General features: G+C 40.3%; 1 protein-coding gene across 2 annotated transcripts; it reads left to right on the top strand.

Annotated features, from left to right (window-relative positions):
* Nucleotides 1–147710: 147710 nt before the first annotated feature.
* Nucleotides 147711–522591, top strand: LOC126413333 (transmembrane protein 131). Of its 2 annotated transcripts, none has more exons than XM_050083243.1 (25): nucleotides 147711–147855; nucleotides 148015–148079; nucleotides 209906–209931; nucleotides 224076–224159; nucleotides 225485–225608; nucleotides 245571–245684; nucleotides 245768–245890; nucleotides 278699–278862; nucleotides 279125–279305; nucleotides 279456–279564; nucleotides 300107–300363; nucleotides 301912–302088; nucleotides 333431–333655; nucleotides 345744–345935; nucleotides 371529–371766; nucleotides 387020–387398; nucleotides 407986–408201; nucleotides 439426–439565; nucleotides 439716–440896; nucleotides 455878–456229; nucleotides 476665–477183; nucleotides 479322–479449; nucleotides 479819–479942; nucleotides 497881–498206; nucleotides 521716–522591. In XM_050083243.1, exons 1-25 carry the CDS (start codon nucleotides 147750–147752, stop codon nucleotides 521803–521805), a joined length of 5640 nt encoding a protein of 1879 aa, XP_049939200.1. In that variant the 5' UTR covers nucleotides 147711–147749; the 3' UTR covers nucleotides 521806–522591. The 2 variants fall into 2 exon arrangements, with proteins under 2 accessions (XP_049939200.1, XP_049939201.1); XM_050083244.1 differs by having other exon boundaries at nucleotides 147739–147855; nucleotides 497884–498206.
* Nucleotides 522592–537480: the final 14889 nt, after the last annotated feature.

Genomic DNA, 537480 nt, shown 5'->3' with positions numbered 1-537480 from the left:
CTATTTTGAAGGAGAAGGTGCTTCAAATATCACTGCAGTTAGGAATGGAAAATTTTAAGGTGTCCAATGGATGGATTGATAAATTTCGACAGTCATGGTGTTGTATACAAAGCGGAATGTGGAGAAAGTGTTTTAATTATAAAAAACTAATCATTTGATACAGTGATCATTTGCAATGAATATCATATTACAGTGTTGTGAGAATTTAAAATGTCATCTATGGTACCATTTGTCAAAGCTGATTAGTGGTATCCCAATCTTCAGTAATGCCCTATAATTATTATTTGGAAGCCTTCCTCTTTATAGTGTTTTTCTCTATACAGTGTTTAGAATTTGTGGTTCCTTGGAAAACGTTATAGAGAGGTTTCACTGTATTTGTATTAGCATTTATTTGTGGAAGTTGTGGTTTTACGTAAGTTAGAGGTTTTGAAACGTGGTAGTTTCTGCTTTTCTAGGAAAAAGAATTATAGTTAGTTCAGTCGTCTGTTGGATTTTTATCATTTATTTGAAAGTTTTAATGTCAGAATCTCCAGCAGAAATACATTTTGTCGCATTTGATAAAACTTCTGTAGTGCAGACATGAAACAGAAAAGGCCGTATCTACACTGTAGACAAAATATATCTGTATTGCTTCAAATCATGAAATTGGCGTTATCATACACCAAAAATCACTTTTCAGAGAAATGCAAACTATATGATAATTAGCAACTGCTGTTGGCTGACAACACAAGGTGTTCGAACCAAACAGAGAATTGCTGTCAATAGATGCAGATACATGTATGAAGATATGTATTGGCATTAAGAGATGTAATATTGTAGGATGTGATGTACAGTTAAATTTTAGTGGCACACTCCAAATTGAGAAAAACCAAAATTGAGTGACAGTCATGATTGTAAATATTGTTGTTGCACTAGAAATTTAAGGGGTGCTGTTAGTTCTCAAATGAACAGCCAAGTTTGTAATTTCTACCTATTGAAACAAATTTTGAATACTTCACATCTCCCTGAAATCAATTATTGCATTTTTACAATTTCCCAGCAAATCCCATGCAGTTCATACATTTTACACAAAAGGTGGCCTAATTAGTGACTGTTCGCAGTTTGTTGCCCAGAAGATGCAGTACAATAGTTCTTGCCTATTGTTGCAGTTTTTGTTCATTGTTTCTAAAGCTTAGCTCAAGTCTTCATTTGCTAATGTATAGGAATGCAACTTAATTGGAATGAAAAATACTAAATACAATATTGTTCGGTTGCAGTGTTGAAGACAGCACTAGGGGCATGGAGCAGCCCAGGACTCAAAAGTTGACTGCATAATTTTGTAAATGCTACTTTAAGGCAAACTTCATTTTTGCCACTTGCAACACGTCTTTCCTTGTCCTCCCCATCCCAGCCACATTTTCATTAAATGTAAATAATGGGAAATTTATAATTACATTAATGCGAAAGTGGTAGTGGATTAAGCACAGAGATTTAAAGAGCACTAAAAAAAACTGAAAAGTTGTAAAATGTTATTTCCTGCTATGTGAAAGCAGGATTGTATTATAAGACCTGTAGTGAAATTTGGGCCCTGAAACACTTGGTTGTTAACTGGAGAGACAGATCCACCACAGTTGTACCTAGCTTTGAGTGTCACCTTGACATAACAGGAGAAATTGAAAATATTGGGTACATGTGGATTGCTGTAAATTTCCTGTATAAGCTTCACATAAAATATGTAAATGTTGCATGTACCAGGTGTTTGTGTGACGGAAAATTCCTGGGATGATGGTAGAGGAGAATGTAGCAGTTTAAAAGGTAAGAAACCTTTATCAAGGATTGAGTCAAGAGCTATGAATCCAAATATGCAGTGGGGTAAGTCTGTCAGTGGACCACAAGGACATATGAATTGTATGTAAATGTAATCAATTGGTTTATTTATCTAGGAGTTCATCAAGAGGGGTTTTCGTCACAATTTCATTTGCTTACCCTTTCTTTGCATGCAGAGACAGAAGAATTTTCTTAAGTGGTAAAATCAATGTTGACAGTATATTGGATGTAGAGTATCGATATTTCAGATACAGCTGGGTTTCAAAAATCAGATTCTTATTTTAAAAAATTGGTTTGATTTTAATTGAACATATTTGTTTGATTAGTGTAATGCCATTAACACAAGTTGTCAAGACTTTTTTAATGTTTAAGAATACTTAAAAGATTTTCATTGCTTGTAAACATTTTGTAGAACTTGACTGCAACACTACACATATCGACTGATATTATTTTTCTCTTCCAAATAAAAACCTTGACATATCACCTATGCAATCATTCAGTGAAACTGCAATGGGTATCACTGTCACCTGCTGGATCTACAACTCTTATTCCCTCCTCTTTGGCAACTTGTGTTGCTCTTCTAGAAATCCGCTTTGCTGATGACAATTCCCAACACTCGATGGTTATGGTACATCATGCTAGCCCTGAGAGGGTATCTGGCGCGGTCTGTACATTGGTTTGCACTGATAGGGTCAGTGAATAGATTCCCATGTGTGCCACATTGAAACCAATAGTGGTGTTACTGCAAATGATATTAGCTATCACCATTTGTAATGTTTTCACACTTCCAGGCAGGCCATGTACTTACCTTAGGTTTTTACGCAAACTGAGGTGTCAATTAAAATGGCCACTGGTTTACTAAGATGAAACGTGGATTCACAAACATTACATTGTGAATAAATGTTGGCAAGATGACAGTGTGTAAATGTGCATGCAGGCAGTGATACGGATTCAATTCTGGGTGCACTTTTAATACATGTCTCAAAAACCAGAACATCAGGCTATCACTCAAAAATGGACAGTACAAATTTTCAAAAGTATGAGGGATGTTCCAAAAGCAATTTTTGTCATTGTTTTGGAGGGAGATGATGGTAAACCAGGTGAAACAAACACATGCTGTGTGGATCCAGACCCATCACTGGAGGTGGAATGATGCATGCACACAGTCGAAGAAGGGAGAGTAGCAGCAGCAGACCGGCATGCCCAAGGTTCTTTGAGTACCTGTTGTGATCGCAAACAAGTATGTACTAACAATGTGGTTATCAGTGGAAGTGGTTGCTGTTATCCAGTATGAATGGGCAAGTGGGACTAGTGTGTCTGTCATCCGCAAATGCCCACAGACCGTATATGGTGAAGAGGTCATGTCTAATTGAACAGTTGGTCACTGGTGTTGCATTTTCAGAGAACGAAGGGATTGGAGAATGAAGGTCTAAGTTGGCATCTCTCCACATGCTTGAATGAAAACAACATTGCTAGAGTGTGTGCGATAATTCCTTGTGTTGCAGGGCACCGAGTTTTACTAGAGCGGTTTCTTTGAACTGATTGCACACTACATCAAATGTCAGTGGTGACTATGTTGAAAAATTTTGTAAACAAGAAAAAATGGCAGCCCCAGTTGTAAGAGGCTTGAAATCATTTATTACAGCAAATTGATTTCCATCTGTGTGTGACCGTCTTCAGTGCTAAGAAAGAAGACTCAAATCAGATGTAAAGACCATATCACATAACAAAGACAAGCCTCATGGAGTACATCACAATTATGATACATAGCACATACCAGATATTTAAGTCTTGAACACTTTGTCATAAAAGAACATATTACAACTTCAACATGGCACCAATATAGAAAAACATAGCTGAAAAAATTTTGAACTGAGCTTCCAGCTTACAATCGCATGCAGCAAAGCTCGGTACACAGTATAAGCATCACAGTGCCTTCTTTATTCAAATAACCCATTATACAGGACATATTGTAGGAAAAAGGGGAGAAGCTTTTACATAGATTTTAATTTGTGCTTATTGTGAGTAATCGTGTCACTTTATGAGAGCACACTTCCAGATGTTTTTCATCCTATGATGGCCTGGTGGATGCCTGTCTCTATGTGATTATTCATCCCACTGGTGGGTTTGGTATGCATAATTATGGAAGTTGTGGTATTTGTCTGTGAAGTCTACCACAGTCTCCGACTCCACTCATTTGGTTTGGTTTAGAATTTGTCATTTGCAGGGGAAGCAGAAATGAATATTAAGTGGTGTACAAACTGACATTATTTGTTGGATTTCTTCAATTATTAACTGAACTAAGGTCATGTACACTTTGTTAATGCCTGTTGATGGTTTTTAGAATGGTACGTCAAAGGACATAATTTATCTTACTGTTGTATGTTTGTATAAATTATATTCTTGATTTCTTTGGTTACGGATATTGTGTTTTTAATTGGTTTTTGCTGTTCATTTGTGTAAAATCTTGGTCCCCTTTTTTTAAAATAAAATATATCCTGTGTAATGGGTTATTTGAATAAGAAGGGCTCTCTGATGCCTATGTCCTGTATCGAGCTTTGCTGCATGTGACTGTAAGCTGCAAGCTCAGTTCAAAATTTTTTTGTTAGCTGCTATGTTGTTCTGCGTTGACGCTATGTTGAAGTGGTAGTATGTGCTTTTATTATGCTTCTTCAAGACTTTGATATTTAGTATGTACTATACGTCATTGTTACGTAATCAGTGTGACTTCCGCTTGCCTATGTTATGTAATATGGTCTTCACCGCTGATTTTATGTATTATACTTTTTTAGCTCTGAAGTTGGTCATACAATGGCTGAAATTGATTTGCTGTAATAAATGATTTCAAACCTCATATGACCAAGGCTGTCATTTTTCTTATTAATAATACTAATATTGCAGTTGTTGAGCACATGGTTCCAAATGGAAGCCAAATTGATGTCGAAAAATAGCACAAGATGTATAAATTGTGATGCTGTGGTGTAATTGTTTTTGACAATAAAGTTTCCATGTGAAAAACAATGATGAAACTTACTTTGGGAATGTCCCTTGTACATACAATTCCATCTTATACCAGGCTTACCTCCAAGAAGTATCACAATAAACAGGTGAAATAAACCATCATCTGCTAGTTCTTTAAAAAGGTAAATTCAATCCTGGCTGGCCAGTAACAACATATGTTATGTGCCAGGTCTCTGGAAAACCAACTCATACAAATACCTGTGTGTGACACCAATGGAATGACCACATAGGTTCAGTCATGGGTAAAGAAGGTGGTAGATTTATTGATCTATTGTTAGAATATTGGGCAAGTGCAGTAAGTCTACAAAAGAAATTGCTCATTCAACCCATCCTAGAATACTGCCAAAGTGTTTGGGACCTGTACCAGATGACTAATAGCAGATATTGAACCGGTACAGAGAAGGGCAGCACAAACAGTCACAGGTTTTTTGATCCGTGGGAGAGGGTCACAGAGATGCTGAAGGAACTGAACTGGCAGACTCTTGAAGACAGACGTAAACTATGGTGAAAAAGTCTTTTAACAAAGTTTCAGGAACCGGCTTTAAATGACTACTCTGGGAGCATACTACAACCCCCTACCTATTGCTCACATAGGGATTGTGAGGATAAGGTAAAGAATAATTACTGCACACACAGAGGCATTAAAACTATCTTCCTTCCCACACTCCATACATGAGTTAAACAGGAAGAAACCCTAATAACTGGTGTAATGGGATGTACTCTCTGCCATGGACCTCACAGCGGTTTGCAGAGTATAGATGCAGATATAGAAAGCCGAACTTTGGGCATTAGTTAAGGAGTGCCAGCTTTCACCACTTTACTGTATAGACAACATATTTTCAAGAAAATGGATTTGTTCAAATCTGACTCCTATCACACCATCCAGACTTAATCCCATAGAACATGAATACTGAAAAAAATCAAATCTGTAGTCGGAATATGCCACGCATCTCACTCTGAGAACTGAAAAAAATAATGGCAAGACAAGCATCTGTCATCTCCTGATGATGGAGCACCTGGGAGCAACGCCTGCCGAATGTTCGCAAATGTGTAGGAGACAGTTATGAGACATCTACTAGGGTGTTATGTGAAGTGAAGGATGACTATGAAGTCTCTTCTTTCTCTGAGGAAGCAGTATACATAAATGCTGATATATTTTCTAAATTAACAAAGCAAAACAAATTAAGACACTCCTATTAGCCTTCATTGCAGACTAATTTGCAAATTACACCCAGTTTGTCTTACTGGTGAATGCTCGTCGATAATCATTTGCTGGTGACAAAATATTTGGTAACTCACATGGATTTCAGGTGAGGGAGGCTGGGATCGACTCTTTGTAACCGTCTATAAGGTGGTGGACAAATAGTAAAGTAAATGGACAAAGTCAGTCTGATAAAGATTTGGAATAAAAATTTCAAAGCCTCTGAAGGGGTTTGATTTTACAACCTGGTTCTTACACATACATTCGTACCCCTATACCATTCTTCTGCTGTGGATATTTATACAAAATTAAATGTTCTAGACACTGGAGCATCACCCGAGATACTATTTTTGATTACTCGCAATGTTTTAATGTTCTGAAATATTTCTAGCCGTTGCAAGCGTCCAAAATGTTTGATTACAATACTGTTCACCAAATGATCACTTTGCCTTTAATTCCCCTGATGCACATGATCTGGCAGACTAATTAAGATGTTTAAACATTGATTCTCAAACAGCCCTCCACGCCCCCTCCCTCCCCCCTTTCCTCCTCCTCTCTCTCTCTCTACAAAAAATCAATCTATGAATGCACTGATAATCTCACTTCACAGAGGTGAATAAATTGGAATGGCAGATTCACATAACCCATTTGTGTCAGTTGTGCAATGTGGTGATGGATAGGCAGCATTACACCACTCCACTTGCAAGAATACTGGAGTGTACACCAGCACTGCTCTACTTTCCCCTCCCTCTTTCTCAGATGTAAACACAATGGTGCTGCCACCATGGTGAGATTACCACTTTGCTTTACTTAATGTGACATTGAGTTGATGACCTTAATCAAACAACTCCCCCCCCCTCCTCCGTTTTCTCCTACTTGGGGATTTCAGTGTTCACCACCCTTTTGTGAGAGTACCACTTCATATGATCATATGATAAGGGCTTTCAGACTGACTGTCTTCTTATTGTTGGTGATCTGTGCCACCTCAATGATGAGTCCTGCAACATTTCAAGCGACAATCTTCGCAGACCAACCTTATCACTTTTAAGTGACTTCATGCTAAAATTCTCTATCTAATTTAACACAGTGAGAAGGAATGCTGCATTTCCTCCCTGGGAATGTATACCTCCCTATCCCAGGTGTGGGCTGAGTTCCGTAGTCTTCTGGGCTGCTAAAGATGACCAATTGTTCCAGGTTTTGTATTTCAGGGCGGTCTTTACACTGATGCATCAGTTCTTAGTGAACATTTTACGACCCATTTTTCAACTGCATTGGTGTCCTCTTCTTATCTTGTTACCTTTCTACTGCTGAAATAAGAAGTTGAAGATGTTCTCTATGTTTCACTCTCATGTCCAGCTGAATCATATAATGGACCTTTCACTGACTGGGGACTGCTTCAGGCACTTGCCCCATCCCACGATGTAGCCCCAGGCACTGATGCAATTCATAATTAGTTGCTGCAACACCAGAACATTAATCAAAGGTTACATTTGCTCATGCTTTTCAGTTGTATTTGGCTTAAAGGTGTCTCCCCTTCACTAAGGCAAAATAGTATCATTGTACTATCCTTAAGCCAGACACAGTGTCTTTCCGAAAACCACCAATCAAATAGCCCCACCAGTCTGCTATGCAAACTGCCTGAAAGGATAGTTGCCAGGTTCTCGAGTTCCAGGGCCTTGTGTCCTGCTATCAAGTGTGGTTTCCAGGAGGGACGATTTACAACCAACCATCTGTTCTGGTTGAAAACAGCAATCTGAAATGCTTTTTCTGAAGGCCAACCTCTCATTGCAATCTTTCTTGGCCTCATATGGCATATGACACCACTAGGTGCAATCACGTTTTAATTACCTTCCATGGCTGGGACTTTTGAGGCTTCTGCCAACTTTTTTTTTTTGTCAGTTTTTATCCCACCATTTGTTCTGGGTTCCAGTTGGTACTTCACTGAGCTCTCCACAGGCCCAAAGAATGGTGTCCCACAGAGCTCTGTCCTGAGTGTCACACACTGCCTCATCGCTATCAGCTCCCTTGTCACCACTGTGCTGTATGTCGACGACTTTCACATTTGGTACAGCTTCCACTCAGTAGCCTCTGAATGCCAGCTCCAAGGTGCCATCCAATGGGCTTCTGCATGCGCCCTTGTCCCCCAAGCACATTATTTCATTAAATGTTTAAGTGGTGGGAATTTTATAAATATGTTAATGCAAAAGTGGCTGTGAATTAGGATTAAACACATAGATTTGAAGAGAACTCTAAAAAACATAAAAAGTAGTGGTATGTAAAAGTAGGGTCGTACTATATTATAAGCTCTGTAGTGAAATGTGGGCCCCAAACTACTGTATCGTAAACTGAAGAGAGATCCACCACGCAGTTGTATTTATCATGAGGGTCACCTCGACATAACAGGAGAAACTGAAAAAGGTGGGGGCACATAGATTGCTGTAAAATATTTCCCGTATAGGCTTCACATAAAATATTATGTAAATGTTGTGTGTACCAGGTGTTTCTATGATAGAAAATGCCTGGAATGGTGGAAGAAAATACTGTAGTAGTTTAAAAGGTAAGAAACCTTTATCAAGGAATGAGTCAATTGTGTAGTGGGATAAGGGATGCCCACCTACTGCCTTACCTATTTCTCTGCTCTTGCTTTTATTATGTATGATCAACTAATGTCCATTACATTTTTAGCGTTTCACTTTTACTGTTCTGAATCTGTCAACTTGCAGGCTTTACTTCGTTCTGTAGCTGTCTTTGCCCTTCATCAGGCTGGCAGGAATTGAATGCAGGGCAGTTCTTTTCTCACCATTAGATGAGCCCTGGGAGACCCTTCATCTGTCGTACCTACATTCCAGCATAATCCATACATTTATCTGTAAATTCTTTCTCAGCACCCCAGTCTTACATTCATCATAAGAACACATACTTCACAGGTATCACTAATTCCGGATGACTACCCCTGACTCAAGGGGCTGATGACCTTGCTGTCCTGACTCAAGGGGCTGATGACCTTGCTGTTTAGTCCCTTAGCCTCCAATCAACCAACCAATCATTTTCTAAATAAATGCTGCAGCTTGATATTTGCTCATATTAGATGAGCACAGTAGAGCAGCCACTAATAGTTTTGCCCCATAGAGAGTGGATATACAGCAGCTTGAGACATTCACATGGTGCAAGGTATGATAACAAGGTGAAGAACTGTAATTCAGGTGTGAACCGAAGTGGTCTGCAGAAAAAAGTGCTAACTGCCAATGTAGTGAAAATTAGCCAGATCATGCTATTTGTTTTGGTTTCGACTGCACTACATCCTGGCATCTACATGACAATGTAGATAAAATCAGTCAATGTCTCCAAACTGTTCCTCTACTGTACACAATAAAAAAATGTGTTCATATCCTGCATTTAATATTTTCTTAAGTGCCATGTAGGGATCACCTAACCACGATAAGCACCACTATACTACCACCTCCTCCACATTTCACATATGGCATGTAATATTCTCCAAGTATTCACAAAACCTAAGCCCTTCCATCAGACTGCCTCAGGGTATAATGGATTCATCACTTGTTTCCAGTCATCCACTGTCCAGTAGTGTTGCTCTTTACAGCATTTCAAGCATTGTTTATCATTGACTACAAAAACGTGTGGCTTGTGAGTAGCTGATCAACCATTTCTTTTTACTCTGTGCACAGTCATTGTGCTAGCTGGACCACATTTTGCACTTTGCAACTGGTGAATGATGTCTTTTGCTGTTTTCATGTGCTTTTTTAAAATTACAGTCATGCTCCATAGTGATTAACAATCCCTGTCCATCAGTATGTGAAGTCTGCCCGGTCTTGATTAGTTTGGTTGTTTCTTTGTGTTTTCACTTCAAAATCATATCACCAAGTTGACTCGGGCATGCTTAGAAGGTTTGAAAATCCCAGATTTGTTACTCAGGTGACATCCAATGACTATCCCACGTTCAAAGTCTGTGAGCTCTTCTGACCAACCCATTCTGCTGTTACTGCTTCTCTGCTGCCGACACAATACTTCCCATCTCTCTTTACATTTAGTGGTTCAATTCTGCATTACATAGGAGTGTCTGAACAATTTTGAACAGATACAGTATATTAATAAATGCCAGTAAGGCTAAATAGTCATGGTTTTCTTTTACTATGCACAACAGAAAATGGAGCTAAACGCAACATTATGACGGCCATAATATCAACTTCAAACATGATGTTTACTTAAATGGGAACACAGAAGCCTCATCTCAAGTGACCATTAAGTGAATGCATATTTTTTTAATGTTTCATTACAAAAAGAGGTAGAGAGTCAATCCCTACTACCTTCTAGCTAGCAAGGAAATATATAGGACTACATCCTCCCAGGAAAACGTGTGATGTAAAACAGTTGATCACTTATACGTCATTATTGTTTTGAAAAATTTGAAGTGAATAATTAAGATCCAAAATTGCTTTGTTAGTATTGTAACTACACCTAACCAAAAACTTGCATAGTTTCTTCCTTGAGTGTTTTAGAATATTGAATTATAATTTATTTGTGGGGAAAGATTTTGATTCTCTGGTATTTGTTTTCTAATGCAAAAGAAAACATACATGAAAGTTCAAAAACACTGTGCCTTAAATAGCTGACTGAAGAAAAACTGGCATTATTATATTGAGATTGTTCTTAAGGCTATTACAGTAAGAGTTTTTTTGGAGAAAAAAAACTCTTACTGTAATGCCTTAAAAGAAGAATTTCATGTTTAGTGACTTTGGTGTACTGTTCTTTTATGCAATACAATAAGTGTCACATATTTCTTCCCAGGACTTTTCTATATACTTTTTGGTGAAGACAAAGCAGGAACAATACTGTATGTACACATTTTTTCTAGAAGTTACCAACAGTTTTTTTACTTGCTTAATACATTGACTGTGAGAGCCTTACACCATATGGCTCCTGGTGGCCACAGCAGAGTCTCACAGCTGGCACTGTGACCCGACTTGGCTGTGAGACAACCATATCATGCATGTGACAGTGTGTTAACAGATAACATAGCTAAACAAATAGTGTAATAATTCATAAAAAGTTACAACCAAGTCTTTTGTCATGCATCTTTTGCAGATGATGTGTGTACTCAGAACTCTAGTAAACAGAGCACACGTCATTGCTGACAAGAGCAGTCTGAAGGACGAGCTTCTACTCCTGAGAAGAGTTTTTGAAGCACTGGTACTTTCCACCTTCAAGATGGCGGCTAGGGACAAGACTAAATCGTGTCTTAAGTGCAATAAATTAATAAAAACCACGGAAATATTCGTGATCTGTGGATTATGGTGTAGAAAACAGTTTCACAGTGATTGTGTTGGTCTAAGCAACAGTGAAATACGTCTCTTGAGAAATTCGAAAGAGCGAATTAAGTTTTGTTGTGAAGCATGCGAGTCTGCCTTACATGTTCAGCTGACGAAAGAGGTAGGAACTACAACGGATTGGGAAGCTGTACCATATTTAAGGGAAAGCGCGTCAAGTGCAGAAGTGAGTAATATTAACGAGACAAAAAGCTACAGCCACGTTGTAAAAAATAGTGTTTGTAATAACGGTAAAGGAGAAATCGAAAATTTAAATGAACGATTAAAAAGTCTACAGCTAGTTGCTGATATACTGAGACGAGATATCACTAAACTTGTGAACGAAACCAGTGAGTTAAGAACATTGGTTGCGAGCAGTAAACGCCAAAAGAGCATAAACAACTTAAACACGCATTCCAGTGAAAGTAATGGTCAAAATTGCGTAAATAGGCCGAACTCAAATGCCAGTGAAAGTAACGGTCAAAACTGCGTAAATAGGCCTAACTCAAATGCCCTTCAAAGTGAAAACAGTGGCCTAAAGTGTGTAAACAATTCAAAAACTATTTCTCGTGTAATGCCAAACAAAGTGACTAAAAAAGTGCCTTGCTCACAACGAAATACATGGAATAAACCTAATCTCGTGTGCACAAACAAGTTCAGTGTGTTATCAGAAAGCAGCAGCAACCCCATAAACATTGAAAGTGAACAAGCCACCCAACGTGAAGATAAAAACATTGTAAGGAGCTGCAAAAACATCGCCAACAGCCAGAAACAGCGAACAAAGAAACACAATGTGCTTTTTCTAGCTGACAACCACGGAAGAAAGCTAGCAAATATTCTACAGGATGTGAATACGGATCTTCGTGCAACTGGCATCGTAAAACCTGGTGCGAGGACAAAAAATATTGTTGAAGGCATCTCAGAACACAAGAATACAACAAGGGACAGTGACTTTGTTGTTTGTGTGACTGGTGCAAATGATGTAGCACATAATGAAGCCAAAAAGTGTATAACAGGTTTGAAAATTTTTTTAGATGTAAGTAAGGTGGAAAACACTATTGTTGTGACGATACCTCATAGACATGACTTGATCTATAATTCGTGTGTTAACAAAGAGATTCGTAAAACAAATATTAAAATCAAACAGCTATGTTCCATTTATGCTAAATGTAATGTAGTGGATAGTAGCAGACTTGAAAGAAATTTGCACACTGAACATGATGAGCATCTAAATTACCGTGGGAAAATATTTTTGTGTCAGGAGATAAAGTTGTAAATGAAATACGATTACGCAGCAGCAGCAGCAGCAGCCTTGTCTAAAAGACAGTCCCATAGAGCGTGACTGTACACCTCCTTCTTTTTTTTTTTTTTTTTTTTTTTTTTTTTTTTTTTTTTTTTTTTTTTTTAGAGAAAACGACATTACAGACGAAGGAAAGTTAGAAACCACATTAAGTGGAAACTGCAGCAGTCTAATTCATTCAGATAATTGTGAAACCCTAGATCATGTAGCGAAAATAAATGAATACAGAAGGTTCTGTGAAAGTAGAATACCATTATGTAGCAGTGACAGTTTCCTCCTTCATATAAATGTACAATCTCTTAGGTGTAAAATCAATGAATTACAATACTGGCTCGATAAAATCAACTGCAGTGTTCTATGCATCAATGAACACTGGATGAAACACACTGAAATAGACTTGTGTGTTCCTCTTGGATATTAGTTAGTTACAAGCTATGGCGGAAAAAGTATTACACATGGTGGGGTCTCAATATATGTCAAAAGTGACCTTGAATTGCATTACTCAGTTATAGATCTTAGTAGAATATGCCATGAAGCTACAATAGAAGTAGCTGGTGTGGTAATGCACTTTTGAATTGCATTACTCAGTTATAGATCTTAGTAGAATATGCCATGAAGCTACAATAGAAGTATCCGGTGTGGTAATGCACGAACAAAAAACTGTAATTGTCTCAATCTATCGAATCCCAGGCTCTGATGAAATAGTATTTATAGAAAAAATTAATACTTTAATATTGTTGTTGTCAAAATATAAACAGCATAGAATTGTAATTGTAGGTGATATTAACATAGATATAAGGGCAAAGAGAAAAAATGTAATTCATATGATTAACACTCTGAAGTCATTAAACTATTACTGTCTCAACGAAAAACCCACTAGACTGAACGCATGCCTTGATAACATAATTAGCAATGTACAAAGAGACTCCATACAATGTGATGTAATAGAATTAGGAATATCAGATCATGCAGCGCTATGGCTTCAGATAGAAAAGTTGGCCTTCAGTTCTACGGAGAGAGAAATGACATATAGAATTCTAGGTGAATCCAATGTAAACAAAATGATAAACCAGTTAAAAGAAATGGATTGGACTCATGTAATGGATAACAAGAAAATGATTAATAAATGTTTTTCCATTTTCCTGACAGAGATCAAGCATATAGTAGAAATGACATGCCCCTTGGTAGCCAAAAGGTACCAGAGTAATATTACTCATAAGCAACAAAATACTAACAAGTGGTACACCCCACAACTTAACAAACTCAGAATACTACTGATGACTATGAAAGACAAATCTCATAACAGTGATAAGGACAAGGAAAATTACACTAAAATGAGAAACCTTTACAGATTAGAAATAAAAAATGCTAAGTGCTGTGCAAATAATGACTATATTTTAAATTCTAAAAATAAATGTAAAGCTGCCTGGACTGTCATTAAAAGGGAAATAAATAATACCAATAAAGAAAGGAGTATTCCTATCGACTGCAATATTCTCAATGAATATTTTGTGGATAGTGTGACCACCCCACCCATCAATTCTGCCTCTGATGCAGAAGCATTGCTCACTTGTGCAAAACAGACAACAAGTGAGAAGTTCACTTGGACCCGAATCACATTAAATGATATTCATAAGTCAATAAACAAATTAAGTAATTCCAAAACAGAAGATTATTATGGACTCAGTAACCTCATCATTAAATGTATAGCAAAAGAAATTGAAATGCCACTTCTCTCACTATCAAACAGAGTACTTGATGAAAGAATATTCCCCGACTGTCTTAAGCTCACAGTTACATTGCCTGTGTATAAAAAAGGTGAAAGAAACCTCCAAAATAACTACAGACACATTTCAATAGTACCAATCATATCCAAGTTAGTAGAAAATTGTGTGCATAAGCAGATATACAGGTATTTTGAAACCAACAAAATTTTAAATGAACAACAGTTTGGCTTCAGGTCACACCTATCAACTGTAAAAGCAGTAGAAGCTTTGGTAAGCAATGTTTATGAAGGGTATGAAAAAAGGGTATCAATGACTGGAACACTTATTGACCTAAGTAAAGCTTTTGACTCTGTGTCACATGACATACTCATCAAAAAGTTAAAATACTATGGCATTGAAGATGAGACACTCTGACTATTCAGATCTTGTCTAAGCAACAGGTTACAACTTGTATATGCAAATAGGCAGAGGTCAGAAATACTCCCTATAGAAAGAGGAATACCCCAAGGCTCTGTTCTTGGACCTTTTCTGTTCATTGTCTATGTTAATGACTTCTCGAATTACATACCGTGTAAGAGCATACTATATGCTGACGATATGGCATTAATAAGTACAGGAGAGAACTTACAGAGTGTACTGGACAAAAATAGAGAAATGATGCAAATGGCTAATTACTGGTGTCAGGCTAACCAGCTGTGCATAAATCAAACAAAAACAGAAGAAATAATATTTAATCTCAAAGTAACTAAAAATGAAAACATAACAGTGAAATTACTTGGGCTAATCATAGACCAAAAGCTCTCATGGGAAGGACACACTAGTTATCTATGTAGTTAACTAGCACGAGTACTTTTCTTATTGTATAAATTAAGAAACAGTGTGAGCAAGCAATCGCTACTCCACTCATACTATGCTTTTTTTCATTCCCAACTGCAATATAGAATATTGCTTTGGGGTAACTCCCCAGGGGCTGAATGTATTTTCAGATGGCAGAAGAAAGCAATCAGGTGCATGGAGGGGTTAGCACCCAGAGAGTCCTGCAGAAATTATTTTAAATCTCTTGGCGTGATGACAGTGCCAAGAATGTACATATATAACTGTTTAATATATGCCAGAGAAAATCTGAAAAAATTGAACATGAGATGTGATGTGCATGCACACAGTACAAGAAACAGTCACTTGCTGGACTTGCCTTCCACAAGTCTTGCTGTAGTCCATAATAACTAAAAGTATTTAAGCATAAAATTTTTCAAGAAGTTACCATGCTCACCTCGTACAGTACCACTAAATAAATATAAGAATACATTGCAAACCTGGCTAAAAAACAATGAATTCTATACAACTGAAGAATTCTTAGAAACTAATCATCAAAATATATGTTTTACCTAAGTTATGGAGAAAATGTTTTGATATTATATAAGCTATTTATTTACTGTGATTCTTTTCTTATGTGTGTATTTAATTACTGTATAAAACATTGTTTTACATAATGCTGAAGAAAAGGTCTTTAGTTCCTTTTCTCCCCTTTCTGTAATTATTTGAATGTCGTACTGAAGCTAAAACCCTCTGTAAACTTTGACGAAGCCAATTGTATGAAACATACTGAAAGTCTGATAAAAATATTGTATTCTATTCTATTCTACTACAAATGAAACCAACTTTGGGCCCAAGGAAACTGGAAGAAAGCACAGAAAGTTTTAAATCCGTGGCTTTCCTGCCATACGTGAGAAGCCTTTAATCAAAAATAATATGGATTCTCAGTAAATACAAAGTGAAAGTGATTTTTCGCCCTCCGCCAAAGACTGCGGCACTTCTGGGTTCCGTTAAAGATGATTTGGTGCTTTGGGAGCCTGGGGTTTATTAGATCTGCTGTGGGTGCGGCAGTTCATACATTGGACAGACGATACATACGGTCCAGGAGAGATGCACAGAACACAGGGGGTACATGCATCTCTTACAACATAATAAATCTGCAGTGGCGGAACACTGTATTGACACTGGGCACTCTATGGTGTATGATAATGTCGAAATTTTAGCCTCAAGTTCATCTTTCTGGGACTCAGTAATGAAAGAAGCAATTGAAATTCAGTTGGCGGCGAATTTCATTAATAGAGATAGCGGCTTCAGCTTGGACAAATCATGGAATCCGGCAATTTCTGTAATTAAATCACAAAGATATCGTGACGGTGCAGCTGTCTGTGACACATTGATATCACTATGTGGAATGACTGCGCAGCCATAGATTTAATTTCCATTCATATGTTACACCTCTTTGCCACCTATCAACATCTCTGGCGCATTGTGTATCTTTGGCCACCTATGCAGTGATTTGATCCTCGGGTGTGAAAGGATGGAGCAAGTGCTGGAGCATTAGACACCTCAGCTCACTCTGAAGATGGATGGACGGTATTCAACCAAAATATTAGAAGAAGAAGAAGCTGAATTTATTTGGCTGCATGCCCAAAATTTTATGGAAAAATCTATTGTCATTTATTGATTTGACCAAATATATAATACACAATATCTCAAAGCAACTGTCAGTGCTATGGACGAAAAGAAATTTTTTTATTTAAGCAACAGTTATTCTGGTACTTTAAAAGTGCAGTAAACTCACTATCGGACGAAGCGGGACCCCTTTCTTATGAATCTTGGGTAGACCGTATTGTGAGTAATTTGGGTGCTCCTACCTACAATCTAACCAAGTATTTAGCATCTGTTCTTGGCCCTCACGTCGGTAAATGCGAACATCACATTTCCAATTCTATGGTGTTTATTCAGAGATTGAAGTCCTTGTCTCTTAGTCCCTCGGATTTACTTGTGAGCTTTGATGTCGTGTCGCTTTTTACCCGGGTTCCTTTGGAAGAATCCTTGCAATTAATTGGTGAGAAACTGGATGAGGAAACAACCAGGCTTTGTCGCCACGTGCTGACGTCGACATACGTTTTATTTAATGACAAATATTGTGAACAGACTGACGGAGTGGCTATGGGGAGCCCATTGTCCCCAATAGTCGCCAATCATTTTATGGAAGATTTTGAGGACATGACGCTGAAGACGGCGTCCTTAAAACCAACTTGTTTCTGGAGGTACGTTGACGATACGTTTATGGTGTGGCCTCATGGGAGAGAAGCTCTTGACCACCTCCTAGATCATTTTAATTCCCTGCATCCTAGCATCAAGTTTACCATGGAGGTGGAAAGTGATGGGAAGCTTCCGTTTCTGGATGTTCTGGTGTACAGAAAGGATGATGGGACACTGGGACACAGTGTTTATCGAAAGCCTACGCACACGGATCGTTACCTGCATGCTTCTAGCTGTCATCCATCGTTCCAGCGTACGGGGGTCCTGCGGACGTTGGCGAGAAGAGCTTATGTCATTTCAGATGGAGAAAGCTTGACACAAGAATTGGACCATCTTAAGGTTGTGTTCAAGCAGAATGGCTATACAGATAAACAGATCCGTCGTGCTTTCCCGTATGGACCGTCGCCTGAACCACCAGAAGATATCTGCAAATCGGTGGCTTTTCTGCCTTTTGCTGGGAGCATTTCCTCGAAGATAGGAAGAATTCTGAAAAGATACCATATCAAAAGTATTTTTCGTCCACCAGCCAAGATTAGAGCGCTCCTTGGCTCTGTAAAGGATGACTTGGGTTTGAGGAAGCCCGGTGTGTACGAGATCCCTTGCCACTGTGGGAAGGCTTATATTGGGCAGACAATCCGGACCATTCAGGACCGATGTGTTGAGCATCAGCGGCACACACGGCTGCTTCAACCTGAGAAATCTGCAGTGGCGGAGCACTGTCTCACCGAGGGACACAGAATGCTCTATGACAAGACACAGATGGTTGCCCCTGCATCTCGCTATTGGGACTATGTTTTAAAAGAATCCATAGAGATTCGTTTATCTGACAATCTTATTAATAGAGACAAGGGCTATCTTTTAAGTAAGACTTGGGACCCGGTGTTATCTGACATCAAAAAACAACGGTCTGTGTTTTGATCATCGGAATAAAATTTTTTTTAATTTTTGACAGCTATATCTCGATTTCGCCTATTTCCACCACTGGCAGTGCGGTATGTTTACTGCGCTAGAGGGCAGTTCCGGCACCTTCTCGCGCACGCGTTGTGGGTCTTCTGCGGCCTATATAGGGGCCGCAGCTTGCACTAGGAAGTCAGTTCCGGCGAGTTCGTGCACCAGCACTCTCACCTGAAGATGGCGGCCTGATGGACCGCGGAAATATTGTGTCATGAAGACGTTATGATCCGGCTGCATACCCGAGAAGAATATTATCAATTATTACGCCGGGAAAGCCTTCGTAGCCAAATCATGACTCATTAATGATGAACAACACTTGCTCCCATTGTTGTACTCGCCAGCTGTGGTATTCCCTTGCAAAATATAGCTGAGCTGTGTGATGATCTCTGGTGAGTTGTGGGCCTCTAGCAGGTCTTCTGGATTGAATATTGGCTTCTTCCAGTCTTCTTCAAACTGTTCTCTCCATAACATTAACCCCTCAAACTTGACGGAGCAAATTCCATGCTTCAATGGTGGTGGTATGATGATTGTGAAGAACTTGGAGTTGTAAATAGTGGTCATCTCTTGCCAACGATGCTCTTCAGGGGTCTGATACTGATGCTTAGCCTCCAGTTGCCCTGTATGTTGTTATGGTTGTGGAAATTGTGGAAGATATAGTGGTCAACATTTCTGCAATATAATGCTGGCTGCAACAATCTTCCACCAAAGAAACAGCTTTTGCAGCATCTTAAGGGCTTAATGGTATGTTAACTACAGGAAGCTGTCTACCATAACTACAGAAAGCTCCTATGTTCACATTTGATTAAAAGTGGAACAATACAAAATTCTACAATAAATGCTACAAGAGTGGAAAAACATTATTACCTCACATCCAGTGATGTGTTTTTCAGGTTGCAGGGGAAAAAACAATCGAGGTTAGTGCAATAAACAATCGACCCTGGAGAGTTTGCTTGCAAAGCAACGCTTATTGTGTACCAATAACATAACCCATCCAAAAATATGGTGTACAGTGCTACATTTGGTTGAATAGATAATGACATTTCATTTATTACGTGTTGCATTTTTCATGCCGCTCAGTGTAGGCCTAATGGATGATACTGTACATATACAATGAAAGGCAGAACGATTGATCTCAGTCTCGTTTGACTCACAGAAATGTTGAAAACCTGAACTGGCAGACGGAGAAAGGTAGAGTTCGTTCCACATAAATGTACTTAGCAGTTTCAAAATCCATTATTAAATAAAAATACAGTATTGCCCACTATATATTGCTCCCCTACCAACCAAAAAGGCAAGACTAGTCTAATTTGAGCCTGCAAAGAGGTGTTTAAAGTGTCACTCTTCTTGCACTCCATATGTGAATTGTATAGGAAGAAACCCAAATATGTTGTACAGTGGTAAGAAGCCTTTGTCGTACACTTCACAGTAATATGTCAATGTAGAAGGGCTTTTTTAGCATTCAGCTTCAAGAGCTAAGTGACAAAGGCAGTAAATATTCAGAGCAGTTAAAATTTATTCAGCACTACATCAGTATATAGTCTGAAATGAAGCAAGGTTTTCAAACTGGGGCTGCACGGGAATTAGGTTATGTGTTAAAGTTGAGAAAGAATGTGCCAAGTATGGCGGCTGAGGAGTATACGAAATAAAGTAAAATAATTGTGATGAATTTTATTTAGGGCAAACTAGAAGCAAATATAGAGACTATTCCTGTGATGGGAATAGTAGCACACTCACATACCACTTAAAATGGATAAACACAGTTTGAGCCAGGAAAGTGAAAACCTGAAAGTGTTGCACAGAATATCAAAATTGGCTACACAGGAAAATGAAGCATTACATAGAACGCTCTAATTTTTACACACAAAGACAGTACTTAAGCAGTCTTAAATATCTTACTATTATTATCATTATTATTATTATTATTATTATTGTTGTTGTTGTTACTATTATTATTTTAACCTGCCAAGGTATGTGCTGCCTGTTGGGTGTAGCATGCCCTAGTGTTTGTTGGGCCACCAACTGCATTGCTGTTGAGAACTCCTTTGGTGGACAGCACACAAGTTACAGGCCTCATTGCATGATTAATCTGCCTCTCCAAAATATACTGATTTGTCATTCAAATTGTTTTATCACCCCACATTAAACACATTGCTGATCAAATTTCATTTATGAAGGCACATAAAGTAAGTATGATGAATACTTGTTGGTATACTTAGGTAGACTCTCAATGTAAATATCTTGCTGTCTTCTGAAATTTTAGCTTCACTATTATGGTAATATATGTGTTAAACTAATATTTGTAATTTGACTTATAGTATTTGCAGTTTGAACTCTGTTATTTTGTACCCGCATAACCAAAAAACTGAAACCGACACTTCCCCACTATTGCCACCTTTTGATGAGCACTTGTGTTTTGTGTCAGTTTCTGAGTGCACTCAGCATTTGTTGCTTGGCCACAGCATAGGTTTTATGGCACATTGACAATGAAGTTCCAAGTTTGAGGGATGAGACTTAACAGTTCTTGACTGGTAGTGCATCAACACTGCTACATAGAACACAGTATAGGTTTTACGGCACATTTACAATGAAGTTCAGAAGTTCCAAGTTTGACAGATGAGATTTTACAGTTCTTTACTGGTAATATAGAAATACTGCTCCTCACCTTGTATACTACTTTTGTCCTTAATTACAGGTCCTGATTATGACAGTTGATAGAACATGTTGTGAAATAACATAATAAATAAATCATTTAGGGATTTAGGCAGTTTAATTTACAAAAATTAAATTAAAATTAGCATTACCTGTTAACTCATATTCAGTGGTAGATGGTACACTACATAAGGTAGCACTTTGTTTGAACAATTACACCTTGGTAATTCTGATGTGCCAGACATTATGACCAAGGCCTGTCATGAGATTAAATGCTGCCTGTTGCCATGTGACATGATAAGAGAAGTATATAAGTGGTGCAGAGACAAATGGGGGATCATCATAGAGACAATAAGGGCTGCAAATGGGGATATCCATTGACATAAATGACTTGGACAAAGATCAGATTGTTATGGCCTGGCACCTGTGAACGAGCATCCTAGAAATGGCAAAGCTAGTCAGCTGTCTGCCTGCTACTGTCATGGCTATCTATGGAAAGAGGTTGAACGACTGTGAAACTGTAAGTATTCAACAAGATGTTGGATGTCCACATTTCGTTATATAATGTGTAAGAGGCTTGTGTACTCTGTAAAACAATATAGGTGGTGATCAGTGGCAGATCTGGTAACAGAGCACTGTGCCTGGCGAATTCCCAGACTGAGCAGGAAAGTTTGTTATTTTAATCAGAATTTGTTATTTTTAAAAAAATTTTCATTCTGATGCAACAGAACTGTGTCTCACTGTAAGGCTGTGGTGGGGCTTGGGCTGCTGTGACACTGGGTGTCACTGGATATTGCTGCCTACCAGTGCTCAGTACACATGAATAGCTCTCTCATAGTGAGTATTGCTGATGAGGTAATGCATCACTGAAGCATCGCTGACTAGATCACGTTTGAAAAGTGCCCTCCAGCAGCCAGTCAGAGGGCTGTGAATGATCATGTGAAGGATGCAAGGTGGACTAGTGAGAATGCAGCAGCACCTATGAGATGCTCTCTTGCTAGCGAATTGTCAGCCCGACCACACATACTTTCTTGCTCCTCCTTATGCCCCCTCAGTCTGGCTATCCGTGACCTCCCACTAACCACAGTTTTACACCTATACCCGTTAGGCTAGATTTACTGGAATAAACCTTCAGTCTTTTTTTTTTTTTTTTTTTTTTTTACATTTTTGTTCTTATTTAACCAAGATTCCTCTGCTCACATGGATGTCCACTTCCTGCATTCCTCATCTCTTCAGCAAACACTGTAGACAGGTTTCATATGTATGGCATCAAACATACCTTTTGGTCCAGCATATGGAAGCCGTTTGCAGTTAGTTACAGCATAAAAATTTTAAAGGGAGAGAACTGGCTATTTAACTTACTCCATAATGAGTTGCATGTATCCTTAACTTTCTTGGCACATCAATTTGCCCACATATACAAAGCTGTGTGGAAGCGTATGGGTGACAATACTGCAATTCTCTGACTTGAGGTGCCCCCTTTGTCATGCTGACACATTGTCTAGGCTCAAGCAGTCACTACCTTGCCGTGGGTGTGGGTGGGCCTAAGTGTTCACTCCCCGATGCTGGTACTGTGTTCTAGCCTCTATTCAAGGGTTCAGGCCAACACCTTTGCTGTCAACATGCCTTCATCGACATTAAAACTTTGTGCTGTGCTTCTGACCTCACCAGTGCCCACATCTCCATCTCATCAGTAAAGTTTAAAGTACCGGGTGATCAAAAACACACATACTTGGAATGACATGGGGATTTATTAGAACCAAATAATACAAAAGTTGAAAAAATGTCCGACAGATGGCGTTTCATCTGATCAGAATAGCAATAGTTAGCATAACAACGTAAGACAAAGCAAAGATGATGTTCTTTACAGGAAATGCTCAATATGTCCATCATCATTCCTCAACAATTGCTGCAGTCAAGGAATAATGATGTAAACAGCACTGTAAAGCATGTTTGGAGTTATGGTGAGGCATTGATGTCAGATGTTGTCTTTCAGCATCCCTAGAGATGTCGGTCGATCATGATACACTTGTGACTACAGGTAACCCTGAAGCCAATAATCGCACGGACTGAGGTCTGGGGACCTGGGAGGCCAAGCTTGATGTAAGTGGCGGCTGAGCACATGATCATCACCAAACAACAAGCGCAAGTGATCTTCCATGCGTCTAGCAACATGGGATGGAGCTCCATCCTGCATAAACATCGTACGTTCCAGCAAGTGTTTATCAGCCAGGCTGGGGATGACGCGAATCTGTAACATATCGGCGTACCTCTCACCCGTCACAGTAGCAGTTACAAAACCAGAATCACGCATTTCCTCAAAGAAAAAATGACCGATAACGGTAGATGTGGTAAATCCAGCCCATACCGTGACTTTCTCGTCATGCAGTGGAGTTTCCACAACAATTATAGGATTTTCGGTAGCCCAAATTCTGCAGTTGTGGGTGTTGACAGACCCTCGGAATGTGAAATGAGCTTCATCGGTCCACAACACGTTACTCAACCAATCGTCGTCTTCCACCATCTTTTGAAACACCTGCACCACAAATGCCCTGTGCTTCACTAAATCGTCAGGTAACAGTTCATGATGCCGATGGATTTTGTACAGATAGCATCGGAGGGTACGCTTAAGTAGTGTATGGAATGCTGGTGCGACATGCGACTGCATGAGCGCTGACTTCCCCATGCATAGACGAACCCGCTACAGTCTCCATTTCTTCCTGAACTGTCTCAGCAGCATTATGCCTTGTGCTCGGTGAGCCACTACGGGGTCTATCGTCTAAACAACCTGTGGCTTCGAACTTCGGAATCATTTTCACCACAGCTGCATTTGTCAACGGACCTTTACCCACTTGAATCCCCTTCCTATGGCGATAGGATCGTAACGCTGAACTAGCACATTCCCCATTCTGATAATACAGATTCACTAAAAGCACCTTTTCAGGTAACATCAACATGCTGCGACTGCTGATGCATCTGATTCTCTCTCTCATTACAGCTCCTTTTATACATGATTGTCATGCGCAGTCACTGACATTTTGCTGTCCAGCTTTTTTTTTATTTTTTATTTTTATTAATTTTTTTTGTTATTATTATTTTTTTTGGTTCTAATAAAACCCCATGTAATTACAAGCATGTGTATCAATTTTTACCTCTCTATCTACATTATTCCGTGGTTTATTAAGTTTTCAAATTTATACTGACTTTTTGGTCACCTGGTAAGTCGTGGTGGGCCTGCATACTTACTCTCTTCTGTCCCCACTTTTCTTTGAGCTGCCGTCATTGGATTTCATTTTGAACAGGTTTTTAGTTTTCATTTTACTGTGATCCCTTCTTTCTTTTGTAACAGTTTTGGTATTGTTTAAGAAATCACTTGTCCCATATTCTATAACCAAGCCTAGTGCTAATTAGCCACTGCTGTACACGTTAATGTGGACCCTGTCACTGCTCTACATGCACAGATCAGTGCCTTAACTTCACAAGACATAGTGGTACAGGAACAGGTTGCTGAGTTATCACTCATATTTAAAACTAAGCAAGCCACAAGTCAAACTACTGCAAGCACCTCAAGAATCTCTACAGTCAGTAATGTGACTTGTGTGCCATATCTTGCAAATAGTTTCTTTGCAGTGGCTTTCATACCTACTTTTTTGAATAAGCTGAGTGGAAATGTTACCACCTTTATAAAAAAGGTGTGAGATGTAGGATGCACTTGCTCCTGGCCAGATAGCTTCCTATTGAATATAGCAAAATGCACACACATATGTAGAATCTGCAACAATCTTTGAAGCCCTGAATGGCCAGATAGTAGGCTCTGTCACCCACCCTCTGCCCCCAACACAAGTAATGAATTCTGTCCAATACAGAAATGTAAATGAGGTTGCTAATATTATTTTAGAAGGCAGGATCAGGGAAAGACTGTCAAAATGTTAGTAGGTTGTTGTTGTTGTTGTTGTTGTTGTTGTTGTTGTCTTCAGTCCTGAGACTGGTTTGTTGCAGCTCTCCATGCAACTCTATCCTGTGCAAGCTTCTTCATCTCCCAGTACTTACCGCAACCTACATCCTTCTGAATCTGCTTAGTGTATTCATCTCTTGGTCTCCCTCTATGATTTTTACCCTCCACGCTGCCCTCCAATGCTAAATTAGTGATCCCTTGATGCCTCAGAACATGTCCTACCAACTGGTCCCTTCTTCTTGTCAAGTTGTGCCACAAACTCCTCTTCTTCCCAATTCTATTCAATACCTCCTCATTAGTTATGTGATCTACCCATCTAATCTTCAGCATTCTTCTGTAGCACCATATTTCGAAAGCTTCTATTCTCTTCTTGTCCAAACTATTTATCGTCCATGTTTCACTTCCATACATGGCTACACTCCATACAAATACTTTCAGAAACGACTTCCTGACACTTAAATCTATACTCGCTGTTAACAAATTTACAAGGTACAGGGGTTCAAATTAGTGCAATACTTGTTACTCATAGTGACAAGTGCATATGTCAGCTGTCATGCTATAATATTAGTGGATTAAGAAAAGAAATAATACTACCAGCAGGGACCTGTTTCATAACTCTGAAGATGGACAGTAAAAAATATGATTTTGACATGGAAATTGTGAGAAAACATGGAAGGGATTGATGTTATTCTAGGGAATGATTTCCTCTGTTGATACCAGGCTGTGGCAAATCACAAGATGTGAACCATCCTATTCAGTGAAGCAACACCTAGTTTTGATGGTGCATGTGCCCCTGAGATGAGAGTAACTTGTGGAGTGAGGCCTTTTCCTTAAGCTCCAACAGAACCATGTATTTGGGTACTGCAAATTAACACTCCTGCTTCAGTCAGCAGTGGTAGAGGAAGGGTTCTCTGAATCAAGTCAAGACCCAAACACCCCAAAGCTCAGATTTTCTGGTTGATCTGCTCAATCAGAATGACATTCTTGACAGGTTTCAGATTCATGTAAATTGAAGCGTGAGTAAATCAGAGGTAGTGGGAAAGAAGTTTTGTATTCCAGTGTCTATTGATAATTTTGGTCAAGGAGATATTGAAATTCCACAGGGAACAATTCTTGCTAGTGGGCAGGAGGTTGAAGAGGAAGGTTTTGCTTGTGAATGCAAATTAAAGAATAAGAGAAAGAAGCAGCTGTCAGGAAGGAAAGTTTTCACAATTGCAGACTTACTGAGAAATCAATTGTACAAGAAGTTAGCACATTTGCCTAAGTCAGAGCGAAAAATTTTGTACCTAGTATTAGAGGAATATGCTTGGTTTTTTTGATGATTTGCCAGCAAGTGAAATTCCATCTGGGGACATTAGGCCAGTTGCTCAGAAACCATACAGAGGACACTGTTCAACAATAGTCAGCTGCAGGGATAATTCAACTTTCTGCAAGCCCATAGTCATCACCAGTCATCATGGTACATAAGAAGTTGATCAATGGGGAAACAAACCTGTCATCTGTGCATTGATATGTCAGAATAAATAAGGTGTCAACACCTGATACTTATCCTTTAAGTGTATCAACAAAACATTCAACTGGGTAGGGAGTTTTAGGTATTCTATCACCCTTGACATATGTTCTGGTTTTCACCAAACTATGATTGCATCACAAGTCCAACCAAGAACTGCATTTATGGTTTCCTTGGATTTTATGAACTTCCATGCATTCTTTTTGGTCTAAGGAGTGTGCCTGCCACTTTCTAAAGATTCACTGACTTGTTGCTGAGAGGTTTGAAACCCACTTTATATCTTGTGTATTTAGATTGAGGAGGAAGTTTGGGTCGGTTTCACCAAACAACACTCCCATTTGACAGTAGTTCATTTATTCACCTCTTTACACAAGCAAGGCTTACACAGAACTAACATGGTGGCACTGCACATAGATAATGTTTAGCTTAGTTCAAAGACGATACTCAGATTGATTCTGGTGTCGACCTCATCGGCGCCACAAAGCCCCCCCCCCCCCCCCCCCCCCGCAGTATGGAGTACTCTTGAGAGGGGTAGAGGGGGTGGGGGAGTGACTGGCATTGGCAGGGGTGGTCCACGGGAGCCGGACCACGGTCAGCTCGACAGTGTTGTCGGGGAGCTGTGTCGGTAGATGTCGTGAAGGAAGGTTCGACCACCGAACCTGGAAGTCATTGAAGCGCGCCGGGCGTCATACTGGGTGTGCTGGTCATGCAGCGACAGGTGGGCTGGCAGTTTGCGGGGGGAACGGAGTGACGACGATGATGTTTCCGGAGGGCGTGGCGAACACACGAAGCCTGTCCAGGTCGACGTTGGGCAAGAGGGGAACACATTTCACCAGGTGGCAGGGAACAGCAGAGGTTGTGTCATGAGCACCGGGTAATATTATAGAGATGTCATGGATTATGTCCAGGGGAACTGGCACAAACACCTTGAGCGAGGGCACATTCAAGATAGGGGGCGTGAGAAACCTCAACAGGGCGAGGCAGGCGACGGGGGAGAGGTGGAAGGGCCCGGCGGCAAGGGTGTGATTGTAGGTAAGCTCAACATGGGGAGCATGTGGTCACTCGATGGTATCAAGCTGTGATGGTAGACAAAACATACCTAAATTAAGAGACGTAAGCAATAACAACAAAAATCTTCAGTTTGCAGTATCATTACACAAATCAGTAAAAAACTGCTGATGGCGATGTGGTAAAAGGGTACCATAGCAAGCAAATCTTTCTTTTTTTCAGCAGACAATCATGGAATGTGTAGCAATGCTGAAAATTATGTATGAATGAAATAATCAACAGTTTTGCCTTTCTTTAGGATGTTTACACTTTCCCACTGTTCAATGGCACTGGCTGTCCTTTTGATGTATGTTGTTCTACTCATTGTGCTTTCTGCCTTCATATGGTGCAGTTCTAGTGCTTCCTGAGTTTTTCTGTTTTTGGTGCATGTCCTTTCCCCTCAAGGTGCAACAAGTCACATGTTTTACAAGTATCTGACTTAGTTCTTCCAAATGATAGACTTGGAAATAATTTAAGAAATATCCTTCTGTACTGCAGTTCATTAACTTTGGTCTCTGGATATCTGACTTTAAATGCTTTGTATAAGTGACTAATATTAAGATCACAGCTTAGGTATTGTTTAGAAGACTTCGTTCTACTATAATGAGCCACCTCTCTTGGAACTGACAGTATACTTTGCTCTGTCAGTAGAATATTGTCCTCAGTATATCTGCGGTTGTATGCACCACCTCTTTATCTTGGTATGCCACTTGATCCATCTTCAGTTTATTGGTTAATGTCACAATCCTCCTTTTCAAAACACATAATATACCGATGAATGTTTTATGGCAGACTCTGGAATGACCACCTTTACCATCAGGAACCATATACACTACACTTGACTGAGGACGGCTGCTCTCAGGTTTGAATTATTTATCACTGTGCTGCCTAGAGACTGGTAGTATTTTCATTAAACACATTAGAAATGTGCCTTTGCTTACAAAACTCCTGAACTAAATTTGTTCTTAATTCATTTGACAAGGACTTACATGATAGGTTACGTTTGGAGTTCAACTGAACTGGGAAAGGTTGCTTACTTTAGGTTCAATACATTGAAAAACAGTTTCTTATTGGATTAGGTACATTTTCATTCCACATGTTTCACTAAAATAAATACTTAAGTGCATATGTTGTACATTGTTTCCCTGTTGTGTTAGAGTCAAACCTAGTACCAACAAGAATGGATCCATACAGTGTATAAATCAAATATATACCCATTTTTCTACATATTTTGCTGGAATTGTTTTCCTGGCACTTGTAGTATATTCTGCCCCTTTAACTTGTGCTTTATGCTGTCGAACTTTCACAGATAAGCAATGCTTTGAGACATTACTAACATCTTTTTGTTTTTCCGTAGCAGAAACATGCCCACAACACAACACAAGAACAATATCACAGCTGTTAAGTGCGCTTGTAAAGCTGGTGTAGTATAATTCAGTGCTGATTGTTGAGCATGTTTGGACTGAAGAAGGCCTTGGAGCTAACACCAACACCATCTGTTGGTCACTGTTACAACTTCTTACCTTTGTCATAAGATGAAGCATTTCTAGTCATGGATGTAACTCCTTTATAGAGTGAACAAAATTAATTTTGAAAAAAAAAATAAAAGCACTAAGCACTTTTAGAGTTTTAGGTCTTTAATTTTGCTCCATAGCCCCATGGTTAAGAAAGGGAAGACTAAGAAATTCATGCCTCAGTGTGAAGGCCTTTACCTCATCATCTGAGTGACTTCTTCTGTTAATGCACTGTGGTAGTACACTTTGACCAGTTAAAGCCATATCACACTCAAGCTCTGCAACCTCCAGTGGTACCATCTAGCCCATTTCAGAATAGCTGACCACAGACTAGAGATGCTATCACTAAGAAAGTTAGGAAAAAAAGTATAAGTTGCTCCCAGTACATCCTCATTATGCTTTGAGAAACATGCACCCTTATTTCCAGAGATCAAGGGAATGAGATATTGTTCAGTAAATGAATTTTGTGTAATTTTTGTTCTGTATAGAAGTGATTTCATCTTGAGATGTAATGTGTTTATTTGATGATGTATAAACTATAATTTTAGACTTCAGCAAGTTATATTGTGTTTTGCATTTTACTATAAAGGAAGTGTGCTAAGTCATTAGAATCAGTTTGCTGCTGAAGTTAGCTTGTTGCTCTCTTTTGTGATTTTGCCATGTAGGAAGCTGCATGTACTGCTTTCTAAACTATAAAGATGCAATGCTTTATTATAAGTTAACAGTATTCAGAGCAGAGTAGTATGAGCAGTGGAAAGTGAAGATGTAAATGTTTGAAGTATTTATCAGAAGTAATTATCTATACAATGGACAAAGGTTCTAATGAGGAACCATTTCCATTGCCTTATTCTAGTACTGTACTAGTGAGGAGAGTGTGAAAGTGTTGCCACTCAACATCAACATGAGTTTAATATGTTAATCAGTAAAGATCTCTGACACATTGACACTGTGCAAACAAGGTTTAATATTTATCTCATAATATCCAGATAATGGTTAAGGATCACAGCTTTGAGGTAGCTGTTTTATCATGGCAGTTCATGGACAATGTTAAAATTATGTATATAGTTAGAGATGTTAAAGTAAGAGAGTGTCTCCCAAGTGCCTATTAAGAATGAAACAGTTTCATCAACACACATTTTCTTAGCTGAGACTCTTTTGAACATTGATTTATTTTATTATTTTATTTTATTTATTTCATGTGCAGTAGATCCTGGAAGTGAGTGAATCGCAGGGATATGGAACGTGTCAAATTGTTCATAGTTCAAGCATAACTTGTATAAATACATACAATAAAGATACAATGTAAATAAAATCAATAGACAACAGCACAATCAATAAACAGAAAATTGTTTTTCACATATTAAGGATAAGTAATATATATATGATATGGAATGTGTCTGATTGTACACACCTGAAATATATCTTACATAAATGTGACAAAAAGATACAATGTAAATAAGATACCAACTAAACAACAGCACATTCAATTAACAGAAAGTTTTTGTTTCACCTGTAAAGGATGAGTAATATATACAGGAATCAAGATAAGTTCACTATTCCAAGGGAAATACAGAAATACCAATAAACAATTTCCATATGCCTATTCAAAACAAAATTAATTACACTATTTATACAACACTTGCAAGTTTAGTGATTATATAAATTTTCTTTCACATATTCATCAATTGTATAAAAAGATTTCTCTATGAGGTACTCCATGAGAGTTTGTTTGAATGCTGGCAATCTATTGTTAAGGCATTTGATGTGTGGTGGGAGAGCATTGAACAGCTTAACACTAGAGTAGTAAGCTCCTTTTTGAACCATAGTGAGACTTTTCAATTCAATGTGCAGACTGTTTTTGGTCCTTGTGTTATAGTCATGAAATTGGCTGTTATCTTTGTAGATAGAAGGGTTGTTACAGACAAAGGTCAACAAAGAAAAGATATACTGTGAGGCAGTGGTAAGGATCCCCATCTTTCGAAACAAGCATCTACAAGAGTGTCTGTGATGGACACCACTCATTATTCTGTTGACTTTTTTTTGTGCAGTGAAAATTTTCTTTACGAGAGGTTGGTTCCCCCAGAATATAACAGTATATGACATTAATGAATGAAAATAGCTGAAGTAAGAAGCCTTAATGGTATCTACATCAGCCACTGAAGCAATAACCCATAGTGCAAATATTGCTGAGCTAAATGTTTTGTATAGATGAAGAATGTGTGTCGACCAATTACATTTGCTGTCTATATAAGCACCCAGGAATTTTGTAACATAACTTTTTGTATTGCTTGATCTCTACACTTAATGTTAATTTCTTCCAGATTTCTTTGTGGAGTATGGAATCTCATATAAAGGTTTTATCAGTATTGAGTGAGAGACCATTTGAAGCAAACCAATTCACTATATCATTGAAAACTTCATTTGTAGTTTGTTCAAGACCGTTGTCTGTAAAATCATCAATTAGAATTGTAGTGTCATCTGCAAAAAGAGTAAATTTACTTTTTTTATCAGAACAAAGTGGGAGATCATTAATGAAGATGAGAGACAGCAGTGGACCCAAAACAGAGCCTTGTGGCACACCACAACTTACTGTGCCCCACTCAGATGAGGCAGGTTCTCTGGATGTGCCGTTCAGCACTACAGTCTGCGTTCAGTCCTTTAGGTATGACTGGAGCCACGAACCAACGGTACCACCCAACCCATAATATTCTGCTTTTTTTTTTTTTTTTTTTCAAAAGAATTATATGGTTTACACAATTAAAGGCTTTAGAGAGGTCACAAAAAATACCTACTGGAGACATCTTTTTGTTCATGGCTTCCAGAACTTGATTGGCGAAAGAGAATATTGCTTGTTCTGTACAAAGACCTGCACGAAAACCAAACTGACTTTTCTTTAGGATATTGTGGGAGCTGAGATGATTGACAATCAATCTGTGCATCAGTTTTTCAAGAATTTTTGAAAAGACAGTTAAGAGGGAGATTGGGTGATATTTTGTAACATTGTCTTTCTCACCTTTTTTAAAGAAAAGTATCACTACAGCTTGACACATACAAGAGAGATGTCTGTTAACTGATTATCAGAAGCTTTCTCACTGAAGCTTTACTGACAAGGTTGCTATCAAAAGCTACACTACTGGCCATTAAAATTACTACACCATGAAGAACATGCTACAGACACGAAATTTAACCGACAGGAAGAAGATGCTGTTATATGCAAATGATTAGCTTTTCAGAGCATTCACACAAGGTTGGCGCTGGTGGCGACACCTACAACGTGCTGACATGAGGAAAGTTTCCAACCGATTTCTCATACACAAACAGCAGTTGCCTGGTGAAATGTTGTTGTGATGCCTCGTGTAAGGAGGAGAAATGCGTACCATCACGTTTACGACTTTGATAAAGGTCGGATTGTAGCCTATTGCGATTGCGGTTTATCGTATCGCAACATTGCTGCTCATGTTGGTTGAGATCCAATGACTGTTAGCAGAATATGGAATCGATGGATTCAGGAGGGTAATAGGGAACACCGTGCTGGATCCCAACGGCCTCATATCACTAGCAGTCGAGATGACAGGCATCTTATCCACATGGCTGTAACGGATCGTGCAGCCATGTCTTGATACCTGAGTCAACAGATGGGGACGTTTGCAAGACAACAACCATCTGCACGAGCAGTTCGATGACATTTGCAGCAGGGTGGACTATCAGCTCGGAGACCATGGCTGCGGTTACCATTGATGCTGCATCACAGACAGGAGCGCCTGCGATGGTGTACTCAATGACGAACCTGGGTGCACGAATGGCAAAACGTCATTTTCTCAGATGAATCCAGGTTCTGTTTACAGCATCATGATGGTCGCATCCATGTTTGGCGACATCGCGGTGACCGCACATTGGAAGCGTGTATTCATCATCACCACACTGGCGTATCACCAGGCATGATGGTATGGGGTGCCATTGGTTACACATCTCGGTCACCTCTTGTTCGCATTGATGGCACTTTGAACAGTGGATGTTACATTTCAGATGTGTTACAACCTGTGGCTCTACCCTTCATTCAATCCCTGCGAAACCCTACATTTCAGCAGGATAATGCACAAGTGCATGTTGCAGGTCATGTACGGGCCTTTCTGGATACAGAAAATGTTCGACTGCTGCCCTGGCCAGTACATTCTCCAGATCTCTCACCAATTGAAAATGTCTGGTCAATGGTGGCCGAGCAACTGGCTCGTCACAATACGCCAGTTACTACTCTTGATGAAATGTGGTATCGTGTTGAAGCAGCATGGGCAGCTGTACCTGTACACGCCATCCAAGCTGTGTTTGACTCAATGCCCAGGCGTATCAAGGCCATTATTGCGGCCAGAGGTGGTTGTTCTGGGTACTGATTTCTCAGGATCTATGCACCCAAATTGTGTGAAAATTTAATCACATGTCAGTTCTAGTATAATATATTTGTCCAATGAATACCCGTTTATCATGTGCATTTCTTCTTGGTGTAGCAATTTTAATGGCCAGTAGTGTATTATTTTCTCACCTGCAATGGGCAAGTGAAGTGCTTACTTAGATATGTCACTGTTTTGAAGAAAGAGACTTAAGATTCCATGCCTGTCACTCACAATACAGCGCAATTGCAAATGTTATTTAACACACTTTTAGTGTTGCTTAAGGAAGTTAACTGGGTAAGACATCTGCATTTAATAATATAGCATTGCTTAAGGAAGTTTTGCTGGTAGGACCTACCCAAGTCACTCTTCCTCTTGACCATTAAGCAAATTTATTCATGTACTAGTCAAGAACTAAACTTACTACCACCAGTAAATCGTTGTTGTATTTAACGCAGAAATACATACAGTAACACAGAGAAACTGCCTATTGTCACACATCAACAACATATAAAAGGTAATTGTTTGAAGTGGTTTAAGAGTTTTACAATAAACCCTAAGTGGAAAATAACAACTAGTAAAACAACAGTATCGGGAAATTGTGTTAATGTTTTGCAAACAAGGAAAGACTTGTACTACAATATTTTACTTGTAAATCAGCCCTAAGTACTCTGGAAAAGCAGCAGTTGCTACTGTTTGATAACAATTTTGTCTGTAGATGATATCTGTTTTGTATGCAAAGGAGCAAAGTGCACAACGAAAAGTAATTTCTTTTCTTCATAAATTGAGTAGTGTTTTACAGAACCAATCTGGTGGAACAAACTACACAATTTGGGACACATTTCATGTAACACAAAGACAAACCTGATGTTACTGTTCTGTACAATGGCAGCATAAACAATAAATCACACATTTTGAGAGAATGATGCAAGTTGTGAGTAAAGCAGCATGATTATGTTAAATAGGCATCTGTCAGGTGTGTTTTGACACTTCCCCATGCTCCACATGACTCATCCAGGCAGCCATTCTGTCAAGGCATGACCATCGACAGTCTAGCCAATCACAGTACCCTATCTGGAGATAGCGAGGTAAAGCTTACTCAAACCACTGCCAAACAAGTATGTCCTGCACCGCAAAGAAACTTTTGTGCATATTGTTTACACAGTTATTGTTTGTTTCCATCAATATTTACTCAATGTTGAGGTGACACAAGGTGAGATTAGCTAAAATTGTGGATTGTACTTAAAAATAATTCCTCCAGGAGGAAACCATGAATCTATTATAGATTTTTGTCATCACACATTTGGCACTAACAACTTGCCATTGTTTAAATCACTCTGTTTGTTTCTTCATCAGATCAGTATCTTAATGACATTTTCAAATATTTATGTTTTGTATTCAGTATGTAAAAGTTTTGACTATTCGAAACTTCGATGTGCAATTTGAGTTCAACCAAACAATGAATATGGGCAGACCACTTAGTCTTGCAGTGAGAATGATAGTTAACTTCTGTTAGGTCCCTAAGTGGTCTACAGTTTCGTGTTTTCAGTGTGTTTCCTGCAATTTGTTGCAGGAATTCAGCAGAGGTCCATATATTAGCAAAACCAACTGCTATGATATACATTTTTGTGCTTTTTCCGATGCACATGAAGAGAGGCCAACACTTGACAAATGCTCTGAAGTGTCAGTGCGACTTGAAATTATTCTGATTAAAATTCTTTTGCATATCTGCATTTTGTTCAGAATTGCAATCCATTATGAACTCACTACACTACTTGCAACTGAATATATTCATCTGCTGTACTGACTTGAAAACCAAAGATTTTCCACACTGAAATGAAATATTGTTTTTTTCTTATTTGCCATTTCCAAATCAAGCACTCGGGACTGTGACTGAAATACCTCTAAAAAATAAATGATCAATGTGAATTTGACTAACCCACTATGGACACTAATACATCGGATATGAGACATCCAAGTAGGCAATATTGTCATGACACTTTCAGTTACCATTAACAGCAGACATTTACTAACGATCAATTTTGTTATCTTTTTTGCACAATTGGGTGTGAGGGTTTGATGGATGATTCCTGACAACTTTAACCTGGCTGCAAATGATAGAAGCCAGTTTGGCCAGGAGGAGACACATTCAGTTTATTTATTTATTTATTATAGTGCATGTTTTGCAAAAGAGGTGCACGTTCTCTGGCAAAATTTTAGAAAAAGGGAGGATGAAATTGATCAAAGTAAAACTATTGTTCATGTACAAAGGTAGCCTTTTGCTTGATGGTGATGGCCCCTGGTTTACTTTGTTGTTCAAGCATGGGATCTACAGTTCTATCCAGCAACAAACTAAACAGGTTGCTGTCACTATTAGGTTTCCTTCTGGCCTGTGCTTCCAAACACTAACATGCCATCAATAATCTACAAACCCCATTTCTGTATGTTAATATGACTGCATGTGGTTCCCAGTAAACATATTTTAATTTGCATCATTTTACATTTGTGTAGCTACAGCTATCCTACCACTTTAACGAATTGTTAGCATCCATAGGATGTAATCAACAGGCTGCGAGGTGCAGGCACACTGCTGGTGAGCACTCACTGTGCATTCCAGCACTGTGATAAAGTGAGCACTGTGCAATGACTGTGTACTGTGTGCCGCTCTGAAGACACTGTTTGTTCAGTTCAAGCACTTACATTTTTATATAACTCGCGCACAAAGCACACTAGTTGATTGCCACCATATTGCTTATTGATACACCCATTCACAGATGTCGATTACTATTCTTCTCTTAATTTGCCAGAAGAAGTTCGTAATTTTGAGAGGTCAGATGGCCAGGCTCCAGCTGCCATGGTCCTGCTCCAACCACAGCCCCCCCCCCTAGCACAAACCCTCCTTCCCCTCCCCCTCCTTACCCCCCCCCCCCCCTCCCCCCCACCCACCCACCCACTCACCCAGGAAGGGTAACATGCTGTTATGCTCTTTGTTTAGGAGTGGACAGGAAGCAGTGCAGTTGCACAGGTTGCTAGTGAGAATAGCACATGTCTCTCCCTGTGAAAGGTACCCTACTAAAACTCTTCATCAACACTCATTTTATTCTGACATTGCCAGAGCAAGAGTGAATTGTTCAGCTCAAACTATAAATCTGGACATTTGATAAACAAGATATGTCATTGCTTTGTGCCTTTTCTGTAGTGCTCAGTGCAGGATGATGTCGTAAGTATTCATAGGAATCAAACAAGGCTTGAAGTCCCTGCACGAGCATACACATTACAGCCACATAGGCAAACGCTTGGCGTCACTGGATCACATGCATGCTATTCCCAACTGCATCAGTGTGAGGCTATGATGCCTCTCCACTGTGAACCACTCACAGACCCTGTTTCTTCAAATATGAGTACATATGACCCCAAAAGGGAATTTCCAACTCAGCTATTTAGTGACTAAAACAACTATGATTACCAAAATGTATTATGATTATGAGTCTTGATATATGGCACTCTTGCCACACTTTTCTTGAGTCTCCACTTAATTGACAATATATGTACACAAAGTCCTGAGCAACACATGTAAGTTCACCATCAGTAGATGCTGCTGCATATCGAGATCAGTGATCCAACACGATGAGAATACAGCACCTTACAGGTAGGTCAAAATGCAATGAGTATGAAAACAGTTATTTAAGGACTGGAATTCTACATAAGAGAGCACTTACCAAAGGTTATATTATACACCTAGTATTGCAGATAACTTCACCTGATCACAAAACACAGGAGATATGGAAGATGTTGAATTTAGTTCTTTAGTAATGAGTTTGTGAGAAGCAACACTGAATTATGCACAGTCTTATGAATTGTTAGGAAGTGAGCATTTCTTCAAAATACCATCAAATGACAGCAGAACTTTCATTGTCATAGGAGTGGGTGAGGATTAATGAAAATTAGTTATGTTTTAGTAAAGAAGGACAATGTTGTTAAATATTATATTTGTGTATTAGTGAGCTAACTGCTCATTGTGCTGCACTTGTTACTCTGCCTGCAGGATCTGGCAGTAGTTACCTGTAGTACAAATGGTTCATATTAAAGTGATATAATTTTAACACTGACCCACAACTGTAGGTAGAGATATGAAGAAGCACTTGGCATACTGTTCACTGTTAGATCATCTATGCACCGCCAATGCTAAACAATGGAAATTACTTCAGTCTTATCTAACATAGTTACCTGCTAACTACTTTATGTAATGACACTTATTATTACCCATGGTAAACAAGGACTAATAGGGACAACCTTTTAATGACATGGTTTCTTACACAGCTGTGAAGGCACAATGTACAGTCAAACCATACTGCTGGTGAGCGTGAGATTCTGGTGGGCATCTGTAGTAGCACGTCATTACACTTAAAACTTCTGGGCTGATAGGCCATGATCAATGTATAAAACTATCCCATGACATTTTGTCTCTGACTGTGGGAGACATCCTCTGAGGTAAAGTGGTGCTTTACTTCAGAGGATGTCTCCCGCAGTCAGAGATGAAATGTCAGGGGAGAGTTTTATACATCGACCATGGCCTATCAGCCCAGAAGTTTTAAGTGAGGACAATATTGGCTGTGAAAGGCTACATTGTGTGATCATGTTATTACAGTTACTTTTTTTTAAACAAGCCCCTTTTATTCCTTACTCTATTGCCATGCCATTAAATCTATTCTACACACGCCAAAAAAAGTTTTGCATCACCTCGGTTCCGAGAGTTCTGGACCCCGCACAGAAAACTGGAATAGAGATCAACATAAACATCATTTCAGCCCTTTTTATTGCTCATATAAACCACACATTACATATAAACCACACATTACAATGAGACCTTCAGAGGTGGTGGTCCAGACTGCTGTATCTGTAATACCTGGTATCTCTAATACCCAGAAGCACATCCTCTTGCATTGATACATGCCTGTATTAGTTGTGGCATAATATCCACAAGTTCATCAAGGCACTGTTGGTCCAGATTGTTTCACTCCTCAGTGGTGATTCATCATAGATCCCTCAGAGTGGTTGGTGGGTCAAGTCGTCCATAAATTGCCTTTTTCAATCTATGCCAGGCATGTTCGATAGGGTTCACGTCCGGAGAACATGCTGACTACTCTAGTTGAGCGATGTCATTATCCTGAAGGAAGTCATTCACAAGATGTGCACAATGGGGGCATGAATTGTCATCCATGAAGACAAATGCCTCACCAATATGCTGTCGATATCGTTGCATTATCGGTCAGAGGATGGCATTCATGTATCGTATAGCCATTATGGCATCTTCCATGACCACTAGTGGCGTACATCAGCCTCACATAATGCCACCCCAAAACAGCAGGGAAACTCCACCTTGCTGCACTTGCTGGACAGTGTGTCTAAAGCATTCAGCCTGACCGAGTTGCTTCCAAACATGTCTACGACAATTGTCTGGTTGAAGGCACACGCAACACTTATCGGTGAAGAGAACGTGATGCCGATCCTGAGCGGTCCATTCAGCAGGTTGTTGAGTCCATCTGTATCTTGCTGCATTGTGTCATGGTTGCAAAGATGGACATCAGGAGTGAAGTTGCGCATCATGCAGCCTACTGCACACAGTTTGAGTCGTAACACGACATCCTTTGGCTGTTTGAGAAGCATTATTCAACATGGTGGCATTGCTGTCAGGGTTCCCCCGAGCCATAATCCATAGGTAGTGGTCATCCACTGCAGTAGTAGCCCTTGGGTGGCCTGAGCAAGGCATGTCATTGACAGTTCCTGTCTCTCTGTATCTCCTCCATGTCTGAACAACATCGCTTTGGTTCACTCCGAGACATAGGACACTTCCCTTGTTGACAGCTCTTCCTGGCTCAAAGTAACTATGTGGACATGATCAAACCATGGTATTGAGAATCTAGGCAGGGCTGAACTACAGACAAGACGAGCTGTGTACCTCCTTCCTGGTGGAATGACTGGGACTGATTGGCTGTCGGACCCACTCCATCTAATAGGTGCTGCTCATGCATGGTTGTCTTCATCTTTGGGTGGGTTTAGTGACATCTCTGAACAGTCAAAGGGACTGTGTCTTTGATGCAATATCCACAGTCAATGTCTATCTTCAGGAGTTCTGGGAACTGTGGTGATGCAAAACTTTTTTTGATGTGTGTATTTTTCTCCTTCTGTCAATGAGCAGACTTGTTACATCACTCCAACAGCACCCACTCTATTGCTCTTTTACAGTCATTAATACTGAGGTATTGTTCCCTCCTTGCAACAGAGTTCATTTTATTTATTCTACAGAGATTTGCTGTGGAGTGTGAACCTTTTTCTAAGTGATTAGTCAAGCAAGGAGCCAGTATTATTTTCTTGGGGTGCAAATCAGTATGCCAGTAATCAATTGTTCAGTGTGCAAGCAACAACAGGAATACCATTACCCCAGTTACCACAGCCATTATGATGTTGTTGACTGATTTCCTGTGTCCTCCAGGGTCATACACCAAGTGCAGTGTGATTAGCAATGACAAAGACTCCATGCTACTCATAGTACTTACTTCCTATTTATTTTTGTGCTATGATTCATTCTGTCGCCTTTCATCTTGCTGTCATACAAAAACACACATCTCATGTGTGCTTTGAGCACTGCAATACCTCAAATAGATTGTAGTGGCCCCAATCACATACAGTGAAAACACAAAGTTCACTTCTGAACACACTGCAGATGTTTCCCTGTATGGGTAATTCTATCTACTCCTTGTCCCCCTTTCCTTGTTGCCTCATCTGCATACATTCAAATATGTGTAAAATATATATCATATGTGTATCAAGGCATAATGAAGCCTACAAGTGATAGAAATGGTGGTATTTATCTACTTGACACTAATCTAATTTTGTTGTCATCAGTAAAGGCTCATTGCTCTGTTGCTTTATTTTAATAAAATTCACAGAATATCAGACATTCTCTGAATCCAGCACAGTATTGGTGATACGGAATCCTATTATGAAAACAGTTTCCAACTGATGTGTCACATGTAAATAGTAGAAGCTCTTTTGCTGTTACTGTCACCAGTTTTATTGAACATAATTGTCCTCTACTCAACAACACTTTGACCTGCAATTTTGTGCACCCATCCTGTCACCAGCATGTCCTTAGGACAGTGCCAGATCTAATTTACAATTTATTTGTAGTGTTATCCTTTTTCCCCCAGAAGCTGATGCAAAATGGGAAGCTAAAATACCATTTCAGTTTGCTTTCACCAAGGACTTAATGTTGTTAACAATACTATCAGGAAGTGTTTGGCAATCAGTTCTTGTGCCTAACCTCATAGAAACACCCTCAATCTTCTTTCTCACTGATGTAGCTCTCTTTCAACATATGATGGGTATTGTTCAACCTGTAAACATACAGTCACTTACTTGAGTGCAAAATCTTATCAGTACCTTGTCACACATCATTATTCCACTATTTTGTCATAACATGTCCAAGATAACTAATGGTATCTTATTTGCAGCCGGATATCTTGTGTGGGCATACCATTTTACCAGTTGCAAAACAAGCCCAAGTGAAATATTTGTCTCCAAGAATAAATAAGAAATCTTCAGGAAATCTCACTGATTTAAATATCTACTCAGATAGCCACAGATGCAGACTGGCGGAAGTACTACGAAACCATTACGATCTGAAAGTATGCAGTCATGTGAAACCAGGAGCACCAATGCGGGAAATTATTAGGGACGTTTTACTGGACAAACAAGACAACAAAAATCATCATGTTGTATTAATTGGAGGAGCAAATGATGTGTATTGTAACGAGTTAGCTAACACTATTATTAGTCTCAAAAGTGCCCTCAGTTCGATAGAAAACCAAAAAGTAACTGTTATTGGTATACCACATAGGCATGACCTCATATCTGCTTCATGTGTGGACGCCGAAATTAAGGAAGCAAATAAACAGATACAAACAGTGTGAAAAGTGTACCCAAACACAAGATTTCTATCAGTCGATTTCCTGGATAGATGCAGCTTTACAAAACATGGCATGCACCTGAATAGAAGAGGCAAGTCCTCTCGGTGCAAAGCAATTTACAAAATGTTAGAAACACATGAAAAACAGAGTATCTATGAGTCAGTACCAGCCATTATAATGAACTACCAATACATTACTGAAAGCAACCATGAAGGAAGTGAATCTGTCTTGGAGACAACAACTAAAGCAGCTGCGGAACCACAAATTGCTACAGCATCACGATGAAATTCAGTAACAACTGCAGCACCAGCAAAACGAGCAACATCTGAACCAGCTCAAGCAACAAGACCAATAACAGCAGCAGCAGCACAAGAAACAGAAGCAGAAATGGTGTTAACAACAACTGTAGCAGTTCCACTGCAGTCAGTGGTAGAAAAGAGGAAGGAAACCACAGTGAGTATTGTATCACCACCTCCATCCTACACCAAAGTGTTATCAAGTGCCTCCCCTCAGCCTGCCCACATAAACTATGTAACATGTGAGACAAACAAGAACCTTGAGAAACAGACAACAAAAATGTCATCTCTATTAGCAGATAAGAAGACAGAAACCTCAGTAAGTATTGTATCATCTCCATCCCATAGTGAAGTGTTATCTAGTGCATCAATTCAGCCATCCCACACTAATGTGTTATCAAGTAGGCCTATATCATATCTCCCATGCCAGATAAATTATGCAGGAAGTGGAATAAAAAAGTCTGTCACCCGAGCCTCAAACAGAACCAAAAAAATAGCAGAGAGAAGTAATGATTTTTTATGGCCTGCCACAAGGAAGTCCAGCCGTTACCGAAACATAACACCATCACCACACCAAACATGAGGACCAGTGAAAGGCAAACCACCATGTGTGCATCCAGTTGGGCCCAAGACACCACGCATCTTCCCTCTTGCTGTGAAAAATCAATATTATTCATGCACATAAATATTAGATCTCTGAAATATAAAGCTGATGAAATTGGAGTTGTATTGAATGGAAACAACAGGATAGTATTATGTATTAATGAACACTGGTTAAGAGAATAAGAGATAAAACTGTATGTACCACCATGTTTTAATTTAATTACAAGTTACTGCAGACCCAATGAAGGTTATGGGGGTTCCTCAATATATATAAGTGGCAACCTAGGGTTAAGATATACTGTGCTTGATGTTAAGGACATATGTGTTAAAGGCATTCTTGAAGCGGCTGTCATGCTACTACCAACATTAAAACTCAGTTATTTCAATATACCATTCTCCTGATAGTGATGCCGATCAATTTGTAGAGTGTTTAGATAAACTTATTCACGGTACAGAAAAATATACCAAACACAAGACAGTAATTTTAGGAGATTTAAATTTTGATGTAAGGAAAAAACACACATAAATACTAATTTGCTTAACATGCTAAGATCCCATAACCTCTCCTGTGCAAATTATAGTCCCACAAGACAACTTTCTTGTCTCGACAATTTTATCACAAATATACATAAAGATGATTTTGAATTGGGACTCCTTAATGTCAACCATCTGACAGATCACAAAGGTCTATGGGTAAAACTAACAATTAATGAAACAGTGGGGGATTGTGAACCAACCCGGTATGTCAGGTTATTAAATGATAAAAGCACAAATAGCTTCAGGGATAAGCTGAAGGTACTAAACCGGAATAATATAATGTATGCTTCCAACAATGTTGAGGAGGTTTGTAGCAGGTTTGTTAGTACTCTATCTGACATTTTCAATACCTCCTGTCCAATGGTTACCAAACGAAACAAAACTATGGCAAGAAAGCATGGTAGAACTACTCCACATAGATGGTTCACACCATATTTACAGAAGCTAAGATTAATGGTTTTGATATGCTATGATAAGGTAAAAAATGGTAGTGTTGGCAATGCAACGTATGTTAGCCTCAAGAGACACTATAGATCACAAATCAGATTAGCAAAATGTAGAGCAAATGATATCTTCATTAAAAACTCCAATAGTAAGTGTAATGCTGCATGGAGGGTCATTAAATCAGAATTAGGTACAGGTAGTCATAGTGTAAAAGTTACAACTGATGTTAATGTCACTCCAGATGAATTTAACTTCTTTTTTTATCAATGCAGCAAACCCTAATCCCTCATCTCCTCATAAGAAGAGTTCAAAATCAAATTCACAATCTACTTATATAAACCAGTTTTTACAAAACTTTGCTGATACTGTGCCAACCTGTAATTGGAGACATGTGGAAATAAGTGATGTAATTAAATCAGTGGCAAAGTTAAGTGACTCCAGATCAGAAGATATTTATGGCCTCTCAAATTTTGTGATTAAAAAAATAATCGACTTGATATCATTCCCTCTCTGCACACTCATAAACTGGATATTTGACAGTGGTATTTTTCCAGAATGTCTAAAGAAGACAGTAGTAATTCCATTACACAAAAAGGGTGATAAAAGCTGCACTAATAGTTATCGTCCAATTTCTCTGATACCTATTTTTTCAAAAATAATCGAATATTGTATACGAAAGCAAATTAACATGCATTTGTCAAAAAACAATGTACTGACTAAGTCTCAATATGGTTTTAGGGCCCAGTTATCAACAATTAATGTTGTTGAAAATGTTGTTTCTATTGTGCAATCTTCTTTTGAATCCAAATTATCTGCTGAAGCCACACTAGTGGACTTAAGCAAAGCATTTGATTCTGTAAACCACACAATACTGCTGGAAAACTATGGTGTTATGGGTGTTATGGCATTAAGGATCTGGAACTCTCCCTCATTAAATCATATCTCACTAACAGAAAGCAAACTGTAAGCTACAACGGTCAAAAGTCACAGTTACTGAATGTCACTAGAGGTGTACCCCAAGGATCAGTGCTTGGGCCATTGCTGTTTATAATATTTATAAATGACCTGCCCAGCAATATACCATGCAAATCTGTGCTTTATGCAGATGTTACAACTCTCATCAATTCAGGAAAGGACATAAATAAACTGAAGGAGCAAAGTAAAGATTTTCTCAGATTATGCAATACGTGGTTTGAAGCCAATGAGTTAGCTATTAACTATGAAAAAACTGTAAATATATCCTTCAGCTTATCCAATGCTCATATTGAGTACACTTCTGCCAAACTTCTTGGCATGTACTTAGATATGAAATTAACCGGGCAGAGTCACATAGACAACATATCTCGAAAGTTTTAGCAAGTTATCTATCTACTGAAAAAATTACGCACCTGTGTTTCTGAAAGCCTGCTGATTAATTCCTATTATGCATTCTTTCATTGCCATATTAGCTATGGTATTCTTCTATGGGGTAATTCCACATGGTCCAGGAAAATTTTTATTTGGCAGAAGAAAGCCATCAGGAGCATCTCTGGGATTACCAAAAATAACATATTATGTAGGTCATACTTCAAAGAATTACAGATAATGACAGTCCCTTCTCTTTTTATATACAGCTGCCTCTTGTACATAAAAGAAAACTTTAACCATTACAACCTCAGGTAGTCCGTTCATAATCATAACACTCATCAAACATTTAAGATAGACATACCAATAACTCGACTCAAGAAAACACAAGACAGTTATGAATACATGGGAATATGGCTTTTCAACACATTACCTGTGCAGGCAAATTGTATCTCTCTTAATATATTTAAAAGTAAGACTAAAAAATGGCTGAAAGGCAAAGCTTTTTACAGTGTTAAAGAATTTGAAGACTCTTCAAAAATAGACCTGACTTACGAAACAACTTGCAACTCTGTTTGTACCTCTTCCTAAGCTTTTCTCGTCTCTGTAGTTCCACATTTAACTGTTAAACATGTGGAGAAATCCTTATGTATGAAATGTATTCTTTTATTGTGTACATTCTTTAAGATGCACACTTTAGTTATGTGGGATATCTTTATGTATCAAATGTATTCCTTTATTATGTAATGTTCTTTTAAAATGTAGACTTTAGCTTTTTGTGATACCTCACAATAGTTATATTTCTTAATATGTAAATTGTACATTACTCATGATGACATCGATTGCATGTAAATGCTTGAAGATGGATAAATAAATAAATAAATAAAAAGCCAGCTATAGGATTTCATTGCCCCATACACCAACATGCCCTGACCTAGTGACAGCTCCATTCATAGAGTCAACTCAGGTTGCTGTGTCTTTATCCATCAACTCTCACTAACTAAGATGACGTGCTGTATATTGTTTGCCTTATTTGTCAGTGTTGTGGGTAGTCTGTCATTTTCAAAGCAACCCATCACCTTCTGGCATAATGTTTGAAAGATTGGACAACCTGTTGTACACTCCACATCAGATTGTAATAGTGACTGAAATGAATTTAACTGTATTGCTGATACCATACCCTCCCATTGCACTAAACAAGCTTGGTTTAACATTGGTGGTAGAGCCTGCACAGTATACAGTGGTCAATGCACAGTGACCAGTTTCATCCAAAAGGTGAATTCATTTGTTTCTTCTGAAGAGGAGACCAATATTTTTTGCCCACTTTCAGCCAGTAGATGATGTACTGTGAGGACAGAATTGAGGTGAATGCCCTGTAATCTTTCTCAAATGATTTTACAGAAACTAGTTGGTAAAAAAAAAATCTTTTTGCATTACTTATACTTTTATAAGTCAACTTAATGATGTTGTGCCCATCATTTCACTGATAGTCATAGTTATTGTGATACTTGCATTTAAGTAAGACACTGTGCAAAATTTGAAAAAGTTTGTAACAGGAAGTAGGGGTTTCTGTGATTTTATGTTTGGTGCATATGACATAATAGGTTGCTGCATACAAAATATAGTTAACATATTGAATTTATTTTTAGACTTGGACTAGACTATCACAGATCTCAAGAAAATTGATATATGTAGCACACTCATTCGTGATAATGTGCACTAACAATAACATTCCTCATATTTCATAAATGGATTGAGACATCAAAACAAGATTTTGGTAAATGATAGCATGCAAAGAGGAGAGTATTTTGTCATGTGGTTCTCAATGTGAAACTTCATTATCTACCATGTTGTTCAACTAACTATAGACTTTTTTGATAAAAGAATGTAATTGTTAAGGACCATTCACAGCTGGTGAAATGAGAAGTGCTGTGGGTTTTGGAACAACAGAAGTGAAGAATATTACATATTTATTTTTGTACCAAGGATGTGCTTTTTCATAAGCTACTGGCCTGAATTGTTCTCAGTTACTCATTTAAAAAACTAATAAGCCACTGTTTCAGAATTCTCTCACAATTGCATCTGCATGACATGTTAGTGAGGTGACACTGTGTAAACTCTGCTGTCTTTTGGGAAAGAAAGCAAATTTTAACATGGCAACAAGAGAAATATGGGTTCTACACAAAATTTGGCAATCATGATGCTACTATGAAAGTTAACAAGTCAGATGAAAATGAACAGCTGCTTTTGCTGCATTTTTTTAGATACTAATCATAGGAGAGGTGACAATAGGTACTTCTGGATTGTCACCATGCAAGTGTGGGCATAGAGTGGCTCCATTTAATATTTACAAAAAAATGTGAGCATAGGCTTCAGTGTAGAGCGACACTTCACCTCCAGTGCTCAGCCTTTCCCCTGTAGCATGCTGCCCACCTCTCCTCAACCCCCACCCCTACAACTCTCCCCGTGCTTGCTCTGCTGACTGCACACCTACAGCCATGTTATTTTGCATGCATTCTACTTCACTGAAGACAATGTTTGGTACTCCTCATCGGTCTGATACCAATTGCTGGGTTACAACCTCCCACGAAGCTACCTTTTCAGCATGTACGGCTCACTCATACTGAAAACAACTTGCTAGCCACTATCACACAGAACATCACGTGGCCTCTGAATTAGTGCAGGAAGAAGGAGGACTTAACAACTCAATCCAGTATGGCTTAGTAACCATCCACAGGAATTGTCAGACTTAATTATCATCCTACAAATAACTAAGGCAGTACAGATTTTCTTGTACAACACTCCCAGAATGCAACTGCATGTCTACATCTACAACTACATCTACAGCTTAACTCTGCAAACTACCAAAATGGGACCCACACACTTGATCAATATTCTAGAACCGGTCGCACAAGTGATTGTTTATAAAGTGATTGCACTTACCAAGGATTCTACCAATAAACCATAGTCTACCATCTACTTTATCCATGACTGAGCCTTTGTGATCATTCTATTTCATTCTATTCTATTCTATTCTATTCTATTCTAGAAAGTCTTACACCCAGGTATTTAAATGAGCTGGCAATTTCCAACAGTGACTTATTGATATTATAATCATGGGATACTATATTTACTTCATTTTGTGAAGTGGACAAGTTAACATTTTAGAACATTTAAGGTATGTTGCTTGTCTTTGCATCACTTTGAAACCTTATCAAGGTCTGACTGAATATTTATGCAGCTTCTTTCACACAGTACTTTGTTATAGATAACTGCATCATCTGCAAAAAGTCTGAGGTTACTGTTAATATTACCTGCAAGTTCACTAATATGCAACATGAACAGCAAGGGTCCCAACACACTTCCCTGGAGCAAACCCATAGCTATTTATATATCTGAAGATGGTTCTTGATCTAAGATAATATGCTGCATCCTCCATACCAAAAATTCCTCAGTCCAGTCACAAATTTCACTTGATAAAGCATATGATCACACTTTTGACAATAAGCATAGCCATGGTATGGAGTCAAATGCTTTTCAGAAATCAAGAGATACGGCATCTACCTGACTGCTTGAGCCAAAGCTTTCAGTATGTTGTGAGAAACTTGTGGGTCGATTATCAGATGATTGATGTTTTCTGAATCTATGCTGGTTGGCATAGAGTTGATCATTCTGTTCAAGATACCTCATTATGTTTGAGTTCAGAATATGTTCTAAGAGTCTACAACAAATCGAAGTCAGGGATATTGGATGGTAGTTTTGTGGATCATTTATAATACCCTTGTAGTAGAAAGATGTGACCTGTGCTTTTTTCCAAGGACTGAATTTTTGTTCGAGGGACTATGATAGCTTATAGATAGAAGAAGGGCTAACTCAACCACAAATTCAGTATAGAACCTGATAGAGATATCATTGGGTCCTGGAACTTTCCTCAATTTTAATGATTTCAGCTGTTTATCAACACCACTGACGCTAATAATTAATTCACTCATCTTTTCAGTGGTACAAGGATTTAAGGGGGGCAATTCTCCTGGGTTTTCCTTTGTAAAGGAACATTTGAAAACAGAGATTTTGCTTTGCTACCCTCAGTTTCATTTCCTTTCTCATTTGATAGGGATTGTGCACTTAACTTTGATGTCACTAACAGCCCTTACACATGACCAGCATTTCTTTGGATTATATGAAATATCATTTGACAATATTCTCCTACAGTACTCATTGAAGGCACCACACATTGCTCCCTTGACAGCCAGTTGCATTTTATTCAGCATCTCTCGGTCTGTAGTCCTACATCCTGTTTTACACCTATTATGTAGTAACCTCTGTTTCTTTAGAAGTTTCTTTACAGTGACTGTATACTGTGGATGGTCCCTTTCATTATGAACTGTACACATCCATCCAGTGCTTGGTAAATTATTTTTTTAAATTTGAGTCATAGTTCCTCTACACACCCCTGCCCTGTGCTGAAAGTTTCAAATTTCTCATTGAGATAGATACTACTGGTTCTTTGTCTAGTTTACTGAATATAAACATCTTTCTGTTTGTTTTAGTTGCCATTTTGTTGTTTGGTAATCATTATTGCCACAACCATGTCATGGCCAATGATACCAGTTCTGATGTGAACATCCTCAAAGAGAATGAGATTTTCACTCTGCAGTGGGGTATGTGCTGATATGAGATTGGGTCTATTTGTTACCATTAGATCCAGTACATTCCCATCGTGATTGGGGCTCCAAACTATCTGTTCTAGGTAGTTTTCAGTAATGGCATTTAGTACTGTTTCACAGGATGTCTTGTCACACCTACCCTAGTAAAACTATTCTGTGGTGAATGAATGGTATTCTGATTGTCAATAAAGAATGTCAAAACATTCCATTATGTGGTTTACTGAATTTCAACTTTGCATTCATACCAATTATTACATGTGTCCCACATTACCACTCCACGCCAGTGTTATGGATTGTGTTATTACATTGGTTTTTGAAGAAACTAAGATACCCCTCTTGCTCTCGCACTGTTGTTGTGATAGACAAACCCTTGTTCATACCTGCTGGAAACAGCTTACTCTGCTCAGTATGTGATGTTCATCTGCTTTATTTCTTCGTTGATGGTCCTTGGTGTCAACGTACTGCATTGTCATACTGGCTGGAAAATGGGGGTTGGAAGTTCAACACTGACTAATGTAAATGATGTAGCTGATAGTTGCAGAATTGCATTTCATAGTTCTGTACGTTCACTGTTCACAACCCCCCAGTATTACAAAATTATATGGCCAGTTCACTATTGGTAAATGTTGATAAGCCTCATTAAAAGGTTGCAGGCAACATCAGCATACTGCTGCAATAGTTTGCTGTTGAACATCTATGAGCAGTAAAAACCTAACGACACAGTTCACAGTTCTTGCAGAATAATATGGTATGTGTGACACTATTTTTCAAATACATTAAACAGACATTATCATTAATTGTTCTAACACATGGCCTATTTGTGTTACACTTATTCTACTGTTAAGTTGATGCATTGTTGTTAATCTAACCAATACATGTTTCACATCTGAAAATCAGCCATGGAATGACAGTCTTGGGACCAAAAATTGGTCCTTTATATATCCTCACAATAATAGTCACTGAAACTATACATTGTTTGATGTTTAAGGTACATAAATTACAATTAAAACATAACCCATTCAATTAACTGAATACATCAAAAAATTCCTTCTTTTTAACAGTTCTTTCTACCACAAAGGTTAGACCAAATTACTTGTTTAAATAAAGAAACCAAAATATATAGTTATAGAAACAATAGTTTTGACAAACGTGGTAATTATTTTGGAATTAATTAAGGACTGGCTTTGCTAATATGTTTTTGAATAGAGCCAAATAAATACTTTAAGATTCCTACTAGTTCTTCTTCGAAATGTTTATAATTAGTACAGAATTTATATTTGTTTATAAGTCAACAATAGAATCTAAGTGTCAAAACAATTACTGATTTCACCCTATAATGATCTGTAGCAAAAGATATTAACTAGGAATGGTCAAAATAAATTAGGAAATTAATTACATACACATAACATTCCATTAGACCTGGTGCTCTATCGCTTAAGACTGAGGGCCAACCTTTCTCTTTTATGGAAATGCAAGATTATACTCATGCATGTTAATGGTAATTAGGCAAAAATGAAAATAAAATGAATTTAAGGAGGCAGATGACAAAACAAGAGAGGATGTAAAGAGATCCTAGCTCACTTCAGCACAAGTACCATGGCAGTTCTCTGCTGTAGTCGTGCATTTATGTGTCAGACTTACTGGGTTACTGTATCTGACAATGTGCTTTTATTTAACATTTCTAGAACACACTGCTAGAATATCTGCTTGCCTAACTTGTATGTATAATACTCGTATCAACCCCTTCCTGTTCTACTTGCCTGCAACACCGTTTGTGTTGTCACCATCTGACAGCTTACCCATGCTGCTGAATAACTCAAAGACCCACCTTCTGTAGTCCATTGATGAATTAACAGCCTGGGAACCAGGTCAAATTACCCTACACTGTGCCACTGAGCATACTGCCAAATTGAATACTTGAGAGTATCTACACAAAGTGGTTGTTCCATCTGTCACATCTGTTCCACTAACGCTAGTAGTCTTTGGACATATTATATGGATTATGTGTACCCAAGAATACTGTAAGTGATTTAAATTGCCAAAGCCAACTCTATCTGAGTAGCAGCCATAGGAGATTATCGAGGTTAAAACTCTGTCAGCATGAGGCACTAATATGGCCCTTACTTATGATTAAGCATTAGGGATTAAATGTTTATGTATTTTATTGTCTTTTTATTTATGTAATTGTCCTTTTTCACTCTGTAATGGGGAAATGTATTAATTTCAGTTTCAAAGGTGTTGGAACTACCATGTAGATATTTATATCCAATTGGTCAGGGAGCAAGCAAATTACTTGGGATATACCAATAATGTATTCACAGGGATAAAGTAAACAATGTGTTATGGATTATCTTAGTGTTCTTTGCTCATTATGGATGACTGCACAGTTTATAATGTATTGTTCAATAATTTTGACAACATAGTCCTGTATGGAAAACTGTAGAGTCTACAGGAAATTTGATGAATTATATCATTTGTACTGAGCTAAACTCCCCCTCTTGATAATGAAATACCCCCTTGAGTCTCCACTGATGCACCCCTTTGATAGAGAGTTAACATCTCCTTTAACCTGCAAGACCAATCCCTTACACCTGCCAAACAGCCTTGTCAGTACTAATACTGTCGGTCACAACTGTGTTACTCCATCACCGTGCTCAGGTGTCACCAACATGCTAGCCCAGCCACTGCCCAGCTGATGCATCTCAGCAGCTCTCACACTCTCCCTGCCAGCTTAGTACACTGTCACAGCACTGGGTGTTGCCTCCATGACACTATGCTGCTGCATCAGGGCACCACCTTTGTTGGTCACATTCCCCTGTTTTGTTTTTAATTAAAGGTGTCCATCTGAATTACAGCTCATTTTAATCATTTTTATAATGTTAAAGAAAATCATGATCAAACTGTGTCCCTTGCCCCTTTCCAGTAACTTCAAAGATTTTTCTATTTGAAATCAACCCTCATTAAATTACAGTTCCTTTAAATGTCACCACAACCTATCTAAGGGATCATTTGTTTGAGTCAATATTACACTCCTGGAAATTGAAATAAGAACACCGTGAATTCATTGTCCCAGGAAGGGGAAACTTCATTGACACATTCCTGGGGTCAGATACATCACATGATCACACTGACAGCACCACAGGCACATAGACACAGGCAACAGAGCATGCACAATGTCGGCACTAGTACAGTGTATATCCAGCTTTCACAGCAATGCAGGCTGCTATTCTCCCATGGAGACGATCGTAGAGATGCTGGATGTAGTCCTGTGGAACGGCTTGCCATGCCATTTCCACCTGGCGCCTCAGTTGGACCAGCGTTCGTGCTGGACGTGCAGATCGCGTGAGACGACGCTTCATCCAGTCCCAAACATGCTCAATGGGGGACAGATCCGGAGATCTTGCTGGCCAGGGTAGTTGACTTACACCTTCTAGAGCACGTTGGGTGGCACGGGATACATGCGGACGTGCATTGTCCTGTTGGAACAGCAAGTTCCCTTGCCAGTCTAGGAATGGTAGAACGATGGTTTCGATGACGGTTTGGATGTACCGTGCACTATTCAGTGTCCCCTCGACGATCACCAGTGGTGTACGGCCAGTGTAGGAGATCGCTCCCCACACCATGATGCCGGGTGTTGGCCCTGTGTGCCTCGGTCGTATGCAGTCTTGATTGTGGCGCTCACCTGCATGGCGCCAAACACGCACACGACCATCATTGGCACCAAGGCAGAAGCGACTCTCATCGCTGAAGACGACACGTCTCCATTCGTCCCTCCATTCACGCCTGTCGCGACACCACTGGAGGCGGGCTGCATGATGTTGGGGCGTGAGCGGAAGACGGCCTAACGGTGTGCGGGACCGTAGCCCAGCTTCATGGAGACGGTTGCGAATGGTCCTCGCCCATACCCCAGGAGCAACAGTGTCCCTAATTTGCTGGGAAGTGGCGGTGCGGTCCCCTACGGCACTCCGTAGGATCCTACGGTCTTGGCGTGCATCCGTGTGTCGCTGCGGTCCGGTCCCAGGTCGACAGGCACGTGCACCTTCCGCCGACCACTGGCGACAACATCGATGTACTGTGGAGACCTCACGCCCCACGTGTTGAGCAATTCGGCGGTACGTCCACCCGGCCTCCCGCATGCCCACTATACGCCCTCGCTCAAAGTCCATCAACTGCACATACGGTTCACGTCCACGCTGTCGCGGCATGCTACCAGTGTTAAAGACTGAGATGGAGCTCCGTATGCCACGGCAAACTGGCTGACACTGACGGCGGCGGTGCACAAATGCTGCGCAGCTAGCGCCATTCGACGGCCAACACCGCGGTTCCTGGTGTGTCCGCTGTGCCGTGCGTGTGATCATTGCTTGTACAGCCGTCTCGCAGTGTCCGGAGCAAGTATGGTGGGTCTGACACACCGGTGTCAATGTGTTCTTTTTTCCATTTCCAGGAGTGTATTTATCATTTTTCACAATTTCAAGTTATTTAAAATTAGTAACCTCCTACTACAGAAGATGGAGGGAATATGCATTGGAGGACTGCCAGTCTGAGTGAGAAAACTTTTTGGTAGTTAAAATTTATTATTTTATTAAATTTTTTGTTTTGATGCAATGGAATGGACCTGTGTTTCACTGTAAGCCAGTGGTCGGGCATGGGCCGGTGCAACACCAGACACCACTGGGTATCTCTTCCCACCTACACTCAGTCCACATGAATAACTCTCTCATAGCAAGTACTGCTGATGAGGTAATACTTTAATATAGTGTTGCTGACTAGGCCATGCTTGCAAAGTGCCCTCCAGCAGTGAATAAGAGGTCTGTGAATGGTACATTTTGTCCTTTGGTAGTCATGGTTGCCGTAAACACATCATGGCCACTGATACCAGTTTCAATATAGACATCCCCAAAGAGGTCAGGTCTATTTGTTTCCATTAGATCCAGTATATTCCCACTATGTGTGGGGCTCCAAAGTACCTGGTCTAGGTAGTTTTCAGATAAGGCATTTAGTAACATTTCACATGCCCACAACTAACAAAACTGTAATTTTCCCAATTGGTTCTTAGGTGACTCAAGTCTCCACTGATGATTATAGTATGTTTGGGGAACTTCTGTCAACACCTTGCATGTTGTTATTCCGCTACGATTACAACAGATGCTTAATCCTAATTTGCTACCAGCCAAAGTTTTATTGCAAACATTAACCAACATTTTCATTGCATTTATCAGCACCTATACAAATGGTCTATCCCATATGAGAATCAACTTTGTTGCACTACTATGCTGCTACCACAATACAGTTGCCACACTCTACAGATGTGCTAAGTGCACAGATATCCCTACCTGTCTCTTGTGCAAAATGTGAAATTGAGTGTTAGCATCTTCACACTTTCCCGGTCACCTTGTTGGCTGCACAGAGACATATTCTGTGACAAATGAATGGCATTCTGATTGTCAGTAAAGATTGTGAAACATGTTCTGGTTTACTGAATTTCAACTTTTCATTCACACCAATTATTACATGTGTTCCACTTTATCACTATCAGGGACAGACTAGTGAGAATGTACTGGCACTACCAAGACGCTCTCTTCCTAACCAGTTCTCAACCCAATCACACTTACCTTCCGGCTCCTTCTTATTTGGGTGCCACGCCATTTCAGCCTGGTTGTTGGTAGCCTCCTACTTTCCACATTGTAAAGGGTGAGCCAGTCAGTAGGAAAATTTTAATTTATTTTATTAGCTCCTAGAGGTAACTGCATTTTTCCATTACGGCCAAGCCACGGCCGGCAGTGTTGGCTGCCTGTAAATTCTTTCATCCCACGTTCTAGTAACAGTAAGTCAGCACAGAGGAAGGGCACCTTGATCATGTGCCTCCCTCATGAGCTGATGAAGTAATGCCGTCCCAGGTGTCGCTGACCAGGCCACGCTCTGGAAAGTTCCATTGCTGCCCCCACGGGTTTCTCGGTCCTGACCAATCAGGGCAGAGGAAGATGCGTGGTGCATTGAATATATCAGGCCACCCGTCGCCAGGCCCACTCTCTTGTTTTATTGCTCTCCTGCAAGTCGGACGCGCCCCCTGTAGCAGTGAACATCTTCTGCTTCTTCCAGTGCTGCAGCACTGTGGACTTAATTTTTGCAGACACCAACCCTCGCCATACTTTACCTTCTGGCTCATGCTCACCTCCCTTGGCCCAACAGTGTATTCCCTTTAGCGTAGCTTTTTCCAATAAATGGCCTTACAAAAGAAACTTTGTCCTGCTCTTTCCAAAATGCCCACCGCCGTCTCGTCCGCCCATCCCATACAACAGGTTTATGCCTGTGTCCGTTTAGGCTGGATTTACTGAAATTAACCTCCAGTCTGTTTTTTACATTTTTGTCCTTATTTAACTGAGCTGACTCCACACACCTTAATGAACACAACCCGCACTTCCTACATCATCAGCCAATCCTGTAGAGTACAATCCTGGTGCTCATGCAAGTCTTATGGAGCACACCATTCAGTGCATGCTGTTGAATGTGAAGCTCTGCAGCAGATATGCCCGTGTGCTCCCATGTTGATCCAACATCAACAATGACAATCATCAAGATTGTATTTTGTATCAAAGAAAACATGTCACTTAGTCAGATGAATACAGGTTTTTTATTACACTGAGTCCACGGGTGATTCCTGATATGCTAGCATTCAGGTGAACAGCTGCTCAAAACATGTACCAAAGTTGGATTCAAACCATATAAAGAAATGACATTGTACATCAAGCTATAAGAGGTTAGTATAAAACGTTTTTTATTCTGTTACTATGCAGTCCATCTTTTAATAATAACAATATTATGAAAAGGAAAGTTGCTACTCACCATATAGCGGAGATGCCGAGTTGCAGATAGGCACAACATAAAGACAATAAAAGACTATAACAATTAAAGCTTTCAGCCATTGGCCTCCATCAACAATTGTGTGTGTGTGTGTGTGTGTGTGTGTGTGTGTGTGTGTGTGTGTTCAAAATGGCTCTGAGCACTATGGGACTTAACTCCTGAGGTCATCAGTCCCCAAGAACTTAGAACTACTTAAACCTAACTAACCTAAGGACATCACATACATCCATGCCCGAGGCAGGATTCGAACCTGCGACCGTAAAGGTCGCGCGGCTCCAGACTGTAGCGCCTAGAACCGCTCGGCCACACCGGCCGGCTGTGGGTGTGTGTGTGTGTGGGTGTGTGTGTGTGTGTGTGTGTGTGTGTGTGTGTGCGTCCAATGCCTATTGTTACATTCTATCCCGGATTTTCCATTGTTTGATTTTAATAATAACAGTGCTATGTCCATTACACCAGAGATAACTAACATGGAAAGTCAGGTAGCACTTATCACACTGATTCGTAGTCTGACAGCTGACACAGTCTTGAGAACTTAAAGTAACATTATAACAACAGAAACACAGCCAAAGTTCAATGGACAGTTGCAGAATTGAATTACACAATATAAGGTTTACTGTTCTGAAAAGTAAACTGTAAATTTCATTTGACAACTGGTGAGGCTATTACCAGTGCCACAGAGTCCCAAGTGATGTTAGCAGTGATACTTGGTCTTAGGCTGTGATGATTCTGCATTTGAGGACATCTCTGCTGAACTAAATAGGCTCCAATGTAGAGCTACAAGTTTTTGACTGGCTCCCCTTGCAGCTTTGGTGGAAGAACATAGTTTCACATGCACATGTCTTCTAGCATGCACACACTGATGAATGTTGGGTTGACCTTGCTCCAAGGCTGATCCTCTGAGCTGTCCCAGTGTGGCTGCGGCCATGCAGAGTGCATGGTTCAGAAGGTACCATTGGTGCTGCCTAGCTGTTGTGTCACAACAAACAGTGTATTGTATTTGCAAGAAAGTGTTTGTATCTGATTGATATATATCTAGTATACTGGCAGAACCATGGATTTCCAATATTTAAAGTAATATTTTATCTTCAGGCCATCCGAAACATAGTCAGGAAAACTGGCATGGTACATTTAATTCATGTCAGAGCTGTAAAGGATTTTAATTTTGTCACAACATTATAAGATAGGTCAGAGGGGGGAGGATGGGAGGAGGATATTGCAGTCCACTACCTAGGGGTTATTTTGGCTAAGAGCTATATTGGCTATGTGTAAGTGTAATGGATGATTCTTATTAATGTTCAGAACCTTGGGAATGTTGAAACATTTATTGTGGGGGAATACTGAAACATTTACAGTGGGGTATGTGGTCTATTATTAATTTATTTTGGATTATTGTTTGGCTGAGAGGTGTTTTTCATAGGCTATGAATCATGGAATCATGCAGGCTGCTTTTGTGAGTCATTTATCCTCAAGAACATTCTGAGTGGTTCAAGCATTCTCAGAAAGTTACACAAATATGATAGCATTGCTGCACTATTTAAAAATGGCAGTGGACATATATCTTAAAACAAGCCACACTGGAGCAGTCATGGTGACCTGTGGAAGTTTTCTTGCATACAGCAGAATCTGTGTCAGCTCACATAATACAATTTTTAGCATTGCTTCTCTGATGTGAGAAAGTGAACTTCTCCTAAACATAATGAATAAATCAGTGGCAAGAGTAAGAGTTTTTGAGTTCAAAAAGGAACAAAATCAAAAGCAAAGTAACAAAAATTCTGTTATGATTTCGGCAACTTCCAATTTCTCTGAAACACCCCTTTAGGCAGCAAATGGTTGCAAATGATGGTACATTAACTGAGGGATGAACAAATACTATCACATTGCAGGTACCTGTACACTTGGTGCTTTTTCACCACTGTTGCATGCTGTACAGTAGGCCTGTTGACCGATCTGCTCATGTGAGCTGGCTTGCACTGTGCATTGACAGTGAGCAACTTGGCCGGCTCATGCCTAGTAATGGTGGAGGAAGGGGGGGGGGCATAGGAGGAGAGGTGAAGAAGAAACACAACAAGGGAGTTTGACAGGATAAATTACTGCAAACAAGTCTATTCTATGACTGCTGGTGTTAGATCTATGGAGATGTATTACTTTTCTGTGGCTAATTAACACCTTTAGTGGCAAACTGACTTCCTAAGATTGACGCATTGAAGTGAAATCAATTTAGATGAAGTTTAAATTGACATCAACTTGTATTTTGCGACTACTTTATTCACTTGTCAAACATAGAAACACTAGATGTCAACAAATTCTGTTTTTCTGCTTTTCACTACAGCATTAATGTATGGTACCACTTCTAGTAAGAAGATAAGCTTTTAAGTTTCAGTCTGTGAGTGAGCTTCTGTGTGTGGATCTCATTTTCTTCAATATAGAAAAAAGTTGTAGGGCCAACTTCGACATAATTGTAGTTGCAAACTTGTGAAGTCATGTAAATTTTTGATGAAGAAAATATTTATATGAATGTTCAAGATATTTTATTACAAAATTTATCATGCAACTGTCTGTCACACTGTAGGTCTATACATAACTGTAGCTGTCATCCTGCACTGATATCTGGTAAACTGATGTTGGTATGTCTGATCTTCACTTTGAAGTTCCTAATTTGGCCATAATACCCTCCACCTTCAACACTGCACCATTAAGACCATGGTGAATGTAACTCACGGTCATTCCTCTGAAGACAGTGCACAGTTTGCACTTCCCCTACACAACACAATGATGTCTGGCTGGTGCATTTTAGTGTGAGTGCTCACTACCCAGTGACGAGCAAGTGTGAGTGCTCGTGTTGTAATCTTAGCCTCCCACATATCACTATTAAAATTCTCTCTCTCTGCACGAGATTTGAAAACTTCATGAGGCATAAGATATACAAAAGAAAAACTTTTTACTTATCTTCATTTTCTCTTGTTGCTGGCTCCAGTTCTTGCATTTAGGGATACATTCTTGTGGATGAAATTTTGATGTAATGTTGTGGCTTCCGGATAACTAAATAACTGATGAAGATTTGCCTTTATTGTTCTTGAATTTTATTCTCTGACACATCTTTCAATATTGCACCGTATTTACATTTGCCGCATTCAAAAAAACAATAATTACGTTGTTGTTGACAAACTTAGAAAAACATCTACTTCCATCAGAGGCATGCCCACTACTACTTACATTCTGTGGTACTCACAATATTCCAAAGAGTTTGCAAAGCAAAGGAGTTTACATACTTCCTTGACAAAAGAAGAATCAGTTATAACATTATTTCATGAATGAATCCAGAAATAAATTTAATAATTAGTGTTAGATTGTGCAATTAATAATATGAATTTTAAGTATGCCAGATATTTCATAATTTCAAATATTCCTAAAAGAAGAGTTATTGTAACCATACATACAGAGTGTAACAAATTAATTTCTTTTTATACATTTTAGTCTGAAGTATAATACATTGTACACATAATCATATGAAATTCTTTTAGTTAAACAACTGAGATAATGTTCACCTATACAAGAATAGATAGTGTAAATGATATCGGTTATTTATATAAAAAAAGGTAATGTTAGAGGAGGGTGTCCAATTACAGTGTTCACCTAGTTGCCTCCTGAACAAGCCTGCTATAAAGTATAAAAATGATAATATGGTAATATACGAATAACTTTTACCACAGTTAAGCAGAATGCTGACAGTTATTAAAAGCTGGTATTCCACTCAGAATATAGGGTTTTACTCAGGCCTGATGCATCATAATTGAAGGAGAAGAAGGACAATGACTTGAACATATTGGTTTTCCAGCAGGATTTGAACTATTACAGCAGCCGTCACACCAGGAAGCAAATACTGTACCAAATGGCTCTTAAGATTGTGCTGCTGTGCAGACTCTATCATCATTTCGACATCTTCCCAGTTGTCTGTAACATCCTGTTAGACAACAAATGTTTGCAAATGGTAGCACATTAAGTGAATGGTAATGTACACTATCACATTGATGATAGCTGCATGACATGGTGTTTTTCATGGTTTTTGTGTGCTGTACAATCACCACATAATTTGTAATAGATCCACCTTTAATTGGTAATCTGGGTCCACGAAAACAAACTACAGAACCCAATCAAAAGCAAATGTGCAGATCAAACTTTCCACTGTCCAATTTTCTGGTGGGGAATCTGGGCACTTGTGAACCTGTTGATTACTGTCAGGGGGTAATGCTAGTTTGGCAAGACAGATAGTTGGTCACTGAAATTCTTATTATGATACATGAACTGTGCATCTGACACAAAAAGAAATTATAAGTTGTGCCTGTGTATTTCAAACTATGTTGAACTTCTGCCAGAGGATACATTTCTGCACCTATTTTTGTCAGTCTCTCTGCTGGGTTAGTCATAGAAAGCATTGTGTCATCAATACTCTGATACCACAGATGCAGTAAGTCAAATACACAGTTGTGCCATATAATGGGTATGTGTAACTGCAGTCAAGCTGTAGCCTCATCACAATAAGATTGTTGAATTAACACCAGGCATGAATCCACCTATATATGCTAACAATTCTTGCACCACACCATCTAATTTGGCGCCACTGGCTGTGTTATTGCAAGCTTGTTCAAATAAAGCAGCAGGGTCATAGTTTCAACTCTTAAAAAAGCATCAGCTACACTATTTCTGGTTACACTTACCTACCAGATATCAATTGTAAAGTGCGAATGATTCATACTTGATTCAGCTAACTGATGGACAGTTGTTCTTTGGCTTTGAAAATGAAAATATCAGAGGGGTGGAAATAGGTCACCTTCAACAATGAATCTGAAATATTTTACAATGTAATAGACAGTTAAGAGGTAGGTAGAAGAAACCTAGCCAAAAGCTGTGTTTGTCACCTTTTTTTTATTTTATAAAGAAACATATGGGCTGATAAGCTCCATTTACGTGTTGTCATAGAGTTATGCCTGTGATGTGATAACTAGAGATATCTCTGCAGAAGGGTGTGGAACCAATGTGACTTAAGCTTTTTTGAAATGTATAAAATGCTTCCCATAGATCTCTGTCCAAAGTGAAAGATTTGGAGTCATACAGTTTGAAACCAAGGAGGACAGTGTGAAGTGCTGTCTGGACTACTATAGCATAAGTGGACAAATTGTGAACCCACCGTATTCAGATGGCAATGCAGTCACACTGATTATGACTTGCTTTCAAATTTCTCAACAACATAAATCACAAATGAAATAAACTTTCAGTATTATTTACTTATTTTTGATGCACAAAAGACACAATATAATTTTTATCTGGTACAAATTGTCAGCATATGGACAGACACAGACAACGGCACAGATTTTCAGTTTCAGATTGCCATGTAATCATGACTTTTTTAGTTTCATTATCAATCAAATTATCATGTGGTGAGTGAAATATTATAACACTTATGCAACCTCATTATGGAGACATGGAAACTCTACCCAAGGAAAACAATGTAGCTGTCCTGGACAGTTTTAACACAAAATGTGTTGCCTTTAAAATGGAAAGTACATTGTAGGTTGTAAACTTCTGTCCCTCATTTCATTTTTTGATTGTCACTCATTTCATAGAAAATTCATTTAATAAGTTTCAAGAGGAATAAGATTTACAATAAACTTTTCACTTATCATCTTTTCTCGTTGGGTCCAGCTCTTCACGTCTAGGGGTTGAGTCTCGAGGCTGAAATTTTTGACATTGTAGGTTCCAAATGACATGATAATGTGAAGTAAGCCTGCTCCATAATTCCTGTTTCTGTAAATTTTATCATACCACATTTTTTTATGTCACACTGTCTTTACAGTCTCCACTTAAATTGAAAATTACATTTTACTTGCCTTCCAATCACATTAGAGGCATGCCACTACTGCTTGACTCCCTGGCACCAACAATATTTCAAAGAGTTTACAAATTTTGTTGACAAATGACTTTCTATTGATTTCTATCATTATTTTATAAATGAATCTAGAAATTTAATAATTAATGTCAGATTGTGCAATTAATAATAGGAATTTTATGTGTGCCCAATATTTCATAATTTCAAATGTTTCTAAGGGAAGAGCAATTTTAACTACACAGATAAGAGCTAGTACACATCAACTGTGACAAAGAAAATAAAATAATTTCCTTTTATACATTTTAGCCTGTGATATAATACAACATATACGAAATCATATGAAATTCTTTCGGTTAAACAGCTGAGATAATATTAACCTGTTTAAAAGGCAGAAAGTATTTTTGGTATCGTTAAATTCTGTTGAAGAAAGGTAATGTTAGAGGAGGGTGCCTCTTTACAAGTCCCCCTCACAAAATTTGGAAACAATGTGTTTACAATATTTTGTGACAGACTATAAGGTTTATCAAATGGTGTACAAAATAAAGTTAAAAAATAGAATACAGATGTACAGAAGAATAAAAATATCTACTATACAAGTGGTAATCTTTACTTATATCAGGAAATGGCATTCAGATTTTCGGATCTGTGGAACATACTGTCACAAGACAAATAATACAGAGTCAAAAAATAATACAGAGTCAAAACTACAATATTACAACATTAAACTATAGAAATAAATACAGAGAAAATGTAAGTTACTGGAATTACAAATTGCAAATTTTCAACCATAAAATTACACCTTCAAAATCTTCAAAACAGAAGAGAAAAATTCAAAGCCTATGTGTATAATGAGTGAGCTAATTTGAAAAACTCACAATGGTACAACCAGAAGAATATACTCAATCAGGAGTAGGAATATAGCACAAATTCAATCATTCACACAAACCAGAGTATTCAGGGATATGTTGACTCATGAAAGGACAAAATAATGAAAAAATGCTGGGCCTAAGCTTACGATGAGGGGACTGACCCATGAATCAAAACCACACCAGGTACAAACCAGCAAAAAATGTTTCGACACAACAAAATGAATAAAGCTCATAATCATATCAATAAGTTCAATCATATGTAAAGAGTAATTATAAGAAGGAGCTAGCCTTAATCAATAGTTGTACGCTCTCCTCGAGTGCACACTGACAGCCACATTCACCAGGGGTACCCAAAATAGAGTTAAGCATGAATCTACCCACAACTCAAGTTCCAGTCAGATACAATATTGCAGTACTCAGGATAAATACAGGTAAACAGAGTCATAGTTAGCTTTGAATAATGGCATAATCCAGTAGCTTGAGAACTAAAATTAGTGTATGAAAGCAGTCATGTATACATCTTGTTATATTGTCTATAGTAGTAAATGTCTTGTCAACTATTTTCTAATTGTCCATACAAACTAGCCTATGTACATAGAGACCTAGAAGATTTATTTAAAACTGCTAAAAAAAAAAAAAACCTACCGATTTGAAGTTACATAATGTATTGGGAACTTAATCCCCCTACTTGAAAAAACATGCATTTATGTGAAATAACACTGTCTTTGGCAGTCTTCACTATCAATTTATAAATCTCAGTCACAAGAGTGATGTAGCTGACAAATGCTTGAGTACATTACCCGGCACCTATGATGTCTTGTAAGTTGATTGATCTAGCAGGGTATAGCCATACAGCAGTGTGGGGAGTGGATCTGCCCACATCTTTCAGTTTCTTCCCTAGAGTTCTCATCACACACTTCAACAGATAGGTAACATACTGTATAGCATTCACATCAAATCCTGAAACATGGTTTTGTGTACTAAATATGCTATTTAATACCTTCTTCACATCACACTGCATATTCTCTGCCTATTTATGTTCCAAAAGCAGTTATATAGGATTTATGTCAGATAAGATTAAAAAGTGTTCACTTATGAAACTTTAATAAACTGAGTTACATGCAATGAAATAAATGACCTAATAAGATGATACATACACATATGCTTAGATACTATTCCTGCTTCTTACAATACAAATTATGAACATTGTCCTAATTCAAAATTGCAAAAGGATCTACTCATTCAGTCTTACGGCATATATGTTTCAAATTCTAAAGCTCAAATCCATTACAGAACACAACTATATAGTATATCATAGATTTTAACTCAGTCAATAGATATGACAAAACTTTAGAAATCACATCTTACATACTAAATTCATGACAAACAAAACACAATTTTATAGTCTTATGAATCTGCAAATAGATTTAAACTCAGTAAATTGATAAGACAGAACTTTAGAAATATTACATTCATGACAAACAAAACATGATTATATAGTCATATAAATCTACAAATGTAGTGTATATTTTCTACCAGACTAGGGGTGATTAAGCAGCCATGTTGAAAGGTTTTGTCCTCTATACTAAACATTAACAGTGCTTGACATTTTACCAATTTGCTTTGCTTACCAGTAGCTCTTCTTATCTTTACACATACATTAGGCATTTTCACAAAATTCTTACTATGCTTAATCTTGTCTCTAAATTGTTCAGATATACCACAAATTGGGCTACCTGTATTGATCAAACAGTTCCCAACCCACTGAACAATCTTAATCTTAATGTAAGGACATCCAAAATCTGAATCATCATCTCTGTTATTAGACATGTCATGTAAAAGGTCACTTTCAGTGTCATAAAATGCTACATCTACACTATTTTTGCAGGATTTTATCAGCTTTACTGGTATTATAGTGTTACTTTGGTTACTCATGTCATCAGGCAAAGACTGAAGACACTGGAATGGTTCCATAGCACAACTAACATCACTTATTACAGAAGGAACACAAAATACATTACTGTCAAATTTACACTTCCTACTTAGATCTTCTTTCACTTCATTCCACAATTTGGATACAGATTTTGGCTAATCACAGATAACTTATTCCAGAATGCACATTTGTCTACTTTATCATCAATTTGGTCACAAACAAATTTCAAAAAAATTCACCTTTATTCTCTAGGCTCACAAATAACTCAGCTTTACTGTTTGGATCATTACTCTGCATGACATTAATGAAAAACTGCTGTGACTGGACTGGTTTACCATGACTTTCATGTATAATATCACATACATCACATACCTTACCTGTATTGTCAACATTATTCACATTTAACTTGGAAACTTCATTATTCTTAAACTCTACAAATACCTGATACTCATCATCATCATTATTATTATGATCATTATAAAATTCTTCCAAAATTACTTAATCAACAACATCATTAACAACACAAGTCTCACCTCTGTCAAAGTCACTTACCTTATCTACATTCATTTGCAAAAAACTACCAGTCTCAGACTTACCATCCTCACTTATTTCACAGCTCTCATTTACATCTACATCAAAAATACCACATAATTCAGATCCAATACAGTCATCACCTATTGTCCATACATCAGTAACACTGTTTTCTGGCCAAGAGAAGAAGTCATCAGTACATACTACATCAAAATTCTCGCTACTCTCACATTCTGGTTTGTGATTAGCACCTGGATCACCATAATCAAACATAGTATCCCAAAACTTTTGATCAAAAAATAAATGAGAAATCTGTTATTAATTCTGTTCAACTTCAGATACTTGTGCCATGTTTTAAACACTGTTGTTATTGTCTAATTGCAATTGTAAATTAGGGCTCCTGTGCTTGTTGTCTTTCCTTGCCCCAAGACAATGGACCTTCATTGAGACGGACTGCCATGTCCCAAGTAATTACCTCAATGATAGTTTCTCCTATTAAATTGCCCATCTTTATCCCCATTATTCCTATTCCATTGATGTTCAAAATTTCTGTCTCTCTTAACATTTTGATTGTGATAGTAGTTACCATTATCTCTGTTTCCATAGTTATTCCCATTGTGAGTTCTATCATTTTGATTATTATGGTACATACTTCTTTCTACTGCCCTATTCAGCCTGTCAACATATCATAAAAATTGTTCAAGGCAATCATCAAGTCTGTATACTAAACCCCACTGCAGCCTTTCTGGTAATCTCTTTTTAAGTACATCAATCAATGTCTTCCTGTCAAATGGTTTATCAAGGTGTATTAATTTCTTGAGTTGATTCTTACAAAACTCTTTCAGAGTACCATCCCTATTTCTTTAATAATGACCATTCAAAAATTCACTTTTAATTGTCCCCTGTTCACCTTCAGACCAAAATTTATTTTAAAAATAAATTTTTTTGAATCTTTGATATGTTCCTCACTGACTTAAAAAGCCTTACCTTCAAGACATCTTTTAACAAATTTAATTTTCTGACTGTCACTCATGCCTGACACAAAATTGTCTCTACAGTGATGTAGAAAATCCACTGGATGTAAATTGTGTGATGGAAAACTATTGACTGGAGTGTTGTACCACGCAATACCATTGTTTGAATACAGATTTTTGTGAATGCAATTTTCCTGAACTGCTGAAATTTTTTGATCTAAACCATTTACATTAGTTTGAATATTGTTTTCAACATTTAAAATTTTTTGATCTAAATGACTAAAGTTTTGTTCCATTTTTTCTGCTATGGCCTTCTGTTCAACTCTGACATCATTAACTTTCTTTGTCTGTCTTGCAGATTCAGAAATAAACTCATTTTCCAAAACACTAAATTTATTTTTTACTACATCAGCTTATTTGTTTACATTTTTAACCCCTCTGAAAACCCATTTTTTTAGCTCTGAAACCTGATTACTAAGTTGGTCAATTTGGTATTGTACCCTATCCATTTTACTATTCTTTTCAGTTTTCTGGCCATTTGATTGTCCTTGTAGTGAAGTAAATTCTTTGGTTAACTGTCCATTAACTGCACTAAGTTTTGTATTGTTATCTGTCTTAATTTCCTCTAGTTTTGCCAAAATTAACTGCAAAATATCAATTTTTATTGTTTCTTTGCTGACAATGCTTTCACTCAGTTCAAAGGAGTTCTGATTGGGTCCCCCAGCTTTCACTTCTGCATCACTGCTAGCCTCATCTCTATTCATTTTGTTAACGAGTGCATGAGTCCACAAACAAATTAATTTCGGAAATAGTTTATACTTGTTTTTTTCTTTTTGTTGTCCCTCACCGTAGTTGGAAAGTCCTCATTCATTTGATCTGGTCTGTCATTGTTGGTAGTGCCTCATCACTGTTGATAAAACTTTGTTGGGGAGTCCTTTGTCTTCTTTCTTTGTGTGATCAGAAATTCACTTATATATATAAACTGCAAATGATACAAATCACTATCCCTTCTTCTGCAACAGACAAAAATTCATTATCAGTAAATTGATTCTGGACGACATCCACACTTATAATCTTACCTTCTCCCATTTCATTTGTTGACTGTCACTCATTCCAGAACAGATTCATTTGATAAGCTTTGAGAGGAGTAAGATTTACAATAAACTTTTTACTTATCTTCTTTCCTCATAGTTGGCTTCAGCTCTTCACATCTAGGGGGTGATTCTCTAATCTGGAATTTTTGACATTGTAGGTTCCAAATGACATGATAATGCTGAAGTAACCCTGTTCCATAATTTCTATTTCTGTAATTTCTATTATATCAGATTTTTCTATATCACACTGTCCTTACAAACTACACTTTTAAATTGAACATTACATTGTTGTTTGCCAAAATTAAAAACATATCTAATCACATCAGAGGCATGCCCACTACTACTTCACTCCACAGCAACAACAATATTCCTAAGAGTTTACAAATTTTGTTAACAAATGACTTTCTATTAATTTCTATTATTATTAGATTAGATTAGATTAGGTTAATACTTGTTCCATAGATCATGAATACGACACTTCGTAATGATGTGGAACGTGTCAGGTTAATAAAATATGTCTGTACAAGATATTACATTACACAAAATATTGCATGACACTAATGTTTGAGTTTTTTTTCCCCTTAATTTATATCTAAAAATTCAGCCAATGAGTAGAAGGAGTTGTCATCTAGAAATTCTTTTATTTTATTTTTAAATTTTAGTTGGCTATCTGTCAGGCTTTTGATGCTGTTTGGTAGGTGACCGAAGACTTTTGTGGCAGTATAATTTACCCCTTTCTGTGCCAAAGTCAGATTTAACCCTGCATAATGAAGATCATCCTTTCTCCTGGTGTTATAGCTATGCACACTGCTATTACTTTTGAACTGGGTTGGATTATTACCAACAAATTTCATAAGTGAATATTTATTGTTCCACGGATGAATAAATAAATAAATAAAAAATAAATAAATATCCTGTGATGTTACTGTGAGGATCCCAAGATCCTTAAGTAGATGTCTGCAGGATGACTGTGGGTGGGCTCCATCAATTATTCTGATTACACGTTTTTGAGCAATGAATACTTTTCTACTCAACGATGAATTACCCCAGAATATAATGTCATACAAAAGCAGTGAATGAAAGTAGGCATAGTAAGCTAATTTACTGAGATTCTTGTCACCAAAATTTGCAATAACCCTAATAGCATACGTAGCTGAACTCAGACGCTTCAGCAGACCATCAATGTGTTGCTTCCAGTTTAACCTCTCATCAATGGACACACCTAAAAATTTTGAAAATTCTACCTTACCTACAGACTTCTGTTCAAAGTCTATATCTATTACTGGAGTTGTGCCATTTACTGTATGGAACTGAATATACTGTGTTTTATCAAAATTTAAAGAGAGATTTGCTGAGAACCACTTAATAATTTTGTGAAAAACATCATTTACAATTACATCACTTAGTTCTTGGTTTTTGGATGTTATTACTATACTTGTATCATCAGCAAAAAGAACTAACTTTGCATCTTCATCAATGTGGAATGGTAAGTTATTAATGTATATCAAGAAGAGTAAAGGACCTAAGACCGAACCCTGTGGGAGCCCATACTTGATAGCCCCCCAGTTTGAGGAATCAGCTATTGTTTTAATACTAAATGAACCATTTATTTCAACTTTCTGCATTAAGTATGAATTAAACCATTTGTGCACTGCCCCACTCAAACCATAATGATTTAGCTTATCTAAAAGAATTCCATGATTTACACAATCAAAGGCCTTTTAGAGATCACAAAAAATACCAATGGGTGATGTCCAGTTATATTTTATAAATGAATCCAGAAATAAATTTAATAATTAGGGTCAGATTGTGCAATTAATAATTGGGATTCTAAGTGTGTCAAATATTTCATAATTTCAAATGTTTCTAAAGGAAGAGTAATTTTAACTGTACATATTGATTGTGACAAAAAAAAAAAAGTAATTTCTTTTTATACATTTTAGCCTGAGATATAATACATCGTATAAAAAGTTGTATGAAGTTCTTTTAATCAAACGTCTGAGATAATATTAACCTGTTTAAAAGGCAGAAAGTATTTTTGGTATCAATAGCTTCTGTTGAAGAAAGCTAATGTTAGAGGAGGGTATCCCTATACAATGTCAATCCATTAGATCTGCACATACATAGGGGTGCTTTTGACCGAAATGGCAAAAGGTCTTGGAAAGAGATGTAAGACTGGCAAAATGTTTAGAAAACTCTTCTAGGAATTCTTCTGAGGCCACAATGAATTCTTGAAACTGTGTGTTTTCTTTAACAGTAGTGAGTTTAGGGAACTGAACTGTTTTCATCAGAATTTGTCCTTTTTACAATGCAGTATTATTTTTAAATGGATCTCCATCAAGTCAGAAATTAGTTGTTTCTCACTTTGCAGTGTCTTACTGTAGGCGCTGTGCAGTCGAGTACATTTAAAATATGAGATCTGCAATCCATTCCTGATGTTCTAATTTTCATTCCTGCAATCCTTTCCCTTCATAAATTCAACAATAGCAGATTTTAAATTGAAAAATCATTCCAGGCATGTCCACTGACTTACTCAAGGTACTTTTCAACAATATGGAAAGTCTCCATACTTTTTGCTCAGTTGCATTGAAAACTGACGCTGGAACAATATGTGTGACTTAAAAAAACTTTACTATTTGTACCACCAACTTCTTCACATGCTCCAAGCCTTCAAATTTAGCACAAAGTGCTTCTTGATGTACATATCAATGAATCCTGCCTGTTAAGTGTTGTAATTTTTTGTTCTTCCATTGTCAAATTCTTTCTGCATAGTATTGTAATGCTGCTTCATAGAAAATTTGTAGTAGGCCCTACCTGTTGATTATGTGAATGCATGATAGATATTGAGAATTATCATCCCTCCCTTCTGTCATTCCCATACATTTTTAAATCCTCATGATGATAGATTGCTTGAGTGCCTCTTTTTGTGCAAACAGCCAATGGACCTGTGAACATCCTTCATACCACAATCAAATAGTGAAGGGTAAACCACAATTCTGCCAAAATGAAGAGAGTTGTGCCAACTGAAAAATGCTACAGTGCATTACTAAATGAAATATTGCACTGTATTGGATACTTCCAAGAAGGACCAAGCAAAGCTGAGACAGGCCAAACCTCATCTCACACATTCGGCTCACATGTGATTTGGCATGCTGTGGCCAGCCCTAATGTGAATAGAACCTGCAAGTGCTTAGGTTTCATTGTTAAATAACAAACTGGCAAACAGTCACACTCAACTAGTTTTTCATACCTAACTCATAACTATCTAAAATAATTTGCCAGCCGAAAACCAGTAGTTGTCTGGTAAATTCTTGAACAGTAATAACAGTGACAGTTGTCTACTTCCTGACAGTGCAAGAACAGAAAACATTTTACATTAACTGGTCACATGAAGGTTAAAGCAAAAAAATTTTTTCAAAATAAGCAACTAAATAACTCTGTCAATCAAAAATTATCTACAATGAGAAATGCATTATGTAGAAATACAAAACTGAAACACTGTATCACATTGGCAAGACCAGATTGTTTATATGCATGTGAATGCTTAATGATGGACTGTAAGGATGACAGAACAGAGATACTTGAGATGTGGTTTATTGCAAAAATAATGCTTGCAATAAAATTTGTTAATTATCATGAGGAATGACTCACGTACTACACTCTATACTACCATGCAAAATGTTTGTTAATTATCATGAGGAATGACTCACATACTCTGTACTATCATACATAATGTTTGTTAACTATCATGAGGAATGGCTCAATTATTATACTCTGTACTACCATGCATAATGTTTTTTAATTATCATGAGGAATAGCTCACTTACACTTCTCTCCATCACATAAATATATTTCATGACTGTTGTGGGGTAATATACCACTGTATGTTAACACTTACTGTGAAGGAAGAGGCAATGATTGTAATTGCATAAATATTCATAAAAATAATCATTTTATGTTTTGTAAAGACAGAAATGAAGCATCAGAAGTGTCTTGACAAATGAAAAATGGAAAATTGGACATTGGTCAGACATTTCATGCTAACTGTTCAACTATACTCCAAGAATTAAATTCTACTATATGATAATAATGTATTTTGTTATTCTATGCTTCATGTAAATTTCAATATAAATTGCAGAGAACAGAGCCATAGCACTTGAAAATTTTGTTCTAGTACGATTTTAGTGATATGTTATCAAAGAACAAGTTAAAATTGCAATATGAGATTTAAGACAGGAAATGCTTAAGTATGAACAGTTGAAATTTTGCTGAATTGAACTATTCTATTCAAAACAATCAATTACACAATATATGATGGTCGTAAGGAGTAGAGTATGAGCCACATTTCAGGTTTTTGCAACAAAGAACTTCTGACGAGCAGAGATCTACAGTGTAGTTCAGTTCAGTACTCTTCATTGCACATTGAGGAGACTGAACACTTTGTTATATGATAGTCTAATACTAGGTGTACTTGCCAATGATAGGAGGTAGCTAAATCCAAACTAATATGGATTTTGAGTATTGTAGCATCTGATATTAACACTTGTTCCACAATGCATCGCCAATATTGAGAAAAAGTTATACACACCATTGTCTCCATTGCACTCAGGAGAACTTGGAGGCTCTAATGACAGACATAAATGTACAGACACAAGGCCAATTCAGCTAACTTCCAATAGATAATTTTCTGACTGAAATAGAGTTACCTCACATTCATGTTGTAATACAAGCTGCAGACAAATTCTGCGAATTAACTTGTTCTTTCATTGTGCTATTAATTAATATTTTGTGTAAACTAATTGAATCTGATACAAAATAATTTATGATAATGTTACATATTTGGTTGCTCATATCTTTCGCAAATTGTTTATTCATCCAACTGATTGTAAATGGGTACTGTTACATAGATCTGTCAGAAATGATTTTGTTCAACTTTCAGTTGCACAAATCCTTTTGGGGGTTGTTGAAATGTAACAATCTAATTGAAACCAATTTAAACACATAATTTTTAACCATAAACAGTAATTTCTGACATAGGGGTGTATGCAAGTATGTACTTGTGGAAAAGTTACGAAGAAAATAATTATGGAATCTTAATTACACTAATGTGTAGAAGCTCTGTAAATGAATGGAAAATTTTCCATGATGAGAACCTCTAGTAATTAATGAAATATGAAAATGCATTATTGTAATCTCGTATTCGAGAAGTTATACTTGAATAAAATAATGGACACAAACTAATATAGAATTGTACTTGCTGTTCTGGAGAAAACATAAGTTTATACATGTATTTTCAGTTTTTATATGTTAATTTTAGTTGTTACTTAATTAAAAAAATCATTTTAAACAATGCCGAGGACTGTTCGGGATTGTTAAGAAAGTATAAATAGTTACAGCCATATTGGCATAGAAGGTCCTTTTGTATTGTAAGTATTGTTTGCCTTTGTAAGAATACTTCAATTTTGTTTTGAAAGTATAATAAATATACTGAAACATAATACAAAATTGATTTTTAATTTTAACTTTTCCGAAGTTTAAATTTTTACAGTTACTGAGAACTTAGGACTTCAGCTGCGACAGATCTTCAGAAAGGATGAGTACACAAAAACCTCAACATAAATGTTTAACCCAAGAACAGTTATGTTTTATAGTTATGTTTTAAGTACAACCAAGCAAGATCTGAACAGACTGATGATATTTGAAAGGAAAGTCCTTCGGAAGATTTTCGGACCAGTTTACGATAATGAGAGTGAAAAATGGAGGATTCATCACGATACAGAGTTGTATGATATTTACAAAGAGTCAAACATTGTGGCTATAATGAAGACATGATGACTCCAGTGGGCAGGGCATGTAGCTCAAATGCAGGACAACCGATGGCCGAAAACTGTACTCAACACCAAGCCAACCAGCAGAAGGCCCGTAGTAAGGTCTAGAACTCGATGGAGTGACTGCATATCCAAAGACATTCAGAGAGTGGAACTGCTGGAAGGATGGCAGAAAGGAGCCGAAGACAGGCTGAAGTGGAGGCAATCTCTCAAAGCAGTGCGCGGTCCATTGGGCCTGATCACATAAAGAGAAAAAGATAAGAGAGAGAGAGAGAGAGAGAGAGATAGTGTGTGTGTGTGTGTGTGTGTGTGTGTGTGTGTGTGTGTGTGTGTGTGTGTGGGTAATGTGTTCGTTGTAAATAAGTATTGTAGCAGTTCTGTTATATGTTTATTACCTTATAAATAAATAATTTTTTTTTTAAATTTTTAATTCAGTGCATTGATGTGACATTAGTAAATGAGTGTTGTAAAATGATCTTTTCATATAGTGTTAATTAAAAAAAGAAAAATAAGCCTATTTGTTTTAGTTGTAAATATTTGTCTTGTATTTTTTTTTTTTCTGACATGTTCTACATACTGGAGGACCTCCTCACCACAGATCAATTGGAATGAAAGTAAATATAATCTAATCTAAAAGAACTGCATAATGAAATAAATATTCCTGTATTTCTGAAAAAATAAGTCAACAGTAAGGTGGACCATGGAAATAAGAAAGAAACTGGATATAACAGAAAGAAACTATTTAAGCATAAAATACCAGTACTAAATTTAGAAGGCTTTCAAGACTGAATAACTAAGAAATCAGAAACAATGTACACAGAAAAACTGAAAAGGCAACATGGAGAGAAGCTGAAGAGATACTGGAAAAAATAGGAAACAACAAAAAAGAGGAACTGTAGTAGTTATATGATCCTAGGTGGACAATAAAAAATGTAAATATGACATTTTCTCAGACAGACAGTACAACCAAGATGAGGATTTCATTGCGTGCAATCATAACAATAACAGTAAAGAAGTTATTCATGTTTCTCTTACAGTGTATGCCAAGTACTAAACACATTTTGAAACAGGTTACTGATATCATGTTAAAGGATTCTTCTCAGTAAAACAGTTTCATATTTAATGTTAAAAATCATTTTGTTTTACCAACATTTTTTGGGGGGCCACGGTCGTCTTGTGAGTAAAGCACTAGCTCTGGCCCTGGAGGTCCTGGGTTCAGTTCCAGATAGGGGTGCAGACTGTTCCTTATTCCAGTCCCTTCAGCGCAGCCCCAGGCTCATTCAGTCTACCATGAAATGAGTACCATGTACCTTTTCCAGGGGTAAAAGGTGGTCGGGACAATGGGCCCGCCATCCTCCTCGTCCTCCTCCTCCTCCTCCTCCTCCTCCTTGTGCTATGGTGAAGAAAGGTTACACTCCACCTGGAGTCAGGTCAGTAACCCATCATGGGCTTGCATGACAGACTTTCCTTTAATATTTTTTATTACAAATGGGTTTTTGGCTTCTTAGGGTTTCATCAAGTAACAATCTTTGTACATGCTAACCCATAGCACTAGAAGACATACTGATCGCATGCCAACTGAAGAAAAAGATGGAGGAATAATCTTCGTGAGGACTATTGCATATCATCTTACTGGCCACAGGCAGCAAGAAATGGAGTAGTCGAGGGATTGCTCAGATGCAAATGGCCATGGGTTCTGATCAAGATATGAAATCAATGTTCATTAACCTTTCATTACTCATGTGATAATTCTTGACATAGTCACTCATGTAGATGGACATGTATCATCCACAACATAAATGTTGTATTTGGACACTTAGAATGGTGTATGTTAATTATTTTAGGAGTGTTTTGTTTAAGTCTTCATATAATGCTCTTAGTACACAAATAAGTAAGATATTCAGTTGGTGAAAAATGTTTTTGGCAATTGTTTGTAAATAGTTGAAATATCTCTCTGACAGCAGCCAATTTGTCATTTTCTCTATCAAGGATATTGTCAAACTGCAGACATTTCAAGTGCATAAGTAGTGTGATTCAAGTCTGTTACCCTTTGCATTATCCCACAACTTTGATAAACTCTCTCTAGAATGTCTCAGTGATTCACACAGATATTCAAAACCAATGCAAGCTCTAATCTCTATAACATCTGTATCTTTAGCAATCCTTTCCCTAGAAAAGTTACCACAAACTTCATTGGTGTAAATACTGTGCACATTACAATAATGGGTATTATATTTTCATCTAAAAATGACTTCATAATCTCTATTTCTGTCTTTGGTATATGAGTTTCATTTTTTGGTTCACCTAAATGTGCAATAACATTACAAGATCTTGTTCTAACATTGATAGGATATTTAATTTTCCTTCATTTAGTTATTACATCTTTTCCTAAAAGAAATATGACCTCTTCAATTACTTCTTCCTGTGATTCATATTCATCATTTTCTGACATTTGTTGTTCTGTTCCTTTGTACACTTTTGTGTACACAATTATCTTTCTCTGAGTCAGTAACATCACTGTCAGGATCTTCATCACTCAATTCATCGAACCATTCCAGCCAAACATTAGGATCGCTCCTCAAACCTATCCTAGGTTTTTTACCTTTAACATTTTTTCCGAGAACTAAAGGTATAGAGAATATTTACTTTTTGATGGGAAGTATTCTAGGTAAAGAGCAATTAATTGTAATTAGGCAGCCAGCAGTATGATGGCAGTCCCAACAAATGAAAAGGAAGTTTTGAAAGGGATTAAAAATCTGAAGTCCAAGATGTCAGCTGGAGTAGATGAGGTGCCAATAATACTAGTAAAGAAAACAGCTAATCAAATAGCGAACCCATTGGCACACATATTAAACTTGTCAGTGGCTGAAGGTGTGTTTCCACAGAAACTGAAAATTTCTAAAGTCATTCCCCTGTTGAAAAAGGGCGAGAAGCTTAAAATAGAAAACTACAGACCTGTCTCACTTCTCCCAACTTTCTATAAGGTTTTAGAGATACTAATGAAATATAGAGCCACACATTATCTTAATATCCACAATCTGATAAACAGTAATCAGCATGGATTTCAAGCTGGGAGAAGTACCAAAACAGCTGTGCTGGAATACACAAAAGAAATAATCAGTAAACTGGAAGAGGGAAAAAGTGTAGTTGGGATAAATCTAAATTTGTCAAAAGCCTTTGACACTGTTGACCACAGTGTACTTTTGGAAAAGCTTGAAGCTATAGGTATCAGAGGACCGGTAAAAAAGTGGTTTGAGTCGTATCTGGAAAAGAGGATGCAGGTGGTTGAAATTACAGCACCAAATATTAACCAAAAAATTAAACTAAGATCAGATCCAAGGGAGGTCACAGTAGGAGTACCCCAAGGAAGTGTATTAGACCCTTGCTGTTCCTCATTTACATTAATGATATTCAGGTGTCAGAGAGGAAAGCTAGAATCATGCTATTTGCTGATGATACTAGTTTAATAGTAGTTTAATAGTTAGTGATATGAAGCAGTCATTGCACAGTACTGTGGACCATGTCCTACAATATATACAAAAATGGTTTAGTGCAAACAAGCTAACACTGAATGAATGGGAAAAAAAAAAAAAAAAAAATGATGTGCAATATGGAAAGGCAAGTGAACATGACGACCTAAATCCCACCATGGAGGGCAAACAACTTGAAAGAGTACAGTGTGCAAAATTCATGGGTATGCACGATGGTGAGAAGATAAACTGGAAGGAACATGTGGTGAGCTTAGCACTGAAACTAAATTCAGCGTGTTTTGTACTTAGAATAATTTCAAGAGTTTGTAGTAATGACTGTACCAGATTAATATATTTTGGCTATTTTCCGTCAATTGCATCCTATGGGATAGTATTCTAGGGAAAATCAAATTGTTGTCTAAATGAGATTTTCAAATTACAGAAACGAGCTATTCGGATAATGACCCAGAGCCCACCTCAAACTAAAGCATTGAAAATTTTAACAACTCCATCATTATACATTCTGAAATGTCTGTTAGTGATCAAAAGAAATCAGGACAAAATGAAAACCGATACAGACTACCATAATTACGATACACGGCAATGTAAAGATCTCCACTTACAAGCTGTAACAAGGACCCAAGGTCAGAAACATGTATGTAATCAAGGTATCAAACTTTTTAATGCACTACCAAAACATATCAAAGAGCTGGAAATTGAGGATAAATTTAAAACTGTTATAAAGAATCACGTGCTTGACAAATGTTATTACAGTGTAAGTGAATTTATATGCTCAACTGTATTAGAGTATATATAACCACATGCTTGACGAATGTTATTACAGCATAAGTGAATATCTCTGTGCAACTTTATAAGAATATATATTTAAATTAATGTGACAAATGCAATCCCATCAAGGAACAGGTCTGTCAAGCACATAAGAAATTATGTTATAAAACACTTATTAGTTGTATATTGTACTAAACATAAGATAGATTCATATGTATTCACCATAGAAAAAAATTTTGTAAACATATTATATAGTTGTTAAAATGTATCCTGACAAATCCTATATCATAAATGTGATCATTGGGATGATAATAAATAAATAAATAAATAAGTAAATTGGTACACCTAGAATTAAGCACATGAAAGTTGGACTTAATCTAGGATAGCAGTAAAATGATATACACTTACTTTCTTTCAGATTGTAGCAGTGGTGTTCATGTGGATGACCTGTGTCCTCCAAGCTATGATAAAGTTTCTTAAATGATGTAACCCTGCATAACTGAAAGCCGATGATGGATGAAGCTTGTAGATGGAGAGTTCATGGAAAGCTACTGAAAATGGTGTGAACTCAGTCCAGCCTAGTCAGACAAAGTAGGACAGGAAAACAATATGGATGACGATTTTCATTTGCATGAGCAATGGAGGGTTAATATACTCGTTGTCTCTGACACTTTGTCCTGAATGCTAATTTTCGATAAACCACACAGACTTGTGGTTTCATAACCAAATTAGAAAGGCTTTCTAGTAAATGATGGTGATTCAGATTCCCCGCCCAGTCTTAGCACTGACCTTGACATGCAGTCAGAGATATTTGAAGCCTCTAACAAGTAAGCTGTCCCACAACAGGAAAGAAAGCATGGCCCTGATGCAGTGCCATGGCAGGAATAACAGAGGCACTACTGTTCATTCAGTTAAGCCTCTGTTATTGCACCCTACAGATAGTTGGTTTTCGACCTTGTATGCTTATATTTCTGAATTTGGATTACTCTCGTCACATTTATCATGGTGTATGCCAGCCTTTGCTGTTCTTTAGACTTCATTTCTGGTCTTGCATTGGTAAAATTTGTCATCACAGATTAGCTTGTGTAGCTTTTGTACTCATCTGCTTACTGATCTATGATGTATATATACAGGATTGGCAATGCATTTGAACGTGCCTCATCCTTGTATTAGTATTCATGACTGCATGTACAATCAGCCATAAGTGTGTAAATGATACTTAATAATAGCCATACAGCTAATTTTGGCCACCAGCTACGTATTATGGATTCATATACACTGACAGAAAAAAATCACAGCACCAAAAAATAATTAATGTAGAGTAATGAGATTTCAGGAATACATTTTTCTAGGTAATTTGCAAACAAGCACAATTAAAAGACACTCACATATAGCTTATGGCCACAGCCTTCACCAGTAAGAGAGGGAATCCGGCTCGCGATGCTGTCGGGTGCAAGCACACGTAACTCTGTGTGTGTGTGTGTGTGTGTGTGTGTGTGTGTGTGTGTGTGTATATGTGTATGTGTGTGTGTGTGTGTGTGTGTGTGCGTATGTGTGTGTGTGTGTGTGTGTGTGTGTGTGTGTGTGTGTGTGTGTGTTAATTCTGCCTGTCTGCAACTTTGTGCGTCTTCTTTACGGTAATTAGTAAGCTGTCTTTTCCTACATTGTTGGTATTCCTACCTGCAGTTTCCATTGTTTGATTTTTGTCCACTTAATATATTTAAGAGATTGTAAGAGCAAGATAAACCATTCCTAATGTGAAATTCTGGTAGATTAATAACCAGTGTAACCCCCAGAATATCGAATGCAAGCCTTCATTGCGTCACACAGGTGACAGATGTCAGGCCTTTAGAATGGAGTACCATTCCTGTTGCAACAACTCATTTCTTTCTAGTGAAGTACCAATAAATTATGGTGTACCACAGGGCTCAATCTTAGGTCCACTACTCTTCTTGATAAATGTGGATGACTTAGTTGAATATATGAATCCCACAAAAAGTATCCTGTTTGCCAATGACACCAGCATATTGCTCACTGGATCCGGTCCAGAAACTTTGCAGTCCACAGCAGAAACTTCTATGAAAAGACTTTCTGAGTAGTTGAAAAAAAAAAACTCATTATAAATACTGAAAAACCGTGTGTGTCAGTTTTCATTTAATTCCTCCAACTAATCAAATGTCTATTCAGCACAATTAAAAAATGATCCCCTAGAAAATGTAAGGTTCACAAAATTTTTGGGTCTATGGATTCAGCAAGACTTAAAGTGTGACACACATATAAACAACTTGTCTAGAAAACTATCATCTGTGTGCTATGGCCTAAGAATTTTAAAGGCTACAACAAGCAAAACAACAGTACTGCAGGCATACTATGCACAGCTCCACACACTAGTCCGATGTGGGATCGTTTTCTGGAGATACACAAATCACAGTGTAAAGGTTTTTAGAATGCAAAAAAGAGCTCTAAGAATAATTTGTGGCCTTAAAAAGATGAAGTCCTGTAAACCCCATTTTACTGAACTTGCTGTTCTAAATGTTCCAAGTTCATTCATTTATTAAACTATCTTGTTCACTAGGGACTACCTCCTGAAACCAGGCAAACTGCTACACAACAAAAATGTACACAACTATAGTACAGAGGGAAATCAAATATTCATAAAAATATCACAGAATAACCACCTATCAGAGGAGCATAATTAACATTGTTGTAATACTACACAATAAGATACCAGAGGAAATAAAAAATGCTACTCATCCAACATTTGAAGCTAAACTAAAGTTATTTCTAATAAAGCACTGTTTCTATTCTGTCAGAGAATTTCTGAATACATAACAAAATTAATTTTCCCACTATTTTGCTAATATCATGCATTATTGTAACTTATCTTTGGCCTGTCCAATATCAATTGTACAATTTGTGCTGTATGATAAAACTGGATCAAATAAAATCAAATCAAATTGATACTGGGACTGTAAACACTGGTTGTGGATGACACTGCCAATTTCGTCTGATGATGTCCCAAATGTGGTTGATTGAACACAGATCTGGTGATATAGCAGGCCAAGGCAACATCTCCACACTTAGTAGACCATGTTGAGTTGCAACAGCAGTATTTGGGTGAGCATTATCCTGTTGGAAAACACCTGTTCACGAATGACAGCACAACAGGCCAAATCACCAGACTGACATACAAATGTGGAGTTAGGTTTCATATGAAATTACACCATGAACCGTAACTACAGGTTGGTTGCCGGCCTTCAGCTCGCCTCCTTCTAATCAATGCACAGACCTCGCTGGCACCAAGGCAGAAGCAGCTTTCGTCAGAAAACACAACAGACCTCTACTCTGCCTTCTAATAAACTCTTGCTTGGCACCACAGAAGTTGCAAGTGGCAGCCCAGTCTTGTTGTGACCTTACATTCTCTTTAGCACTGCTGCTAGCAATCATATTCAGTGGTCACATTCCTGCCAAGGAGGAGCATCCAGCTTCTCATAACCCTACTACATTTCCTCACTCAAACTCAGTAATGGGTTGATAATGGTGTCTTTGTCACCTTAAAGGTATTCTATACTATTATCAATTCACCACGTACAATCTCAAAGGAGACTAATGCTCATGACTGTTAGGGTGTGTATTTAAAGCAAACGTGATTTGCATCCTCATAGTAGTGCTACTAACACCACCCTCATGTGATTGGTACAAAATGTGAATACACATCATCTTTCAGATGTAGAAAATTGCCTACCAACTTTGTTTATGTTGCACATCTTCTTCCTAGTATTGCGATTTTTTTCCATCAGTGTATAGGAAAACAACTTTGCTTTCAGCTTGACCAACATTTATGGCTGAATGATTTTCCTTTCGCATCCTCAAAAGTAATAACCACCACTATCATGGACCCAATGCTGTGACAGTCCCACTCCTACATCCAGCAGGGGTGCCTAGAGCATCTCTCCAAAAAAAGCCATCTTCTCTCTTGAACTTACTCTTGGTGTGTTATTACTTCAACACACTTTTTGGCATTCTCATGCTGGCTACTGAATTGGAAAAGTGGTATCCAGTCATTCCAGCTGCTTCATTGGTTGTACTGTGGCACTGCACACATGAAGAACTTAGCCCAGTGATGTAAATATTGGCTGGGTATTATCACTGAAACTGAGAAGATAATCAATGCCTGTACAGCAGAACCAATTGGTGACACTGTGGAATTGCTCACTGCGGCTGACCTCTCAGCAAGGGAATGTCTACACTGTTTTACAATCCCTTCTTAAGCTCCCATGTAGCTCCTGGTGGTGAATACATTTGCTTAATTTCTCCATATGTGGCCAGCATGACAGCTGTAACAATTGAAATGACCATCAAAGCTGTGAAAATCCTTTTTATCAGTGAAGGCACCTCTAATACCTTCACATAACAGTCCAAAATTTACATCACCCCAGTTTGCCACAGGAATAGAATTCAACACCTAGCAATCACATTTCACCAAGTCTAACTTGGAGCAGTTCGTTTAGATGTTAGTCACAGATGATAAGGTTCTACAGAAGACAATAAAGTTCTAACAAGATTGTTGGTCACCTACAGGCCTACCCCTACCAATGGACACTGCCCAGCAGAGATTCTATATTTTCACTGTTGCACCTCCTGCACTCTTGCCTACAATGACAACCAAGAATAAGTTGTCTTTCCATGCAGAAAAACCAGTCCATTTGCACATATTTTGGCTGATGGAGACAGTATTGTTGCCCCATCCGTACTCATCAGCATCCCTAGTAGTCTCAATTGCTTCACGTAACTTGCTCAGATTCCATCTGGGCAATTTATATCCCTCTGAGCCAATGAAAGGGAAGACAGATTTTGTATCTCCTCCTGGCAATGATATGGAACTTGCAACTATTTGCACACCACTGGTAATGCAGACAGCATGATACTCCAGGAGCTACCTTAACCAACACTCTCATCACGTTGTATGGGCAACATCTCTGGCAGTGATCTGAACATAAAGGGGCTGGCTCTACAGCTCACAGAAACTGCTATGTTTATTGTTAATGCTGTCTACACTTCCTAAATATGCCAGTTATCAGGTCATGTCTATAGACTTGTTTTCATGGAGTACTCTTTGGTTGTTTGCTGCTAACTCTCACATCAGAACTTGTGTTATAGACTGGGCTTATTGGCAATTTATACCATATTTCTATTCCCATATGATAACTGTGCTTCCCAGAGCTTTTCATTGTTTGTGCCTGTAGATATTTCCTCAGAGTTTATACAGTGGCTGGTAAACTCCCATGTATAAAAGAGTAGTAAATATATCTTAAAAACACAGATGATGTGACTTACCGAACGAAAGTGCTGGCAGGTCGATAGATACACAAAAAAAAACACAAACATACACACAAAATTCAAGCTTTCGCAACAAACTGTTGCCTCATCAGGAAAGAAGAGGGAAGGAGAGGGAAAGACGAAAGGATGTGGGTTTTAAGGGAGAGGGTAAGGAGTCATTCCAATCCCGGGAGCGGAAAGACTTACCTTAGGGGGAAAAAAGGGACAGGTATACACTCGCACACACACACACACACACACACACACACACACACACACACACACACACACACACACACACACATATCCATCCGCACATACACAGACACAAGCAGACAGAGTAGTTAATATGTTGAATATTTCATGTTAAATATGTTAGTGAGAGAAAGGTTAGAAAATCTTTGAAATTATGTTTAAAATTTGTTGGACATTACTAAGTGCTCTCATTATCAAACACTGGATGAGTATAGTCTAGATTATTTGCAGTGTACTTTAAGCAAAAGCTAGTTTTTCAAGCATCTCAATGTTTATGACATTGTAGGCAACAAATTAAACCCACATACAGCTTTGCACAAAATACTTTATTTCTCCAACCTGGAAAAGAGAACTAACTCAACTGACAGTCAAAGAGTAAAAAGTAAACTTATACCTAATGTCCACTGCACTTGCACGAAGTAAATGAATCACAGTCCCCCCCCCCCCCCCCCCCCTTAAAGTGCAGAGCATCCGGGATAAATGGACACTTAAATTTGACTTGTCTCCCTGCTCTCGTACAGATGACTTGTTGCTGCAAGGAAGAGGGAGACGGTATGGGCTGTTGTGTTGTGATCCCATGTCCTCTTGCCATGGGTTCTTCTGCCATACCATGCATAGTCATTTCCAAACTTTGGTCCTTCTCATCCTGTTGAGTGTCATCATACTCCAGTTCTGGTAAGACCCATTCTGGTTTTACCCTCTCTATGGACGCTCTAATAGTTTTGTCATTCTGTGAGATGTCTATAGTATGGGTGTTGCATCATACTATTTGTTAAGGTCATGGAGGTTGTAGTGGCACTCTGACTGAATCTGTGCCACAGTTGATAATGGCTTGTTTTTTCGTGAAAAATCTTTGGCATGTGAGTATGCTCATAGTGTGTCTGCTACTACCAGAGTTTGCAAATTCATGGATTCCATTTTGCTATCCTTCCTCGGCACTGTAAGCTCCAAATGTTCAATCTCTTGCTTTAGCCATCATATCTCATCTTTCATTGCTTGCAGAATTTTGTTAGCTTTTTCCATCTTTGGTCAAACTGCCACAAAATATTAAGTTCCGAGAGCTTTCCTTGTTTTTTTTCGGGGTTACCAATTATGTAGGCAACAAATTAAACCTACATACAGCTTTGCCCAAAATACTTTATTTTTCCCACTCAGAAAAGAAAACTAACTGAACTGACAGTCAAAGAGTAAAAACTTACATCTAACATCTGCTGAACTTGCATGGAGTAAATGAAGCACACATCACTAGCTTCTCCCACATTCCCACACCATCATATCTCCTGAATTATTTTTTGTGTAATAATATAATTTTGCAGGTACATTCATTGGTGTATGTGGCTACCATCTGCAGTGTGCTGCAGATAGATTTGGTGATAAAGAAGTAATAAATTAAAATGTCAAGCCTGATACTGAGGTTTTAGTGCAAGAACAGTGAAAAATGTAGTAAGCAATGAACTTTTTTCATTTCATCATTTTGTGAGGGGGTAAACTGAGAAAAAGTTTTGTAAAGGATTGAAGTTATGTGTAAAATTTGTTGGAAATCACTACATGCTCTCATTCTAAAATACTGGGAGAATGCAGTTTGGGTAGTATGTATGTCGTAAGTTATGCTGCTTCAAGACATATACATCATTTTTAACTGTAATATTGTCTTCCTGAATGAAATCTGTAACATAAGACTGTTCTTCTTAATGATTAGATGTATGATCCCCAGAATGCATCAATGTCAGCTGAGGTCATGATTCATATGCTTTTGAGAGATTTTTCTACTGAGGGGTTGACTTGCACCTTAATTTCCAATAATGGGCCCCATTTTGTTTCTCATACCTTTTGTTCTGTCACGGCATCCATCATGTTACAATTCCACCATTCTACAATCAATCAAATGGTGAGGCAGACTGACTTTTGCATATGTTCAAGTCCCAGATGAAAAAGTTCCTTGTGGATTCCTTGCTGTACAATGCCCTTCTTCATTTTCTAAGCACCTATCGCTTCACGCCCATGGTGGAATGGAGTCCAGCTGAGTTGCTTCATGGATGGTAACCATGCATGCTCTTCCACCTTCTGCAACCTGTATCACACCTGCTGCAGCCAGGTTTGTCCAGCCAATTTGCACTGGGATTGCCAGTGTGGGCACGAGGGTCTGGTCGCTGGCACAAGTGGATACCATCCTCTGTTGTCTGTCATTGGGGATCCCATCTTTGTGACATCCATATGACCAACAGGCTGGTGATGCACCACTTTGATCAGTTGTGCCCTCTTCGCCACCAGAAGCTATCAGTTTGCGGGTGAGGCCCCAGCCACTGCAGCTGGCCATGCCGTCCACCACCTTGAGCCCATCATTGCCTGCTGCAGAGGCACCCTTATCCTGTTGGCTGCCTTTTCCATATGTCATGTCCTGGGTTTACAGCTTCCCAGTGCTGGGCACTGGTCCATCTCCAGCCTCAGGTCCACTACCGAAGCCTGCTGTTCCAGTCAGGCCACCACAACCGGGCCCCTCGCCATTATCGCGTCAGCCATTGTCGCCAGTGGGGTCCGACCCCATCTCCTCCGCAGTGGGACGTGCCTGCTGATGACAATACAGAGACGGCAATGGCACCTTCCTCTCTGGTGTTTTTGATGCATGCTGTGTGGGGCCTCACCATCGGGCATGCCCACATCTCCACATGTTCTGACTCTATGCTCTGTTGTCTGCCCAGCACATCGTCCTGCCCCCACTGTCAGCAACGGCTTCTGCCACTCCAGATGTGATGGATATGTGTCTTGTCAGTCCACCAGCATCTCCATTGCCTGGGTGCCCTCTTCTCATGAGGGAGAGGTGTGTTGTATCCTGCTGCTAGTGCATGTGAGTGTGAATGTGCCAAGTATAGTGCTGGCACACGTGTGTACTTAAATTATCTGCCAACAATATCAGTGCAGGCTGGCCACTAGAGGCCACCTGTAAGATGCATGAAGCATGAACACAGAATGGTCTCTGCTGTTCCATCTACCAATGACCTGCATCTACATATGCAGGGAACAGCAATGACTTGCTCTCACTATTTTCTTTTAGTTTGTGTCACTCACACCAATTGTTCTGTGTATTGCTTAAGTTGTATCTTCTGTGTTATGTGTGGAGTCATGAGAGGCTTATTTCCATTATTGTTTGGTGGTTTATGGATAAAGCCATTTCTGTGTCACTTGGGTAAGGTCCATGTATTGTTTGGTTACTACAGTTTTAATTTCAGGATATTTTATGCTACAAAGATTGCAATTTTCCTACAAGATCTGAAACTACAATGCTCAAGAAAGTTGTTATGTAAAAGTACAAGAAAGACCTTGGATAACACTTACAGATTCCATGAATATAACTTCGTGTCTCAAACTTTTATCAAGGTTATGCTCACTAACAGACTCGGATAACTGTATCAAAAATAGTACTAACAATTAAAGATATGAAAGGAGGAAAATAAATAGTATACAATGTGATAGTTTCAATATGCACAAAAATCAATATTGTCAATGCAAATAGGTAAGAAAACCTGATATAAGTAACATATTGATAAAATATCAGAACATACTTGTGCAAGTGGAAATGAAAAGTAAACAAATTATTTAAAATGAGACATTGTCAGTTATATGAAGATAGTAACTTTTCCAAAAGAACAGATACCAATGATGACCATGCACCTTCTCTAGAAAGAAATGTTAATTAATCAAATCCCTCAGGTGCCAACAGGTGTTGTTGATATACCTCAATAGGGACAGCTGAAAATGTGTGTCCCGACCGGGACTCGAACCTGGGATCTCCTGCTTACATGGCAGACGCTCTATCCATCTGAACCAATGACGGCACAGAGGATAGCGTGACTACAGGGACATATCCCTTGCACACTTCCCATGAGACCCACATCCTCAACTGTTCACAACCTACATTTCTAATGTTCCTAAGGGATATTTACCCATTCACTCATTACTCATGCCAACTATAAGAGTTTGGGCGAAGTGTGCACATTTGCACAGAAGAAGATAAATGGCCGGGTAGCCTTTAACTATATGAAGATAGTAACTGTTCTGAAGGAACAGGTACCAATGATGACCATGCAGCTTCTCCAGAAAGAAATGATAATTGATCAAAACCCTCAGCTGCCAACAGGTGTGGTTGATATACTTGTATGGTCATCATTGGTATCTGTTCTTTCAGAAGTTACTATCTTCATATAGTTAAAGGCTACCTGGCCATTGACCTTCTTCTGTGCGAATGCGCATGCTTTGTAACGCCGGAAATGCATATCCTCCTATTTCCATCTATTGTACTACGAATTTTTTTCCTTATTTTGTTACCTGAAAATATGACATTTCTGTGTCTTTATATATTGTAATTGTTTTACTATTTGTATATATATATGTATTTATGCATTTATTTCGATGTATAATTGATTTGTTTTGTAAATATTATTTGTATTTTTACGCTGGGTCTTGCCTAGGGAAAACTATGCTATCGAACGATTACATCGATAGGTCGTGTGGAGAACAAAAGTGTTTAGGATCTTTGGTAGTGTTAACTCTGCCGGATGGAATGCGGGCAGAGGGAGTCTGGCTGGAGTAGGGCGGTGGAGCAGGTGTGTTGTGTGACGCTCCCGTGAGTTGCCGCGCTATCGGGGTTTGGCAGCATGTAATTGCGCTTGACTTGCTATGATAGTTTCTGACACGGTGTCACAGATGGGAAGCATTAGCTGGCGCACATCAATAGCCCGTTTCGCCTGGTGACCATGTTGAGAAGAAGGCGCGCCAACATCCAGCTTCAGCAACAGCGATGGCCGACAATGAGTGACTGTCGCCACCTCCTCGATCGACGACTTCAAACCTTCAATCAACCAACAAGGAAGACTGGACGCATGTAAAGTTTTAGAACTGTATGGCAGACCTCAGCTTTTCAAACTGTTTCAAAATTACAGCAACCTAGCATGAACCTTTGTTGCTCATTGTCCCAATTTCATTACCAAGCAGGGTCCCTTCCTTTTCCAGAATGAACCGAGTGTCGTTGAAATTCAAACGCCAGCATTAAAGTAATATCATTCCATTTCACTGCTTTAATTTCAAAGTTCAGTTAAAGTATTCATAGCTGGCTACAATATTTAGATTACACAAGCACAAATTAAGAGTGCGAGTTTTGTTACCATATTTTAGCTTACCTGTGACTGCAGCTCAGCTTGGTACGTACTAAATTTTACTATTGTTAATTGTTCACAATCATTTAATTCAAGTTCAAAGTTTAATTTCTTATTTCTAAATTGCGTAGATTCAAGTAGCTTTTGAAATGATTGTTGAGGTAGCCCAAGACTAACCTTATTTTCTTGAATTTCGTAGTGCTTCAGAAACAAAGTTCACTATTAATTTCAGTCACTAAATTAACTTTCAATTTTCTGGTTTTATTAATTCTTTTGCTAAATTAAGTCAGAATGTAGCGAAATTTATTACTTCTGACAAACATTCAGTTTTCACACAACACGTGTCAACCTTCAGTTGCCACGCTTTTAGTGCATTAATCTATCATTTTCAGGTATTATAGTAGTTGTCCATGGGACTGGCGACCGTAATTTTCCCCAAATCTCAAATATCTAATTAACCCCAATTAATTGTTAATGTAATGACTGCACATTTACTTTCTTTATTAACTTTACCCCTTTTCAAAATTAATTTCCACCAATTTCATTTGTATTTTTCCTTTCATTTAGATATAACCCTTTCCTCCCTCTTTACCGACAAATTAACTTCGGTGACGATTGCTTTTCCCAAGGCTGCAGATTTCTAGGTATTCACCTAGATGAAAATCTAAGATGGGTAAACCATATCAAATTTTTATGCAATAAAATCAGCAGTTCATTACATCTAATCAGCCAGTTATCAATAGTAGTTCCACATCAAACATTAAAAACAATTTATTATGGAATCATTTTTGCACAGATTAATTATGGGATAGAGATATGGGGTTGTGCTGCCGACATACATCTGAACAGAATATTAACCCTACAGAAAAGAGCAATCAGAATTATCCTTGGATTAGGGTATAGACATTCATGCAGGGAAATCTTTGTTCATCATAAATACCTCACAGTCTACTCACTGTATCTTTACAAATTAAAGTGAAACTGAAATATTTCTTGATTGACAAGTGTTTATACTCTTTAAGTGAACATTAATATTAAACTAAAATAAATTATATAGTTGTGTAAAATCTGAATATTTGTAATAGGTACGATGTAATACCCAATATTGTACCTTATTAGGTACAATGGTACATTTGTATCATGTATATGTAATCACATATGTATATATGACTGCACTAAACTTCTTCTGTGCGAATGCACACACTTTGCCTGAACTCTTACGGGAATCGTCACCTTATTTGGCACGAGTAATGAGTGAATGGACAAATATCCTTTAGGACATTACGAATGTAGGTTGTGGACAGTTGAGAATGTGGGTCTCATGGGAAGTGTGCAAGGGATAAGTCCCTGCAGTTGCGCTATCCTCTGTGCCATCGGTGGATAAATTATCTGCCATGTAAGCAGGAGATCCCGGGTTCGAGACCCGGTCGGAACACACATTTCAGCTGTCGCCATTGAGGTATATAAACAACACCTGTTGGCAGCTGAGGGTTTTGATTAATTATCCTTTCTTACATTGTCAATTGTTAAACACAGGAACCTGAAAAAGTTGCATTTTGTACAATTGTATTAAAGTACCAGTATAGTGTGAGTTTCATGATGCATTCTAGATTCACTCCTATTGTTAATCTCATCTACCATTAGGAGTAAATGTATTGCTACATGAGAGTAAGAATTCTAAGATCCCAAAAGAGGCTCCTGCAAGATGTTCAGTTATCAACTTTGCACAACAGTCTGGTACCACACCCCTTAATATAAATATTTTTCCTTTAAACGCTGTGCCTCAATATTTTGTCACCGGACAGAAATGAGTGACAGTATGCATAACACACTAGTGACTTCATCTGCATGTCAACAGTGATGGAATAAGTGCAAAGCAGGCAAAAATGAGGTTCTTGGCCAACCTATCCACATGAAGAAGCTTTCATATTTGAACTAAAACAATTTTATTACAGTAACTGTGTTATTAAATGGCTAACCTGGTTCATGGATCATGGTGCACAATCCCAGTTGCCACTTACCAAAGTAAAAGATTCCAGGGGCAACAAAAATGGGATTTTCAGTGTTTCATATAATTACTAACCAAATTAAAAAGCTGGCAAAATGCATCCACAGCCAAGAGTCAACATGAATTCCAGAAGGGACCCACAAAGTCTACATGAATGTGATGCTATGGCTAGTGTGGAGCAGAGCAGGGGGACCGAGATGCCCTGGGAGCTACATGTTGTTGTGCTCACTGCTCACAAGCCATGACAAAACCGGCAATTTTACCATTAGTCCCTGGACAAAAAACATTTCTCCTAGCTAACAGTTTAGTGCATGAAATTCTCCAATGGCTGTGGTGGAGAAGACATAGAACCTTGCACTCTATTATAGTGGGAATGACTACTCCAGAAGAGAGGTCTTCCATGGACAAAAAAATACCATCAAAAACAGGGAGGTGATACCCCTGAGGAAAAGTAGTTGCACAGGGTACTCCAAACCTGACCTGCTGAACAAACCAAACCACCTGATGGAGAACTTGGCAATGGCATCTGCTATGTGTGAGCTCATAATTGGGAAACCCTTGACTGTGGCCTGCTTATCATTATCAAGATGATAGCAAAGGAATCCTTCATGTTGGGACCAGGACCCACAGGAAAGCAGGACCAGGCATTCACAATGGCACATTTGGATGTAAGTAAAAAATGGATTTCGTAATTGCAGTGAGACAAGAACAGTGCCCAGCATTGTAGGCAGTGTGCTGCCTTGTCAGGAAAGGAAGTGTGAGAGTCAAACAAGGAAATGAAGGGTTTATTCTCAGTAACAAAGTGAAACTTGGAGCCATGCAAGAAAACTTGAAATTTCTGGAGAGTGTAAACTATGGCAAGAGCCTCTTTTTCCACCCGCTTGGCTGGAGTGAGTGATTTAGAGGCAAAAGTACCAGTTTGTTCAGAGCTGTTGGCATACTAGTGCAGTAGGACCATGCTGAGGCCACACTGTGAGGCATCAGTTGCCAAAACTATGTGCTGGTCTGGAGAGAACTTAGCTAAACAAGGGGCTGAGAATGGTTTGGATTTCACATCTGAAAAGAACATTTGAAACCCAGGTTCCATCAAAAAGGTACATTCTTGGATAACAAGGCACACAATGCATGGGCCACTGTGACTGCCCCAGCAGAAATTTATGGTAGCAGGCTATCTTCCCTAGGAAGGCTTAAAGCTCTGTTGTGGATGAGGGGTGAGACATAGATGTAACAGCAGAGATGTGGTTTGGCAGAGGGTGAGCCCCATCCAGCAAGTCCACGAACCCCAAGTAAACAATAGAAGGTTAAAGAAACCTGCACCATAGGCCTGCAGATGGTAAGACAGAAAACAAATTGCGGAAATTTTTCAAGTGATTGGCTATAGGTGACCCCTTAACAACAATATTATCCAGATAAGTAATGCAACCCAGGAAAGGTACAACCAATTGCTCTAAAAGTTGTTGGAAAATGACGCTAGCCACACCAAAAGGAAGGCACAAATATTGATAGACACCAAAAGGAATATTCAAAACCAGAACTCACTGAGACTTTAATTCCACAGAAACCTGCAGATATGTTTCAGACAAATCAATTTTAGAAAAGTACTGTCCACCTGGTATTTTTGCCAACAGTTCCCCCTGGCACGGGAGACAATATGTATCCACAATCAACTGGACATTGATATTAGTAATGAAGTCACCACTGAGGTGAAGTTTCCTCTACAGCTTTCAAACTACAAGCAGCAGAGATGACCATTTACTAGCCTTAGAAGATTGCACTACCCATAGAGATGACAAAAATGAGGCTAATCCATGGATTTCAAAGAAGTTTGAGCAGAAAAATTCATAGTGCACCCTATACCTTCTGAAAACTCTTCATATAGTGTTTCCAATTGAGAATACGGTACCTGATTGGAGACAAGGTGAACTATGTCAGTGATAGAAAATCCAAATACCTGAAATGCATCCATCATGAACAAGTTCTCAACAACAGCATCAGCAACCACCAAAAATGTAATGGAATGAACCATTGACTTGTAAGAGGGAGGTGCCATAAATAGTCCGACAGCACAATGTTATGTTTCTACTCTCCATATAGCAGAGATGCTGAGTCGTGATAGGCACAACAAAAAGATTCACACAATTAGTTTCTGATCATACATTTTCTTCCTATATTCAGCCCTGTTTTCCAGTGTGATTGCTGCTTGTTTAATTTTCTCCTCTAATGTCATTTCCACCACTGGTATTTTTAGTAGGGGTGACTCTCATTTGTCCTTTTGTCTGGTGTAAAACATTAACTCATTTGATGTGAAACCATTGGAAGAATTTAAGATTGTTAATGACCTGCTTGAGAGGTCTGACATATTCTACCCATTTTGTGTGTGTGTGTGTTCTTATGGACTGATTAAATTCCTTGAATACCCCTTCTACAGGCGATGCATCAGGACGTAATCTGGTACCACGATGTGTTTTATACCCTGTGATATCATAACTTGATTCTATTTCTGTCCCATAAAATATAAGGCATTATCAGTAATTATCACTCATGGCTTCCCTATTCTCCTCAAGTAATCTTCTTTGATCTTTTTCCTGATGGATGTCACTATTGCACTATGTACAATGTACATCTTAATAAGCTTTTTAAAAACATCATATAGTGCTACTATGTATCTTACTCCATCCTTGCTTCTTGGATAGGGGCCATCCACAGCCAGGGACACTAAATCTGGAGGTTTATTTGTTAAAACTGGGCAAACCTCAATATGTTTAGAAGAGTAACAATGTTTTGCCTTCTGACACTCTATACATTATTGTAGTATTTGAAGCATTCATCATCTCAAATTTGAAAAGTAGCAATGTATACCTATCTTCTCAGTACATTTATTAACCCAAAGTGTCCACACACTTCACGGGTGTACACTATGAATTCCTTAGTGTAATTCTAAGGAAGATAAATGCACCATTGTTCTGAGTCAGGATGTTTGTAATGCAATAAAACAACTTTATATTCCCTGTACCACATTTTTACCTGTTTGTTGCCTTCCTGTGTTAGTTTTGCTTGACCTTGCTCCATCTTAGGTCCTATTGTTGCATGATTTTCATTTGTTTACAAAACTTACTGTTGTCAGATTGTGGTATTTTACTTTGCATAAGAAAAGTTCTGCTCCAAAAATTCACTAAATTCACTAGACCTGATTGATAGAGTATTGGCAATGATGTTCTGACTGCCCTTGATAGAAATAAATTCGAAATTACATTCTTGCAGATATAGACACCACCTTGCCAATCTCCCTTGCAGTAATCTTCATGTCAACAAAAATGAAAGGAATTGGTGATCACAATATACTTTTGTACACTTACCCCATAAAAAGTACTCAAATTCTTTGACTGCCCAGACTACTGGCAAACTTTATAATTCTGATACAGAGTATGATCTTTCTGCCTCAGTTAATGCACAGCTAGCAATACTAACTACTTTTGGCAATATCTTACCACCTACCTCTCTCATCTGGAACGGACATGCCCCCAGACCCCGTGAGGAGGCGTCTGTGCACAGACAGAAGTCCTTCTCGATATTGGGGGTGACTAAGTATATTTGCATTCACTAATGCATCTTTAATATTATTGAAGTCCTCTTGGCACTTGTAATTCCACAGCCATGATTTGCTTTTCATAATAAATTAAGCAGGGCATCACTGTTCATCAGTTATATGGGCATGAACTTACAGAAGAATGATGCTAATCCTAAATAAGCTTTAAGTTGTTCCTTATTCCTAGGTGCAGGACAATTGCATATGGCATTGAGTTCCTTAGGATCAGGGAGGATACCTTGTTTGAAGATAATGTAATCATGAAATTTTACGTTCTTTCTGCCAAAGTCAGACTTTTTTTAAATTGGTTGTCACCCTGTATTCTGAAAAAAAGGTGTAAAACTTTCTCAATCAGATGAATGTGTTCTGACCAAGTGGATGCAGTGATTAATGAGTTGTCAATATATACCATAACCTTGCTAAGTAGCTCTGGTCCTAATACTTCATCTAATGCTCTGATGAATACACTTGCACTTATATTCAGGCCAAATGGCAGGACGCAGAATTCAAAGCATCTACCAGCACATACAAAAGCTGTGTACTTTCTACTTTCTGGGAGGAGTTTGGTTTGCCAGTAGGAGAACTAAGGTCCAATAAGGTAAAATATCAGATATAATAGAACTTCAACAGTTGTTCATCCAGGTTGTTGGCCTGATTTGAACTGGTACTAGGACCTTATTAATATCTTGAGCATCCAGAACCAATCTTACCGATCCATCTGGTTTACTTACAGGCACAAAGGTGAAAACAAAGGTTGAATGATCCCCCATTTAATCATTTGATTGATTTCTTCTTGTACTGCCTCTCTTTTCGTTCAAGGAATGGTATATGATGATACACAAAAAGTTTCATGTGGGTAAACATCCATCTTGTACTGATAATCCTTGATAACTCTGGGTTGTTTTCCAAATACATGTGCATACTTATATAACCGATCTCTTCAAGGAAAAGCGAACAAAGCAATTGACTGATTGAAGAACCATAAAGCACCATGGACTGACAATATAACATCTGAACTATTGAAAGCTGGAGGAGTTGAGCTAAATCATAGGACCTACATAACTGTGTGCCTCATCTGGGAAAAGGAAGAGTTACCACAAGTATGGAATGTAGGGATAGTGTGTCTGGTGCATAAGGAAGGAGATCTACTTGGATGCAGCAACTACAGAGGCATAACGCTTTTAAATATTATGTATAAAGTACTATCAAATATCCTGTTTAGTAGACTTTCACCTATAGCAGAAGATATCATTGGAAGCTATCAATGCACGTTCAGACCAGGAAAGTCAACTGTAAACCAGGTATTTACTCTCCAACAAATAGTAGAAAAGACCAATGAATTCTATGTCGGTGTGCACCATCTTTTCATTGACTTTAAATCTGCATGTGACACAATAAACCGGGCCAAACTTTATGAGGCAATGTGGGAATTTCAAGTGCCTAGAAAATTGGTGCATTTAATAGAGGTCACCCTAAAGTATCCCCAGTGTACTGTGCAGGTTTAGACAAGGCTGTCAATTCAGTTTCCCACTCAAACTGGGCTAACACAAGGAGATTGGCTTTCCTGCCTACTTTTCAACTTAGCACTTGAAAAAGTAGTATGCGAATTGAGTATTCAGACAAGAGGAACTATCTACTATAAGTCTGTACAATTGATGGGATATGCAAATGACTTGGTTTTAATGAGCAGAACACTTAGAGATCTACAAAGTGCATTTTCAGCTCTAAAATTGAGTGCAGAGAAGATGGGCCTGAGAATTAATGAAGGAAAGACGAAGTATATGAATAATGCACTAACCAACACTTACAGCCCACAATAACCCTTGATGGAATGATATCTGAGCGAGTGGAATGTTTCACCTATCTGGGCTCAAAGATAGAAGTAAATAGCACCACCTTTACTGAAATTATGGCTCGCATAAGTGCTTCTAACTGATGTTACTTTGGAATATTGTGACATTTGAAATCCAAGCTTATATCATGAGGGACAAAGTGCTGACTTTACAAAACACTGATACACCCAGTACTTACTTACATGGACAATTATGAAGGAGGGTGAAGACAAACTGAGATCACATGAAAGAAGTATATTGAGGGGGATTTTTGGACCTGTAAATGAAAATGGGACCTGGAGAAGCCAAAGAAATGGCAAACTTTATGACTGCCATAAGGAGGATGATGTGGTAAAGTTCATAAAGCTGTGTTGATTGAGATGGGCTGGATATGTTATGCGACTCGATGAGACAGATCCCGCAAGGAAAGCCTGCTGCAGTGAACCTGGAGGAAGAAGAGCAAGAGGACGACCTCGGTTGAGATGGAGCGATGAGGTTGGAGAGGCCACTGCTAGAGTCAGTTGCCATAGCTGGAGGTCCACGGTGAAGTCCAGAGAGGAATGGCAGAAAATTATTGAGGAGGCCAAGCCCCATTCCGAGATGTAGTGTCAATAGAAGAAGAAGAAGTAAGTTCCTATTACTCCTGTTCATTTAAGGTGCTGGACTCACTTACCTTTTGCTCTATCATTTCATAGTTTACATCTGATTCTGACACTTGTTCATTATAGTGAGTGTTTCCAATAATACAGCAGGAAATACAAACTAAACTATCACATCAGACACCTTCTTCTGATCGGCTTTCTTGTCTGAGATTTCCAGTGGCCGTCTGTATTTTACAATTGTGCACTGGGAACGTGGGAGTTTTACCTCCTTTCTTTAACTCTTGGAAAAATTCACTTGACAGTAAGTTAGTCATTGCACCTGAACTAGAACTAAGTGTACTTCCATGTCAAATATCATTGTCTTTATAACTGCCTGTACCTGCTCTTCATACAAGTTTTCCTGAACTTCCTCCACATGTCGGTATTAATAATCTTTCATGTCACCTTGTTCGTCGTATCTCACAAAATGTGCATATAAGTGTATTTCCCCCACTCCCTACCTGATCAGCAGTGTGGGGCCTCACTGTGACTGGTTGGAGTTTTCTGCTGATGCAAGAGCATTGATCTCGGTGACTGAAGTAATTTCAGTGAGCTGTACAATATGTGATGTGTTATGCCAATTCATGTCGTTGCTTGCACGTGACCCATCTTCACATCAATTCGTGTTGGTAGTTGTGAAATTATAATTCACGCTATAATGTTGTCCAAAGGTTAGCTGCAGCACAGCATATGGAATTTGATTGTTGCTGACTACTTTCCACTGCATCAGCTGGCTGTTACCACTTACTGGTGGCAGATAGCCTCATACTGGAGGACTGTAGTTCGCTCGTCCATTGTAATTGTTCCTGTCGTTCTAATAACCTCCCTTAAATCCTTTGTTTTTCCCATTTCCATTACCATATCCATTCCCTATTTGTATGTATTGTGTTGGATATGGTTGCCATGCTTGTTGTGTAGTAACATCATAATCTACAGGTTGGTTTCAAAAGATGGGTTAAAGTGTTTCGTTATCTGCTGCTTTATGTTGCCATGGTGGTTCTTCATAAATCAGGTCAATGGAATCCAAAACTGACAAAAGTACTTAGTGTTGTGTTCTGGTGTGGTTACAAATTTTTCCCTTACGTGTGGCAGAAGTCAGCTCTTTAATATCTTCAATACATCCACCTGTGATATGGATTGGTCCAATATTTGGTCTTCTTTAAATACCTTTTGAAATAAATCTGCAATCTTCCATGCTTGCTATTAAATGGAGCCAGATTAAAGACTTCACGTTTTAATCTCTCTTATTTATTTTATTTATTTTTTTATTTATTTAGCATCCGTGTCATCGTACAAATGATATTGGACTTATCATACATAGAAATTAACAATATAGAATATACAAAATGAAATTGTCTACAATTGGATTTCTCATACACAGAAATTAAAATATAGAACTTACGAAATGAATTTGTCTATAATAAATGACAGCGAACTTACAATTTCTTTCCACATAAATGATTTATAGTAATTTGTTTCTCAGTAACAATATATAACTAGTACTATAGATGGTAAAATATAATAAAAACTGAAACAAACGAAGATAGAAAATTTTGGAGGTTAGTTTGTTAAGTCATTTTCTTGGTCTTCAAGATATTCATTTATTGAGTAGCAACATTTATCAATTAAAAATTTTCTTAGTTCCAATTTAAAATTTGTATTGTCCTTTAAATCTTTAATGTACTGAGGCAGTGCATTATAGAGCTTAATGCCCGTGTGGCTTACATGCTTCTGAGTTCGTGTTCTTCTTAATTGTTCTATGTGGAGATCATTCTTGTTCCTTGTGTTGTAGTTGTGACAGTCTGCATTTGTGTGGAGATTGCTTAGATTAGCTTTGGTTAAGAGCACACATTTAAGTATATAGACTGATGGCAGAGTAAGTATTCCTAACTTTTTGAAAATAGGTCTGCAGTGAGCTTGTGTCAGACTGTGGGTAATTATTCGAACAGCTTGTTTTTGTAAAATAAAAATGTCTTTCAGATTAGATTTTGAGGTGGCCCAGAACACTATTCCAAATGAGGCAACAGAATGAAAGTATCCAAAGTATGCCATTCTGATGCCTTCTAGAGTGCAAACATTTGCAATAACTCTCAGTGCAAAGCAATTTTACATGGTGTTTCCAATTCATAGCTTCATCTATATACATTCCTAACACTTTTGCAAAATGCACTCTCTCTATTAGTCTGTCATCCAGTTCTAGATTAATGTTTTCATCCTGAATCATTTTACCAAACTGTATGTAATTTGTTTTCTTTGCATTGAGTGTAAGTTTATTTGCACCGAACCAAGTCTCAATACGTTTTAGGATTTTGTCAGTAGTTGACTGTAATGAGTTTTTAAAGTTGCTCAGTATCAGACTTATGTCATCTGCATGTAGTACAATTTTGGGTGTTTCATATTGTAACTGTAAATCATTGACATATGTGAGAAAGAGTAGTGGCCCTAAGATGCTGCCCTGGGGTACTCCTAAACGAACTTCTTTTGCTTCTGAAACTAACCTTATATTTTATTTGAATTTACAGTGGTGATCTCTACAATCTGAGATCCGTTTTTGAGATATGTCTCAAACCACATTTTAACTCTTCCTCTAATACCTATTACTTCCAGCTTATCAAGGAGGATTTCATGGCAGACCGTATTGAAAACTTTAGATAGATCTAAATTTATTCCTACTACACTTCTGTTTTTCTCCAAATTTTTAATTATTTCTGGGGTGTAGAGTATTACTGCAGTTTCTAGGCGTCATTTTGCATGAAAACCATGTTGATTACTATTCCAAAGTTCATTATTGTCTAGGTAACTTGTGACTCTCAATTTCATCAGTTTCTCTAATATTTTGCAGGAAGCAGGAAGAAGTGATATGGGGTGGTAGTTTTCTATTTTATGTCTGTCTCAATTTTTAAATAGTGGCCTCAGTTTAGAGATCTTCAGTTGCTGAGGAAACACACCTTCACTAAAGGATAAATTTGCAATATGTGTTAAAGGTTTTGCAGTCTGCACTGCAGTCCTTATTACGATTGAAACTGGTACTTCATCAACACCTGCTGCCATTTTGGTTTTAAGCTTCTAATCACTCTAATTACTTCCAGTTCATTTGTTGAAGGAATATTCATGCTGCAGGCAACCCTTGGAGCATGTATTATTTTTTGTTTTGTGAAGTTTAAGTTTAGTGAATGTGGTACATTTAAAAAATAGTTATTAATATAGTTTGCCATTTCCTTCTTTTCTATATTGCAATTTTCACTGCTTTTGAGTATTGTTTCTTCCTCTTCTCCCAAGGTAGTAGTTTCATTCCTCACAATGTCCCACAATGTTTGTGGTTTGTTGTCTGAGCTACTGATTAAATTGTCATTATATAGCAACTTTGCCTTTGCTATTGCCTTTCGGTATATTTTTCTGTATGTTTTTACATATCCTACAGCCTGTGGATCTGAGCAAGTTTTAATTTCTTGGTTCAGTCTTTTCATGGTTACTCTGGTAATCCTAATGCCTGTAGTTATCAAAGGTTTGAGTGCTTTTTGTTCTGAAGACTTGGACCTCACTAACTTCTTAGGGAAACACATTTCAAATTGTGACATGAATATAGAAGAATAGGTATTATATGCATTATTTGCACTTGATTCTGATCTCACATCTGTGCAGCTTTCATTGGTTAGACAGTTAACAAAATGTGTGCAGTTTTCTTTAGAAAACATTCTTCTATAAGTGTGGCAAGATGATTTTTTCACATGCATTGGGAGGACAGTAAGCACAAGAGCATTGTGATCAGATAAACCAATGTCAGTGTTATTTACCTCCACTTCATTGGAATCTATGTTTGAGAATATATTATCTTTGAGGGTCTGTGATGTGTGTGTTATTCAGGTAGGACCTATTACATGGGGTAACATGTTAAAACTCTGTAAAATATTCAGAAATTTATCTTTAACCATATTATTGCACATAAGATTTATGTTAAAATCCCCACAAAGAAGCACAGTAGCTTTCTCATTGTACCCAAAAACTCAACAACGCCCAATGCAAATATTCCGCATTCGATCGCGAACTGCTGGCTGTGTAAGAGGCAATCAAACATTTTCAAACGGATGTCGAGGGGCGCTCATTCTATGTTCTCACTGACCACAGACCCTTGGCAGCTGCTATAATGAACCCCCCGGCCGACCCTCCTCCACGTCGCTTCCATTATTTCGAATTCATTTCACAATTCACCACCAGTGTCAGGCACATAAAGGGTGCCAACAATATTGTTGCTGATTTTCTTTCCCCAGTCGATGCTGTATCTTCCCTTTTGGATCTTCCTGCTCTCCCTGAACTCCAATCCTCTGATGAAGATACACAGAAATTAATCTCCAACCCAGCTTCTTCTCTACACCCTGTCCTTACCACCTTTCCCGGTATTTCCAGCGAAGTCTGGTGCGATGACAGCACGGGCACACTCCGCCCCATTATCCGCACCACGCTCCGTCGAGCTGTTTCCAATGCTCTTCACCACTTGGCTCACCCTGGCATTCCAGCTTCAGCCCACCTAGTCACGGAGTGCTTTGTTTGGTGAAACGTCAATAAAGACTCGCAACAGTGAGCACGCAAATGCCTTGCATGTCAACGCAACAAGGTATACGAACTCACCCCTCCCCATCTCCGCACCTTTCCTGTTCTGCCTGGGCGATTGCAGAACGTGCACATTGACATTGTGGGCCCTCTTCCCACCTCCAAAGGTTTCCACTACATACTTTCCACCATTGATCGTACTACTCATTGGGTCGAAGCCGCCCCTCTTCCCAACATTACTGCAGAAACTGTCACTCATTCTTTCATTGAGTCATGGGTATCGCATTTCAGTTGTTCCGTGGTCATTACCACCGACCAGGGCCGTCAGTTCGAGTTGGCCCTGTTCAATGGCATTTGCCATATCTGAAGAATCCGACGCATACACACAACTGCTTACCATCTGCAAAGCAATGGCCTCGTCAAGTGCTGGCACCACACCCTCAAGGCGGCCCTCTGCTGCCACGACTCCTTATGGAGGGAGGCCCTGCTGCTTGTACTGCTCGGTGTTTGTGCATCCTACAAGGAAGACATAAAAGGGACAGTTACAGAGTACATATATGGACAAACCCTAGTCCTCCCAGGAGAACTCGTGTGTCCTCCTGCCTGTCACTCACTTTCACCCCTACCCTCATTCATTGAATGTGTGAAATCCCACTTCTCCAACCTGCTGATTCCCCCCCAACCCCCCCTCCCCCCCCACCCACCCACTCACACACCTCCAACGGTCTATGTACCCACTTCCCTTTCAGACTGTAATTTTGTCATGCTCCGGGATGACTCCATATGAGCACCTCTCCAGCCAACCCCCATACTCTGGCTCTTATCGTGTGCTTCAATGATCCACAAACACATTTGACATCCTGATAAAAAATTCCCCCGTCACTCTGTTGCTGAACAGACTCAAACTACCTCATGTCGAGCTCGAATCTACGCCATCACCTGACATGAGCGCTCCACTCCGCCTACTCCCACATGATGCTCCACCTTTGCTCCCTCCCTCGAGCGATCACTTACTGTCATGTGCATCTCAGAACTCTTCATCAAGCTCATTGCCGAGCTCCCCACCAACCACACTCTCTCGATCAAGCTGACAACCCACGACCACGAACTGCTCACCACTCCTGTGTCGATCACGTCCCCGCTCTCACTTGCCTCACTGTGTTGAGGTTTTTCTCCTCCCCCCCCCCCCCTCCCCTGGTGAACACCCCCTCACTCGAGTCGACAGTCCCTGTGCCCTCTGACATCATCTACGAAATTTCTATAGTACTCAGGGACGATTTGCTGTTTATCGTGTGTTTCTCATCTCCCAGTGCTCCCAGTGATAATTCTGTGATACCATGCTACTTAATTAAGTGTTTCCCTTTGCCACCTGACATCGATCTCAAAATGCTCCGAGCATTCACAACACCTTCGGTCGACATCGTAGTGATTGCTCTGTACAGGCCCGCCTCCTCCTGACACACACGGCCTGTATGACGACCGGCTTGCTTCCACGATTTCCACGTCAACTGGCCAACCCTCGCAGCTTGACAACTTCCAACACCACTACCGGAGGACTCCGCTGAGCTTACTATCATTCATCTACCTTACACAACTCCACCCGATGCCATAGTTACCCCTCCTCTGGTCTCTCAACAGTACTCCATACTTGTATTTCATCTCTGGCTTCTTTGCTTCCTTCCATGTTAAAGTTTAGATCCGCATGTATTGTTCTGCCATGATGTGCAATAAAATATAGTTCTCAACATGTTGGTGTATTCTCTGGAGAAAACCACCCTGAATCCACCACATAACTATATATAGATCCCCTCATGCTGACGTAGAAGAATTCCTGTGTAAATATGGAATGATGTTAAATATTGTAGAACCGAAGGAAAAGAAAAATATTAACTTAAAGCTGGAAAACAAACAAGTATCTGATGCTACCTCTGTAGCTAATATCCTCAATTAGTACTTTGGCAAAGCTGCAAATGATCTTATCCAAAGCAACTTTCAGAATACTAACATGCACTACATTGAGAACTATAAACTTCCCATGGGGTATATGTTTCTCAAGCAGGTCACACAGAGAGAACTCATACTGGCAATGAGCTCATTAAAGAAACTTTCATGTGGTTTTGATGAGATTCCAGATTGTATTATAAACCAAACAAGATATCTTATTGTAGAACCTCTGAAGCATATTGTTAATCACTCCTTTTCCACATGTGCCTTTCCAAATCTTCTAAAGATTGCAAAAGTAGCCCCCTTGCACAAAAAGGGAGCCACAGACAATGTTAACAATTACAGACCTGCCACACAGCTTAGTGGCAAGAGTTTGTTAAAAAAAACTCATTGCTATCAAATCATCAGCATGGCTTCAGACAATCTAGATCCACAATCACAGCAGTCTATGAATATTTGCACTCCATTCTAAAAGCTGTAGATGAAAAGTGAATGGCTACTGGAATATTCTTCAACCTATCCAAAGCATTTGACATTTTAGATCGTGGTATCCTACTACATAAGTTGGAAAGAAAGGGAATTAGAGGTATTCCAAATGAATGGATTAGATCATATCTTACTAGCCAGCAGCAAAAAGTTGTTCTCAAATGAGACACAATAAATGAAAACATTTTAAGAAGAACAACATACACATCAGAAAGAACTACCATCAAATATGGTGTGCTGCAAGGATCAACATTAGGTACTATCCTCTTTCTTTTGTATATTGATGACCTGAATGACACTGTCCATGCCAAACAGAAAACTTTATTTGCAGATGATACCAGTATTTTATTACAGGGTCAGACGAAAAAGAGCTTCAATTAACTACAGATGCATCATTGCTGGAGCTAACACATTGGTTTGAAAAAAGTAAACTTATAATTAACACTGGGAAAACGGTGGCCATGAACTTTTATATATCCCACTATAAACAACAAAATGAACACACATTGAAAATAAACACCAAAATTGTAAAATTAGTTGATGATGTTAAGTTCCTAGGAATATATCTGCAGAGAGATCTCAAGTGGCACACACACATTAAAGCTCTTACAACCAAGCTGTCATCAATCAGTTACGTGCTGTAATAGAGAAATAGTAATACAGGCTCTAATAGAGAAACAGTAATACAGGCATATCATGCACATTTCCAGTCAGCAGTCCGATATGGAATAATATTTTGGGGAAATGCACCCTGTAGTCAATCTCTTTTCAAAACCCAGAAACGAGCTATCAGAATCATCTGCAACATAAAGAGGCAAGGTTCATGTTGTTCTCTTCTTCCTACTCTAAAGATACTGAACCTTCCATGCCTATATATATTTGAAACAATAGTCTTTGTAAGAGACTATTTAAGAACCTCTAACGCTTATCAGCTGAACAGCTCTGTGCACAATAACACAACAAGAAAAGGCAATAACATTCATGTCTCATATGCCAGAACATCAGCCTACTAGAAGAGTGTCATTCATAGAGGCACACAATTGTAGCCTCTCAGAATGAAACAGAACTTTATAATGTTAAATTAATAAACAAACAATTTATGGCAATTATTTGTTTAGTAAAGTGTACTAGTTGTACATTTAATGTAGTATTAATGAAGATATTTGTAATCCAGAGCATTGTATTGATCTTGTGTGTGTGTGTGTGTGTGTGTGTGTGTGTGTGTGTGTAATTTTTACTTTCTGTATCACTTATTGACCTGTCCTATACCTGTACAAGATGTCACAGGACCAAAACTAAATAAATAAATATACAGACTGTGATAAATTGCTCCATACATTTTGAGTTGTTATCATCAGTAAAGTGTTGTTCATGTGATATTATAGTGCTCACTAACACATAAATGGTACCACACAAGTTGTTTTATGAAATTAAACACTGTAGAATCTCATGCAATTGTGGTCAACTGTAAATGTGTTGCATGAGCTTTATTGTGATATAAATGCAGCTAGAAAATACGTAGAATTTCTGGAGAATTTAAGGCAAGTATAGAGGAGTTCCATTGAAAACAAAAACTGTGAATCAGAAAGTGTTTACAGCAGGCCTAGGCCTAAAAAACTGCAGAACAATTTCGCTATTCTAGACAGTGGAAAAGCAACAAGGAAGACTTTAATAATACTGATTGCCATCTAACAGACACTGCTGATATACGAAAATATAGCAATAGCATTGGTCTAAGAGGCAGTAATGGCAGAAATATGTATCTTAGGAAATCCAAGTTAGTTGTTTATTCATACAGTCATGGTCGCAATCACGCAAAAATCTTGCAAAACAAACACAATCTTAGAGCCACCAGCTATGTAAAATCTGGGGGCCCTAGGCACAAAGATATAAGGAACATACAGTGTGATAACACTACACAAGAAACTCAGGTTTTGGTTACAATTGGTGGTACAAATGATGTCTATTGCAATGAGTTAAAAAGTGCCACCCATGACTTATGGAAATCCCTAGATACAGTGAAAAATGAAAGTGTAATTGTGACTGGAATATCACACAGATATGACCTAATAGAAACGTCATGTGTCAGCCAGGAAATTATCAAGGCCAACAGGCAATTTCGCAAAATATGCAAAGCATACAGAAACACAAATTCCTAGATGTGAAATTCTTGGAAAGGAAACACTTCACCAGGCATGGTATGCATTTAAATATCCATGGGAAAAAGATCATAGGTTCTAGAATGAATGAGATGGCTGAGATGATGTACACAAATAACAACATCATGCATATTATTGTATCAGCTCAAAACGAAGAAGCCATCTCATCACAAATGATACCAGCAACAAAAAAAAGCAGCAGAACTAACACAACCAACAGCAGTTACACAAAATGCAGCAGTACAAACAATAATCAGAGCAGAAATGCCAACAACAACATGACCATCAACAGCAGAAATCCCAGCAATAGCAGTAGCAGCAGACATGGAAACAACCATCCACGGGACAGCAAGTAGATGGAAAAGGATACCTCTTTGCCATCTGAAGGAGTTTTATTTGCAGATATGATGAAAAAGAAGCCACCAAGATAAGTAACATTAAATGTCTAACAGTACTCCACCAAAATATTCAGTGTGTAAAAAACAAAGTGCAACAGCTGGAAGTCGAGTTACAAATCTTAGACAGCACTGTTATATGTATTATGGAGCCTTGGTGTAAAGAAAGTGAAATCTTATACATTAATTTACCCTCATATGTCCAAGAATGTTCTTATTGCTGAAACACAATGAAAGGTGGAGGATCATATACTTATGTTATGAACGGTATTGAATTTAAAGTCAGAAATGATATTATCATGCTAAGTGTAGACAAAGTCTTTGAAGTGTCAGCTATAGCTGCTATAAATATATAAATATGCCCATGAAACTAACTATTATGTGTATAACATTCTCCCAATGGCAAATTAGAGATATTCTTTCCAAAACTTATACAAAGCCTAGAACCAGCGTTGACTCTGACTTTAACATAAATACAGTTAAAACAGATGACACCAGTAACACATTTATAAATATGCTATGTAGTTTTGGCATGTCATCACTAGTCAACTGTGCAACAAGAATAACCACACATTCATCATCTATCACTGACCATGTAGCTACAGATGTAGGCAGAGAAAACTGTGATGTCCTTGCTAAAAATCGGGAACTGTTGGACCATCTATATCAGATTATAAAAGTAAAAACTTGTGTAAAAAAACAATCAAAACTGCATGTATATAAAAGAGTATACTCTCCATCAGCTTTTCAAGAGTTTTCCTTAAAGTTAACACATGAAAGTTGGGAAGGAGTATATATAGAAACTAAAGTGAATAACAAATTTCCAATTTTACATCTGACTTTAAATTAAAATTTGAAGAAACATACCCCAAAGCATTAATTCCTATTGGAACACCCACCAACAATAAATGGATTACTAAAGGAATTAAAAAATGTGCTCAAACTTGTAAATACCTAAACTCCATTAGAAAGGACAATAGTGATCCAGATTTTTTGCACTACTACAAAACTACAAAAGGATCTACAGGAAGGTACTCAACACTGCGAAAAAACCAGCCAATGATAAGTTCATAAATTTAGCCAATAATAAAAGTAGTATCAAAGCTCCACTAAAAGGATAAATGAATCCTTCAAAACTGGTTGCTTCCCTGGCTATCTGAAGCATGCCAAAATTTTTCCAGTTCACAAGAATGGTGATGTAGAAAATGTTGAGAACTACAGACCAATAGCCCTATTGTCATGCTTTTCCAAAGTGATAGTAACGATAATGAAAACAAGCTTTTGAGCTATCTAAGTAAATTCAACCTCCTCTTCAATGACCAGAATGGTTTCAGGCCTGGTAGATGTACAGAATGTGTAATAGCACAATTTACAAAAACCATGAGAACAGCTATCTATGTAACTGGCCTTTTCCTAGACCTGGCTAAGACATTTGATACAGTTGACCACCAGAAGCTGTCACATAAGTTAAAGGCCCTAGGTGTAAGGGGAGTGGTTCTCAAATGGTTTTGTTCATATCTAGAAAACAGAGTACAGTCAGTAGAGATCACACATGTCTCCAGTGGATCAAAGTACACTGAGAAACAAATTTCTGATCCACAGTATATTAATATTGGGTCCCTCAAGGAAGTCTACTGGGCCCAGTATTGTGTATATAAATGATTTCCCACAACATATCAACCATGGAGAGAAGATATTGTTTGCTGATGATAGCAACATAGTAATCACCAGTAAGACATGAGCACAAATGCTGGAAAATTCTACTGAATTGCTGAGGGATGTTCACAAATGGTCTCAGAAAACAAAGTAAGTCTCAACATAAAGAAAACAAATACAATATGCTTTAGAATGAACAGAAAACAGAGTCCCTTAAATTTAAAACTAGGTAATATCTCCATACATGATGTACCTACAACAAAATTATTAGGGTTGCACATTGACAGTCAAATGAAGTGGAATGAACATGCTATGAAACTCTCGAAAAAGATATCCACAACATGTTATGCACTTAGAGCCCTTGTATCTGCATGCAGTAATGAATGTTTGAGAACTGTGTTCTTTAGTTATGTTCATTCAATAATCAGGTATGGTAATATTTTCTGCGGAAACAGTGCTCAGAATTTACAAACAGTATTTAAAATGCAAAAGAGAGCAGTAAGAATTACAACAAAAAGTTGTAAGTGGGCCCACTGCAGAGAACTTTTCAAAATATTAGAAATCCTAACTGTTCCTTGTGAATTTATATTCCAAACCACAGCATACATCAAGAAAAATATAGAAAATCATAGCACAAATAGCAGTTTCCATAACTATAGTACAAGAACAAGTCACTGTCTGCACCTAGACAGAAAGAATAAACATAAGACTCAAAATAGTTTCTTGTATGAGGTGTAAAACTGTATAATAAACTGCCACAGAAAATAAAAGAAACAGATAACGTGTACCACTTTAGGAAAAGTCTTAAATTGTTTTTTCAGGAACACTGCTTTTACACTTTAAGTGAATTCCTTAGTACAAAATTATTTTAAATAACTTTTGTTTCACAATATGTAACTATTTGTAATGTTTTGATTAGGAGCAAAAATGATTGTAAATAACTTATATATCACAATGTTTAACTACATGTAACAACAAACTGTATAAATATATGAATGTACACAAACTGACAACATCTATACATTTTAAAATGTCCACAGATGGCTAAATAAATAAATAAATAAAAAGGAAATTGGCTCAATAACTTGCATGATTAAGCTTAGTAGATCCTCTCTTGTCATAGTTAGCTTTCTTTCCTTTTCCCTCACTGTTTCCCTAGTAGAAAATTTATTAACTGAAAGGATTCAAGATCATACCAAATTTTGACTCATTAGTATAGTGTTAATTATTACAAAAATTTCAATCATTTGTGTCATAATACTTTTCAAGAGATTGACAGGAATTTATCGAATCACGATTTTATAAGAAAGTACAGGTTTCATGTGCAAGATTTATTTACATAAAAAATTTTCTACTGATTTTTATTCATTTTTTGGTAATTGCTAGCAAGATCAAAATGGCTGACCAAAAGTTACCCATTGTTGATCATAGTACAGAAGATGTAATCGGCCAAGATGGCGGTGATTTGCACAAACAGATAAATGAAAACATAGTGCCAACCACACAGCTAGCAGAAAGCTCGCATAAATCAAAGATAGGTATCACAGATGTAACAAATGACAGCTGGAGAGCACAGATACACAGACAAACTATGATGATACCACGATGACTATCGATGAGACTGTTTCAAGCATCTCCCGAAGTGATATATCGCTGCTGAACAAAACAGAGGAATGTGAAACAGCAATGTATTTTAACAGTATAGGACACTGATTATCGGTAATCCAAAAACGAACATGGAAAGTGCAGCAATGATAATAGTACCACCAATGCACTGTTACAGCAATTACTACAACTGTGAACCTAAATTCCACGAAATGAACATGAAATTCAATACGTTTGCACAACAGATTAGTAACTTGAACACAAAATGTAACAATTTGTCAGAAGATTTTTCAGATTTTGAAACAAAACAAAAACAGATGTTAAAAGGTTTCCAAAACAATCTCACACAAATATTCAATGATCTGGCAGGAAATCTACACACAGAGATATCTGAAAATTTAAAAGAAATGAAAAAACAGTTAAAACGGGTGGTTATTTCTGGTGTTAAAGAAAGTATTGTTGTTTTGAACAAAAAGGTAGGTTCAGTTAGTGACAATCAAGAACACATAGAAAGTGAATCAAGGAAAATCATGGACATGAATAATAGTATAAGAGCAAATCAAAACCAAATGTTTAATACTATAAGGTAAGAGTAACAGCTTGGAATTAGAGTCTGAAAGTGGCAAAGGAGAAAGAGCTCAGATAGGGAAAATTTAGATCATATAAGCAAACAAACAGAAGCAGAAAATTTAGATCAAAGTAGTACATTAGTACACAAGGTGGTATCTGAATGCAAAGTATATGTAGATGTGGTAGAAGAGGCCATTAAGAAAAGGGTAACCGAATCATAAAATGGGGCAGGTCAGGTTGCTAATATTCAACTATATGCACCCAAGATGAATGCGTGAAATAGTTATCCACATCTTGCGACAAGCCCAATAGCGAGCGCAAGTGGAGATAGTGAAATTTGTAATTTACCTACACCAGTAAATACAACACATGCTCAATTGCCACACAGTGCTCCAACACTTGTAATAACACACCGATGTCAGGTAATGTTGCATGTTTAACATCCACCTTCGCTGATGAAGGAATGCGTAGACATAGGCAGTTTCCCATGTATTCGAGAGATGGAAAGTGGATGAACCTGGTAGTTTTTATCAGTGTGGTTCGCAACATACTTCCACATAACTGGACAGAGGCTCAAAAAATAAGATTTTTTGTTGGTTACATTCAAGGTAATGTTCTTTTGTGGACCACTGAAGTGGCAGAACATTGTCACAGTTATGAATATTTGAACGTGCTTTCTTAAACAATTACTGGCCAGAAGATGTTCAAATGCAGTACAGCTCACTCCTGCTGGAACAAGCACATAGAAGTCTGAAAGCAAGATCAATAATTTGGGGAAATACTCCACTATTCCAAGTAGTTGCAAGAATAACGGAATAACAAGATCAGTGCAGCCTATAGTAACAACCGATACACCGAAGAATGGAAAAATGATCTTAAGACCAAAACGACTTTCAAGAATGAACCAGGATTTTTTCTATCCCAGAACAGGAAAAGTTGCAGTATAGAACTTTCAACAAATGTGCAGACACCCAACTTCTCTACAACCAGTTTGATAAAACAAACTGTAAGTGTAACTAAATCTAGGCTCTCATCAAATTCTTCTCCAAGTTATGAATCTAAATATTCAGTCTCTAAGAAATAAATACCTTGAACTAGTAGTTGCTTTAGATGAGTTTAACATTGAGTGCTTATGTCTTTCAGAGCATTGCTGTAGCAAATATGAATTAAACAACATCATTATACACCCTTTTAGACTAGCTAGCTCTTACTGTAGGGAAAATGCCAGAAGTGGTGGTGTCTCTATTTATACAAAAACAGGGATAAAATTCAAAAGGAGATGTGATATTGAAAAGTTAAGTGTATAAAAGCATTTGGAAGCAGCTGCTATTGAGTTGTATGGTAAGCAAAGGAAAATGATAGTAATGATTGTGTACAGGTCACCATGTGGAGATGTAGATAAATTTTTTTCAAAACTGTATTGAGTCTGAACTAGGTGGTATTTTTGATGTAGCTGTGAATGAGAGCTGGGAAGTAACTGAGGTTGGTGAGTCTGAGACTGGTGGCTTATTGCAAGCGGATGTAGGTGAGGTAAGCAACTTTGATGGAGATGACACTTGTACTGTCAGTGATGTTGTTGTTGTAGTTGTTGTTGTTGAAGTAATATTGGAGGAATATGATGGTGATGATTTCAGGTATTTGTGGAGGTAAAGAATAATGAAGTATCAGAGTTTGTTTGGGACCAGTTTGACGATAACTTAGATACAGGTCCATTCTGGTATAAGTTAGTTGTAGTTAGTCAGAATTTATATACCAGTTTGTGGAATGAAGTGTAATTTTGACAGTAATTTGTTTTGTGTTTCTTCTGTAACAAGTGATGTTAGTTGTGTCATGGAATCTGTTAATTGTGTTCAATTTTTACATGACAACATGAGTAATCAAAGTAACGTTATGATGCCTGTAAAGTTGATAAAACCTTGCGAAAACAGTGTGAATGGAGTATTTGATGAGATTGAAAGTGATGTTTTGAGTGAATTGTCTGACAATAGATAGGATAATTCAGATTCTGAGTGTCCTTACATTAGTATTAAGATTGATCAGTGGGAAGGCAACTGTTTAATTGATACAGTTAGCCCAGTTTGTGGGATGTCTGAAAAATTTAGAGACAAGATCAAGTAGAGTAAGAATTTAGTGGAAACACCCATTGTAGGTGTAAAGATTAGAGGAGCTACAGGCAAGCAAAGCAAATTGCTAAAATCTCAGATACTTTTAATTTTTGATACAGAAGACAAGACCTTTGTATATGGGTGCTCAGCCATCCCTAGTCTAGAAGAAAATATAATTATCGGTATGGATTGGACAGTGAAAGTTGAGGGTTGTTTTGGATGGAATGCTAAAGAATGGTTTATTTTGGAACCTAAAAGTAATACTTATGTGAAAACTAATTTCTGTACTTTAAACTGAGGGGAAAGTTGTAAATATTTGTAAAATATTGTGAACCAGGTGAGTACCAGGTGTTTTATGATGATATAAATTTTGATGAGATTGATGATTAGGATTTTGAAAGTGTAGTAGATTCTAAAGTGAGGGAAGCTAAAATTCTTAATTGCCAACAAAAGTAACAACTTAGGAATTTGTTATTGGAGTTTAGAAATGTGTTCACTGGAAGACTAGGGAAAGTGAAAGGCTATCTGTGAATGCTTTACCTCAGAGATCATCAACCTTTCTTTCTCAAGCCAAATGTATACCATTTTCAAACAGGAAAGATGTGGAGAAAGAAATCAGAAAATTTAAATGTGGGGAGTAACTAAGAGAAGTAGTAGTTCTTACAATCTGTCACTGCAAGAGAGAGATGAGTGTGTCAGGGAGACAATGAAAAAGCAGGGGATATGAGAAATCAGAAACATGATGATAAAGGTAGAAGTTTGAGGTAGGAAATCTTGTGTTGGTGTAAGCCAAAGAGAAATCTAAAGTGTTGACATCTGAGATAAAGAAATTCTTTGGTATCTATAACCGCATCCTAATGCACACAGACTTGTGTATCCTAAATCTAAGAAGTTGTTTGGATTACAAAATATCACTGAACTGAAAGCTTATAGTCATGATTTATAAGTATCTATTTTTTTTCTTCCCCCTTTTTCAGGAATGTAGAATGTAAGGCAATGTGATTTCTAAAATTCTCTCTTGTCTGCTGACTGAGTTTAAGTCTATGCTACTCTGTATTTGCAGGTTCATACAAACTATATAATTCTGTTATATAATAGATTTGTGCTTTAGATTTTGATACATATAAGCCATGTAACTAAATGGGTAGATCCTTCTACAAATTTGAAATGTGACAATGCCATAAATATCTAGTGATAGATTTCTGATTTTAGAATGCTATTAGTGTTAAATATTATTATTATTCTTGTATGCTCTGTAGAAAAAGTGATTTAATGTAATTGTCAGGAACTTTTTTGTATGAAGTCATGGGTGTTGTGGTAAACTGAGTGAAGACTCATTTTATTAATGTGTACTGTAAACATTAGGAATAGTATCTCGAAATTTCATAAGTGCAAACCAAACACATGTGTATGTTAAACACAGAACTCTCATGTCAGTACATCATTTTGTAGGCATTTGTTGGATGCTGTGTCACTGCAGTCCAATTTGTTTTGCTTGTGTACATAATTTCTTTTAACCTGCTAATTGCCAAGTGAACGTTACTTTGAGCTATCTTTAGTATATATGTGTATATTACATTGCAAGTTCATATTTTTCATTGCATATAGCTCTGTTTATTAATGTACCACATGTATGATCACTTTTTAATCGGTTCTGACATAAACCCTGAATACTTATTTTTTCAACATAGATAGGCAAAACATATGCCATTAGCATACTTAGTGCATAAAACAATGTTTCAGGATTCAATGTGAAAGCAAGACAGGAAGTTACCTATCCATTAGAGCGTGTGATGAGAAATCAAGGGAGGAAACTGAAAGATATATGTGGATCCACTTCCACACTCCTGTATGGCTGCATGCTTGTTGCTCCAGTCGACTTCCAAGAGATCATAGGTGCTGGGTAATGTACTCAAGCATCTGTCAACTACAGCACTCTTGTGACTGAAATTTGTAAATTGTTAGCCAAGAAATTATCCTATATGCAAAATTTATTTAAATTTCAAGGAACTATTTGTTTAGAAAAGAAGTCACTGCTATGCACAGTATTATTCCTCATAAATGTAGGTTTTTTCAAGTAGAGGGATTAACTTCCCAATACATTACGTAACTTTAAATCTTGTTTGACTGGGGTATAAAGCTGTGGAAGGGTGATGTTCTATGACTGACAATTTGTTATGTTCAACATAGAAATGTGAAAACCTAAAAAGTTGAGGAATATGTTCTATGAATGATGTTTTAAATAATTATCAGAATCTGATAAAATTAGGCACTGTTAAGATAGTAGTCATACATTTCAATGAATGTTCTTATCTCAACACTCAGTATGTATTTTTTTATCAATTGTAAATGAATCTCCTAGGTTTCTGTGAATATAGCTTAGTTTGTATGAACGATTAGCAAATAGTTTGGAAGATATTTACATTTGTGATCATAAATTGTGTATAGACTGTATAACAAGATGTACACATCTGTGATTTCACACACTGATTTTGCTCCTCGTGCTACTCCATTACGTCACCATTCCAAACTATTAGTGACTCTGATTACCCGTATTTATCCTGAATACTGCATTTTGTATCTCATTGAAACTTGAGTTGTGTGCAAACTCATGCTTAACTCTGTTTTATGTACCCCTAGTTATCGCAATTGTGTATGTGTACTCAAAGAGGGTGTGCAACTATTGATTGAGGCTAGATGCTTCTCTAATTATTATTTATGTATGATTGAACTTATTGATGTATAATTATGAGCTTTATTCATTTCGTTGCATCGAAATATTTATGCTGGTGTGTACCTGGTGTGGTTTAGATTCATCGGTTGGTCCCCACATCGTAAGCATAGGCCCTAATATTTTTTTGTTATTTTCTCTTTTCATGAGTCAACATATCCTTACATACTCTGGTTTATGTGGCTGATTGATTTTGTGCTGTACTCCTACTTGTGGTTGAGTATATTCTTCTGGTCAATACCCATCATTGTGAGTTTTTTGAGTCGGCTCACTCGTCATACACTTAGGCTCTGAATTTTTTCTTCTCTATTGATGATTTTGAAGCTGTCACTTTATAGATATAAACTCACAATTTGTAATTCTAGTACTTTACATTGCCCCTGCACTTATTTCTACAGTTTATTGTTGTAGTTTTGACTTTGTACCATTTGTCTTTGGACAGTATGTTCCACATATCTGAAAATTTGTATACCATGTCCTCACATATGTATAGATTATGACTTGTATAGTAGATATTTTTCTTACATCTTCTGTAATATGTTAAGATTTTGGTTTTGGGATCATTGTAGTTATGTTATGTAACACAATAATCTAAACCTATGTTGGAGTAAAATTTTACTTGCCTCTTAAGTTGCCGATTTGAAGCAGTGTTTCTGGCATAACTTCATTCTTAATTAACAGCCTGTTACTCACACTCATAGAGATCATTCAGTCTTAATTATATTGGTTAATAAGACCAATACACTGGTGTCACCAATATTCTTGTAGTTAATATGTTATGTATCAGATACTTCTATACATCTGAATTCTACTTTATGATAGTTAATAAACTTACACTTGTTGTATTTACTATGTTTGTAGGAAAAAAGTTTCAATTTTGTATTATGTTCATTTATATTAGGTTATTATGGTAACATTTTTCTGTAATATTTTATTATTCTTTTTTAAGCAACACTAACAGACACTTAAAACCCATTCACTGCAATACTGAAAGAGACTTAAAAATTACACTAGATTAGACCATTCCGTATGAGGAACTTGACACAACAATAATGATGTCTGGCACCATGTTGGGCGCCAGACTGACATTTCCTAGCCTTAAAGGGGAATCAAAAATGTAAATTAGCATTCCAAATTAATATAGAAGGAGGAAAGTGCCATTAGATGGTTGTTGCATGCATATTGTCACCCGCAATACGGGCGGTGCAGCTCGATGAAACTGCAACGCTCCGTGCCGAGTTCAGCATGAAACTCATCACCATCATATTCCTCCAATATTACTTCATCAGCAACAACATCACTGACAATATAAGTGTCATCTCCATCAAAGTTGCTTACCTCACCTACATCCAATTGCAATAAGCCACCAGTCTCAGACTCACCAAGCTCAGTTACTTCCCAGCTCTCATTCACAGCTACATCAAACATACCACCTAGTTCAGACCCAATACAGTCATCACCTGCCTTACATCCATCAACAACACTGTTTTACACCCAAGAGAAGAAATCATTAGTACATACTACACCAAACTTCTCACTGCTCTCACATTCTGGTTTGTGATTAACACTTGCATCACTATAATTATACATAGTATTCCAAAACTTATGGACAAAACATACATGAGAAATCTGATATTCCATGTACAAAATCCCACTGCAATCTTTCCCACTGCAATCTTTCTGGTAATGTGCTTTTAAGTGCATCAATCAAAGTCATTTTGTCAAATGGTTTGTCAAGATCTGCTAATTTTTTAAGCTGATTCTTAGAAAACTCTTTCAAAGTGCTGTCCCTATTCCTATGATTAGCACCATTCAAAAATTCACTTTTGATTCACTCCTGTTCTGTCGCAGACCAAAATTAAAAAAAAAAACTTTTCTCAAAAATCTGATATGTTCCCCACTGATTAAAATTTAAATTTATCCATGGCAGAGCTTCACCTTCAAGAAATCTTTTAACACATTTAATCTTTTGATTGTCATTCATGCCTGTCACAATGCTATCTCTGCAGTGGTGTAGAAAATCCAGTGGATGTAAATTATCTGATGGAAAACTTCTGGTGGGAGTATTCGAAGGCACAATATCATTTTTTGCACACAGATTTTTGTTAATACAACTTCCCTAAACCACTGAAATGTTTTGATCTAAAACAGCTACATTAGTTTGCATATTGTTTTTTAGATTTAAATATTTTTGGTTTAAATTAGGGACATTTTGTTGGGTGGTAGCTCCCAATTCACACAGTTTTTCCGCTATGGCCTTCTGTTCAACTCCGACGTCATCAATGTTCTTTAATTGTTTTGCTGACTCAGGTACAAACACATTTTATAAAACAATAAATTTATTTTCTAAAACATCAACTTTTTCATTCAAACTTTTTAATCCCTTTGACAACCCATTTTTTAACTCTAAAACTTGATTACTAAGTTGAGCTATCTGATCTTGTACCCTGTCCTTTTTACTATTGTTTTCAGTTTTCAAGTTATTTAATTGTCCTCGTAGTGAAGTCTGCAAATCATTATTCACACTAAATTTGCTATCATTATCTGTTCTTACTTCAGTTAACTGATCCTTAACTGCACTAGCTTTGCTATTGTTATCTGTCTTCATTTCCTCTAGTTTTGCCGAAATTAACTGCAAAATATCTGTCCTTACTGTTTCTTTATGTCTATGATTTCACTAAGCTCAAACATGTCCTGCCTGGATCCTGCAGCTTCCATTTCTATCACATTTCTGGTTTTGTCCCTATTCATTTTGTTAACAAGCACACAAGTCCATAAACTAACTAGCTTTGCAAATAGTTCATATGTATCTTTTCTTTTTGATGTCCCTGGTTGTTGTTGTAAAGTCCTCCTCACTTTTGTTAGATACAGTCCATCATTATTGGTAGCGCATCATCACTGTTGGTATAAAGATCCTTTGTTGAGCTCCATGTGATCGAAAATTTATTTGTACATAAATTTCAAAAATCAATGAAATAAACAATTTCAGCACAGACAAAACTTCATTATAAGTCAATTAACCACAGATGACACCCACACTTGTAATATCTTCCCTCCTTCCTTCTTCCATCTATTATCCACATTAAACAATGCAGAGTCCAAGTAATTAATAAGCAAAGCTGCCGCCGTTGGATAAGCAGCTGCCAGCAGAAAGTCGTATACTCCTAGCTCACTTATTTGTTACATAGTTTAATTCTTAATTTCTTTGCATGTTTTTGGTACTTGCATTGTTTAATTCATAAATTTTGGGCATATTATAGTATTTGAGAGTTGTAGCATCGCGTCTTAGTACCTGAATAGTATAAATTCGCGTAGTCGTCTGTCTTCTGTTTTTGTTTTGAACAGCCAGTGTCAGTTGGTCACAGCCAGTGTGCTCCCTGCCGCCGTTGGATAAGCAGCTGCCAGCAGAAAGTCGAATACTCCTAGCTCACTCATTTGTTACATAGTTTAATTCTTAATTTCTTTGCGTGTTTTTGGTACTTGCATTGTTTAATTCACAAAATTTCAGGCGTATTATAGTATTTGAGAGTTGTAGCATCGCGTTTTAGTACCTGAATAGTGTAAAATCATGTAGTCTCCTTCCACCACTGAGCAGTGTGTCAGCAGTGTGCAAATAGCAGCATTACTGCATTTACTAGGCAATCTTGTATTTTAATAACCGTTTAAATTCTATGTCGATTTGTTTGTGCTCTCTGTAGATTAGTTCAGACGTTCTTTGCACAACAGTTTTTAGCATAGATAGGGACTGCAACTGCTGTGTTCAGATGCAGGCTGAGTTGGCATCCCTTCGCTCCCAGCTTCAGGCAGTGTTGGCTTCGCTCACACAGCTTGAGGCTGTTGCCAATGGGCATCACTGTGGGGGTCCGGATGGGGGTTTGTTGGGGACAGCCAGCTCGTCCCACGCATCCCCCGATCGGACTACGACTGTGGCTGTACGGGATACTGCCCACATTGAGGCTGACCCCTCACCTGTGGTAGAGTGGGAGATCATCTCGAGGTATGGCAGGGGGCAAAAGACATTCCGGATGGCTGAACGGAAGGCCTTTCCAGTTTGTCTGACAAACCGGTTTCAGGTTCTGTCTCAGGCTGATACTGATCTTCAGCCGGACATGGCTGCTTGTCCTGTTCCAGAGGTTGCCCCTCAGTTTGCAAGATCCGGGCGGTCGCAGAGGGTGGGCTTACTGGTAGCTGGGAGCTCCAACGTCAGGCACGTAATGGGGCCCCTTAGGGAAATGGCAGCAAGAGAGGGGAAGAAAACCAATGTGCACTCCGTGTGCATACCGGGGGGAGTTATTACAGATGTGGAAAGGGTCCTTCCGGATCCCATGAAGGGTACAGGGTGCACCCATCTGCAGGTGGTCGCTCATGTCGGCACCAATGATGTGTGTCGCTATGGATCGGAGAAACTCCTCTCTGGCTTCCGGCGGCTATCTGATTTGGTGAAGACTGCCAGTCTCGCTAGCGGGATGAAAGCAGAGCTCACCATCTGCAGCATTGTCGATAGGACTTACTGCAGACCTTCGGTACAGAGCTGAGTGGAGGGTCTGAATCAGAGGCTGAGACGGTTCTGCAACCGTGTGGGCTGCATATTCCTCGACTTGCACCATAGGGTGGTGAGGTTTCGGGTTCCACTGGATAGGTCAGGAGTCCACTACACGCAGCAATTGGCTACATGGGTAGCAGGGGTTGTGTGGCGTGGACTGGGTGGTTTTTTAGGTTAGATGGCCTCGGGCAAGTACAGAAAGGGCAACAGCCTCAAAGGCTGCAGGGCAAAGTCTGGACATGGCGGGGACCAAGCAGCAATCGGTATTATAATTGTAAACTGTCGAAGCTGCATTGGCAAAGTACCGGAACTTCAAGCGCTGATAGAAAGCACCGAAGCTGAAATCGTTATAGGTACAGAAAGCTGGCTGAAGCCAGAGATAAATTCTGCCGAAATTTTTACAAAGGCAAAGACGGTGTTTGGTAAGGATAGATTGCATGCAACTGGTGGTGGCGTGTTTGTCGCTGTTAGTAGTTGTTTACCCTGTAGTGAGGTAGAAGTGGATAGTTCCTGTGAATTATTATGGGTGGAGGTTACACTCAACAACTGAGCTAGGTTAATAGTTGTCTCCTTTTACCGACCTCCCGACTCCGCAGCATTAGTGGCAGAACAACTGAGAGAAAATTTAGAATATATTTCACATAAATTTTCTCAGCATGTTATAGTCTTAGGTGGAGATTTCAATTTACCAGATATAGACTGGGACACTCACATATTTAGGATGGGTGGTAGGGACAGAGCATCGAGTGGCATTATACCGAGTGCACTATCCGAAAATTACCTCGAGCAATTAAACAGAGAACCGACTCGTGGAGATAACATCTTGGACCTACTGATAACAAACAGACCCGAACTTTTCGACTCTGTAAGTGCAGAACAGGGAATCAGTGATCGTAAGGCCGTTGCAGCATCCCTGAATATGGAAGTTAATAGGAATATAAAAAAAGGGAGGAAGGTTTATCTGTTTAGCAAGAATAATAGAAGGCAGATTTCAGACTACCTAACAGATCAAAACGAAAATTTCTGTTCCGACACTGACAATGTTGAGTGTTTATGGAAAAAGTTCAAGGCAATCGTAAAATGCTTTTTAGACAGGTACATGCCGAGTAAAACTGTGAGGGAGGGGAAAAACCCACCGTGGTTCAACAACAAAGTTAGGAAACTACTGCGAAAGCAAAGAGAGCTTCACTCCAAGTGTAAATGCAGCCAAAACCTCTCAGACAAACAGAAGCTAAACAATGTCAAAGTTAGCGTAAGGAGGGCTACGCGTGAAGCGTTCAGTGAATTCGAAAGTAAAATTCTATGTACCGACTTGACAGAAAATCCTAGGAAGTTCTGGTCTTACGTTAAATCAGTAAGTGGCTCGAAACAGCATATCCAGACACTCCGGGATAATGATGGCATTGAAACAGAGGATGACACACGTAAAGCTGAAATACTAAACACCTTTTTCCAAAGCTGTTTCACAGAGGAAGACCGCACTGCAGTTCCTTCTCTAAATCCTCGCACAAACGAAAAAATGGCTGACATCAAAAATAAGGGTCCAAGGAATAGAAAAGCAACTGGAATCACTCAACAGTGGAAAGTCCACTGGACCTGACAGGATACCAATTGGATTCCACACAGAGTACGCGAAAGAACTTGCCCCCCTTCTAACAGCTGTGTACTGCAAGTCTCTAGAGGAATGGAGGGTTCCAAATGATTGGAAAAGAGCACAGGTAGTCCCAGTCTTCAAGAAGGGTCGTCGAGCAGATGCGCAAAACTATAGACCCATATCTCTGACGTCGATCTGTTGTAGAATTTTAGAACATGTTTTTTGCTTGAGTATCATGTTGTTTTCGGAAACCCAGAATCTACTCTGTAGGAATCAACATGGATTCCAGAAACAGCGATCGTGTGAGACCCAACCCGCTTTACTTGTTCATGAGACCCAGAAAATATTAGATACAGGCTCCCAGGTAGATGCTATTTTCCTTGACTTCTGGAAGGCGTTCGATACAGTTCCGCACCGTCACCTGATAAACAAAGTAAGAGCCTACGGAATGTCAGACCAGCTGTGTGGCTGGATTGAAGAGTTTTTAGCAAACAGAACACAGCATGTTGTTATCAATGGAGAGACATCTACAGACGTTAAAGTAACCTCTGGCGTGCCACAGGGAAGTGTTATGGGACCATTGCTTTTCACAATATATATAAATGACTTAGTAGATAGTGTCGGAAGTTCCATGCGGCTTTTTGCGGATGATGCTGTAGTATACAGAGAAGGTGCAGCATTAGAAAATTGTAGCGAAATGCAGGAAGATCTGCAGCGGATAGGCACTTGGTGCAGCGAGTGGCAACTGACCCTTAACATAGACAAATGTAATGTATTGCGAATACATAGAAAGAAGGATCCTTTATTGTATGATTATATGATAGCGGAACAAAGGCTGGTAGTAGTTACTTCTGTAAAATATCTGGGAGTATGTGTGTGGAACGATTTGAAGTGGAACGACCATATAAAATTAATTGTTGGTAAGGCGGGTACCAGGTTGAGATTCATTGGGAGAGTCCTTAGAAAATGTATTCCATCAACAAAGGAGGTGGCTTACAAAACACACGTTCGACCTATACTTGAGTATTGCTCATCAGTGTGGGATCCATACCAGATCAGGTTGACGGAGGAGATAGAGAAGATCCAAAGAAGAGGGGCGTGTTTCGTCACAGGGTTATTTGGTAACTGTGATAGCATTACGGAGATGTTTAGCAAACTCAAGTGCCAGTCTCTGCAAGAGAGGTGCTCTGCATCGCAGTGTAGCTTGTTCACCAGGTTTTGAGAGGGTGCGTTTCTGGATGAGGTATTGAATATATTGCTTCCCCCTACTTATACCTCTCGAGGAGATCACGGATGTAAAATTAGAGAGATTCGAGCGCACACGGAGGCTTTCAGACAGTCGTTCTTCCCGCGAACCATACGCGACTGGAACAGAAAAGGGAGGTAATGACAGTGACAAGTAAAGTGCCCACCGCCATGCACCGTTGGGTGGCTTGCGGAGTATAAATGTAGATGTAGATGTAGAAGATTACAATAAACTTCCCAGTTTACTTAGCGTCTCATGCTGAGATGGCTCCAGTTCTTCTTGTCTAGGGGTCTGATTCTTGAAGCTAAAAATCTAACATAAGGTCCTCATGGTTGGTTTGAACTAAATAAATTGGAAGATGTTGTTGCAGAATTTTTTATGTAAATATATTTTCCATTGATTTTCTCACATTTTAGTATATTATACAATGTTTTGATTTTTCACATTAACAAAGCCAAAATTACATTGTTTGCACCTATTATATGAAAATGCATCTGATCACATCAGAGGCAAGCTTATGACTTACACTCTGTGGAAATGACAATTTCCCAAAGGGTTTACAATTTTTCTTAACAAATGAATATCTACTAGTTTTCATAACATTATTAATTTCAATTATTATTTCATAAATGAATCCATAAATAAACATAGTAAACAGTACAGGATTGCATAATTAATAATAGAAATTTTAAGTATCCAAATAATTCAGAATTTCAAATGTTTCTAAAAAAATAATTTTAACTGTTCATCCAGAACTAACTCTTATTGATTATAACATTGAAACTAAAATATTTTATAAAGTAATTCCTTTTCATAAATTTTAGCTTGGGATATAAAATTATATATAAAAAAACTGGTATTGACAACTACTGTTGAGGGAAAGTAATGCTACAGGAGGATGTCTCATTAGTTACAAGCTACAAGTCCACAGCCATTTGGATATGGATGGGACTGCAACTCTGCAAGCTGCATTACTGCTGGTCACACCTATAACAACCTGAAGATGAAGACCAGGCCAATCTTCCATGGGTGAAGTACCAATCTGCCCATCTGCAAGATGTTCAACTTGGGAGCAGGTTGCCTGTACCACCACTCTCGGGTACTACAAGTACTGAGGTTGAGCCTGAGTGCAGTTTAACTCAATGAGAGCGCTGAGGCTCTGACAGACAGCCACAGCCACACTGGGCTGCTTCAATGGGTCAGCTGCTCTACTCTCCTACAACGGGGCAGCTGCACTGATCTCAGAAATTGCCAGGGACCTGCACTCGCAACTTCCTCACCAGGCACTGACGCATTACCCTCTGCCTCCGTACAATGTGGACTGAGCATGGCAGCCACCAGGCTGCACTGTGTAGAAGACAGAGTGAGTGTAAAACTCTCAGAATTAAATGATTGTTAATTGAATGATGTCTCATTAGCATCCCAGTGTTCCACATGACTCCACCACCACACTGCCACTCGACTATCTACATTCACATAGGAAGCTGCATCTGATGGACTCCTACACTAGATTCACACAAAAATTATCCTCCAATAACCACCTGATAGTGTTTTGTTGGGTATGGGTGAAATGTGATCTGATGTTTTCGCAGTGTATTTCTAACATGTAGAATTGCTGGGTGTCTTTTCAGATAATGTCATAAGTTCTCCATGACATTTTTGCAAACAGACTTGTTACCATCTTCAGGTGGTCCCCAATGACTGCTGCTCCACTCTTGTCAGCATCCTGTATATGTCAACCATTACCACAGCAGTGGAACAGAATGGTACCCTCCCATTTTTTGCTGTCCTAGTGAAACATAAACCAGATGGCAAACTGGGACACAGTGTTTACAGAAAACCTACATGCAATGGCTTATAGCTACATGTGTCCCACAATCACCACAAGTCTTAGAGTGAAGGCATTTTATGCATACTTGTTCACAGTAAATGTTTCATCTTTGACCAAGACCACCTTCCAACTGAGCTAAAGCACCTGGAGATGAAATTCTGAACAAATGAGTAAAGAAGCAAACAAATAAGGCATACTTTTAAATAGATTGCACTAGGTAAGAGCAGGAACAATCAGGAGAATAAATCACTAGGATGCATCCCATTTTTTGGCAATATTTCCAGAAAAGTCAGTAGTATCTTCAAGCGAAATAACACTAATGAATATTTTGCCCACCTTCTAAAACCTTGACACTCCTAGGTTCAGTAAAGGATATCTACACTTTCATAAACCAGGGGTCTACCTAATCCCCTGTCAGTGTGGTAAAGCATATACGAAGAAAATATACACATGGCAGAAGAACAATGCTGTGTTCATAAACACCACACTGAATTACACCGGGCCACCAAATCAACCATGCCGACTGTGGTATAAAAACAGGCCATAATATATATTACAGCAAAAACAAGATACTCAGACAGTTCTCCTTCTTTGGGATTGCGTGATTAAAGAAGCAGTTGAGATCAGGGTCCAATATGGTCTAATTAACAAAGATATATGGGCCTGCTGTCAAGTGAAGTGTGGAGTACTGCAGTAGGCTAGAAAAGGAAAGACATCCCTGTATGGTGAGTTCTGCACTTGACAGTGAAAGTGTAAATACCAGAGATACATTATTTGAATGCATGGTGTCTGTTCCTTTGAAAGAACAGATACCATGCAGATCCCACAGTTGTGAAGCACAATGTGTAAATTGAAGGGGGATGACTGCTATGAGCTGCAGCGGAACATTAAGTGAAATCAGCTGTGACAAGCCTGGCTGGGCAACTGATCCACTTTATTCAGTGCAAATGCACCAATACACTTGACCTCCTGTGGGAATCTCTAAGTAGTGAACAGGAATATAATGGACAGGGACTGCAGATAGGTGGTGCTCGGTGGGATAGTGGATCAGCCATGAGGCGTACCGAGATAGTCCATGCAGTTGTGATAATGTTGTGTCCCAGTTGGCTCAGTAGTTACTGCACATGCTTAGTAAGCAGGAGCTCCTGGGTTTGATTCCCAGTCTGGTGAAAATTTTCTCTCTTTGCTGCTGATTCCACTTAATGTCCCATGCCCCACTACAGCTGATAGCAGTCATCCCACTTCAGTTTATGCTACATCTACATCTACATCCATACTCCGTAAGCCACCTGACGGTGTGTGGCGGAGGGTACCCTGAGTACCTCTATCGGTTCTGCCTTCTATTCCAGTCTTGTATTGTTTGTGGAAAGAAGGATTGTCAGTATGCTTCTGTGTGGGCTCTAATCTCTCTGATTTTATCCTCATGGTCTCTTCGCGAGATATACGTAGGAGGGAGCAATATACTGCTTGACTCTTCAGTGAAGGTATGTTCTCGAAACTTTAACAAAATCCCGTACCGAGCTACTGAGCGTCTCTCCTGCAGAGTCTTCCACTGGAGTTTATCTATCATCTCCGTAATGCTTTCGTGATTACTAAATGATCCTGTAACGAAGTGCGCTGCTCTCCATTGGATCTTCTCTATCTCTTCTATCAACCCTATCTGGTACGGATCCCACACTGCTGAGCAGTATTCAAGCAGTGGGCGAACAAGCGTACTGTAACCTACTTTCTTTGTTTTCAGTTTGCATTTCCTTAGGATTCTTCCAATGAATCTCAGTCTGCCATCTGCTTTACCGATGATCAACTTTATATGATCATTCCATTTTAAATCACTCCTAATGCGTACTCCCAGATAATTTATGGAATTAGCTGCTTCCAGTTGCTGACCTGCTATTTTGTAGCTAAATGATAAAGGATCAATCTTTCTATGTATTCGCAGCACATTACACTTGTCTACATTGAGATTCAATTGCCATTCCTTGCACCATGCGTCAAGTCGCTGCAGATCCTCCTGCATTTCAGTACAATTTTCCATTGTTACAACCTCTCGATACACCACAGCATCATCTGCAAAAAGCCTCAGTGAACTTCCGATGTCATCCACAAGGTCATTTTCGTATATTGTGAATAGCAATGGTCCTATGACACTCCCCTGCAGCACACCTGAAATCACTCTTACTTTGGAAGTCTCTCCATTGAGAATGACATGCTGCGTTCTGTTATCTAGGAACTCTTCAATCCAATCACACAATTGGTCAGATAGTCCATATGCTCTTACTTTGTTCATTAAACGACTGTGGGGAACTGTATCGAATGCCTTGCGGAAGTCAAGAAACACGGCATCTAGCTGGGAAGCCGTGTCTATGACCCTGTGAGTCTCGTGGACGAGTAGCGCGAGCTGGGTTTCACACGATCGTCTTTTTCGAAACCCATGCTGATTCCTACAGAGTAGATTTCTACTTTCCAGAAAAGTCATTATACTTGAACATAATACATGTTCCAAAATTCTACAACAGATTGACTTTAGAGATATAGGTCTATAGTTCTGCACATCTGTTTGACGTCCCTTCTTGAAAACGGGGATGACCTGTGCCCTTTTCCAATCCTTTTGAATGCTTTGCTCTTCTAGAGACCTACGGTACACCGCTGCAAGAAGGGGGGCAAGTTCCATTGCGTACTCTGTGTAAAATCGAACTGGTATCCCATCAGGTCCAGAGGCCTTTCCTCTTTTGAGCAATTTTAATTGTTTCTCTATCCCTCTGTCATCTATTTCAATATCTACCATTTTGTCATCTGTGCGACAATCTAGAGAAGGAACTACAGTGCAGTCTTCCTCTGTGAAACAACTTTGGAAAAAGACATTTAGTATTTCGGCCTTTAATCTGTCATCCTCTGCTTCAGTACCATTTTGGTCACAGAGTGTCTGGACATTATGTTTTGATCCACCTACCGCTTTGACATAAGACCAAAATTTCTTAGGATTTTCTGCCAAGTCAGTACATAGAACTTTACTTTCGAAATCATTGAACGCCTCTCACTTAGCCCTCCTCACACTACATTTGGCTTCGCGTAATTTTTGTTTGTCTGCAAGGTTTTGGCTATGTTTATGTTTGCTGTGAAGTTCCCTTTGCTTCTGCAGCAGTTTTCTAACTCGGTTGTTGTACCACGGTGGCTCTTTTTCATCTCTTATGATCTTGCTTGGCACATACTCATCCAACACATATTGTATGATGATTTTGAACTTTGTCCACTGATCCATTATGAAATTTTGAGTCTCCCAGTCTATATCCGGCAAATTAAAATCTCCACCCAGAATTATAGCATGGTGGGGAAATCTACTCGAAATATTTTCCAAATTATCCTTCAGGTGCTCAGCCATGACAGCTGCTGAGCCAGGGGGCCTACAGAGACATACAATTACCATGTCTGAGCCTGCTTTAACCGTGACCTTCACCCAAATTATTTCACATTTCGGATCTCCGTCAATTTCCTTCGATACTATTGCACTTCTTATCGCTATAAACACGCCTCCCCCTTCACTGTCTAGCCTGTCCCTGTGGTATACATTCCAATCTGAGTTTAAGATTTAATTACTGTTTATGTCTGGTTTCAGCCAACTTTCTGTCTGGGACATTTCTATAGACGCTCCTGCAGTTTACTATTAGCTCATTAATATTGTTATTCCCTGTTGCATTTTGCTTACTCCTACCTTGCCACATCTCAGGAGGCGTCTTGTCGAGCCGAGGGAGGGAATTCTCTAACCTAAAAAATCCACATGTGCACTCCACACGTACTCCGCTACCCTTGTAGCCGCTTCTGGCATGTAGTGCACGCCTGACCTATTCAGGGGGACCCTACATTTCTCCACCCGATAGCGGAGGTCGAGAAATTTGCACCCCAGATCTCCGCAGAATCGTCTGAGCCTCTGGTTTAAGCCTTCCACTCGGCTCCAAACCAGAGGACCGCGATCGGTTCTGGGAACGATACTACAAATAGTTAGCTCTGATTCCACCCCGCGAGCGAGGCTTTCCGCCTTCACCAATTCCGCCAACCGCCTGTACGAACTGAGGATGACCTCTGAACCCAGACGGCAGGAGTCATTGGTGCCGACATGAGCAACAATTTGCAGTCGGGTCACCGCCGGCAGGGCCTCCTCCACATCTCGAATGAGACCCCCTGGCAAGCAGACAGAGTGAACACTGGCCTTCTTCCCCAACCTTTCCGCTATTTCCCTAAGGGGCTCCATCACCCGCCTAACGTTGGAGCTCCCAATAACTAATAAACCCCTCCCCCCATGTGCCTGCTCGGACCTTGCTGAAGGAGCGGCCACATGTCCACTCACAGGCAGAGCGGGCGGTGCCACACAGCCAGCCTGCACATTGACCCTCCGCCTCATGTGCCACGAACACCGCTGAACCCGCAACTCCCCTTGGGGAGAGGGTCGCTCAACCGCGCCCGGTTCCCGCGAAGATGTCTCGACAGCAGGGACAGTGGGTGAAGCATGTAACACCTGGGGTGTACCATGCGACGCACCAGACTCCCCACTGCCGCTACACTCTGAGGCAGCAGCCTGAAGACGGCTGATCGTGGCCATCAACACGTTCAGCTGCTCGCGAACAGTGGCCAGCTCCTCCTGCGTCCGTACACAGCAGTCACACATCCTATCCATCCTAAGAAATCAATTTACTGTAGAGAGTTAATCAACTTTTAACTAGACTGCTAATTCACTAAATGTGGCTGATTGTTGACTAAACTGTGGTTGCTACACACTTATTGTAGAAAACAATGAAAATAGCACTACCTGTCTCTGGACTGTATTCAAAACAAACATTAGCACTACTGGCACTATGGCTGACTAAAGGGACTCTCTCTGACTGTATTCAAAACAAAAACGAAATCTATGGAACACTATTACTAACACTCGACAATTAAAGCTTCCTAAAAGCAAAAACACACGGAAGAAGAAGTGACAAGTAAGAAAAATACAGTTAATATTTTAATTAAGGTAGCTCGCTGCACAGCAGACGTGAAGCAGACTGCCGTTACAATGACACAGATACAGTTCTCAGTGGAGGGGGGGGGGGGGGGGGGGGGGGCATAAGATACATCAATCTGTAAAGAAACTTAATAATTTTTTCTTATTGATGAATGTATAGATAATTATTTGACTGTCATACCAAAGATTCATTTGAAATGTATTTAACACTGACAGACAAAATAATATTTACTTCTTTGTTTGTTACTTTTAGTAATTGTTACCTTTCATTGTTCTCATGTCCTAGTGGTTAGATGTATAAACAAAGTGCTGTGTAATGTCAAGTGAAATTGTGCTAAATAATAAAAGCAACTACTGAAACAATACGATTTTCTCATTTATGATACCATGAATCCCAGGTCCTGTAACCCTGGTAGATTATTGGTATTTTAATTTTGTATGGAGAATTTAAATGGAGGCTATGATCTTCATGATGGCACAGCTCAACAATAATGTGTTCATCTCTTTCCCTTCATGGCCGCCAATGTCAATTTCAATATTTAGGTCATATTTGCCACGACATTCAGAACCTGCAATCTTTCTTTTCATTTAATTACAAAGTCTGATAATTTTCTTTCTCAGATGAATAAATGCATTTTAACCACAGTTCTTTTTACCCAGGCCACAGGGAATGACAATAATTAGACCGTACATGCCTCTATTCTGATTGTACATTCACATACATCTGAGTGCGTACTGACGTAACTATACTTATGACCCATTTCCCTTCCAGTGTTAATTCTTATATTGAACCACTCGCTCATGAATGTATGTGCCCTCTTGTTTTGTGTAGTCAGTTGAGTGTATTTCTTAATAATGTTACTTTAACTATTCTGCGGCTTAGTTTCGACAATTAACATTTGCCTCTGTCACAACGATGCTTCCCGCAAAATATGTATTACATGACATTCACTCTCTCATTTCAAAATTACAACACCAGCCCACAAAGTTTTTAACAATTTAACAGGGCAGTTACAGCTGCCACCACCCACTGTAGCGGCTGCACAGATAAAGGGAGGAGCAGAGAGACAGAGGGGGTAATGGCCAACACACCAACAAGAGCAAAGATGCAGTTGTCTGGAACCACCTGAAGATGGCAATGAGTCTGTCTGATGAAATATCATGGAGAACTTACTACATCACCCTAGCGGACACCAAGAGTTCTACAAGATGTGGGTGAAAGATATCCTGGCAAGGATACTGTATCTGCAGTTCACAATTGCTGCAAAGTATCTATCTCAGTTTGCTATATCTATCTATAAATGTACTCAAAATCAAAGATGAGGTGACTTACCGAACGAAAGCGCTGGCAGGTCGATAGACACACAAACATACACACAAAATTCAAGCTTTCGCAACAAACTGTTGCCTCATCAGGAAAGAGGGAAGGAGAGGGGAAGACGAAAGGAAGTGGGTTTTAAGGGAGAGGGTAAGGAGTCATTCCAATCCCGGGAGCGGAAAGACTTACCTTAGGGGGAAAAAAGGACAGGTATACACTCGCACACACGCACATATCCATCCACACATACAGACACAAGCAGACATATATGTGAAAATATGTCTGCTTGTGTCTGTATGTGTGGATGGATATGTGCGTGTGTGCGAGTGTATACCTGTCCTTTTTTCCCCCTAAGGTAAGTCTTTCCGCTCCCGGAATTGGAATGACTCCTTACCCTCTCCCTTAAAACCCACTTCCTTTTGTCTTCCCCTCTCCTTCCCTCTTTCCTGATGAGGCAACAGTTTGTTGCGAAAGCTTGAATTTTGTGTGTATGTTTGTGTTTGTTTGTGTGTCTATCGACCTGCCAGCGCTTTCATTCGGTAAGTCACCTCATCTTTGATTTTATATATAATTTTTCCCACGTGGAATGTTTCCTTCTATTATATTGATATTATAAATGTACTCACATGCACATATGGATTATATGCAAGTGACGTTTTGATGTAATTATAATCATCTCTGAAGCTAAATTTAAGAAATCACGTTATGTTTTGTTTCCAAAAACTTGTGTGCTGACCACAATAAAATGTTTATGTTCTAAAAGCTAGTGTATGTTGTTTGTTGAAAGACTGCATCCCAACGTATATCCTTGTTTCCATCAGTACAGTACCAGAAAAAAAGAAAAATTACACATCAACGACTACAGAAAAGTACCCTATGAAAAGGATCTGCAATACTCTAGTTTAAAATTAGTCAATGAGCTGCTCAGTATAGTTATGACTCTTCCCACAGTGAAGCTTAGGTTTCCATTTAAGAAAATCTTTTCGCAAACCCCATTTATATGTAATATTATCATATGTTAATCAACGACATATTCAGAATAATGTATTATTGTGTTGAGTATAAAGAACTGCTACAATTATAATAGTGGTGCTCCAAGGAATGAGAAACACGATAGAGGACCTGTTCAAATCACAAGGATATAGAATTTATAATGGAAAACCAGAACAGGAAGTTATGAAGCAATGTCCCCAGTTTGGAACGGATTTATTGTGAATATAAAAATAATAGATTCAATAACTGATTTCCAAGAAACATCATCAAGAACTGAATTCTTACTTTTAAAAAAAATTAATAAAACCTACACAATTATAAATGCTCATGCTCCTACAAATGAAAAAAATCTAACAAAAACAAAAGATGAGGTAGATAAATTTGGGGGCCCTTGCAGATAAAGGGTGAACAGAATAAATAAATGGAATGTAAAAATCTTATTGGGAGACTTCAACACACATCTGGGAAAAGAAAGGAAATATAAAGATATAATTGGAAGATGGGGTCCACATAACTTTATAAACATGAAAGGTCAAAGACTTGCAGAGCTCTTCAGAAAACACAACTTTATATGTAAGTCAATATTCTTCAAGCAAAGCCAAATAAACATGGAAACACACTCTCTGGTGGAGGCGGAGTGGCAGCAAACTACATCAGTATAGACAAAATTTTTCACAAGGAAATCTACAGCATTAAAGTATTGAGAGGAGAACACACAGGCTCAGACCACTACTTAGTAACATTTAAAATCAAATTCACTCAATTAAAGAAAAATAATGAAAAAACTAATAAAACAAGAAGGAGGTATGACCTGCATCAGCTGATTGTAATATGTTCAGTAAACTAGATAAAAAGTCAGCAGTGTCATATCTCAGTGAGGAACTTGAAATCTTCAGCACAGGAGCATGTAGAGGAACTCTGGCTCAAGTTTAAAAGAATAGTAGACCATGCACTGGATAGATGTGTACCCAGTAGAAGAGTTCATAAGGGGAGGGAACCTCCATGGTATATAGTCACTGTAAAGAAACTTCTAAAGAAACAGAGAGTACTGCATAATAAGTGTAAAAAAATGCATAGGGATATAGATAGAGAGATGCTGAATGAAACACGTTTGGCTGTCAAGAGAGCAACGCATGGTGCCTTAATGACTATGGTAGTAGAATATTGTCAAGTGATCTTTCACAGAATCAAAAGAACTTCTGGTCGTTTGTAAATGCTGTTAGCAGCGCCAGAGTTAGTGTTTAGCCCCTAGCGGATGAGACAGGAACTGAAATTGAGGATAGCAAAGCAAAATCTGAAATGCAGAACTACGTTTTCAAATTTTCCTTTGCAAAAGGAAACCTAGGAGAATTGCCTCAACTTAATCCTCATACCACTGAAAAGATGAATGAAATAAAATCAGTGTCAGTGGTGTTGAGAAACAGCTGAATTTGTGAAAACCGAACAAAGACCCAGGGATCAATGGAAACCCTTTCAGATTCTATCCTGGATTTGTGGCTGAGTTAGCCTGGCTTCTAACTATAATCTAGTGTTGATCCCATGAATGAAAAACTGTACTCAGCCCTTGAAAAAAAGCACAGGTCACACCCATCTACAAAAGAGGTAATAGAAGCGACATATTTCTTGATTTCCAAAAAGCATTAGACTCAGTGCCACACCTATACTTACTGTCAAAATTACGATCATATAGGGTATCAAGTGAAATTAGTGACTGGATTGAGGACCTTTTAGTAGAGAGGACACAATGTGCTATCTCAGATGGAGAGTCTTCATCAGATGTATAACTACTATAATATCATGTAGCATTCTCTGTACACTAAATGAGTCAGTGGATCAATATAGAATGAATGAATGAATGAAAGTAACTTTGGGTGTGCCCCAGGGAAATGTGTTGGGACCCTTGCTGTTCATTCTGTGTATTAATGACCTAGAAGGCAATATTAATAGTAAAATCAGGCTTTTTGCAGATGATACAGTTATTTGTAATGAAATATTATCTGAGAGAAGCTGCATGAATATTCAGTCAGATCTTGATAAAATTTCAACGTGGTGCAGAGATTGGCAACTTGCTCTAAATGTTCAGAAATGTAAAAGTTTGCACTTCACAAAATGAAAAAAGCATAGTATCCTATAATATCAATGAGTCACTGTTGGAATTGGCCAACTCACATACCAGGGTGTAACTCTTTGTATGGATATGAAACAGAATGATCACATAGGAACTGTCATGGGTAAAACAAATGGTAGACTTCAGTTGAGTGGTAGAATACTGGGGAAGTGAGATCAGTGTACAAAGGAGATTGCTTACAAATCACTAGTGCAACTGGTTCTTGAATTTTGCTCAAGGGACCTGTACCAAATAAGACTAACAGGGGATACTGAACATATACAGTGAAGAGCAACATGAGCAGTCACAGGTCTGTTTAACGAATGGGAGTGTGGCACAGACATACTGAAGAAACTGAACTGGAAGACTCTTGAAGATAGACATAAACTATCCTGAGAAAGTCTATTAACAAAGTTTCAAGAACAGGCTTTAAATGACTGCTCTAGTAGTATACTATAACCCTCTACATGTTGGGATCATAGGGATCTATGCACCTCATGGTGGTTTGCAGAGTATAGATGAATATGTAAATGCAAATTAAAAATGACAAATACCAACAAATAACACAATCCACTAAAATAACAGATGATTTTGAAGAACTGGTACCAAGTCTCAAGAAACAAGTCAAGATTTAGCTCACTTGGACCCATGAATAAAACATACTTGATGGACTCCAGCACGTGACAAATTCTGTGAAGAAAGATACCAAGCTTGGTTAAAGTTTAGAACAAACAAAACGGAAGAAAATGCCATCAACCCCTAAAATTAAAGGAAAAAAAAAAAAAAAGAAACTTCACACACAAAACGTTACGAGAATTAAGAGATGATCCATAAAGACATAATAAACTCTATAGAAGATATTTATTGCAAAACATATTCCAGGAACTACTAAAAAATCTTTAGGAAACAACTACAACAACATGAGCCCCTGAGGCTAAAACTGAAAGATGAAGATGGAAGAATGATACACAGAAATAAAGAAAATGTTGAAATCATTGCAAAAGCATTTAATAAACTTTTGAACTGAAAATAACTCTTACAAAATGATCTAAATCCACCAATTAAAACCAAACCTAACAAATTAGCCCCCCCCCCCCCACTTCCCAAGTAGTAGAAAGAGTTCTCAAAGTAAAAAAAATTTTATAAGGCATGTGGAGGAGATCAGGGTTTTGTAGAAATTTGAAAATATTCAAGTGACACATTCAAGACCTCCTTACACAAGGCACTAACAAAAAACTGTACAACACAACAAGGGTCATTGGAAGCATCCATTTCCACCTGTCTGGTTTTAACAAACAATTGTAGGTTTTAGGGTTTCGGTGGTGTTTTGCGAGTTATGTAGGAGTGTGCAGTTTGTGTGTGAGTGTGTGCGTGTGGGGAGGGGAGGGGAGGGGGGGGGGAGGAGGGGGGGAGGGGGAGGCTTTTTGGGTAGTAATTTTTGTTTTGGTTTTACTCTATAGAAATTGTGATGTTTTGTCTTTTTTATAGATATGGTATTTTAGTTGGCTACATCAGTACCTCTGTCCGTATCAAAGCTACCAACCACTGGCAATACCACCACTTTGACAAATACCACCCATTCTATACCAAGAAATCCCTTCCAAACTGCTTAGCCACCGATGGTCATTGCATCTGCAGTGACGAGCGGTCCCTCTTGAAGTATGCCGAGGGCCTCACTGAAGCCTTCACAAACCGTTATTATCCTCCCAACCTAGTACAAAAACAAATCTCCTGTGCCTTATCTTACCAATCTTCTACCACCTCACAAAGTCCCACTGTCTGGCCACAGAAGAGCATTCGCATTGTAACTCAGTACCACCCAGGACTGGAGCAATTGAACTGCATTCTCTGCCAGGGTTTTCACCACCTCTTGTCATGCCCAGAAATGAGAAATGTCCTACCTACTATCCTTCTCACCTCTCTCACAGTGGTATTCCGCCGTCCCCCAAACCTACACAATATACTCATCCATCTCTACACAACTCCTGGTCCCAACCTCTTACCTCATGGCTCATATTCCTGTAATAGGCCTAGATGCAAGACGTGTCCTATACATCCTCCCACCACCACCTATTCCAGTCCGGTCACAAACATCACCTATCCCATCAAAGGCAGGGCTACCTGCAAAACCAGTCATGTGATATACAAGCTAAGCTGTAACAACTGTGCTGCTTTCTATGAGGGCATGACAACCAACAAGCAGTCTGTCCACATTAATGGTCACCGATAAACTGTGGCCAAGAAACAAGTGGATCACCCCACTGCTGAACACGCTGCCAAACATGACAACCTTCATTTCAATGAAGCCTGTGCCATATGTATGCTTCTCACCAACACCAGCTTTTCTGAATTGAGCAGTTGGGAACTTTTCCTGCATATAACCTACATTCCTGTAACCCTCCTGGCCTCAACCTTCCTTAATCATTGTCCTCTCCCATCAAGCCCCTTTTCTGTTCCCATTCCAGTGCTACACAGCCCTCATTCCTCCATCGCACCCAGTCTTTTTACTTCTCTCCTTTTCCGCTATCCCTCTCCCCGCCTCTCCGCTGCCCACCGTCTAACCTCCTGACTGCACATAGCTACCCTATTCTCTTTCCACCTTGCCACTGTGCAATCTGCAACAGCATGTCACTGTCCACCACCACTACCCTACTATCCGTCCCCCTCCCAGCCACAGCCTTCTCCTTACCCCACCCAGTTGCCACTCCCATCATGCGCTAGTGCTGCTGCTCGCACTGTGGCCTCCGTTGCCTGAGACTGCAGTCATGTGAGTGTGAGTTGCATTTGTGTGAGTGTGTATGTGTGTGTTTGTCACCTAATTTTGATGAAGGCCTTACTGGCCATAAGCATATTTGTGACAGTCTTTTTGTGGTGCCTATCTGCGACTCATCATCTCAGCTATATGGTGACTGGCAACTTTCCTTTTCACAATGATGCATTTCAGTTGTGTTTTAAATGATCTAGTGAATATGTGGGTTTTTGAGTTGTTTTGGTTTTGGTGGTGTTTTGTGAGTTATGTATGAGCATGCAGCTTGTGGTTGAGGTTTTTTTATTTGTGGTTTGCCGGTAGGCATCAAGAACTATATAGGTTAGGGGAAATGTTCGATTATACTTTTTGGAGTTGTAAGTGTTGTTTTTTTTGGTACTGAAGGCTTTGTTTCAGTTATATAGGCCAAGGGAAATGTCCAATTTAGTTTTTTGTAGTTGAGGGTGTTGGTTTTTTGGTGTCAAGGGCTATGTTCGAGCTATATTGGTCACAGGAAATACCCAGATTCACTTTTCAGAATTCCAGATGATTTTTTTTATTTTTATTTTTTTTAGTGTACAATTCCTGTTGGTTTTGTGGCTGTAGCATTACGTTGTAAGATGAGATTTTCTTGTGGATAATATCTGTTTTGGGATGGTGTAATGTTTTGTATTGTTATGTATTTATAGTTGGAGTGAGAAGTTCAAGTGTTGTTTTTACTTTTGTTCACATTTGTTGGCATGTGTACATAGTGATGTCATCATCACCATTTTGTGTATGATGGAAGCAAGCATTTCTGCTACATTGATGACGTCATGGGTCAAAGCAAATGGGTGGAATCAGACACTTTCCTAATGGCAAGAACAGTTCTCCAAACATTGGACCACGGCCATCACCCAACCACAACTACAGAGGAAACTCTCTCCTAGACTGCACATACAAGATTTTATCCAGGATCCTATATGGAAGAGTCAATGAACAGCTATAACAGGAGTTTGGGGAATACCAGAGAGGTTTCGCACCATGGAGCCGTGCAGAGCAGATCATTAGTTTAAAATTGATTAGGACATACTACATGAAATGAAACAAACCTCTTGCAATAACATTTGTAGATTTTAAGAAGGCATATGACTGTCTCCATAGACTTTTCAGTACTAAAAATGTTAAGGAATCTGGGACTACATCCAAATCTAATTACATTAGCAGGACTCACTCTAACCAATATCAAATCAAAAGCAAAGTTTAGAGGTGAAATTTCTGAACAGGCGTAAGACGAGGTGACTATCTATCACCATTGCTGTTCAACTGTGGCCTGGAGTATATAATGAGAGAATTGTAGAAGGATAATCCAAAGAACGTAAGAACGGGAAGTGCTAAAAATGATATAAGTTTGAACAGCTTGGGATTTGCCGGTGATTTTGCTCTCCTAGCCAACAACATTAAAGAAACCAGGCAACAAGTTAAATCACTACAAGAAATAGCACAGAAAATTGGCCTCAGAATATCATTTGAAAAAACAGAGATAATGCTAACTGACCCATCACTTGCAAAGAAAATTACAATAGGTAAACAAGAAAACAAAACTGTTGATTAATGTAAATATTTAGACAAAATGGTAAGTTACAATCTAAATGAGAAACCATCACAGCAAAACAGAATAAAAAACTGAATAAAGCAAATTAAATTACCAAAAACACATACAACAAAAGCAGCATGTCCACAAATTCAAAATTAGAACATTATGGAACAGTTGCATAAGCAGGAATAACTTATGCAGTTGAAACCATCTTCAAAACAACTTGTGGTGTCAATAGGTCATATCGACCATGTTGTTGTGGTCTTCAGCCCTGAGACTGGTTTGATGCAGCTCTCCATGCTACTCTATCCTGTGCAAGCTTCTTCATCTCCCAGTACCTACTGCAGCCTACACCCTTCTGAATCTGCTTAGTGTATTCATCTCTTGGTCTCCCTCTACGATTTTTACCCTCCATGGTGCCCTCCAATGCTAAATTTGTGATCCCTTGATGCCTCAAAACATGTCCTACCAACCGATCCCTTCTTCTAGTCAAGTTGTGCCACAAACTTCTCTTCTCCCCAATCCTATTCAATACCTCCTCATTAGTTACGTGATCTACCCACCTTATCTTCAGCATTCTTCTGTAGCACCACATTTCGAAAGCTTCTATTCTCTTCTTGTCCAAACTAGTTATCGTCCATGTTTCACTTGCATACATGGCTACACTCCATACAAATACTTGCAGAAACGACTTCCTGACACTTAAATCTATACTCGATGTTAACAAATTTCTCTTCTTGAGAAACACTTTCCTTGCCATTGCCAGTCTACATTTTATATCCTCTCTACTTCGACCATCATCGGTTATTTTACTCCCTAAATAGCAAAACTCCTTTACTACTTTAAGTGTCTCATTTCCTAATCTAATTCCCTCAGCATCACCCGACTTAATTTGACTACATTCCATTATCCTCGTTTTGCTTTTGTTGATGTTCATCTTATATCCTCCTTTCAAGACACTGTCCATTCCGTTCAATTGCTCTTCCAAGTCCTTTGCTGTCTCTGACAGAATTACAATGTCATCGGCGAACCTCAAAGTATCTACTTCTTCTCCATGAATTTTAATACCTACTCCGAATTTTTCTTTTGTTTCCTTTACTGCTTGCTCAATATACCGATTGAATAACATCGGGGAGAGGCTACAACCCTGCCCTGTCTCACTCCTTTCCCAACCACTGCTTCCTTTTCATGCCCCCCCCCGACTCTTATAACTGCCATCTGGTTTCTGTACAAATTGTAAATAGCCTTTCGCTCCCTGTATTTTACCCCTGCCACATTCAGAATTTGAAAGAGAGTATTCCAGTTAACATTGTCAAAAGCTTTCTCTAAGTCTACAAATGCTAGAAACGTAGGTTTGCCTTTTCTTAATCTTTCTTCTAAGATAAGTCGTAAGGTCAGTATTGCCTCATGTGTTCCAACATTTCTACGGAATCCAAACTGATATTCCCCGAGGTCTGCTTCTACTAGTTTTTCCATTCGTCTGTAAAGAATTCGCGTTAGTATTTTGCAGCTGTGACTTATTAAACTGATAGTTCGGTAATTTTCACATCTGTCAACACCTGCTTTCTTTGGGATTGGAATTATTATATTCTTCTTGAAGTCTGAGGGTATTTCGCCTGTCTCATACATCGTGCTCACCAGATGGTAGAGTTTTGTCATGACTGGCTCTCCCGAGGCGATCAGTAGTTCTAATGGAATGTTGTCTACTCCCGGGGCCTTGTTTCGACTCAGGTCTTTCAGTGCTCTGTCAAACTCTTCACGCAGTATCTTATCTCCCATTTCGTCTTCATCTACATCCTCTTCCATTTCCATAATATTGTCCTCAAGTACATCGCCCTTGTATAAACCCTCTATATACTCCCTCCACCTTACTGCCTTCCCTTCTTTGCTTAGAACTGGGTTGCCATCTGAGCTCTTGATATTCATACAAGTGGTTCTCTTCTCTCCAAAGGTCTCTTTAATTTTCCTGTAGGCAGTATCTATCTTATCCCTAGTGAGACAAGCCTCTACATCCTTACATTTGTCCTCTAGCCATCCCTGCTTAGCCATTTTGCACTTCCTGCTTCATTTACTGCATTTTTATATTTTTTCCTTTCATCAGTTAAATTCAATATTTCTTCTGTTACCCAAGGATTTCTATTAGCCCTCGTCTTTTTACCTACTTGATCGTCTGCTGCCTTCACTACTTCATCCCTCAGAGCTACCCATTCTTCTTCTACTGTATGTCTTTCCCCCATTCCTGTCAATTGTTCCCTTATGCTCTCCCTGAAACTCTGTACAACCTCTGGTTCTTTCAGTTTATCCAGATCCCAGATCCCATCTCCTTAAATTCCCACCTTTTTGCAGTTTCTTCAGTTTCAATCTGCAGTTCATAACCAATAGATTGTGGTCAGAATCCACATCTGCCCCAGGAAATGTCTTACAATTTAAAACCTGGTTCCTAATTCTCTGTCTTACCATTATATAATCTATCTGATACCTTTTAGTATCTCCAGGATTCTTCCAGGTATACAACCTTCTTTTATGATTCTTGAACCAAGTGTTAGCTATGATTAAGTTATGCTCTGTGCAAAATTCTACAAGGCAGCTTCCTCTTTCATTCCTTCCCCCCAATCCATATTCACCTACTATGTTTCCTTCTCTCCCTTTTCCTACTGATGAATTCCAGTCACCCATGACTATTAAATTTTCGTCTCCCTTCACTACCTGAATAATTTCTTTTATCTCGTCATACATTTCATCTATTTCTTCATCATCTGCAGAGCTAGTTGGCATATAAACTTGTACTACTGTAGTAGGCATGGGCTTTGTGTCTATCTTGGCCACAATAATGCGTTCACTACGCTGTTTGTAGTAGCTTACTCGCACTCCTATTTTTTTATTCATTATTAAACCTACTCCTGCATTACCCCTATTTGATTTTGTATTTATAACCCTGTAATCACCTGACCAAAAGTCTTGTTCCTCCTGCCACCGAACTTCACTAATTCCCACTATATCTAACTTTAACCTATCCATAGACAACTTTAATCTTTGGGACTCAGGTCACTCATCCGAGCCGCCATGTTAATTCAGTCTGTTCTTATACCTTGGACTGTGTGCATGTGTATGATAATTGTCGAAATATGTGTGTGTGTGCAGATATTAGGGGGACAGTTTATTCCATATACTGCTACTTGTATCCTGTTCCCATACTGGTGACCCCGAAGTTTCTAAGTCTTCCATGACTTCTGCGCCGGATGTTGTAAATCAACAGCTTATGCGCATGCTGCCATGGCCACCTCACTCAATGATTTGTTCGAAGATTTGGAAGCCCAGCTAAGACCGCCGGGCCCCTTCAATCCTTCGCCAATGGCTGGCTCTCCATTACTCCATAGTGATTCACGATCTCCAACCATGTTAACCTCAAATTTTGTTGTTCTACAACAGTCGAGTGCTACACCATTAACTCAAACAATAGACTCGGGTTTCATCTCGCTGGCCTGTGCTCGCCAACATGTGAAGTGTGAAGTGGATAATTTTCAGAACTGTGTACCTACCGATCGATCATATAATGTTCAAAGCAATCTATATTCACACATGTACTTTGACTCTAAACGGGCTGCAACAACAGTTACTGTCGTGCCATGTGCAATGCCGCCATTTGTGCAAAACACACCCGGCCACTATCAATTGCGACCTGTTCCGATTTTGCCTCATTAGCAGACTAATGATGGACATGTTCATGTACGAAATTCTCCTTGCACACCCCCCAGACCTGTTGCTCAACTTTTTGACCACGTGGGTTCGAGTACATCTTTTGGTGTTTCGCCTATCAGGGGTGTCTTACCACACCACTTTGATCTTCCACAAGTTGCATTGGTAATTTATAGTCTGACCCCATGGGGCGTGTTTTCAACGTGTGCGCACAACTCACACTTTTGTCACACAAGTTACCGACCCACCCACTCCTACCCCCCTCCCCCACTCGCACGGGGCCCCGGCCCGGTTCTGACCGCTTAGCTGCTTGCCTCTGCCACAGCTCCGCCTGTGTCTGCCACGCCAGGCTTCCACATTATTTCTGAGATGGGCAAATTCAAATCAGTACCTGTAACCCACAGTCCAGTTTATCGGACCCTTATAGATATCGCCCAACTGCTCGTTCCCACAGAACCGACCATGCCAGCCGTGTCGTGTTTTCGCGACATGTCAAGGACAATGCAACCCACCATTGCTACAGATGTTCTTGCCGGTAACACATCCATGCCTACTGTGCCATCCTGCAGTAGGGCCTTCCCTGACACGGACCAGCCGGTTTTCCAAGGGACACGGAAGCTGCCTTCATCCTCTCCCCCAGGTCGTCTGTTGAAGCTGCTACCTTTATACGAAGATAACCCTGTATCACGGTTTGTGCTGGTCGAAGATCTGCGCAAACGTGGCAGTGTTTCATTGAATCCATCTTATGACAGTCTGAGTTTTGCTTCGCACATCTGGATCACATACTCATTTTCAGCAAGTCAGCTGAGGAACATGAAAATCATTTATCCATGGTCCTTCAGGCCTCGAACTCCAATGGCGTCGAGGTCAACAAAGAAAAATTCCAGTTACGTCAGTCTTCTGTCACTTTCTTGGGTTACATCATCTCCACCGACGGAATACAGCCTCCCAAATCTCGCGTGCACACCATCACTTGGCTGCTGCCCCTGGCTACTTACAAAGAACTCTGACATTCCCTGGGCACAATAAAGTACTACCGTCATAAACTGTTTCCTGTCACCGTTGTGCAGGCCCCACTGACAGACTCACTGTCAGGTAAACAGACTTCAGGACTAAAACCCATTTGCTGTCTGCACCTATGCTGGAGGCTTTCAATGCATTAAAGACTTCTTTAGCTCATGCCGTGACACTTGCCCACCCAAACCCCTCAGCCAAGCTGTTTATCACTACGGATGCTAGTGACATTGCAATGGGAGCAGTACTACAGCAACATAAGGCAGACATGGTTTCACCTCTTCATTTCTTCTCTAAAAGACTATTAGCAATTCAGAAGAAATACTCTGCTTTCAATAACTCCTTGTGGTCTACGAGGCTGTCAAACACTTCCGCCCTGAAATGGAGGGTCGCTCGTTCATCCTCACGGATCACAAACCACTCTCAGACGCTTAGTGCAACCACCCCGAGGACCCACCCCCTCAGCATTTCCATCACTTTGATCTAGTCTCCCAATTCACAACTGACGTTTGCTACGTCATTGCCGCAGATTTTTTTTCGTGGATCAGTACTATTTCACGCATCATTGACTTATCAACCTGGCCACCCTACGAGCCTCTGATGAGGAATCTCAGACCCTCAAACATCCCTTGTGTTTACTAAAGCTAAATTCTCCAGCGTTGTGGATGAGGTATGGTGCGACTCTTCTACCGGTACCTTACGCCCGTTACTTCCATCCTCCCTGCGCCGGCAGGCCTTCAATGCTCTGCATAACTTCATGCACCCTGGTGCCTGTGCCACTACATGGCTCGTCTTCAAGTATTTTGTTTGGAAAAATATAAAATGGGACTGTCAGACCTGAGCACGCAGCTGCGTCCCCTGCCAATGCAACAAAATCAACTGCCACACCACCTCACCATTGGGCAAGTTCGACATCCCTCCAGCACGATTTCATCAAGTACATATTGATCTTATTGATCCTCTTCCACCGTTGGAGTGCCACAGATACATTCTATCCACAATTGACCACACGTCCCGCTGGGTAGAGGCAGTCCCCTTACCTGACATCACTGCCGAGACCATGGCCAAAGGTTTTATCTCCTCATGGATTGCTAGGTTCGGTTGTCCAACCACCATCACCACCGACCAGGGTCGGCAGTTTCAGTCTTACCTGTTCACCATTTTATGTAATATCTGTGGCATAAAGAAAATTCACACCACAGCATACCACCCACAAAGCAACAGGTTAGTGGAACTGTGGCATTGTACTCTAAAAATGCCCTTTGTCCACGGGTACTGCTCGGCCTCCATTCAACTTTCAAGCCCGACTTATAGGGAACTATCTCAGAAGTCGTTTTTGCGGAGAACCCCGTCCTACCAGGGGAACTCATTCAGCCTCAAGTAACTGAAGACTTCCCCCCCTCCCCGGATTTAATAAGCTGCATGGGCACCCACTTCAAACATGCACGCCTGCACCCACCTATCAGCCACTCCCCGCTGGACACTTACGTGCCAACCGCTCTCAACACTTGCTCCCATGTGATTCTGAGAGACAATTTGGTCCAACAGCCTCTGCAACCTACTTACCTCAGTCCCTTTAAATTCCTGGGGTGGGGTGATACAACTTTCGACATCATCATCAAAGACAGTCCGCAAACTGTATCATTACACCAACTCAAACCAGCATTCGTGGATCTCGACGTCCCTCTGCTGGCTCAGTCTGATTCTCCTAACGACTCTCCCACCAGTCTACCTCCAGTCGTAGAGTCCGAGAATATTTCTCCTCGGGCCACCACGCCATTTTGGTTTTGTTCACCCGAAGCCTCCCCGTCACCTTTCGCGGGTTTCTCAGACATGTCACCCTCCACCCTGTGTGCGGGTTTTGCTGCTACCTCATCGACTACGGAGACACCCTGTCCCATAGTCACCCTGCTCTGCAATGCATCCCCATACCGCATGGACGACATTTCAATCATCACTCTTGACGACCGAGTTCTCATTCTACTCACAGACACCGCGGCCCTGCCACCCAACGACCAGTTAAACGTCAGTGTTGTGTATAGACTCACCGTCCTTGTGAGTGTAACCCGATGACAATTCGTGCCTTCATGTTGCCGGATGGCTCGATTAGCATCTGGGCTTGCCACACCTACACCCCGCCATCCACCGTTCAACCCACCTGCTTTCGGGCTGGTCGCCTTATCGTCCATCCTCGCTGGCTCAACGACTTCCAGTTGGACCTGCCTCCCATCAATCCACCTCCGCACCCCGCCCTAGTCAGGGTGGAGGTCCCGGTCATGTGTCTACCAGCTTGTACGACCACCAACAGCGTCAATGCCCACATGGTCTTCCCTCAAGACTCACATGCGGTACTCCATACTGCGGGGCGGGGAGGGGTGGGGGTGGGGTGGGAGGGGCTGTATGGCTTTGATAGGTCATATTGACCACAGAAAACTTTAATGTTTGGGACTCAGGTCGCTCATCCGAGCCACCATGTTAACCTTGTACTGTGTGCATGCGTATGATAATTGTCGAAATATATGTATGTGCAGATATTAGTGGGGACAGTTTATTCCATATACCACTGTTCGTATCCTGTTCCCATAGACTAAAATAACAGAAATTGACAAAACACCAAAGATAAAAAGAATAATAACTAGGGCATGCATAAATAAACAATAGCAAGTAAATGGCCATTGGAGACCGACTTTCAATGAAACAATATACAAGAAAATAGAACCAGTAGTCAGCATGATCAAGAAGAAACATATCTCATTATTTGGACATTTGATGACAACACCAGAAAAGAGAATTAGTAAGGGAACAATAGAAAATTGTGGAGTAGTAATAGAAACATTAAATGGATCACATAAATTCAGTAAGATTTTTATTTACACTTCAAGTTCCTTAGGACGAAATTGAGGAGCAAATCTCCAGGGTCATGAAATGTGTCAGTACATGAAATTACAATGTAATAACAGATGAAATGTGTATGAACCCAGAAAAAGTCAAACCATAAGTTTAAGTAAAAGCAATCAACAACACAACATAAGAATCAGCTTAATTTTTCAAGGAACTCCTCAACAGAATAGAACAAGTGACCCATGAGGAAACTCTTCAGCTTTGCTTTGGAAGTACGTGGATTGCTGCTAAGATTTTTGAATTCTTGTGGTAGCTTATTGAAAATGGATGTAGCAGTATACTGCACAGCTTTCTGCACAAAAGTTAAGGAAGTCCAACCCAAATGCAGGTTTCATTTCTGCTGAGTATTAACTGAGTGAAAGCAGCTTATGCTTGGGAATAAGCTGATATTGTTAACAAGAAATGACAGTAAAGAATATATGTATTGAGGGGCCAATGTCAAAATACCCAGACTAGTGAACAGGGTCAACAAGAGGTTCGTGAACTTAAGACACTTATTGTCTGAACTGCCCATTTCTGAGCCAAAAATATCGTATTAGGATGGGAAGAGTTACCCCAAAATATAATACCATTTGATATAAGTGAATGAAAATAAGCAGAGTAGAATAATTTTCGTGTTGAATGATCACTTATGGCAGATACCATTCAAATAGTAAAAATGGCAGCATTAAGTCTTTGAACAAGATCCTGAACATGGGCTTTCACAATTGTTTAATGTCTATCTGAACACCTAGCAATTAGAACTGTTCAGTTTCACTAATCATACGTCCATTCTGTGAAATTAAAACCTCAGGTTTTGTTGAATTATGTGTTAGAAACTGTAAAAACTGAGTCTTACTGTGATTTAGCATTAGTTTATTTTCTACAAGCTGTGAACTTATGTAACAAACTGCACTAGGCCTATCTGAAATCGAGCCAATTTACAATTACAGAACATGAGTTAAAAAACAAATCAGAGAAAACCAGAAAACTGCAAGAGATTCAAACTAGGCTACAAACAAAGATCAATAAAAGTGCTACAGGAAGAGTGATCTCAGATGAAGAAAGAAAATATCTAAACGAATGAATGCTTATTGGACACAAAAAAGCAAAACATCCTTCATATAAGAAATTATAAGAATCCCTGTATAACCACTACACTACTGAATTGTCTTATTAAATTACTGTTGAACTGTGTTGTGTAACTGAATAAATATAAAACACACAACTAGCTTGCATTCTAGCTACATACATCATAAGCTGTTCATACACCAAATAAGATGTTTTCCTTAAAGATCACGATCTGCAAATGTATACATAATCAAATCTGGTAGTACATCACATTAATCGCAGTTCCAAGACACTCAGAGAGAGGAGACTTTGGGATGTGGAAAGCAGCTTGGAAAGTGTATTTTATTTAAGTGTACCACCATATAATATAATGAGATTAGACTAATTACAACATGGACAGAGGCATTTGTGCAGTCATTCTTTCCACACTCAATGTGTGACAGGAGCAGGAAGATACCCCAACATGTAGTACCATGCTAAGTAGGCTACGATTTACTATTCACTTCACAGTGGTTTGTGGACTATATACGTAATGCCAAACTATATAAAAGAACAAAGCACTAATATTAATTATTTTTAATATGGTAAAGAAAGCTCTGCCAGTTGCAGTTGCCAAGAACAACATTCGCTTTACTCTTTGCCCACAAGCTTCCATACAGTATTGCTCACTTCTGTTTCAGGTATATTTTTCTGGCAGTTCCATTTGTATGTTAAAATATGGGTTGGTTCACTGACGAAGAGTTGCTGAAGTTGCAGATGCAAAGTACAATGGCGTGGTTCGCATCAGTATGTAACAGGTCAGCATAACGCTATTCTGCCACTCTTCCATGGCGTTCAGTGACCCTCCCATGAAATGTATACTCCAAGTCTGCCTATACTGCTGCAAGAGTCTAGCAGGCACAAAAAAATACAGTGATGTATGATATCGAATTGATATTCTGCTGATTGCTCAAAAATTCTTGTTTTGCTCAAGATTCACTAATTTCATCATGACACTGAGTGCTTGTATAATGCTCATATGAATTTTTTCTCTTTTAAAAATCAAGAAAAGAGAGGAAGTCTAGGGTATAAAGATATAGTTTGCTTTGGTTATTGCTGATAGCTTTATTAATTTGATCATCAGTTAAATAATCGTGAGAGGCAGTTACTAAACTCGTCCCACGATATAAACGTAAATCTGTCACTGCACCGGCAGCCTGGGGAACGAAAACATATGTTTTTTGGAATGCCAGAGCACTTCGCTCAAAGCGCTAAACTGTCAAATTGATCTTCAGTTAATTTCACGCCGAATAACAGGGTATATGTACTTTAAAACGATAAAGATAGCACTCTCGTTGATAAAAAAATCAGAATTTAACGAATATAGCTTCATGTGCTCCAATTTAAAACGATAAAACACGATGCTTAAATGTTCTGTTGCAGTAAAGGCAATCCTCGCCTATCTTGTGTTTACACTTTGCAGACGTCTCACATCGCTACTATCGACAATCGAGTTGCACACTTGTAAAATATATCGACATATGAAGGATCGAATGTTATGGCTGCTGTGTGAGATACTGGTAATGGTATAGTAGCAAAATATGGAAGTGAAGATGGGTGATAAGGTAGTTTGTTGTTTCTTATTTTTTGTGACTTTATTTGAAATGACTCCAAATTACAAAACGTCAGCCCAAGGGAGCAGCCATGGTGAGAAATTATGTATACTGACACATCCATTTATTTATATTTATATGTTGTCATGTTGAATAAGTGTTTAGTCAAAAAACATGTTAGACCAGAATTTAGTTATGATACATTAAAAGTTAAAATTTGTTCAGTCTGTAATACAGGTGCATCCATTTTCAGCATTCGTCCAAGGAAATAACGACATGCGCTATCTGACAGATGGGATACCCGTAACAATGCACAAGGTATGAAACTACGTCTTGGTGTTAGATTTGTGTTCATTTTCGTACACCGACGAAAGTGTATGTGAAACAGTGTGTTTTGCTTCTTCTTGTAGTAACGGTTGATTGCTATAAGTGATAGACCTACCGTGTAACTCGTATGCGCGAACAGGTTGTCATGTATGCATATGAAGTTTGGTGAAGTGGTTTGCGGTACCAGATTGTCGCACTTCGCAGGAGGAAGCCCAGAAACGCCGTCGGGCAATTCAGCAGTACGGACACTTTACCATACAAGTTGCTTTAAGTAAGAATGTCGTGTGTATAGGCCTACTTGAATACAAAACAATATAAAACCATGTTGTGTGTTCCACTACTTCCAAAATGTCTGTCTCAGTGAATGGAACGTCACTTTTTGTGTTGAATCAGTACGAAATATGATGAACACAATAACAAAGATTATTTTTATGTGGCATTGTTTCTCTATATGTTGATGCTAGTTTCTAAAACATAGAATCAGCAGTATAAATGCAAATTATAGGTATGTCCTTTTATTAGGAATTACATTAATTGCATTTGGAATGTAAGGCCGCGAGTTTTAAATCTTGGATATTATTGTTGTGAACACTGAGGAATGTTTGAGCCCTCTGCATGCTGAGATTCACAGCCGAAGGAAGATGACACTGTAATTTATTTCAATCATCTCACATTCACACTTGTTACAGTATGTAGGTTATGTGGGCAGTTTATTCGTGTACTGAGGCTTTGTGAATAGTTTTCTCACTGTTCAATAGGGGCATCTGTCACTTACAGTTGATTAGAATGGATATCCCCATATATGAGAAGTGGTAAAAAAAGTCCAAGTGTTGCCAATCTATGAGCAGTAACTAAGCACCATCGTGACTGCGGCTGACCTTTATCTAGACTTTGGCCCAGAGAAGGTGCATATCTAAATATTGCACATCTTGGAGAAAGCTGATTTTTGGTAATTTTTCATACATCTTTTGCATTAGTTCTTGGACTGTTCTGTCTGTATTTATGTGGCTGAGTCATTTCTGGCCTCCAACCTTTAGTATAGTGTGTTGCCTAGATAAAGATATAAAAGCATGTATGACTAAAGATATATCGTTGCTTGTTGTGGAGTCTATTTCTCTCTCCACCCCCACCCCATTGAAAGGATGAAAAAGTACAATGGCATGTCTTTCTTAATAATTTATCATGGACTGTTTGCCTCTATAGCTTTAGTCTATTCACCATTTCTGTAGGGCTCTACTGTGGCTAAGTGTGCATGTAATGCACCTTTCCTAAAGCTGTGTGGGGCTTTATTGCAGCTAGGTTTATAACTATATACAAGTTAGTGCTTTATATTTTGAGTGTTATAAGGGAAGTGAATTCCAGAACTTTAAACAATTTAGATAAAAGAATCTGTGACTAATTTTTATGCTCTTTTGTCTTAACTACAAATTCTTGTGAATTGTGAAATCCTTATCTCATAACAACTTTGTACTAATCATTTGATTAAGGTGCAAAAATGTTGTAATGTAATTCATTTATACAAAATTATAGATATTGTTGGTAGACGCAGGTGACTCCTGGTATTTTGCAGTTTGATCCACAGCTATTAGGATGGGGTGTGTATCCTTGGTGGTGACACAAAGCTCCCTAGAGGCCTTTTTGAACTCTTAGCATAGTGTTCATGGAAGGTTCTCACTTGTAGAGTTGAATAGCACATGTTCTTTGACTGTTGCATGAACCAACAAGTTATGAGTTGTGATTGGTCAATCTGAGAAAAGGTGGACTGTTTCTTCTTTGCTTCATGAACTATGTTTTTAGTGATGTCTCTTGAGCTGTCATGATTCCAGTTTCATGATTGGTCAAAATCCTTATTTTCAAGCAGAATGTTGGCCAGTTCACGATCTTCTGAATAACTAGCATGGTAAATTCTCCATTAGTTGGAAATTTGAAGGAGAAGGCAATTACAGCGTGGTTATTTTCTGGAAATTCTCAGTGAATTATATTTTCACTGGAAAATCGGGGAATTTTAGGAATTTTGTAAAATCTCATTGAATTCTGTGTTTTTAATCTAATATTGGCGTTTAATTTTATTGAGCTTTATAAATCACAAATTTTAAACTACTTACTATTTCAAGGTGTGTTAATTATTTGAATATTAGCCTACATAAATTGTTGATATTTAAAAACTGTGGTTAAACTGCAGTCAAAAGGAAAGAAAAGTTGTTATTGTGAGATGCTCTAGCCACACCCCCCTACTTACCATTAATTTCTCAGGAGCTTCTCGTGACATCATCATCTTCTCCGCACCTGGAGTTCTCAGGTTTTTTTAGTAACCACCCTACAATTGGAAAGTGATTAAGTCACATACATGCTTTGTGCATGTTTCATTGACATAAAGAGATGAAGGCTTGGCTACACACTGCGAAATGTATGTGGAGTACTTTCATTTCATAAGCAATACTTTAATGTGTTTTCAGTGTTGGTGAATAAGTTTAAACTTGCATCCCAAATATTGTGGAGATGGAAAGAGCTATTGATATGCAGTTTTCACAGCATGAATTGCTAGTCAAGGACTCATATTGTTAGCCAATACAGAGACTGTAATAACACTTAGAAAGTGTATTTTTTGTGCAAGCATACACTTTTTTAAATGAACAATGCCTGTTGACATTAACAAACTAAAGGGAGGATAAATTACAGTGTAAGTGGTGTTTGTTGCAGGATTCTAGTGCAAGTTGTTTACGAGATATTGTATTTTGAAAAGTTTTCACACTGACACTTGTAAAACACCTGTGGTGACACACACTAAAGGACAACCCAACTGCATGAACTAGTTCGTGGATTCTGACCAGTAATGAAACAACTGATCATCACAGGTTGTATTCAGGATGAGCACTGGCAGTTGGATTACACACTTCCAATTAGTTGGTATGTCCTTAGAGACGTCGACTCTCAGCTTTCCCCACAGAAAAACTCTACAGATGTCAAATATGGGGAACAGGATCACCAAGGCACAGGATTGTCAGCAGACCAATAGAGTATTATTCGGTGGTTTTACCTGGCCTTACAGGTAAATGTGGCTCCATCAATAAACAAGATACATGATACATCTGGAATATTCTGTCTTAATGTTCATGTATAGAAGGTAACATGATTCTCATAATTGTTTCCGTGTAGCTCTTGATGAAGAGATGCAATTGAGATGGAATCTACATTGATGGCAAATGCGTAGGACACTTACCTGTCTCATGCCACTTCCTCATGGGATTGCATGAGAGCTAATGTGCAGATCAATTATAGCAGCAACAAGAACATTAATTTCCCTTTCTTTTGCCATCACTTGTTTTCTTCTGTTACATTGGCTAGGTGTTACACTACCACTTTCACGTAACTGGTTGAATAGGTTGATAAATAATTGCTGAGGTGGTTGATATCTGTTGGGATATCTTGTTGCATACACCGTACAAGAATGAATTGAAGTGTTCCTACTGTCTCCATGCACCATGAGCATCTCGGCTTTTTCTACATTGGCAAATCCCATTGTCCACTTATGACCTGATAGTTGGACTGTCACACAGTAACTGATGAGGAAGTCACAGTACACTCAAGGAACACACAAGCACACTGTAAGCAAATATAACAACCTCACACCTAGCCACTATGCAGGTTGCATGCCATAAACAAGTTTCAGCGTGAAAATTTTTCAAAATATTATATCTTGTAAATGACTCGCACTAGATTCTAGCAACAAACACCACAGACATTCTAATTTACCTACTTTTAGTTTGTTGATGTTAACAGGCATTGTTCCATTATTTCCACAAGAAATATGCTTTCTAAGTATTATTGCTATCTGTTTATTGGATAACAATATGAGCCCCTGACTACCAATCCATTCTATGAAAACCACATATGACTAGCACTTTCCATTTCTGCAGTGTTTGCTGTGCAAGTTTTAAGTGGTTCTCCCCATATAGAAATGTCACTGATCAGTAACTTAATTTGTTGTCCTCTGTAAGACTGGACTGCATATAGGTTGTAAGGAAGATGGGGCTGAAGTCTAGATTGTGGCCAGCACCAGTCACAGCAGTATTTCTCTACTGCTCGTAGATTGTTGGTGCATCTGTTTTGCCTAGCTATTGTGATAGTGGTTTTGTGTAACCAGTGAAAGGTGAGAAAATTGGCAATGTATTTCTGCCACCAAAATTGAAACTGTTCTCTTCATTGTTTTAATATTTACACTCAAAACTTGAGATTGTTTGAATGAAGGTTGTGTTGACAGACTGATCTGCAGCATAGCCTGAGGTCATTTGGAAGATAATGACTTAGTTGAGAGTTAGTGAAGGAAAGAAGTATGACAATACTCCTTCATATCTTTCTATATAACAAATTATCTTCTCGCTGCTTCCTCTGGCTGTGTAGAACTAGGAGCTGACAAACCTTTCATTTTCATAATATCTCACTGTGAGCACTGATTATTGCTGCACGAAACACGTTACATATGGCACTGGCCCTATTGTGGACTTCTATTGGAAGACATGGTTAATTGCTCACTAAATTGGTCATATCATGGGAGGTGATGTCAGTATTTGGTGGAAGATATATTTTTAGAGAATTAATTTGAATGAAATTGACACATGGATGTTCAACAGCTTTCAGGGTAGTGTTGGACTGAACTTTTTCACTGAAAATTTCTTTATGTATTAGTACGTTGGCACCTTTTCTCTGAAAACATCTTTATGTATGATCATGCTGGCTCCTTTTAATTCTCTGTTGGCATTACATAGTTTTTACAATGTGGAAGATATATTCATATTCTGAAAATTGTCTCTCATGTACTGCAATGAGAATCACAGGATAATTTGTAAGCAGTTGTTAGATCTTGCCTGAGAGACCATTACATCCTTCAGAGTTTCAGTGCGGCAGGCATTTTCTGAGATCAGGTTGATCCATCTCACAAGGGGAAGGCCTCAGACATGGCCAACCGATTCGGCTCAAATTTGGCAGGTTGCTTGTGTACAACCTAAAACAAAGGAATCTTAAGATATTTTGGGTCAACACACCCGCGTTTTTGAGAAAATCACCCTTAAAGGTTATGACAAGCAATCGACACAAAATTGGCAAGATCGATAGATAATTGCAAATAGAGCATTTTTCATCATCAGGTATGGGGTCCGAAAAAGCATACTTTTCCAGAAATCGAGGTAAGAAATTTTTGCAACTGCCGCTTCTGTACCCACATGGTACACGCTGTTCACCGACAGCACTGATAGCGAAACGGCCAAGGTAACTGGCTGGGAATTGAAGAACTCGGGTTAGAATCTCAAAGAAACCTAGTGGATGTTCTTCTTTCCGTTTGTATTTTTCCATATCTCAATTGGTAGGGATAGGAGGGTTAATAAGGTAAGTATCAATAAGGAATGATAATAATAAGGTAGGCAAATAAATTTCTCCAACCTCTTGGGATAGTAAACAACTAAAATGTTACTCCAGGTCACTTTACAATGGCTCTTCCAATCACTGTTACGTGTCCTCACTTTTCTTCAAACAACTAGATGGATGGTACTTGTCATATAAACATTAGATACAAATATACTCGTGGCACCAAGAACACGTAATGAATGCAATCTTTCAACAGCTACACTGTTCCTTCCAAAGAGTCGGTGGAAAACAAACTTGGTTTACATTTAAAAATATGTCTTTTTTCAGGAATTAATTTTGATGCACCCCACGCATGCGATATCATTGCCTGAAAAATCGGTGCTGAAAGTTGGTTATGAATTATGCTGTGAATAGTTATTGCATCCGTGTGATAGTGCCATCCCCGCTGGGTTTCCAGAAGCACACTGCAACTCTGAAGCCTGGAAATAAAGTTTTTAACCTGGGGATAGAAATAAACATCACAGAGCTGGCACACAGGTGTGCAGTTTGGCAGTATTACTTTTACTGTGCATGTCGGCTGACCCTCGTCGTATGTTATTTACGGAAGAACATTGTATTCATTCAAAAACATTTTTCAGTCGGCTCATTAGCGAGGAAAAATCACTACATCTATCCGAGAGGTTCACGGCAGCCTAATGACGGAAAACAACTCTTTCACATTGGCTTCTATAAGGCTCGTGTTGGACACCTTCACTCTTGCAGGTTCACAACTATGATATGACGAAGAGGCAACAGGGACAACATAACTCTCCCACGTGTATTCTGTCCCGTGCCTCGCTGTAAACAAGGATCACACGGTTGGGTATCTGTAATCCCTCGTGAGGAATTCGTAGCACTCTTACTCGGAGTTGTTTTCATATGACACGGCTTAAAAGTTTAATACTTTACTAACTCACGACATTTGGGAAATTAGTTTGCTTACCTTATTATTATCATTCCTTATTGATTTACTTACCTTATTAACCCCCCTATCCCTATCAACTGAGATATGGAAAAATACAAACGAAAAGAATAACATCCGCTAGGTTACTACGAGATTCCAATCCGTGTTTTCTGATTCCCAGCCAGTTACCTTGGCCGTCGTGCTACGGGCGCTGTCGGCGAAAAGCCTGTACCATGTGGGTACAGAAAAGGCAGTTGTAAAAGTTTCTTACCTCGGTTTCTGGAAAAGTTTGCGTTTGCGGACCCCATACCTGATGATGAAAAATGGTCTATTTACAATTATCTATCGATCCCTCCAATTTTGAGTCGTTGCTCGTCATAACCTTTAGGGGTGATTTTTTCAAAATTGTGGGGGTGTTGACCCAAAATGTTTTAGATTCCTTCGTTTTAGGTTGTACTCAAGCGACCTGCCAAATTTGAGCCGAATCGGTTGGCCATGTCTGAGGCCTTCCCCTTGTCAGTGCTGGGGTTAATTTATATATCCATCTTTCTTTTTCTGCTTAAGTGGAGAGCCTGCAGTGGTTAACTGAGGGTCTGTAAGATTTTCCAGTGGTGTTTGACAGTCTTACTATGGAGATATTATGGTTTTTATTTTGTTTGGAGGCTTAGTGGATTTTTTAATAATTGCTGTCATAGCTTTTTTGTTGTTTTTCATTGAGGGAGGCTACAGCCTTTTGCATGGATGGAAATTTGCATGTACACTTGCAGAGTGGGTTGCTGGTGCTGGATTTGGTGTAATAAGTCTTTGTAGAAGAATTGGTACAAGATACAGTTTTGTTAATGATCGAATGAAACAATTTTGGGAATATAGGTGGCTTTACGGCTTTATACGCCATTTAGACCTCTGCTTGGGGGATTCATGTTATTTTCAGTTCTTGTATATTTTGCCCTTCCACATAGGTCAGACAGTCTGTATTCCACACAAGAGGGTGTGATGCTTTTCAACAGTTTGTACAGGCAGCTAACATTGTACATTTTACATTTTATACCAGTTTCATGGGTGGCCTGACCCCATCTGTCACAGGTTACTTGGCGATAAGCTAGTTAGTGTTGTATGGCTGCAGTGCTGTGAAAGAGGGGGGTTTAATAGAACAGCTGCTGCAGAAATTGCTTGGCAGCCAGAAGACCACCACACACATTTTGATAGGACTTGAGTACTGGCAGCCACAAGCAGGTACCATGAAAGGCTACACAGGGAGCCCATAGAGATTGTTAAATACCCCAGCAATTTCGATAGGAAGGAGGAGGGTGTGAAATTTAATCACATATGGATTGCGGTGCTGAAGATGAATATCAGTTCTCCACCATGGGGTGGTAGCAACAGCAGACTATGGCAACTGACAACGCCCAGCTGCACTCAGATATTCAAAGCATATGACATCATGCCACTGTACGGGAACACACGTAAATGGATTTTTGCTGCAGTCACTAGCGAGCCAGGGTGTGAATCTACATTGAAAGAAGTTAGACCACCTTTGAAAATGTCCTCAGCGGATGAGGATGAAATGTTGATATTTTGTTAATGCTTAATTTTAAAATTTACAGAAGTGTTAGGTTCACACTCTGAGGAGAAGAAGCCCTTTAATGTATTCGAGGTGCACTTGTGAATTTAATGATCACATAATAATGGCATTGTTGTACATTACCATTTACTCAGTATGCCATTCCTTCCTCTGCAATGTTGTTAGCTTCTTCATATCAGCAGTCATTAAATCTTAGTATCCACTAAGTAGCATTTTTCCCTCTTCTACTCTGATTTGTTTTAGAGTTCCTGTTTTCTCCCTGAGAGCTTTCTGATTATAGAAAGATGATACCTTTTCAAAAGTTTCTTCTTTTCTCATAATAATTAGAAGTACATTCCCACTACAGAGCACCTCATGTTACTTCTGTAGGTCAACTGAAGTTTGTGATACCACTCTTTGGCTTTCACGTGTGACGTAACTGTATTGTGTTGCGTGACATTATTGTGGTGCATTGTTTTTGAGATGGATTGTGTTTACAGAGGGCTTGTTAGAGTAAGCGGTGGTTCACTCTACTATGGGATGTTAATGTTTCTAAATTCTTTGTGAGTGATGTTCGTTGTTTTTGTTGGCTTGTCAGTGAGATATTTTAATGTTGTTAGTTATTGGCTTTTTTTTTTGTGAATTGTTAGTTCATCGTGTTGTCTATGGTTTGAAGTTTAATTTTTTTGTTTGAAACTGGGAATGGATCTTATGACAAAATTTATTAGTTGTTTGTTACTGGCTGCTATGGACGAAAATGTTTCGCAGCTACAATGAAATTTTCCCAGTTATGTGGCCTTGTGGCTGAATGTGTGAGGTGCCAGCAGTGTGGGCAATCTATGAAATTGGCCTAGATTATTGCTTCTAGGGACAAGTATGTGTGGTGGTGGTGTTGGCGTGAGTGTTTGGAGGTCAATTAGGAGCGATTCCCAGTTTGAGGATTGTAGGCTGCCCATGCAGGATATTGTTTTGCTAATATATCATTGGTGCAGCTGCCCGTTTTTATTTTTTTCCTTTTGATGTGGGTGTTATGGTAGGTCTGTCTATTTTAGATTAGTTCTATTTTTGTTGTGATTTTCATTCGGGGTCTATAAAGTATAGGATGTCTTCAGGAAGGATGGGGATAGTTGTGGAAATGGACTAGTCTGCATTTGGGAAGGCTAAATATGGGAGGGGCAGTAGTGATTTGGATGTGGGAGTGGGAGGGGGGGGGGGGGGGTGTAGTTTCAGGGGCTGGGCATTCTGATGTGGTTTTTAGGATGGTGGGTAGGCATATAAAATGGGTTTTGGTTGGGTTAATTGTAGAGTACGTTGCTCAGTGTTCCAGTACTGTTTCGAATTCAGGGATTTAGCTACTAGGGGCTATCAACATTTTACAGTGAACCATAGTGTAGAGATTAAAGGATATGCAAAAAGGGCTTGTGCTGTTACTACAGAAGGGAATAGGAGGGGGAAGGGGGGGGGGGGGGGGGGAAGAGGAGGCTGTGTAATCCCTTAGAGGTAGAGGAAAGAGGTGTTCTTCTACCCTACAGTTTGAATCTTGTTGGGAAAGTGTACAGACCAAAAGTTGTTTGTTAAATTTATGGGGGCAGTGTTTACTATGGTCTGGGGTATTTGTTTGGGAGAATGTCTTTCTTGTGGGGGTGAGGGTGGGGGGGGGGGGGAGGAGAGATAATTAGGTTTGTGATGTGGGTTTTGTTGAAACTGGGTTTTATTTCTTTTTTTTTTCGAAAGTTATGAAAGAAGTTAATTGTTATTATTTACATTTTATATGGATATTGTTGAGAGATGAGTATTGTGTGGTGTGTAGGGGGGTAAGGTTAGGGAGGAATAGGTCTCAGTAATGTTTATTTTATTATTTTTTTTAAATGTGTGTGTGTGTGTGTGTGTGTGTGTGTGTGTGTGTGTGTGTGTGTGTGTGTGTGTGTGTGTGTGATATGTGCCAGACCTGATATATTTGTCAGCTGACTTTGCATTTTTTGTCTTTATTGTAAGAAGTTGAGTGTGTTAGTTAACGTACATAAATTTCTTTGCGATGTGGGTATCGAAATTTTTGTCAGAGTAGTTTTTTTGTGGTTTGGGTTGGCAGTTGAAGTTCATATTTAGTAGTTTATCGTGGTGGATGTCGTGGAATGTGTTTTAATTATTTTTGTCTGGTTAGATTTTGATAATTGTTAGTTCTGCTAGTTGCGATTTGTTGGTATTGTGAGCTTTGTTTGAGATGTATAGATCAATTGAAATTTCTGGAACTGGATTTTGGAATTATTTATGGGTTTGTGTCATTGTGGAACTTCATTTGAGCCATAGAAGTCAAAGTGAAATTTCCTATACCCAATTTGTTCCAGCCTTTCTTCATTATTATTGTTATTATTATTATGATTTTATTGATTGCTGAGGTTTTCATTTTGTTGATTTTTGCATTAGTGTTTGAGTTGGTATCATATATGTAATTTGTCCCCACCCAAAACTCCCAGATTCCTACATTTGTCCCATTAGTTTCATGTGTGTTCATGGGAGTAATGTGTGATATCATGTCACCATATTGTATAAGCTTTAAGTAGAGTCATCCAACATCTTCATGATCTCATAAGTCAAAGCTGACATCTTGATATCGTGAGTCAAAGGTGACATGTAGGACCGCAGTCTTCAGTATTCCCATTCTTCCCTGTGTAATGTGTCATTATTAAAGTTGTATATGGAGAACTGGAATTCCTATCTCACTTACTTTTATGTGTTTGTGTTGCTCTCCAGTGGTACACCCAAACATTTGAACATTTGGGAATGTTTTTATTGGAATTTGAGGACGCCATTTTCGTCCTATGAGAAGTTAGGGATCTAGATGTCAAGTCACCCAGGGATGCGGTAAGAGTCTAGAATAGGGCCACATGTTTTATGTAGGAGTATTGTCAGCACTTGCCGTGAGGTATGAAGGGAATGAAAGAAGGTGTGCCAGCTTTTTGTGTTAACGCACCCAATGAGAGAGCAACAGGCAGATGACTTCTTCTGAAGTAATACACTCAGAAGAAAGGGTGCAAATTTGCTGTGAATGAGGATTGTAAATTTAATTGTTCTGTGTTTGAGACACAGCTGTCGAAACTGCACTAGTATCTGTAAACAGAGCACAGTGTTGCACCCCATGATATAGTAGAAAAGGTAGTGAAATATTTCTCTGCTCTGTTTTGCTACACGATCATGCTGCACAAACACACTGTGTAAGTGGATCAGTGTTGTAATTAAATCATGGGAGGAGGCACATGGATCAATGTTTTTAGATAAATCGTGAGTGAAGATATGTGGGTCAATTTTTTTAAATTAAATCATTGGAGGAGGTTGGTGGATCAGTGTTTTTTAATTAAGTCATGGGAGGAGGTGGATCAATGTCTATTAATACACTAAAGTGTCAAAGGAACTTGTGTAGGTTGCATATTCAAATACAGAGGTGTGTCAACAGGCAGAATATGGTGCTGCAGCCGGTGATCCCTATAGAAGACAAGTATCTGGTGCAATTGTTACATCAGTTACCAAGGCAAGTTATCAAGAGTTAAGTGAGTTTGAATGTGCTGTTATAGTCGGCAGACAAGCGATAGTACACAGCATATCCAAGGTAGCAATGAAGTGGAGGTTTTCCAGTACGACCATTTCATGTGTGTGCTGTGAATATCAGTAATCTGGTAAAACATCAAACCTCTGACATTGCTGCAGCCGGAAAAAAGATCCTGCGAGAACAGGACCAGCGACGACTGAAGAGAACTGTTCAATGTGACAGAAGTGCAACCCCTCTGCAAATTGCTGCAGATTTCAATGCTGGGGCATCAACAAGTCTCAGCCTGCAAACCATTCAATGAAACATAATTGATATGGGCTTTAGGGGCCAGTCAGAGGCCCACTCGTGTACCCTTGATGACTGCACGACACAAGGCTTTACATCTCGCCTAGGCTGATCAACCCGACATTGGCCTGTTGGTGGCTGGAAACATGTTGCTTGGTCGGACGAGTCTCGTTTCAGCTTGTATCAAATGGTTGGACATGTACGGGTATGGAGACACCCTCATAAATCCATTTACGCTGCATGTCAGCAGGGGACTTTTCAACCTGGTGGAGGCTCTGTAATGGTGTGGGGCGTCAGTAGGTGGAGTGATATGGGACCCTGATATATCTAGAAATGACTCTGACATGTGACATGTACATAAGTATCCTGTCTGATGACCTGCATCCATTCATGTCCATTGTGCATTCCTACGGCATTGGCCACTTCCAGCAGAACAGTGCGATACCCCACACGTCCAGAATTGCTGCAGGGTGGCTCCAGGAATGCTCTTCTGAGTTTAAATACTTCTGCTGGCCACCAAACTCCCCAGACATGACCATTATTGTGCATATCTGGGAAACCCTGCAACATGCTGTTCAGAAGAGATCTCCACTCCATTGTACTCTTACAGATTTATGGACAGTCCTTCAGGATTCATGGTGTCATTTCCCTCCAGCACTACTTCAGACATTAGTCGAGTCTGTGCCACGTTGTGTTGTGGAACTTCTGCTTGCTTGCGGGGGCCCTACACGGTATTAGGCAAGTGTACTGGTTTCTTTGGCTCCTCAGTGTATATCGAATGTGTGACTCTCATTATGAAGAAACGTTCATCCACCTGCCTTCTCCCGTGATTTAATCAAGAAACATTGATCCACTTATTCAGAGTGCTCGTGCAGATCAATTGCGTACTCATTTCACCACCACATTTGAAACATTTTTGAGCCTTGGTAATGAATCCGTGAGACATGCTCCAATATCACACCAATTCATAGCACACGCTACCATAATCAACAAATATTTCTCATGAAACTCATTAATACATGAAAAAACAGCAAACAAGACAGTGGTTTCAATTTCTACACTAGAAATACATTGCCTCTCTTCTCTCTTCATTGGTTATGTCAATGAATCATCTCACTAGCTATGTGAAACCGATGCTTTGCCAACTTATGAGCAATAGCCGTGGCTGCTGCTGGCCCTGATATAGACTTTAGTCCGGAGACTTTGTGCTGTTCCATTTTGATGGTAGATAAATGATTGATACCACAAAGCTGTAGTATATATCAGTACAAATTGTATATTGATTATTGTTTGGAAGGGACAAACAAATCCGTGGGCAAATTGCTATCATACAATTATTATTTAATATTAGAAGGCTTAAATTTTCAGAAATGTATTTGTATAGATAAATATATCTGGTACTCAGTTTGTTTCTAACAGTGACTATTGTGTTTCTGTTAATAATTAAGAGTAAAGGTAACAATTCACTGAATAGTGGAGGTGTCGAGTCATCCAGCGACACACAGGCAAGGTCGAGATGCTTCTCCCTCCTATATGTCTATTCTGTGCACCTGTTGCCTCCCTCACAGCTACCATTCACCCTTCTGTAATCCTACCTACCACTGCCTGCCTTCCCGTGCCCACACTACCAAACACAATCCCTCCTGTAGTCGAGGTACAGAATTACAGTTTTGGATCAGTACAACTAACCAGCAGTGTAGCAAGAAAGTCTCTCTCTCTCTCTCTCTCTCTCTCTCTCTCTCTTTCCTCCTGCGGGTTCGGGGGTTAGAACAGTGGGCCATAGGGCTCCCACAGCTTCTAAATTGGGATGCCCCCCACCCCAAATGCCAAGGACATTGGTCCCCTCCCACCAGCTGGAGAAGCAACAGCCTGTTCTGACTCCTCTCGCATGGAAGGGGTTCTGTTGGACTCTGCTTTCCACAATCGCCCCCTTTGTTCAAATGGACACCAGCCACTGGATGAAGGTCCCACTAGCTGCTGATTGAAGATTTCATGGTCTTCCTCTGTCCCTGAAACTACTTCAAAGAAGCCCTACCAGCAAGGCCCTAAAGAATGGCGAGATGGCAAACAGACAAAGAAGAGGTCTGTTAGGAAATGGGGGACTCCAGTGGTTACCACCCACCTCTCCCAACAGTTCCATGTCCAAGGACGAGGTGGAGATTCTGGCATCCCCTGAGGACCTAGATCTCACCGATGCCTTAGACATAACGGTATTGGATGCGAGCACTCAGCTGGTGGCGGCAGGTGACCCGGAGGCATAATCTGCATCCTTGGTCACTTCATGCCTTCCTAGATGAGATAGCATCATCCTCCAGTGGAATTGTGGCGATTTTTTCACCCACCTGGCTGAGTTACGTTAACTCTTTAAGTGTCACACCTACTTCTTGCATTGCCCGTTAGGAAACCCACAATGGGGACCTCTGCCCTTCATGGCCATCGAGTGTACTACAAAAACCATACTGACTGTGACAGAATGTCAAGTGGAGCCTGTGTATATGTCCTTACTCTGTCTGTAGTAAACGTGTGCTCCTTCAAACACCTTTAGAAGTGGTGGCAGTCAAGGTGGGGAAAGCACAGGAAATTACTGTCTGTAACATCTACCTTCCTCCAGATGGTGAAGTGCTGTGCCATGTATTGGCTGCACCAATTTCCCAACTCCCCCCACCTTTTCTAGTTCTAGGTGATTTTAACATGCATAACTCTTTGTAGGATGGAACCAAGATTACTGGCCATGGTAAAGATGTCGAGGATCTCCTAACTCACTATGACCTTTGCCTCTTCAATACAGGTGCCCCCACTCATTTCATTGTGGCACATGGCACATACTTGGCCATTGATCTCTCGGTTTGCAGTCCTGGCCTTCTTTCATCTATCCACTGAAGAGCTCACGATGACTTTCCACTCTTCCTGTCCCTCCCCCGTGTCACTCACATGGATGCTTACCCAGATTGGCTCTTACCAAGGCTGACTGGGATGCCTTCACCTCTGCTACCATTGTTGACTCTCCATTACGTGGCTACATTGATGAGGTGATCACACCATCACTACTGCCAGTGCTGCTGCATATAATTCGGCAATCCCTTGTTCCTTAGGTCACCGGAAATCGCTGCAGCCATTAGAGACCGTGGATGGGCCCTCCGGTGTCATAAGTGCTACCTGTCCTGGGGCACCTCATTGCCTTTAAACATCTCTGTGCCCGGGGCCATCAGCTCATAAAATGATGGAAGCAGGAGTGTTGGGTATAACACCTCTGTATCACTGGAACACAAACCTCTTATTCCCAAGTTTGGACCAAGCTCAGGCATACTGAAGTCAAAACTCTGCAGGTGCATCTGGATTTTCTACTCATGGAGCTGTATCCAGATGTAATCGCAGAGCATCTTGCTGAGCATTATGCTTGCACCTCTGCATCTGAAAATTATTGCCTAGCCTTTTATCTGTTAAAAAAGTGGGTGGAATGATAACACCTATCTTTGGTTCCATGCCACCTTGCTCACCTGTTCAGTGAGTGGGAATTTCTCAGTGCCCTTGCCAGTTGTCCTGACACGTCCCCTGTACCAGACCGCATCCGCTCCCAAATGGTTAAACATCTGTCGTAGGATTACCAGCGCCACCTCCTTGCCATCTTCAACTGCATTTGGAGTGATGGCAATTTTCTGTCGCAATGGCAAGAAAGTATCATCGTTCCAGTGCTAAAGCATGGTAAGAACCCATTAGGTGTGGGTAGCTACTGTCCTATCAGCTGCACCAACATTCTGTGCAGTCTGCTCCAACATATGGTGAGCCGGTGGTTGTGTTGGCTCCTTGAGTTTCGGAGCCTTCTGGCTTCATCCTGGGGCAGTTTTCGCCAAAGTTGCTCCACCACTGACAACTTGGTCTACCTGCAGTCTGTCATCCAAAAGGCCTTTTCCCGTCATCAACACCTTATTGCAATCTTTTTTTATCTGACGAAAGCCTACAATACCACTTGGTGACCACAACCTCGCCAGTCTGCACAAGTTGGGTCTCCGGGGCCTGCTCCCGAGTTTTATATGGAACTTTTTGTCACTCCACACTTTCAGAGTTCGACTCAGCGCTTCCCACAGTTTGACAACCATCCAAGAGAATGGGGTCCCACAGTCCTCTGTACTAAATGTCCTACTCTTTTTAATTGCCATAAATGGTCTCACAGCAGCAGTGGGGTCCTGAGTGTCCCCCTTCTTATATGCTGACGATTTTTGTATTTCCTTCTGCTCCTCTTCATTGCCTGCAGGGAGCTATACGAATGGGACAGTCATGGGCCCTCACTCACAGCTTTTAGTTTTCTGGCGCCAAGAGTTGTGTCCTGCACTTCTGTCATCATCGTATTGTCCACCCACATCCAGAACTTTACTTGATGAGCAACTACTTAATTTTATGGAGACTTACTGCTTTGTGGGACTGGTCATCAACGTCTGCTGAACTTGGCGTCCCCATTTTTGTCAGCTTAAGGAAAAGTTTTGGCGGCATCTTAATATTATTCTGTGCTGACTGGGGTGCTGATTGTCCTACCCCGCTTCAGCTGTACAGGTCCCTTGTGCAGTCCTGTCGACTATGGGAGCCTTGTGTATGGTTCAGCATCATGCTCAGCATTGCAGCTGCTGGACTCTATCCAGCACTGTGGCGTTCGACTTGTGACAGGAACTTTCCGAATGAGTCCAGTGAACAGCATCCTGTTGGAAGCTGGCAGTCGTCCATTGCAGATCAGGTGACAACTGCTTGTGAATTATACTGCCCACATTCACAGTTTGCCTCACCACCTAATTACCGTTCCCTTTTTCCCAACAAGGCAATCCATCTCCCACAACAGCGGCCCAGATTGGCGATTCCAATTCGTGTCCAATCACTTCTTACTGAACTCGACACTTTCTCTCTGCCATCTTTCCTGTGGGTCCACTCATGTGCACTCCGTGGTCCATGCCTCGGCCACAGCTCCATCTGGGCATATTGCAAGGCCCAAAAGGCTCAGTTCCACCTGAGGCCCTCCACCGGCACTTTTTCTCTATTCTAGGTGAATTCCAGGTCTCAGAAATAGTGTACACCTCTGGGTCGATGGTCACATGGGCTTCGCTTAAGCTTATGCAGGACATACTGAACAGCGCTCCTTGCCAGATGGCTGCAGAGCTGGTAACCATCTCTTGTGCTCTTGAGCATATCCGCTCTGTCCTTCATCATCTGTAATGACTCCTGCATACAAGCACTCAACCAGTGCTTCGTTTGCCATCCTGTGGTAATGACTATCCAGGAGTCTCTTTAAGCCCTCGAAAACAGTGGACATTTAGTGCCCTTCATTTGGACCTCAGAACATGTCAGGATCCCGGGCAATGAACTTGCTAACATGCTGGCCAAACAGGCTCCCGGTAAACCAGCGCTGGAAATTGTCCCACTGGAGACTGATCTCCGATCGGTCTTATGCTGTAAAGTTTTCGGGATCTGGGATACCGAATGGAGCACCCTCGGCACATCAAATAAACTGTGTGTTATACATCAAATAAACTGTGTGTTATCAAGGAGACAACGAATGTATGGTGGTTATCCATGTGAGTCACTTGCAGGGATTCCGTTGTCGTTTGCTGGCCACACTTGGCTAACTAATGGACAACTCCTCTGTCCCAAGGACCCACCTCAGTGTCGCTGTGTTCCCACTTGACTGTCGTCCACGTCTTATTGGACTGCTCAATTTTATTATTATTGGCTACAAAGTCCTATTTTTCAACATAATCTCTGCCCAATTTGACAGCTTTACGCCACCTTCCTGAGAAAGCCTGTATGCCTGCATGGTACCACTCTACTGGTCAATGTCAGAGCCAATGGCAATTAACTGTTGCCATCATACACAAGTACATGTTGTGTAGCAATGCATTCTTAATGATGGCATATTCTAAAGTGGAAAATATTGGCCTTAGAGCATACACAGTGTTCATATAATGTAGTGTATTGGAACTTGCAAAAAAATCAACATGCTTTCAGAAAAAAAGTGTTGCATTACTTATTGAATGCCCCTCGTATATCTGTCATTGTTTTGCATTTTACATTCTCCTGCACGAATTCGGAGTAAATCGTTATTGTGTAACTTTCACCACACCATGTCCCATTTCTCTCTACACGCAGTTCGTTGACACACAACATGGAGTCTCTAGGTCCTTATCTTGCACTATTTTGCTTCAAGTCTCATGTTTCAGTTCAGTTAGCAGCTGTGTTGTTGTATGTCATGGGAAGGCATGCTATTAGTGTAAGCTCACTACTCTTCCCACTTAATACTTGCATGCTTCCAACCTTCATTCTTGACTTCATTGGGATAATGATGTGAAGCCGTTCGTTAAATACATCATATACTAGCCCTTAAAATTCACATGTTCACTTAGTGTGTACAGACTCACCTTTAATAACTAGTAAAAAATTCTGCTATATGTTGTGAAGTCAGTTCCTGTGTTAACATTCACAAACAATGCTACACACTCACCAGCACCCAAAATTAGAAACCACGTACTTCTTGGCCTGTATGAATTCATTTATGTTAATCTACACTGTCACCTTATTGCTATGACATAACATGTCAGGGAAACTTTCTTGGATGTGTTTACTGGGAAGAACACCGTTGTTCTGTAACTCAGTGATTCCATTTCATCTTCGTTACGAGGAGGTCGCCCCGGGGCGAAATAGGCGGCAAAAGACTTCCCAGGCAGCCGCACATAAGGCCTCCCCGGTTTGTCTGACAAACAGGTTCCAGGTGCTGTCTGTGGCTGACGCTGTCGCTGAGGCAGATGCTGTCACCTGTCCTGTTTCAGAGGAAACCACTCAGCCTGCAAGATCTGGGCAATCACAGAGGGTGGGACTATTGGTAGTTGGGAGTTCCAACGTTAGGCGCGTTATGGGACCCCTTAGGGACTTGGCTGACGTGGAGGGTAAGAAAACCAATGTGCACTCCGTGTGCATACTGTGGGGAGTCATTCCAGAAGTGGAAAGGGTCCTCCGGATGCCATGAAGAGCACAGGGTGCAGCCAACTGCAGGTGGTTGCTCACGTCGGTACCAATGATGTGTGTCGCTTTGGATCAGAAGAAATTACCTCTGGTTTTGAGCGGCTAACAGAAGTGGTAAAGGCTGCCAGTCTTGTTTGCAAGATGAAAGCAGAGCTGACCATATGCAGCATAGTCGACAGGACCAATTGTGGACCTCTGGTACAGAGCCGAGTGGAGGGTCTGAATCAGAGGTTCAGATGGTTCTGCGAATGTGTAGGCAGCAGATTCCTCGACTTGCGCCAAAGGGTGGTTGCGTTTCGAGTTCCACTGAATAGGTCAGGTGTCCACTATACACAGGAGGCGGCTACATGTGTATCAGGGGCTGTGTGGGTTGGACTGGGCGGTTTGTTAGGTTAGAGGGTCTCAGGAAAACACAAGATGGGCTTCAGTCACAAAGGGTGCATGCTGAACACAGGAAGAACGTAGATACAGGAACCATTGGTATAACAGTTGTAAATTGTCATAGCTGTGTTGGGAAAGTACCAGAGCTCCAAGCGCTAATGGAAAGCACTGATGCTCAAATCGTTGTAGGCACAGTTGGCGGTGCCATGTTGTTTGCTGTTAGAAGTAGTTTAACTTGTCACGAAATTGAAGTAGATACTTTCTGAGAGTTAATATGGGCAGAGGTCATTGTTGGCAACCATAATAAAATAATAATTGGATCCTTTTACCGACCTCCCAGTTCAGATGATACAGTTGCTGACAGGTTCAAAGAAAACTTGAGTCCGTTTTCAAACACGTACCTGACTCATATGATAATAGTTGGTGGTGACTTTAATTTACCCTCGACATTTTGGCGAAAATACGTATTTAATTCCGGAGGTACGCATGAAATATCATCCGAAATTGTGCTAAATGCATTCTCTGAAAATTATTTCGAGCAGTTAGTTCATGAGCCCATGCAAATAGTAAACGGTTGTGAAAACACACTTGACCTCTTAGCAACAAATTATCATGAGTTAATAACCAGCATCAAAACCGATATAGGGATTAGTGACACAGGGTTGTCGTAGCGAGATTGAATATTGTAATCCCCAAAGCCTCGAAAAATAAGCGAAAAATATACCTATTCAAAAAAGCAGATAAAAATTAACTTGAAACCTTCCTGAGAGACAATCTCCACTCATTCCAAATTAATAATATAAGTGTAGACCAGGGCTTAAATTCAAAGAAATGGTATCGGAAGTAATTGAGAGGTTTATACCAAATAAACTAACAAACGACGGAGCTGATCCTCCTTGGTACACAAAACGGGATAGAACACTGTTGCAGAAACAACGAAACAATCATGTGAAATTTAAACACGCAAAATCCCCAGGATTGGTGTTCCTTTACAGAAGCTCGAAGCTTAGCGCGGAGTTCAATGCGAGATGCTTATAACAGTTTCCACAACGAAACTTTGTCTCGAAACCTGGCAGAAAACCCAAAGAGATTCTGGTCATATGTGAAGTATGTTAGCGGCAAGGAACAATCAATGCCTTCTCTGTGTGATAACAATGGAGATACTATCGAAGACAGTGCTGCCAAAGCAGATTTACTAAACACAGCCTTCCGAAATGACTTCACAAAAGAAGACGAAGTAAATATTCCAGAATTCGAATCGAGGACATCTGCCAACAAGAGTAACATACAAGTAAATATTCTCGGAGTAGTGAAGCAACTCAAATCACTTAATAAAAGCAAATCTTCTGGTCCAGACTGTATAGCAATTAGGTTCCTTTCGGAGTATGCTGATGCATTAGCTCCATACTTAACAATCATATACAACCGTTCGCTCGACGAAAGATCTGTGCCCAAAGACTGGAAAGTCGCACAGGTCACACCAATATTCAAGAAAGGTAGAAGGAGTAATCCACTAAGTTACAGGCCCATATTGTTAACGTCGATATGCAGCGGGATTTTAGAACATATGTTGTTTTCAAACATTATGAATTACCTCGAAGGAAACAGTCTATTGACACACATCAACATGCGTTTAGAAAACATCGTTCCTGTAGAACACAACTAGCTCTTTATTCACATGAAGTGCTGAGTGCTATTGACAAGGGATTTCAGATAGACTCGATATTCCTGGATTTCCAGAAGGCTTTTGACAATCTGCCACACAAGCAGCTCGTAGTAAAATAATGTGCTTGTGGAATATCGTCTCAGTTATGTGACTGGATTTGCGATTTCCTGTCAGAGAGGTCACAGTTCGTAGTAATTGATGGAAAGTCATCGAGTAAAACAGAAGTGATTTCAGGCGTTCCCCAAGGTAGTATTGTAGGCCCTTTGCTGTTCCTTATTTATATAAACGATTTGGGAGACACTCTGAGCAGCTGTCTTCGGTTTTTTGCAGATGACGCTGTCGATTATCTACTAATAAAGCCATCAGAAGATCAAAACAAACTGCAAAATGATTTAGAAAAAATATCCGAATGGTGCGAAAAGTGGCAGTTGACCCTAAATAACGAAAAGTGAGATCGTCCACATGAGTACTAAAAGGAACTCGTCAAACTTCGGTTACATGATAAAGCAGTCTAATCTAAAAGCTGTAAATTCAACTAAATACCTAGGTATTACAATTACGAACAACTTAAATTGGAAAGAACCCACAGAAAATGTAGTGGGGAAGGCTAACCAAAAGCTGCGTTTTATTGGCAGGACACTTAGAAAATGTAACAGACCTACTAAGGAGACAGCCTACACTATGCTTGTCCGTCCTCTTTTAGAATACTGCTGCACAGTGTGAGATCCTTACCAGGTAGGACTGACGGAGTACATTGAAAAAGTTCAAAGAAAGGCAGCACGTTTTGTGTTATCACGAAATATGGGAGAGAGTGCCACAGAAATGATACAGAATTTGGGCTGGAAATCATTAAAAGAAAGATTTTTTTTGTTGCGACGGAATCTTCTCACGAAATTCCAATCACCAACTTTCTCCTCCGAATGCGAAAATATTTTGTTGACACTGACCTACATAGGGTGGAATGATCACCACAATAAAATAAGGGAAATCAGAGCTCTTATGGAAAGATATAGGTGTTCATTCTTTCCACCCACTATGTGAGATTGGAATAATAGAGAATTGAGGAGATGGTTTGATGAACCCTCTGCCAGGCACTTAAATATGATTTGCAGAGTATCCATGTAGATGTAGATGTAGATCTTCATCCTCATCATTTTTCAGTAAATCCCTGATACTTCTTAAGAAACCTTAATACCTCAATCACAATTGCCTCTCACTCTGAACGAATATTCTAGTGGTCCCGTTACATAGAGCTCTTTGATACCATGAACTTAATTCCTGGCACACAGTCACTTTTGCAGCTACCTGCCTGTGCCCTCAGTACACCTCTGATACTTAATAATATTTCCTGATACCAGACTCATTCTCCTGTAATGTCAAATTTCAAACCTGCAAAGATATCTTAGGCAGATTTACTGCTCCTGTAATCACTGTATCGTGGTAGACCTAGAACGGTTTAATGATTACATTACAAATGTTTAGAACATTAAATTTTCTGTTATCATTCGCATGAACAAAACTGCAAGAGAGATTTTAAAGTTCACAGCTTATGTGGAGTAAGGAATTTTTCTGGTTATATAGGCACATTCCAATGAAGTAGTGCAATAGTATAATGATCTGATTGTTTCCAATGGAGACACAATTCCTGTAAAGGACATGAGGTTCATAACCAGAAATAAGTAAATAATCTGTGATTGCTTACTGATGGATGGAGATTTTATTCCATAGCTACATTATCGCAGATGCTGCAGAGGACAGAAATCAGTAGGTTCACTGAAGTTCTGTGTTCCCCGACCAGAGTTCTACAGCCAGATAGTAAAAGGCCAATATATATTTCTGTTCTTCTGCTGTAAATAATACGATGAGACTAAAAGAAGAAAAAGGTCTTTAATGTTACTATATACAATGCTGTTTAATCCTGATTCGCTGATGTTACTTAGCACTTACTTTCTGAAAAATTTAATTCTATGGGTAGGAGAATAGTTCACACTAATAAAATCAGCAAACTTTTTGCATCATTAAATTTCAATTTCCAGTCAAAAGAGGCTAGTGAGAATAAAAATAAGCTTTATTTGCAGGGCAAGAAGACAAATTTCTTAACTCAGGTAATGGATGAAGAAGAAAAAAAAAAAAAAAAAAATCCTAGAGAAGGCAGTTTCTCCAGTAAATTGGTATGAGTGAGATAGTAAGCTAAGATGGTTGATGTAGCATAAAACTTCTCAAATCCCAGTAATGAATTTGCCTGGAAGTTAAAAAACAAAGATTCCCCTGAATGATTCGACCAGTTTTACTGTAACACACACACACACACACACACACACACACACACACACACACACATCTACATCTACATCTACATCTACATTGATACTCCGCAAGCCACCCAACGGTGTGTGGCGGAGGGCACTTTACGTGCCACTGTCATTACCTCCCTTTCCTGTTCCAGTCGCGTATGGTTCGCGGGAAGAACGACTGTCTGAAAGCCTCCGTGCGCGCTCTAATCTCTCTAATTTTACATTCGTGATCTCCTCGGGAAGTATAAGTAGGGGGAAGCAATATATTCGATACCTCATCCAGAAACGCACCCTCTCGAAACCTGGCGAGCAAGCTACACCGCGATGCAGAGCGCCTCTCTTGCAGAGTCTGCCACTTGAGTTTATTAAACATCTCCGTAACGCTATCACGGTTACCAAATAACCCAGTGACGAAACGCGCCGCTCTTCTTTGGATCTTCTCTATCTCCTCCGTCAACCCGACCTGGTACGGATCCCACACTGATGAGCAATACTCAAGTATAGGTCGAACGAGTGTTTTGTAAGCCACCTCCTTTGTTGATGGACTACATTTTCTAAGCACTCTCCCAATGAATCTCAACCTGGTACCCGCCTTACCAACAATTAGTTTTATATGATCATTCCACTTCAAATCGTTCCGTACGCATACTCCCAGATATTTTACAGAAGTAACTGCTACCAGTGTTTGTTCCGCTATCATATAATCATACAATAAAGGATCCTTCTTTCTATGTATTCGCAATACATTACATTTGTCTATGTTAAGGGTCAGTTGCCACTCCCTGCACCAAGTGCCTATCCGCTGCAGATCTTCCTGCATTTCGCTACAATTTTCTAATGCTGCTACTTCTCTGTATACTACAGCATCATCCGCAAAAAGCCGCATGGAACTTCCGACACTATCTACTAAGTCATTTATATATATTGTGAAAAGCAATGGTCCCATAACACTCCCCTGTGGCACGCCAGAGGTTACTTTAACGTCTGTAGACGTCTCTCCATTGATAACAACATGCTGTGTTCTGTTTGGTAAAAACTCTTCAATCCAGCCACACAGCTGGTCTGATATTCCGTAGGCTCTTACTTTGTGTATCAGGCGACAGTGCGGAACTGTATCGAACGCCTTCCGGAAGTCAAGAAAAATAGCATCTACCTGGGAGCCTGTATCTAATATTTTCTGGGTCTCATGAACAAATAAGGCGAGTTGGGTCTCACACGATCGCTGTTTCCGGAATCCATGTTGATTCCTACATAGTAGATTCTGGGTTTCCAGAAATGACATGATACGCGAGCAAAAAACATGTTCTAATATTCTACAAGAGATCGACGTAAGAGATATTGGTCTATAGTTTTGCGCATCTGCTCGACGACCCTTCTTGAAGACTGGGACTATCTGTGCTCTTTTCCAATCATTTGGAACCCTCCGTTCCTCTAGAGACTTGCGGTACACGGCTGTTAGAAGGGGGGCAAGTTCTTTCGCGTACTCTGTGTAGAATCGAATTGGTATCCCGTCAGGTCCAGTGGACTTTCCTCTATTGAGTGATTCCAGTTGCTTTTCTATTCCTTGGACACTTATTTCGATGTCAGCCATTTTTTCGTTTGTGCGAGGATTTAGAGAAGGAACTGCAGTGCGGTCTTCCTCTGTGAAACAGCTTTGGAAAAAGGTGTTTAGTAATTCAGCTTTACGCGCGTCATCCTCTGTTTCAATGCCATCATCATCCCGTAGTGTCTGGATATGCTGTTTCGAGCCGCTTACTGATTTAACGTAAGACCAGAACTTCCTAGGATTTTCTGTCAAGTCGGTACATAGAATTTTACTTTCGAATTCAATGAACGCTTCACGCATAGCCCTCCTTACGCTAACTTTGACATCGTTTAGCTTCTGTTTGTCTGAGAGGTTTTGGCTGCGTTTAAACTTGGAGTGGAGCTCTCTTTGCTTTCGCAGTAGTTTCCTAACTTTGTTGTTGTACCACGGTGGGTTTTTCCCGTCCCTCACAGTTTTACTCGGCACGTACCTGTCTAAAACGCATTTTACGATTGCCTTGAACTTTTTCCATAAACACTCAACATTGTCAGTGTCGGAACAGAAATTTTCGTTTTGATCTGTTAGGTAGTCTGTAATCTGCCTTCTATTACTCTTGCTAAACAGATAAACCTTCCTCCCTTTTTTTATATTCCTATTAACTTCCATATTCAGGGATGCTGCAACGGCCTTATTATCACTGATTCCCTGTTCTGTACATACAGATTCGAAAAGTTCGGGTCTGTTTGTTATCAGTAGGTCCAATATGTTATCTCCACGAGTCGGTTCTCTGTTTAATTGCTCGAGGTAATTTTCGGATAGTGCACTCAGTATAATGTCACTCGATGCTCTGTCCCTACCACCCGTCCTAAACATCTGAGTGTCCCAGTCTATATCTGGTAAATTGAAATCTCCACCTAAGACTATAACATGCTGAGAAAATTTATGTGAAATGTATTCCAAATTTTCTCTCAGTTGTTCTGCCACTAATGCTGCTGAGTCGGGAGGTCGGTAAAAGGAGCCAATTATTAACCTAGTTCGGTTGTTTAGTGTAACCTCCACCCATACTAATTCACAGGAACTATCCACTTCTACTTCACTACAGGATAAACTACTACTAACAGCGATGAACACTCCACCACCGGTTGCATGCAATCTATCCTTTCTAAACACCGTCTGTACCTTCGTAAAAATTTCGGCAGAATTTATCTCTGGCTTAAGCCAGCTTTCTGTACCTATAACGATTTCAGCTTCGGTGCTTTCTATCAGCGCTTGAAGTTCCGGTACTTTACCAACGCAGCTTCGACAGTTGACAATTACAATACCGATTGCTGCTTGGTCCCCGCATGTCCTGACTTTGCCCCGCACCCGTTGAGGCTGTTGCCCTTTCTGTACTTGCCCAAGGCCATCTAACCTAAAAAACCGCCCAGCCCACGCCACACAACCCCTGCTACCCGTGTAGCCGCTTGTTGCATGTAGTGGACTCCTGACCTATCCAGCGGAACCCGAAACCCCACCACCCTATGGCGCAAGTCGAGGAATCTGCAGCCCACACGGTCGCAGAACCGTCTCAGCCTCTTGATTCAGACCCTCCACTCGGCTCTGTACCAAAGGTCCGCAATCAGTCCTGTCGATGATGCTGCAGATGGTGAGCTCTGCTTTCATCCCGCTAGCGAGACTGGCAGTCTTCACCAAATCAGATAGCCGCCGGAAGCCAGAGAGGATTTCCTCCGATCCATAGCGACACACATCATTGGCGCCGACATGAGCGACCACCTGCAGATGGGTGCACCCTGTACCCTTCATGGCATCCGGAAGGACCCTTTCCACATCTGGAATGACTCCCCCCGGTATGCACACGGAGTGCACATTGGTTTTCTTCCCCTCTCTTGCTGCCATTTCCCTAAGGGGCCCCATTACGCGCCTGACGTTGGAGCTCCCAACTACCAGTAAGCCCACCCTCTGCGACTGCCCGGATCTTGCAGACTGAGGGGCAACCTCTGGAACAGGACAAGCAGCCATGTCAGGCCGAAGATCAGTATCAGCCTGAGACAGAGCCTGAAACCGGTTCGTCAGACAAACTGGAGAGGCTTTCCGTTCAGCCCTCCGGAATGTCTTTCACCCCCTGCCACACCTTGAAACGACCTCCCACTCTACCACAGGTGAGGGATCAGCCTCAATGCGGGCAGTATCCCGGGCAACCACAGTCGCAGTCCGATCAGGGGATGCGTGGGACGAGCTGGCCGTCCCCGACAAACCCCCATCCCGACCCCCACAGTGATGCCCATTGGCAACAGCCTCAAGCTGTGTGACCGAAGCCAACACTGCCTGAAGCTGGGAGCGAAGGGATGCCAACTCAGCCTGCATCCGAACACAGCAGTTGCAGTCCCTATCCATGCTAAAAACTGTTTTGCTAAGAACGTCTGAACTAATCTACAGAGAGCGCAAACAAATCGACAAAATTTAAACGGTTATTAAAATATAAGATTGCCTAGTAAATGCAGTAATGCTGCTACTTGCGCACTGCTGACACTGCTCGGCGGCGGAAGGAGACTAAGCGAAATTACACTATTCAGGTACTAAAACACGATGCTACACTCTCAAATACTATAATACGCCCGAAATTTATGAATTAAACAATGCAAGAACCAAAAACACGCAAAGAAATTAAGAATTAAACTATGTAACAAATGAGTGAGCTAGGAGTATACGACTTGCTGCTCAGCTGCTTATCCAACGGCGGCAGGGAGCACACTGACTGCGACCAACCGACACTGGCCGTTCAAAACAAAACAGTAGACAAACGACTACGCGAATTTACACTATTCAGGTACTAAAACGCGATGCTACAACTCTCAAATACTATAATACGCCCGAAATTTATGAATTACACAATGCAAGTACCAAAAACACGCAAAGAAATTAAGAATTAAACTATGTAATAAATGAGTGAGCTAGGAGTATACGACTTGCTGCTCAGCTGCTTATCCAACGGCGGCAGGGAGCACACACACGCACGCACGTTTAAGGCATCTGTGTCATAATGTTTCACATGAAACAGTTGTTACCTAAGCATTGCATTATGGCATTGATCACCTATAAATTACTCCTTTGGTGATGACTGACGATAATGACAGGATTGACCTAACCTACTAATCTTTTTAATTCAGGGCTTTATGGTGATTAACCAAGCTACAGATTTAGTATCAGTTGTCATTCTCCTTTTCAGTATGTAACACTCATCAAAGTTTAGAATTCTTTCTAAACATTTATACTATCCATGCACTTTTTTGTGATATCAAACTGAATCACATCACGTAGGTAGTCTTCTATATGGTTTTAGCTCACTTGATGACAAGAATTTTTCAGAAGGTATGGTCTAATGGGAGCTGAAAGCAGCATTAGACAACATTTCTTGGAAAATTATTGCCTTCCAGAAAGCTGTGAGGACAATTTGTCACCTGTAGGCAATGGTTATTACTCTACTTCAGCTTGAGCATTCATAGTTGCTTCAAATTGTCACACAGAAGTAACTTGATCCTGGTTTGTGGATGATTATTAGTGGCATTGCTCACTGGCTGTGGGCTATAGTTTTCAAAACATTTTGATGTGTAGGTGATCTAGTCCTCCTATGAGATCAGCATGTGGAATGGGAGGAAGAGACACCACGAAAGCATTAAGCTTAATGTGAGCCTCAAAGGTTCTTGCATTTCCTGGGCATGATTTATGTAAAGCAGTCTGTTTCAGCTCAGAAAATAATTTCTGGAGGGTATGAACAGATTCTTGAACAGAAAATATGAACACTGTGTATGCTCCAAGTCCAATAATATTTTCCACTTTCGAATAGGCCATCATTAAGAATGTGTTGCTACGCAACATGTACTTGTGTATAATGGCAACAGTTAATTGCCCAAGAATTGAAATTTCATGGTGGGCATACATCTAAATTTGTACTTTGGGTGGTTTTAACTGTGGTACACTAGTGTCCGAATATGTAGACTGATTTATACGGGATATTAATATGTCAATATGTAAAGGAAAAGTAACTAGCACTATTTGATTAGCAACTGTGGGGAGAGAGCTTTACCATGGCTGAGGGGCTGAATATTGGTTAATTTTTGCGTCATTGCACTGCAGGTCTGAGCAGTGTGCTCACTAGACTGCATGTGAGTACAGCAGAATTGTAATGCATATTGTTGTGCTTGAAGCAAATTTAACTGGTAATTTCACAGTAGGGTGTTCTGCATTTAGAGTTTTTGCAAAACACTCTTGGGAGAACATAGTTCTATGAATGCTCAGTGTCTGTCTGAAAGGACAGACGCCATGCAGAATCTGCAGCTGTGAAGCATTATATGTAAATTAAAGGGGTTCATTGCTGTCAGCTGCAACGGGACATGAAGCAGAATCAGCAGTGGCAAGCAAAAATCCCAGTCTGGTACAGATTTTCGCTCATTGCCACTGATTCCGCTTAATGTCCTGTTGCAGCTGACAGAGATGATCTCCCTTTAATTTACATTAAACACAGTTCTTTCATGCTGTTGTGATAACTGGTCCAGTGAATAGGAGGCATGTCCAGTGAATGGGAGATAGATGAGGAAGTTTGGAAACCCCCCAGTCTGTTGGAAGCTTATTGTCACATCTGTGGAATTCGTAAGGTTTGACAGTTTGGAGCATTTCTACTAATACTAATTGTGTAATATCTGTAAACGTACATATTGGTTTGATGCTAAATGAGTCACAATTAAGGCATCATTGTGGGATTTGACACATGTGCACTTGATATTACTTCCATGTCTGAGTCCTCATTGTTTGCATCCCAGGCTGCATTTCTGTTTTCTGATACTGGGTGAAGTCCCACCTCTCTGATGAGAGGATGAGTGATTCTGCTCTTGGCTCTAGTTTCTGCTGTAAATTGTATAAATTATTGATTTGTTGACAACAAAAATAAATGCAGTCACTGTGGGTCAGTGATTTGATTTGCCTGGAAATGAAGTGTCAGTTGCTGTGGCACTCATCTCATTCCTTTTTAGCTTCGTCAAATAGCAGAAATACTGGGATGGTTGGATTTGCAACTGTCAAAATTTCTACATTGGATTTTAGGAAGTGCAGTACTGAAAGCCATCTGGTGCTGCTGCTGTTCCAGTGACTGTCGTATGACTTACATGTTTTGTAACGAAAGGTTTCCTTGATGTGGTTTGAGTGATACATCGCAGTCTGTCCTAGCGTGGTGTGTGGTGCAAAATACTGATGTGGATGTTTGGTTTTGCAAGGTTCTCGACACCATTTTTAAACTCAGCACACAACATTGATTTTCACATAAAACTTTGTGCATCTACATGAAAGAAATGTGGTTTCATAACCTGGAAAGACTAAGGAAGGTATCACATAAGGAGGAAACCTGTTTCAGTACAAGTTCAAGCAAGAGTCCAGGAGCAACAAGTACAGGCAAAGTCCGTATAGTAAACCTGACACAATCCAATCAGTAAAAAGTTTTAGTGGTGTTGAGTCACAGTCATGCAATATTCCTTACAAAAAGTAAACTGCCATTTGTCTGTCTGTTACTATATTTATCTTCTGAAGTATCTAGATTTCAGCTTTTATCCCATTATCAAGTACAATGCTGAAAACTGTTTGACCATTATGATGTCATATCTGTTAAGCCAGTCCAAAACAGGTAAACAAGACTAGCACATGTCTTTAAGATGCAACTGACAAAGACATATGGTAGTCTTGTTTACCTGCTTTGGGCTGCATTAATAGATATGACATAATAATGGTTCAACAACTTATAGTACTGTGCTTGATAATGGGATGAAAGCTGAAATCTAGACATCATAGAAGATAAATATGGTAGTACAGAATCTTACTCTTAAAAAATAAACAATAAATAAAAATCAGTCTGGTCAGTTGCACGGTGATTACATGAGACACATGGAGATTACTGGCAGAGGCAAACACTAAAGTAACGTATGCCATGCTGTGGCATGCCTTTGATCATGTCAAGCTGGTTGCCTGTTTCCGTATATCACCTTAGACGATGACTAGGGTGGTATCTGTGATAAGACGTGATGACATGTGTGCTTCCTTCTACTGCCCCCCCCCCCCCCCCCCCCCCCTCCCACTCCGTCCATCCTTACCTCCACTAAAAATATCTTTGCAATATGGCTTGTAGTGGAATACCTCAAAAGCGATAGTGACACCTCCTTCACTATGTGAGTGATCTTGATCCTGTCCTTGCCTATCAGCATTTTACAAGACTTTTATGCACATTTATGATGTAAGCTTGTACTACTAACTTGCGTAATTGCTTCTTTATCAATTATTCTTCCGCTCTTTCTCTATTTTCTTCTTTTTTACCACTTCCACTTTGCCTTTTAATCATTATTATTTTCTCAATTTTCTTTGATTGCTCTCTCTGTCTTTTTTCCTGAAATCAGTAAATGGTTGCTGAACAGTCTGTAATTTGGTATTTTAAAGTTCTGTTGCTCTCATATGGTTTCATATTCTCATCAAGCATTTTCTTCAGCTATCGCATCAATGCTTGTATCTCAGAGCATGTTAGTCGCTTTAATTTCTCCTTTCATTTTCTCTGACTTGTTGACCACCCACTCTGACACAGTACAGTATAGCTTCCTTGCATTTTAGTGTCACTTATTATGTTTTATAGAAACCTTAATCCTGTTTCATCTTGTCCTGTTGTTTTGCTTTTGTCATAATTATTAGTTTAGTCATCAACAATGCTTACACACTTATCACTCTCTTACTGTTATTCCTATTTCCAGATGAAGAAACCCATAATTCCATAAGACTAATATATATTTTATTTTTGTGTGACTGGAACTTCAGCTATCTTTATTATTAATAACTGTTTTTTCTATTGAATTTTTTGCACTCCTTTCTGCAGCAGTCAAAAGAAAATATTTTATTGAGATTTGCACAGGGTGAACACTAAGTAAGGGAAAATGTCAGGACGCGATTCCTTACAGGAGAAGGAACAAACAAGTACATGTCAACATATGTCTGAAAATAGGAGCGAGTCTACTATAAAGCAGTTACTGCTGCTACATTTCCCCCTGCAGTGTCGGGGACTGGAATAGACCTGCAGCCATTCCTTGCCTGCCATAAGAGGAGACTAATAAGGATCTTTTTATGTGCTCACAGTTTTACTCTTTGGACTTCTGAAGGTTTTCGCTCCTTTTTTTTCACCTTTCTTTGGCTTTTTAAAATTTTGGTCCCCATTTTGGGTTTGACTTCTACATTCCAAATTTTACAGAATTGCAGGCCATTTGAGGAAGGATACCTTACTGTGGTGCATTAACTCTCCACTGTGCACTGTTACCTTTTGCGCTTACCAATCACCAAAATATTCTATGATTGAAGAATAAAGTAGATGAGCTCCTGGTTTGTTTAGATGACATTGAATCTGATAATGTAATAGATACACTATGCCTGTCTGAGCATCACATTGTGTCTGATATGGAAAAGGTGAATATCATTGGTTATAGACTAGCTGCACATATGAGTAGAGAGAATAAGGTGAGAGGAGGAGATGCCATATATGTCAAAAAGTTATCACTGTGTAAAAAGCTTGGATACAGAAAAGTTTTGTGTAGAGCAACATACAAAAACATGTGCCTCTCAACTTAAACTGAAGGAGGGCTCTTTTATAATTGTAACAGTATATAGGTCCCCTTCAGGAAACTTTCATTTATTCATGGAAAACTTGGATGCCATGTTGTGCTATCTGTCAGATAGGGGAAAGCAAATTATTATTTGTGGGGACTTCAATGTTGATTCACTGAAAGAGGGTAATAGGAAGAATGACCTGGACATTGATAGATAACACTTTTGTAGACCAAGATAGTTCAAAAACATAAATTCTTGTCTTGTTGAGAATGGCCTTTCTGATCATGGTGCTCAGCTAGTTACAGTATATGACATAGCTCCATTCAGTAATTCAAAACTACCCTCCCAAGTTGTGTGTTCAATTACCAACATACCAATACCTAACTGGAAGAGTGCAGAAAGTTGAAATAAGCAGTTCACATAATATGCAAAAAACTGGTGATTTCTCAAACTGGGGAACAATCAAGAATGGGGTGCCGCAAGGTTCGGTATTGGGTCCTCTGCTGTTCTTAATATATATTAATGACTTGCCAGTCTACATTCACGAAGATGCAAAGCTGGTACTTTTTCCCGGTGATACAAGTATAGCTACGACACCCAACAGACAAGAATTAACTGGTGAAATTGTACGATGTTTTCAGAAAATCATTAAATCGTTCTCTGCAAATGGGCTCTCATTAAACTTTGACAAAACACAGTATATACAGTTCAACACAGTAAATGGAATGACACCATTAATAAATATAGACTTCGATCAGAAATTGGTAGCTAAGGTAGAATATTCAAAATTTCTAGGTGTATGCATTGATGAAAAGTTGAATTGGAAAAAACACACTGAAGATCTGCTGAAACGTTTGAGTTCAGCTACTTATGCTATTAGGGTCATTGCAAATTTTGGTGATACATCTCAGTAAATTAGCTTACCACGCCTATTTTCATTCTCTGCTTTCATATGGCATCATATTCTGGGGTAACTCATCATTGAGTAAAAGAGTATTCATTGCACAAAAGCGTGTAATCAGATTAATTGCTGGATCTCATCCAAGATCATCCTGCAGACACTTATTTAAAGAGCTAGAGATCTTCACTGTAGCCTCGCTTTATATATATTCACTTATGAAATTAATAAATTGAACGAATTCAAAAGTAATAGCAGTGTACGTGGGTACAACACTAGTAGAAAGGATGATCTTCACTAATCAAGATCAAATCTAACTTTGGCTCAGAAGGGGGTAAATTATGCTTCCACAAAAGTCTTTGGTCACTTACCTAGTAGCATCAAAAGTCTGAGAGATAGCCATATAGCATTTAAAAGGAAATTAAAAGAGTTTCTTAATGGCAACTCCTTCTACTCATTAGATGAATTTTTGGTTATAGTAAGTGGGTAATTCCCCCCCCCCCCCTCCCCCCCCCCAAAAAAAAAAAAAAAAAAAGGTGTCGTATTCATGATCTATGGAACAAGTACTAATCTAATCTAATCAAGTGATCTATCTTTGCACCCAAAATCCAGGACAGTAGTCAGTCCGTGGTGGTGGGATTGTCATGTTCTCTCTCAGTGGTAGCCCTTAGATAATGCAGGGATTGCACTGCTGATAGTTGTAAGTTCCCCGTCTCAACCAAGGAGTTACATACCTATCTGCTTTGGGGTACCAAGACTCTGGGCAATGGCTAATGTGCCAGGTGGCGTTTGGCTTGGCGGGGTGGCACCCATGGAGAGAGAGCATCCAGTCAAGTGAGTGGCATTGGTGTGGATGATCCCCAATGAAATGGATCAAACTTATGGTGGCCGACAGTCAGGAACAGTGATTTTAATGCAGACATTTACAATCCTAAGGCATTTCCGTCTTTGACCATGCCTGAAAATGAGAGCCAGATAAGAAGAAATGGAAGTGAACAGTTTGCCGAGTTCTTGGATCATTCCCAAACTGGCGGCGGATCTGTTGCTACAACAAAGCCACTGTTTTTCATTAAAATGTTGAAGATTGGTTTGGGGAGGTTACTGCGATAGAGGTGGTGAGAAATTGACCTTTGCTGATCAAAACATTGCATGCCAATAGATCATAAGCACTTCAGGCCCTCGTCAAGATGGGAGATTTATCAGTCATCATTTCTCCTCATAACAAGTGCAGTAGAATTTGATGTGTTATCTTCCATCAGGACCTACAAACTGCTGCATACGAATCTGGTGCACCGTGGAGTCCATTTTGTTTGCTGCATCCAGAGGTGGCCCAAGGATAATAGAGTGGACATTGGAGCTTATATCCTAGCCTTTGAAGGCAATGTTTTGCCTGAGAAGATTAGGGTCATGGTTTAGAAGTGTGATGTCAGGTCTTATTTTCCTCCTCTGATTAGATGTTTTAGGTGCCAAATGTTTGGACACATGCCCTCCCACTGTTCTAATGAGGCTGTGTGTAGGCCATGTGAATGGGCATCCCATGAGGGCAGCTCTTGTGACCAATCTCCTCAATGTGTCAACTGTCCAGAAACACACCACTGTCACTCACCGCAATGCTCATTGCTCAAGAGGGAGATGAAGATTCAAGAGTGTAAAATGCTTGATCACTTGTCTCGTTGAGAAACAAAGAAAAAGTTTGAAAGACTTCATCCTACTGATATGGTCTCAAATTATGTGTGTTACAGTCCATACCTTACTCGTTGGCAATGTCTTGCACGACACCTCCTGGCTCTGATCGCATTCCGTACCTGCCCCCAGTTGGGGGAGGGAATTTCAGCTCCCTCGCTCTCTACACCTATAGCAGTGGTTCCCACACCATTAGTGCGGCCTAGTCATCCTGTGGTGTTGTCAAAGATGAGGACACTTGTCATGGTGGCCCCCTATCAAGACAAAGACCAGAAGCCACCGGCTGCAGGCCGAAGGAAAGCACCTCTTCTTCACTCCTGGAAGATAAAATGGGAAATCTTCACAGAAATCAAAGCCTCATGAGGATAAGAAGGATAAGCAGAAAGATAAACTACTGTCTGAGGCTTCAGATTTTCCACTCCCCATCCCTGCAGAGGCTGAGCCTATGCACACTGACAACAGATCGCACAATCAGGTGGACTTTAACCTGGTAGCAAAGTAATCACATCCATATTTTCTATTTGCCCCTTTCTTAGACCTGACTCCAATGCTCCTTCAACGGAACCGTAATGGCTATCACCATCTGACCAAACTCTAATCATTTAATGGCATAATTGGCATCTCACTTAGGAAACACAGTTTATGGCACATACCTCCCTCCTCTGGGAGTCTGTACCATGATACACTCTGATACTTCCAGGAGAAGGTGCCCTTTACCACGGCACTTGAGGCCGTTCAACTAGGTTAAACAAAATATTAATTAATAGCACAAAGAAAGAACAAGTTAATTCGCAGAATTTGTCTGCAGCTTGTATTACAACATGAATATGAGGATCTATTTCAATCAGAAAATTATCTATTGGAAGTTAGCTCAGTTGGTCTTGTTTCTGTATATTTATGCCTGTCATTGGATCCTCCAGATTCTCCTGAGTGCAGTGGAGACACTGGTGTGTATAACCCTTTCTCAATATTGGCGATGCATTGTGGAACGAATGTTAATATTGGATACTACAATACTCAAAATCCATATTAGTTTGTACTTAGCCACCTCCTATCTTTGGCAAGTACACCAAGTATTAGATAAAAGTGTTCAGTCTCCTCTATGTGCAATGAAGAGCACTGAACTGAAGTACACTGCAGATCTCTGCTCATTTGAAGTTTTTTGTTGCAAAACCTGAAATGTGGCTCATACTCCACTCCTTATGACCATCATATATATTGTGTAATTGATTGTTTTGAATAGAATAGTTCAATTCAGCAAAATTCTAACTGTTCATATTTATGCATTTCTTGTCTTAAATCTCATATTGTATTTTTAACTTGTTCTTTGATAACATGTCACTAAAATCATACTAGGACAAACATTTTTTAAAGGGCTGCAACACTATTCTCTGCAATTTATATTGACATTTACATATAATATTGAATGACAAATATATTATTATAATATAGTACAAGTAAGTTCTTGGAGTATAGTTTCTCAGCAGTTAACATAATTCACCCTACATGTATAGAATGAAATGTCTGACGAATGTCCAATCTTTCCATTTTTTGTTTGTCAAGACACTTCTGATGCTGCACTCCTGTCCTTTACAATCATCCAAACATTAGTTAATGTATTTTTCAGGAATATTTGCGCAACACAGTTGTTGCTTTTCCTTTTACAGTAAGTGCTGACAATAACGGAATGAGGCATGAGAGTGCGGTTACGTATTACTTTGAGTGACAATATCTAATAACTTGAATAAGTGACTAATACATCATATTAGTTATGTTTTTGAAGTAAGTGAAACAGCATCAACAACTATGTGGCTGGGTCTTATATATATATACATAAAATTCAACCAACGGTTGCTTCATCAGGAAAGAGGGAAGGAGAGGGAAAGACGAAAGGCTGTGGGTTTTAAGGGAGCGGAAAGACTTACCTTAGGGGGGAAAAAGGACAGGTATACACTTGCGCACACACACACATATCCATCCGCACATACACAAACACAAGCAGACATTTGTAAAGGCAAAGAGTTTGGGTAGAGATGTCAGTCGAGGTGGAAGTACAGAGGCAAAGATGTTGTTGAAAGACAGGTGAGGTATGAGTGGCGGCAACTTGAAATTAGCGGAGGTTGAGGCCTGGTGCATAACGAGAAGAGAGGATATACTGAAGGGCAAGTTCCCATCTCCGGAGTTCTGACAGGTTGGTGTTAGTGGGAAGTATCCAGATAACCCGGACGGTGTAACAATGTGCCCAGATGTGCTGGTCGTGCACCAAGGCATGTTTAGCCACAGGGTGATCCTCATTACCAACAAACACTGTCTGCCTGTGTCCATTCATGTGAATGGACAGTTTGTTGCTGGTCATTCCCACATAGAAAGCTTCACAGTGTAGGAGGTCAGTTGGTAAATCACGTGGGTGCTTTCACATGTGGCTCTGCCTTTGATCATGTACACCTTCCGGGTTACAGGACTGGAGTAGGTGGTGGTGGGAGGGTGCATGGGACAGGTTTTACACCGGGGGCGGTTACAAGGGTAGGAGCCAGAGGGTAGGGAAGGTGGTTTGGGGATTTCATAGGTTAGGCGGACGGCGGAAAGACACTCTTGGTGGAGTGGGGCAGAAAGACACTCTTGGTCGAGTGGGGAGGATTTCATGAAGGATTGATCTCATTTCAGGGCAGGATTTGAGGAAGTCGTATCCCTGCTGGAGAGCCACATTCAGAGTCTGTGTGTATGTTTGTGTTTGTTTGTGTGTCTATCGACCTGCCAGCGCTTTCATTTGGTAAGTCACATCAAGTCACATCATCTTTGTATATAGTTATAGTAGAGGGAAACATTCCACATAGGAAAAATATATCTAAAAACAATGATGATGTGACTTACCAAATGAAAGTGCTGGCAGGTCGACAGACACACAAACATACACACAAAATTCAAGTTTTCGCAACAAACTGTTGCCTCATCAGGAAAGAAGGAAGGAGAGGGAAAGACGAAGGGATGTGGGTTTTAAGGGAGAGGGTAAGGAGTCATTCCAATCCCGGGAGCGGAAAGACTTACCTTAGGGGGAAAAAAGGACGGGTATACACTCGCGCACACACACACATATCCATCCACACATATACAGACACAAGCAGACATATTTAAATACGGTAGCTCAGATGGTTTTGTATACCCATCCTTTTTTCCCCCTAAGGTAAGTCTTTCCGCTCCCGGGATTGGAATGACTCCTTACCCTCTCCCTTAAAACCCATTTCCTTTCGTCTTTCCCTCTCCTTCCCTCTTTCCTGACGAAGCAACCATTTGTTGCGAAAGCTAGAATTTTGTGTGTACGTTTGTGTGTCTATCGACCTGCCAGCGCTTTCGTTCGGTAAGTCACATCATCTTTGTTTTTAGAAATATTTTTCCCACGTGGAATGTTTCCCTCTATTATATATATATCGACTGACATCTCTGCCCAAACTCTTTGCCTTTACATATGTCTGCTTGTGTCTGTTATGTGCAGATGAATATGTGTGTGTGTGTGTGTGTGTGTGTGTGTGTGTGTGTGTGTGTGTGTGTGTGTGTGTGTGCGCGCGCGCGAGTGTATACCTGTCCTTTTCCCCCCAGGGTAAGTCTTTCCGCTCCCGGGATTGGAATGACTCCTTACCCTCTCCCTTAAAACCCACATCCTTTTGTCTTTCCCTCTCCTTCCCTCTTTCCTGATGAAGCAACCGTCGGTTGCGAAAGCTTGAATTTTGTGTGTATGTTTGTGTTTGTTTGTGTGTCTATTGACCTGCCAGCGTTTTTGTTTGGTAAGTCACATCATCTTTGTTTTTAGATATATTTTTCCCACGTGGAATGTTTCCCTAAGTCACAGCACCTTAGTTGCTTAAAAAAGCTGACACACTAAATTAGAAGGGTCTCAGAAATAGAGACATATGCATGCGGTGAGAGGGAAGGATAGCTTGGTACTCTAATGAGAAGTAAGAAATGAAATAGAAGGTTCGGAGTGTTGGAGTCGAAGAAGAAAAGACGACAGACCCCAAAGACAGGAAACCCTCCTACCCAGGACCCCCACTGTTCCAGTACTTCACTGTGGCACCGGAGGGCGAAGAGTGTTCGGCATTCCCTGCAGAACGGACTTGCCGCAGCTTCACCTTCCCAGTCCCTGAAAATTAACGCCAAAACTCCGTATTGATTGATCAATGAAGGGTGAACAAATAGCATTCTGCAGGACAGAGTAAATGACAAATATAATGCTGTATTGGTTAACCAAGTAACAAATGCTAGATCTTACCAGCTGACTCACAAGCAGTCCCTCTAGTATCTGGGTTTGATCAAACATAATCAATTACATAAACATAAGATATTGAAACCTGTGACACATCTGAGACATATACATGAAAATTACTAAAGCGAGGTACAGAATCACTGTGTTCCTCCGATACCTGTTGCTGCTCAAATATAAATTATTATATAAATATGAAAAAATAGAAATAAGGTAGCCAAACGCATGGAACTACAGCATATCTCATGTCAAAAAAATAAAAAAAAGTCAACTGCCTCATTGGGCAGATCATCCAAGTGTTACAATGTTTGTCAAGCAATTTACAAGAAACAGTAATTGTTAGTCTTTCAGACATCTATTTTCATGGAAAAATTATGTGAGTTTTCAACTGTTGAAATGCACATAGACATAACAACTGTACCATTTGTAGGACCAAACATCCTCATGTCTTTACAAGTCAAACTCAGACTTTAGAACAACTGAACCGACATGAACATTTCAGGTCAGGAAACCACGAGGACGGATAAAGGGATTTGCCCACAGCAACTGTCAAAAGCACCTTATTCTCGTAACTTGAAAGTCGTCATCCCAAATTTTTCAGCATCTTCTTGTAGAGACTGAGAGCCACCGTGGCCACATGCCACTGTGGTATCAGATTTACATTCGCAAATTAAGTACCAGCAGGTTACTTCCAGAATACATACTGGTCAACAACTAGTTGACAGATTTCTCGTTGGTCATCAGCACATTTGATATGATTTAGCAACATCAGATCAGACAGTAATTAAAACTGGGCTCAGGTAAGGTAAATTCCAACATAGGTTATGGCAAAGGGTGAAGTACTAGTGGTTAAATATGAATGGGTTAATATTAGGAGTAAAATGGTTAGTTCAGGCACTCTAAAGGTATGTAAATAATATGTTCCCTCATCAGTTACATATTAATGAATCAGCTAGTCTTCAATTGGAAGTAGATATCTGCAAGAACTATATCATGAATTCGAATCCTCAATCTTTTGTTTTTCCTTTGCTACTCATTACATGTGAATCGTTAGTGCTCATCAGTGCATTTTCAATAGGAGATTTGAGAAATTTAAACAGTTTTCATTAAGAATCAGATTGTAAGCTAACATTTGTATATATTGAAAAGCATTGACTTGCTGTAACATACAGCAGTATTGAACAGTTCAGATTTATGTAGACTTTGTGACAAAGAACACCACATATCTATACTAAGGAGATAGCACGACATATACAGATACCCGACATAATTAAATAAGACTTCCAATGGGTTGGTCATTGAAGCGGTAGAAAATTACGTGAAAATAAAACTGTGTGACTCTTAAATCCTGGGAATCAAAACGCTTCTGTCCCAATAACTATCCACAGACTGATTACAGAAGTAATACAAACATAATAAATTTCTTTCTGATAAATGTTCCTTTGCCAATTACACATTAGACCTAATACATATTAAGGACAAGATCAGACATAGAGTATTTTCATATTTGATAGTGAATCAATGTCTATCCAGTGACTTTCACATAATAGGTATAGTAACAGGTCAGTCCAAATGAGAACACATATATAAGGCTACAAACAGTCTAACCTAATTGTAATCATATCTCAGTTGTAAAGTAATAAATTGTCTCTATAACAGCACAGATATCTTAAGTAAACTTCACACCAACTCTAAACATTTTCTCAACTTTTCACAAAATCATCAGCACAATGAGATTAAAACTTTATCAGCATAGTGAGAATAACTGTACAGACATGATAAGTAAATATTACACCAACTCTCCTCGAAATTCATACATATGTTGCATTATTAAACCACACGTTAGTAAATCTGCCCAAAGTTTGTACTGGCATCCAGATAACCAGAAAAAAATGGGAGCTTGCTTAGTGTAAAATACGTGCCCCAGATCCTTTTGGCATCCAGTCTCTAACTATTTGTCTGAATCAGAAAGTGGAAGAGGGTGAGTTTGTACAGAAAAGTAAGGGAGGATGTGACTTGAAAAGGAAAGAGTCACACCAGCTCGGAGCCTAGGGTTCGTCACCCCCAAATTGCAAAAAGAGCTTGCAACCTCCTAAGGAATTTTTTGTTAGAATGATTTGAGGTTGTCATAATTTGAAATAGCATCTGTTCTTACTGTTCTCACACAATTGTTATGCTTCACTACATGTTTCATCAGAATTCATTGCTTTGATGGAATCACACAATATTTTTGAACATCTTCTGTCAGATATTTAATATCCATACCATACAGTCAGTCACATCACCGGCTTTTACATTGAAAGTTTCATGTAATAAATCCTGTTCCTTCACATTCAAGAACCATATACTAAATTATTACAGGTTGCTAAAAAAATTGAAATTTGTGTTGATTTGTTCTTCCTCACTCTAAGTTAAGTGCCTGATCAAGATATAGTCTTGTCTCTTACAAATTGCACACTGTATACTCTAGAATAGTAGAAGGATTCTAACTGCTCTTACTAACTAGATAGGATAGTAAAAGGGGAGTGATTCCAGAAAATAAATATGGGGTCACTGGCTGGGGCAAGGCACAATATGCCACATGGTGTATCTATGAAAGTACCACAGATACCCTACCTGTAAAATTTCACCACAAACTACTGAAAAATGTTTCTGAGACGATGTTCACCCCCAGATTTTGCCTTGACTTTACAGTGCACAGAATGTATTCTCAATTATTTCAACTCCTCAAATCACTATTTAATTCGTAATTTATAATGGATATAAGAATTTTAAAAAAAGTTCAGGAATTCAGTGATAACAAAAATGAAAATAAATTTCCTCTTATTGGTTATTTCACTTTCACTGGGTTAAAGTACTCACTGTAGAATTTGCTGAAGTATACAGTATGATCATGACTGTGTAAAATAAGATGCATAACAAATAAATTTTCAATGATGTGTCAAATATCAAAGAACAAATATCATGATGCTAGAAATCATCTGGAATTCCTCTGTTGTTCCCACTTCCATTTGCCAAGCACACGAACATCAGCTTCCACACATACAGCAACAGTATCAGCATTTTCACTCATTTCACAATCACTCAACATTCTCACTAAACCATACTCATCAGATCTGTTCTCATCACTATCAACAGCTACTACTGCATTACTACTGTTAAAGAAATTTGTCAAAGTGTTTTCTTCTAATTCAAATTCAGATTTTTTACTTTTTTGTTCATCTTTGTTTCCAAAAAAAATTTCCCAAAATTCCTTCTACTCACTTCAGGTTGCATTCTGGGTACAAAATTTTGGTATGTTCCATTTGTTCTACCCCTTCCCCATCTGAAATTACTACAATGTGCCTGATTGTAATTCCCATGTCTATTTGCCCCATTTCGCCAGGCTCCGAAAGAGGCAGGTCTTAGTTTACTGGACCATTTCTTCTGTTTTCAAAATTGTTACTATTGTTTCCCTGATTTTGCCCCCCCCTGCCTATTTCTTGGTTCGAAATTCCTGTTCTCCAGTCTCTGCCTATCATTCCTCTCCCCATTTCTTCTGTCATCATTTCTGAATCTGCTATTAAAATGATCATTGAAAGCTCTGTTATTGTTATTCCTGCTATCTTCAGGTCTGTCATTACATCTGTTGTTTCTCTCCCATGCTAAATCAAATTTATCTATTATGTCTCAGAAATTGTTCAATTGTATCATCAGGTCCGTAGACAAGACTCCACTGTACCCTGTTCAGCAAGCTACATTTTATAGCGTCTATTTGGATCATTTCATCGAGTGCATCTATTTGGATCATTTCATCGAGTGGTTTATCAAGATGTACTAAAGTTCTTAACTGTTGTTCACAAAAGGTTTTCATGCATCCACTACCTGGTTTGAAGTTTGGTCCATTCAAAAATTCTAACTTAATTCTAGTTTGTTTAGTTTCTGACCAGAATTTGTTCATGAAAGCTCGTTCTACCTCATTAAACGACATTTTGGGTTTGATTGCTTGGTTCGCCCATGACAAAGCCTCCCCATCTAAAAACTTTTAAAAAAATTTAATTTTCAAATTATCGCTCATTTTATTTTTGAAATTGTCAACTGGATGTATATTGCCCTCCTCTGAAAATGTTTTTATGTTAACATTATTCCACAATGGGCTGTAACTACAGAAAGATTTCACAGCAACGGAGTCTTTGATTTTTTGAAATTTAGATTTGAAGTTTGAAATTTCACCTAACATGTGCCTACTACTACTTTTAACTCTGCGAAATTCTCATTTGCCATTTTAGTGAAATTTTGTATATTTTGGTCTGTTTCTGTGAATTTCTTTACGAAATCTTTGTTGAGCTTTTTTACTACTTCTACAGTAGCAACTTTTTGGAAATTTTCCACGGAATCTAACCTCTCTTCAAAGTTTTGGTATTCATGTTTTAAGGTAACAGTTTCCCCTTCTATAGTCGACACATTTTTGGCATTCTAATCTACTTTTTCCCAGCATCTATCTAAACTCTCCTTTCTCTCGCGAATTTAGGTTCCATGGTTGTCTAATTTTTTTATTGTTTGAATCAAGAAAAATTTTCTGTTCATCAATTGATCTTTTTTGTTCATCCATTGATCTTTTTTGCTCTTCCATCAATCTTTTTTGTTCATCCATTGATCTTTTTTGCTCTTCCATCAATCTTTTTTGTTCTTCCTTGTTGAACTAACCTATCCAAGGCTGATACATTAGGTTCAAATCCACGAAAGGGTGAACATACACTACTGTGATCACCATCCTCTCCAATTTCATTGTCTCGGTTAATTACACTATTATCAGTATTATCTACACCGTTTTGCAGGCTTCCATTAACTTCCCAATTATCGTCAACTTCCCTATTGTTGTTAACCTCCCTATTATCCTCCATAATGACAATGTAGATGAAAAACAATTTCCAAAAGTGAAAATTCAAATAAATTTTGTACTTACAATTGGATCTCCAAGAAGCGTTTTCACTGAAGTATCATTACGTCCTTTGTAGTGTTACTCACTGTCTTTGTTGTTCTGTTCTCGAAAAAATGGAATATTATTTCAACAAGTGGATTAACTCTGAAACAAAATACAAGATTAGTTTACAGAATTACACTGTATCCCAGCTCCTCCACCAATTATAACTTGTCTTAATTACTCGTAATAATGGGGTTGTTCATAGTTACTCATGATCTGCTGCAGTCGTCGGCCTGAGTGCATTAACAGTCACTGTAACACAACTACTGGAGAGCTGATTTATTTAATCTTGTATTAAGTTTATTCATTTTTATTATACTTTCAAAACAAAATAAAAGTATTATTACAAAGGCAAACAATACTTACAATACAAAAGGAGCAGCTACATGCTCACTGCTCAAAAACCAAAACCAGACGGACCCCCTTTGCCAACATGGCTGTAACTATTTATACTTTCTTGACAATCCTGAACAATCCTTGGCATTGTTTAAAATTATTATTTCATTAATTAACAATTAAAACTCTCATCGTAAAATAAATTACACATTTGAGTGATTACCTAGATTCTTATATATTAAACACAAGAGTGAATTCTAGTCTGTATACTAACTGTATAGTGTATAAATGCTTAGGTGTTAAACGTTAATAATACACTTAATATAATAAAATTATATGTTTATAATTTTATTACGTGAAACCGTTGCTGTTGTGCAGCTATGTTTAAAATATTACACTTGTTATATTTACTAATTGCAGAAGATTCATATCATATAAAATGTTCCTACCAATTAATGGACTTATACACATTAGTGTAATTAAGATTCTGTAATTATTTTCTTCATAACTTTTTCGCAAGTAAATATTTTCATACACCTCTATGTCAGAAATTGCTGTTCATGGCTAAAATTTGTGTGTTTAAATTAATTTTAATTACACTATTACATTTCAGGTTTTTAATCAAGAAAAGGAAGCAAAAGTGTTGAGAGCAATTTGTATCATCTTTGCGATCCCACACCCCATTGTCCCAAGTGTGGACTAAACTCCACTGCATTTGCGGCCATCCACCATTGACGGCAGTTGTTGGCATCCTTGTCAATGGTAACATCTGCACTGATCCCATGGTACTTGCCAAAAGTTTTGCAACATATTTCGCTGAAGTGTGCACTTGCAGCAACTACCATCCTCATTTCCTGACCTGGGTACTCCTTATTTAGCACTACCTGCCATCCTTCCATGGCTGTCTTATCATACAATGTCCAATTTAGAGAATGCGAGCTTCACAGCGCTGTGGCAGCGTGTCGAGATATGGTCCCTGGATCTGACAAAATCCACAACCAAATGCTCAAACATCTTCATGCCGACAGCATGAAACATATCCTCGGCTTTTTACTTGTATTTTGTGGGAAGGAGAATCTCCCTCTCAGTCGCAGGAAGGTATTATTCCTGTCCTGAAATTGGGGAAGGACCCACATATTTTAATTAAATACTGGCCAATCCCTCTGACAAATGGGCTCTGTAAGCTGTTCAAATGAATAGTCAACTGCCATCTTTGTTGGTGGCTTGAAGCTAGAGGGCTTACATCACAATTCCAAAGTGGCTTTTGGGCTTTCCAGTCCACCACAGATCATCTGATTCATCTGGAATCTGCAGTGTGCAATGCTTTCGTGAATCGTCAACATCCGATTGCTGTGTTGTTTTAACCTACAGAAGGCATACTATACCACCTGGTGGCATCACATCCTATGTACATTGCACAAGTGGGGTTTCCGGGGCAGTTTAGCCATTTTTATCCAGAATTTCATTTCTCTCCAACGTTTTTTGGGTCTGGATCGGTTCGTCTCTCAGCAGCCAGTATGTGCAGGAAACTGGGGTCCCTCAGGGATCGATTCTGAGTGTAACACTCTGTGCTATCGCCATCAATGATTATGTAAACACGATGGGGCCCATAGCCTCTCCGTCACTGTATGTGGGTGATCTCTGCTTGTACTCTGCCTCTGCATCAGTGTGCACTGCTGTTCACTCACTTCAGGGGGTTCTCTGGAGAGTACATGAATAGGCCCTTGAATCATCGCTCTCAATCATCTCCTGCAAAATCACGAGTTATGCACTTTTGCTGACTCTGGACCCTGCACCCGCACCCAGAAATTTATTGTGAGACCAGTTACCGGAAGTTGTTGAAACTTTTCAATTCTTAGGTATTTTATTTGACAACAAGCTAACTGGGCTGCCACACGTCCACCGGCTCAAGGCAGCTGGCATGAAGAAGCTGAATGCTCTCCGTTTTCGTAGTAACTCCTCATGGAGCGTGAACTGCACGGTTTTTCTGAGTTTTTACAAAGCGCTGCTTTTACACTGCTTCGACCATGGATGTGTTGGCTATGCGTCAGCAGTACCATCTGTACTGAGCTTGCTGGACCCTGTTCACCATAATGGCATGTGGTTAAAATTGGGGGCCTTCCTTATGAGCCCTGTTGAGAGCCTCCTGGCAGAAGCTGGTGTCTCACCGCAGCAGGTTAGACGACAGCAGCTTTTGGAAAATTACACAGTCACAATCTGTCAGATGCTTATTCACCCGTATCACCTAACTCTGTTCCACAACCAACAGTTCAGACTATTTGCGCATCGCCAAAAACTGGTTAGACCAGCTGGGACCCGACTCGATACTCTACTGAAGGATGTCCAACAACCTCCTTTAGTCTGTGTTCCTAGGACTCTCTCTCGACATTCCCTGTGGTCTGAACACTGTTCTTTCATAAGGATGGCCCTAAGAAGAATGCTGATCCTAACCCTCTGCGACAGCTGTTTTGTTCGATCCTCCATGATTATTCTAATTCAATATGCATCTACACGGATGGATCGAAAGTCAGTTACAGGGCTGGTTACACTTTTGCACGTGCAAGGGGACGTGAGAAGCACTGTGTGCCGATCCCAAAAATCTTTTTGTTGTCGAAATCCAGGACCTACCAGTTGATCTCTACAGTGACCTTCATCTGGACACTGGGCCACATAAGCATTCCAGGAAATGAACTTACTGACTCTCTGGCTAAAGAAGCAACTATGGGAGATGAACTTGACATTGGAATACCGGGCACTGACTTACGATTACTTCAACGCAATATTGGAATGGCAGGCTGCTGTGACCCAAAACAAGTTGAGAGCAATTAGAGTGTCCACTAAGGTGTGGCACACATCTTTCCAGGCCTCTCGGAAAGATGCCATTGTGTTGTACCGACTACGCATTGGCCATACAAGATTCACCCATGACTTCCTTGTGCATTGGATGGATCCTCATCACTGCAACTGCAGTAGTCTTCTGGCAATAGCACCTGCTCTTGTTGTGTGTGTCCTGCTGGCTGATCTGTGGCACGCTCTTGGCTTGCCTGCCTCACTACTCACTACCTCAGATGATTGTGCATGATGCAACAGCCACTACCAAAGTGTTGCATTTCCTGAGGGAGAGTGGATTTTGCACTAAACTACAGGGTTATTACAAATGATTGAAGCGATTTCACAACTCTACAATAACTTTATTATTTGAGATATTTTCACAATACTTTGCACACACATACAAAAAATCAAAAAGTTTTTTTAGGCATTCACAAATGTTCGATATGTGCACCTTTAGTGATTCGGCAGACATCAAGCCGATAATCAAGTTCCTCCCACACTTGGCGCAGCATGTCCCCATCAATGAGTTCGAAAGCATCGTTGATGTGAGCTCGCAGTTCTGGCACATTTCTTGGTAGAGGAGATTTAAACACTGAATCTTTCACATAACCCCACAGAAAGAAATTGCATGGGGTTAAGTCTGGAGAGTGTGGAGGCCATGACATGAATTGCTGATCATGATCTCCACCACGACCGATCCATCGGTTTTCCAATCTCCTGTTTAAGAAATGCCGAACATCATAATGGAAGTGCGGTGGAGCACCATCCTGTTGAAAGATGAAGTCGGCGCTGCCGGTCTCCAGTTGTGGCATGAGCCAATTTTCCAGCGTGTCCAGATACACGTGTCCTGTAACGTTTTTTTCGTAGAAGAAAAAGGGGCCGTAAACTTAAAAACCGTGAGATTGCACAAAACACGTTAACTTTTGGTGAATTGCGAATTTGCTGCACGAATGCGTGAGGATTCTCTACCGCCCAGATTCGCACATTGTGTCTGTTCACTTCACCATTAAGAAAAAATGTTGCTTCATCACTGAAAACAAGTTTCGCACTGAATGCATCCTCTTCCATGAGCTGTTGCAACCGCGCCGAAAATTCAAAGCGTTTGACTTTGTCATTGGGTGTCAGGGCTTGTAGCAATTGTAAACAGTAAGGCTTCTGCTTTAGCCTTTTCCGTAAGATTTTCCAAACCATCGGCTGTGGTACGTTTAGCTCCCTGCTTGCTTTATTCGTCGACTTCCGCGGGCTACGCGTGAAACTTGCCCACACGCGTTCAACCATTTCTTCGCTCACTGCAGGCCAACCCGTTGATTTCCCCTTACAGAGGCATCCAGAAGCTTTAAACTGCACATACCATCGCCGAATGGAGTTAGCAGTTGGTGGATCTTTGTTGAACTTCGTCCTGAAGTGTCGTTGCACTGTTATGACTGACTGATGTGAGTGCATTTCAAGCACGACATACGCTCCCTCGGCTCCTGTCGCCATTTTGTCTCACTGCGCTCTCAAGCGCTCTGGCGGCAGAAACCTGAAGTGCGGCTTCAGCCGAACAAAACTTTATGAGTTTTTCTACGTATCTGTAATGTGTCGTGACCATATGTCAATGAATGGAGCTACAGTGAATTTATGAAATTGCTTCAATCATTTGTAATAGCCCTGTATAATACTTTTCCACTTTCAGGGTTAGGGGTGTGGGGGGAGGGGGTGGGGGGCCGTGACAGCCTCTCTCTGCGGCAGGTACCCCCCATGTGACTGCATGTTACTTTCTTCCTCCCTCACCTCTAGACCCTTTTGTGCAATGTGCTGTGTAGGTTATCTCTATTTTCTTTTACCTATCTACTGTCCCGTCTATTTTCAGACTTTCTGACTTGTTCATGTAGATGGAGCAGCCAGGTCCCCACTTTTTTTGCTTTCTATCTTCTTACATGCCTCTCTCATGAAATGAAATGGAGGAACTGATGACCCAGTGGTGTAGTCCCTTTAAACACATAATAATCCCCAGTTCTGCTGTATTGCATTACATATTATGAGGTATGACCTTTCTCTGTGTTATACAATATTTTTAAAATGTTCACATGTTGCACCATGGACTGCCAAATAGTGTTACAGGCTACATTGACACATTGTTCAACGGTTAGCACATCATGTACTGTTTCTTAATACACCACATTTTTCACTTGCACCCACAATTAAAAATAAAGCAAATTTAAGTCTTGTGATCAAGTTGGCCAGTCACAAGGACCTTCTTGTCCTATCTCCTAGGGATGGTGATGGTGAAGTATTGACAATCGGTGATATAGAAGTGGGTGTGTGCTCTATAATGCCTCATCCACATTACCTCTTGTTTGTTCCAACAACCAGCAAAATATTTCCATGCTATCTCCAATCTCTGCACATGTTCTGGGTGTTAGGGACGTTATGAGTTTTTATGTAAGATGCTCAGCTGTCTTTTGGCTGACTCCATATTGACAAGCCACGTGCCTTGAACTTGTACTAGGATTGGTCTCAGTACTATGTAGAATGTGTTGTTCAAGAGCTGGTTTCCAAACATCCTGGAGTCACCCATGTTGTTCATTACTCTGAAAGGACCCATGCTCACACTGATGCTGAAAAGCGGCTGTAAGATTTTGAGAGTTGGGTGGTGTTGTCTATCAGAGTAAATGACTCAGCAAATCCGTGCAGGCTCTCTACCTTACATTATGCTTGACTGTGGGCTAAAGCCTCCTCAGCTTGCTCCTGGAATGAATAATGGACCATTGTGATGTTACTTAACCCCCCCCCCCCCCCCCACACACACACACACACAGTCTGCGACTGCTGGAGATGGCAGTGCTTTGTGTGTGTGTGTGTGTGTGTGTGTGTGTGTGTGTGTGTGTGTGTGTGTGTTTCCAGTCTGATGAAGGACTTAGTATGCTAGCTTACTGAATAGTCTACTTTTAAATGTGCATGTCCACTGCTCAGAATTTGCTCTTAAGTGGTGAGTAGCAATCTATCCTAATTCATGTTGTTATTCCATCCCATATTTACATTATCTTATGCTATTCAGAATAATTTTCTATAGCTGATGTCAAAAAATAACCAGGGAAGAGTTCTAGATTGCCTTTACAAATAATAGCTAGTTCTGGTTTTGGACACATTTTCAACTGTATAAAGTTTGAGCATACCACTTTACTGTTTAAATATTTTTAATCCCATAAATCTCAATTTGCATTTTACATTTTCCTTGCCCCTGAGCTACCATCTCACATTTAATGATTTGCTGTTAACAGGACATTAAACTCTGAAGCACCTTTTTTTGTAATAAGTTATAAATAATAAAAAAATTACTCCTTGTTGTACAATCTGATCATTTTGAAGTCCAGCAGACATGGACCTCTAATGAGATATGTATTTGCTATCGCCCTTTATTATTTACTGTGGGCCCATTTAAAGGAGTAACGTTCCATGTTATTTGTTTGTTATTCAGTTCTATTGAGTCATGCTATTTGCACCATTGTGTGCCTATTTTGTCTGCATGCTATGGATGCTGCTCCTGCTGCATTACACCGTTCTGATGTTATTAAGTGTATGTGTTGGTGCACAACTATTTGGAATGAAACTTGGGTTTCTGCCTGCGTATAAAATGCTCAAGCAACTGACAGGTCTCTGGATTCCTTTCTTCTGTTTAGTGAGGAGTTCATGGCGATTTGTGTGACAATGATTGTTTTCTGATCTTCTTATCTTTCCTTTAGCATCACTCACCCGGCTGCCCTTTCGGGGCCTTTAATAATGTGGATTGGAATACCTTTTCCTCAGCTGCCATCCCGACTACTCCACCACCTGACAGCTGTAATGGGTCTGTGTGAAGTTTGACCAACACCATTCTTTTGACAGCTGCTTTGATGATTCCTTCCTCCTCGGGTTCTTCCTGACAGAAGACTCTCTTGGTTAACCCCTGAGATTGCTGTGGCTATTAAAGACCACTGTTGTGTTCTTCAATGCTACAAATGTCATCTATATCTCGACCATTGCCTGGCTTTTAAACGGCTTTGTGCATGGACCTGTTATCTTCTTAAATGCCAGAAACAGATTTCTTGGGAATGGTATGCTGCTGCCATAGGGCCGCTTACTCCCTCTTCGCATGTGTGGGCAAAGATCAGACGCATTTTTGGACGCCATCCTCCTACAGGTGTCTTAGGAATTTCCCTTAATGGTGTTATCCTCAGTTCGGACTCTTATCACCAAGCAGTTTGCCCGGGCCTCAGAATTGGTCCACTATTTGCCTGCATTCTGTCCTCGCAAACACTGTCTGGAACAACTCCCTTTATCTTTAATTCCCTGCTGCCTGGAGCCTCATACCAGGTGTAAAAGTATGAAATCAGAATTTCCCTATAGATGGTACTAGCCGTTAGTGTAGGACCTGTGAGACAGCGTCAACTGTGCCATCTGCTTTCTGTAACGGCTGACAACGAATGTCAACACACAGTAACCCAAGTTACATACATCAGTATCTGTTTCTAACCCATGTTTGTGCCTACAAACTATGATTTGTGGACAGCCTTGGTTTTCTGTTATCATTTGAGGAAAACTGCTGCAGAATTGTATCGAATGCTTGTCGAAGCTGTCAGTGAACTTGCTCTTGGGAAAACACAGTGTTTTGAGTGGTTCCAAAAATTCAAAATTGGTGATTTTGACATGAGAAATGATGAGTGTGGGAAACTACTGTAAAAGTTCTAAGACAACAAATTGTATGTCTTATTGGATGAAGATGATACTCAGACTCAACAGGAACTCACGGAACAATTGAATGTGATGCAGAAAGCTGTTTCTCTTCAGTTGTACGCTATGGGGAAAGGTGCAGAAAGCGGGGAAAATGGATTCTGCATGAATTGAATGAAAGACTGCAAGCAGATCGAAAGGCCACTTGTGAAATGCTGCTTGCCAGATACAAAAGAAAGACGTTTCTCCAGCGAACAGTGACAGGTGATGAAAAATGGATCTGTTTTTAGAATCCTAAGCATCATAAACTATGGATAAATCCAGGCAAACCATTGACATCCACTGCAAGACCAAATCACTTTGGAAAGAAGACACTGCCCTACGTTTGGTGGGATCAGACGGGTGTCATCTATTTTGAGCTGCTAAAACCTGTTGAAACCATTAACACTGATTGCTACCAACAGCAAATGATTGATTTAAATTGAGCATTACATGAAAAATGACTGGAATATGGAAAAAGGCAACACAAAGTCATATTGCTCCATGGTAACACCCCATCACACACAGCGAAATGGGTCAGGGAAACGATCGAGGCGTTCAGTTGGGAAATACCAAGGCATGTGGCTTATTCTCCAGATTTGGCTCCGTCTTATTATCATCTATTTGTATCACTGGGACACATTCTCAGTGTACAACACTTAAATTCACATCAAAATGTATGAAAATGGCTCACTGACTGGTTTGCTTCAAAAGAAGAACTGTTTTTTTGGCATGGCATTTATAGTTTGCCAGGGAGGTGGGAGAACTCTGTAAATAGCAATGAAGATTATTTTGAATAAAATATTGTTTATCAGTTTCAAAAAACAAATGTGTAATTATTGCAACCAAATTCCAGTTTCATACTTCTACACCTGGTAATGCTCCCTTTAGTGAGTAGGAATTTGCCAGCACCCATGCTCTCTCTCCTGACACTGGACTTGGACTGGATCAGTACAAAACCAAATGCTTCAAAACTTTTTGGTGGCAGGCAGTATCTTATACGTCCCCTTTTTAACCGTCTCTGGCGTGAGGGGTAATTCCTTTCCAATGGTGAGAAAGTGTTGTTCTAGTTTGAAACTGGGTCAACCATGTCTTTGAATGGACAGCTGTCGTCCGATCAGTTTAAACAATGTACTCTGCAAGTTACATTAACATATAGTGAGTTGAAGGTAGTATTGGATACTTGAATCCCGTGACTTTCCTTCTTCAAACCAGGATGGTTTTCGCTGATACCGCTCTACTGCAGAAAGTGTAGTCCACCTAGAGTCTGTCACCTGAACAGCATTTGTCCAGCATCAACACCTTGTTACAGTCATCCTCAATCTACATAAAGCTTATGATACCACATGGCACTACCACATCCTTGCCACCTTACACGAATGGGGCCTCCATGCCCCACTCCTAATTTTTATTGAGAACTTTTTATCATGTTGCAGTTTTCAGGTACAGGTTGGCACTATCCATAATACCTCCCATCTGCAGGAGAATGGTGGAATGGTGGTCCTACAGGATTCTGTTTCGAGTGTCCCTCTCTTCTTAGTAGCTATTTATGGTCTGGTGGTGGCTGCAGAGCCTATAATGTCCCCCTCTTTGTATGCTGATGATTTTTGCATTTATTTTAATTCGTCTGTGATGGACGTTGCTGAGTGCAGACTGCAGGTGCTATACATTGAGTGCAGTCTTGGACTCCCATTCATAGCTTCCGTTTTTTGTCTGCCAAGACCTGCATTTTGCCTTTGTGTTGTCACCATGCAGTCCATCCCCATCTGGTTGTGTACCTTGATCTCCAGTCCATCAGTGGGATGGACTCTCATCATCTTTGGGGACTGGTCTTTGATGCCTGGTTGACAGGTGTTCCCCATTTTTATCAACTAAAGCAGACCTGTTGGTTGCACCTCAGTGCTCTTTGACACCTCAACAACACCAACTGGGGTGTGGACTGGACCACTCGGATACTGCTCTACACAGCATTGGTCCAGTCCTTTCTAGATTACAGGAGTCTCGTATATGGCTCAGTGTCACCTTCGACTGTTACAGATGTAGGACCTGATACACCATTGTGCCATATGACTGGCAAGTGTTACCGTCTGGATTAGCCCTGTGATCACACAACAGTTGACCGCCTATGCGTTATGCATCTGCTGCTCCCCAGAGCACCAGAACGACTGTGTCCTCTTTCCAGATATGCAGATATATCTCCTTCAGTGCTGGCCCAGGTCTTGGACTATGAACACTATCCACATCCAGTCCCTTTTTCCTGAGCTCCAACTTTCCCCTCCACCACCTCTTCTCCAGGCCTGCTCACGTACACCTCCGTTGTGCATCCTCCATCCACAATTTCCTTGTTCCAAAAGAATTGGCTCATCTTGAGGCCCTCCACCATCAATTCTTTTCCATTCTGGCCCTGTTTTTGAGTTCAGAAGTGTCTATATTGATGGTTCTATGGTCGCTCGTCATGCTGTCTTTGCTGATGTTCATGTGGAGTATAATGAACTCCACTCCAGTGCGCGCCCACACACACACACACACACACACACACACACACACACACAGTAGTGTCATAGTGTCACCAAACAACAAAGGAGGACTAATGTGACAAGTTACCAGTAGTGAATATTAATTATCAGTGGGTGAGGTAACATTAACTCTGTCTCTCTCTTTGACGAGAGAGAGAGAGAGAGAGAGAGAGAGAGAGAGAGAGAGAGAGAGAGAAAGAGGATTCCAAGCAGAAATTTAAACAAAAATTACCATCTCTGTTTGTAAGGTCTCTTGGAATGTAACAATATTAAGAGACAGAAAGTTGCTACTCACAATATGACGGAGATGCTGAGTCGCAGGTAGGCACAACAAAAAAGACTATCACAATATAAGGCCACTTGCCAAATTAATCTCAATTGCTTCCTTAGTAACAATATCCCAACAGCTGGAACTGCGTGTTAAGACCTCTTTGTTGTTATATTCCATAGGATGATTTGTGTCAATGTTCTGCAACAGAAGATTTGCTCAGCTATTGTAAGTGTGTGCTCAATACACTGGTCTTCCATGGTCATGATGGACTGACCAATGTATGACTTGCCACAACTGCAAGCAGTGTGGTAGAAACCCAAATTGCAGAAATCGTGATCATCCTTTACAGACCCTGAAAAGCCTTAATCTTAGATGTTGGTCAAAAAACATGTTTCACAATGTGTCTCTGCAGAATACATCTGATCAAGTTTGAAACACTGCCTGCGTAAGGCAAAAAGACCATAGACTTCGGTGTCATCTTGTTATTTTTGTCATTCATCCAATTCATGATTGGTCGATAGTGCAACAAGCATCTGATTTATTTTTAACTGTAACCATTCTGCCAAAAGAAATCTTTGAGATGGATGAATTCATATGACAAACTTTCAGGGTCTGAGGTAATATGGGCCTATGAACCAAGCTATGAAGTACTCTTTCTTACTGGATAGTGACAACTAACAGCCTGAAGATGCAAATCTGTGTTAATAGATTGAAAAATCAGCCAACCAGTTGCAAATAAAAGTTTATTATTCCTGGAGCATGGTTTAGATATTTGTAAAAGTATATTCATCAGGAGTATTGGCTTTAAAAGCATGTGCACCAGTTGCAAAATAATTTTTTAAATATTTTGTGTGTGTGTGTGTGTGTGTGTGTGTGTGTGTGTGTGTGTGTGTGTGTGTTACGTCACACGATCCAATAGGTGTCACAAGATAAAATATTTGCGTAAATTACTTGTACCTTATGTCAGAGATTAAGGGCAACTGCTACAAATATACAGACTCAGGCGACCAGGAAAAATTGGGCTACAGAGAGCACTAAATACATGCATGTAAACTGCGCTGCGATTGTCTTGAACAACAGCATTTTATAAAAAAGTAAGTATGAAAATTCCTCCACAAGGCTATTAAAAATATAAAAAAATTTACAGGTGTACATTCCGTATAAAATTATTAATACATTTGCAGTAATATCATACATAAATTTAACATGCAGAAGGTAGAGTCCTGTTTAAAAGATCACTGTTACAAATGTAATGGGGAAAGAAGAGCAAATATAAGTGAAAACAACTTCACTTAGGAAAAAACTTCTGCTTAACACTATGGAAGCTTAAGCGATAAGAAAAATGGGAAAGCAGTGAGTGCTATATACGTGCGCTTAAGCTCTGCATCCTGCTGGTGTTAAGTAGCATAATTTTACATTAAAGCAATATGACAATTTCTTATAGAAGACCAATTTTAGAGGTTGACATTAAATATAAAGACATTTATGTAGCACAGTAATACTGTGCATAGCTTTAGTGTGCACAAAATAACAGATAACAAAGCTTACTTCTGTTACCAAAAAGGTGAAGGACATAATGAATGGATAAAATTACATTACAGCAGAAGAAGCTACATCACAACATAAAAAGAATATCTTCTATTAAACTATACTAATACCATTTTTTGGTGTATAAACTGTGTGAACATATGTTGATAAGGCCACGAGAAATGAAACCCAGTGACATGAAATGTCAGGAGCTAAACAGTAAAAAAATGTGTTTTGAAGAAAACGGCAAGTTCACTGACATTGGCAGATTTCATATATACGTATTATATGACCATGAGCAGAAGTTTAAATTCATTAAGGAAGTGCTTACCCGCTAGTTGCAACTGATTGTTCAAAATGTTACCATAACCCTTAGCAAGTTGTTTATAAATTTCAAATTTCAACTTCTTCTAATAAATCTAATTTCCAGCCTTTTATTTCCTTACGTAAAAATATGGTTTCTTCTAACTCCCTTCGAGAATGATCCGAAATATGTAAGTGTTCAGCAAATGGAGAATTATGCACATTTCCCATTTTCTTACCTGACAGGTGCTCCTTATATCTGGCTTTTATAGCCCTACCTGTCTGCCCTAAAACTAGCTAGAGCAACCTTTGCAAACGATTTTATAGATGCCTGAATTAGTGAAAGGATATTGTTCAGTTTTTAATGCATGTACTAAATTTTTCTTCAGAGTATCGTTCATAGTGAAAGTAACTTTATATCCATATTTTCTAGTTAGAAGACGGCTAATCCTGTATGATACATTACCTAGAAATGGTATCGAAATAAACTTACCATTTCCCTCTTCATTACTCTTCAGTTTGTCACCTAGTGTTGAAAATATTTTATGTACCTTTTTGTTGCTAAGTATTTGGTCGAATACGTCTTGTTTGTAATCATTATTGCTAGCAATAGTCTTAATCAAATTAATTTCTTTCTGAAATTTGTATGGACAAAGTGGTGTTGTTAAAGCATGATTTATTGCTGAATGAAAAAGTGCAACTTTATGAGCCTGACCTTTGTGAGTTTAATTTTCTCGTGGAAGCCGTTGAAGGTATCTTGCTACACAGTATGTTGGAGCATCAGTCAGTGTTACTGACAGAAGGCCTCCAAAGAACCCCTTCCTTGTGGATTTTCAGAAGGGGTGAAGGGGGGAGGGGGGGGGAGCAAAGTAAGAGTTAAACTTCTTGATAGTCTCTTGTGACAAGAATCTTTTTTTTTTTTTTTTTTTCAGAGGTTGTTAGTCTTCTCAAGCCTTTTTGTCGTTTCAGCACTGAGCCTGCGATACACTGGATAAAATAGTAAACACTACATCTTTTGAATGTAATCCTCCTTGTTCAACACATCTGTAGCAATGCCCTCACCATAGGTGAGATAGCAAAATCAGGATCCATCCTGAGCGATATTATGTCAGCTGAGGGGAACGTTTTGCATCCGCACAGGTGGATACTAATAACGTTATCTTATTTCTTTCGTTCCTTCCTTTAGTCTGTTGGTGCACATAAAATCAGATAAATGTGATGAAAATCAGTTTTACTAGAAATGAATTTTCTGTGCAGCAAGACTGGGTGACACATGGTAAGCATTGATGACTCTCGTCCAATTTAGCATTATAGCTGTGTTGTTATGTGGTTTAATGCAAACACATCTCTCCATGTCCCAGAGGAGTCATACTCTGCTAAGGGATTGCAGGCATTCCAGTAGGTACAGATTGCGCTGCAGCTGAGGCGAAGTGTATTATAAGTGGAGGTTTACTAGGGGGCTCTGCGTCTCATGCTGCTTGAAAGCAGTGGTGAATTAAATTCTTCAGACTTCTTTCTATTCAGAACTGGAGAGGCCAGTGATCAGGTAAAATTTGACCAAATTTGATAAAACTTTAGTATTGGAGAGTCAATGTTCAATCATTAGTGTGTTAGGATGTATAGAGAAGCCAGTGAAATTCAGAAACACAAAAAGAACTTTTAACAAAACAGAAAAAGGCCGACATTAGACACGTTATTAGGGTTAGCGCTAAATAAAACAAATGGCACCATATTTTCTGACACACAAACTCTGCAGCACACTTCAGTGCAACTTCACCATTTTCAGCAGTGGTCATGTATCATCATGACTTGACTTATTGTGCAGTTATGAATAAACATTTCAACATCTTTGGCCAGCAGAATAAGTAGAGTGTACCTTGACTCATTTTTAAATCACTTTTCATTGGAGAACCTCCATTGCATTTGAAGATGCCTCCCTCATTAGGAGACACCAGGTTCGAAAATATGCCTTACCTTGGCTGAATTCCCAAAGAATTCTGCCTCCAAGGCGGAAAACATTGATCATGAAACCCTACATTATATGAGCCAATTCTACATTGTTATGTAATGTGATGTCGAGTAGCAGGGTTTTGTTATGTCCATAGCTCTGCAAGAAAAATCCATTACTGTACAAGTGAGTGTGTCCTGCTTAATTGGCTGTGGTAATTTGAACCATGATGAACCAGTAAGTATGACGCACACTATCTTCTAGAGTTTTGAAATAATAAGTTGATAAAGATTCTTCTGATGGAAGGTCTGTAAAATGACCACTGACTGGACTTTCATTCAGGACGACAACAGTTCAAATCCACATCCGGCCTTAGATTTTCTGTGATTTCTCTAATTGCTCCAGGCAAAGGCTGGAATGGTCCCTTTGAAAGGGCATAGTCAATTTCCTTCCCCATCCTAAAAACGTTCCGAACTTGTGCTCCATCCTTAATGACCTTGGTGTCGATGACAAGTTAAACTCTAGTCTTCCTTCCTTCTGTAAAATTTTCAGACTAGATTTACTTTTACTTGCTGAGCTTCAGTTGAAATGAATAGGGCAATCACAATACGTTTACCATCTCTTAAAACATGTATGTAGCATTAAACTAGTAAACAAATAATTTCCAATGAGTTTCTACAGGTCTCAGATTCAAAGGCAGCGTTTCTGGCTTTATTCAGCATCTATAGCCATACTCTGTGGACCATTGGGAAGTGCATGGGAAGGGGTACTCCCGTTGTACTACGTCTTAAGGTTTTGTCCTGTTCTATTCATTCATGGAGTGTGGGAAGAATGACTGTTTAAATGCCTCTGTGTAATCTAGTCTTCTCTACATGATCCTTACGGGAATGATGCTTAGGGGGCTGTAGAATAGTCCTAGATTTTTTTGTTGGAATTTTGTAAGTAGCATTTTGTGGTGTAATTTGTATCTGTCTTCAAGCATTTGCCAATTCATGTTTTCAAGCATTTCTGTGATGCTCTCCTAAGAGTGAAACAAACCTGTGACCATTAGTGGTGCCCCCTTGGTATACATTCTATATTCGATGTTCATCTTATTTGGTATGGGATCCCACACACTTGAGCATTATTCTAGGATGGGTTGCATGAATATTTTGTAAGCAATCTCCTTTGTTGACTGATTGTATTTTTCTAGAATGTTGTCAATGAAACAAATTCCGCCACCTGCTGTATGTGTGTCTGAAAGTATCTGATCAATCTATTTTATATCTGTACAAATAGTTATACTTAGGTATTTGTGTGAACTGACCTATTACATAAGAGTGTTATGCTTTCATGGCCAGAGTACTCTTCAGTAACATTCTTCTGGATATATGACTGCATCAGATATGATAAAACTACCAATGTTTTGATAGCTATTACAGATAGTCTTTGTCAGAATGACTTCTTGCTGTTGCTGCACTATATTTATTACTTCAAAATTGCTTGGAATTCTGACACACTATGTTTTGATATCCCTTCCCATTGATCCTGACTCCTAGTCAGAATATAGGATGTTCAGATAATCAATATAAAGCAGCAATGACAAGCCACTAGTGGTCACTCTGATAAAGGTTGCCTGCAGTAGCTCCCTCTGATTACATTTGTGGCTCAGTGATATATGTAGATGCTGATTAATATCATACTCATGTAATACTGTGTTTTAGCATTTTATGAAGAGCATAATTTTATATTTTTGAACATTTAAAACAAGTTGTAAATTTCTGAATGGGGGGCTCCATATGGTTCCCAAGTTGTACAGCGACCATAAACCATAAAATTACCAAATAAGCAGCAACCAGTCACAAGATCATGTTTTCTATATTTACTTTTGCAAATTGATTTCAACTGATTAACAGCCATCATCGATGCTTTCAATGTGTATGTTCCCTGAGTAATAACACTGTCTTAAACAGATGTCAAACATAAACATAAACAAAAATTGATTTGCAAAAGTAAATAAAGAAAACATGATCTTGCAACTGGTTGCTGCTTATTTGGTAATTCTAGTTGTAAATATTTTCAGTGTTTTGGAATCTTATCAGTATCTGACTGAATGTTTGTGCTAATTTTTTAGTCATTGCTTCATTATAGATAACTACATCATTTGTAGTTATTATTAATCTTGTCTGTCAGTGACGTTAACAATTAGGGATCCAACACTCTCTCCTGGGCCATGCCTGAAGTTACTTTTACATCTAATGATGACTCTCCAAGAAAGATAACATGGTGCATCTTCCTTAACGAGAACTCCTCAATCAAGTCATAAATTTTGTTTGATACTCCTTACAGTCAATGCTTTGTTAATAAATGTTCATTTGGTACAAATTGAAATGAGTGAAATGCTTTTTGGAAGCCAAGATAAACTGCATCATACTTGATTGTCTTGATTTGCAGCTTTCAGAATATTGTCTATGGGAAAAGTGACCTTGCTGCTTACAAAACCAACACAACTGTTTTTTCCAACATGCAGTAACTCACCTTTGTAAAACATCTCCATGTAATAGTAATTCCAAACGTTCTTCTTCTGTGTCTTGAATACAAATAAAATTTTGGTGCCTTATTCACTTATCTGTTTTGGTTGGAAATTCTTTGACCTTCCCAGTGGTATGCATTACCATAGCAGAGGCATCCTTGTCTTTGTCTCCTCATTCCACAGTAATGGTCAGCCCAGTGTAATGTGTAAAATAGCTTTTACAAATATGACACTACACTGGATTTATTAATTTTTACACTCTTGTTTCAGAATATACTGCTACACTCCCCACTCATTTTGTATTTGAGGTGTAATTAACTTTGGTTGCAACATTTTTTTTTTTTTAAAAAAAAAGAAAAAAAAATGAAGGCTCGGGAAAGCCAGTATCTGCAATCTGCTATTGTCAGAGTTCAAACATGGTGGCAAATAGGCTGCTATGTTGACAGTCATGAGCGCCATGAGTCAGTGGAAATATATTGTGTTTCAAACCCAGTTCTAAACTACTGGTCACTAAAAGTTCCTCATATTAAATCAGATCCTCTTGTAACAGCTTATTCTTGGCGCTCAGATTTAACCCATTTGGCTTTTTTGTATTGGATTAAAAAGCCTTACTCCAATACAGGAGGTAATGATATTACAAAAATTGTTAGGATAATTTTGTTGTTAACATTTGGAACTGCATATAGTTAAAATATACCTCGCACAGTTCACTCCTTAGTTACACCTTTTTTCCCTTCCAGAATGAAGAGTTTCGTCAAATCATTTGGTAAAATTATCTTTGTTAGGTTTATTAATGGCACTTAGGTGATATTTTGTGTTGTGGTTGCTGTGTTGTGATTTATTTTTTCATTTTGTTTCAGGAGCTGTCAAGTGTTTCAATGGGAAGGTGAGGAACTTCAGTAGGCACTCATAGAAACCGTTTTCTACTGGTGTATAATTTTGTAATATATTATCAGCAGCAGACTGTGACTGTGGTTCCCCATAGTATTAGTGTATATCTACTTGATTAAAGGTATATTTTTGAGAATTTACAGATGCTTTTGATTGTCATGAATAATGTGTTAATAGTAAATCGATGGATAATCTACAGTTCTGTATTCTGTAAACTTTGGCAGAAATACCTCCCTCAAAACATCATTTCCTCTTGATGGTTGTATAGTTAAACATGTAATTAATGCAATATTTCCACCTTTTTCCTCTCAACAACCAGTTTGTTCTAAGGAAGTGTTTGGTAGTAACAATCACAACTCAGTGTTGCAACCAGTCCATGTACGGTGTGTCGGGTACACATATGGTAGTAGACCCACTGACCACACTGGGATCACACAATTGATGCCAGAGCTGTCAGCTCCTTGTGCATGCCAAGGAGTAGCTGTCTGTCTATTCGGGGGCACTGGGACCTTGAGCACTGGCCATCATGGTAGATGCCGTGTGATCTGGTTGGGCAGTGCCTGTGAGAAGAGATCTCGTTTGAAGTAGGCAGCACCATAGTCGATAGTTAATGTAATGAAATGACTAAAATTATCAGATGGTGGCCATGAGCATGTGACAGTATAGACTACCATTCAGTGCAGATTGTTATGACCCTAGGAACTTTCTCTCCTTGGCTATATCATGGGAGGAAAACAAAACCAAGCAAGTTGCAGAAACTTAATCTCCTCCATTCCTGGTTTGTACCTGAACAGACGAAGGGTCTTTTCTCACTAATTAGCCAATGTTCTTCATGGAGAATATTGAAAATGTATATGATGAACTCTCCTCCCTTAGTAAATTATGAGGTTGTTCGAGCTTATTTAAGGCAGCAAATCCTACTGAGTCCCAGGTGTTACTCTCTTGTAATCAACTTGGTAATGCACCTGCTAACATAACACCCCATCCTATAGGAACCTAAGCATGGTACAGGAATTAATTTTCCACTTGGACATAACACTGAAGATGGGCCAAGAACTAAGCGAATGCTTTGAGAGGTGAGGGGTCAACTTCCTACATCATGTACATAGAGGCACACCAGACAACAAAGTTGACACTGGTGCATTCCTCCTTGCTTTTGAGGGAGAGTTTACCACTGTAGTGTGAAACTGTATTTCACATCCTCAATGCAGTGCTTTAAATGCCAGGACATTGGGCACTTGTTGTCTTTAGTGAAAACACAACCTGATTTATGGCTGGCCACTTTACAAATATTCACCATGTACACTACCACCTGTTTCTGTTGGTTGCAGGGACAACCACTCCTTGGTTCCTGAAGTGTGCTACTCTTATCAAGAAAAACAAAATCCAGAAAATGAAGGTCATAGATTACCTTTCATATTTTGAAGCTCAGGAAAAATACAATTGCTTGTACCCAGTCTAAATGATATTGACATTTGGGAGTACTTTTGCTAGGTTGAAGGCAGTACCCGATGTATTTACTGTCTCGATGTCGACTTTGGGTAGTCACATAAATAAACTTGACCATGTAACAATACCAGAGAAGGAAAGTTGCTACTCACCATATAGCGGAGATGCCGAGTCGCGAAAGGCACAATAAAAAGATTCACACACTCATAGCTTTTGGCCATTAAGGCCTTTGGCAGCAGTAGACCCACATACACACACGCGCGCACACACACACTCAAGCAAACGCAACTTGCACACACGTCTGCAGTCTCAGAGAGCTGAGAGAGTGTAGTTTCTTTTTATTGTGCTTATCGCAACTCAGCATCTCCACTATATGGTGAGTAGCAACTTTCCTTCTCTGATATTGTTAAATTCCATCCTGGATTTTCCATTGTTTGATTAAACTTGGATACAATAGTCCCTCCCTTTTGTGGTTCCTGCGGCACCATCTTCGGGAACCCCTTCCCACACCTGGCTGCAGAAGCATATACTGTCTCTGGTATCTACCAATGACAGGACCGTCTTATGGTGCAAATCCTCGTCTCAGAATTATACAGAGCAACAACCCATCACCAGCCAATGGTTGAAGGAGTCACGGTATGTGGTTCTCACCAGGGCTGCCCACTCTTCTTCAGTTCCTACACCCACAGCAGATAAGTCCTCACATGGTTCTTAACTGCTGAAAGCTGTCAGAGAGAAAAAGAAGAAATCTCGGGTGAAGACTGCAGAACTACAACAAGTTATTTCCTTTTGTTCTGTGATCTGTGTTGTTCCCCAAGAAACACACCTCACTGAAGACCATTCTGCTACTCTATGAGGTTACTCTGCATAAAGATTGGAACTGTGCTGGCACCGCACCACTGGAAGTGCTATGTTTCTTTCTACGGGTCCACTCCACCTCTGCCTGGTACCATGTTTGAGCAAAGAATTGCAGCAGATATTTAGGATCATTGAAGGACCCTGAAACATCTCAAGTGATATCTTTAACAGACCTCCGTTATCACTTTTAACAGCTACATGCTAAGGCTTGCTGTCTAATTAGACACAGTAATGTGGAATGCTGGGTGCGCTATATTTCCTCATTGATGTAGGCCAAGCTCCTTACTTTACTGGGCTCCAATGATCAACAGCTGTCGTAGATCTGCTTAATGGTGGTATATGCACAAGTGTATCAGTTCCTGCCAAACACATTTCAACCCACTTTGCTACTGCTTCAGGGTCCTCTTCTTACCCAGCCACCTGTTGAACGCATAAAAGAGTAGTTGAAAACCTCACCCTCTCCTTTACCCCCACCCGCACACCAAATTATATAAAGAACTTTTACTGGCTGGAAACTGCTTCAGATTCTTGGCTTGCAACATGATATATCCCGAAGCCCTGATTTGATAATCAGATGATACAGTACCTGGATGATCCAACATCTGAATGTTACTCAAAGACACCTTCTACTCAAGGTCTTAACCATATTTGACTAGGAGGTCTTTTCCGCTTGCAGTGACATTATAGTGTCATCATCCCAAGCCTTAAACCAGGCAAATTGTTGGGAACCATTAGGCAACAGAAAGTTAAACAATGGTAGTTTTCAGGAACAGAATGAGTCGTTGTTAGGCAGGAACAACAAAGGAAACAAGCAACAATTACAGGTTACTCATGTTTTTAAGATTCTAGTTTAGACTGGTCAGTACTGTTGTGGAAAGTCAGTATGGAGACAGAGGAGTGTAGTGGTGGTGCTTTTGTTCAAACAAGTTGCAGTATTGGTAGAGCACAAGCATCTGAACGTCATAAAACAACATATGGAACAAAATGTGGCATTCGCTTTGTACTGTATGATCTGGATGAATCGGACCAAGATTTGTTGCTATGGAGATCCGGGATACACCCTGTGGGCACAAGAAGTACAGTTCCAGGAAACTTTAGTGTTTGTTATCATCGTATGAAAGTGTTTCTGGATAAGTATTCTTTCTTACAAAGTAGTTGTTTTGATCCATTTCAGATTCATAAGAAGACAGTGAAGTGTAGCCTCAGAGAAATTTTTACAAAATCAGTATTGAAAGTGAATCGGTGCATGATACCAGGACAAAAGTTATGTTCCAGGTGGGTTACACTGCTAAAAAATGAAGAATATTCTGATAATTTACATGACAGTGACGAAGAGTATCAGCCACCTACAACCACAGCGAATGAGCAATTATATACTTCAGTGGCTGCTCTTGGTTTGTCTCCCATGAAGACACACAAAGTTGGGAAAAGAGACAGGCCCAGCTATGGTAGAAGAAAACTACAAGAAGCACAAATGGAATTAAAACACAAAATAGCTGACACACTAATGGTGGAAGAGGAAGAACTATCTGCTCCAAAGGAACAGAAATGCTCTGATTTGGACAAAATTGTGCATAATAGGGGGGAGGGGGGGGGGGGAGGGGGGAATGTGCCATATCCACACACCAGAAAAAAGTAGCTATTCTTACCCTTGCACCTTCCAGCTGGTCTATTGACTGCACTGCAAAGGAATTCAATGTTTCTACATATATGGTAAAGCAAGCTAGGAAAATAAAAGCAACCCAAGGAGTGAAACTTCCTGCCAAATTAAAACTGTGCGCTGGACCGAGACTCGAACTCGGGACCTTTGCCTTTAGCGGGCAAGTGCGCTACCAACTGAGCTACCCAAGCATGACTCACGCCCCGTCCTCACAGCTTTACTTCTGCCAGTACCTCGCCTCCTACCTTCCAAACTTTACAGAAGCTCTCCTGCGAACCTTGCAGAACTAGCACTCCTGAAAGAAAGGATATTGCGGAGACATGGCTTAGCCACAGCCTGGGGGATGTTTCCAGAATGAGATTTTCACTCTGCAGCGGAGTGTGCACTGATATGAAACTTCCTGGCAGATTAAAACTGTGTGCCGGACAGAGACTCGAACTCGGGACCTTTGCCTTTCGCGGGCAAGTGCTCTACCAACTGAGCACCCAAGGACGACTCATGCCCCGTCCTCACAGCTTTACTTCTGCCAGTACCTTGCCTCCTACCTTCCACTTCAAAACTTTACAGAAGCTCTTCTGCGAACCTTGCAGAACTAGCACTTCTGAAAGAAAGGATATTGCGGAGACATGGCTTAGCCACATCCTGGGGGATGTTTCCAGAATGAGATTTTCACTCTGCAGTGGAGTGTGCGCTGATATGAAACTTCCTGGCAGATTAAAACTGTGTGCTGGACCGAGACTCGAACTCGGGACCTTTGCCTTTCGCGGGCAAGTGCTCTACCAACTGGATTACAAAGGTGCAATGAAGCTGATAGTGTGTGACATCAGTTCCTACCAGTGCATGACACACAGGTTTGAAAAGTGTCCTGGTAAGGCAAATCTTGCAGAACACATGAATAACAAACTGTATCAAGAGGATGTCGTTATCAGGAGAAAGAAAACTGGCGTTCTACGGATCGGAGCGTGGAATGTCAGATCCCTTAATCGGGCTGGTAGGTTAGAAAATTTAAAAAGGGAAATGGATAGGTTGAAGTTAGATATAGTGGGAATTAGTGAAGTTAGGTGGCAGGAGGAACAAGACTTCTGGTCAGGTGACTACAGGGTTATAAACACAAAATCAAATAGGGGTAATGCAGGAGTAGGTTTAATAATGAATAGGAAAATAGGAATGCGGGTAAGCTACTACAAACAGCATAGTGAACGCATTATTGTGGCCAAGATAGATACGAAGCCCACGCCTACTACAGTAGTACAAGTTTATATGCCAACTAGCTCTGCAGATGACGAAGAAATTGAAGAAATGTATGATGAAATAAAAGAAATTATTCAGATTGTGAAGGGAGACGAAAATTTAATAGTCATGGGTGACTGGAATTCGAGTGTAGGAAAAGGGAGAGAAGGAAACATAGTAGGTGAATATGGATTGGGGGACAGAAATGAAAGAGGAAGCCGCCTGGTCGAATTTTGCACAGAGCACAACATAATCATAACTAACACTTGGTTTAAGAATCATGAAAGAAGGTTGTATACATGGAAGAACCCTGGAGATACTAAAAGGTATCAGATAGGTTATATAATGGTAAGACAGAGATTTAGGAACCAGGTTTTAAATTGTAAGACATTTCCAGGGGCAGATGTGGACTCTGACCACGATCTATTGGTTATGACCTGTAGATTAAAACTGAAGAAACTGCAAAAAGGTGGGAATTTAAGGAGATGGGACCTGGATAAACTAAAAGAACCAGAGGTTGTACAGAGATTCAGGGAGAGCATAAGGGAGCAATTGACAGGAATGGGGGAAATAAATACAGTAGAAGAAGAATGGGTAGCTTTGAGGGATGAAGTAGTGAAGGCAGCAGAGGATCAAGTAGGTAAAAAGACGAGGGCTAGTAGAAATCCTTGGGTAACAGAAGAAATATTGAATTTCATTGATGAAAGGAGAAAATATAAAAATGCAGTAAGTGAAACAGGCAAAAAGGAATACAAACGTCTCAAAAATGAGATCGACAGGAAGTGCAAAATGGCTAAGCAGGGATGGCTAGAGGACAAATGTAAGGATGTAGAGGCCTATCTCACTAGGGGTAAGATAGATACCGCCTACAGGAAAATTAAAGAGACCTTTGGAGATAAGAGAACGACTTGTATGAATATCAAGAGCTCAGATGGAAACCCAGTTCTAAGCAAAGAAGGGAAAGCAGAAAGGTGGAAGGAGTATATAGAGGGTCTATACAAGGGCGATGTACTTGAGGACAATATTATGGAAATGGAAGAGGATGTAGATGAAGATGAAATGGGAGATATGATACTGCGTGAAGAGTTTGACAGAGCACTGAAAGACCTGAGTCGAAACAAGGCCCCCGGAGTAGACAATATTCCATTGGAACTACTGACGGCCGTGGGAGAGCCAGTCCTGACAAAACTCTACCATCTGGTGAGCAAGATGTATGAAACAGGCGAAATACCCTCAGACTTCAAGAAGAATATAATAATTCCAATCCCAAAGAAAGCAGGTGTCGACAGATGTGAAAATTACCGAACTATCAGCTTAATAAGTCACAGCTGCAAAATACTAACACGAATTCTTTACAGACGAATGGAAAAACTAGTAGAAGCCAACCTCGGGGAAGATCAGTTTGGATTCCGTAGAAACACTGGAACACGTGAGGCAATACTGACCTTACGACTTATCTTAGAAGAAAGATTAAGGAAAGGCAAACCTACGTTTCTAGCATTTGTAGACTTAGAGAAAGCTTTTGACAATGTTGACTGGAATACTCTCTTTCAAATTCTAAAGGTGGCAGGGGTAAAATACAGGGAGCGAAAGGCTATTTACAATTTGTACAGAAACCAGATGGCAGTTATAAGAGTCGAGGGACATGAAAGGGAAGCAGTGGTTGGGAAGGGAGTAAGACAGGGTTGTAGCCTCTCCCCGATGTTGTTCAATCTGTATATTGAGCAAGCAGTAAAGGAAACAAAAGAAAAATTCGGAGTAGGTATTAAAATTCATGGAGAAGAAATAAAAACTTTGAGGTTCGCCGATGACATTGTAATTCTGTCAGAGACAGCAAAGGACTTGGAAGAGCAGTTGAATGGAATGGACAGTGTCTTGAAAGGAGGATATAAGATGAACATCAACAAAAGCAAAACAAGGATAATGGAATGTAGTCTAATTAAGTCGGGTGATGCTGAGGGAATTAGATTAGGAAATGAGGCACTTAAAGTAGTAAAGGAGTTTTGCTATTTGCGGAGCAAAATAACTGATGATGGTCGAAGTAGAGAGGATATAAAATGTAGGCTGGCAATGGCAAGGAAAGCGTTTCTGAAGAAGAGAAATTTGTTAACATCCAGTATAGATTTAAGTGTCAGGAAGTCATTTCTGAAAGTATTCGTATGGAGTGTAGCCATGTATGGAAGTGAAACATGGATGATAAATAGTTTGGACAAGAAGAGAATAGAAGCTTTCGAAATGTGGTGCTACAGAAGAATGCTGAAGATTAGATGGGTAGATCACATAACTAATGAGGAAGTATTGAATAGGATTGGGGAGAAGAGAAGTTTGTGGCACAACTTGACCAGAAGAAGAGATCGGTTGGTAGGACATGTTCTGAGGCATCAAGGGATCACCAATTTAGTATTGGAGGGCAGCGTGGAGGGTAAAAATCATAGAGGGAGACCAAGAGATGAATACACTAAGCAGATTCAGAAGGATGTAGGTTGCAGTAGGTACTGGGAGATGAAAAAGCTTGCACAGGATAGAGTAGCATGGAGAGCTGCATCAAACCAGTCTCAGGACTGAAGACCACAACAACAACAACAACATGATGAACTCCTTATGGATGACGATGAACTTGTTTCTTATAAACAACGAACATACATGGATTGCACAAGTTTTGAAGCAAAGCAAAGCGCACTGGAAGATTTTATTGAAATGTGTTTTTAAAAAAATGGACAAATTGACCACACATCTTCACAGTAACAGCACAATCGGCTTATTTCCAGTTTTGTAAGGATAATTTGAAACAAGATGAAATTATAGTAATACTAGACTTTTCTGAAAATTATGCATTTATAGTTCAAGATGCCATCCAAGGATATCATTGGGACAACAGTCAAGCAATTCCCCAGCCATTTGCAATTTACTATAGAGGTGAATCAGGTGATGTGTCTGTCATGAACCTGTGCGTTTTTAGTGACTGTTTAATTCATGATGCCATTGCAGTTCATGCCCACATTCACACTGTCATGGCATATGTGAAAAACAAGCTGCCTCACATACATTTTGCGAAATACTTCAGTGATGGGGCAGCTAGTCAGTACAAAAACTGTAAAATATCTCAAAAATATATGCATGCATTACCATGATTTTCAGATTCACACCTCTTCAATTATTTACCTGGGCACAGAAAATTATCTCTAGCATACAATCATTCTATGTTTTGAAAGATTAGGTGAAATCAGTCAAAGAGTTGCTAGAAAGCAGACTAGAACATGTTAAAACTGTTGCAGGCACAAGGAGCCATCATCACTGCTCTCCAGTGGACTCAGAAAATCTGCAGATGAGCAGACTGTCCGGTTGTAACTATAGGTTCATGCACAACATGTGTCTTCACAGTGTGTCTGACTCAGGATTCAGAAGCAAAAGCAGCGACATACAACCAGGTTGCTATGGTATTGCTATTTATGATGACAAATGGTACTTAGGATGTGTTGCAGAGTGCTGTGAAGCAGAAGGTGATGTGTTTGTGAACTTCATGGCACCAGCAAGATCATTTCATTGGCCACGTTTGGCAGACAGGTGTTGGATTCCTTTTGAGCATATTCTTATGACAGTTCCAGTTCCTACCACAGTGTCAGGATGACAGTACAATTTGCCACTCAATGTACAGAGCACAGTAGCTAAAGTGTGGGAGAACTTCTGTTCGAAGCACAATCGACTGGTTTTTAGCAGTTAAGGTGCAGTAAACAGTAATGATAGGTTGTGTTAATCTGTCTATATGTTGTTGCTTAGTGATTAAATAGTTGTGGGAGGGGATAAGAAGAGGCAGAACAGTTTACGATACGTTTTTACAAAGTTGTGTTGTGGAACAATGGCCACATCACCAAATACATCTTTCAACTTCAATTTTACACAAATGTCTTGCAATAATATGCTGAAATTTTGAGATATATATCATTATGGTCTACTTATGCAGTGTGTGAAATTTGGCTTGGATATCACTTGTCCCTTTTGTGCTACCACACTTCGAAAATCCATATTTTTCAGGTAATTTTTCAAATTTTTGTATTTTCATGTGCATGTAACTCAGTTTTTGTGACTGACATGGGCATGATGAGTTCTATGTGTGTTTAGGCCACATTAAACTTACCACAGAAAGATTTATACCCTTTTTGAGTGAATTATATTTGGCATAGAGGGCACCTACAATATGTACCTTTTAATGGATTACATTTTTTTAATCACATTTTGGAATTTTTTATTTTCCCTCAGAAATATGTTGTTGGTGTTTTGATTCATAGAGTGTGTTCTCTAAATGGATGTTACTGGGCTGTTAAAATTTCACTGGACTGTGCGGAATAGTTCCGAAGTTATTAAGACCTGAAATTGGGTCTGAAGATAGACTGCGAGATGCGGGTTGCAGTTTCCGGGTCATGCCACCTTCTTTCACAAGTCATAATTCTGGAACTAATTGGCAGGGGAAACTAATACTTTCTACATGAGTGTTCCACACATGGTAGAATTAGTGTACTGAATTTCAGTCAAATCTGAGACTATGAACTGGAGCCCCTGGTTGAACTGACGTGGAATGACCCTATAGTAAATTTTTAGGTATACATCACAGTAATATTTCACTTTTATGTGCATGAACAGATAACTTGAAATTAGAAAGAAAACAAACAATTACGATAATTGGAAAGTTGACGTATTGGTATGATATACTGCAGCAGTTAATGAAGTACTGAACTGCGCATCACAATAAATATGATAATTAGTCACACATGCAAACTATACTACTAATTATGAACAACACCAATATTTATGCAGAATAAACTATTAATTTACTTTTGATGCCAGAAAAGACCATTTCTCAAGAAACTTAATACTTTAGTTCCAAACTTCAATTAGCAATCAAAATACTTTGTGATAATGGGTTGTAAAGAACAGTCATAAAAGATGCAAGTTGTTTGCGCTTTGTTTATTCTTGGATTGCAGAACATCAACAAAAAAAGTTATCGAGGAACTGCAGTTTTCAATCACATAGGACTTAGCTGTATTGTTGCTGTAGATATCGTGTTTGAGTGGCGGATAAACAATATTCATATTCTCCATCATTCCTTCTGTTGCAGTGCTATGTTAATTATTGGATAGGGTCTCTTCTCTTCTTCTGGCATCTCCCTATATAGCCACACAGGTATTTTTCCACATGCTTTTCCTCAGTCATCACAAATGCACACAGCTGCACCCAAAGCTAACGTGACTACATACTACCACTGATTCTATTACTTGATGCTGTTACGGGAAATAAAGTCTCTCCTAATGAGTGTATTTCTCTTATGCACATAATAAAATGTAGTTTGTTTCTTTTTATTACACATTCTACTTTTCTGTGTTGTTTAACTTTTGAAAGAGTTGGTCACAATAATAATAATAATAATAATAATAATAGCAAATACTTAATTGCTGAGACAGAAAAATGACAATTTTTATGCAAATGGTTCCCTATACAGGTGGCATTACTTGTTACACTTACAGAATGTTGGTGCATACTTTGAAGTGTCTCAATGTGGACAGTTAACTGAAATTAACAAATATGGAAATGAAAATTATGTTGTGTCTTTATGTTTCCAAATTAAGCATCTTTAAATATATGTTACTTTCTTAACTGTTCCATTATACATGCCCCTCCAGTTCAGCTCAGCACAAGTTTACAACTGAAAACTGGTTGAACTGCCTCAGACAGGGCATAAGTGTTACAAAGATGTAAGAGATGCACCTAGATATGTGTATCTGTCTGTTTACCTTTGATTTGTTTGCATAAAGTAAGTATTTTCAGCAGTGAAACAGATGACTCGATTATCATATTTTGCTTCCCTTTAATCAAACCTGGATGCAGACACGAATCTTAGCACGGCAGCATGAATCAGTGTGCCGAAAAGCGTCTGCAGCAAAGAATTGCAGCAATGACTCTGAACAGTGAATCAGTTTGTAGGCCTGCTAAGGTTTACCAGAGGAGTGCTGTAATGAGCTACACATCTAGATCAGGCATGTTTCTTTGTTTCATTTTCTTTTAATCGAGCCTTTTGGATATGATCCACTCAGCCTTCCTGCAGTACATGACATGCTACAAATTGAAAGACATATCTACTGAATCACATATGTTATTTATATTGGTTGTAAACAAATTAATTAAATGATGGTGTGCCCTCAATGTTGCCATTAGATGTCACTCCAAACATCAATTACATATGGAATAGAGAACATTCATGTCTGCTAAGAAGATTACATAAACTTGTTCTCAGAGCTTTAAGCACAGCAGTATGAAGTGGCCCATAAACAAATTCACTACTACACCAGCAAGTCGATCGGCCATAGACACTTACTTAGTGCTACCCATGCAAAGTTGGGGGGTGGGGTTGCTGGTTACATGTATTTCCCAGATTCTATTTAATTGAAAAATTTGTAGTAATAATTTAATATTGCAGTGCTGAACTTGGTATGATAAAAAGAGTAGTACAGACTGAACTGAAACAGCACTGATCTTTCAGTGTTTTACAGGTGCCCATAGAAATGCTTATCTGTTTACGTTGTAAGGCGAACATTAATATCATTACTACATAGTGAAATATTTAATTATTTAACCTGATCAAATAAGGACCATCAGGACATCTCTTACATTGGACCAAGGTTTCACACACACAGTACCTTTTTTTTGCATCTTGGGTACCTCAGAAATAACAATAATTTTAATATGACAAATAGTAATAAAATGATTTCTACTGCTTCCAGTAATAATAATAAAATAATAATAATAGTGGCAGATAATATAAAAGAATTTATACGTGTGCAAAGTAGATGTTTTCTGATATAGCGAGTTCTGGGAAAGAGAAATTTAAGAACACCTCTGTTGCCTGATCTGATTTTCAGCGAGTTCTGCATACAGACTCTGCAAGCCACCATATGGTGCATGGCAGAGGATACCACAGAGCTCTGCTAGTCATTTTCTTTCCTGTTCCACTTGTAAATAGACATTGGCTTTAGTAGAATTGTTCTGCTGATGGCGTCAAATGCAGGTTCTCTAAATTTCCGTGATAGTGCTTCATGATTCCAGAGACTCCCATTTGAGTTCATGAAGCATCCCCATAATATTTGCATGCTGACAGAATCTATTGGTAGCAAATCTAGCAGCATGTCTCTGAATTGCTTCAATGTCTTCCTGCCTTAGTCATCCCTCTTTTACTCTGTTTTAATTGCTTTCAGGTGTGATTAGCCCCATTTAGCTGACATACCCTATTTTCCCTTCTAGCAGTAGTACTATGATGAATAGTGGCTACCCCATTTTCCCTTTTAGCAGTACTATGAGGAATAGTGGTTGCTGTTTCCCTCTTCATTACTTTGTAACAGATTGAGGGTGGGACAGCCCCCGTCATGTGCAGAGCCCATAAGGACACTCGCTTGGCCCCACCCACCTACTGGCATGATTATTTCCCTCACATTATTCTTTTACTTGGGTGCAGCAGATAATCATTACATTTTTGGCCATCTCACTTCTACTATTATGATTCCCTCAGCTAGGAAATATTCTGTGCTCCGTAACTGCCTTCGAGCTTAATTTGGGTTGGTTGTGGTAGGGGAAGGGGGTAGAGTCTATGCAGATGGGGTTTCTCTCACCACAGATGCGCCATGAGAGACCCCTCATCTCCTCCGACAGACATACTGGCCTGAACCATATACTTCTACTTCTCTTTAACTTATTTCATAGATCTTGCATCAGTATTGCTTTCAAGGCACCCTCACAACTTCTAGATACTTTCATAATTTGATCAAATTTCTTGCTGACATCACTAACTACAGGTGAAGCCTCTTAACTGAGGGACTGATGCACTCACTGGTTAGTTCCTTAACTGCCAATCAACCAACCTACCAACAATTGTCGAGTGATTAGAAACTGCTGTGAGTGGGGAGTTTGGAGCTGCTAAATCCTGACGCTTCTCATGTGCTTCTTTGTTGTCTGCAAGACTACATGAACATAGAAATACAAGGTGTGATCAAAAAATATGGCGAATAATTTTATTAGAAATAAAGTGATAATCTCCTTCCAAGTACTATACTTTTTCATGTCCCCTCACTCTCATAATGTGCCACCCTCTGCCAGGGCAGCTGTCCATTCTTTACTTTTCCCTGCTCCTCTCCTTTTCTGCTCCCCGTGTTTTCTCCCACACCCCACCTCTCAACGGGAATGTGTGTGTTTTCTTTGCTGAAGAAGGCTTTGGCCAAAGACTATAATGTGTAACAGTCTTTTTTTTTGTGCCTGTCTACAACTCAGTGGGTCATCTTAACAGTGTGTACCAGTCTATCCTTTTCCTAATAAGGTTGATATCCCATCATGGAATTTCCTAAGAGATTCAGGTTGTATGTAAAGTACGCCAGCGGCAAGACACAATCAATAACTTCATTGTATGGTAACAATGGTAATGATACCAGTGAGTGTCACTAAAGTGGAGTTACTAAATGCAGTTTTTTGAACTATTTAATTCACTAAAATAACTCTCTTCCTTATTTTTATTGGAATCCAGCCATTCATTGTCTCCAAGTGACCAAAATACAGGAACTCATCATTTGTTTTTATGACTTATTACTAATTTGTGCTGTATTTTTCTTGATGTGTTGTTTATGTGTTAGTGCAGCCTTAGTATGCTTTTAGGCATACACAATCAAACTGTATTAATGTACAGTGAAATATTATTGCTGGTGATACACCATTTATTTAATTTTTTTTATTTGTTTCATTCATTATTTATTGTTAATTGTTGGATATCAGGGCAGCAGCTTTCTGTTACACAAATAAGAATTTTTGAAGATAAATGACTTTTACTTTGCTTCTTATTTATTTAACTATACAATATATGTTGGTAATGTGTATATATGTAACATATTTGTTCTTCTTTTAATTTCAGGGTTCCCACTTTAGATGAACGCTCTATTTATAGTTCTCAGTTGCACTTGAAGTTTGAACCACCACATTTGGATTTTAAACAGAGGTTTGTGGAAAACAATAAATGTAGATTAGTGTGAAAGTTTAAAAAGTATTATTTTTTGCCATTTTTCTGTATCATTTAAGGGAAATGATCCATTTAATGGATTACAAATATTGAATAGATTTGGTCATAGGTGTGCAGGGCTTTTACAAAGAGTACCAGGGAATTCTTGCAATTTGAAGCTCTGACTGACACATCACATCATCTTCCATTATATGGTTGCAAATTTCTACACATGCGCTACAGCCCAGATCTTGGGTGCATTGTTTCAGTTAGCAGTAGTCATAGAGAGTTCTCATTTGAAAAGAAAACCGCTTTTTCATGAGAGCTGATGGGAAATCACTGATGTGGGATGATGTCTATGGTGCTTGAAGAAGACTGTCCTCACCTGTGTACTGTATTCAGCTCAGGGGAGTGTATCTGTAGCCTTGTAGAGACTTCCTTACATCGACCTCTTTCATCATTAAGTAATAATAATGTTGCAGTACTAAAAAAATTCAAGGAGGGAGACTATGCCTGTCATATCAAGAGGTAAATGAACCTTTACAGTTATCCACTTGCTGTTCGTACTATTTTGCACGAACACACTGAGGCATCATTGTTCATTATGAGTACTACACTCCTAGAAGAACAGAGGGCTTATCATACCTCACAGTGTATTACTGTACCCTTTTTTGTTGCCATGGATGATATCTTTGCTGGAAAGAGTTCTGTTACTTTCTGTTATTGCAAAAAGTGAGGAATTTGTTTCATTGCACGCGTTTGAAATGAATTATGAATATTTTTTTTTAAAAAAAAAGAGGAAGAAAGAAAAAAACTTAATTATGACATCTGCTTTTCTTATCACTCTCCCACATTTATAGTGATAGAACAAATTTCATATAAAGCCGAAGAGGTTAATTACTTTATCCAGTGTGCCAGTTTTCTTAGAGATGTATTACACTCTTTATGAGAAAGCAGTGGAAAAAACTTTTGGTGTATATGAGTGAGGAAAGTGATATCACAGAGGCTTGAAAACTAGGGTTGTTATTTTTAATTGTGATTTCTTTTGTGGAAGCAAGTTATATTGAGATGAATGGGTCCATCAATCCTCGTACTCTTCAAAGGAGATGTACTGAAATGTGTTTTTGTCATTGTTGTGTTAAGGTAATTTTCAGTGTAATGTGTTAGTAAAGTATGAAATGTGAATTTTACTTCAAACAATAATTTTATTCAAAACACTGTTGTTTAAAAAAATTTTCCATACTTAAATATTGATTTTATTCAACACAGTGCGCATTAAAAAAATTATCCATGTTAACAGACTTTTTTTTCTATTTCTGATGCAGGTATCTGGGAATTCCACATCATGAAAAAGTCACTCTTTTTAATGTAAATAACAATAAAACAATACACATGTCTTCAATATCTGGAAATACTGTCCATTTTCATAGTTCATTTTTTGAGGACAAGGTAAGAATTTTAGAATCTTTAATCTTAAGGAATACTGAAAATTTGCAAGTCATTATATATTAAGCAGGGTGACATACAACTTTCTGATCTGCTAAAATAAAAGCACGGAGAGCAGGATTTAAAAATGGAAGAAAACATTCATCTGCGCTAAAGATTTGATGTGTGTTTCCCATGCAATAGCTGATCAACTCTGCTTCAGTTTCACAATCATGTCATATTTTTAAGCCAGAAGCAGATGTTTCCCAACCATCTCACATCACAGTAGCTGCAGTTTTTACTTGTCTGTGTTTAGCTTAAACTTACTGAAGCATAAAAGTGTAAGTTAGGAACTAATATAGGAAAATACACTCATACATTTTTTTGTTAACTGTGTAACTCATTTGTATAGTGTCAACTTGCAGATGGTGTACATTTGTTTTGTATCCTATTTTAAAGCCAGCATCTTTCATTGCCTGATTAAAATCCAGTGTTTTTCTCTGTGTGGTTGCTGGCAATTTTAGTGGCCATGTTGTATATTACAGAGAGGATGTTGATAAATTTAAACTTCTTTGTGTATTGCCTGTCCCCTTTCTTGTGAAGTAGATAAATAAAATGTTATTTCACTTTTGGGGTATTGATTTAGTGCTCAGACAGTCTGAAAATAATTTTACAGGTCCATTTTGCGCCGCAGCTGTTGTAATGTCATCATCTCCAGATGACTCTTGTTTTTTCATTTCTCAAGTGGCTTCCTATCCGGCATATTCCAGATTGTATTATTTTCATTATTAAGTGTGTTTCTGATTCATATCTTTAACTACACAGTTTTTTAAAGAAATCTTGGATTATTTGTAATATTTTCTCAATCTTTTTACTTACTGTTGAAAATCCAGGATGGAATGTAACAATATTATGAGAATGAAAGTTTGCTACTTGCATATAGTGGAGATGCCGAGTTGCAGATAGGCACAACAAAAATATTTTCACACTTAAAGCTTTCGGCCAATGGCCTTTGTCAACAATAGACACACATACTTGTGCAAACGCAACTCACAAACATGACTGCAGTCTCAGGCAACTGAAACCACACTGCGAACAGCAGCACCAGAACATGATGGGAGTGGCGACTTGGTGGGGGAAAGGGGGAGGCTGGGGTGGGGAGGGGTAGGGATAGTATGGTGGGGATGGCGGACAGTGAAGTGCTGCAGGTTGGGTGGTGGGCAGGGGAGGGGTGGGGAGGGGGAAGGGATGTAGCAGAAAAGGAGAAAAATAGAGAGAAATAAAATAAATAAATAAATAAAAAGTCTGTGTGGTGGTGGAATGACGGCTGTGTAGTGCTGGAGTGGGAGCAGGTAAGGGGCTGGATGGGTGAGGACAGCAACTAACGAAGATTGAGGCCAGGAGGGTTACGGAAACTTAGGACGTATTGCAGGGAGAGTTCCCACCTGTGCAATTCAGAAAAGCTGGTGTTGGTGGGAAGGATCCATATGGCACAGGCAGTGAACCAGTCATTGAAATGAAGAATATCATGTTTGGCAGCATGTTCAGCAACAGAGTGGTCCAGTTGTTTCTTGGCCTTAGTTTGTCGGTGGCCATTCATGTGGACAGACATCTTGTTGCTTGTCATGTCTACATAGAATGCAGCACAGTGGTTGCAGCTTAGCTTGTAGAGCACATGACTGGTTTCACAGGTAGCCCTGCCTTTGATGAGACAGGAGATATTAGTGACTGGACTGGAATAGGTGGTGGTGGGAGGATGTATGGGAGAGGTCTTGCATCTAGGTCTATTACAGGGGTATGAGCCATGAAGTAAGGAATTGGGAGCAGGTTTGTGTCAGGATGGACGAGTATATTGTGTAGGTTTGGTGGACGGCAGAATACCACTATGGGAGGGTGGGAAGGATAGTGGGCAGGACATCTCTCATTTCAGGGCACGACGAGAGGTAATGAGAACCCTGGTGGAGAATGTAATTCAGTTGCTCCAGTCCTGGGTGGTACTGAGGTATGAGTGAAATGCTCCTCTGTGGCCGGACAGTGGGGCTTTGGGAGTCGGTGAGAGACTGGAAATATAAGGCATGGGAGATTTGTGTTTGTACAAGGTTGGGAGGATAATTATAGTCAGTGAAGGCTTCAGTGAGACTCATGGTATATTTCGAGAGGGACTGCTCATCACTGCAGATGTGACGACCACAGGTGGCTAAGCTGTATTGGAGGCACTTCTTGGGTGGAATGGGTGGCAGCTGTCGATGTGGACGTATTGCTGGTGGTTAGTAGGTTTGATGTGGATGGAGATACTGATGTAGGCATCTTTGAGGTGGAGGTCAACATCTAGGAAGGTGGCTTGTTGGGTTGAGTATGACCAGGTGAAGCAAATGGGTGAGAAGTTGTTGATGTTCTGGAGGAATGTGGTTAGGGTGTCCTCACCTTTGATCCAGATAGCAAAAGTGTCATCAGTGAGTCTGAACCAGGTGAGGGGTTTAGGGTTCTGCGTGCGTGTTTAGGAAGGATTTCTCTAGGTGGCCCATGAATAGGTTCGTGTAGGATGGTGCCATGCGGGTGCCCATAGCCATACCCCAGATTTGTTTGTAGGTAATGCCTTCAAAGGAGAAGTAATTGTGGGTGAGTATATAGTTGGTCATGGCAACTAGGAAGGAGGTTGTTTGGAATCTATCGGGCATTGGAAAAGGTAGTGTTCAATAGTGGTGAGGCCATGGGCATTGGGAATGTTAGTGTACAGGCAGGTGGCACCAATAGGACGAGCAGGGCACCGTGTGGTAAAGGGACAGGAACTGTGGAGTGTCGACCGAGGGAATGGTTGGTATCTTTTATATAGGAGGCTAGGTTCCAGGTAATAGGTTGAAGGTGTTGGTCTATGAGAGCTGAGATTCTCTCAGTGGGGGCACAGTAACTGGCCACAATGGGGCATCCTGGGTGGTTAAGTTTATGGACTTTAGGAAGCATGTAGAAGGTTGGAGTGCGGGAAGTGGTCCTCTCTATTTCTCTCCTTTTCCACTACTTCCCCCACCCTCTCCCCTGCCTGCCGCCCACCCTGCAGCACTTCACTGTCCGGCATCCCCACCACACTGTCCCTACCCCTCTCCACCCCAGCATCCTCCTTCCCCCCACCCAGTCGCCACTCCCATCATGCACTGCTGCTGATGATCACAGTGTGGTTTCAGTTCCCTGAGACTGCAGTCGTGTGTGAGTTGCGTTTGCCTATATGTGTGTGTGTGTGTGTGTGTGTGTGTGTGTGTGTGTGTGTGTGTGTCTATTGTTGACAAAGGCCTTTGGCTGAAAGCTTTAAGTGTGAAAATATTTTTGTTGTACCTACCTGTGACTCAGCATCTTTGCTATATGGTGAGTAGCAACTTTCTTTTTCATAATATTTTCACGTTCTGTGCCATTTGAACTGTTGAAATGTGTACCAACCCATTACAGGTTCATATTTTGTCTTCCTCATACTCTTACCAGTTTCACTTGTTTCTCTAATCCATTTTTCGCTATATTTTTTCACATCCTCTTGAAGGTAGTTCTTCATATGTTTAATTCAGCATATTGTATAGTATTATATCATCATTTTTAAAAATATTGTGTATTCTTAATTAGTTGCCTCATCCGTTTGAGATTTTCGTTTCATTTGGCTTCTTTGCAGCTACACCATCATCTTTTGCCTAGGTACGTTTGTTAAATGATTGTAACTTTTGTCTCTATCTGTCTTACCTTCACTTTCTCGTGTGCTGAACTTGTTGCTTTATTTAGTCAGGCAGATCTCTTTATTACTAAACAATATTTTTATGATCTGGACTCAGGGTCAAGACACCGTGTTCTCAATCCTTTAAATTATCTCAAAACCCTCTCTTCGATGCACTTCACTTGGTCCTTCTCAATCCAGTGTACCACCTTCCTGCACACTGACGACCTCCTCTCTGAGGGTTCCATCCATACCTCTTTCAACATTAAACCCACCAACCACCAACATCCTCCTGCAGGTCCAGGGGTTAGAATAGGCCCGAGGTATTTCTGCCTGTCCTAAGTGGCGCCTAAAAGGAGTCTCACACATTTCGGTCTTTACGTGATGGTCCCCTGTAGGGTTTGACCTCAATTTTTCAAAATTTTCCCTAAGAGCGAGCCAGTTGGGGAAGGGCGCCTTACATGGTGCATAGTGTCCATTGTGCACTGAGACCCCTCACATCCTTTGTTGCATGGATCTGCACTTTTGCTCATTCTCCAGCTGTTGGGGGAGGTCACCCTCCTGGGTGCGTTTTCCTCCATCCTCTGTGCAGTATCCTTTTCTGCACTGTCACCGATAATGGACTTCTTAGCTTGTTTGTGCCTGATATCCAACACTGTAGCTAGTCTGTTGCTGTGGGGCCGCCATATACCCTGTTGGTTGTAGCCTCCTGATCACCCAGGGATCGCTCTGCTGATGGTTGCGCAGTTAACTCCCCCACATATGCCGAGGAGTAGATGCCCGTCACCCTGGAGCATCATGACTTCCAGCAATGGCCATCCTGTCAGGTGGCCTTTGCTGCAGCTGGGTGGTGCACGTGGGGAGGGTGCCTGGTCGGTGTGGGTGGCATCAGGGTGGATGACACACCATGAAGCATAGTACGTCATCTCATGCTGGTGGTCAAAGACCAGCAGTCTCTAAGCAATCAAAGTTTAACTTCAGTGCTAGGAAATACAACCCCAAATCGTCCATCCCCCCCCCCCCCCCCCCCAATCCCTGGCCACACCATGGGAAGAACCCAGGCAGAGGATGGCAGCAAAGCTTATTCACCCCAGTACCTTGTATGTACGAGAGTTGATGGGGAATCTTTCATGCATAAAAAGTTATCGGTTTAATTGGCGCGTCAAATTTGGATAAAATCCCGAGCTTTCGATGGCTACCTCTTTCATCTTCGTCAGGGGTAAAACTAACTGTTGTGGAACAGTGAGGCTTCTGCTTTTACAAGCAGTGGATGGCTTCTCATTGGCTGAATGACATCACGGTGAAAACGGCGCGTACGGAGGTGGCGGCCTCTATGTCCATAGATTTTGTTTGCGCGCTTTATCCAGCGTTGCTTGCAGCGCCATACATCACAACAGGCAGAGAACTGCGATGAATGTAAGAAGTCTCCCTCTGCACTCTTTCTTTATCAACTGAACTGCACACTTCCATGCATTGCTGAGTGCATATCCGGAGTCTCTGTTGAAATTATTTTCACATAGTCTAATTTCAACTGCTTCCCTGATGACAGAGTCCCAATAGTCAGAAGTGTGAGCAAGTATTCTTGTTTCATCGAATAAAATCTTATGTTTATTTAACAAACTGTGCTCACCCACTGCTGATTTTTCTAGCTACCTGTATTTCAGGTGACGCTGATGTTCCACACGGTGATCAGCAACAGTTCTTATAGACTGGCCCACAATTTTTGTCACACTCGCAAGGAATGCTGTAAATTCCCGGTACTCTCAGGCCGAGATTATCTTTCACGGGTCGCAACATTTCCTTAATCTTCGTGGGTGTCTGGAAGACTGGTCTGATTCCCTGCTGGCTCAGAAATCTACTGATCTTGCTTGTCGTTGCACTGCAGAATGGTAGCCGTGCGATGTGTTGGTCCTCTTGATCTGTTCGAGCTGCGTCCTTCTGATATCATGATCAGAATATCCATTTTTTCTGAATACCGTCGTCAGATAGTTAACCTTGGAGCCGAGACGATCCTTCTCCAAAATAGTCCTTGCTCTGTGTACAAAGGTATTCAGCGTAGCTCTCTTTTTCTGAGCTGAGTGGTGAAAACCACGTGCATTTAGATATAAATCTGTATGTGTCGATTTTCTGCACACAGAATGTCTGAGACGTCCATCTGATTTTTGCTCCATCTTTACATCTAAGAAGGGTAACTTCCCATCCTTATCCACCTCCACTGTAAATCTTATGTTCTGGTGTATACCATTCAAATGATCAACAAACTGCTGCAGTGACTCACTGCCATGTGGCCAGATTAAAAATGTATCCTTAACATACCTGAAGAAGCATGATGGACGTGAGGGAGCACCGTTCAACACTCGTTCTTCGAAATCCTCCATGAAAAAGTTAGCTATAGCTTATGGCAGTGGCGAACCCATGGCTGTTCTGTCAGTCATTTCATAATATTTTCCACAATACAAAAAATAAGTGGTCGTCAAAATGTGTCAAAATAACTTAAGTATTTCAGGAGAGAAATGAGCAGCCAACAGAATGTATCTTCCACTGGTACCTTTGTAAACAAAGAGACCACATCTAGGCGGATCACGATGTCATTCGGACCTATCCTCATCTGCTTTATGGTGTCAACAAACATTTTTGAGTTATTAATATGATGGCTACAGTGTCTGACTATAGGTGCTAATAACTTGTTTAAGTATTTTTCTGACCGATATGTAGCAGTCATGCGATCGTCAGGGAGAGGATACATCATACGAGGTATAAACTGGGTTCCAACGCTTGCTCCTTACATAGTTGCCATCTGTTTTTGTCTGCAGTTTTGTCACCTTGAAACTGGGAATGGATAGACATGACCTTGGCTGCACATCAGTGAGCTAATTTAAGCAAGACTACAGCAAAACAGGCTGATAAATTTATGCGCCTTAACCATGGAAAAGGAATTTCTGGGTCCAGCGATGTACATCGCACTGTTATCAACTTCTCTGACAAGGTAATTGATGACGCCATCATCTCGGTTCTCAGTAAGGGACTGAACTTTTCTCCAGCTTACAAAAGCTACCAGTGGCTGAGATTATCAGTGGAGTAGAACAGGTGGTTCATCACCTTCCTGAAGAGGCAGCAGATGAGGTAAGGCTTGCCACTAGATGGATTTTAGCAACAGCCAAGCCTCCTAAGACCAATGTAAGCAGAGTGGAGAAACTGGCATTGAAATCGTTGGGAATGATGAAGAGTTAGTTGTGCTACTATCCGACAAAGGGTATGCCACAGTTATCCTCAAATCTACCGACTATCATAAGAAAGTGGCCCTATTATTTGAAGATACCATGTACCGGATTCATAAACGGGATCCCACAGCAGCACTTAGCAGGAAGACAGGGGAGCTACTGAAGAACTCTGGCCTCCCAGAAGAACTAGTCAAGAACCTACGACCAAGGTCACCTAGGTTATAAGGTCTACCCAAGGTCCATAAGGATGGGGTCCTGTTGAGACCTATTGTTAGTGCTATTGGGTCTCCTACATATCGGTTGGCAAAATACTTAACCAAATTATTAACACCTGTAGTCGGGCACTGTAGCCATCATATTAATAACTCAAAAATGTTTGTTGACATCATAAAGCAGATGAGGATAGGTCCGAATGACATCATTATCAGCCTAGATGTGGTCTCTTTGTTTACAAAGGTACCGGTGGAAGATATGTTAAAACTGTTGGCTGCTCATTTCTCTCCTGAAATACTTAAGTTATTTCGACACACTGTATGACCACCTATTTTTTGTATGGTGGAAAATAATACAAAATGACTGACGGAACAGTCATGGGTTCGCCACTGTCACAACCCCTAGCTAACTTTTTCATGGAGGATTTCGAATGATGAGCCTTACGTCCAACCTGCTTCTTCAGGTATGTTGACGATACATTTTTAATATGGCCATATGGCAATGAGGCACTGCAGCAGTTCATTGATCATTTGAATAGTATACACCAGAATAAGATTTACAGTGGAGGTGGAGGAGGATAGGGAGTTACCCTCCTTAGATGTGCTGGTGGGAGCGAAAATCAGATGGACGTCTCGGACATTCTGTGTACAGAAAACCGATGCATACAGATTTATATCTAAATGCACATAGTTTTCACCACCCGACCCAGAAGAGAGCTATGCTGAATACCTTGGTACACAGAGCAAGGTCTATTTTGGACAAGGATCATTTTGGCTCAGAGATTAACCATCTGATGACGGTATTCAGAAAAAATGGATATTCTGATCGTGATATCAGATCTACCCTGGCGAAGAAACCTGGAAGGACGCTCTTCGAACAGATCAAGAGGACCAACACATCGCGTGGTTACCATTCTGTGGTGCAACGACCAGCAAGATCGGTAGAGTCCTGAGCCAGCAGGGAATCAGACCAGTCTTCCAGACACCCAGGAAGATTAAGGAAATGTTGCGACCCGTGAAAGATAATCTCGGCCTGAGAGTACTGGAAATTTACAGCATTTCTTGCGAGTATGGCAAAAATTATGTGGGCCAATCTATAAGAACTGTTGCTGATCGCTGTGTGGAACATCAGCGTCACCTGAAATGCAGGTATCCAGAAAAATCAGCAGTGGCTGAGCGCAGTTTGTTCAATAAACATAAGATTTTATTCAATGAAACAAGGATACTTGCTCGCGCTTCAGACTATTGGGACTCTGTCATCAGGGAAGCAGTTGAAATTAGACTATATGAAAATAATTTCAACAGAGACTCCAGATATGCACTCAGCAATGCATGGAAGCGTGCAGTTGATAAAGAAAGGGCGCAGAGCTTGACTGCTTACATTCCTCGCAGTTCTCTGCCTGTTGTGATGGATGGCGCTGCAAGCAACGCTGGATAAAGCGCGCAAACAAAATCTATGGACAGAGAGGCCGCCACCTCCGTATGTGCCGTTTTCACTGTGACGTCATTCAGCCAATGGGAAGCCATCCACTGCTTATAAAAGCAGAAGCCTCGCCGGTCCATGACAGTCAGTTTTACCCCTGACGAAGATGACAGAGGTAGTTATTGAAAGCTCGGGATTTTATCCAAATTTGACGCAGCAAGTAAACCGAGAACATTTTATTCAAGGACTCCATCGTGAAAGGCTTCATAGGGAATCTTTCTTGTCAGTAAAACCTCAGGTTTTTGTGAAGCATTTAGAGGACACGTTTGGGGAGGTGGAGTGCTTATCCAAAATGTGGTCAGGGTTAGTCTTGTTCAAAACAGCATCCTCTGCTCAGTCACGGGCACTAATCGCCTGTGACAAGCTGGGGGATGTTTCTGTTTCCATCATGTCCCATAAGAGCTTAAACATGGTCCAGGGTATCGTATATCACAGGGACCTTCTTTTGCAGTCTGGCGATGAGCTGCACGCCAATTTAGATCGGCAAGGAGTCCATTTCGTCTGGTGCCGAGGAATAATCAGGTTTTTACACCGGTGCCTTCATTACCCGAGAATGTCAAGCTGATTGTCTACCACTGTGACGTAAAGCCATATATCCCTCACTTGATGCAGTGCATTAAGTGCTGGAAGTTCGCCCATATGTCTTCCCACTGTAGTTCCAGGATCTCCTGTTGGGATTGTGGAGGTCCTTCACATCCCAGTACTTCTTGTGCCCCACCTCCCATTTGTGTCAACTGTGGAGAGCACCTGTTACCTTGCTCGCCAGACTGCAGGATTCTCCAGAAAGAAGGAAAAATAATGGAATACGAGACCTTGGACTGACTGACTTGCACTGAGGCTAAGAGAAAATATGAGAGGATACATTCTGTGCATATGACGTCAACCTACGCCACCGCTACAACAGTTATACCATCTTCCGTTCTGCTGTGTACAGTTGGCTCTTAGAGACGTCAGACTGCACCTGCCCCCTTGATGGTGGGGGGCATTTCCCTCCTTCCTGTTGCTCCTGCACAACCTACTTCAGGAGCAACAGCCCCCCACCCCTCCCCCTCCTACCTCCACCCCACCCAACCATTGGGGACGTCAGTCCCCACTTCTCAGCTGAAGAAGCGTAAGTCTTCTTCGACTCCTCTCATCAGGAAGGGATTCCTTGGGTCACTCCCTTCCCAGGTTCCTACGAGTGGCAAAGCTGACATCTGCCAGTGGATGAAACAACCACAGGTAGCTGGTCTTAGGGGTTCACGACTCTCCTCAGTCCCTGAGACTGAATCAGTGAAACCCTCCCAGCCAGCAAACCTAAGGAGCAGTGAGAGAAACCTAAAAAGTAAAAAACGTCCAAGAACCAAGGCACTGCAATGCCACCTACACCACCAGTACCTACAAGCTCTGTGTCTGAGGATGAGGTGGAGGTTATGGCGTCCACTGAAGACCTAGACCCAGCTGGGCCCTCAGACACAATGGATGTCGATTGCACAGGATCGATCTGGTGGCAGCAGGTGACCCTGAGGCATAGACTGCCTCATTGAGTGTTTCATGCCTCCCCAGTCTCACGATCACATAATCCTCCAGTGGAATTGCAGCAGTTTTTTCCATCACCTGGCTGAGCTATGGCAACTGTTAAGCTTTACAGCTGCTTTCTGCATTGCCCTCCAGGAAACCTGGTTCCCGGCAATGCGGCCTCTGCCCTCCGTGACTATAAGGGATATTACAGGAACCGTATCGACTATAATAGAGTGTCAGGTGGACTTTGAGTCTATGTCCTGAACTCAGTATGTAGTGAACCTTTGCCTCTTCAAACCCCTCTTGAAGCTGTGGTTGTCAGGATAAGGACGACGCAGGAAATAACTGTCTGCGGTGTATATCTTCCTCCAGATGTTGCAGTACCCGTGAACGTATTGGCTGCACTGATCGATTGGCTGCACTGATCGATCAACTCCTTAAACGTTTCCTCCTTTTGGGAGATTTTAACCCGCATAACCCCTTGTGGAGTGGCACCATGATTATTGGCCAAGGTAGGGAGGTCGAAAATTTACTATCACAACTCGACCTCTGCCTCTTAAATAGAGGTGCCCCCACACATTTCAGTGTGGCACATGGCACACATTTGGCCATTGATCTCTCAGTTTGTAGCTCTGCCTTCTCCCATCTATATCCACTGGAGAGCACATGACGACCTGTGTGGTAGTGACCCCATCTTCCTGTCACTCTCCTGGTGTCATGGCCACGGACGCCTACCCAGATGGGCTTTAAACAAGGCAGAATGTGAAGTCTTCACCTCTGCTGTCACCGCTGAATCTCCCCCACATGGTGCCATTGATGTTGTTGATGAGCAGGTCACTACAACGATTGTTTCTGCGGTGGAAAACACGATCCCTTGTTCTTTAGGGTGCCCCCGGCGAAATACAATCCCTTGGTGGTTGCTGTAAGTCACTGAGGCAATTACAGTGTCGGCGAGCTCTACAGCGACATAAGTGGCACCCTTCCCTAGAGCACCCAGTAGCCTTTAAGTGGTTCTGTGCCTGTGTTCATCAGCTTATAAAATGACTGAAACAGGAGTGTTGGGAGATGTACTTGTCAACCATTCCAAGTCTGGACGAAGATCAGATGTCTTTTTGGATACCAGACCCCAACAGATGTCCCTGGCATTAACATCAATGGTGTGTTATCTACTGACGCAAACGCGATTGCCAAGCACTTTGCTGAGCACTATGCTCGAGCCTCTGCATTGAACTACCCCCCAGCCTTTCGACCCCTCAGACGACAGATGGAAGGGAAAGTACTCTTGTTCACTACATGCCACAGTGTACCCTATAACACCCCATTTACAGAGTGGGAGCTCTTCAGCACCCTTGCACATTGTCCTGACACAGCTCTTGGACCGAATCGGATCCACAGTCGGATGATTAAATGTCTCTCGTCTGACTATGAGCGACATATCCTCGTCATCTTCAAGCAGGTTTGGTGCGATAGCATCTTCCTATCGCAATGGCAGGAGAGCGCCATCATTCTGGTGCTCGAACCAGGTCAAAACCTGCTTGATGTGGATAGCTACCGGCCCATCAGCTTCACCAACTTTTCTTTTTAAGCTGCTGGAACATATGGTGTGTCGACAGTTGGATTGGATCCTGGAGTCATGTGGCCTACTGGCTCCATGTCAGGGTGGCTTCCGCCAGGGTCAATCTACCATTGATAATCTTGTGTCCCTCTAGTCTGCCATCCAAACAGCCTTTTCCAGATGCCAACATCTGGTAGCCGTCATTTTTGACTTACGTAAAGCACACAAAACGACCTGGCGACATCATATCCTTGCCACATTGTATGAGTGGGGTCTCTGGGCCCACTCCCTATTTATATCCAAAACTTCCTGTCGCTCCATACTTTCCGTGTCCAAGTCGGTGCCTCCCATAGCTCCCCTCATATTCAGAAGAATGGGTTCCACAGTGCTCTGTATTGAGTATCTCTCTATTTTTAGTGGCTATTAACAGTCTAGCAGCAGCTATAGGGCTGTCGGTCTCACCTTCTCTGTATGCGGATGACTTCTGTATTTCGTACTGCCCCTTCCGTACTGGTGTTGCTGAGCGAAGCCTACAGGGAGCCATTCACAAGGTGCAATCGTGGGCTCTAGCACACGGCTTCCAGTTATCAGCCGCGAAGTCGTGTGTCACGCATTTCTGTCAGCAGCGTACCATTCATCCAGATTCAGAACTTTATCTTAAAGATGGTCCACGTACTGTGTAGAGACATATTGATTCTTAGGACTGGTTCTGGATGCCTGATTGACCCTGCCTCACCTTCGTCAGCTTAAGCGGGAGTGCTTGCAGCACCTCAATGCCCTCCGCTGCCTGAGCAACACCAACTGGGGTGCAGATCGCTCTATTCTGCTGCAGCTCTACAGAGCCCTTGTTCAATCCCGCCTTGATTATGGGAGTCTGGTTTACAGTGTGTTTACTCGACCCAGTGCACCATTGTGGCATTCGCCTAGCAACTGGAGCTTTTAGAACAAGTCTGGTGATCAGTGTCCTCGTGGAGGCCGGAGTCCCTCCATTGAAGGTTAGGCATGCACAACTGCTCGCCAGTTACGTTGCACACAATCGTAGTTCTGCGTATCTGAATTAGCGTCTCATTTTCCCAACCGCGGCGGTTCATCTCCTGCATTGGCGGCCCAGGTCAGGGCTTAGGATTGCAGTTCTCATCCGGTCCCGTCTGCCTGAACTGGAGCTCTTCCCATTACCACCTCTCCTCGAGGTCCATTCACGTACACCTCCATGGTGTACACCTAGGCTGCAGATTCTTCTGGACCTTTCACTTGGTCTTACGAACTCCGTTAACCCTGAGTCTCTCCGCTATCACTTCCACTCGATTCTCAACATGTACCAGGGCCATGAAGTGGTTTACACCGACAGCTCGATGGCTGATGCTCATCTCGGCTTCGCGTATGTCCATGGAGGACATATTGAACAGCATTCCTTGCCAGATGGCTGCAGTGTTTTCACTGCAGAGCTGGCGGCCATATCTCGTGCTCTTGATCATGTCCGCTCACGCCCTGGTGAGTCATTTCTCCTATGTACTGACTCCTTGAGCAGCCTACAAGCTATCGACCTTTGGTAGCATCCATTCAGGAGTTCATCTATGCCCTGGAACAGTCCCGTCATTCAGTGGTGTTTGTGTGGACCCCAGGACACGTCGGAATCCCAGGCAATGAACTTGCCAACAGGCTGGCCAAACAGGCTAGTGGAAATCACTTCTGGTGATGGGTATCTCCGAAACTGACCTGCGTTTGTCTTACGCCGCAGGATTTTTCGGCTTTGGGAGAGATGGAATTATGTAACAGTATGCACAACAAACTGTGAGTAATTAAGGAGACTACAAATATGTGGAAGCCTTCCATGCAGTCCTCTCGCTGGGAATCAGTTGTCCTGTGCTGGCTCCGCATTGGCCATACGTGGCTAACGCATGGTTACCTCCTCTGTCGCGAGGACCTACCTTGGTGTCGCTGTGGCTCACACATGATGGTCATCCACCTCTTGCTGAACTGCCCACTTTTAGCCACTCTGTAGCAGACTTTAAACGTTCCCAGCACTCTACCTTCGGTGTTGTGTGACAATGCCTCAACAGCAGCTTTAGTTTTACGTTTTATTCGTGAGGGTGGGTTTTATCATTTGATCTAAGTTTTAGCGCATGTCCTTTGTCCCTCTGTGCCCTCCACCCTAATGCTTTTAGGGTGGAGGTTTTAATGTGTTGCAGAGTGGCTGGCTTCTCCTTTTTATTCTCATAGTCAGCCATCCATGGTAATCTGCCCTCTTGTTTTGAACTCTTCTACATGTTTCTTGTGTCTCTCTGTGGTTTTCTTGGCCTATTTTGTCCATTTTCGTATCTGTTGCCCTTATATCATTCTTGTGGTTTTCTCCTTTCTTCCAGCCGTATTGTGTATATCTCGATTATTTTACTCACCGTTGTGTAATTATTTTAATCGGAACGAGGGATCGATGACCTTGCAGTTTGGTCCCTCCCCCCTCTTTTAAACCAACCAGCCAACCACCAACAGTATTTGCATTTTGACAGTCGCCATCCCTTCCACACCAAAAAAATCCACCTCCTACAGCCTAGTCATCCGGGGTTGGCATATCCACAGTGAAGGCAGCTCCCTTGCTCAGTATGCTGAAGGTCTTACAAAGGCCTTCACAGAGAGGCACTATTCCCCAGACGTAGTCACCAAATGGATTTCCCGTGCTATGTCCCAACATACCCCCACCACCCCCAAGAATCAGCTGCAAAGGAGCACCGTCCTCATCACTCAATACCACCCCTGACTGGAACAGTTGAAGTGCATCCTTCATCAGGAGTTTGATTATCTGTCGTCATGCCCTGATATGAGGGACATCCTACACAAGATCCTTCCCACCCCTCCCAAAGTGGTGTTCTGATGCCCACCCAACCTCCACAACATTTTGTTCTATCCTCTGCCACTCCTAATCCCGCTCCCTCGGCACAGGGATCATATTCCTGTGGAAGACCCACATACAAGACCTGCCCAATCCACCCATCCAGCACTTCCTGTTCTAGTCCTTTCACAGGCTTGTCCTGTCCCATCAGAGGCAGGGTCATCTGTGAAAGCAGCCATGTTGTGCACCAGCTCTGTTGCAATCATTGCTCAGCCTTTTATGTTGGCATGACTAGCAACGAACTATCCACTGGGATGAATGGCCAGTGTCAAACTGTGGCCCGGGGCCAAAGTGGACCATCCTGTTACACAGCTGTGCAGCTGAATGTAACATGCTTGATTTCAGTGGTTGCTTCATAACATGGGCCATCTGGATTGTCTCCCCCTCCACCAGCTTTTCTGAAACGTGCAGGCATGAGTTGTTTTTACAATGCACTCTCCACTTCTGAAATCATCCCAGCCTCAACCTACAGTAACCAACTGTACCCACACACTCCACCCAACAGTTTCCCAACTAAAGTCCCCTCACCCTCATTGTGTACTGCTCTCTGCACACACTAATCTTTCCCCATCTCTGCTCCTCTCGATGCTGCAGCAGGTAGCATTGTCTCCACCTCTGTTCTCTGCTTACTTTGCCAGGCAGCACTGTTTCCTCTTCCCCCCACCTGTACCCTACTATCCCTCTCCTCATCCCACTCCACTAGAGATTGTTGCTCTCATTTGACGCACTAGGTCTGACCTGAGCAGCGAAAGATAGCAGTTATATGTCTGTGGAGTGTGTTTGCTTGTGTGAATGCGTGTTTGTTCTATCTTTTCTGATGAAGGCTTTGGCTGAAAGCTTAATGTGTAACAGTTTTTTCCCTGTGCCTGTCTGCAACTCAAATGTCATATTTCTGGTGGATAGGAATCTACCCATTCCATAATTGTTAATAATATTAACAATTTTATACTATACTTTTCATAATATTATTGTGCAAAGCATAGATTGCAACTCACCATAAAGATGGCACTTTCAATTGCGAAGGATGTAATGAAAACACTATTACACACTGAGCTTTCAGCCAAAGCCTTTTTCAGAAAAGAAAGGAAAACACACACACATTTACACAAGAAGGCAAACCTCACACACACACACACACACACACACACACACACACACAAATGGCTGTCTCTAGCCATTGTGCTCAGACTTAATTGTTAAATAAATTCTTATAATGTATGCACATGATTTCCTGTCTGATGAGTTTCTTTCTTTGTAGCTTACAATCTATTTTTAATCTGCATCTTACTAGAATAGAACAGTGAATATGATTTACCATTTTGACTTGGATTCATAGATTTTGAGATATCTGTTGAGTGAATTTCAACCAGATTTGCACCAGCAGCCCTTGAGGAGCAAGGCAGTGATTCAAGCTGTGTTAATAATCATAGAAATATGTATATCAATGCTACAGCTACCACAGCTACCATTGGAGTTTATCAGGATAGTGAGAAATTTATAATTGGAAGAGAAATCATGGAAGAGATTAAATGTCATGAAAATTGTCACCAAACCGAGATGGATTCTCAGATCTCCGAACTGATAAAAATAAATAATGTGTTAGTGGGACACATTTGAATTATCTTTGTTTTGCTGAATATGCTCTTCTCATTGCCTGAAGTGCAGTTAAACTACAACAACTGATGCAAGAACTTGATGCAGTGTACAAATTAACAATTAAGTTATAGAACTGGTTGGTGGAATCTTATATTTAAAAGTGTCATATGCAATAAAAGTGGGCAGGAGAGAGCTAGACGGGGAATGCTAGCTCTCAAAACTGAGCTTCCAGTGTGCCTTAAACAGAAAGATTATCACACTGTGAATCATCACTTTTGTGTGAGTAAGACATGGACTTCAAATGTGAAGAGCATTCAGACAAGGAATGGAGTGACAGGGAAATGAATAAATTGATGAGGAAACATAATGAAACAGAAGACGTGATTAGGCCTATAATGAAAATGAAATGGCATGAGTGTGGGGTATGTACCCAAGAGATTGGATGTTGGATGGACCAAGCAAATTTTTACTTGATTTCAAGGGATAAGAAAAAACTCGCATGGTGTCACAATGGAGAATGATGTAATAAATCATACAGAAGCAACATGGATGTATATAGCTGCAGATCTTAATGCATGGTAAAGGGTAGAGGAGGCATTTTTATCTGGCAGTTGAAATCAAATGGTTTGTGAGTTGGACATATCCTCAGACACTTCTCTCATAAATAAATTTAAAGGCAGGTTGTTATCCGTAGACGCCTCTCTCATAAATAAATTTAAAGGCAGGATGTTAGGTGAGAACCAAGATGATGCACAAGTAAAGTGTGCTTTAAGAACAATACCAGAACATAATTCAGAAGTTATTGGGAGATCAAAAGAATTGCAAATAGTCAAGTGAAATGGTTGATTTGACAAGATATAACTTATAAGAAAATAAACCAATGAATGAATGTATTATGGTTATGAAAGGCTCATAATCACTGGGGATGAAAATTGTACATTCTTTCAGAACTGGGGATTCATCCATTTGGGGTGTGCAGGAGTTAATTCAGAAGTCATTAGCTAGAAAAGGAGGAAATACTATATTTTGATTGCTCCTTGGTCTCAAGCCAAAAATAGAGTTGCGTCCTTCTTCAGAAACATAAGGAGTGATTCATTGATTTAATTGGTACATTTTAAGCAGAGATGTCAAGAAAAGCTTGCTTCACTATCAGTCAATAAAGACATTGATATAGACTGGAATAATATTGAGACCTACATCATTGAAGCAACTTCAAAAGCACGTGCTAAAAGGAAGAAAACAGATGGGGGGAAAACGTCTCAGAAATTAGAACACAGAAATTAGAGAATCCATTGAAGAAAAACAGATAGCTTGTTTGAAGTTTCTACAGACAAAAACATCAGAGAGAAGGGAAACATGCAAAATAACAAGGAACACTGCAAAACAAATAGTGTGCAAGTCATGCCAAGAGGCATAGGACTCATTCACAAGCATCTTGGAACACTACCACATATGATAGATAACAATGTGCATACAAAGCCAGAAAAGCCCTAGTAAGGAAGAAAACGATACTGCCTCACTGAACATTATACCCTATGAACAATGGATGAATCATTATACAGACCTATGGTATACACAGAATGCCAAAGATGACACTGGAGAAAGTATGTACAAGGAAATATTAGATCCAATTACTATGGAGGAACTACAAGAGGCTTTGAAATGCATGAAGAATAGGAAAGCTACTGGAAGAGATGGAATAAACGCAGAATTAACTAAACACGGAGGCTTATCACTAAGTAAAAAGTTTTTACAATTTATAAATGAATGTTGGAGGAACAGCAAGATCCCAGACCCTTGGTATGAGGTAGAAGTAATGTCTCTTTTTCAAGAAAGGAAAGCACAGTGACTGTAAAAACTATTGTGGCATCAGGGTTCTAAACACTTGCTACAAACAGTATTCAAACATAATGAATAACCATGTGAAGAATACCCCAGAAGCTGTTATTTCTGAGGAACAAAATGGATTTAGATCATATTGATCATGCACAGACAATGTATTTATAATTAAGAACGTTATAGAAAAATATAAGAGAGTTTAAGATAGACACCCATATCTCCTTTATCAACCTTGAGAAGGCTTTTGTCTGTGTAAGCCATGATAACCTGTGGAATATTGTGTCAGAATGTGGATTTCCTTATCACCTAGTAGAGATAGTGAAAACTCTTTACAAAATTACCTGTATTGCAATGAACACAGGTAAGAATCAGTTAAAAGAAATATGAGGGTTGGGTAAAAAGTAGTGGGACTCTGTTTATGAAGAGTGTGCATCTAATGGCATGTGTATTGTCTGTAGTTTATCTAGTACCGTCAGCTACAGCTAAAAACAATGTGGAACCAACAGTGGAAAAAAAAAAGTTGACATGTTCCACATCCACGAGGATCTCCTCAGCATGGATCTATGGAACGAAAAACAAATCTAATCTAATCTACTCATGGTGGGAAATTATGTCAACAGCTTAATTTCTCCTTTTCAAGAGTGTATGAAATTGTCAGATGACTAATGCGGGTTGTGCTTATCTGTTTATATAAAATTGATTTTACTTGTAGCTCTAGGCATAAGTAAACCCCAATATCATAAGTGCTCCATTTAAAGTTCTGTCTGCCACTGCAGCTCTGGTGATAGAGAGAGCTCATCTTGCTCTATAAGTGCCCTTCAGATTGCACTTTAAGTGTACACTGCAAAGAAAGGGGTGCAAATCACCTGGAAGATCTTCTCTTTTCACGCCAACAAGGAACGAAAGATCTTATTGCTGGACACAAAGATGCAGGGCAATTCAAGTAAATGGGGAAACTGACATTCCAAGCAAGGTGTCTGATGAGAAGAGCTTGTGGGAACGTGCATTTCCGTATGTGTGTGTGAGGATGAATGTTAAGAGTGAGTTGAGGAAATAGTGGTTAGTAGTGACCAGTAAGAAGTTATGAATGGTTAACTCAGCTAGTTGCTACAGAGGAAAAAAGAAAAGATCTCTTAACATATAGAATAATTCTTGCAATATTGTTTATTTTTATGTTTAAATTATTCAAAGAGCAAAAGCCATTAGTCTTATGAAGTTTTGTTTCCCATAGATCAGAAGATAAATAACATATTGTTAGTTGCAGAACAAAATTATATGGGAGGAAGCAACTACACCCTGAAATTAAATATGTATTGATTCTCATTAAATTAATTTCAAAATGCAGATTGTCAGTAACCTTTACTTGTAGCTTGCTAAGCATTATAATTTCTTAAAAAATGCACCAGTTATTTTTGTACTAATTCTTTTTCTACAAATAACAAAAATTGCACTTATGTAGAAAAATAAGAGGGGAAAGATTTTTTACTAAACAATGGAAATTTTTTTGGAAGTTCATAATTTATCCAAAAACTGGGAAAAACTAATGGATTATTCAGGTCAGTTATTTTATATCCTGTTGTAATATTCACTGCTTCTGAACTTATGTAAAATAATCTTTCAAATTGTGTTCATAAATCATGCTAGCTTTTTGTACATTTGTATGTTTTTCAAAATTTGTTGACCTTGTTATGTCTTGAAACAAATAAGTTTCCACTGTCACTTTCTTATACTTTCCTCTTTTTATTCTCAAAAGCAAAATGTGTGGTACGTTAACCTTAATTTCTTTAGTGTTGCTCCAGACTCAGTCACAATTTAACCTGATTATGCATTGTTATGTATACCTTGCTTACTCATGGTATATTGGTAGAAAATAATATTTGCATATGGTTATTGATTACTTAATGCCCCTTGCTCTAAATGATTATACAAAAATCAAACATCTAATAGTACTTACAGCCTTGTAGAAAAGCTTCCCACAATGTGCTTTGATCTATGTTTTCAGGTTATCCCACCAATGGGAAACACAAGCTTTAATGTTGTATTCTTAGGCCGTGAAGAAGGAGAAATTGAAAGCAATTTATTTATTCACACATCAGAAGGCAGCTTTAAGTACCAGGTGACAAAATTAGCTATATGAAAATCACATTTAGGAATGTGTATTAAATCCTGCTGTGATAACATGCTTTTATTTCATTGTAGGTGAAGGGGGCTAGCATAAGCAGTCCATACAGGCTAAGGCCATTAGTGGGTGTAAAAATTCCTGCAAATGCTACTTACTCACCCCTTATTTATATGCATAATCCACACAGTACACCACTACAGGTAACTCCAGAATATCTTACGTGGTTAGCTTTAAACAGTGCCCAATATTATTGTACTAATTCTGCATGCCACGTAACATAAATTCAACAACTGACCATTCTTGAAAGCTAACTGTGTTGGCTTTTGTGCAATATATGTATGTTAAAAAGTAGTGGTACTGAGTTTTAAAGAAATATTTGGGAAATTGTTTTGAATAGATAGGTTTTAGACTGGTTCTGTACATCATTTTTGTATTGTAACTAATGTTTTAAATGTGAAAACCATTGAAATGTTGTATTTTTGTCAATATTTGCGCATCCGTAAACAGACATAGCTGCCTTCTGAACTGCTCAACTGACTCGCTGTCGCACTGCATTTTGTGCAAGTATTAGAGGAAGTGACTTGACTTTGATGCCAAGATATAATTTGTAGCTTGCAGCAAAACATACTGTTCTCTGATTCTATAGCATTTACATTCATTTCACCTGAGTAAAAGCTTGCAAGATTACTTAAATAGTCGTATTGCAAATCAATAACAGACTTAACTTCATTTTGTTGTCATTTGTCGAAATAATCAGTAGCAAAGGTGTTGTTTTCTCAAAATTCCAGGTTCTGTTATGGTATTCTTCGTTCATCTGCTATGCTGTCTGGTGTTTCAAGCAACTGTACGTCAATTTTCAATGTACTTCCATGTTGCTGTGGAAGTTTTGTTGTAGTATGTGTTGTCTTAAGTCAACTTGAAAATTTATTTTGTCCCATTGCACTTTTGAGCTCATCTGTATGATAAGTTTCACCATGTTTTATTCATTTCAGTCTTCCAGTGTAAGTTGAGCTCTGCACCACTAGGATTACTTTCTTCAAGAAAGCTAAGTTGTAGTGTTTCTTCTGGTTAGTCATCCTACATGCTGAATGTAGTGAAATGAACAAGTAATTCTTTTTATGGATGAAGGCAGCTACTAGTGAAGAGTTTGAACTACTAAGGGCGGATTTCAGAGGACTGCGGCTTTCTATAGGCGTGAGTGCCTACCATCACAACAATAATTTCTGTAAACACTGTGATGAAGATTCATTGCATTTAAATACGTTTTGTGGGTATTTATGATGTATGATGTGTAGCAGGTATGCATGACATATTTTAATAACCTTACTGAAGGAGAAAGTTGAACTGGTCACCACCACAGATCGTATAAGGTATCAGCTAGTTAGAAGTTGGTTGTGAGAGCATCACAATGGAGAACACGAAGTGGAGGTTATCAAACATTATGCACACCGAGGTGCAAGTCATATTCAGTGAAGTGCTTGAAAATAACTATGATGCCTGTGGAAAGATTTTAAAACTTACTAGAGGGATACAACTACTAAGAGAACAATTTTTTAAAATTTGTACTTTTTAAAACATGAAAATGTTCATAAATCATGTCTGATGCGTGAGGTTATGTGGTACTTATGTGGTGCTTAATTTGGGACAAATACCAATTCTAACCCATGGCTGGAGCTGACTGCCATCCTGATTGCTAAAGAGACACAAAAGTATTGTAAATTTGTTGGAGAATCAGGACTCATGGATAAGTTTCTAACTCAAAATGTGAAGAATTATATGATAGTGTTGACTTCCTTGACTACTTTCGGGCTTTTTCCTGATTGTTTCCTGAGTGTTTCTGCAAGTTTACCATATGAATATAAATAGATGTGATCTTTTTTGAGAGCACCGGAGAAGATAAGATGTATTCCTGCTGTAGAATTCCTCATCTGCTCTGACTTTTAGAGTGTCCGTCACAAGCATGAACACAGGAGATAAACAAATCCAGAATGCATGTTGCTCTTTTCCACTGTCAGTGACCGGAGAAGATTTTGGTATTCTAATAATTACTGGAGCACTTGGAAAGTCAGATAAATTAATTAACTAGTAAAGTTCCAAGAAAATATGTACAAAATATCTCCTCCTACATGCTGTCACATCTCTGTTGAATTACAGAGTCAAGTGTTGGTAGGAAGAACCATGGGCGTAAGTGCTTATCAGTAAGCTGTGGCTGGTAAAGCCAACTCTTTAGCCATGATATACTTTTTCCTGCTCATGAGACAAGTAAGGAGTCCTCATACCTCTATGGATAGGATACAGTCCAATGACTCAAGGCATCTGCTGTTGGGAGAGCACCCTCTAACATGGATGTTGGTGCCACAGAGTTTTCAGTATTTTATTTGTTAACAGACTTTGTTTTATATTCAGACATGAGGGTAGAGGCCAGTTTATCTGTAGAGTTGCCTATTATTTTAAAAATTTAATTGGGTACATAAAAAATCTACTCACCAAGTGGTGACAGAACACACACATAAATGAAGGTTGTAATTAGGCAAGCATTCAGAGCCAGTGGCTCCTTCTTCAGAAAGAAGGGTTGAAGGGAATGGAAGAGGGATGAAGGAAAAGGACTGGAGAGGTCTAGGAAAAGGGGTAGATTTTGGGAAAGTCACCCAGAACTGTGGGTCAGAGGAGACTTACCACACATGATGAGAAGGAAAGACTGATTGTTGGGGACTGCATTGGACGAGATTTGAAAAACTGAGAGCTTAAAGGTGGAAGATGGGGTAATATGCAAGACAGAGATTACTGCTTAAACATCATGCATGAGTTAATAACAGTGAAATGCTAAGTGCATTGTACGTAACAGAGATGGGAGGGGGGCAGTGAAAAATAGACGGTAAAGACAATGAAAGATGTAGAAAACTAAAATGGAGTGAAGGAAAGAGTAATTACTGTGAAGAAATGCTTAGACAGGAGATATTAATGCAAATTAAGCCCACGTGGGTGACTAGAACCAAGGACCCTAGTTCCCACCTGCAGAGTTCTGAGAAACTGGTGTCTGGGGGAAGAATCCACATGGCACGTGTGCTGAAACAGGCACTGAGATCACGAATGTCACATTGTAGAGCATGCTCTACATGCAGCCATTTACAAGGCTGCTATAGGTGTTGGTAGAAGGTTGTATAGGGCAAGTCTTGCAGCAGGGACAGTCACAGGAGCAGGAGCCATGTCATAGAGAGAGGGGCCCAGAAGGAGAATAGGGTTGTTGTTGTTGTGGTCTTCAGTCCTGAGACTGGTTTGATGCAGCTCTCCATGCTACTCTATCCTGTGCAAGCTTCTTCCTCTCCCAGTACCTACTGCAACCTACATCTTTCTGAATCTGCTTAGTGTATTGATCTCTTGGTCTCCCTCTACGATTTTTACCCTCCACGCTGCCCTCCAATGCTAAATTTGTGATCCCTTGATGCCTCAAAACATGTCCTACCAACCGATCCCTTCTTCTAGTCAAGTTGTGCCACAAACTTCTCTTCTCCCCAATCCTATTCAATACCTCCTCATTAGTTACGTGATCTACCCACCTTATCTTCAGCATTCTTCTGTAGCACCACATTTCGAAAGCTTCTATTCTCTTCTTGTCCGAACTGGTTATCGTCCATGTTTCACTTCCATACATGGCTACACTCCATACGAATACTTTCAGAAACGACTTTCTGACACTTAAATCTATACTCGATGTTAACAAATTTCTCTTCTTCAGAAACGATTTCCTTGCCATTGCCAGTCTACATTTTATATCCTCTCTACTTTGACCATCATCAGTTATTTTACTCCCTAAATAGCAAAACTCCTTTACTACTTTAAGTGTCTCATTTCCTAATCTAATCCCCTCAGCATCACCCGATTTAATTTGACTACATTCCATTATCCTCGTTTTGCTTTTGTTGATGTTCATCCTCCTTTCAAGACACTGTTCATTCCGTTCAACTGCTCTTCCAAGTCCTTTGCTGTCTCTGACAGAATTACAATGTCATCGGCGAACCTCAAAGTTTTTACTTCTTCTCCATGAATTTTAATACCTACTCCGAATTTTTCTTTTGTTTCCTTTACTGCTTGCTCAATATACAGATTGAATAACATCGGGGAGAGGCTACAACCCTGTCTCACTCCTTTCCCAACCACTGCTTCTCTTTCATGCCCCTCGACTCTTATAAGTGCCATCTGGTTTCTGTACAAATTGTAAATAGCCTTTCGCTCCCTGTATTTTACCCCTGCCACCTTCAGAATTTGAAAGAGAGTATTCCAGTTAACGTTGTCAAAAGCTTTCTCTAAGTCTACAAATGCTAGAAACGTAGGTTTGCCTTTTCTTAATCTTTCTTCTAAGATAAGTCGTAAGGTTAGTATTGCCTCACGTGTTCCAACATTTCTACGGAATCCAAACTGATTTTCCCCGAGGTCCTCTTCTACCAGTTTTTCCATTCGTCTGTAAAGAATTTGCATTAGTATTTTGCAGCTGTGACTTATTAAACTGATAGTTCGGTAATTTTCACATCTGTCAACACCTGCTTTCTTTGGGATTGGAATTATTATATTCTTCTTGAAGTCTGAGGGTATTTCGCCTGTTTCATACATTTGCTCACCAGATGGTAGAGTTTTGTCATGACTGGCTCTCCCAAGGCCATCAGTAGTTCTAATGGAATGTTGTCTACTCCCGGGGTCTTGTTTCGACTCAGGTCTTTCAGTGCTCTGTCAAACTCTTCACGCAGTATCTTATCTCCCATTTCATCTTCATCTACATCCTCTTCCATTTCCATAATATTGTCCTCAAGTACATCGGCCTTGTATAAACCCTCTATATACTCCTTCCACCTTTCTGCCTTCCCTTCTTTGCTTAGAACTGGGTTGCCATCTGAGCTCTTGATATTCATACAAGTGGTTCTCTTCTCTCCAAAGGTCTCTTTAATTTTCCTGTAGGCAGTATCTATCTTACCCCTAGTGAGACAAGCCTCTACATCCTTACATTTGTCCTCTAGCCATCCCTGCTTAGCCATTTTGCACTTCCTGTCGATCGCATTTTTGAGACGTTTGTATTCCTTTTTGCCTGCTTCATTTACTGCATTTTTATATTTTCTCCTTTCATCAATGAAATTCAATATTTCTTCTGTTACCCAAGGATTTCTATTAGCCCTCGTCTTTTTACCTACTTGATCCTCTGCTGCCTTCACTACTTCATCCCTCAGAGCTACTCATTCTTCTTCTACTGTATTTCTTTCCCCCATTCCTTTCAATTGTTCCCTTATGCTCTCCCTGAAACTCTCTACAACCTCTGGTTCTTTCAGTTTATCCAGATCCCATCTCCTTAAATTCCCGCCTTTTTGCAGTTTCTTCAGTTTCAATCTGCAGTTCATAACCAATAGATTGTGGTCAGAATCCACATCTGCCCCTGGAAATGTCTTACAATTTAGAACCTGGTTCCTAAATCTCTGTCTTACCATTATGTAATCTATCTGATACCTTTTAGTATCTCCGGGATTCTTCCAGGTATACAACCTTCTTTCATGATTCTTGAACCAAGTGTTAGCTATGATTAAGTTATGCTCTGTGCAAAATTCTACAAGGCGGCTTCCTCTTTCATTTCTGCCCCCCACCCCATATCCACCTACTATGTTTCCTTCTCTCCCTTTTCCTACTGACGAATTCCAGTCACCCATGACTATTAAATTTTCGTCTCCCTTCACTACCTGAATAATTTCTTTTATGTCGTCATAAATTTCATCAATTTCTTCATCATCTGCAGAGCTAGTTGGCATATAAACTTGTACTACTGTAGTAGGCATAGGCTTTGTGTCTATCTTGGCCACAATAATGCGTTCACTATGCTGTTTGTAGTAGCTAACCCGCACTCCTATTTTTTTATTCATTATTAAACCTACTCCTGCATTACCCCTATTTGATTTTGTATTTATAACCCTGTAATCACCTGACCAAAAGTCTTGTTCTTCCTGCCACCGAACTTCACTAATTCCCACTATATCTAACTTTAACCTATCCGTTTCCCTTTTTAAATTATCTAACCTACCTGCCCGATTAAGGGATCTGACATTCCACGCTCCGATACGTAGAATGCCAGTTTTCTTTCTCCTGATAACGACGTCCTCTAGAGTAGTCCCCGCCCGGAGATCCGAATGGGGGACTATTTTACCTCCGGAATATTTTACCCAAGAGGACGCCATCATCATTTAATCATACAGTAAAGCTGCATGTCCTCGGGAAAAATTACGGCTGTAGTTTCCCCTTGCTTTCAGCCGTTCGCAGTACCAGCACAGCATGGCCGTTTTGGTTAATGTTACAAGGCCAGATCAGTCAATCATCCAGACTGTTGCCCCTGCAACTACTGAAAAGGCTGCTGCCCCTCTTCAGGAACCACATGTTTGTCTGGCCTCTCAACAGATACCCCTCCGTTGTGGTTGCACCTACGGTACGGCCCTCTGTATCACTGAGGCACGCAAGCCTCCCCACCAACGGCAAGGTCCATGGTTCATGGGGGGAGGGAGAATAGGGTATGACAAGAATATTTCAGAGATTGGGAGGGTGACGAAAAGCTATTCTAGGTGTGGTGGGCAAAATTTCAGACAGAGTGGATCTCATTTCAGGGCTTGATTTTAGGAAGTCACGGCGCTTTCGAAGTAGCTGATTAATACATTCCAGACCAGGTTAATATTGAGTCACCAGTGGTGTGCTCCGAAGTTGTTTTTTGGATGGATCATCAGTACCAGGATTGGTTGTGCCGGCCATGGAAATCAGCTATTGAACTAGGCTGGTGGGGTTATTACGTGCAGTGAAAGCTGAGGTGAGAATGGTGGTGTATTGCTGTAAAGTGTCTGAACAAATTCATTTGCCTCAAATGCCAAGGCTTTATGAGAGGGAACATTTGACATAGAAAGGATGGCAACTGTCAAAATAAAAGTACTGATGTTTGTTGGTAGGTTTAATGTGGACAGAGGTGTGTAGCTGACCTTCGTAGAAGGTAGGAGTGCAGGGAGTGGTTCTCTATTTTTTCCGCCACCCCCCCCCCCCCCCCCCCCCCCCCCCCCCGCCCTCCCCAACCTCTCCTCTGCCCACCGTCCAACCTGCAGCACTTCACTGTTCGCCATCCCCACCATATTATCCCTCCCCTTCCCAGCCCCAGCCTCCCACCCAGTCGCCACTCCCACTATGATGCAATGCTGCTGCTGCTTGCAGTGTGGTTTCAGTTGCCTGAGACTGCAGTTGTGTGGGGTGTGTGTGTGTGTGTGTGTGTGTGTGTGTGTTTGCGTGTGTGTGTGTGTGTGTGTGTGTGTGTGTGTTTGCGTGTTTGTTGTTGACAAAGGCCTTTGGCCGAAAGCTTTAAGTGTGAAAATCTTTTTGTTGTGCCGATCTGCGACTCAGTGTCTTCGCTATATGGTGAGTGGCAGCTTTCTGTCTCATAATATTGTTACATTCCATCCTGGATTTTCCATTGTTTGTTGTTTAAGCAATAATTTCCATCTTGTAGTCCGCCTTTGAGCTCTCAGGTTATCTAATCTCATCTTTCCTTCAGTCTTGACTGTGTCTTGGTTGGCTATGTGCACACTATGTGCAGAACAACAAGCAGTTATGTCAATTGAATTGAAATTTCTTATACTTAAAAAAGCTCATTAAAGTTCTGCATCAACTTTTTGAGTGTTTTTGAAAATTGCATTGTACTGCAATAGGAAATGATATACATGCACTGATCTTCAAGTCCTACAAGTATGAAAGAAATCAAAGTGACAGTCTGGAAAGTCCACCCTGCTTGTTGATGCATCTGCTTTCTTGTAAATGTTTGTCAGATAGCTGCTGTATCTGTTTGGAAATCCCTGATTTACTGAATGCTGTCCAGGACACTGGACACACATTCGGGGTGAGTGCGACTCAAATCTCTGTCCAGATGTTCAGAATTAGATTAAGGCAAAACTCGAGGTGATACCATTGAAAAGGACACAGACTATTTCCTTCACATCCTAGTATGTGCTCTTTGTGTAGTGAACTCACCATCAGCAGGTTGTTAAAATGTAATCTTTCTTCCTTCCTCCCCAGATTTGCTATGAAGGAAGGGACTATCTTGTAGCACCTAACTATTCATTGGTTTATAATTGTTTATAAGATCAAATAGAAAATGGTATGTACATTTGTTGTGAAGTGCCAACATAGCAGCTGCAGTTTATTTTTTGACCTTGAGAAATGTGGGAGCTGCCAGAGGTTTGATGTATTGGCTCGCTATGGAATTGTAACAGATGGTTTTACACAAAGGAAATGTAATGAGGAGGTTAATGGATCCTCTCCTCCTTTTAACAAGTTTGGTGGAAGAATAGGCTAATAGAGGTGTGTGTGTGTGTGTGTGTGTGTGTGTGTGTGTGTGGGGGCGCGTGTGTGTGTGTGTGTGTGTGTGTGTGTGTGTGTGTGTGGGCGCGCGCACGCGCCTGTGTGCCCTTCAGGCAGCAGCTGGTATGAAATGTATTCAGCTAATTTTTTATTACAGGTGAAAAATATATTTCACCAGCTGTGATAATGGAATGGAAAGAAGCCTTTAATAGGTGTAAGAGTACTAGACTTCGAAAATAGCGAGAAAACCCAGGAAATGAGTACCAAATTATTGGAATATTAAAACCTTTAGCAGTGATGGAAGGTGTAATATTATCATTTGTAACCGCTGTCAAGTCCAGATCCAAAAGCAGGGTCATCGATGGAGTTCAACACTTAGTACTGAAAACACATTTATTACAAACACTGATATACAGACAGGACAGTATAGTCTCTTGAATGAACAGGTTGCTATTTACACAAACATAGAATATACCAGAATATGTAACATTAAAAAAAAGAAAAAATTTGAGCCCCTACTGGAAATTATAAATACTAAAAAAAAATATTTGCTGGTTATTGGATTTGAACTTATAGGAGAGTGACTACAACATTCTAGATCTAGATCTTTTAATTGGTCTTCTGTATGACTGCACTGAAGGATCCTTGCATTCAGGTTGTGTTGTCACTGCTGTTTCACTATGATGAGCGTCAAAGGTAGCCCCTCCTGTTGAAACTTCATGATCGTCAAGTAGATCTTCAGTATCCTGACTAGCACTGCTGAAAACTGTAGAAGCCTTGAATGAGAAGGAAGCACCCAAAGGAGAAATGCAATTACTAAATATAACATTGTATAAGAGAAACTATGATGCAATGGGGCACAAATGAGTTGCTCATCATCCCAGCTCAACTAAGGCCATATATAGTGATGTATTTCCACAGTTCTCCAACACCGGTTACCTGGAATGTGTGGAGACTGTGAGAGAGAACCAGACACGGGTATCACTGACCAGGTCTCTACCGATCCACCAGGCAACATGTGAGGCACTTTAAGGAATACCAGCAACAGAAGAATGTGCTGCAATTACCTCTAAAGTATTTGATATCAGTTCCACCGGCAACAGTGCCATTTCACAGGATTGGAATGAGGTTCCTAAAGTTGACAAATGAGAACTGACATATAATAGTGTGCACTGACTACTTCATCCATTATGCTGTCACCAAAGCTGTGAAAACAGCCAGAGTTCCAGAAACTGTAAGGGTCCTTGTAGAATAAATGCTTTTGAAGCAAAGAGTACCCCATTTGATGATCTCTCGGGATAGTTTCCGCCTATCTTCAAGAGTTTGCCAGTTCAGTTCTTTCAACATTTGTGACAGTCTCTCTTGGGCCAAACAAATCTATGACCATTTGTGCTGTTCTTCTCTGTATGCCTTCAGTATCATCTGTCAATTCTATTTGGTATGGGTCCAACACAGGTGAGCAATATTCTACAAGTGGTCGTATAGTGATTTGTAAGCAATTTCCTTTGTAGACTGATTGCACTTCTCCAGTATTCTACCAATAAACAGAAGTCTACCACCTGCTTTACCCATGACTGAGCATTTAATCATACAATTTCATATCCCTTCAAAGTGTTAAACCCAGGTATTTGTATGAGTTGGCTGTTTCCCACAGTGACTCATTGATATTATAGTCATAGGATACTACGTGTTTTTTCTTTTTTTTTTGTGAGTTGCACAGTTTTTACATTTCTGAACATTTAAAGCAAGTTGACAGTCTTTGTACTACTATTAATTGTTATCAAGAACTGACTGGAAAATTTGCAGCTTCTTTCAGACAGTACTTCATTATAAATAACTGCATCATCTGCAAAAAGTTTGCAGTTACTATCAGTATTGTCTGCAAGATCAAATATACAACATGAACAGCGAGGGCCCTCACACACTTCCCTGGGGCACACCTGAAGCTGCTTCTACATCTGACGATGACTTCAACACTGTTGTGATGATCCTGCAACGTCTTTGAAAAAAATATCATTGTCATCCAAGTACCAAAAGAGATGTTGTCCACTTAAAGTGTCAGCTTATTTCAAAATGGCACCTTTGACTCATCAGACACATGCTTCTCATGGCCAGTCAATACTAGTGTAAATGCAGGATAATAGTGCTAATTGAAACTGATGGTAAAAAACTATATTTACAGGATTGGAATATGAAATCATTTGTATTGAAACCATTAAATGTGCAAATAACTTTGCAAGCATATACTGTTGTAAGTTTTTCAACAGGCATTATTGTCATAACTTAAAAGTTCTCTTCTGCAACATTATGCTGCCAATCCAACAGCACTTCACTATAGTGTAAAAACAGTTGCTGGGAGTCGAAATTTGAACATGGAAGACAAACTAGCTTCACTACAACACCAGCCATTTGACAATATACATATATACTGCTCCATTAACCCTTTCGTGAGCCATGGGAAACATGCTTCCCACTACAATGAACTTGCTCCTAGTCCCGTGGGATTCACAGTTCCCACCTCTGTATGGTGCTACCACCTAGTGAACAGTATAGGTAACTACTTCAAAATCGGAAGTTCCCGCCGTTTTTGCTGTACCTCGCGCAGAGGCATTGTATAGCTAAGTGTTGCTCTGTAGAGGAGCCTTTCAGTGCTGTTTACACGACTTTTGTGATTTTTTTCCCTCAAAGCTAAAGTATAAGGTAAATACTTTTGATTTACCCAAATTTATGAAGCAAAACATGAAATTGGAACGGGGAGAATTCCAATTTGAAACAAAAGGAGCCATTTCTGCAGTAAAATGGATGGATAACCGTCCAGTCACTTTCCTGTCCTCAATTCATGACCCAAGAGAAACAGCCACAGTGAAACGGAAAAACAAGGATGGTACTAGTACAGAGATTTCTTGTCCTGAAGTTGTGGCAGAATACAACAAAATAATGGGTGGTGTCGATAAGCATGATCAATTAAGAGAAAGGTATGCTATTGGCAGACGTTCTGCAAAATGGTGGCACAGAATATTTTATTTCCTGGTGGATGTTGCTGCAGTGAACAGTTTTATCCTGTGGAAAATAAGTAAAAGAGAAAGTGGACAGCATGATAAGCTCACATACAGGATCCATCTAGCCAGACTTCGCTGACTTCTCGTCACAAAAAAGGCGTGGACAAAAACCTGTCTTTCTGGCAAAAAGGGGTAAAGTACCAGAAGATTTTTGTCATGTTTCTGTAGGGTAACATCAACCCATTTTAGGAGAAACCTACTGGACGCGCTGTCACTGTAGTACCAAAGCTGTGGAAAAGAGCACTCGCTGTGTTTGTACACATTGTCAAATACCACTTTGCATAGACCCATGTTTCAGAACATTTCATGGCAAGTAATTGTGAACAATCATTGTAACAAGAGAAGTAAATTTATCAAATAAATATGACATATATTGAAAAAGTTGTTTTTGTCATTTAACGCCAAGGAAGGGCAGTGGGAAGAATACTTCCCACCTTGTTGTGTGACCTCACTTTCACAGTTCGAGCAAATGTGATATTCTGTATGATAATTATACCTATCTCTTAACTACTATCTGCTCTCCATTCATTAAAAAAAACTGCTCAATAATTTTGCCCACAAAAGGGTTAAATTATGAAGGGTTTAACATCCTTTCAGAATATTGTACACAATTAAGACATACCATTGTAGGCACACACACAACATATTCATTGACCTTGTGTCATTATTGGAGATCAGTATCACTCAATGGCTGAAATGTGAACCTTGAGCTGTGAACACAGACTTAAGACATGCGTAATAGATATTTGTCTAATTTTGAAGGTGCAATCCCTTGTGTTTCAGTGTTTTCTTCAACACTGCCAGAAGTATTTGGCCCATCATATTTCTCAAAATCTTGTTAGTTTAGTAAAAAGAAATCTAATTTTCCATACTATTGAAGCAATCTTCACTTTAACTTGAAATACAGGTAATGGTTTTATCCAGTGATGTCAGATTTCCCAGTAATTCCTCGCAACAAATAGTACCAAAAATGATGTGGTTTAGAGTGTTCATTAATGTGCTATATCAATTAAACTGTATGCTTTTTTAGGAATCAAGTATAAATACAAAAATCACCAATTTTGCACTTAAGCTTCAGAAACATTTAAATTAGCATGGTGCCCATTCTGTTAGCTTCTGTGAGCCAGGCAGATACAGGACGTGTGATATCACACAAACATTTTTCTACCAGTAATACTGAAAATGTTTCTTTCAATATTTATTCAATACTGTTTTTACTCTTTTATGAATGATGTTGGTGGTTACAATTTGATCAGTTGCATAGACCAGGGCCTATGTTAAGGTGAAAGTTGTTCAGACACCATGTTGATTTACATGTTTACACAATGTAAAGTTGGTATGTATGCATTCGTACCACAGAAAATGTATTTTAATTGATGGCCTACATTAGAGAGCTCTCAAAAACTCATCATTTTTTGTATGGTAGTTATGCAAAAATGTTAAGAAATGTCATACCAATGACCATGTAGGAAATCAACTATCATTTTAAGATTATACTATTTCTCAGTGTTGAGAAAAAGAGTCAAAATCCAATTTCAGCATTCAGTAACTAACGATTCCCAGGATTAGTAAACTGCCACCTTCAGATTTATAACATTTTTACACAAGAACAGGGAAAAAAACCAATTTTTGCAACATTTCGTACAGACCACCAAATCTGCATCATGGTGTTTAAAAATTGCAGACTTCATGTTATGACAGTATTCTGAAAAGGATAGATTGCTACTCATCATATAGTGGAGATGTTGAGTTGCAGACAGGCACAACAAAAAGACTACTAAACATGTAAGCTTTCGGCCAGAAGGCCTTCTTCCGAAATAGACAAAACACACACACACACACACACACACACACACACACACACACACACTGTTGCAAACACAGCTCACACACACAAACATTACCTTTGTCGGGACCATACTGTGCACAACTGCAAATGATAGGAGAAGCAATCTGGGTGGTGGGAGTAAGGAGGAGGCTGGGGTGGAGTGTGGGAGGGAGAGCAGGGAATGGGTGAGGGATGGTAAAGTGCTGTTCATGGGAGCACACAAGGATAAGGTGGAGAGAGTGTATGGCAGCTGGGTACTGTTGGGAGTTTAGATGGCAGATGGGTTGGTGGCAGGGCAGCGGAAAAGTAGGGAAGTGAAAAGACTGTGGGTGTGCTTGTGAAATAGGAGGCTGTGGAGTCAGAACATGGAAAGGGATAGGTGGATGAAGGACAAAGACTAATGAAGATTGAGGCCAGTTGGGTTACAGGAACATAGGATATATTGCAGAGAGAGTTCCCACCTGTGCAGCTCAAAAAAGCTAATGTTGGTGGGAAGGATGCAGAAGCCATAGACTGTGAAGCAGTTATTAAAAGGAAGAACATTGTGTTGGACATTGTGCTCAACAACTGGGTGTTCTAACTGTTTCTCGGCCACAGTTTGTTGGTGGCCATTCATGTGGACAGACAGCTTGTTGGTTGTCATGCCCATGTAGAACAAAGCACAGTGGTTGCAGCTTAGCTCATAGCTCACATGACTGGTTTCATAGGTAGCCCTACCTGTGATGGGATAGGTGATGCATGTGTCGCTCACATGACTGGTTTCATAGGTAGCCCTACCTGTGATGGGATAGGTGATGCTTGTGTCTGGACTGGAGTTGGAGTAGATGGTAGTGGGAGGATGTATGGGACAGGTCTTGCATAGTTCTATTACAGGGTTATGAGTCATGAGTGAAGAGGTTAGGAGCAGGGGTTGTGTAGGGGTGATCGAGGATACTATGTAGAATGTGTGGCAGAATACCACAGTGGGAGGTGTGGGAAGGATAGTAGGTGGAATGGTCCTCATTTCAGAGCACAACGAGAGGTAGTTGAAACCCTGGCACAGGATGTGTTTCAGTTGCTCCAGCCCAGGGTGGTACTGAGTCATGAGGGGAATGTTCCTCTGTGGCCAGACGGTGGTACTTTGGGAGGTGGTGGGTGACTGGAGAGATATGGGAAGGGGTATCTGTTTCTGCACAAGGTTAAGAGGGTAATTATGACCTGTGAAGACCTCAGTAAGACCCTTGGTATATTTTGAAAGGGACTGCTCATCACTACAGATGCAATGACGATGGTTGGCTAGGCTGTATGAAATGGCTTCTTGGTATGGAATGGGTGGCAGCTGTTGAAGTGGAGGTGTTGCTGGTGGTTAGTAGGTCTGATATGGACGGAGGTATTTATGTAGCCATCTTTGAGTTGGAGATCACCATCAAGGAAGGCGGTTTGTTAGGTTGAGGAGGACTGGGTGAAGCGAACAGGGAAAAAGGCGTTGAGATTCTGGAGGAGTATGGATAGGGTGTCCTCACTCGCAATCCAGACTACAAAGATGTCATCAATGAATCTGAACCAGGTGAGGGGTTTGGGATTGTGGGAGGTTAGGAAGGACTCCTCTAGTTTGCCTTTGAATAGGTTGGTATAGGATGGTGACATGCGGGTACCCATTGCTGTATCCTGAATTTGTTTGTAGGTGATGCCTTCAAGGTAGAGGTAATGGTGGCTGAGTATGTAGTTAGTTATGGTGACCAGGAAGGAGGCTGTAGTTTTTGAATCCCTAGGGCTTTGGGAAACATTCAGTAGTGGCTAGGACAAGGGCATTAGGGATGTTAGTGCAAAGGGAGGTGGCATCAGTAGTGATGAGCAGGGCACTGTGTGCTAAAGGAATAGGAACAGGAACTGTTGGTGGAGGAAATGGTTGGTATCTTCTATATAGGAGGTTAGGTCTTGGATGATAGGCTGAAGGTGTTGGTCTATGAGAGCAGAGATTCTCTCAGAGGGAGAACAGTAAGTGGCCACAATGGGGCATCCCGTGTGGTTGAGTTTATGTGCTGAAGGAAGCATGTAGAAGGTAGGAGTGTGGGGAGTGGATGGCATGAGCAGAGAAATAGGCTCTGGCCAGAGTTTCTGGAATGGGCCTGAGGATTTGGGGACAGACTGAGATCCTGCTGGATATGTGCTCTGCACTAGCTGGTAACACACCACGTCTTGTACTCGTCCACCATGTGGCACTCAGGCTCACAGCACCAAGTTACAACACTTGAAGATGGGTGCCTAAGAGCCCGAAACCAGTTGTGTTCTAAATGCAAGAACCTTACAACTGTAGCGGTATTTTCAACCTCTTATATAATACTCAGTTGCAGATGTTCCTACGACAGGAATGTCTGATTGGTAGGCACAATGGCAAAAATGTACACTCCTGGAAATGGAAAAAAGAACACATTGACACCGGTGTGTCAGACCCACCATACTTGCTCCGGACACTGCGAGAGGGCTGTACAAGCAATGATCACACGCACGGCACAGCGGACACACCAGGAACCGCGGTGTTGGCCGTCGAATGGCGCTAGCTGCGCAGCATTTGTGCACCGCCGCCGTCAGTGTCAGCCAGTTTGCCGTGGCATACGGAGCTCCATCGCAGTCTTTAACACTGGTAGCATGCCGCGACAGCGTGGACGTGAACCGTATGTGCAGTTGACGGACTTTGAGCGAGGGCGTATAGTGGGCATGCGGGAGGCCGGGTGGACGTACCGCCGAATTGCTCAACACGTGGGGCGTGAGGTCTCCACAGTACATCGATGTTGTCGCCAGTGGTCGGCGGAAGGTGCACGTGCCCGTCGACCAGGGACCGGACCGCAGCGACGCACGGATGCACGCCAAGACCGTAGGATCCTACGCAGTGCCGTAGGGGACCGCACCGCCACTTCCCAGCAAATTAGGGACACTGTTGCTCTTGGGGTATCGGCGAGGACCATTCGCAACCATCTCCATGAAGCTGGGCTACGGTCCCGCACACCGTTAGGCCGTCTTCCGCTCACGCCCCAACATCGTGCAGCCCGCCTCCAGTGGTGTCGCGACAGGCGTGAATGGAGGGACGAATGGGGACGTGTCGTCTTCAGCGATGAGAGTCGCTTCTGCCTTGGTGCCAATGATGGTCGTATGCGTGTTTGGCGCCGTGCAGGTGAGCGCCACAATCAGGACTGCATACGACCGAGGCACACAGGGCCAACACCCGGCATCATGGTGTGGGGAGCGATCTCCTACACTGGCCGTACACCACTGGTGATCGTCGAGGGGACACTGAATAGTGCACGGTACATCCAAACCGTCATCGAACCCATTGTTCTACCGTTCCTAGACCGGCAAGGGAACTTGCTGTTCCAACAGGACAATGCACGTCTGCATGTATCCCGTGCCACCCAATGTGCTCTAGAAGGTGTAAGTCAACTACCCTGGCCAGCAAGATCTCCGGATCTGTCCCCCATTGAGCATGTTTGGGACTGGATGAAGCGTCGTCTCACGCGGTCTGCACGTCCAGCACGAACGCTGGTCCAACTGAGGCGCCAGGTGGAAATGGCATGGCAAGCCGTTCCACAGGACTACATCCAGCATCTCTACGATCGTCTCCATGGGAGAATAGCAGCCTGCATTGCTGCGAAAGGTGGATATACGCTGTACTAGTGCCGACATTGTGCATGCTCTGTTACCTGTGTCTATGTGCCTGTGGTTCTGTCAGTGTGATCATGTGATGTATCTGACCCCAGGAATGTGTCAATAAAGTTTCCCCTTCCTGGGACAATGAATTCACGGTGTTCTTATTTCAATTTCCAGGAGTGTATTTGGACTTTAGGGACTGGGAGAAAGAGAGAAGATCCTTAACAAGTCCTGCATGATTGAATTTGGGAGTTGGGCTAAAGGTAAGACCTTTGAAAAGGATTGATACTTCTGTGGGGTCAAGGCTTTTGGAGGAAAGGTTCATAACTGTGTTTCAGATCTGTTTAGATTCTGAATTCGTTATGGTGGTGAGAGTGGGGCAAATTTAGTAGGTTTGCGAGGCAGTGTTTGTCAGCTGTGAGTGTTGGAGGCTGTTGTACAGGTGGTAGATAGTGGTAGTCCAAGGTGGAAGTGGGAAGTGAACAGGTTGGAGAGTTTTTTGAGGTGCCATTGGTCATGCTGCTCTAGTTCGTGGAGGGCAAGAGTTCCTAAGTGTGAGATGGGATCCCAGAATTTGGGATTGCACTGTACGAGAATTTTACAGGTGGAGAGGGAGTACTGTATGAAGGTTTGGGCATGGTTGACATGAATTTGTAGGACTACGTTGGTGAGGGTTAAGGACTGGTGGAATCTGAACAGATGGCAGTCATTGTGGAAGGAGGGGCTGCAAGGTTGGGTAATTTGGTGGTATGGGTATTTTTTGGGGGGTGGGGGTGGGGGTGGGGGGGGGGGGGAGGGAGGGAGGGAGGGAGGGGGGGGGGGTCCATGAGCAAAGGGCAATGCAGGAACAGTATATGAGTCTGCGTTGTGGCTGAGTATAAGGAAACTTTTCTGTATTGGTGCACGTGGAAGGAGCAAGGATCCATGGTGGAGGATAAAAATGCATAAAAATATGTAAATATTGCAGAAGAGTTTGTGTGTGTGTGTGTGTGTGTGAGAGAGAGAGAGAGCGAGCGCTACCCTTTTCATATTGTAATTAGTCCATCCTGGTTTTTCCCTTGTTAGACTTGACATTATTTTATGCTTCATTGTATGATTCAAATTTTCCTGTACCTAACTATGGTGTATAAAAGAGAAATAATGTCATACAATATATTGTCATACAATATATTATGCCTAGTGCCAAAATGTAGTGTATTATAGAACATGACATGAGGAAGTAGACACAGTGATTGATATACATACTTAATTACTTTTATCTGAGTGATGCTGTGCTGATATATAATAGATGGAGAAAAATTAACAGATAATAAGGGCAGAGCAGAACTGAAGATGTTGCATGGAGAAAAAATTTCCAGTTAACCATAGGTAATGCATTGTTGTCAGCAGCGAGAGTGCAGGAGTCTGTGTGTTTATACTAACAAGCTGCCCCCCCCTCCTCCCCCACTGCTTCCCTCCCATTCCCCATGAGCTAATACCTTCAAACTTAAAGAGTGCAGTTCTAATTAATTTATTTAAGATAATGATTTCAGCTGAGCAATCAAAGCCAATTCCTATTTTTGGTTGGTTACATTACATACAGATTTTCTGTGACCTTTACTGGGTGAAGCTCAACTATTAAATCAGCTACGCTGAAAGTCCCAGAATGGCATTGATTTGTTAAGATCATAAGCTGTACTGTTAGACATACATGAATACATTGGCTTGTTGTTGGTGGTATGGCCTTCAGTCCAGAGACTGGTTTGATGTAGCTCTCCATTCTACTCTATCCTGTGCAAGCTTCTTCATCTCCAAATACCTGCTGCAACCTACATCCTTCTGAATCTGCTTAGTGTATTCATCTCTTGGTCTCCCTCTATGATTTTTACCCTCCACACTGCCCTCCAATACTAAATTGGTGATCTCTTGATGCCACAGAACATGTCCTACCAACTGACCCCTTCTTCTAGTCAAGTTGTGCCACAAATCTCTCTTCTCCGCAATTATATTCAGTACCTCCTCATTAGCTACGTGATCAACCCACGTAATCTTCAGCATTCTTCTGTAGCACCACATTTCAAAAGCTTCTATTCTCTTCTTGTCTAAACTATTTATCGTCCATGTTTCACTTCCATACATTGCTACGCTATGTACAAATACTTTCAGAAAAGACTTCCTGACACTTAAGAAATCCATACACGATGTTAATAAACTATTCTTCTTCTTCTTCTTCTTCTTCAGAAACGCTTTCCTTGCCATTGCCAATCTACATTTTATATCCTCTTTACTTCAACCTTCATCAGTCATTTTGCTCCCCAAATAGCAAAACTCCTTTACTACTTTAAGTGTCTCATTTCCTAATCTAATTTCATCAGCATCACCCGACTTAATTCGACTATATTCCATTATCCTCGTTTTGCTTTTGTTGATGTTCATCTTATATCCTCCCTTCAAGACACTGTCCATTCCGTTCAGCTGCTCTTCCAGGTCCTTTGCTGTCTCTGACAGAATTACAATGTCATCGGCAAACCTTGAAGTTTTTATTTCTTCTCCATGGATTTTAATTCCTACTCCAAATTTTTCTTTTGTTTCCTTTACTGCTTGCTCAATATACAGACTGAATAACATCGGGGATAGGCTACAACCCTGTCTCTCTCTCTTGCGGACCACTGATTTCCTTTCATGCCCCTTGACACTTATAACTGCCATCTGGATTCTGTACAAATTGTAAATAGCCTTTCGCTCCCTGTATTTTACCCCTGCCACCTTCAGAATATGAAAGAGAGTAGTCCAATCAACATTGTCAAAAGCTTTCTCCAAGTCTACAAATGCTAGAAACGTAAGCTTGCCTTTCCTTAATCTATTCTCTAAGATGAGTCATAGGGTCCGTATTGCCTCGTATGTTCCAACATTTCCATCCAAACTGATTTTCCCCGAGGTCGGCTTCTACCAGTTTTCCGTCTGTAAAGAATTCGTGTTAGTATTTTGCAGCTGTGACTCATCAAACTGATAGTTTGGTAATTTTCACACCTGTCAACAACTGCTTCACACCTGTCAACAACTGCTTTCTTTGGGATTGGAATCATTATATTCTTCTTGAAGTCTGAGAGTATTTCGCCTCTCTCATTCATCTTGCTCACTAGACGGTAGAGTTCTGTCAAGGCTGCCTCTCCCAGGCTGTCAGTAGTTCTAACGGAATGTTGTCTACTCCTGGGCCCTTGTTTCGACTTAGGTCTTTCAGTGCTCTTCCAAACTCTTCATGCAGTATCATATCTCCCATTGCATCTTCATCCATGTCCTCTTCCAACTCCATAACATTGCTCTCAAGTACATCACCCTTGTACAGACCCTCTATATACTCCTTCCACCTATCTACTTTCCCTTCTTTGCTTAGTACTGGTTTTCCACCTGAGCTCTTGATATTCGTACACGTGGTTCTCTTTTCTCCAAAGGTCTCTTTAATTTTCCTGTAGACAGTATTTATCTTACCCCCTAGTGATATATGCCTCTACATCCTTACATTTCTCTTGTAGCCATCCCTGCTTAGCCATTTTGCACTTCCTGTCGATCTAATTTTTGAGACGTTTGTATTCTTTTTGTGTGCTTCATTTACTGCATTTTTATATTTTCTCCTTTCATCAGTTAAATTCAATATCTTGTTACCCAAGGATTTATGTGGGGTACCTCCAAGGACTTGTTGAGTCCATGCTATGTCGAGTTGCTGAACCATGCTGGGCCAAAGGTTGGCCTGATATGATATTAGGAGGTATCCCATGACTTTTGTCGCCTCAGTGTATGTCATATATATAAAAGTTTCATATTGTATTCCTTGCAGATTTAAGACAATTTTTGACGTACTGTATGCTTATTGTACAAAAAATTGTCTCACAATAGGTATTTGTTGATTAACAATGAATATACTTGAAATTTTTTCCGTAACGACTTGTTCACATAAAATTTTCAATATGTTTGGGCTGTATTAATTCACCACATAATTTGACTTTCAGATGTTAGGCCTAGAAGCAAAGTTGAGAGTAAAAAGTCCTAACTGTTGTAATGCAGCTATCTAACTTCTTTATAGCAGCAATGTTACTAGTTACAACAGCTGTTCTAGCCAATCAAATGTAAATTTCGGTTCTTCTCCAGTAGCTAAATAGTAGGCTATGTTACAAAGAGGGCATTGCCCTATATTCTGTCCCCTCTCCTCAGACCCCTTCCCCAACCACTTTTCCTGTTCACTACATGCTGCAATGTTTGCCGGTCTGACCCTGTTTCCAACACACCTTACTATTTTGGGATTGGTATGTTGTTACCATCCCTATAACATGAACTTCAGCATAGAACCCAGCCTGTGAACTCGACGTTTTTCTTCAGAGCCTATGAACATATATGTACAGGGTTATTACAAATGATTGAAGCGATTTCACAGCTCTACAATAAATTTATTATTTGAGATATTTTCACAATGCTTTGCACACACATATAAAAACTCCAAAAGTTTTTTTAGGCATTCACAAATGTTCGATATGTGCCCCTTTAGTGATTCGGCAGACATCAACCCGATAATCAAGTTCCTCCCACACTCGGTGCAGCATGTCCCCATCAATGAGTTCGAAAGCATCGTTGATGCAAGCTCGCAGTTCTGGCATGTTTCTTGGTAGAGGAGGTTTAAACACTGAATCTTTCACATAACCCCACAGAGAGAAATCGCATGGGGTTAAGTTGGGAGAGCGTGGAGGCCATGACATGAATTGCTGGTCATGATCTCCACCACGACCAATCCATCGGTTTTCCAATCTCCTGTTTAAGAAATGCCGAACATCATGATGGAAGTGCGGTGGAGCACCATCCTGTTGAAAGATGAAGTCGGCGCTGTCGGTCTCCAGTTGTGGCATGAGCCAATTTTCCAGCATGTCCAGATACACGTGTCCTGTAATGTTTTTTTCGCAGAAGAAAAAGGGTCCGTAAACTTTAAACCGTGAGATTGCACAAAACACATTAACTTTTGGTGAATTGCCATTTTTTGCACGCATGCGTGAGGATTCTCTACCGCCCAGATTCGCACATTGTGTCTGTTCACTTCACCATTAAGAAAAAATGTTGCTTCATCACTGAAAACAAGTTTCGCACTGAACGCATCCTCTTCCATGAGCTGTTGCAACCACGCCGAAAATTCAAAGCGTTTGACTTTGTCATCGGGTGTCAGGGCTTGTAGCAATTGTAAACGGTAAGGCTTCTGCTTTAGCCTTTTCCGTAAGATTTTCCAAACCGTTGGCTGTGGTACGTTTAGCTCCCTGCTTGCTTTATTCGTCGACTTCCGCGGGCTACGCGTGAAACTTGCCCGCACGCGTTCAACCGTTTCTTCGCTCACTGCAGGCTGACCCATTGATTTCCCCTTACAGAAGCATCCAGAAGCTTTAAACTGCGCATACCATCGCCGAATGGAGTTAGCAGTTGGTGGATCTTTGTTGAACTTCGTCCTGAAGTGTCGTTGCACTGTTATGACTGACTGATGTGAGTGCATTTCAAGCACGACATATGCTTTCTCGGCTCCTGTCGCCATTTTGTCTCACTGCGCTCTCGAGCGCTCTGGCGGCAGAAACCTGAAGTGCGGCTTCAGCCGAACAAAACTTTATGAGTTTTTCTACGTATATGTAGTGTGTCGTGACCATATGTCAATGAATGGAGCTACAGTGAATTTATGAAATCGCTTCAATCATTTGTAATAGCCCTGTATATTTGCATTTTCCTTTTACTGTGGCCCAACTTTGGTGTGTGCTTTCTTTCCAGTTGCAGCTGTATTCCCTTCTTGTGGTTCTTGATGCCAAATCCCTACCCACTATCATATCCCATATGCATGACCTTACTTTCTTTCATTGAGCACTGCCTAATTCAGTGTCCTGCATACTTAAAACATAGCATACATTGTGCATATAGGAATCTTTGTTGCTAGAAAACAAAATTTGTGTGGTACACTTTACCCACTATTCCTTGACAACTTCAAAACCACTGAGCGAGTTGGAACAGTGGTTAGCACAGTGGATTTACATTCGGTAGGACGGCAGTTCAAATCTGCATCCAGATTTAGGTTTTCCGGGATTTCCCTAAACCACTTCAGCAAATGCCGGGATGATTTCTCTGAAAGGGCATGGCCGACTTCCTTACCTGTCATTCTCTAATCCAATGCGATCGATGACCTCGCTGTTTGCTCCCATCCCCCAAATCAACCAACCGACCAGTCTCAAAACCCTCCTATGGGTTTTACCTGAACTGCTTTGGGTCAGAGTGCCATTTTTTTAGGTGTTACCCTCAAAGTAACTGATGACTCCTCACGAAGCTACTGTCTCTATTATACCTGGCAACCACCAGTAACACTACCACTTCAGTAGTGCCATCCACACCAAAAAGTATATTTAGTTTGCCACCACAAAAAAAACCCTTATACACAGTCAGATTATTTATACAGTATCGTGTAATACTTGATTCAGCCCCCAAAACCTGTCTGTATGAGCACACTCCTCATTATCTGATATCATCCACATTACAACAGTTGAATCACTTTCTCCAGCAAGACTCCATCTACCGTTCATGATGTCCTGAAATGAGGAATATCCTTCCTAAAATGCATCCCACCTCTCACAAAGTAGTACTACACCATCCTCCCACCCTACAAAATATCCTGGTCTGTTTCTATGTCATTCCTATTCCAACTTCTGATCAAAATATGTCACATCTGCATGAAAGATTCCAGTGCAAGACCTGCTCCATGCATCCATGTAGCACCTCCTGTTCCAGTCTTGATATCAGGATATCTGGTCTCATTAGTGGCAGGACTCATGCGAAAACGGCTGGCATGTTTCAACTCTGTTGCAATCACTGCATGGCTTTTTAATGAGTGCCCATACACATGAATGACTGCTGCCGATTGTTCCCAAGGGTAGGTTTCACCATTATGTTGCAGATCATGGTATTGAACTCTACATTTTTGATTTCTGTGTCTGATTTAGAACCTGTGCAGTCAGTATCCTTCCTCCTAACATGAGCTCCTCCAAATTTCTTAGGCAGGCAATACAGCACATCCTTTCATCCGCAGCCAACTTGGCTTCTCTCTCTCTGTCCATTACTTTTGGTATGTAGACCTATCTTGCACACCATTTCCTCAGCAGTATTAACACTACTCTATGCAAACACCCCCCCCCCCCCCCTGCTTTACTGTACCCCTTTTTCCCACACCTCTTTCACTTCATCACCTTATCCCACACTTCCATATTCCACACAGAAAATCTTTTCAAGGCAGTTTCCCAACCCAACTGGGGTGCAGCACTGTAAAAGTGTAACTGTATAATTGTGTTCGTTTACTTTCAAGAAAAAGGCAAGTTTGTAATTTGGAACTATTTGGGCCCAATGACAATGTGCTCAATAACTTTATGCTACTAGTTACTAGGACACCTAGATTGTATGATCTTCCCAAGCTGAAAGTGTAAGTGTAAGTGACGTAGACCCTTCCTTCTCAGGCATTGTAGATATTTAACTAAACTATTGGCTATGGTAATAGATTGCTGAAAATACCATGTACAACAAGACTTGGAATCATAGTATTTTAAAACAAAATATAGTGTGTCCATAAATATCTTTACTACAAATTAAGACTTTAATACCTTTAAAACTATACTAGTTATTAACAAATAGTTTTCAGCATCATTCATACACATCAACGTGTGCACCCATAGTGGCATTGATAATGTCTAGTCGGAATTCCATTTCTCCCTACGTATAATTCAAGATCTCCACAGTGATATGTTCATTCAATACGAATGTATGCCTTCGATTCCTGTAGGTCTCTAATTTCACTGTGGTACACCAGATCCTTTTCAAAACCCCACAGTAAGAAATCTAGTGGTGTTGAGGTCAGGATGTTGCGGCGGCCATCAAATTATACTATCTTGTCCAGTCCACCTATCTGGAAACCTTTCATCTAGAAATTGACGGGCATTTAGGGACCAGTGGGGTGGTGCCCCATTCTCTTGGAATATGACATCAGATTGCAGATGTTCCAGTTGTGGCTCATTAAACTCTTGTAACATGTCAAGGTAAACACTACAGGTGATGGAAGTCTCGATGAGAAAGAATGGACCAATGGTTCAATTGTGCATCAGTCAGCATCAAACACTGGCATTGGAACTCTCTCTCTCTTTCCATTTCACATGTAACACGAGGATGCTGTGAACTCGACATACAAGTTCAGTTTGCTGGGTACATGAAATGTTATCTCATCAGAGAAACAAATCTTTTCCAAAAAGTCATTGTTTGCATCAGTCTTGCCTAGAATATCTACTGTAAACTGTACATGCTGAGGTTTGTCTTAATGCCTGAAGCAGCTGCACCTCGTAAGAAATAGCCGTAACATCTTATCCAAGACATTATGCACTGTTGACCATCTAATTTGCAACTCTCTGGCCACTGTATTCACCAATTTTGTTGGACTCCTTGCAAACACCTGCTGTGCCTTGTCACATTGGTTTATGGAATGGCAACATGCCCCCTTTTTATGGAGAACACTACCTGTTTCCATAAATGATGTAGACAAAGCCCAAATAGTTGTTTGGGACAGTGGATGCATTCCATATCATGTTCGAAAGTTTTGCCTTCCCTACCATGTTCGAAAATTTCATTGCACTTGGCTATTGGACATCGTCCTTATGAACCAGGTAACACACTGAGCTTTCTACTATAGCATCCACATTTTATCAGGTTTTCAAGTTCAATTTTGCGTAAAATTGTGCCACCTGGAAGGTAAAAACAAAAAAACTTAGAGTCATCTTATCATATGTTGAAAACCATTAGTTAATATGCAATATTAAAGTCTTAAGCTGTAAAGATAATTAGTGGACACCCTGTAGTTTTAGAGCCTGAAGGTGTTGTGATGAATCTTGTCATGATGTCTTTATTTACTGCAGTATCAGTTGTATATACTACCTGTACTGAAAATATGGGGGGTTGGAACTTTAATAGTGGCAACTATTTATTTACAGCTCGTACAAAATAGATATGTCTTTCAAAGTTTTATTGACCTTCAGAGTAGTCACCAGCATTGTGTATAACCTGTTGCCAGCGATGTGGAAGTCGTAGGATACTCTTTTCAGTGCCAGTTGTGCTGACAGTTTGAGTGGCACGGTCTACTGCCTGATGAATTTGTAGCAGTTCTGAAGCGAATGCCGTTAAGTGTTTCCTTCAGTTTAGAAATAGAGTTGAACTCAGGAGGGCCTCAGTCAGAGGAGGGCAGTATGTGGATAGCACTTAGCAGCCTCATCAGTCAAACAAATCAGTAACAGCTTGCAATGTATGTGCTTGAGCATTGTCCTGCAAAATGATGATCAGGTTCTGCAGAAAGTGTCATCACTTCTGTCTGTATGTTGTTCATTTTTGGAACACAATCTACAACCAGCCTAGAGACAGAAGTGATGACACTTTCTGCAGGACCTGACCATCATCTTGCAAAACAATGCTCAAGCACGTACAGTGCAAGCTGTTACTGATTTTAGAAAGAAGGCTTTCACGGCAGGTGTTGTCGTCACTTAACATTTCCGGGCTGATTGTCCTCGGAGGATGCCTTCCGCAGTCGAAGGCGAAATGTCAGGGGAGAGTCTTATGTACGGACCACGGCATCTCAGCCCGGAAATGTTAAGTGATGGTACTGATTTGTTTGACTGATGGGGCTGCTAAGTGCTATACCACCTACAGCACTCCCCTGACTTAAGCCCTTGTGAGTTCAACTCGATTTCTAAACTGAAGGAAACACTTAACAGAATTCGCTTCAGAACTGCTATAAATTCATCAGGCAATAGACCGCGCTGCTCAAACTGTCAACACAACTGACACTGCTAGGAGTATCCTACAACTTCCACATCACTGGCAACAGGTTATACCCAATGATGGTGACTACTTTGAAGGTCAGTAAAACTTCGAAACATGTATCTATTTTGTACGAGCTGTAAATAAATAGTTGCCTCTTTTAAAGTTCCAACCCTAATAAGTAAGACTTAATGTAGGAATAAATAACTATTTGTTAGAGCATATTAGGGTGTGACTGTTGACTTTGAACTGTGTCATAGGCAGCGAAGAGTTTCATCAAAATTAATCAGCTTAATGGCAGTGGATGAGCAACTTACTGTTGACGTGTTCTTGCACTCCACCAGAAGGCAAAAACAGTCTATATAACATGCAGCCTCCAGTCAAACAACATGCAGTGAAAGAAACAAATGCAGACTTGTTTAGATTCAGATAGGCCCTACTGTGGAAGCAACCACCATTAATTGAATCTTTTGTCTCCCACCTTGTTCAGTCATTTTCTGACAAAGCACAAGAATGCATATTTAGTAAATAGTCCAGAGAGATCACTTTTGCTCGGTGCTTATATAATACCCAAATTCAGTAATTCACCAATTACATTATATTGTGTTGTAGTCACACATATACATCATTGATAAATAGTTTTCAATCTTGTTGTAGGAAAGGTCTTGTAGAATGGAAACACTTTAGGATTAAAGGAGACCAGTCAACAAAAAGCCGAAGCATTGAGTTGTCAATAGGTGCACACAAAAGAAAGGAAATTTGCTAGCTTTCGGAGTTATGCTTTGATGAGCTAGTGTAAAATAAAATACACAAACACAATACACCTACACAAATGCATACACACAGCTGTGCCATTACAGGTTGCCAGCTAGACCAACAGTGTCATTGCTATTTTTTTTGACTGGTGGACTGGTTATGGTCGAGGTAGTGTCAGGTGGGGCAGGGAGGATGTCTGCCCCTACAGGGTTCCAGCTAGAGCAACAGTGCCCTCTTTTCTTTTTTTTGTTTTCCCTGATGGACTGGTTGTGAGGAGGAGGAGGAGGAGGAGGAGGAGGGAGGGGGGGGGTAGTTTCAGGTTAGGTTAGGTGAGGTGTGGTGTGCCCCTACACTGTGCTGGTTAGACCAACAGTGCCTTTGCTATTTTTCGAGTGGTGGACTGGTTGTAGTGGAGGTAGTGTCAGGTTGGGTGGCTAAAGGGGAAGGGAGGTTAGAGGCAGAGAGATGTACTGGGGGCAGGGAGCTAGCAGCTCAGAGGGACATGGCCGGTTTGCTGGCTAGAAATAAGGTAGGGTGGGATGATAAGTACACAGGCTGACATGATTGTAGTGGCATATGCTGAAGGCAACATGGGGACATGAATTGGGAATGGGTGACAGAATGGAGTAAGGGGAAACAGTTATTGTGGAGAGTGTGTAGACAGTGGGTTGCCTAAGATTGAGGTTAGAATGATTACGAGGGGGGGAGAAGCTGTTGTAAGTATAACACCAATTTGCGAAGTTCAGTGAAGCAGATGGTGGAGGGGAGTGTCCAGTTGGCTTGGATTGTCAAGCAGGCATTGAAATTGGGCATGTTCTGTTCAGCTACATGTTGTGCCATTGGGTCGACAGCTTTCTACTGATAACAACACTCATCCTTCTCACAGTTAGCTGACCTCTTCTCTCAAAGAATTCCCTCCCAACATTTCACAAAACCCAGAACCCAAGCAAACCCAAAACACTGTTCTTAACCTCTCCTTCAAAAACCTCAGCTGCCCAGAAGCTTCATTCCCATCCAAAAACCTAACCTTCAGTCCTACTTTGAAATTTAACCATGTTGGGCCTGTCAAAGATCTACTCTCCTTCTGATCTCTACAGTGAAAACCCTTCTCCTTGCTTCTCCCAGTTCATACCACCATCCAACTGTGACCCTCCCCCCCCCCCCCCCCCTTCCCTCTTTCCACCAAACCACTGCGTAGTCAGCTTCCAGGAATTCCTTACCTCCAACTTTGACTCATCATCCTTCCCCAGGCCCTTTCCTAAGAACACAAACATTTCAATAGAAGAAAAGGTAGCCATATACAACCTGCAATAAGGTCAGACCTGGTCATCCTTCCTGCACCCTAAGGGTTAACCACTGTTGTTATGAGTCACAGTGAATGTATGATGGAAGGCCTCCACCAACTGTTTGACTCCTCCACCTACAATTTCAGCCAGAGTGATTCCATGCTGGAAGTCCAACTTAACCTCCAGTCCCTACTGAAATCCATAGGCCATTCCCAGAACCTCTTATCTGAGTCCATCTTAAACTTCACCCCAACAACAGTCTGCACACCCACTTTCTACATTCTCACCAAAATCCACAAGCCCAACAATCCTGGACATCCTGGTTATTGTGGCCCCACTGAAAGGATTTCAGCCATCCTTCACCAACACCTTGAACCAGTTGCTTGTAATCTAGCCTCCCACATCAAAGATACCAGTCGCTTCCTTCATCGACTCTCCATAATCACCATCCCTTTACCTCCTGGTTCCCTACTGCTCACTGTTGATGCCATTTCTCTGTACACCAACATCCCTCATGCCCATGGACTTACAGCAGTTGAACACTACCTTTCCTAATGTCCTTCAGACTCCAAACCCATTACCTCATTCTTCATTCACCTAACCAACTTCATCTTAATGCATAGCTACTTCTCCTTTGAAAGGAAGGTGTACAGACAGATCTGCAGCACAGCCACAGACACCCACATGGCATCAGACTTACTAACCACCAAGAGTACCTGCATTTTGGCAGCTGCCATCCATTTTACACCAAAAAGATCCCTCCCATACAACCCAGACACCTGTGGATGCCATATCTGCAGTAATGAGAATCCCATTGCTCAGTATGCTGAAGGCCTCACAAAGCCCTCTACAGACAGGCAGTATACACAGACCTAGTCCACAAACAGTTTCCCTGTTCCATATCCTCTCTCTCTCTCTCTCTCTCTCTCTCTCTCTCTCTCTCTGTCTCTCTCTCACACACACACACACACACACACACACACACACACACACACCCCTAATCCTCCCACTACCCCAAGATTCAGCTGCAAAGGTGCATCCCCCTCATCATCCAGTATTACACTGGACTCGAACAGCTGAACTGCATCCCTTGCCAGGGCTTTGATTATCTCTCATCCTTCTCTGAAATGATGAGGGACATCCTATCCAAGATTCTGCCCACCCCTCCTAAAGTGGTGTTCCATCGCCCACCAACCTACACAACATTTTAGTCCATCCCTATGCTACTCCCACTCCTAACCTCATAACACAGTAATCATATCCTTGTGGCAGGCAAAGTTGCAAGACCTGCCCAATCCACCCACCCAGCATCTCTTACTCCAGTCCTGTCACAGGCTTATCCTACCCTATCAGAGGCCGGGCCACCTGTGAAAGCAGCTATGTCGTTTATCAACTCTGCTGCACAAACTGCGCAATCCTTTACATTGGTATGACTACAAACCAGCTGTGCACAGGATGAATGACCACCACCTAACTGTTGTCAGGAACAAAGTTGACCACCTGATGGCATAACATGCAGCTGATCACAACATGTTCAATTTCAATGGCTGCTTGACAATCTGAGCCATCTGGACTCTAACCTCCACCACCAGCTTCTCCGAACTGGCTGATGAGTGCTATCCATACAACACATCATCTGCTCCCATTATTATCCTAGCCTCAGCCTCAGGTAACCCATTGCCCCCCCCCCCCCCCCTTTCTCCACCCAACAGTTTCTCCTTCCTTCATCCAGTCACCACCTCCCACTTATCATCCTCACGTCCCCTTCAGTAAGTGCCGCTTGCCATTAGCTGCTATAATCATGCCAGCCTACATACCTGCCACCACTCCCTCCTGCATTCCTAACTGGCAAACTGTCCACTTCCCTCTGAGCCACCTGCAGCTCGTGGTCTAGTGGCTAGTGTTGCTGCCTCTGGATCACGGGGTCCCGACTTTGATTCCCAGCTGGGTTTAGGATTTTCTCTGCCCAGGGACTGGGTGTTTGTGTTGTCCTCATCATTTCATCATCATCATCATCATCATCATCATCATTCATGACAGTTGCTAGGTTGGATTGAGTTAAAAATTGGACTGTCTAAAAATTAGGACTTTGTACAGGCACTGATGACCGCGCAGTTGAGTGCCCACCAAACTAATCATCATCATCATCATCATCATCTCTCTGAGCCACTAGCAACGCACTCCTAGTCAGTCCCTGCCTCCCACCTCCCTTCCAAATCTCCCTCTATCCTCCACACCCGATACTGCCCCCACCATAACCAACCCACCAGCCAAAAAACAGCATTGACACTGTTGGTCTAGCTGGCACCACGTAGGAGAGCATAGTTGTGTGTGTGTGTGTGTGTGTGTGTGTGTGTGTGTGTGTGTGTGTGTTATTTTACTGTAGCTTGTCAAAGGATAACTCCTAAAGCTAACAAGTTTTCTTTCATCTGTGTGTGCCTATTGACAACTCAATGCTTCTGCTTTATGATGAGTGGTCTCCTGTAATCCTATAGTTTTTAGCTTCATTTCTTGTTTTAAATAAACTTAATATTTGTGAAAAACTTGGTATCACTTTTGGTGTTAAGTCTTTGACAGTAATGAGATGATTAGTTGCACAATATAATCTTTGTCACTGCCATATTTACTAGTTTGATGAATACTTCCCATTGTCCATAAATTCTATGAAATTTTTCCACCATATTGGATGTTCCGTGAAGTTTTGGAATTGAATCTCAATGATGTTGACATATTGCTATGATGTTTTGGCTGGCAAGTAATAAGCTATCCTTAGGTGCATTTTGTGACTGGTTTTTAGTGGTATTCACAATATTTATACAAAAAATTGGCATTCTGGCACTTATGTATAGATCTGGACTATGTAGGTGTTCTGTCAGCTCGTGCTACTGGCATGATGCAGGCCGCATGGACCTACACGTATTATTCCATGCTTGTTCCCTGCTGAATGGCATGCCAACAGAGGTAAAGCTTAATGGTTTAGTTAATCAGCATAATTGATGCTAGATGTGACGCAAAGCATATAATGCTGTCTTTGAGAATGGTATGAAGATCTGGTTGTGTTCTATGTTGTATCTGATTGAAAGGCATTAAGCTTCATGAAAAATTTAATGATATCAGTAGCAAATGTGTTAAGAAATTTTATTGGTCATGTGCCTTTTCACATTAAGTGATAAAGAGCGTCCCCTCCTTTAAACTGTAATGTGATTATATTTAGTCACACAACTGAATTAGTTCACAATATCAGTGGGAGCTCTATTGGCTTTATGAAGCTATACACGCCTCTAAGCATTACAACATTGTCACCAGGGGAGACATGAAAGTATGAATATGTGCTAATATAACAATGAAGAAAGTCAATTTTTGGCAGTATAATGTGAGTGGATAGATAAAAATTCTACTTACCAAGTGGCAGCAGGAGAACACATATATAAAAAAAGGTTTTGTGTATGCCAGCTTTCGGAGCGATTGACTGCTTCTTCCGGCAGGAGGATTGAAGGGGAAGGAAAAGGAGTGAACTCTACCCCTTTTCGTAAACCTTTCCAGTCCTTTTCCTTCACCCTTCTCCCTTCCTATTCAAGCCTTCTGCCAGAAGAAGGAGCATTGGCTCCAAAAGCTTGCGTATGTAAAACCATTTTTTATATGTGTGTTCTCCTGAGGCCAATTGGTGAATAGATTTTGCGTCGCTTCAGTTAAATTGAGTATGTGCCAGTCAGTTCAACAGACCTAGTGATTGTGTCTTGAATGGTGTCTGCTGAGCTATGTTAGAAACAGAAAGAGACTATTGAGAATGGTTGCACAAGGTAAATGGGGAGAGTGATGCTGGAAGGTTTCCCTTTCCCCACCCTGCCTAGTAAAGAACTAGCTTTAAACCTGACTGATGAGAATAGCTGTTGCAACTAGTAGAGTGGTTATATGTATCGTGGCAGTTAGACGGCTTTGCTCTGGCATCGAGATTGTGGGTACTTGTGTAACAATCTTCTAGATTCATGAATTCTCAGCTATAATTAAAATGTCTGCATTACAATTGTGTATCATTAACTAAAGTTGTATTTCTTGTACCATTATTTTTAAGGATGTATACTTTTTTGCTTTATTTTACACCCCACTTGTACATTCTTAACATTCCATTTTCTCCAGCCAAATATTGGCCTGCATGGTGTTCATGTATGTACCATAAATTATTTGCAGTTTAAACAGCCTACATCATTAACTTTTTTTATTGACTCAAAGTCTGGAAACTTATTAACCTTTTTTGCTTTTACCTAGATAACAGAGGTGTACAGCAGTGGTGGAGATTTCCATTTGGAACTCCCATCTGGAGAACTTGAGGGGCCAAAACATTTATGGGAGATTCCGCCATACCACACAAAAGCTGTCATAAGAATTCGATTTGTAGCAAGAGCAGAGAAAAATCATACAGCATATGTTAGGTTTGTTTCATTTCATCAAGACTTAATTTTGGATATATCTGTCCACATTTTTTACTGTCTTTTCATTTACTTATTGCATTCAAAGGAATTGTAGAGAATTAGTAATTTATCATAGCTTCCAAAATTCTGTATCGTAAATTTTTGTCTTGGTATGTAGAAGAGTCCTCCCATTATAGTCAAGTAGTAACATTTGAATAACCTAGCAGTCTTAAATTTACACTTTCTCATACTTTATTATAATAAATGTCATTAACTTCTTAAGGATAAAAGTGAATCAAACTGAGGATGTGTTAGTGGTGCCTCTAGATGTAGAAGTCATGCCACAAGCAGGACTTTATTCCCCTGATGATGTTATTGATTTTGGCATTGGGGGAAGCAAAGACAAACCAAAGAGAATACCTTTATATCTTTTCAATTCTGGAAAGAAGCTGATACGATTGCAAGTAAGTACAAGATGTTTTTATGTAATTGTAGTAATGTAGGTCAGTGTACTTGCAGGCGTAGTTTATTCATTCACTATTTTGAGCCATTATTATTTTTCATCATGCTTATTTTAATTTTAGAATGTGGTAAACAATTTTTTCTACTTTCAGAGTATAGCTACAACAATGCCTTCTAAAGCAGTAAAAATAGAATTTCAACCAATAAAGGTTTTACCTGATACTAAAATGCCAACCAAAGTTGCAGTACTAACATTTGATTGTAAGTATGAAATGATTTTGTTTAAATATTGATTTAGTTGCTGTTTAATTTTGGAGACAAACTCCCCAGCAAAGGTGTGTATACTTCAGTGTAAGGTATCTCCAATTGCAGCATGAAACAAATTCAGAAGAAAGTATACAGAGTTATTCAAAAAGATGTAGCAAGTTTACTTCATGTGCGTTTCATGACAGTATAAATGAGAAATGAACAGTTTACATACTGAAGGATAGAGGAAGGTCCAGAGTTTTGTTTTGTTAAACTCTAGTTGCATAAACAGCTACTAGGGAGGTGGCAGTTGTGTAAGCAACTGCTAGGGTATTTACACTAATAGGCACTTGTGAGCAAGATGGCGATGATGTAGTAGATTTTTTGCATTCTTGAGTCTGCAAGAAGTGAGTCGGCAGTTACAGTGCAGCTGGCCTTCCGTCTCCATTTGGCATTGAACCACCAACTGGGAAAAGCATAAGCCATTGAATTAAGCAATTTCAACAAACTAGATGTGTTTGCAAAGGAAAAAGTCCAGGCCAACCATGTGTATCAGAGGAAGACATCAGATGAGTATAAGCTAGTTTTGTTCATAGTCAACGTAAATTAAACAGTACAGTTAATATGGAACCAGTAATACCTCAGCCAACTACATGGCGACTTTTGAGAAGGCTTTTGCTGTACAAGTCCTACTGCTCCAGCTTGTGTGGGCTCTCCTTGAGAATGACAAAGGACAGCTTATTACATTTTGTAATGATATTCTGGAAATGATGGAGAATGATGCATCTCTATCGTGCTTAATTTTTAGCAATGAAGTGGAAAGGTGAATAATACAGTGTTTGCGTGTGGGGTCTGCAAAATCCCTGAACAACATTGCAGCATAAAGAGAAACTCGGCAAAGCCAAACGTGATCTGTGCCTTATCACAGACAAACAGTTATGGCTTATTCTTTTTTGTGGAAAGTGCTGTAAGTGGAATAATATGCCTGGATGGTTTTTGCCTCAGCTTCATTCACAAGACTTCATTTTCCAAAAGGATGGAGCTATGTCCCACTGGCACCAAGATGTCAGACAATTTTTCAAGCCCTTCTATGCCAAGTGTAGGTCCCATGGCAGATCATGACCGCTGTCTACACATTTTGCCACTGAGATCTCTTGATCTCATGTCCTGAGAGGTTTTCTTGCAGGGTTCTGTTACAGGGCTGTTTACATCCCATCTCTATGACAACTCACCGAGCGAGGTGGCGCAGTGGTTAGACACTGGACTCGCATTCGGAAGGACGACGGTTCAATCCCGCGTCCGGCCATCCTGTTTTAGGTTTTCCGTGATTTCCCTAAATCACTCCTGGCAAATGCCGGGATGGTTCCTCTGAAAGGGCACGGCCGACTTCCTTGCCCATCCTTCCCTAATCCGATGAGACCGATGACCACGCTGTCTGGTCTCCTTCGCCAAACCAACCAACCAACCTACGACAACTCAGGCCAACATGCGGAACCGTGTCATTGCTGTGGTGAACTCCATAACGCAAGACATGCTTTTCCACATGTGGGACGAGCTTGGCTACCACTTAGATGTTTGCTGATTGGTAAAGGGGAAACAAATTGATCTGTATTGAAAAGAATTGAGGGATTTCTTCCTCTCATTGATATGTAGATTGTTCATGTACAATGTATACTTCATGAAATACACATAATTTAAACTGGGTCCATCTGTTTCAGTAACCCTGTATACAGATTAAATTCCACTTTTTCATAAGAAACATGAAGGATAAGATTAAATTGCTTGTTGTATTTTGTAAGATCATATAAACATTATCTCCTTGTTGCAAAGGAAGATCATTAATATAGGTAATTAGAATGGAGAAATGAATGATTTGAATGTAAATATAGGAAAATTTGTCAGACCCTGTATTCCGAAATAGCAGAACCAGTTGAATAGTTTTAAGGAGAATAGTGATTTCATAAAGCAAGAAAAGGAGCTTAAGTAAAGAGTATGCAATTAAAAATATGAGGAAATCTCAGTAAAAAGTAGAAATAAATTTTTCCCTCTTATGAAATGTACATATAAGCTTAATCCAGTGTTTTGTTAAAGGATGAATTGAATGGGGCAACAAAGTTAACAGTAAAATGCTAGAACTAATTGTGGTGGGTAAACAGTAGACCTGTAAAAATGAAAAATGAAGATTTCTAATCACAAATTTGTGTTTTTTCTTTTTTTTCCTCTCTATTATTATTATTATTATTATTATTATTATTATCATCATCATCATTGGTGAATTGTCCCCAAAAATGGAAGACGTTAAGCAAATAATTCAATCAATTTTTCTTTGCATTCTTTTTGTTATTATTATTATTATTATTATTATTAATTATTATTACTATTACTATTATTATATATTTCAGCCTTTGGTCATGTAAGTAGCATCATAGCCAATTTTACACTTATTGTCAAGTTGTCATCAGACGATTTAAACATGTTGTGTAGTAACTTGTCAAAGTTGATGATTCATTGTTTAATGTATGAAAACAATCTGATGGTGACTTGCTGGCCACTGTGACCAAGCGGTTCTAGGCACTTCATTCTGGAACCGCGCGACTGCTACGGTCGCAGGTTCGAATCCTGTCTCGGGCATGGATGTGTGTGATGTCCTTAGGTTAGTTAGGTTTTCGTAGTTCTAAGTTCTAGGGGACTGATGACCTCAGATGTTAAGTCCCATAATGCTCAGAGCCGTTTAAACCATTTGATGGTGACTTAGTAATAACTCAGGTGAGTGAGCCTGAAACCGAAATACACAATTAAAATATGACAAGACAGTCACTGTATTTCCCAGAGGCAGGATGCATAGTCTGTGTACAAATATAACACTTGGAAGTTCTTTAATCCTGGGGTGTGGGTGAGAGTGGGGGAAATAAATTTAAAAAATAACCATGGGAAAAGTTCTTTAATTTGTTAATTTTTGAAAATAAAATGTAACTGGGTCTACTCACAAAGTGGCGGCAGGAGAACACAAACATATAAAGCTTAAGGAAATTTGCGAGCTTTCTGAGCCAGTGTCTCCTGCTGCCACTTGGTGACTAGATTCTTTGATCTATCCAGTTACATTATATCTTTAATTTATTAGTGTATATTGTGGCTGTTCAATGCCATAAGTGAAATTCTTCAATACCATAAGTAAAAATTATTATTTGTTACATGTATGCATGAGTGGGCTCACACACACACACACACACACACACACACACACACACACACAAGTTCCGTTATCTATTGCAAGACTTTCAAAATCTGTCAAATTCAACTTTACTGCCCACCATTGCCCCAAAACTGACTCGCACTGGTTAATCATATTTTGTTTCGAAATTCCAGTGTTAGTAATTCCCAGACAGATTCTATTCTCTACGCTTCATAAGAAGAGAGTTATTTTACCTGTTGCCTTACAACTTATTGTGATCTAGACTCCGGTGGTGCAGGTTCATGAGAATACAGAGCCCCACAGATATTTATATTATGCTTGTCCACTTACCTGGTGTGATCACTCCCTGATGGGTGGCTGTATCATACATTCAGTAAAGGAGAGTACTGACTACTAAAGAGTAAATCTTTTTGCTTATTTTGCATATTTCTTGCTTTAACCACCATCCCCCCCCCCCTTTTCCCCAAACCACACACACACACACACACACACACACACACACACACACACACACCTCATGCTTAAAACCCACACTAACCATCCGGATTGTTATTTAATTTTTGATTTTTAAGTAAGTATGTGCTTATACCTTTTCAAAACCAGCTAATGTGGTGGTGGGGGCCCTATACTAATATATGGTAAGAATGTTCTTCAGCAATTGATTGCATTCTTGAGTTTCAAATAGTGTAAGGAGGACCACAATTTGCTTTCAGAAAAATGGTTTTCAGATTATCTACCTGCTGCATTTAGCAATATTATGATCAGTGTTATTGTAATCATTGCAAGGAGAGAATACTGTATAACATAGGAATGGCATTTTACTGTTTAATGTGCGTTAATCACTAAAGCCAGTACAGGCAAAACACGTGGACATTTGTGCAATAATGAAGAACAATGGACCCAATTATCGTGTCGAAACTGTCCCAGCACTCATCTGCAGTGACGTGGGTAAAACAGAGAGAAGCTAAATCATGATGGGTCAAATAGGGCTCAGAAACTTGCTGCTCATGAATATAAAACCAGTCCATTGTTTCATCGCTTGATTAACAGCATCATATACACGGGCAGAGATTTGAAACATTTCCCTTGGTAGCACGGTAACTATTCTGTGTAATTGCTTGAGCTTAAAGAATGCATGACCATAAAGACGATTAATATTTGGACATTTTCACATATAACTGGATTTTTTTCAGGAGTTTCGGGTGGCTAACATTGAATTGTGGCAAGAGGTCAGTTCTGTTCAGTACTGGCAATGAAAACTATAAGGGGTGATCAAAAAGTTTTTGTTCAAAGACCGTACAATCCAGAATCAATATGCCAGTTGGGCAAAATCATGATGAGCATTGAGGCACTCATCTCACTGATGCACCAGGGTGAAAGTACCCATTTGGTAAAACACCATGTCCTACTGCATGAAGACGTCTGTAATTGACTATTGCACATCCTTGGCCGACAGGAATCGTCAAAACTTCAAGGCCTTTTTTAAGGAACAGGAGTTGTGATAATTGCATGGGGAGAGATCAAGACTGTAGAGCGGTTGCTCAAGTGTCTCCCACGTGAATTGGCATAACTTCTGCATTACAATTTTTGTGATATGGAGACATGCATTATTGTGAAGCAGCAGCATCCCTTGTTTCACTTTAATTACATACTATAATTTATCCAGCATTGTGCAGTACCGTTCCCCAGAGATGGGGGTATTGGGTTCCTTGTAATCAATAAGCAGTGGCCCCATGCAATCAAAGAACAGGGGGAAGCATCACCTTTCCAGCATATGGCTTGCTCTTGAAAGTCTCAGGACGAGATGAGGACTGATGACACAACTGCGTCGTCACCACTTTTGACTCCGGTTCCCAGTAGTGGCAACATCTTTTGTTGCCTGTAACAATAGTGTCATGGAACATGTTTTCTTCTACACTGAAACGCAACAGATGCTTAATTCAAATAGCCATCTGGTTTGCTTTATGTTTGGCATTCAATGCTGGGGTATCCAATGGCTGCAGATTTTATGGTAGCCTAACTCCTGCTGGATAACGTGTTGCATGCCAATGAAGCTGATGTCAAGATCCTTTGGTAGTGCATAAATGATTATGTGCTGGTCTGCCCTAATTGTATCCTCAACCGCCTGCCTTCTGTTGTCCATAATGGATGAGGCTGGCCTCCCAGATTGACTGGCATTTTGTGTCAAATTGCGACCAGGACATGGTACATGGCACACCATTCTGCAATGGTTTTGACAGACTGTCTGACAGATGTCTACTTGTTTTTGTCCTTTGGCAGCCAAGAAAATAACAACGGTATGGTGGCCCTGTTTGGATGCATGTGATAATAATATCACCATTTTTCACATTTCCGCATTTGGGCACGCACATCAGAAAGATGTGAATGCCACACTAATCCCTTGCCTATAAGTCGGTGCTTATATATTTGCATCGGAGCCATGGTCTGTTACATATAGGCTGCAGCAACACCCTCAAACGAATACTGCTTATAACCCATTATAGCAATCACTTTAAGATGTTAGTAAGAAATGCAGAAACACTTATCATGAAATCAGCCAGTTTGCTAACACCAAAGTTGTTGAAACTGTGGTGAAAGAAGTGATAATTCCCTTCTTCAGTGCTCAAAGCTGCAATGACAAATATAACAGATAAATACATATTTTAATACCTTTTATGTGCATAATATACATTACTAGTATTATAATATAATTGGTAGATAAAAAATCATTTCGGCAAGTGGTGGCAGGAGAAGACACACATGATTCAAGGAAAGTGTAAGCTCTTGGAGCCAGTGGCTCTGGGGCAAAAGGATTGAAGCAGAAGGAAGGGGGATGAAGGAAAAGGATTTTCAAGGCTTAGGAAATGGGGAGTGTTGAGGAAAAGCTGCCAAGAACCCCTGATCAGGGGCACTTTACTGGACAGGATGAGAAGGAAAGACAGATTGTTGGGGACTGCACTGGATGAGATTTGAAAGCCTGGGAGCTTAAAGGTGGAAGATGAGGTAATAAACAAGACAGAGACAGTACTAGTATTGACAGGCAATTTATGCTGCTATGTTAAGGACTATGAATCTCTTGCGAAAACCATTTGTAGCAGCTCATTACAGATAATACAGTGATATCTTGAGAAATAATACTAAACAGATCAATAAAATGAGCCTTGCAGACAGGATAGACAAATCTCATGTGAAAACCAAAATAATAACAGGTTTAGTTAAGACAGTCTGGGAAGAAACGGACAAGTTAAATTTTCAGTCTACATAGATCTACATTTAGGTCTATATCCATATTCAACAAAACCACTGTGCAGTGCATGACTCAGGATACATAATTAGAGCTCTGCAGGTCAGAACTGCAACACCCTGTGTTGAACTCACATGATTTTCTTCTTGGTGGCCAAGGAAAACATTTCAGGCACACTGCCATGAAGAATTGACAAAAAAAGGCTTCGGGGTGACATAAAGAGTGCAAATGAAACTAACCCTTTCCCTGGGGTGTTGGTACCTACACATTCGTGATCAGAAATGGCAGTTTGCGGTGTGATGAGCAACAGGAAGATGTTTCTGACATGCTTTGACATTGTTGACACCCCAGATATTTCAGTGCTTCTCTAAGTATACTGTGGGGCTGCATCCCCATTGAAAGTGATCGGCCCCTTTGGAGTGTTCATATACAGGTTGAAAACACTAGGGACTGTTCAAAAACATTCAATGAAACTTGGACATGATCCAAAGCAGTAAAGAGTATTTAGGTTTTTTCATCCCTCCCGTTTCCTTCCCTCCTGTGGTACATCATCTCCCACCCCCCTCCCCCCTCCAGTTTGGCAACATTCTTGGTGCTACCCACACAACTTTATTGAGCGCAATACAAATATAACTGTAGGAACCAATGCAGCCTGATGGCTACTCTCCCATCCGAGGGTTAGGAAACCCCTTCGTCACCCTTGTGTGCAGTTTGCTTACCTTCAGATGATAGAGCAGCTGCCAGGCTGAACTGGTGTCAAAGTTTCTGATGGGTACATTTGTAGCATTTTAAAAAAAGTTGCATCTGTGGCACAAAGGGTGTTGCCAAACTGGTGGTTCTTAGAGAAACACTTTGCCATTTTATTCATTTAAATGTCAGTTTTGCTCTCCCGCATGATCACATTACAAGAGGGCAGAAAACAGATGTTTTGAAAAACCACAAGTACCTTCTACTGCTGTAGATCACATTCAAATTTTGTCAGATAGTTTTGGACCAATCCGTAACCGAAAGCAAGGGTTGAAATGTCAAAGGGCATCAGTAGTGTCAAAGCATCTAAACACCATCTTCCTGCTGCTCCTCACACTGCAAATTGTCATTTTTGACTGTGAAATGTGTGTGATTCAATGCCTCAGGGAAAGGGGTGGTTTTATTGACACCTTAATGCCACTCCCTGAGGCATTTCCATGTAGATTCTGAGTGGTGATGTGTCTGAAATGCTTTTCTGGGCCACCCATAAGAAAACTGTGTGACTTGAATGCTGAGTGTCATGGTTCTGACCTTCATTGTAGAGAAATCAAATGAAGGGTTGAAATGGGGCTAAGAGGGGTTGTGACAACTTCCTCATCATTTGACATGTCCATGATGGTGTTGGGCAGAACTGTGGTGAAATTTGGTGCTGATGTGACATCATTAATTCACTTTACAGCTCACATGAACTTCTGAGCTGTGGCCTTTTTTTCACATGTGCGACACTTTGCTGTTTGAAGTGTCGCTGAGCCTGAGGGTGATGCCACAGGGTGCCCCACTTCTGCTCTATTGCAGAGGGAGGTTTTAGGCACTTTTGAGGGAAATTTAATTTCAAACTTATGTGTCGCATTTGGAGATAATTATGTGGTTTCAAAAAGGTGATCCTTTAATTTTGTTGCACTCTATAGGTAACTGCATTATTTGAATAAAGTGTGAGGCCACTCTAAATATTGCCTATCAGATCCTTAATATATAATATGAACGGTAGGGATTCCAACATGTTTCCATGAGGCGTACTAAAAATTACTTTTACATCTGTCGATGATATTCTGACCAAGGTAACACACTGCCTATTCCATACAAAATAATCCTCAGTCCAGTGGCAAATTGTGTTTGGTATTTTTAGTAATAAGTGTTGGTGTGGTACTGAGTCAATGCTTCAAGAAATTCTGCATCTGCCCAATTACATTGATCCATGAGTTTCAGAATGTGATGTGGGAAAATATTGAGTTGGATTTCAAGTTACCCATGTTTCTAGATTATGTGCTGTTTGGGATGGAGGATGAGATTGTATTCAAGATATCTCTCTTTGGAATATGTTCTCAGATTATACAACAGGTAGATGGGAAAGGTATGGATGGTACTTTCACAGATCATCTCTGCTGACATTCTTATAGATGGGTGAGACTTTTGCGTTCTTTCAGCAACTGGGCAGAGTTTTTTTCAGCAGGATCTGCAGTGTGTTATGGTTGAAGGAGGGGCTAACACAGCCTAAATTCTGTATAGACTCCATCAGAACGTGGAGCATTGTTCTGTTTTAGCAATTTCAACTATTTCTCAACTCCACTGACACTAATATCTATATCATTCATCAATATAGTGATGAGGGAATTAAACTGACTCAGTACTCCTGTATCTTACTTTTTGTAGGAACATTAAGAGTACATAGTTCATCATTTCTGCTTCTGCTTTGCTACCGTCAGCTTCTTTTCCCCTATCATCTATGAGTATCAACACGTGTTGGTACAGATGATATGTGGCAGTGCATCCTCAAATGTCTTTCTGCTACTTTTGTGAGTTCTTCAGAAGTACACCCTGCCCTGAAGTGATGTATAATGTTCCTCAGATGAGAAAATCTGTAGAAAATAAATAATTAAATAGCTGCACTGTACATGTACGTCTACAGTGTGCATAGATTTAGTTAACTGACTTTTAGAAGCAAAGTAAGTTAATCTCATTAGGTATGACTGAAACGACTAAATGAAGACAAATCCTTGCATAAAATATCTGTTGTATATTATCACTCTGAGTAAGTACACAAATTTTGCTATCAAATCTATCATAGCACACAGTTCGAGAAATGAAAGTACGAAATTAAGCACTATTCGCTTCAATCTTATCACGCTTACAGCACACTCTTTCTATCTAGTAGTCGGCTTAAGATTTTAACTCACAATCTGTTATTGAAAGAATCGCACTTCTTATCAGTTAAAAAATACTTTGAATGTTTGCTTAAATACCATGCAGTTCATCTTGCTTAGGATTCTGAAAGTTCGTGGTCATGACAGTGCAGTACACCACTTGGAATTAAAATTCGTATAACCTGGTACTCTCTCTCTTTTTACCAGTCCCAGTTCTGAAATTAGTTTACACCAAAATACAAACTAATGCATTCCAGAAAGCAAATTAACACATTTTTTACTCATCCGAAGGACTGAAGTAAATATTATATTTCTAAATTGCTGAAAACTGGGTACTTTACAATTGCCATATTTCTGCGTGTATGTGACTCACGCCAAGATTGCACAGTCTGATTAGTTATTAACAATTTCAGCAGTTCATACTTCACATACATGCTGTTTTCACTCCCTCATTCACTAGGACAACACAATAAGTGAAAATAATGTCATCCAGTAGATATTAGCTGTCTGAAACTGAAACTATTACGTAGATCTTAGCTTTTTAATCAAAATGCTGTTTATTTAAATATTTAATGGTCGAGTTAAAAGTTTTACACTGACTTTCACAAGAGCACATTAGCATGCCAGGAAGTTATTTGTCATGGAAAGTCATAAAATCCACATTTTAGGTAATTTTGCATATCTGAAAGCTGCTTTAGATAACTGAAATTATACTGTTGTTAACTATTGTCATTAAGAAAGGCTGTACAAAGTGTCATGACAATTTAATGACAATTGAATTACCAGAAATTTCTTTAATAAATCATAGTGTATGTGTAATATTTGACCTTGTGCCTAGCTTGAATAGATGAGCTGACCAATTCACGTCATATGCTTCTCTCAGCATATGAAAACATTCTCTAGGGCCATGAGTCTTTGCAGATGGCTGGAAAGCTTCTGTCTGTTTCTCAAATAGGGACGTATATTGCTATACCTCAGATAGCGTGTACATGCCACCAGAACTTCTTCAGGTTTTGTGAGAGACCTTTTCATAACAATTAATAAGATTCTGCTACCCTAGTCATTGAAGGTGTCACACATTTCTCTTTTGGCAGCTGAACACATTTCATTTGTTGTTGCTGTTGTTGTTTTAGTTGTTATTGTTCTTGTCTTTAGGCTGAAGACTAGTTTGATGCAGCTCTCCACGCTAGTGTATCCTGTGCAAGTCTTTTCACCTCTGTGTAACTACTGCAACCTACATCCATTGGGACCTGTGTACTGCATTTGAACCTTGATCTTCCTGTACAATTTTTACCCAACACACTCTCTCTGTTATCAAATTGACAGTTCCTTGATGCTTCAGAATCCCTCCTTTTAGTCTTTTGTGGCATAAATTTTTCTTTTTTCCCCCAATTCCATGCAGTAACTCTTTGTTAGTTACTCAATCTACCCAATTACCTCCAGCATTATTCTGTAGCACCACATTTCAAAAGCTTCTATTTTCTCCTTGTCTGAGCTGTTTCTCATCCACGTTTCACTGCAGCACAAGGTTCCACTCCAGACGGATACCTTCAGAAAAGACTTCAGAACATTTTCATTTATATTCAGTGTCAAAAGATTTCTCTTTTTAAGAATGCTTTTCTTGCTACTAACAGTTTGCATAGGTTTGCATTTCTTTAGCCTACTTTCTATGCTAAGTTGTAGGGTCAATGTAGTCTTGTGTGCTCGTACATTTCTCTGACACGCTTACCTGTTTGTTCCTGAGACTGATCTCTTTGTTTTTCCATTCTTCAGTAAATAATGCATTTTGCAACCATGATGTATTAAATTGATGGTTTGGTGATGTTCTCACCTGTCAGCACCTGACTTTTTTGGAATTGCAATTGCTACCTATTTCTTCAGATCTGAGGATATTTTGTCTGTCTCATTTTCTTGCACACCAGGTAGAATAATTTTGCCATGACTGGCTCTCCTACGTATCTCAATAATTCTGAGGGAATGTTACCTACTCCAGGGGGCCTTGTTTCGATTTAGATCTTTCAGTGTGTGTGTTCTGAAAGAACAACTACGGTCACGTGATATCAAGTCAGTGTTCTCCAAGAGCAGGAAAAGTAAAAATGTTCGATGTTCACATGATGAGCCACTGACTGCATTTCTTCCCTTTTCTGACGCTACCTCCGGCAAAATAGAGAGAGTCTTGAGAAGACAAAGTATCAGATGTATTTTCCAACCTCTTAAGAAGATACAGCAGATACTATGCCCTGTTAAGCACAGTCTTGGCCTTAGGATTCCTGGGATTTACAGTATCCCATGTGAGTGCGGAAGCAATTACATAGGTCAGTCCATCCACACTGTTTTTGACCATTATGCAGAACATCAATGGCATATTAAAAATCGAGAACTACAGAAAACTGCAGTTGCAGAGCACCGCCTCAAAAAACAAACATAAAATACTGTTTGAAGCTGCAGAAGTTTTGTCCCAGGCTTGTACATACTGGTACTCTATAATTAAAGAGGCTGTAGAAATAACAATTGGTGAGAAAACCTTCAACCATGATGGCAGATATAATCTTATCAATGCATGGAATCAAGCTCTTGCTGCAGAGAAGAACCAGAGATATTCGTTGCAATGTTTATGCTACAGCAGGAGTGGTGGCACCACCAGTGCAGGCGTTGATAACATCCGTGATAGCATGATGTAACTACTAACCAATCAGAAGCCATCTTTGGGCTATATTCGGTCATCACAGCAGCATTTTTGACAGTCATTTGCTCCCAATGGAGATGATGATGCTAATTGTCAAAAGCTGAAGGTTTTAACTTGAAGTGATGTGGCAAGAAGTCTGAGAATGTTGTGCAGCAATGTGATGACTGTAAATAAGCTTTGTAAAATGGTTTTTCTATTTCATGATGCATGGCTACAACAACCTAATGATTATTATATGGACGTCAGTGTACTGAACATTTACATGTTTTGTGACAACTTAGTTATTACTTTATAAGTGGAAATATGTTTAAGATTTTTTGACGTATCCCACATTGATTATGACCACTGCACTTGGGATCTGTGGAAGATGCATTAGCACATCTGTTTTCCTTTTAAAATGTTTATTACGTAATTTTGTTTTCTGACTTCATGGAGGATCTCCTCACTATGGACCTCTTGTAGTGAAAAGTACACCTAATCAAATCTACTCAAGTCCTATTACATGCATCTCGTGCCCTATCAAAGGCAGGGCTACTTGTGGTAGCAGTCATGTGGTCTAACAAACTGCTGCAACCACTGTGCTGTATTGTATGTGGTTATGACAACTAGCAGGCTGCCTGTATGCATGATTGGCCACTGATGAACTATGGCCACAACACAGCTGGCCCACCGAATTGGTGAGCTACTATCACATACGATGTGCTTCACTTCAATGACTGCTTCATAGCTGAGGTCGTATGGATTCTTCCCACCAACACCAGTTTTTCTGAACTGCGCAGATGGGAGCTCACCTGCTGGTATGTCAATATTTCCTTCATTCCTGTAATCCCCCTGAGCTCAACATTTGCTAGTCCCAGTCTTTCATCTGCTTAGTTCTTTCCCTGTTTGCACTCTAGTCCTACCTATGCCTGGCTTATACACTACTGGCCATTAAAATTGCTACACCACGAAGATGATGTGCTACAGACGCGAAATTTAACCGACAGGAAGAAGATTCTGTGACATGCAAATGATTTGCTTTTCAGAGCATTCACACAAGGTTGGCGCTGGTGGTGACACCTACAACCAGCTGACATGAAGAAAGTTTGCAGCCGATTTCTCATACACAAACAGCAGTTGACCGGCGTTGCCTGGTGAAACGTTGTTGTGATGCCTCGTGTAAGGAGGAGAAATGCGTACCATCACGTTTCCGACTTTGATAGAGGTCGGATTGTGGCCTATCGCGATTGCGATTTATCGTATCGTGACATTGCTGCTTGCGTTGGTTGAGATCCAATGACTGTTAGCAGAATATGGAATCTGTGGGTGCAGAATGCCGTGCTGGATCCCAACGGCCTCGTACCACTAGCAGCCGAGATGACAGGCATCTTATCCACATGGCTGTAACGGATCGTGCAGCCACGTCTCGATCCCTGAGTCAACAGATGGGGATGTTTGCAATACAACAACCATCTGCACGTACAGTTGGACGACGTTTGCAGTAGCATGGACTATCAGCTCGGACACCATGGCTGCAGTTACCCTTGACACTGCATCACAGACAGGAGCGCCTGCGATGGTGTACTTAATGACGAACCTGGGTGCACTAATGGCAAAACGTCATTTTTCCGGATGAATCCAGGTTCTGCTTACAGCATCATGCTGGTTGCATCCGTGTTTGGTGACATCGCGGTGAACACTTATTGGAAGCGTGTATTCGTCATTGCCACACTGGCGTATCACCTGACGTGATGGTATGGGGTGCCATTGGTTACACGTCTCGGTCATCTCTTGTTCGCATTGACGGCACTTTGAACAGTGGACGTTACATTTCAGATGTGTTACGACCCATGGCTCTACGCTTCATTCGATCCCTGCGAAACCCTACATTTCAGCAGGATAATGTGCGACCGCATGTTGCTGGTCCTGTATGGGCCTTTCTGGATACAGAAAATGTTCGACTGCTGCCCTGGCCAGCACATTTTCCAGACCTCTCACCAATAGAAAACGTCTGGTCAGCGGTGGCCGAGCAACTGGCTCGTCACAATACGCCAGTCCCTACTCTTGATGAACTGTGGTATCATGTTGAAGCTGCATGGGCAGCTGTACCTGTACAGGCCATCCAAGCTCTGTTTGACTCAATGCCCAGGCGTATCAAGGTTGTTATTACGGCCAGAGGTGGTTGTTCTGTGTACGGATTTCTCAGGATCTATGCACCCAAATTGTTCGAAAATGTAATCACATGTCAATTCTAGTATAATATGTTTGTCCAATGAATACCCGTTTATCATGTGCATTTCTTCTTGGTGTAGCAATTTTAATGGCCGGTAGTGTAATTTGGCAGTGCGCCTTCTATTGCCCTTTCCCTTTGCCCCCCTCCCCCCGGTCCAACTTCACCCTCCCCAGCCCTAAGCACTGCCTCTTGATGCTGCATCTAACAGCCTACTACCCTCTATCCTGTTTTCACTACGTCCTTGTGCACTACCACAGGCAGCACTAGCTTCCGCTCCCACCCCTACCCTGCTATCCTCCCACACTCTACTCACACCTCTCCTGTACCCCATCTACAGACCCTAGCAGAGATCGCTGCCCAATGTATGTACTGTCACATTGGACCTTAGCATAAGGAGATGACAGTGGCCATATTTGTGAGGTATGCATGCGTGATAACTAATAACACCTGGCAGTCTGTGGTGAGTAGCAATCTATCCATCTAATAGCATTGAGATATTGAATTTAATTGATGGAGGGAGACAATATACAAATGCAGCAAATGATGCAGGCAAAAGAATATACAGGCATGTACACAATGAGGCCGACAGAGTATGGTAAAGTCTAAGCAGCTATGGCTAGAGGAAAAATGCAAGACCATAGAAGCATGCATGACTAGTGGAGAGACAGATACTACCAACCGGAAAATTATCGAGAGCTTTAGAGAAAAGAGAAGTCGCTGTATGAGCATCAAGAACTCAGATATTAAGCCAGTATGAAAAAAAAAAGGAAAGTTAGTGTGATGGCAATATTACAGAAAGGAAATAAGAAGCAAATGAAGATGACACGGAGATACGATGCTCTGAGAACCATTTTAAAGATTAATTTTGGAATAGAAGTGGTCCTCATCAGGAACGGTTTTTGCTCTGTGTACTAATGTATTTAAAGTTTGTGTTTTCTTGTCTGGATGTTGAAAATTCTGGACGCCAAGATATAAATCACTGTGCATCAGCTTGTGGTATACTGAGTGGCCGAGGTGTCCATCTGACTTTTGTTGTACTAGAACATCTAAAAAGAGCAGCTTTCCCTCTTTCAATGTCTTGACTGTGAACTGGATGTTTGAGTGGATGCTATTCATATGTTCCTGGAAGCGCTCAAGAGTTTCTATCCCATGTGGCCAGACCATAAACGTGTATCGTCAACATGATGATAAAATGGGGATGGATAAAGGGGAGCCAATTTAATGCACAGTTCTCAAAATGTTCCATAAAAAAGTTAGCCATTTCTGGGGACAGCAGAGAACCCATAGCCATTCAGTCTGTCAGTTCACAAAAGTTACCACTGTACAAGTAGCAGGTGGTGGTCATAGCATGTTGGAACAACTTTATTGTTTCAGGAGGAAAATGCTCTGCCAACAGTTTCAATGTCTCCTCCACGAGAATCTTTGTAAATAGAAAGACTACATCCAGGCTGACTGAAATGTTGTTTTGGCCAACTAGATCTCATCGTGATACCTGACAGCAGTTCAACCTAGCTGATTCACCCATGCAATTTCACGAAGAGGTGTTCTTGTGATCAACATAATCCCTGCCCACAACATTAGCGATTCTCCTCAATGTTGTTCTCTTTCCATAATGTTTGGGTCCCAAAATCATGTTCCACGCTCACTCCAGAAGCGCTTGCTTCGAGAACCACACTCCAGACCAAATCAGGACTCATCTGTGAAAAGGACATTGGCCCACAATTCGACTGCCCAGGTGGCGTGTTGTCAACTCCACTCTAGATGTTCCCTTCTGTGAAGATGCATCAGAGGTACACTAACAGCAGGTCTGCAACAATAAAGGCCACTGTGCTGAAGCCTTCTGGACAACATTTGTCTCGATACAACACATCCAGTGGCTGATACAAGGTCAAATGCCAATTGCTGTGCAGTACTAAGGTGGTACCATCATGCCATTATAGCCAAATAATAGTCCTCTCTTTCTGTTATCACATGTGGTAGGCACTGCCCTGGTCTTTTGGGTACTGTTTTGATCTCTTATAAATTGTTGCAAAATCCAAGAAACAACTGAATGATTCATATTACCCCATTGGGCCTCATCAGTTTGTGACTGTCCTCCTTCCATTCTTGTTATGGCCCTCCACTGCAGAGTGTCTGGCAGGTGTCTTCTTTGTACCATACTGCAACATCTGTGACTGTATACACAGAGATTATGGATGTGGGACTAACTAGCAAATACTACACTGTTCTATAGGTGCCCTGACATCATCATTGACGTGGTTGTCTGTTGACCGGAACGCCATTTTGTGTACAGAAGACAATTGTATGGACATCAGTTGATTGTATGATTATATGGCAAATTAGACACAAGACAGGGCAATAGCGGTTCGTTGCTTTAATTTTGGACACCAGTGTATTTCACTAAGCTGATGACTCCAATAGTTGGCCACTGTGAGCACCACATCAAAGACTCAGATGTTCATTGAGAAAATTAAACGAATTTGAGTTGGCCCAAACAATATTGTAGTCAGCCTAGGTGTAGTTTCACTATTTACAAAGGTTCCTGTGGGGGACATACTTAAACTGTTGGCAGAGCATTTGCCTCCTGAAATGATAAAGTTGTTTCGACATTTTATGGTGACCACCTACTTCTTGTATGACGAACGAAATGGCTCTGGGTTCTCCGTTGTTTCCAGCAATGGCTAACTTTCTATGGAACATTTTGAGGACCATGCATTAAATTGACTCCCCTTCATCCATCTCCATTTCATCGTTATGTTGACCATACATTTATGGTCTGGCTACACGGGATAGAAGCTCCTGGGCATTTTGAGAAACATATGAACAACAAGCACCCAAACATCCAGTTCACTGTCGAGACAGTGAAAGATGGAAGGCTGCCATTTTGAGATGTACTAGTGCATTGAAAGTTGGATGGATGCCTCGACCACTCAGTGTGCTGCAAGCCGACACACATTGATTTATGTCTTGGTACCCAAAGTTTTTACCATCCAGTCCACAAGAGACATTTGACACCTTCTCATACACCACAGCATCATCAGCAAATCAGAGCAGATTGCTACTCATCCTGTCTGTCAGACATTTAGATATATAGCCATCTTGTCGCACTTCCCAGAGGCTCTCCTAATAATACCCTTGTCTCTGATGAATACTTGCTGTCGAGAACAGCACACTTGGTTCTATTACTTAAGAAATCTTTAAGCCACTCACTTATTTGGGAATTTATTCCGTATGCTTATACCTCTGTTGACAGTCTGCAGTGGAGCACTTTGTCGGATACTTTTCATAAATTTAGAAATTTGGAGTCTGCCTGTTGCCCTCCACCCATATTTTGCAGTATGTCATGTGAGAAAGGGCAAGCTGAGTTTCTCATGAAGGATGCTTTCTGAAACCATGCTGATTCGTGGACACAAGCTCCTCGATCTCAAGGAAATGTTTTTTATTTAAACTGAGAATATGTTCAAGAATTCTGCAGCAAACCAGTGTTAAGGACTTTGGCCTGTAATTTTGTTGGTCTGTTCTTCTACCCTTCTGATATACCTGGGCAAGAGATTTACAATAAATGCAAGCTAAGTAATGGGCCAGTGTCATAGAGTAGAAAAGACAAAGGCAGTTTACAACTAATGTTATAGTAAGAATTAAATTTTGTGTGGTAATCCTAAACATTTGATGACACCCAAGGTTTTGTACAATCTGTGAAAGATCATGGAGAAAATAAACTGAACATCTTACTTTTCTTTGAATGTAAACGTTTAGATCTAGAATTTCTAATTGAATTTATGTGACCACGTGGTCACATTTGAACGCAAAGGAAAATCCAGAAATTGAGTTAGGTAACTAAATAAATGTAGGAAATGCTTGGATTCTGCACTGAGCTGAATTTACTGACACCTTTCACACTACTGTGCCACCTGTGAACACTGTAGCAAAATCGTCAGTAATCTTAGTCTATTTGAGGACAACTTATTGTCTGTCATCACTAGGAATCTGAAAATGAGCCTTAGCATTCTAACACTGGCTTTAAAAGGAAGTAGTGATGGGAGACCTTTTTTTTTTTACAGGAACATTTGCTCTTTCCAAAATGGTTTTTGCTCATTTTTTCTTCTTGGTGTATTTAAGCTTCCAACAAATGATTGTTTCTGTTAAGCACTCTCAACAGAGTGCTTATCTGATTTAAGGTGTTTATTGACATTATTTTTGTGTGATTTTAGGTTTTGTCCGACTTATGGAAATGTTGAATATTTCTCAGGTATCCAGCCAGGTGGCATCATTCAATAGGCATGATATTTCAGCAAGCCGACTTCTTGCCATCTTCAGGCATTCCTGGAGTCTGCACCCAGACTGCGCTCAGAGACAGCCAGACAGAGGCTGTGGGAGAGGGGGTGAAGACGATATAAAGTCGGCATCCATCAGAGATCAATCAGTCTCTGGGAGTGCCTGAAGATGACAAGAAGTTGGCTTGCCAAAATATCACACTCATTGGAAGACACTACCTGACTGAATATCCGAGAAATATTCAAGACATTATCTCTCTTTTACCTACCAATTCTATAATTACAGATTATGCAGAATAATGATTTTCACCTTTTGCTAGCATTAACATCCATGCATCTCATACTTGACAACACAACAGATGGAACCGACAAAGTACTTCTTGTGAAAGTAGAACCAAAAATAACTCTATTTGCACATTAGGGTAAAACTGTTGACATGGTCGAAATACTTTGACTTGTTTTGTTTTTTTTGGACACTATACTACAGAACGTGAACACTAAAGTCAGCAGCAACTGTAAACAAACTAGAATTAAGACCACAGGAGGAGAGAGGAGCAGTGTGGGGAAACAAGATCTGCATCCCTCTTGCACGGCAGTCAGCCTACACCTGTGTTCTGTATTTATGTGAAAGCAGAGGTGACATATGGTCATGAGGATCACCAATGCTTTCTGGCTTTTAATTGAACATCATGATGGACTAGAATTAGTATCTTTATTAACTTCAAAATAAGAAAACAATGAGCCACACAAAGCATTTGATAATAGCTACTGCACAATTGCTTCTCGAGGTTGTAAACAAGGTAGTTAAGACCCCTCGCCTCTATTAGTATTTGATGCTAGCACAGTTCATAACACACTCCACCTAAAACAATCATTTTCAAATGTCTGCATTATACCAACTTTTGAACTTTAGCTAACAGACAAACGTGTACGTTTCTTTGTTCTAAGATGCTGTGTCCACAGGTGAGTCTTGCATTATAGTATGCGACGTGTATCTTATAGGGAGGGACTGTTCAGCCATCAACAATTGATGTTGCACTAGAGCATTGAGCGTGGTGATACTTCATTGCATTCATGCCCATTGCTTTGCAAACACGTACTTACAAAACATTGCTTCCAAATTGGGCTTCACCAGATGGTGTGCAATACCAATAACTGAAAATTAGTTACATTCTCCATTTTGTATTCCAAAAATACAGCTATTTCAAACTATTTCTGATAAAATAGTTCATATGGATGCAACTCACAATGAAATAGCATTTATCAGGTGATTTCCCATTTTGAGGCAGAATTTGCTTTGTGAGTTGGCTTTTCATATGAAATACTTTGAGGAGGGAGGAGGAGAATTACAATTTTACAGGCTTACCCAATTTCTTCCAACACTATAGCCTTTTTAGTGGAAAATACACTTTCTTATTTTGATTGGCTGTACTGAGTTATTTATTAAACATTGTAATTAATACGCAAGAAAATAAATTAACTTCTGTCTAAACATAATAAAACTTAGTTTTTGTGTAATATGTATCTTTTCCACAAGTGTTTTCTAACATTTGTTTCTTTCGTGCGTAATACTGTATTGGAATTTTGTTTCTAGTTAACACTCGGGTAAAATCAAACAAGGAAACTTCAGACTGAAAATCTGTTTGGAATCTCGGTGATGGCAGTCGTGTGCAAGGTGTGTGCTTGCTTGTGTGAGTGAGTGAGTGTGTGTGTGTGTTTTCTTTGCTGAAGAAGGCTTTGGTGGAATACTATAATGTGTAACAGTCTTTTCGTTGTGGCTGCCTGCAGCTCAACAGGTTGATACTAAAGTAATAATAATACATCCAATTCCACATGTGAGAGATAAAATTTAAACTTTTACAGCTGTAACACCTCCTGTGTGTGTGTGTGTGTGTGTGTGTGTGTGTGTGTGTGTTTTTCCTGTTTGTATGTCTGAAGTTTTTGAATCTCTCTCTCTCTCTCTCTCTCTCTCTCTCTGTCTCTTCCTTTTTTTTCCCCTCCCCTCTTCCATATTCTGTATTATTGTCATTGAAGTTACATGTGGTCTGTTGCATTTACAGGGAAAGCTGCATTTGAAGGCAAAGATTACAATGGAAAAATAATTATTAGAAGTAAACAGAATCAACATCAGCTCATAATACCCTACATGTCACAAGTTCTTGAAGGGGGTTTGGACTTCAATTCATCTGTTACACAATACTGCTCTGACATAGGTGGAAACAGCAGTGCTCGAAATTTTACTGTAAAAAACACATTCAAGATACCTATAGCTTTAATTAATGTTACCCTTCATAAGGAAGCAAGAGCTTACTTTATGGTAAGCAAAATTGTGCTATCATAGTATGCTTGAGATATTTGATTAACAGTAAGTGTTATTTTCTTTAATTTTTTTTAAACGTAATTCCTTATTTTTACTCTCTCTCTCTCTCTCTCTCTCTCTCTAATGCACCATTGTTGATTTGCAACTGACAGAGGTTTAAGATAGTGATAAAAGCTTTGTGCATTGGTTTTCATCTTATTCTTCTTCTCATTCAGATCCTACACCAAAGGAAACATTTTTTATTTTGTTCAGTAGTTTTTTGAAGTTATGTGTATCTTAGAAGTTTACAAAATGGGAAAAATATGGTGATTGAAAGCGGAAAAATATGGTGAGGAGATTGAAAGCTATGTTAGATGTGCAGACCAAAAATAATTATTGGAGAGTTTGAATGAAGGGGAGGGAATAGAAAGGAAGAAGTATAGTTAAAAAATTTTCCAGAAGGCTGCATTTATCTATTTACTTACCTTATGAAAATGAATTTGCCTGTGCTTACGCTCGTGCACTCGCACACTTGTGCGTGTGCTCGTGCACACACTTGTGTTAGCATACACGCATGCTTTTGTGTGCGTGATGAAGTAATAGCAACACTAGGGCAAAGATCTAATGGCACTAAATTTGTTTTAAAATCTAAAAATAAGTTCACAAGAGATGATTGATAGAAGGGACAAATCAAAGCTTACAATTGGGATAGATTTTAGCCAATTAAAGAAAGAATAGAAATGAAACGGAGTGAAAAATTGAGGCCCAATGTAAGGCTGTATTTTGTTTGAGTTTGTTTGTATTGTCATTGATTTGCCATGAGTCCTTTCTTTGTTTCCCTCTGTGGTAGTTTCAGCACACCACATGTGGCATCATAATATCATATGTACATTCATTTTTATACTTTATATCGTTTTATTAATGTAGACTGTTCACAAATTGTTAAGATTGTATTTTATCAGGAATTTGTATTAGAATAAAAGCCCCAATCCTTCGACATACACCACCACTCATGGCCACTGGCTTAGCTTTGTAGTCATTGCAGGTATGTTTTAGCTTCATTGTATGTTTTGACATGTACCGGTGTTCATGTGTGGACACTACATTGTATACTGCCATGTTTATATGTTTTGTGGCCCGTATCTTACGTGCACATCTGGTTGTAATGCACAACTTATGTAAGTGGTCTGTTCTCTGCCTTTGATCAGGTTTGGAATTTTGTTAAGAATTCATTGGTTTGTATCATAACAACCAGTGCATTTTATTCTTGAGGAAGATTTGATAAAGGATGAGCCATCTGAAACTGGTCATCATTAAGTAAATAAAATTTCCTATGCAACTTAAAACGGTTCCTCTAACAGTTATTGTAAAATTAGGGATAGTAGACTTCACTTGCTGTTTGTACAGATTGTTCATGATCTTACAGGCAGAGACATGTAACTCACTGGTATTGAGTATTTCATATTCTTTCTTCATCTTTTAGTTTCATTTTTCTGCTTTGCTTTTAATATTTTTATCTCCAAGGATAGGAACACTGAAATAGTGATGTAATTTTGCTCTTTACAGGTACAGAATTTCACACCAACTGTGATAATTCCAGATAAGACAACTGTGCTTTTTCAGTTGTCCTTGAAGCAACACATTGTACCACCAGATTTGAAGCTGGAAACTTATTTATATTTACACACAAATGTTTCAGTAGTAACAGTGCCATTACTTTATTATAATGGGAAGCTAGAAAAGGTAATAACTCATGCATTTCTTATGTTTCATATGTTTGTTGTGAATATATGTGTAAACTATTGGTTTAATTTTCTAGTGTCTATTAATTTTCCAGTTATTTCAATTGTGTGCTAAAAGTCAGATATCTCCATTGTTTGCTACTAACTACCACCAAACAGTACCTCCAAGTCGCTTGCTTCATTTCTCGTACAGCGCAGATCACAGTCCCATGTACCTCACTGTTCGATTTTCCAGAAAATTTGTTTTTTCTTATACACATTGGAACCAAAATTATCTAAGAACAAATTATCCACATTTTCAACAGTATGAAAAGAATGTACATAGTGTAAATGATAATCGTTTACAACTTACCACAGTGATGTAGAGGAAGTTGAGATGAACAATTTGATACAGGTCATTTGTGATCCTCAAGTTGAGAAACTATCACAAATTGCCCCACAAAAACCACCTAACCTTCAGTGCTTGCACAGTACACAAGATTTTCAGTATTCTCCCACTCCCTGTGTACAAAGTATTAGTGCATAGAAAAAAAGAGACCTCTTTTGTAGGAACTTTAACATAGTTTTTCATTTTATACTTGGATAAGTATTCATTAAAGGCCATTGTTTTCGGGTTATTCAAGAGAAATGTACAAATGTGACTTTCAAACGCACCCCCACTCCTACATTCAATCCCCACTGGTTAGGATTTTTAATATTTTGTTCATGGCACTTCCTCATATCATTGTACAAAAATTTATGGCTACATGAATTGTTTATCATATTTGACCTTTTTTGATCTTTATTGTCTGGTTATATTATTATTATTATTATTATTGTTATTTATTATTATTATTAATCCATTATGTGCCAGCTTAGTTGTGAACTTACAAATTATAAAAATCACACTTGTATAAATTTTAAAATTAACTTTGAAATCTTTTTGTTTGTCTGGTCTTCGTACTACAAAACTGCTGTGTTTGCGGGGGTTGAGTTAAGAGCAAATTGTAAGCATAATTAGTTTTTGCATAATGTTTCCAATATACTCATGGAAAAGTTAAAATTAATAATGTTTAACAGAACAACCAACTAAGCTGGTGGCATAATAGCCTAGTCAGTAAAGACCAAAAATGGTAAAATACGGGAAGTAATTCTTGTAGTCCAAATTTTTGTTCTCGACTTGATAGACCTCAGGCATCCTGTATCAAATTGTTCATCTTGATTTCCTCTACAGCACTGTAATACAATGTAAACAATTATTGTTCACCCCTTGTGTAGCTACTCACCATGTCAAGGAGTTGTGGAATGGCAGACAGGCACAATGAAGAAGATGCTGCATATCACTCAAATATTGGACTAAGTCCATCATCAAACATAGACAACAAAATTCACGCACATTCACACAAACGCAGCTCTCATACATGACCTCTGTCATCCCCGGGCACTATGACTCGACTGCTACTGCAACTGAGGTGAGCAGTGAACTTTGCTGTGGTAAGTAGTGGGGGGTACAGAGGTGGTGGGGGGCTAAGGAGGGGTAGCAGGGTAGGGTTAGGAGGAAAATGTTAGTGTTGCCTGTGGGAATGGCCGTGGGCATATTGGTGACAGGATAGTGAGTTCCTGGATGCTCCATAGGGAAGCTGTGTGGATCGAGGGGGTAGTAGAGAAGGGGAAATGACTGCAGTGGAACTTCGATTTTTATGTTCTCCGATTTTACATTTTTCACGATTCTACATCATAAATTCATAGCCCCTGTGAAAAAACGATAAGATCAATGCTAAAAATTCTCTTTTTATTTTTCTTCTTAGTAAGATTTACTCGATTCTGTGTTCTTACTCGCCATCTCGTTTGACTTCGTCCCGCTTTATTCCTATTGACATTTGATGTGACTGAAGGAGTTATAAGTGACACAAAAGACAGAAGGTTCACAATGTGGATGATTGTGGAGTTAAGAGAATATTTCAGGCTATTGTGGAGAGGGGAGACATGAGAGTGGAAATGCTGACATAATCGACAATCTGCATTGCCAACACAACTTGCAATGTGTAGCTTCATTGCACAATGATGATCGGTTGAGTATGTTTTACATACTTTTTGCAGGAACTGATGTAATCATGATGTGATGGAGCTGTGAAGGCTATTAGGAATGAGGCTATCGATTTGTCGATAGCTGTAACCTCAAGTTGATTTTTATGGACCTGTTAGTGATAGGAGAATCTCAGTTGTAGCAAGAACTCTTTGGGGATTATGTTTGTGATTGTGCAACATGTGAAGGACATGGAAGAATATGAATGTCATTGCTCATCATTTAATTTGCAACAACAGGGTGTATACGACCCGGGACAACCGGGAGATCTGGGAAAGACCCGGGAATGTTTTCATCCGGGACAAAATCAGGAAAAACCTGGGAATTTTTTAGAATTCCGGGAAGTTTTCATTGTTTTAGTTTTCAGTTAATTTTTTGTAATTTTGACTGGTAAGAACCGATACTCTAACAATGTCTATTTCTGTATCCCGCTACTGCAGAATAATACTGCAGCAACAAAACATGAATGTGTGAATAAAGCTTAAATTGCAAAGGAAGTGCGCCATTTAAATACACACAAAGCTCATACAAGTGTCTGCCAACAGCAAAATGTGTGAAAGGCGTTAGGAAGACTATGGAATGCTCCTTAACAACAAATTACCTCCTATGAGCATGACGTCACAATTGTTTACATTAGATTCATTTAAGCGGTTATGAGTGGGCTCATGCGCATGCGCAGTTAAGTCACGTATGAGTAGTACCTTCTCCCGCTTCTGGCTACAGAAATGCTGCTGTTGGCGGCTGTGTAAGTAGCAAACTGGGGTATCTGAACTGGGTGGAAATTTCTTGGGGGTGGGGAGCAATTTCATATTCTTGAGGAGAAAATCCTTGTTTCACAAACCGCCTAGCATCTAGCGCACGTTGGTTTATCGATAGTTTAGATGATTTTGAAATGCATCCCTATTGGTTTTTGAACACATTCCAAGTTGATTTCTGAATGAATTAGAAGTTGATATTTGAATGCGTGCTTAGTGTACATGAAGTCTCTCCCAGAGGAATCCATCTAGAAATAACCTTTCTTGCTGACAGTGGGGAACAGGGATATACGAGCGGAGCGAATAAAGCTGAACGGGTGAATGTCAATCGCCGTTTGTTTATGTGATTGACTGGGTTTGCGAATGACTAGCATTGTTATAATTACCAGCGAAATCCAGGATTCAGACTACCAGACTGGAAATAAACGACTAACAGGAATAACAGGTATGAAAGATTGTGTGCATCCAAGAAAATGAAATTCTGATGGAAAATTTGTGGCCAGACCGCTGCACTAGTAACGGCCAGTTGTACAGACCCCGGTAACAGCTGCCTAAGATTATTCTGAGAGTAGTGCGGAAAATGCGTAGTACGAACACGTAATAATGCCTAACCGGAGAATAATCGCGCTGGATAACTAAAACGATGATTCTGTAAGGGTTAGTAGAGTTAACCGGAGAACGAGTTTTGTCAGTGGTAGGAATAGTTAAAGAATTACTGATGAGAAGATTGTTTGTTATAATGAGGAAGGAGAAGAAATGGGTACATCACACAAATTATGGAAGAATATGACGATTCCAAATTTATACAAAAATTTCCTAGTACTACTTTTCGATCTCAATGCTTGAGAAACTGGAGCATATGAATGAAATGTGAAACTATTTCCTAACATAAACCTTTTTGCTTGTAGTAGGCTAAATAGGCATTTCATATTGGTACCTCGTGAATTATATTCTGTCGTATTATAAAAGTTACCATTATTACCAAAATAGTCTCACTTATTTGGTGTGTGCTACAATTGCTGCAATATCAGAAAGGCCTATTTTTTTTAATCTAGTAGACAGTGACAAACTAGACATAATCAGATTGAGAAACCACACCAGTCTTGGGTTGTTGTTGTTGTTGTTGTGATCTTCAGTCCTGAGACTGGTTTGATGCAGCTCTTCATGCTACTGTATCCTGTGCAAGCTTCTTCATCTCCCAATATGTACTGTAGCCTACATCCTTCTGAATCTGCTTAGTGTATTCATCTCTTGGTCTCCCTCTACGATTTTTACCCTCCACGCTGCCCTCCAATACTAAATCGGTGATCCCTTGATGCCTCAGAACATGTCCTACCAACCGATCCCTTCTTCTTGTCAAATTGTGCCACAAACTCCTCTTCTCCCCAATCCTATTCAGTACCACCTCATTAGTTATGTGTTCTACCCATCTAATCTTGAGCATTCTTCTGTAGCACCACATTTCAAAAGCTTCTATTCTCTTCTTGTCCAAACTATTTATCGTCCATGTTTCACTTCCATACATGGCTACACTCCATAGAAATACTTTCAGAAACGACTTCCTGACACTTAAATCTATACTCGATGTTAACAAATTTCTGTTCTTCAGAAACGCTTTCCTTGCCATTGCCAGTCTACATTTTATATCCTCTCTACTTTGACCATCGTGAGTTATTTTGCTCCCCCAATAGCAAAACTCCTTTACTACTTTAAGTGTGTCATTTCCTAATCTAATTCCCTCAGCATCACCCGACTTGATTCGACTACATTCCATTATCCTTGTTTTGCTTTTGTTGATGTTCATCTTGGGTACTATTTGTTTTAATGGCTTTCACAGTATCAGAGAACAATATTACGATTTTTCATGTAGCAAAACGTTTGACGAATTTTGATGGGGTAATAGATTCTTACACATAAAGGAAAGCACGCCATGTAAAGCTGTAGCAAGATTAGACAGAAAAAATGCTAGGAGCTAAGGACTGAATAAATGCGTACTGTTTTGCTTGTCTCTTGTACATATGTGTCCTATATTTAATTTTATGTCACAGAAAACAGTAAGTTATTAGCTAATAGGCAATAAAGAGTCCAAATTTTCTGAAGAATTATTGTTCTTCTGGTTACAAATAATCCCATCCAGTGTTAATTGTGAGGGTTTTTTTTAAAAAAAGAGGGCAGGATGTCAAACGGGGGCAACTTGAAGCAGGAGAGGCACCACAGGGCGTTTTAATTTCCGCTATCCTGAATATCGTTTGATGGCATCCACTACAAAATATACACATTTGAATTCCACAGTGCGAAATACAGTGACGTGTGGTAGAAGTATGCTGTGTGAAGAGGCGTGGCACTGCACTTTGGCACACTTAAGACCGAATAACACTTCTTACATTTCGTCGAAGTTATATGTTTTATAAACCAGACTCTTCAGAAAGATGTGCGCTAATAAATGAACATATTTTTGAAAATACTTTTTCTAAAGTTTTTGTCATCCTATATCGTAGATCCGGGGTTGCTGCGCAGAGCAGTCTGAGTTATAGTGCGAGGGGGGGGGGGGGGGTGGAGTAGGAGGTAGTCTCCACGTAATCTGTGCCTACATTTAGTGATTTTGCTGTTTCCTCTTTGTTTACTGCTCTCATGTCAAATGAAAAACAAGTGATTTCTGAGGTGGGAGCTATCAAGTGAATACACATACATTCACACAATTATGGAGGGCTAAAATATGTTATTAGTTTCAGGTTTTATTTTATTTCCACCTTTCTGGCAGTCAAGCATTAATCACCTTGCTGAACAATGAAGTTATTTTTGTCACTTTGCTAAAGAAGTTCGACTTTTATGTATCTTTTCCTCTGAGGCAGCCAATTTATTTGAAACAAAGTGTTTAATTCCACACTGTTGGCTAGTTTCAACTATTCGCTGCATTTCAAGTGCACATTTTCATGTTCTAGCATGTATGGCATTATGCCATAATAAAGAACCAAACATGAGATAATACAGTACTGGTACTCCAAGAAAATTTACATATCGAAAACTACACTGAAAACTTAATATCAGGTCGAGGTCTACTTCGTTGGGAGTCTGGATATACAAATGTGCACTTTAAGGCGAATTATTAATTTCAGTAGGTTCACGAAATTCCGACGCTCTTGGAGTATCCTCTGTTCTCTTGCTTCTTTTATGAAATAATTTTAGATCTTTTAATGTTTTACACATAGGAACATACGAGCTTCCTACGTCATTGTAGCTGCGCAAACACGGTGACTCACTCTCTCTGGCAACTGCTGGAACAAATCTATTTCTCAGAAATCAGATCGTGAGAAAATATTGCGAATTGTGGTTTGGAAAGCATAATTTTCTAAGTAAATTTCCTTTTACGCAAGATGAACTGTTTGTGAGAATGTGCAATGAATTTCTTAAATCACAGAGCATTTGACTCTCATTTAAAAGTCAACTCTTTGATGACAAGCCATTCAGAAGAATTTCAAGCCCAGAAGATCAGAGATTTATGTCGGCATTAAAAATTTTACTGGCACATTCGTGTGACGTATATTAAAGTGTAAAATGCGCAAAAAATATCAACATTATATGTGAAAGCTTAGCTTCTATTGTAGCTTATTAATCTTACATCTACAAATACATCCATACTCCGCAAGCCACCTGACGGTGTGTGGCGGAGGGTACCCTGAGTACCTCTATCGGTTCTCCCTTCTATTCCAGTCTCGTATTGTTTGCTGAAAGATGGTTTGTCAGTATGCTTCTGTGTGGGCTCTAATCTCTCTGATTTTATCCTCACGGTCTTTTTGCGAGATATACATAGGAGAGAGCAATATACTGCTTGACTATTCGGTGAAGGTATGTTCTCGAAACTTTAACACAAGCCCGTACCGAGCTACTGAGCGTCTCTCCTGCAGAGTCTTCCACTGGAGTTTATCTATCATCTCTGTAACGCTTTCGCGATTACTAAATGATCCTGTAACGAAGCGCGCTGCTCTCCGTTGGATCTTCTCTATCTCTTCTATCAACCCTATCTGGTACGGATCCCACACTGCTGAGCAGTATTCAAGCAGTGGGCGAGCAAGTGTACTGTAACCTACTTTCTTTGTTTTCGGATTGCATTTCCTTAGGATTCTTCCAATGAATCTCAGTCTGGCATCTACTTTACCGACGATCAACTTTATATGATCATTCCATTTTAAATCACTCCTAATACGTACTCCCAGATAATTTATGGAATTAACTGCTTCCAGTTGCTGACCTGATATTTTGTAGCTAAATGATAAGGGATCTATCTTTCTACGTATTCGCAGCACATTACACTTGTCTACATTGAGATTCAATTGCCATTCCTTGCACCATGCGTCAAGTCGCTGCAGATCCTCCTGCATTTCAGTACAATTTTCCATTGTTACAACCTCTTGATACACCACAGCATCATCTGCAAAAAGCCTCAGTGAACTTCCGATGTTGTCCACAAGGGCATTTATGTATATTGTGAATAGCAACGGTCCTGTGACACTCCCCTGCGGCACACCTGAAATCACTCTTACTTCGGAAGACTTCTCTCCATTGAGAATGGCATGCTGCATTATGTTTTTTAGGAACTCTTCAATCCAATCACACAATTGGTCGGATAGTCCATATGCTCTTACTTTGTTCATTAAACGACTGTGGGGAACTGTATCGAATGCCTTGTGGAAGTCAAGAAACATGACATCTACCTGTGAACCCGTGTCTATGGCCCTCTGAGTCTCGTGGACGAATAGCGCGAGCTGGGTTTCACACGACCGTCTTTTTCGAAACCCATGCTGATTCCTACTGAGTAGATTTCTAGTCTCCAGAAAAGTAATTATACTCGAACATAATACGTGTTCCAAAATTCTACAACTGATCGACGTTAGAGATATAGGTCTATAGTTCTGCACATCTGTTCGACGTCCCTTCTTGAAAATGGGGATACCTGTGCCCTTTTCCAGTCCTTTGGAACGCTATGCTCTTCTAGAGACCTACGGTACACCGCTGCAAGAAGGGGGGCAAGTTCCTTCGCGTACTCTGTGTAAAATCGAACTGGTATCCCATCAGGTGCAGCGGCCTTTCCTCTTTTGAGCGATTTTAATTGTTTCTCTATCCCTCTGTCATCTATTTCGATATCTACCATTTTGTCATCTGCGCGACAATCTAGAGAAGGAACTACAGTACAGTCTTCCTCTGTGAAACAGCTTTGGAAAAAGACATTTAGTATTTCGGCCTTTAGTCTGTCATCCTCTGTTTCAGTACCATTTTGGTCACAGAGTGTCTGGACATTATGTTTTGATCCACCTACCGCTTTGACATAAGACCAAAATTTCTTAGGATTTTCTGCCAAGTCAGTACATAGAACTTTACTTTCGAATTCATTGAACGCCTCTCGCATAGCCCTCCTCACACTACATTTCGCTTCGTGTAATTTTTGTTTGTCTGCAAGGCTTTGGCTATGTTTATGTTTGCTGTGAAGTTCCCTTTGCTTCCTCATCAGTTTTCTAACTCAGTTGTTGTACCACGGTGGCTCTTTTCCATCTCTTACGATCTTGCTTGGCACATACTCATCTAACGCATATTGTACGATGGTGTTTTGTACGATGGTTTTGAACTTTGTCCACTGATCCTCAACACTATCTGTACTTGAGACAAAACTTTTGTGTTGATCTGTCAGGTACTCTTTAATCTGCTTTTTGTCACTTTTGCTAAACAGAAAAATCTTCCTACCTTTTTTAATATTTCTATTTACGGCTGAAATCATCGATGCTGTAACCGCTTTATGATCGCTGATTCGCTGTCCTGCGTTAACTGTTTCAAATAGTTTCGGTCTGTTTGTCACCAGAAGGTCTAATATGTTATCGCCACAGTCGGTTCTCTGTTTAACTGCTCAAGGTAGTTTTCAGATAAAGCAGTTAAAAAAATTTCACTGGATTCTTTGTCCCTGCCACCCGTTATGAATGTTTGAGTCTCCCAGTCTATATCCAGAAAATTAAAATCTCCACCCAGAACTATAACATGGTGGGGAAATCTACTCGAAATATTTTCCAAATTATCCTTCAGCCACAACAGCTGCTGAGCCAGGGGGCCTATAGAGACATCCAATTACCATGTCTGATCCTGCTTTAACTGTGATCTTCACCCAAATCATTTCAAATTTCGGATCTCCGTCAATTTCCTTCGATACTATTGCACTTCTTATCGCTATAAACACACCTCCCCCTTCACTGTCCAACCTGTCTCTGCGGTATACATTCCAATCTGAGTTTAGGATTTCATTACTGTTTACGTCTGGTTTCAGCCAACTTTCTGTCCCTAGTACTATATGGGCGTTGTGACCGTTTATTAATGAGAGCAGTTCTGGAACCTTTCTATAGACGCTCCTGCAGTTCACTATTAGCACATTAATATTGTTATTCCCTGTTGCATTTTGCCTACTCTTACTTTGCCGCGTCTCAGGAGGTGTCTTGTTGGGCCTAGGGAGGGAATTCTCTAACCTAAAAAGCCCCCATGTGCACTCCACACGTACTCCGCTACCCTTGTAGCCACTTCCGGCGTGTAGTGCACGCCTGACCTATTCAGGGGGACCCTACATTTCTCCACCTGATAGCGGAGGCCGAGAAATTTGCACCTCAGATCTCAGCAGAATCGTCTGAGCCTCTGGTTTAAGCTTTCCACTCGGCTCCAAACCAGAGGACCGCAATCGGTTCTGGGAACGATACTACAAATAGTTAGCTTTGATTCCACCCCGCGAGCGAGGCTTTTCGCCTTCACCAATTCCGCCAACCGCCTGTACAAACTGAGGATGACCTCTGAACCCAGACAGCAGGAGTCATTGGTGCCGACATGAGCAACAATTTGCAGTCAGGTGCACCCAGTGCTCTCTATCGCCGCCGGAGGGGTCTCCTCCACATCTCAGATGAGACCCCCTGGCAAGCAGACAGAGTGAACACTGGCCTTCTTCCCCGACCTTTCCGCTATTTCCATAAGGGGCTCCATCACCCGCCTAACGTTGGAGCTCCCAATAACTAATAAACCCCTCCCCCCGTGTGCCTGCTTGGATCTTGCTGAAGGAGCGGCCGCATGTCCACTCACAGGCAGAGCGGGCGATGCCACACAGGCAGCCTCCCCATTGACCCTCCGCCTTGTGCGCCGCGAACGCCACTGAATCCACCACTCCCCTTGGGGAGAGGGTGGCCCAACCGCGCCCGGTACCTGCGAAGATGTCTCGACAGCAGGGACAGTGGGTGAAGCATGTAACACCTGGGGTGTACCATGCGACGCGCGACTCCCCACTGCCGCTACACTCCGAGGCAGCAGCCTGAAGACGGCTGACCGCGGCCATCAAAACCCTCAGCTGTTCGCGAACAGTGGCCAGCTCCTCCTGCATCCGTACACAGCAATCACACATCCTATCCATCCTAAGGATTAGAGACAAATATTGCATATGAAAGCTTTGTTTCATTGTAGCAACACTACGTATATTAATTTAAACCATTAACTTTACCTGTTCGTGTGTTTGCGCTACTTAACAGTGATGTTGCTATTGACTGACTACATCATGTGTCCTATGCTCTGAATATCTGCTGTTATCGGCTAGTGAGATCACGTGACATGAGCTATGACTGGCTTATAAAAACGCATCACAATCTCGATTTCAGTGCTTTGGAAAGTAACATATGGTGTTTGGTGGAATGCGAATTTATACTTTCGTAATAGTTTTGCAGCGTACATGTTGCTGCACATCAAAGAACATTCCAAAACAAATTTTTTTCCCGTGTGTTATAAAGTGCCGGGAAATTATAAGCCGCTGTATAAAACCATAATTATTCAAATGACTGACAAATTTCACAGTTCTGAGGGAAAAAAGTGTGTTTTCACCCAGGAGAAAGTATATTTTTAACTGGGATATCTGGGAAAAACCCTGGAATTTTTTTTCCTTGTCCACGTATACACCCTGAACAATTTAAGCTGTTCTCTTAGGTTCCTACCTAACAACACACTCGGAAATCTCCACATATTCAGAAATAAACAGCAAAGTATTTTTGAAAAGGAACAATACAAATTTTATTGCTTCTCATTTCACTCACATGAATGTAATCTGCCCTCTAGGTTTCTGCATAACCACACACTCAGAAATCACCACACATTCGGAAATAAACAGGCATATATTTATTTCATCCTTCGTTCTCTAAGCAGACAGAAATGTTTATCAGCAATGAACACTGCAGAACATACGATCATAACGAACGTGATAACAAACCATGACAATAACATTATGCGACAGCTTACTCATCTGAATTTTGTATTGTGCATTAATTATCATAAGACCTCTTGAACCCTTACATTGTTGGTGCTTTATTAACTGACGTTTAATGATAAGTATGACATATTTGTGATATGGTACTTTCAGTGCACCGTTGCTTTGAAATAGCATACTGTGCTCATACATCACACACTACAAAGAAAATCAAACAATGGAAAATTAGGATGGAATGTAACAGTGTGTGTGTGTGAGAGTTACGTTTGCATGAGTGGATGCATATGTGTGTCTATTGTTGACAAAGGCCATTGGCCGAAAGTGTGAAAATCTTTTTGTTGTGCATATCTGCAACTCAGCATCTCCATGATAATATTACTGCAAAGGAAATGAATAATTGAAGTGCACACAGTTCACACAGGGATCATTCACAAGCACTCGCAAAAGACAATAGTCGAAAGACCACTAGTGGTGTCACAACTGCATTAGTAGTGTGAAGTGGCATCCACACTACCACTGGAAATATTTTTCTGTTGGCAACATTATTTCCTACAGTGTTTTGTATGTGTTTTACATTTCGTTTTTTGTCTTTGTTTCTGTCCACACTGGCAGCAAACATATCTCAGTGTACTTTCATCATGTGCTATGCTATTTGTCGTGTTGTTTTTGTATTGTCTGCCATGTCATGTCTGGCAATGAGGAAACTGTAATGTGTGCTGCTGCGTATTAATACTCAAAGGTTCATGCAAGCAAAATGAAATACAGTGTCATTGTTGTTCATTCTTTATTTATTTATTTATTTATTTATCATGACTTGTCTCCTGAGGGTCATAAACATCTCTGTGTATCATAGTTTTACAAGGTAAGGTTGCGTTTATCAAAGAATTTGATAACTAGTTTTAAAACTATGATATTATTTCTGTAGAGAGTATGTATAGTAGTTGTTAATGGTTGACAAAATTGGATAAGTTGTTGTTTGGAATCGAATTGTTGGTTTGTGTACAGTCATCGTCTTTGACGAGCGAAAGCATACCATAGAACAACTGGTGGGAAAAACTTGACACAAATGGAAACTGAATATGGAAGACAGCTCTGATTTCCCTAATTTCACTTGGATATCATCTAACGATTTTGAATTTCTGGCAAATATGGTGTTGCCGTTACTTAAAAAAAAAAAAAAAAAAAAAAAAAAAAAAAAGATAGAAATTTCGGGAAAGCCATTACAACGACATGTTGTTAGTCTTAGTTTTTTGTCAACAGGAGATTCGTTCCAGAGCCTTGAGTATTTATTTCGCTTTTTGAAGCAAGCTATGACAAATGACCTTATTTTCTTTGCTATGCAGTCTTTATCAGTATTCTACTAAATGTAGCAGCAGTTTTCTGGAGAGCTTCCTGCTGTATTGCTGTTCTTATACTGCTTGCTTCATGTATTCCACAAACAGCCATCAGCATGGTACAACTATAACAACTTGGCTGGCAGTCTGCTGCCTCATCCACTGCATTCCCCCCGCCCCCACTCCCCACCCCTCCCCCTCCCCCCTGGAAAAACCTAATACAGAGAGAAAACAAAACACTATCAACTCTATACAACAGATGACACAATGCGACATATAAACATACACTCAGGCCGTTCAGTGGTCATATGTGGTAGCTGGCCCGAAACATTGTTTCCTTTGATCTGTATGGACACTGCTATGAATAGATGTTCCTGTGTTTCAGAAGATGTTTCCAAATGGATTCCACACCAAATAGTTAGCTGAAAAACATGCTTCAAAAATGTGTTTCAAGCTTAGTGTATACGCGGCTTGAAGTCTACTTAATCCAAGTAAATTGCCATTGGCTACAGAAGGAAAATACATGCACCCCCACATGTTAGATTTTGATGCCTTTCACCGTACTTCAATTTTTGGTTTAGTTCACTATGTTTATCAATTTTTGCTTTTTTTCTTGGCTAACACAAAAATGTCTCAAACACCTGTTTTGGTATATAATTTGTGGTCATAGCATGTCTGAAAATAGCTTGATTACCTTGTACACAGATACCAGTTTCAATTTTTTTATGAGTTTTCACTTACTGTTACGCATCTGTGATTTTTTAAGTACTGATGAAATTCATTACCACAGATTATTGTACAAACATTTTACTATACATTTCATTGCCTTCATTTATATAGGTTTTATACTGGGTTTTAATGTTTTTCTCAATTCCTTCTTTTTCCTCAGTTTTGCAGTTTTCCTAAGTCTGGATCGTACGAAAATGTAAGCTAGGGGTTTCACTATGTACGCAGGAGTACTGGTGGGCTAGCAGATTAGAAGGCATGCGAAAGGTGGGACTGGGATCAGAAGTGGATAAGCATGTGGAGGATAAGGACTAGCAAAGGTGGAGGCCAGGGGGTTACAGGAATGGGGAATAAATTGCAGGGTAAGTTTCCAGCTGCACAATTTGGAAAAAATGGGTGTTTGTGGAAGAATTTAGATGCCATAGACCATGAGTCTGCCAATGAAATCCAGAACATTGTGTTGGATGGCATGCTCTGCAACTTGTTGATCTAGCTCTCTCTTGGCCACTGTTTGGCAGTGGCCTTTCATGCAGACAGAGTGCTTATTAGTTGTCATGCCTAGGTAGAATGCCGAACATTTGGTTGACATCATGGCTGCTTTCACAAGTGGCCATGCCTTTGATAGGGTTAAATTCGCATGTGACAGAATTGGAGTAGGCAGTAGTGGGTGGATGTATGGGACAGATCTTGCATCTATGTCTGTTGCAGTGATATGAGCCATGAGACAAGGGATTAGGAGTAAGGGTGGGAGAGGGATGTAGAGGGATATTGCTTAGGTTGGGTGGATGGTGGAATTCCACTGTGGGAAGGGTGGGGAACATACTGTATTACTCATTTGAGGCCACAATGAGAGGTAGTTGAAACCTCGGTGGAGAATGTGATTCATTTGCTCCAGTCCATAGTGTTATTGCATCATGCACAAGTTTAGGAGAGTAATTTCACTCTTTGGATGCCTCAGTGAGTTCTTTAGCATATTTTGAGAGGGGATGCTCATCACTACAGATGTGATGACCACAGTTGGCTAGGCTATATGTAAAGGACTTTTTTTTTTTTTTTTCGGAGTGGTGATAGCTGTTGAAGTGGAATTGTCAATGGTTGGTAGGTTTGATGTGAATGGAAGTACAGTTGTAGCCTTTTTTGAGGTGGAGGTCAACATTGAGGAAGGTGGGTTGTTGGTCTTAGGAGGAATAGGTGAAGTAAATGGGTACTGAGGTGTTGAGGTTCTGATGGAACGTGGATAAGGTGTCTTCACCCTCCCCCAAGATAATGAAGATGTACTCAGTAAATCTGAACTGTTTGAGGGGTTTGAGATTAAGAGTGTTTAGAAGGGATTCCTAATTTTTTTTGGCTAGTTGGTCTGTGTGAGACACAAGAAGAGCTTCACTGTGAGAGGGTGCAGGTTGAACACATGAAGAATGTAGGTTTAGGAACCATCAATATAATAGTTGTAAATTGTCTTAGCTGCGATGGGAAAGTACCAGAGCTCCAAGTGCTAATAGAAAGCACTGATCTCAGATTTTTTACAGGCACTGAAAGCTGGCTGAAGCCGGAGATAAATTCAGCCAAAATTTTTTCGGAGGATGTAATGGTGTTCCGAAAGGATAGGGTAAACACAGTTGGCGGTGGCGTGTTTGTTGCTGTTAGGAGTAGTTAATCTTGTAACGAAATTGAAGTAGATAGTTCCTGTGTGCTAGAATGGGTGGAGATCATTCTTGGCAACCAGAATAAAACAATAATTGGATCCTTGTACCGCCCTCCCAACTCACATGATACAATTTCTGAAAGGTTCAAAGAAAACTTAAGTCTAATTTCAAACACATACCCAACTCACAAAATTGTAGTTGGTGGTGACATCAATTTACCCTCAATATGTTGATGAAAATACATGTTTAAATCTGAAGGTAATAAATCTGGAGGTATGCATAAAACATCCTCTGAAGTTGTGCTAAATGAATTCTAAATTGTTTGGAGCAGTTAGTTCATGAGCCCACTCGAATAGTAAATGGTTGTGAAAATGCACTTAACCTCTTAGGAACAAATAATACTGAGCTAATAACATGCACCAAAATGGGTAGAGGTAGCAAGACTGAATACCATAACTTCCATTTCCTCCCAAAAGAAACAAAAATATAGCTATTTTAAAAAGCGTATAAAAATTCGCTTGCCCCTTCCTGAGAGACCACCGCCACTCCATCCAAGTCAACAATATCCCAGTATGTGTAAACAAGATGTGTCTTGAATACAAAGAAATAGTATCAACAGCAATTGAGAGATTTGTAAATGACAGAGCTTGTGGTGTCACCGCCAGACACCACACTTGCTAGGTGGTAGCCTTTAAATTGGCTGCGGTCTGTTAGTATACGTCGGACCTGTGTGTCGCCACTGTCAGTGATTGCAGACCGAGCGCCACCACACGGCAGGTCTAGTGAGACGTCCTAGCACTCGCCCCAGTTGTGCAGCCGACTTTGCTAGCAATGCTACACTGACAAATATGCTCTCATTTGCCGAGACGATAGTTAGCACAGCCTTCAGCTACGTCATTTGCTACGACCTAGCAAGGCGCCATTACCAGTTTATTTTGAGATTGTAATTATGTACCGTCAAGAGCGATGTACACCAATTATGGATTAAAGTTAAGTATTCCAGCAGCAACGTACCTTATTGGCTATATTAATTACATTGTCCTGTTTCAGACCTCACGCCAGTTTCCGTGAGCTTAAACGCGTGCCTTTCGGCTACCCGTCACGGTGGATTGGCTGTCTTGCCAGTCCACTACAGAGCTGATCTCCCTTGGTACACAAAACAGATCAGAACATTGTTGTAGAAACAACAAAAATAGCATGCCAAATTCAAATGAATGCAAAATCTCCAAGATCGGCAATCTTTTTAAAAAGCTCAAAATTTAGCCCAAACTTCAATGTGAGATGCTTATAATAGTTCCCACGACGAGACTTTGTCTTGAAACCTGGCAGAAAATCCAAAGAAATTCTGATCATGTGTACAGTTGTAAATACAAAATCAAATAGGGGTAATGCAGGAGTAGGTTTAATAATGAATAAAAAAGTAGGAATTAGGGTAAGCTACTACAAGCAGCATAGTGAACACATTATTGTGGCCAAGATAGATACAAAGCCCACGCCTGCCACAGTAGTGCAAGTTTATATGCCATCTAGCTCCGCAGATGACGAAGAGATTGATGAAATGTATGAAATTATTCAGATAGTGAAGGGTGACAAAAATTTAATAGTCATGGGTGACTGGAATTCGGTAGTAGGAAAAGGGAGAGAAGGAAACGTAGTAGGTGAATATGGATTGGGGCTAAGAAATGAAAGAGGAAGCCGCCTGGAAGAATTTTGCACAGAGCACAACTTAATCATAGCTAACACTTGGTTCAAGAATCATAAAAGAAGGCTGTATACATGGAAGAAGCCTGGAGATACTGACAGGTTTCAGATAGATTATATAATGGTTAGACAGAGATTTAGGAACCAGGTTTTAAATTGTAAGACATTTCCAGGGGCAGATGTGAACTCTGACCACAATCTATTGGTTATGACCTGTAGATTAAAAATGAAGAAACTGCAAAAAGGTGGGAATTTAAGGAGATGGGACCTGGATAAACTGAAAGAACGAGAGGTTGTACAGAGTTTCAGGGAGAGCATAAGGGAACAATTGACAGGAATGGGGGAAAGAAATACAGTAGAAGAAGAATGGGTAGCTTTGAGGGATGAAGTAGTGAAGGCAGCAGAGTATCAAGTAGGTAAAAAGACGAGGGCTAGTAGAAATCCTTGGGTAACAGAAGAAATATTGAATTTAATTGATGAAAGGAGAAAATATAAAAATGCAGTAAATGAAGCAGGCAAAAAGGAGTACAAACGTCTAAAACATGAGATCGACAGGAAGTTCAAAATGACTAAGCAGGGATGGTTAGAGGACAGATGTAAGGATGTAGAGGCTTATCTCACTAGGGGTAAGATAGATACTGCCTACAGGAAAATCAAAGAGACCTTTGGAGATAAGAGAACCACTTGTATGAACATCAAGAGCTCAGATGGAAACCCTGTTCTAAGCAAAGAAGGGGAAGCAGAAAGGTGGAAGGAGTATATAGAGGGTCTATACAAGGGCGATGTACTTGAGGACAATATTATGGAAATGGAAGAGGATGTAGATGAGGATGAAATGGGAGATACGATACTGCGTGAAGAGTTTGACAGAGCATTGTAAGACCTGAGCCAAAAGAAGGCCCGGGGAGTAGACAACATTCCATTAGAACTACTGACAGCCTTGGGAGAGCCAGTACTGACAAAACTCTCCATCTGGTGAGCAAGATGTATGAAACAGGCGAAATACCCTCAGAGTTCAAGAAGAATATAATAATTCCAATCCCAAAGAAAGCAGGTGTTGACAGATGTGAAAATTACTAAACTATCAGTTTAATAAGTCACGGCTGCAAAACACTAACGCGGATTCTTTACAGACAAATGGAAAAACTAGTAGAAGCCGACCTCGGGGAAGATCAGTTTGGATTCCGTAGAAATGTTGGAACACGTGAGGCAATACTGACCCTATGACTAATCTTAGAAGCTAGATTAAGGAAAGGAAAACCTACGTTTCTAGCATATGTAGACTTAGAGAGAGCTTTTGACAATGTTGACTGGAATACTCTCTTTCAAATTCTGAAGGTGTCAGGGGTAAAATACAGGGAGCGAAAGGCTATTTACAATTTGTACAGAAACCAGATGGCAGTTATAAGAATCGAGTGACATGAAAGGGAAGCAGTGGTTGGGAAGGGAGTCAGACAGGGTTGTAGTCTCTCACTGATGTTATTCAATCTTTATATTGAGCAAGCAGTGAAGGAAACAAAAGAAAAATTCGGAGTAGGTATTAAAATCCATGGAGAAGAAATAAAAACTTTGAGGTTCGCCGATGACATTGTAATTCTGTCAGAGACAGCAAAGGACTTGGAAGAGCAGTTGAACGGAAAGGACAGTGTCTTGAAAGGAGGATATAAGATGAACATCAACAAAAGCAAAACGAGGATAATGGAATGTAGTCGAATCAAGTCGGGTGATGCTGAGGGAATTATATTAGGAAATGAGACACTTAAAGTAGTAAAGGAATTTTGCTATTTGGGGAGCAAAATAACTCACGATGGTCAAAGTAGAGAGGATATAAAATGTAGACTGGCAATGGCAAGGAAAGCGTTTCTGAAGAAGAGAAATTTGTTAACATTGAGTATAGATTTAAGTGTCAGGAAGTCGTTTCTGAAAGTATTTGTATGGAGTGTAGCCATGTATGGAAGTGAAACATGGACGATAAATAGTTTGGATAAGAAGAGAATAAAGCTTTTGAAATGTGGTGCTACAGAAGAATGCTCAAGATTAGATGGGTAGATCACATAACTAATGAGGAAGTACTGAATAGGATTGGGGAGAAGAGAAGTTTGTGACACAAATTGACCAGAAGAAGGGATCGGTTGGTAGGACTTGTTCTGAGGCATCAAGGGATCACCAATGTAGTACTGGAGGGCAGTGTGGAGGGTAAAAATCGTAGAGGGAGACCAAGAGATGAATACACTAAACAGATTTAGAAGGATATAGGTTGCAGTAGGTACTGGGAGATGAAGAAGCTTGCACAGGATAGAGTAGCATGGAGAGCTGCATCAAACCAGTCTCAGGACTGAAGACAACAACAACAACAACAACAATGGTAAGACAGAGATTTAGGAACCAGGTTTTAAATCTTAAGACATTTCCAGGGGCAGATGTGGACTCTGAGCACAATCTATTGGTTATGAACTGTAGATTAAAGCTGAAAAACTGCAAAAAGGTGGGAATTTAAGGAGATGGGACCTGGATAAATTGAAAGAACCAGAGGTTGTAGGGAGTTTCAGGGAGAGCATTAGGGAACGATTGACTAGAATGGGGGAAAGAAATACAGTAGAAGAAGAATGAGTAGCTTTGAGAGATGAAATAGTGATAGCATCAGAGAATCAAGGAGGTAAAAAGATGAGGGCTAATAGAAATCCTTGGGTAACAGGAGAGACATTGAACTTAATTGATGAGAGGAGAAAATACAAAAATGCAGTAAACGAAGCAAGCAAAAAGGAGTACAAACGTCTTACAAATGAGATCAACAGGAAGTGCAAAATGGCTATGCAGAGTTGGTTAGAGGACAAATGTAAGGATGTAGAAGCATGTATCACTAGGAGTAAGATAGATACTGCCTATAGGAAAATTAAAGAGACCTTTGGAGAAAAAAGAACCACTTCCATGAATATCAAGAGCTCAGATGGAAACCTAGTTCTAAGCAAAGAAGGGAAAGCAGAAAGGTGGAAGAAGTATATAGAGAGTCTATACAAGGGCTATGTTCTTGAGGACAATACTATGGAAATGGAAGAGGAGTTAGAAGAAGATGAAATGGGAGATATGATACTGCGTGAAGAGTTTGACAGAGCACTGAAAGACCTAAGTCGAAACAAGGCCCCGTGAGTAGACAACGTCCCATTAGAACTACTGATAGCCTTGGAAGAGCCAGCCCTGACAAAATTCTACCATCTGGTGAGCAAGATGTATGAGACAGGCGAAATACCCTCAGACTTCAAGAAGAATATAATAATTCCAATCCTAAAAAAGCAGGTGCTGAGAGATGTGAAAATTACTGAACTATCAGTTTAATAAGCCACGGCTGCAAAATAGTAACACGAATTCTTTACAGACAAATGGAAAAACAGGTAGAAGCCGACCTCGGGGAAGACTAGTTTGGATTCCGTAGAAATGTTGGAACACATGAGGCAATACTGACCCTACGACTTAGCTTAGAGAATAGATTAAGGAAAGGCAAGCCTACATTTCTGGCATTTGTAGACTTAGAGAAAGCTTTTGACAATGTTGATTGGAATACTCTCTTTCAAATTCTGAAGGTGGCAGGGGTAAAATACAGGGAGCAAAAGACTATTTACAATTTGTACAGAAACCAGATGGCAGTTATATGAGTCGAGGGACATGAAAGGAAAGCAGTGGTCTGCAAGGGAGTGAGACAGGGTTGTAGCCTATCCCTGATGTTATTCAATCTGTATATTAACCAAGCAGTAAAGGAAACAAAAGAAAAATTCGGAGTAGGGAATAAAATCCATGGAGAAGAAATAAAAACTGTGAGGTTCGCAGATGACATTGTAATTCCGTCATAGACAGCAAAGGACCTGGAAGAGCAGCTGAACGGAATGGACAGTGTCTTGGAAGGAGGATATAAGATGAACATCAACAAAAGCAAAACGAGGATAATGGAATGTAGTCGAATTAAGTCGGGTGATGCTGAGGGTATTAGATTAGGAAATGAGACACTTAAAGTGGTAAGGGAGTTTTGCTATTTGGGGAGCAAAATAACTCATGATGGTCGAAGTAGAGAGGATATAAAATGTAGACTGGCAATGGCAAAGAAAGCGTTTCTGAAGAAGAGAAATTTGTTAACATTGAGTATAGATTTAAGTGCCAGAAAGTCTTTCCAAAAAGTATTTGTATGGAGTGTAGCCATGTATGGAAGTGAAACGTGGATGATAAATAGTTTGGACAAGAAGAGAACAGAAGTTTTCGAAATGTGGTGCTTCAGAAGTATGCTGAAGATTAGATGGGTTGATCACATAACTAATGAGGAGGTATTGAATTGGGGAGAAGAGGAGTTTGCGGCGCAACTAGACTAGAAGAAGGGATCGGTTGGTAGGACATATTCTGAGGCATCAAGGGATCACCAATTTAGTATTGGAGGGCAATGTGGAGTGTAAAAATCGTAGAGGGAGACCAAGAGATGAATACACTAAACAGATTCAGAAGGATATAGGTTGCAGTAGGTACTGGGAGATGAAGAAGCTTGCACAGGATAGAGTAGCATGGAGAGCTGCATCAGACCAGTCTCAGAACTGAAGACCTCAACAACAACAACAACAACAACAACAACAACAGCAACCTAGGAATTACAATTACAAACAACTTAAATTGGAAAGGACACAAAGAAAATCTTGTGGCAAAGGCAAACCAAAGATTGCGATTTATTGGCAGAACACTTAGAAGATGCAACTGATGTACTAAAGAGACTGCCTGTACCACACTTGTCCGTCCTCTTTTGCAGTACTGCTGCATGGTGTGGGATCCTTACCATATAGGGTTAATGGAGTACATGGAGAAAGTTCAAAGAAGAGCAGCACATTTTGTATTAGCGCAAAATGTGTCACTGACATGGTACAGGATTTGGGGTTGACATCATGAAAACAAAATCATTTTTCAGTGTGGTGGAATCTTCTCACGAAATTTCATCACCAACTTTCTCCTCCAAATGTGGAAATATTTTATTGACACCAGCCTACATAGGGAGAAACGATCATAATAAAATAAGGGTAACTACAGCTTGAAATATGCTCACTATTTTTATATACTTGAATTTAGCATATTTAGTGACAGTGCTCACTTTTCCGTGAAATGTTTATAAGATGATATTTGACTTTTCTGTGTTGGCTTCAGTCGTGTAGTGAAAGTATGATTCCACAATGCTTTTTCGTCGGCTGCAGGAATGACCTGGTTCAATGCGTTTTCCTCATTTTTGGTTCTTCAAATACCATTTCTTCGAATGTGGTTCCTTCTTGATGTTTATATAAAAAAAATTGTAACATAATTCATTTTTCCTGTTCACTAGCAGATTATTATAATGGCGACCTGCACATTGTTCCACCATCACACACACCGAGAGTTCACTGCCGACTGACTACGGTCAAAGACGACTCCAGTGTCAAAGACATTTTACACAACACACGAGCTTCCACTTGAAACCAGTCTCTTTGATATTCTTCATCACATCTACTAATATTAATCAATATGCTGTCACTCTGAAACATATAAGCAAATTAGCATAAAATAAGGCAAATTACAATTCACAAAAAAGATATTCTGACAAAAATATAAGAAAACATTACAACCTCCCTCATTAGATTTGGTATCGACAAATCCAGTAGAAAATAACACATCTCCCAGATCCATTACATGCTCCCATGGAAAGATATACTTGGTTGTTTTTTCCACGCGCTGTTCAAGATTGGAGTAACAGAGAATTATTGTCAAGGTTGTTGGATGAACCCTCAGCCAGACACTTAAGTGTGATTTGCACAGTAACCGTGTAGTTGATAAGGAGGTTCGCAGGTGGTAAAGGAAGAACAACTCTGGAGAAATGGTAGAGGAAATGGCTGGTGTCTGTCTTTCTTATAGTCCCCCACCCCCTGTGGTGTTCGGGACAGGAGTCCGCAGATTGTGATCTAGTGGCTAACGTTGCTGCCTCTGGATCATGGGGCCTGGGTTCATTTCCTGGGCGGGTCAGGGATTTTCTCTGCCCGGGGACTGGGTGTTCGTGTTGTCCTCATAATTTCATCATCATTTGAGAAAGTGGTGGGACTGGACTGACTAAAGATTGGTAATTTGTATGGGTGCTGATAACCACGCTATTGAGTGCCCCACAAATGAAACATCATTGTCATCATCATCATAATTGGGGCTAGAATAGATCCTCGCTTATTTGTTGCCTGCCATAAGAGGTGAATAAAAGAAGTCTTCTACTTGGTTAAACATCTACTTTCATGACTTGGCTATCATCAAGACATCTGCCAGTCTTAGACCATCTCTCAAATTTTTCCTCAATCTTTTCGGTTTTATTACTTATCGTCCCCTTTTAGGGTTTGACCTCCATTTTTCTAAATTTTACAGAAATGTGGGCCATTTAGGGAAGGGCACCTTATTTGGTGCACATTCTCCTCACCATGAGTGTGATATCCTGCACCCACTATTACAATGGGTTATGTTCACATCCAAAATCCAATGCAGTAACAAATCCATCGTTAGATAATTGTAATGTACCTTCACAGTGGTAGTCCCTTAACAACAGAGGGGTCACACTGTTGATGCCTGTACCATAACCTCCACACATATGACGAGAGGTAGTTGCCTGTCCTATCTGAGGCACTAGGATTCTGGACAACAGCTAGTGTACCAGGTAGCCTCTGCCATGCAAGGTGGCTACCATAGGGAGAGTCTCTGATTCAAGTTACATCGCATCAGGGCAACTAAACTGATCAAACTCACCCACACCGGTAATGTGCCAGCATGACAGTCTCATCAGACTGAAAGCAGGATTTTAATGCAAAGGCTTAAAAACAACCCCGTGGCATTTCCGTCTGTGGTCATGCTGTGGGATGAGAATCTGGCAAGGAGACATGGAGGTGGACAGTTCACCCTGTTATTGGTATGCTCCAGAACTGATGGAAAATCTTTTCCAATTACATAGCCAATGTTTTTCATTGAAAATATTGAAGATAAGTTCAGAGAAGTTGCTGCAGAGGCTACTTGTGGGCCATGCAGAAGGGCAAACATGATGTTCAATTTTCAAGAGGGAGAAGAAAAAATGAGTGTCTTATCAAGATGTTAAGAAAAAGTCTGAAAAACTCCACCCAGTCAATAAGACATCAGACTTTCCAAATATTGTGTTAAAATTCACACCTAGCACAATGACAAGGTCTCAAATAGCAACTCCTGGCCCTCGCCACATGTCAGTGCATATTTTTCAGTAGGAGGAGGGAGCTTAAGTTATCTGGGACCCCAAAACCACCCCATTGTGTTGTCTTCCTCCAGCATTATCAGGGAAGAGGACACTTGCTAAGCTATACCCCTCCTAGGACAAATCAGACCAGCAGTCTCATCAACTAGTGGCTGCAGATTGTAGAAAAGAATCATCCTCTTCTGTTCCATAAATCAAGACATGAAAATCCTCACAGAATCTGAAACCTCACAGGAACAAGAAAGAAAAATCTGGCTCCTGTGTCACCAGATGTTGAACCTATGACTACTGATGAGGAATGAGACATTCAGATGGAACATGACTGAGCAGCAAAGTAATGCACACTCCCGTTTCCAATTTGCTGCTTCCCTCTATCATCATTTGACATTCCTTCAATGGATTTGTAAAGGCTACTATCGCCATTGGGCCAAACTTCACCATTTAATGTCTAGTTACTCTGTAGTCGCCATGGCAATCCAGGAGTCACAGTTCTGAGAAACCCAACTCCCTATTATTAAAAACATCAAATCAAATGTGACAATCATTTTAACACCGAGAGGGCATCTGGAGGAGTTTGTATGCTCAAACAATTTGACACTTTCAGTGAGCAGGTGCTACTCACCACCACATTGGAATCTGTGGCCGTTTGTATCCACCTGTCAGTTAGGATAATAGCAAATAATATCTGCATACCTCCAGACAGATTTATATCATATCGCAAACTAACAGAGTAGTGGAGCAGCTGCCACCACCAAAACTAATGAAAGTTTTGTTATTTTGCATTTTTATTGACTCTACATTCACAGTACTTTAGTCCCCTTCAAAGTATTGCCCATGTGCATCAATGCACTTTTCCAAACACTTTTGCCACTGCTGAAAACAGTTCTGGAACTCTTGAGGCAGGATACTGTTCAAAGCCGTTAGTGTGGTTTCTTTGATGTCATTCAGTTCACTGAATCAATTTCCTTCCAGAGTTTGCTTCATCTGTGGAAACAAAAATAGATCAGTCGGAGCCAGGTTGGGTGAGTGAGTAGGGTAGATTAGACCCAAGGACCATGTTTTTTGGCATGAACTGTCAGTCAGTCAGAGCTGTGTGGGCCGGAGCATCAATGTTGTGGGCCAACCAGTTCCCATTTCTTCACAGTTTTGACCGTTTTAATCACACACTCCCCCATAATCTTAGTAACACATCCAGATAAAAATGTTGGTTCACAGTTTGTCCTGGAGGAATGAACTCCATATGGACAATGCCATTAACACACACACACAGATATATATATATATATATATATATATAAAAATCAATAATGTTTTCGTGTTGGATTGCACCTTACATGCTTTCTTGGCTTCTGGTGACATTTGTGTTTTCCACTGGCTCAACACTTGCTTTCACTCTGCATCGTACTCATAGTACCAACCCTCATCTGCAGTCACAATTCTTTTAAGAAAATTTGGATCATTCTGCACTTCACTCTGCAAGTCGTGGCAAACATTCATGCGGTTTCCTCTTTGGTCAGCTGTGAGCAAGTGGGGATCAAATTTTGCAGACACCCATTTCATGTGCAAATCTTGGTTAAACACTGTACTGTGCTCCAAGACACTTTCGTTTCTTCAGTGATTTGGTCAGTGGTCCTTTAACACTCTTCATCAATTGTGCGTTTGAGTGTTGCAATGTTTCCATCATTTCTGCCTTTTGAAGGACGACTGGTGTGTGTGTAGCATGTCTTCAGTTACATTTTACCAGATCTGAAATGAGAAAACCACTTGTAGGCTGTGATTTCCCCAATGCATCATCATTAAAGGCTTGCTGAAGCATTCCGACAGTCTTGGCTGCAGTTTTCTCTAACAGAAAACAAAATTTCAGACAGACTCTTTGCTCCTTCTTGTCAGCTGTGTCAGTAATCGCTAAAGGGTTGGAATAGGAATGCAAACAGCAGAGCACCACAAACAAGCCACTGAACTCCAACTGATGCCAGTGTACTGAGTGATGCGGGAGACCCCAAAATAACACCATGCAGCGGCGCAGTACATAACTGCAGAGCATGTGCATACAGCAGTTTGATCCAGGCTTTTTTTGGGTCCCCCTTCATCTGTTCATACTCTCGCCACAAAGGTCTTCCTGGTCTGCAGAAACTGCCATATCTCAGTGCTACCCCAGAAACATTTTGGTTGCTAACATCCAAGACCTATTAGTTGACCCCCACAGCTCCGTAGTGATAGCAACATTCATCAGGACTCTGAGCCCCTCTACAGGAGACAAACTTTAACTTGGAGTACCTGGCACAAACTCACAATTGCAACTGGGACATCTAATTTTGATAACCTGGGTTATGGAATTGCAAGCTACCACGATCCAGACAAGTTGAGAGCAGTCGAAGGAACCACCAAGGCATGGTATACTTCTCTCCCAGCATTGTACTGTGTTGACTGCATATCAGCCACACTAGAGTTACTATGAGTTCCTTTTCCATCAAGAGGACCTCCCTCATTTCTGCTGTGTTAGTCATATCGTTATAACCCACATTCTCACAGTATGTGCACTGCTGGCTGATCTGAGATGGGCAGTCAACCTAGCAGATTTTGTAACAAAATTTAATGCAACTCCACTTTTGGTACCAGGGATGGATGTAGGGAAGTACCTCTCGATGTGGCATGTGCCCCTAGTGGCCTCTGGATACTTTCTCCCTCCTCACTGTCATGTATTCTTGTGTGTGTGTGTGTGTGTGTGTGTGTGTGTGTGTGTGTGTGTGTATGTCTATCAGCATACCAACGCTTTCGTTTGGTAAGTTACATCATCTTTGTTTTTCGATATGTCGTAATCATAATTTATGTAGAAGAGTAGCATCATCATCCTCATATCATCATCATAATCATAATTTATATAGAAGAGTAGCATGTGAATAATAGGTTGAAGGTGTTGGGTGTACTGTAACCAACCACCATGGGGTGTCCTGGATGGTTGGGTTTATGTACATTAGGAAGCTCATAGAAGATAGGAATGGAGAGGGATGTACATTAGGAAGCTCATAGAAGATAGGAATGGAGAGGGTGAGGAGGGAGATAAACTCAGCAGAGAGGTTCTGTGATGGACCTGGGGATTTTAGCGATTTAAGGTAAGACTGGAGATCCTGCTGGATTCCTGGAATGGGGTTTTCACATACATATTGTGTATGAACTGACAGGATAGCATATACTGTTTTACAGCTTTGTTGTGTTGCCAATCAGAGACACAAATACTATAAAGATTAATATAGATTTATATTTTACTTAATAATATTTACTAAATAATATTTATTTAACCATGAACAGCCTCCCCACCCTGGTCCTTTCCAACCTGGTTGATCTCCAACAGAATGACCAGTTGCACTGGCCGAGTAATACTTGCTCTATCTGGGATCCGAAGACTTAAGGTCCACACCACTCCATCTCTCACTCATCTTTCTTCCATGATATAGGTGCTCTCCCACAATGTCTCCCACTCAGCAATTAACCAATTTCTTGTTAGTTTTTTACTTCTAAGAAATATTCTTTCTTCCATCTTTTTACAAAATCGATTTTGCAGTTTTTCTTGGTAGTTTCCCTCTCTTCACAGATCATTTTGTACTTCTCCCGCACACTGCTAGAAATACAAGCTTTTGTAGGGCTGCCGTCAAACATTAATGCACAATGTTTAGTTAAATCACAGCTCTGCCCTTCCAGTGACTTTTTATGCATAAATCATTATTCCACCCAGCCCTGTAGGCCACACTTTTGTTTTTGAAAACAAAATTCTCAAAATACTACCAGATTTTGGCAATCTCTTTTTACACCATTATTTAGATCCTAATGACATGAGTTTTTGTACTTAAGTTGTGGAAAAACTCTCTGATGTATTGACTAGGACCAAAATTCCTGCAAGAATATTCTATGTACACATAAAACCTTCTCAGAGCCAACTAGGCTTAGTAAATTCCTTTGTGAGGTTATGACTTTTGTACTGTGTCTTTATATGTGTGCTCTTTGTTAAAGTAATATTTTATAGTGAGGTACCTATCAGCCATCAGATTTTGGAACAAAATGGGCCTTCAAGAAGTTAACCCAGCAAGTGTGGAGTATGTGTAATATTGAATGTATGAAGGTTTTTAACTGCAACACAGAAAATATAAATTGGTGCATTGTATGGTGAAAAACAATCTTTTTGCGAAATGTAGGCTCTTAGTAAATCACTTGTTGTTCAGTAAATCTGTCTACATTCCTTTTCCCATTATGGATTGAGCATTAAGTCTCTTCTATCTTGTCAAAATCTTGCCACATCTTCTTGGTGTTGCAGTGTATATTTTCTCGGGTGATTTAAATACCTAAACCTGTATGAAGAAGCTGTGTGTTATCCATTGTGTGTATATGTTCTTATATCTCCATGCTGTACGTAGCACTAGTTGATTTCTTGATTTGGTCGTTGTTTATTTTATGCTGCTGTAGCCTGTGGAAATCCTAAATACTGTATTTTGTGGTATGTGTCCAGGAAACCACTGAAACGTAATATTTCTGTTGTATTGCAAAGTTTTGTATATGTTGTGTGTGTGTGTGTGTGTGTGTGTGTGTGTGTGTGTGTGTGTGTGTGTAATGCCTCGATAAGTACAAGTTATAGTAATGATTATGCGGTGCTGGTATCTAGAAATTAATAGAACAAATTAGAATAAAATAATTTACATTGTAGAGGATTGCTAACATAACAGAAAAAGAACCGACAGAATCCTACCACATGGAGGTTCTAAAAACTAGAACCTTTTTACAAGTATCATGATTCAAATAATGTCCAGTTTCAGTCTGATATAGAAGTTAAATGAACCTCTGCAAAACAAAGAATTCTGAAAGCTGAATAGATTCATCTGAAATAGAAGGGGGAAAAATCTCCACTGGGATAAACGGAGATATATCTGGAGGAGTTTTTGAGTGAAAGGAGCTGTTGAATGAGAACATAGTTCAATGAGATTGTCTGGTTAAATTTTGATTCAGTGGTGTCCTGTCTGCTCAATCCTACAAGTTATCTGCTTATGACTGATTGCAAGAATTGTGAAACACACTAATAGTAGAGTAGTTGACTGTAGATTTGTTTATGCATGTATTGCAATGGAGGAGGGGGAGGAGGAGGAGGAGGAGGAGGAGGGTCAGTGACTCAATACATTATAGTGCATTTAAAATTAGTTGTGACTTTTGACAGTTCAGTATGGAGTGAGTGAAGGGGAGCACCATTGCCAGCATGTGCTGGATGCGTCAGCGGGTGATGACGACGCCAGTCCTGCTCAGCTTATAACCTGTCAGCCGCGAAAGAGTGTCTTTCACTAATACTGTTTTAAAGAAACATTACGGTAATAAACTCTGAATCTCACACATCTTATTGTTTCATTCATCAGCTTCATGATGAATTATCTATCATTTCGCTAATGGTCATAGTTTTTGTGATATATCTGTATTAGCTATTGCAAAAATTCTTAAAGTTTACAGTGAAAAATATGGACCAATATGAATTTATATTTGTGTGTGCTAGGTCATATGTTGCTGCATATGAAATGTAGATAACATATTAAATTATTCTTTAAACCTTGAAGGATATCACTATCTGTCTCCAATGTTGAGAAAATGGAGTGTATGTAAAGGGCTCCATCATGAACACACTCATCACTCACCATTGAAAAAGCGAGAATGAAATATACATAAATCCCTCATTTATCATAAATGTCTGAGATATTGAAACAAGATTTCGGCAAATGATAACACGCAAAGAGAAGGGTATTTTGCCATGTGATCAATATGCAAAACTTCCATATCTTCCGCGACATTCATGCAACTACAGATTTTTTTATGTGAAACATTGTAATTTTTAAGGACCATCAATAGTCTGTGAAACGAGAGTTGCAGTGGGTTGTGCAACAATATAAGTGAAGAAACTGCACATTTATTTTTACACCGAGACTGGATTTTCCCATAACTGTTGATACGTCTTGCCCTCTGTTAGTAGTTTAATAATACATTGTTTTATGATTCTGCCAAAATGTCAACTTCATTAGAATGTTAGTGAGATGTATACTTGTAAACTCTTCTGTGTTTAGGCAAAAGAAGCAGATGTTAACACAGCAACAAGAGAAGTAATGTATTACTCAAAACTCACACAGTCCTTCATGAATGCATGTCTCCACACTACATTCTCGGTATGGCTGACAACTTGAGTGCAGTCTTATGATGCAACATTTGCAATGACTTGTTTTTTGTCAGCTTTTCAACCTCACTGAGGGTAAATTTCGTGTTCTTTTTTGCCTCTTTACTTTTCACCTAGGCCATATATTCTCAGTCAGATTTAAACGAGCATGATGCGGTGGAAGCCTGATTAAATTGTGATATTAAATGAAATGATAATGTGGTATTGATGGCCAGGAGGCCCAGCCCGGGGAAGTTCAGCCTACGGATTGCAAGTTTTATTTCAGGTGACGTCACTTTTGGTGACTTGCATGTGGGTGATGATGAGGACAACACAGCAGCCAGTCCACGAGCGGAGAAAATCTCCAACCTGGCCCAGAAACGAACCTGGGCCCGCTGTGTGGTATTCAAACAGGTTAAAACTAAGCAAAACTGTGCTCTTTAGCGTTAGCCATTTAGACGACCTGGTAGCATGGAATTTTTAGCTTGTACAGTGCTACAAGTTCCATTAACTTTGCTTTATGCAAGGTAGTTTCAGTTTTATCCAATCAAACATTTCTTTATACTTGTAGAAGAATAGCTACTTTCCTCCGCTGCGCTGATGGAGCTTTATCCATCGCAAGAGAGTAGTATTGTGCATTGTCCATTACTATTGTCAGGTTGGGAGGAATATTTCACAACAGAACATTATCTTTACAGCTGGTGAACATGTTGTTGGATGACCACTTTTATTGCGAATCTCGTGAAATGAAACATGCTGCACCATTATTATTAATGTAGAGCCAACACTAAACACTTGTTCACAATACATGATGACTTTAGTACAGTTCAACGCCAGAAAATATCACTTTACAATGAGAGCAATGAACGTATGAGCCTCTGATACACAACACTACGTGGTATTGTTTGTTTATCCATGGCATGGCAACAGGGGCGCTTTACCAACCGAACTGCTGGTTGCTTGGTAGGGAAATCTGGCTCACCATTGGTGTTACCTCAGCAACAGTGTCATGTCTCCTCTGGTGAGCCAAATATCAAAAGTCACAATGAATTTTAAATGCACTGTAGTTTGATGGAAACCAGTGTTTCTGCCATTGTTGCAAGCTGCCTTTTTTTCTGGGTGACTCCTGTATCTCAGCTTTTTAGAGCTACTGGTTACAACAATCAAAATAAGTGGCTAAAAGGAAGAATAGAAGATGAGTTTAGAGTTTTTGAGGGGAAGGACAATTCATTGAAATGCCCAGAGTAGGTCAGAATAGAAACATAAGGGCATTGATTCGTCTGTTTACAGTATCTCAACCTTTCCTATCTTTGCACTTATATCTTATACAGAAATGTACATTTGTCATTATGTACATCTGTCATTATGTTCCTGTTATATGTCCTAACCATACTTTTTATAGAGTTAATGAAAATTTGTGTTCAATTTTCAGGTAATCATCACTGGGCAGAATGAGACTGAGCTTAATTTTGGAACAGTGGGTAGTTCAAGCCAGAGAGAGGCACATTTTGCTTTACTGAATAACAATCCTGTGGCAGTAAATCTGAAAATGTGGGGTACCAATCTTACAGGAGGAGTTGTGGAATTACTTGGTGTGGAAGAAGGCAATCAATCCAGTGTGTTGAGAAAGCACAGCTTTAAAAATATGAGCAAAAGTGTAAGTATTTTAGGTATCTCATCTTGAGAAAAATAGATCACAAGGTTTAAGTGAGAATGGCCGTCTCTCCAACATAGTCAATGCAGTTAGCCCAGAAATTTTTTTGTAATACCTTCAGCACAAGATTAATAAAATAAACATTCACATCAGATTCATTCTCAAAATATGACATGAATTTTCATCCAGCCATTTCTTCATGTTTTTATATACTGGTGGGAGCCAGATCCAGCAAATATAAATTAGGGAGTGCAGAACTGAAAATCATCTGAAGATTCTCAGTAGAGGAAAGGCCACTGTATCTTTTTCAATACCCATTAGATTCTTTATTCAATATGAGCAAGAGGTGGTGCCTCTTCTAGCAATAATATTATTGTAGTTTGCTGGAGCAGTGGAGTGTTCCACATAATAGGAAAGAGGTATATGCCATTCCTCTCTGTAAGGGGGATTGCAGGACAAATGTGCAGAACTGTGGACCTATCTCACAATGTCAGTTTGCTGTAGATATTTGGATGTATTTTTTGCTTTAATATGACCGTTTGAAGGAATCGGCATGGGTTTTCCAAATCTATGATCACAAAATATTGTCCTCTGACTATTGGTCTCAGTCAATACAGCTGATCCTCAGTCTAAATACTGACAGGTAGAATAACTTGTAAACAAAATAAAAGAGTTGGAATGTTCACATTAAGCTTCTTAGGTTACTCTGTAATATTATTCCTCCTGTGTGTATTCAGATCTGAGGATGGTCATTATTTATTGAAATCAGTATTCTAAGGACACTATTTTATAGTCACAGATTGGAATTACAGATGTAAAACCTTTACCTCTTCAGTCATTGAGTGTATAAAGCCAACCATGTCACATCTTGTAGAAGTCAATGTGTCATAATTGGCATGGATATTCTCTGAACATAAGAAATTGCAGTTCACCAAGGAGGAGACCACTTACAAAACTTCTGTTTGACCAGTTATTAATTACTGTTCATTTGTCAGTGACCCTTTACCAAATTAGATCAATTGGGGGGGGGGGGGGGGAGACAGATTCAAGAAGAGATGTACCAATTACCTACCTGTCTAGTCAGTGTTAACACATCACAAAAATGTCGTCATTTTAAACACTCTTGAAGAATATTCATTTTAATGGATGCTCACCTTTTACCCTTCAGGAATAATTAGAAGAATCCTTTCCAGTTCTTAAAGACATTGTACTTCAGAACATATTGTAATTCAGTTTCATCCATTTCTCATAGAAAAACTAGCACTTGATTGCTTATCTGATTATTAGAAAGGAACAACTAAACGTGTATTTCAGACTCGAGAATGTGCCTACCAAAGAATTGTATTTGTTGGAGATTATTATCATATGCTCACAGTCATGCTATCTCCATGTTAGGATGAGAATGTTGAGAGCATTCTAGTATTTTATTTTGAGTCATTATTTTTATGTCTTTAATTATTATTCGTTCTGTGTAGGGGGCTAGACCAAGAAAAGAGAAACAGGAAAATAGACGTAATTGTGCTTTGGCACTTAGATTGCGATGCAATGGTTTGTGAAATGAATTTAAAATAAGTTTATTGGTATGAGCATCCTTATGGGCATTAAAATATTAAATCATTATACTTCAATAATTAGAGTAAAATATTGAGACATAATAGGGGATTGTTCTGGCATTGATCGCTTATCATTGCGTGCACATTCTTAAATGTATATAAATGATCTGTATTGCTTCATTGTGTTGCCCTGTAAATTTTAAAATAATTCAAACTCAATACAAATTGTAATTGTAAATAATTATTGCCACAGATGTGAGACTCGGAGATCACTTCTGATTAACTGCTGACACGTATTCTTTCTCATCTTGTTACAGAATCTTTCGCTAATCATAGGTCTATCAGACCAGACAACAAACTTTAGTAGTATTGGGAATGACATATTGCAGGAAACAAAACAAGCCTTTTGCAACAACCTTTGCAGGTTTTAAGAAGTCACATGACTGTATCCATAGACTATCGGTATTGGAAATTTTATGAAATTTTGAATTTTACCCACAGCTGATCAAATTAACAGAATTCACCTTAACTAATGCAAAATCTAAAGTCAAGTACAGGAAAGAATTTTCGGAGCCATTCTCCACAAAAACAAGTGTAGTATAAGAAGACGGGGTGCTACCACTACTGTTTAACTGTGTGTTTGAATATACATTGTTGTTGTTGTTGTGGTGGTGGTCTTCAGTCCAGAGACTGGTTTGATGCAGCTCTCCATGCTACTCTATCCTGTGCAAGCTTCTTCATCTCCCAGTACCTACTGCAACCTACATCCTTCTGAATCTGTTTAGTTTATTCATCTCTTGGTCTCCCTATTTTTACCCTTCACACTGCCCTCCAATACTAAATTGGTGATCCCTTGATGCCTCAGAATATGCCCTACCAACCGATCCCTTCTTCTAGTCAAGTTGTGCCACAAATTTCTCTTCTCTCCAATTCTGTTCAATACCTCCTCATTAGTTATGTAATTTACCCATCTAATTTTCAGCTTTCTTCTGTAGCACCACATTTTGAAAGCTTTTTTATTCTCTTCTTGTCTTGTTTCACTTCCATACATGGCTACACTCCATACAGATAATTTCAGAAATGACTTCCTGGCACTTAATGTTAACAAATTTCTCTTGTTCAGAAATGCTTTCCTTGCCATTGGCAGTCTACATTTTGTATCCTCTCTACTTTGACCATCATCAGTTCCTTTGCTCCCCAAATAACAAAACTCATTTACCACTTTAAGCCTCTCATTTCCTAATCGAATTCCGCAGTATCACCCGATTTAATTCGACTACATTCCATTATCCTCATTTTGCTTCTGTTGGTGTTCATCTTATATCCTACTTTCAAGACACTGTCCATTCCATTCAACTGCTCTTCCAAGTCCTTTGCTGTCTCTGACAGAATTACAATGTCATCGGGAAACCTCAAAGTTTTTATTTCTTCTCCATGGATTTTATTTCCTCTCCGAATTTTTCTTTTGTTTCCTTTACTGCTTGCTCAATATACAGATTGAATAACATTGGGGATAGGCTACAACCCTGTCTCACTCCCTTGCGGACCATTGCTTTCCTTTCATACCCCTCGACTCTTATAACTGTCATCTGGTTTCTGTACAAATTGTAAATAGGCTCTCGCTCCCTGTATATGACCCTTGCCACCTTCAGAATTTGAAAGAGAGTATTCCAGTCAACATTGTCAAAAGCTTTCTCTAAGTCTACAAATGCTAGAAATGTAGGTTTGCCTTTCCTTAATATATTTTCTAAGATAAGTCGTAGGGTCAGTACTGCCTCAAGTGTTCCAACATTTCTACGGAATTCAAACTGATCTTCCCCAAGGTCGGCTTCTACTAGTTTTTCCATTCGTCTGTAAAGAATTCGTGTTAGTATTTTGCAGCCGTGGCTTATTAAACTGATAGTTCAGTAATTTTCACATCTGTCAACACCTGCTTTCTTTGGGATTGGAATTATTATATTCTTCTTGAAGTCTGAGGGTATTTCGCCTGTCTCATACATCTTGCTCACTAGATGGTAGTGTTTTGTTAGGCCTGGCTCTCCCAACAAAAGTATCGGGACACCTGGCTGGAAATGACTTACAAGTTTGTGGCCCCCTCCATCAGTAATGCTGGAATTCAGTATGGTGTTGGCCTACCCTTAGCCTTGATGACAGCTTCCACTCTTGCAGGCATATGTTCAATCAGGAGCTGGAAGGTTTCTTGGGGAATGGCAGCCCATTCTTCATGGAGTTCTGCACTGAGGAGAGGTATCGATGTTGGTCGTTGAGGCTTGGCACAAAGTCGGCGGTCCAAAGTATCCCAAAGGTTCTGCAGGATTCAGATCAGGACTCTGTACAGGCCATTCAGATCAGGACTCTGTGCAGCCAGTCCAGTACAGGGATGTTACTGTCGTGTAACCACACCGCCACATGCCGTGCATTATGAACAGGTGCTCCATCAGGTTAGGCCTGTGCTGTGATAGTGCCATGCAAAACAACAAGGGGTGCAAGCCCCTCCATGTAAAACACGACCACACCATAACACCACCGCCTACGAATTTTAATGTTGGCACTAAACACGCCAGCAGGTGATGTTCACGGGGCATTCGCCATACCCACACCCTGCCATCGGATCGCCACATTGTGTACCATGAGTCATCACTCCACGCAGTGTTTCTCCACTTCAATCGTCCAATGTTTACACTCCTTACACAATGATGTGTGACTTATGAGCAGCCGCCCCACCATGAAATCCAAGTTTTCTCACCTCCTGCCTGTCATAGTACTAGCAGTGGATCCTGATGCAGTTGGAATTCCTATGTGACGGTCTGGATAGTTGTCTGCCTATTACACATTACGACCCTCTTCAACTGTTGGCGGTCTCTGTCAGTCAACAGACGAGGTCAGCCTGTACGCTTTTGTGCTGTGTGTGTCCCTTCATGTTTCCACTTCACTATCAGATTGGAAACAGTGGACCTAGGGATGTTTAGGAGTGTGGAAAACTTGCTTGCAGATGTATTACACAAGTGACACCCAATCACTTGACCACGTTTAAAGTCCGTGAGTTCCTCGGAGCACCCCATTCTGCTTTCTCACGATTTCTGATGATTACTGAGGTTGCTGATATGGTGTACCTGGCAGTAGGTGGCAGCACAATGCTGCGCCTAATATGAAAAACATATGATTTTGGGGGTGTCCACATACTTTTGATCACGTAGTGTATAATTAGAACATAGTAAAAGGTTAACCCAAAAAACATCAGTTTCGGAAGACTCAGAGACAAAATAAATTTAAACTCTCCGTGGTTCTCTGATGACCTTGCTCTTTTGTCCAACAACATCCAGGAAACTTGACAGCAGATTAAATCACTACTCCACAAGGCATCATACGGTGCTTATTTGTTGGTACTTTGTACTTAGGAGTACCAATTGCATCTGGAGCAAAGGAAAATTAACTGCCTGCTGCTTCCATACTGACTGTAATTTCTCTTATTTTGTCCTTGTGCTCCTTACGTGAGATGTACATTGGTGGCAGTAGAACCATTCTGCAGTATGTCTCAAATACCAGTACTATACACTCTCTCAACAGTGTTTCAGAAAAATTACATGATCTTCCTTCCAGGGATTCCAGTTTGAGTTCACAAAGCTTTTCCACAAGACTTGAACATAAAGTAGCAAATCCAGCAGCACATCTGTGAATTGCTTCAATGAGTTCCTTTAATCCAACAAGGTGGGGATCCTAAACCCTTGAGCAGTACGAGTGGGTCACACAAGTGTTCTGTTCATGCTCTACTTTATAGATGAGCTAATTTTCCTAGAATCTTGCCCTGAAGTCATACTTTTGCCTTCCCTACAACCAGCCTTCATTGCTTATTCCATATCATATTGCTTTGCAACATTATGCCTAGATGTTTAATTGAAATGACTGTGTCATCAGCATCCAACTAATATTGTGTTCGAACATTGCAGTATTGTGTTGTACTCATCTACATTAAGATTTCTTTCACATTTTGAGCAAGAGGAATAAAATGGAATAGAGTAGCAATAGGAATAGGGGTTTTGTTCAAATCATCCTGTATCTTCCTACAGTGACTCAATGCTGACACTTTCCTTTACTCTACAGATTGCTGCTTACTTTATCTGACAGATAATTTGTGTATGTACTGAACAAGAGTGCTCATTGACACTTCCCTGGGGCACTCACGATGATACCTTCAGCTCTGATAAAGACTTGCTGTTCGGTCTAGTGTACTACAATGTTCTGAGTTACTCACATATCTGAGAACCTCTTTTGCATGCTTCGACCTTCATTAATAGGCTGTTGTGTGGCACTGCATCAAATGCTTTCCGGAAATCGAGAGATATGGAATCTGCCTTTAGCTATTCTTCAATGGTTTGCAGAATATTATGCAAAGTAAGGGAAAGTTGAGTTTCGAAAGAGCAGTGCTTTTTAAATCCATGTTGATTTGTAGACAGAAGCTTTTCTGTCTCAAGAAAATTTATTATATTTGAGCTTTAAATATGCTCAGTAACTCTGGAGCAAACTGACTTTAAGTACCGTATTTACTCGAGTCTAAGCCACACCTGAAAAATGAGACTCTAAATCAAGGAAAAAAATTTTTCCCGAATCTATGCCACACCTGTAACTTGAGACTCGAAATTCAAGGTGAGAGAAAAGTTTTAAGCTGCACCTCCAAATCAAAACAAAGTTGGTCCATTTTAATATGAGACATAATTTAGGTCGAATGAATAATGATACAGCTACAGTAGTTTGGTTCGAGTCATAAGCTTAGCAGTTAAGCTTTACTAGGTAGCCATTTAAAAAAAAAAAAAAAAAAAAAAAAGGGGGGGGGGGGGGGAGAGAGAGAGAGAGAGAGAGAGAGAGAGAGAGAGAGAGAGGGGAATCGTCTCATTAGCGAAATAATTACAAGAAACTGCTATTTGTTGTTGCTTACACTGCTGCTTTCTTTGATAATGATCAACAAGAACCAAATAATTGACTGCGTATGATAGAAGATGTTCTGAATGAGAGTTTAGCGAAAAATTTTCTCCGTTTGAAAATCTTTGCAGACGTCTCTTTTAGTACATTACATTCTGCACTGAAATTAGAGTTATCTTAGATTTAAAAATCTAGTCAATTGCCGTGCTTCATTTCTGACTGTATCACTATTAGGCATAAGAATAATACGGATATAAACATGACATGACATGATATGTGTATTCTTCCGCGTTTGCTGTTGTCTCACTCTAGTTTCATAGTTTTAGGCAGACAGGATTTAAATGAGTTAGCTGAAAACACGAAAGAATGCATGACAAAATGTTTATATTCGTATTATTCTTATGGTGAAGAGAATACTGCATGTGATTCACAATTCATAAAAGTTCCTATTAACAACCATCTCTTCTCACAGGTAGGAAAAAATTCAGAACGTAGAGTTTCCCATATTGACAAACATCCTAAACAGTCTTGCCATTCGGATTTTCGCAGTGCATTGAAGTGCTGCTTCATTCGAAGATGGACAATACGAAATTTGTATTTCCTTCATTGGATAATGTATGAAAATGTAGTGGCCGAAACTCGGGCGGAGAAAAAAGCTCGCCTTCCACCTTTTTAATTTATTTACTAACGCAGAGGTTTTGGTGCCAGTGTTTATCTTTGTGCCTGCAAAGCATGCCTGTGTAGCGCTACATACATTCGATGGCAGAAGTTAATTGTGGTGCCACCTACCAACATTTTTCAGAACTTCCACTTACTTTGCACTTTATTCTAAGCTGTAGGCAGTTTTTGGATTACAAAAACCGGAAAAAAAGTGCAGCTTAGATTCGAGTAAATACGGTGTACTAGTCTATAATTTTAAAGTCCATACTTTTGTCCCTCTAACTAACTAGGATTACCTGTATTTTTTTCCATTCACTTGGAACTTTGCACTGGCTGAGACATTCACGATAATTGGAGAGCCAAGTAAGGGCCAAGTGCCATAGAGTACTTTCGGTAGAAAACTGAATTGGGAGTCTGTTCTGTCCCAGTGACTTTTGTTTTCAACTTTTACACTTGCTTTTCAGTGGCATGGGAGCACATACCTATGCCCTCCATACGGCCAAACAATGGCATGCCTGTATGATCCTTCCTCATGAGTGATTGTTTAAGTGGAAAATTTAAAAATTCAGCTTCCCTTTTGCTGTCTTCTGTTGCCAAACCTGACTGGATGATTCTCAGCCTGATCTTTCCCAAACATAAGATTGTGGAAGATGTACATTTCACATATTGATCATTCTATAGATGCTTGAATTTCTACTAACTTTTGCCTATTGACATTTCTGCATTTTTTTAAATAGAGAATGCAACAATCTCTGGTTTTTTTTCAAACATTTTATGAATTGTTATTAAACCATGGTGGACTTTTTCCATCCATAATCAACTATTCAGTGTATATTTCTCCAAAATGTATTTTCAGCTCAGTTTAATCTTTACATATAATTCATATTTGTCCATCATTCGGGAATTATATGATGTTGATTCACCGTTTAAGTCGAAAGTTAACAACTGCTAATTTGCTCTTTCCAGCATAAAAAATGTTTGTAGCCTTCTTGGCGGTTTTATTAACTTAAGTAAACATCATGGTTATGATGATATAGATATTGCAAAGCCTTGTCTCTGTACTGACACTGCTGACAAGGTCAGGTCAGTTTGTAGCTGAGGTCTAAAATATTTCTAGTGTGTGTGGATTGTCCACTTGTTGCTGAAGGCAGTCTTTGGAGAAAGCATTCCGACCTGCTACCTGCTACCTGTCTATACCACCTGCAATGGTATAGACAGTACCCTAATCATATAGTATTAGTTGAAAGTGACTTCAAACTACTGAGTGTAGACTGGGATGTTTATGCATTCATTTGCAGTGAATCCATGAACATCCAAGTCTACACTCGGTAGGCTAAAGTTGCTTTCAACTAATATTGTATGATAATGGTACTTTCATGCTGCTGATGTAGAATTTCTTTGAATGATTCTACAACTGTTACAGTGGAATTGGGTGGCAAGTAAAAACATTCAACAATGAATTTCAGTTGAGACAGGCTAGTTACTTGCACCCAGAGAATTTTGCAGTCAGATTAAATTTTGACCTTGATAGACATAATATATTAGTCATTTGCAGTGAACACACCCTCTCCTATGATGGCCAACCCACCTTATCAGTAAATGTTCCATGCCCCCCCTTTAAATATTTCTGAGCTTTCTGTTCTACTTTTTGTTTCATCCAGCTCTCCATTTTGAGTGATTTGACTGGAAGCAGTTTTCCTGGAGAATGGCAAATTCACGGTCTTGCTTACGAATTTACATTTGTAATCTTGACATCCAGAGTGAACCTACTTTTTATATATGGTCTTATTTTGCTCTCCAATTATTGACTGGTGAGCAGTCATCAGAAGACCTCAAACTATCGCATAGCCTTAAAAAAAACTGTATGTACTCGACATGTACTCTTCTACTCGCATAGCTACTTCCTCTATGTAGTGCGTACTTGACTATGAAAGGGGAGTCCTAAAATTCTCCACCTCATAACACAAGTCCAGAAATCTGCATCGAAGACAATCATAGAAATAACAAGAGTTCTAATTGAGATCCTTCACATTTAGCCAAACAAAATCACCGCAGTCCGTTATAGGTTGATACTACATGTCATAAGCAAGGCCAGCAGTCTTCACAAATTGCCAGGAGGAACTGAGGATGGCCTCAGAATCCAAACAATAGGCCTAATTGGCACCAATATAAGCCACAACTTGCAGAGGACTGCACTCTGTATCCTTAATAGCCACAGGCAAGGTGTCCTCCAAGTCTTGGATGAGGCCTCCTGGCAGGCATACTGAGTGCACATTACGCTTCTTTGCAACACTATTTCCCTAAGGTATTCCATAATGCAATTCCAGTAATCAGCAAAACCCTCCCCTCACTCATGTACATACTTCCTTGGATACTTCTCAATGAACAGCCACTTGTCTTCCTGTAGCGTGGAGAGGTGAAGCCAGGCTGCCAGTCTCCATGTTGTCCCTCCATCTCAAGCAACAAGCCCAAGTTACAACCTGCCACTCAGCCTAAGGGGAGTGTAGTTCTGCAATAGGTATGCTGGAAAACACCTCGACAGCAGGGTTTCTGGACAAAACAAGCGATACTTAATGTGTCCTATGTGACACATCAGTTTCTTTGGAACTGCTACACTTCAAGCCAGCAGTCAGCAGGAGACTGATTGTGGCTTAATGTGTCTTCAGCTGTCCTTGAGTCGTCCTGCATCTGCACACAGCAAGCACACACACTATTAATCGTAATATGAAAATTCGAATGAAAGCAATAAATAAAAACGAGCCCTGTTGTCTTTCAGTGACGAATTTGTCTTACCAGATGGCTTAAAGTCAAAAAGGTAAGCTACTAGAATAATAGAAAATATCACTGACACTAATTCATTGCTCACTATGTGACAGGAAAATGCAAGTATGGCTGGTTGAGTTACTGTAATCAAAACTACGTGATTATGGTGCTGCAGGCAGTGCTAAGCTTCACCTCAAAACTACAAGCCACAAAAAATTAAAACAATAAATAAAAAACTAGTCTGGTTGTCTTTTAGACGTGGATTTGCAAAGCCAAACTTCTTAAAATCACAAATGCAGGATACTACACCGAGATTGTCACTCACGCTAGTTCAGCGCATGCCGGTGGACAAGGAAATGCTGTTTCTTACAATTGGACATGGCATTGTCCTCTGTCTGATGACATGCCTTCTGGAACTTAGAATTGGTACTTTCATCTATTGGAATGAAAAACATGGAGTAGACTTTTTGGGTGATGCCAAACTGTCATTTCTATGATTATGATGTGGTAATTTATGAGCCATTAGATGGTGCGTAATGGCATCTTAGACATACTTGCTAGTTTTTTGTTTGGTAAATTTCGATGTCTCGACATCAAGTAGAAACAATCATTATTCTTTTCAATATCCTATTCTGGTCACGTGAAGTTGACATTTGTGCTGCTAGAAAATACCATTTGCTATAACAGAAACATTGTACTTAAAAGACAAGAAGCTTTCAGCAGTAAGTATGACATTGTCAACATATTTCACGGTGCCCTTGTAACAACCACAGATGCCTGACAGAAACAGATGGACTGCCTTCCATGGCATAAGAGTTTCATCACTACCTACCTACATTTCTCCCAAAATTCAAGTACTGGACTGGGGAACATTCTTGCTCAATTACTCATATGATTTTTTAGGATAGTAATAACAATAGCAGGTTAACATCTGTGAAGCCTAGCCATTTCAGTTATGCACTTGTAACTCTGCGCTGTCACAGCTACTGCTGAAATCATGTCAGTCAAACAGTTTCCTGGGTGATTTTGATGTATGCAAGTCACATCATATGATGAAAAACCCAGGATGGAATGTAACAATATTATGAGAAGGAAAGTTGCCACAAACCATACAACAGAGATGCTGAGTCGCAGATAGGCACAACAAAAAGACCCTCTAAATTACAGCATTTGGCCATTAAGGCCTTTATCAGCAATAGACATACACAAGCGCGCTCACACACACACACACACACACACACACACACACACAGTGTGGTTTCAGGGGCCTGAGACTGCAGTCATGTGTGAGACGTGTGTGTGTGTGTGTGTGTGTGTGTGTGTGTGTTCCCTGTATGGTGAGTGGCAACTTTCCCTCTCATAATATTGTCACATCATGTAAATGTCACACTGTATTTTGTCCTCGATGAGATGTGCATCATCTTTTTTGTGGTGGTCACAATATTCTGACTGATCACAGTGTGTAATTTAAGTTAAGCTGCTGTGTCCTGCAGCATGTAGACTGGAACAGATGCTCATTCAGAGGAACATGTAGTTTCAGCTGCAGATGGTCATTCCTATTCAGTAAAGACAAAAATACAAAGAAATGTAGTGGGAGGGCTATGAAAGTGTTTGGTTGCAAAGAGGAGAGAGAGAGAGAGAGAGAGAGAGAGAGAGAGAGAGAGAGAGAGAGAGAGAGAGGGGGGGGTCATAATAGCTCACTCAGATGACTTAAATATTATTGACCTAGTGTGATAAGCATTAGACACTAAAATAAAATAAAATAAATAAATTAAAAAAAATCCGTCTTTTAGCATGTATGGAATATATATTCACAGGCACTGTTATAGCATCAGAGCTCAAATTGCCAGCAGTTTTCCCCCTTTTCTAAACAGAAGAGAAGCAGAAAAGTTCTCTACATTTCTTGATAAATTAGTTTTTGAATAACATTATTGGTAATTGACACAAGTGACTGTCAAGATAAACTCAGATTGTAATAAAGGTGATGGATGGTTTAATGTATATAGCATATCTCACATTTGGCTAACTTATCATAAATTTTGTTGTTTGTAGTCCAAATGCCATATATTATTTAGCTTCTTATTGTGCTTGTCCAGACAAGTGCTTTGAGCTGAGTCAATTTATTTTCTTGTAAGAAATGTTGTATTATGTAGTCAGAAATCAGGCTTCTTAATTGCTTTGTTTGTTTCCATTTACAGCAGATACTAAAACCTGGATTCTTTGCTGTCTTTCGTGTAGTGGTTGTTGCACCAGAAATGGAAGGCATTCTCGAGGCTGAAGTTTTTGTCCAGACGCAGTTTGAGAAAGTGGTGTTATCAGCCAAAATGAGAGTTGCTCATGGAAAACTGGAAGTCGTACCAGAGCCAGTAATCTTTGATGATTGCTTTCCGGTAAAAATTAAACATCAGTTACATTATCAGGTTGTTTCTATTGAACTGCAATTATTTTTGAGCCAGTTGCAATTAACTATAGATCAGCCATATGAAATTCATGACTGACGTGTCAATGATACACTTCGAGATTAATTATTACTGCAAAGCCAATAAACACTTTTTTTATTTTCTACAAAAATTTGAGCTGTGCATGTCAGAATGAGGTGCAAACAATAAAAATGACAGTACATGTACGATTTTAATATTTGGCAATAAATTATTTTTATCACGATTCTCGATAATCATAAATTATCTCTATTCCATATATGTATGTGTATCTTTTCCATTAGATCATCATCTTGATCTTCTGCAGTCAAGCACAGGATGTCCTCAGTCTTTTACCAACCATTCACCTGGCTAGATGCCCTGCCGACCTGCATTTCTTTTCATTAGAGTCATAATTATGTGTTCCGCTAGTTTGTTTTTGTATCTCTCCTTGTAATTTCCACTAACCATCTCTTCCTTGGTCCCCGAGTTATCCTCAGTTTTTTAGTGTCTTTTACTTTAAAAGTCCCTATCACACTGCTAAAGGTCAAATTTAGTAATACTCTTTTGGTAATCAGAGCTGACCCTACTTCATGGCAAAAATAATCTCAGATTAAAATTCACTGAATGTAGATTTCCCACTTCATTGTGATCCGAGTACAACTGATTTTTTTTAAGGATGTCAAACCGGCCGACTTTAAGCATGAGAGGCACCATAGGACATTTTAATTTCCACTGTCCTGAATATGATGTGATGGCATCCAATACAAAATATACACGTTCAGTTCCACAGAGCAAAATACAGTGACATGCGATAGGAGAATGCTGTGTGAAGAGGTGTGGCTCTGAACTTCGGCACGTTTACGACAAAATAACATGTCTTACATTTCCTCAAACACACGTTTTATGCATTAAACTCTTCAGAAAGATGTGCGCTACAAAATGAATATATTTTTGAAAATTCAATTTTTTTCTAATTTTTGATGTCCTATCTCAAACACTCAAGAGAGGCGGGGAATTGCCTCGGTTCAGAAATATCATAGATCCGGGGCTGATGCGCAGAGCAGTCTGAGTTATAGTGGGGAAGTGGGTACTCTCCACGTGACCTGTGTTTACATTTAGTGATTTTGCTGTTTCCTCTTTGTTTACTGCTCTCGCGCCAAATCAAAACAAAACAGATTTCTATGGGCGGGGGCTATCCAGTGAATTAAAATACATTCACATAATTACGGAAGGCTAAAATGTGTTGTTAGTTGCAGATTTTATTTTATTTCCACCTTTCTGACAGTCAAGCATTAATTGCCTTGCAGAACAATGAAGTTATTTCATAATAAAGGACCAAACAAGAAATAACATAGTACTGTTACTCCAAGAAAATTTACATCCAGAAAACTACATTGAAAAGCTTAGTATCAGGTCGTGGCCTACTTCATTGGGAATCTGGACATACGAATGTGCACTTTAAACATGCAGTTTAAATGTGCACGTTTTAGTATGGGTCACGAAATACCTTTGGTCTTTGAGTATCCTCTGATGTCTTGTTTCTTTTATGACATAATGTAAGGTCTTTTAATGTTTTACATGTATGAAAATAGGGGCTCCCTACGACATCGTAGCTGTGCAAGTGCAGTGATGCCTGCCATCTTGCGCTCTCTGGCAACTGCAGAAACGAACCTATTTCTAATAGGTTGCAGTAAAATATTCCTGTTGCTGGTTTGAAATCCGTTGCTATCAAAGTAAATTTCCTTTTATGCAAGTTGAACTATGTGCGAGAATGTACGACGAATTTCTTAAATCACAGAGCGTTTGATTCTCATTTAAGAATCAACTCTTTGATGACGAGTCATTTAGATGAATTTTGAGCCCAGAAGTTCAGACATTTATGTTGTTGTTAAAAATTGCACTGGCACATTTGTGTGATATATCTTACATTGTAATACATGCATAAAAGACCAACATTATATGTGAAAGCTTAGCTTCTCTTGCAGCTTATTAACCATAAAGACCAATATTATATGTGAAAGCTTTGCTTTTCGTGTAGCAACACTATGTATATTAATTTAAACCATTAGCTTTTTCTGTTTGTGTGTTCGCGCTTCTTAACAGTGATGTTGCTATTGGCTGACTACATCACATGTCCTCAGCTCTGAATACCCGCTGTCATCGGCTGGCGGAATCACGTGACATGAGCTATGCCTGGCTTACAAAAGCACATCGCAATCTCGATTTCAATGCTTTGGAAAGTAACATGTGGTGTTTGGTGGAATTCGAGTGTATACTTTCGTAATACGAGAATATGCAGCGTACATGTTGCTGCTCATCAAAGATCTTTCCAAAACGTGTTTTTTTCCCTGTGTTTCGCTTTCTAAAGCGCCGGGAAATTCTACACCTGTGTATAAAACCATAACCATTCAAAGGACTGATAAGTTATACAGTTCCAATAGAAAATATAATGTCAGTTAACAGGGAAAAAGTATGTTTTCACCCGGGAGAAAGTGCATTTTTAACCAGGAAATCCGGGAATTTTTTTTTCCTTGTCCGCGTATACACCCTGTAAATACACCACTTCCATTTCCTATTAGTCTACCTTTTCTATATACACTTAAATAGTCGCCAAAAATCTCACTGCTGTCAACTTCAGTTTTTAACCAGCTTTCTGTAGCTAGTATTATGTGAAAAGTAGTGCTCAAACTCTAGTGCTTTATTGTGAATGCTTTGGCAGTTAAGTACTAGGATTTTAATCCTCTCACCTGTGGGAGCCATTCCTGTGGATCTTATACTAATACTTTTGGGCATCATACAGTTATCAGGACTGGCTGAAGAGACACCTAATCCAAGAAGCCCTTGTATGAAATTTGCAGTCAGCTATCTGGGTAGCAGCCTCTGATGTGTAGTGCACACCTGACCCATGTAGCTAGATCCTACAGTTCTCAGACCTATGGTGCAAGTCCAGGAAGTCTCAGCCTAACTTGTCAGAGACCCTTTGAAGTCTCTGGTTCCGTCCTTCCACTTGACTCTGAACCAGGGGGCCCTGATCAGTTCTGGGGATAGTGCTGCAAATTGTAAGCTTTGTTGAAACTCTGTATGCAAAGCTGGTCTTCTCAATCTTCTCTGCTAGTTGCTGGAATGATCCAGTTTCACCTTGGAGCCCAGATGACAGGCATTGTTTGTTCCAATGTGCACCACAATTTGCAGTTGACTGAACCCTGTTCCCCCATTGGTTGCTAGAATGAGCCCCCCCAGGCATACACACTGAAGTACACCTGGTGTTCATACCTGTCAAGTGCTGCCATTTTCGTACGGGATACCGTTGTTTGCTGTGTCTTGGAACTGTCGATGATTAATAGATCCTGTACTTTTGCATTTGACTACTCTAGCCACAGGACTAAGCAGGTTTCCCAACAAGTGAAATGAGTCCCAGTGGCTCAGTTTTGGTGAAAGGCAGCACCTCAGACTTGTTGGTTAGCAGGATCGGTATAACACCCTCAATTCTCTCTGGTACCTATCTACCCTGTACAGGAAACGTAGAACCACTATTGGAATGCCACTCATAGTCAAGTAGATGGGGACCAAATGTGGTGGCGCAGTGGTTAGCACACTGGACTAGCATTCGGGGGGGATGACGGTTCAATCCCGCATCCAGCCATCCTGATTTAGGTTTTCCGTGATTTCCCTAAATTGCTCCAGGCAAATGCTGGGATGGTTCCTTTGAAAGGGCACAGCCAACTTCTTTCCCCATCCTTCCCTAATCCGACGAGTCCGATAACCTCACTGTCTGGTTTCCTCCCCCAAACTACCCAACTCAAGTAGATGGATAATGACAGATCCTGTACTTCCTGCAGAAGAAACAGGATCCATTGAAGATGATAGTACTAGAGGTACTTTGGCACCTCTGGCACATGACTCTCAGGTTCTGTCCTGACATGCTGATTAACAGCAACTGCCAATCATTTGACAGTTGTCAGAGCAATTGACAGCTGCTTATGAACTCACCCCATGTTCGAGAAAAGCGTTAACTTTTGGTATTCACTAAGGCTTGTGCGGTGCTTTACAGGACAGTGAACAAATAACTTTAAACTAAGCCTTATGAATATCATTTAATCAGAATTTTACCAATTCCCTTTAAGAAATGAAGCAGTTAATACACATTATGTGATTTCTGTTAAGGCAGAAGAAAAGGGGAAAAATTGCTAAAAATTATGTTTCCTGAGCCTTCTTGAGCTTACTGTCACTGACACCCTCAAAACTAGTGTTTATTTACTATGTTAAATACTGAAAATTCTCAAAAATGTATGTTTATTCATGTTGATATACACTGAAATTCAGGATGAACTATTGTTTGACAGTAACTGTAAATCACAAACGCTGATTTTCTACAAAATAAATTTCCTACAACACTCATAACTTATGAAAATTTTCAAAAATATACTTTTGTAAGTGTCTGAAAATTCTCAGAAGTAAACCAGTTTCTAATGCAATTATACGATGAAATTAGAGAACAATTGTTTTTGAATGTGGGTGGGTCTACCATTGTAGACAATTTTTAGAAGAGCACAAGTTAAGTCTAAGCCTACACTTGACAGTAATAGCATGAGTTTATTGCTGCACTCACAAATGTCTGAACTTTCTCAATATATCATGATACACATGGGTATTGACATGTTCAGTGAAAGATTATGCAGGAGTGACATGAACAATAAAATATTAGACTGTAGAATTTTGAACTGGCACATCAATCTAGCACAAGCAGTTCCACACAAAGGAAAATTTGGAAGTTGGCTTTTATATGTAAATAAACAAGCGGATTGCCTGAATTTTCTGATTCAGTGATACCTTCCTAGCTTTAAAGATATCTCACAATTTTTTTTATGTTCCGCCTATGTCTTGAAGTGTGAGAAGTTTCCACCACTTATTTTCCTCCATCTTTTCAACATAAAACTTCCAATAATAAATACTGTGTATCTACAATGTGCCATTAATATCTGTGGTTGAAGCATGTTATCCTGTCAATAGATGGTTTAGTGCTGTTGCCAATCATGTCACACGCTAATTTAAATCACCACTGAAAGTTGTTCAGTAGATCAGACGCACAACGTATCGAATTTGTGAACTGGGTTCATTTTGTGAACTATATCAAAATTGATCTCCAGTTGTTGACATTCATTTGATCAGCTCTTATTATAACATAATGTACCCACCATGTAAGAATGCATTTTTATTCATTACATATGAAGTATGATTGGAAATTTTTAAGAATGGGCTTGTAGTTGTACAATGTTGGTACTTACATGCTACTGTGATGCATCTCCTTCAAAGTAGTCCCCGTGTTACTGAACACACCATCTCCAATGGTGTTTCCACTTTTGGAAACATTCCTGGAAATTTTTTTCCTGGAGTGTGTTAAGCACACTCTCCGTATTTGTGTGGATGTCTTCAATCGAGTCAAATCGCTTCCCTTTCAGTGAAAATTTCAGTTTAGGAAACAGTTAGAAGTCCATAGGGGCCAAATCAGGGGAATATGTTGGTTGTGGAAGCACAGGAATTTTGAATCTGGTCAGAAATTCAACGATGGAGAAGGCACAATGAGCCGGAGCGTTGTCATGATGTAGCACCCAACTTCTGTCTTTCCACAAGGCAGACCTTTTCTTCTGCATCTTTTCACACAAATACTCGAGGACACATTTGTAGTATTCCTGCTTAACTGTATGTCCTCCAGGAGTAAATTCATGATGCGCGCTACCAGTAGAATCGAAAAGAATTATGAACATTGTCGTCACCTTCGACTGACTTTGCCGTGCGTTTTTCGGTTGTGGTGAACCTGGAGTCTTCCACTGCAAAGACTGCATTTTGGTTTCAGGTTCATATCCATATACCCATGATTCTTCACCTGTAATTACCCTATTTAACAAAACTGGGTCATTTTTCGTCCGATTAATAAGTTCTTGGCACACTTCAAGTCGGTATTGTCTCTGGTCACTTGACAACACTTTTGGAATGAATTTTGCGGACACTCAATGCGTGTTCAGATCTTCAGTTAAAATTGACTGAACTGCATAGAAACTTAAATTAAGTTCATTAGCCATCTCCCTGATTGTAAGTCTACGATCAGAGCACACTAAGTCGCCAACTTTCACAACACTTTCATTCGTTTTTGAGGAGGAAGGACAGCTGGACCGTGGTTCATCTTCAAATGATTCGCAGTCATTTTTAAATCTGTTGAACCAGACAAAAACATTTGACTGGCTCATACAAATATCTCCAAAAGCTTTTTTTAATAGCTCTTAAGTCTTAGAAACTGGTTTCCCGGTTTTAAAACAAAATTTCACATGAACTCGTTGCTCTGTTTCTGTGTTCTTTTTCACGCAGACAGAATCTGGCAACAAGTCCTAACAGACCCACACTCAATCAGCTGCCGCAATCAACTCAATAAAGGAAACACAATTTCCTGTCAGAGGGCGTTCAAGGATAAGGCAATGACTCAGTCCCCACCCTCTGTGTACCTCCCTGCCAAACCAGTAAACAGTAGTGGATCCATTCTTAAAACTTTCCAATCACACCTCGTATGAATAAGGTACATTTGACAAGCTATGACTCTCTACACCCAAAAGAACTTCAAGGTTTAGTTAAGTTCTTAAAATAATGGTGTGATTGAACAGTGCTAGTAAAAGCAGAAATGTCACTGCAAGTTAAGAATCGCCAGAAATAAAAAGAAGTTCTCAGTTGTAGAGGAACTGCATCACATACTTAGCTACATTAAAGGTATTAGAACGTGCTCCGAGATCTGACATCTCTAGAGCTTTAGGAGTGAGCATACAGCACTGAAGTAAGATTATGCAGTAAAATCCCTATTTTAAACTTGTGACACACAGCTTCCACTACAGTGGACAGTTCTCAATAGTCACTTGTCTGGCGTTTCCATTCAGTCCCGAGGCTGCAAATTCACACAGTCCACTGCAGTGGGCATTCCCTACTGTTGTTGTGTCCTTCATACATTGGCAGCCTCATAACTAATTGAAAAACCAGAGAAATGACTGTTAAGAGACATCCACAGCAGTGAAAATCATGCACCACAGGGTTGATGAATCTCTGAGGACCCAAATATTTTTTCCATAAAATGGGGGATATCTCAATTACTCTGCAGGAATGACCATCCTGTACATACTTGTATATTCCATTATGAGATTTGTTGTTGACTATATTGTCTCATTCAGAAGAAACTGTAACTTTCATCTGGTGAACAATACATGGAAAAACAGTATGCACTTGGATAACACCTCCTTAAACACTGTACATAGGTTTGTGCACTATTCGGCAGGTTGCATATTCAATAGGCTTCCAGTAGAATTTAAAATAAAATAAAATCCAAAAAATAAACTCCACGAAATCCAAGTTTAAAGGTTTCCTTCGGAGATCCTCCTCCTTTTCTGAGCAGGTGTTCATCGCAGCAGTTCATAACTGTGTACAGTATAAGGGGGCACACTGGGAGGCAGTGCAGCATGTATGAAGTATCAGTTCCTGAGCTATCTTGGAATCATAAAGGTGGTGAAAATAACATGCTTTATTTAGCAGAATTCGCACAGCCGATGTAGTCAGCTCCCCTGTGCCATGTGTTGACCCTGGGTGGTGGTGCTTGCTTAGCCCAGCAGGAGACAGCCATCAATGCAAAGATATCAGCAGATAGATGGCTGTGTAAGAAGTGAAGTCAACACCTTGGTGGACACAGAGCTGTGTCAAGCCTACAGATGTCTGGCACATAGGGGCAGCAAAGTTCAGTGTAGGCTGACCATGCCATTGCAAATGTAGTGACCGGCCAGCTGCTCACAGTGGAAGTGACATCCCGGTGTGGACTGTGAACTGAGGACACTCAGAAGACACTCTGGAGTTGGTTGATGTCAACCAGCAGTAGGACACCAGCTGGGCGGCACCATTTCAGCTCCCATCAGCCTCAGGATTAGGCACAATCCATAGACCTGCAGCTTGTAGAGGCAGTGTGTAATGGTAGTTGAGACAAGATGACCCACTTCAGGTCGATGACAGGCATGGAGTACTTTTTGGTGTGGGCCGTGGCTGACGACAGATATTGCATGACTGGGGTAGGCAGCATTTATGGCCACTTTTAACCTGGTTCTGTTAAGACAGGATGACACTTTTAATCATGCAGATCACATAAGTGGTGTAGCGTCAGGCCTCTGCAGGATGTAATCCAGGTCACCACAGCAATATCCAGGCCCTTGCAACATGCTGCATTGGCAATGTGCCAGCCATGACAGCAAGTGGTGTAGAGGGAGTTACAGAGGGTGGACAGTTTTCTGCCACATTCCGAAGTATCTTCTGTGCGTTAGTATGCCCCTCCTTTGTTGCTATTAACTTGCCTAGATAGTTAAGTAGGTTAGGATCTTAGGTAATGTTAAGAAAAGTCAGGTTTTGGGCAGATAATATCTCTAAAGGTGCAGTGGTGTATACATCGTGTTCAGATCCGTAGCCTCTGTTGTAGTCGTTGGGAGCCATAAAGTTGGTCCCAAAATATCACATGTTGTACCATTCATCAGTATACTGTTTCATTGCGGCTCCAACTATTCTGTATCCTTAGGTCGCATCTGCTCATAACAATTCATGATAGCCGCCACTATATCGTATGCGGAATATGCCCAGTGTGAACTCACTTTCTGAGTATAGGATTATTGTGCAATGATGTTACATGATTAAAAACACACACAGAATGGCTGTTGTACCAGACCTAAAGTTGTTAGTCTGCTCCATAGATTCGAGTCGGTACTGGCTCACCTCCCTGTCTTCGTGATAGCCGCCACTATATCGTATGCAGAATATACCCAGTGTGAACTCACTTTCTGGATATAGGATTGTTGTGCAATGATGTTCAATGATTAAAAACACACTCAGAATGGCTGTTGTACCAGACCTAAAGTTGTTAGTCTGCTCCATAGATTCGAGTCGGTACTGGCTCACCTCCCTGTCTCGCAGGCTAGTGCACTGTGTTTTAAGCCATGTAATCAAGTCAGTCAAAAGCTCACCATGTGCTGGAATCTAAAGTATAGCTTAGCACAAACTTAACATAAATTACACAGTTGGTATCATAATTTAAGGAAAGTATCCAAATGAAGAAGACATTATTCAAAATTTATTTTATTCAGCTAATATGCAAGGTGGACGTTATACAAGCAAATTGAAGGAAAAGTCTTTAAATACAGTCTTTTATTATTCCACCTTCCTCGCAGCATAATATCCTGCCAGGAGTTGATGCTGGGAGAACTGACTGAACTGAGAATAAATAGCTTCTTAGAGTATCAAGTACTTGCACAAGTACAGGAAATTTGCAGGTGAATCTCCCTTGCTGCCACCACCACCACCACCACCACCACCACCACCTTCCACAGTGTATATACACTACGTGATCAAAAGTATCCACACACCTGTCTAAAAATGACTTACAAGTTCGTGGCGCCCTCCATCGGTAATGCTGGAATAGAACATCGTGTCGGCCCACCCTTAGCCTTGATGACAGCTTCCACTCTTGCAGGCATCCTTCCTTTCAATCAGGTGCTGGAAGGTTTCTTGGGGAATGGCAATCCATTCTTCATGAAGTGCTGCGCTGAGGAGAGGTATCAGTGTCGGTTGGTGAGGCCTGGCACGAAGTCGGCGTTCCAAAGTATCCCAAAGGTGTTCTATAGGATTCACGTCAGAACTCTGTGCAGGCCGGTCCATTACAGGGATGTTATTCAGGGTGTATATGACCCGGGACAACCAGGAGATCCAGGAAAAACCCGGGAATTTTTTCATCCGGGAGGAAAGCTGGAAAAACCCAGAAATTTTTTAGAATTCTGGGAGTTTTTCATTGTTTTAGTTTTCAGTTAAATTTTTGTAACTTTGACTGGTAAGGACCAATACTCTAACAAAGAAAATTACCTATCTCTTCACTGCAGAATAAAACTCCAGCAATAGAAGGGGGGGGACCTTAAGTTGCAAAGGAAATGCACCATATACAAAACCAAAATGTGTAAAAGGCTTTAGGAAGACTGTGATGTATCTTTATGTGTGAAAGCTTAGCTTCTCTTGCAGCTTATTAATCTTAGAGACCAATATTATATGTAAAAGCTTTCTTAAATCACAGAGCTTTTGACTCTCATTTAAAAATCAACTCTTTGAGTAGGATGATTTTGAATAATTTTGAGTCCAGGAGATCTGACATTTATGTCGTTCTTAAACATTTTACTGGCACATTTGTGTGATGTATCTTAAAGTGTAACACGTGCAAAAAGGGACAAAATTATATGTGAAAGCTTTTCTTTTCGTGTAGCAACACTATGTATATTAATTTAAACCATTAACTTTTCCTATGTGTGTGTTCGCGTTACTTAACAGGGATGTTGCTATTGGCTAACTACATCACGTGTCCTATCCTCTGAATATTCGCTGTCATTGGCTGGTGAGATCGCTTGACATGAGCTACGACTGGCTTACAAAAGTGCATCAGTCTCGATTTCAATCCTTTGGAAAGTAACATGCAGTGTTTGGTGGAATTCAAATTTATTCTTTCGTAATACGAAAATATGCAGTGTACATGTTGCTGCACATCAGACATCTTCCCAAAATGTGTTTTGTTCCCCAAGTTTCATTTTCTAAAGTGCCGGGAAATTCTACGCCAGTGTAAAAAACCATAACCATTCAAAAGACTCATAAGTTTTACAGTTCCAAGGAAAAGTATACTCTCACTTAATACGGAAAAAGTGTATTTTCACCCAGGAAGAAGTGTACTTTTAACCGGGAATTCTGGGAAAAATCCGGGAATTTTTTTTCCTCGTCCATGTATACACCCCATTATTGTCTTGTAACTACTCCGCCACAGGCCATGTATTATGAACAGGTGCTCAATGGTGTTGAAAGATGCAATCACCATCCCTGAATTGCTCTTCAGCAGTGGGAAGCAAGAAGGTGCTTAAAACATCAATGTAGGCCTGTGCTATGAGAGTGCCATACAAAACAACAAGGCGTGCAAGCCCCCTACATGAAAAACATGACCACACCATAACACCACCACCTCCAGATTTTACTGTTGGCCCTACACACACTGGCAGATGACATTCACCAGGCATTTGCCATACAAACACCCTGTCATCGGATCGCCACGTAGTGTACCATGTTTACAATCCTTACACAAAGCGAGGCATTGTTTGGCATTTACCAGCATGACGTGTGGCTTATGAGCATCCGCTCGACCATGAAATCCGAGTTTTCTACCCTCCCACCTATCTGTCATAGTACTTGCAGTGGATCCAGATGCAGTTTGGAATTCCTGTGTGATGGTCTGGACAGATGTCTGTCTATTACACAATATGACCCTCTTCAACGGTCGGCAGTCTGTCAGTCAACAGATGAGGTCGGTCTGTACGCTTTTGCGCTGTACATATCCCTTCACGTTTCCACTTCACTATCACATCAGAAACAGTGGACCTGGGGATGTTTAGGATTATGGAAATCTCGCATACAGACGTACGACACAAGTGACACCCAATCAGCTGACCACATTGAAAGTCCGTGAGTTCCGCAAATCACCCCATTCTACTCTCCCACAATGTCTAATGACCACTGGTCACTGATATGGAGTACCTGGCAATAGGTGTCACCACAATGCACCTGATATGAAAAACATATGTTATTGGGGGTGTCTGGATACTTGTGATCACATAGTGTAGCTTGTTATTCACAGTTGAATCATACAGCTTACGTGCAATCATATGGAATAAAAAAAATATTGTGAAAAGGGTAGAGAGCTACTCACCGTATACAGGAGACAGACACAATGAAAAAACTGCTATACATTTTAGGTTTTGGCCAGAAGCCCTTTTTCTGAAGTAGAACACACACACACACACACACACACACACACACACACACACACACACACACAGTGCTTGTGGGAGTGTGCAGGGACTTGGGGACCAGAGGGAGCTGCTATGTGCAGTCGAGAGATTTGGGGAGGGGAAGGGGGAAGGAAGGGGAGCGGAAAAGGAGAGAAATAGAGAAGGGGAAAAGGACTAATGGGTGCATTGGTGAAATGAAAGAGTGGGAGATGGGAAGGAGAGAAGTAAGTGGAGGACAGGTACCAGTGAAGCTTGAGGCAAGGGATGTTTAGGAAACATAGGATATATTGCATAGAGTGTTCCCACCTGCACAGTTCAGAAAAGCTGGTGTTGGTAGACAGAATCCAGATGGTGCAGACTGTGAAGCAGTCATTAAAGTGAAGTACATTGTGTTGGATAGCATGTTCTGCAACTGGGTGGTCTAGCTGACTCTTGGCCACGGTTTGTTGGTGTCCATTCAGACGGACAGGCAGGTTGTTGGTTGTCATGGCCACATAGAAAGTAGCACAGTGTTTACAGTTTAGTTTGTAGATCATTTGACTGCTTTCGCAGGTAATTCTGCTTTTGTTGGGGTAGGAGATACATGGAACTAGACTGGAACAGGTGGTGGTAGCAATGATGGTAGTAGTGTAGTGGTGATGGTGGTGATGGTGGTGCGAAGATGTATGGGACAGATCTTGCATCTAGGTCAATTGCAGGTATATGAGCCATGAGGCAAGGGGTTGGGGGGGAGGAGTGGAGTAGGGATGAATGAGGATATTGCATAAGGTTTGGTGAGTGGCAGAATAGCGCTTTGGGAAGGGTAGTGGATAGCATATTCCTCATTTCAGGGCATGACAAGAGGTAATCGAAACTCTGTCGGAGAATGTGATTCATTTGCTCCAGTTTTGGGTGGTACTGAGACATGAGGGGAGTGCTGCTTTGTGGCCAGATGATGGGAGATGGCAGGCGACTAGAGACAAGACATGGGACATCTATTTCTATACAAGATTGGGTGGGTAATTTCAGTCTGTGATGGTCTCAGTGAGACTCTTGATGTATTAGGCGAAGGACTGCTGATCACTGTACACTGTAGAGGTAACAACTGTGGGTGGCTCGACAGTATGAAAGTGACTTTTTGATATGTAATGGGGGGGGGGGGGGGGGGCAGGTGTTGAAATGGAGGTATTGCTGGTGATTGGTATGTTTAATATGGATGGAGCTACTGATGTAGCCATTCAAGAGGTGGAGGTCAAACAATTTAGGATCTACCTACTGAAAGGATTGATTTTTAATTACTATTTGTATTTTCCCATGAGCTGCCTGATACTTAAGATATTCATGGACATGTTAGTGCCAAAATAGGTTCCTGTTTCTAAACTTTTAATATTTATTCCTTTAAATTAAACTAGTCACTAATGTAGGGATCATTAAAACTGCATTTCATGTTTGTTGTTCATATGGTACATTCACCAGCACCTACTGAAATATCCTTTAAATGTGTGAATTTCTTAAAAGCTGGGCTTTTGCTTATGGTACATCCGAAACCCCATTAGGTGCTTCAAATGCCAGAAATTTGGGCACACTATGTTGGGATTTAAAGGTAAGGCAACAATTATAAGGTAGCTCAAGTTGAAGAAACTTGCTCTGATTATGACTTCTGTGTAAAGTATTCAGTTCCACGTCCACTAGAATCAGTGAAGTCCTCGTTTTCCTGGGAGAGGAGAAAAATCTGACTGACTAAGTACATATTATACTCGAAGGCATGCGTATGTTTCCCATTTATTTTCCTGGAAACAACAACATATACAGAAAGTGCAATAACACATTTAAAGAGAGCCGTATTTCAGATTAATACTGTGATTTCTCCACGTAGTCACCAACATTCATTAGGCACATTTGCTAACTGTGAACAAGAGTTTAAATACCACCCATAAAAACCCAAACTAGCTGTGGTAGCACCGTCACCCGAACCTTTACGATGAAAACTTCTTTTCATCCGGTGATAGTAGTGCCCAGGCCAACCAAGAAGTGTATCAGTTGTAACATGAACACTCAGTAATGAGTGTACCACAGAGATCGAAATCAATTTTAACATGATAAAGATTTCATGTTCGACACACACATAATTTGATATAGAAGTACTTAATATATGAAACTGATGGTGAGCCATATGCCCAAATAGTAGTCTGGCGGTTAAATACAATCACGAAAAAAAAAAAAAAAAAAAAAAATCAGTAACACCAAGGAGTTTTGGGACATAAATGAAAGTTGGTAGGTGGGTTTTTACATCTGAAAGATGGTCTGTATTCAAATTTCATGCCAGTTGATAAGAATGGTGCTAGTAGCACCACTGCAAAGATGCAAATCAGGTTTGCTTTAAATATGTGCTGTAATGGTATGAGTGATAGTTTCCTTTGAGATTGGACTGGTGAGTTGATGTTAGGCAACAAAGACACCATTATCAACACCTCAATAATTTTATTGTGTAATAGTGCTATGAGAAGCTGGATGTTCCTTATGTGATTTGCAGAAAGACTTGGCAGGAGTGTAGCCACTTATCACAATTGCTGGCAGTGGTGGTCATGACAATGTACAGATGCAAGAAGACAGGGCTTCAGATGGCCACTATGCATCACCGAGAGGGAAGACCATCATGTTCAGTGTATGGCTCTGGTGCATCATACTGCATGTGCAGCAAGAATTTGAGCAGTAGTTGGCACCACAGTGACACAACTAACTATTATGAATTGGTTACTCCAGGGACAGCTCAGGGCCATTTGCAACTTCATTGGTGTCAATCAAGAGCTCATTGGAGGGCTGGGTTGAGGTCTCTTGTCATTCTGATGAATGTAGGTTCTGCCTCAGTACCAGTGATGACTATAAATTGGGTAGAACTAGGCAAGTTGAGGACCTGCAACCAACCTGTCTACATGCTAGACACAATGGACCTACACCTGGAGTTGTTATATGGGGCGTGATTTCATATGACAGCAGGAGCACTCTTGTGGTTATCCCACATACCCTGACTACAAATTTGTTTATCAGTTTTGTGATTTCACCTGTTATGCTTCCATTCATGAACAGCATTCCAGGGAGTGTTGTCCAACAGGATAACCCTCATGCATATACCACTGTTGTTGCCTTGGCCTGCTTGATGAGCATATATTGGACATCATCAAATGACAACTTCAGTGTCGTCTACAAACAGCATTATATGTCCCTGTATTGACTGGGCAAGTCAACAGGTGTGGAACTCTACCCCACAAACTGACGTATGGCACCAGTACAACACAATGCATGCGTGTTTGTATGTTTGCAGTCAACATTCTGGCAGTTACACCGGTTATTAATGTACCAGCATTTCACATTTGCATTGGCATATCTCTTGCTTACATTAACCTGTCATCTTGCAATGTTGATTACTTAATTATTTTACCTAGACAAATGTATTTCTGAAATTTAATTACTCTACATTAATTATTCTTTGGTGTTGTGATTTTTTTTCCCATCGGTGTATTTTCATGTACAGCTCACAATGCATCTCGATATTGGACGCCAATCTGGAAAGCTCTCCTGCAGCTGCTATTTGTTCAGGACAATGAAATCAACAGGCCATAAGAGGGAGATTAAAACATTAGTACTACACTAAACTAATCTGACTTGCACACTGAAGAAAAGGCATTATTTTTGGAATGACCCCAGCCAAGTTTCAGAATTCTGAAGTACTAATGTGTATGGAAAGGAGGCAACCAAAGAAAACAGCATCTGGGTTAAATCCTCCCTATTAAATAACAAGGGGAGAACAGCATTGAAGCAATAATGAAATATTAAGGAGAAGGGGTCAAAACAACAGGCCAAAAGTCATTGCTATGCCAGGTGAGGATTTTGTAATTCAGTTGAGGTCTTTTAAAGTGAAATGTCAATTCCTTTCAACCCTCTGTCACCTGACATGGAATCATTTCCTTGTAGAAGGGAAAGAGAATGACAGAACTTTGCTGATAAATGGCACAAATATTACTCTGAAATTCAAGTGGTATCAGGACAGCTGTGGAGGAGTTTCAACAGTTAGAACACAAAAGATTCTAATGTTTCTGTCTACAAGAGACATTGTAGATAAACTGGAAGTCCTGTGCTCAGGTGATACAGCAGCTGCAGGAGAGATGACCTCACCCATGACAGTGCAAAAGTAGAGTAGCCATATGTCAGTGATGTGGATTACTTTATTCCTGTCCCTCTCACAGCAGCTACTCAAAAAGTTTACAGTGAACATTCCATGTAATGTTACTTTGTGTAACAATTGTTTGGAGCTGTGGATAGTGATACTGTCTCTGACAGTAATTCTCAACTCCCTCAAACTTACTGTACAAAGTTACCAGAGGGGGAGTGCCTCTCAACTACACCTATAGACTTTGCTCAGACAATGACAGACTATTTTGATTCAGTCAGTGCTATAGAAAATCAAAACTGAGAAAGTCATTGGAAAATTCTGGTCAAAAATCAGAGTTTTAAAATTGCTCTTTTCCATTTGGGTTATGGATTCTGCCTCGTCCGAGACCAGGAAGACTTCACCTGGCAATGATCAGATCCAGTACTGCATTTCACAGAACCTTAAACACCAGGTGAGAGAAATTATCCTTGCTTCTTTGCTTCCTCTCTCTCTCTCTCTCTCTCTCTCTCTCTCTCTCTCTCTCTCTCTCTACAAAACCCAGCCAATTGGAGACTTATCCTACTTTTGGAGGAAGGAAATCTTAGTTTCCTTAACTTCTGTGTGTGCCCTTCAGGCTATCCATTGCGTGTATGGATAAAAAATTTGAGTCAGCAAAGAGCTCATTTCTTTGCTTAAAGGGCAGGGGAAGAATGCTAATTATGCTGGATACAAAGGCACTGGGAATTAAGAGAAATCAAACTGCAGATGAATTGGCCAAAGATGCCTGTATAGGAGACATTACTTAGTCACCTTATTGTTGCCGTACAAGAACATGCATCAATTAGAGGAACAAGCTGCATTCAGTGAAGTCAGTGATTTGACCATGCTACTCCTCCAACCAACCACTGAAGTGAAATGAAGAATTTTAATTAACATTGGGTGAGGAATCATACTATGACACATGAATTCATTCTTTGGCAACTGAGTCCACCAGTGCAAAAGGATCCACCAGTATGTTGTGTTTATAGTATAAAAATATCTTGCCATCAAATTTTAACAGAATATGTTTTGTAGTTTTGACAGGAGAACAGCATCCATCTTGTTGACCAATCTACCTCTTATTTTAGGTGATAACAAGACAAATGTTATACAGGATTTAGCATTTTGTGTTAACATATGACATACTATGTAAGTTTTTAGGTAGAAGATTTTAATATACTGTATTTACAGGGTGACTAGCTCATTATTTTGGGTATTAGCCCCTCGTGGTATTTGCTAATATTTTAACAAATTGTTTTATGCAAGAACTATAGAATGTTTGTAGTGCTTCTGTATGAGTGTAAATATTAGAGAGTGGACCAGGTTAGATATTAAAAGTGAACCAGGTGTCAGTTAGAGATATTATTTATTAGTGTGTAAGTACTCATAATATTTAGTTTTATATGTTTTAAATCTTAATGCCACCACCAGCAATGCATGTAATCTAGTTGTAGTGGGAATTTCATTTGTCATTATGTATTGTCATCACAAAGAATGAAGATATTGGTTACTAAGTATACTGAAACCAAGAAAGGAATGAACATGCTGTAAATGGTTGGCTGAACCAAGTTGTGCAGCAAAATCCATGGGGCAAATGGTAAAACTTCATCTGGTTTGTATACTGAAAACCAGGAATCTCCATAGCTGCACTCACTGTAAATCCAGGAGATATCAAACGATTCTCAACAATCTGATACAGCTATAGGTAGCTGTGCAGTAAAGGCATCTTAGAAAGACCATACCTGAAATCTGCTGCCTACATTCACACTGCTTAGATTTGAGCTGGAAAATACTACCCATTAAGGGAGCATGTTAACATCGTAGCTGTTGTCAGCAATAGCATAACATCCGTAGTTAGGAATCCATTGCAGTGTTCCTTATTCACGAACAGTTTTGCAGTACTTTGTTCTTTCTCTAATCCTGCAGCAGCAACACACCAGTTGCTCGCATATCGAGTTTGGAGAACTAACTGACTTAAGTGACTTAAATTTTTAATAGATAGTTAGGTGTATATAACCATTCTCACCATCTTTTTTAATTTACCTGTTTTGCAAATGGAGGACATCATTCTAAGGTCCACAAGGTACATCAGTGCTTTTTGTTCTCTACTGGTTCAGAATTCTCAGCATTGTAGGCCATTCTTGCCCTACCAGATAACTGTTTTCATAAATCACTTATAAGCATGGTAGAAAGTATGGCCTGCTAACATTTAGGGTGGAGCAAGATTCAACCCTAATCCAAAGTTGGAAGTGACTGTCACACAATCACTTAAGAAACGCAGACTTGTTTTACCAAAGAGTAATAGGGGTATATTCCTTGGTATGGTTTTAACTCAAAAATTTATAAAATTTTGAACAGCTAGGAAGATAAATCAAAGGAATTTGCAATTTTCAAAAGAAGGATGATGATGAGGCTATTTGAACAACTTACAAACAGGGGTGAATGGAGTAAATGGAAAAACTAAAGAGTTTAAAGTATGAAAGGTGAATCTCCTTGATGAACATTTTGAAAGTTTGGTAGGTTTATTGCTGACACACACACACACACACACACACACATATGTGGATCATGTGGATTCTAGTCTAGATCTAGTGGATAATGTCAGAAGTTATCTAGTTATCTTTAAGAAGGTAACTACACTGGAAGACTGTAGCAAACAGCTTGAAGACCTGCAGATGGTAGCAAATGGTGCATGGAATGACAGTTGACCTGAACAAAAATAAATGTAACATATTGCACATTAATAGGTAAAGAAATCCGCTACTGCACAATTATACTATTGGTATCAAGTTCCTGGAAACAGTAAATACTGTAAAATATCCAGGAGTAACCACCTGAAGTGTCCTAAAGTGGAATAACCACATAAAACAGATATTAGGAAGATCAGATGCTAAGCTGAGATTCATAGGGAGAATGTCAGGAAATGCAGTTCATCTATGAAAGAAATGATGTACAGAACACATGTTCAACCAATTCTTGATTAATGCTCTTTAGTCTACAGCCTGTACCAGGTTGGATTGATGGAAGAGATAGACAAGATCCAATGAAGACGGCACATTATACGTATCATAGGATCATTTAGTCAATGCGAGAGCATTACAGAGTTCCTCTATAAATTCCAGGGGCTGACACTGCAAGAAAGGTGTGGATCATCCAGTGGTACGCTATTGAAATTACAGGAGCATACATCCTGGGAAGAGTTGGAAAACATACTTCTTCCTCCCACATACGTCTCATTAATGACCACAATAAGAAAATGTGATAAATTAGAGCAAGTGTTTGGTTTAATGGCAACCATTCATCCCACATGCCATTCATGAATGGAACAGGAAATGGGGGTTGGATAGTGGTACCAGAAGTACCCTCCGCTACTGACTGTAAGGTAGCTTGAATACTACAGGGCTATTACAAATGATTGAAGCGATTTGATAAATTCACTGTAGCTCCATTCATTGACATATGGTCACGACACACTACAGATACGTAGAAAAACTCATAAAGTTTTGTTCGGCTGAAGCCGCACTTCAGTTTTCTGCCGCCAGAGCGCTCGAGAGCGCAGTGAGACAAAATGGCGACAGGAGCCGAGAAAGCGTATGTCGTGCTTGAAATGCACTCGATATCAGTCAGTCATAACAGTGCAATGACACTTCAGGACGAAGTTCAACGAAGATCCACCAACTGCTAACTCCATTCGGCGATGGTATGCACAGTTTAAAGCTTCTGGATGCCTCTGTAAGGGGAAATCAACGGGTCGGCCTGCAGTGAGCGAAGAAACGGTTGAACGCGTGCGGGCAAGTTTCACGCGTAGCCCGCGGAAGTCGACGAATAAAGCATGCAGGGAGCTAAACGTACCACAACCGACAGTTTGGAAAATCTTACGGAAAACGCTAAAGCAGAAGCATTTCTTAAACAGGAGATTGGAAAACCGATGGATCGGTCGTGGTGGAGATCATGATCAACAATTCGTGTCATGGCCTCCACGCTCTCCCGACTTAACCCCATGCGATTTCTTTCTGTGGGGTTATGTGAAAGATTCAGTGTTTAAACCTCCTCTACCAAGAAACGTGCCAGAGCTGCGAGCTCGCATCAGCGATGCTTTCGAACTCATCGATGGGGACATGCTGCGCCAAGTGTGGGAGGAACTTGATTATCGGCTTGATGCCTGCCGAATCACTAAAGGCGCACATATCGAACATTTGTGAATGCCTAAAAAAACTTTTTGAGTTTTTTTATGTGTGTGCAAAGCATTGTGAAAATATCTCAAATAATAAAGTTATTGTAGAGCTCTGAAATCGCTTCAATCATTTGTAATAACCCTGTATACAGGGGATATGAAATGATGTGAACACCTATACTTACTAGGGAATGGTTTATTAATTAGGGGTTGGACCCCCATTTTCCCGTAATATGGCAGCAGCTCTTCTTGAAATACTGACATATAACGATTATATAGTCTCCAGTGGAATGTTATGCCACTCTTTGATCAGAACTTCTTCTAACTCCTGTAGTGGTGAGGGAGGCGGAAATCTTCTCCGGAGTCTGCAGTCCAACACCGCCCACAAGGATTTGATAATGTTCAAATCTGGGCCCACAAGGATTTGATAATGTTCAAGTCTGGGGACTGTACTGGCCAGGGAAGACACTGCAGTTCAATTGCATGCTCCTTATACTGCGATTGTATTGTCCTGCTGTGTGAATGTGTGCATTATGTCGGGTAACAACATTTGAAACATGGGCTGCACCTGACCACCTAAAATGTTCACATAATCATTGGCTGTAACACAGCATTTGAGAGTAATGATGGGACCAGCAGAATAACATGAGATGGCTGTCCACACCATTACACTTCCACCTCCGTGCTTGACTGTTGGGATCAAGCAATCAGGATTGTAGACTTCTTTTGGTGTTCTCCAGATGTAAACCCGGCCCAATGTTCGAAATAACGAAAACGTTGACTCGTAGGACCATATGACATGTTTTCACTGATCAGCCATCCAGGGTTTATGCTCCATACACCATGTTTTATGCTGCTTTGCATTGGTTGTCATCACTAATGGTTTCAGTATATCAGCTCGTCCATGAATATTTGCTTTATGGAGCTCTCTGAGGTCAGTGTCGATAGACATGGGTTCTCGAACATGGCTGTTGAGCTCTGCAGTCACTTTAGCCACCGTAGCTTTGTGTTGTTTTGACACAGTTCGTATTAGCGTAAGACAATCTCTCTCATCCCACTGTTACGTTTACACAATGATGTCGTTCCATGTTTTGTGTAGACTGTCATGACTGTTGAAACAGTTGCTCTTAAAACATTCAATAAGTTGGCTGTCTTGGTTACTGATGCTCCAGCTAATTGGGCCTCCACAATCTGTCCTCTTTGGAACTCTGTTGGGTCTTTCATTGCACGTCGACCTTGGACTCTGAATGCAAAGATGAAGTGTGCACTACTCATAAGCGACCTGCACTGATGCCTAGTCTGTACTGAACACGCACAGTCTGGTGTGACATGTAACTTATCTGCGTTGTTGACCATCAGACTCAACCATCCCATTACTACCACTGTTCACATTATTTTGCCTATCCCCTGTAGGTGTGAATGCTGGAAAAGTGTGTAGATCCAGTGTGCTCCCAGGTAGCTCAGATATCTGTAAATGCAGCTCTCAGACTTGTAATGGAATGAAAACCACCGGAAGTTTGTCACTTTGGTAGACAAAGATTATGTTGGCATAATGAGATGCAAAATCATTTGATGATGATGATGATGATGAAATTTTAAATGAGAATCAGAATAGCTTGGCGGGTAATAACCAGATATATGTACTTAGCTGTTCTTTAGTTTTAGATTAATTTCCCTGCTGGTGTGCCAGCATTTTTTAAACAGATGAAGAGATTAATGTAATGTGAATTGTAAGATTTTGTCAAGTTTGGAATTTTTTCCCTACATTATTAGGTAAGAGACATTAAAGTGTTATCAGTGGCATGTTCACCCAGATGAAAGTGATCAGACAGTAATCAGTTTTGATTCTTGCTTTTACTTATACTGTGTGAATCTATTGACAACTTAATGGCAAATTTTAACCAGATAATGGCAGCAGTTTTATATTCTTCTTATCTGGTGTGATTGAATGTGAATACAGGTGGGTAAGGGGTGGGTAGGAATTTTAACAGAATAATTTTCGAGAGTTTTGACTTTTGACACTTAAATCTAATTAGCAACGGTGCTAATAGCTGTTCAACTGAGTGCACGTATGCCCCCCTCCCCCCTTTCTCTCTGCCAAGGATATGTTGAGTCGCAGACAGGCACAACGGAAAGACTGCTAAACAAGTAACCTTTTGGCCAAAAGGCTTCTGTATTAGACAACATAAACACACATTCTTGCAAACCCCCCCCCCCCCCCCACACACACACACTATTTCTGACTGGAATCAGCTGTCAGAGACAGTGGTCATGTGTGTGTTAGTTGCATCCATGTGAATATGTATATGTATGTTGTCTAATTCAGAAGAAAGCTTTCGGCCGAAAGCTTACTTGTTTAGCAGTCTTTTTGTTGTGCCTGTCTCCGTCTCAGCATCTCCGCTATATGGTTTGTAGCAATCTATACTTTTCATCATATTGTCATTATTCTGTCCTGGATTTTCTGTTTTTTTGACTAATTTTATTTTATTGAGCTTGTTTATTGAATGTAAACTGTTATATAGACTCTGTTTTTTGAGTTTAATGTTTGTTTTTCCTGCTTTGCTCCCTTTATATATTTTTATTGTTCAACTTTTTACCTTTTGGATTGCACTACCACACACTGTCAGTCTTGAGGAGTAAACATCTTTTTCTATTGTTGTGACAAACATTGTAACTTCCTTGTAAGTTGAAAACTAGTCAGCTTGAATAAGTTAATCCTGTAGAACAGGATATTGTTTTTCCACCTCATCTGTTTGTCTCATTGCAGTAGAGCATCACAGTCGAAACCTTTTCTACGTAGTGTTATTCCTTCAGCCCCCTGCATGTTCAGTCTCTCCCAGTGTCATGTTACGGTCTTCTCCGAATTCTGTTATTTCTTGTTTTAAAACATCAGTTTTCTTGATGTGACTACATAGACTTTCCCAGCTTATTAACTAATGGTATTATTGTTGTGTCTGCAGCCGGATCATAAAATCATCTAGACACAATATTCCAGTGGTCCACCTGGTCACCTTCTTCAGCAATTAGCTAATCTTGTCAAAATCAATTCTTTTGTGAACAGCGGCTGTTTTATACTCCATGGAAGACCAGTAGTGCAGGCATTGTTCAGTGGTCAAAGTTGACAGAAACAATGAATTACTATCGAATACCTCTGTCAATACATTCTACTGGCCAAGTTAAAGATCATTCTTTTTTAATGCCAAATAAAACTGGGAGTCCACATTTTATGCAAAAGGAAGTCCTTGCCTCTATTTACAATTTTGTCTGCAAGTCTAATTTCGATTGGTTCTTTTAAGAGACAGTTACAGTAGGTAGACACAAGGGTATCTATCTGTGTATCATAATGTATCATTTTGTATGCCTTGCTTAGACAAAGCTTCACCACCGCAGATTTCTCAGGTTTTAGTATATGTGCATGGCGATAAGTGCTCAACACATCTGTCATGAATGGTGCAAATTGTTTGGCCAGTATACATTTTCCATAATGACAACTTTATTCTGTAAATGGCGGACTTCCTCAGTCCTATATTATCTTTTACTGAGTTAAGGAATGTTCTAATCTTGGATGGTATGAAATACATTTTTAATATTATACCATTTTAAAATCCTTGCTATCTTTGAAGATAAGCCTCCAGTGTATGGTAGGAAAGAAATCAATCTACATGCATACATGCATCTTTTATTGGTTCCAGTGAAGGTCCAACCTCAAAGGCTCAGTGGATATGTTTGTCTGTGCTGCCATTTTGCTTGAACACAAATTTAAGATGACGTAGCTCTTGTGTCAAGCTTTCTGCATCTGAGATGGCATAAGCCTTCTTTGCCAATGTCTGCAGGACTCCTGTGCATTGGTTCAGTGGATGACAACTCGCACATAGATACCGCTCTATACAGACTGGTTTCCTGTAAACACTGTCTTTCAGAATCTCATCGTCCTTTCTACAGACCAGTATGTGCAGAAATTGGAGCTTTCCATCCCTTTCAGTGTGCATTGTGAAATTGATACTGTGACAAAGGCAATTAAAATGATCTAGGAAATGGTTCACAGTGTCTATTCCGTGTGGCCATACAATAAACTTATTCTCGAGATACCTCCAAAAACAGGTAGGTTTTAAAAACATGAACCTTCTCCTGTCTCCAAAATCTTCCAGAAAAGTTTTAATGGTGGGAGTGATAGTCAGATTCCCAGAACTATTCTGTCAGTTTGTTCAAAATGGGGCTGTGCTCCTCTTAGGCACTGGGCACAAAGGATTGTTATCACTAGAAAGTCTCCAGAATTTGAACATCTTTGTTCTTGACCCATGACATCAGATAACAGCACTCATCGATGAACTGTGATTAACCTCATGTATAAAGAATTAGATGACGCCACATTATCAGTTTTGGAGAAAGGCTTAAATTTTGCTCCCGTATTGAGGAGCCTTTCCATCAGTAAATTCATTTGCTCTGTGGAGCAAGTGGTGTTCTGTTTTCCTGAGGACTGAGCAGAAGAAATATCCTTGTGTTGGGGGAGGCAGCAGTGATGATTTTGGGTGGATGCACTCTCAAATCATCCACAGTGTATAATCAGGCCATGACTGTGGTATGAATCACTTCCTATGAAATTGGCAAACAATGTTCTCACCTGAAGATAGCAGCCAGATGGACCTCTGAAATGTTGTGTCTAGATGATGATAACAACCAGCTACTGACCTGACATTCCACAGTGTATAATCAGGCCATGACTGTGGTATGAATCACTTCCTATGAAATTGGCAAACAATGTTCTCACCTGGGCCAACTTCATCATAGTTCTTCCTTTATAATATATTTTTTCTCATTCTCTTTGTGCATTATTTATCACCTTAACTTGTTCCTTTTTCAGCTTCATTATTTAATTCCTCCGTGTCCTCTGTATTTCAGTTCCTGAATCTTTTATATTCTTAAAGTTGTTCCCTTTACCCTTTTTTCATTCGTTTGTTTACTGGCTTCCTGTTCCACCTTTTCCTTTTCTCTCTACACCTTCCTTGTGATTTCTCATACACCATGATGTTTGAGTACATGTCCTGTTTTAGCAATGGTAAGCGGAACTGTGGTTTAGACTCTAAACTAACTTTGAGGTTGTGGGTTACTCCCTGTTGTTCCCTTTTCAGATAACACAGTGTGTTGTTTGGCACTAATAATGATATTGTCTGTTAATTGTTGTCTTCTTGACTCCACTCTGAAAGCCGTAGTAACAGTTGTTAAAGTATCTGTAACTAGAAATAAATAATAAAAAGGTACATTTTGAAAAGATATCCATATCCTGTTGGAAGTGTCTCAATGCATTGTTTACAACAATATAAATGTATGTATTTTTTTTCCTTCAGGGCAAGCTGTGTGTACAGCAGTTGCATGTGAGATCTCTCTTCAGCCACACAATGATGGTGACAGGAATTACAAGTGTGCCACCTGATCCAAGAGTTACATACATACCGCCAGAAACTGGTGGAGGGCCTATTTATATCACAGAACTGCTTGTAAATTCAGTAGGTGATCTGTGCTTTGAACCTGGTCTCAAGTGCGGAGTTTCAAAATGCTACACAGGCATACCATACAATAGTTCAGGTTTGTATTACATCAGATATATCTTTTCTTGTATTTTTTAAATTTAAGCTTTAAAATAAAATGTTTTTGTACTATCATTAGTGTGTCCCAGTTTTGAATAGTTACTTATTTCATAAATGAAGAAAATGACTTAGAAACTGTCTGTTTTTGATGAGAGATCAATATAAGGCTGTTAATTGTAGTGCCTACACAGTGAAAACTGTAAAACATTTGCAGGTATTTGTCATCTACTTGGGCAGCTACAGTGGTAGCACAAATGTTCTGGTGCTGTACAACTCACATTTTCTATTCCTGTATGTTGGTTAATTTAGTCATGTTTTTATTTTTATTCTCATACTAAAGTTCGAAAGTGTGCTAAGGCCTGCCACAAGAAAAGAAGTGGAGCAGTTTGAGAATTAAATATTTGAATAATTGATAACTGGGAGTGAATTGTGAAATGTCTAAGTACCGATTTATCAGCATAGAGCTTGTGACTGTATCTGTTGTAGAGTGAGTGAGTGAGTGAGTTAGTTAGTTAGTGGAAATTAAAATAAAAATCTGTAGTTATAATATGTGGAAAGTCTTTCCTTCTGGAATATTAAAATAGTATCCATCAAAACTGGATACCTAACAAATTAATGCTACTTTTCCTATGTTTTGCTTTGAAATAGTTGCTTGAAATATTTTGCTAAATTGAACTACTGACACAAACAAAAAGTGTTGTCTTTATTGCAAGTCTCAAAATATGTTAACTTGTGTTATTGATTCCTAATAATTAAGTTTCCCGATATTTACATTTCAGAAAAAGCAATTTTTGCTGTGGATTTCAGATGCTTTTGTACTAAAAATATTATTGCTTGTCATAATGTTTACTGTAGTGTCAGTTATATGTATGTCTTCCTCCACAGCAGCAAACCATTGTTTCAGTGATAACAATCAAAGTAAAGTTATGATGCTTATTTAGCTCTGTTGTTTGGGCCACCACACTCTTTGTAGCTCACAAGAAATACGTAAAATACAAGTATGAACCAAAAAGAACTTTTACCAGTTTCTTGAGTTTGCTTTTTCATCTGACTGAAGCTGCTGTTAATTGTTTATTTTTGTGAACCTACTTTGTTCTTTTACAACTGTGGAAGACTGACTTTGAAGTAGTGTCATGCAGAAAATATGCTCTACAGACATTTTTCTTCAAGATACAGAATCACACACCATAGGTTAAATAAGACAGTGCCTTACAGTATAGATTCTCTTCAACAGTAATAAGTTAGATAATTAACAGCTCCAGGAAAACAAATTTTAGGATAGTTTACAAGATATGACCTAAGATGAAATTTATAATGCGCCAAATTCTGACATAAAGTTTAACCTATTCCTTGATAAATTAGTATCATTTTTTGAACATAGCTTTTCAATAAGCTGATCAGAAAGGACATTAAACCATGGATTGCTAGAAGGATTGAAGTATCATGTTAAAGGAAAAGTTTATGTTGGCAAGAACAAATAAATACCTTGCAATAGTTACTCACTACAGAAGCTCCTTAAAATTGTCAAGAAAAGTAATTAAAAAATCAAGAAACATGCACATTGTGTCAGAAATCAGTAATTCTTGCAATAGACTTAAGTCTGTACAGAATGTAGTGAAATGAGAGACAGGACAGTGGAGCACACAACTGGGTAGCATCACTGTTGAATTAAATGGAAGGAGGGTAGATGATCAGTCACGAGTATATTTAATAGTCCTTTCTTAAATGTAGTAGAAAACACACAGACAACAGTGAAAGAGAGGAAAAAAAAAAAAAAAAACCTCACGTAAAATTCATTGCATAGAAGTCTCATCCATTTCTCCTTCTAAATTTATACATTCTCTTAGAAGTAAAAGTTTATCTGGATTTGTTTGGAGTTTCCATCAGAATACTAGAGACTTGTTCCCACATAATAAGCACTACCTTTTCTGAAATGCATCACTAACTCAGGTCACTTTTCCAGAGAGATTGAAATATGAGGGCACTCAAAAAGAAATGCACACTATTTTTTTAAAAATCCATCTCTTATTCTACATCTTTGAAAGTTTTACAGTGTGTAGATACATCCTTTAGGAACAATATTTTCATTTCTCCACATAATTTCCATACATCTCAACTGCCTTATGCCATCTTGGAACCAGAGCCTGTATACCCGCACGGTAAAATTCTGGACCAACCTGTTGGAGCCACTGTTTGGCAGCACGCACAAGGGAGTCATCATCTTCAAACCTTGTTCCATGAAGAGAGTCTTTCAGGTTCCCAAAGAGATGATAGTCACATGGAGCCAGGTCAGGACTGTAAGGCGGGTGTTTCAGTGTTGTCCATCTGAGTTTTGTGATCGCTTCCATGGTTTTTTGACTGACATGTGGCCGTGCATTGTCATGCAACAGCAAAACATCGTGCTTTTGCCGATGTGGACGAACACGACTCAGTCAAGCCTGAAGTTTCTTCAGTGTCGTCACATATGCATCAGAATTTATGATGGTTCCACTTGGCATGATGTCCACAAGCAAGACTCCATCAGAATCGAAAAACACCGTAGCCATAACTTTTCCAGCAGAAGGTGTGGTTTTGAATTTTTTTTCTTGGGTGAATTTGTATGATGCCACTCCATTGATTGCCTCTTCATCTCTGGTGAAAAATGATGGAGCCATGTTTCATCACCTGTCACAATTCTTCCAAGAAATTCATCTCCACCATTCTCGTACTGTTCCAGAAGTTCACTGCATACCGTTTTTCTTGTTTCTTTGTGAGCCACTGTCAACATCCTGGGAACCCACTTGGCACAAACCTTTTTTAACGCCAACACTTTCAGTATTCTGCAAACACTTCCTTCCCCTACCCCAATGTAGTGTGACAATTCATTCACTGTGATACGTCTGTCAGCCGTCACCAATTCGTTAACTCTCTGCACATTGTCTGGAGTGTGTGCAGTATGAGGCGTGCCGCTGCGAGGACAATCCTCAATATTGCCGTGCCCGCTTTCATCACGTAACCTGCTTGCCCACCAACTAACTGTACTGCGATCAACAGCAGCATCTCCATACACCTTTTTCAACCTCTTGTGGATGTTTCCCACTGTCTCGTTTTCACAGCACAGGAATTCTATGACAGCACGTTGCTTCTGACGAATGTCAAGTGTAGCAGCCATCTTGAAGACACACGGTGAGACTGGTTTGATGCAGCTCTCCATGCTACTCTATCCTGTGCAAGCTTCTTCATCTCCCAGTACCTACTGCAACCTACATCCTTCTGAATCTGCATAGTGTATTCATCTCTTGGTCTCCCTCTACGATTTTTACCCTCCACGCTGCCCTCCAATGCTAAATTGGTGATGCCTTGATGCCTCAGAACATGTCCTACCAACCGATCCCTTCTTCTGGTCACGTTGTGCCACAAACTTCTCTTCTCCCCAATCCTATTCAATACTTCCTCATTAGTTATGTGATCTACCCATCTAATCTTCAGCATTCTTCTGTAGCGCCACATTTCAAAAGCTTCTATTCTCTTCTTATCCAAACTGGTTATCGTCCATGTTTCACTTCCATACATGGCTACACTCCATACAAATACTTTCAGAAATGACTTCCTGACACTTAAATCTATACTTGATGTTAACAAATTTCTCTTCTTCAGAAACACTTTCCTTGCCATTGCCAGTCTATATTTTATATACTCTCTACTTTGACCATCATCAGTTATTTTGCTCCCCAAGTAGCAAAATTCCTTTACTACTTTGTGTCTCATTTCCTAATCTAATTCCCTCAGCATCACCCGACTTAATTCAACTACATTCCACTATCCTCGTTTTGCTTTTGTTGATGTTCATCTTATACCCTCCTTTCAAGACACTATCCATTCCATTCAATTGTTCTTCCAAGTCCTTTGCTGTCTCTGACAGAATTACAATGTCATTGGCCAACCTCAAAGTTTTTATTTCTTCTCCATGGATTTTAATACCTACTCCGAATTTTTCTTTTGTTTCCTTCACTGCTTGCTCAATATAAAGAACATCAGGGAGAGACTACAACCCTGTCTGACTCCCTTCCCAACTACTGCTTCCCTTTCATGTCACTCGACTCTTATAACTGCCATCTGGTTTCTGTACAAATTGTAAATAGCCTTTCGCTCCCTGTATTTTACCCCTTACACCTTCAGAATTTGAAAGAGCGTATTCCAGTCAACATTGTCAAAAGCTTTCTCTAAGTCTACATATGCTAGAAACGTAGGTTTGCCTTTCCTTAATCTAGCTTCTAAGATTAGTCATAGGGTCAGTATTGCCTCACGTGTTCCAACATTTCTACGGCATCCAAACTGATCTTCCCCGAGGTTGGCTTCTACTAGTTTTTCCATTCATCTGTAAAGAATCTGCGTTAGTATTTTGCAGCCGTGACTTATTAAACTGATAGTTCAGTAATTTTCACATCTGTCAACACCTGCTTTCTTTGGGATTGGAATTATTATATTCTTCTTGAACTCTGAGGGTATTTCGCCTGTTTCATACATCTTGCTCACCAGATGGAGAATTTTGTCAGTACTGGCTCTCCCAAGGCTGTCAGTAGTTCTAATGGAATGTTGTCTACTCCCCGGGCCTTCTTTCGACTCAGGTCTTTCTGTGCTCTGTCAAACTCTTCACGCAGTATTATATCTCCCATTTCATCTTCATCTACATCCTCTTCCCTTTCTATAACATTGCCCTCAAGTACATTGCCCTTGTATAGTCCCTCTATATACTCCTTCCACCTTTCTGCTTTCCCGTCTTTGCTTAGAACTAGGTTTCCATCTGAGCTTTTGATATTCATACAAATGGTTCTCTTTTCTCTGAAGGTCTCTTTAATTTTCCTATAGGCTGTATCTATCTTACCCCTGGTGAGATAAGCCTCTACATCCTTACATTTGTCCTCTAGCCATCCCTGCTTAGCCATTTTGCACTTCCTGTCGATCTCATTTTTGAGACATTTGTATTCCTTTTTGGCTGCTTCATTTACTGCATTTTTATATTTTCTCCTTTCATCAGTTAAATTCAGCATTTCTTCTGTCACCCAAGGATTTCTACTAGCCCTCGTCTTTTTACCTACTTGATCCTCTGCTGCCTTCCGTACTTCATCCCTCAAAGCTACCCATTCTTCTTCTATTCTATTTCTTTCCCCCATTCCTGTCAGTTGTTGCCTTATGCTCTCCCTGAAACTCTGTACAACCTCTGGTTCTTTCAGTTTATCCAGGTCCCATCTCCTTAAATTCCCACCTTTTTGCAGTTTCTTCAGTTTTAATCTACGACCCTCGTATACCCCTATCAAAGGTGATAGGAGAGTTGTCAGTAACTACCAGTCTGTCTCACTACTGACATCATTTGCTAAAATTTTTGAGGAGGTGTTGTATTCTAGAATAATATCCTACTTGAGCAAGAATAATATCCTTAGTAAATCACAGGTTGGATTTCAGAAGAGCTGCTCAATTGAGAATGCCATTTATATATTCGCTAACCAAATTTTTCAAGCATTAAATAATAAAATAGCACTTGTTGGTATTTTCCGTGACCTATCTAAGGCATTTGACTATGTGAATCACAATATTCTCCCAGATAAACAGAGATTTATGAAATAATTGGTGTAGCCAACCAGTGGATATGATCAGATTTAACCAAAAGGATGCAGAAAGTTGTGCTTTACAATTCAATTGAGGTAAGCAGTGGTGGTTTTCCTGACTAGAAGAGGCACAATATTAGGTCCACTATTGTTTACCATATTGTAAAATACCTTCCATCTAATGTACAGGAAGCAAAATTAGTTCTTTTTGTGCATGACACTAGTGTTGTGATCAATCCAAACATACATACAGAAACAGAAGAAAATGTAAATAATGTTCTTAAAAGTAAATTTGGGGTTGGGTGCTCCATAAACCAACTAAAATCATTGGAAGAGCTGTGGTCAAATTTACTTCTTGGCACACGAGTGCTGCCTGTAGAGAATGGTGCCAGCATTCTATCATACTGTATCTTCTGGTTTTGTGGTGAACAATTCCACAGAATTTATTGAGCTTTAAAACAGGTCACATTCCAACTTGTGACCACGGTGTATTGTGACGTGTAGCGGGAAACTAAATTGAGAATTCCAACTTGAAACGAAAGTGGAGGCTGAGGTTTCTGCGGAGATGTTATCGACAGACACTGCTTCCATATAGCGAGTAAAATGTTCTATCATAGTTACTGTTGTCCATTCAACAGAGATAATAGGCCTGCTGTGTCGTCATGTACATGAGCAAATTGTGAAGTTGTGTCAGGAAAGACCCCTACTGCTGCGTGCACATGGCGAGACACTTTGCTTAGTTGGCACTTGACATACATATGAGTTCATTCTCAGCAATCTTTTGGAATTACAGCCCAGAGTCTAGGTGGAACGTTGCTGTGATGTCAGGTGCATCTTAGGAATGTAGTAGGTGAGGATGGCTGAGGTTTTCTGGTTGAGACGTCACATTACAGTTTGACAACTGCGCCAGGAACACTGACTAATTGAAATTCCAAGTTTGACAAAGTATCCTTAAGGTGGTTCTGGAGGTTTTGGTCAGACACTTGTGCCACAGCAAGTTGAGCGAAATCGATGATACTTAAGATGGTGTTGATATAAGAAAGACAATCAGCTACTACATTTTCAATTCCTGAAATGTGTTTGATGTCTTTGCCCCAGGGAAGTGTGTTAATACAACTATTGTTCTCTGTATACATAAATGATTTGGCGGAAAGAGTGGTTGTTTGCTGGTGATGTTGTGGTGCATGGTAAGGCGTTGAAGTTGATTGACAGTTGGAAGATACAAGATAACTTAGACAAAAATTCTAGATGGTGTGATGAATGGCAGCTTGCTCTAAATGTGGGAGATATTAGTCACTGTGGATGAGTGAAGAAAATAAACCTGTAATGTTCGGGTACAGCATTAGTAGTGTACTGCTTGACACAGTGATGTTGTTTAAATATCTGGGCGTAACACTGCAAAGCGATATGAAATGGAAGGTGAATGTGAAGACTATGGTAGGGATGACGAATTGTCGGCTTTGGTTTATTGGAAGAATTTTAGCAAAGTGTGGTTCACCTGTAATGGAGACCACATATAGGACACTGGTGCAATCTATTCTTGAATACTGCCCAAGTGTTGGGGGCCTATACCAGGTCAAATTGAAGGAGGACATCAAAGCAGTTCAGAAGCAGGTGGCTAGATTTGTTACAGGTAGATTCAAACAACATGTAAGATTTATGGAGATGCTTTGGGAACTCAAATCGGAATCCCTGGAGAGAAGGCGACTTTCTTTTCAAGGAACTCTAGTGACAGAATTTAGAGAAGTGGCATTTGAACCCGACTGCCAAATGATTCAACTGCTGCCAACATACATTGCACATAATGACCACAAAGATCAGATCCAAGAAATCAGGGCTCATGCGGAGGCGTGTAGACAGACGTCGTTCTCTTGCTGTATTTGGGAGTGGAAAAGGAAAGGAAGTGACTATTAGTGTTACAGGTTACTCTCCACCATACACCATGCAGTGGCTTGCAGAGTATCTACATGGATGAGAACTGCATGAGAAATACCAGTTGGTTATGCTAGCAAGGTGAGCAGTTGTTGTTGTGTTGCTGGTTATGCTAGCAAGGTGAGCAGTTGTTGTTGTGTTGCTGGAGTGTGTGAGTGAGTGGTTTGTGATCTGTACAAATAGTAAACTCTCTGGCTTCCAGTTGCGGGTGAAAGTACTTGATAGCTTCGTAGATAGTGAGAAGTTCTCTATCACATACATTCCACTTTTGCTGTGAAGGAGACAGCTTGTGAAGTTAAAGAAACTAGTGACTGCCATGTGCTATCACGGAACTCGTGCAGCATCACATCGATTGCTATTTGGCTTGTGTGAACAATCTAGTGCGAGGGTTGCATCTGATTCAGGGTGAATGAGAAGTGCTGCAGCCACTGTGCTTTATTCTGCTGCTCTGAAGGCAGAGCTCATGGTTTCTGTCCACTGAATCAGTGAGTTACCCTTGACTTTTTTGGATTAGCGTGTACTGTGGTCAGTGGTATTTGTAGCTTGGTCAAACATGGCAGATGTCAACAGTAAAAGTTGAACATGATAACAAAGTGGCTCATTTCTGTAGCAGTATTCGGTAGAGCAGTTTGTAAAATGTCTTCCACTTTTCATGGTAATGGTAGTGAGGCCTTAGAGGAAATCTGGTGCTGTAGAGAATTGACTTGTGACTGACCATATACGCACTTAGAAGTGTTCAGCACTCCACCATAATTATTTAAATGCTTGAAAACTGTGATTAAGTGCTGTTCTGCAGTGGGTGAAAAGGCAAGAATATCATCCACATGCTTGAAACAGAAAGAAAGATTTTGCAGTACAGAATTGATGAATCATTGCCATGATTGTGCAGCATTCAATAGGCCAAATTTCATGAAGAGGCTTGCAAGTAACCCAAATGGAGTGGGGGTGGGGGAGGGGGGGGGGGAATAGCTATCTTCAGTACATCTGTGTCCACCACTGGGATCAGAGTAAACTCATTTGCACAATGAAGAACACAGAATATGGTTGCACCACATAATGCGTAATTATAATCTCATAATAAAGGCACTGGGTAACAGTCTGGCACTGTTCGAAAGTTGAGTGCACAGTATTCCCCACGTGGACACATTGTGCCTCCCGTCTTTGGCACAAGGTGCTAGGTAGACGACTGTGGGCTACAGGATATATGAATAATTCCTTCCTTACGCATTGTGCTCTGCGGTTGGGAGCTAGACATCTAGGTCTACATGAGACGGGTAGTTCATCAGTAGTTTTAATAACGTATACTGTGTTGTGACGTACCTCGTTCGGTGCTCCAAGTGGTCGCGTCAAGGCTGGAAATCGTTGGAGTAGGTCTTCATTCTCACCACTGGCCGTTTGCATGATCTTGGCCGTACGCACTGCCTCACTACGATGGAATCCCGAAGCTGTCAGGCCTGTGACATTGTCGATGAGTTTTGCATTCACCACCTTAGGAAGCAGGTGATAGTGTGCTAAGAAATGGGCTGCCATGATAGGCTAAGTCATATCTATGATTGCGAAATCCCATGCAAAGACATGACACAGTCCCAGGTCTAATTCAATTCACTACATACTGTATGTCTGTATAGTGGAGTTGTTTGCTGCAATAAGGCAGAACGAGATTGATAGTTGGCTGCCATGTAATAGGGTTTGGAGAAATGTAAATAAGTCTGATCCAGTATTAACCATATATATCTGACCTGACTTCCAATCACATATAAATAGCCGCTGCCATTATGCTCGGATATTGAATGATACACTCATGTCTGATTGCTGCTGGCAAGGCATGATACATCTGCACGCATGATCCCTGATTCTGCAGTGATACCAACAGATGGGGTATTGACCTGTTCTAGAAATTGACGAGGTTGTGGAAGAGCGGTTTCTTGATCCCTCGCAATGTCTGTTGCTGTCACTGTTATAATTACACCAAGATAACAGGGTTATAAATACCAAATCAAATAGGGGTAATACAGGAGTAGGTTTAATAATGAATAAAAAAATAGGAGCATGGGTCAGCTACTACAAACAGCATAGTGAATCCATTATTGTAGCCAAGATAGACATGTAGCCCACACCTACCACAGTAGTACAAGTTTATATGCCAACTAGCTCCGCAGATGATGAAGAGATTGAAGAAACGTATGACAAGATAAAAGAATTACTCAGATGGTGAAGGGAGACGAAAATTTAATAGTTATAGGGGACTGGAATTTGATAGTAGGAAAAGGAAGAGAAGGAAAAGTAGTAGATGAATGTGGAATGGGGATAAGGAATGAAAGAGGAAGCCGCTCGGTTGAATTTTGCAAAGAGCATATCTTGATCATAGCTAACACTTGGTTTAAGAAACATGAAAGAAGGTTGTGTACATGGAAGAGGCCTGGAGACACTGGAAGGTTTCAGATAGATTATGTAATGGTAAGACAGAGATTTAGGAACCAGATTTTAAATTGTAAGACATTTCCAGGGGCAGATGTGGACTCTGACCACAATCTATTGGTTATGCACTCTAGAGTAAAACTGAAGAAATTGCAAAGAGGTGGGAATTTAACAAGATGAGACCTGGATAAACTGAAAGAACCAGTGGGTGTAGAGAGTTTCAGAGAGAGCATTAGGGAACGATTGACAGGAACAGCGGAAAGAAATATGGTAGAAGAAGAGTGGGTAGCTTTGAGAGATGAAATAGTGAAGGTAGCAGAGGATCAAAAAGGTAAAAAGCCGAGAGCTAGTAGGAATCCTTGAGTAATGGAAGAGATATTGAATTTAATTGATGAAAGGAGAAAACATAAAAATGCAGTAAATGAAGCAGGCAAAAAGGAATACAAACGTCACAAAAATGAGATCGACAGGATGTGCAAAATGGCTAAGCAGGGATGGTTAGAGGACAAATGTAAGGATGTAGAGGCATATATCACTAGGGGTAAGATAGATACTGCCTACAGGAAATTTAAAGAGACCTTTGGAGAAAAGAGAACCACTTGTATGAATATCAAAAGCTCAGATGGAAAACCAGTTCTTAGTAAAGAAGAGAAAGCAGAAAGGTGGAAGGAGTATTTAGTAGGTGTGTACAAGGGTGATGTACTCCTGGGCAATGTTACGGAAATGGAAGAGGATGTACGTGAAGATGAAATGGGAGATGTGATACTGCGTGAAGAATTTGACAGAGCACTGAAAGACCTAAGTCGAAAGAAGGCCCCGGGAGTAGACAATATTTCATTAGAACTACTGATAGCCTTGAGAGAGCCAGCTATGACAAAACTCTACCATCTGGTGAGCAAGATGTACGAGACAGGTGAAATACCCTCAGACTTCAAGAAGAATGTAATAATTCCAATCCCAAAGAAAGCAGGTGTTGACAGGTGTGAAAATTACCGAACTATCAGTTTAATAAGTCACGGCTGCAAAATAGTAACACGAATTCTTTACAGACGAATGGAAAAACTGATAGAAGCCAACCTTGGGGAAGATCAGTTCGGATTCGGTAGAAATGTTGGAACACATGAGGCAATACTGACCCTATGACTTACCTTAGAAGATAGGTTAAGGAAAGGCAAACCTACATTTCTAGCATTTGTAGACTTAGAGAAAGCTTTTGACGATGTTGACTGGAATACTCTCTTTCAAATTCTGAAGGTGTCAGGGGTAAAATACAGGGAGCGAAAGGCTATTTACAGTTTGTACAAGAACCAGAATGCAGTTATAAGAATCGAGGGACATGAAAGGGAAGCAGTGGTTGGGAAGGGAGTGAAACAGGGTTGTAACCTATTCCCAATGTTATTCAATATGTATATTAACCAAGCAGTAAAGGAAACAAAAGAAAAATTTGGAGTAGGAATTAAAATCCATGGTGAAGAAATAAAAACTTTGAGGTTTGCCGATGACATTGTAATTCTGTCAGAGACAGCAAAGGACCTGGAAGAGCAGTTGAACGAAATGGACAGTGCCTTGAAAGAAGGATATAAGATTTACATCAACAAAAGCAAAACGAGGATAATGGAATGTAGTCTAATTAAATCAGGTGATGCTGAGGGAATTAGTTTAGGAAATGACACACTTAAAGTAGTAGATGAGTTCTGTTATTTGGGGAGCAAAGTAACTGATGATTGTCGAAGTAGAGAGGATATAAAATGTTGACTAGCAATGGCAAGAAAAGCGTTTCTGAAGAAGAGAAATTTGTTAACATCGAGTATAGACTTAAGTGTCAAGAAGTCTTTTCTAAAAGTATTTGTATGGAGTGTACGATGTTTGGATGTGAAACATGGATGATTAATAGTTTAGACAAGAAGAGAATAGAAGCTTTCAAAATGTAGTGCTGCAGAGGAATGAAGATTAGATGGGTAGATTGTGTGACTAATGAGGAGGTACTGAATAGAACTCATGAGAGGAGGAATTTGTGGCACAACTTGACTAGAAGAAGGGATTGGTTAGTAGGACACATTCTGCGGCATCAAGGGATCACCAATTTAGTGGTGGAGGGTGAAATTCGTAGAGGGAGACCAAGAGATGAATACGCTAAGCAAATTCAGAAGGATTTAGGTTGCAGTAGTTAATCGGAGATGAAGCAGTTTGCACAGGATAGAGAAGCATGGAGAGCTGCATCAAACCAGTCTCTGGACTGAAGACCACAACAACAACAACAGTTCACTGATGTGTTTGGTGAGTGCATCACTCTTGGCTACAAGATTGTCATGGTCTATGCGTGTTACCATTGTTGTCGATATGCTGCCTCGAAGTGTTGTCACTGCTCTTAATGGGGCTTGTGTCATTACATCCATTACCTTGTCAACTAAGTTGCCCATTGCACCTAGGTAAATCTCAGTTTGTGATGCCGTAATTGCTATTACTTGCGGTGGTAGGCAGCTACTCCTAATGCTCGTAGCAAGTTGTCAGGTACGGTGCTGGTGTAGATCTTGCCCCTCAAGTGTCATAGATACTGTGATGGCTTCTGGTCATTGATATCCTTCTGAGTTCAAACTTACCTGATATGTTATTCGTTGAGATGCTAAGACTTTACGAATTAATTCGATGCTGAGACTTAACGAATTTATTCTATCTCCTGCATATTGATGGTCTAGATGATTCACCAATGTTGCATGCTTCATGGAATCTGTTGTGATTCCAGCAGAAAGAAGATGGGCCTCCACTTGCACAAATCACAGTACAGGGTTGTGTGACCAGAAGTCCGATAAATGCATGGCAGGTCCGAATACTGATGATACTGTTGTTTCTGATATATCAGATGTGGGAAAATGCTTGGTTAGCCTAGTAGCTTGAGTTCTTTCCGTGCTGTAGGGCATGCTAGATCATGTTGGGGTCACCAATTTGTCAGGCTGGCTGCTTTTCGCTGTTCAGTCTTTAAATTTATTGTTACAACCTCTAGCCTGACTGTCATGAATATAAAGTCTCGAACAAGAAAGGAACAAAACTTATTACATTGCACAGAAATGGGAACTCTTTAAGATGTAGCGGCTCGTAGGAGTTTTATAACATGTGGAATGTTCCCTGCAATACAAGAATGAATCTATTATATTGTATTTAGTCTGTAACCAATTAAACTCCCCTGGAATACGTCGCTGAAGGAAAAAAAAAAATAGATCACAAGGCTAAGAATAAGCACATTACTAAAGAAATAAAATGACATGTGTGGTGGCTGGGGAAAAAATGTTTGACAGTCGCGACGTAAATACTCACATGCACGATACTGCAAGCCACTACATTTCACCAGGATATGAGTCACTACATACTGATGTGTGGTTTTCTGTGAATGGATTGTGTCAGTTTCAAAAAGAGACAACATATTCAGTTCTACAAATCTGGAGGTACAACCCCAATGGTAAATGTAACACACACTGAGGAAATAATAATTGTGCAGTTGACAACTGATTATTTCTATTCTTGTAACAAAAACTAGGGCAGAAACTTCTAAATTTTCAGTTGTCCATACTGATTAGATTTTAAACTGGAGAAGACACTCTTTGGAACTGCTGAAATATCTTAGTCCAGCTACATTTGCACTTAGAATCATTGCAAATCTTTGGGAGACACAAATCACTAAGTTGACATGTTGTTGTTGTTGTTGTTGTTGTTGTGGTCTTCAGTCCTGAGACTGGTTTGATGCAGCTCTCCATGCTACTCTATCCTGTGCAAGCTTCTTCATCTCCCAGTACCTACTGCAACCTACATCCTTCTGAATCTGCTTAGTGTATTCATCTCTTGGTCTCCCTCTACGATTTTTACCCTCCACGCTGCCCTCCAATGCTAAATTTGTGATCCCTTGATGCCTCAGAACATGTCCTACCAACTGATCCCTTCTTCTAGTCAAGTTGTGCCACAAACTTCTCTTCTCCCCAATCCTATTCAATACCTCCTCATTAGTTATGTGATCTACCCACCTTATCTTCAGCATTCTTCTGTAGCACCACATTTCAAAAGCTTCTATTCTCTTCTTATCCAAACTGGTTATCGTCCATGTTTCACTTCCATACATGGCTACACTCCATACAAATACTTTCAGAAACGACTTCCTGACACTTAAATCTATACTCGATGTTAACAAATTTCTCTTCTTCAGAAACGATTTCCTTGCCATTGCCAGTCTACATTTTATATCCTCTCTACTTCGACCATCATCAGTTATTTTACTCCCTAAATAGCAAAACTCCTTTACTACTTTGTGTCTCATTTCCTAATCTAATCCCCTCAGCATCACTCGATTTAATTTGACTACATTCCATTATCCTCGTTTTGCTTTTGTTGATGTTCATCTTATATCCTCCTTTCAAGACATATTTTACATATTTTCATTCAAATATCTCTCATGGAATAATGTCCTGGGATAACTCATCTTTAAGAAAGAAAATATTTATTGTTCAACAGTATGCTGTAAGGTAAATATGTAGGGCTCACCCCAGTCGTCTTGTAGACAATTGTTCAAGTAGTTAGGTGTTTTGACTACTGCTTCATGGTTTGTTGGAAATAACCCACCATGGTTCATAAAGAACAATGAAGCACATAATTACAATACCAGAAGAAAAAATGGTATTCATTGCTCCATTGTCTTTAGCACAAAAAATGGTGCACAATACTGCCATCAAATTTAATCACTTACCCAGAGATATAAAATGTCTGACAGATAGCAGAGTTGAATTTGAAAAAAAACAGAAAACGTTTCTACTGGACAACTCCTGCTATTCTGCCAAGATTCTAAATATACTGTCTTGTTCATTATTGCACTCCACCTGTTGATATGCTTTTCAATGTTGAACCAAATATTTGGATATTTTTTGCATGTTTGTATGTGCTAAGTTCCACCATTAATACTTACTCCTTTGTTACACGTGCTGAAAAATATGTAGCAAAGATTTAACTAAGTGATACATGACAGACACATCTGTTTTACTATATATTCTATTAATTCATTTCACCATTAAGTAATTAATAATCTTTACAGGTATAATTATTTTCTAAGTTATTACAGTCACAAAACTTGTATGTTACATTGCAAGTTCTGTGCAACAATTTCACCTTGGTGTAAAAACGCTGGTCAGTTTACTCACAACTTACCATTAATCTGTGGCAGAATAATGAATGTTTTATGTGGTGTGTATTATGAAATCCTTTGATTGGCAAGAATAATTCTTATTAGTTTTTGCCACGTCTTTAAATTGTTTTTGTATTTTTTCTGGTCTTTTACAGAGGGTAAACAGTGGCTGCACTCTCTGACGCTTCCATTTCATTGTCAGGATTCTGACTTATCACAGCTCAATTATAGATATGGTCAGTTCTTGTCTCTAACCAAGGAAACAAACGCGTGGAAGAATCTTACATTTCGATTGGATACAACTGAAGTGCGGGGTCATATTTTCCATGCCTCTGTACATCTAGTGTGGCCCAGAATTGTGTCATCTGCACAGTCTAAAAAATTTAATGTTGAATTTCCTTTAACACAAGTTGGTGACACTGTGTTCAAGGACTTAACTCTACATAATCCATCTTCTCAGCCAATCCTTGTTCAATTAGCAATGGAGGGGACATATCCTCAAGCAAACCGAATGCTTGATAGTTTGTCACCAAGGTATTTAGCATATTTTTTAAATACTTTTTTTATGTATATGTTTTTCTTAAGTGCATTATAATTTGTTCTATATTGATAAATATTACTATTAACAATTTCTGCAGCTTATACACTACTAAATTTTGATGTTATGTGTCCTTATAGTTATTGATATTTTCTTGATTTTCATAAATTTGTTTTCTGCACTGTTGTGCTGCTGCTATCAGAATATCCAATTATTTTAATATCATTCTACTTTTTGACTGTGGCAGGTAGGTAACCGAAGCTTTTAGCATATTTCTTAAGTTTTCAGAATGGTTAACATTATTAATTTGTTAACACTATCACCTTTAAATTATCCTTTGTGTCTAATCATTCACAATACTCATCCTATGTTAATTGTCAATTAATGGGAGAATCAGTCATTGATATGGCATCAGACTGAAGGTAATTATACAGGGTGTTACAAAACGGTATGGCCAGACTTTCAGGAAACATTCCTCACACACAAAGAAAGAAAATATGTTATGTGGACATGTGTCCGGAAACGCTTACTTTCCATGTTGGAGCTCATTTTATTACTTCTCTTCAAATCACATTAATCATGGAATGGAAACACACAGCAACAGAACGTACCAGCGTGACTTCAAACACTTTGTTACAGGAAATGTTCAAAATGTCCTCCGTTAGCGAGGATACATGCATCCACCCTCCGTCGCATGGAATCCCTGATGCAGCCCTGGAGAATGGCGGGTACCGGGGTTGCATAGACAAGAGTTTTCAAATGTGCCCATAAATGAAAGTCAAGAGGGTTGAGGTCAGGAGAGCATGGAGGCCATGGAATTGGTCCGCCTCTACCAATCCATCGGCCACCGAATCTGTTATTGAGAAGCGTACAAACACTTCGACTGAAATGTGCAGGAGCTCCATCGTGCATGAACCAAATGTTGTGTCGTACTTGTAAAGGCACATGTTCTAGCAGCACAGGTAGAGTATCCTGTATGAAATCATGATAATGTGCTCCATTGAATGTAGGTGGAAGAACATGGGGCCTAATCAAGACATCAGCAACAATGCCTGCCCAAACGTTCACAGAAAATCTGTGTTGATGACGTGATTGCACAATTGCATGCGGATTCTCGTTAGCCCACACTTGTTGATTGTGAAAATTTACGATTTGTTCACGTTGGAATGAAGCCTCATCCATAAAGAGAACATTTGCACTGAAATGAGGATTGACACATTGTTGGATGAACCATTTGCAGAAGTGTACCCGTGGAGGCCAATCAGCTGCTGATAGTGCCTGCACACGCTGTACATGGTACGGAAACAACTGGTTCTCCTGTATCACTCTCCATACAGTGACTTGGTCATCGATACCTTGTACAGCAGCAACTTCTCTGACGCTGACTTTAGGGTTATCGTCAACTGCACGAAGAATTGCCTCGTCCATTCCAGGTGTCCTCGTTGTTCTAGGTCTTTCCCAGCCGCGAGTCATAGGCTGGAATGTTCCGTGCTCCCTAAGACGCCGATCAATTGCTTCGAACGTCTTCCTGTCAGGACACCTTCGTTCTGGAAATCTGTCTCGATACAAACGTACCGCGAAACGGCTATTGCGTCGTGCTAATCCATACATCAAATGGGCATCTGTCAACTCCGCTTTTGTAAACATTGCACTGACTGCAAAACCACGTTTGTGATGAACACTAACCTGTTGATGCTACGTACTGATGTGCTTGATGCTAGTACTGTAGAACAATGAGTCGCATGTCAACACAAGCACCGAAGTCAACATTACCTTCCTTCAATTGGGCCAACTGGCGGTGAATCGAGGAAGTACAGTACATACCGACGAAACTAAAATGAGCTCTAACATGGAAATTAAGCGTTTCCGGACACATGTCCACATAACATCTTTTCTTTATTTGTGTGTGAGGAATGTTTCCTGAAAGTTTGTCTGTACCTTTTTGTAACACCCTGTAAATAGTTTATTTAATTTTGTCTCTAGTCAAAATCACACCCATTAATATTCTAGTATAGACTTTCATTCTCAGGAAGTGACTTTTACATGTTTATTATTTGCTGAATCTCGCTCTACATTGTAGTTATGAAACTGCTTATTCCCTAACATAGAGCTGTATGCAAATTCGACACATCCTACCCCATCATTCCATAGTCACATAATATTATCCTCGCTGATAACATTTGTTGTTTACACACATGATCTTCCCTGCAGACCATACCCACAGTTTTGATACAACAAACATTGATGCTGAAAATTTACCTTCCACATTTCAGCAATTTCTTGTACAGCTCCTGAGAAATAGAATGTATGGCTTACAAATTCAAGCAATGCCTTCACATTCAACATTGTGGTCTTGTCAGCTTCCTTTATGTTTACTTACTACTTTTTGGTCAGATCTGTTTTGTCTTCTTGTCTTCTAATTTAGCCAAATTTCCCTTCTTATTTATTCTTCTTCCTTTTCACAATTCTTCATTTACCACGTATATATTTACTTAAATGAATTTTTTCCTGCTAGCTCTCCTTAACTATGTTTCATTGCTTCAGTCTGTATTTTTTTTCTTGTCCCAGACAGCTTACATCTCTATTGTGAGTTCGTGCCTGGCTACCACGGGGACCCTGCCCATGCAGTGCTACTTCTCTTTCATTAATGCAAATCTGTCTTTCTACTAATTTTTTTTCTTAGTCTCTACCTTTCTATTGGACAGTTTTCCTGGTGCTGATTGTGCTTGGATCTGGTTTGTGTTCTGGACACTCATTTTCTTAACTTCTGGCCTTCTGCAGCTTTTCATTATTAATCATATGGTCCCCTTGTTGGGTTTGACTTGTGACTTCTTTTCCAAATTTTACAGAAGTGTAGATTGTGCAGGGAAGGTCGCCCAGTTTGGCATATATTCTATCTTTGTGCCTCTCTCTCTCTCTCTCTCTCTCTCTCTCTCTCTCTCTCTCTCTCTCTGCACCCTTCTTTCATGCAACAGTACTCAGCACCATCCAAGCACAGTAACCATTTGTTGTTGGAAGGGGGGCGGGGGGCTTCAAGTACATTCAAGGAGGTAGCCTCCTGGCCATGAGGGGATCGCACTGTTGGTGCACATGCTGGAAACTCCTCACACAGGCTAAGGATTATGTGCCCATCATGGCTAGGCCACAGGACTGCAGGTTATGTTTACTGGACAGGTAGCCATTGCTGTGCCAGGGTGGTGCCCATGGGAGAGCCCCTGTTTGCAGTGTTGGTACCCTGGTCGACTATTTGCACATGAAGCAAATTAAACTTTCTTCCACTGGTGACTGCATGGCACCTGTAGTCTCTTCTGCAGCTAAGGCATATTAAAATGTGTGGAGGTATAACCCTAAAATGCTCCTTCGCTGGGTATGTCTTGGAAGAACATACTACTGTGAGACAAGATGAGAAGTATTCCCCCAATGCTTTGTTTGATCTAGGATGGACAGAGATTCCTTTTTTACTAGAAAGCCATTGGTCTTCATTGAACACCTCGAGAACAGGTTTGGGGGAGTGGTAGTATTTTCAAAAATGAAAAGTGGCTGTTTTCTGCTTAAAATGGCCTCCTCCACCCAGTCTTGGGCTCTGCCCAATGTCTTTCATGTTGCAAAGCCAGCCACATCTGTAGACCTTGTGGCTATCAGTTGGATATGAACTCACCTTGTGCCCATCCCCACATGTGTGTCAACTGTGGGGAGCACCCTTCCTCTTGATCCCCAGACTGCACCATTTTGAAATGAGAGAAGGAAATCCTGGACCACCTCACATATCAAGAGGTGAAGGAGAAGCACGAGCACCTACGAATGATGATGATATGTGCTACTGATACGATGGCATCATCCTCTTTAGTGACTGTTCCATTGTCCTCCATATCTTTTACCCCTTAGGGACGCTTGACAACACTCAGTCACCTGGTGAATGGGAGATTCTCGTCCTTCTGCTTCCCCCATATCCCCTTTCGCCAACTGCCTATCTACTGGAGACATCAGTCCGCAAACCCCAGCCAGAGAAACAATGCCCTCAGGGTGGTCCCTTCCCACGTCTCTGCTAACCTGCAACAGGATGCCAGCTGGTGGCTGAAGGAGCCAGAGGTTGCAGATCATAGGACTTCGCACTCCTCCTCTGTCCAGGGTGTATATGACCCATGACACCCGGGAGATCCTGTAAAATCCGGGAAAATTTTTTCATCTGGGAGAAAACTGGGAAAAATCCGGGAATTTTTTACAATTCTGGAAATGTTCCATTAAGTTTCAGGTGTGCAGCCGCAAGAAATCTCCTTCTTCTTCTAATATTTCGGCTGTATAATGTTCAGCCATCTTCAGAGTGAGCCGCAAGACTGCCACTCCAGTGCCTGCTTCGTCCCTTTATACTGTTGTACCGCGCGACTGCGCATGCGGCCACAGATGCAAATGCACCAGAGACGTTGGTCGGCATCAGAGACGTGCATAATGCGCGAATTATATCTATGACTCCGCAGTTGATCTTTGTTGGCATATCGATGTATCATTGTGAGCTGCACCACATGTGTGTCAACTGTGGGGAGCACCCTTCCTCTTGATCCCCAGACTGCACCATTTTGAAATGAGAGAAGGAAATCCTGGACCACCTCACATATCAAGAGGTGAAGGAGAAGCACGAGCACCTACGAATGATGATGATATGTGCTACTGATACGATGGCATCATCCTCTTTAGTGACTGTTCCATTGTCCTCCATATCTTTTACCCCTTAGGGACGCTTGACAACACTCAGTCACCTGGTGAATGGGAGATTCTCGTCCTTCTGCTTCCCCCATATCCCCTTTCGCCAACTGCCTATCTACTGGAGACATCAGTCCGCAAACCCCAGCCAGAGAAACAATGCCCTCAGGGTGGTCCCTTCCCACGTCTCTGCTAACCTGCAACAGGATGCCAGCTGGTGGCTGAAGGAGCCAGAGGTTGCAGATCATAGGACTTCGCACTCCTCCTCTGTCCAGGGTGTATATGACCCATGACACCCGGGAGATCCTGTAAAATCCGGGAAAATTTTTTCATCTGGGAGAAAACTGGGAAAAATCCGGGAATTTTTTACAATTCTGGAAATGTTCCATTAAGTTTCAGGTGTGCAGCCGCAAGAAATCTCCTTCTTCTTCTAATATTTCGGCTGTATAATGTTCAGCCATCTTCAGAGTGAGCTGCAAGACTGCCACTCCAGTGCCTGCTTCGTCCCTTTATACTGTTGTACCGCGCGACTGCGCATGCGGCCACAGATGCAAATGCACCAGAGACGTTGGTCGGCATCAGAGACATGCATAATGCGCGAATTATATCTATGACTCCGCAGTTGATCTTTGTTGGCATATCGATGTATCATTGTGAGCTGCACCACATGTGTGTCAACTGTGGGGAGCACCCTTCCTCTTGATCCCCAGACTGCACCATTTTGAAATGAGAGAAGGAAATCCTGGACCACCTCACATATCAAGAGGTGAAGGAGAAGCACGAGCACCTACGAATGATGATGATATGTGCTACTGATATGATGGCATCATCCTCTTTAGTGACTTTTCCATTGTCCTCCATATCTTTTACCCCTTAGGGACGCTCGACAACACTCAGTCACCTGGTGAATGGGAGGTTCTCGTCCTACTGCTTCCCCCATATCCCCTTTCGCCAACTGCCTATCTACTGGAGACATCAGTCCCCAAACCCCAGCCAGAGAAACAATGCCCTCAGGGTGGTCCCTTCCCACGTCTCTGCTAACCTGCAACAGGATGCCAGCTGGTGGCTGAAGGAGCCAGAGGTTGCAGATCATAGGACTTCGCACTCCTCCTCTGTCCAGGGTGTATATGACCCATGACACCCGGGAGATCCTGTAAAATCCGGGAAAATTTTTTCATCTGGGAGAAAACCGGGAAAAATCTGGGAATTTTTTACAATTCTGGAAATGTTCCATTAAGTTTCAGGTGTGCAGCCGCAAGAAATCTCCTTCTTCTTCTAATATTTCGGCTGTATAATGTTCAGCCATCTTCAGAGTGAGCCGCAAGACTGCCACTCCAGTGCCTGGTTCGTCCCTTTATACTGTTGTACCGCGCGACTGCGCATGCGGCCACAGATGCAAATGCGCCAGAGACGTTGGTCGGCAGCAGAGACGTGCATAATGCGCGAATTATATCTATGACTCCGCAGTTGATCTTTGTTGGCATATTGATGTATCATTGTGAGCTGCACTGTGACGACGTCTTTGCGAGTTTATTACAGCAAGTGCCGGATTCCAGGATTTATCAAGATTGAAACCACTATCTCTATTAATTAAGTTCGTCGTCAAGCGAATTTCAATTTCCTCCTTTACTATCGAGTCCCAAAGGGATGATGTAGTTGCCAAAATTTCGACGTTGTCATACAACATTCTGTGTCCATTATCAATACAGTGCTGTGCCACTGCCGACTTGTTAGGTTGTAAAAGTCGTGTGTACCTCTGGTGTTCTGTGCATTTTTCTTGGGCAGTACGAGTTGTTTGTCCGATGTAAGAAAGGCCACATTCACATGGAATTTTGTATACTCCAGATTTTCGGAGCAGCAAATCATCTTTGACGGAGCCCACGAGTGCAGCTGTCTTAGGTGGAGGACGAAAAATCACTTTGAGTTTGTGTCTGCCGAGAATGCGTCCTATTTTTGATGAGAGGCTACCCACATATGGCAGGAAGGCCATTGATTTAAAGGTTTCTTCATCTTCTTCTGCTTTCTTTGTGGCCTCTTTCGGTTTCATTTTCAGTGCCCTCTGTATTTGTTGTGGAGAGTACCCATTGTCTTCAAACACTCTTTGTAAGTGGGAAAGTTCATCTTGCAGACTGCTTTCGTCAGAAATGGTATGCGCTCTGTGAGTCAAAGTTCGGAGAACACTCATTGTCTGGGCAGGATGGTGGCAGCTATTTGCACGTAAATACAGATCGGTGTGTGTCGGCTTCCTATACACTTCATGTCCCAAAGTGCCATCCTCTCTGCGCCGAACCAAAACATCCAAGAATGGAAGGCATCCCTCCTTTTCCATTTCCATTGTGAACTTCATTTGATCGTGGAGGGGTTCAGATGTCTTAAGAAGTCTTGCAAGTTGTCTTCACCATGGGGCCAAACTACAAAGGTGTCATCAACATACCTCCAGAATACCGTGGGTTTCAAGTCAGCAGATTCAAGCACCTTCTCCTCTAAGTCCTCCATAAATAAATTGGCCACCAGAGAGGATAAGGGACTACCCATGGCGACTCCGTCCGTCTGTTCAAAAAATTCGTTGTTAAATAAGAAATACGTGGAGGTCAGAACATGTTTAAATAAAGCTGAAATCTCTTTTTCAAAACTTCTCTCAATAAGCTGGGAGCTATCAAGGAAATAAAAATACATTCACATAATTATGGAACGCTAAAATATGTTATTAATTTCAGACTTTATTTTATTTCCACCTTTCTGACAGTCAAGCATTAATCACTTTGCAGAACGATGAAGTTATTTTTGACTGTTTGCTAAAGAAATTTGACTTTTATTAACGTTTTCCGCAGAGGAAGTCGATGTATTTGGAACGAAATGTTTAATTCCACAGTACTGACTAGTTTCAACTGTTAGCTGCATTTCAAGTGCACGTTTTCATATTCTAGCATGTATGGCATTATGCGATAATAAAGAACCAAACATGATTTAATACAGTACTGGTGCTCCAAAAAAATTTACACCCTGAAAACCACTCTGAAATGCTGAATATCAGGTCAAGGTCTACTTCAATGGGAATCTGGACATATGAATGTGCATTTTAAGTATGCACTTTAAATGTGCACATTTTAGTATGGTTCATGAAATTCCGATGCTCTTGGAGTATCCTCTGATGTCTTGTTTATTTTATGATATCATGTATGATCTTTCAATGTTTTACACGTACGTACATAAGGGCTTCCTACGTTGTGGTAGCTGTAGAAGCACAGTGTCGCCTGTTATCTGCACTCTGCGGCACCTGCTGAAATGAATCTATTTCTAACAGGTCGCGGGAAAATATTGCGAATGGTGGTTTGAAATGCGTTAACTTTCCAAGCAAATATCCTTTTACGTAAGTTAAAATATGTACGAGAATGTACCATGAATTTCTTAAATCACGTAGCGTTTGACTCTCATTTAAAAATCAACTCTTTGATGACAAGCCATTTAGAAGAATTTCGAACCCTGAAGATCAGATACTTATGTCATTATTAAAAATTTTACCGACACATTTGTGTGATATATCTTAAAGTGTAACATGCGCAAAAAAAGATCAACATTAGATGCGAAAGCTTAGCTTCTCTTACAGCTTATTAACCTTAAAGACCAATATTATATGTGAAAGCTTTGCTTTTCTTGTAGCAACATCGTGTATATTAATTTAAACTATTAACTTTCCCTGTTTGTGTGTTCGTGCTACTTAACAGTGATGTTGCTGTTGGCTGACTACATCACGTGTCCTATGCTCTGCATATCTACTGTCATCGGCTGGCGAGATCACGTGACATGAGCTATGACTGGCTTACAAAAGTGCATCACAATCTCGTTTTCAATGATTCAGAAAGTAACATGCGGTATTTGGTAGAATTCCAATGTATACTTTCATAATACGAAAATACACAGCGTACATGTTGCTGCACATCAAAGATATTTCCAAAACGTGTCTTTCCCTCAGTTTTGTTTTCTAAAGTGTCGGGAAATTCTACGCCTGTGTATAAAACCATAACCATTCAAAGGATTGATAAGTTTTTCAGTTCCAAGGGAAAATATACTGTCACTTAATGCGGAAAAAATGTGTTTTCTCCCAAGAGAAAGTGTATTTTTAACCAGGAAATTCGGGAATTTGTTTTCCTTGTCTACCCTATACATCCTGTCTGTCCCAGAATCTTGGGCAGATAAGTCCTCGCAGAAGTCTAAATCATCTAAGGACAAGTAGTAGTCCTCCACAAAGAGAGAGTTTCTGATGATTCCTGTGCTGCCAGACCACGAATGTTCGCCCCTGTATCTGAAGCAGCATGCCTGGTGACCTATCCTGTTTTTTTTTCATCACCCTCTGGGAAACTTGTTTCTCAGCAATGCAGACCCCCTACCCTCTGCAGCTGTCAAGGTTGTTTTAAGAAACACATTGACTATGAAAGAGCATTGGGTAGTGTCTGCATGTACATTCTGGACTCTATCTACAGCAAATGTGCCACTCAGTATGACTTCAGATGCTATGGCTGTTCATGTGAAGACATCTCTGGATTTTACAATCTGTAATGTGTATCTCCTGACGTTGAAGTGTCTCACAATGCTTTGTCTGCACTGTTTCCTCAGCCCCCACCCACCTACCTTTCCCAATATTGGGTAACTTCAGTGTCTGCAGCCTTTTATGGGATGGAAGTGCAACAACATGCTGCAATAAAACTGCCAAAAAATTGCTAGCAGAGCTCGATCTTTGCCTCTTGAACATTGGTGTTCCCACACACTTCATTGTTAAATATGGATCATATTTGGCCATTGGCCTTTCCATTTGCGGCCCATCTCTTCTCCCATCCATCCATTAGAAAGCCATGATGACCTGTGCAACAGTGATCATTTTCCAATTGTTTTGATCCTCCCTCGGCATCACTCACCTGGATGTCCACCCAGGTAGGCTCCCTCGAAAGGTGGTTGGGATGCTTTGACCACTGACGTCATCCTTTCCACCCTGGAACATGAGGATACCGATGCAGTTGTCTAGAATACAACTGCAGTCATTCTGTTGGCAGCTGACTCCAGCAATTGCCTGTGACACATCTCCAGGGCAGCAAATTATGTATTTAGTTTTTCCTGTTCTTCTTAGTTGTATATATTGCTTAAATTTTGTGTATGTTTTTGTATGTAAGAGGTTTAATCTTGCATTTTGCAAGTGTAAATTCAGGCTATCTGAAGCTCAGTTGTCATTTCTCCTGAACAGCCAGCTACGTTGTTCATTGAGGTATCAGCATCCATTGGTGATGTCAGGAAGGTAACAAATTGGACATCTAGTTGTCTGTCGATGTTTATTTCTACAGTTATTCTTCCTAGGATGGATGGTATATGTGCATGCTGTGTGCGGATGCAGGAGCAGCTGGCCGCAGTTCCCAAACATTTGAATGTAGTTTTGTCTATGGTCAGCCACATTCGGTCTGCTGCTTTCAGGTGTTGCTGTGGTGGAGAATCTGGCATGTCACATGGGCATTTCAGGTGTTGCTTGTTTTGCCCATGGGCTGTGCTACTGAGGTTACCTCCCAGTGGAACCAACGTGATGAATCCATCCTCGCAGCAGAGTAAGTGGTGGGATGTAACATGTTTGCGGTGCTCAAGGCAGTGAGCCATTGTGGGGGCTGTGTGTCTGGGCTTGACTATTCACTCTGTGAGTGAACAGGTGGCTGTTCCTTCAGCATGGTCCAAGCAGGCACACCTGGCCAGGGGCTTGCTCGTTATCGGAAGCTCAACATTAGGCAATTTATGGAACCCCTTATAAAGATAGTGTTCATGCTGGAAAGCTGCTGTCCTTGTGCACAGGGTGCACGCAGAGCTTGCAATTTGCAACGTTGTTCCCAGAGTTGATTGGGATCCTTTGCTTTGGAGCTGAGTGGAGGGCCTCAGCCAAATGCTTTGTTGATTTTGTGATGGTCTTGGCTGCAGATTTATAGACCTGCGTTATCAAGGGGAAGTTGTAAGATGTCCCTTGATAGATCAGGTCGAGGGTGAACTATACAAAGGAAGCAGCAGAGTACTTGTGGAGTGCACATGGGATTTTTTATGCTATGAACACTTGCCATTCAATTCATAGATAAGGCATCAGACTGCATTCAGAGTAAAGGCATTTTGACTGTCAGAATTTTATCAGTAAATTGTTGAAGGATTCATAACAAAGTTCCCAAATTTAATACCCTCCAGGAAAGTTCTTGCTCTCAAATTAATCTTGGGACCAAGAATTGGCTAAAACCCAAAGAAGAAAGCTCCGAAATATTTGGCGAGTCATGAAACATTAGATGCCATAGGACTGGTAGTGTTCATCACAGTTAACAAAAGTATTATCTCTGTTGAGGTTGAAATTGAAAGTGACAGTTAAGTTATCTGTTCACCTATAATAGGTGTAAATGAAAGAAATTTAATTTTTGGATATTTTTACTGGGCGCCTGATTTTGTTGTGACAGTTCTAGAGTCATTCAAAGGAAGTGTACATTTGGTAGCAAGCAGATACCCAGATCATGCAATATTAGTTGGAGGCGACTTAAACCTTGCCGAGTATAGACTGGGACAACTATGGATTCATTGCAGGGGATGCAGACACATTTTCCAAAAACTGCCGTGAGATGGATTTCATCTCGAATCATACAGGTCAAGAGTGAATGTGTGACATCACTATTTCAATGTTCGATGAAAAAATATATCTTGAAGTTCCATGTGATGTCTCTCCAAAATTACAATATTTTTGTTTCCTGGTGATTTGTTAAAATGCTACAGACCTATCTATGAATGAGAGTATTTGTGAAAATGTTGTAACAAAAGGGAAAATTGAAAAATTGTGAAAAAGAAACCAGCATTAATAGATATCTGAGTTTATTTTCAATAAACACTTTGTTCCCAATACTATGAGACATGATTAATACATACACACTTTTGAGTGTGGTTTTTTAAAAATAAACTATGAAAATTTGCAACCTTTTGCGAATTTCAAAATTGTGTTTTGAGGATATGAATTGTCACAAGATATTAACTGTGTTGAGAAATGAAGACGTGGAAGGACTGATAACTGTCAGCGATGACATTAATACATGAAATTCTTAAACTGTCAAAATATATGTACATAAAGATGAAAGAATCTGAATTTTTTTGGTTATTTAGAAATCATTTTCTCCAAAACCCCATCCTAAATGTTCGAAACATTTCGTGGTGTGTTAGTTGGCCGTTGTATTTAGGTAATGTACAGTCAGAGTGTGCAATACTCTTCTGTACAAAATGTGAGAAATTTATTAGGGGGACCTAGCTCTACTGTCAAGGTCAGCAAATCATGGACACTTAAATATTTAAATTGATCACTGATTTTGACTAAATGTCATGCAAAACTAATATTTCTGAATCAAAATAATTACTTTACAGCATTATAAGTGAGTGTGAAAACAATTCATAATTTTGCTCAAAAGCATTTTACAACAAAAATGAGATATAGAATATTTATATCCATTTTTCTTTTTATGATATTATTCACAAATTATTATTGTCTTCTGTCATAATTTTACTGCTTCATAACTTTCTATGAATTAAAACTGCTTACGATGCAACAGTCAACATTGCACTGCTGAAAAGAGTTGTTTTTTTCGTCATCTGCTTCTCATTGAACTTGTACAGCCAAGCTGAATTTGCACATGGTCAAGGATGATCCAACAAGAGCAGCACCTGGGAAATGGGAACTGCACACTGATCTTTTGATGATGGCGGTATGAAAGCATTAGCAGGACCATGAGGTGTCATAAAGGAAACGATTATATCTTGGAGGTCATGAGAGAGACTTATTATCTGTCTCATGCACCACTTTTTGTCATACACACAAGAAATGAAGTAGCTCACTACAAAGTGTTCCAATGTTTACTGTAGTCTCTGCATTTCACACACAGCAACAGGCTGCATTTCGTGGAAAATCGTTCTTGCAATGTATGTGCCACTCCAGGATGCAACACAGTAGTGACTTGATTGAATAGTTACCACAGGCTTCATAGCAGACCACTCTTCTCTCATTTAAAAAATAAATTCCCATGATGTATTTTCATTTAGAATTAAGGGTTTCATGATTGTTACTAATATTGATATGGTGTGTACAAATCCAGTACCATCTCTTGTAGTATCAACAGCTTCATACTGGAGATTAAATATTCTTGCAAGATGTTTACAGAGACCTCCTACCCCATAACATGCACTTTTCCATGGCCTGTTGCTGAAAATATCCATTTTTTGTCTTAATTCCTGTACTACAGTGTTGACCAAGCTCATAAAACTGAAAGTGGTTTTTAAAATGAGATGCTGCACCATCATTCACATACACGTTTAGGAAATGCATTGCCTGTAGATGTTATGTCATCCATTATCATGCTGACAGCATAGTATGCATGTGCACTGTCATGAATGAGATCATCACTGACAATAGGAAAACAGTGTGTTGTGATGTTCCAAGGAAGTGAGCAACACATGTGAATATTGATACCTGTGATTTGTGCCAGTGGTAACTTTGAATTTCATTCTGCAAAGCACAGACCAGTTCTCAGCAGAGTCGAAATGAAGAACTAATGTGTCAGTATTCTGGGATATGACTGATTTTACTTCTGCTATGGCCTTTCTCTGATTCCTCCGGATATGATGGAGAGCTATTCCTTTCATGAGCCAATGCCTAGCCTCTGTAACAAACTTCTCTTGCTCTAATGTCTTCTTCACCGACATTCCTCCCTCCCACAATGCATAGGTTACGTCATTGTTAGTATCCTAAAGGTGTAATGCTTCAACAGCATCACTTCAGCACCAGGACACATTGCGCACTCCTGCAACCCACATTTATCCTGCGACTCTTGACATATACACAGAAGCATGTGGTCCATCTCTGTGTACTTCTTTCCCGAGACATTGCTTATGGTGAAACAAACAAGTTTCAAATTAGTGCAGAAAATACATGTGCATACTTCCTTCACTGGCTGGCATTTGACCCATTTTGATTGTAAGGAGCAGAATTTTGTGAGACCAATTGTTAAATTCAGGTTTTCCTTTTTCATTGGGGGATATGCTTCTCTTATTGATCTTATCATACATCTTTTTACCTTTTCAACTTTATCATGATTTTCACCAACAGAGATAACATCAACTTGGTTAGGACTTTGCCTGCTGCAATCTTTGTCATCACTTAAGTAATATTCCAGAGCAACAGTAAGTCTATCATCTTGCAACGGATGCCAACAGTAAGATTCTGGGCATGTCCAAATATGTTTCTCATTCTTTATTTTATGAGATTTTGAAATGGAATAAGGTGAGGAAGTGGGTATGTATTTCTGTATCTGCTGCTTAGAGTGGCTACCTGGTATCAGTGTGAGTAACTGTACATTCTCAGTGTAGATGGCTGCTGATGGCAGTATTTAGGTTTTGCAACCACACATCACATTTCATGCACATATCTTCAGGTTCTGCACATTATACACTTAACAAAGTTTTGAACATATTGCACGTGTAAAACTTGTTTCAATTTATTCCACTTTTCTATTTACATACTGTTTTCTTCTTGTGGTGCATCTTACCTTTCCTGGACATTTAAGGGGGAATATAGTAGCGGCTACAGCAGAAATGCTAACATTCAATGCACCAACTACTTCACACCCAATATAAGCATCTGCACAGTCTTCTTCAGTTTCACATTTGGGTGATGATGATCATTCAGGTGGGTTGTCATTAAATTCCTTCTTGTGTAATACCGTTACTTGAAGACCAAGCTATTTCTGGAATTCGTCTGACAGATTTACAAAAACTGAGGAGTGTTTTTCACTTTTTTAAACACCACTTTCTTGTGTCTTTTATCATAGTCCATACATCTCACGCTTTCACTACTGTATTTTCTCACTGACATTGAACCTAACAAACAGTTCAAACCAAACACAAAATTCGATGCAGAATGGTTTACGTGCATGTTCTCACGCGTTTGTGGAAACAGTGTTGCCTACATGCATATTTTACACAAGAAATTCAGCGATGCGAAATATGCAGAATGTTGACAAAATTTTGACACTTTATACAGAGAAATATAGCCCACTGTGTTTGCACTGACTACTAATTTATTAACCAAACAATAATTTGTGTAATTCTCGAAAGGTTTCAGATGGTAATTTTCAAGTAAATAATTCGTAAAAACTCAGAAAAATGCAGTTTTTTGCATTTTTAGTAATAAATATTTACATAATACAAATGGCTGGGGCAGAGACTATGCTGTTTATAATTACATCAGTAGTATCTGGTAACATGACAGAAAAGGTGGCATACTGTGACTTTCCAAATAAGAAAAAAAAATTGTTAAGTGGAAAAAATACATTAAATTTTGTATTTTCATCTTAAATTTGTAAGTTAAAGGAATCCCATAAATATATACATTTTTCAAAGGATGTTACCATTTACAAAAATTTGCGAATGTACGAGCATACAGAACATGTTCCCAGATTTGTGAGTGGCTCGAGGACTGCTTAAGTAGCAGAACCCAGTATGTTGTCCTCAATGGCAACTGTTCATCAGAGACAAGGGTATAATCAGCAGTGCCCCAGAGAAGTGTGATAGGACCACTATTGTTCTCTATATACACAAATGATTTGGCGGACAGGGCAGGCAGCAGTCTTCAATTGTTTGCTGATGATGCTGTTGTGTATGGTCAAGTGTTGAAGTTGATGGACTGTAGGAAGATACAAGGTAACTTGCACAAACTTTCTAAATGGTGTGATGAGTGGCAGCTAGCTCTAAATGTGGGAAAATGTAAGTTAATGTGGATGAGTCGGAAAAAAAAAACCTGTAATGTTTGGCTCCAGCATTAGTAGTGTATTGCTTGACACAGTGACGTTGTTTAAATATCTGGGTGTAACATTGCCAACCATATGAAATGGAATGAGCATGTGAGGATTGTGGTAGAGAGGGAGTGGTTGACATTGGTTTATTGGGAGAATTTTAGAAAAGTGTGGTTTATCTATAAAGGAGACCTTACATAGGACACGAGTGTGAACTATTCTTGGTTACTGCTGGAGTATTTAGAATCTGCACCGTGTCAGATTAAAGGAAGGCAATGAAGCAATTGAGAGGCGGGCTTTTTGATTTGTCACTGGTAGGTTCAAATAACATGCAAGAGCTTCGGAGAAGCTTCAGAAACTCAAATGGGAATCCCTGGAGGGTAGACAATGTTCTTTTTGAAGAACACTATTGAGAAAGTTTATAGAAGTGGCATTTGAACCGTTTGATCCTGCTGCCACCGATGTACTTTTCGCTTAATGACCGCAAAGATAAGATACAAGAAATTAAGGCTCCTAAGGGGGCATAGAGATAGTCTTTTTTTTTCTTGCTCTATCTGCAAGTAGAACAGGAAAGGAAAATGGCTAGTAGTGGAATTGGGTACCTGTCACCACACTCCGTATGATGACTTGCAGAAAATGCACATAGATGTAGATGTAGACCAGTGATCTCCTCTTCCTTGGCGTCCCCCTGTCGGAAGACAGTTCCTTGGTGGACCCTCGAAATTGCTGCAGGTATTAGAGATTGCGGCGGGCTTTCCAACACCATAAGTGACATCTATCAATGGACAACTTAATTGGATTTAAATGGCTCCATGCCCAAATCTACCACCTCATAAAATGGCAGAAACAAGAGTGTTGACAGTGGTATTTTACTACATTTAGACTATACACCCCTCCTCCTCAGGTTTTGGTGAAGATTTGACACCTCTGTGGCCCCCAGTACTCCTCAGGTGTACCTGGTATCTCTATGGATGGTGATGTATACACTGATTCAGATGCTGTTGCCAGAAATTTTGCTTTTCATTATGCTTGAGCCTCTGTGTCTGAGAATTATGAGGCAGCATTTTGTAGCCTCAGACAGCTGGTAGAGTAATTTCCTTTACTGTTTATTCTACATCACCTGGAACCTTATAATGCTCTGTTCAGTGTATGGAAATTCCTCAGTGCCCTAGCCTTTTTCCCTGACATGGCTCAAAGGACACACCCTATCCACAGCCAAATGCTCAAACATGTATCAATGGATTGCCACAGTCATGTTCTTGTCATTTTCAGTCATATCTGGAGCGAGGATGTGTTCCCTTTTCAATTTTGAGAAAGGGTGTTTATCCCAGTACTGAAACCAGGTAATCCCAGCCTTGAGGTGGACAGCTGTCTCCCTTAAACCTCACTAATGGTGCTGGAACATATGGTGAGCTGATGGCTGTGTCAGTACTTTGAGTCTCAGGGTCTTTTGGCTCTGTCATATGGTGGTTTTAAGCAAAGCTGTTCTACTGTTGACAGTTTGGTCTGCCTGGAGTCTGCTATTTCGTCAGCTTTTGCCTGACGTCAACATCTTATCTCTGTCTTCTTCGACTTGCATAGGTCTTATGACACCATATTGCTTCACTACATCCTCTTTACCCTCCATAAGTGAGGTCTCTGGGGCCAACTCCCTATTTTTGTTCAGAACTACTTGTCTTGCTGTACTTTCCACCTTGAGCTTGGTGCTTTCAATAATATTCCCATATAAATGAAAATGGTATCCCACAGGGATATATATTGAATGTGCCCCTTTTTGTAGTGGCTATCAATGTCAGCTGTGAGTCTACAGTGCCCCTCTCCCTTTATGCTAACAACTTTTGCATCTACTGTTGCTCCTCCACTGTGGGTGCTACTGAACACCGACTGCAGGATTCTATATCACAGGCCCAATCTGGGTTCTCACCCATGGCTTCCAGTTTTCCGCCACTAAGATGTGTCCATGTACTTCTGTCGCCATAATACAATGCATCCCAAACCAGAACTCTTACCTCGATGACCAAATGCTCAATGAGGTGTAGTATTATCGTTTTTTGGTATTGGTCTTTGATGTCTGGGTGATATGGCTTCCCCATCTTCGCCAACTAAAGCGAACATGCTGGTCACATCTTAATATTATTTGCTGTCTCAGTAACACCAGCGAGGTGCAGACTACTGTACACTAATCCTGTTATGTCTTGATTATGAGAGCCTGGCATATGGCTCAGCAATGCTTTCAGCATTGTAGATGCTGGATCTGATACAGCATTGTGGGATCCAATTATCCAATTGCCTTTTGGATCAGTCCTTTGAACAGTCTACTCGCGGAGGCTGGTGTCCCTCCCCTGCAGATCAGGCATCGAAACTGCTCTTCAGTTATGCAATACACATTCACTGCTCCCCTGAGTGTCCAAACTAGCATGACATTTTTCCTGGTAGGGCGATCCAGAGGAGGGAAGTCTAGAGTCACAACTGCAGTTCGCATACAGTCTCTCTACTCTGAACTCTCCATCTTTCCCCACTGTCACCTCTTGTCAGGGAGAAATTGCATGCACTGCCAGTGTGTTTACCCCATCCTCGGATCTGCCTTGACTACTTCTTTAGGCCGGAAGACTCAGTAAACGTATGATTTTTCGGTGCCTGTTTCTCAACGTCCTTTATGTATTTCTGGACACCAATGTGGTATACACAGATGGCTCTCTGATCAACGAATGAACCAGTTTTGCCTACACACCTGAAAGATGCAGGGAGCTATGCTCCTTGCCAGATGCAGGGAGCTATGCTCCTTGCCAGATGCAGGGAGCTATGCTCCTTGCCAGATGGATGCAGTGTATTCACTGCAGAATTGGTGGCCACAGCTCGAGCCCTCCGCTACGTCCATTCTTGCACTAGCAAGTCGTTCTTAATAAGTGGTGATTCCTTGAGTAATCTTCAAGTAGTCTTCAAACTGTCGACTAGTGCTACCGTTGACACCCATTGGTTGTGACTATCAACGGTCTCCTGTATGACTTCCATCACAGTGGAAGGTTAGTTGTCTTTGTATGGACCCCTGGGAATCAACTTACTGGTCTTTGTATGGACCCCTGGGAATGAACATGCTGACTGACTGGCCAAGTTGGCTACCAGGGTACCGACTTTGGAGATGGGAATATTGGAACCAGACCTTTCATTGACTCGTAAGTTGACAATTGTTGCATGCTTGGAATGCGGATCGGTGTGCCCTGGTTTCTCCAAATAAACTACGAACCATGAAGGACTCCACACCATGTAACAGTCTTCCCTTCATCCTTCTTGTAGAGAATCTACTGTTGTCTGTAGGCTTCTTATTGGCCACACTTGGCTGACCCACGGCCACATACTCCTACATGAGGGTCCACCCCCCCTCCCCATGTCTGTGTGGTTCCTATCTCATTGGACTGCCTGGGACTATTCCCAGCTTGACAGGCAAAGGATTAAGGGACTGATGACCTTGTAGTTTGATCTCTTTAACACCATCAATCCATCCATCCATTTCTTTTCATATATCACTTACAGCATCACATCTTCCAAGAGCAAGAGCCTATAAGCTAGTGTGAATTTTATTTTCTGTTACAAAATGTGTTTCTGCGCTCCACAGAGGTCAGTCTACTGTAGGTGAATGATTGCCTTTCCCTTATTTTACATATTGTTCCTTGCAGGAATTTCCATTGTTGTTATAAATTCATTTTTATCCCTCAGGCATAACAAAAAGGCTGCTAAACATGTAAGTCTTCAGCCAAAAGGCCTTCTTTTGAATTAGAAAATGGCCCGCGCACGCGCCCACACACACACACACACACACACACACACACACACACACACACACACGTGTGAATGTATATATGTATGTTTTCTAATAGAGAAGAAGATCTATAGTGCATCTGCACTAAAGAGATCATTGGCCTTCATTTTTGATCCAGCAGCCATTGTGAATTGAGACACGAAGAAATTACAGACCCTGGCTGAGTGGGTGTGATTGAAATCAGTGGGGATAGTTGAAAATTTGTGCTGGTCCAAAAATACCCACACACAGCCATGATCTGTAATTTCTTCTTTCTATTAGTAAACTGCCATAATCAGATTTATAACATTTCTAAAGGAAAAAATTACAAATTTCCTGATATCTTGTAAAAATCACCTATTTTGTGTTATTGTTTTTGCAGACTTTCCCTGTCCTTACTGATAACTGTTACAACCTTTGTATCTGTATTTTAATTAAACTGAGCACAACTGTTAGAACAAGTCCACACATGTGATGTGAATGTGAATAGCCCATATGACTAAGTGGACCCAATTAAAGTTTATTGCTCATTGTATCTAGGGGTGCTTCATGTCTCCATACTGTGTTGCAAGTTGGATACGTCTATTATGAAGAACATGGAAAGGATAGATTGCTGCTAACAACATAGAGGAGGCATTGAGTCGCAGATAGGCACAGTGAAAAATTAGTTGGAAATATTTCAGCTTTTGGGCAAAATCATTTTTCAGAAGTAGAAAACGCACACACATTGATACAAGAAAGTCACATACACACTATCGCCATCTCCGGACACAAAGGCCCGACATTCGGAGAACAATTTTTTTCAGGCAACACATCATCTGAACACTTCATTGGTTCTTGTTTTTGTCACAAAGCCTTTTTTATCTATGTTAAACCACACAAACAGAAGTATTATTCATCAACTAATAACAGTTATAAGAAAATACAGAGGCCTGAACTTAAATTTTAAAAGAAAGGAGGAAAAAAAGAGTAGAATACCTGTTTCATTTCAGAAGACTGACAATAAGCTTTTCATTTATGCAGGTTTATGTTGTCTGTAAATGGAATTTGATTTCTTAGAGCTTGTTTATTTATGTGAAGACATTCGGCTATACTGTATTATCATTTCAGATGTTGAAAATGCATTGCTTACCTGAACTAATGTGGTTGTAGGGCACTATGGAATAAATCAAAAGAACAAGGAAATAAAGAATTTGCAACCAATCTTTATCATGTAAACGTTTTACACACAGTTATTTTCTTTGTCGATCTTTGTTTCAGGTTTTATCCTCGCACTGCAGAGAGTGGAGAGAGAACTTTGAAGCAATTTGTTTTAGAAAATAATGCTGAGAACATAGCACATATAGAAAAATTGTTTGGTATTAACGTGCATCCAGATAGTCTTCCATTTTTATTACAGCCAGGAGAAAGAATTAGTACAAAAATTGGATTTGCTCCTACAAAAAGTGCCATAAATTCTGCTGTTCTGTTTGTAAGGTATGTGTAATATATGATAGTCCACATTAATGTACTCATTGTAAAACCTAATGCTAACCTGCTTGCATCACTTAACATATACCATGCTAGCAACAACACAGGGAGGTGATCTAAACCTGGGTAAAGGCCATATCCAGATGGTGTGTTTAAAGAGTTTGAAGACCTGCGTGTTTGCCATCAGCTATACAAATGTATTATTCATTTTCTACTGGTTTTGGTCACAGCAACTGTCTTCATGCGAAGAAAAAAAAGCTTTGCGTTAGATGGTCACTGTGACTGAAACTGGTAGAAAATAAATAACAAGTTTGTACAGCTGGTGGTAAACATATAATTCTTCAAATTCCTGACAGCAGTATCGAGTCAACTCATTAAATTGTAAAGTAATGAGTGTTGGTTTGGTGCACCAGTCAGCCTGAGTGTTATTGTTTTTAGTCAATTTTACACACTTGTTTAGGCAAATGCAGGACTGGTCTTCCATCTCCACCACAGAAAACATGATACAGATACACTTAAAATATTATAACACACGGAATAAAGTTTACAGTATTCACAGACAGATGCCACATACTACTTTGGTTCCTTAATTTAATTAATGACTGTGACGACAGGGACGACATCTGGCCGCAAAGTTAATGAGATAAATTTGCGAAAAGAATGGACCATTTATGACAGGATGAACATTAGTTCATCAAGATCACAAAGCTTAATGGTGGTTTCTAAGGGAGATGTGATTTACTGGATTTTTTTTTTTTTTTACTGGATTATGTCCAATTTCCAAATTGTTTGGTTTGTTATAAATCAGACACATCAGCATTTACAATGCAACATTTTTATAAGAGTAATTTATTTTGTATACATTTCCCTGTGGTACATATATTAACACTCACTACAGTTTTCAGTCTCAAAAAATCCCCTTTGCAAAGAGTGAAATTGATATCTATGAATTATTCAACAGGATAATAAAATGTTTCTGCCAGAAAAGAAAAAAGTAAACTATTCAGTGAGCCATGCTTCATGTTGAATTTATTCCTCTGTTTGAGTTTCTTGTAAACTTTTAACCCCATAGTGTCTGTTGTTTGGGCAAAGAGGAGTACATGGTGTGTAGGAAGTTAAACAGTCTCTCCATGATGGGTACTATAATTTTATTGGAAACAGAACATTTCAAGAAATGTTGTTTTTTGTATAAGAAAATCAAGACATCATGAATGTGCAATGGTGGAATAGATATTATTTTTAAATTTTTTAGCAGCTGACAAGGAGATACCCTTTGTTTGCCAGTGCACTCAAATGCAATCATTAGAGACAGAGAGAGGAAGGTAGATAGATAGACAGATAGATAGAGAGAGAGAGAGAGAGAGAGAGAGAGAATTTATTTACTTTCAAATTAGATAGAATGGTCATTAATCAGAAATTTTGTACGTCTATTATTATTTTGTGAAGAGAGCACATTGTCATTGTATACATGGTTATGATCATCATCATCATTGTCGTCGTCGTCATCATATATAGCAGCAGCCATTTTACATACGGTGCTATGTAAAGGTTTTGTCCAAATTCTCCACACATTAAAGCCTTTTAGTTATTTATTTGCATGCTCCATAGATCATCATTGTGGCCTCTCACTTATTTGTATAATCAGGCTCTGCATTTTATCTGATGATGTATACTATCTTCCATTAGGTGTCATTTTGGAATTTTCTAATTTTGTAGAATCTTCCATGTCACTAGTAAAATATAGACAGTTTAGATATTTTTTATTAATAAAGAATTCTTTGTTTTTGCAGTTTAAGAGCATGAAAAATTCATTTATATCTGCCGAGGATAGTTTTGACGAAATGGAATCTCCTTGTCTGACTCCCCTTTCAGTTTCTGCTATCCTTATGAAGCCTAATGGAAACCGAAGGAGAAGAAAATAACACTCCTGGAAATGGAAAAAAGAACACATTGACACCGGTGTGTCAGACCCACCATACTTGCTCCGGACACTGCGAGAGGGCTGTACAAGCAATGATCACACGCACGGCACAGCGGACACACCAGGAACCGCGGTGTTGGCCGTCGAATGGCGCTAGCTGCGCAGCATTTGTGCACCGCCGCCGTCAGTGTCAGCCAGTTTGCCGTGGCATACGGAGCTCCATCGCAGTCTTTAACACTGGTAGCATGCCGCGACAGCGTGGACGTGAAACGTATGTGCAGTTGACGGACTTTGAGCGAGGGCGTATAGTGGGCATGCGGGAGGCCGGGTGGACGTACCGCCGAATTGCTCAACACGTGGGGCGTGAGGTCTCCACAGTACGTCGATGTTGTCGCCAGTGGTCGGCGGAAGGTGCACGTGCCCGTCGACCTGGGACCGGACCGCAGCGACGCACGGATGCACGCCAAGACCGTAGGATCCTATGCAGTGCCGTACGGGACCGCACCGCCACTTCCCAGCAAATTAAGGACACTGTTGCTCTTGGGGTATCGGCGAGGACCATTCGCAACCGTCTCCATGAAGCTGGGCTACGGTCCCGCACACCGTTAGGCCGTCTTCCGCTCACGCCCCAACATCGTGCAGCCCGCCTCCAGTGGTGTCGCGACAGGCGTGAATGGAGGGACGAATGGAGACGTGTCATCTTCAGCGATGAGAGTCGCTTCTGCCTTGGTGCCAATGATGGTCGTATGCGTGTTTGGCGCCGTGCAGGTGAGCGCCACAATCAGGACTGCATACGACCGAGGCACACAGGGCCAACACCCGGCATCATGGTGTGGGGAGCGATCTCCTACACTGGCCGTACACCACTGGTGATCGTCGAGGGGACACTGAATAGTGCACGGTACATCCAAACCGTCATCGAACCCATCGTTCTACCATTCCTAGACCGGCAAGGGAACTTGCTGTTCCAACAGGACAATGCACGTCCGCATGTATCCCGTGCCACCCAACGTGCTCTAGAAGGTGTAAGTCAACTACCCTGGCCAGCAAGATCTCCGGATCTGTCCCCCATTGAGCATGTTTGGGACTGGATGAAGTGTCGTCTCATGCGGTCTGCACGTCCAGCACGAACACTGGTCCAACTGAGGCGCCAGGTGGAAATGGCATGGCAAGCCGTTCCACAGGACTACATCCAGCATCTCTACGATCGTCTCCATGGGAGCATAGCAGCCCGCATTGCTGCGAAAGGTGGATATACACTGTACTAGTGCCGACATTGTGCATGCTCTGTTGCCTGTGTCTATGTGCCTGTGGTTCTGTCAGTGTGATCATGTGATGTATCTGACCCCAGGAATGTGTCAATAAAGTTTCCCCTTCCTGGGACAATGAATTCACGGTGTTCTTATTTCAATTTCCAGGAGTGTAACTTTTGCATGATCTGTCACTGTGAAGTGCCATAGTTCCAATGAAACTTGGACCATACATACAAAGAACTGCTACACTACAGTATGTAATGTAACTGAAAGGTATACCAATGAGATGAACAGATATGACACTTTTATTCAGAGACTATAATTACATTGAAGTCACCGTCATTTGTGATGGTCCTCTGGACATTTCAAAAGGCAGGACATGGTTCTTAATAGAGGATATGATTGTCGTAGACAGCTTTGCATGGTCTGTGATGTATTCTCGTGCTGGCCGTAATGTTGATAAGGAGTTATTGCGACAAGGCATTCCATTCGTCCACCAGCGTGATTGACAACTGCTGGATGGTCGTTGGTGCATTTGAATGTCTCTCCAATACAGCCCACACATGCTCAATGGGATTTATGTCTGGGAGGGGACAGGCAGGCCAGTCTGTTCGCTGAATATCCTTGTGTTCCAAGAGCTCCTACACGCACTGTTCAGTGCAATCGCCCACTGTCGTACGAAAACATGGAATGAGGGCTGAATGCCCCCACGGGAAGATGCACATCGTTAAGGAGTACAGTGTCACAATAACATTTGACAGGTGAGTGTAATGAATTCAAAGATTTGAAGGTCAGTATGTCCATGCAACATTATGCCTCCTCACACCATAACACTTGGCCCACCAAACCGCTCATGTTTGACAATGTTCCTGAGTACATTGTGTGTTCCTATCTCTCGCTATATAAGGATACATGCTAAGTCACTAATCAAACTGAATCTCCTCTCATCTGGGTCCATTCTCTATGCTTTTGCCACTATCACAAGCAGTGCCGCTGATGTACCAATGTAAACGGAACACAATGTACAGGTCATCAGGCAAAGAGACCATATCCAAGTAGTCACCGTGCCACTGTGGAGTGTGTGTGTGTGTGTGTGTGTGTGTGTGTGTGTGTGTGTGTGTGTGTCTTGCAGTCCTGTTAAATGTTGTTTCAATTATTCCTGCTGTTTAACATAGGTCCTTTCTTGCCTATTGCACAATGTAATGGTCATCTACTGCTGTAGTTGATCATCTTCAACCACCTCCTCTCCTCTGGGTAGCAGTGCCTGTGGTTTGTAATGCTCCTCATGCACATGGAACAATGTTTTGAGCAACACCAAACTCTTGGGTTCGTGGGCTACACTCATTGCACAACTATCTCTTCTAGAAATAACTTCATGTCACATGTCTCTGTGTCAGATTGGATCACACTGGTTGGGCATATGGTAATATGCTTTGTCTGACACCACTGCAAATCATATGTTGACATTAATGCACGGTTCTTTCCATATGGATAACTGACAAACCTCCCCTTGTCTTAGCTTGCAAAAACTTTCCCAAATGCACCATGTTATAGCATATGGGTGAATTAAATGACATTCATAATTGGTGTTGGTATCCACTACTGGTACATTTATTGGTATCCGTGTTGGTAAGATACTAGCATGCGAAGGCAGGCGTGAGCCATGTTGACCCCCCATTGATGTGAGTGGTACATACTGCTGCATGTTGTTGTCTAGGAGGGGGACGACTAGGCCCAAATATGGGCTAAGCATCATTCATGACCAAAACATTTATTCAATCACATTATTCTTAAAAGATCAATCAAACCAATTTAGAAAATTTTACATGTAAGCTTTCAGCAATTAATTAAAACCACATTCAGAACAATAAGAACAAGTCTCAAAGGTGATCAAATTTCATACATGTTTTTAGAATGAGATTTTCACTCTGCAGCGGAGTGTGCACTGATGTGAAACTTCCTGACAGATTAAAACTGTGTGCCGGACTGAGACTTGAACTCTGGATTTTTGCCTTTCGCAGGAAAGTGCTCTACCATCTGAGGTACCCAAGCACGACTCACGACCCTCCCTCACAGCTTCAGTTCTGCCAGTACCTCATATCCTACCTTCCATACTTCACAGAAGCTCTTCTGTGAACCTTGCAGAACTAGCACTCCAGGAAGAAAGGATATTGCGGAGACATGGCTTAGCCACAGCTGGGGGGATGTTTCCAGAATGAGATATTCACTCTACAGTGGAGTGTGCACTGATATGAAATTTCCTAACAGATTAAAACTGTGTGCCGGACCAAGACTCGAACTCGAGACCTTTGCCTTTCGTGGGCAAGTGCTCTACCAGCATTTGCCTGCGAAAGGCAAAGGTCCGGAGTTCAAGTCTTGGTCTGGCACACAGTTTTAATCTGTCAGGAAGTTTCATAAATGTTCATGTCCCTGAACATGTGCTGCAGTGTTTACTTTGCATTTAAATAAGACTTTAATACCCTGTCACACTGACCCACATTGTACTATTAAAAACATAGGAAACCCAAAATATGTTATATGATTACGAAAAGATATGTGTTCATAGACATCAAATGAGCTTTGCACTTAACTATCACAGAGGCAAAGAAATTCGTTGCAGTTCGTTGAGAATTAATCACTTATCATTAAATATTAATTCCTATAATGAGATACAATGTAATCATTAGGACACAGAAAAAATTTTAGTACATGCTTATGTGACAGAAGAACAAAGCAAAAATTTAGTACAGTTCGTATGCTTCAGAACGACAGCTACAACAATAAGAATTTGTGTCAGAAACAATTTGGCAATTCATTTTGTCATATTTTCTGACAGCCTGTTTACTGAAATACAATTGCCTGGTATCCCAGAATGTTCCAAAACACTACTGACCAAATGAATTAAAACTTACGGGAACAATGACCTTAAAATTTACATTCAGTTCCCTAAAAGTACTCTCACATGTTTCAAAAAATACATAATTAATTAAAAAAAAAAACAAGACAAGTGCAATGTTGCGACAAGCAATTTTTTTGGCCATGCAAGTACTGTAGATCAAGAGGCAGTGCAACCCGCAATATCAGAATCCAACCAGCTGCACCCAAAAAGTTATTAGGCTAAATCAGATATGGAAACCCCCCGGATAATCAAGACAATTCTGCGCACAGCACTAGTAACTGCAAGTATTACCTCGCAAGAAAATTGGCTAGTATTACCTGGCAAGAAATAATCAAATCATAAATGATCTATAACCCCTCAGTCATGGAACTCAACACAATATGGCTACAAGTGTAACCACAATCGCACATATCAATAAAGGGGCAGGAACAAAGCCCTCCAATATTAATCGCAAAAAAAACAATCACGGTCTTATTACCGAACACACTCCAAAATCTCAACAAGAAGATTAGAAGACTTGCCTAACAACCACAATTCAGTAAAAAAAGAAAACACTTAGTTGTGCTATCATTGCAAGAAGCTGCCCACTGGACAGAAAATCAACAAGATTTGAATAGATGCACACAGTTGGCAAATTAACTTCGATTGTTTTAGCAGACAGTACCTTAAATACCAAGAAATTTGCATGAATCCTTTTCTCCCAGAATTAACAAGTCAGGTAGGTAGCATCAAAGCCACTCACACCATATAAATGAGGAAACTTAAACCAAAGATCACAAAGCTATCATATGCAACAAGGTAAAAACACAGTATGTCTTAATTACAGAAAATCACAAATTTGCACTGGTGTAATAAGCAGTTGGTAACGACATGTGCAGACCTCTTGAACTCACACTCAGCATACCCTCGACTGTGGCTTAAGCAAGCAGGAAGATTGAGGCAGTATTTTCAGAGTTCTCCACCAAGGTTTCAACTACCTCTCGTTGTGCCCTGAAATGAGAAATGTCCTGCTCACCATCCTTCCCACCCCTCCCACAGTGATATTCCGCCATCCAATGCACCTACACAATATATTCGTCCAACCCTACACAACTCCTGCTCCCAACCCCTTACCTCATGGCTCGTATCCCTGTAATAGACCTAGATGCAAGACCTGTCCCATACATCCTCCCGCCACCACCTTCTCCAGTACCGTCACAAACATCAACTAACCCATAAAAAGCAGGGCTAACTGTGAAACCAGTCATGTGATCTACAAGCTAAACTGCAACCACTGTGCTGCTTTCTATGTGAGCATGACAACCAACAAGCTGTCTTTCCGCATGAATGGCCACTGACAAACTGTGGCCAAGTAACAAGTGGACCACCCTGATGCTGAGCACACTGCCAAACGTGACATTCTTCATTTCTGTGACTGCTTCACAGCCTGTGCCATATGGATCCTCCCCACCAACACAAGCTTTTCTGAATTATGCTGGTGGGAACTTTCCCTGCAATACATCCTATGTTCCCGAAACCCTCTTGGATTCAACCTTTGTTAGTCATTGTTGTCACCCATCCAGCTCCTTCCCTGTTCCCATTCCAGCACTACACAGTCCTGTCCTCATTCCACCATCACACCCCAAGTCTTTTTACTTCTCTCCTTTTCCTCTACCCCCTCTCTCTCTCTCCATACCTCTGCTCTGCCATCCATCTAACCTCCTGACTGCACATAGCTGCCCTACCATTGCTCCACCTCGTTGATCCGCTCACCCCAGCAGCACTTCACTGTCCACCACCCCTACCCTACTATCCCTCCCCCTTCCCACCCCAGCCTTCTCCTTATGCCCACCTAGTTGCCACTTCCATCAAGCACTGATGCTGCTGCTCGCCGTGTGGTTTCAGTTGCCTGAGGCTGCAGTCGTGTGTGAGATGTGTTTGCGCGTGTGTGTGGTGTGTGTATATGTGTGTGTTGTGTGGTGGTTTTTTCTATTCTTATTATTTTTAAAAAGGCCTTAGTGGCCATAAGCTTCATTTGTGACAGTCTTTTTGTTGTGCCTACCTGCGACTCAGTGTCTGCGCTATATGGTGAGTGGCAACTTCCCTTTTCATAATATTGTTACATTCAATCCTGGATTTTCAATTGTTTGCTTTTTATAGTTCTAGTAGCCTTGAAGGTGGTTAAGGCTCATAAGCAGATGGCGACACAATGAAATAGATTCTAGAAAATAACATTTTGCAAACCTCACACTGTTCCCAAATTCACTCAATAGAAGCAATATACCTCACCATAGCTCTTAAGACAGCATACTTCCCTCTTAACCAGGGTGCTGCAACCATGGACTTCCACAGTAGGAATAACTTCGGCTGCCTCATGTCCTCCAGAGCTGGCAGAATGACAATTTATTTTCAGACACGCGACCCCAATCAGAATATTGAAGTCCAGTAGTGCCATAGAGAAATCATGTAGCCCAAATCTCAACATGCCGTGCCTGAAGAGCCCTTCCTGCTCCGCCTCCTGCCACTGTCTGACTCGCTCCTCACACTGCCACACACTTGTGTCAAAATGGTATGTCATCCGCTAGAGGCAAAGATGGCATTTGGAAGACATACTGCGACCTGTTGACATGGTACGGCTCTGTGAGCTGGGGGTGAGCATAGTCAGTGTTGACCTCCACTGATGTGAGATGGTGGTATAGTGATAAGGCTTCTCCTTCTGGACGTGCAGCAGATTCTAGCCTAGCTGGCAGTTGTTCTTGTGCCTGCTGTAGACTGGTCAGGAGTTGACTTGATTTCAGCAGGTAGGTGTTAGCTGTCCTGTATCTCAGCTACTCTGTGTAAGCGTCCCTTATGCTATCAGCAAGAGTGCCCGACACCCTATCTGTGGCCAGTTGAGTCTCCAGTAGGTTTAGCCAGGACTGCACTCGGCTTAGATCACAATTTCATCAAACTTATTGTCATTATTATGTAGCTAGTCCAATTCGCTGTTAACTCTCGCAACACTGTGGTATTATATACCACTTCCCGTTTCTGGTTGGTCAGCTGAGTAGAATATCTTTCCAATAGGTTTCTGGTATCCTTTGCCTCTTCTTACACCTGTACCAACATACCATCATACCTCTATATATCATCAATCTTGGTGAATGCTTGTCATTACCACACAGACCACATAACTTTTACTGTGGTGGGTAAAACTGCCTCTTTCCCATAAGGTATAAACTTGCCAAAGACATTAGCATTTCTGTGTTCACTAAAAACTTGTGTTTCCTTCCACCCACTAACCCAGTTAAGCAAAATTCTGTACATGCATATGTTTCAGTTGTGTTAAAATTTACTGAGAGTGCGACTCAGAGGCCCTGGTGCCACCATTGCCATTTAATGATGTGTTATTTCCATTGCATACATTCCTATACTGCACCCTGTTCTGCCTGCAGTTCTGTTTCTGATGTGTGCTTTTCCACATTTTCTGCACTGCAACTGATGACGGTCTCATCGCAAGTGGCCTGATCACCTGCAATGGTAACTCTTGATGTCAGCGGAAAAAATACCCTTTCAATCACAGACAGGGTTACAGTGTCTGTCTCTTCTAAAGCTGTTGCCATTACTATGGCTCCAGCTAAATCTCGTGGAAATTCTGCCCGCACTTTGCTTGATACATCCAGTGGCAACCACTGCAAAAATGCTTGTAAGACCCTTTGCTCTCCTCCTTGTAGGAGGACCTTATTTGTGCCACCATTCGCCATCAAATTAAACCTATTGAGTTTCCTTGCTCCATCTATGAAACATTCAATCAGTTTGCCCTGTTGTTGCGACAAACTATTTAACTGCTTTCAATAATATCTACAGTTGTTTTATCTCCTGTATCACTGCGATAAGCCTTTCCTCAGTAATTCAAACATCTAAGCATTTCTTAACTCTTCATGATACATTACATACCTTTTCGCATCTCGTATTAAACATACCTTAGCCATACATAACAAATGTGTCTTTTATCAAGAATCCTCTTTTATCAACAATCCAGCATTGTGGCTGTCAAAAGGCTGCCCACTAATGCTAACACACTTTCTTTCTTTAACCAAAAAGGCAGAAAGTTTGTTAGTGGCTCTAGTATTTAGGATGGGTGCTTACAAACTGCACAAGGCTCCTTCATCACTTAATGCATCTACCTCTGTATGCCCATATTTGAGCCACAGGTTCTAGCAAAGACTGAACCACCTCTGTACTGACCCCTTGCTCCCCTGGTTGACTCATTGTAAAGGCTGTGTCTATAGCAATAGGAAAAAATAAATTAGGAAAAATAACACAGGAAAGGACTTCTCATTCACATCATAGTTACAACTTCACCAACAGTATTTAATCCTGATGCCTAAGCATGAGCCATGTGCACCTGGCGTGAACTGAATGCAAAGGACACTGTGACCTAGCAAATTACACTGTGCACATCAAACTGGATGTATACCAGCATTTTTAACCATCAAGTGGAAAACAGCCAAAACAGTTTGTAGTCACTCACCTTACAGCGCTTCAATAACAGTGCTGCATACTGACCCACAGTGTTGCTCGATGTCGGTGGCTACTTCTGACATCATTGTAATAGCGTCGCAGTGGTGATCACTATGTAATGCCAGGATGGTCAGTTCGTAATGCCGTGCACGACAGAGAGTGGGTGCTATAAGTTCCTCAACCAATACGAAAACAAAGATATTTCCATAGCAATAAAAATATTTATTCATTGAGACACTTGTACAATGACAGTTGGTGATAACTCTTAAGACGTGGTCAGGCAGAAACCCTGTGGTCCTCAGCCAAGGGGTCAGAGGATGGGGTGTATTGGGGTGCTATGACAAGAGCAGTGCAGCTCCTTGGCAAGGCACAATGGTGTGGCAGCCTTGTGCTGTAACCAATCCCAGTGGAGCTGCAAAAGATTTTAATGTGGCATGGGCTGCTGGACGCCAGATGTGTGGGCCAGCAGTGACAGGCTCTGGTGGACATGACCTGCAATGCTGGGCAGCAATATAAAGGCAAGATAGGACAGGGCCCTGAACTCGACATCCCATTGATGGCTGTAACATCAGCACCTACAGATGCGAGTCCGTGGCAGCAGAGAACATGTACACCAGACAGGTGGCAGCATGGTAGTTGGTCAGGAGTGAGGTGTGCTGGTGTATAGGCTCTAAACCAATTCCTGCTGGAGATGCTCAGAGGCATTTCCAGGGGACCCCAGCTGGATGGTGCTAGTTCTAACCCCAGCAGTATCAGGTCTAGGAACTGCCCAGAGGCCAGAAGTTAGTGCAGGTAGCAGCTGGATGTAGATGTCACTGGGTGACTGACATTGGGCCATGAGATGGTGTGGAGCACATCTCAGTGTCAGTATCAGGCACAGACAACATAAGGGACTGTTAGGTCTGAATAAGGAGTACGTATAGTCATCTGGCCCAGGTTCGTTACGACACTGCGTTATTTTCTCTCAGGTAGACCAAGGACACAGCATAGTTGGTCATCAGGCCTTAGATCCTGGCGTGAGGTAATCCATCCAGCCCTGGCAGTATGATTCTGCAGGCAGCTAGATGCCATTTTCATTACCACGTGTTGTGAAATCTAGAGGGAGAGGAGTTGACACAGCACTGTTAATGTTTTTATACCTCTTAACACCCTTTTGATGATATTTCTAAATAATTTTGTTTAAGTTAGCATATGTATCAATTGTATGATGTTGCTATTATTGTTTGCTTGATTGCCTTAGATAGTTGCTGTGTTTCATTAGATTTTATTTTCTTTTACTTCCTTCAAATGTGTGATGTCATTTGCTGTTTCCATAAATACCTTTGTTAAATATTTACCCCCTTTGCCCTGTGTCTGTATAATCTTTATTTTCTGGAAATTGTTGCTTAATTTACTGTGATATACCTTTCTGTTCTTAAATAAATTCAGGCGATAAAATTTTCTGATTTGCTGCTTGACGAGTCCGCATTTCTTCTCCTTACTAGCACACCTACAACAGTAATAAATGTTACCTTACAGGGAACTATATATGTAATATGTAGTTGGTTAATGGCAGAGTCTTGTGTTATACAAGGAACATCATGGTTCTGCTTCTAAATATAATCACAAATTTTCTGGTTGTTATATTATGGCAGCAGTTAATAGATACTGAATTGCCCCTCTATATTTCTGAGGGGCTAGCAATCGTTCTAAACATTCTGAAAAATGTAAGTCTCGTAAGATAGTGGGGAGACTGCTGTTGGCCATATGACTGAAAGGAGTAAGAGTCATAGAGTCTTAGGTGTGGTGGTCAGTAGACATTGGATCCTCTGTCACTTGGAAATCACAGATGAGTTATGTGTTGCATTAGTGTCCTCTGTGGAACACAGGTGGTTGAATTTTTCTCATTAAGCACGATATTGGCTACTCCTGTTTCTACGGATTTTCGATCCTAGTGTGCTGGAATGCATTGGCATGACACATCACATCAGTTTATTTCAACTCAAACGTCTCATCTGATGATGCTTTGCTAACCCATCACAAACTTGTTTATGTGACTGAAGGGACTGTCTAGTGTGTTGCTCTATGTAGTGCTTGCTTTTTGTGGTCAGTGTAGTAGTGGCCACTTGCACATCCAATGCTGTATATTCCAGGTCTCCAGAACCTCAAGTCTTCCTAAACTTTAATTTTGCTTGTGGGAGGACTATTGCGTTTTCACTAAATTTGTCCATGGTACGTACAATCTTTGCAATGAAAGCTCTGCTTATGTTAACAGTGTGAAGTGCTAGCTCTGTTCTTCCACCTTGTTCTTGTTTTTACTTCTGTAGAGAGGATATTTAAGCCATTATTGTGGATTATTTCATGAATTTGTTGTAATTGAGCAATCAGGATCTTTTTATTTCAAACAACTCTAACTTTGTACAAAAGAATGTGGAAAAAGGTTCAGTACTGATTGAACTGATTGTTAGTGGTTTGTAATGCTAAAATAGTAGAGGGAATTTCTAGTTTTAGTTGCAATACTCTGAGCACTATTCAGATTCTTCTTCACCACAATCTATGCTAATTAGCTGAGTGAGAGAACACTTGCTTGTATGTGGGAAGATTTATCAACTGCCACTATGTCAGTTGGTTATCTTTCATCAGAATTTTTATTTATTTAAAATTCTCTTAGGTACCATTGTTTAAGTATTGTGTCCTGTTTAATTTTTATTAACACTGCTGGGTAACAGTAATGAGTGTTTTGTGGAGGATACTTCTGGTACCACTAACTGATCCCCCAGTCACAGTTACATTCGTGAATGATGCCTAGGAGAATGATTGTTGGCAAGCCTCTGTATTAGCTCTAACTCCTCAAATTTTCTCATTGTGGTCAAATGTGGGAGGAAATAATATGTTTCGGGCTCTTCCTAGAACTTAATCTCTCGAAATTCAGTTTCTGTGACGCGTAACTCCTCTATTGTAATGTCTGCCACTGGAGTGCGTCGAGTATCTCTATAACGCTCTTGTGCCGACTAAACGATCCCATGATGAAGCACACCATCCTTTGTTGGATTTGATAAGCATCCTAGAGTGATCAGTAATATTCAAAAATTGTTCGAACAAGTGTTTCGTAAGCCACTTCTTTCTTGAACGAGTTACATTTCCTTAAGATCCGTCCTGTGAATCTCAGTCTGGCAACTGATTTTCCTGACATTTGTTTTTTGTGGTCATGAAGGTCATTCTGGATGGTTACTCCTAGATTTTTGTGGTGGGTACTGTTTCCGGTAATCTTTCATCAACACTGCTGTCATGCAGTAGTGGATTTCTTTTCCTATGTGTGCACAATATTTGTTTACGTTCAGGGTCAACTTCCAGTCCCTGCACTGTTCATCAATCCTCAGCAGGTCCTTTTGCAAATTGCTACAGTCTTCTGGCATTGCTAGCTTCTTATAGACAGCTATATCACACACGAACAGCCTTGTGGAGCTCTTGACATTTCCAATTAACTCATTTATGTATACTGTAAGAAGTAACAGCCCTATCACACTTCCTTGAGTTAATGCTGAAATTACCATTACATATGTCGATTTTGTTCTGTTTAAGAGTGATGTGTCAAATTCAAGCTGCAAAGATACCTTGAATCCACTTGCAAATTTGGTCAGATATTCGGTACTCTTATTTGTTTCACTAAATGCAAGTATGGGACAATGTCAAATGCCTTCCTGAAGTGAAGGGACATGGAATTAACCTGAGTGCCTATGTCTACAGCACTGTGGATCTCTTGTTGGAACAGGGTGAGCAGAGTTTCACAAGTTCCCCGTTTACGGAGCCCACATTGATTTTTGTGGAGATTTTTGCTCTCCAAAATTGCTGCAATTCATGAGAACAAAACATGTTCCATTACTCTACAACAGATTGACACCAGTGATACAACCCTGTAATTTTGTGCATCTGTCCTACAAACCTTCCTTGAAAACTGGAATGACCTTCACTTTTTTCCAGTCTGTAGATACCCTTCATTGCTCCTGTGACCTATGATAAACTTTTGTTAGAAGGGGAGCAAATTTTTTCACATACTCTCTGTACAATCTTACAGGATCTCATATGATCCTGGCATCTTTCCACTACTGAGCAGTTGTAGTTGCTTTTCTATTCTACAATCACTTATCTCAATATCTGCATTTTGACATTCATAAAAACATTGAAAGGAGGGACTATATTGTGATTTTCCAGGGTGAAGTAATTTTGGAAGACTGAATTCATTGTATTGGCTTTCTCTCTTTCGTCTTCCATTTCGATGCAAGTAAGGTCACTGAATAGACTGAGTGGCTGAATAGATGTTTTCAAACTGCTTACTGATTTTATATAAGGCCAAAACCTGTTATGGTTTTTTGTCAGATCAGTTGCAAAATTTTGCTTTTAAAGTCATTGAATGCTTCTCTCATTGCTCTCCTTACACTTATTTTCATTTTGTTCAGCTATTGTTTGTCAGATAGGTTTTGGCTTCTCTTAAATCTGTAATGAAATTCTCTTTGTCTACGTAGCAACTTTCTAATAGCACCTTGCCTGGAACATTCTCATCTTCAGTACATTGAATGATGCTTTTGAATTTTTTCCATTTGTGCTCCCCATTTTCGTCTTCAGCACTGAATATTTGATGTTGACTACTCAGATACTCACCACTTTCTATTCTGACTCTCTTGCTAAACAAAAATATCTCTTGCCTTTTTTAACATTCTTTTTAATACCTGAAGTCACGGATGCTATCACTGCCTTATGGTCACTGATACCTTCTTTTATATTAACTGATTTGAAAAGTTCAGGTCTCTTTGTTGCAAGGGGCTCTAAGATATTACCTTCACAAGGGTGGCTAGCTGTCTGGTCAAAGTAATTTGTGGACAATACATTCAGAATAATGTAACATGAATACCTGTCTCTGGCACCAGTTTTGATATCCTGACCTTATAAATCTGTACCAGGCAAGTTCAAGTCACCCCCTATTACAATAGCAAGATCAGGAAACTTTTTCACAAAATTCTGCAATTTCTCTCTGAATCATTCTACCACTACAGCTCCCGACACAGGCATTCTTTAAAAGCACCCGATTACCATTTTGTACCCACCTTTAATGCCACACTTCACCCAGATTAATTCCCATTCGGAATCCATAATACTGTAACCAAGTATCAAATGCTGTACTGCTATAAATATACCACCACTTTCGCTGTCTAACCTATCCTTACAATAAATATTCCATTTAGAATTTAAGATTCCACTGCTATTTACTTCTTGTTTCTAACTTATACTTACAATAAATATTCCATTCTGAATTTAGAATTACATTGCTATTTATTTCCAGTTTCTCCCAACTTGCTATTCCTAACACTATAGTGGCATTATTGCCTTTAACAAGTGACTCTAATTCTGGGACCTAATGGATGCTCTTGCAGTTTACTAATATCGTATTAACCTTTCTATTTCTGTTCCATAAGGACAAGCATTCTCTAATAGTAATGCAGCTGATTTATCTTCGATTCCAGTGGGCAATTCATCTCTGATCCCAAGGGGATAATCCTCTAACATTAAAAAACCCATGTGCATGCCATAAGTAATCTGCTACCCTGGTAGCTGCTTCCTGTGTGTAGTACAAGCCTGACCTATTAGGGAAACCTTACAATTCTCCATCTGGTAGCAAAGAATGAGAAATTCATGCCCAATACTGTCGCTAAACTGTACCTGTATGAACCTCTGGTTAGATCTTTCACTCTGCTCCAAACCAGAGGACTGCGATTGATTCTGGATACAATGCTACAAATAGCGAACTTAGCTTGCACGCCATTTGTGGTGCTAGCTGCCTTCACCGTATCAGCCATTTGCTGAAAGGAACCAATAGTGGCCTCAGAACCCATCCAACAGGCAACATTCCTGCTGACGTGCCACTATTTGCAGAAGGTTACACCCAGTGTACTTGGTAGCCCCACCACCAGTCTCCCCCAAGTCACAGATGAAGCTGCCATCCACCCGGCAAACATATCAAGTGTAACCTTGCATCCTTTCCCAATCTGCCTACTAGTTCCCAGAGGAGTTCCATAACTTGCTTAGCATTGGAGCTCTCAGTGATGGCATACCCGCATTCCGCACTTGTCCAGACTTAGCAGGAACATTGGCATCTGTACCAACAGGAGAAGCATCCCGCATTGGCTCAGAAGTGTTGTCAATGGTGGGTAGGATCTTGTACCTGTTGCTAGGGCCTAAGGAGCCAGCTGTGTGGCCTATTTCCACTTTCATATTCTGTTCACAGAACATGAACCCACCACTGTCTGCCACACACTCTTGAATATAGACAGACTGGTCATTTGTTGCATATCAGGAGACACAGCAACAACAGGGTTAACAGCGGTTTCCAATGACACCAAAGGTGTCACAGACCTTACCACTGGTGCCCCAACGTCACTGCAGCTCTGAATGGAAGCCTGAAGCCTGTTGCCCATCGCCAATGCAGCTTTCATCTATTTATGCTCAGTGGCGAGCTCTCCTCATGTCTGCACACAACTATCACAGTCCCTATCCATATCATACTATGTATACAATCTCAAAATATAAATAAAGAAATCAGGACTAATTGAGAAAGAACAAATAGACCCCTGCAGCAGATGAACCCAATTGGTACTGAGAGAAGAATATAAATATATACGAGAAATATAAACGAGAAGAATAAACCAACACCAAAATCTACTCTGCAGAGTTCCCACTGTGACCTAAGACCATGAGATTCACAGGCTCTTAAAAAAAGCAATAAATTGCACTACTAAAATCATACGCATGAGCAGTTACTTTATTTAGAAACTCAGCTCAGTTGGAAGCTACTGCAGGAAATAAAGCTTTAATTGTAAATAAATACTTGACAATCAGATAAAAATACAGATAATATTCACTTCATGACAGAAGCTCTGGGGGACAGGAGTTTGTGAGTGACATCACTGAATAAAACTAAAAAAGTGTACTAACATAAAATGATGCATGTCCACTACTGGATTCTCCTCCTGCCTGGGTAGCTGGACCTCTGTGTTATTCAGTTTTGTTATTTACTGTGAGGTGGTTTTCTAGTGTTAATATTGCTTGTTGCAAATCTTGAATGCTTTATACAAACCAGACATCAAGAGTAGTGTCTCATCTGAACTTCATATTATTACCGTTTTGTGATTTATTTCTAGCAGTTTGTTTGATTCAATGTGCAAGGTTGGTTGCTTGCTTCTCATTGTAGAAAGCTATCTTAAAATAGAGCTTGTAGAAGTGACTAGGGATTGTGATCATTCTGGAGACTTGGTAGACGAATTATTGACTGCAAACAGTTGGTAACCGTGTTGGAAATTGGTGATTGGCTGTGTATGACCATTAATCCTTAATGATCATCTAGCAGGTAGGTTGGCAGATTGTACCCAGTTCAGAGCTGTTTTGCGAGACAAATTATATGTGAGGAAGCAATAGTTCTAAGGAATTGACATTTGATAGTAACTATCAGTGATGGTTTTGTCTCAGTCTGTTTCTTGACTTAATAGGTATGGTGAGTTCTAATACACTGAAGATACATGTGAAACATAATGCAGTGTCTTCAGACATTGTTTTATTCAGAACAAACTTGCATTTTCATCTGTAGAACAATTCAGAGAGAAGCTGTTGCATAACTAATTAACATACAGGCACATACTGGAAAGTTTGTTTGGTAACCAAAAAAAAAAACCACAGACATTAATGGTCACAGAACTTTGTAAGGAGAAACCAGTCACAGTGTTCCTGGCAGCCAGTGTGTGAACCCTGTTCACAGCTCATAGAGCAAATCAGCTATCCACCTGATGTCACTGTGGTTTGCTGCATGTCTTTACACCAGCCCCCATAGCGAAATTGGAGCATCGTCCTCAATTTGTGCCAGAAGCATCACCCAGAAATCACACGAGAAAGTGTTCATGCCAACCGGAATACATATGGGGTGGTGGTTGAGCCGACAATGATTCCAATAGAGGTTGTTGAATTTTAGGCATATGCTGCAACTCGTTGTGTTGGAAATTTGGCTGTGATGTTTCTTGCAAAATGAAAACTGGCTCACTCTATCAATTGGGACAGTGTTATGCGTGGCCGTTGATGAGAATGTCTAATGTTCTTTCGCTTCTGTGAAGGATATGATGCAGACCAATATACAGAGGTGTCAGTGCAGGTTTCTTCCCATCTCTGTGCAATATTACATGCATACAGGATTGCAACTTGTGATGCAAAAAGTTTTGTGCAGTTCCACAATGTGATGCTTGACATGGCTGGATTTGTGATAATCATTCTCTTAAGTGAGTAATGAAATGTGATTCATTCATCCATCATGAAAGCACGTGGGTCAATGAATTCACCAGGTAGCTGTAGAACTTTTCCACATACTGACTCAGCCAGCAAAGAGTCCAGGTCAGACTTGCAAATGTTATGTAGACCGAGTAAGATTAATGGTAACACTGATGTCCATTTTGACTCAAGCCACATTAGTGTGATTTTAAGGATCAGTGCTAGCATTCAAACACTCTGCAAAATTTGCTCAGCTGGGCAACCAAAGCTTGATACCTATTGTGACATAGAGGCAGTAGTCAGCATCTTCGGTGAAATGTTGTCCACTGGGATGGCCTCTAGCCATCCAGTAAAATGACCAGTCACTCTAGAAAGATTTTGTTGTCTGTCTAAAGGGGGCTAATGAACATGTGCAAATTGTGCTGTTGAGTATTGAACATCTCGCACTGGGGCGTGGATATGGTGAGAAATCTTGCTTCACTGCATTGTGAGTGCACACGAGCCGAGGTTCAACAATCTTTTGTGTTCTGAGCCATATGAAATGGCTAGTTATTAGTTTAATTGTTGCTCTGACACTGGGGTGACATAAGTTGCATAAGCTTTCAAAAGCACATTTATGGAACGGGGAAGGTATGAACAGATGAGTTCTACCATTTGAAACCTAACAGTGTAGTTGTCATTTGCACCCAAAAAGTTGGTAAGACTCAGTTGAAAGGAAGACCAGATGCAGTGTCTGTTAAAAATCACTGTAACTGGTCAGATTCATGTGTCTTGGTTAGCTGTGTGAAGTCAACTGCCTCCATGATACTGTTCATATGGGAAGGGCAGTCCACCACTACGTCATCAATCCATGATATATGTTGCACGTCAGTGCTGATTGTGCGATGAACTCCAATTTATCGTATTGTCATGGTGAACACTTGTCATTATCTTGCGAAAAGGTGTAGATGAGGGGTTTGTGGCCTGTATAAATTGCAAATTCACTTGGCTCCAGCTGTCTAAGAAAATATTTATGGACTTGTGCACTGCGAATAATTCACAGTCATATGTGCTCCATTTTTGTTGTGTTGGGAGAGTTTATGAGAGTAGAACATGAGAGGCTGCCAGGCATTGTTTGCATATTGTTGTAATGCAGTGCTGATTGCAGTGTGGCTGTTGTCCACTACAAGTGCAAGAGGTGCTTCTGATGCCAGATGAGCAAGAAGTGCTGTTTTTACTATGTTTGTTTAGCTGATTTAAAAGTGGCATTCATTGTGTCTGTTCACTGTATTGATGTTCTTCCATTTACTTTAGGACCAGATGATGCCTTGATAAGAGGCACCTGAAGTTCTGCTGAATGAGGTAGATGGGACCAATAAAAATTGAGAATTGCTGAACATTTCTCAGTTCTTGAGTTGTCTCTGGTCGTGGCATACTTGATGTGGCTTCAGCTTTTTCTGGTGATATTAAGTGGCCAGCAAAGCTGATCTTTGTCTACCCAAAACAAACCTTGCAGTTGCATGTATGGTTCTCGGGCGAGACATCGGATGTCATAGTGAAAACTCCACAATATTTCGTCAGCGCAACTGGCCGACATCTTCAGGTGCGACGAACACACTGCTAATGCAGCACCAGGGCCCCCTATTTATGCCAGTTTTAGGCAGGAAGTGCGCATGCGTGGAGGCCGCCAGCAAAACTCAGAGCTCTCTTGGGCTCATCTAAGGACAGCCTTGGCCTAAGAAGACCCAGTTTTTACGAGATTCCTTGTAGCTGCGGCATGTCGTACATCGGACAAACTTGTCGCACTGTAGAAGAGAGATGCACTGAACACCGACGCTACACTCGTCTGGAGCAACCAGAAAAGTCTGCAGTGGCCGAGCATTGTCTCAGTACAGGACATTCTATGAATTATCAACATACAAAAATTCTCGCATCGACGAGTTCGTACTGGGACAGTGTTATTAAGGAAGCAGTGGAAATACGTAGCTCGACGAATCTTGTAAACAGAGACACGGGCTTTCAGCTTAGTTCAGCATGGGATCCTGCACTGGCCATATTGAAGTCGCTTCGAGCAGAGAGGAATACTATTGGTCATAAGACGGACGACGATTTGCCAGCAACATAAATATTCTGTTGACAATGGGAGGATAATCAAGGTGCCTACGTGGACGCGCAGTTTTGCGTGCGGCTTCCGACAGAGGTCGCTGGGGCGGCCGATGGCAGCGCAGAGTAACAGCGGCAGCCTCCGCCCTTGCGGCTTCCGACAGAGGTCGCTGGGGCTGCCGATGGCAGTGCAGAGCAGCGGCGGCAGCCTCCGCGCATGCGCCGAAGTATTTGGTCCTTCATCCTGTAGGTGGCGTTACTGTCCTTCCAGCTATCAGTTGATATCGTCGCTATTGGCCATCGAATTTGGCGCCTCCACGCATGCGCACTTCCTGCCTAAAACTGGCATAAATAGGGGGCCCTGGTGCTGCCTTAGCAGTGTGTTCGTCGCACCTGAAGATGTCGGCCAGTTGCGCTGACGAAATATTGTGGAGTTTTCACTATGACATCCGACGTCTCGCCCGAGAACCATACATGCAACATGTCCGTCGGGAAAGCCTCAAGCAACACAAACTTTGCAGTGTTTAACATGACACTGTAATTGTCTAGGCATCAAAAAACCTCAAGTAAATGCTGTCCATATTCCTCTGCTGTTACCGAAAAAAGCGAGGACATCATCAAGATGTGCAAAACAAAACAACAACCCTTGCAACACCGTACCATGTCTGGGCAGCAGTTCTGAATTCAAATGTCGTGAATTAGCTTTCAAAGAGGCCAAATGGATTGATGATAAACATTTTCGGTATACCTTTCTCAGCTACAGTAATTTGAGCACAGGATTTTGCACAATCTAACATCCTAAACACTGTTGTGCCCTGTAGTGCAGATTTATAGTCTCTCAATAATGGTACAGATAATGATTTGGTTTTGTCCTAGCGTTAAGGGCACAAAAATCCCCGCATAGATAGCTGCACCACTCTTCTTCGGGACCAAACGTATAGGCGATTATCATGGGCTGCTGGGTGGATGGATGATGTCTTTTTTCAACATGGAATTAAATTTGGCCTTTGCAGCAGCATAGCAGCCTGTAGCAAGTCGTCTAGGTCTATGTGAAATTGGTGGGCCTGCAATAGTATTAATATAATGTATGGTGCCGTGATGTACCTGTTTTGTGGTGCCTGGAGGACACACGATATCTGGGAGCAACCCCAATAGCTCAACGTTCTCTACTGCCTGTTGACCAGATCAGGTTGTTGTTGTGTACCACTGTGCTGTGTTGAAACCTGTCGGCAGAAAGGCAAGTGATGCTGTCGAGGTGTGCATTGACTCTGTCTGGCAGTAGGCAATAGTGTGCTAAAATGTCGGCCCCGACAACTGGTTCTGTCACATCTGCCACAGCAAAATTCCACAGAGCTCATGTCATAGTCCCATGCATTGTGTTCCCTAAGTCAAGGTGGATGAGTTGTTAGCCAAAAAAGTAATTCCATGTGTTCCGTTCCATATGTTGTGAATGTGTCGCATTCCATAAGTTGTGATGGGTGAACTGTTTCCCGCAGAAATATGTAACCAGCTCCATGGCCGATACTTGTGTAACAGGGTTCAGGGCAAAATACATAGATCAAAATCATTGTCCACTAAAAATCCCACGATATCTGGGAGCAACCCCAATAGCTCAACGTTATCTACTGCCTGTTGACCAGATCAGGTTGTTGTTGTGTACCACTGTGCTGTGTTGAAACCTGTCGGCAGAAAGGCAAGTGATGCTGTCGAGGTGTGCATTGACCCTGTCTGGCAGTAGGCAATAGTGTGCTAAAATGTCGGCCCCGACAACTGGTTCTGTCACATCTGCCACAGCAAAATTCCACAGAGCTCATGTCATAGTCCCATGCATTGTGTTCCCTAAGTCAAGGTGGATGAGTTGTTAGCCAAAAAAGTAATTCCATGTGTTCCGTTCCATATGTTGTGAATGTGTCGCATTCCATAAGTTGTGATGGGTGAACTGTTTCCCGCAGAAATATGTAACCAGCTCCATGGCCGATACTTGTGTAACAGGGTTCAGGGCAAAATACATAGATCAAAATCATTGTCCACTAAAAATCCCACGATATCTGGGAGCAACCCCAATAGCTCAACGTTATCTACTGCCTGTTGACCAGATCAGGTTGTTGTTGTGTACCACTGTGCTGTGTTGAAACCTGTCGGCAGAAAGGCAAGTGATGCTGTCGAGGTGTGCATTGACCCTGTCTGGCAGTAGGCAATAGTGTGCTAAAATGTCGGCCCCGACAACTGGTTCTGTCACATCTGCCACAGCAAAATTCCACAGAGCTCATGTCATAGTCCCATGCATTGTGTTCCCTAAGTCAAGGTGGATGAGTTGTTAGCCAAAAAAGTAATTCCATGTGTTCCGTTCCATATGTTGTGAATGTGTCGCATTCCATAAGTTGTGATGGGTGAACTGTTTCCCGCAGAAATATGTAACCAGCTCCATGGCCGATACTTGTGTAACAGGGTTCAGGGCAAAATACATAGATCAAAATCATTGTCCACTAAAAAATTTTATCCCATGTTGCAATCTGTTATGAAGAGGCACAGATACAGTGACTGACAATCGGGTATGCCTACTTCACACAGTCATTTCGATTCAGTAAAGAACACGGCGAAGTGCACTTCTGCACTCGGTCTTCGAACTTTTAGTGATACCAGCAATTGTGTAGTTGGATTGTGTCATTTGCTGCTGAGAAGTTCATGGAGGAATGGCTTCTTGATCATTTACAGAAACATACCCATTCAGAGAGTAGTTCACTGATCTGTTTACTTAGTGTGTCAACGTTGTTTGTGAGGCTTTTCTAATCTTAACAGCAAGTTGAAAAAGAGAGAGAGGGGAGATGTATATGTACGTATGAAAAACCCCTTCCCTCAAAAATGTTTCTCTCTTTCATAACTCCTCTGTGTTACCATAGATGACATGTCACTGATCTCATTTGTACTAAGATTGCAGTACATGCAAGGTGCCTGTTTGTTTTCATTGCCATGAGTGGAATGAATAAGTTCCAGTAAATGTTCACCAATCTGCAGTCTTCTGTAGTTGTTGTCTCCTGCGTAGAAAACAGCACATAGGTCGTGAATCCCTTATCTTGAGGCTGTAAGAAACTCTTAGTGAGAAACTGTTATTTTAAAAATAATTAAATTTCCAATCAGTTTGTTTATACAGAATCCCACTAGCTTTTTATTGGCAGAACATGAAGAACTGCACAATTACATTCCACTTTAGGGTTGCAAATGATTTCTATTCTTCAACAAATTAATGAACTGCATAATTCCTTAATTAGTATCACACTGTCCTCAACTATATTTTGAAATAACCATACATTACTAATAAAGTCTTCACTAACACCGACTGCAGCAGACAACATGTCTGTCCTCTGTCACTTCCCAACCAGCTGTGATCTTACAGCTGAACCGCTTTGCCCGCCGTCCAAGTTAGGCGCAATCCGAAGATCACCAAAGTGCTTTGCCTGCCTTTTCATTTAGCAGTTGTTTATTATTCTGCTGGTTATTAATACTTGTGGAATAATGGAATGATAGCACGCTATCGAGAGATGCTTTAAATATGAAATGCAAGTAAATTTTGCTGTTTAGTTTGTCTAATATTAACAATAGAAGATTGTCATTTTGGTGTGCAACTTCTGAATACAGCAACCAATTGCAGAGAAGGACCACAAATTAGGTGGCCTTTCTCACAATACCAGTACCTAACAAACCATCTGTCATCATTATTATGTCATCTTGCAAGTGCTGCTTTCTCAACTGCTCTATGAAGAGCTTCTTATACATGAATATGATGGTTGCAAATCCAGAAATATTACAGTGTGCACACACCCCTATTGATGTACTGTGGCCTGCTGTTTCAAGTGAAGTGCAGCTCAGGACAATTGTGTCCTGAATCCTGTCTGCCAGGTCCACTATGATGTCAAGCGACATTTCTGTTTGGGAAGCTATAATGTCTTTAGCTGTGCTGCAAGGAGACTTCTCCATAATGTGTGTAACAATATATCTGGCACCATTCACACTCCGACTTTGCTTCATAAATGGCAGAGGTACTGGGATGGTTTTCTGTCTCCAGTGTCTTCCTGTGTCAGTACCTGTCTCATTCGTTCTTCTTGCAAAGCTACAAATTAACTCAGCCTTGAGCTTTGTATATGCTTCTCTATCTGGAGGTGAAGTTATTATGTCTTGCACCTCTGCTGCTTAATGATGATCTAATTGGCTGAACATCAGTGTGAATTTGGTAGAGTCCGTAGCCACTCCAGTGCCAGAAAACTTTCCTCTGCCTGTGAAAACTGTAACACTGGGTTGTGTGACAAAAACGGAGGTAGCCACACTGCAAATCTGGATAAGCCGGTGCACCTTTCATCTCACATTTTTCTTTTTCTTGAAATTTCGGCATGATACTTCTGTATTGCTGACTTTATTTCCTCTTGCTGTATCACGTCAGGGTCACCACTGTCACAGTCCGTTGCTTGACATACGAAATCAGTAGGTCCGCTTATTTCTAATATGACGAGGACAAATGTGAAACATAATACAGTATCATGTGACACTGTTTTATTCATAACTTTCATGTACATTCATATGTAGAACAGTAGAACAACTCAGAGAGAAGCTGTTGCCTAACTAATTAACATACAAGTGCATACCATCGTGTTTGTTTGGTAACCAAGTGAAATTAAAATACAGATATTAATAATGACAGAACTTGGCACTGTAGCAAGGAGAAACCGATCATAGCACTCCTGGTGGCCATGGCATGAACCGTGTTGACAGGTTGTCAAACGAGTCAGATGCCCACCTGATGTCGCTGTGATATGCTGCGTATCACTACAGGTTCACTGCTGGAACAATGGCCTCTCCTTAGTTAATATCGAGGCATTCACAGAGTGGAAAGGAGAAGTTATTAATTGTATTAGATGCTTGATGACTCTTCTTTAGGAAATTGCATTTGGGAGGGGGGGGGGGGCAGGGAAGTATCCAGTGTATGAGCAGTGCGCCTCCCAAGGATACGTGTTCTCCAAAAGAAAAGGGTCACCCTGTGACCGATTGAGAGCTTTGTATGTCATCAGCTGCAAATCATTGTCCACATTGGCATTAATGCTGTTTATGATCTGGAATCTGTGACTACTTCAGTTCTCTCCAGAGGCTAGCAGAATTGGTAAAGACAGACAGCTTCACATGTAATTCTCAGAACAACTGATGATTTACTGTGTTATTATCATGAGTAGGAGGAGTGGAGAGTAAATGTGTGATTTTGTCAAAAGAATATTGAGCAGGAGGTTGCTACTTCAAAGGCCATGTGAGACTGCTTAACACTAGTTATTTGACCATAGAAACTACCATCACATTGCTAATTCTGAATTTGAGGATTGTGTTAAGAGCGGTAATTCTATAAATTATTATTATTATTTATACTCATGCCAGAATTTGTTATATGTTAATTGGATGTCACTTAGCCGGCCGAAGTGGCCGTGCGGTTAAAGGCGCTGCAGTCTGGAACCGCAAGACCGCTACGGTCGCAGGTTCGAATCCTGCCTCGGGCATGGATGTTTGTGATGTCCTTAGGTTAGTTAGGTTTAACTAGTTCTAAGTTCTAGGGGACTAATGACCTCAGCAGTTGAGTCCCATAGTGCTCAGAGCCATTTGAACCATTTTTTTTTTTATGTCACTTAATCACACAAATATTTATGACTCAATTTTCATAGTTTCCCTTCAGCTCTCGTATTTTCACTGTGTATTCTGTTTCTTTCTTCAGTCTTCTGTATTCCTTTTTTCTTTGCAGTTTTGCTCTCCAACTAGCCAAAACTTCTGAGGAGTTCGTGTGGGCTCTTTTTAGATCTTTTTTGACATATTTAATCTGTGGTATAGTTTTCAGTTGCTTCATGAATGTTAAAAGGTTGTGGATAAGTCTATGAATGTGTAATCTTATTTTTTAAATGTCTCCTGTGAGGTTTGATAATTTTTCTATTATATTCCAGGATTTTAGTTTGTATCCATCTCCCATTCTGTTAGACTGATTTAATTTAATATACAATTGAATTATTATGTGAGGTGTTTTTTTTTTTTTTTTTTTTTTTTTTTTTTTTTTTTTTTTTTTTTTTTTTTTTTTTTTTTTGAGATGCACATTGTGAGACAATAATAATATTTTGTTTCCATTATACTATCAAATCTGACAATGCTTCGCAATTGCTAAACTGTTTTGGAGTGGTGTACACATCCTAATGTTCTTCTCCCCTCCTCTCCCTGTCCATCTCCTCCCCCTGTCATTGTACATTTTTCCTCCTCTTTCTGCCTTGTTTGGCCATCTCCTCCTCTTCCTCCTCCTCCTCCCCCCTCCCTCCCTTTCTGACTGTCCATCTCGTACCTCCCTCACCCCCACCCCCCCAAATCTCTCTATATCTCCTCCAGGTGTCAACCCTTTGACGGGTAATTTTACTGGACCAGTTTCCTAGATGGTGCATGGAGTAGGTATTGGGTACCCCAGGCTTGACAGACTGATCGATCTCTGACTGACAGGAAACTCTTTTTGCACAATGGCTGTTTAGTTTTTGTAGGCAACCCAGAACAAACGAAGGCCTTTCCATCTTGAACCGAAACTGAGTCATTCATGAAACACACACATACACTCGGCCAACTGTGAATATGATAGTAGGGGGCCTTACGTCAGTATGTCATTATGTGTGGAACAAATCAGTCTTAAAAATTTATTTTGATGACATTTTTTACTGCTCACTGCGTGCTGAAAATAGAACAATTTAATTAGTTTTAGGCCATTAGGCACAATAGCAATACATTTCTGTGCTTAGGATTGTAGTTTATTGTATCAAAGATTTTAGAATGATTCAAGAATGGCCTGAATTTCATTATGGTTGGTGGCACTCAAGACTATCTTAAAAAATTCAGAGATCGCAACTTTAGTTGGCATTTCCTTCCTAGATCATTTTGTACTTTTTAAGATGTTAGTTACATGAGCCAGATGATGGTGGTGGTGGTGGTGGTGGTGGTGATGGTGATAAATACACTTTCAAGTTTTGTATATCAGATGCTTACCTTTGTTGTCTGCTACTTTAGTTGCGTTGGAAGTATTCCTGTTTCTCACATCTTTTACTGTTAAAAGGTGTAAAAATTGCAACTGTTGTTGAAGGGAATCTACACTTTCTGTTATCAGCCATAGTACTTTGAACAAATACAACACTATTTAGGCAAAGCTTTCCATACTGCTTGCTTGACTGAGTACTTGAAACTATGTATATATTAGTAATATCGTAATACTTGCAATGGAAGCTTCTGCTGTTGATTAACTTATTATGTGAAAGATGACGACACTCAGTCGCAGGCAGACACAGCAGGAAGGCTGCTACACATTTGAGCTTTCAGCCAAAAGGCTACCTCCTAAAGTAGAAAACAGACACACACACACACACACACACACACAAACACACAAACACACACACACACACACACACACACGAACAAACATGCGAGTATGCGAGTATTGCGACCACTGTCTCTGGCTGCTGATACTGGACTGCATACGGTAGCTGTACCTGATGGGAGACATGATCCATGGCTGGTGGGGGTAATGAGGAGGCTGGGATGGCAGGTTAGGGGCAGGGGAAAGTGTAGTGCTGTTTGTGGAGGCATGCAGGGACATGGTGGGGGCAAGGTAGAGGTGCTTGGTGTAGTCAGGAGGTTTGAAGGGGTTGAGGGGGGGGGGGGGGGGGGTAGTGAAAAAGGAGAGAAGTAGAGGAGGGAGAAAAAGCTAGTGGGTGCATCAGTGGATTAGAAGGCTGTATAGTGCCGGAGGGGAGAAGGGAAGGGCATAGGTGGCTGAAGAACAGGGACTAGCAAATATTGAATTGTGCAGGTGTTAACTCTCCCTGCATATACCTATGTTCACATAATCCCTGCCCTCCCCCCTACCCATCCTCAACCTTTGCTAGTCTCTGTCGTTCACCCACCTATCCCTCTCCCTGCTCTCACTCTCACTCTAGCACTGCACAGCTTTCTGTTCCACCAATACATCCACTAGTCTTTTTCCCCTCTCCTATTTCTCTCCTTTTCCACTCCCCCACCCCCTCTCAGACCTGCTGATTGCATCTACAACCCAGTCATGTCCCCACTGTGTCCCTGCATGCTCCCACAAGTAGAACTACAGCCCTAGACTGCTATCCCTTCCTTTCCCCGATGCACTCTCTTCCGTATCCACACCACCCACAGACTGCTTCTCCCATTAGTGCAGTTGGCTGCACACAGCCCAGCCTCAGTGGCAATAGATGGTGGACGTGTGTGTGTGTGTGTGTGTGTGTGTGTGTGTGTGTGTGTGTCCTACTTTAAAAGAAAGCCTTTTAGCCAAAAGCTCAAATGTATAGCAGTTTTTTTGTTGTGCCTGTCTACAACTCAATATCTTCTCTTTACGTAGAGTAGCAAGCTATTGTTTTCAGTTTGCTATTATTCAGTCTTGTATGAATGTATTATTCTTGTATGAATATCAAGAGCTCAGATGGAAACCCAGTTCTAAGCAAAGAAGGGAAAGCAGAAAGGTGGAAGGAGTATATAGAGGATCTATACAAGGGTGATGTACTTGAGGACAATATTATGGAAATGGAAGAGGATGTAGATGAAGATGAAATGGGAGATACGATACTGCGTGAAGAGTTTGACAGAGCTCTGAAAGACATGAGTTGAAACAAGGCCCCGGGAGTAGACAACATTCCATTGGAACTACTGACGGCCTTGGGAGAGCCAGTCCTGACAAAACTCTACCATCTGGTGAGCAAGATGTATGAAACAGGCCAAATACCCTCAGACTTCAAGAAGAATATAATAATTCCAATCCCAAAGAAAGCAGGTGTTGACAGATGTGAAAATTACCGAACAATCAGTTTAATAAGCCACAGCTGCAAAATACTAACACGAATTCTTTACAGACGACTGGAAAAACTAGTAGAAGCCGACCTCGGGGAAGATCAGTTTGGATTCCGTAGAAACACTGGAACACGTGAGGCAATACTGGCCTTACGACTTATCTTAGAAGAAAGATTAAGGAAAGGCAAACCTATGTTTCTAGCATTTGTAGACTTAGAGAAAGTTTTTGACAATGTTGACTGGAATACTCTCTTTCAAACTCTAAAGGTGGCAGGGGTAAAATACAGGGAGCGGCAGGTTATTTACAATTTGTACAGAAACCAGATGGCAGTTATAAGAGTCGAGGGACATGAAAGGGAAGCTGTGGTTGGGAAGGGAGTGAGACAGGGTTGTAGCCTCTCCCCGATGTTATTCAATCTGTATATTGAGCAAGCAGCAAAGGAAACAAAAGAAAAATTGTTCGCCGATGACATTGTGATTCTGTCAGAGACAGCAAAGGACTTGGAAGAGCAGTTGAATGGAATGGACAGTGTCTTGAAAGGAGGATATAAGATGAACATCAACAAAAGCAAAACGAGGATAATGGAATGTAGTCGAATTAAGTCAGGTGATGCTGAGGGAATAAGATTAGGAAATGAGACACAAAGTAGTAAAGGAATTTTGCTACTTGGGGAGCAAAATAACTGATGATGGTCAAAGTAGAGAGGATCTAAAATGTAGACTGGCAATGGCAAGGAAAGCGTTTCTGAAGAAAAGAAATTTGTTAACATCGAGTATAGATTTAAGTGTCAGGAAGTCATTTCTGAAAGTATTTGTATGGAGTGTGGCCATGTATGGAAGTGAAACATGGATGATAAATAGTTTGGACAAGAAGAGATTAGAAGCTTTCGAAATGTGGTGCTACAGAAGAATGCTGAAGATTAGATGGGTAGATCACATAACTAATGAGGAGGTATTGAATAGAATTGGGGAGAAGAGGAGATTGTGGCACAACTTGACCAGAAGAAGAGATCGGTTGGTAGGACATGTTCTGAGGCATCAAGGGATCACCAATTTAGTATTGGAGGGCAGCGTGGAGGGTAAAAATCGTAGAGGGAGACCAAGAGATGAATACACTAAGCAGATTCAGAAGGATGTAGGTTGCAGTAGGTACTGGGAGATGAAGAGGCTTGCACAGGATAGAGTAGCATGGAGAGCTGCATCAAACCCGTCTCAGGACTGAAGACCACAACAACAACAACATTATTCAGTCATGGATTTTCCATTGTTTTATTATGTGAAAACACTCTTTTGTTAATGTAATATTAATATACATATACTAATGTGTTCTCTTAAATTCTGTAGTTGTGAGTTTTAACTAAAGTTTTTAATGTAGTCACATGTGTATAAAATCAAATAAACAATAATGTGAGAGAGGTAACCTTAACTTTCCTACAAATGTTTCTTTGCAGGAATAATCTGACAATTTTAGAGGTGCTTCGGATATCTGGTAGAGCGACACAAGCACAGTTCAAATTTGGTAATAGGAAACCAGGTTCAGATGAGCCCCTTATGTTTGAACTGTCAAAAAAACATCTCAGAGATTGTGAAAGTGAGTGCAACTGGCAGTGATATGTAGTTCAAGGAAGTTTTTGATTATGTACAGATATATTAAATTCATTTTGATAGACTAGTGTTTAACATATTGAACATATTTGTATTCCTAACATATTATGCATTTTGGATGGGTTTCTTATTTCAGGAGAAAAGAACCGCAGATTTCCAGCACCAAATTTAACTGTAAAAAGATCATTCACGGCAAGAAATACTGGTGAACTTCCCATATACATCAGTGGCTTTAGAATTAATGGGCTTCCATGTGAAGGATACGGATTTCGAATTCTAAATTGTGCTGCCTTCCATCTGCAGCCCAATGGAACACGCAAAATTGATATAGCCTTTACACCAGACTTCACACTTGCGCGAGTGCATAGAATACTAGGCATAGACACAAGTCTTGGCATTTCTGTCAATTATTCACTTATAGCAACAATACCTCCATACTTTCTTGCTACTTGCTCAAGTGTTCTTGGAAGGCCAACATGGGAACCATTAGTTTATTATACTGCAGTCAGTTTCATGGTATTTCTTTTGCTCTGTGTACTGACAGCAGCATACTTAGAATCGGATCGTATACTAAAGTGTACTGTTGTTAACATAAAACAAGAAAAAGCTCATAAAAGTTCATTGGATGCAAGAATACCTACTTCAAGCCCAGCTGAAATGGCTAGCACTAGTGCACAAAAATGTACTGAGAAATCACATAGTAAATTAGATACTGAATGGAATGCTAATAATCCACCATTGGTGCCGTCTCATGAGAAACAAAATACAGACCTACACAGTCCACAACAGTCTCACAACAGTAGTAGTTCAAAATCATATATGTGGAATACATTTGAAGGAAAGCAGAATTCAACCGATGGGCTTCCTAAAGACCACCCGACAGTCATAAAGTATGATGATGTAGATGCGGGATATTCTACCTCATCCACACCACTTCTTTCTGTTAGACACAGGAAAAAACTGTCTAAGAAAAACAGTAATAACAGTGAAGCATCATCATTATCTGAAACAGTGCAAGAAAATGTTTCAGTGAAGAAAGGTTGGAGTAATATGTATATTAGACAAAATACTCCTCCCACTCAAAGTGGAAAATCACGATTAAATCTTGCAGAACCTAAAGTTCCTAATAACAGCACTATACAGGAGCCAGAAATGATTCAGAAGACAAAGAGAACTCTTGAAGTTGTAAAGGAGAATAAAAAATCTACTCGCTTGTTGAAAAAGGGCAGCAAGCTCCCTGTAGAACCAGTAAAGTGCTATGAAGAGGAAACATCGTCCACCACAACAGAGAGCTCAAACAATGAGGAAACTGAGAAGGTGAGTAATAGATTATACATTTTAGCAGCTGATATATATATATATATATATAGCATAGTTATAAACTACCATATAAAACAATGACACTGTATAAAGCATCAGTAAGATTTCCTTCCTTAACCAGTGTGACGTAGTTCTGTTATTTAGGATTTCATTCATGAGCAAAGAACATTTAGAGAGGAATAAATCTTTCACATTGTTGACAGTTCAGATGGCAACAGGCTGTATTGTGTAGTCGAGTTTAAATGGAAAAAACTCCCTTGTAACACAAACCTTTTATTCTCTACATGAGTGCCTTCCAGTAGTTTAAGACTCTTTGACTGTACCATTTTACTTACTTGAACACACAGTTGGAAATATCTTTCCTCATGTAATAAATAACTGTATGTACCATGACTATACCAATTATGTAATGAAATGTTAGTTATGGGCTAAAAGTGAGATCAGTCAGTATTGATATGAAGTGAGATCAGCCAATATTGGAAAGTCGTTTTGTTACTGTATGGGTACATTAAACTTGACAGAATGTTAAAAAGTTGCAATAGGAATGTGCTGGAAATAGGCTCAATGAACATAATTTGCATGGGAACAGTTTGCTATCTCTGATGTGGAAAGCTGTGAATGCACAGGGTCCCCAAAAATTTTAATGTATAAATGGAAAGAGAAACTGACATGCTTCATTCTTGAGTTCATCATACAGATGAAGAAAGTACACTAATTGACAACATTGTGAAAAAGGATGAATAATGGGTTTTCCACAGTGCACCTGAATCTGAGTGACAGTTTTTCTCAAGAGCATCACAGCTTCAAATTGGGATTAGGTACTTGGCACTGCAATCAGTGCTGCTGCGAATGCGCAAATATTGCAGTAGATTTAGTGAGTCATGTGACACAAACAAATGGAAATGTTAAAGCACCAAAGAGTTCTTGCATATTTCTGGGATGCAAGACTACAGTATTGTATACACAGTCAGGAGCTTGTATCCTGCAGCTTCTACTCATTCCTATTAAGTTTGTTGCAGGATAATGGTTCCACAGTGAGAAAAGAATTAAAAATTAGATTAAAATGTGGCTGTTGTTGCAGAAAGGAGCATTGTACAACAATGGTGCATGAAAGCTATTACCCTGGTCAAATAAACTTTTAGACAGAAACAGAGTTCAAATCTGTGCCTTGTAAATGAGTTTTGAACTTTTCATTGTTTTCCCATAAGACATATGGCAACTGGTAGAATACTTTATTAACCCTTTTCACTCCAGTGCCGAGTGGCACTCAACATTGCATATTGTCTTCTCCACTCTGGTATCGAGCCCTTATTTGGCACAATTTTTTGTATCTCTGATTCTCCACTCTTAAACATGACTGTACTAGGCATCAGTGCTGCACTGCACTGCCGTCTAAGGAAACTCATGTTAACCCGGTGTTGAATTGTAGCAGTTGTATTGAGAGAGAGAGGATGTAATCATTACGTTCAAATTAGCAGGTGCAAAATGGCAAGTTTTTCATGCACAGTCCTTTGTAACGAAGAGATTGTACAGCTCGTAGAGGAATGTCTAAGTGAAAATGAGAGGAACTTTGATGCTAATGTCAGCGATTTTGATGTTGACAGTGATTCATTTGTATACTGTTGGAGTGAAATGATGGTGGAATCAGTCTACCATGAAGAGTTTTGTAGTCTTATGCGTTACGTAAATGAATTTGAGTAAAAGAACACTTTGTTGTAATGTATAGCCTAATTAGCATAATAGTTGATCAGTGGCCTCAGTGTTTCCACAAAGAGTCTAGTGCAATTCTCTGTGGTGTGTTCACTGCACAGGTGGTGGTGATTTAAATAGAAGGGCATGGAGATACCCTGTGTCTGCATTATAGAGTGGAAAGGGTTAGCAAGACCATGGTCCAGTTTCTCTCCAGCAGAAGAATGAAGCTTGTATACGACATTAAAGTTTCATAAACTTTTTATCTAATAAAACTGTTTGGACATTCCATTGGACAACTTTCATATTTGAGTAAGCTAATGAAATTTCAACTGCAGGCAAAAATATTTTGTTAGGCCTTTGAATATTCATCATGAAATTATGGACCAATGAGGGGTGCACTTGCATCCCCCCCCCCCCCCCCCTCCCACACACACACACACACACACACACACACACACACACACACACACACACACCAACCATTCAGTTCACATGCATGGCCAGGGGAGGAGTGTGTGTGTGTGTGTGTGTGTGTGTGTGTGTGTGTGTGTGTGAGACAGAGAGAGAGATAGAGAGAGAGAGAGAGAGAGATAGGAATGGGATGGAGAGGGGAAAGGTTCCCATTGGTCAGCTACAGTGGAGGGAAAAAGTAGCAGGAAGACTGCAGGAATATGTAAACAGATGGAAACAGAAGAGCAGTGGACAAAATGAACTAATAGATTTGAAGAGAGAATGTTTGGAAAAGAAGGATATGTTTAAAGGAGATCCCTCATTGACATCATTCAGACAAGCAATCATGGACAGAAGGAAGGGGCAGTTGAGGGAATTTCCAAATGGCAGAGGTTGTAAAGCAGCCATTTCTGTTAACTTCTCCCTGTTTTCTGTAGTTTACACTTCTCTGTCACCCAGTCCCACAACAATCATACTTGCTACAGTCAGGAGACCACAGTGTTTCCTCTAGTCATTCCTGCTTTGCCTCTTTGTACTTTCTGTCAATTTAATTTTTAGATGTCCATATTATCTTTTGCCTGCTTCATTTGCTCCATTTTTATTTTATCTCCTGTCATCAGTAAGGCATCTATACTTTGCAAGTGGAGGGTACATCTGGTACCACTGTTATTTCTCATCCTTCTGTGGCCCATTTCCAAATGATGCATGGGATGAATGACTGTCAATCAACTTATGTGTGAGCTCTAATTACTCTGATTTTCTTGTTGTGCTCATTGTGTGAGACATATATGGAGGAAATAATATGTTGCCTAACTCTTCATCAGTCATAAGTTCTCAGAATTTCAATAGTAAATGTCTCCGCTATAGATGATGCCTCTCTTGTAGTCTGTCACAGGAATTTACTGATCTGTCTAAAATTATTTTATGCTTACTAAATGATCCCATGATAAAATGTGCCACTTTTTGTTGAATTTTCTCTCTCTCTTTTCTATAAATGCAACTTGGTAAGGACTCTAGAATGATGAACAATACTCAACAATTGGCCATGCGAGTGTTTCATAGGCTCCATATTTCTCAGATGAATTATATTTCCTTAAGATTCTTCCAGTAAATCTCAACTTGACATCTTCTTTTCCAACAGCTAGTTTCATTTGGTCATTCCACTTTAGATCACTCTGGACAGTTAGTTCCAAGTATCTTACAGTTGTTATTTATTCCAGAAATGTATAGCCAACAGTATAATCAAAGAATAATGGATGTCTTTATCTATTTGTGCACAATATATTTATTGATGTATAGGGTTAATTGCCAGTCTGTGCACCAGTTATTTATGCTTTCCAGGTCTTCCTGCAATTCATTACAGTCTTCTGGCCTTCATATCAACAACCTCAAAATCTGCAAACAGCCTCATGAAGGTCCCAATGCTATCCACTGTATCATTTATGTATATATTGTAAACAGTGATGGTTTTATCAGACTTCTTTGGCATACTCTGGAAATTACATTTACAACTGTTCATCCTGTTTTGTTAAGAGTGACATGTTGCGTTCTATCTGCTAGGAAGTCCTGAATCCAGTATCTTCTGATAATTGGCAGACTCAGATTTTGCTCACTAAACATCTACATGGGACTTTATCAGATGCCTTCTCTAAGTCAAGGAACATGGCATAAACATAAGCTCCTCTCTCTGTCTTCAGCACTCTGGATTTCACGGACTAACAGAGTATTATCTGTTCCGTGAAATCTCTGTTTATGGAATCCATGTTGATTTCATTGAAGACAGTCCTTCAAAAAATCGCAATACAGGTTATCTGAGTTAAGCATATAATAATATAAAATTTAATTACTTGAGAAGTAATTGAGATACTTATTGTCATTATGTTTGTACAAGTATGGTAATTCCAAATGTTTTTCTTTGCATATTTGACACACTTCAATATGTGTACCATTAGTGTTTGCTTTTCGACGTTGTCGGTCAACAAGGTTGAAAACACACAAAAAATGCTATACAGAGAACGGAAACAGTTCACAGAAGAAAGATCAATCAACTCAAAAAACTCCAGTCATAACACAATACCTTTACACACAGCCAAGAGAAACACAAACACAAATTCTACCTAAGATTAGTGAATCTTACTGACACACAGTTAAACAGTAAAGAAAGACAGCTGTTGGAGAAAGGATTAAGATACAATGTAAATTGAAAAATAGATGTAGATTACTTAGAAAATCTAAATATAGACACAGAAAGTGTTTTGACAAGGGAAGATAAGCATGAAAACAGCAGGATCAACATTGGACTAACTAGAGAACTAGTAATAAAGGAAAAGAAAAACAGAATATAATAACCAGTATAAAAACACAACACAAAAACAACAAAAACTCAGAATCTGCAATACTCAGAAAACTTAGAACAAAACTTCAAAATGAAAATGTTATCATTTCAAAAGCAGACAAGGGAAACACAGTAGTACTGATAGACAAAGAACAATACATTCAAAATACACAAGAATTCATCTTACAAAATAACATTACCAAATTAAAATCAGACCCAACAAACAGATTCCAGACAAGAGTAAAAAACACTCTGAAAAATATTGACATCGTACTGGAGAATACAGAGAAAAGACAGTTGACACAGATCAATCCCACTGCACCTGTCCTCCGAAGCCAACCAAAAATCCACAAACCAAATCTTCGTGTGGGACCAATACTGGAATTCAGAAAATCCCCCACTTACAAGCTTGCAGGATCAACATTAAAATCACTGTCAGATTAAAACTGTGCTCCGGACTGAGACTTGAGCTCGGGACCTTTGCCTTTCCTGGGCAATTGCTCTACCACTGGGCTACCCAAGCACAACACACGACCCGTCCTCACAGCTTCTATTCTGCCAGTACCTCGTCTCCAACCTTCCAAACGAGGTTCTGGCAAAATTGAAGCTGTGAGGACAGGTTGTGGGTCGTGCTTGCCTGCGAAAGGCAAAGGTCCCGAGTTTGAGTCTCGGTCTGGCACACAGTTTTAATCTGTCACGAAGTTTCATATCAGCACACACTCTGTGGCAGAGTGAAAATATCATTGTGTTAAAATTACTGTCTGAAAATTTCGAAGTACAAGAAAAAAGAACCATAAAGACACTACACAGCTAATACAAAAAATAAAATATATAAAAATTGCAGACACAGCAACACTCCTCTCATTTGATATGTTGTTGTTGTTGTGGTCTTCAGTCCTGAGACTGGTTTGATGCAGCTCTCCATGCTACTCTATCCTGTGCAAGCTCTTTCATCTCCCAGTACCTACTGCAACCTACATCCTTCTGAATCTGCTTAGTGTATTCATCTCTTGGTCTCCCCCTACGATTTTTACCCTCCACGCTGCCCTCCAATACTAAATTGGTGATCCCTTGATGCCTCAGAACATGTCCTACCAACCGATCCCTTCTTCTGGTCAAGTTGTGCCACAAACTTCTCTTCTCCCCAATCCTATTCAATACTTCCTCATTAGTTATGTGATCTACCCATCTAATCTTCAGCATTCTTCTGTAGCACCACATTTCGAAAGCTTCTATTCTCTTCTTGTCCAAACTATTTATCGTCCATGTTTCACTTCCATACATGGCTACACTCCATACGAATACTTTCAGAAATGACTTCCTGACACTTAAATCAATACTGGATGTTAACAAATTTCTCTTCTTCAGAAACGCTTTCCTTGCCATTGCCAGCCTACATTTTATATCCTCTCTACTTCTACGATCATCAGTTATTTTGCTCCCCAAATAGCAAAACTCCTTTACTACTTTAAGTGCCTCATTTCCTAATCTAATTCCCTCAGCATCACCCGACTTAATTAGACTACATTCCATTATCTTTGTTTTGCTTTTGTTGATGTTCATCTTATATCCTCCTTTCAAGACACTGTCCATTCCATTCAACTGCTCTTCCAAGTCCTTTGCTGTCTCTGACAGAATTACAATGTCATCGGCGAACCTCAAAGTTTTTATTTCTTCTCCATGAATTTTAATACCTACTCCGAATTTTTCTTTTGTTTCCTTTACTGCTTGCTCAATATACAGATTGAACAACATCGGGGACAGGCTACAACCCTGTCTTACTCCCTTCCCAACCACTGCTTCCCTTTCATGTCCCTCGACTCTTATAACTGCCATCTGGTTTCTGTACAAATTGTAAATAGCCTTTCGCTCCCTGTATTTTACCCCTGCCACCATTAGAATTTGAAAGAGAGTATTCCAGTCAACATTGTCAAAAGCTTTCTCTAAGTCTACAAATGCTAGAAACGTAGGTTTGCCTTTCCTTAATCTTTCTTCTAAGATAAGTCGTAAGGTCAGTATTGCCTCACGTGTTCCAGTGTTTCTACGGAATCCAAACTGATCTTCCCCGAGGTTGGCTTCTACTAGTTTTTCCATTCGTCTGTAAAGAATTCGTGTTAGTATTTTGCAGCTGTGACTTATTAAGCTGATAGTTCGGTAATTTTCACATCTGTCAACACCTGCTTTCTTTGGGACTGGAATTATTATATTCTTCTTGAAGTCTGAGGGTATTTCGCCTGTTTCATACATCTTGCTCACCAGATGGTAGAGTTTTGTCAGGACTGGCTCTCCCACGGCCGTCAGTAGTTCCAATGGAATATTGTCTACTCCGGGGGCCTTGTTTCGACTCAGGTCTTTCAGTGCTCTGTCAAACTCTTCACGCAGTATCGTATCTCCCATTTCATCTTCATCTACATCCTCTTCCATTTCCATAATATTGTCCTCAAGTACATCGCCCTTGTATAGACCCTCTATATACTCCTTCCACCTTTCTGCTTTCCCTTCTTTGCTTAGAACTGGGTTTCCATCTGAGCTCTTGATATTCATACAAGTCGTTCTCTTATCTCCAAAGGTCTCTTTAATTTTCCTGTAGGCGGTATCTATCTTACCCCTAGTGAGATAGGCCTCTACATCCTTACATTTGTCCTCTAGCCATCCCTGCTTAGCCATTTTGCACTTCCTGTCGATCTCATTTTTGAGACGTTTGTATTCCTTTTTGCCTGTTTCACTTACTGCATTTTTATATATTCTCCTTTCATCAATTAAATTCAATATTTCTTCTGTTACCCAAGGATTTCTACTAGCCCTCGTCTTTTTACCTACTTGATCCTCTGCTGCCTTCACTACTTCATCCCTCAAAGCTACCCATTCTTCTTCTACTGTATTTATTTCCCCCATTCCTGTCAATTGCTCCCTTATGCTCTCCCTGAATCTCTGTACAACCTCTGGTTCTTTTAGTTTATCCAGGTCCCATCTCCTTGGATTCCCACCTCTTTGCAGTTTTTTCAGTTTTAATCTACAGGTCATAACCAATAGATTGTGGTCAGAGCCCACATCTGCCCCTGGAAATGTCTTACAATTTAAAACCTGGTTCCTAAATCTCTGTCTTACCATTATATAATCTATCTGATACCTTTTAGTATCTCCAGGGTTCTTCCATGTATACAATCTTCTTTCATGATTCTTAAACCAAGTGTTAGTTATGATTATGTTGTGCTCTGTGCAAAATTCTACCAGGCGGCTTCCTCTTTCATTTCTGTCCCCCAATCCATATTCACCTACTATGTTTCCTTCTCTCCCTTTTCCTACACTCGAATTCCAGTCACCCATGACTATTAAATTTTCGTCTCCCTTCACAATCTGAATAATTTCTTTTATTTCATCATAGATTTCTTCAATTTCTTCGTCATCTGCAGAGCTAGTTGGCATATAAACTTGAACTACTGTAGTAGGTGTGGGCTTCGTATCTATCTTGGCCACAATAATGCGTTCACTATGCTGTTTGTAGTAGCTTACCCGCATTCCTATTTTCCTATTCATTATTAAACCTACTCCTGCATTACCCCTATTTGATTTTGTGTTTATAACCCTGTATTCACCTGACCAAAAGTCTTGTTCCTCCTGCCACCGAACTTCACTAATTCCCACTATATCTAACTTCAACCTATCCATTTCCCTTTTTAAATTTTCTAACCTACCTGCCCGATTAAGGGATCTGACATTCCACGCTCCGATCCGTAGAACGCCAGTTTTCTTTCTCCTGATAACGACATCCTCTTGAGTAGTCCCCGCCCGGAGATCCGAATGGGGGACTATTTTACCTCCGGAATATTTTACCCAAGAGGACGCCATCATCATGTAATCATACAGTAAAGCTGCATGCCCTCGGGAAAAATTACGGCTGTAGTTTCCCCTTGCTTTCAGCCGTTCGCAGTACCAGCACAGCAAGGCCGTTTTGGTTATTGTTACAAGGCCAGATCAGTCAATCATCCAGACTGTTGCCCTTGCAACTACTGAAAAGGCTGCTGCCCCTCTTCAGGAACCACACGTTTGTCTGGCCTCTCAACAGATACCCCTCCGTTGTGGTTGCACCTACGGTACGGCTATCTGTATCGCTGAGGCACACAAGCCTCCCCACCAACGGCAAGGTCCATGGTTCATGGGGGGGGTCATTTGATATAGAAATCATGTATTCCAACATATCAGTACCGGAAACAGTAGAAATCATAGATAAGGACCTGAAAACTTATAGTCAACTCCCAGGTGAACAGATTAAGGAAATACACACATTAATAAAGCACATAAAAGAACAACATTACTTCCAATTCAATAATGAATTTTATTTGCAAGAAGATGGATTACCAATGAGGTCCCCAGATTCAGGAACATTAGCAAATATTTTTTTAAACCACATTGAACAGATCATTTTCACAAAAAAAGTAGCAAAAGAATACAACATATTATATTGGTTCAGGTATATGGATGACATCCTTTGCTTAATAGATGAACCACAAACAAAAATTGAAAAACTACTTATTGACATCAACAAAATAAATAAAAATATAAAATTCACCATTGAAAGAGAACAGAACAACCAAATTAACTTTCTGGATATAACTATCAAAAAATGAAACAATAACAATCAAAAAATGAAACAATAACAATCAAAAAATAAAACAATAACAATCAAAAAATAAAACAATAACAATCAAAAAATAAAACAATAAGCATATGTTTGAAATTTACTGTAAACCCATAGCAACAGACATTATCATTCGCCAATCCTCGAACCACCCACAGTCATGAAAGCAAGCAGCACTATGACACATGCTCCATAGACTCAACACAGTGCCACTCTTCAAAGAATGCTACCAAACAGAAGTGAACATAATAATGCAGATAGCATAAAGTAATGGTTGCAATAACAACATAGTAACAAAGCTAAACAAATAAATTAAACGTAAAATAAAAGCAGAAAGCACCAAACCACAGACAATAACACAACAGAACCTAAAACAAACATGCAGTCCCATAACAACTACACAGGATAATGAGAAAAAGATGAAAGAAAACACAAGATGGTACACAATGACATACAAGCACAAACTCACCCCTAAAATCACCAACATTTTCAAAAGCCAGGGAATAAACATAGCATACACAACAGACAATTCTATACAAAAATGCACCCCAAAACTGACAAAAAACAGAGACATATGCCAGAAAGCAGGTATATATCAACTACAGTGTAACACTTGTGAAGGCAGATACATAGGACAAACAGGTAGAACATTTGATGTCACATACAAAGAACACACGAGAGCCTGGAAATATGGGACAAACCAGTCCACTTTTGCAAAACACCAAAGAGAACAAGACCACAAACCAACCACTAGAGAAGATAATATGAAAATAATTAGAATCAACAAATTAAAAACACCTCCTAACACTGCAAGAAAATTACCACATACAGAAAACCAAAGCAGAAAGGAAAACCCTTTTGAATGGTCAAGTACACATGCCAAGCAATTTATTATTTACACTAATAGATAAAATAATAGAATAATGCTCCCAAAGAGGATTAATATAATAATACCATCCAATATAATAATAATACCACCCAACATCTTTACACTCACTTATCCATGCACCCCTCCAGAGAATACTGAAATGAAAAGTCAAATCAGCTGTCACCAAAGCTTTCAACCACTCACTAACAACTTGTACATTCATATTCAGCACCATACAATTCACTCCGCCCCCCCCCCCCCCCCCCCAAAAAAAAAAAAAAAAAAAAAAAAAAAACAACACCCTTCTTCAGCTCTCTCTCTTTCTCTCTCTCTCTCTCTCTCTCTCTCACACACACACACACACACACACACACACACACACACACACACACACTGGTATAAACATCGTGAATAGAAGTTAGTCTTGAACATATACTTCATTAGGTTGGCAACAAGTAGGTAAACACACCAAAGAGAAGGAAACACATTATGGTGTTGCAATATTTACATTGTTAAAAGCAGTGTCCGACAAAATAGTTACATTGAGTGGCAAAAGAACAAAAGTACACCACGAAAAAGGAGGAGGAACATGGTGAACAGTATGAAGAAGGTCAGAATGCAAATTTGTGCTTATATGTCAGTAATAAAGTGGTAGTGCGACCTCCAGACCAGATGAGAGGAAACGCAGATCAGCAAATTGTAAGTAATTACTTTTTTACATAAAAAATTATGACATGAACTGTTTAATAATCTAAAAATAACAAAACTGTATCATTATAGATCCCACTGATGATGCCTTAGAACAAGAAAAAGGCAAAACGCATCTGGGATAAATAAATTAAGTGGCAGCAGGAAAAGGCAGTTTTATTTGCAAAACAAACATACAGATTAATTCAACAGTACCCTCTGGAACTGCATACTTGGCATGCCTTTCATCTTTTCAGCAATTTTAATTGCTGTTCTGTTCCATAACCCCATTATCTGGCAATTTGATATTTATATAAGGATTGAAGAAATGGACTATATTATAGTCCTCTATGTTGAAACAATTTTGTAAGACTGAATTCAGTGTTTGTACTTCTTTGCTGCCAGTATGCTTACTGAGCGACTAAATGCTCAGTTTTGATCTTTGATCCTTATACTAACTATATATGACCAATACTACTTAGGTGATTTAGGCAGATGAGTTGGCAAAATTTTACTTTTAAATTCATTAAACACTTATTACATCTCTCTTCTTACACTCATTTTGGCTTGTTCAGTTCTTGTTTCTCAGTTAACTTGTGTCTCCACTTCAGGCTGTGATGAAGCTGTCTTTGCTTTTGTAGAAACTTTCTAGCATCGGTACTGAACCACAGTGGGTCTGCAGATAGTGATGTGGTGTATATTCTATGCGTGTGATTTTTATCCATTTTTGCGTCACATCTTTGTCCTCAGAGCTGAATATTTGATGTTGACTATCCAGATATTGTCCACCACTCGTGGTCTCGTGGTAGCGTTCTCGCTTGCCGAGCACAGGGTCCCGGCTTCGATTCCCGGTGAGGTCAGGTATTTTCACCTGCCCCGAGATGACTGGGGGTGGTTTTGTCATCTTCATCATCATCATTCATCCCCATCACGGATGGAGGAAAGCAACGGCAAACCACCTCCATTAGGACCTTGCCTAGTACAGCAATGCAGGTCTCCTGCATCGTTCCCCTACGCTGTGTCAAGAAGCATGGGACTTCATTTCCATTCAGATATTCTATAATTTTTTTGCTGTCTCTCTAGCTGAGAAAAATGTTTTCTTATCTTTCATAACATTCCTTGTAATACTTGCAGTAATTGATGTTGTATCAGCCTTATGATCACTGATATGCTCCTCACATTAACTGATTCAAAAATTTTGATTCTGTTAGTTACTCGGACATCTGGGATATTGGCCTCACAAGTAAAGTAAAGGAACATCAGCATTTCAGTTGGAGAAGAGATTACTCAACCTATGTTTTGCTCACAGATGCCCAATGATTCTTAAAGGATATGAGGAAGATCTGTAAAATACATATTATATTGTGATTACGTATGTGAGACAGAATTGTAATTAAATGGTGAGACTAAACATTTTAGTCTTATTGATTTGGTAACTGTCTGTCATTTACAAAATAAATACTGTTCTTAACATAGCATAGTTTTATGCTTCACATGAGCATGTGCTCAAACTTTTTCCCATCAGCTTCACTGCACACGCATTCGGCCTCTGAGAGATAGATGAAATATGAGATAGTGATGCATGCTGTGGTGATTTGTTGGTACATATTTTCAGGCTTTGTTGGGTCTTGATGGTGTAAAACATCTTTGATAGTGTTTCCCTCAGAAAGAAACCAATAGGAATTCAATTGAAGGAACAGATTGACCATTTTACCGTGGCGTTCAGTGCTTTTCACTGCCCAGGGAATTTTTCATTCGGTGTGGTGTTGTAACATGATAAGATAGAGGTTTAGAGCAATCGTGATTGAACCACATACACTGTGTAGTGGTATCTCATTTAGAATAATGTTTACAATGTGTAAAAATCATGAATACGTATTTCCATATAACACCCCTGAAATGCACAATGAAATATTGTATTAGGACCCACCATACATTTACAGTCCACAGCTGTTGTTGCTGTATTTGGATTCAGTGGGGAATTTGTGCTGTCCTCTAGTGCATGTTATGTAAATTACTTTACCGGCACTAGTAAATGTTGCTTCAGTAGAAAAATGCACACATTTTGAAAATGTCATACTATTCTTCTGATGTTACAGAGCAAACCCACAAAATTCTGCATGATGTTAGAAATCTAAACCTTCAAGAACCAGATAAAAGTGATGGAACTCATGTTAATGCAAGATGCAGATAATACTCATGTGGCTGATCATACATTTTAGTCCAGTCAACAAAGGGAAATTAGGGGATACATTTGTGTAGTTGCAATTTTTATACAGTGGTAGGAGGGAGTGCATTGAACAATGTACTCTGAAATTCTGACCAATGGGGTGTATGGGTGGGGACGTTTAAAGAGCACTTTTTTATGTTTTTGTGAATAACTCAAAAATCACAGCTCCTAGCAGAAATGTGTCCCTGTACAAAACTAAACTACATTGAATTTCCTACAAAAAGGTCACTATCAGTTTTTCTCTAATGTTGCATTGTAGGGAATGGAAGAAATCACAGATTATTAAAACCAGTGTTTTAATGGTTTGAAATTAATGGTTATTATTAAATAAATTGGGTTAAGAACAGATAATAAAAATGTGTTCCATATCTAGGTGGAGTAGAGCAGTATTAAGAGATAGACTGGTGTGCTGGAGGTGTGACAGGTCACCAGATTGTGGTCGTGCACTTCCGTCCATCATAGGTCTGCGATCCGAAGTGCATGCAGGTGATTCCCCACTCTGTGTGCACCATAACGTCACAAGAAGCAACTACAGTGTGTTTCACAAAACTATACCAACCCTCCCGAAGGGTGCCTCGCAAATCACTGCCAACGCAGTGTGCAGACATGCCTGGTGGGTGTTGATTTTCCAATAGTGTGTTAACACTACATGGAATACAGATATGAGTTACTGATAGTACTATGGACACAATCTATGTAAATCTCTGCACACTGTTCTCCTGTGCCAGAGGGGGAAATTGATTCTTAGTCACCCTGTACAGCAGCTGTAGCGTTGTTCTAGGAAAGGCAACTTCCCCCACCACAAGTGCTGCTCACTTTTCAGTTTACAGACAGACTGTACCTCCCCAGCATTGCTGCCCAGGACTCTTAAGTGAGTGGGCAAAATAACTTCACTGACCTTGTTTCTGTATTGTGAAGTTATTTTCAATTTGAAACTTCCTGGCAGATTAAAACTGTGTGCCCGACCGAGACTCGAACTCGGGACCTTTGCCTTTCACGGGCAAGTGCTCTACCAGGAGAGCTTCTGTAAAGTTTGGAAGGTAGGAGACAAGATACGGGCAGAAGTAGAGCTGTGAGGACCGGGCGTGAGTTGTGCTTCGGTAGCTCAGATGGTAGAGCACTTGCCCGCAAAAGGCAAAGGTCCCGAGTTCGAGTCTCGGTCAGGCACACAGTTTTAATCTGCCAGGAAGTTTCATATCAGCGCACACTCCGCTGCAGAGTGAAAATCTCATTCTATTTTCAATTTATTAACCGAGTACGTATTTGAAGTGGTTAAGTGAGCTGTTACCCAAAAAAGCTCAATAGCTGGAGCTTTCAGGTGTATACCACACTAAAGAGCCAGTCTGAGCAGTACTTCAGTAAGATATTATTCCTAGGAACAACAACGACCCACTCTTGACTACTATTTTCAGAATCCTCTGTAGCAGTTACTTGTAAATTATTGCATTCCATTTAATTTTCTTTCTTTTTAACTGATACAATATGGAATTTGTATATAATAAATTACTCATAAAGACTGATAAATGTGAATTTTCAGCCAAAAGGCCTTCTTCTAAAGTAGACAAAGAAACACACTCACATTCATGCAAGCACGAGACACACACACATGACCACTGTCTTAGCCACTGAGGCCATACTGTGAGCAACTGTGCGTGATGGGAGAAACAATCTGGGTGGTGGGGGTAAGGAGGAGGCTCCTCTTTACCTACCACCCAGATTGCTTCTCCTATCATGCACAGTTGCTCACAGTATGGGCTCAGTGGCTAAGACAGTGTTCACGTGAGTAGTACTTGCATGAATGCATGTGTGGGTAGCTTTTATTTTATTTTTTCCCCCTGTTTTAAAGGAAGACCTTTTGGCCGAAAGCTCACATGCTGAGCAATTTTTTTGTGTGTGTAACTACATCTCATCACTGCTCTGTATGGTCCGTAGAAATCCATCCTTTTCATAATATTGTTGTTATTCCATTCTGGATTTTCAGTTGTCTAAATATGTATAATAAATGTAAATTTGATGTTTTTGAGTGGATATTTTATGTTAAGAGATGTTATGTCCTATGCCAACTTTCATTTTGCAGGAGAGGAGTAGCTCCATACTTTCTGAAAAACCTCAAAAGACTTCACCTAAAAAAGAGAAAAGTAAAGCAAGTTATTATAAAGATAATTATGAAGGAGACTGTGACGATGATGATTATGAACGAGAGAATCATAAGAAGAAAGATCTTACGTCTCGATGGAAAAATAACTTCAAAGTAATTTCAAAAACTGTGAATGAGCTTCCACAGAAAAGTATAAATGAAGACCTTTCAAAGCTCACAAGTCTGGAGACAATATACAAACCAAAATCGTCTAAAACCTCTAACCGTGAACGAAAGGAGAAAAACGTTCTTAAGAGACGAGCAGCTGCTGAGAAAACTGCACATTCAAAAGGTAAGTTTCACACGTGGTAAAATAACAATATTATATTAGAATTTTATAAGAAAGCTGTTATTATTAGAGCCTGACTATTAGATTGTTTAATTTAATGATGTGTTGTATTACCAAACCATTTTAAAATTCAGTCTCTGATAATGGTGTCATAGCTGTCAAAAGTTATAAGTAAGCAATGTTGCAACAGTGTGATGCATGATAAGAACTGTTGGCAATAAAACTAGAGATCAACATAGAATGTAAGTTACTTTATAATTGTGGAACATATTTGCAGCTCACTTTTGAGGACTTTTTGGTACTGAATTATTTCCTTGTATTAAACAATACAGATTTCACAGGCACGTGGAGCCCAGATTGATCTGTTCTTTCTAGACCTCTGAACAGCCTTCAGTATAATTCTACACCATTTCATGCTAAACAGAGTAAATGCTTATGGAATATCCAAACAGATATGTGATTGAATGGAAGACTTTTTACCAAATATAACTCAGCATGTCACTGGTAACTGAGAGCGGACACTAAAAGGGAAGTTAGCTCCAGTTGCTACTAAAGGCACTCTTAAAGTTATTTACAGATAATGCAGTTGCCTACTGGGAGATGACATAATTAGAAATTGTTAGTAATTGAAGAGAAACTTGATGAGTAATATGTGGTGTAAATACTTGCAGCTGGCCCTTTCATTATTAAGTATAACATATTGCATGTTAATAGAGAAGATGATCTGAAATACACTCCTGGAAATGGAAAAAAGAACACATTGACACCGGTGTGTCAGACCCACCATACTTGCTCCGGACACTGCGAGAGGGCTGTACAAGCAATGATCACACGCACGGCACAGCGGACACACCAGGAACCGCGGTGTTGGCCGTCGAATGGTGCTAGCTGCGCAGCATTTGTGCACCGCCGCCGTCAGTGTCAGCCAGTTTGCCGTGGCATACGGAGCTCCATCGCAGTCTTTAACACTGGTAGCATGCCGCGACAGCGTGGACGTGAACCGTATGTGCAGTTGACGGACTTTGAGCGAGGGCGTATAGTGGGCATGCGGGAGGCCGGGTGGACGTACCGCCGAATTGCTCAACACAGTACATCGATGTTGTCGCCAGTGGTCGGCGGAAGGTGCACGTGCCCGTCGACCTGGGACCGGACCGCAGCGACGCACGGATGCACGCCAAGATCGTAGGATCCTACGGAGTGCCGTAGGGGACCGCACCGCCACTTCCCAGCAAATTAGGGACACTGTTGCTCCTGGGGTATCGGCGAGGACCATTCGCAACCGTCTCCATGAAGCTGGGCTACGGTCCCGCACACCGTTAGGCCGTCTTCCGCTCACGCCCCAACATCGTGCAGCCCGCCTCCAGTGGTGTCGCGACAGGCGTGAATGGAGGGACGAATGGAGACGTGTCGTCTTCAGCGATGAGAGTCGCTTCTGCCTTGGTGCCAATGATGGTCGTATGCGTGTTTGGCACCGTGCAGGTGAGCGCCACAATCAGGACCGCATACGACCGAGGCACACAGGGCCAACACCCGGCATCATGGTGTGGGGAGCGATCTCCTACACTGGCCGTACACCACTGGTGATCGTCGAGGGGACACTGAATAGTGCACGGTACATCCAAACCGTCATCGAACCCATCGTTCTACCATTCCTAGACCGGCAAGGGAACTTCCTGTTGCAACAGGACAATGCACGTCCGCATGTATCCCGTGCCACCCAACGTGCTCTAGAAGGTGTAAGTCAACTACCCTGGCCAGCAAGATCTCCGGATCTGTCCCCCATTGAGCATGTTTGGGACTGGATGAAGCGTCGTCTCACGCGGTCTGCACGTCCAGCACGAACGCTGGTCCAACTGAGGCGCCAGGTGGAAATGGCATGGCAAGCCGTTCCACAGGACTACATCCAGCATCTCTACGATCGTCTCCATGGGAGCATAGCAGCCCGCATTGCTGCGAAAGGTGGATATACACTGTACTAGTGCCGACATTGTGCATGCTCTGTTGCCTGTGTCTATGTGCCTGTGGTTCTGTCAGTGTGATCATGTGATGTATCTGACCCCAGGAATGTGTCAATAAAGTTTCCTCTTCCTGGGACAATGAATTCACGGTGTTCTTATTTCAATTTCCAGGAGTGTAGTATTTTATCACAGTTGGTGTTCAATGAGTGAAATGAGCCTCAGCTTGTGAGGGCCCTTTGGTAATTACAGTCCCTCACATAAGAAATATGTCAGATATCTGTAGTAGATTATGATATACAGATTAATGAAACGTCTAGTTTCAACACTTAATTTTAAAAATGATGACTAATCTGCCCCTAACAAACATAGAAGAGACCAGCACAGGCTCATTTGCAAAGGAAGATGAGGGGACACTGTCACTCGCACAACCTTATGATCGTTTACTCTGTTTCCCATTGAGTGTAATACTTTAAAAATCAGACAGAAGTGCACTTATATTTGTGTTGATAAAGCAGTTCACTGTGTTTTGTATTAAAACAGTTCCCAACTTTGACATTTTGTGGTTTCTGTACAGTATTGTAATCTTACTAACCACAAATATCAAGGAAAATCCATTCAGTGCCATTAAGTGGGAAATGACTAACTTAATTTAGCCATGGGAAAAATAAATGTCAGAATGATGTTTACTGGATGAATCCTGTGGAAAAACTCTTGTTAATGTTCATTTATCAGTTTGGGTAAATGGAAGGACTGGAGAAGCTTCAGAGAAGAGTTGTGCAGTTCATCTTATGTTTGTTTAACCAGCACATATTTGTCATATAAATGTTTTCCAAATTCCAATGGGAGAGGCAACAAGTCACATATTGTGCACAATGAAGAGCTTATCTCACAAAATTCCAAGTGCCATGGAGTGTGAAGTACATCACATCCATGATATTTCGGTAAAGCCGCACTTACCTCCTGGAGCATCCTAAATAGCATGCTTTTGGGAAATTCCAATTGTCTTGACTGGGTGAGAGTTTGGCATCCTCATGTTTATTGAGCTGTGGACTAATCAGTGCTGTCAGTTCTCTGATATTGTGATAATGGAAAAAAAAAGCAGAGAGAGAGAGAGAGAGAGAGAGAGAGAGAGCGAGAGAGAGAGAGAGAGAGCAAAGTAAGATGTGTCAGTAAGTAGGATAGCTACATAGGCAATACAGTCATTACCTGTGACCTGTAGGACAGCTTCTGCACACAAATTGTGTTGGGTTGTGCAGGTAAAATGGGGCTCTTTATGTGTAGGCTTTCATTTCCTTACTTACATTGAGGTGACAATGGAATAAAAAAATTTTCTTTTTCATCTTTCAAGTTGGATGTACTACTGGTAGGTAACAACATGCAGTCAAAGAAGGATGCAGGGGGTTCAAGTAAACTGTCTTCTGAGAAACCTGCTTTAAAGTAATGTGCATGTAACAATAACAGAAAAAAACTTGTGTTTTTTGTAGTGAACAGGAAATATTGCTTCTACACCCATCTATCATCTAAAGAGGATTGGTGATACTTTGAAACCACCCATTAGCAAATAAAAAGACTACAAATAACCTTCTATGTCAGGCAATCACAGCTAAAGAACTTGTACATACTGTGAAGGACAGTCAAACAATCTAAAATCAGAGATAGTAAAATAGTCTATATCAAATTGAGTGGAAGTCCAAATCTGCAATAGCTGTTTATTGTGTTTTTTCCTGTATGATGACCAGTTTCATACCCTAGTCATATCTGCACAGGGAATGAGATTACATAAGTTAAAGCACTTATAGCCAGCATAATCCACTGAACAAAGTAGACTCACAAAACCAATACTTCATGTACCATGACTTCCAAATTGCAAATGGCTCTGAGCACTATGCGACTTAACTTCTGAGGTCATCAGTTGCCTAGAACTTAGAACTAATTAAACCTAACTAACCTAAGGACATCACACACATCCATGCCCAAAGCAGGATTTGAACCTGCGACTGTAGCGGTCGCTCGGTTCCAGACTGTAGCGCCCAGAACCGCACGGCCACTCCAGCCGGCTCCAAGTTGCAAGTGTGCATAAAAACAAGTCGCTTCTTGGTAAAACAATGGATGAAACAGCAGATGGGCATCTGATCTGAACCATGCATGATCAGTAAAACATCTCCAAAACTCTGTCAAAAGGTGAGCCTGGACAGCATGACAATCCTCATCTGACAGGATTAAACTATCATCAGAATCCACTAAGGAAACAAAGAATTAAAAGAGACACAGACCTTGGGAGTCGTCGTCATACTAAAATACTCCCAAGGATTGTGTGTCTTTTAATTCGGTGTTTTCCCTGTGGAATTTGATGAACATTTCATCCTATCAGACGAGGATTGTCATGTGCTGTCTGGGCTTGTCTTTTGACAGAGTTTATGAGATGTTGTACTGATCATACACGGTTCAGATTGGATTCTCATCTGCCGTTTCATCCATGGTTTTATTGAGGAGTGACATATTCTTATGTGCAATTGCACCTTGGAAGTCATGGCACATGAAGTACCAGTTTTGTAAGTACTTTGTTTTACTTTCTACTTTGTTCGGTTGGTTATGTTGATTATTAGTACTTTTATTTACGTAATTTCATTCCATATGCAGATGTGACCGGCAGATATACCTCCAGGGTATGAAGCCTGTTGTCATACAGGGTAAAAGATGATAAACATCTATTTCAGATTTGGGCTTTCACTCAGTTTAATATTGACTATTTTACCATCACTGATTTTAGATTGTTTGATGGTCCTTCACATTAAAACAACAAGACTCCAAACACCAAAACTCATAGCTTTATATTTTACTGAAAAATAGTTGTACATGCTGACACCTTTCCATGATACTGAAGGGAATGGGCATAGGAAGGGGAATGTTCAACAAAAAATGAAGATGCTAAATGGTGAGCTAATAAAATAGGAACATTTATCCTTACATTTGGTAGGACAGTACCGCCAGATCACATAATGGCAGGATACATTCATCTTAAGGTGAAATCATACATTCCTAATCCAATGCTGCTACAAATACCAGATACTTGCCATAGAACTTTGGTGTTTAAAAGAGAGCCAGGTTGTGGAAAGTGTGGTACAGATGCCCATGATGGAGTTTGTTGTTCTTTGCTCCAGATTTACTGTAATTTATCCCATCTAGAGTAGAATGTCCTGTTTATCTGAAAGAATGGAAGAGCAGGAACTTAAGGTAGAGAGATGAATTATTTATGCCGTAAGTAATAAGTTGTATAAAAGATCACAACCACCAATACTTAAAATGTCCAGTTGCTTCAGCTCTAAAATCACCTGTCCAAAACATTGCTGCATCAGTTTGAGCAAAAGCTAATGGCACTGCACATTTCCTTGCAAGTGCAGTTGTGAAAGTGCATCTTTGACAAAATCCGTTGTTCCTTTCAGGAAGACTATTACAGCTATCAATAATACCAAAACTGTAATACATTGTCTTTCAAGACAGATTGATTAAGAAAATGTATGAGTGTCTCAATCTGTGAAATTACAGCCATCTCCACTGTAGAACAAAGCTCTCAATAAATTAATTTCAAAGCCATATAAATCTAGTATTTTTGGGTTAGTGTGATACTCAGCAAAAGCTAGAGACTATAACATCAGCTTGTGGAAACTTACAATACCCTCGGGTAAATGTTGACTGGTTTGAGCTAGAGAATTGTTTTTGGGAAGTCAGTATAGGCCTAGAAGTTTGTGGTTATTTTTACAGTAACTTGCCCCTCATCTAACATTGGGGGCGAGTACTGCTCTCTGCATTTGTGGCATTCTATAAGCCACATATGACCCCTAGGTTGTTCTGGTTGCTCTAAGTGGCAAGCACCTCAGGGAGCTCAGAATTTGTTTGCTGGGTCTGTGCTTGGTGAACAAGGTTTTCCTGAGCTGGCTACTGGTCAGTGCTGCTATTTCTTTGTCACCATAAGCTCTGGACATGCTTCAGAAACCACTGTATGGCTTGGAGACGGAACATCGTGTGCCACAGGGACTGTGGATCTTGGGCTTTGCTGCCTGGATCATGAGGATGATAAAACCTCTTAGAAAAACTTCTCTGTCTTAAGTTGTGCTGCACTCTGGTCAATGCATGGCTATTGGGGAAGAACAGTCATTAGCTGGCAATCTCTAAGGAACTTGCCACATCTCAGTTGTATAAGGCTTACACAGCCAAGTGAGGCTCTGTCTGGGTGGACCTGCATGTCCCTGGCTGCTCTTGGGAACACCATAGTGAGTACAGTGAGTACGTCCACTCCCAATGAGATAAGTGTACCGTCTGGAAGTACTCACTCCCACATCCAAATGAATAAGGGAGGCTAGTCCTCCTGATAATCAAATTATATTTGGTAATGGTTCTCTAGCAGCTGTAAAGCAGAATGGTTTGGTAATGATTAAGAGGAAGGAGAGGACATTTGAAAAAGTGTCCCCCTTCTGTATTCATAAAGGATTAGAAGGGTTTGCTGGTGCTTTAAGTCCGTTAAACATATATGTAATGGTTCCTTATTGGTTGAGGCTTACAGGGCAAAACAGATGGAACTTCTTAGGAAGTCAGAGAAATTGGGTGAATATGCCATCATTGTTGAGTTTCTTAACTTCTTCAACTCAAGGAAGCGACTGGCTATGTGCCATGATAGACATCTGAGAACTCAAACAAGAATAGACTCACAGGGGATATTAGATGTGAAGCAAAGCACTTGAAGGAGTTACGGAGAAATTAAGAAGACCAACACCTTCATTGTGACCTGAACATGTTGCCTGAAAACTTCATGGCAGGATTCCTGCAACTTCGTGTTAGGCATTTATACCTAACCGTATGTGGTGCTGCAAATGCCAGGGATTTGGCCATACAGCCTGAGTTGCGGAGGTGAAGTGACCTGTGGGAAGTGTGGACAGACGGCCCATGAATCTGGGACTGACTGCCCGATTCCAACAATATGCATAAACTGCTCCAGGAGCCAGACAGTCTCGAGCTGAGACTGCCCTGTTTTTGCTGAGGAACACAAAATTCAGGAGATAAAAGTGACCCAGTGGATCCCCTATTCATAAGCCAAAAAAGAATATAAGGTGGCAAAGTCCCCTGTATTTGCCACTTCTTTGCTTCCTTGGTGCAGAAATCTGTTTTCAAGGTGAACACTTCAATGTATACAATGTCCAGCACACCCATATCTACCATCAGCACCTGTACTCGCACCTGAAAATGCCAAAGCAAAATGAGTAAAGACAGCAATCCAGACAGCCGTAGAGGCTAGGAACATTTTCACAGAGACCATTGAGAGAAGGCGCCACAAAAGCAGAGTGCCCTCTCAACATCCCCTTTCTACGTCATCCTTGAAGGGAAAGGGAGTTGGGAAAGGGTCACGACATTTGGGTCAAAAGCCATTCCGGGTGCCATCAGATGTCATTCTGGCACATACGACTGATGAGGAGGACATCTTGGAGTTAGATGCCTCACCACTGGACCTAGGCAGCCCTTCCACTTCCCCTTGCTCTGCAAGTGCCTCACAACCTGGTATTAGGATAGGAGTAAATCAAAACCGTGCTACTAAAATGGCTCCTATACTCCAGAGGAATACTGCTGTTCAGATTGTGGCCCACGTTACTGTCACAGTGTGCTGTGTGTACTTGCCACCCAATGAGCATGTTTACAGTGAGACCCCTCACAGATCATCTTGATGAACTACCCCTTTCTCCTTTTATGGTACTTTTAGTGTGCACAGTATTCTATGGTGATGTAACACCACTTGCCCCAGAGGTAATACACTTGAGAATCTGACATGAACTACAGACATCATATGGATGAACATGGGTCAAACTACACATTTTAGCACTGCTACTGCGTCATCTATGGCCATAGACCTCTCCTTCTGCTTGCCTGCCCTTCTAGACACTGCTCAATGGGGAGTGGATGACAAACTTCGTGGTATCAACCACTACTTTATCTGGAGCCATCTGCCAGAAGAAGCCAATTTCTGTTTTTGGTCAGTGTGAAGACATCCAGAACTTGGTGGACCACATTACAGCTACAGTCACCACACTGCTGGTGTAACCATCCTAGAGTAAAATGGAACACGTAGGAGGTAGCCTGCTCCTTGGAGGAGTGATGAGGTGTCATGCTGCAATAAGGGACAGGAGGGCAGCTATGCAAAGTTTTGATCATAGCCCTACTGATGATAACCTTCCGATCTTTCAGATGGCGGGACCAAAGGTGAGGAGAATAATTGGAGAGAGTAAGCAAAGACCTTAGCAAGAGTTCCTGAACTCAAGAATCACAGTTCCTGAACTCTATCAGTAGGTCTACATTCCCAAGTAAAGTATGGCAAGCCATTGGGAGGGTCTCAGTGTGGAACGAACGACTACCAGTAGCTGCTTTATGGTAGTAGGGATGTCTCCTAACATTGCTGAGAGACACTTCTCAGACAATGGCTGAATCTTACATGACCATCATGGCTGATTCTAGCCAGAATACAGTTCTCTGTCATTCTACATCTACATCTACATTGATACTCCGCAAGCCACCCAACGGTGTGTGGCGGAGGGCACTTTACGTGCCACTGTCATTACCTCCCTTTCCTGTTCCAGTCGCGTATGGTTCGCGGGAAGAACGACTGTCTGAAAGCCTCCGTGCGCGCTCTAATCTCTCTAATTTTACATTCGTGATCTCCTCGGGAAGTATAAGTAGGGGGAAGCAATATATTCGATACCTCATCCAGAAACGAACCCTCTCGAAACCTGGCGAGCAAGCTACACCGCGATGCAGAGCGCCTCTCTTGCAGAGTCTGCCACTTGAGTTTATTAAACATCTCCGTAACGCTATCACGGTTACCAAATAACCCAGTGACGAAACGCGCCGCTCTTCTTTGGATCTTCTCTATCTCCTCCGTCAACCCGACCTGGTACGGATCCCACACTGATGAGCAACACTCAAGTATAGGTCGAACGAGTGTTTTGTAAGCCACCTCCTTTGTTGATGGACTACATTTTCTAAGCACTCTCCCAATGAATCTCAACCTGGTACCCGCCTTACCAACAATTAGTTTTATATGATCATTCCACTTCAAATCGTTCCGTACGCATACTCCCAGATATTTTACAGAAGTAACTGCTACCAGTGTTTGTTCCGCTATCATATAATCATAGCAGAGACAGGAGAGAAATGGTTTTGATTTCTGTTCCATCAACTTTGAAGAATTCAATCATTTACTCTCTGTGGGAGTTTGATTCTGCGGTTTTAGTAGCTTGTGATACAGTGTCTGGTCACAACCTATGGCTTCTCTAAACCAGGTCCCTAGTAAGTGGCTCCCCGTGTGGGTACAGGAGGTATCGTTTCACGCTCGATAACCTGACCCTGCTTGAAGCAGCAGTTCTACAAGCTTCCTTCCATAAGCAACACCTCTTTGGTGTCTTTTTTGATGTGAAAGACACCTACAATACTGTCTGGTAGCACAATATTTTGTTGCAGCTCTATTGGTGAGGGTTCTGTGGACATCTACTCACTTCCACATGGTTCTTCCTCTCAGACAGGTATTTTTGATACAAGGTTGGGAATGTCCTGTCTGACTATTTTAAGGGTCATTCCATGTCAATACAACCAATTTGAGAAAATGTTCCAGCTGACAGTCTCAGATTTGGCTGAAATTTAGCACACCAATGCTACCAAGTGTGGAACACTCATGTACAAAATTTTAAGTTCCCTTGCCAATTAGTTCCAGAATTATGGCTTGTGAAAGAAGGTGGCGTGACTCGGAAATTGCAACCTGCATCTGGCAATCTATGTTCAGACCCAACTTCAGGTCTTAATAACTTTGGAACTATTCCACACAGTCCAGTGAAATTTTTACAACCCAGTAACATCCACTTAGAGAACACACTTTATGAATCAAAACACCAACAACATATTTCTGAGGGAAAATAAAAAATTCCAAAATGTGATTTAGAAACTGTAATACGTTGAAACTTACATATTGTAGGTGCCCCCTATGCCAAATACAATTCACTCAAAAATTGTATAAATTTTTTTTTTTGGTAAGCTTAATGTGGCCTAAACACACACAGAACTCATGTTGCCTATATCAGTCACAAAAGCTGAGTTACATGGACACAAAAATTTGAAAAATTACATGAAGAACATGGATTTTCAAAGTGTGGTAACACAAATGAGAATGATATCCAAGCCAAATTTCAAACACTGCATAAGTAGACCATAATATAATATGTGGCAAAATTTCAACTTGTTATTGCAAGGCATTTGCGTACAATAAAAGTTGACAGAGATGTATTTGATTATGCTTCTTTTAACATGATTTAGCAAGTAATAGTGATGCAGACAGCTTGTTTCAGATAAAGCTGCAGCAATTGTTGGGAACCATTAGGCAACAGAAAGTTAAACAATGGTAGTTTTCAGGGACAGAATGAGTAATTGTTAGGCAGGAACGACAAAGGAAACAAACAACAATTACAGGTTACTTATGTTTTTAAGATTCTAGTTCAGACTGGTCAGTACTGTTGTGGAAAGTCAGTATGGAGCTAGAAGAGTGTGCTAGTGGTGCAGTATTGGTAGAGCACAAGCATCTGAATGTCATAAATCAACATGTGGAACAAAATGTGGCATTCACCTTGTACTGTATGATCTGGATGAATCGGACCGAAATTTGTTGCTATGGAGATCCGGGATACATCCTGTGGGCACAAGAAGTACAGTTCCAGGAAACTTTAGTGTTTGTTATCATGATATGAAAGTATTCTTTCCTACAAAGAAGTTGTTTTGATCCATTTCGGATTCATAAGAAGACAGTGAAGTGTAGCCTCAGAGAAATTGATATAAAATCGAAATTGAAAGTGTCAGTGCATGGGACTTAACATGAAACCAGGACATAAGTTATGTTCCAGGTGTGTTACACTGCTAAAAATGAAGAATATTCTGATAATTTACATGACAGTGACGAAGAGTATCAGCCACCTACAACCTCAGTGGATGAGCAATTAAATACTTCAGTGACTGCTCTTGGTTTGTCTTCCATGAAGACACACAAAGTTGGGAAAAGAGACAGGTGCAGCTATGGTAGAAGAAAACTACAAGAAGCTCAAATGGAATTAAAACACAAAATAGCTGACACACTAATGATGGAAGAGGAAGAACTATCTGCTCCAAAGGAACAGAAATCATGCCAGAAATGCTCTGGTTTGGACAAAATTGTGCATGATTTGAAAGAAAAATGTGCCATATCCACACGCCAGAAAAAAGTAGCTATTCTTACCCTTTCACCTTCCAGCTGGTCTATTGATTATACTGCAAAAGAATTCAGTGTTTCTACACATATGTTAAAGCAAGCTAGGAAAATAAAAGCAAAGCAACCCAAGGAGTGCTTCCACAACTTCAGCAGGCTCAGGGTAAGTAATTGAGTTCAGAAATAAAGGTGCTAGTGTCGAAGTTTTGTGGAAATAATGACTATAGCCGAATAGTGCCTGGAAAAAAAAGAGTATGCAACGGTGAAAACGGGAAATGTACGTGTACAGATGCAAAAAAGACTGTTGCTATGCAACATATCAGAACCATATGTAGAATTCAAGGAAAAGTATCCCAATACCAAAGTAGGTTTATCATCTTTTTTCAATCTTCGGCCAAAATGGGTTGTGTCTGTAAGTGCAAGGGGCACACACAATGTTTGCGTATGTGAGACCCATCAAAATGCTAAGCTGATGTTTGCTGCTATAAATGATTCTGGTCTGGATTAAAAAGGTGCAATGAAGCTGCTAGTGTGTGACATCAGTTCCTACCAGTGCATGATACACAGGTGTGAAAAGTGTCCTGGTAAGGCAAATCTTGCAGAACACATAAATAACAAACTGTATGGTGAACTCCTTATGGATGACAACGAACTTGTTGTTTTATAAACAATGGACACACATGGATCGCACAAGTCTTGAAACAAAGCAAAATACAGTGGAAGATTTTGTTAAAATGTGTTGTCAAAAAATGGACAAACTGACCACGCACAGCTTCACAGCAACAGCACAGTCGGCGTATCTCCAGTCTTGTAAGGATAATTTGAAACAAGATGAAATTATAGTAAAACTAGACTTTTCTGAAAATTATGCATTTATAGTTTAAGATGCTATCCAAGGATATCATTGGGACAACAGTCAAGCAACTCTCCAGCCAGAATGAGATTTTCACTCAGCAGCGGAGTGTGCGCTGATATGAAACTTCCTGGCAGATTAAAACTGTGTGCCCAACTGAGACTCGAACTCGGGACTTTTGCCTTTATACCCTTTTTGAGAGAATTATATTTGGCATAGAGGGCACCTACAATAAGTACCTTTTAACATATTACATTTTTTTAATCACATTTTGGAATTTTTTATTTTCTTCAGAAATATGTTGTTGGTGTTTCGATTCATGGAGTGTGTTCTTTAAATGGATGTTACTGGGTTGTAAAAATTTCACTGGACTGTGCAGAATAGTTCCAAAGTTATTAAGACCTGAAGTTGGATCTGAAGATAGATTGCTAGACGTGGGCTGTAATTTCCGGGTCACCCCACCTTCTTTCACAAGTCATATTTCTGGAACTAATTGGCAGGGGAAACTAATACTTTGTACACGAGTGTTTCACACATGGTAGAATTAGTGTACTGAATTTCAGTCATATCTGAGACTATGAGCCGGAGCCCCTGGTTGAACTGACATGGAATGACCTTTAAGCATGAGAATGGTGCCCTTCAAGGGAATGTTGTTAGTGTCATGGCATTCACCATTGCAATCAGCATTATTCTGTCCACAGTCCAGCATTCTATACTGTCTTCCTTCTTTGTGGATGTCTTCTCCATCTTTTGTGTGTTCCCCAGCCTTGCAACAGCAATGGCATTTGACGATCAAGCAGTTGGAGAAATGGTCTAACACCACAGGTTTAAATTCATTTTGGAGAAAACTCTTTTTATTGATTGTAATCACTCCTGCTCTCTCTTTTTCATTTGCCTTCTTTAAAACTGGGATTTACTATGCTCACTTGTAGGAAAACATGTGAAATATCTGGACCTCACTCTTGATGAGAGGCTCACGTGGCTGCCACACCTTAAATAATTAAAATTATGATGCTTCAAGACTTTAAACATCCTTAAATGCATCACTTGTAGGTCTTGAGGAGCCGACAGGACACATCTACTCCAACTTTATGAGGCAGCTCCAGATAGGAATATCAACACTGTAGGAAAAGACAGACAGCTACTTACCGTAAAGAAGTTAGGTGAATAAATTATGCGAATGAAATGTTAAGAATTCATCATATTTTTCTATATTTGGACCCAGAACTCTGCCGAAGATCTCTAATGTGAGATAGGCTAATTAGAATTAAATATGATGCACAATGATCCGCATACCTGTCAGTTACTAATCGGGTGCCCGTACAGTTTTAACACAATAAACAGATTGATATGGGTTTGTAATGAAACTGTTATTAGTTTTTCTGGTGCACCTGCATAATTCTAACACAGCAGAAAGTAACATTAAGTGTGTTTATCATGGTTGGAAAATGTATCTTAAATAGGCTGGTCTCTATTGTTTAGAAAGAACAAATGCATAAAAAATAACAGGGCCTCTTTATTACAGCAGTTATATTGTAAACAGTAATATTTGCTGAATTCCTGATATGAGCTATTAAGGTCTTTTTATTAAAATTTCTAAACTTACATGATATAATTTTCGTGTGTAAGTACTTATAGATGTAAACTGCACACACCAAACATGTAGCTGGAGCTGCCTATGCTGCATTTCTAAGCGAATAATGGAAAAACTCCACTGATGTCTCTCTAGTCACTATGACGGATTCTTGAAGTGTGTCTGCCACTGGCAATGTCATTGTTGTCATTTAACGAAATTTACATTTCCTCTCATTGAATTTTCCAAAAGATTTTCATTCTGCCACGCTCTTTTTCATGATGCTCTGCGTAATTTTGACATTTCCTTCCAGTCTTCAATGGTGACATTCATGACAGCTTCTTTTGTGGATGCTTCAACTGCAGATAGGGTAAATTTATTATTATTCCTGGCAACGTAACCTTTAACTTGGGCCCATATTAACTCTATTTTATTGAAGTGACAGTGGCAAGGTTGTAGCCTAACAACCGTATGTCCATGTTCTTTTGACAGTTCGTCGATTTCATATAGGGGGAACAATATCTTATGGAGAAATATTTTTTCCTTAATTTCCATCTTTTTGAGGTCATCACTTGCATCAACGTTATGATGTGAAACAAATCAATCATTTCCTACTTTCAGTTTGTCATGGTAGGTGCCTTTAAACAACAACTGAATGGTAAGGAGCATTGTCTAGAACAATTGTTAACAGTTTTCCAAGATTTGGTTCTAGTGAATCTTTGAACCACTTTGCAAATGTAACATGGTTTATGTCTTCATGATAATGTCCTGCTTTCTTTGATTCAGAAAGCGGGAGACTGTTTGTTGCTTTGTCATCTGTCCAGCCCTGCTTGACAACGTGACCAGAATTGACTCACATTTCATCAAGTCACATCACTTTGTCAATGTTTGTGCTACATATGTCCCTTAAAAAATTGTAATTGCCATGCAGATATATCCTCCCTCTCCATCAACAGGTCACAGTCACAGAAAAGTCCATAGTGAAAGCCAAGGGTGCTAACTGTGGACAAGATGCAGGTGCCTAAAAAAAGTCCTGCTTCTTTAAGTGTGACCAACAACTTCTTGAGTGCTGGATTTTCCTTCCTGCAATAATAATTACAAACATGACAACAAATTGCATCCTCTGCAAATGAATTGATATTGGTAATTTGTTTATCCAGACAATGTTTTTTTGCAGGGGTGTTAAGTTTTGATGGTTCTTCAGGTTCCTTTTCTTTGTCGAACATTTCCTTCCCAATCATCAAATCAGTTTATATTCAAAGCTTCAGCAGTTCTGTTGATCCCTTTGATAATGGAGAGCAGCAGGCCTTCATTATGTTTTTCATTCTCAAAGCAGGCACATAACGCACAAACCATTTATCTTGACTGCATTCGTATGGAAATTTCCTTGACAAGAGAGTGTTGGTAAACTTTTCCATTTATAACTTTCGACAAACTTTCAAGTGACATCGTTCAGTACCACATAATGAATAACAGAAACAATGAATAAAAGAATAACTATACAACTGTATAAATGAACACACAAAAAGTCACAGGGTTCAGCAGTAACACAAGGCACCAAGCTGGATGCAAGCAGGAACTGTTGTATGGGGTAAAGGTTTGGCAACTTTGGGGATTTGATGCAGCTGTAGGCCCTAACACTTTCATTGCCGCTGTCAGTCCTAAAGTAAGGATGAGAAGTGCATGGATAAAATGAGAGGAGAGAAGTTGTCATTAGTAACATCTGTTGCCTGGCACTGAGATGAAATGAAATCATGTTAATTTGTCTCTAGATACAGCACCACCTTGTTACACACAGTTTCCTTCTGCAGTGAGAGGGACCCTCAGTTGTACAGTGCCTGTGATGTACAAATATTTATATCCAACTTTTGGAAGAATAACATACCAGTTTACTAATCAGAGGACAAATCATAATTTGAGTGAAGGTTTGCCCTGTGTTTTAAGTGATAATACTGAAAATACAAAGTGGCTATTACACTTTTGCTTCTCTACCCAGCTCATCGTAAAGGTGTTTTAATGGAGCAACTAGTTTGTTCCACAAGATCATGGCTTGAGAAAAGTTTTAGAATTATTTTTGTTGCCCTTGATACATTTTTGCTCAGGTTTATTGCACTTATTCTTTTTAAGAATTTTTTATTTTAGTATTACTTATTACAGTGACATCTTCACTTTGTGTTCGGTTAAGAGTTTACCTCACCATTATGGAATTGTCACTAGGTGCATTATCATAATGAAGCATCCAGATATCAACAGTACCTTTTCAATTGCTGTACATACTAATCCTGAATTTGAACCTTTCCGTAAAAATAACTGTTATTGTTTGTCCAGTTATACAACTCCTCGTGGACCACACCTTATGCATCAAATGATCCACTCTGCTTTTTGGTTCTGAATTTTATATGGAAGTATAAACTTTTACATCTACTCTTTGCTGTGCAATCCACCTTGCGGTATTTGGTGGAGGGCACTTTGTGTATCACTGTCACTCCCTCCCCCCAATCCCATTCCTGTTTCAGTTGCAAATAGGTCACATGAGAAGAATGATTGCCGGGAAGCCTCTCTGTGGGCTCAGATCTCTCTGATTTCATCTTCATGGTCTTTTCGCGAGATACACACAGGAAGAAGCAATATATTTGTTGACTCTTCTAGGAACCTACGGTCTCCAAACTTTAACAATAAACCACCCCATTATACAGAATGCCTCTCTTGCAATGTCTGCCACTGGAGTTGGTTGATCATTTCTGTGACACTGTTGTGTTTACTAAAAGAATCTGTAATGAAATATGCAGTTTTCTTTGGATCTTCTCTATTTCCTCTATCAGTCTCATCATCACTAATTATCACACTATCCAAAATATTTTGATTATTCAAAACAATCCCTACACTTTAACACAAATTGTCAAATGATTTTCCTTCTGTTTGATTAAAACATTTGGCAAAACTTCAGTGCACTTTCTGCAATTATAAATCATCAGCAGCAATTGAGTGCACAAAGGATTTCCTTAAATTTTAATTCCTTTGCCTTCAGACTGGCACTTAACTGGCCATCAAAGCTCAAATGTTTCTGCACTTTGGCATATTTTTATAGAGAGAGGTTGATGTTAGGTGACGTAGTTTAGTTACTTAAAAATGCCATGAATCATAATTCGATCCCCCACAGCAGTGTGAAGCAAGTCAGTTTTACAATTACAACAAACTTTGTCAGTGAAAAATGTGGCAACTTCCTTGGCATTCACATGATTTCCTTAAGCTACTTTTTTGAGCAACCATTAAACACCCTTCCACTTTAGGTGTGGTCTACACAGTCTGCAGGACCAGAGGCCACTGAGCAGGATCTACTGGCAGATTGACATCCTTTACTCCAACTCTTCCCATTAGTTGGGGGAAAAAAAAAACAAAAAAAAAAAAAAAACAGCCGTAATACATGTACAACATATGCTGTACATCTGACATAATGGTCATGAGCCTAAAATGAGGTAAATTTGAGCTTATGTGGACTGGTTCTGACAATGTTTTCTGCTGCATACTGTCCATAAATATTATTAGTACCCTTATCCACAAATGGAATAAGGGGATGGGAAGATAACTTTGGTACACTACATACAGTGTGACATACATTGCATAATGGCTCACAGAGTGTAGGAATAGGTGTAGGTAATAAACTTTGGTAACAGTTTGATAAGTTTGCATGTTTTGCAAGTTAGCTGAATTTATAATATGTAGATAAACATTTGCTTTTTACCATACAAGAAATGCTCAACATTATTGTGACTTGTGTCTATTTAAATGTATGTAGTTTGTTGCAGTTTTTTTTACAGCTTACATATGTATTCATAAATTATTGTAACCCTACATTTGTTTGAACTCAAATTTAATTGTCTTTTATAAGAATTATTTGTTAACGGAGAAAAATATGGTAGGCAAGTTCTGGCAGAATGTAAATACTTCAGGAGTAAAGACGACCTGCCAACAAATAACAGAAGCCTTGGGGCATTGATAGGCAGACACAAAATAGAGAAACGACTTCCTAGCATTCAGGAGTCAGGAAGAGGAGCTTGGGGGAAGAGGAACTTGGGGGGTGGGGGGTATAAGTGCCGTGGATTGAGGCAGCAGATTTGCTGGCTAGGGATGCAGGAAGGAGGGTTGGCAGGTGCACAGGCAGGTGCTTGGAACCAGGTGCCATAGGCAGTGGGATGCGGTGCATGACAAAGGTAATGTGTGTTGGAAGGGGATGGCAGGAGAAAGGAGGGGTAGAAGGTGTGAGGCTAGTGCCTGGTTTCAACCTTTGTTCATTTAGTGCCCCCACATCCGAACCCAACAGTTTCCCTTGTTCTGTCCTCTCACCTGTCCCTAATCCACGGCACCTTCATCGTGTCTGTACCACATCGACACCAGTACCCATGTATCACATACCTAGCCCAAGCACCTGCCACCCGTACCTCTCACACTCCTAGACAGCAAACCTGCTGCCTCCCTCCAAGCAGCTAGCAGGACGCCTCTTCCAGCCTCCCACCTGACACAATCCCCCAACCCACCCTAGCCCACATGCCGAAATGCAGTCCCGACATTGGGTGTTCAGCCGGCATAGTGTAGGAGGATAGGGGTGTGTGGTGGTGGGGGGGGGGGGGGGGGGGGGGGGGGTGTTGATTGTGAAAACTAGCAAGTTTTCTATCTCATTTGTGTGTGCCTGTTGATGGCTCAACGTTTCTGCTGTTTGGTAAGGGTCTCCTTTACTCCCAAGGTATTTACATTCAGGAAGAAGAAAAAATATACATAAGAAATGAGAAGTGTTGGAACTTCAACATTTACCCCTCATGAGGTTAAAAGTACACGATTTATTATCCTAGTAACCTTTGGTGAATAGTAAAGTATTTCTTGTTATCGTGCATTACATAACAGACCATACCATAAAGGACAAGACTGACAGCTATTGAGCTATCCCAGAAAAGTCCATAGAGTATGAGGTTGCACACTTGATAGAATCATATTAGCCAGAACTGAATTTTGAGCTAGCTTAAATTCACATAGATGTTCACTAGTGATAATGAAAACAAAAGACACTCAGAGTGTTGTGTGTGTTTGAAGGAGGCAGACATGCAGGCACTCTAACTTGATGGATGCATTTTATTAAAAACACACAATGAAACATAACACCTTTTTGCATTTCTGGAACAAGCAGTTAACATGGGGTTTGCTCAAGCAGCACTGACAGTTTGTAAACTGGTTCATCTGTGCATGCATGGCTTGAAACAGTTTGGGATTTTTGTGGTGCATGAAGGCTCGGTCTATGTTGTATATTGTGAGGAGTACTTCACTTGACTGAGAGTTGTTGATTGTTTGTATGCAGAAGCAGCAGAACAATTAATAAGGAACATTTTCATTATGGATGCTAACAGTCGTGTGACCGTTATTATCCAATAAGAACTGCATTAACTACAGTGTAAAAATGCTTATGTGATACTTTTAGGGGGTTTACTTACTTTATTTAACCCTCTCTCATGCGAGACATAACAATATTTCACAACAGAAAGCTCACAGTTTGCCCCAGGATGCCATATGTTTGACAACTCCAGCTAGATGAGCACTTGAAAATGGCAGTGTAAGCCGAAACAATCAGGCTTGTTGTGCAGAAATATCTAGAGACAGTCAGATAACATAATGTTGCAAATTTGTGAAATATGGGTGAAATATTTGTTTCCTCTTTGCATTGTAGTATGCAAAGTATAATGCATTCAGATTGTGGCTTGATTCTCTCCTTCAGTGACTGCAAAAATGCACTTATAAATGACAACTTGTCACTCCTCATTTATGGGAAATTGATGTGACATAAAGTAAAGTCAATTTTGTCCATGCAATTTTTTTTACTAGCAATGTTTAAATTATTCTAGTTTTACGTAGTTAACTTGTTAGTTAGCTTGTTCGTTCGTTGCGTGTTACGTGGGACATAATTGAACTGCAAAATCTTACTGTGATGTGGAATGAATTAGTTCCGGTGTACCTTCTCAGTAAAAAATGGCAACATGATGACTGTGTACATTATTGTTTTAAGATATTTTTTCAGTAATTTATACCTCAATTTGCTCTCTCTCTCCCTCTCTCTCTCTCTCTTTCTCTTGTCAATGGCAACTTTATAATTTCAGGTGACATTGTGCTAAAGAAAGTGTGGGACTAGTGGGGAGCCATGTGGATGAATGAGGCTTGTTGTTTGGAGCAGTTTGAAACCTTAGAGTATTTCAAACAAGTGCCAACTGTTCATGAGTTTTGAGAAATCCTTGTCAAACATCTTATGTTTATCTGGAACATCGGTAGTAATCAGTGTCACAGCTCGAATGCTGTTTTTGCAGTGTGCATGCATGTGATTCTTTTGGACTCTGCTTGAACAAATCCATATTGAACTAGAATGGAGTGGAACACTAATGAGAAATATGTGGAACTGGAAGTGACAAATGTAATTTTTTCGTGGCTGAGTCAGCAGAGCACTGTGCAAAGGAAAAGACACAGCTGTTCTACTGGCTTAACTGATTTATGGCTGCCTTATTTATTTAATGTGTAATAATGAAAGATCCAAAGATGGAGATAGTTTGCGTTCTGGAAGCTATTCATTGTTAGCTTCTCTGTCAATTGTTCTTTTTTAAATTTATTCATGTGATATTTGTGAATATTGATTTGTGTTTCATGGCAAATCTTTAAATGGGGAGGGAGGGTGAAAAATTATTTATTATTTTAATTGTGATGTGTCAGTGATACTCGGTAATTTTTATTTGTGTCTTTCTTTTTTGTCATGCACAGTTGTTTCACCTACTACGCTGTCTCCAACCAACACTCTGCCATCATCAAGCACAACAACAGTATGTTGTCCTCTGTCTCCACCAGCAGCTGTGACGCAACCTAGTGTAAGCCAGAAATCACCTCCAATACAGCCACCATCACCACCACAGACACAGACACAGACACAGCCACAGCCGCAGCCACAGCCACAACCACAACCACAACCACAACCACAATCACAGTCCCAGCAGAGACAGCAGCCACAAGTTCAGCCCTTACCAGTACCTTCACCTGTACCTGTCCCTGCACCAGCTGCCTGTTGGGGAGAAAGCAAAGCCACATTTAGTGATGTTGTGGCACGCAATGAGAGTCCTCTGTACTCAAGCATCGTAGCACCGAGGAAGCATAATGAAGCAGCTGTTAGTTCATCCACAGCATCACCTGAAGACAGAAAAGGCTCACCACCAGTTTGTGAGGCTCAAGTTAATCCAGAAGCAGGAGGCATCACAAGCAGCAGTTCTGGCAGCGGTTCCAGTTTAGGTGAGTCTAGTAACGAAGAAGGAAGTAGAATGAGCATTATTACATTGATTAACTTTCTTAAAATTTTGATCATTTTATATAAAGAGATATTAATGCAAAATATAATCTTTCTGTTCTTGCATGGTCTGTCTTCGTGATTGTGTTTAGTTTTTTCTGTTGGTTTATTTATAATTTTCATGTATCAATTTTATTTTTTTATTTTTATTTATTTTTTTTTTCCATCACTTGGATGTCATTTTATTATCAAATGTTTTGCTAGGTTACTTACATCTGTTGCTGCCAGCCATTACATTTCTGTCCCATTGTTCCCTCTGATAGTGTTTCTTATGTAGTCAGTTTCTTTCTTTGGTGCTGTACACATTCTGGACATCGAAGCACTTCTGTTCAGGGGCACCCACACTGGGGCAAGGGTGTCCCCACTGCCCCCCCCCCCCTCCCCTAACTCTCAGCAAAAGGAAAACATGTAGTGTGGTAAGAAAGTGATTAAAAAGTCAGTATTATGCAGGTTTTTTTAGGAGGGTCAGGACAGGAACTTTTTTATGGCTTCTTACAAGACATTTTTTGTCTTTCAGAATATTAAAAATACTAAAATACTCCATACCCCCAGGTCTAATGCCCTCCACAAACCATTGTATGGGTGCCCTTGCATCAGCTACATGTGGACGCCCACGCATCTACTGCATTTTGTTTCTTATTATTTGCTTTATGGGGTGATGAGCAGGAGTTGGAAATGAATTCTTGATGTCTCCAAAGTTCTTTTTTTGGTTGCATCCTCTTTTGTCCAAAGTTGTCTCTGACAGATTGAAGAAAACACATCAAGTCTCATAATATAAAATTCCTAATGTAGTAACAGAATTTTCTTATTCTCTATGAATGTCATAATGACATGTTACATACATCAAGAATAAAAAGACAAACATTCTCTACAAAATAAACTATTTTAATTAGTAGGAAAGGAAGTAACTTATTTAAGACATTGTTTTCATGCTGAAATGTAACAAACAGTACAGATAATACTATTTAAGCATATTCAGTTTTTGATTGAAGCTTCAGTTGTACATTCTACAAAGCAAATTTTAAATAATTTTCCATGAGCAGTTCATATCGTAAATCAATGTTTTGTTATATGAAGATAAATTATAGATGGTGAACAAATTTATTCACTTTCATAGTACAGTTGTTCAGATCATATAGTCAGCTGGGTACAACACCTAACCTTAATTTCAATATTTCGTATTTTAGCATGGCTGTTGGTCTTCGCCCTTCGAGCAGCCTCGCCATCAACAGAGAGATGTGATATGGCATCATATAAAACTTGGTAATTCAGTTATACTTGTGATAGCCAGATAGTCATTTCTGGGGTAAGAAGTATGTGGTTCTCAAAATTTTAACTTCACAACCTGCAGCAACAGAAAATAACAGTACAAGAGCTTAAAAGAGGTCTTTTTCTTATGTAAAGGCTCCTTATGTTAAATCTTTGTCATTTTAAACAAAGCCCAACGAAATTTGACTACTACGTTTAGTCCACATTATCAGTCTAATGCTGAGCATTTTACAACTATTTGTCAACGTTTCCATCTTGGTACTTCCAAACATAACCCACTCATATGGTATTTATGTTTTTTGTTGATTTCGTGTAGCTTTTTAAATTTTGGTGGTACCAGAGCAAAAATTTTAATATCAATTTGTATGCTATATGGTTGACAGTTGATGAAAATACTGCTATAGTATAGAGCGAGAGTTTGAAATTTAGCAAATCACATAAAATCATAAAAATAATTTAAATTGTAGCTTAAACTGATTGGAAAAGTATATTGATAGGGAAGGTTCTAGTAGATTGCAGCCCATTGATGAGAATTTAACCGAAGGTAACAAATATATTCCATTGTTATCTTTACATTGCATTAGTTTAACAGAATCAGAAATCACCACATACCACTAACAGTTACATGACTGTTTTTCTCTAATTCTCTGTAAAATTTGTCTTTTAATTTTCCCTTTAAAACAAACAAATGAAGCTTCAAGCAAAACTGAATGCATTAGTTTTAAAAATTTTTATGTACCAATTATTTTCTATATTTTTCCTTTAATTTGAACTGGATGGCTAAGAAGATCTATTTCCTGTGTAATTTTTTCAGGACCAGTTGGCTCAAAACCACGTTCTTGCACATGGGATGGTAATAAGGAATTCCAGGCAGTGTCACAGCACCCTAATCAGGAAAAATCAGTCCCATTCTTAGACTCTTTTACTGACCAAGCACAGCAGGTAAGAAAGCCAAAGGAATTTTTTTTTGCCAACACAGTACACAATGAAACCAAAGTGTATAATAATGCAAATGTGATCGATATAAATGAGACATAGTGGAAACTTCCATCTGTTGCAATCTTTACCATTCATAGGCTAATATGAAAAATTATATGCAGACTAAACATGCCCTGGGCACACTGCAGTTCATCTATTTCCCGAATGAATGGCTCCATTCAGTTGTTTATGTTATAACTGGTTAATAACACTTTCTTTCTCTTGAGCAGATATCATTACTTTAATTTTCCTAATGAAATCGGAGATTTTCTGTATGAATTGTCATTTTGACACTCAGAATCAGGCTGACTGTGTGATCTTCAATACTTTCAGAGTGATGACAGTCTTGGTGGGTTGCCTTATACAGACAGCTCATGGGAACAAGACAATACTGTAGCAGCAGTGTTTGAGGATGGCATCTCAGAGGAAGCTTCTCCAAAATCACCTGTTATGAGTGGTTAGTATAGAAGTGTTGCAAGACAATATTTTAAATGAAGTAACCTTTATCGCACAACAAAAAATTTATGTTATGTGATTGCTTAGAAATAACTGAAAAGAAATATGATTTGCTATCTTCACCTTTCAGGCTTGGTTGTTACAGTGGCAGAGTTAACTAACTTGTAATATAAAGAAAGGTCTTACACTAAACCAATCTGTAGTGTTACATTACGGATCATAATGAAGTATGTCACCATTGTGTAATTGAAGTATATAAGACATAAATGCAAAATTTTAAATCAGCTAGAAACCCACTGATTTAGTCATATTGTGCAGAGAAGAAGAAACTGTCATTGGGATGTTTGTATTAGACATAATTATAAAGCTAAGATTAGTCTTTACCTACCATATCATCATTAGCTTTCCTTATTTAAAATGATAAGCATATCATCAACTACCCACCACTCATAAGTCAAGATCAGCTCATGTAAAATTTGTGGGAAAAGAAACAGCATGGAATTTGAGCAGGTTGTAATATGTGCCTTAGATGTACCAGTCCATCAAGTTTGCTGACGATGGCAAATGCCACTTGATTTGATGAATTCATTGTAACAAAGCGTGGAGTTTGCCAGGACTGCCGTGTTATTTAACATACCTTTCGCAAGTTTCAGAGTGGTAAAACATTGTATGTTTCATGTACTGCAGATTTTGTATTGACTGCATCATACAGGCATCTCTTTGAAAAGGGGGAGGGGGGTCAGGAAATAGCCCCAACCTCAAGGTGATCAGTGTGCCGAAGAGCTAAATGAATGGAGTGGCAATGGTCGCAGCATCTGTAGCATTATTTAGGCTGCACATGGCAAGCACCACAGGGAGCGCTCAGCCATTGATGGCAGAGTTTGGGTTTGGCAAAACAGGGGATCCTGAGTTGAGAATTGGTGTGTGCCTCCAGTCCACTATTTTTGCAAACTCCAGCAACGGAACACTTATACAATGTTGTATATCACAGGAATGGTGGTCTTGTCTTAACTGCCTAAATTAAGAGGATGATAGAAATTTATGTATTTATTGTTTTTAAAAAGGGGAGAAATGGCAATGTCTGATGACCTGTGCTGATGTGGTTGATGGCTATTAATGTAAAACAACTGGAAGGGGAAAACCTGTAGTGCACATGCCACACCCTAGGTATGCCGGATTCTTCCTGAGTTGAAATGTATTTCCCTAGTTGCTTTTGGGACAGCTATACAATATCAGCTGTACAATATCAAGTAAAAATATTACCAGCAATTCAAGTGGGCTAACACATAATCCAACAAGAAAAGTTACAAGTTCAGCTCTCCTGGGCACACACTAGTTAAAATGAAGTGAGATAGCAGTGACAGAGCACAGAACGATTGTCAGAATGTGTTTTTCATATTAAAAGAAAGGAGGTGGTACATTAAAAAAGCTTGCACTTTTTTATTTAAAAAGAATGGTGCAAGGGCAGCAAGAAACCTGGAATTCATGAAACACCTACGAAATAGAATTTTACTTGTAGAAACTACCACATTGTACCTAATTACACTGCTACAGAAAGAAAAACAGCAAATAGACTATATAGTTGTGATGGGACTGCACAACACCCTAAATTTTAGAAAATGCATTGTAATTTGCAGGGATATAATAGAAAAAGATCCATAAACAATTCTTCTTCCTTGTTAAGGAAAGAACATGGGAGTTCTGAGGGGACAAAATGGGGTATTTGGAATTTTGCCTCTTGAAAGTAAGTACTGGTCAACCATTCAGCCTCTTTCTAATTTAATGAAGAAGTACCATATTTACCCGATTATAAGACAAGGTCTTTTTCCCCACATTTGTCATTTGAAATATACAGTGTGGTCTTACTCTGACAGATTAAATTACTACTGTTGAGATCAACTTTTTTATGTTGGGTAACAGGTTAGTATAGGGGTAGTCTTACATTCATAGATGAAGCTTTGATGGTTGAGGTCACATGAAGAGATGTTTTGAAGAATTTGGAATTTTTTAACAATGAATTATTGTTAATTATTCTTCTGGATTGATTGAAGAAAGTTGTCACAGAAATAATAATACTTGTTAATTAGCTCTATTAATGAAAATGTAACATTGATTTTACCAAGATACCTATACTACTATGTTAAAACAAATGGTGGTTTAATGTTGTTACCAAAATTCTCGAATAGTTCTTGACTAATTTACTTCAGATTTGGACATGATACTTTCACAAATATTGGATGGACATGGGGTACACATTGTTTTTAAATATATGTGGTATACAAATATCTGTATACTCTGTAAAAAAGAAAAATTGTTAGCAAGAATCTCGAAAGTACTTACTCACTTACTTAAAATTTTTATACAATTTTCTAATAAATGTTCAGTGGACATGGGACATGGGATACATATCTTTTCAGTCTCTCTCTCTCTCTCTCTTTCTCTCTCTCTCCCTCTCCCTCTCCTCTCTCTCTCTCTCTCTCTCTCTCTCACCCTCCCCCCCCTCCCCTACCCCCCACTCTCTCTCTCTCTCTCTCTCTCTCTCTCTCTCTCTCTCTCTCTCTCTCTCTCTCTCTCGTTAGCAAAAAGAAAAGCCCCCCCTGCGAGTCCGGGGGTTAGAATAGGCCCGAGGTCTTCCTGCCTGTCGTAAGAGGCGACTAAAAGGAGTCCTTCCCCCTCAAGGGGGTAGTTAGCGCCTGCGTCCGGAGACGGATGGTCCCACGACCTATACTTGTGGTCTTTTTGGTTTTTCACTTCTCGTTTCTTCCTTCTTTGGTTGGTTCCTTTCTTTGTTCTTCTCCATCTCACTGTCTTCCTTACTCTTTCCCTTGCCTTCTTCTCCTTGCCTTCTTCTCCTTGCCTTCTTTTCCTTGCCTTCTTCTCCTTGCCTTCTCTGGTCTCCGCTTCGGCGTTTGAGTCAGTCTGTCCTCTCTCTCTTCCTTTCCTCTTCTTCCTTCCTCCCTGTGCGTGCCTGAAGGCCGACCCACGCGTTCGCACGCGTAGCCGGTGACGGGGTAACGCGTAATTCCCTGCCCTGGGTAGACAAGTAAGGCACGCACGTACCCCCTGGTAAAGGCCAGGCCCAGGGAGGGGTGATTGCCTGAGCTGATACCTTCTGACCACGCCGATTGGTCCCTCCATCTGTTTCTCGGGAGGTGTGACCTGAGGTGTAAACATTCACCTAAGGTGGGAGTGCCCTCTGAGAGGGTCCCCATAAGGAAGGATCGCGCCATCGGAGACACTGGCAATCATGGGGGATTCCTCCGCAATGGATTTCTCTTCTTCTCTCTCGACTTCTGTCCACAAACGGAAAGATGACCAGCCCCCAGTGACAAAAGTACTACCACCTACCCCACAGTTCCTAGTCATATCTCGATCTGAGGACGGAAAGGATTTTTCCTCTGTCAACCCTTTCATTATCCAGAAGGGCGTAGATGCCATAGCCGGTGCTGTTAAGTCTTGTACGAGGTTGTGTAATGGTACCTTGTTACTAGAAACTGAGAGTGCCTTTCAGGCACAGAAACTGCTTTGAGCCACACTCCTGTACACGTTCCCTGTCCGGGTGGAGGCTCACCGAACTTTGAATTCGTCTCGTGGTGTGGTCTATACTAGATCCCTCGACGGATTGACTGACGAGGAGATTCAGTCTTTCCTCGCTGAGCAGGGCGTGACGGCTGTCCATAGGGTCATGAAAAAGGTCAACAATGACCTTGTACCGACCCGGACACTTTTCTTGACCTTTGATAGTGTTAAGCTGCCATCGCGCATCAAAGCGGGCTACGAGGTTATTTCTGTTCGCCCCTATGTCCTGACACCTACGCGCTGCTACCAGTGTCAGCGTTTCAATCACACTCGATAGTCTTGTTCCAATGCGGCTAAATTGTCACTTGTGGCAGGGATGCCCAAAAGGGTGACTGTCCACCTCCGTCTCCTCGTTGTGTGAACTGTCAGGGTGACCATGCAGCATCCTCCCGCGACTGTCCCGTCTATAAGGAAGAACGCTGTATCCAAGAAATTCGGGTCAAAGAGAAAGTGTCCACCTCGGCTGCTCGCAAGCTATTGGCTAGTAGGAAGCCCACGCTGCTCCCAGCGGGGAACTACAGTACTGCCCTCGCCTCTCCTCGGACTACCAGGGAGGTGGCAACCCAGACATGCGATCTGATATTCAGCACCACTGTCGTCCGTTCGGCCAGTGCTAAGATCGCGCGGTCGACGTCTCCTCTTCCTCCCATCACCCCACAGACACCAGCCCCTTCATCAGGTTCTGCTAAGACGAAGACCCAGAAGTCAGATGCACGGGCCTTCAAGAAGGAACTGTCCCGTGCAGACTTCCTACGTACCTCGACCTCCCAGCCATCGACCGGTACTTCCACCAAACGACCCTCCAAAAAGGCTCATAGGAAGCACAGTTCTCCTTCTCCGCCACGGCGCATTTCTTCTCCAGCGCCACCCAGCGGTTGCCGCCCCAGGCCGTCATCCATTTCGCCTGGCCGCACCGCTGGTAGCCGAACATTTGGCCGTTCACCGGCGGAGGAGGCTCCCCCTCCCGGCCATCTTACCAAGATGGCCGATGAACCTATAGAACCAATGGACGATGACTGTCCGCCTACTGATAGCGGCGGCAGTGCTCGCTCGAAGCCAGGCCCTCAGCGGCCTTCGAGGTGACCCCTTCTTTCATGTTCCTTTTCTTCTTACGATGGCACTTATTCACTGGAATATTCGCAGCATTCGCTCCAACTGAGAGGACTTGAAGTTGCTGCTCCGCTTGCACCGTCCGCTCGTTGTAGCCCTCCAGGAAACGAAGCTACGCCCATGCGATCAAATTGCCTTGGCACACTACACCTCTGTGCGTTTTGACCTACCCCCTGTGGTAGGTATCCCGGCTCATGGAGGGGTTATGTTGCTGGTCCGGGATGATATTTACTACGATCCCATCATGTTGCACACCGGCCTGCAGGCAGTTGCCATCTGAATTACTCTCCCCACTTTTACATTTTCCATTTGTACAGTTTACACTCCGTCGTCGTCTGCCGTTACCAGGGCAGACATTATTCAACTTATTGCTCAGCTACCTGCACCATTTTTGTTAACTGGAGACTTCAATGCCCACCATCCCCTTTGGGGCTCTCCAGCATCCTGCCCGAGGGGCTCCCTGTTAGCAGACCTTTTCAACCAGCTCAATCTTGTCTGCCTCAATACTGGTGCCCCTACTTTTCTTTCAGACACATCTCACACCTATTCCCATTTAGACCTCTCTATATGTACTACCCAACTTGCACGCCGGTTTGAGTGGTATGCAGTTTCTGATACATATTCGAGCGACCACTTCCCGTGTGTTATCCATCTCCTGCAGCATACCCCCTCTCCGTGCTCATCTAGTTGGACCATCTCCAAAGCAGACTGGGGGCTCTTCTCTTCCAGGGCGACCTTTCAGGATCAAACCTTCACAAGCTGCGATCGTCAGGTCGCACACCTCACGGAAGTCATTCTCACTGCTGCTGAATATTCCATCCCTCACCCTACTTCTTCTCCACGTCGCGTACCGGTCCCCTGGTGGACCGCAGCATGTAGAGATGCTTTACGTGCTCGTCGACGTGCTTTATGCACCTTTAAACGCCACCCTACAGTGGCGAATTGTATCAATTATAAACGATTATGTGCACAGTGTCGTCGTATTATTAAAGAAAGCAAGAAAGCCAGCTGGGCTGCTTTCACAAGCACCTTCAACAGTTGTACTCCTTCTTCTGTTGTCTGGGGTAGCCTGCGCCGGCTATCTGGCACTAAGGTCCACTCACCAGTTTCTGGCTTGACGGTCGCGAATGACGTTCTTGTGGCCCCTGAGGATGTCTCCAATGCCTTTGGCCGCTTTTTCGCAGAGGTTTCGAGCACCGCTCATTACCACCCTGCCTTCCTCCCCCGCAAACAGGCAGAGGAGGCTAGGCCACCTAACTTCCGCTCCTCGAATCGTGAAAGTTATAATGCTCCATTCACCATGCGGGAACTCGAAAACGCACTTGGCCGGTCACGGTCCTCCGCTCCAGGGCCTGATTCTATTCATATTCAGATGCTGAAGAACCTTTCTCCTGCAGGTAAAGGTTTTCTTCTTCGTACTTACAATCGCATCTGGATTGAGGGACATGTTCCCGCAAGCTGGCGCGAGTCTATTGTTGTCCCGATCCCTAAGCCGGGGAAGGACAAGCACTTGCCTTCCAGTTATTGACCCATCTTGCTTACCAGCTGTGTCTGTAAAGTGATGGAGCGAATGGTTCACTCTCGTTTGGTTTGGCTGCTCGAGTCTCGACGCCTACTTACCAATGTACAATGTGGATTTCGTAGGTGTCGCTCTGCTGTTGACCACCTGGTTACCTTGTCGACCTTCATTATGAATAACTTCTTGCAGAAGCGCCCGACCGCGGCTGTGTTCTTTGATTTGGAGAAGGCTTACGACACCTATTGGACGGCGGGCATTCTCCGCACCATGCATACATGGGGCCTTCGCGGTCGCCTCCCTCTTTTTATTCGTTCCTTTTTAATGGATCGACAGTTCAGGGTACGTGTGGGTTCTGTCCTGTCAGACACCTTTCACCAGGAGAATGGGGTGCCACAGGGCTCAGTTTTGAGCGTCGCTCTCTTCGTCATAGCGATCAATCCAATAATGGATTGCCTCCCAGCTGATGTATCAGGCTCCCTTTTCGTGGACGATTTTACCATCTATTGCAGCGCGCAGCGTACATGTTTCCTGGAGCGCTGTCTTCAGCGTTCTCTTGACCGTCTTTACTCCTGGAGTGTCGCCAATGGCTTCCGTTTTTCTGCCGAGAAGACGGTCTGTATTAACTTCTGGTGCTACAAAGAGTTTCTCCCACTGCCTTACGACTCGGTCCCGTTGCTCACCCATTCGTGGAGACAACAAAATTTTTAGGTCTTACATTTGACAGGAAACTTAGCTGGTCTCCACATGTATCATATTTGGCTGCCCGTTGTACCCGTTCTCTAAATGTCCTCCGTGTTCTCAATGGTATGTCGTGGGGAGTGGATCGAACCGTCCTACTTTGTCTATATCGGTCTATCGTCCGCTCCAAGCTGGATTATGGGAGCTTCGTATACTCCTCTGCACGGCCATCCATCTTATGCCGCCTCAACTCCATACAACATCGGGGTTTACCACTTGCGATCGGAGCGTTTTATACTAGTCCCGTCGAGAGTCTTCATGCTGACACTGGTGAATTGCCACTCACCTACCGGCGCGATATACTGCTATGTCGGTATGCCTGTCGGCTACTGTCAATGCCCGACCACCCGTCTTATCGTTCCTTTTTTGACGACTCTCTCGACCGTCAATACGGGTTGTATGTCTCTGTCCTGCTGCCCCCTGGAGTTCGCTTTCGTCGCCTCCTTCAACACCTTAATTTTTCACTCCCTGCAACCTTTCGAGTGGGCGAGAGCCACACGCCACCTTGGCTCCAGGCTCAGGTTCGCGTTCACCTTGACCTCAGCTCGCTCCCAAAGGAGGTTACCCCTGGTTCGGTCCACCACTCCCATTTTGTCGAATTTCGTTCGAAGTTCATTAATATGACCTTCATTTATACAGATGGCTCTAAGACCAATGACGGGGTCGGGTGTTCTTTTATTGTCGGGGCACAAAGTTTCAAATACCGGCTCCATGGCCATTGTTCGGTCTTCACAGCTGAGGTCTTTGCCCTCTACCAGGCTGTTCTTTACATCTGCCGCCACCGACATTCTGCTTATGTCATCTGCTCCGATTCCCTGAGTGCCATCCAGAGCCTCAGTGATCCGTACCCGGTTCACCCTTTCGTGCACCGGATCCAACGCTCTCTTCAGCAGCTGGTGGACGTCGGTTCTCAGGTTAGCTTTATGTGGGTTCCTGGCCATGTCGGTATCCCTGGGAACGAAGCTGCAGATGCCGCGGCCAAGGCTGCGGTCCTCCAGCCTCGGACGGCTTCTTGTTGTGTCCCTTCGTCAGATTGTAGCAGGGTCATTTGTCGGCGCATTTCATCGCTGTGACATGCCGATTGGGCTGCACTTAGAGACAACAAGCTTCGGGCCTTGAAACCTCTTCCCGCGGCTTGGACGTCCTCCTCACGCCCTTCTCGGCGGGAGGAGGTAGTTTTGGCCCGGTTACGAATTGGACACTGCTGGTTCAGCCATCGCCATCTGCTGACGGCTGTGCCGGCGCCATTCTGCCCATGTGGTCAATTGCTGACGGTCCCCCACATTTTAACGTCCTGTCCGGATTTTAACACACTGCGTCTTGATCTTGGCCTGCCATGTACTCTCGATGCCATTTTAGCGGATGACCCACGAGCAGCTGCTCGCGTTCTTCATTTTATCAACTTAACAACCCTCTCGAAGGACATTTGATTATGCTGTTTTTTTAATCCTATGCCTGTCAGTCTGTCTTTTATCGTGTTTTCCGTTTCGTTGCTGTTTTAAACTTGTGACTCGTGGTGCATTCCTAACGTAGTCTTGGCGCTAATAACCGTTGAAGTTGTGCGCAAAAAAAAAAAAAAAAAAAAAAAAAAAAAAAAAAAAAAAAAAAAAAAAAGCTGTTGCTCAATTTACTTCAAATTTTTATATGATACTCTAATAAATATTAATATAGACATACTATGGTCTACATACTATTTTTCATATATTTAATTTATAACTATAAAAGTGTCATACACAGTACCGTACTGTGATAAATATTCAGAAGGATATAGGCAAAATATTGTTGTAAACAATTGTGTACAGATTTTCTCTTAAAACTGACTGCGAGAAAGAAAATGCTGTGCCATGGTTTGCTCTGAAAATGTGTGGTTTTGTTTTCTTTCTCAGCAATAGCAGGATATTTAAAACATTACACAAATTGTTTCTCCCAAATATATCGTTTCTACTTTAGCTCTGTGCTGGTTTGTTTTCTTCCTAACAGTTGGTTTAACAGAAAACAGAAATATTTATGTATAGCTTATTGGCTTACTATTTGAATACTAGTATGGAATTTGAATTGTCTATAACTTCGTAATACCACCTGTTTGCTGATTGAAACTATGCGAAATACTTCTATTGAAGGCAATATCCTCACACTCGCAGATCCAGCAGCAGGAGAGATCTCTCATGCCCTGTATACCAGTGATCCAAACTGATTTTCGCACTAATTTTAAGCAACTTCAATTCCCAATCAAAGATTGGACAGAGAGAGGCAGGAGAGGAAGGGAGATAGAGAGAGGGGGGAGGAGGAGGAGATGGGCAGAAGGAGATAAGGACATATATTCAAATTCACATAAATATTTACCAGTTGCGAAGTATTGCCAGTTTCGATAGTATAACTATTTTCATACAGATGATGAAAAAAAGATCACAACTAAATCTTTTTTCTGTAACCTGCCTTCTCGTTTGTAGTAGGAACTGAATTGACTTTAAAGTTGGACAAATACTGTACAGTAGTATACATTCCTGCAGAAAGCTGTAGAAGTCTTGATAGGGACCAGTAAGATACTAATGTGTTTCATTCAGCAATGTTGCCAATGGTCACCAGGAAATATGACAGAAATGGAAGGGGGCGTGTCAGCTGCTGGTTCTACGCAGGCAATGAGAGAGCAGTGGGCAGATCACGTGTTTGGGAGGAAATGAAGGAAAATATTGTCACATTCTCACCTTAGTATAGACACGAAATCCTCTGTGTATTCGGAATAAACAGCTACATTCTCCTGTCCCATTGTAAGCACGATGTTAGACATCTCAACATATTTGGAAGAAACAGTAAAATATTTGTGACAGCCGAGATTATAAATTTCATTTCTGCTCATTTCACTTGCAATAATTTCTGTGAGTTCCCACCCTAACCATTGTGACAACCTAGTGTATAATTTTCATTGCTGCTTGTATATAGGAATACACTGCCCCATTTCTCACCTCTCATTGGTTAGGGGAAACAATCATCCCAGATAATGACACCATTGGTGGTGATGAATATGATGATTAAAAATTGTAGTAACACAGAAAACTGGCTTAGATAGTACACAAAGAAGGAAGTGAAGACAAAAATTAATGCAAACCATTTCTTTTTGTTTATTTCTCCTTGTAATGTCAAAATATAGACAATCAATAAAAGGCATAAGTTTAGAATAGGTGTAATGTCAACTTTTGTTAGACATATCCTTTATAGCAGTGAAACAGTTTGTAATTTTGATCGGTTAGAATATGTTAAAAATAAAATTTTCTCACAGCACCTCTTCAAAAAGGGAATCATCTTATAATCAGGTAAATACGGCAACAAACTTACAGCACTGGTGAATTAAATGAAGAATAAGCAGGTAATAGAGTGACTGACATATAAAATATATTGTAAAAAGGTAATGGTTAACTGCAGAAGACAATCACTCATGTGTTCACCTTTAACAAAATCATTCTTCCCCTACAGATACATCATGGCAGAGTGTAGCTGTTTAAAAGTGTAGCCCAACATACTGTACTCTTTAAGGTTTTCTGATGCCAGTATTCAGACACATTGTTATGCCTTATAAGGACTAAGTAAGTTGCACAAATTGTGGGAAGGCCATCTGAAAACCTAGCACATCATGTATATTGCCATCATCAGCTGCTAACTGTGGTGAAAGCCAGTGTCTGGAGTCAGGATTAGATATGATGAATATCTGGGAAATGAAAGTGGTAACTTGTCTACCATATGATTAAGCAAGAAAGGCATGTAAAGTGTAGCAGCCATCCATGTTTTTGGCATAATTTAAAACTATAGTGAAGAAGCCAGTAAGAAGTTTAGCACATTGATGTAGTGGTCAATGATACAAGTGTGAAAACATGCACATCTGAACAGTTAATAAAATCTCTACTTATTATTTGTTCACATCTGCACAGTAGGCTGACAAATCTGATGGCATTTCTACCATCTCTATAGACTAATAAGCTTTAGGAAACCATGAAACCACTGCTGGCATGGGTAAGTCCCCCTTTGCTTGTGTTTGCAAGAAATATGTTTTAAAACTTAATCATTCCCCTGCACTAAAAGGGTGATATTGCTGGGGATGGGCACATGTCAATGTTTGTGTTAGCTGATATCACATACTACTACTCTACTGTCTCCTTGGCTACAGATCTGCAAACAGGTACTATTGTAATTTATGTGCCACACTGGAGAACAAACTGCTGTCTGTACTTACCATCACAAGAGTCATTAGACTGTGAGGCTTTGCCAGCCTCACAATACAACTCCACCAGGGACATGGATAATTTATTTCTTTGGGAGAGGGGGGGCGGGGGAGGGGGGGAGTTTTTTCAGTTCTGTTCAAGTACAAGATCTTTATCCATATCTATATCCCAAGATATCAGCAGAGACATGGCAAATATATTTCTTCAGGGCAGGGAGGGAGGGAGGGGGGGGGGGGGGGAGTTTTTTCAGTTCTATTCAAGTACAAGATCTTTATTCATATCAATATCCCAAGATATTAGCAGCTGAACAATCAGGTACTTTTTCAGTGTTTAGATTTGCAACACAGGTTGCATCTACGAAGGGCGTTTGAAAAGTCCATGCAAAGTCCGAGAGATGGCACCACCGGCACGTATCGAGGTCATGTTTAGTTAGTAGCTTCTTTGGAAAGAACGCACACCAAGTTTCAGCCATATTGGTCTATTTCTTTGTGTTTGGCATTTGTGTGAATCAAGGAAGTCGAGTCATTGTCAAAAATGGATGAAAAAGAATTTCGTGTGCTGATTAAACATTACTTTATGAAAGGAAAAACGCCTCAGGAGACTAAAGAGAAGCTTGATAAACATTATGGTGACTCTGCACCTTCGATTAGAACAGTTTATAAGTGGTTTCAAAATTTTCGGATTGGCCGTATGGGCACAAGTGATGCTGAACGTTCTGGACACCCTGTGGAGGTTACAGGTCCAGAAATTATTGATAAAATCCCTGATATGGTGATGGATGACAGAAGAGTTAAGGTGCATGAGGTTGCTAGTGCTGTGGGCATCTCGAATGAATGGGTACATAATATTTTGCATGAACATTTGGACATGAGTAAGCTATCTGCAAGATGGGTTCCGCGATTGCTCATGCGTGACCAAAAACGGAATCATGTGAAGTGTTGCAAGGGTGGTTTGCAGCTGTTCAGGAAGAATCTGCAGGACTTCGTTTCGTCACTGTGGATGAAACATAGTTACATTACTATACTCCTGAGACCAAACAATAATCTAAACAATGTGTTACCAAGAGGGAATCTGCACCAAAAAGGCAAAGACCATTCCTTCTGCCAGAAAGGTTATGGTGACTGTCTTTTGGGATTCGCAAGGGATAGTCCTCATTGACTATCTGGAAAAAGAGTAAAACTATTACAGGTGCATATTATGCATCGTTATTGGACCGTTTGAAAACCGAGCTGCAAGAAAATTGCTGGTGATTGGACCGCAAAAAAAGTCCTTTTCCATCACGACAATGCACCAGCACACACCTCAGCAGTTGTGGTCGCAAAATTAATGGAAATAGGATTCTCCAGACTTGGCTCCCTCAGACTACTATTTGTTCCCCAACTAGAAGAAATGGCTGGCGGGACAAAGATTTTATTCAAACGAGGATGTGATTGCAGCAACTAATAGCTATTTTGCAGACTTGGACAATTCCTATTATTTGGAAGGGATCAACAAATTAGAACGGTGTTGAATGATGTGTATATGTCTAAAAGGAGACTATGTCGAAAAATAAAAAAGGGTTACCCCAAACACATAAGTAGTCTTTATTTTTGCATAGACTTTTCAAACGCCCCTCGTAGGCTGGAAATTTTAATACAATGAATGGAAATGAAAGCACTGTTGTAATACGTATTGACGACACTCATACTAAGTGTATTGTTCTACAGATGAATTTAGAAGATTGGGATATCTTCCCAAACCCCTGGACAGAGTTCAGCCAAATTTGGCACACAAACATTAAACTTCCTATCAGCACTGTTAGGTTTATAACAACCTACCTCCATTAGGAGTGAAGATAAGGGTAAAAACATGTCCCCCCCAACCCCTCCAAATATGCTGACCTGTTTGATAAGTGAATTGTGTGGGAATATTATTGACTTGCCTTATCAGGTTGCTTTGCAGAGCAGCCTACTTGTCAGGAGCAAGAAACAGTTCTCCAACCCCTAAAATGCAGGCTGTCCTGCACCAGAGGTGTGTTGGGTGGGTAGTATCAGCAGAGATTGGGAGGTGGGGTGAGTGGGATAGAGGAGATGGACATAGAAAGGGGTGAGGATGGGACAGACAGAGACAGGAGGAGCAGGAGACAGATGTACAGAGAGAGAGGGGGAAGGAGGAAATGGTCAAAGAGTGGGGGAGGAGATGAACAGAGATAGGAGGGGGAGATGCAAGAGGCAGGTGGGAAGCTGTAAGAGGGATAGAGGGTAGGTGGAAAACGAGGGTGGGGAAGGAAAAGATATATAACTTGTCCAATGTTTCTTGAAGCAGTGCCCCCTTGTATTGGTTGGTATTCATCAGTAGAATTTGAAAGTTTTGATGACACTTGCCATGGTGCTTGCCAGTCTACATGAGCTGACATTAAGTGGCACTGGATTAGTCATGACACAGTGAACTATTTACATTGTGCTGTGGCATTTATTTAATTTCATTTCACGTTCATAACTACAAATAAGTACCACATGTGTACATGAACGTCACTGTAATGCACTGTCACTAGTCCTTGCTGCATCCTAGCGTCATTTCCATCCCAGCAAATGGTCAGACTTCAGTGCAAGATAGCTACAAATAAGTACTACATGTGAACATGAATGTAGCTGTAACTTGCTTTCACGAGACCTTGCTATTTCCTTGCATCATTTCCATCACAGCAAGTGGTCAGATTTCAGTGTGAGCTGTAAATGACTTCAGCACTGTGGGGGATTTCAATCCCCAACATTTCTCTCACCACAACACGCCATAGTGCATACCATACCCCTGCTCTCCACTGAGGTCACACAAAAAAGTAGAACAAGCTATAATACTATTGGCTTATGGCTGAAAAATAACGTCCACTGTACTGCGTTTATGTGATTTTGCCATATTCAACTGTTATCAGTTTACTTGATCATGTTATCAAATTTTGCTTTTTATCTAGGTGGTCATGATATGAAAATACCCTCGAAACTGCATGCTTTTTGGCATAATTTGTAGATGTTGCATTTGAGGGAAAGGTTCGGCAGCCCTTTCAAACTATTGCCAAAATGAAGTATTAATCGAAAGCAAAATTATACATTCGTATATAGGTATGATAAATAGAACAGCTTTGTGGCCTCCCCTCTTCTCCCACACAGCAGGTCCTGTGGGCATATTAATTATGTCCGTGTGTAAAGGACGACCAAAAAGTTTCTGTTTGAGGGCGTTGCTGCAGAGTATATGCAACATACTATGACTCCGATACCGGTACACAAGCACGAGATGTAGGTGGGATTAGTGTGGCATTTGTGTCTTTCCGATGTGCGTGCAGTAAATGCAAGACCTTAAACTATGGTTACATTATTACGGAATGCGTCCAAAAAGGACCAGCGTCCCGGTATTCTTTTCTTGGCCCCCGAAGGACAAACACCGGTAGACACCCATCGGAGAAAGAACAACATCCATGTCTTTTGAAAACCATCATTATTTAATGGTGCACAAATTTCCATGCTGGCTGCAACTCGACATAAGATGCCAGTCAATCTGGGAGGCCAGCCTCATCCATTACAAACAGCACCAACTCAAGCAGGAGACACTCAAGCACATGCCCTGTAGTCCTGATCTCTCCATCAGTTATCAGCCTTCAGTCCTTAAAAAAGGCTCCGACAGGTTGACGATTCATGTTGGATGGGGATGTACAGCAGGCATTTATGGACTTCTTCATGCAGCATGACATGGTGACTTACCACATGGGTGTCTTTAACCTGGTGCATCGGTGGGATGTTGCTTCAGTGCTTAAGGTGATTTTGCCTGATTGGCATACCAATTCTGGACTGTGTACAGTCTTCAAACAGAAACTTGTTGATTGCCCATGATAATTAAGTGAGTAATGAAACATTTTCCATTTGCTTGCAAACATTATTCTATATTTTAAAAGGCCTGTAAAGTCACATTTCCATTCTTAAAATGTTTTTACCCTATAGGGTCTGTCTTCTGGAGCATTGCTGTTAGTTTCTAAGTCATTTAAAAGGACGTTACAAGCAGGTATTTACAAGTATGGTTTTTTTAAGGGATAACACATAACCCCATAACCACCATGGCCTAACGACACTTGTATACTTATCGGAAGAAGGGGCATACTGTAGCTGTCCTGCGGTACAGGGTCAATATTTGATCAAGCTCCAGGCCAGGCAAATTGAGTGTTAGATGTGATCTAGATAGGCATTAGGTGCCTTATAAAGCACTGTTTGTTTGTGAGAAAAATTGCAGTTGTAGGGATGGCCCCTCCTATAATTTCTGTTGATGGCACAGCGACAAAGTATTTACCAAATGTTCTTAAAATGTTATTCTCGTGGATCGTTGAAATTTTTGCAATATTGTTATCTTTTACCTAGATCCAGATGTTCAGAATTGCTGTACTTAATGCAGAAAACAGCAAATACCATTTTAGCTGTTTTTGCACTATGAGTCACAATTATCTACATAACAAACAATAGCAAATAGCTCAGATTTTAACTGCACGTTCCATAGACAATCATGTACAAATGCTGTTTTCCTGCTATCGAAAATCTGTATCCATTATCAAGATACACAAAAAAACAATGATTTTTGTTTACAAAAAATACCAATTGTGGTTACAGCCACTATTATAATTTCTATTTGAGATGAACTGCCGAAATATTTACCATATGTTCTGAAGATGATGTTCTCGGGGAACCTTGAAACTTTTTTTGATATAATTATCCATTACTGAGCTTCAGAGCTTCTAAGTTAACATACTTATTCACACCTGAATACAACTTAATATGACTGCCAAAAAGTATGTAAAATGGAAAGACTACACAAGCAGTAAAAGGTTCCTCACGGACACATGACTGCCGACTCCACCATCTCAGGCCAGAATGCGACATCACTGCCCGAGATGCTGATGTGAGTGTCTTCTAATCGTGACCTCAACTTAGCATCAACAACTTTTATACATATGCCACTTTTTGCTGCTGCCAAACTTTGCAATACAACGGATACTGTAAGTGTTCAACAGGCAAATTTAATCACATTTTCATTAAACTAATTGCCATATTTCAACATTAGTGACTTTACACACCAAAAAAGCTTATTGGCTGTGGGGGGAGGGGGGTTGGGTCCCTTCATTGTCCCCACGTGTCTACGTCAATGAACTCCACCAACTATTTTACCTACTGCAGACTTCAGTGCACTCATTGTGCTATGGAGCTTGTCCTTTACTTGATGCATGTGTTGAGTTGCTGAGATCATCATCATGCACAAGGAACTGTGTATCGTAACACTATTGATGAAATATGCTTCACCACTGCTACAAAGTGGCCCTGACCAATAGACAAATTATTATGCTCGTCAGTCCATCCAGATTTTCTTCAATGGAAAGTTTGTGACGACCTTCAATCCATTGATCACTGCACAGTCTTGATCCATCTACCAAGCAGAACAGAGTCTAATAAGGAAACTGGCAAGATGGAAACCATACTCTGGTAGAGCAGGGTCAGGTATGTAGTCCTACAATGGTCTAAACCCCGACCAACACCAGAAAACTTTGCAGCCTTCTAGGCCATAATGGCCAAAGCTTGCCACCTTATGAAAGAGAACAACAAAAAGCCATGGCAACTGTTCCTGAACTCCAACAACTGCTTCAACTTAGACTGCATGAGTCTAGGAAGCTATCAGGAAAATTTTTGGTAAATGCAGTCAACCACCTATGGAACTGATTCTGAAATGACCATATTCCCAAAAGATCACCAGCGGATATTGCCCAGACAATTCCACCACACTTTGTATTGGCTACTGCCACTGAAAGCCAGGATCCAACATTTGACGACTACCTTAAGACATTAGAGAGGGTTCTAAGTCATATAATGGCTCTATCTCTACGTGAGAACTGGAATCTCTTATGGCTGAAGCTCCTGATATGGTGCCTGGCTGTGGGTAACTCCAACACAATGTCCTGCAATAACTGTGAACCAAGTCAAAGGAAATTCTCATAGTAATTTCAGTTCAGTAGGTTGGCGTGATAATTTCCTCCCATAGAGTTAAACATTTTTGATCTCCATCCTCAAAACAGGGTGCACCCAATTGTACTGCAGCAATTCCAGAAGCATTGCTTTAATGAGCTACATAAAAAGACTTTGGAGTGACAGGTCAGCTGTCAACTGATCCTAAAGACTACGAAGCTCCTTAATCATTCCAAGTGCAGGTATTGAAAATACCAATTTAATGTTCACAACTTAATGGAAGTGGCTGTTCAACAGACTTTCCAATGCAGACAGCATTTAATAGGCATATTGCCTTTTAAATATACGAAAAGCATATGACATTACTTGGATGCACCATATTCTAGTACACCATAGTTGGGGCTTCCATAGTTACTTAAGTTCTTCCTGACAGATTTGTATAAGGTATGATGTCCTTCAGTGAAATGTTACAAGCATTACTTTCTTTACTATAACTGCTAATAATTTTCATGGAAGGAGTCTCCTGCAGTGCTCTTTATTTGTGGATAGTGTGTTGATGGTGTTCTCATGCTTCTTAGTTACAATGGGCCTGACTGTTATATCCCGAGCATAATTTGTAAAGTAGCACCCTATTCTTTATTAACAACAATTATGTGTTGTAGGGAATTGGTTGTAAAGGTATTTAGAGGTTTAATAGTAAAACTTTTGCATCACATGCAGTTGAAACACTTTTTTGAGATTATGTGCCTAGCTTAGATGTCATTGTTGCTGATATATTTTCATTATTGTATTTTTTTGTTGTTGCAGCAGACTCTTGGCCGATGATGGATGCATTATGGAAGCCACTTTATACACCACCACAGCCATTGGAAAGCCACAATGATTCTCTGTTTTCTGATGTTTCTGTGACAGCAAAGAACAAAACAGATCAGTCATATTCACCGTGGGGACCAAGTAACTCACTTTGTATTGGCTCTGTATGGTCATCATCAGCATGGTCAACTGGCCCTGGCCCAGTTGCTCCACCACTGACTACTCCAGCACCCATCCTCCCTCCAGTAGCACCTGTACATACACAGGGCAGCACAGACGGCACTATTGAGGATGAGCCACCATCTTCTGGCGATCTTGATGTAAGATTTATTACATTCTCATATTCTCATGCCTGTTTAACATATGAACATACCTGTGTGTGTGTGTGTGTGTGTGTGTGTGTGTGTGTGTGTACGTATAGCATATGCAGTGAAACCTCAGCAACAAATTAGAGATGATTCTTCAACTACAATGGTAACCAAGGGATGAATCAACATTACTAGTGCTCAACTGGCTGTCAGCATCCTTTCCAGTATGTCATATCATTTCGGAGATGCAGTGAAGAGTGAGCACATTTGAATTATTGAAGCTTGAGAATTATTCCTACCTGTACATTGATCAGCATTGTACCAGATAGGTATCCACTGTGGTATTCTATGATGTTATAATGAACATTAGCCATATCTCCCTACCCCCATGAACCATGGACCTTGCTGTTGGTGGGGAGGCTTGCATGCATCAGCGATACAGATGGCCGTACCGTAGGTGCAACCACAACGGAGGGGTATCTGTTGAGAGGCCAGACAAACGTGTGGTTCCTGAAGAGGGGCAGCGGCCTTTTCAGTAGTTGCAGGGGCAACAGTCTGGATGATTGACTGATCTGACCTTGCAACACTAACCAAAACGGCCTTGCTGTGCTGGTACTGAGAATGGCTGAAAGCAAGGGGAAACTACAGCCGTAATTTTTCTCGAGGGCATGCAGCTTTACTGTATGGTTAAATGATGATGGTGGTGTCCTCTTGGGTAAAATATTCTGGAGGTAAAATAGTTCCCCATTTGGATCTCCGGGCGGGGACTACTCAAGAGGACGTCTTTATCAGGAGAAAGAAAACTGGCGTTCTATGGATCGGAGTGTGGAATGTCAGATCCCTTAATCGGGCAGGTAGGTTAGAAAATTTAAAAAGGGAAATGGATAGGTTGAAGTTAGATATAGTGGGAATTAGTGAAGTTCGGTGGCAGGAGGAACAAGAATTTTGGTCAGGTGAATACAGGGTTATAAATACAAAATCAAATAGGGGTAATGCAGGAGTAGGTTTAATAATGAATAAAAAAATAAGAGTGCGGGTAAGCTACTACAAACAGCATAGTGAACGCATTATTGTGGCCAAGATAGACACGAAGCCCACACCTACTACAGTAGTACAAGTTTATATGCCAACTAGCCCTGCAGATGATGAAGAAATTGATGAAATGTATGATGAGATAAAAGAAATTATTCGGGTAGTGAAGGGAGACGAAAATTTTATAGTCATGGGTGACTGGAATTCGAGAGAAGGAAACATAGTGGGTGAACATGGATTGGGGGAGAGAAATGAAAGACGAAGCCGTCTGGTAGAATTTTGCTCAGAGCATAACTTAATCATAGCTAACACTTGGTTCAAGAATCATACGTGGAAGAATCCTGGACATACTAGAAGGTATCAGATAGATTATATAATGGTAAGACAGAGATTTAGGAACCAGGTTTTAAATTGTAAGACATTTCCAGGGGCAAATGTGAACTCTGACCACAATCTATTGGTTATGAACTGTAAATTAAAACTGAAGAAACTGCAAAAAGGTGGGAATTTAAGGAGATGGGACCTGGATAAACTGACTAAACCAGAGGTTGTACAGAGTTTCAGAGAGAGCATAAGGGAACAATTGACAGGAATGGGGGAAAGAAATACAGTAGAAGAAGAATGGGTAGCTCTGAGGGATGAAGTAGTGAAGGCAGCAGAGGAACAAGTAGGTAAAAAGACGAGGGCTAGTAGAAATCCTTGGGTAACAGAAGAAATATTGAATTTAATTGATGAAAGGAGAAAATATAAAAATGCAGTTAATGAAGCAGGCAAAAAGGAATACAAACGTCTCAAAAATGCGATCGACAGGAAGTGCAAAATGGCTAAGCAGGGATCGATAGAGGACAAATGTAAGGATGTAGAGGCTTATCCCACTAGGGGTAAGATAAATACTGCCTACAGGAAAATTAAAGAGACCTTCGGAGAAAAGGAGCCACTTGTATGAATATCAAGAGCTCAGATGGAAACCCAGTTCTAAGCAAAGAAGGGAAAGCAGAAAGGTGGAAGGAGTATATAGAGGGTCTATACAAGGGCGATGTACTTGAGGACAATATTGTGGAAATCGAAGAGGATGTAGATGAAGATGAAATGGGAGATACGATACTGCGTGAAGAGTTTGACAGAGCACTGAAAGACCTGAGTTGAAACAAGGCCCCGGGAGTAGACAACATTCCATTGGAACTGCTGATGGCCTTGGGAGAGCCAGTCCTGACAAAACTGTACCATCTGGTGAGCAAGATGTATGAGACAGGCCAAATACCCTCAGACTTCAAAAAGAATATAATAGTTCCAATCCCAAAGAAAGCAGGTGTTGACAGATGTGAAAATTACCGAACTATCAGTTTAATAAGTCACAGCTGCAAAATACTAACACGAATTATTTACAGACGAATGGAAAAACTCGTAGAAGCCGACCTCGGCGAAGATCAGTTTGGATTCCGTAGAAATGTTGGAACACGTGAGGCAAGAAAGGTTTTGACAATGTTAACTGGAATACTCTCTTTCAAATTCTGCAGGTGGCAGGGGTAAAATACAAGGAGCGAAAGGCTATTTACAATTTGTACAGAAACCTGACGGTAGTTATAAGAGTCGAGGGGCTTGAAAGGGAAGCAGTGGTTGGGAAGGGAGTGAGACAGGGTTGTAGCCTGTCTCCGATGTTATTCAATCTGTATATTGAGCAAGCAGTAAAGGAAACAAAAAAAAAATTCGGAGTAGGTATTAAAGTCCATGGAGAAGAAATAAAAACGCTGAGGTTCGCCGATGACATTGTAATTCTGTCAGAGACAGCAAAGCACTTGGAAGAGCAGTTGAACAGAATGGACAGTGTCTTGAAAGGAGGATATAAGATGAACATCAACAAGCAAAACGAGGATCATGGAATGTAGTCGAATTAAGTCGGGTGATGCTGAGGGAATTAGATTAGGAAATGAGACACTTAAAGTAGGAAAGGAGTTTTGCTATTTGGGGAGCAAAATAACTGATGATGGTCGAAGTAGAGAAGATATAAAATGTAGACTGGCAATGGCAAGGAAAGCATTTTTGAAGAAGAGAAATTTGTTAACATCGAGTATAGATTTAAGTGTTAGGAAGTCGTTTCTGAAAGTATTTGTATGGAGTGTAGCCATGTATGGAAGTGAAACATGGGCGTTAAATAGTTTAGACAAGAAGAGAATAGAAGCTTTCGAAATGTGGTGCTACAGAAGAATGCTGAAGATTAGATGGATAGATCACATAACTAATGAGGAGGTATTGAATAGAATTGGGGAGAAGAGGAGTTTGTTGCACAACTTGACAAGAAGAAGGGACCGGTTGGTAGGACATGTTCTGAGGCATCAAGGGGTCACCAATTTAGCATTGGAGGGCAGCGTGGAGGGTAAAAATCATAGAGGGAGACCAAGAGATGAATACACTAAGCAGATTCAGAAGGATGTAGGTTGCAGTAAGTACTGGGAGATGAAGAAGCTTGCACAGGATAGAGTAGCATGGAGAGCTGCATCAAACCAGTCTCAGGACTGAAGACAACAACAACAACAACAACAACAACAACAACAGCCATATCTCAGTTTCCAAAAACTATTACACACAGCTGCTACAACCAAAAACTTTTAGTTCTCGAAGCGATATCCTTCGATCAACACTGTCTCAGAAATCTATTCTAATAGGGCAGATGAGATGTATCACTTCATGTCTCATCTACGAGTTTTCTTAAGATATCACACATTGAATACATCTGGGATTTGTTGCTTGATAACTTGCGCATAATATTCATCCACTTTGTTCTCTCATAAATTCGCTCATTCAATCATCTGTTCATTCATTGTATTCTACAGAGGAAGACAAGAGTGGATGGTGAGTACTTACCTTCGTGAGATGAAATTCCACATATTGCTGGTAGATACATATGATTAGGGAAAATTGGAAAGGAGGGGCAGGTCCCTCAAACATTAGGTTGTCAATAGAACTCAGGCAAAACACGTGGAAACTATACAAATAAATCATGTATGGCCTTTACTGTTTTAATGTTATGATGCTGCAGCCAGTTTATGTGTGTGTGTGTGTGTGTGTGTGTGTGTGTGTGTGTGTGTGTGTGTGTGTGTGTGACAGTTTTTGAATGAATTTGTTGACAAATGCTGAAACAATTCAGTAGTGTAATATAAAATTAAAAACTTTTATTCCACGTGAACAACATTTGCATAAATGATGATTCCTTTCTTGTAATTTATCACGTAGTCAAATTATCTGTTACCTAAGCATGTTGACTGATGCATCCAGCGGCTGCATACTGTCCCTTGCTTCCATCACAAACACTCGCAGGATACAGCCTCAATTTTTTTGTCCAACCTATAATAAATTTGTATTCAGCAAAACTCATTTTACCAGTCTTTAATATTGATAAACAGTGGTGAATTGTCTTTCATTAGAAAGTCTAAACTGTAGGCTTCCTACATTACACTACTGCTCACCAGACAAGTGGTTGAAATTGAATATGACACCAAGCATCAGACAAGTAAATATCACCTAACTTAGGAACCTGGTGGAATGTAAAGAAAAATTTAATATAGATTTGGCTGTTGGAGACTGAATGACAGCTATGGGGGTGTCAATTCAAATCCAGATGGCAGTTATTTGGTGTAATTTGTTTGATTATTTAGGAATAACAAGTTTTTATTTGTTCAAAAACAGTGGGTTATTGAACGTCTATACTTTAACACTTAACAACGATAAAAATCATTTCCATTGCAGCGAAGAGTACACACACACACACACTCACACACACACACACACACACACACACACACACACACACACATACATAATTGCACAACTGTCATTGTCGAACAGCAAATAATGATTTTCTTGATAAATCCACAAGCTGATTTTCTGCTTTTGCTCTTGAAAAAAAGTGAAATTTGCGATTCTGTCCACTCGTAGGCAAGGTTTCAAATCCTTTAGTTGTCAAAGTTCAGTTAAAAGTCTCTTGATCCAAACAATTCCTCATGCTGCTTCACTAGCTGCTGTAACTTCAGCTTCTGTAGTAGAGACTGCAACTGAAGTTTGTTGCTTACTTGTCCAGCTGACAGGTGCACCAGATTACAAGCAAAGAACACCTGAAGTGTATCATCCATTCTCTAAATCATCTCCATGATTGGCATCGCTATAACAGTCAAGAATGCTTTTGTCTTCACTGCTTTTTTAATTTATCATCCAGTCAAATGTATCTTTTACCTAAGCATTATTTAATAGCAAAAGATTCTTTTTACCTTTATTACATCACACACTGTCAGAGTTTCCTGACTTCTATATACTACTCCTACAGCATATGCTATGTCTGGTCTTGTCCCACACATCAAGTACATCAAGGATCCAACTGCTCGCCTACATGGATATTGAGTGTCGATAAGGTTCTCTTCCATGGCATCGTCCTTGATAATTGGAGTTGTAATAACTCTACAATCACTCATGCCAAAGTGCTCCAAAACCTTCTTGCTGTAGCACATCTTACTGATTTGAATGGATCCATCTTCTTTTCTCTCAATTTCCGATCCAAAGAAATATGATGCCAGGTTTGATTTTATTTTGAATCCTCTTGCAAGGGCTTCAATAAATTCTTTAAATTCACTACCATTGTTGCCACAACAGTCTGTCATCAATACAGCATATGAAAAAAGTCATGTAAGAACTTTTATGTCTCATAAAATGGGATGTATGAACTTCACTTCTCTTAAATCCTAATTCCATGATGTAATTAGTGGATCTCCCATTACAACAACAGGATGCCTGTTTCTGGATGTATAAGCTTTCTATTAATCAACATACTTTTCTAGATCCATTATTATAATCTTCCGGCTGTTTCCTTCACGTCACCATAGAGGAAGCACTAGTCACATCTATTTCTGCAGTGTTCATATTCTGTTGGGCTGCAACACTGAGTAATGTTTGTATAGACAACATCTTCACCCTAGGGCTGAAAGTTTGTTCATAATCAGTCCCTCTGTTTTGAGAAAACCTTTGATGACCAATCTTGCTTTTGAATCTGTCATCCAATCCATCAGCATATGTCTTCAGTTTGTAGAACCACTTAAGTGGAATTGCCCTTTTGCCAGGAGGTAAATCTTTCAAAGTTCATGTTCCATTTTCTTGATGTGCCACCATTTCTTGATCTATTGCTGCTTTCCAATCATGTCGTTGACTCGAATTCATGGCATCACAATGAGATTTTTGGTTCCTCATAGGTCATTAACTGCATTACATAGTCTTATAATCTTTTTGGACATTTTAGCGTTAAATGTTCACACAGTTGCAAACTAATTATTTCATCTTGAGATTGTTCTAATTTCTCTTCAGTTTCATCCTGTAAATTATCGCAACTGTAGAACTCATTTTCTCTTGGAAAACTAGATTTCACTTTGCTCTCAGTTTTGTCTGATGGGTCTTGTGACTTCTGATGAAGGAGATCAAGATCCACAGGAATTACTGGACTTTCCTTTTGCGTAATTTACTTTTCAAAAGTAACTTCCCTGATCTCATTAGCTTGTGATTTTCTTCATGCCAAATCTGATAACCATCATCATGCCCATAGTCAATTAGCCCTTTTACTGTTTTGATACATTTTCACCTTAAATTGTTTTGGAATGTGAACATAACATTTAGACCGTAATATATGTAGATGCTCATTCCAGGCTTCTTTTGATACCATATTTTGTATGGAGACAGCCCTAGAATACTGGAAGGCCCCGTTCGATTCAGGGTGTATGCTGCAAAAATTATCATTTTAGCCCAAAATGATGTAGGAATGTTTCCATGAGCATGCATCATAGCCCTGGCTGTTGCAAGAAGAATTTGGTTTTTTCTTTCATTTCGCTATGGAGTGTATAGCATAGTGAAATGTTGGATTATTCCCTCCTCCTGTAGAATGTCCCTTGTCTGCTTATTGTTGAACTCTCCTCCATTATTGCGTAAGATTTTTTTTGATTGTATGTCCAGCAGTCTTTGCTTAAGTTATAAATTGCCCTAGTTTATTAGGAACTTCTATTTTCTTCCTTGATAAAGTAAACAGCTCGAAATTTACTGAAATCATCTTTAGCTGAAACAAAGTAGCAACACCCAGAGTTGACAGTTTTGAAAAGGAATGGAGACATCTATATGAGTCAACTCTCCCAGTTCAGAAGCTCTCTTCTGGCTGCCAAATGGAAGCCAATGTGCTCTACTGTAAATATTGCCTTCACAGGGGTCATAATCCAATCCCAAGATGCTGGAGATCAACATGTTTATTTTGATGTCCAAATCTTTCATTATACAATTGTAGTAAGTTTTCTCATCCGATTTCGTTTACTTCAGCAGGAGTAGGAGGTTTAATGCTTCACATCATTAAGGTACCTAGTCCTCCATAATGGTCACATTTGCCAACTAGTTTTTTGACTTCACCAATTTGAAAATTTCTGTTGTGTATAAAAATGTACTTTTTGGATTTTTATCTTGTGCCACTAAGACAGAAAATAGATTCTTTTTAATTTTTGTTACATATCACACATCACTCAAAGGAATTTTGTGCCATTTTCCATTTACTGCTGCTACTATATCTGTGGTCCCCTTGCCAGCAGCTCCAACAGTATAACCATCCACTGATGTTACTATGTGATATGACTTGTTGCACCATTATCTACAAACAAGCCACCAGTATCACACTGAGATGACATAACAACAGACGTTTCAGCAAACAGAATCATGTTCATATTTGTTGTTTTAACAGCTTCCAACACATCACTTTTCTGAGGCTTTTGTGCTCGAACATCTGCAATCCACTTTCAAAATTTCTTGATCACATGATATGCCTTCTTACAGTAATGATAGACAATTTTCATTTTCCTCTGAGGGTATTTAGAGCGTTGTTTTGGTGAATTACTTAAAAGTGCCTCTTGAGACGTGGAACCTCCTCCTTTACTTGGCAAAGCTTTCTCATGTCCACAAAGTTGAATTGTCAAGTTATCAACAGTCCTATCAGTTTTTGACATAAGCATTCAGCTTTATTTTAATGAAAAATACTCATCTTGTAGTGGACCTAAAATTATACAAATTAAATATAAATTGGGTAATTCTGGGTGATTTTCAACATCTTTGGCCACTTCTTACTTCAAATCATTCCATACATTTTTCTCATTTGACACATTAGTTGTTATGTTTTCATTAGAATGTTTCACAAATCCAAAAAATTGTAAACAGAGGTCATAAACTTTTATTTTCAGAAATATTGTCAAATAATTTATGCAATTCTACCCATACTTCTCAGGATGTATTAAGGCACATTATTTTCTGCAATGTTTCCTCTGTCATAGCCATGGTTGATACAATTAAAGCATTGCTGTCAGCCTTAAGATAATTATTTAATATGTTCTTATATGCCTCTTTTACTTGAGCAGTAGCACCTTCTGCAGGTTGTAAAGGTTTAACTAACCTACCTTCAACAATGCCAAACGCTCCAAGCATACCAAGTAGACTGACATTTTCTTTGTATTTCCATGTACTCCAGTTTGATTGCCCTTCCAGTAAACCAATGCTTATCACTATTGTTGAATCTAGAGTCGAAATTCGCCAACTGACTCCAAAAGTTACTCTGACGTGCGAAAGTCACAATACACTAATCTCAACATTTACTTTTTGTTTATATACAAAACTTACAACTTGTATTTCTTCAATCACTTTAAATTATACAGTATCATACCTGCACCCAGAAACTTTTAGATTATTTAGGAATTGTTGTGTCTAGACAATGAGAGGAAGCCAAAAGGCACGCGCTTAAACTCACACAGGCAGGCGTGAGGTCTGAAACAGGATACGTAATGAATGCTATAAAGAAAAGTACGTAGCTTCTGGAATACTTAACTTTAATCCATAATTGTAGAACATCGCTCTTGATGATACATGCTTCTTAATATTAATTAGCAATTGAATATGGCGCCTTGCTAGGTCGTAGCAAATGTAGCTGAAGGCTATGCTAACTATCGTCTCGGCAAATGAGAGCGTATTTGTCAGTGAACCATTGCTATGAACGTCGGCTGTACAACTGGGGCGAGTGCTAGTAAGTCTCTCTAGACCTGCCGTGTGGTGGCGCTCGGTCTGCTATCACTGACAGTGGCGACACGCGGGTCCGACGTATACTAACGGACCGCGGCCAATTTAAAGGCTACCACCTAGCAAGTGTGGTGTCTGGCGGTGACACCACATTCCTCCCCCGCAAATCGGCGTACGGTTGTGTTATAAGGCTTCCGCCCGCCGTGGAGAGGACCCCATGTTGACGTATGCGACGAGGTGGGGAGCCTAACAACAGGCGAGGCTGTGCCACCCGCACCCGGCCATTCGGTCCAAGGGGAGCTAGGAAACGCCTGAAAACCTAGTCCAGGGTGCACACCAACATGCGGTGTATGCGCCCGTAAAGAGACAGGAGGGGCCGAAGATTCGACCTCCATCGCGTCGGGGTACCCGACGGGCAAAGACGACATCTGGTCCGGAGCGGGCAAGAGGTCCATGTCGGAGGACAGCTGGTCACGGGAAGCGATCGGCGGCATGTGACCCAGGGAGGCGCTTGGCGGCTGCAGCGAAGCGTCCACTGTGGGCGGCGCCGGCAGGAGAACAGGCGGCGGCGGTGCGTTGCCATGTGGCAAAATGGAAGGCAGCGTCGGTAACACCTGGGGATGAGGCGAGCCAGTAGATGGGTCCCCAGGGCGCTGACCGGACGGCACCGTCGCTGAAAGCAGATGGGGAGCGGCAGAACCCGTGCGACGACAGAGGCGCAGCTGATTGAGATGCCGACGCACCTCACCAGTGGCCCCCAAAACCAGATACATAGTGCGGCCGAGGCAGCGAAGAATGCGCCCAGCGAGCCAACGCCGTGAACCTCGATAGTTGCGATAGTATACAACGTCGCCTGGAGCAAAAGCAGGAGTCTGCCGCTGCACAGGAACCTGATGCGGCGGATGTAGCAAAGACATCAAGGTCCGATGAGGACGACCGTAGAGCAGCTCAGCCGGCGAGCGACCATCTCGGGGCTGAGAGCGATACGAAGACAAAAAGAGCAACAACGCGTCCTCCCGAGAATGCGACTCTTTCCAACTTCAACATCTGTGACTTGAAAGTCCGGACCAATCGTTCAGCGGCACCGTTTGACTGAGGCGAAAACGGCACGGATGTCAGATGTTGAATACCATTAGCCTTGCAGAATGACTGAAATTCTGCGGACATGAATTGTGGGCCATTGTCGGAAACAATAGTCTGTGGAAGACCTTCAATACAAAAGATAGCAGATAACGCTTGGATGGTGGCTGAAGACGTCGTGGAAGACATCCTGACAACAAAAGGAAAATTACGGAAGGAATCGACAACAACCAACCATCGAGCATTCTGGAATGGACCAGCAAAATCGATGTGTAAGCATTGCCAAGGGGAAGTGGCTTTCGGCCATGCAAAGAATTTCCGCGGTGGTGCGGATTGTTGTTCGGCACACGCCATGCTCTCAACCACGTATCCCATCCTCGTCGCCAAAAATGTTGTGTCTAGACAATGAGAGGAAGCCGAAAGGCACGCGCTTAAACTCACGCAGGCTGGCGTGAGGTCTGAAACAGGATATGTAATGAATGCTATAAAGAAAAGTACGTAGCTTCTGGAATACTTAACTTTAATCCATAATTGTAGAACATCGCTCTTGATGATACATGCTTCTTAATATTAATTAGCAATTGAATACGGCATCTTGCTAGGTCGTAGCAAATGTAGCTGAAGGCTATGCTAACTATCGTCTCGGCAAATGAGAGCATATTTGTCAGTGAACCATTGCTATGAACGTCGGCTGTACAACTGGGGCGAGTGCTAGTAAGTCTCTCTAGACCTGCCGTGTGGTGGCGCTCGGTCTGCTATCACTGACAGTGGCGACACGCGGGTCCGACGTATACTAACGGACCGCGGCCGATTTAAAGGCTACCACCTAGCAAGTGTGGTGCCTGGCGGTGACACCACATTCCTCCCCCGCAAATCGGCGTACGGTTGTGTTATAAGGCTTCCGCCCGCCGTGGAGAGGACCCCATGTTGACGTATGCGACGAGGTGGGGAGCCTAACAACAGGCGAGGCTGTGCCACCCGCACCCGGCCATTCGGTCCAAGGGGAGCTAGGAAACGCCTGAAAACCTAGTCCAGGGTGCACACCAACATGCGGTGTATGCGCCCGTAAAGAGACAGGAGGGGCCGAAGATTCGACCTCCATCGCGTCGGGGTACCCGACGGGCAAAGACGACATCTGGTCCGGAGCGGGCAAGAGGTCCATGTCGGAGGACAGCTGGTCACGGGAAGCGATCGGCGGCATGTGACCCAGGGAGGCGCTTGGCGGCTGCAGCGAAGCGTCCACTGTGGGCGGCGCCGGCAGGAGAACAGGCGGCGGCGGTGCGTTGCCATGTGGCAAAATGGAAGGCAGCGTCGGTAACACCTGGGGATGAGGCGAGCCAGTAGATGGGTCCCCAGGGCGCTGACCGGACGGCACCGTCGCTGAAAGCAGATGGGGAGCGGCAGAACCCGTGCGACGACAGAGGCGCAGCTGATTGAGATGCCGACGCACCTCACCAGTGGCCCCCAAAACCAGATACATAGTGCGGCCGAGGCAGCGAAGAATGCGCCCAGCGAGCCAACGCCGTGAACCTCGATAGTTGCGATAGTATACAACGTCGCCTGGAGCAAAAGCAGGAGTCTGCCGCTGCACAGGAACCTGATGCGGCGGATGTAGCAAAGACATCAAGGTCCGATGAGGACGACCGTGGAGCAACTCAGCCGGCGAGCGACCATCTCGGGTCTGAGAGCGATACGAAGACAAAAAGAGCAACAACGCGTCCTCCCGAGAATGCGACTCTTTCCAACTTCAACATCTGTGACTTGAAAGTCCGGACCAATCGTTCAGCGGCACCGTTTGACTGAGGCGAAAACGGCACGGATGTCAGATGTTGAATACCATTAGCCTTGCAGAATGACTGAAATTCTGCGGACATGAATTGTGGGCCATTGTCGGAAACAATAGTCTGTGGAAGACCTTCAATACAAAAGATAGCAGATAACGCTTGGATGGTGGCTGAAGACGTCGTGGAAGACATCCTGACAACAAAAGGAAAATTACGGAAGGAATCGACAACAACCAACCATCGAGCATTCTGGAATGGACCAGCAAAATCGATGTGTAAGCATTGCCAAGGGGAAGTGGCTTTCGGCCATGCAAAGAATTTCCGCGGTGGTGCGGATTGTTGTTCGGCACACGCCATGCTCTCAACCACGTATCCCATCCTCGTCGCCAAAAATGTTGTGTCTAGACAATGAGAGGAAGCCGAAAGGCACGCGCTTAAACTCACGCAGGCTGGCGTGAGGTCTGAAACAGGATATGTAATGAATGCTATAAAGAAAAGTACGTAGCTTCTGGAATACTTAACTTTAATCCATAATTGTAGAACATCGCTCTTGATGATACATGCTTCTTAATATTAATTAGCAATTGAATACGGCATCTTGCTAGGTCGTAGCAAATGTAGCTGAAGGCTATGCTAACTATCGTCTCGGCAAATGAGAGCATATTTGTCAGTGAACCATTGCTATGAACGTCGGCTGTACAACTGGGGCGAGTGCTAGTAAGTCTCTCTAGACCTGCCGTGTGGTGGCGCTCGGTCTGCTATCACTGACAGTGGCGACACGCGGGTCCGACGTATACTAACGGACCGCGGCCGATTTAAAGGCTACCACCTAGCAAGTGTGGTGTCTGGCGGTGACACCACAGGAATAACACAAGTTTTTCTCTGTTCAAATACAATGGTTTATTACAAACACATTGGTTTATTAAACATACACACATTAACACTTAACAGTGATGATAAACACTTCCATTGCAGCGAAGAACGTAAACCAGTACTTGTCTGGTAAGACAGAGAGATTTAAATGTCATGCAGGTTATTAAATAAAACTGTTCACAACACGAAACTTTAATGTATTTTGGTTTTAACGTGTTGGGATGCACTCACTAGTGTTATGTCCTTACCTTGTTCTTCGTGCATTTTAGTCTCAATAACATTTTATCATATCTAATGGGACATCTACACAAACTAACCTTTTCTCTTATATGCTACACATATATTAATGACAAGATTATATAAGGTATTTCTTGATTTATAATACAGAAACATTGTAAAAAGAAAGATTTATTCATTTATTTATACCAGTTATATAGTATGAAATTACCTTGTTTCACTTGTAACAGGTAAATAGTTTTGAGGATAACGTGTTATCACAGGCGCCGACTCCATCATGGGGCCTGAGGGGGCCCAAGCCCCCTCAAAAATCGTTTTGGTCGGTGGAGCTTCCCCAATAATTTAAGAAAATTGTTAGTTATATTAAGCTTTGTAAAATCAGAAAATTATGTTGAAATTTTTTATTTTCCTTGTTTGACGATAGTTACCTTTTAAAATACATTCAGTAATGAGTTAAAACAAATAATTATTACAGTAGTAATCAGGTTAACTGAAAACAAGTGGTGGGAATCATATAGTGTTACGGTGCTGCGGGCACACTTAGAATTTGTCCCAGTGCGCAAACCTTCGGGTAAAGTCTGGTGCCGGTGGGCCAGCGCTGCAGCTGCAGTGACATCAAAAGGACTGGAGCAGAAGTTCCTGGAACCCTCCACCTTGTATCACCTTGATGCTTCAAGACATTACGATGCCGCAGCTATATAAAGCCCACCCTGCTGTTGCAGTCATTCAGTGCAAATAGTTTCATTCAGTGCATACTGCAGACTTATTTAGTGTTCTGACTTTAGTGTCTAGTGGACTATTTTATATGACTATATTTTATTCATTTACTTTAGCCTCTTTGTGTATTGTGAATTAAGTTTGCAAGGGATAAATTTGTTACCAAAAAGGCGCACTTGGAAGTTGATGATACTGCAGGTCAACCTCCAACAATTATTGTGTTGTCAATTGCTTCGTTGTCTTCAGGTGAGAACCGTTCACAGCCGTAACCTGGACAATCTCGTAAGGGAAGATCATTTCAGAAGTCTTGGTTGATCAGATATACGTGGTTAGAATATGAAGCATCTACCGAAAGAGTTTTTTGCGAAACTTACAGAGGCAGATGCTAAAAGTCTATTACAGTTTACTTCAAACAAATAAGATGCATTTCTTCCCCCAACACTGAATCACAAACTCTGTTTAGTATTTTAAAAGATGTTTTTGCTCGTATTGATTTGTCACTGGATAACTTAGGAGGACAGTGCTATAATGGTGCCTCAAATATGAGAGGTAAGTTCACAAAGGACTAAAAAAGTTAGGGTTGGATATACAACCAAAAGCACATTATGTGCACTGCACTGCTCACAGTTTAAACTTGGCAGTTCTAGACAGTCCCTGCTATTTTACTTCTATGAGGGGTATTATGGCTTTAGTCAAGCACACCGTAATGGAATCCAAAAAAACGATGGGACTTCCAAGAAGCATACGTTGTGAGAGCACCAACGACCAAGCTGGTATATGACCCCTTTGCCCAACTCGATGGACTATGCATGCTTTTAGTATCTTGAGAATATTGAAATACTTTGAAGAACTTCTAGAGTTTTTTGAAACATTTCCTGCAGAGGACAAAACAGAGGCAGGTTACAAATGTGCAGGCTATCTTGAGTCAATGTTACAATTTCTTTTTATGTTTTTATTGCCATGCAGTGAACCCAGTAGAGGGTGTCAATGAAAAATTTAGTGCCCTCATCTAAGTGTTGCTGATTTGGAAAAAGTATATGAGGGCTTGATTTGTGTATTGAATGGAAGGCATGATAGTTTTGAACACTTTTGAGAATTGTGTTTAAAAGAAAACTTTCACAAGTTTATGATCCTTCGCTTCCTCGGAATCGAATTATACCAAAGAAGTATGAAAGTAATGAAACCAGTTCACGGCACACCTTCAAAACCCCAAAGGAATAATACAAAGCTATGTACATTGAAGTTTGTGAAATGGTGCAATCTTGCATTACTGAGTTGTTTGCTTCAACTGGACTCACACAGGTCATTGCAGTTGAACAATAGTGCTTGCTTTTAGTAAACAGAGGGGAAACAAATTTGAAAAAAATCAGCTGATTTTTCAAAAATGACCTAGACATTGAGAGACTGCACTTACACTTGAATGTGTTAGCTGATATCGCTAAAAAAAACAGCTGGTCTTAAAAAACGTGTGGTATAAGAAAGTACATTACACAAGAGCCTGCAGTTGTAGAAATATTATGTGAAGTAGTGAAGTGCATTAAGCTTCTCTAAGTAGTTCCAATCACGACAGCAACAACAGAAAGGTTATTTAGCACCCTTAGACGTCTGAAGTCATATCTCCGATTAACAATGGGACAGAAGCGACTGAACAACTTGGCTGTTCTTCATGCCCACCGAGATGTTTTGGATGAATTGGATATCCAACCAGTCATCATCAACGACTTCATATTCAGTAATCCAGTCAGGTGGTCACCCCTTGCACCTTTCTAAAGATACTCTAGCCCTAATAATGGCATTTAGATCAATATTAAAAGTCTTTATAAAATAGAGAATTAAATACATACATAATGTTAAATTTTCAGTTTCAAAATATTAGTACTATTTTAGTAATGTGTTAATATAGTACTGTATTAGTTATTTTCAAATACTTAAATATTTTTAGGGTGTCAGACCCAATTAAAATCTGCTATTTACATACTTTTTGACTGGAAGTATTAGGCATACTGTGTTAACTTTATTAACTGTATTAAAGCAATAACTTTGAGATATTGTTGTTGTTTAAGGAACCCAGAGCCTTATTCAAAGTAAGCTTAAATTTATTAATCAAAGTGCTGTTCCTGTGCAACAGCAATATTTTATGTTTTACTCTTCTAATGATAGTTTAGAATTTATTTAAATATGATTTCAGTCTTTTCAGAGCTATACAGGGTGGTCCATTGATAGTGACCGGGTCAAATATCTCATGAAATAAGCATCAAACGAAAAAACTACAAAGAACAAAACTCGTCTAGCTTGAAGGGGAAACCAGATGGCGCTATGGTTGGCTCACTAGATGGCGCTGCCATAGGTCAAACGGATATCAACTGTGTTTTTTTTTTAAATAGGAACCCCCATTTTTAATACATATTTGTGTAGTACGTAAAGAAATATAAATGTTTTAGTTGGACCACTTTTTTCGCTTTGTGATAAATGGCACTGTAATAGTCACAATCACATAAGTACGTGGTATCATGAAACATTCCACTAGTGGGGACAGTATTTGCTTCGTGATACATTACCCGTGTTAAAATGGACCGTTTACTAATTGTGGAAAAGGTCGATATCGTGTTGATGTATGGCTGTTGTGATCAAAATGCCCAACGGGCGTGTGCTATGTATGCTGTTCGGTATCCTGTGTCTGGACCGTTCGCCGGATATTTACGTTACTTAAGAAAACAGGAGGTGCTCAGCCACATGTGAAACGTCAACCATGACCTGCAACAAATGATGATGCCCAAGTAGGTGTTTTAGCTGCTGTCGCGGCTAATCTGCACATCAGTAGCAGACAAATTGCACGAGAATCGGGAATCTTAAAAACGTCGGTGTTGAGAATGCTACATCAACATCGATTGCACCCGTACCATATTTCTATGCACCAGGAATTTCATGGTGACGTCTTTGAACATCGTGAACAGTTCTGCCACTGGACACAAGAGAAATTACGGGACGGTGACAGATTTTTTTTGCACACATTCTATTTAGCGATAAAGGGTCATTCACCAACAGCGGTAATGTAAACCAGCATAATGTGCACTTTTGGGCAACGGAAAATCCACAATCGCTTCAACAAGTGGAACATCAGCGACCTTGGCGGGTTAATGTATGGTGCGGCATTATGGGAGGAAGGATAATTGGCTCCCATTTTATCGATGGCAATCTAAATGGTGCAATGTATGCTGATTTCCTATGTAATGTTCTACTGATGTTACTGCAAGATGTTTTACTGCATGACAGAATGGCGATGCACTTCCAATATGATGGATGTCTGGCACATAGCTCGCGTGCAGTTGAAGCGGTATTGAATAGCGTATTTCATGACAGGTGGATTGGTCGTCGAAGCACCATACCATGGCCCTTACGTTCACCGGATCTGACGTTCCCGGATTTCTTTCTGTGGGGAAAGTTGAAGGACATTTGCTATCGTGATCCACCAACAACGCCTGACAACATGCATCAGCACGTTGCAATGCATGTGCAAACATTACGGAAGGCGAACTACTCGGTGTTCAGAGGAATGTTGTTACACGTATTGCCAAATGCATTGAGGTTGGCAGACATCATTTTGAGCATTTATTACATTTATGTGGTCTTTACAGGTAATCGTGCTGTGACAGCATGCGTTCTCAGAAATGATAAGTTCACGAAGGTACATGTATCACATTGGAACAATCAAAATAAAATGTTCAAACGTACCTTCGTTCTGTATTTTAATTTAAAAAACCTACCTGTTACCAACTGTTAGTCTAAAATTGTGAGCCATATGTTTATGACTATTACAGTACCATCTATCACAAAGCGTAAAAAGTGGTCTAACTAAAACATTCATATTTCTTTACATACTACACGAATATGTAATAAAAAAATGGGGGTTCCTATTTTAAAAAAGGCAGTTGATACCCGTTTGACCTATGACAGTACCATCTAGTGAGCCAACCATAGTGCCATCTGGTTTTCCCCTTCAAGCTAGACAAGTTTCGTTCTTTGTAGTTTTTTCCCCCTGTGTGTTATCATCTATTGTCCAAGAATGACCTCATTAAGTTACACATAATAGCTCTTCACCAGTACTTATATAAATGCTTCCAGTTATGTCTGCTTGCTACCTTGTTTAAAAATACTTTGCTGCTTCTATCTAAGTCTCTTTGTCAAAGGCTGTTGTCATAACCGAAGTCACAGTTAAAGCCCTGGCATCTTCGGAACCGTTCCAAATTACCAGAATAAAGGGGAAGGGGGAGAGAAAACTCCAGTAATTTCCTAGAAACTATTGCCACTTTATGTAACTAACATGTTATTCTCTTTATGATTCACCATCATTTACTGAGGGCTGTATATACCTTCCAGGCTTTCATGGGTAGTATTTATATCATTTGTGATTATAGTTTCATGGGTGTTTAGCCATGGTCAGATAAAGATTTCAGTGCTGATCATTTTATCTCCCAATGTTGGAGATATCATCAGAGTTTGTAACCAGAGAACCACTGAATTCAGTTCTCTGATACTTTACTTTTATCAAGGCCCAGTCATTACTGCACTACGATGTATAGAGGGGCCTGAAAAATTCAAAACATAACAACTTTAAGAGAAAATAAGATAGCTGCAAATAAGATAAGTTATAGGCTTTGGTACTAAATAAAGCAAATGTCACCAAATATTCTGCAGCACAAGGTTCATAATGCATGCTGGCGCAACTCTGTGATCTATGGCAGCATTCAAATGGCATCACAACCCAATGTAAATTGGTTTTGTATGAAAAATTTGGCTTGTTGAGCTTGTTTGAGTTCAAAAGTCAGCTAAAGAAGCCTTCTTCGGAGGATTTCTCTAGAACCCTTGCTTAGACCATAGCCTAATTCCCATAAAACTAAAATCATCTTACCTGTACTTTACTAAAATCTGATCCTCCTCCTTGAGATAGCCTCACTAAGACAATCCTCCCCAATAAATCAATAAATCCTTTTTTGATTCTATCTTATTCCTGTCACGTATTATAAAATCAAGTTCACTGTAATCAGACTGCTAGCAAAGTAGTGTTCAATATAAAGAAGAAGAAAACAATGCTTTTCACATCATACTTAGTAACTACCACTAATAAATGCTAATCATGTGCAGTTCAGTCCATGTTTCATTCTAATGCTACACAGCCTTTTTTAAAACCAGTAATATTTTGTAAAAAAAAAAAAATTCAGTCCCTTAAAGTTTCATTTTATTTTTGTACTGTCCCTTGTCCCGTCTCCGACAGTAATCACATTTTAGTTGAAACTGATTACAACTCTAGTATAGAGAATCATCTTGTAGTTATTAGTTAACTCAAAATCCTCATCAACCATTTCACATCCACTTCTATATAAGGGCCATAAGTTTTTAAGATCTACACTTCATTAACCAAAGAAAATATTTGGTAAATATACATCTCATTAGAAAAATGTTTTACCCACGAACAAACTTAGTGAGAGCTCAGCAACAAGATTGGTCTGTTTTCTTTTGGCCTGTGGTCTCTGTCCCATTTCTTATCTTTCAGTCAGTGCTGTACTTTCTCATTCCATTTCTTCCTCCAACACATTTTTTTATTTTTTTATTTTCTCGCAGCTGTGAAACAGTGCTACATGCTTGCATGACTAGTCAAAATAAAATATCTGTGACTTTTCTTCTCAGTTCAGTTGTATCAACATTTAACTGACTTTCTTGCTGCACTAGTGAAACATTAAGAGAGGAGCAAGTTACATAGCTAGCTTTTCTGTGTGCTTCTACAGCTCATTTCTCATAGTAGGATGGGTACATTCTGTGTGTGGGCGCAGTAGGAGCTGGCCGCAGTTCGCAAACAGTTACAGATGCTTTTGGCCATGGTCAGCCATTTTCAGGCTGCTGCTGCCTTGTGGTGTAAAAATGGTGGAGAATCGGCATGTCGCATGGTGCACCACATGTGCCACTTGTTGCACCCATAGTTACTGCTACTGAGGCACCTTACAGTGTACCCGACGTTGGGGATCCACTGTCACTGAAGGCTGAATGGCAGGTTGTAATGCATTCACGTAGCATGAGTCAGAGTGTCAATGTAGGGACCAGCCATCTGGCCTCACGTGTTCACCCTGTGAGTGGACATGTGGCCACTCCTTCACCAGGGGGCTGAGCAGACACGTGGGGGGAGGGATTTTCTAGTTATGGGAAACTCCAATAAATATTAGCTGTGATATGGAACCCTTTAGGAAGATAGGGTAAGAGCCAGGAAAAAAACTAAATGTGTGCCCAGTATGCCTGCCATGGGGTCTTATCTGAGATGTGGAGAAGGCTCTGCCTGTGGCTATCAAGGGTTCAGGGTGCAGTCATCTGCAGGTTGTGGCTCATTTTGGCACCAATGATGTCTGTTGCTTGGATTCCGCGTCCATTCTCATTTCATACGGGCTGTTGGTGGAAATGGTGAAGGATGTTAGCCTGTCTCGCAGGTTGCAAACAGATCTCACAATTTGCAGTATCATGCCCAGAAATTGATTGGGAGACCTTTTGTTTACAGCCGAGTAGAGGGTCTCAACCAGAGGCTCCATCATTTCTGGGATGGACTTGATTGCAGAATTCTGGACCTGGGTTATGTGGTGGACAAGTGTAGGATTCCTCTTGATAGGTAAGAGGTGCACTACACAAAGGAAGCATTTACTCAGGCAGCAGAGTACTTGCGAAGTACTGCCGTATCAGGTCATATTAAAGGAAGACATCAAAGAAATTCAGACGTGTGCTGCTGAATTTGTTTTGAGTAGATTTGATCTGCATGCAAGTGTTATGGTAAAATTTAGAGGATAGGCAGATGCAGCTGACTGCAGAACAATTTTCCTGCCGCCAATGTACATTTTGTGTAAAGACCACGAAGACGAGAGAAATTAGAGCTCGGTTGGAGGCATATAGACAGTCATTTTTCCCATGATCCATTTGTGAATGGAATTGGACAGGAAATTATTAGTAGTGGTACAAGGTACCTTTTATACCATATCGTGGCTTACAGAGTTTGTATATAGACCTAAATCTAAATTCTCCCTACCGTTTTTCCACACTTAAAAACATTGATGGTTGCTATGTGTGACGTTATACATCAGATATAACCTCTGTTTCAGTTGATTTGTTTGAAGTTTCATTTCATCTTTCACTTAACAACACAAACTGGCCATCCATGTACAACCAGACATTGTTTAATTTATCAATATTTGTTTGTGGCTGAGCTGTTACAAGTGCATTAATTTACTCATACTCTTCCTTTATAAATTATATTTTGTTTACTAAGTCTAGATTGGCTTACTTAAACTGTAAATTATTGTTTTCTTTTCATCCAAACCAGCTAACTGCGGCACCGTGAGTTGTAAAGAATCTCTATTGGGTGGTTGCCCTCCACTGTCTTCCCAGTTGTCATTTAATCACTCTTAGAAAATAGATAGTTCTGTGCCGTATCATTAATGCAGATAATAGTTACTTGAGATTGGAGCAAGTATACTGTGCAATATGACCAGTTTTCCAGCTCAATAAATATCTTTTAACTATAATTACTTTTGAAATAACACTAAATTGGATCGCTTATCCTTAAAATTTAATAATCCTCGGCATAAAGTTGGCACTGATGGCCTATCTGTAGCTGTATCTTTTCATGCCCATTCTACACTCCTGGAAATGGAAAAAAGAACACATTGACACCGGTGTGTCAGACCCACCATACTTGCTCCGGACACTGCGAGAGGGCTGTACAAGCAATGATCACATGCACAGCACAGCGGACACACCAGGAACCGCGGTGTTGGCCGTCGAATGGCGCTAGCTGCGCAGCATTTGTGCACCGCCGCCGTCAGTGTCAGCCAGTTTGCCGTGGCATACGGAGCTCCATCGCAGTCTTTAACACTGGTAGCATGCCGCGACAGCGTGGACGTGAACCGTATGTGCAGTTGACGGACTTTGAGCGAGGGCGTATAGTGGGCATGCAGGAGGCCGGGTGGACGTACCGCCGAATTGCTCAACACGTGGGGCGTGAGGTCTCCACAGTACATCGATGTTGTTGCTAGTGGTCGGCGGAAGGTGCACGTGCCCGTCGACCTGGGACCGGACCGCAGCGACGCACGGATGCACGCCAAGACCGTAGGATCCTACGCAGTGCCGTAGGGGACTGCACCGCCACTTCCCAGCAAATTAGGGACACTGTTGCTCCTGGGGTATCGGCGAGGACCATTCGCAACCGTCTCCATGAAGCTGGGCTACGGTCCCGCACACCGTTAGGCCGTCTTCCGCTCACGCCCCAACATCGTGCAGCCCGCCTCCAGTGGTGTCGCGACAGGCGTGAATGGAGGGACGAATGGAGACGTGTCGCCTTCAGCGATGAGAGTCGCTTCTGCCTTGGTGCCAATGATGGTCGTATGCATGTTTGGCGCCGTGCAGGTGAGCGCCACAATCAGGACCGCATACGACCGAGGCACACAGGGCCAACACCCGGCATCATGGTGTGGGGAGCGATCTCCTACACTGGCCGTACACTACTGGTGATTGTCTAGGGGACACTGAATAGTGCACGGTACATCCAAACCGTCATCGAACCCATCGTTCTACCATTCCTAGACCGGCAAGGGAACTTGCTGTTCCAACAGGACAATGCACGTCTGCATGTATCCCGTGCCACCCAACGTGCTCTAGAAGGTGTAAGTCAACTACCCTGGCCAGCAAGATCTCCGGATCTGTCCCCCATTGAGCATGTTTGGGACTGGATGAAGCGTCGTCTCACGCGGTCTGCACGTCCAGCACGAACGCTGGTCCAACTGAGGCGCCAGGTGGAAATGGCATGGCAAGCCGTTCCACAGGACTACATCCAGCATCTCTAAGATCGTCTCCATGGGAGAATAGCAGCCTGCATTGCTGCGAAAGGTGGATGTACACTGTACTAGTGCCGACATTGTGCATGCTCTGTTGCCTGTGTCTATGTGCCTGTGGTTCTGCCAGTGTGATCATGTGATGTATCTGACCCCAGGAATGTGTCAATAAAGTTTCCCCTTCCTGGGACAATGAATTCACGGTGTTCTTATTTCAATTTCCAGGAGTGTATTTCAGATTACAAACACCGGTACTTATGATGCCATCGTGCATAATTTACAAATGAATTAAAACCGTCTGCATACATATGACTGCCAATGGATTGGATTGTCAGAACATCAAGCCAAATACATGTTGTGGTACTGTTTCTTCGGACACCAGATACAGCATCTCTTCATTTATAATATTTATGAGAGAGTGAGAGTGTCAGTTTTTTTTTTTTTTTTTCCACAGTAGAGGTCTTGCTCTCAATGTATTGAAAACTAAGTACTCTTAGCTACAAGTGTCATTAATGTGTGATTGTAGATGTACCTGACATGATGATTTTGAACTCAGTATGTTAGAGGTTAAGTGGGCGTAAGTCTAATTTCTGCAGTTCTGATTTGAGACCATGTTTGTAATACCTGCACACTGCTTCATCTGTGGAAGAGGTCAGCTCTAGTCCTAGGGCAATTTAGGCAGTGCTAAAACGGCACATGCCTATTTCACATTGCCTAAATCAATAAATCTGCATTATGCAGCATGAAATATCAAGTGTGAGCTATCTTGCTTCTGGTGTCACATGTATTGCCTATATTCAAATGTACGTGTGAATGAGCCATTTATTAAACATACTGTTCGAGTCATAATAAAATTTTATGTTTCAGAGAGGCCTTGGTTTTGATCCATTTACATCTTTAAACGCTATTTGGTTTCCACGTCCAGCTGAATCTTGGAACCCCCCAGCTAACAACTAAATCATTCAGCAAGAATACAGGTTTTGGCGCTGGTGGTAAATTCACTACATTTCCACTAGCAATAGAGAGATGCTACTCCATTTACACGTTGAAGTCAAAACATTAAAATTTATCAAACTGTATCATGGGTATGAAAAGCATGTAATTTGTTTCCCTTGCACTATAAAAACAGATTCTCTAAGTTTCTTTGAATTTAATGTGAATATCTGCAAAATTTTTGTTTGTTTACCATCTTGAAGTTTATAATAATGAGGAATTGTTTTATTTTAATTTCAAGTGAGTGTTTGTTGCACACTTGGTTTATTTCCTCTTAATCTCACTTTTAAATGCAACAGAAACCCTGCCTTCTTGCGCATAGACGATTATATTTAAAATAAACTATGCTAGAGAAGAAATTAAAAACTGAAACTGACAACAACTGAGAGTTGGAAAATTCAGTATTTGTAATTTGACGTTCCCCTCATTTGATTGGAAAACTGCATATTTTTTCATTATCATGTTACTAAAAGCACTGTATATGGTTGTGTGTCACTCAGAAATGTAATTTATTTTTTTATTTTTATTTTTTGAGCATTATTTGCAAAATAATTATTGTGTTTCTAATGTTTGTAATACTTAAATCCTGTGTTCATTGTGTACCATGTCACCAAAGAATGTACAAATTAATTTTGTGCAGTGAATCTTGACTGCAGAAATGTCATATCCTTAAGACTGGCACATGGATGGTCTCTTGGAGAAAAAAAAGAAAGAAAGAAAGAAAATAAAAAATGCCATTTATGTGTCATGAGGGATAAATTCAAAATAAAAACATTTTTTTTATATGATCTGTTGTTATTCTGTTTATCTTTTCCCAGAGACAGTCGGTAGTATTTTGCATGTAGAGCTAAGACATATATATAAACCTAAAATTCACTGTCTCCCTTGCCCTGTTTGTCCTTTGTTTCTCTTTGCAAACAGTGAATTCATTTTCTGGTATATGTATTGTTTCGTATAGCTGCATAGTTAATGGTAGAGGGATTAAATTGACAGCTACAAAAAGTTCCTCAGGTAGATATTTTCGCAGGTTCATAACAACATATCCAAGTGCTATGTAGTTTCTCATACAAGAAATATTTGATTTAAAAAGTGATAATATGTCTGCATTAAACATGTAAAGCAAAAAACCAAGAAGTAGTCAACAGAAGTTTATTAATATCTTAAGACAATAAGAGCTCTTCTCTCTAATAATTGAAGATGGAAAATTGTAATCTAGTGTCTCACTGACAGAAGTGTCACTAAAAATGCAGCTAGGACCTGAACAAATCGTCTAGACAAATTCCGTGAATTCATGTGTAATGTAATCAGGACTGCTGAATAAGGATTTGAACGCCCACTCCTTCTAAATATGATCCTCCCACAATACCTTACTCATAGCGTGGTCTTAAAACTCTCTTGGTGAATCAACTATTTATCTTGCTCTTCAGTATCCAGCTGAGTGCAATTGTTGATGAAATAGTATTATTTTGACAGTAGAATGGGCATCTTTGCTACATCGTGCCTCCTTTATACTCTTTATCAGCTCCTACCACATATTCTGCTTCCAGCCAGTGTAACTTTGAGTGGTAGGGGGCTGCAATTGCCAAATGCTGGTAGCAAAGTCTGCTCCCTCAGTGCCTCTGCCGCCCGTGTCAGGTGCAGAAGTCAGGGCTGACGTGATTTCATTGTACTGAGTCTGTGTCCCAACCTTACTTAGATTGAAGCCACTCTCTCTATTTATCAGACAATCAGCCACTCACATCTCAACAGATTCCTTTAAGACATAATCCTTTAAAAGAAGAGGTTTATCTTAGCATGTTTGCTTGTTCTTATTTCATGAAATCCCCTGTTGCTTGCAGTGTTGTGCAACTGCATATTTTGTGAGAAACCTTTTTTTGACTTCTTACACAGTACTGCATTTACATTGAATACGGTAGACACCTGGGCTATGGAGTCTCATGTCTTTTTCGCAGAACCTAATAGTGCTTGCATTTTTGGATGATGATATGAAATGCTTTCAGTGTTATGCTGAGCTAAATTCTGTCCTTTTTTCCTTATTATTTTCTGTTTGCTGGGTTTGTAACTTCTGCCTAAAGGCACATCAGATTTGTGTCTTTGCCATATCCATTCTCCGTGGATCTGCTTGAGCTCTGTTGATAGGCTTCCTTGGTCATACACTGCATGGACCTTGTGGACCAGTATCTGTAGCACACCCTCACAATGCGAGGGATGATGCCAGCTGGAACTAAGCTGGCACAAGTCAGTGTGGGTGGCTTTGCTGTAGACACTTTCCCCATAGTGCCAGGACATAAGAAAGAGGAGTTGCCTTTCTTTTCCAACCCCACAATGACTCTGATGCTGGGGTGTAGTTTTCAGATTTTGAGGAACTACTCAAGCCTTTCACGCCCCTGTAGCTGTACACCAAGTGTGTCACCAACATATATTTTTCAAAAGTTTTTCTTCAAAATCTTCCATGAATAAGTTTGCCACTACTGATGAAATACGACACCTTGTGCCAATGTCATCTGTTTGTTCATAATAATCACTCCTTGTGGGCAAGAATGTATGTGTAAGAGGAAATTTGAAGAGGTTAGGCATTGTGGGACTGAAGCTACATGATCAGCTTGAGGGAATCGCAAAGCCGCACCTTGGTGAAAAATGAGACCACATCAAAGCTCAATATAATCTCCTGGTTTGAAGGCATTGTTGTTGTAGCTACCGAATGAAATTTACTGAGTTTCTGATTTGATGCTGACATTTACTGACATAGGAACTTAATACTGCCATCAGATGTTTGGCCAGCTGTTACATAAGTGTGCCTGTGTTGCTTACAACAGACCTTAGAGGAATGTCTTGTCTGTGTAGTTTGGTAAGCCGTAGAGCCAATAGTGATAACAGCAGCACATGATCAAAGCTTTTTGATACTTCCCTTCCCTTAGGCAGGGACTGGCACTGAGTCTTGACAGTCTTCCTTTTTACCATCTTGGTCAGGTCTCCTTTTAATTTTCTGTCTGCTGGGTCATCAAGTAAATTATACATTCTGTGATTGTATTCTGATAGCAGAAGTGGTACAATGGCATTTCCTGTGGCTGCAGGTATAATGACTATTTCAGGATCTTTCTGTAGTTCTGCTTTCGTGATATTTGTCTTGGTGGAGTGACTCATGAGTACATGGCACATTGCCCACTGTATTCCTTCCACATCTTTGTTGGGGAGGGCACAGATAACTTGTTCTGTACAACTGATAAAATCTGAAGCTGAGTTGGTGTTGATGCAAAATTGAGTCCTTTCTTGATAACTGATTTTGCACAGTCATCTGTCTCTTTTCCCGTGAAACTGACTACATTACTTGTTGCGGCTGTTGTTGTTCTGTTGCAGGCAGATGTTTTAACTTGGTGACTTGTTTGATTGTAGTACTGCACAGAGATTGGTCAACTCCTAAAAATAAGGCAAGTGTATGGAGGCCAAGCAGTACAAAGAGCTGAATATAAAAACATGAGAGCAACACAAACAGCTGGTTCAGTGTATAAGCTTAAGATGAGCTGTACTGATGAGTTTAACGTATGAGTCCCAACAATACCAAAAAAATATACAAGTTTAAAAATTTCCACGAAATTAACCTTTATCAGCACAGTAAGCAATGAATGCAAGAAGAAATTGGCAAAAGTAAACATCCAACTGTTTTAAGGCAGTGGGCTCACATTGGAATATAATCTTAACATTTTCCACAAAATTAATCTTCATTGTCGTAATAAGCAACAAATGCAAGAAGAAATTGACAAGAAGTAAACAGTCAGTTGTTTTAAGGTGGTGGTTTCATTTTGGAACCACTGGTACATCAGACATAACATTTTCAACCACAAATCATTTCAAGTAGTATATTTGAAAGTAGATTCATATTTTTTCTGGGCACAATTCCACATCTCGAAACTTCCATGAACCCATAATACCTAAAACGATTTGCAGTCAATAACAAGCAAAAATGGGCCTGAAATTTAATCAATTTTGTATCATAACTACATACTGCCCCAGTGGTTCCATTTCGAAACTACTCATAATGTAGCAGTATTGTTTTAAAAAAAGCAAGCAGAAAAGAAAGTAAGAAAACACGCATGGTGTAGTCTCCTACAATCATGCACGTAGCACAGTCTCCACACTGACTGTTACTTTGAATGCTGTAAGTGCTCTTACAATGTACTTTATTCAAAGTAGTACCTCAGTATACAGTAGATCTCTCTGACTTGCAAAGCATCAGTGGTTTCATGCTGAAGGCACTGGTACTCTAAAATTAAATTAATAAAATGGTGGTTTCTGGCAGAAACCAGTGGTACTCAAAGGATTAACAGCACTCTTTAACAATTAGCTCGTGTAATGACAGACCATTACTTTGTATCTAATGTATAATCAGTACCAGATTTAAATTTCCGTATCTAAATGTAGCCAGTTTCTTTGTAAATGCCTTTTATGTGAACTGGAAATACATTATGCATTTCTGGAAACTACAAGAAGATTGGACTTCATATCTTAGCCCATATTACACTGTTGAGATCTTGTATGAAAGAGCTTTTGTAAAATCTTTGACACTCTGCAGGGGAATTTTCATTATATCTTTGTGAAAATTGTAGACTCATCATGGGTTTTGAAAAAGCTTGAACAAAGCTCTTTTACAGTTTAACATATGTCTCAGGGTTTCTGTTCTCCCATGCAAAAAACCATATCATGTTTTAGAGTTGCAGAGAGCTCATTCTTAGAAATTAAATCTTTTATGTCTAGAGAACTGTTGTTTCTTGCGTGGTGCATACTTGCAGAGGCAACCGAATTATATCTGATTGTTACTTAGTTTATCTGAATGACCCAGTCATTTTCACGGATTAGGCTACACATGAAGAGAGATAATCGAAAACCTCATAAGTGCAATTTTTCTGCAAAATGTGTTTTCAGTTCTATTGTGGTCTTAGCACTGTGATGCATGTCCATAGACTTGATCCAGGTGTCACACGACGGAGACAGCTTTTCAACCATACGTTAGTAGATGGGCAAGCTGCAGTTCCCTTTGGAGTTCTAAAATTTAGAAGATATGAGTAGTAGTTTCTGTTGACTACAGTTCTGCCAGTTAAAAACTTGAAGCTATATATCTCTGTTTGTGTTATCACAAATAAAATGTGGTGCTTCAGTATTATGACTCTTTGAACAGAAATGTTCTTCCTGCTACATTATCGAAAGCTGAGATTTTTTTGAGGCTGTAGCTCTGTACAAAATATAAGATAATTTGTGCAAACAAGAAAACAGCAACCAGTCATTGTTAATAGTGCTATTTATTTTGCACAAATAGCACTGTTACTGGTTTCGAACTGACAGGTTCATCTTAAATATGAACTGCCATCTGAATATGAACCTGCCAATTTGAAACCAATAACAACACCTTTCTTTTTGTGTGTGTGTGTGTGTGTGTGTGTGTGTGTGTGTGTGTGTGTGTGTGTGTGTGTGGGTGGGTGGCTGGCTGGTTGCTGTACCTTTCTTTGCAAGAATTTCTTACTGACACTTACAACCAGTCAATTTGCTAGTATGGCACTTAGAATGTTCTTAACCCAATCACATCATATGACAATCTGTAGTCACAGAGAAAGAACATAAGTGGACATGCGTGGCAGTGTAAGAAGTGTGGTGTTCCTCTACATTCAGAAGATTGTTTAAAAATCTACTATACCCAACAGTCATACTAGCTGATAAATAAAAATCTACTATACCCAACAGTCATACTAGCTGATAAATAAAACAATCATACTGACTGCTATGTATTAGATTTGATTTCACAGGAAGCACTGGAGTATTTGTATATGATGTCATTAGGTTAATAAAGTGTTCAATTTCTAATTCATTTCATTATTTTATGTGGTAAGCAGCATAATTCTGTGTTATCTCAGTTTTTTGATACAAATCTGTTACATACAAACAGAGATGTTTTTTAGTTCTCCTGACAAATGTCGGATTTGACACTTAGAACATCTTCATATATCTGGGGATTTATCTCTTCATGGTAGATTATATTTTAATATCATCAGTGACATAGCCATTAGAGAATGGTAGAAGCCCTGATAAAGGCGAGGATGGCATAGGATTTTGGCCTCTGCAGTAGAGTACTTGCCCATGAAAGGCAAAGGTCCCGAGTTAAAGTCTCTATCCGGCACATGGTTTTAATCTGCCAGGAAGTTTCATATCAGCACACACTCCACTGCAGTGTGAAAATCTCATTCAGCTATGCTTGCTGTTATTGCTGGCAAGTGACTGAAACTTTGGTGATGACTGATAATTTATTTTATGGAGCTTTCATATTCACACCCTTTGTCTTCTGTTAGACGTGACTTGAGCTGTTGGGGTGTGATATTCTAATTTACATGAAATGGCATTGTGATTCACACAGTCAAATGCCTCTGACAAGTAACAGAAAATACCTGCAGTGGGCAAATCATTTGATGAATCAAATACATTCTGTGTTAACTGGTTTCTCCATATTGGAACTCTTCCAAGATCCTAACTATATTGCATATCAATTGTGGACAGGTACATATGGATGACTTTTTCTAAGACTTTGGTCAGTCTACACCCAAACTCTGCAAACCGCTGTGAAGTGTATGGCAGTGAGTACTTACGATTGTACTACATCTTTGGGTTTCTTTCTATTCCCTTTGTGCATGGAGTGTGGGAAGATTGACTGTGTAAATGTCTCCATTCATGCTGTAATCTTGCCTTTGAGGTCCCTACATGAGCAATATGTAAGCGGATATAATATATTCCTAGATTCCTCACTTAATACTGTGCCTGGAAATTGGTGAGTAGACTTCGTTGTCCTCATGCAACTTCCAGTTCAAGTTTTTCATCATTTTCATAATTTTCTTGTATGAGTCATACATACCTGGGACCACTCATGCTGCCATTCTGTGTATACATCCAATACCCCTTGTTAGTATTATGTAGTATGGGTCCCAAAAACTTGGACAAAATTCTGTGGTGGGTTAATTGATGTTTTGTAAGCAATCTTCTTTGTAGACTGACTGCATTTGCTCAGTATCCTAGCAATTAACTGAATTTTGCCAACCACTGTACCTAAAGTTGACCTGAGAGTGATGTTGCAAGTGTGTTGTCTTCATTAGTGGGATCATGTAGGGGAGGTCAGTTTGCTGCACACTAAGGAAGGTGATACAGTGGCAAGAACCTTTTTCTTGCATTTGGAGGGTGATTGTTTAATTCCCATTCAGCCACACAGATTTAGATTTCCCTTAACTCACATAAGGGAAATGCGTGCTTTACAAGTTCCATTAAAAAGAATACTGCCAGTTACCTTTCCTCTCAGAGCTTGTGTTTGCTCTGTAATGACTTCATCATCAGTGGTATATTAAACCCTGAGCTTCCTTCTTTCCTTTCAGTTTCCAGCATATGGCAGCTGGACAGTCAAAGTAGGCAATGTGGCTGTGCCCTTTTCTTGTATGTTGCTGCTGACAGACAGGGGAGGGGGGAGGTGACCACTGAGGGTGCAGATGGTTCAGATGCTGGTTCAGCCAGCCCTCATTGGTGAATGCTGTGTGTGTTAAGCCAACTCAAGGAGACTCTGATTTGATTAATGCAGGGAGACTGAAACAACAGTGGTCTTAGCCCACTGTTACCTGCACTGAAACTGAATTAATTGTGTGGTTTCACTCCTTGTGATTCTAGCAAAATCAACCCAGTACCCTTAAGATGTATTAGGGGACCATTTACTAGTTTCTTATCAGATTCAGTTTCTTCAGGCTTTTGCGATCTACTGAATATTCTGTCTCTTTTGGCCTCCAGAGCTTCGCACTGTAAGATTAGATGTGTAGCAGTTTCATTCACCTTACCACATAGTCTACGTTTATGGACTTCTTCATGTATATCCATTGAATTTAGGCGTTCCTTAAAGTTACCTTGGCTATCATGGGTCCTAACATGAGTTTTATATGTTTTCTGGTCAGGTTCAGTAGTACAGAATTTCTCCCGAAATATGGCTTTGGCATTATTAGCTGGCCATGCCTTTGTATTTATATCGTAGTTCAATATTTTACATACCAACTCCTGATCCAGCTACGTACTGGTTAGAACAGGTTCTGCTCCGATTAAGAGAGTTGTTGCACCCGTCCTGACCAGTATTATCAGCCTGTTTATTGACACTAATTCCTGAGTGACCAGGGACCCACAGCAGGTTTCCCTCTTGTCTTCCAAGGCTGCATAGCATTCTGCAAAGATATTTGATCTCGTAGCAGGGGCTGATAGAGATTTCAAAGCTCCTGGGCTGTCAAAATAAAAGTAGATGTTACAATCCTTGTAGAGCCTACGCAAATTCTCCTTTGCATGCATTCTGATAGCAGATATTTCTGCGTGGAATTCTGTGGCCAGCTTCTCTAGAGAGACTACTCTCTGTAATCTAAACTGTACCCATATGCTCTGACCCAGCACCTCCATCTGCTTTTGATCCAACAGTAAACCAAACTGTGTGTCCTCAACAGTGTTGCAGTTCAGTCTGCCACTGCTCCCTTCTTCCAGTTGTTAAAATGAAAGGCTGTATTGAAGCAGCCAGATGTTATTGAATGATCAGCTGGCATTTTCCCAATAATCTCTACATTTATCACCCTCACTATATTGGTGTGAGATTCTGGATATCCTAAAGGAATTCTGTTATTTTCAGTTTTTAACCTGTATGCTCCTGCTGCTGCCTCCTTACTCAAAGATGTAATGGTTGCATGTCCAGCATGGTCTCTATCCCAGCAGTGGGTATGCTGCTAATTCCACCTGTTATGGCTAACCAGGCCAATCTCTGCACTTTGCCAAAATCATTAGCAACTATCTTATGTTCTATTTTATTCCACCATAATGTAGTCCCACGAATTATTGTAGGCCTTATTACAATGGTATATATCCAGTACATACTCCTGGGATTTAGACCTCGGTTTTTACTACAGGCCTTCTAGAGCTCAGTAGAGGACTTTTTGCCTTGGATCATATATTCTTTATAGGAGAGGTCCATAATAATTTTGCATTCAGAGGTATCCTTAGATGCTTCACTACCCTCTCTATTGGTAGAGTTTCATTGATGAGCTTGAGATTCCATGTGTGTGTGAGTTTTCTTCCTTATAAATAGTACAACTATTTTCTTGGGGGTTGTCCTTTAGATCCTGTTTTCTGCTCCAGTGCTGTTGTCCATTGTTCTAACAGTACTAGCAAATTTGCCAAGTATTATTATGATTAAATTGTCTGCATATTCTTGACAAAAGTAACATCTAACATTTAACTCTTCAATGAGTTTATTCACCACTTGGTTCACAGTAGTGGGGAGTAAACCCTTCCGTGTGGGTACCCCCTAATAGTGTTTGTTACCATTTTCTCATTCATTTTCTTGCTTCTACTTTTCTTCTACTTAGTATGGTCTTAATTCACCTGCATATGATGGTCTCAATGCCATGTTCTTCTGACAATCTAAATAAGGACTCAAATGTCGTACCGAGCGAGGTGGCGCAGTGGTTAGCACACTGGACTCGTATTCGGGAGGACGACGGTTCAATCCCGTCTCCGGCCATCCTGATTTAGGTTTTCTGTGATTTCCCTAAATCGTTTCAGGCAAATGCCGGGATGGTTCCTTTGAAAGGGCACGGCCGATTTCCTTCCCAATCCTTCCCTAACCCGAGCTTGCGCTCCGTCTCTAATGACCTCGTTGTCGACGGGACGTTAAACACTAACCACCACCACCATCAAATGTCGTACTGCTAAAAGCCTCCTTGATACCCAGGAAGATGCAGAGAGCTGTTTCCTGATAGTGTAGAGCATTGTCCACCATCCCAACAAGTTGGCACAGTGCTGTTTCATATGGTTTGCCTGGTCATATTCATGTTGGTTTATATGTAGAGGAACCTCGGTTAACTTCCTCATGCTAATGTGCACATTAACCAGTTTTTATTATGTCTGTAGAAGAAAGGAGGACAGACTGATCAGCCTCATATTCATAGCCTAGGTATAATCAGTTCTTCCTGGCTTTGTAATGAAAAGAACCCTCACTGTCCTCCAAACATTGAGAATGATTCCTGCTGCTAAACTGCCCCTAAACATTACAGGGTGTTACAAAAAGATACGGCCAAACTTTCAGGAAGCATTCCTCACACACAAAGAAAGAAAATATGTTATGTCGACATGTGTCCGGAAATGCTTACTTTACATGTTAGAGCTCATTTTATTACTTCTCTTCAAATCACATTATTCGTGGAATGGAAACACACAGCAACAGAACGTACCAGCATGACTTCAAACACTTTGTTACAGGAAATGTTCAAAATGTCCTCAGTTAGCGAGGATACATGCATCCACCCTCCGTCGCATGGAATCCCTGATGCAGCCCTGGAGAATGGCGTATTGTATCACAGCCGTCCACAATACGAGCACGAAGAGTCTCTACATTTGGTACCGGGGTTGCGTAGACAAGAGCTTTCAAATGCCCCCATAAATGAAAGTCAAGAGGGTTGAGGTCAGGAGAGCGTGGAGGCCATGGAATTGGTCCGCCTCTACCAATCCATCAGTCACCGAATCTGTTGAGAAGCGTACGAACACTTCGACTGAAATGTGCAGGAGCTCCATCATACACGAACCATATGTTGTGTCGTACTTATAAAGGCACATGTTCTAGCAGCACAGGTCGAGTATCCCATATGAAATCATGATAACGTGCTCCATTGAGCGTAGGTGGAAGAACATGGGGCCCAATCAAGACATCACCAACAATGCCTGCCCAAACGTTCACAGAAATCTGTGTTGATGATGTGATTACACAATTGCGTGCGGATTCTCATCAGCCTACACATGTTGATTGTGAAAATTTACAATTTGATCACGTTGAAATGAAGCCTCATCCGTAAAGAGAACATTTGCACTGAAATGAGGATTGACACATTGTTGGATGAACCATTCGCAGAAGTCTACCCGTGGAGGCCAATCAGCTGCTGATAGTGCCTGCACACGCTGTACATGGTACGGAAACAACTGGTTCTCCCGTAGCATTCTCCATACAGTGACGTGGTCAACGTTACCTTGTACAGCAGCAACTTCTCTGACGCTGACATTAGGGTTATCGTCAACTGCACGAAGAATTGCCTCATCCATTGCAGGTGTCCTGGTCGTTCTAGGTCTTCCCCAGTCATGAGTCATAGGCTGGAATGTTCCATGCTCCCTAAGACGCCAGTCAATTGCTTCGAACTTTTTCCTGTCGGGACACCTTCGTTCTGGAAATCTGTCTCGATACAAACGTACCGCGCCACAGCTATTGCCCCGTGCTAATCCATACATCAAATGGGCATCTGCCAACTCTGCATTTGTAAACATTGCACTGACTGCAAAACCACGCTCGTGATGAACACCAACCTGTTGATGCTACGTACTGATGTGCTTGATGCTAGTACTGTAGAGCAATGAGTCGCATGTCAACACAAGCACCGAAGTCAACATTACCTTCCTTCAATTGGGCCAACTGGCGGTGAATCGAGGAAGTACAGTACATACTGACGAAACTAAAATGAGCTCTAACATGGAAATTAAGTGTTTCCGGACACGTGTCCACATAACATCTTCTCTTTATTTGTGTGTGAGGAATGTTTCCTGAAAGTTTGGCCGTACCTTTTCATAACACCCCATAAGAATCTAATTAAATCCTCTCCTGCTTGTTCCAGCAGACCTGGGAAGATACTGCCGAGGCCTGGGGTCTTAAATGGTTGCCACATTTGCACTGTCCACTGTCCTTTTTTTCCTCTCTCATGCTCTGGTTGATTTCCAGTTTTTCCTTTCATTACCTATAAACCAGTGCATGTCAGGGACTGACTCCTGGCTTGCGTTATATGCCAGAGTGCACCAATGGGAAGTGAATCTTGAGGAGCACATCCAGCATCTCATTCGCTGTCCCTCCTTCCTTAAAGTACCTCTCGATTAGTTGCTATTCTAGTGAGGATTTTATGAAGTCTAGTACAAGTAGCTGTACCTTCCACTTCTTCACAGAATACCTTCCAGGGAGACAGCTTCACTTGCTTGATCGCAAGGTTGTATTTCATATGGGCCTCCTCATATATTGCCATTCTCCTTTCTTCCTTGCAACATTGAATAGTCTTCTTACCTGCTTCCTTTCCATTTCCAGATTGTTGTTCCACCCAGTAACATTTCTGTTTGTGCACTTCTTGTTGATTGGGCAGTTTACTAAACATGAGGTCGTAATGGCAGATATCACTGCTTCTACCATTTCCTCAAAATCTCCTGGGTTCTTTATCAAAGTTCTGATTTCAGATGAGCATGAGTTTAGGGCATTCGTATATGATTTCCATTCTATTTTCTTAGGATTCCTGTAAGTAATGATCTGTTTAGCACCAATTTCACCCTCAAACTTAACACACATGTGGTCAGCTAAGGATGGCTCCATTGCCTTGTGCCATTGTTTGACACAACTCCCCATTAGAGTGGACTTGAAAGTTTTGCCAATTACTTCTTCTATTCCTAAGGAAGACCCCCTACTGCTATTCAAGATTTTCAAATTATTTTATAGTAGCATTTTGAGTAGGTGTTCACGTCTGCTGTTGGTATCGCTGCTTCCCCACACCAGGCTGTGGGAATTGGCATCACAACCAACGAGCAGTTGTTCATTCTTTCACTGTCTTTGATTGTCGTGATGGCAACCTGTGAGAACCTTAAGTACAATTTCAAATCCTGTTCTTCCATTGCTGTCAAGGATTTTTCTCCAACTTCTACCACAACTATTTGGCCATCCGGTACAACCTTTTGGTTCCAGAATGAACTTTTCCCTCTGCAGTGTAGTGTGCACTGACATGAAACTTCCTGGAAGATTAAAATTGTGCTCTGGACTGAGACTCCAACTCAGGACCTTTGCCTTTTGCTGGAGAACTTCTGTGAAGTTTGGAAGGTAGGAGATGAGGTACTGACAGAGTAAAGCTGTGAGAATGGGTCATGAACCATGTTTGGTAGCTCAGTCAGTAGAGCAATTGCCCACAAGAAATAAAGGTACTGAGTTCTCGAGTCTTGGACTGGCTCACAGTTTTATTCTGATAGGAGATTTCAGCCTTTTGGATGATTACCCTCTGATCCTCTGCTTCTGCACCCTTATTTTCTCAAAGATATCTTTGGAGGAGTATCCTTAAGCACTTTTGGTACCCGAATTGATACCTTTGCAGTTTTGAAGAGGTCAGCAACTGTTTGACCAGCAGCTTCACCTTCTCCCACAAAGATATCGTGGGCACCATCTCCATAAGCAACTCTACTGTTCCCATCCTCTCACAGACAAAGATAAGAGGGCCTTTGTCAAGATAGACCCTCCTAATGTGCATCCTGGACTTGTTTTCCCCTCACCCCCCCAGTCTTCTCAAAGATAGCCATCTGAACAACCTCCATCTGCTGTGAAGTGATGTTGCCAGTGGATGTCCCTGTTGAATAACCACCATCTTGAAAACTGAGACTGCAGTACTATAGATCTGTTTCCCTGTTTCCAGTGTCGGTGTTTTCTGGATCCATTTATCCTGAGAAGTGAGAGCATTAGACTCCTCCCTTGTTCTCTTGTTCCCTGTCTTTGGGATAGATGGCGTCTGATAGCCTCTTTCACTCTGAGACAGTCTTTTGGAGGTCTTAGGTTCTAGACCTTTTAGTTCTGTACAGTTAGGTTTAGGAAGTCATTCTTTACCTTCCTTTTCTTTTTTTCTTTGAGGAATTTCCTGCTCTGAGCAACAGACAAGGCTTTGATCTTGACCTGTACCAACTTCTCAGTAACAGTTTCCACTTCTTGTACTGGTCTGTCGCAAATCCAACTGCAGAAACAGCATCCATCACTTCCAGCCCTAATGCTTGGATGTTGAGATATCGTCAGATCTCTCAGTTTTTGTGTTGTTTTCTGTGTTCTTCATTTTGGTCCCATGAGGATTGGGGATCCATTCAGTCAACACCATGGAACCCCATGTGGTGGTGCAAGGCTAATTACTCATGGAGGTCACCCAGTGTACCTGAGGCTCCATTAATGATACATCTTCCCATATGCCACACAACCCTTGGGATGGTGGCATCACGGCTTGGCATGGGTATGTGGTGAATTAAGGAAGGACTATGGGAGTGGATACGGGAGAGATGGGGCATTGTGGCATAATCTTCATCTGGATAATATGCTGAGGCCTGTCCAGTATGCAAGACCTGACAGTAGCTGTGCTACAAGCTGGATAGCCCTCAGCTTTTCGTGAACATGCAAGCCTCTCTACCCACATGATACATACTTTGACAAGGCGGTGTCCCTGGAGAGGAAGGAGATTCTACCTGTGTACAGTTCACCTTCGGTGTTGTCTGTATTTTTGAACCAACACCTCATGTTCAACTGAAATCAAAAGGCTAGTTTAATTTTTGATAGTGGTCCTAGAGAGACTGAAAGGCAACAAAGTTTGGTGCTGTCATCTGTGAAAAAGCTCTCACAACAAGAGCAGTTGGCTTGGTTCTGCAAGGGGAAAAAAAAGCAGGTAAACAATTTTCAACTGATTCTGATTCTTGCACTGTTTTTGACACTTGAATCTTAGAAGTTCTTACTAGCCACTCAACTTTGGTATTGTTTTGATGGTGCAAAAGTAGTAAGGTCTGAAGAGTAATGCCATTTTTTTGGCAAAATGTTTTGAATCTGGTTGATGTGAACCGAGATCTGCCGTCTGTATTAAAGCTGTGCTAACTCTGTGCTTGAGAGATATTCTGGGCTCTTATTTACTACCTAGAGAATGTTAGATCCACGTCACATACCATTGGTAAGAAAGACAGGGGAATGTCATTTGCTTGTTTGGTAATTCACTTATAATGAATTTGTTTGTTATAAGCACTTCGAATAATTCTCAGCACTGTAGACACTGTGTTATTCTATGTGGGAGAGCAGACTTTCTTGGTGAATTTCATTGATGAAATCTTCTCAGATCAGCAGGCAAGTTGCATTGTCATGTTGTCACAATGTTTCCCCTGAAAACAACAAGTAGGAAACTCGTAGAAACATGATGACCACATGACACCATGGCTCAGCTGGTAACCTGAGATTTCATTAAATGTCTTATTCTTTCTTAAACACTGTTACAAGGTTTGAAGACTGCTGTAAAGCAATTGTGATCTATGGCTAAGTGAACTTAATATTACACAGGTATATGTGAAACACTTTTGTTGCAAAAATGTTTGGTGTGACCCCTTATTATATTAGAGAATAATGCAGTTATGTTTTATTTAATAGTGTAGGCTGTTGGATGTTTACTGTCATCTGCATTTTTGGATGACAATATAGCTTCAATGCATGCATGCTACAATGCATATGCTGCTACAATAAATTTTTGTGATGTGTGTATGTTGTCTTGAAAGAAGGCAGCTGGGTGGCATTACACTTCATTTCAGAATATGGGATGTAACGGATTACTTAAATTTCATGTTTCTACAGCTCCTAAATGAAAAGCGGATGTCCACTGTTCCAAACTGGATGTTTCTGGAGCAATATACAGACATAAGCAAAGTTGTGCAACAACTATTTGCTTCAAGGACAGCTCAACCATAACTACCTGAAGGCTCCTTGCCCTTTATATGGAATGCATTGAATAACTTAAATTTTTTGTA

Source organism: Schistocerca serialis, chromosome 7 (genome assembly GCF_023864345.2).
Source record: "Schistocerca serialis cubense isolate TAMUIC-IGC-003099 chromosome 7, iqSchSeri2.2, whole genome shotgun sequence".
In the NCBI taxonomy this organism is placed as follows: domain Eukaryota; kingdom Metazoa; phylum Arthropoda; class Insecta; order Orthoptera; family Acrididae; genus Schistocerca; species Schistocerca serialis.
The sequence above is the reverse complement of the archived record's forward strand: the minus strand, read 5'-3'. Positions and strand labels throughout refer to the sequence as shown.

Excerpts from the sequence above, each read along its gene's own strand:
- LOC126413333 (XM_050083243.1), top strand. The coding sequence starts at position 147,750 with ATGGAAGTGAAGATGGGTGATAAGGTAGTTTGTTGTTTCTTATTTTTT. Across the intron at positions 278,863-279,124 it reads AATCATACAGCATATGTTAG|GATAAAAGTGAATCAAACTG; the intron begins GTTTGTTTCATT and ends TAACTTCTTAAG. Across the intron at positions 387,399-407,985 it reads CTTGATAGTTTGTCACCAAG|GTTTTATCCTCGCACTGCAG; the intron begins GTATTTAGCATA and ends TCTTTGTTTCAG.